Source organism: Anser brachyrhynchus (assembly GCF_964034855.1).
Source record: "Anser brachyrhynchus genome assembly, chromosome: 1".
In the NCBI taxonomy this organism is placed as follows: Eukaryota; Metazoa; Chordata; class Aves; order Anseriformes; family Anatidae; genus Anser; species Anser brachyrhynchus.
Window position 1 is genome coordinate 118,775,531 of NC_137694.1, and position 576,716 is coordinate 119,352,246.

At 42.2% G+C, this 576,716-nt stretch overlaps 10 protein-coding genes, 4 long non-coding RNA genes and 1 pseudogene across 29 annotated transcripts in view; 11 read left to right on the forward strand and 4 right to left on the reverse strand.

The window, feature by feature from the left end:
• Nucleotides 1–6,724: 6,724 nt before the first annotated feature.
• LOC308176104 lies at nt 6,725–25,425 on the forward strand. Of its 2 annotated transcripts, none has more exons than XR_013938075.1 (3): nt 6,725–10,700; nt 11,293–11,382; nt 21,528–25,425. It is a non-coding gene; the product is annotated as an uncharacterized lncRNA (long non-coding RNA). The 2 variants fall into 2 exon arrangements; XR_013938076.1 differs by having other exon boundaries at nt 6,725–9,457; nt 10,485–11,382.
• A 19,190-nt stretch (nt 25,426–44,615) lies between these two features.
• Nucleotides 44,616–75,749, reverse strand: HSF2BP (heat shock transcription factor 2 binding protein). Of its 3 annotated transcripts, none has more exons than XM_080608262.1 (8): nt 75,589–75,749; nt 73,479–73,626; nt 68,631–68,734; nt 64,820–64,969; nt 61,036–61,174; nt 59,187–59,304; nt 53,421–53,524; nt 44,616–45,328 (listed from the first exon to the last, which is right to left on the reverse strand). In XM_080608262.1, exons 1-8 carry the CDS (start codon nt 75,622–75,624, stop codon nt 45,120–45,122), a joined length of 1,008 nt encoding a protein of 335 aa, XP_080464388.1. In that variant the 5' UTR covers nt 75,625–75,749; the 3' UTR covers nt 44,616–45,119. The 3 variants fall into 3 exon arrangements, with proteins under 3 accessions (XP_080464388.1, XP_080464387.1, XP_080464389.1); XM_080608261.1 differs by having other exon boundaries at nt 73,479–73,629; nt 75,589–75,720; XM_080608263.1 differs by lacking the exon at nt 44,616–45,328 and adding an exon at nt 45,550–45,972 and having other exon boundaries at nt 73,479–73,629; nt 75,589–75,720.
• Nucleotides 75,750–75,938: 189 nt separating this feature from the next.
• RRP1B (ribosomal RNA processing 1B) lies at nt 75,939–102,978 on the forward strand. 2 transcript variants are annotated; one of them, XM_080608256.1, is made up of 16 exons: nt 75,939–76,078; nt 79,676–79,758; nt 80,671–80,728; nt 81,457–81,542; nt 82,592–82,653; nt 84,591–84,720; nt 86,064–86,128; nt 86,687–86,853; nt 87,408–87,502; nt 88,306–88,403; nt 93,374–93,393; nt 94,230–94,355; nt 95,148–95,899; nt 97,612–97,758; nt 98,466–98,532; nt 99,692–102,978. In XM_080608256.1, the coding sequence occupies exons 1-16, from the start codon at nt 75,946–75,948 to the stop codon at nt 99,880–99,882; spliced, it is 2,280 nt and encodes a 759-aa protein (XP_080464382.1). In that variant the 5' UTR covers nt 75,939–75,945; the 3' UTR covers nt 99,883–102,978. The 2 variants fall into 2 exon arrangements, with proteins under 2 accessions (XP_080464382.1, XP_080464383.1); XM_080608257.1 differs by having other exon boundaries at nt 87,411–87,502.
• A 9,846-nt stretch (nt 102,979–112,824) lies between these two features.
• PDXK (pyridoxal kinase) lies at nt 112,825–160,371 on the forward strand. 2 transcript variants are annotated; one of them, XM_080579113.1, is made up of 11 exons: nt 113,296–113,554; nt 134,584–134,638; nt 142,262–142,366; nt 145,217–145,300; nt 147,163–147,209; nt 149,433–149,518; nt 150,332–150,377; nt 153,053–153,164; nt 154,561–154,697; nt 155,192–155,258; nt 156,015–160,371. In XM_080579113.1, exons 1-11 carry the CDS (start codon nt 113,462–113,464, stop codon nt 156,125–156,127), a joined length of 945 nt encoding a protein of 314 aa, XP_080435239.1. In that variant the 5' UTR covers nt 113,296–113,461; the 3' UTR covers nt 156,128–160,371. The 2 variants fall into 2 exon arrangements, with proteins under 2 accessions (XP_080435238.1, XP_080435239.1); XM_080579112.1 differs by lacking the exon at nt 134,584–134,638 and having other exon boundaries at nt 112,825–113,554.
• Nucleotides 113,563–134,564, forward strand: LOC308189285 (ubiquitin carboxyl-terminal hydrolase MINDY-3-like; annotated as a pseudogene). Its single transcript, XR_013956123.1, has 2 exons — nt 113,563–118,693; nt 121,692–134,564. The product of XR_013956123.1 is annotated as a ubiquitin carboxyl-terminal hydrolase MINDY-3-like (transcript).
• A 7,152-nt stretch (nt 160,372–167,523) lies between the features above and the next one.
• Nucleotides 167,524–174,604, reverse strand: LOC308189296. The gene is made up of 2 exons (XR_013946267.1): nt 173,915–174,604; nt 167,524–169,564 (listed from the first exon to the last, which is right to left on the reverse strand). It is a non-coding gene; the product is annotated as an uncharacterized lncRNA (long non-coding RNA).
• Nucleotides 174,605–180,120: 5,516 nt separating this feature from the next.
• On the reverse strand, nt 180,121–186,094 carry LOC308189288. The gene is made up of 5 exons (XR_013946252.1): nt 185,356–186,094; nt 184,190–184,576; nt 182,095–182,342; nt 180,951–180,997; nt 180,121–180,858 (listed from the first exon to the last, which is right to left on the reverse strand). It is a non-coding gene; the product is annotated as an uncharacterized lncRNA (long non-coding RNA).
• A 5,030-nt stretch (nt 186,095–191,124) lies between these two features.
• LOC308189294 lies at nt 191,125–210,943 on the forward strand. Of its 2 annotated transcripts, none has more exons than XR_013946258.1 (3): nt 191,125–191,299; nt 193,154–193,254; nt 208,538–210,943. It is a non-coding gene; the product is annotated as an uncharacterized lncRNA (long non-coding RNA). The 2 variants fall into 2 exon arrangements; XR_013946259.1 differs by lacking the exon at nt 208,538–210,943 and adding an exon at nt 197,214–199,394.
• Nucleotides 210,944–217,776: 6,833 nt separating this feature from the next.
• Nucleotides 217,777–309,432, forward strand: AGPAT3 (1-acylglycerol-3-phosphate O-acyltransferase 3). Of its 2 annotated transcripts, XM_080579130.1 has the most exons (10): nt 217,777–218,001; nt 258,234–258,354; nt 291,646–291,872; nt 296,560–296,729; nt 296,909–297,070; nt 299,702–299,855; nt 300,310–300,412; nt 303,366–303,441; nt 305,660–305,858; nt 306,344–309,432. In XM_080579130.1, the coding sequence occupies exons 3-10, from the start codon at nt 291,695–291,697 to the stop codon at nt 306,430–306,432; spliced, it is 1,131 nt and encodes a 376-aa protein (XP_080435256.1). In that variant the 5' UTR covers nt 217,777–218,001; nt 258,234–258,354; nt 291,646–291,694; the 3' UTR covers nt 306,433–309,432. The 2 variants fall into 2 exon arrangements, with proteins under 2 accessions (XP_080435256.1, XP_080435257.1); XM_080579131.1 differs by lacking the exon at nt 258,234–258,354 and having other exon boundaries at nt 217,781–218,001.
• Nucleotides 309,433–329,216: 19,784 nt separating this feature from the next.
• Nucleotides 329,217–371,440, forward strand: TRAPPC10 (trafficking protein particle complex subunit 10). The gene is made up of 23 exons (XM_080576739.1): nt 329,217–329,447; nt 338,217–338,298; nt 338,970–339,105; nt 340,733–340,929; nt 342,429–342,624; nt 343,718–343,829; nt 344,824–345,071; nt 346,580–346,726; nt 348,768–348,882; nt 350,013–350,089; nt 352,652–352,743; nt 353,920–354,060; nt 355,253–355,365; nt 356,518–357,032; nt 360,853–360,994; nt 362,105–362,263; nt 363,367–363,596; nt 364,619–364,719; nt 365,187–365,313; nt 365,969–366,139; nt 367,195–367,372; nt 368,368–368,562; nt 369,383–371,440. Exons 1-23 carry the CDS (start codon nt 329,354–329,356, stop codon nt 369,619–369,621), a joined length of 3,807 nt encoding a protein of 1,268 aa, XP_080432865.1. The 5' UTR covers nt 329,217–329,353; the 3' UTR covers nt 369,622–371,440.
• A 214-nt stretch (nt 371,441–371,654) lies between these two features.
• PWP2 (PWP2 small subunit processome component) lies at nt 371,655–388,712 on the forward strand. The gene is made up of 21 exons (XM_080576740.1): nt 371,655–371,809; nt 371,910–372,022; nt 372,369–372,463; nt 372,803–372,902; nt 373,896–374,039; nt 374,564–374,699; nt 375,215–375,432; nt 376,660–376,803; nt 377,440–377,510; nt 378,072–378,208; nt 379,156–379,304; nt 379,945–380,092; nt 381,313–381,463; nt 381,853–382,033; nt 382,947–383,094; nt 384,220–384,328; nt 384,776–384,841; nt 385,194–385,412; nt 386,420–386,570; nt 387,544–387,618; nt 387,798–388,712. Exons 1-21 carry the CDS (start codon nt 371,792–371,794, stop codon nt 387,952–387,954), a joined length of 2,730 nt encoding a protein of 909 aa, XP_080432866.1. The 5' UTR covers nt 371,655–371,791; the 3' UTR covers nt 387,955–388,712.
• Nucleotides 388,713–390,167: 1,455 nt separating this feature from the next.
• Nucleotides 390,168–397,177, forward strand: GATD3 (glutamine amidotransferase class 1 domain containing 3). 2 transcript variants are annotated; one of them, XM_080576741.1, is made up of 9 exons: nt 390,168–390,196; nt 390,501–390,718; nt 390,812–390,960; nt 392,331–392,383; nt 393,157–393,270; nt 394,001–394,120; nt 394,947–395,039; nt 395,368–395,524; nt 396,157–397,177. In XM_080576741.1, the coding sequence occupies exons 1-9, from the start codon at nt 390,183–390,185 to the stop codon at nt 396,283–396,285; spliced, it is 1,047 nt and encodes a 348-aa protein (XP_080432867.1). In that variant the 5' UTR covers nt 390,168–390,182; the 3' UTR covers nt 396,286–397,177. The 2 variants fall into 2 exon arrangements, with proteins under 2 accessions (XP_080432867.1, XP_080432868.1); XM_080576742.1 differs by lacking the exons at nt 390,168–390,196; nt 390,501–390,718 and having other exon boundaries at nt 390,837–390,960; nt 392,331–392,403; nt 393,133–393,270.
• A 5,183-nt stretch (nt 397,178–402,360) lies between these two features.
• ICOSLG (inducible T cell costimulator ligand) lies at nt 402,361–464,581 on the reverse strand. Of its 7 annotated transcripts, XM_080576746.1 has the most exons (16): nt 464,441–464,581; nt 461,535–461,575; nt 459,383–459,745; nt 458,559–458,843; nt 456,834–457,010; nt 455,650–455,685; nt 437,051–453,378; nt 434,650–434,758; nt 426,577–426,686; nt 417,382–417,512; nt 416,920–417,079; nt 413,134–413,217; nt 412,672–412,721; nt 407,797–408,141; nt 406,603–406,638; nt 402,361–403,669 (listed from the first exon to the last, which is right to left on the reverse strand). In XM_080576746.1, the coding sequence occupies exons 1-7, from the start codon at nt 464,452–464,454 to the stop codon at nt 453,368–453,370; spliced, it is 927 nt and encodes a 308-aa protein (XP_080432872.1). In that variant the 5' UTR covers nt 464,455–464,581; the 3' UTR covers nt 402,361–403,669; nt 406,603–406,638; nt 407,797–408,141; nt 412,672–412,721; nt 413,134–413,217; nt 416,920–417,079; nt 417,382–417,512; nt 426,577–426,686; nt 434,650–434,758; nt 437,051–453,367. The 7 variants fall into 7 exon arrangements, with proteins under 7 accessions (XP_080432872.1, XP_080432870.1, XP_080432874.1 ...); XM_080576744.1 differs by lacking the exon at nt 416,920–417,079; XM_080576748.1 differs by lacking the exons at nt 417,382–417,512; nt 426,577–426,686.
• On the forward strand, nt 403,207–407,790 carry LOC308188096 (uncharacterized protein; the record flags this gene model as incomplete). Its single annotated transcript, XM_080576750.1, has 3 exons — nt 403,207–403,554; nt 407,150–407,198; nt 407,275–407,790. 3 exons carry the CDS (start codon nt 403,207–403,209, stop codon nt 407,301–407,303), a joined length of 426 nt encoding a protein of 141 aa, XP_080432876.1. The 3' UTR covers nt 407,304–407,790.
• A 100,496-nt stretch (nt 464,582–565,077) lies between the features above and the next one.
• Nucleotides 565,078–576,716, forward strand: part of LOC308188097 (uncharacterized protein) — a 163,218-nt gene continuing 151,579 nt past the window's right edge. The window contains exons 1-2 of the mRNA XM_080576751.1: nt 565,078–565,087; nt 571,225–571,323. Coding sequence (XP_080432877.1) covers nt 571,230–571,323 — 94 coding nt within the window. The 5' untranslated portion in view covers nt 565,078–565,087; nt 571,225–571,229. The remainder of the gene's footprint in view (nt 565,088–571,224; nt 571,324–576,716) is intronic.

Below are 576,716 nucleotides of genomic sequence, written 5' to 3' on the forward strand. Positions count from 1 at the left end.
CGACATCCAGGGCCCAGTGCTGCTGCCACAGTGTCAGCAGGAGCGGGGCCAAAATGATATTAAATCTGCAGAAGCATTGTCAATATAGCAAAACGCTAAATGTCAGAGGGTCAGCTGCAGGCCAGCTACCGAAACCCAGCCGGGCTGTCTGAAAATGGAAGGGAGGATAAGCTATAACATGCTAATATTGCACCTCATCATTTCCATTCCTTTTCTGTAACTCACACACCTTCTTGCCTGTTTTCTTATGGAAACAGAACAACCCTTCTGATCCCCTTCCTCCCTGACTTTAATAGCTTTTGAACCTCCTGGCCAATTTTGATTGAATTTACTGAGCGGAATATCAAAGATGGCTTCATTCCTGTAAGAGCTGCCTTGGCTAGACAGAGAAGAGGATTTATCCTACTTGTGCTTGAGGGGCCATAGAATCATGGAACCACAGGACCACAGATGGGGTTGGGTTGGAATGGACCTTAAAGACCACCTGGTTCCACCCCCCTGCCATGGGCAGGGACACCTCCCACCAGACCAGGCTGCCCAAAGCCCCATCCAGCCTGGCCTTGAGCACCTCCAGGGATGGGGCACCCACAGCTTCTCTGGGCAGCCTGCGCCAGTGCCTCACTGCCCTCTGAGTAAAGAATTTTCTCCTTATATCTAATCTAAACCTACCCTCTTTTAGTTTAAAGCCTTTACCCCTTGTCCTATCGCTGCACTCCCTGACAAAGAAACCCTCCCCAGCTTTCCTGCAGGCCCTTTTAGGTACTGGACGGCCACTATAAGGTCTCCCCAGAGCCTTCTCTTCTCCAGGCTGAACGACCCCAGCTCCCTCAGCCTGTCTTCATGGGAGAGGTGCTCCAGCCCCCTGAGCATCTTTGTGGCCCTCCTCTGGTCTTGTTCTAATACTTCCATGTCCTTCTTTTGCTGGGGGCCCCAGAGCTGAACGCAGTGCCCCAGGTGGGGTCTCACAAGAGCAGAGCAGAGGGGAAGAATCAGCTCTCTTGGCCTGCTGGCCACGCTTCTTTGTTTGACCTCAACTCACCATTTACCAAGCAACAGAGAACTTGTGCTCAAGCCAGTGCAGGGGTGAAGAAGAAAGAGACAGAGGGAGGTGTCCCAGCACCAGGAAAAACTCTGGCCAAGGTTGTCTTAGACATCGAGGCCAATTGAGCACTGGAAACACTTGCTAGTAATGTGCTTGGGAGACATACTCTATTTAATGACACAAAGCAAACTCTCCTTTTGTAGGCACGTACATCGAATGATGCCCTTGAGTTGGGTCAGTGCTTGTGCTGAGGCACTGCCCCGAGCCCTAACCATCCGCCCCCCCAGCGGATCTGCACACACCTGCCTCCCCTTTCCACCCAGGGCAGAGTGGGAGCTATTTCACAAGAGTGCTCTCCTCCTGTTTTCTGGCTGTTTATAAGCAGAGCTAACAATCAGCCTGCATAAAGCGGCAGAATAGAAATGGAAAGCGTAACACGACAATCACATGCCTGGCAGCAGGCCAAGTGCTGACAGGGAAGAAGCCCAAGCAGGCTTGTTAACCTACTAAAATAATGTAACTTTTCCCCACTGTCATATTCATAGATGGCTTCTGCCACAGCAGGTCAGTAAAGATTTATTTATCAGGTCTGAAGCACAAAGGGTAGGATATTCTAGCAGGACCCTGCTGGGAGGCTGGAGAAAAATGTGGTAAACAGCAGCAAAACGATGTGCTTGTGGTGAGCATAAGTGTTTTGGGGCTTTTCCTTTTGCTGAAAACTCTGCTGGTGACTACAAATCTTTCAGTGCAACTTGCAGTGCGCATTTATTAGTTACAGCACCAGCACGCCTTGTACCAGTCCGTGGAACCTCAGGAGAGCCTAGCATAGCAGCAGAAATAGTTTTGCAAGGAAGGCAGGATCAAGGAACGAATATCTCAACACTGATCTCTTCACCACTCTGGCAGCAGCGCTAGGAAACTAAGGATCACAATACGGAGAACAAGGATGTTAATTCTGCCTAAATAACAGACTGCATTTCCTCTCCCCGGCTGTTCTGGGGAGCTAATTACACAGATTCCCAACTCAAAGAAATATAAAACAGTCTGCAAATGATTGCAATGTTGATGTGCTGGCAGTCCAAACCGTGACATATGGTCCTTCAGTATGCCATCCCAGAGAACAGGCTCACGAGCAGCGCTCATTACGCAAAATAATGTCGTAAATAAGAGAAAGAGGCTGATTTTAGAAACGTGCTTGAGGTAGCCTCCTCATTTAGCCCCACAAGAAGACAGTCAGTGTTTTGCAGAGCTGCTACCAGTCCGGTGATAGGTTCCCAAATGCACCTCCCTTGAGGGGGAAGGAAGGTGAATCACACCCAGCCGGGATCCCTGCCCAGTCAATACCCACACGCAAACTTTGCTAAGTTTTTAGCACCCATGCTCCCTGACTTGGACCCTGGCTGAGGAGCTCATGGAGTGAGGGATGCGTGCACAGAGTTCCTGTAGGCCAGGAGGGAAGAGGGGTGAGACACCACTGCCCCAGCAGCTTCCACGTGCCTTGGCCAACAGCCACCTGCTGCATGGAGGGCTGGTGATCCTGGAGGTGGGCATCACTCCTCGTGGCGCAGAGCTTGTGTAGTGCCCCACAAGAGAGACCTTTCCTCGCTCCTCCTCCTTCACGCTGTTCTTGCTCTTCCTCCACCCGTGAGGCACAGTGCCTGACTTGGTGTCTGTGTGACCCGGCCCACTCCCACCAGCCCACCCAGGCCCCATCGCCCACCAGTGCCCCTCTGCCCCGGCGGGCACCTGGCCTTGAGCAGAAACCCTGAGGACCAGCTCAGCGCTCTTCCCTGGCAAGCACAGAAGCGAACTTCCCTGTGCAAAGGTTAAGGACAGCCGTAATTTAATTTCTGCTTCCCCTTGGGGATACAAAGTTCAGCAGATGGGACAGCACAGAGCAGCGTCCCCACACCAAACAGCACCGAGACCGAGATAATGGCCCAGAAAAGAGGTTCCCTAGGCTCCACTGCCTGCAGCCTCATCCCAGCCCAGCCAGCCCTCCTGCTGTCCCATCAGGACAGCACGGCACCAACAGGGCAGTAGGGGAAAGGCAAGGGACAGCATGACCAGCTCCTCCCTTAAGTCATCAGTTTGCTGCTCATAGGCCTGGGCAATGGGTTATTTTTACATGCCTAACATCTGCCCTGGACACAAGTAATTTGCTGTGGAATTTATTTTTCCAGGAAAGAAAAAAAGGAGTTTTTTGTGCTATCATTTTTGCCTTCATTACTGCCCAATGATATGCCAAATTCTGGAGTGCCGAGGGCCCCAAACAGCCATTACCTTGTCCTGGCTGTGTTTGGCCTTCAAACAGGCAAATATAACTCTGGTAACTGCATAGAGGAAAGCTCAAAGAGGCCACTGGAGCCTTGTGCCTCTTGGGAAGGTGGTAGCAGATAAACAGGATTAGGGAATTTAGCATAGCTCAACCTGCCAATTTCTGCGAAAAGGAAATGTAGGCAGTGCCTGCAGCCCTGATTCAGAGGAGAAGCCTTTGAAATGCCTGCCAGGCCAAACATGTTAAGATACAAGCTGATTTTCCTCCATCCCGCGGTGCAGTGTGGGGAACAGCCCTCCTCTGTGGAGCCCACCCTGCGCCCAGGACGCCCTCCTCAGCAAGCAGGCCTGATCCTGCACTGCCCTAATTCAAACCTGCAAGAGGGTCTCTTGCGGACAAAAATGAGAAATTTCACCAAGGAAAGGTTTCCCAGGATAATCTTCATTTATTCATCTCTTTTTAGTTGGAGCCCAAGGGGAGCACACTGGGAGAAAGGGCAGGAGCAGTAGAAAAACAAGCTGCTGCTGCGTCATCAGCTCTGCGGTGGTCAAGCCCAGCTCAGGCGGTGTCACTGTACTGCCATGTCGGTAACACTCTCTATTATCAATAGCAGACGTGTCTTTTTGGCCCTCAGGCTCGGCTGGGGACGGTGCCTTGAAAGCGCAGAGCCAGCTTTGAGCAATTCAGTGAAGATGGGGAGAGTGGCGAGAAGGAATCAGAGCGGAAACCCCAACAGTCTCCACACCGCCCCGTGGCAGACCCACAGGGGTGCTGTGACAGGAAAGAGGACCCCCCTGATAACAGGGTGGCCCTTTCTGGTAAGTCCTCCTCGGGGAGCCCCTCTGGGGCTTGGTGGCACCCGTGCTGAGCTGGTGTGACACTGGCTTGCCCCAGCCAGGTCGGGGCGGCCATTTTCATCTTTGCAGCAAGGCTGAGCCTGCAGGCCTTGTGCCTCCGGGGCCTGATCTACCCCCAGCAGGCACAAACAGAAAGTAGCTGCATCCATACATTTCTTAGCTCTCACCAAGTCCTGCTAAAGTAAAGAAAACACTATGATTTTAGTGCATCAACCTGATTTTAAAAGCATTTATTTGCAGGTAGGGATCCACAAAAGTTTTGTTTTCAAGGTAGGTCTGGGCAGCCTTTTGTTTAAAATTCCTCTGCTCCTGCACAAATGGTGTCCACCACTGGCGAGTTATGCAGGCAAAGAATTAAGTGGGGAATCACTTTTGTTCCCTGCATCTGATCTGAATTTTCTTTCTTCCACAGCATGTGATATTTGTTCTCTCCCTCAGGGTACTCTTGTCCTTGGATGAGATTTCAGTGATGCTCTTAAATCCTGTTTGGACAGACTTCCAGCAAGCCACAGACAGCTGAAAGCCTGGTTTTGCAACGTGTGAGGTAGGACCATTTAATACATGTCATGATGAGAAGGCACTGGGAGAAGCTGCTTCTTGAGAAAAGGCCTAATGTGGTGGTCAGGTTTCCAAACCAATGCATCACTTTCAGACCTGAAGGACTGCAGGTAAACTGCTTTGTTGGCCCGCTCCATGGTGCCCCATGTCCACTGCCCACCTTGATGGCCCTTCCAGGAGTTCCTCAGGGACACCACCTGCCCCGCATCATGTTCAGCCTGGTCCTATTAATTCAGGAGCTGGCAAGAACAATTGGCAGAGCTCAGCAGCACCCAGAGGCAATGCTGAGGGCTGGGAGAAAGGTGGGAGACCTGGGAGTGAAGCAGGATGGTGACCACAACAATATGGTTCAATAACATGCCCATGGAGGTCCTGGCAAGCTGAGCTGTATCCTGTGTTGTCTGAGCACTGATGCAGTTGGATGTTAAATGATCATAAACTTTGGATCTGAAGCTTTACACAGGATCAAACTCTTGAGAAGAAACTCATTTCCCTCTCTTAGTCTTTCTCTCTCAAGTATGATGTACATCAAGTTACATCTATGCAGAGGTCACTCAGAACAGGCAGTAGAAGCTGCAGGTAAAGAAAAATGATCAAAGGAATGTTAAAAAATATCAAATATCCCACAGCAATCTGAAGTAATAGCTCAGCTGCTATAAAAGGTGAAATTAAACAGGACAATCTGTAAAGATGTGCCATTTCATGCCAGATAAAGGAGCTAGCTTCTCGTCTGCTAGACTGTTTTATCATCTGCTCTTCCAAGAATCCATCTCTGCTAGTAATGATGTCAAATAAATCTTCACTAAAATGTAAAAATGTTTATGATTGTACTTACTGACCCGTTCCTTTATTAAATGAGGACAATAGGATGATGCCCTGATATTTGCTAATGGGTTACTCCCATCTAACCTTTCCTTGTTCATTCAGATCATCTGTTTTCATTTCATCATACAATAGCTGCCAATAAAATTAAGCCAATTAAATTAAAGGTCTATTATGTTCTTTGAAATCAGGCGAGACCTTTTTTTTTTCCCTCAGTCAATGATCTGAGAAGATTTTTGATAGGGCAGCTGGGAAATCTGCAGCAGATTCTCATCTGCTGTAAATTGGTTTAGCTTTTCTGAAATCAATAGAGTGGCATCAGCTTACCCCAGATGAGGGCCTGAACCCTTACGCATATGAAGAAGCCTCAAGCCTGCGGTTGTGGCAAAATTTAAATCTGGAATTACTCCTTCATGCAATCTCAAAGACCTTGTCCGCATAGGGAAGTACTAACAGTTACATATAACATAAGTTCTGCAGGTAGGTATAGCATTAGCAGCCAGGTATGCAGTGCAGTTACACCATGATCTCTTCTCTATGTAAGTGCCCCTATTCCAGTATAAAATATGACCTTTTAGATTTCATTTTAAATGTGAGCTATTCCCAAGAGGCATAAGTTAGATCAATATAAGACTCCAGTGTCACATAGTAGTGTCTGCTGGAAGCTGCCTGCTTTGCTACTCTGATATAAAACATTTTACTGCATTTTTTTCCAGTTGAGGCAAGACCTTAGTATCTCATTCAGTGATTATTTAAATAAAAAGGCAAACAGAGGAGGAATGTTCTACATCCTAGCAAAATCCTAAGCTTTAGCCTTGAAATTCCATTTAAATATTTTAAGAACTAGTTCTGGACATTCCAGCTGAAAACAGTCTTTATTTGCAGACAACGCATTCACTCTGCCACATCTTTGAGTGACTTCTCATTTCTGGGCCAGGCTTCCAGTAATTTATTTTTTTTTTGTGGAAATCAGCTGCTTCTTGGAAAACCTCATTTAATTAGATCATCGTGATTGAAAAGGATAAGGCTGATAAAGCAGGGTGCCTGTAGTCTCCTGCCTTACCATGGGACAGACACTTTGTGAAGAGCTGAACATGCCCCTCAGACAGGATGTGTAAGTGAGGGGGGCTGACCCGTTTCAAATATCCCCTGTGTGACTCACCGGCTGATGTGGTCCCCAGTTCTGTCTCATCTTCTTTTTGTCCACAGTGTCCTTGGAATGCCTGATCAAAACACGACGGAAAATGTCCTCTCATGTGGTGGGACAGGGACAGATGCCTCCGGTCAGTCAGCGGGAGATGCCAGGTCACAGCCTGGATCTCCAACCCAACCAAGGCAGCGCCTTGGGGTAAAGACGTCTCAAAGGAGACATGCAAATCCCCTTGCACCTCCTCAGCAGTCGCAACCGGTTTGTAAGCCATACGTGGGACCGAGGCCATGGCCTGGCGAGGTCTGGGGGCTGCTGTAGGAGGCTGAGCTCTCAGCCACCAGGAACCCTTGGAGCTCAGCCTCCAGCAGCAGATGAGTGGCCTGCCTGGCGGAAACCCTGCGCTGTGGCAATCACAGCAGGGTGCGGGGATGGGGCAGCTCCTTCTGCAGGCACGGACGAGTGGCAGCCGCTTGTGCAAAAGGCCACGTGCTGGCATGTGGTCACGGGAGAGAGGAGGAGCTGCCAGAGCCGCTGGGGACTACCTCGAGGAGGCTTCCCGCAAGGTGTTGGGCTGCGGTCCCGTAGCCTCCTGGTGGGGTGAGGGACACCAGCTGGGACTAACCGAGTGCTTTCCTTCATTAGAGTGGGAGTGAGACTTGCCTTTCTGCAGTCCCAAATGGTAGGCCACGGGAAGAGAAAGTGTATCTGTTTTAGAGGCCCAGGATATCCTGATTGACCCGTTAGATGGCATAGAGGAGTGAGCTTACTCACATTTCCCCAGGAGGCATTTTTCTTTTTGAGTTTTAGTGTCTTTTCCCTAATAATAAAGAAGGGCTATAGATCTTTTCCATAAAATTCTTATGGCGTTAGTGAAAATTTCAGGAATAAACCTGGCAAAGACACCATCATTTAACTCACATCACAGTCCTGGATCCTTTTTTTCAATTTGAAAGTGTTGCATCTTTCTTAATATTCTCTCTGAATGCTCTGCCAGAAGACAGCTGCAAACCCATAAATCATACCAGTACCGCTAGTAAATTTTAATCTCCACCCCTCTGTTAGCCATCATCCTGAGGAGCTGGCACACACCTAGAAAGTGTTTTATTTGTCTTCCTACAGACTTGATGGCAAAGCTAGCACAATCCCCACCAAGCCTAGACAAACTCTGCTGTGAAAGAAAGGCAAATAAAGACCTGGAGGAGCTCTTTCATAAAGATTGAGAAGAGAGAAAATGCCTTCCCGCAAGCCTTAAAGCAAACGTGGGAATTAACACTGAACAGCTTTGTGTGTATTTCTAAGTGAAAGACTTTGTAAGCAAAGCTTTATTTAACTCTCTGCTGTCAGAAATTCAAACAGCGAAACAGCTCCTAACCCTAATTAACTCAAAATGTTTGACATCTTAGAAAAGCTTTGAAGCACAGAAGGGCTCTCTAGCAGCCAAACCTACAGTGCAGACCAGAAGTTTCCGTACTCAAACACTTTTTATTTGTATCAGGCATTGTATAAACTGCATGAAACCTCACACAAGATCCAGCAATGTCTTTTGCTCCTGGAATGCATTTTTCTAGGATAAAAGTTTTGAAGTGATCCACCCATTCCTAACTGTAAGCAGAAAATCCCAACTTCTTTTCAGACCCAAGGGGCATAAGATCAATACAATAGATACAGTCACAGAGTCTACGCAAGAGGGACTGACTGAGAGGAACAAGGAGGGAGGTGAAAATATCTCTTGCGACAAGATCAGGCCTTCCTCTGAGCTGATCTCCTCTGTGCCACCAAGCAGGGGACCAACCGGAGATACCCCGCGAAAGCTGCTTGCCACCACAGTCCTCACTCGGGCTTGAGATTGGCCAAGGATAGAAAGCTGAACAATCTCTTTCCTCAAAGGATCTTATCACTCATTTATGGGTTTCCAACTCCAAACAGTCTCTGAAACTATGCAAACAAGAACTGACTGCTCGCTGCCTGTTAATGACCCTTGTACGTGCGGTTTCATCAGCTCTGTGTAGAACTAATTTTTGCTGAACTGTCACAGCTGAGCTGCTGGAAACGCACACGTGTCATCAATTTCAAGAACCATAAAGGTGAAATTACTCCCGGGAGATCCACACCCCTCCTGTAATTGTCGAAATAATGGAGTTATGTTGGGATAGAAGAGGTGTAAAGAAAGACAATACTCGCTTGGCTCTTTATGTGCTGCATCAGGAAAACTTTATCATTTCTGCCATATCAGGCGGATTCTCTGATCACTCACACCTTTGTAACACAAGAGTGATTTTGACGAAATTCTTTGTTAATGATTACATCAGTAGAGTCACACCACTGAGAAGAATACGGCATTTCCCATTTGCAATGCACATTAGAAGCCTGTGATGATAACTTCCACAGAGTTACCCCTTTTCAGAAGTGAAGCAGTGGAGCTCAGATGCCTGGATTTCATCAAAGCCACACGCAGCTTTACAGCCACTTCCAGTTGCTCACACGGAAACAGCATCTTGAGATGCTTTACTACCCTACGGCTTACAGAAGCAAACAGAGTAGCCACAGCAGTGCCACAGGTAGCTGCTGCTTCTCGTCACGTGAAGCCTGGGAGCCCCAGCAGGAGAGCCTGGTGCCAGCAAGACAGGCAGGAGAGGGGATGCTAGCAGCTGATGTGATCACAGGAGGAATGGTGTTTGACCAAGAGAGGCAGCAGCAGAACGACTTCTTCATCTCCAGATCTGCCTCGTGTCTCTGATTCACTCACAACGGTGGGTTTTGAGAGGAAATAGAAAGATAAAAGTAGAAACTCGCTGAAGAAGATAATCTGAGTTTGTATATAGTTGCAAACCAGCAACCTTTCCCTTAAAGAATCACTGTCTTCAAGGTGCCCCCATGAGGGCTAGCACTCCCTTTGACCAAAAATGAAGTGTTGCTGTGATAAGGATGATCCCAGGGCTGTGGAAGATAGGGTACCATGTTTGGGGTTAGCCGGGGTGGTGTGCCTGGCCGTGGGGCTGCTCAGAGGGTTTGCTAACGGAGGTCATCTGGAGTGGTAACTCACACACATGGAGGAGCAAGCCTGGAAGGGATGGTGGAGAGCCCTAGCCCATCCTGGTGGGCAAGGGCTGTCCCTTGCTGACAATGGTGGAGGTGCCTAGATCCCGTGCAGCACGGGGCATGCAGCCGTGGCTCCCCCACCGTGCAGCTTGGGGGCCTGTCCACCACCCCACGTGTGCTGGGGAAAGATCCTACAGGGCATCCCTGGTGTCTCCACCGGGCTCTCCCCAGGGAAGATCGCCGAGCACTCTCCCTGAAGGCTTTCCCCTGGAAGAGTGGAAAACCACCAGCAGCTGTCAGCAGGGAAGCGCAATTATTGTAAGAGAAAGGGATGATGAGATAATGCACGGACGGGGGTGGACTGCAGCGAGAGAGAACAGCAGTCATTTTATAGTCTGATTTATCGAGCAGGGGTTATTTACGACAGTATCTATAGTTCAGTGATGGAACCACAGCTTTCGGGGGGGTGACGTGTCCCAGCCCAGCGCTAACAGCTGGGACACGGGCCTGTGTCATGGGTCCCCACTCTCCTTTTTGCCAGGCAGACCAGACACCTGGGGTGCTTTTTTTTCTTTTTTTTTTTTTTTTCTTCCTTCTTGTTTGCTAATGTAAACAAGAATTCCATTAAATTCATCTGGGAGCAAAAGCTGAGAGCACAAAAATCAAATATTGCAAGGCATACAGAATCACAGGGCCTGGCAGCACTGCACAAATGTGTCTGTACTTTTCCAATTCCAGAATAACTGGGAGAGACTCGGCTAGCCCTCTGCCAGACACAGGGACACATGGTGCCTTGTAAAACTCGGAGCTGAGAAGAAAGTGACGAGGCCGTGCAGCCCAGCTCCCTGCAGATGCGGAAGAGTGTCGTGAGAGCCTTGTGGATCCCGTCTCGCACTGCGGACGCTCTTGCTCCCAGCTGTGTCCCCAGCACCCTCCAGACTTCAGCACAAACAGGTACTCCTTGAGCCTTTTACCAGACTGAGGGGGAAACCAAGTCCACATGACAAGAGCATCAATTAAGAAAAGGGCTCGTTAACCCCAATCAGCGGCCAAGTCAATATGTCCAGACTGCATCCAGGACCTGTGTCACATGGGCGGACCAGCTTTGATTCCCACTGCCTCTGGCATTTCAGTGGCAAGCTGCATTTTGTGGCATAAATTTGTCCTTAGTTCACTCAAAAAGCTCTGTGTTTATCTTGGGATGTGCTTGATATAACACGATTTTCTCAATATCATCCTAGTAAGGACCTGTGAGCCGCAACCCGCATTCCTCTTGCATTTGATATTTTCAGAAATCAGCTACAGAAATATCCACTCCAAGGGGAACATCTCAGGGAAGAAGTTAAAGATGCCTTTTCAGAAAAATGTTGTTGTAGGAAACTGAGTCTTCTGTCAGGTTTAGAGCTTCAAAACCAGTTCCCCTTACAAAGGCGTGGTTTAAAGGAGAGCAACAGTTTGCATTTTGTTTCTAGAGTGACGTTTATTAAAAACGCCCAGAGTTAAGCACCTTTCCAGGGAATCTCACTTGTTCCTTTTCTGCCTGCAGAAGGAGGGCAGCCCCAGCCTTTCCCCATGGAAGCACACCGAACCTGACACCACACAGCACCTAGGTCTCCCATCTTTCACTCCAGTTCAGGTGAGGAAGCACTGAAAAGGGCTCTGCTGATGCAAAACTGTAGGAAGCAAGATAATCGTAGGCACAGTGGTTGTGGTGATGTGGCACCTGTGTAGGATAGGAATAAGGCAATTTGTTATGAGAAGAACCAGCAACAGAACCATGGACTCTGGGAAAACTGGCCGTGCTGAAGGAGCACGAGACACCTGAAAAAGCTCTGTCAACACGCTAAGTAAATACACTACAACAACCAAGATGAGCTCCACGATGTAGCGGGTGGCCAGAACAGGTTTTTCTCTGTCTGTGCACACACACGCACATTTATAAATACACATGCAGGCACACAAGCGCATATATTCAGGTAGAAGTATTATTCAGACAGAGGTCTAATTTTAAGTCGATGATGCCCACTAGAGCAAGACGTAACCAGCAATTTGGAAGCATTTTGAAGCGTTTCATTTTGTGGGTGTAGAGCCGCCAAGTCGCTCTGTAGAGGCAGCAGTGCCTCTCTCCTCGGGAGGCTGTGCTGCACGTCCCCAGAAGGCAGGCTGATGCCTCCACTTTGCCCTGTGCCTTCCACTCCAAGCCGGTCCTAGGCGACAGATAGCATTTGCTGCGTTATCACCTCCTCCTGCCCCTTTCGCTGGAGTTTACATCAGCCCGAATCTGGCCGGGCTCATTTAAAGAGCTGTCAAAGAAAATGTCACCGTGTTTTCCTAAGCACAAAGGGATTTACAGAGCCTAGCGCAGCAAGTAGCAATGTAAAACCCACTTGCTTTACAAGCACAATCTTGCTGATGCAAAGCATAAGACATATGCCGAGGGAAAGTTTAATGGTCACCTGGAAAAAGCATTAACTTGAACCACAACCATTTTCTAATGGCATATTGTGTATGTAACAAAACACCCACAAATAATTTCGGGACCAGGGATGTTCCCCCTTCTAATTGTTTTCATCATGGGGGCCGCCAGGGCTCTTACGTGCGCTTTCGACTGCCGCTGTGAAATATGTGTTCCCTGTTTGTTCTTGTTCTGCCTCTGCAGGAAATCAGGGACTCTGGCTTCCTGTAGGCTGCAGATGCCTTATTCTTTGTATTCCCCAAATAGGAAGTCCTGGGGTCATTCTGCCAAATATATGGAAACTCAATTTCATTTCAACGCAGGATTAATCACTAGGAAGTGTCAGGACATTGATGGTCCGATAACAAGACAGTTACAGCAGAAACCTTTTATGGGCACCAGAGCTAAAGCGTTTGGCGACAGACATGAAACTGTACGTCTCTGCATCAAACGGGGAAGGAAGGCTACCTGATGAGAATTAATGCCGGCAATTGTGGTAGCCGTGGTTTTTTTTTTAATGCCCTGTAAACCTCACCAAACTTTTATCCCTCCTTAGATTTTTCAGAGGAAGGTAGATTGCTCGTGATGACTAACCCCGGTTTTTGATGACTAAGCTCTATGTTTTTGCTCTGCAAATCACAACAGTCTGCAGCGAGCGTCCTCTCGCTTACAAAGGGCTGGCAATCACACACCTCCGCTCAGCTGAAGGAGAGGCTTCTGGTTTGCACCCTTGCGAGTCAAAGACCAGTTGCCAGTGCATGTGAGTCAAAGACCAGTCTCCTGTTGCCAGTGCGTGTGAGAGGGGGGCAGGTTTTCCAGGCTAGCAGATGCAGTAAGAACACTGGGAAAAAAAAAACAACAACAAACACTCGCTATATTTAAGTCCATAAGCAATTAAATGGAGCTTCCCCAAGCGTGTTCAGACTTCCTGCCTAAAACATTACCCAAACACAGCCAACGCCATCTTGCTGGGAGATGAGCAGCTGTTGTTATCCCACTTTAAAGGCTGGGTGAAGTGAGGTGCAATGACAGAGTTTGGTCTGCACCCACAGAGTTGGGCTCTTCTCCAGCACCCAAATATCGACAGCAGCAGCCTTTATGCAGTGCCCAGCCTCCGCTCAGGGCTTCAGATAGCTTGCAGAAGGGCTGCTTCACATAGCATCCAGTTTTGGGCCCCATCAGCATGACCTTCCCGTCTGAGCGGGTGAGCTCCTGCAGGCCCCGTCTCTCCTACTGCACCCTGCTCAGCCCGTTAGATATTTTAACACTTTTTCTGAGGTCTGGTTTTAGGGACAGGTACAACATTATATTACCGTGACACTGGGCCGTGTTCATCTTAGCTGTAGTGGTAACAGAAATGCAGTTCTGCAAGCGATTAACATGTTTTATGGCAAGCCATTAAGGAAAAGACAGGGTTGCGTGAAGTGTTTCATGAGTAAAATGTCACCTCCTGCCTTAAAGGAAGAGATCTGTCCAAATGTTAGATTTTGCAAAGACAGCACACTTCTAAAAACATACTCAGATTAGCATTTTCTTGGAGGAATAGTTAAAGGGGAGGGAGGAATCTCCTTCACCGCCAGCAAGAGCTCCTTCACAGAGACCAGCAGGCACACGGTGCTGTGCCTGAGTGCTGAGGAGCTCTTGTCTGCTCTGCAGAGCCCCTACCAGCAGCTAAGCTGCCTGATTTATGTCAGCGACGGCTCCTAAAGGAGGCTGAGCTTTTATGTGGAAGGAGGTGATTTGGAAGATTTATTTTAATGTCTTCCCCGAATGAAATAAGCTGTATTCTTCTGCGGGTACGAATTCTGCTTACTACGTGGCTTTTCCTGGCCTACCTAACCTGGTTTGGGAAATAATCGCTTTTTCCCAGCAAAACTTCTGAACGTCAGCTTGACTGAAGAGGCCGATGCAGCAGCAAGCACACATAAAAGAGGGCAGCCCAGCAGAAATTAAATATAAAGGTGACAAGAGGCAGGAAACGTGGGATAAAAAAAAAAAAACAACAGGCAAGAAAAGGATTCCCAATTGTAAATCACTTTTGTCATGGGCAAAACCCAATGGAAAAAAAGCCAAAACAGCTTATCAAAGAAAGAATCTTGCTAAAAGCCTGTCACGGGCTGAGTCCAAAAGAAAGACATCAAAAAAGGCACAAAGTGTGGTCCCAAAGGAAATGGCCGTGCTCTAGAGGACACAGCAGCTGGGGGTGCGAAGAAGCTGAGACCCAGAAGAACAGATCCTGCTGAAATTTGTTGTGATATCTGTTTCAGTATTTAAATCCTGAGTTGGAATAGACAAAATACATGAGGAACAGCATTTCATCAACTGAAGGGTTTCCCCAGGAGCCCTGGGCAGGCTTGTGGGGTGCACACGCGTGGATCAGCCGCAGCCTGTGCTGGTGGGTGCGAACAAAGGGGATGTGCCTGGCTCCGTGCCGGCCAGCTCCAGCTGCTCTGGGAGGAGCTGGCACCAACAAGGAGCCTTCAGGGCCTTTTCCAGCCCTTGGGAGGCTGTTCTGGCACTGACGTCTTCTTCCATGTCCCTTAAGGACATCTCCACGCAGCTGGGAATGGGGAAAGGGGCGAGGGGTCCAGCAGGGATATACCGAGAATAAGGCGACCAGCAAGCAAGAATTACGTTTCGGAGAAAAGAAGCAAGGAGCAGGATTTCAACACTTGTTCCCTGTTCCATGCCAGAGCAGGAACTGAGTTTTGGATGGCTTCATCATGGGGAGAGGAGGGAGGAGAAGGGAGCGGGGGAAAGGGCGAGGGGAGCATGTGGAGAAAGCAGGAGAGGAGCCCTCGGCGGCAGCCGGCATGGGCTGGGGCAAAGCCAGCGTGCCTGAGGTCAGGCGTGAGGAGCACTTAGTCCTCAGCATGGCCATTCATTTCCTCACTGTTTTAAAAAAAAATACATATATTTGTAGGACCATTCAGGGGAGGGAAGCTCTTTGAATCAGTGCCTGGCTGTCAGGGGCCGACCCTGATGAAGGCAGGAGTAACTCAGAGTGCTCCTTTCACACCAGCTCCCCAGGTGTCCGCCCGGTTGGATGCCATTAGGGCTGATCTCACCTGACCCTACAGTGCTGTCACGTTGATGTAGCGCCAGCGATGGCTCTTACGGGCTCACCTCCCAGAGCAATTTAGGGGGGCTTTCTTTTCCTGCCTTGACATTCTTCTTTAAAGGTCCTCGGCTTGTGGAAGTGTGAAACCTTTCAGATTCGTGACAGGAAATTCTTCAAAAGAAGGTGTTTTCTCTGTACTCCACGCCATCCTTGGAGCTTCTTGCAGCAGCTAAGCTTCTACCCTAAGGTGCCCTTGATCGTGTTGCTGCTTGCACAGCACTCCAAAAAGTGTACTGCCCATTTCCAAAACCCACGGATCGCCAAAGGAAGCCTCGAAGCTGCCTGCACACTGCTGGGTGCTGAAGATGCAATTCCTTTCCCCACGTGAGCATCTGCCGGGCTCCGCAGTGCTTCTTGCAGGCCAGGAGGTCACTTCTGGTTTCAGGGCACGGGCTGCAGCCTCTGCAAACGAGGACTTTCCTGCCCCATACAGCCCTGGACGCTGGCCAGGTAGGGATGGCGCTCAGGCACCACCGCGGCTCTGCTGCGTTCCTCATGCGTGCGGGGAAGCCCTTGGAGGACAAGCTGCCAGACAAACGCATCCCCAGGAGGGGATAACCCGGGTGAGCATGGCCACGGGGTAAAGAGATGCTTGAGCCTGTGGAGGCGACGGGAACCAGGCACTCGGAGAAACATTTTAAAGACACCCAGTGGGGTTTCCAGAAGACCCCCATGTCCCAACCCATTTATTTCAACAAAAGCTGGGGACCAACAGGCTTCCAAAAAACCCATCACCAAAAAACCCTCTGCGCCAGCCGTTCCCCTGGCCGGACGGCGGTGAACCGGAGTGTCCACGCTCGCTCGTTGAATTATCTTCAACGCAGGGTCCAGCATCTGCACGGCTTGGCTCCGTCACGCTGGCTCCGCGCCCGCTGCAGGAGGACACGCAGCACCTGACGGAGCACGCAGCCCGCTGCCGTAACAGCGCCAGCCCATCCAGAAACGCGCTGGCTGCTCAACACGAAGCAGCAGAGGGGGGACTGAGAACAGCAGCGCGCTGCTTCGTGTGATCTGGGGGCAGTGGTGCTAAGTGCCCTGAAAACTGATTTACCGTCTCGTTGAACCACGGCCCGCGCTGCTTGGGAAATTTGGAATAACATTTCCAGAAATACCTAAGTGCTCATGATGAATTTTACTGCCAAAAATTAATTTCCTTCATTTCCTCTTTTTCCTCCCACTTTCTCCCCTTATTCCCATTGCTGTTTCAGGAGCAAAGAATTGATGTCATTGCCATGAATAGCTCTGAATTCATTTGCTTACAGTTTTGGGCAGGGAGATTTTTTTTTATTATTTTTTTTTTCCCACCAGAAGGTCTTATTGCATTCATTCTCTCCTCCTTCCTTCTTGCACCTATGTCCGGCCTCTTCCTCCCTGCACTAGCATTTCGAGACTCCCCCTCGCCACCCTCCTAGTGGAGGCATCACTACTGAGTCATCCCTCCGCATCCAGCCCGTTGCTAATCCACCTCGTGCCGTTTCCTTTGCAAGGGCTGCTCACTCTTCTTCCCCACGTCCACCCCAGCGGTCCATGCTCTGAGCACCTTCACCCTCAGTCGCCCCTGTTACCCCCTCTCCAAATTTTCTCTCTCCTTCCTCTGGAGTCTGCATTATTTAAGGTGATGCCCGCCCCTTTCCGCTACCTGCTGTTTATCTGAAGGCATCCCTCAGATGTCCTCCCAAGCTTCTGGCCTTTATTTTTCCTCACACGAAACTCACTGCCTTATCCTCATCCTTACAGTCACTGAGGGACGGTAGGGATGGGCTTGGCAACCTTTCCTTCTGATGGTTTTCCATGGGAAATAGATTTCCCTGTTCGGTTTCTGCTTTTGTTTCCCTGCTCTGCTCCGGGAGCCAAAGTCCCGAGACATCCTCCCAGAGAGGAGGCGGCCCCAAAGGAAGGAGGTCCGGCCGCTCACCGAGGCTGGCGGCACAAAGGAAAAGCCTCTCCAAAAGCCTCTTTGCGCCTTTGTGCTGCGGAGGGTGACTCAGAAGACAACCCTAAGCAGACCGTCTGTGCAAGGTGTGAGAGGACGTCACAGGTCCTCCAGGTCTTTCCTTCCTCCTCCTGCGGCCCTTTGCTTGCGAGCAGGTCTCTTCTCAGGCTGCCTCTGCCCGGGTGTCTGGGAGCTCAGCAACACCTGGGATGAGCGTCGCAGGAGGAGGGAGCGATACTGAGTGTTTTTCAAAGAGGAGCTGGGGCTCCTCTGAAGCGTTTGAGTCCTCATATCAGAAGCCGGTTGTTATCACTGCGGGGGAAACGCACTTGAGAGAAGCCAGCTGCAGTCAGGGACCACGATAGCTGATAGCTACAATACAGGAGGCTGCGTGAGTTTTTACGTCAGGGTCAGGAGCTTCTCCTCTGGCCCGTACCAGCCTCTTCGTGGTTCCTGCCAGAGAAGTCCAGTGTGCAGAACGGAGGTAAAAGACGGGTGGGGAACAGGGTACAGCTCATCCAAAGACCGTTCTTTCAGAGGTGTATAAACGCAGCCTGTGTCGCCACGATGTCAGATGGCAAAGCTCAGTCACCCAAGTAAAAGGGAAAGTTACAGGGTGCTTTGCCAACAAAAAGAAAGAAAAAAAAAAGTGTTGAAGTGGCAACAAACGATTCGACCAATAACAGCAACAACCTTTCAGCAACTATTCAGGCACTGGCTATTCAGCCAGTCGCTTTTGCTGCCATTTTTATTAGCCACATAGGATGGAGGTTATACGACCCTATCCGGGTAACATTGTTAAACCAGGAAAAGATACGACAGCAAAACAGTTTTTCTGTGGCTTAATTAAATGGCCTCGATCCAAACTCCACTGAAGTCAATAAGAAACCTTGCCACTGCCTTTAACGACTTTGCATGACTGAATACTCCCAGCAGGGCTTTAATAGGAAAAAAGAGTGAAGTTCAAGCTGCAAAATACAAGATAGACTCTGTACAGCAGGAAAGCTGTGCTGACATGCTTCCGTGGCATAGGTAGCTCTCACTGATGGGACAAAGGGGGCTCTGACCTGATGGGAGAGCTGTGGGGATCTGCATCTTCGTTTTCTCTCTGTGGACTCAAGGAGCCACTTGTGATTTACATGAATAAAATATATTTTTTTTTAATTATAAAATGTACGCTGTCAAAGGGCCAAAATGCACCTCTGTACGTCTGGGAGAGGTAGAGTGTGCTGACACCCAGAGCTTGTTTTCTTGCTGTGCCAGATCTTGATTATGCTGAAGCGAATGGAAACACTTCCACAGAGTTCAGCAGGACGGTGATCTCCCCGGGAAGGGCTGGCACTGTGCAGGGCACACTGTTGCACACTCTGGACTTGCCGGTGCTTTGCAGACTCCTTTTTGTAGATGCTTCTTGTTTATAAGTACTTAGATTAACGTTGCAAAAACAAATAGTCTAATGTTGTTACATTTTAAGGGCACATTAACTCGAAAGAGCAGCCAACTTTGTTGACTAAAATGATTTACACAACTCTAAGGCCACTAAACAACTATTTCTCAATGTCTCATCAGCAGCGCAGGGGAGCAGGAGCTAAAAATGCCGCAGCTCAACAAACAGTTCTGTGTTCCTGCTGTTGATAAGTACATGATGTTTCTTTGTAAATAAAAGGCTGTCAGGGGTTGCTTTAATTTAAAAAAAAAAAAAAAAGGCAACACCACAAATAAATAACATGAATAATTTCTAGGCATGTACTGTCCTCTTTCCCTCCTTTCATTTCCCTCATATGACTCCATTAAACTATCCCCAGCAAATCCTCTGCACTATGCCCAGGGTTCCCAAATTACCTTCAAAGAGGCGGCTGTGTGGCCAAGAAGCAGCCCCTAACACGGCTGATATAACGCGACAGCCCTTTGGTTGGCAGGGACAGGAATGCCCACGTGCCAGTAAACAGCATTTACATGAAGGGATCATCCAGAGTGCCCAGGTTGCCTGAGAGATGCTGAACATCCTCCACCACCAAGGATGTGGAAGAAATTAGTTTTTTTAGAGGTCTCCGTCTAATGCCCATTGCAGGTGGACATTGATTAACAGCTCAGTCAGGATTTCTACTCTGCCAGTCAAAGGCAAGTGCCCAGGTGCCTCGCCAAGGAAGCCGGATAAAGTGGAGATGTTTTTTAACAAAGCAGGCGAGGGAGGTGTAAGACAAACAGATGGAAACTGAATTCAGAAAAACATTGTGCTAGCAGGCATCTAATAGTGAGAGCAATCAATCAAGGAGCTCATTACCAAGGGACACTGTGCAATCCCCATTTCTTGATGTCTTTACATCTAGAGAGGCAAAACTGTCCTAACAGGGCACTGTTCAACCAAAAGCTGTCATGCTTGATTTTAGGACCTGAAGGATAAAATCCAAAGTCTTCCACCGTACAAAGGTCAAGCAAAGTGAGGACAAAGGATTTAAAAAAAATTGAAGACTATGAATGGAGCCATTAAAAAGCCTCGAAAAGTTTTTTGTCTCTGTCAAAAACGTAGGAGAAGCAGGATGGGAGAGCATGTTTTGCAGCTGAGCCGCAGGCAGGGAAAATACCAAGAGGCACTGCACGGCTCCATCTGGTTTGGTAATTTCTTCGGCCATGGCTGCCAAACAACAAAGACATCCTCGCTGATGTGTTGACTCCAGCAGGTCTAGTGAAGCATGAACCCTGCCAGCTTTCACAGCTACAGAAAGAGATGAGAACCACTGTTTAATGTCATCCAGTCACATAAAACATAAATATGTCCTAACGGAGGTATGCAAAGCACTCGCCTTACTTCCTCTGCTACGCCAGCTCAGAATGTGTTGTGCTGCTGCAGTAAAAATGGTCAAACTACTGAATGTCAGATCTGGGGCGCACCTCTCCTATCTTACACTGTCTGTCTTTTCCCTTGGATTTCCATCTGTTCTCTGCAGGGAGCAAGAAAGCCTGACTGTAAGTAGACAGACGTCTCGCAGACTTGATTCTCACTCGGGTCCTACATCCTTACTGCGCGTATTCATTACACAGCTCTGTTCTGCCACACGTCTGGTCTTCTGCCTGTGATACGGTTATTTGCCAGAAATGATTTCAAATAGAGCAGACAATGAGCCTGTTACTTAGTTTTCTGATAATTTTGTTCTGTCACCCTGAGCCAAAATGATAACATCGGTGCTCAAACAGCTCCTACACAGATGCTGTCTGAGCCCCGTTCTCCTCCTGGAGATTTGCTGACCGGCACAAGACAGAGCAGGAAAACATCGCTTTGAGAAACATTTGGCAGTATCTCCGGGATGCAGGGATAAGACCACGCATTGAACTCTCTTTACATAAACACCAATAGGGGATAAGTCAGAACTCTTGAAATCGGTATGTCACCTTATTTCAACATCCAGCTAAAGTTTGATGTGAAAGTTCAGTCAGAGCTGTATCTGGCCCCGTGATTTATAGTGTTTACTGAACTTGGGAGCCAGCATGATGGTAAAATATCCCAGATATCTCTTTAATCTGGATAGTTTACATCCAAAATCATATTTAACTGCTGGAGGATGGGGAGGAGGGAGAGTCACGTTTTGGGCTGTGTTTTATGCTGTGCTTCTGTCCTTGGGCTGGAGAGGAGAGGAGAGGAGAGGAGAGGAGAGGAGAGGAGAGGAGAGGAGAGGAGAGGAGAGGAGAGGAGAGGAGAGGAGAGGAGAGGAGAGGAGAGGAGAGGAGAGGAGAGGAGAGGAGAGGAGAGGAGAGGAGAGGAGAGGAGAGGAGAGGAGAGGAGAGGAGAGGAGAGGAGAGGAGAGGAGAGGAGAGGAGAGGAGAGGAGAGGAGAGGAGAGGAGAGGAGAGGAGAGGAGAGGAGAGGAGAGGAGAGGAGAGGAGAGGAGAGGAGAGGAGAGGAGAGGAACACATCCATGGGGAAGGGCAAAGGCCTTGGGATTTCCCCCCAGATGTGTGCCACAGGGCAGGAGGCTCAAATGAGAAAGGCATGGGCCAAGCTTGGCACATGAGGCAGCTCAACTGACTGCCCCTCCCTGGGAGTGAACAAACCAACAATTCAGTAATCGTCCCCCTGGGACACGTAGCTATGCATCTGGATTTTTAAACACCATTTTTTACATTATTTATAATATAAACACACATATGCATATAAAACTCAAGAGACCTTTTCTTGAAGATGTTTAAATATGGTGGGAAGCTGTCCCGCTTCCCTGCCGGCAGGGCCCTGACATGTCTCTCGTGTCCAGATGATATCCCCCTCCTTTCTCCACAGATGTCTTCAGGAGATGGTGGAGGTTTTGTGCTTGCTCCAGTCCATCGGGAACTGCTGGGGCAAGGGATAAACCTCCACAGGGGACACGGGACGAGGTGAGACCAAGCTGCCCCAGGGCAGGAGCTCTGCCGTGTCTGGGCATTGTGTGAAAAGTGAGGCCTGCCATCCAGAGGGCACGGCAGCTCAGCTACGTCGGTGCAATGTCAGGAGTGGCAGGACCCCAAACTGCCACAGGTCCCAACACAAAGCTGCTGCGGGTGGCACCGGCACGACACAACACCCGGACCAACACCAGGCCCACCCACAAGTGCAACGCTGGCTTGTTGGGATGGTGACGAGACCGAACAAGGCCCCGGGCTTCTCCAGGACACCATGACAAAGACATGGTCCGACAGTGCTCCCTGAAAAGCCAGCGTTTTCTGACCTTGAGTCCTGAAAACACTCATCACCGGACAGTCGAGGAGGCAGACCCAAGTGATTAAACCAGCAAGAAAATGCCAGAGAGGAGATGATTTCACTGCACTATTGAAAGCACATTTCAACAGATAAGCCTAGCAACAGGGGCCCTGTCTCCAGGCTGACTCCCAACAATGAACTCCTGCTATAGCTCCCTGTCATCCCACTGCACTGCTGCGGATGAGTGAGTGAATGAATAAATAAATAATGTATTGCAGCGTTCGTGCAATAAGCCGAATATTAGCATGTGGCTCTCAAGGCGACCTTTATCGAAGCAAGCAGCATTTATATTGGAGAAATTTATCTAAAAATAAATGATTATCGCTCATGTATACATAGAAATACCGAGGGCAAGATATGACTTTCTATAACATGAAATGACTCATTTTCCCCCTGAAGTTTTAGTGAGTGTCGAAGATATGCACTTCTAAGAGTGAATCACTCCAAATGGCCACTGGGTGACTGGCTGGGATTGAACTAATCGTGGGGAGGAGAGCTGACGTAAGAGCCAGGGGACTGGGAATGCATGGGCTATTTGCAGGGCAAGGATGGCAGGCATTAGCACTCAGTTGTCACTAGTAAATCTTAGATTGCTTTGACAGGTGGCAGATTGCGAGACATGAACGGCTACAGCTTCCAGGGGAACACTCTTTTCATGGAAAGTGGGATGAGGCCAAGGGAACAGCCCATATTTCTTTTTTATGTGTGTGCACAAACACACACACACGTGTATATATAGCTGTAAAAAATAAAGCGTATCTTTTATGGATAAGTAAACTAACTTGAACCCTCGTTTATATTTGCTAGCTAAACCCAGGAGTAACAACTCAAGCTTTCTGGAAGCAAAGCTCAATTGCCAGCCTCCAGAACAAGCCAAAAAAAGTTATGGTGAGTTATCTACAAGCCTCATAAGCACGAGAGAATCCAACGGCCCCCCAGATATTCATGGGAGAGTGTGAGGCTGGATTCAAACCACTCCTGGGACAAGCACTGACCAGATCGCGGTGCCTGAAGTGTTTTCCAGCCACCCCTGTGAGTATACGTTATAAACACATAAATATCAGCTTCATATTGGAGCCATGTCCAGAGGAGGGAAGTGAAAGAGAAGCAAGCCATGCCTTTTCAGACGAGTTCACGGCTTTTAGCAGTCTCCCTTTACACGCTGCTTACAGCAGCCTGGCTGATAGGGAAGGAAAGGTCCCAAGAAAGCCCTGCCATCCGGAGGAACTCCTCCTCCTCCAGAAGCAATGTAAGCACAGCTGTACTTTGCAATAACAAATGCCAGCCATGCAACCCATCGCCCAGTTAAAACAGGCTGCAGCAGCAATGCACCAGTGCCGTGTAAGTGGCTGGACGTGCAAGCTCATGTTGTACTACCAGCTACTTGTAGCCTCCTGCATACGGCCCCGTGCCTGATGCATGTGTGGGCGGCTTATACCTGGTGAATTCAGTTGCCGAGCTGGGGTCTCGCACGCACTTTGCACCTTGCTAAGGAACTGCTTGGTATGGCTGGGTCTTCTGTTCTCCAGCCCTGTGGAGAGCAGCCAACGCAGCTTGCCCTGCGTTTTGTAGGGATGTTTGTGGAAACAAGTGACACTGGGGTACAAGTTTTGCTGTGGGCTATAAGAAAACATGAAAATCAAGCCAAACTGATTCAAGCCAAACTTGTTGCGAATGAATGTTTCCTCAGAGGACAGAGCTGTCAAGCAGAAGGTCTCTCAGAGAACAGGAGAAACCTCTTTTGACTAATACAATCTGCCAGAAAGGATGAAATACTGGAAGGAGTTTGAGAATGAAATGCGGGTATTCCCAGCACTGCCACAGTGATTTTGTGTGACCTCTTTGAACCGTAAGCTCTGCCTGCCCTCCCAAGGCAGAGACAACAGGAATGCGTGTGGTTTCACCCCCTCCTAACGCACCAGACAGGTAGGGATTTTAAGCCGATGAATTATTTGCTGTAAACATTCTTTTCCACTTTGCTAATTGTTCCCATACCCACTTGGGTGGCTATAAATGTGTTTGCGATTATTGAAGAAGAGAGGGGTGCAGCTGCGCTCCATCCCCATGCAAACCCTTCACACCACGAGGCTGCAGTCAGCCCGTGCCCAAGGCACAGAGCTGTGCAGCTGCACATCCACAGCCAGCTGCTGCTGCAGGGAAAGGGCCGGCCTCGCTAATGAGCTTCACACAGGAGCACAACAGGAGGGCAAACCACTCGTTTTTTTTGCTGACATGGAGTTATTCAGTTGCACTTCCCGGTCCCATGGTAACTCGTGGCCAAAGCCACAAAGAAACCCCAAACTAACCTGATGAACTGTTCCAAATACTGGTATGTTTTCATTTCCTCTTCCTGAGAACAGTCATATAAAAATCATATGAAGCCCTCTAGCCTCAAGAAAGTGGAGCCCTGGACAGGGAGTAACTCGTGATTTCTAATGAAATGAAAGTTTCTGGGTTCTTTTGGGAAGAATTCCAACAGCTCGGCTCTTACAGTGGTGCAGCTTATCTAGAGGGAAATGTCCTGTACACAAATACGGACAAACTGCTTTCCGATCCCACAGCACCCCAGCTCTGCTCTGATTCCAAAGTGGGTAAGTGTTAACTGCAGTTTCCATCCTCCACCAGAGGACATTCAGAGGACTGTCATGCCAGTGGGTGAGAAGACTTGAGAAACCACACAGACGAGATCTAAAACCTGCACATGTGAGGCTAGGGACTTCAATGCGACATGCTTATTTAACACGGAGCCAGGTTTTCTGTCTTATAGCACGCAATAGTTGATACCTGAAGGACAGACTCTGGCATGAGCAATTTTGCTAAGTATATTCTATTTTCAATGGCTGAGACTCTCCTTTGGAGAATAATTAAGTGTGCGATATATGGTCTAAAACAGCCAGGAAAGAGATTGAAAATACAGAAAATTGAAAGGAAATTATTTCAAACTGGAGCGCCTTGACTCTGGAAACTAAGTTATAAATGCTTTTGAGAACCTGCATTTATTACTTGCAATAAATAACTTTTCTTCCAAACACGCCTTTGTGTGAGAGACAGATTAGCAGTGCAAGTGGAGCATATTTCTGCTGTGCAGAAGTTACTTATTTTAGAATAATGGACGTCACAAATTGGCCCTGCATAGCAACACTCATTGGAAAAAGATCACAGCTCCACTTAACACAAAAGTGCAATCTTGAAGCCCATTGAAACTGAAGTATCTTCACAGGGCAAGCACTGAAGTAGCGCCTCATTTGCGTAAAGCCGGACAATTGCTCCTCTTCCGTACACAAAAAACCGCTTAGATATCTGCTGTGCAGGGGGAAAGGCTCCTTAATCACATTACAGAAAATGAACATCCCAAGGTTAAATCCTGGTGCTGTGGAGTACATCGGTGCTTTATAAAGTCATCTAAACAGGATTTATACCCACAGATCTTCATGCTGCAGTGAACATATGGAGCTTACCTTTAAAGTCGGGGGGATGCTTCTTCCTTGTAAGAAAAGCAGTTCTGAAAAACAAATTTAGGTACATAAGGTCTGATTCTGCACTACATTAAGCCTGTTTTACAGTTGTGTCACTGCAGTGAAAATCAATGGAGTGGCACTGGTGAAAAAAAAAAAAAAAAACACACAAAGTAATGGTGAGTATTAGCCCGGGCTCTTTAGAAAGCAGTTTATGTAGCCATTCCCTCAGGTTTTCTCCAAGTCCATTATGCTAGCTGTGATGTGGCAAGAGGATGTAGGAAAAAAAGGCCGTGAGATGGCAAACCCATCCACCTTTGTTCACCTGTTTTATGGCATTCCTGTCTTTCTGCCTTTGCATCATAACTCTGCTTTCCTTCAAGGAAAAGAAAACTATCAGACCTAGATTTATGCTCGCTAAGTGAGCTTGCTTTCCTTGCAGTTTTTTCTGCGAGAAGCAATTACACCTGGATTTGTTCCACTGCTTCTTGCCATCCTGGCAGGACAGCTGGGAGCACGGGCCATAAGTGAGCGCAGTAATAAATGGGAGCAGGGGACGGCTGCTGATTTACACCGGCGGAGGATCTGTCTCATGAGGCTTGCTATCAGGCATGTCACTTCATTTCTGGAGTCTCCACTGACAGACATGGAAAAACTGCTCAAAATATTGCAGACCCTTTCAAAGTCACCTTGAAAGCGCTTCTGTCTGAGCAAAAAGGCGGCAGCTCCTCTGCTGCCACGTGTGTCCGTCCCAGGGCCCACTGCTCCCTGCCAGCTCCTCCAGGATGCCCTGCTTGGGGCTGGATCCAGCCCCACCAAAAATTTCATCCCAAAATTTGCTATGGGCTCCCTCTTTGAGACTGAAACCTTCTGTGCCTCATTTGCCTACCTCCAGTGCCAAAACAACAGCATGCCCTCTCACCCACCCTCCGGCTAGTGCATCAGTTTTTGGGGTAGCACCTGCCCCACGCTACTTCACGGTGTGAAACTCTGTTCAGAGCTTAAAAAGCAAAGGTGGGTTTCACCTTGTGCCCTTTTTTTTGTCCGAGCAGCCCTACCCAGGGCTTGGGCACAATAATCCCGAGCAGCGGGAGGGCAGGCTGGGCGCTGGGGCTCTGCTTGGTGTCACCAGGCCCAGCTGGCTGCGGAGGAGGCTGGCGTGAGACAGCTGGCAGCAGAGAATCGCAGGAGCTGGGAGCAAAAGAAAGCCCAGGTGAGCACAAAACTGCTTAAAAGAGGGGGTCACTGCTGGGGCCATGGCCCTGGATAGCTGAGAGGGGAAAGGAGACAGGACAACTGAGCAAAAACGTGGGGAAGGGGCAGGGCAAAGACCAGGACAAAGCACTCTACAGACGGACCAGCTGCCGCCTCCCAGACCCACAGCCCTGTGTTTGAGGGCTATGCCCATGCTGGAACAGCTGTGGGGCAGGGGCACAGGGCTTCTCCCTTAGATTAATGACTTATTCAAAGGCCACACAGCTGTCATACCATGTGCCCTGTTCCCATTTTAATTTTAGCAACCTCACATACCTCCTGGGCTACTTACAAGGTTAGAAATGGGGGATTTCCAAGGGAAAGCTGCGGGCAGCCAGCCTGGCAGAAGTTCTTCGCTCTGGAGATGGCACAGCTACCTGTACATCAGCAGCTGGAAGATACATTAAGGCTCTGCAAGGTGGCTGCATGTCAGCTGCATGGGGTTTCTGGTTTGGTGTCGCTGTCTCTGGAGGTAAAGATGAAGTGCCATGACTTCCAGCAAAACGACAAAGCACAAAGATTAACTGCAGGAATTCACTCAGAGGCGAAGTAATGAGGTAGGGAGAAAACTGTGCCTGCAGGACTCCTCTGTTAATCTGCGGCTGGATGAATTACTCCTGACAGCGTGCTCAACTTGTCCACTGGCAACGCGGTGGGCTTGAGATTTTCTGCAACGCCCAACAAAGTATGAGATTCAACGTTAGTTTGTGGGGACGCGGGGACAGATAGAGGAAAGAGGGAATAAGGGACATGGAGGGAATGGAACAAGGTAAAAAGTTAGCTTAGTCAGTGTCGTAGCTAGAAGGAAATACAGGTAAACACAGCTTGCCCATTTCTAATTCGGACACTTCCTTCCTTCACATACGAGGAAGCAGCCAGAGGAGCGAGTTTACCCACCTCCTTCCTTACCAGCTCCCATCAAGCCACACTGTATTATATTTAGTTGAACAGTCAACAGCAGCACTGACCTTTAGAGCACTATACAATCCTTTGTAACCCTCCTGTTTAATAAAAGAGCCCTCTATCCTGAAGAGAGGCAGCTGGGGACACCAAGGCTATGTCTGTAACGGTGAATCAGACATGCCCAGGTCTGTCCTCTGGCACTGAGGCTGGCCGGGATGGGATATTCCACATCCAGACTACTGAACTTTCTTCTCTGTCAAACCAAGGCAGTTTCACCTCAAATGCCTATCAGGAAGGGTATCCAGGCCCTGCTGGCTTCCAAGCCATGCCTGGGAAACATCTGAAGGACCACAGACGTGCTTCAGAGATCCTAACAATTTAAGAGTGTAGATGACTCAGCCGTAACGTCTGGGAATGTGCCCTGGCACCACGTAATTGTGCAGCAGAGAAGTAGCTCGAGGTGCTGGAGTACTGCAACTCCATCCAAAGCCAGGGGACAGTCTGGCAGCCCGTGGCAGCCTGCCCTTCCGCGCTTTGAGCTGAGCACCCAAGGCACCGAGAGCACAGCAGCTTTCTAAAGCCTCTTTGTTGTGACCGCGGAGTTGTGACCATGTTGAGGCCACGGAAGATGTGTCAACATCACCACCCCAGAGCATGTCTTTTATCTCCTACCAGAGAATGATGTGGATCCTTTCTCTCTTCCCCATGGCACCCTGTGTAGATGCAGCTGCAGAGGAGCCTGGAAGCATCCTCTTAAGAGCTCTCTACCTTTTGCCCCAGCTTTCTGGACAGTCTTCTCCTGTGGCTAGGTTGTGGAACCAGCACTGAGCTTCATTACACCAATGACAGCATGCAGCTTGCTAATTAACGACAGGCACGCCAGTCTGCTTGCACGGAGCTGGACACATGCCGTGCATTTTTAACATCACTTAGTAAACAGCGGTGATGAAATGCAATAAAGAATGCCAAATGTGTAGCACTGATGCGATGCCCAGATAGGTTGGAGTGGCCTCTAGCAGGCAAGGGAGAGGGTGAGCTCCTTTTCTTTGCCATCACAATAACCCAGCAGTCCAACTAGAATCGTATCTGCAAGATCTCAGAACTAAGCAGGATGTCCTGTTCATAAATCAAATCCCAGCAGACCTCTCCCTCGACAGGCTTTTCCCTTCCTGGACTAGACTTTCTGGAAACTTAACGTTGAAGGTTTTAATCCTGCAAACATTTGTACACATGTTTTCCTACCTAGAAGCCCTATTATTCAAGTTAAATGTATGCACAACCGTTGGCAGCACGGGCCCATGCTTAGGAAGAGATTCTGTAATATTTCTGCTCACCAACTTGCCGACTTCTAAATATGTATCTGTATTTTTCCACATGACCTCATCACTCTGGGGCACAACGAGAAGCGTATACGCCCACCGAGTGACATTATAATCAGCTGTCTTAGCAGCCTTGCCCTATACAAGATTTGGGATGTGCCCTATGGAGTACCTCAGATATTGCTCAAGTCAGTTGCACTTCCCTCCCTATTATTTGAGCAATAATAGCTGATGGGGAGGGTATTTCCTGAGTCATCTGGAGAAAACGAGGTCTCTGCTGTAGGTCCATAATTCTGCTAGGAAAGCATGGCCAGGAAGCAAGTCCCCACCCTGTCCCCCCTATGCTGGGGCCATGGCTGCGAAAGCAAGCCAGCACGAGCGGCTTGGTTTGGGATTTTCAGGTATGAGAAATACTTCAAGTACACACCAGCTTTTTCCCCAGAGACCTATTTCTAACGTTTCCAGAGTGGCTGGTGATACAGAAGGCCACTCCACTTCCAAAGGGAAATTTTACCCCAGAGGGTCAATGAATTGCGGGATGCCAGGCTGGAAAGGGGTGGATGTACAGTAGGGAAATAGACAGTGATGTATCGATTGCTGCCGTGTATCATGCATTGATTGCTGGGCTTATACAAGCCACAGAGGAAGGCTTCATAAGCAGCAGGAGGCTGCACTATGTGTTTGAGAAATCTCTGCTTTATACAGGAAAAAATCGACAGGTCCAGCTACACGCTCGGAGCAGCCGCCGTGGCACGGAGCAGCTAGTTAAGCTGGGTTTAGGGCTACATTGAATTCCCGGAAAGCTGCACAGCAATCAGAGCACACAGGGGAATCTGGCCACTATTGCTTTACAACAGCATTTCCCCGGCTGATATGCTTGCTGCTCTGCACGGAACCTTTTTTATTTATTTTTTTGATTAATATCAGTAAGATAGCAGGACTTACTCTTCTCAGCAGTTATATAACTATATAGATACATACATAGGTATATAGAGACACCTATATAGTTATATAATTCCTTTGTTTTTTTCCTAACAGAGAAATACAAAAACATCCCAGGGATTTTAAAAGCCACGGATTCAAACCTGGAAAAACTCCAGCATTGGATTTGGTGGGGAGAGATTTGGAGCTTTACTGACGATGATAACTGTGAAAAGAAGAAAACGTGTTTCAGATCTGTACCTGTTTGACTACAAAGGCATGACAGCGCCAGCAGCCTGCAGATCTCATTGCCACAGCAGAGCAGTGTGTTCACAGGCCCGGTCAGACTGATGTGGAGTATTTGGAGCCACGGGGTATTCTCTGCAATTACTTGTTGCTGCTGCAAATTAGCACGCTTCTCACTTTAACAGGGAGCTGTTGCCGTCAGCTGAGGCTTGAGCTGTAAAGGTTCCTGTGGGCATAGTAACACCAGGACTAACAGGCTCTGGTTTCACAATACAAAGCCATCAGCAGCTATGCTGGCTCTGGCAATCAGCATAATCCTCCCTTCTTGTCCGCTGTCATTCCCTCACACTACGTAGCACCGCTGCCTGTGGGGCCTAGTTTTGGACTGGCTTAGGCAATGGATTCAGCAGAGAAGTAATTACAAAACATGAAAACACAACATCCGTGGGTTTTGACCCAGCTCGGGTGTCCCACCTGTCTGACAGCAGTGGACAAAAGCAGACGGGCAGCACAACAGAAGGAAAGTGAGCCTGGTGCGAAGCGGAGGTGGAGAGCTGAGGGCACCAACAGGTGAAGCCCACAGCGCTGATGAAGACGTGGCAGGGCAAAAACACAGCCTTGCTGAGCAACCCTGGCCCTCCGGGCACAAGGCAACTATATTTGATGCTGCTACTACCTGCACTTCCAGCCTACAGCCACTTGTGTTTCAGGGATTTCCTGAGCCAGCTGTGAGGCCTACAACCTGCCTGGTGACACTCTAGTGGATTTTTCTCCACAGACTTGTCCCACCTCCGTCTGGATCCATATAAGCTTCCTTATCACCTGCAATACCACAAGAGAGATGGATCAGTATGAGCTTCATTAACATCTACAAGCCCAAAAAGGGGAGAGCGGCTCCACCACCAGACCATGGGATGGGGCCACGCAGCCGTGGGATGGGGGAGGACCACAGGCCGGGAGCGAGTGCCTCCTGGCAAGCCTCACCGAGGCCCTGCTCAGGGCAATGTGGCACAGAACAGGGGTCCAGAGCAATGGTAGGGGGTGTTATGGGGCAGGAGAGACACTGCAGTGCCTGTTCCTGCCAAAAAATAGGGCGGTGGCCAAGGAACACGTGGCAAAGGCCAAGGGAAGTACTCATGCTTCAGAGCACAGATGACAGCAAACAGGAGGGCTCAGGAAGAAGTGTCCCAAACCCTCCCAGATATACCCATTCCCCAGATCTTCAGCATCTTTCCTGAGTGTGTCTGGCGGTGTTCACAGCCGGAGAGGGGATTTTGGCTTAGGGGTTGTGATTTTGGCTGGTACAGCTGCTGCAGAGTAAAAAGGACCTGTCCACAGAAGACGCCGTTCTCGCTGTTTCTGTAGAGCTGATTGCTTGCACGTTTTGGGCAGGAATGTCTGGATTACTGCTGATGTGAGTTACGGCAGTGTGTCGGGCTGTAAGCTCCTGGGAGGCTCCTGACATCTTGCACCTGCCACTCAGAAGCAAATCCTGGCACTTCACATTTCCACCCTACCAAAGACACCAAATCCTCTCACATGACAAAAGCGACAGTTTTTCTATACACACTTGGTTTTGTCTCTCTTTATTTTAAATTGCATCCACACCGTAGCGTGGCTGAAACTCGTGGTGTACAAATCAATTGAAATTGAGTCACTGGGCTTGATAGAAGCAAAAAGACGTCATCGTAAAGAGAGCAAAGCCCCGCTTGGAGCCCCGTCACCCTGCTGAGTTGCAAGGTTAAGGAAACACATAAAATTGTAATGAATGAAACAACCATTAAACATTTTGCTAATACTCAGAGAAATGTTGCCAAAAAGAAAAACTACCTAGCAGACTAACATTTACATTATAAAATGTAAATTCACAGTGTTAACTTTCTCTGGAATGAATAAACAAATTTTTTAAGCAAGCAAAAAAGAAAAAAAAAAAAGAAAGAAAAAAAAAAGTACATACTTCCAGCAAACGTCATCTTCTTACACTGGGGAAATTCTTGTCATGCTTAACCCAAGTGTGACACAACATCTTGTAACAGTTATCCATTACTGAAGTTTATCTGGGCTTGCTGATAGCCCGGCATTCCTGCAGCACGTAAAGGAATGTGTATTTCATCCCATCCAACTTGTACACCACACTTACCTATTCCACCCACTGCTTTAGGAGGTTCAACGCCCTGTATGCTCAGCATAAACCAAGAAACACTTGGGTGCTTTGAATGACTCACTTTGGGCTCCATTCAGTCTTTGGAGAGCTGACAAATCTACCAGCTCAGCTGGATGCCTGAAGTAGGGCAGGGTGACTTTTTTACAAAATATCCATCTCAGGAGCTGAGGGTTTGGTCCCCCGAATGGTTTCACCCGTGGGAAAGGCACTGTAAATGACTTCTCAAATCTTCCAAAAGATTGCTCAGAAAGAAACTGGGGTTTCTTTTGGATCTGTGAATCTGTGCTTCCCCACAAGCTCTCCAGGACTGCTGGAGAGCGTATCCTGTGATGAGAATTAAGGCAAGGAAGGGGAGGTGGTGACAGAGAAGGACAAAGCCTCTCATTTGGGGAATGATAACACAATACCATGCCCTGATTTTATGTACACAGGGAAGGGCAGAAGAAGTCTTTTCTAAGAGCACCTTCATGGGCTGTCAGGAGTGTGCCAGGGCCCCTAGCTGCTTATGTGGTGGGGACACCCTGTCTTGGAGTGATATGGGCCACAGGAGGAGGTTTTACTGGAAAAACTACGCTGTGTACTGAAGCTGTGGTGACACCACTAATCTGATCTTCAGAGGTCCTCTTCAGGACATCTGGAAGACCACCTAAAGAGAAGCCTAAAGAGAAGCTAGACCAAATTAAAATGTATCAGTGACCGCGAAATACCTGGGGCAAAGAGCCAGGCAGATGCTGATCTTCCAGCAGTGGCGGGGGTGGGTGGCCTCTCCTCATCACACCATCTGTCAAATGCACTCCATCAGGCAAAGCTTACGGGGACACAGGAGGGCAGGAGGCTTACAGTCCCCTCACTTGTCTTGTTCCTCTATCTAATCACTAGCAGAATGAATGTTTGTGTCTCTTTCTACTGATTTTCCCACCCTAATGGCATTTCTGGCGATGGGTTGAGGCTTGCCTACGCAAGTGAACCACTGGCAGGCTTGGAGCTCAGTTTTAAGTGTAAATATTGCTGGAACAGACATGATTCAATGATAAAGTGTTCACCTGTTTCTGCCTCAGGTTACACTTAGGTGTCCTGTGTCTTTTCTAGTGACGTGGAGAAGGGATAAGTCTTCCCACTTAACACAATTCCTTCTGTTGGGAATAGCAGCTAAAAAGCAGTGTTTATCCTCAAAGCAAAGCACACTGCTACTAAAGCTCAGCTGTAGGAGAACTTGAAGTCTTTTGCATTGAATCCTGTCCTGCAATTTGAATATATTGGTGAATAAGTCAGATGCATGCATGGGAAACAATGAGGAGAAAGAGAATAGAATAGAGAAGACTACAAACCATGTTATACTCTTCACTTCAGATTCACATTTCCTAGGCACAGAATGTAATTTTCGTGCTGCCTCTAGACATAAGGATAACTGCTCTTCAGAAGCTACTTTGTGTGTTAAACAAATATGACATTTACAGATTGTTTTCTCTCACTATTTATTTGTTGTATCCTGAGCTAATGACCTTAAAATTTGATCTCTCTTATGGCATTAGTGTTAGACGATTTCCAAAAAGTATGAAATTGCAATAAACTGTCAAGTTTGCACAGGTGCATTAGAGATTAAGAGATCAGCCACAGAGCCATTAAGATCTATGGCAAAACGCCCAATGGGACCAAGATCAAACCTTCAGAGTGTTTTTAAAAATGTCATCATTAGTGGAGAGATTCCTTGCCTGGCAATCCCAGGAGCTCAATACAATGCTGGATGTTAACCGTACCCTTCTGCACTACTCCTCTGAGATGGCAGCTGCTGGAATTTCTTATTCATTTCAAAACAGATGAAGCAAATATTAGTTCTGCTGGAGCAAAGATCAGTGGAACGTCTCTGCTGAAATGCTGGTGTACACTACACAAGCTTTCAAGTTCTTCCTAACCTGCAGGAAGAGGCTTTTTCCTTATACAGGTGCAAGAAACCCACTTCCACCCATGAGCAGGGATGTATTTTAAAATACAATAAAAAATTCTGTGGAGCCAGCTCTTGTGAAAAATCGCACTGGCCATCAAAAGGTGGCTTTGAGATCTTCTTCACAGCTACACAAGTTTTGTTCTTACCCCAGCTTTCCCCAGGGAAGGACTCTGCCTGGGAAGCTTCTGCTAGATGGTGTGGCCAAAGGCAAAGGTCTCCCGAGCTCCCTGCCTTCACAGAGAAGGAGTGGAAAGAAATCAATCAAGTGTTCAGAGTCTCCCACTGCTCTCCCTGATCTTTTCCTAGAGAGATGGTCAAATTTCCTTTTAACTGCCAGGGAAAGAGCTGTAGAGCATCTCAGCCTGAAGAGCCACCAGATATGCTCCAGGCACACACGGGCAAATGCAGAAACATTGGTACTGCAGGAATGCAGGTGGAGATCTGCTTAGCAGTGCTCACGCGTGGGGTTGACTCTGCATACATGATAGATAAGGTGTAGAGCATTTGCAATTGCCTGGGAGTGCCTTTCCACGCTGCTCATCTGAAAAGTAACACCATCAACACTGAGGTTATGTTTTGCTTCAGTTCTATACCAGCAAACTCCCGTGTCTGTCCTTTTGTACCGCTGCTTTTGCTCCATATCGTGAGTCTTACCCCACAAATGCAAACAGAGAAATAAAAACCCCTTAATCCAACTTTTCATTTTATTTTCTTTACAGATTTTGCACATTGCTTTTCCCAAAAGAAAACCTGGGATGTTCATGGAAACCCAAACCCCATATCATAGTGCTAGGCCTGTACTTTCAGTTACTTCTTCTAATGTATTTTAAGATAGAAAAGCTGAGCAGGAGGAGGGAAATGACTGGATCTGAGGGAACACATGCGTAGCGAGCTGAGTCACCCCTGAATCCAGCCAGCTGCCTGCAGACAGCTCCTCCGCTGCTCAATTACAAATTAGTTCTGGCCTTGTGCAGAAAATCTGTTAAACAATGCATAAATGGTGCTAATTCGGTAACATTTTATTGGCACCGATCTCGTCCTCACCCCCCTCCCAGCGTGGCTCAGGCACCCAAAGTCCTGCAATCAATAGCATCATCTGCATGATACTGAAGGTACTTTCTGTGTGCCTTTTCACAGAAGTCCAGATCAGACGAGCATTGGGTCTAGTGCTGCTGACAACAGACATATTCCAGTAGCTACAGCAGTTTTCAGCCTTTTTTCAGTACAAAGGCCTTTCTGCATTTTTAGTGCTTAATCCCTGAAAGAGGGCAGAACACGGGAAGGTGCCTGTCTTTGTGGAGAGGAGCAAAAGGGCAAGATGTGGGAAAAGATTCCCACCTAGGAGACCTTCTGCCTTGTCCCTTTGGGTCTTTGGCCCTGGCTGCTACTCTGAACTCAAGGACAGTGAGATTTCCAGAGTTAAAAACAACCCACCCCCTGCAAGGTAGAGAAATATGGGAATCACAGTGAGCCCTTGGAGAGGGTCAGGGTAAATGGCACCTACCTGCCTGCCTCCCGTCCTCTCTGCAGGATTTGGCCATGGAGCTGACAGAGGTCATCAGCCCACCCTGGGCAGCTCCTGGTGCCCGGCTCAGTAGTTCAAGGCAGGCCAGGAGGCTTCGTGCAGCACTCCGGTCACCGCCGCTGCTGTTTTCCTTTCTCAGTTCTGCTCTATCCCCTGCGGCAACTGCTCATTGCTGATGCGGAGAAGCAGAAGCACCAGCCTGCTTGGTTAAGACAGGATTCGCAGCCCTTCGGGGACAGCCTCTCTGCAGCTAACCTGCTGTCAGCTCGCTTGATACACGGTCCGAGCCACCAGCAGGCTCTGTGGTGTGGGGAGGCTGCCTCGTGAAATGAAGGAAGGACATTTTTTGAGACCCCACAAGGAGAAGAGGGCTGCAAGAGTTGTACTGGGCTTGGCTGAAGATCTGGGAGGTGCCACGATCTGCAGCCAGAACCGTGCCACAGACCCAACCAGCCTCCGTGGGCTTCCACTAGCAGCAGGAGCAAAGCACACGGGACATTTTCCAGTTTCCAAGACATACCCCAAAGCTTAGGTCACCCGCTTCTCGAGAATGTATTTTACTTTCCAAGGAAGTAGAGCCCTTCAAGAATGAATGGATTTAACAGTCAAAAAGCATCCGGCCCCGCAGCCCCTAGGGGAGGGAACGGAGCCAGGCCTGGAGGATGAACGAGCACACACATGGACGTCCTCACAGCCCAGCCCGGGGACAACAGCGTGCCAGCACCACGGGTGAAGCAGCCACAGGTGGTGGCTTCTGCTTTGGGGAGACAAGCTCCCCTAGGGACAGGCCCACCACCTAGCCCTGCCCCAAAGCACTGGTGAGCTGCTTCTTCATTCCCCAGTCTTTAATTTCCTTCCTCACTTGCTCCACAAACAGAATCACCTTCTATCTACGTCACTGTGCTTAAGGGTTGAATCCTTGGAAACAAGTTTCTTTTTTCTCTTCCCCTCAGTGCCAGGACGTCCTTTGCCCTTATGTCTTCCTTGGAAGCATCCAGAAAGCCGTGCTTAATTCTTCGTTTCCTCTTCTTTAGTCATTTAGGATCTTGGTGCTCTCCCATCTGGAGGGGCGAGGAGCACAGGGCCGGAGTATTTCTCCTTCACGTAATTCATGGTGGTGAGAGCAGCAACACCAGTTTTAGCCCTCCCTGCAGTGCCGGGCCTGCCCCTCTCAGCGGCCCCATCCTGATTTCACTGCGCGAGGCCCCAGAGCTGACACGGCCCAAATTCAGACCACTGCTCCCCCAGCCAGGCACGAGCAGAGCACCAGGGCCTTGTTTCTCCATCGATTCCTCTGCAACCTGGCAGGAGCAACATCTCCTGGGCTGGAATGGACTCGCAGGACTTTGCGACAACGGGCCCTCTTAGCAGCCTTCACAGGCCTCAGTCACCGTGACTCACCTGTGGCTGCCAAGTGAGATGACAGCCCCGTGGTGCCCACCAGCCCCTTCAGATACTTGTCCCAGAGACTTCTGCAACCCACGTAACAGCGGTCAGATTAAGGCAGACGGGAGGGGAGCCACGTGAAGAGAACAAAGCAGAAACCTAACTTGGAGGACCCAATCCTCCAGCATGCTCCCTCTGAAATTAGGGGTGCTCCTCCAGACACTCAGCTCCTCGGCTAATTTGGCCCACAGGAGTCCTGTGGCTGCACATGGAACCCAATCCCTCTCTTCTGAGCCCCAGATGAGCATCCCAGCAGCTACACCCCACCTCATCCCGGAGGGCCGTGCCTCAGGCCCCAGCAGGAACCACAGGGCCTGCATTTCCTCAGCACCAGTGGAGCACAAGACACATACCACCTTCTTGTGTCTAAGGAAACTAAAATGAAGATCTAAAACTATGATTTAGTAGCAGCACTTCTACAGGAAAGCTCAATTTGTGTAACAATGATTTTTTATTTTTTTTTTCAGCATTCCAGCAGTGCCTTAGAAATGTTTTCCGGTCCCTCTGTGTTCTTGTAGCAGCTTTACAAGAGAGCAGGTTTCCAGCAGGCCGCTGCATGCCGCAGGCAGCCTGTACAGCAGAAACTACCAATCACTACAGAATACTCCATTACAATTAAAAATTAATGGCAAATGTACTGTGTCCCTATCGCCACCTGAAAAATGCCTGTCATTCTGGGGCCAAAGGTTTCTGGGATACTGAGCCCTTTTCATTACAGGCTCTGTGCAGTGCTCGAAAGCTGCCTCCTCTTTGGCAACTTGCACACTAGTTTCACTGTGCCCCCCTGCTTGCAACCTGTCCTCGACGCCTCCCCTCTCCCCAGGCCACTCACAGCAGCACCATTGTTTTTAGCAGCTCAGCTTCTCACCTGGCTTCACGATCCCCAGAGATGGTCTTTATTTTTTCTGACTGCGTTCCAGGTTGCCACTGGTGCTCACGAAATGACTCCCGTACCTTTTGGTCCCCTGCCATTTATAGCCAAGAGGGTACCCCCTTTCCCTTCGCTTCCTCGCCCAAGACCTGTCTGCAGCTAGATAAGCTGCCTGGGCACAGGCAGGCCCCGGCTGTGTCTGACAAGCAATCTCCGAAGGTTTCCGGGGCAGTATTACACCCTGTCAGCAGTGTTAAGGCTGAATAGCTCAGCGGCTGATCAGGGCTGCGCAGGACATCGTTGCTAGAGAGGCTTCCTGAAGGGGCTTCCTTACGGGAACCAGGGTGACTCATTGCTACTCGGCGGCTCTCGTTTCAGGGAGATTAAGTTTCTGCTGCAACAGGGTCGTAATGAAAATGAAAATCGCTCTGCGGGAATGAACTGTTACCGGAACAAAAAGAAGAGAAGCTATACGTTTGGGAAGAGAAGCGATCGCTGTCGGTAGCTTCTTGTTACCGAACAATTTCCAAGTGCATGGAGAGCTCTGCTCTTCTTTGTGTCAGGCACGGTGTGAAGCTGCAGCTCCCCAAATGCAGCTGCACTCCTTCAAGCTGCAAAACGCAAAAAGACGGTCACAGGAGCACAAATGATTCTGTATGCATGTACTGGGGATCTTGCAAGCACTACGGCACGCCTACACATGCAAACTGGAGGTGATGTCCACAGAATGCAGGTTTGTAGGCAAGGAGAGCTCCTCCACACAGCCCCAATTCACATTGTATCCGGTATCATTTAAAAAGGAGCAAATTCTTCTGGGGATGCTCTTAGGCAAGTCTGAAACTGGGCTGTTTTTACCTGGCTCCTCATAAGCCAAAGGTAACGTGGTGTGAGCTGCAAGGACGGCCGCAGGCAGATGTGCCCTGTGGGACACAGCCACCGCAGGGGCAGGGGTTGTGGGAGGCTCACACAACCCTCTGAGGAGCCCACCTCAGCACCACATCACGGATCAAAGCCGGGTGCTGTGAGCAGCTCTGCACATCTCCAGGGGCAGCAAGGCGGGGGACCTGCAAGCAGGGCAGGCTGGGGGGGCCTTTCCTCGCCACCCCACATCCATCACCCCAGGTATTTTAATCAGAGCAGGCATCTCGTATAATGCTAGCATCACTTTCTGGCACAGAAGAGGCCCTGGGGATTTCGGCCATTCCCTCTCCCCCCAGAAGAAAAAAAAAAACAACAAAAAAAAAACATGCAGCTTGGGCAGTTTGCTTGCCAGTGCTGCTTGTGCCAGTGCGCCAGGCCGGAGCAAAGCCAGCCCAGCTGCGGGGACAGGAGCAAGAAGCATCTGCTCGCACGCCCTCCCCTCCGTGCTCTGCTTGCTGCCGCTGCCGTCAGAGGCTTCGCTGCCTTTATCGCTCACGCTGGGCCCGCTTCCAAGCAGCAGGTCGCAGCCACACATTTGTAGTGCGGCAGGAGTCCCTCGCCTCGTGCTGCAGACCTCCCTAAGCTCTCCTGGGCTGATTAAGTCTCCTCTTACGAACTTTCGTGGTCACTTACGCTGCAGAGGCAAGGGGCGCTGGGCTTGAAACGCTGCAGGCAGCTCAGCCGCGTGTTGAGCTGTCCTTTCGTCAGAGAGCTGCCCTGAGGTTCCCTCCGAGGCACGGAGGATCAGCATCAGCTGCCAGAGGTGCGGCAAAGCCAACTTACACCCACCGAGCCCCGGCCCCAGGAGCAGCTTTCCAGGTTTAAAAGCTCCCACCCTGCTGTGGCAGCAGCTTGGCTCAGCTCAGAAGCTGCCTGGCACCCCCACAAAAATATGTCTCTTTTGCATTCGCTGCATCCCTTGCGCCAGACCAATTAAGCCCTGCTGGGAGCATCGTCAGCAGGACGGGTACTGCCTTACAGCCCCTGCGGGGACCTGCACCCACCGGCTGCCCCTTAACACCCCCGTGCTTTGCTTCCCTCCTGGGCCGGCCTGAAGACCCTTCCCCCTGTTTCTGTTTCATCGTCGTCCCTGTGGTGTCACCTCGTAGATATTTCACCTTACATGTTCTGGCCCATGCTAAGAGTATTCCTGGCCTGACCCTATAGTGAACGCGCAGATCCAGACTCCCACCACAATGACCCGGAGCTGACTGTTCTTGGTCTTTGAATGCCCACCGCCCTCTTCCTCCTTCCAGCAGTTCCTGGAAACGCAAAGGCTGAGCAAAAGGAAGAAGTTCTCCTGAAGACCCATCCTTGTGCTCCAAAGGCCCCAAAGAGCCCCAAAAGAGCTGTAAAAATGCCAGGGACAACGACAATAAGTCTGCTACAGTATACTGGCGAGCACTGAGGAGCTGGTTGTGTTGAACAGCTCTCAGACACCCGATGGCTAAGCCAAAGTGTCCTCGAAATTTAGTGTTTCCCTCCTTGGGGATCTCCAAAAGCCGCCTGGGCATGGCCCTGAGCATCCTGCACTGGGTGGCCCTGCTTGGGCAGGGCTTGGAGCAGGTGGCCTCCAGGGATTCCTGCCAGCCTCAACACTTCTGTGATGCTGTGAAATTGACTCTGGACACCCCAGACTGCTCAGGACAAAAGGTTGCAGAGTCAAGTACTGGGCTTTTTTTCCTGCTTTTTCAATTTTCTGTTTTGTGCTAATACAGGATGACTCTTACACTTTACTTGACACCTGTGGCAATACAGCAACAGAAGAAAAAAAGGCATTTATATCTCTGCAGAGAGCTTCAAAAACCTCACCTGCTTTTCTAACACCCGCCACATTCCTCGGCCTTAGTTCAAAGCGACACCCAAGTGGCATGAAAGCCACTTGAGTAGCTCAGTCGGACCTGACTTTCCCCGTTCAGCTGGGAACCAGGCAGGTTGTGTTATATCCTGCCCTCCCCCTGCCCTTGTCGAGGCCCTCACCAACCCTGCCCTCTCCTGACTGCAGCCAAACAGCATGGAAAATGAAAAGCACACCTTCAAAGAGATTGAGCACCTGGCATCAGAAGTGCTTTAACTGCAGTCGCGCCCACAGTAAAACTTATAGTCCTATAAATTACATGTGGGACTGTAATTTGGTCAAGGTCTTTTTAAGGTTTCTGACCCAGCAAGTTATAGGTTGTAAAGGTCACCATAAAGCATTGGAGAAGTTAAAATCTGTACGACCTCAAGACTTTTCTGATGACTTTTATCAACTGCAGCTTGGAACTCGTATATTGGAGAAGGAATTGCAGAATTTCTTGCAGGAAAATGACGCCCAGAATAACACAGACATGTCCAGATGCAGCTTCCCTGGTGGTGCTGTGACTGGAAGGGAAGTGGCAGCAGCTCCTTGCATAGCCCATACCTTGTGGTGTGCAAAGGCACTGGGCAAGGTTAACAGAGGAAACAGAGGTCCTTTGTTCCCCAGTAAAACTCCCTTCTCCTCACCGCCAGCATCCCTCCGGACTGGAAGCAGTAGAAGAGATGAATCACCCAGCATTTGCACGACTTGTAAAATCTTATCAATTCTGACGTCCAGTTCTGCTAATCACGGCATATCACAAGTGCAAATGTTAACCCAAAGGAGCTGGCGCAACCAGATGAAATGCAATCATCCGAAAGTTCACTTGTGGCTGTGCGACCAGATGACCACCCTCGGCCATTCCTCCTCCTACCTACTTCCCGCTCTTAAACAGCCGCAACGGGATGAGGTGTCTTGAGCACTAACCCACCGTCCTTGTCGCAGGTTCCTGGCAGCAGGCCAGCGTCAGCAGGCAACCACACACCATTTTCCCTTAGGAACGGGACAGCTGGCTGCCCTTCTCATCCCAGATCCCGCAGGCCCCTTCAGAGGACACTCGTGCTGCCGTACCTGCCGCTCGGAGCCTCTGGGGAAATCCAGAGGTCTGCCTTCGGGCTGGTTCTTACTGTCTTCTGCTGAGGTTTTCCAGTTCCTTCTCAGCCAGCTCCTGCTCAAAACCTACCTAAGGACCTCCACAAACAACTGCTGGGGCAGTACGTTGCATAGACAAATTCCTTAATTTACAGACAATATGTTTAGAGGCTCCACACTCATTTTTCCTTTGCGTCTAATCAATCATCAGCATCAAATATGAAAAGCGAGCATTTCCCCAGAGTGTCAGTGAACTGACGTAATTTCAGCAGCTTTGTGCGCAGTACATAAAACTCAGAGGAGTAAAGTTCAATTTTAATTGTGCGGCTGATATTGTGAAGTAAACAGGGGTTATCTTCTAAAGATTTTTAACACAGATTTTTAATCTTTTGAGATGGTTTAGCGTAAGAGTCAAATTCCTCCTTCAGCTATATCGCTGTAGATCTGGAACAACTCTGATAATCTTCTCAGTCCAACACCAAACTCACATTTTCTTGTTCAACTGAAACTGTGAGATTGTGCAATGGAGGAAATGACATTAATGGAGTACCTCCGGACTTTGAGCAGGGCTACTGAAACTAGTGCTTAGTCTGAACTGCCTTGTCTCCTGCAAGCTGGTAAGGTGGCTGATGAGTTACTATACAGAACAACCCCAAACTTTTCAACAGGATCCAGAAAAAGCATCCAACAGATGAAAACAGAGGGGAAAAAAAAAAAAGGCTTTAAAGCCACCATTTCCAAAGCCTACATTAAACTCTGGTTTTAACCAGTAAAGTTTCCTAGTGGCCCACAGTTTCAGGCTCAAACTTCACAGAAAATTAAAACCAAAGGTTTATAATGCATATTTTAAATGGTTTTTAACTATAGCAGGACAATATAGTGTCATATTGTGTTCTATATACCACCCATGTTCAACTCGGAAATGTTTCACAGACAGGGTGACTCTTCCTCATTTATCAGCCTTGCATAATGATGCCCTTAGACCAGAAAAAGGACTTTCTCAAGGTAGGTGGATCACTGATGGTGAGATTCTGAAGAAGCAGTCCCGGCGAGCTGTGCCTGAAAAACAAGGCATCTGGGAGACAGTCAAACACTTATCTTTAGATCTGCGCAGCCTGCTGGGCAGAACTGCAGTGTCCGGACTCACCTGTTTTAACGTGGCTGGTAAGTGCTGAGCACACCCGAGGTTTTCGGTGGACACACAATTAAAATAACAGCCCTGAGTGTTTTGCTTCCTGATTTCATACGGAAATTAGGTGCAACTGCATTGCTTGTCCCTCTTCATAATATTTGCACGTGTCAGTCAGCAACCGGCAAACCTGATAGAGGGAGAAGACCTCCCAAAGAAGCTCCCTCAAGCTCCATGAGCAGCTAGGGTAACAGCAGCAAAGACCTAAACAAAAACGTTTGTGGGGGCAAAGCTGGCAGAGCAGTGTACGCCCTCCTTGGCAGCAGCTAGCCAGCCCACTGCCATAGGTTACTAACCTGACCACGAGTGTCCACGTCACCCTCAAGTGCACTCCACGCAGTCCCTTGGGTGGACTTGGTTTCATAGGGGGAAGGGCTGGAAAGGACAGGAAGGTTCTCAAGAAGCATCTCAGAGCCGTAGAACATGAGGTTTCACCAGTTCTTCTGCTCACAGAACTACTTTCCTCTTTTTCTGGTATTTACTGGCTTCCAAAAGTTTGATGAAAGATTCTCATGAAGAGATAGCCATTAAATGAAAAGCGGATGCCCTTTAGTGTTCCTTAAAATTGAACGCTTTCATGAGTTGATATTCCAGGAAATTACAGGTTATCACTCGGATCCCTTTAGGATTAAACTCCATGAGGTACAGCTAGGATGGCAAGATAAGAAAACAAATCCAAAGAAAGCATGCTTTAAAGAAGATTTAAAGCCTTCCAAAAATTGTTGCCTGGTAAGATCAATGTAGTCTCGAATCAGACACAGTGGAACTCCATGCAACGCTTTCATGCATGTGAGATCTGTATCTTGTCCTTCATATGAAATAGTCCCAAATCAGACTGCTACCATCTGTAGTATTTGAGACAATTAGTCCAAGTGATTTGAAGCCGATATATGGCGTTTCTAACTGCAAAAATTCATCATTCTGCAAAAAGCCTAATGGGAAATGCTCTCGTGCCTATACCTTAACCTACACTTTTTACAATGGTCTTCCTGTAAAGCTATGTGCCAATCACAATATTTAAATCCTATGTATTCTCTGTACAGCTGGATTAAAAGAAGTTCACACTGAGTTTTGTTGGTATGTTGGATCCACAGCTGAGGTACCACAGCTTTAGTATGAAAAAAAGTTGCTACCACAGCGTTGCATTTCTCATTTGCTATTCCCTCGAACAGCATCACCTATCTGGCTGTCATCACAGAAATGGACACTATTTTTTTCTAAAATAAATGTGTAAATTCCACCAATACCAAGCACGCAAATGTCTGCATGCACCAATGAGGTAACCAAGTTATACAAAGAGGCTCTAACAAGCAACACAGTTTTGAGGCAATGCAGTGCTGTTCCTGACAGAGGCAGTTTATTTGGCCTCTTCAGTGCACAACGAGGTACCACAAACAACAGTAATTCATCCCCTTTTTTTTCAGGCCTTTTGAAAAAAACAATGGCTCAATTTCTAGAATGCTTGGCAGCCACAAAATGGGTTGATTTGCTGGTCCAGTGGATTGATGTGAATTTTGAAAACAGAATCCATTACATGCCATAGAATGTGAGTTTTCTTTTATTCAAATGGAAAGAGAGGGGAGAAATAACAACAATAACACTAGAACCTGGGATGCATTCTGACACAAGCAACATTACGACAAGCAACAAAGTTTTCCTCCAATACAATAATTCTTCAGGGCGGACCAAAAGGATTATTTACCACTGCAATAAACAAGGTATTATCCATGTATGAGATGACTACTCTATTCCCTATATGTGATAAACAGACAACATAACCTGTATCACTTTGGAAACCCATTATCAACACAATTCTGCTCAAACTTTCTGTCTTTCCTGTCTCTACCAGATCACCTAAGATCATATTTGGACAGTTAAAACCCAACACATTTTCCTCAGCATTATTTTACATGGGTTAGCTAATTTCAGAAAGGGATTTTGTCAGAGGAACTTAGGCTGAGTTTTTTTCAGTCAAGACTCATTTCCAATAACTCTTGCAGCATAGAAACACAGGAAAGACAAGCAGTTGGTGTCATAGAGCTTTTCTATGCTTCATACTCAAGTATTTTAAGATCTTCAAGTAGTTCTTTTGCAAGTGCTTGCAGATCCGCATTGCGGCTCTTTGTCAGTGCGATGATGCGCTGAAATGGCAAAGTATCACGCATCTCAGAGGCTGACTTGGCTAATACTTCTGGCTCCAGAATCATGGACTGGAGGAGCCGCAGAACATGCAGACAAACTTCTGTATCTGGGTCTAAACATGGGGGAGGAAAAAAAATCCAGTGCTTATTAGAAGGGAGTCCAAAAACAGTAGCATTAAAGTTCGATGCTGCCATTTCTCATGACCCACCACGTAGGCGGGGAAGAGCTGAAGGACCGTAACTCGCAGCTGCCATGTGGTGCTGGCTGGTGGGCTCCAGAAGGAACCTGAAAAAAGAAACACCTAAGCCCTCCTCAGCAGCTTTCGGAGGGACAGCAGACAACCAGAAACCTTTCTCTTGCCTTTCAGATTTTGAAAAGGTTATAAATGAGGGCGTTTATCAACTTGAATTTATTCAGTCAGGAACCAAGATGTACTGTTGGATGCAGTCCAATTTAAACGCGCAACAAGCTATATCCCATTGCTACTCAGAGTTAAGAAACAAACAGGCCAACTAATCAAATCAGCAGTAAATCACCACGCTTTCCTTTAATTTTGTTTTACATAAGCCTTCAGGTTCCTTCAAAGCTCAATAAAATATTAATCTTTACAAAACTTTCTTGGTAATGATGTATCAACCTTTCAAGTGTTTAATTCAGTCTACACAAAATTGAAACGGGTACTGAAGCTAAGCGCTGTTGCTTGGGCTGAGGCAAATTCTTTTATTTGCTGGCTGATTTAATAACTACACCAACGGCCTGAAAAAGGAGTAAGGAGAATTATTCATTAAAGCATAAGGGGAAATGCTGAAAGCACCCAAGGGAGAAAATGGAGTAAGATGGACAGCAAAAATGACTATAGCTTTGAGCATGAAACTATCTGTTCAGATGGGAATTTTTAAGCAATTCCCATTGGCGCAAAGCTGAGGTACAGCATTAAAGAATGTGACATCTGATCTACTCCCACAAGCCAGCCATTAACTCTCTTCCTCCATTTTCCATCAGTAAATGAGATACGGAGGTCTTTTCTACCATATCTTCTTCCCTATTTAAGGTGTAAACCTCTTAAGAAGCCTTTCTCCTGAGAGATGTAGAGCGTGGTATAATCAGAGGACACAGGAACTGCCCCAAACCAACCAATAACACGCATTTCCTGAGTTTCTGTGCAACAAGAATCTTAGTCATTGGACATACTGGACAACTTTAGTCATTCAAGTCAGTATTTAAAAACAACAGAAACAACGATTAGTGCTGCACACCCCACAGAAGTGACCGTGCCCATAGCACAGCTGCTGCTACTGCTGGCTCCTGGGCTGAGGGCCCTACAGAATTCCTCTCCATCATCAGCTCCAACAGTAGCTGGAGGAGAAGTGGAGCTTTGTGAAGTGATAAGGAGTCATAGCTTCTCATGGAGAAATGCTGTAACAGCCTCACAGACAGCAAGACTATGTTGGTTTCTTGGGCAGCAACACTTCAGCAAACCCTTTTGAAAAAAATGTGCGTGCAGGTTTTTGGTTTTCTGATTTATGCTGACCTCATGAAAACATGACTAAAAGCCTTGAGTTCTTCCTTCCGATTCTTCCATTTTTATCTTCATGCCTGCTAGTCTTTTTTTTTTAAATTCGTATATTTTTTTCCAGGTATAATGTTCAAAGTCTGCACTTTTCATCTGCGCCCTTTCTCTGTACTTAGTATTCCTCGCTGGAAATAGCAGTAACAAGACACAGCCCAAATAGCCAAGAAGAAAGAAGCTTTTCAAAGTGAAATCTATGTAGCTCATTACAATCTTCCTCTGTGTGAGATTTCCCTCCATGAAATAAAGACATTAATACTTTTAGTGACTTGCAATGCTGCTGGGAAGCTTCATGCATGTAAGATGTTGTAAATCTCTGGATGAAAAGTGCTCCATTATTAATGCTGTTACAGGCATCTACATTAGTATTATCTGCAAGTGTTTAAAGGCTGTAGAAAGTAAAGAATTGATCAAGGAAGATGTGTTAGCAGGGGAGGTAATAAGATTAGTATCTGTAGGAGATCAGGAAATGACTTCCAGCTTGACTAGCAAGAATGTTTTCCAGTAAGAGCAAAGAGATTCTAGGAAGAATCTCCAACAGCAGCCAGGGAAGCCCAACAGCTTGAGTCACTCAAATGAAGAACACATTAGGCACTCAGGCACACAGCAAAGGAAGGAAATGGTCCTACACCAGAGGATGACATAATATGCATTTAACCTCTCATTTCCATTGTTGAGTATGTGTTCCGAGATGCTCTGAATTAAATAAATACATATGCCTTGGAATATGCTCCCTTAAAATTACATATGGTTTTGAGAAGAGTACTTACTACAGATAACCACATTTCCTAAGAGGATTTTTAAAAATAACCCTGGAAGTCTTTCTCTTCCCTCTCCAATATCATTAGGGATTTTTTCTGAAAGACCCATCTAGAGAATGCTCACAAGAAATGTAAGGAATCTTCATTATTCAGCATTATGTGCGTTTCAATAGCTTCCAGATTTAGTCATTTCTACACTAGCTGAGTAACATTTTGTTTGTACAAGGTGAAAAAAAATAAAAAGCTTCAGCTGCAATCAAATCACTGCATCACAACCTCCCAACAACTAGCACACACGTCTCCTACACTGAAACTTCAAAACCACAATCATTATTTCTGGGGAATAGGGTAGGAAATCAAGCTGCTTGCCTCAGTCGGGGATCACACGTGGAGCGTAAGCCTGCCACCCTCATAAAACGCTGATGTCATTTTAACAAGGTATTGAAGCTGCTGGAGTTCGCTGACGTTCTCTGAGCTGCCAGCACTACTGTTTGATGTCACTGGCTTTCAGTCACTGACAAAAGCAACTGATAACGCGGACAGGTTTTAGTCACATCTGTCATTAGCACCGTGCTCCCAGATGAACTGTTCCCTACAGCGGGATTTAAGTAATTGCATTACATCAATGCTAAACAGCTTATCTACAATTGCCTCTGAGCTGGGTGAACTCCATTTACACGTGCCCATACCATTCCCTGGCCACCCGAACAAAAGATTTATTACCAGCAAGCAGTTTACAGCTATGCCTATGTATGACAGCAATATTTCAACAGCTCCCCACCGCTGCTGCTAGTGTAATTCAGTTCAATCACTGCCTGATTCTAGCACAAAGGGGCAACCTCCCCCTCTCCTTTTTCTGAACCTGTCAGACTGCCTGTGTTCACAGCAGGTCTAACAGGGACACAGGGCCACAGCTTGCCCCGTGTAAGGTCTTACATTGCTAGCACTGGTGGAGCTGAGCTAATATCTGCAGCAATGCAGCGTTTTCAGGACACTTTCATAATGCTGATAGGTCTGAGGAGCCAAGAGGTGTTGCAATAAAGACACTTTGTGGGGAAGGAGCAGGGAGAACACTATGGCAGAAAAAAAAAAGTTTTGCTTGCTGTTGCAATTCTTACGGATACAAATGTACTTTCTCTTTCCAACATACTTTCCCCCAGCTCCTGTATAGCAGCTGGGCTTGCTTCAGTCTGCTCCCTGGCCAAGAAACTACTCTCACTATCAGTCAAGGAGTTCAGCTAACCAGAATCCCCCACTCTCCTACAGATACACGCCTGTCATGCTTTTATCAAGGAAATCCTTGAGAGAGACTCCTGGAGTCCAGACTGAAGCAGCAAACACAGTCCCAATTTGCCTGACAGCTACGTAAGGTGCCGAGAGTGAAAAGGAGCTGGCAGTGATGCTGCTCTGCAGCTGGCAGATCCTGGGTGAGCTGTTAGGTGTGCTCCCCAGCTTCCATCAATCCTAACTCGGGCTCCTAAGGATCCCCACGGTAGCTACTGAACAACAGCCCAAAGTCATGCTTTACAATGACAGATCATTTACCGGAGCTAAGGTTCCTTCCATATATTCACAATAGTTTCTCCTCAGGAGAACATCAGCTTGCACGAGTCTGCTGTTAAGTAGTTCTGAGGACCTGGTCAAGAACTCCTGCTCAGACGGTAAGGACAGCCACTTGGGGCTCAGCTGGAGCTCCATCTAGACAAACATCATTTGCAGCAGCCGCTCAGAGCAGAGCGTGGAAAAGGGGAAGCGTTTAGTGAGACCTCCTCTAGCCACTCTTCCAGCCTCTCGTCTAACAGTGGTTCAAGGACTTTCTGCATCAGAGCTGATATATTTGCATTCAAGAAAATGGATGTGGTCTTTAAGGGCAAGAAGGGCAATCCTCTTTTTTAGCGCAGTTTCACAGCCCAGAGACTATGAAACTGTTGAGAGCCTGACAGACTGGTAACTGAGGTTTTGATTTATGAACCAAAATTTGTTTTAATACAGACTCTGATTTATAAACAGTGGGGCTCTGTTTGTCCAGATGTCTTTTAAATAACATGCTGCCATGCAAATAACCTGACTTTCAAAAACTCTGACAGCCACAAGCAATTCAAACAGAAAAGAAAGGCATTAGAAACCTTCAGGGTTAGTCATGAAAAGCAAATACTGAAGGTTGCAGGCAGCATTAGCAAAATGAGAATGTGCTTCCTATAGACATTTATAAAGGAGCCCATCATTTGCAAAGAATTTGGATAAACAAGGTTAGATTTCCGTATGGAACTGTTGTGGAGGAAACTGAAGGGAGAGGTCTAAAATTAGTCCTTGTCTCTTGTCTTCTGTTTAATGAAGTACCTGGAGCAATTTCCCAGCTATGGATGGGAAATGTCACTGACATACTGCCTCTGAATTCCACCTTTCTCATGTATCCAACAAGAACATTTTTTTTAACTGCAATAAAAGAAAAAAGGGGAAAAATAAAACAGAGGTATGGGTTATTTAAAAAACAAAGCAGAGAAGAGCCCAGACCAAATCTTACCCATACATATTTGTTCGTAGATGTTCTGTATGATCAAAAATGAAAAACAAACACAGTATTTACTATTAATACCTGAGCTGACTGCATTTTCTTACTCTTCAAAAGATCGTTGGCAGAGGAAAGTCCCAATCTACCTCTTGGGGAACTACAGATTGAAAGTCTCATTGCATCCACAGAAGTAAAGCACCGGAAGAAAATAATACTGAAAAATCGCAAGTGGATTTCTACAGAAAATTATATAACATCTTTTTCTACTGCTGAGGACGGGGCTTCCTTAAATCTGAAAGTTACATAAAGCCTTTAGCCAAGATACCAACACAGGGATGGCAGATGGAAATGGAGAAAACTAAAGCTGCCTATTTTCTCCAAGACAGTAACAGCTGCTCCACACACAAATGGTGCTCCACAAGAAGAGAACTCTACTAATCCCACAAGCTGCTCCGCAGACAGAAATCTGAGTCATCATTCATTCACATGTTTCATGCTGGTGCCAGGCTGGGAAGGTATAGGTAGGTACAGGTGATACCTATGCAACACCAGTACCTATACAACAGCTAGATAGCTACCGCACTATTTTCTTCAGTGACCGCTGTTGTGTATTAAAGGATGCTCACCTTTCAGTACATAAAGGGGGGAGGAGGAGAATAGCCTATGTCACAAAGTGCTAAGGCTACAGAGAGCTGCAATACCTTCAAAAAAGTGTGTCAAACATTTGTTTTTCTCCTATTTTCAGTATAGCCTCCAGCAGAAGGAGCTATTAAGAATTCTTCCTCGTGAATGTGAAGACAGACTGGCTCATCCAAATTTTCTAAAGGCAGCAGGACAGACAAACCCAGTTTGCTGTTAACATTCTTACTCCAGCAGGAATCTTAATCAGGTTTACCTCCTTTCTCTTACCAACCGTGTCTTCAATGTCACGGCATATTTCGAAAAGCCTACTAGACAACCTGAATCAAATCCCTCTTTGCTTTAGGTACAGCAAGGGGGAATAAAGAGACTCAAGTTATTTATTAGTTGCTCTCTTCTTCACTGGATGGGAAGGACATTCTTCCTCGGGGGATGAGAGTATTGGGAAGGGACTGAAAATTCTGAGAAGGAATTGAGGGATTTAATAGCTGTGTACAAGCAACTGGGAGAAAAATGGCCCTGATGTATAGTATGAGGTCACAGGCACTTGTAGCTTGGTGACAGCAAAGCAAACAGGATGATTCTCTGAAAATAAAAAAGTCAGAGGATGATTTCTGGGGCCTCTCTTAGTGGGAACGCTGATAAAAGCTTAGAGAACCGTGGAAAGCTGAATCATCTCATAAGCCTTAACCAAAACACTCTTTGAAAAAGCTTCCTGCAGGAAGGCAGAGTATACAGGATACCCTGACAGCAGAGTGCATTGCTCTGCTCTTTCGTACGGAAAAAACTGTGAGACCTTATGCTGTAGCAACTCCAGATGTATCTAAGCTGAATCATGGCTAGCAGAAGCTGAAGATGCTGGCCACGGAAACAGCTGAGGAGCACGTGTGGGAGGGAGCTACTGGAAAAGTTTAGAAATGGATTAAATGTAGAGAAAAGGATAGAGATCTCACACAGAGTGACTGGAACAAGACTGGGTCTTGGATCTGACCTCTCATCTGATATACAAACTAGTCAGCCATCTCCCTTGACAGTAAGCAGACTTCCTCTGAAGTCAAAAATCTGAACCAGCAGATGTAGTTTATCTGAGAATCCTACTCATTTGCTGTAGCTGGAGAAAATTATTATCGAAAAGTAAAGGAATTAGCCATGCCCATCTTTTCCTTCCACCACCCTGCCATACGTGATTAACACTTTCAAAACATAGAGTAGCTTTTCAATTTCTTATTGCCATTAACAGCTGCAAATTATTTATAGCTGTGCCCCGTTTCATCCTGTTATACGACCTGGGAGCCTTCTTCAAACAATAGACTGCATCAAACAAGATTAGCTTCCTTGTCTTATCACAACATTTAGAAGGGCACACTTGGGAACTCATAACAAGGAACTCATATATAACAAGGTTTTTGAGGTTTTGGTTTGGTTGTTTGTTTTACTAGAGCAACAGCTTACGTATATATTAGCCGAACATAAAGTAAAAGAAAATCTGAACTAATGTATGTTAAATTTCTACGTATAGCAGAATAAAGGCTGATATACTCAGTTCTCTCTGAGAACGTGGTTCTTCTCAAACTACATTAAAAACTGTAAAACAGACAGGTGTTTTTCAACAGTGTTACCACTATTACCAAATTTTCTGAGGTCACAGCAGAGTGAGCCTATGGCAGTACAAAGCAGTAAGTTGTTTAGTGAGACGTATGAGTACCTACATTTTCTTTAAAATAGCTGAGGGAATTGTGAGAACGGTGAACAGCTTCCAGATTACCAGCCCAAGTCAAAGCTGTTCAAAAACTTCAATATTAAATTAGTTCCTTGAAAAAGCAGATGCAACCTCTGCCACTTCAGCTACCTTTTGTATTTACTTCTTGTATTGCACAGCAGTAGAGAGCCAAGATGACTAACCTCTCCGATCCTATGAACTGCACACCAAAATCTTCTCATGGACAAACCACAGAAACTTCAGAAACCCAAGACGGGGCAAACTCCAGGAGCAGTTCATAGGCAGGGCAGTGTCATGACTCTGTCCTTACTGCTGTCCTTACTGTCCCTGACAAGCTGTGCACGCAGCTGCCAGCCAAATTCCAACGCATGCTACCAACGTCAATCTCTGCTGGCTCTTACGCAGGGATTTGAAGCCTCTGAAAGAGCAGAGCCTTGATGTCAGTCTTGTAGCTGACAGTGGCAACAGAAGTCCTTGAAGTCCTGCACTGACCAAAGGCAAAGCTGGGAATAGTACTCAAGCCGGGCAAGCTCAAATCCTATTAGAGCAAAATGCCAGCCTTCAGCTGAAGAAGGGGTCACTTTTGTCACAGGCTGAGTGTAGCTCCAGAGATTGGCTTATTACCCCAAAATGTCTCAGAACACAGTTACATTTCCTTTTGTTAAATGTTAGTGATATATAGTTTCACTCAGGTTTTATTTTCAAGTTGGTACATGAAAACACAGGTGGCTTTTTTTAAAGCACTTCACAGAATTTCACCATTTCCTATTTTTAATACTACCATCCATAAATTTTGTATTAATGGAGTATTACACACAGCACCAAAAATGTGGTGGGAAATGAACATCTCCCTCTATTTGACCTTTTTGTTTACTTTTAATCTGACAAAAGCTTTACATGTATCAGGTTACACATCAAAAATCCTATTTTGGTATTTGCAATACCCATCCCCAAACTACAATTCCCAAAGCCACAATTTGCAAGGTTCTCAGAACAACTTACCATTCAATAGCCACCACAGCAAAGGAATAAAACCTGGACTTTCACTGATGTACTTCAAGCCTTTCAAGTTGATGCTCACGTTGTAAAGTGACATTAGCATTAGCCTGAAATTGAAAGAAAAAAGAAGTGATGTTCTTTGATTTCTTTGCATCTTTTGCTATTTACGCCCATCACATATTGATGCAGAAGCCTATTCTAATAACTTACACTTTGCTAACAGAAACAAGTCTCAAATGCTATATAAGCAATGTTGTGCAAAACCTTGTTTCTACTGTTAAATCATGTATTTTGCTCATGTGGAGAAACATCCCGTGTGACAGTAAGAAAGTCCCATCAAACTCCGTAAGATGCATTACATAACATGTGCAAAACCAGGATTTGGCTTTATGTGACCAGACAAGCTCTATAATAGAGGTTTCATAGTGACAATCCCCACTGGCACACAATCATCTCAAATCAGCTGTCTGCCCTGACGAACAAAAGGGCCAATAAGAAACACAAAAAAGAGAGGTTGGACATTGAGTACTAGAAACAACGTAAAAAGAAGTACGTGCTCCATGGGTTGTGCAGCATGCACCTTACGGACACCGATCCTTCGGTCAGTTAAATACAGACACACTGCTTGTGCCACCCTCTTTCAAGCATCCTCCTATTTGTCCTGCAAGCGAGAACAGATGCAGTACACAGCCAACACACAGCAAACACCAATGCGCTCTCTCCCCACTGTTGGGGAAGTTACTATGCCTTAAAAAGCACTTGAAAAAAAGGGACAAGCCCAAAGGATGGAAAAGGGAAGTACGAGTGGTCATAACTCAGCTTAGCACGCTCCCTCCTAAGCTAGACCTGTCCTTTCTGCTGCGGGTGAAGGGCAGAGATGGCTCGCCCTGCATCCATCCAAGCCCTTGGGGAGCCAGGCAGGGCCACGCAATCCGCACTGTGAAGGGAGACCCTGCTGTGAAAAGAAGTGACTGCTCATCCCTCAGAATGTCATCACGGGCTTTTCTATTTATTCTGCCTTCAGGAATCCAGATTGATTACGTCCAATTTACAAGTGGAAAGAGATCTGGCTTTTTTTTTTTTTTTTCGTTTGTTTTAAGTCAACAACACCGGAATTCAATTTGGCCGTAAACTGTGCTCTTTTCTTAGCACAGCCCAACACATGACAGCACAGGCCAAAAGGCACTCCTCTTCAACACCCTTGTTTCCAAATGACATTTGGGCAAACTCAAAGCCTTTTTTTTTTTTTTTTTCCCTCTGGTCTTTTATTATGGTCACTGACGTTGAAGAAGGACAGAACCAATATCCTGCCTTCCAGGTAACACGGAAAGTCTTCGGTTTGGCAGCTAGAAAGCAGTTACTTACTTGGGAACTGAAAAAGATCTACCTCGACACCTCTGACAAACAGAAACCAAGACCACCGTTCTTGACAGTTGCGCTGCACATCAGTGTGTAAACCACATAATAAAAATACACATAGCAAGTCTACAGTAATTTTAACCACATTTTGAAAAGCTTCCAAAAACTGCGTTTCCTAATTTATCAGCCCCCTAAATAAGGAAGTTCACTAGTCATTTTTAGGGCTGCATACAAAACAAGTTATAAATTAACCCAAAGTCTCAATTTTTCTACAGAGTCGAAACCAGATTTGTTGGAGAAGGCTCTGCATGTGAAAAGGGTGGCTCTAGCCTGCCAACCCCACCAGCTTCTCCCAAGAAGGCTTCCACTGAAGCTGTTACAAGCAAGAAAAGCTTCAACATGGTCACTAACTTGAAGAATCTGAAAACCATTAAGAAAAGTGGGGTTGACTATAGGTGCCACCTCAGCCTCAGCTACAACAGTGCTGAGGTGATGCTGTAAGACACAGGAAGCTACGGACAGAAATGACAGCTGTGCCAGTTTATGCAGATAAAGTGCACAGGCCAACATTGTTTTTTAGCTGCTTTAGACTGTTGGACAAGTACAGCAACTTGGGGTTCAAAATGCATCTCCCTTTCCAGTGCTATCCAGAACAACTGTTAATACTCGAAGCAGAAGGTTTTGTTGGTATTAAGCCTTCTCCTGCAGCTTCTGCTGAGCTGCGTTCTGCTTTCATCCATCCTTCTGGCGATACTCTCCTGCTCTGCCCTTTATGCAGTTGTGCAGTAGCTGGGAAGACAGGATATTAGTGCATTTTATGATTTGCTACGGTTCATGTTGTGAATTTCCATTTATTTTCCAAAGATGACAGCACGCAAGTCAGTTTTCTGGACAATGAACAGGGAAGAGGAATGAGCACAGCTCCTCCAACATTTACGGAACATGTCATCATACCCACCCACTGCGTGCTGCTGGGTTGCAGACAAAACAATAGCAGAGAAACAGGAATGGGCTGGAATTTTCTGCTCTGTTCTGGGGCCAGCTTGGCTGTTGCTATCTCTCATGCCTGTGATAAACCTGCCTGCTACCGTACTGTCACCATTTCCAAGCAAGAGGGAAATAATGTTGTTCCTAATCGACTTCACACCTCACGTCCTGTACTCAAACAAGTGATCATGCCTTAAGTTACTATGCCATCACCAACATTTCTGACAGTACCGTCAGACAGCAGGAATGGAAAGCAACACGAGTCAGTCTAGCCAGCAACGGAAGAGGTGTGAGTTAGATTATGTGCTGCACTATCATCAGCTTGATCACCCAGGCTCTTAAGTAGTTGGAAGAAGGAATAGTAGATTATTAAATCTACTGCATCAGGGACCACCAATAAGCAGAGAAGGGTGCTGTGGAACTGAATTTGCAGCTTGTAAAGCCCACACGTTCCTTTTCATACCGCCCCTGCAGCTCCTGCTTGGGTTCCAGAATCCAAGCATTGACAAAGACCTGCAGTCATAATTACATATAATCAGCCAGAATGAAAGTGATCAAAACGACAATACCTTATAATGGAAAGTGGTAACATTTCTTGACAATGTCTTTCATCATTAATCTGTTTGACATTTGCAGTTAGAAATAAAGTGACGTAAAAAGATGCTGCTGTGTTTGTATTTTTCTCTTAGTTGTTTGCTTTGTGCAGACGAAAGAGACAGAGCAGTGGTGGTGATCCAGGAAAGTGCTGCTGTTTGGAGTGGCAAAAGACTTAACCCATACCACAAGCCAATGTTAAATGGCTAGCCCAGAAGTAGCAGCATATTATTACTAATTAAATATGCTCACGTGGGCACAACGTAGAAACTTTTGCAGACACTTCAAACCAGCTTCACCTCTAGTACTTGCACATTCCAATAAGTATTTTTTGCAATATTTATTCTTATTGAAGGAAACCTGACACACAGAATTACTTTATAAGCAATACTTTCTGGTTTTTGTTAACATGGAAGGTTTTTAGTTTTTTTTTTTAGTTTTGCATTTTGTAGTCTTCATATTTAGGGAAGCCTAAATTTAATTAACATCATGTACTACTGTATCTGTCAATGCGTTCTTTAAAATCTAGAACTAAAAGCACAGCTAAACTCCCTTCTCTTTTACTGATAATACACGGGATTAGTACATACAACCACATCTTTTTCCTGTCTGCTTTCAATTACTACATAAGCAAAGTTGAAGATTCTTAGCAATTTAATACAAACAACTGTGTAAATGTTTATTGAGTGCCTAATAATTAAAAATGTTGGACAAAGCATATACTAATGAAAAGAAAATCTGAAATCTTTCACACCGCTATTTCAGAAAGGCAAAGAAACCCATGAGATTTCAGCCCTAGCACTCATGTAGATCTCTTGGTTACACCTACTACATACTCATAGACTAGAATGGATATTGTAGCAGTGCTAGAATATATGAGTTTTTCTCTGTAGATGTTTTATTTATATGCTGTTACAAGTAAAACAGGATTGCTAAAACTAAAAGAGAATTCTTTTTCAGTTTACTTTGTGTTTGATACTGCTGTTTAAAATTAACTCCATTTCCCCTGATTTGTCACACAGAAAAGAAAAATATTTTTGAAAATATAAGCTAAAAAAGAATTTTAAAACAAGAAAACTGAGCAAAGAACAAGCACACCCTTGAAAATACGAAGCCAATTTTTCTCCTTTATTACTTACATTTTAAGTTGATGCTTTCCTTCCATGTAACGCCACGGTGATGTTTTAAGAGAAATACATTGCCCTTCCACAATAATGGATATTTCCATCCATGAGATATAGTTGAGAAAATCTGTCTGTGTGTATGTATATATGAGTGTGTATGGGTGTGTATAAACGTAATTCATGATGACTCCAGAGTCTGTCTATATATAACTCTTAAATTTCACTATAATTTCTGTTAACTATCATATCTTTATCTCATGATTGTCTTTCACTTTGTACTACCTTATGTTCCTTATGGCAGAGAGTTCTTCTGACATGTCTGCTTATGAAAATGTTGATTATTTATGATCAACAAGCAGCCAAAAGATCTCACATGCAGCGAACAACTTAAAAACAAACAAACAAACCCCCCAAAATAACCTTTTATTCTGGGCTGCGAGAGTGGAAAATCTCCAGAAAGGATAATGAAGAAGTAAATGTTAGTAATGAGTTTAGGAAATGAACGCCAACAAGACATATAGGGAGCTTGCAGACAAAAAGGAAACCTGACCATGGACGTAAAGACAAAACACAGGGAAACATTTTGTGCTAAAACATTTGAGCAAATTAGGATCCTTCATTACATGACAAGGCCATGAAGAAATCTCATTTCTGGCATTTGCTGTAATGTCATAATACAGCATTGTTTTTTAATTGTTTTTTAATCAAATGACAAGTTCAGAGTAAGAGAAAAAAAACGAAAAACATTGCTAGCTTTGTGGAACATTGGAAAACATTATCATAGCACAGGATTAAAGCTAATGCAACATATGCTTAAAATTTCAAGCCACATATCCTCAGCTTGTAGCAGCTCTGAGAAAAAAAAGGAAAAGCCAACAGTTTTTTCATTCCTCCACCATCTGGTAAGTACAACTTTTCCAGTGTCTGAATGGTGTAAGATGGCCTTATGGCCTTTTCTTTACAACTTGGTATCACAAGGTCCATTTACAGGCAGCACCTTTTAGAAATGTAAGTGCATGGTGCTTCTGGCTATTCAAGTAGGATAGAGTAAACTAACTTTTGCTTTTAGTAGACCACGTTTTTTCACTACGCAGATGTAGAATTTTAGTCTTCTTCATATTTGAAAGGAATGAGTCCACATTTGCCACGGTTATTATTTAAAGCTTGACCTCACACCTTCTTTATCAAAACATGAGCCCCTTGTAAGCCAGAGGAGTGTATCCCTGCTCATCCCTACAATATTACAGTGCTTAAGAGACTTTCAAAGAGACATGTATCCTGGTTGAAGCTAGCACTGCAGCCAAGCCTAGCGCATATGCAAGGAATGCTGCTGTGAAAACAGTTTTCCAACCATTATTCCTTATGTCACCATCAGATTTAGATATTAGGAAGAAATTCTTTACTCAGAGCGTGGTGAGGCAGGTGAACAAGTTGCCCAGAGAAGCTGTGGGTGCCCCATCCCTGGAGGTGCTCAAGGCCAGGCTGGATGGGGCTTTGGGCAGCCTGCTCTGGTGGGAGGTGTCCCTGCCCATGGCAGGGGGGTGGAACCAGTTGGTCTTTAATGTCCCTTCCAACCCAAGCCATTCTACAATTCTATGATCTCCAGGAAAGGAAATAATGTGAGAGTGGGAAGCCTGCTGTAATCACTGTGATCTGCACTGTAAGGTAATGCATTTCATTTGAAAGAAAAAAAAGGTCACCATACACTTTGAATTTTGTACAAAGTCCAGGCTTCATGTCTCCCAGGAGCTGCACCATTGTGTCCAATAATTCACGACTTGAAGTAACCAGGAACTCACGGCCACCTGCCAGCGCAGCCACATCTGTGAGAGAACACAAAACATTACTATAAAAATTCATGTTTCAAACAAAGTTTTATGCTAATTATAAGGACAACTAAAAAAATGTCAGCTGTGAAGAATGAACTATGGCATCTATATAAACTTCAAATTATAACCATCTACATAGCAAATACTGAAGCAGCAAATGATACTGATTAAACTCCTTCATAATTCTGCTTTGATAATTCAAATATTTATTCAGGGTGGCCAGTATCCTAATAGTAACACAGTGAATCATGAAACAAAATGTTAGATTTAAGCAGTTCTAAGCTGACATCTGCAAGTAATGTGGGAATGAAGCAAAGCTGATCATCATAGGTTCCGTTTTACCAAAATGAGATTGCAGATTGTTTTACAATCAGTCAATCCAATGTGCCTGGCACATTACACAACTGAAACACTTGTGAAAGTCTACTCAAAAGTTCTTTTTCTATTTCTCTGCAGGCACTGCAATATTCATGCATAAACCAAAAGGCAAAACATTTCCAGAAACTACTGCTCCAAAACATATTTTTCTGAAATGTTTTTCCTTACGCTTGCCCCATAATTCAGGGCATCCTTATATGCAAGAGGTATTTTCCAGCAACCTTTATCATGCTGAAGTTTCAGCAACCCCTTTCCTAAATTACAGAGACAAAGAGAAAAATCTTGGCATTATCAAATTCAGTGGAAAAATTTGTATAAGCTTCATTGAGGCAAGATTTCATTCCACCACAGTGATTCCTGCTCAGGCAGAACACCACCATCCTTCCCCATCCAAGCCTTTAAACATTTTCTTTGTTCCGACATTACTTTTGCTATGATTTTTTTTTTCTTTTTCCTCCTTTGAAGCTATGAGGGAGAACTGGATTACACCTTTACTTGGTACAGTGGCACAATATGCCACATACTGTGCTTTATTATAATCTTTAATGGAACCACAACACTTAAAATCACACATTCAAAAAAGCTGTTAATGCCCGATTCCCTTACTTGTATAAATACCCATTGTTTCATCTATCTTACATCATGACATTACCTAATGCCATTTTGAGAGCTGCACCATTTCACAAAAACGCAGCTGACATATCTTCCCCATTTCTAATAGCCTTCCAAGTCAAGGGCAGCCATACTACGACAGATGTGTGGCTTCCTACTTATTTCCTGACTCTAAAAATAAGTATTTAGTATGGAAATTATGGAAGTTAGGTTTATTAACTTTTACTTCTCTTAGCACCATGGAACTGGGAGATCTAGAAGACAGTGGAGTCCACCTGGCATCAACAAAATTCTCCCACAGTTTGAAAATGCTGAACACATACCTTGAGGTGGCTGCATCATCTGCAATTAATTTGAGATTAGTACATCTCTAAGATGTTAGCATTACTGGTGATTCAGAAAGTATACTGCTTGACATTTACAAAGTAAGGTGAGTACGCATGATGGGTAAAATGGCCCTTGTTTTACCTGAGATTGAACAGAAGTTCAAGGACTTTCAAAACTGAATGGTTTTTATACATCTAATCCTGAACTATGCTCCAGAAAGTACAACTCCTCACAGACTTGCCGAGTGAAAAAATCTGTTAGAACTTCAAAAGAATAGGAAGTCACCAAAATACCAACACTGGCTAAATACCTGACTTCATAAAGCTGTAATTATTGCAGTACCTATATGGCAATGTGGAAATTCCCAGTGCCTACGGAATGCTATTTTGAGAGAGAACATTAACTCACTTGTTACAATCCCTGCCAAAGCTAACACAAACTGGTTTTCATCAGAATCCAAATCCTGCTGTTTCATGTCTTCACTTAATGACTTCACAAAGCTCTCCATAGTCTGTGCAGTGATTGTAAAAAACTTTGCTGCTTTGCTCTGCAAGTGCGGAGGAGAAAAAAGGATTATGCACACTACAGCAACAATGATTATTAGATGCTACAGTAAACTGGACAATCTGCAATATTACTAAGACGTCCAGTCACCTCACAAGACAGCAGAAAACAGCAGGCACACACTAAGTGATGTGTTTAATCCTCTAATATTAGAAACCATTATCTCAGGAGAATACGGGAAACTACTCAATACTACATTTATTTGTAAAACTATACTATTGTGTATTGACCTTCTAAACCCACAATAATATGTATCAAACAATAGAATTAATGCTTAGTCTCAAAACTGAGGACGTTATCTTTTTGTTTTGCAGCAGTTGCATGAGGTGTTTCATATTCACATTTCAGAACAGCCATGGTCAACACCCTATCCAGCTGAAGACTGGACAGCTGCCTAAGTTAGTGGCTTGACATGAATTTCCTAAGAAAACCAATGAAATGCCCAGTAAATAAGCATTTGATTGGATCTTAAAAGGATTCGTGAATTGCTCAATACAGGATGGAGAACAAGAGGCTACACAGAAGTTCTTTGGAAAAGGAAATTGAGGTCTCTTCTGGGTCACAGGTTGAATTTTAGTCAGCAGTGTCAGAAGTATAGCCCATAATTACATGATGCAATCTTCCCCATGCAGCACAAGACCTCAGCAGGAACACCGCTCTGTTTTGGGGTATCTCAGCTGAAGAACCAACCAACCAGCACAAAGTTCAGAGGGGATCAAAGAGCCTTGTCAGAGGTGCAGGCAGAACCCACAGAGAAGAACTGAAAGAATCATTTCTGCTTATTAGTAATTCTGACCTGTAAAACATTGCTGAAACACTATTTCCCACAGAGAATTCTGGTTTTTGTAAAAAAAAAATAGCATAACAGGAAGCCCAGATTTCCCAGTGCATTTAATAATTTTGCTAGTCGTTTCATGAGAGAGCTGAAACTTCTAGTAATTTCCTGCAGCAACCCAGTTAAGACAGCCAGACAGTTCAAGAAAGTGCCTAGAAATTACGATCATTTTGTGAAATTCCGGAACATCTATTCATTTTGCAAAGTGACTGAAAAATTCAGTATTTTATCAAAACCACTGTCTTCACAGTATGTACAAATCTACTGATACTGTTCATTTATTCCTCCATTGCTGCACACTGACCACATCAAAGACATGTTTTGGGAAGAAAGGAATACAGTTCCTGTGGGGTGATTTCAACAACAGGGAGTAAAAGGCAGGGTCAGCCAATACTCCATTTCTTCACAAATTAAATTGTGGTCCCAGACCAACAGGAATAAAGGGATCATGGGGAAAGAGAGGGGAAAAAATGCACGTTGCTTGCTCCGGATGTACTTTATATACTTATATGGGCAACGTACCTCCAAGAAGGTCATTTTAACATAAGCAGTGATGACTGTTCAAGCAGCAAAGGACGTTAAAGAAAGTGAAGGAAGAGAGCCTACCATTGCAGACTAGTGTAAGCTATTATAAAAAAGTGTATTCACGTGACAACACAACAGAGTACTAAGCAAATCAAGTAATTGGTATGTTGCACAGACACCAAACAAAATCTTTTGTCAGTCTCTTGAGGTGCCACTGGTGTCCTCTCTGCTGAGCCTTCTTTCCAAACAACCATTCCTTAACTAGTGGGGAGGTCTGAGAAGCTGAAGCAGAGACCAGTCAGGTTTATAAATAGCGAACCTTACATACTCTGCACAGTCTAATTAGCTTGACAGTGTTTTCATGGAGCTGAAGAATCTCTCACTCAAAGACACTGAGATAAGGGCAGTTCTGAGAGCAACCATTAAAGTGCTTGAGCTCAAATGGTATTTAAGGAACCCTTTTCATTCCAAGTAAATCCTGAATCAAAACATCAGGTAACATGCCATAAAACACAAAGCCATTTTTCACCATAGCAGATAACTGAAATAGCCAACCTCTTTGTAGGATCCAAAATTTCTCATGCTGAAGTAAACCCTGCTGCCATTCTGAAATCAAACCTTCAGTTTCTGTTTCAATGTTAGAGCCCTGTAATGTGGATGTCCAGCTGAAGTTTTTTTGAAAGACAACTAGAACAATTTCATGGGAATTAATTTACTTCATCTTTGGCACATGCAGGTAGGCATACTTGAAAACTGTCTCTCATGCTGCTTCTCTGGATGCTTCTCCAAGCTCTAGAAATGTTGAGCATGGGTAGGAACACCAGGCATTTCTCTCCCATTGCCTTGCAAACTACTAGTGCTGCAGTTCAGATTTGCTGCTCAGGCTTTGACTTGCCTAACCCATATGGACACAAACGCTCTATTAGTCACAAACACCATTTCAGTCAATCTGCATTACAGAACTGTACAAAAGACTTACTTCTGTATCTGTGCAATGACTGAAAAAGCTGAACATTGTTCCCTAAGGCACGAAATTATTTTGAATTGATGCCACCCTTCCCCACACAGTTAAATATGAGCAATAGTTTGAAAGCACTCCTGATGTTCTTATACATTTCTGTAGTTCATAGCACTTTCTCAGGGGAAGGAGGAAGATGCTACAGGCATCACAGCTTGTCCAAAAATAACTCAAACCAAAAACTTTTTATGACAAATCTCCATCAACTTTTAATAACCTGACTCACTGTCAGTTGTAATCTGTTGTTGATGCAATGGCATGTAATCCTTCTATGTTTTTTCTAGTAGTCTTGTTGCAAACCTAGCCATCTTTCTTATCACGTTATGTGCACCGACACAAGAAAATGATGTCCAAAAATTTTGCTATGACCTTCACCAGAAGTGCAGCAGTTCAGTGGGCACTAATGATTGTTAGGAATGACTACAGCAGAACGATTCTGCCTTTCAAATAAACTTATAAAAAAAAGTATTTTTACTTACTATCTTCATAGTAAGGCCTTTTATTCTTACACATGATCACTGTATCAGTTTTGTTTTTAATCAATTCTATTTTATTTTGATATTTAAGACTGTTTTCAAAAAGGCTTCTACTAATTTTACTCTCATCTTGTACAAAAGTGGTCATTTACAGCACTGGTGTTTTGTTTGTAGGAAGCGTGCCCTTTCACTACTGTTTCACAAGTCCAATAATGATGGCGAGTCACCAGACAATATCACTTAATAAGATTCAGTAGACTTGAAACAGCTAGGCATTCTAAATCTCCAAGACTCATGTAAATATTAAGGTAGCACAAAGTATTAGGATGAAGATTTAAAGGAGTTGAGAATTGATGGATGTATCTTCTCTTCCATGGAATTGGCTCCTCCGAGCTTTCTGCTGGCATGGGAACTGCTGCTTGTGCACAGTGCAAGTCTTTTGTGCAAGTATTATTAGCTTGCAAAGATATTTACATTGTGCTAGCTGTAGCCTTGCTTCCAGTTTAACAGTGTGTGGTGGAAAACAGTTAATCCTTGTTTGATAACATAACATTTAATTACTGCACTTATTCCCAGCCCACTACATATTGCTAAATAGCTCCAGAGCTTCTTAAATGAAAATGGATTTTCCCCAAAAAATATACAAATGAGAAAACATTTTACTGTCCAACTAGTTTCTGAGATATATCCCTACATTAAAGCGTGTTACAGAGCAAGGTACTTTTAAATACCCAACAGCATTGCCACTGCTAAGCATTCACCTGCCATACTTACTCCTCCTAGGATGGTTTTAACAGCTTCCTCGTTGCTAGAGACACCCCACAGCAAGGTGCACACCGCTGCACCCATCTCTGTGCAATACTCTGCTTGCTGCAGGAGCTGCTGCTTAGCCTCATGCAGGTGCTGCCGGAGGTCTAGTTTCTCCTGAAATAGGACAAGGAAATTTTGGTTGCACTTCATGTCAGCCCGGGTGTTTTAGGCTACAGGACAGAACAAGAAACATCATCAGGGCCATATATTAAAGAGGGGGCAAATTCACAGCAGTTGCAGATACAGACCTTCTCTCCTGAGCTCTATCTAAGTCGTATGTATATCGCGTACGCTGACAGTAACCAGAAGCCTGTCCACAAGGTCAGACCAAGTGACCCACTCAGACTGAGCGGCACCTAGAGAAGCCTGATAGGAAAGTCGACTCCTAAGCAAATAGCTACATGTCTCCTAGAAAGGGAAGGATTTCAGCATCAGAGGTCAGCCTTTCCAGCCACCTTACAAAAGACAACGGGCACATCTTACAGGAAGAGAGAGTTGTACTGTTTTTCAAAATGGACTGTCTTAGCCAGCAACTCTGCCACATTGGCTATCTAGGATAAATCCTGTTGTCTCTTCCGACTTCTTTCAATTGGCACATTCCTGAACAGCAGTGGCAAAATGAGACAGAGTCCCTAGAAAAACAAGCCTAAGGTTTGAAGTTTGGAGCGCCTTTCACGCTTAGGACCAGAAAAGCCCATGCTCTACCATGCATCCGTCACCTGAGCGAGCTTGCAGAAAGCACAGAGCAATGCAATACAACCAGGACACGGTTTCAATTTGCTCGTACTTCCTTCCAATAAGATGGGAAGCTGGCCAGAAGATATCATGAGATTTGGTGTGATTCTATGTCTCACTGGCTTGCTAGAAAATGTCACGGGGTAGTGAAGCTTCTGCATCTCATTCTGTCCATTTTTGGGGTATGTGACTTTCAGATTCAGCTCAGAAAACACCCTCCTCAACCCAGCCTTCCCCGTATATCTGGTTATCATGATGAAGTCTGGGGAATGAGAAGGGATCTTTTCTATGTCATTTTGGAAAGTAAGCAAACACAACAAAACTTTCAAGCATGTATTCCCATTGAGATTTTAAAATAAATACCTTGTCATTTTAGGGGTTCACCTCAATGGTTTGGAACGAGCAGAAAGGTAAGCTCATCTAAAAATGTATGTAGCATGGTATTTACCAGTACAAAGCTGCTTGTCTTCTGTTTGTCATCAATTACCTACCTAGCCTCCTATATCACATCTGACAGACATATTTGACTTGCTTTATCATGCTGCTAATGGAACACACAGAGTATAGTTTGTAAAGTTCAAGTGAAATTTATGAAGCAGGTTGCTATGTGTATTTCTCCCTGGACCCTCTCTCAACTTATAATTTAATACATGCAAAAGGCTGACACTTGCTGTTGATTTCCTAGGCATGGAGTGCCAGGAGAAGTCTCTTACCTCTTAATTCCTCTATAACAATGCTGAGACATACAACTCTGCCATACCATATAGTTAGATTCCCCCAACAATGATGCAAAGCCACCACAAGAAATGCCAGAATTTTGATTACATCAAAAGCAACACCAGAACAAAGGTACAAAGCAAGGAAAACAAAATAGTACGTTCAAGAGCCAAGAAGACAAATAGAGCCTGCAAAAGCAAATAACCTAGCTGGAAGCAACACTCCCGAGAGTTCACATCATGAAGCAATCACTGTGCTGTGCAACACCACCATCTTCAGGAAATGGTCAAGGCACGAGAATACAGCAGTGCTTAAGTACCTAACTACAAAAAGGCAAGGAAGACATTAGCCAAGAATAACACGTGCACTTCAAGTTTTGCTCAGGTTCAGAAAGCACCGCAATTCCCTAATCAGCGACACAACGCTGCAAAGAAATTTTGGAAAACAGAATGTTGATTTATGACCCCCTAAGAAAAGGGCGCTGCTCAACCAGAAAAGGCATTTACTTTATGATCATTTCAGTGAATCATTTCCTTTTCCTTCAGAAGATAAATACGTAGAAAATAATTCAGGAACTATATACAAGGATGCCTATAACAGAACAGCAAGCAAATGAAAAACACTGTGCAAAATGATTAACAGGAACAAAAAATCACACACACACATATATATACAGACACAACATCATCATTTATCCTGAAGAGGATTTCATGATGTATATAAGCTCAATCCACTCAGACTTTTGTGGCATACGACAGGAGCTATTTAGACAACTGATGTATACTGCTCTGCAGCAAAGATATGAAGGGAAGAGCTTTGATCTGGAACACCAGAACAACTACTCTAAGTAAACTATCCATGCTTGAACTAGGAGTTTCATCCAAAAGAAATCACAGACCTAAACCACCTCCCATTTGTTTTGTAACATTAACATGCATAAAAGTTGGGACCCACTTATTTAGTAGCTACAACAACATTAAACATTAGTATCTAAGCAGCATTAAATACTACAGAGATTTCATCCTGGGTGCTTATAAAACTAACCACAGCAAAACTAAGTAGCTTATAAAACTAACCACAGCAAAACTAAGTAGCTATTGCAAAACAGCTATTCCAGAACATACTTCTTTTGAAGTAAGAAATATACAAATAGACAGTTATTCTATCATACCAGCTACCAAACTTCATTCCAGAATGACTTCTCCATACAGACATGCCCTAAAACGGAAAGTCTTATCTTTTCATTTATTTATTTTTCAAAAATGAAATCATTTCTGTAGACTCATCTGCCTTTGTGTAACCCCCTACCTGGCAGATGCTATCTCTAGAACCCCAGCAAAATGAGATTCTGCTGACTACAGAAGACAACTCACAGTTCCAAGGAAGTGAACTTGTACAGGCAAATAATCACCACTGATTCACACATCCCTCTCAAAGATTAAGCCACTAGTCTATGTGATCCTGTTTGACTCCAAAAGGCTTCACGGAAGACCTGCAGTCTGAGAGGTCATGGTCTGGGTTATTCCTTCATTGTTAACAACTTTCCTCTAATAATCACTAAACACAATATTGACATAGCAAAAGGAGCACTGTAATTCTGTTTTGACTAACAGCTGTACATGGCAGTTGGATCAATAAGTGCACTGAGAAAGACTATTAAAACTAAACAAAGGTACACAGCTTCAAGCAAGCCAAACAAGAAACTAGTTTCATTTTCTATATTGTGTGGCTTACATTATCTTCTATTTTTCTCTCTGAAAATATGTTATAGTTACACTGAATTGAAAAAAAAAAAAAAAGATTTTGTGAAGTACTATTTCAATGCCAACTACACCACAATCTTTCCAAATACCCATTGTTTTACTTCAACACGTTAATAGAGGCAAATTGATAATGGTTGATTTTAACATTCCGAACATCAGGAAGAACCCTACCAAGAAGCCCAGAACACAACCCCATACAGCTACACCTCACAGGATATGGAAGCTAGAGAGATCTACGCAGTTATGCAAGAGTTATGTATGTAAGTGGCAGACCGCCTGTTCACCGTACTTGTATTTGTACAAGTTGAATACCGTTTTGGTATCTTGTCATATTTTATCTTGTTATAATATTGACCTTTCTCCCTTTCAACAAGGGAAAAATGCATCAAATGGTAATGAACTTCTAGGTAAGTAGCTTACTCATCATCTAACTACGTGAATAGAAATCCCAGACTGTTTTCCAGGCTGACGATGTGACGTGAAAATGGAAAACTGATCACTACTGTTTTTGCTCTCAAAGCTCAAGCATACAGGTATCAATATACCGACAACAAATATACCTTCTTCTCTCTCATGCAATCTGCCTGGGCTGCTTCCAGGCGGGCTCTGAAGTGTTCACAGTCCATTTTTAACTGCTCTAGTTCCTCCTCCTTCTTCTCCATGCCTGTGATAGAATAAATTAAATAAAGGAAATAATAAGTTAGGACCAACCGGCTTGCACTACAGAAAAACGAATCCACTAAATGCAGACGCGTTAAATATTTGCTTGTGTTAGGCCGCCTCCTAGTGGCTACAGTGACATATAGCAATTTGCCACAGTTCCTACAAAAACTAAATGGACATGATGTTTCTGATTTAAAGCGGGGAAAGCCTGAAAGAAACACATCTATCTACTAAATACTGTGTGCTGGTAAGATACCGTTCTGGAACCGAGCTCCACATCCCCAGGAATTTTTTAAAATGTAGTCAGTTTTCTACTTTTTTGTTCTGCTTTCACAGTCTGTCCTGTATCTTCAATGAATTCAGTGAACATAGAGAAAATCTAAGAAAAAGAATACCACAATCATTCAAAAGTGATTGGTCAATATGCAATGTACAAATTATGTGAATAGAAAGAATATTGTGCAGCTCTTTCAAGTATTTAAAAATTAACAGTTATAAAGCATTATAAAAAATGATAAACCATTTTAACATTGTCAGTGACAAATTTTATCACTGACTCCCTTTAAAAAATGAGTCTCTGATGTCATCACGTCACGTACTACACATGTATTTCACATGACAATTTAGGTGCTTTATTTTAGTGAATGGAAGTCAAGTTCAAAGCAGTATATTTCAAAATCCTGATGTCTTAAAAAAATCACTTTGAAGGATATTTTTAACAATTAATGAGGTTTATATAGAGCTATTGTATTTTATTTTAAAAACGATGGTTCTGGGTGCTTGGTATTTATACTGAAAAAAAAGGAAACGCATTTAAGTAATTCCAAGCAGTAATGTCTGAACAGCATCTACTGTATTTTTTATTAGCTTAAAAACAAGTTACACACCACTTCAAGCTCCACACCCTTGATTATGAACGTTCAGTTTATAGCTTAGCACACTTTATGTACTTCCCCTTATATGTGGTCGATATTTTTGAATGTGTTTACCAAGTAGCATATCAAATTAAACCATAAAAAGATAACATTAGAAAAATACAGCCCTTACTATCCAAAGAGGTTGTATTCTGGCATTGTGTTTAGTAATTCTACTTTATTTGGAAATAAATTTCTTTCTTTTTGTCTTAATCGACAAAATATTATAACCTCAAATACACACACATTGCTTTGAGTAGCAGCTATAAAACAAGATAATGTAGCTACAAACAGCTTTTCTAAAAAGGTGGAACTTATTTCCCTTAGCCCACGTGTGATTGTAAGCCACCACACTAAGACTTTTTAACAGAAACCACAGAGGCAAGGAAAGGAAAATATTTCCTAGGAAATATGTATGTGCCAGGGCACGTTCTCCAAGCATTCGATTCTTTTCAACCTGCAACTCAAAGGAAAATAATTAAAATGAAGGGGGGAATGGATTTAATTTTTAAGGAACTTCTCAGGTTACTGGTAGGAAATTTTTTTTCTCTTCCCTCAGGTGAAGAAAGTCCAGTCCCACAAACCTATTACCATGTGAATGTGGGCCCTAAGTACTTGAGGGAAAGACATCTGGAGTCAGAGCAGGGCATACTCTGCTTATCAATGGCAGACCAAGAACCTCTTCATCCTTGCCGCGTACATCCAGTGGAACCAACCCCCAGGGAAACTCTCTGGCTCTGGAAGGGAACAGGCTCTCCAGAACGAAAAGAATCACTTCCAGCCTTTGGGAGGATGGATCCGCCCTGAATTCAGCAGCAGCACAGCCAGCAGGCACGCACAGATACTGCATCCTTCACTGCTAGGCTTCAAAGGTCCTGGAACCAAAACCGAGCCAGGGGAAAGGGAATGCTATTAACTACTGTGTGTCAATACAGCACTACGTGTTATCTTTTAACGTCCTCCAGATAAAAGGGGAAGTATTATACTCCAGAGTATCATGATGTTTTACGTCAAGGGAAATGAGGCTTAGGTCCACCCTCTATAGGAAAAAAAAAAAAAGGTATTGTTTTAAGTTGATAAAAAGAGACCTACTATGCTATGCCTTGTTCCTGGAAACTCCTCTATTATGTCAAGTCAACTCTCCCTGCTGTGCAATCCGTTGCTCTGAAGTGAATTCAAGGTTGGATGCACCAGTCCCAACATTTGACAGCCCCTTAACATACAGCAGTTTAATGAACGCCGGAATAAACACCAGGCATTTTGCTGGCACCAGACACCATGGCTGTGCTGCTCACCCCCAGCACACCATGGTCTTGCCAGCACACCAGCGAAGTCTGACCAGTTCTCCCACTGCCTGCAAGTCCCAGCCCTCTAGTAAAAAAGTTCCTTCCCTCCGGAGACTAAAATCTTGAGGCTGAGACTGTCTACTTCAAGCAATGAAGAAAAAGCTTTCACTAGCAACTTGGATGAGCAAAAAATACGAAATGACATCTTTATACACACAGGAAATACCTAACATTACCACTGCAGTAGTAAACCTGATTTTGGGAAAAAGCGACATTTTTCTCTGAGAGCAACAGCAGGCTCACAAGCAGAACAAGGCTTTAGGTAGGACAAAATGAGTGGCACGTTTCAGTCCAGGTGGGCTCATTCTCATCCATGCTACAGGTCACACCAGGGTATTTTCTGGAACAGAGATCTGCTCTCAAAGCTCTGGCAAGTGGAGAACTGAGTACAATTACAATGAACGCCAACAAGCGATGGAATTCCAAGACTGCCAACAGCTGCACTGGTGTCCCTGTGATGTCTCATCTCCCATGAACCACATGTTCCAAATCTTCCCCTCAGCATGCTATACTGCATGATGCTGCCACTAGAGGTGGGGGCAGAGTGCGGTAGCAAAAATCACCACTTGACTTGACCAACTGTAGAGCAAAACAGTGGCAAAAGCCCGCATAAATATTCAAACCACATCATTAATTGGAACAGAAGTCTCTGTCGTGGGGATATACTCGAGATAATCTGAAGACTGACTCAGCTTCAGGTCTGCAAGGCTGAAGAGCCTACAGAGTACTGGCTAGCCAGCAGAACATTTGGAAGAAAGCCTTAAAATCCCTGTGTCAACACCACAAATCTGCAGCTAGAAGACCCTGACACTGCCACCCTGATGCCTGGCACAAGGAGTGTAAGAACAATCAGTGAGAGAAATCCTCAGACTGAGCACTGAAAAAAAAAAAGGGTAGATCAAGGGTCTGACTAACTGAGGATCTTGAATGCTTAACCCAGCTGGAATCAGTCCTTGATGCTGCACAATAACGCAGATCATTTCCAGAACTTACATTACTTTTTGTGACATGGATGATGTCTTGATTGGCAGCAAGAGGGACAGGTGGTACAGTCTCCTCATCTCTATTTGTATTTGATGGCATGGAAAAATCCTTCCAAAGAGTGGATCATGGAGACAGCTGGAAACTTGGCCTCAATATACTACTTGGTATCAGAGATGGGCCTTCAGGCTTTATCTTAGTCTTTCTTTGGAGGAGAAAAGGATGAAAAGCATTGGCACTGAGGTTCTGCCAGTGACTGCAGCAAGCTATAATGCTTAGCACACAGTTCTGAAGAGGGGGAACCGCTGGAGAACATGAGCATTTGAGCCACGATGTTTTCTAGGTATTCCACTGTACTTCTCACTGAGAAAGCTCGGTAAAGAATTAGTTAACAGCAGAAAAGCAACCCGAAGCCAAAGGATCCTACAAAAAGTGGTTCCACATCTGTCTTAACCAAGACAGCATACATTCTGGCGTAAGGCCCAGAGCCCTGCTTCTCTTCCAGTACTCCACAGCCTTAGCCTCAATCATCTGGGTCAAACTCTCAAGGGAGGTTAAAAGGATATACACCAAGACGTCATTTCAGAAGGCTACAACAGAAGGCCTTGTGAATGTGGACACCCACACCAGGGGGTAGGGACCTGCTAGATAGATCCTCCTTGGTCTGGCTGCTTGGGTGTTTGAGGGAGTCCCACACAGCAGGAGTCAAGAACTGACTCAGCATCAAGGCAGAGTTCTTAGCTAGACATTGCAAATTAATCTTTGATTAATCACTTAGTATTCCAGAAGATACACTCTTTCTAATCTATTTGAATACTTGCCCCATGTCTTTTCAGACAAAAGCAATTCCTAGGAGAACAAGTGAATTGTATTGCTGCACGTAAGCTACATGCTAGGCACGGATCTGGCTCAGATTTGGTCCTGATGTCATGTTGGAAGTGATTTAGTTGTTGGAAAAATAATGCAAAGAGAATTAACACAGAACAACTGGACTCTGGGGACAACAGTAAAAAGACTTTTGTGATATTGTCTCCGACTCTTTTTTTATTATTATATTTATGTCCATAAAAATATCCAAGCTAAAACCAAGACAAGATAAATACAAAAATATTATCTCTTCAGTCAGATTTAACTTCTTATCTGTGGCTATTTACCATTTTTTTTGTTTTCTGTTTTTTTCATCTTAGAAGACATTTTGAAAAACAGACTACTTACCCCTTCTCCCAAAGAAGAATCACTTTTTTTTTTTTTGATACAGCTTTCTTTACTGGCTGAATTAAGTATGTTTTTGTCCACAGCAAAATATTTTTAAAGATTAATTTGACGTAAGTCTAATTATTTCTAACATAGTTTCTAATTTTCCTCATTACAATCACATTGATTTAATGAGGCAGTCATTGAACATTATAGTTTAATCTGGATTACCTCAACAAACTCTATAACCATTCAAAAACCAGTTTATTCCAAGTAGTTTTGACAGAAACTGCAACATGGTACCACTCACTTGATTCAACAGCATCCAGTTTCTGGAATGTCCACAAGATATCCCCATTTAATATTTTGGGCAAGAAATCCCGCAATTGCATAACCTCAGTTGTCAGCCTTTCCAAATCACTCCTTCTAACTTTAACGAAGTCCTCTTTGGTCTCAGCCTTCTGAAATTGGGGAAACACAAACAAACAACAAAAACAACACACACACAAAAACCATACCCACAGAAACCCACAAAAACCCTCCAACCACCAACAAAGACACCGCTAATGCTCTGCAGCACTCCTTCTCTCTCAGACAAAAAGATTGTTCTGTATCACAGCATTTCAGAAATTTGTAACCTGATTTTAAAAAGGAACTAGCCAGTAATAATTTAAAATGAGACTCTGGAATAGAAACTCTACGACTGTAATCCAATTTTTGCCACTCTGGCCTGAAGCAAACCATATTACCTCTCTTCAAGTTTCTTCACCTAAAATGTGTGCAAGGTCCCTCAGAATGTTGCAAAAATTAACATTCACGTGTTTGAAACTGTTAACAGCTGTACATATGCTAAGCTATTGTTTTGAGATAATTGTTTTTGTTGTAAAGCATACACTGTAACTGTTTTTAATTAACTCAAATATTTGCAAGGTCCTCAGTCACCTTTGGCAAATTACCACTGCTCTTTCAGAAGAAATTATATTTTTCAAAATAATTCACCTTTTGCAAGGAGCAAAAACCATTTGCAATCTAATCCCACATAAAAGTAATTCAATCCCAAGTAAACACACACACAAAAAAAAAAGTTTACTATTTCCCCTTGTGCCAGGCTACCGCTATGAAGTAACCTCAAAGTCCAACAGAATGTGAATTGATTTTAAAATGATACAGAAATTTCTGTATAAAAAACTCCTAAACTCCAGTTTCCAATGTATATAGATATGCCCGCTGCTGTATCTTAAAAAGGTTACCATACACACACCAACAAAGGTTTAACTTCCCTTGCCTAATACATTAAGCACCCACTATGCTTTCACAAAGCAAAAAATACATCTCCATGCACCGCTTTGCTTTTTGAGAATGCTCCGGATCTCATAAATTAACATCTTTTATGTAGATTATGTCATCTTCAGGAGGGAAGAGGGTACCAGAGAACAATGCAAGAAGCCATCTCCTAAAGGTACAAAGCATGCCATCCCCATAGTCGTCTCAAGTCAAGCTGCCCAAGATTAATGGAGGTCATTACCACCGGGTACCTCTTCCAGTCCCACAGAAAATGGGACTGCCATTTCTATCCTTTCCAGCCACCCTCTACAGTCCTCCTTCTACTTCCCTACTCCCTCAGGTCAACCACTTTCTTACACATTTGCTTCCTGCCCACTTTATTTCCTAGCTCTCTCAAGCCCAGACACTTGCACGGGCAAAGCAGGCCAGTTCCAGCCTTCCCACTTCATAGAATCACAGAATCATTAAGGTTGGAAGAGACCTCCAAGATCACCTGGTCCAACCATCCCCCTACCACCCATGTCACCCACTAAACCATGTCCCTAAGCACCACGTCCAACCTTTCATTGAACACCCCCAGGGACGATGACTCCGCCACCTCCCTGGGCAACCCGTCCCAATGCCTGACTATTCTGCGTACTACTACTCTGCTCTTTTCTTTTTCTTCAGAGGCATCAGATCCACAATGAAGGCATGGAAAGAAGGTTTTTAACTTGGAAGTCGCATTTAGGAAGTGCTTATGGCAAAGTACGATTCACAGAAAACCAACTGGTTTTGGTCTCAAGAACGTATGGAGGACATATGTGGCGACAGGACTCCGTGAAGGAGTGCCACGTGAACACCTGTACTGATACGAAGACCAGAAAGGCCAGTAGTGTTCAAAACGTGGCTGACGCAGAAAAATAGCATAATTTGCTACCACCAGAACCCAAGTCCACACAAAACACGCTGGGAGGCACCAGGAATGCCATATGAAACGCACACCACAGAGGAAACCCCCGTGTATCGTTCCCACTGCAAACACGGACTTTAGACGGTTTTTATTTCCTCTGGTACCACAGCCCCTCAGCACCCCCCACCCCGCTCTGCTACCAGCACAAAATGGCGGCCCCCCCTCCCCGCCGCACCCGCGCTACCTGCGCGTCCCCCTCGAGGCCCGCGCGGCGCCGCATGGCAGAGCGGGGGGGGTGCGTGACGTCACACCGCGTCACTGCCCGGATCCCCCGGATCCCCGTGACGTCATTTATGATGAATAAAACCGTATTTGGCCTGGGTTCGGGAAGGGGGAAGGGGGAAGGGGGGGGGGGGGGCCGGGTTGGTTCGCGCGGAAACGGTTCAAAGCGCTCGGTGCGGCGGCGCCGCGATGACGCCACAGGGAAGCGCCGGGCCGGGCCGGGCCGTCACCGCGCGGCTGGCAGCGTGCGGGCCGGGCTGAGCCGGGCCGGGCTGAGCCGTGCCGGGCTGAGCCGTGCCGAGCCGAGCCGGGCCGAGCCATGGCTCCCGCCGCCGTGCCGGCGCCCGAGGTGCAGTTCGCTCAGCGGCTGGCCGCCAACGAGAAGCGCATCCGGGACCGCGCCGTCAGGAAGCTGCGGGGGTACCTCAGCGGCCGCACGCAGCGCCCCGAGGGTACGGATGGGCACGGCTCGGCTCGGCTCGGCTGGGCTGGGCTCGGCGGCCGCTCGTGCCCCGCCGCCAGCGGCCGGGGGAACGCGTGCGGGGGGCGGGAGCCGCTGCCGGGCCTGCCCCGCCGGCCCGGGGTCGCTGCGTGGCGACCTGGGGTGGTTTTTCCCTTTTTCGTTTATTTTTCGCCTCTATTTCTTTTATTATTTTTTTTTTGGGGGGGGGGGGGGGGAGTGCTTTGAGGGGCTGGGGAAGCGTTGGGTTGTTTAATTGCAGCCGGTTCTCCGTTCCGGAGCCAATTCTCCTTCAGGTTGTATGGGTTGTCTCGTAGCCCTGCGTTCGTGGTATTAGCAAGGTTTGCTGGCCCACGTGGAGCCGCGCGTGGCCGCCCCAGGACCCGATGCGGGCACCCTTCAGCGGCATGCCGGGCCGCGGCCTGTGTAAGCCGTGCCTAGTGGCTTCGGGCAGGCCGTCCTGGAGCTGGCTGCGCCTGGAGGTGCTTCTGTGCACCCCTTCCTTGCCCACACGGGAGGCTTACCAGCACGGTGACAGACTGCGAACGCGTGGGCCCAGTTCGGTAAACCTTCCCCGTGGAGCGACAAGGAGCACGGTGTGGGGATGTCCAACAGCTTCTGCGATGCGCGTGGATTGCTGTTTCCAGCACGCCGTGTCACAAGCTGGATGCAGTACGTGAGGCACACACAGACACCCTCCGTGGCTTTGAGGGCACCAGCCTAGATCTGGCACACCAAGAGCTAAACGGGAAGGCTGGTTCAACCTAAGTTAATTCCTTGCAGAGACACTGGGGAACGTGTTGTTCATTCCTTTCCAAATAATATTTGAGCTATTAGCAGTGTTTGACAGAGGGAAGAACACATAAGACCAGCCTTACTGGGCCAGGCCATGGGGCCAGTAGCTCATCATCCCATTTCTGACAGTTACCAGAGACCTAGGGGATGCCTAGGGATGAGTAAAGGCAAGTGAGTGCACATGGTATTCCCCCCCCCCCACACACACATATTTCCCAAGCTTCCATCTGTTTTTAGCTCTGGAGACTTCCTGTGCTGGATATGACACCCGAATATTCAGTGCTTCTCCACGCATCTTACCACAAAGGATGGCTTCCTCTTCAGTTAGTGGATGTAGTTGGCCAGGTGGAGAGGAGCGCCCTAACTGAGGGAAGAGGTTGCATATTCAGCTAATGTCTTAAAATATTAGGAAACTAACATGGGGAAACCATGAGTTGGAATGTCAACCTTTTGCATGTTAAAGTTAACCCGCCGTGAAATGCAAACAACTGGGAAACCAAGGTGACTTAATTTCCAGTGCTCTTAGGTTGACTTGCTCTTAGGTACTGTTTAAGCTGGTAATATTAAATTTTAAGTTAACTTTCTCAGACTTGGAGAGAAAGTATTATGTTGAAGAGAGATTAAGTTATTAATGAGCAGGCTTATATCCAGGCAGGGTTCTGCCAGAGACAAGGGTCACACTTCAGGTAACCCAGCTAGACACTTTAACTCGAACAATCGAGAGCTTGCTGACTTTTCAAAGAGTGGGTAGAGTTACTGCTGACATTCGCTTCAGTCAGATCTTTCACAGGTAGACAGAACACAAGCAGAGGACTGTTCAGTACGGTCTATGCTAGGCCATGCTGGGTAAACTTTGAAGATGCAGAGCCTTCCTTACTTGATTTTAAATAAGTTAATTTCTGGAGAAGGTATAGAACGGCTGAAGTCATTATATGTGTGCAGTTGAGCTTGGATGAGCATGTTATTCCTTGGAAGTGTTCATTTTATTTTTTTTTTCATGTTAATTCATTGTTAAAGTCCATGCCTTGAAAGAGGAAAGATGTGCTATGCTGGGCTGATGATTGGAGGGTCACATTTGCTTGTATCTTCTAATATCTCGTATAGAGAAATCAGTAAATTAATTGGTGAAAGAATAGTAAGAGTAAACATGTTAAAAGAGGAAAGATTGTGAGGTGTTTTTAAATGCTAGCTGCATTTACTTGAGCCCAGTTCTGTAAAGGATTTATGTAAGTATACCATTCCCACTGAAATAAGCTTGTGTAGGTCCTTGGAGATTATCTACAGTAAATCAACAATTTTAACTAGCATTGTCAAACCGGAATAACTCCCAAACAGAAATGCTAACAAGACTTTCATTAAAGTAGCATGTCTTCAGTGGCTGCTTATGAGTGATTACTAGTGCAAGCTCCCACACTGTACATAGGGACAGAGTTACAGTCCAGACGTGAAGACCAAACTTTCTCAAGGTATCGTTTAGATAAAGAAGGCCTTCAGTTTTCCGCACTGCATTTAGGCTGAGATTTTAAAATAACCTTGCCTGAATGATTTTTTGCCAGCAGTGGATGGTGACAGCAGGGCTTGCAAAATGGAAGAATAGAAAACCCAGTCTTGAAAAGTGCTTTTTGAGTGACTGGGAAAAGGAACATGCTCTAGAACGTTTTGGTCAGGGTCCTTTGTCAAGATGATAAAGGATTGCCTAGGACACTGTTAAAAGCTCTCAGTGTCTGAAAAGCAACTCTGTGGGAAGCCCGTGTTCCTTAGACAAAGTCTCTTGGGCCATCTTTATAGATAGAAGCTGACGTCCCTGGGGCATAAGCCTAATATCTGATGCTTCTATAGAGTTAGTGCTATGTGCAAAGTTAAGCCTGCTTCTTACTGCTATATATGTAGCATATGAATCTGTTAAATATAAAAAATAACATTTATTAAGTGAATATTAAATCAGTGAATCAAATGATGTCATGTTTAATCTTAACATCACTGACAAGTCCAAGTTAAACTTATTAATACTAGTAAGCATACTGCTTCCTCCGGTGCACTTTGCGTAAATCTTCCACCACCTCTACTTCCTTTCTTTTTAACTGAGCATGACTGCAGATGATTTAACTAAGATGTTTACAGTTTTTTGTCTGAGTAAAGAGTGGTGCAGTAGTGATGATTGCTTTCAGATGACTTGTTTCCAGGAGAACACGCTCAATTTGGATCTAGCAACAGGCCGTAGCTTGAAAATAGCTCCAGTAGGTTTTTGCAGCTACTTTGTATGCTGTCAAAATGTTAATTCTCAGAAATGTATTTGGGATCTCTAATTGTTTTTTAAAGCATTCTTTCCAGGTAGTACTTTCTGTCTGTAATGTGTGCTTTTTGCTACAATGTGAATTTTTACACTGTAGTGAAAATAATCTTTGCTGTTAAAATTCAGGTGATACTGTACCTCAAGACTAAATGCAATGAAAAGATTTTCTTTATAGTTGCTCAGGCGCTTTGATTATGAATCTTAATGTAGAGGAAATTTGTTGACTGTCAGAAGCGTACGCTATCAAATGAAGCCACATCTCATCTATGATTTCTTTGAAATCTTTGGTACTTTGGCACAAGATAGAAGCCTAAAGTCATGGAATGACTAAACTATGCCGAGTGGCCTTCCAGTTAGTTTGCTTACAGTGGAAATCAACATTTGGCTAAGAAAATATAACAAAAGTGAAGGAGAGCAGGGAAGAGAGACTACTGCTTGAAAGCACGTGGGTGGAAATCTGGTGGATTTTTCATTTTCATTCAATCTTCTTGTATTCCACAGGTGGCTTCAGCCAGGAAGAACTGCTAAAAATATGGAAGGGGCTGTTCTATTGCTTGTGGATGCAGGATAAACCTCTGCTACAGGTATAGTAACTGCTTTTATATTTGCCTGAGTGGGTCTCCTAAAACATACTAATTTACCATAGTGAAAATGGCTGTGGTGAGTCTTGCACACTTTTCTTTCTTCCCCTGCTGCTCATATGTGGCACGTGCAGGAGAGGTGACCAATTCTGTGATCCTCACCACATGAACAGAAGCCTAAATGGCGTGGTGCTTGCAATCACCCTTTCCCAAGGCAGGTGTAGCTGTATTCCTTTCAAATGAAATACATGTAATTATGAAGTACATGGATTTGATGGGACTACAACAGTAGCAGCAGGTTGCCCTTAACCGTAACTTAAACATACATGTAACCTTCAGTTAGTCTAGTTCAAAAGTTTCAAACTTCCTTTTATTTTGATATTATGAAGAGTTTGGTGGCACTGGCACTTCCTCCACTACAGTTTTTGCTTCCTTCTCCAGTTCGTCTACCTGCTTTCAAAAGATAATAGCTTTGGAGTACCAAATCTTGGTAACCTCACTTAACCAGTTTTAAAATCACTTGTCTCTTTGTGTGAGCAAGTTTTATCTCACAAATAGTACAGAAAGCTCCATCTACAATTAACTTACATTAGAACAGTACCCTTGAAATTTTATATTATTTGTTAATTCAAATACACTGGATTATTCTCCCAGTTTAGTTCTGTCTGCTGCCAAAAGGATGATTTGTGCAGATACCTGATAAATTAACACGGCTTGATAGCTTTGACTCCTCTCTTAAAACAGGACTAATCCCAGTGGAAGGACAGCTACGGTATGAAAGCAGCTGTTAAGAGAATTTTTCTTAATTTTGAGGGATGTTATGTCATATTCATACTTGCTATTTTCTCATTGAATGTGTATTGAGGAGACCAAGCTCTGAAACATGCTCTACTAACTGTATTTATTTACTTTTAGGAAGAACTTGCAAATAATATCTCACAGCTTATCCATGTGATTCAGAATACAGAGGCTCGTAAGTACTATTTCATTATCTGACTCATTTTGAACCCGCTATCACAGTCCCAAAATAGAGACAGCGAGATACGGATGGTTCCTTGTTTTTCCTTTGTTTGTTGTCCAGCTGGTATGCGTGATTGCACTAAGGGGAGCATCTATGCCCTGGATCAGGTGCAGTTTGTTTCCGATCATTGCAGGGGTAGGGTTGTACCTCCAGTGCAGTAAAGGTGAGATTTTGCAGGGTGTGTGGCAAAGCATACTTGTTGCCTTACTTTGCTATTCTGCATCTACTTGTTCTGGGTATATCATACTCAAAACCAACCTCATTTCATGAGCTGTGAAGTGTACAAAATGCACTTGAAATACAGTGCTTGGTCAGTGCCAAACTAGCATGGGTAGACACGAGTGCAGAATGGGTATCTTGCTCTAACTTTTGCATATATAACAGAAAATGTACATATAAAAAGCTCAGGCTCAGTAACTTCCTTTTATTACAATTCTCACTGTAGTTGCACTTGCCTTTGAAAGTAGCTGTGAGCCTTTCTTGTTTTTCTGAAGTTTAATCAGCTTGTCCTTGTACTCATCTCAAACAGGTCTTCCCTTAGCTCTATCCCAGTCCTTGGGTAAACCCCTTGGGAAAAACATCTCTTCCTCATGTTGAAGTGATTTCTTGAGATTTTTAGGTTAGCGAAAGAAACTTTTGTGCCAGACATGCTGATGATTTTTTTTCTTACTTTCTTACAGGACACTTGTTCATTCAAACATTTTGGCAAACTATGAGCCGTGAATGGAATGGGATAGACAATCTGCGTCTTGATAAATATTATATGGTAATACTAATTAGCTCACTTGTGGATCTTTTCTGGTGTAAATGGTGATGTTGTGTTGGAAGACAGCTTTGTCTGCACGTGCATTTATGTATATCGTAAGAGAGAACAAGTGGCTATCTTCATGATGCATTGCAAGACACTTGTTTTAAAGGCTTTCAGTCACTGTCCAAGGTCTTAAAGTAATTATTTGTCATGCCGTGAGTGCTTTTTTGCTTGCCTTCCTTTATAACAGTGATACTTCTCATGGATTTTCATTGGGAAAAGCTTCTTAGGGAGGAAGCTATTTTCTTGTGCAAGTGCCCTCACTACGTATTAATGTTGTCTAGGTGGACACTGCATCAGCATCAATAATTTAGATCAGACTCTTTAAAGACTTTAATGAATCTGTATAAAAAAGCAATTGTCACTAGAACACCAACTTTCCACCACTGTAGTAAGTTCAGCTATCAGTTCTTTTTATAGGAAATGCTATATTAAAAGACAGTAAAATCAGTGAAAGAACACTCTTAAAAGACCTGCCTTTTGAAAAGAATGAAATCAAGTTAATCTTTTTAATTTGAAAGAAGCTAATTGCAGGCACATTTGCTGTTGTATTTTGTTGCTCAGTGTTAGCAGAAAGCAGGTACTTCAGTTAAGTGTTCTGAGCCAGTTTAATGTAGCTGGTTTACATGTGGCTGTCTCTTAGCGAAAGGTTCCAGTCAATTAAATGATTATTGTTATAATCTGTCTTTATTGTTGTCTCTTGTTGAAGTTGTGGGTTTTTTAATTTGGCAGCACTTAATGAAGAAATCGGGGTGATGGAGCGGGAGAAAGCTGTATGGTAGAGACAGTCATTGATTTTGCTGGGCTCGCTATGTGAGAATAGTTTATTGTCTTTGGAGCCTCACAGCATCCATCTGTAGCTTGACATAATAGACAAGTCTGTCAATGTTTGGGGGAGGAAGCTTTTCATCTTGTACTATGAAGAGCTTTACAAAGAAATCCATTCCTATTACAGTACACCAACTCTTTTCTTTATGAATGCGTGTAAAAGATTTTGTACTTTGCAGCTAATCCGTCTGATTTTGAGGCAGTCTTTCGAAGTGCTGAAAAGAAATGGCTGGGATGAAAGGTGAGCAGACTTCTGAATGTAATTTCTTCACAGAGAAGTTACCCAATTTTTCTTATTAACATTTAATAGATCCTTTTTGTCTGCAGATGGCGCTGTCATGAAGTCTTAGCACTAAGGCTCATTTGTTCTCTGGATCTCTTGTGATACATAGTTCAGAAAAAAAGCAGCCTTGAAATACAAAACCTCCAGATATATGATGGGGTTTGCCAGATCTTTTTTACTTGGCCAAAAGAGTTAGCAGTGGAACATCATCTCTGGAGAGATTAGACTGAGTTAGCATCCCTGAAAACACAGAAAAGGAATTTATTCTTGGTTGTAGTATGTTTCTCACTGGCTCTGTCTTTTTTTTTTTTTTTCCACTCTGTTTAATCATGGTGACTTGCCTTTTTATGAGACTGAACTGGAAGTTACTACTTAATTGTATACAACAGGGAGCCAGGTTACATCAGTGAGTTTATTTGTATTTCTTCCATATCCTATCAAATGGCAAGTAATTGCAGCTATCTTGCTCTGTTTAGAGCATCTCTAAGATGCATTTAAACTGATGAAGAGCTTTAAAGTCTCTTAATGCTAGGCTATCAAGCACTTCAAGTTTATCCTTTATCTCTCATGCTTTCTGGAATGCAGATGCATGTAGGTGTGATATCATGGAAATAAAAGGGAATGTAAAGCTGACTACCTGTCATCCCCTCTGTTTTACCTTAATTTTGTATTGGGTAGATGACCACAGGTTGAAGAGCTAAAAGTGCTCCTTAAGAAGGAACAGAAAGTGTGGGAGGAAGGAATTGGAGGAGGCTTGACAAAGCCAGTACTCTTTCCCACACGCATTTCCATGGCAGAGACATGGTCACCCAGAGTGATCTCTGACAAAGTGTCATTACTTAGCCTGCCTTTTTCCAGCTTCACTGGACGTATGGCTTGGAGGTCCTTCTCCATGAGGTGCGGCAGTGTGGGAAGAGAAGATCATGAATTCCTCTCTTTGCAGAGTGAGGGGGCTCAAGAAGCACGTTTCTCCATTGGCCTTCCTCTGCACAGCTTTCCAGCCACTCTGCCCCAGGCCTGTAGCGCTGCATGGGGTTGTTGCGGCCAAAGTGCAGGACCCAGCACTTAGCCATGTTGAACCTCATCCCCTTGGCCCCTGCCCATCGACCCATCCTGTCCAGGTCCCTCTGCAGGGCCTTCCTACTCTCCAGCAGATCGACACTTCCCACAACTTGGTGTGATAGCATGTCTTTTTGAGCCTTGTGATTCCAGCAGTGGGAAGTGTTTGTTGGTAGTCCAGAAGTTAGTTATGGAACAGAGCCACAGCCCTTACAGCTCAGTCACTTCTGGCTTGAGCTCTTGGGATGATGACGTTTTACGCCTAACGGCCTACGATCTGTTCTTTGGTGTAAATGTTTTGCTCTAAGGGACAGTGGATAGTATGCTTCAATGCAGGCGAAGTCTGCACAGCTGAAATGAGTTTGAGAAGGATCGGTGTTAAATTTAACTGTTGGGTGCGCACCAACATGAAAATTGTCTTGTAAAATGGGGGGTGGTAGGTGTTGCCCATCAAGGATGAATATGACAGCTGGGGCTTTAGGAATGCCCTGCTCAAGTGGCAGAAGCCTTCATCCTATCCATCAATCATATGGGATAGTAAAGTTCAGTCCGTGTTAAAGTGTGAATTTTAAAACCATCATTTCCACTGTAGCAAACTGTGGTGGATTGTGATGCTACAAAATAGTCTGGACTGTAAGGAGTTCTAGTTATGGATGGATTATTTAATTGGTTTTTAAGATGTGAAAATTCATCACTGGATTTATTTCTTGTGGCTGTTGATCAGCCATCTTAACTGGTAAAACTGGGAATGGCTAGAGTTTATTTTCAAAGCAAACAATCTGAGCAATTGAATATGAATGTCTTGCTCTCTTTCTTTTTTCCTTTTTTTTTTGTAGTCTAAGAGATCTATTACTGCAGCTATTGATGAAAGAAGTTATGGACCCAGAGAGCAATACTCCCAGCGGAATAAAGTTCCATTTAATTGATATCTATCTTCAAGAGTTGGCTAAAGTTGGTGCAAAGGAGGTTAGAAAATACATTTTAATTTTCTTCCTGATTAATGTCAACTGTGGCATTCAGCACTTCAGAAGCAATACAGTTTTTGTGTATTAGTGTGGAAAGTGAGAATGTAGTAGTTTCTCTCAGGCTCCTGACTACTGATATCTGCTCCAAATTGAGGTTGGAAATAGCAGTCAAAGAGTTTTACCATTCTCGTTTGTTTGTTTCACAGAATGGACTTAAATTCTTTTCCCTTGCATGAACGTGTTTGCTAGTCCTTGCTTTCACAAAGACTGACATAAAGCCTGCTCTTGGCTGATTCTCTAACACACCAAAGCAGAGGAAGAAAATAAGCTTTCAAAGGTCTGGTTTATTTTTTTATTGTTGCCTTCAGACCTGTGCATTGAGCAGGTTACACTCTACGTCTAGTTGTTTTGCTGATGACAACTGTCTTTCTCTGCTGTGGATTGCTGCCTGCTTTTGTTCCAGGTGCCCTTAATTTTGGTAGGTGCTGTAGAGTTTTGCAGCAGCTGAAAGCCTGTTGCTGCAGCTGTTGTTGCTGACTTCTCTTAAGGGTGTTTCTCCTGTTAGTCTACAAGGCTGAGCTGCCGGCTGCCCCGCACTTAGTTTCAGGCTCATTTTTCTCCTCGTTTATGGCATCTGATACCATAGCAGTGGCTGAAAGTGTCAGCAATTTTCCACTAGTATCCTTTTGCAGTCAGTATTACAAGCTATCCTGCCTGCAGCTTTTGTTGTTCCAGATTGTGGAGTGAGAGGGAGGTCTCTGCAAGAGAAGTGTCTGGTCTTGGAGCATAAATAATGTCTGCAGCTCCATAGTAATAGAACTCTCAATCGATGGCTAAGCCACTTAAAGTGACCGTGGGGACTTAGACTTGTAGACTACTTGAAATCACAGGCAGTGTTTATAAATTTAGTTGAGGGAAGGGTCTTTATCTTTAGTAGTATTGTAACTGACAGTGTTTTGGTCTAGGCTGGCAGGTTAAGAGAAACTCAGATCTTACCCATGTTTACGCTGCAGGCTTTCTTTGTGAAAGAGAACTAAACAGTTTAAGGTTTCTTGGCCTCATTTTTCCATTTTTGAAATAAGAAGCCTCATTATATTTCCTCTACTCAGAAAGTTAAAGTTTGCAAAGCAGTTAGCATTTTTATAATGCTTCCAGGGAGTGTCTGGAAGTTGGTGGTAGCAGTGGTAAGAAAAAGTCACTGGATATTCCTGTTGGTTGGAATTAGCGTGCTGAAAGACTGACATAATTTCTTAAAGATGATCCCCCACCACACCAAGCATTCAAGGAATTTCAGTGTGCACGTATAATATTTACTGTGCTAATTATTTTTTTCTAATCATACAGCTCACAGCAGACCAGAATCTTAAGTTCATTGAACCTTTCTGCAAGTTTGTTGCCAAATCAAAGGAGTAAGTTTAATGAAAGGATAAGTATTTCTTAAGAATTAAGAAATTCTGTAACAATGCTCTGCATCCTAATAAATGGGTTAAAGAAGATACACAGTGTAACTTCAGAATGTAGAGAAAGAAGGATATTTTACTGTGTATGCAGTCCTTTGAAGATAACGGATGTTTATCAAAGTTACAAATAAGCCCTATGGATTTATTAAAAAAAAAAACACTAACATCTGTTGGTTAGTTTTGTTTTTAACATGCATGGTGCAGCTGATTCGGTTAGATTTCTCTGTTGCTGCAATGTAGTGTAAAGTAGTATATAAACACAGTGAAATTTAAGAGGGGAACATTGGCAGGACACCTACTCAGCTATAATTATTTCGATTTAAAGGACTGCTGTTTAGGAAGTAACAGGTTTACTTTCCTTATCTGGAGGGCTAGATGCTCTTCTACTTTCTTCCTTCTTACACATTTTCCCTGTGTCTCCCAAATTTCCATTTTTTTTGAACGTGAGAAGAGAGGGTCGGTATGCTTCTGCCTTTCCACTCTCATCTCTACTCTCTTTTAATACAGTTCTAGCATAATGTATGCTGTAGCCGGTGGTATCTTTGAAGTCATTGTGGATCAGTCCCCTTATGCCATTGAGGACCTAATGAAAGAACTGGGTAGTGGCAGTGATGAGGAAGGTGTGTCTGAAGATGACAGTGAACACGGAAATGATGAGGTGCTTAAAACCAAAGGTGAGGAGAGAATTCTAACTGGCCTTGGTAATACTAGGATCACAAAAAATCTGCTTCTTAGAAATACGTTTCTGTTCTGAACCTCAAGCACGTGTTGAGGGTGATGTAAGGGTAATTGTGATTTGATCCCCTCAGATGAGGTTAAACAGAATGATTCCTCTAGAACATGTCACAAAAGTGAGCGGTCTCGGTTTAACCAAACAATAATCAGCTTTCCACGACAGTGGGAGATAATCTGGTCTGGCTTTTGGCTCTTGGATATTCAGAACTTTTTTGAAGATGTGGTTTTGGCATCCTTTGAGGGCTTAAAGTTTAGAAAAGGGAAAAAAAGGCTGAGCAGGAATGTTTTCAATCCAGATATGCTTTAGTACAGAGACAACTCAAAAACACTCAGATAAGCAATACACAACCATTGCATTAATGGTGACATAAAGTAGTTAAATCAGTACAGATTTCCAAGATAGTGTGAAGAAAAATGCATGTATATGAGAGCTGTGCTTGGCATGTCTGTTTTTACAAACTAAACATTAATATTCATTCTTTTTTTATTGCAGCAGATAAATGCTTTTCAAAAAAATCAGTGCAGAGCTCTGAAAAAACAGAGGATGTTTACAAAAATGCTGATGACAGTATTGGGCCTGTTCTTCAGGTTTGTTGCTTGCTTTCTGTTTTAGTAGTACTCTTCCTGTTTTCTTCTTTGATTGTTTTCAAGAAGTACTAAAATAAAGGGTTTTAATTGGATAAACATATTAAAAAATGTTAATCCCCTTCTGCCCTAATGTACGTTGGTATTTATGTAATGTACTCTGAGTACTTCATAAGGAAATAAATCCATGTTGAAATTCTGATTCCTTCTTCCCCTCTACCATACCTTCTGCTCTTCCCTTCCTGTTTCAAGAGTTCAGGAATGTGTGGCAAAAGCCAAATCACTATGAACAGTCAAGCAGTCAGCATAAGTTTTATTGACAGTAAGAGCAAAAGTAATGGGTGATGGGATGCATAAGAGAGAGAGTAACATGTTGCAGTCTGTGTTTTCAAGACCTTCCAGTGCAGTGTAATGTTTTTGAAGTATCTGCCTGAATTTGTTTGGTGGATGTTCTTCATGAATGTGTGGCTTTTAAGTAAGAACTAGAACTTGTCATTGTTTAAATCTGATACTTAAATATTTTGGGGAGTTTTGAAGTTGGTTGGCTTCTCTCATCAATAGGAATTAAGGTTAGAAATGTTTTGGGAAGCAATACAGAGTTCAACTGCTCTGTTAAAGAAGCAACCATTTGTAAAAGTCAGTATACGTGTGAGAAAGGGTGTAAATTTCAACAGAGAAAATTACTTTGGGTTTAAAGGATGTGTACGCTACTTGAAGTGTTGGTAATGTTAGTTTTATTGAGTAATGTGAGTTTCATTGCATGATAAGCCAACTAAGAAAAAATATCTCTTACTTTGCTCCAACAGTTTGATTATAAGGCTGTTGCTGACAAACTCTTCGAACTGGCGAGCAAGAAAAATATACCCACGCGTAACAGAAAGCGTCTGTACAAGCTGGTCAGAAAGTGAGTTCTGTTGAAATACACATCACATCTGCTACCTTGTCCTAAGCAACTTCTGCTTCATTTTCTACTCACCCTCTTTTGACCTGAATCGTAGAATCATCATAGAATCACAGAATGGCTTGGGTTAGAAGGGATCTTAAAGATAACGTTGTTCCAACCCCCCTGCCATGCTCAGAGACACCTTCCACTAGATCAGGTTATCCAAAGCCCTGTCCAACCTGGCCTTGAAAACTTCCAGGGATGGGGCATCCACAGCTTCTCTGGATAACCTGTTCCAGTGCCTCACCACCCTCTGAGTAAAGAATTTCTTCCTAATCTCTAACCTTAATCTCCCCTCTTTTAGTTTAAAACCATTCCCCCTTGTCCTGTCATTATCTGAGCAAAAAGTTGCTCTTAATCTTTCTTAAAAGCACCCTTTAAGTACTGAAAAAATGCAGTGAGGTCATCCTGGAGTCTTTTCTTCAGGCTGAACATCCCCAACTCTCTCAGCCTTTCTTCATAGGAGAGGTGCTCCAGCCCTCTGATCATCTTCGTGGCCCTCCTCTGGACTCGCTCTACCAGCCCCACATCCTTCTTGTGCTGGGAGCCCCAGACCTGGATGCAGCACTCCAAGTGGGGCCTCACAAGGGCAGAGCAGAGAGGGACAGTCACCTCCCTTCATCTGCTGTCCACTCCTCTCTTGATGCAGCCCAGGATACGGTTGGCCTTCTGGGCTGCAGACACACACTGCTGGCTCATATCGAGCTTTTCATCCACCAGAACCCCCATGTCTTTGTCTTCAGGGCTGCTCTCTGTGAGTTCTTCTCCCAGTCTGTGCTCCTGTCTGGGATTACCCTGACCCAGGTGCAGCACCTTGCATTTGGACTTGTTGAATCTCATGCAGTTCACGTGGGCCCACTTCTCAAGCTTGTTCAGGACCCTTTAGATGGCATCCCTTGCTTCTGTTGTATCGACTGCACCACTCAGCTTCGTGTCACCTGCAAACTTGCTGATGGTACACTCAATCCCACTGTCCGTGTCATTAATAAAGGTATTAAACAGCACCAGTCCCAGGACAGACCCCTGAGGGACACCACTTGTTACCAGCCTCCACTTGGATGCAGAGCCGTTGATCACCACTCTCTGGGTGTGACCTTCAAGCCAACTCTTGTTTTCTGAATGGTCCACCCATCAGATCCATACCTCTCCAATTTGGAGATTGGGATGTCACGTGGTACCATGTCAAAGGCCTTGCAGAAGTCCAGGTAGATGACATCAGTCGGTCTTCACTTGTCAACTGATGCAGTCACTCCATCACAGAAGGCCACCAGACTGGTCAGGCACAAATTGCCCTTGGTGAAGCCGTGCTGGTTGTCTCGAATCACAGAATCACACAGAATTGTTTAGGTTGGAAGAGACCTCCAAGATCACCGAGTCCAACCTCTGACCGAACACTAACAAGTCCTCCACTAAACCATATCACTAAGCTCTACATCTAAGTGTCTTTTAAAGACCTCCAGGGATGGTGACTCAACCACTTCCCTGGGCAGCCCATTCCAATGCCTAACAGCCCTTTCAGTAAAGAAGTTCTTCCTAATATCCAACCTAAACCTCCCCTGGCGCAACTTTAGCCCGTTCCCCCTCGTCCTGTCACCAGGCACGTAGAATAGACCAACCCCCACCTCTCTACAGCCTCCTTTAAGGTACCTGTGGAGTGCGATAAGGTTGCCCCTGAGCCTCCTCTTCTCCAGGCTGAACAACCCCAGCTCCCTCAGCCGCTCCTCGTAAGACTTGTTCTCCAGACCCCTCACCAGCTTCGTCGCCCTTCTCTGGACTCTCTCGAGCACCTCCATGTCCTTCCTGTAGCGAGGGGCCCAAAACTGAACACAGTACTCGAGGTGCGGCCTCACCAGAGCTGAGTACAAGGGGACAATCACTTCCCTAGACCTGCTGGCCACACTGCTTCTTATACAGGCCAGGATGCTGTTGGCCTTCTTGGCCACCTGGGCACACTGCTGGCTCATATTCAGCTGCCTGTCAACCAGTACTCCCAGGTCCTTCTCTGCCAGGCAGCTTTCCAACCACTCATCTCCCAGCCTGTAGCACTGCTTGCGGTTGTTACGCCCCAGGTGCAGGACCCGGCACTTGGCCTTGTTGAACTTCATGCAGTTGGCCTCATCCCATCGCTCCAGCCTATCCAGATCCTCCTGCAGAGCCTTCCTTCCCTCGAGCAGATCGACACACGCACCTAACTTGGTGTCATCTGCAAACTTACTGAGGGTGCACTCGATCCCCTCATCCAGGTCATCGATAAAGATATTAAAGAGGACTGGCCCCAGCACTGAGCCCTGGGGGACTCCACTACTGACCAGCCTCCAACTGGATTTGGCTCCATTCACCACAACTCTTTGGGCCCGGCCATCCAGCCAGTTTTTAACCCAACGAAGCGTACATCAGTCCAAGCCACGAGCAGCCAGTTTCTTGAGGAGAATGTTGTGGGAAACGGTTTCAAAAGCCTTACTGAAGTCAAGGTAGACCACATCCACAGCCTTTCCCTCATCCACTAAGTGTGTCACTTTGTCATAGAAGGAGATCAGGTTCGTCAAGCAGGACCTGCCTTTCATAAACCCATGCTGACTGGGCCTGATCGCCTGGTTGCCCTGTAAGTGCCGTGTGATGACACTCAAGATAATCTGCTCCATGAGCTTCCCTGGCACTGAGGTCAAACTAACAGGCCTATAGTTCCCCAGGTCTGCCCTCCTTAGGGTAGATTATGGAGATTCTCCTTAGTCCTCCTTTTTGTGTTGATGTATTTGTAAAAACATTTTTTATCTTTAACGGCAGTGGCTAGATTGAGCTCCAGATGAGCTTTGGCCTTTCTAATTTTGTCCCTGCACAGCCTCGCAACATCCTTATAGTCCTCCTGAGTGGCCCGCCCTCTCTTCCAAAGATTATAAACCCTCTTTTTTCTCCTAAGCTCGAGCCACAACTCTCTGTTCAGCCAGGCCGGTCTTCTTCCACGCCAGTTCGTCTTTGGGCACGTGGGGACAGACCGCTCCTGAGCCATTAAGATTTCCTTCTTGAAGAGTGCCCAGCCTTCCTGGACTCTTCTGCCCTTCAGAACCGCCTCCCAAGGGACTCTGCCAACCAGTGTCCTGAACAGCTCAAAATCAGCCCTCCGGAAGTCCAAGACAGTGGTTTTACTGGTCCCCTTACTGACTTCGCCAAGAATAGAGAACTGAACCATTTTGTGGTCACTCTGCCCAAGACAGCTCCCGACCACCACATCTCCCACCAGTCTGTCACTGTTCGTGAACAGAAGGTCTAGCGGGGCACCTCCCCTGGTAGGCTCTCTAACCAGCTGCGTCAGGAAGCTATCTTCCACGCTCTCCAGAAACCTCCTAGACTGCTTTCTCTGGGCTGTGTTGTGCTTCCAGGATATGTCTGGGAAGTTGAAGTTCCCCATGAGAACAAGCACTGACGATTTCACAACTTCTGCCAGCTGCCTGTAGAACTCCTCATCCATCTCCTCATCCTGGTTTGGCGGTCTGTAACAGACCCCCACCAGGATGCTTGCCTTGTTGGCCTTCCCGCTGATCCTAATCCATAGGGACTCAACCTTATCATTCCCAGCCTCAAGTTCCTCAACATCTAAACACTCTCTAATATAGGGAGTCACACCACCACCCCTTCTGAGCTGCCTGTCCCTTCTGAAGACCCTATAGCCAGACATTGCAGCACTCCAGTCATGAGAGTGGTCCCACCACGTTTCCGTGATGGCAACCAAGTCACAGCCTGCCTGCTGCACGATGGCTTCCAGCTCCTCGTTTGTTACCCATGCTGCGTGCATAAGTGTAGAATCACCTCCTTGTTTTGCATGTGCCTTGACACTGCTTCCAGGAGGATCTTGTTCCACAATCTTTCCAGGCACAGAGGTGAGACTCACAGATCTGTAGTTCCCTGGTTCCTCCTTTCTACCTTTTTTTAAAAATGAGGGTGGTGATTCCCTTCCAGTCTCCAGGGACTACACCTGATTGCCAGGACTTTTCAAATATGATGGAGAGAGGCTTGACAGCTCTATCAGCCAATTCCATCAGAACCCTGGGATGCATGTCATCTGGCCCCATAGGCTTGTACTTGTTCAGTTTCATCAGGTGATCTCTAACCTTACAGTGGGAGGGACTTTGCTCCCTCAGCCCTCATCTTCACGTTCAGGGAAACAAGAGACGTGGGAAGCCTGACTGATAGTGAAGACCGAGGCAAAGTTGTTGAGTACCTCAGCCTTCTCCATGTCTGTCATTACCAGTTCACCCTTCTCATCTTTCAGAGGGGGCACGCTCTCCTTGGCATTCCTTTTCTGAGCAATGTGCCTGTGGAACCTTTTCTTGTTATTTTTTGCATCCCTTGCCAGGCTCAGTTCCATCCGTGCCTTGGCTTTCCTGAGCCCATCCCTGTGTATCTGAACAGCATCCTTGTACTCTTCCCAGGCCACGTGTACCTACTTCCACTGCCTGTGCATTTCCTTCTCGCGCTTCAGTTTGACCTGGTGACAGTGTCACAAGGGAAGGCTTATCTCACAGCCCTGGATAACACGCATAGGGTGCCTGAAGCCTGTGCTGCTGTTCCTTATTGGTAATACACCTCAGCTAGCTGCAGCTGTTCCTTATTGGTAATACACCTCAGCTAGCTGCAGCTGTTTATCTACACTGGATGGCTTTGTACTGCAAGATGACATTGGATTGCGAATGACACAATGTTACATGGTACAGGAGAAGTGTTAAATTCCTCTTTTCTCAAAACTTTCAGGTTTTGGGTTTCTGAGGCACATCTCTTCTGGAATGAGCGCTTGTATTTTCCTGTGTAAAATACATTGTTCTTATTTTGACAAAAGTATAATAAAGTATGGTGATGCTATGCTGCTAGTGCTATAATTGGTACTAAATCAATAATACTCATTTGTTTTCCTTCTCTCCCTCCCTCCCCGCCTCCAGGTTCCAGAACTTAGCAGAAGGTAAGGACTGAGCAGCATACAGAGACAGTTTCTTTCCATTAAATGATACATAATGGTCCCCATACGATATGTATTGCAAATCTTTTTATGTGTATGTCAAGGATTTCGTGCCCAAAGAAGGGCAATGAAGCTGGTGAAGCATCTGGAGATCAAGTTTTACAAGGAGCAGTTGAGGGAAATGGGGTTATTTAGCTTAGAGAAAAGAGGGCTCAGGGGAGGCCTTATTGGTCTAAGCAGCTACCTCAAAGGAGGCTGTAGCGGGGTAGAGGTCGGTCTCTTCTTTCAAGCAACAAGTGAAAGGACAAGAGAAAATAGCCTCAGGTTGCACTACGGGAGGTTTAGGGTGGATACTAGGAGAAATCTTTTCACTGAAAGGGTTAAGAGGCATTGGAACAGGCTGCCCAGGGAAGTGGTTGAGTCACCATCCCTGGAGGTATTCAGAAGATGTGGAGATGTGCTTAGGGACATGGTTTAGTGGTAGACTTGGCAGTGCTAGGTTAACGGTTGGACTTGATGATCTCGGAGGTCTTTTCCAACCTAAGAGATTCCATTCTATGATACTGTAGTGTTGTGTTTTGTTTTTTTTCCTTTAACTTCATTAAGACACATTGCATGTTTTTGGTGAAATGGCCAAATCCTCATCACAGCTTGGTCAGCCCTGTGCTTTGTTCCAAAAATGATTATTTTTACTTAAATAAGAATCATTGGTATGATTTTCTTTTGGCCTGAATGGGGAACAGGGAGTTGATTTTCTTTCTCTGGGAGTTGTGCTGTATATGTACAGCAACATAGGAATATTGTTAGTTTTCAGATACCTTATCCTTCATCCTCAACAGGAATCTTCCCCGAAGATTTTCCTGAAGATGTTTCTACAGATGAAGATGATGATACATTTAGCAGGGGAAGGCGAAAGAAAAAAGCTGTCAAACCTTCGGAGAAAAACAATTTGGAAAAAGTAAAAGGTAAGGCAAGATCAACCTTTGGAAGAGAGACTATCTGTAATCACTTGTGCAGTTAGGCAAAGTATCAGAGCTGTTCCGAAGATGACATAAGCTGTTCTTTAGAATGCGCTGATTTGCATTGTATTGCAGAGAAGGTTAAGTGTGAAGTTAAGGTCACTTTGAAAGGGGTGGAAATTTTATTACGAATTTTGAGGCAAAGATCTCATCGGTTTTGGTCAAAAGCAGAAATGGGAGCAGTTGTTTGCATGACTCCATTGAGCAGTTCCATTTACTGTAGGAAAACAAATATGACAGTCTTCTTGAAATCGGATAACTTAAAACATAGGAATCTGGGGGTGCTCCTGGAAAGATGAAGAATTTCTAAGAAGCACATGCAGGTGTCTCTAGCATCATGACTTATACTGACATGACAAAAGCTGAATTTGTACACAAAAATATTTCACCAAATTACGGAACCTGAGATACCTGCCTATTAAGCCCAACAGAAGGCTAATAACTCTTTCTAGCGATATTACTATACAGAACAATGTTACCACAGGGAATGGCTTAGATATCAGCTGTGACAAGGTGAGATCAGCAAAATATTAATTAGGCTAGGAGTTGGGAGAATGCAATGTCTTGATTAGCTGTAACATTAAAACTGTAGTGATGGTTGATAGCAGGAAAATGCTATTCCTGTTGGGGGGCGGGCAGGGGGAATAACTAAATAAAACTCAGTTGCTCTAAGTTCCAAATCTTATGTTTCACATCTGTGTTTCACATCTGTGTTGTATGGTATTCCTTTTGGGGTAGACTCAGGGAAGGATGAACAAGAGGCTTCAAGTGCGCAGGAGACATCAGTTCACCAGAAGAGGAGGAAAAAAAGGAAGAAGCGGGACAGACCAAGTGCTGATTCTGGAACAGCTGATGGAAACTGTGAGGAGCGAATGGCTGAAACATCTGGATCTATTGTATTTAACCAGGGAAATGTGTCAGAAAATAACAAGGAAAGGAAGAAAAAGAAATTGTTAGTAAATGAGGTGAACGAGACCAAAAATGTAACAACTGACACCAGAGATAAGCACAGCACCTCTGTGCAGAGCAGTCAGACTGACGCAGAACAGAGTAAAAAGACTCAGTCAAAGAAAACGAATCCAAAAGTGCAGAATGTTCCTGTAAAGCCTGTGTGTGAGAATGGACCAGCTAACGCCAATGGGGCAGAGGATGTCAGCCCGTCTGTCACACCATTAATTTCTAAGGTTGTGAAAAAGAAACAAAAAGCAGAGTCCGTCTTGGTCAACGGGGATACCTTTTTGCAGCAGACCGGCCTGAAATCCAACAAGGAGGGCTTGCCTGGGACGCTGTCAAGGGATGCAGACTCTGAATCTGTACTCTCCAAGAAGGTCAAATTAAAGAAAAAGACAAAGCTGGTTAGTTTGGAAGGGATGAAGGTCTCCAACCAGAAAGCAGCAACCTTGAAAAAGAAGAGAAAAGTAGAAGAGGTGCTAAACTCTGTTGAAGCCAATGGAGTTCTGGAGACTGCGTGCAAGAAGAGCAGACAGGAGGTACGTAGATCTCTCTCTCTCCCCACCCCACTGCCCAGCCTTCCTCACAAACTGCCAGGCTACTTTTCAAGCCTGGCTTAAGCTTTCTGAGTGTGGGACTTCATGAGCAGGTTGTATGTCGATGTCATTATGTACTGTCACCAAAAGGACCGGTCTCCCAGAATCTCCACCCCTGCCACATTCTTATGCCTTCTTATGCGATGGCATTAAAGCCTGTGCTAGGTGCTCGTCTGAAAAGCTCATGTAGCTGAGATTTGCAGTATTAGGGTGTGGGTCTTTGGTTGTTGGTTTTTGTTCCCCCCCCTGGTTATTTATTCATTTGCACTGGGTGTGGTTGAGCGTACATCATGCTTACGAAGGGCACATTTTGGCAAAAAGATGGGAATGCAAAAAGGGTGGCAGCACTTGTCTGTTGGCTGATTGGTCAGTCAGCACACAAACTAGTGGGCCAGTTTTCCTATGTGTAATTCCAAAGAAACAACAGAATTTGCTGTTCCTTGCTCAATCCATGAAGCTGTCTGTGTGTTTTGGGTGGGGAGGGGTCATGAAAGAAATGTTGCAAGTTGACTCAGGAGAAGGAGAGTACTGGTATAAAAAGTGAGCAGGGTGAAGCTAAAAAATATAAATATGGAAGAAATCAGGCTTTGCCATTTTTTTTTTTCATTGCTTGAGAAATGTTGTTTTATTTCCTAGTTTTAGTAAGGTAATATTGGTCTCTTACCCAGAAATTGAGTGACATATTTATATATTAAAAAAAAAAAATCTTCAAATATTGAGAGGGAGGAGGAGGAAAAACACAAACAAACAAGTTCAGCCTTAGTTCAGTCTTAGTTCACAGTTGTTTCCAGAATTTGGGAAGCTAAAAGAAGCTAAAAGACTTCTAAAGCAGAAGTGACTTTCAAACAGAAGCTGTATCCCCAGACAATCTGCAGCTGTGCTGTGGAAACTGTTTTAAGAATTTCACGTCTGTAGGGTGCTGTAGAGCACAGATGAACTTTCCTTTCACAGTAGCCCACAGACGACAGGCTGGAAGGCTCTGGAACAGTACATTTTGTTAGTGGCACTGCCATTACAAGTCTTGAGAATTGCCTTGTGCTGGAGAGAAGGGTTGCTTTAAATGGCAATACTCAGTATGAATCTGAGGGGAGGGCATCAAACCAGTAACAACATACACTTGCTGGATTTCTTGAGTGTACACAGATGTCATAGTCTGCTTTTTTTTTTTTGTCTCCATCCCAGCCTAAAGGTAAATTTGTTCATTAGCTGCATATCTCTTCCATTTAGAGGCACCATGAGGTACCTCTAAAGAGGTTTAGCTTAAAGCCAAGAAAAAAGACACCATCAGCACTTTGGTGCAGGAGGGCTGGGTTGCTTGTAAGGGAGCCTTATGCACAGTAAAAAAAAAAAAAAAAAAAAAGCTTTGTTTGCATTCTCATGGGCCAGAAAGTTTCACAAGTTCTACTTTCCTTGCTATGCAATGAGCTTTATGTTCCAGAGCAGAGCCAGTCATTTGCAGTCATGTTAACTGTAAGCTTAGCTCCTGAGAGTTAATCAGGGTGATTGGTTTGTGTGAGTACCAGCTAGCACGTTCTCAGCTGTGGCAAAGTTTACAGAGCCATGTGTGGTAAGCTCTGAGCACCAATCGCTGTACTAGGTATAGTTAGGTACAGTGCTTTTGTACTGAGAGGATTTTTTCCCTTCCTTCTTTACAGGAAAGCAGCACTGCTCTGGCACCATTAAAGAAGAAGAAAGCAAAACCAGGAAGTGATTTTGTAAAATTTGAAAAATCAACTTTACCAAAGCCGGTATTCTTCAGGAAAGCCAAAAGCGCCATCTCTTCCACCAGGACCTCCATGCAGGTAATGTGATCTCACAAATGGCAGCTAGGTCTTGCCACAGGTTTCTTCCCAAAACACACACTCAAACTAAGTGCATGCAGTCCTTACTCATTCTGTCTCTTCCAGTCTGTGTTAATCTCCTGACGCAATCAGATAAACCTGGAAATACTGTTGCATTTCTGGAGCCATGCGTGGCTCTGTCTGCAAGGAGTTTCAGAAAATGAGTTGTAGGCATCTTTAAAGTCTCTTCTTCCTTCTGCACTGATTTCAAAAATACCTCTCTGTTAAAAGGCTGTCATTCTGAACCTGCTCCTTTCACGGGAAAACGAAAGCGTTAACTGACTTTCGGTTGTGCTAAGGGACTCTGAGCCTCCATTTCTTCCCACTTGCAGAAGCTGGTAGCAGTGCAGGGCTTCAAAAGACTGCCTTCTTTTCTAAACCTTATTAACATACATCTTTTCAAGCCCTCTTTGCACTTTGAGGCATGGGCGTATTGAAGCCAGTGTGTTTAATACACAGAATCTTGTTTGTTATTGAATTATGTAAGGACCTTAGGGGGAATGTCGCTTCTCTACAAATGCAATGTTTGCTTTTAGCTGGAAAATCGGTGCTGGCATAGCAGAGGGCAGCATTTCAGTGGTAGAGAATTGGAGGGGATGGAGGTAAAAGAATTCATACTGTTGCCTCAGAAGTCTAATTTTATTTTCTGTCTTTATTTTGCTTCATAGTTGAATAAACTGCAATCGTCCGGCTCCAAAAAAGTCACCTTTGGCTTGAATAAAAACATGACTGCTGGTGAGTCTAATCCATCTGTGTGTCTCCACAGTCTCGCATGTTGCCAAGGAAGGGGGAAGCTTCCCCCTTCCCCCTACGTACACACTCACGTACCCTCCCTCCCTCTCTCTCATGGTCTCATCCCTTTTTGTGTAAATACTTGTGTACAGTTCATGAACCAGTTTATAAACCATCCTCAAGTTCCCATCCAGAGGAGATGATGAAATTCAGGACGTTCTGCCCAAAGTGCTAGACTTGGGTGATTCTAGAGTGCTGCTTTACTGACATGCAGATGGAGCCTTCCAGACTGAAAACAGTGCAGCAGTGACAAGCTCTCCTTCCTGGGCCTCCTGTCACGCAGGGTGCCTCTCAGGAAGCCGATACACTTCACGTTCTTCATTGCCGAGTGCTGTTTAGTAGAACAAAGGCGTTGATATGATGAGCTCAGGCTGTATATATATATATATATATGTGTATATATATATATATATGTATATAATAAAGCTTCGCTTTATTTTGTTTGCCTCTGATTTATTATAGTAACGAGTAGATAAATATCAGTCCTGCTCTGGATCCCATATGTAAGCAGACAGTTTTCCCTGTTCCCAACTTCTGTGCTATGGAGCAAGACATTTTCTTATTCCGTGTATTCATTCAGCTACTTTTTTTACTCTGATGTGTGCTATAGGCAAAGTTCAAATGGAAAATAATGGGGTTTGATATATGTATTTATGTTAATATAATACAGCTGCACAAAGAGCAAAAATGCGTATCTACTAGCAGAGGGGATAACCAGGAATCTTTAGAGATGTGCTGCTTAAATGTAAGAATAGCACCACTACTTACCCATTGTGATCCTTTAAAAGAATGCGGGGTATTTGGGGTACATAGAACGCTTGTTTCTGAGGAGTAGGCTAAGTCTCCAGCCTGTGAAACTTTGGGGAATGGTTCACAGCCTCTCTGCATTGCGGCAGACCCCATTCTCAAAGGGACTCAGCCAAGAAATGCATTTCACCACCGTCTTTCTCTTTTCCCACCAAAGTCTTAGGCTAGACTTGCATGATCCTTAATGATGGACTTACAGATCTAAAGCAAAATTCCAGGGTTGGACAATTCCACAATTGATTGATTGGGCCCAGGAACTGCATTGCTTTTAATGCGCTTGCTTATTTTTCAACAGAATTTAAAAAGACGGACAAAAGTATCTTGGTGAGCCCAGAAGGACTGTCCCGTGTAGCTTTCAATCCTGAACAGAAACCCCGTCACGGAGTGCTGAAGTCACCTGCAGGTACCCCAACAGGAGAACCTAAGCTGAAGAAACCCTTTACTGTTCCAGCTAAGAAGAAATCAACTGCTGTGGACTTCTTTTAAACCAATAGATGTGGCCTACTTTTGTACAGAACATTTTGCTAAACTAGAACGTTCTCTGGAGGTATTTTGAACTTGTTTATTTTTTTAAGTTAATATAAATTGTATATACAAGATTCTGGTTGTGACCTGGGACATTGCTATTTTGACACCACTTCAGCTGTATCTTGAAATACTTGTTTTTTTCTATTAACAGAAAAGAAACAAAATCCAGTCTCTGCTCAGGTGTGGTCTACAAAAAGTCTGGTCTCTGTCCATGTAATTCCCAAGAGACCCATTCATTTAATTAAGGAATGTTGAGGGTTAGATTGTTCTGGGAAATTTTTGAGCCAGTTAAAGGAAGCTTGCACTTCATGCTGTTAAACTGTCTCTCACTGGATAGGGCTTAAAAAGGAAAAAAGACACAGATTTTTAACCCTATTAGTTGTTTGTGTAATTTAAAGTTTTACCCCATCATTTTTCCTGCGTCAACCTTGTCATCTGTTGATTCTTCTAGAAATAATGATTACCTCATGTCTCTGCTTAATACCAGCTGGACTTGCTTAGCTTTACCCAAGTAAGCGAGCTTTTCCTGGAATGATGAATGCCTAGCTGCTCAAGTGATCGCTGATACAAATAAGCCTTCACAGTGGGTTGCCTGTAGAGCTGAGAACACTCATCATGTTATTTTCAGTAACACAAGTGCCAAAGCTGACTTACACTTGTCATATATTGTAAGCTGGCTTCTTCTCTCTACTGTAACCAAAATAATGCTCTCAGATGAAAGAAACCCTTGATAACTCCAGGTGGTCTCCCTCCGCCCCCAGTGCTGACTTTCCTGAAGGTCTCTCAAGGATCCTAGTTTTCCTCTCTAGCAGCTGGTGTCACCACATTTCACCAGAGCTCAGATCTCATTCAGTGAATGAACTTCTGACTGTAGTAAAGCTAGATCAGCGTAGTGCATCCTTGGCTATAGGGTACACATCTCTCAAACTTTTGGTGCCTCTCAACACAGGGTGAAACTCTACAGCCCAAACAGTTTGGTTTTGGCTTTGATATAGAACCAGAAGAGAGTTCTTTCTGCAGCATTTCCTTGTATTAAGTTTTTGTTTGGACTTCTTACTACTGCTGTGCATGCTTTGATTTTTTTTTCTTTGCTTCTTTGGTACAGAATGAGGTGTACTTCTCTGAGAGTCTATTAATGTATTTTGAGGGGGAACTGTGAGGAAGGGGAGAGCAAACAAAAGTAAACTTCTGATACGGTTGAAAGATTTGAAATCTTTCTTTGAAAGTTTTGCTTATGCAAATAAAGTAAAGGCTTTGCAGCAGATCTCTACATTAGAGTTCAGTTTCAAAGCACGACCTGGTGCCAGAACAAAGCTGTTCATGAAACTTCCCACCAGCTGCTTCCAGGATCCTTTAAGAGAGGGAGTAGACCTGCTTCATTAATTTGTCTTATGATAACTGATAAACATTTGGCTGCTTCAGCCAGCAAAATTAAACATTGTGGCATAATATATTTGCTTACTTAAATATTATTTTTTAACAGTCTTTGATGCTGATTGTCCTCTGACAGATTACTCCCCATAAGCAACTGGGTTGAAACCACTCTTTCATAGTTCACCTAGAATTCCTTCAAAATACTAGCGTACTTGTAGATTGCTAGTTGGTCTCGGTTGCTCGATTCTAATCCATGCTGGTTCTTGCAATAAATTTGTGGTACTACCATCAGAGTGTTAGAAAGTCATTTTGCTCGTCTTTTCTCATATAAATGAAGGACTGATTTTTTTTAAGTTTCTATTGGTTTAACAGATCAGTAAAGAACTCTGGAGAATACATCTGATAAAATTGATAATATCTGCTGTTCGAGCAATTATTGTTAATCTTACTTTAAAATGTCATTGTTTATTAGCATAATGCAATTTTCTGACAAGACAATAAGTATGTTGTACATTTATCTTGTACTGTGGGTGAGAAGTCATTTGTGGAATATGCATAAAAGAATTTGTATGTGCATGGCTGTTAATGCAGTATGTTGAAGATGCAATATTCCTCCTAGGATAGAGATGCAAAAAATCAGTAGGTGGATCTGGTTTGCATAGGTAAATCAAGGATCAGGGTGCATTGGGGTTTGGTTTATTATATATAACTTATTATGGAAATGTATTTAAATGATTGTCTGAATCTCTTTCAATTGGCTCTGAATCTTTTGAACCTGTTGCTTGTTCAAATACCCCGTTGCCCACAGTACTAAATGGAGCAGGCAGAAATGGCAGTCAGTTTTTTAGCTAAAATTTTAGTGATGTGATCGTGTGTTGGGATTCATGCATAATGGTGTGCCATGATGCTGATATAATGTTTTGTACATATGCATGTGGAGTGTGTATTGTCTTCAGCAGTGTCTAGAATTTCATTCAGGACAACTTTACAAACAAAAATCAAACACTGTCAATTCAGTTTCATTGGCATTGTTGGGTTAAATTGAGTAAATTACCCAAAATATCGGCATAGTGAAAATTGCAATAAACATTGAAGACAAAAAGAAGAAAAATGGATAAACGTAACATCTGGGATACCCACTGCACAGTCACAATGGCACTGTAAGGAGAGGTGTATCTATAGGGGAGAAAAAGTAAAAGAAAAACTGATCTAACCTATTTGATGTCTCTTCATAGTTTTTTCAGAGTTATTCCAATTCTACAGCTGCCATTCACTCTGAGTTAAAATACATTTCTGGCATACCTTTTAAAAGACAGTATTTTATAATGGTTATCTACATTTATGTTACAAATCTGATGAGCTTTGCATTTCTTAAGCTCAAATAGTTTATAATTCTTTATAGCTTCAAGAGAACTCAAAAGCACAAAATTCAGTAACGTAAAAAGTTGAAACTATATTTGAATTGTTGGGCATGTAAGATCTTTTGTAGTCTATCAAAGCTTTGTGACTTGGAAGGCATCAAATGCCCTTTTTTGTATTTCTTGTGCTTAGACTCATTACATGCATTAAAAAGTTCCGTGCATCATTTATGTACCTCTGCAACAGCATTGTTAATGCAAATTTGGTGTCTAAGCATTAGATCATTTAGTCTCGTTCAATAAATCATTTTTTTCTTGTGGACATTGTATTTTGGATAAATCTGTAAATGTGGGGGGTGGGATATGGGGCCTGCTTGAAAGCACGAAGTTCTTCTTGTGTTCACACTGCTTTCTCTCTTATGACTGTATACTGTATGAAGTAACCAGAAGTGATGAAGAAGACTGCCAGAAGTAACGTAGGGCTGTGATAGGATACACCTGTTCATACACCTTGAGCTACTGACCTTTGGGATTGCACCACAGAGAAGATAGCAGCAGCTGAATGATTGCTGAGAAGAATCAAAGTAGCTCAAACACTACCAGTCCTTGACAACTAAGACTGGTAACAGAAGCAATAATACGGCACAACGTGTACTTCAAAAGTATAATAGTGCTGGTACCAAAGTAGGTAAGAGATGGGCGCCCTAAAACCTGTTTCCATATTAAAAGCAGTAGAGTGAAGTACGTGTTACATACACCTAGAATCCTACGCAGTATTTTATGTCTCCATTTTGGGAACTGATAGGTCCTGCACTTGAGCAGGATAAATACAAAGAAATAATGCTGTGTATTCTTGAGAGGCGCAGAATTTTCAGAAATGCCAAAAAATTATTCAAAGAAAAGTGACTGATCCACAGCAGTGGCACTAGTAAAACTAAAATATAATTGAAAACAGATTTCCCTGATTTTTAAACACAAGCGTATCTTACATTTGATTCTCACCATGCAAGTTGAGGAGAAATACAGCGACTCTTTGAAGATCAATATAGTCTGTAATAGAACTAGAACAATAGGAACAACCCTTCCTGTGGGAGAACTTGTTTAAAAAAAAAGTTTAATAAACCTTCAAAACCTGTTTTAGAACCCTGTTTAAGTTAATTTCATTTTGGAAGCTAAATTATTTTACAAAATTGACTGAAAAGCATACAGCAGACCCTGGTCTGTAGTGCTGCTTATGTTATTTCTGAGAGGTAGACTTCAGTTTCTAACACCTCCATATTGCCTTTCTGATACTGGCTCAACTCCCTTAGCATTTTTATATTTCAGTGGTGTGATTCATCAGTCCTTCCTACGTAAGAAGTCTTGAATGTTTATTCCTGGAGATGAGAACAGGCTTAATATCTTTCCTACAAGTCAATTGTGCGTGGATTCCTTGTGGAGAGTTAAACCGAGAACATTTAATGGTGACATCATTCCTTTAGGATTGTATGCTGTTTTTCTGAATTACCACACAGTGTTTTGGATTCAACACCAGCATATAGTAGCCAAAGTCAGAGTTGCTTTAAACAACGACAACAAAAAGCCTCCCATGTCTTCGCTGTGGGCATTTTAAAGTGTTTCACACAGAACATGTAACATGCTGTAACAGTCCCTAGGCTAAGCTGTGCCTTGTTTACATTTCTCCTTCAGATGTTTGTCTTGCAGAATAAAAATAAAGCCCTGGGAGGTTTTGGATTTTGCTCACTGTATTTTTTTTTTTTTTTTTTTACTATGTACAAGATCTTCAGTCTTGGAAACTCTCTCCTGTTAGCGTTCCTGCAATATTTGTTGCTGAAGTTAGTCGCTGTTTCTTCTTCTGGTTGACCTTCCAGGGAGACTCACAGGGCTAATCAGATAGTGAATGCAAAGCTCAACATAAAAATATGCACACACAGTCAGAAAAAAAAATACATTGGAAGGGAAAAAGACTGAAACTGGAGTTCAAGATCTTAAGGGAGAAGTCGTCCTTTTTTTGTTAAGTCCACTAAGATTCCCAGGCATTCAGTTCCTTAGCATTTCTTTCTGTAGTTGAAAGCATTAGTCTGATCAAGGTTTGGTTGGACTCCAATCTTGACCGTTCTGTGATCCTGCTCAGAGAAGGATATGATCCCAAAATAGCTCTCATTGAGGTAGTTTTGCTCTTCACAAACTATTGTGTATGTGGAGAGAATCCCTGATTAAATCCTACCTCTTTGATCCAGATCTGTTGAAAAGCGTGGAAGTGCCAAGACTTCAGCTCCGCAGGGAAATGAATCCCACAGTCTCTTAATGTAGGGAGCAGATCTCATTCCATGCTGGAGCCACGTTTTCATTGGCTTTAACACTATGGTAAACATCTGGGAGATATTTGCAGTAAAATGAAGGCTGAAACTGTGAACGCTTGTATAATCCAATATGCGTACTCGTCTCTGCAGAGTATTGCCACGGTGTAATTTTGTTTCTGGAAAGAAAGCCCTCAAGTCTCACCCTGTCATTAATCCCTTTGAAAGGAAGAACAGGAATCATTCATGAGGTCTGCACTGTCTCCAAGTGGACTGACAGAAAGGAGAGAGCGCCCAGTGTTTCTTCCTTAGAAATACGCTCTTTTTCTGTATGGAAAAGGGAACAAAATGCTGTTTGATGTTGACAGGCTGCAAAATTGGCCACTGAGGGCTTGAACTCCACCACTGCTGCCTGCCAAGAGCAGAAAGTACCCTATCGCTCCCTACAAACACATACTTCAGAGCACAGTGAACGAGCTCCTTGGGTGGAATAGATGAATTTTTAATCTAAGTCAATAGAGCACAGTACTAAGGAAAACAATACAAATGCCAGGCACAGGAATTTGCAGTTGACTCTTGCCATGTTTTGGGCTTGCATATAATTTTTACTGATTATTTCTAACCAGCTATGGACAACGATCCTAGTTTGCCACGGAGCCTTGCTGATGGTGATAGGCAGCTCATGAATCTCTCAGGACCCGATGGCAACTTACAGTTTTTCTCATGAAATCTTCAATCTTTTCTGTATTAGTTTAGTGTATTTAATGCAGGTTGTCACAGGGAAAAAAAAAACTTAGCTATGAAAGCTACTAGTATCTTGCTGGATGTTTTTCAGTATGTAGTGGTGGTAATTTTTACATAAAAGGTCCTGTCTTTTCTCCTCCCATCCTAAAATACCAACTTTAGGAAGATGGAAGGCCCTCAAAATAAATAATCTTTGTATGAAGCATCCTGTTTTCACTTAGGCAAGAGTCTGAAGTGAGTTGAAAATGATGATGTGTTTTCTGGCTCTCCCTTTGCAGAAACTTAAATCCACATTCTGTGGCTTGCACACAACTGCATTGTTCCTGCAATGGCCTGTAGTCTTAGGTTTTGATTTTATTCCTTTTACTTTTTATTTATTTATTTTGTATTCATTTGACTATTATCACTATCTTGCTAGTGAGCTGATGCTAGTTGGAAAAATTAGGCAGTTTGGTTGCAAGCTTACTGAATTTCGTTCAGACTTTTAAAGGTTAATTTAAAGTAGAAAATCTCTTTGTAACTGCTGAAGGAAATGAACAAAGTGAAATTGCCATTACCCAGGTAACAGGGCTAGAAACAGAGGCAGCATTAGTCAACATACCATGTACTCCCTGCAGCTTGAACTCGAATGCAAATCTGTTCTGCTGGGAGCGCAGCGGTGGCCTGACTTCCCACTGCTCCGTGTGCACATTTCCCCGGGGAATAAGCGGCACGGCGATGCCAAGCTGCTCTCCCGGAGCAGTGGGGTCTGAAGCAAGTGACTCACGGCTGCACGACGACAGCATCTGACGCAAGACACGCACACGGGACAAACTGCTGAGAGAGGCAGTTCGTGACTGCAAGGTTTATTCCTACGCGCAGGAAAGGCCTCGTTCTTTTCCAGCTCTTACCAGGCTTTACAAAACACATTCATGTAGCGTGGCATCTCTGATCCAAAATCTACACCGAACAATTTTCAAGGTCAAACGTTAAAAATCAGATACTGAAATCTCCGTGAAATCAAACCGTTCAATGCAATGAAGTAACACCTTTTCCTCCCCTCTTTTTCCCCATGTACCTTAAAAAGGAAAGAAAAGCAAAATGAAAACAGCACATGCATTTCTCTAGTGCCATTATCGTGGCCACACGTTGTACTGTATTGCACCATAGCTGCTTGTGTCTCCCACCTCGCTGCTTGCCAGAGCAGGGTTTAGGTCTGCTGCTGGAAATATTACAGCTGTTGGCAAAGAGGTATGTGCGCTTACTCTGTTACCTCTAACACCGGCGAATGATTACAAAAGCAATAAAAAGGGGTAACCAGGGTTAAACACCTAATAATACGAGTTACTTTTCCCCAACATCAGGTAGTAGATACTAAGCACACTGGGAATGGATCCTGAAGGTGTAAGCATGAGCATCCAGGAAAAAAATGCAAGCTGACCCTCAGCGCTGTAGCTCCCTTAGCAAACCAACAGAGGCCTTCTGCTTCCCTTCCGTTAACTCAAACCATGGAGTTAAGTGGGCACTGGAAACAAAATGTAGACAACAGCAGCAGTGGAAATATTTATGTCCAGTTAACTGGGATTTGTACCAATACAGTGAGTGTTCCAGCTGAGAATTTCACAACAAAGTGGTCTTGCATTGTTTTTAACAGGAGTGTTATCCTCGTGAAGGAGATGATGTTGAGGATCAAGAGTCCTATACTATACAGTGCTAAACAGTGTTCAACTTGTACTCAAGCATTTTAAGAACTTTGTTACTGCTGGCCCATCTCTCATCTTGACACCTGGCCCCTGGTGTGCTATTCCTTTCACTTCCATAAAACAGTTCATGTGCGTATTGACAGACTGGGCCTGACCGCTGGAGGCTGATAGATTTCATGATCTCCTCCCTCAGGCTCCATTGGGAAGATATTTTTGTGAAAATGCTCAGGATATAGGGAGTTTCTGCAAGTCTGTGATAAAAAACAGAGTTGAATCAAAGGTGTATGAGAATCCATAATCCATTCTTGCTCTTCTGATACTGTCCTCTCTTAATATAAAAAATGACTTTTTTTTTTTTTAATTGCTACAAGGCTAGACTGCTCTGGGGTGTGGGAGGGATTATTTAGGTCCTCATTCTGCAAAATTACAAAGGCAGTAAGCGAGTAGTTTCCATGACTGGATCTGGAGTACAGAATTGTATGTACCGCTTTCGTCATTAACTGCCCACTCTCAGGACTGTTTCCCTCAATTCTGATGAAATGAGTGCTGTGAGTGCTATTCTCTGTGTGCTAATCACTAGTGCAGTCGATATGGATTTAAGTCCAACATTTTTTCTGTGGGCTGTTTTTTCACCAAAGCTGAAAACACGTCAGCCCTGCTAGTTTGCAGTTCGAGTTCATGTGAGGTTTCTGCAAAGCGGCGCCGGTGCTCTTTTTGTCCTAGAGGCAGCAGCCTCACTTGCCTGTGAAATGCTTTGGCATGGCCTTTCTAATTCTCCCCTGCAGAATAAGCTTGATGGCGGGATCAATTTTTAATAACTTACTTTCTTTTGCTGCAAACATGGCTCCTTTTCTGCCATTATTGACAATTCCTGACAAAGTTAATAATTTTAATACAGGCCAAGTGAAAATTTGGTCTGAAACAAGAACGGCAGTCCCCTCCTAAGGCAAAAGCTGCTAATACTTTATTATTACTGTTCCAATCGTAAACTGGTACTTTGCAATCTGACTTAGCAAACGTTCAACTGAGCAGCAAAAATCAGTATCAAATACAGGTGGTCTTCTGATCAGGGAGCGCACTGTTATACTCTGTGCTGGTCCAGTTCTGCTGCCTTGAAGACTTGTTGAGAAAAGGAAAAGCTACTGATATCATTTTTACATAATCGTGACCTTTGTCTTCTGATAAGGCCTATGATTTGGAGAATCCATATATAATTTACAAAATCTAACTTAAGACCCTCTCTCCATGCATCTCTTATCAGGCTGAGTGCTTCTTCTTCTTGGCAGTCCCATATCTTTTCTACCATGCTTATGTAGAAAATCTGGACTGCAGGAGACATTGGTAGCTGACATAGTCTGTCCACCATTCCAAGACAAAATTAAATATAGCTACCAACATTAAAAAGGTATTTCTTTCACTAGTTATGAAACGCAAACAAATGGAAGAATAAAATTCAACAGTCTTCCAAAGCAATCTCTTCCTGTGCTTTTCCTAATCCTCTGCATAGTGGAGGTAAGCCCTCCTTTATGGACATAAAAATTGACAGCACTCCATCAGACCCTAACCATGCTGCATAAGCGGCAAGGATTACTTGCAGACTAGTCTTGTGGACTATATTTTTGTTTATGCAGTCCAAAAGGTGATTACCTTCACTGCAATACTGATATTGTTGACTCATGTTAAACTGGTTATTCACTGTAATCTCACAATTTCTTCATGCACTGACAGCTGAAATTCCAGAGGACAGCAAGACAAACATCAGAGGGCAGCAGTCTGTGCAACAAACGGCCCACACAGATGTTTGTCCTGCCTGCCCACGAGGGTAGGTAAAGATGTGTATCTTCTTTCACTGCTGGCTGGCCAATTGTCATGTGTATTGCCCTAGGTCTGCCACAAGGCGTTCTGCTTTTTCATACATTGACAGGCGAAGCAGACAAGCAGGGAGATGTGAGAAAGAGGAGAGTTGTAGAAGGAGACTATAAAAAAGAAAAAGGAACATTTGTGGAACATTGCCATTTCTTGATAAACCATTATCTTCTGGACTGTCCTCTCTCTTGATCAAATTAAGATCGTCATCTAACTCAAAATTCATTATTTCTGGACAATATTCTGCTCTGACCAAGCAGAACTGGTTTGAGGGGATGGGTTACCCTAAAACAAGCAAACACTCAAACAACAACAAACAGTAAATCTCCATGCATAAAATGCCATGCAAAATCCAGTGACAAGCTTGAGAAAGTGCCATCTCAGCAGTACCACAGCAGTATCTGTAGTAGCCTAGGATATCTTCTCTATTTGCCTACATTTGATCTAATCTAGACTTTTTTTCTTTTCCTTCTAATGAAACCCCTTGTCACATATTGAATGGTTATTTGCTCTTTGAATAGTCCTATTAACCCCCAGATTTGGAGGAGTACCTGGGAGTTATTATTATTTTTATTTTTATTTTTTTCAAACAGAACAGGTTTGAGGATAGCATGACAGAATGCACAATGACTATGGACTTGAGGCCTTGCTTTACTGTCTCCTGTGACACACACTCATTTTCCTGAGGAAGGGGCCTCCTTCTCAGGCTAAGCAGGGCAAAATCTGCAGAAAACCACTGCTCAGAAACTGGGTGCTCACACTTGCATGAACTGTTTACTGGACAAGGAGAACTGATTTGTGGTCTTTTGTCTTGCTTGTGATAACTTTCTTTTAGCAAACAGGCATGTAGGTTCCCCCATCTTTTGAAAAACTGAGTGCTTGATACTCACACGCTGTTGAGTCTCTCCCTTGCTAACTTGCCTGGTGGTGCATGCAAGTTCCACTGCTTAATTCATTACATACACGCTTACAGCTTAGAGTATAAGGGGAGGCTTCAGATATTCCTCTGGGGTAAGCATAAAGACTGTTAGGAGTCTTTCAGACTCCTTTCAGAATATTAAGAAGAATGCAGTAATCCTGCATAGAACGGGTTTCTCCATTTGCTTGTAGAAACAGCATGTGCTCCCCTCTAACAAACATACTTTCACTGCCAGCAGCTGCAGAGGAAGGCTGAAAGCTCTGCCTTTGCATGCTCACTGCCTTCCTACCAAGGGCCTCAGCATTGCCACACTGTAGTTCCTTCACTCACGTACACAAGCATCTAGTATCAGCTGTTCTCTGCTACGTGAGACTTCCCTGAGCATATTCCTTGCTTTGACTACGTGGTCGAGTAGCTGCAGGAGTAGCTGCTGTACAAAACCTAAAGACAGGCCTTACTAAACGCATGAGGCGTGCTTTCCTTCTTGGGGGAGGAACGTGCTCCAGTGAGAATGTCAGATGTGCTTGGGCAGTTTTTAGAACGAACAGCTGTAAGTGCCAGAACGCTTCCTGGCATCTTTGAGCGGTATATCACTATCACGAAGGGAAAGAGAGAGTCGGGGCAGGCACAAAAAGTACAGAGACAAACCAGTAATGTCAGTGCACAACTGTTTTTACAGAGGCCCAGTTTCCCCTGACAATACAGTGGAACCCACAAGATAATTTCAGTCATGCCCCAAAGGAATGTATGACAGTCCGTATGTATTGTATGCTTGCACAGTCAGAGCAGAGTATTACGCCCCATTGCTGGGGAAGGGAGGAAAAGCTGAAAAAAAATGGACAATATCTATATTCCAACAATTGCCCTCCAAGCTAGAGGAAGGCAGAAGATAGGTTACTCTTCAGTGTTCCAGGAGCTATGGAAAAACACAGGATAAGAACATTTCAGCATTTGTTGTGTTGCGTTTGTGGAGGCTTTAACAACAGCAAAACAAAGGCACATATGCCATCTGTTCCAAATATATGAAGCAATAGCCACTCACTTGAAAAGCGTAGGACACAGGCAGCAATTGCTATGAAATGAAAAAACAGTGTTTACACTTCAGGCTGAATGAACAAGTAGGTTTCATGTTAACTGATGGCAGTGTGTAAAGGTTCAGGCATGTATTGCAAAGCAGGCTGTGTTCTCTGAACATGCATCACGCAGAGAGGCATGCATAAGTGTGGGTGGTGAGAGTACAAGTGGGAACGGGACAAAGAGTTTGAGGCAGGACAGGAAGCCGAGAAAAAATGATGGTAGGTTAAAAGTGGAAACAGGGACTAGATAGCCAAGGACATGGACTTGGAAAATATGGGAAGAAAGAAGACATGGCAGAGATGCTGGTGAGAGATGGCAGAGTTATCGGGGAGGTCAGAATAGCTCAAGTCAATGAAAAATTAGAAGAAAGTCTATCACAGAAAAAAAAAAAAAAAAGGAAGAAAATATGAAAGAGTTTAACAGACCTGGAAAGCAGTGTTGGCTCTAGGAATACTAAGATGATGAGAGGAGAATAATTAAGGCTTGGGACACTGCAGAATGAGGGATATGGGATGTGACTGAGTGGAGGAAGGCAGGCAAGGAGCCTGGAGGTGGAAAATGAAGATGGGTGACCAGAAACTCAGGAAGATCACATCCCACTGTATGCCCTTGACCTGCCACACAGATCTGTATCCCTGAGACAACCTCCTCGTGAAATGCTGTTTTGTTACGTTTTCCCAGACTGCTGTATCATGAGCATACATGGCACAGATCATCCCCAACTTGAATCATTGTTCTGACCTTATACTCCAAGGAGATGCACTAATTTCTGAAATTAGAAAACACCTAAATTTATAGATGATGGAAATGTAAGTCTCAGCCTTAACTCTGCTGGAATCTAAGTTCCGCTGTAACACTAACTAAAGCTTTAGAAACAACGCACTTTCTCCTTCTTTGTGCTAAATTCAGCCCCTTTAATATCTCAAATATTCATCTGACAGTTTATTCATCCAAGTGTGAGTAGTAGCCAGCACGAAGAAAAGATTTTTTGTTTGTTTGTTTGTTTTTAGAGCTTTCATATCCTGTCGTCAAACACTGAATAAGGTACTGCAAACTAAAGTAGAATCTGTTAAGTGGTAAGGCCTGCCTAGAACAAGCTCTAAGTTCGGCAACTGGAGTGACAAAAGAGAACACTATGTTCCCTCATTTTCCACCAAATTGCCTATGATGAGGAGAATATTATTTCATATTGCTGACAAATAATCATGCCATTTCCAGAGTCATTTTAAGACTAAGAAGAACAAGAGACATCAGGCATGATTTCTTGCTGTGATCTTTGACTGAACCCGTATCAGTCAGTAATGACAAATGGTCAGAGGAAGATGAAGTTCCCAAACACGTTATCAAGCCCTATCTCCGCAGAGCTTTGATGTATTGTGGCACTTGCCAGCCAACACATCTTCTTTTACTCTTTGGCAGCACTCTGAAAGATTTTTTGTCTGTTTGTATCAATAACACACCATCGCATTCACTTCAAATACTGACTGCAAGCGCTGTGGTCTGTCAGAGCGCCTACAGCTTGGGCAAGCGCGCCATGAGGGTGTGTTGCGTGTGGGGTCAGCCTGTGGTGTCAGCAGTTCCACAGCACTTTTGGGATGCCTGAGGAGCCGCAGGGCAAGCGGGACGCGTGGGCTGCCCCCGCCTTCACAGCTCACCGGTGGGGCGTCGACTGCGGGGCGGGCACGGCGGGGCGCCGACACCACATGGCGGCCGGCGCGGGGCAGGTGCGCGGAACGGCGGACGCCACCCGCCGCTCGCTCACGCACCCAGGGGTGCGGACAACACGCGTGGGGCGTCGAGGTGCCCACGGGCAGCGTGCGGCGAGCGCGGGGCGACGCCGGGCGACCCTGCGTGACAGGAAAGGGGGCGGGCGGCTGCCACTGGGCGGGCGGCAAGCCGCCGCCGCTCTGTCAGCAGTGCTGCAGGAGGCGGCCCTTAGGTGGCCGCGCCGATCGCCTGACGGCCGCGCCTCCGCCACAGCGCGGCCGCCCGGGGAGAAGGGGGGGGGACGGCAAGGGAGGGGGGCGGGCGAGCGCGTGACGGCCGCGCTCCGCCTCCTGCTCCTGCTCCGGCTCCTGCCGCTGCCCCCCCCGGCGCCGCCACCTCGGCCCGGCGCGGGCGGGAGGCGCAGCAGCGGCAGCAGCGGGAGCACTGGGAGCAGTGGCAGCAGTGGCAGCAGTGGTAGCAGTGGCGGCAGCGGCAGCAGCAGCAGCAGCAATGGAGCCGGAGCGCGAGTGCCGGGTGCTCTCCATCCAGAGCCACGTCGTCCGCGGCTACGTGGGCAACAAGGCGGCCACCTTCCCCCTGCAGGTGAGCGAGCCTCGCCGCTCCTCCTCTTCCTCCCCCTCCTCTTCCTCCTCCTCCGCGGGGCGGGCAGGTGCGGGAGGAGGTCTGGGGGCGGCCGGGCGCCTGTGTCCCCCCCCGTCCTTGCTTCCCCGCGCCGCTGCCGCCGGTTGTCCCGGCGCTGGCCGTTAACGGCCGGCAGGGCGGCAGCTTCGGGAGCCCTGGCGGCCTCTAACGGCTTTAAACTGAAAGGGGGCAGATTTGGGTTATATATCAGGAGGAAATTCTGTGCTGTGAGGGCGGTGAGGCAGGTGAACAGGCTGCCCAGAGAAGCTGTGGGTGCCCCATCCCTGGAGGTGCTCAAGGCCAGGCTGGATGGGGCTTTGGGCAGCCTGGTCTGGTGGGAGGTGTCCCTGACCATGGCAGGGGGTTGGGATTAGATGGTTTTTTAGGTCCCTTCCAACCCAAACCAGTCTGTGGTTCTGTGATTGACAGGATCACAGAACTGTGTGTGGCTCCGCCGCCCGCTCTGCGAGCTGTGGGCTTCTGGCTTACAGAGCTGTGCTTTGGGTGTCCCATGCAGGGATGGGGAGCTGGGCTTGGTGGCCAGTGACACGTGCTAGGAGGAGAAAGGAAAGCCCCTTGTAGTCCTTGCATGTGGTGGAGCTTGGAAAGTCCTTCACCTCTCAGTAGAATGGAAGGACCTTAAGTGGTCCTTAAGTGGACAGCGTGAGGTTGGGCCAGATACAGGGGCTTTCGTGGCCAGGGTGTTGAGGGTGTAAGTGGATCCTGTCCTTTGTGTCTGTCATGTGCTGACTTCAGAGCTACAGAATCACAGAATATCCCGAGTTGGAAAGGACCCACAAGGAACATCGAGCCCAACTTCTGGCTGCACACAGGACCACCCAAAAATCAGACCATGTATACAAGAGCATTATAGAAATTATAGAATTGTTTGCTAAAGCCTAGCTGACAGTGGGAAAACGTTGGTGTGCTTTGAGACAAGCCTTTGTGTGTCTCGCTGTTCTCTGTTGTGAAATGCCTTTATCATATGGAACTAATCTGGAGCCTTATCATAAAGAGATCCTTGTTCCTTGACAGGAACGTGGGTACACAGCTTGCTGTCTAAGAATCTCATTGCCAGAACAGAGTGTGTTGTGACACTGGTTATCCTCGTACATGCTTAACAAACAGTGGTGTAATCTCACTTGACTAGACACAGGAGATGGTATACTCTGATAAATGGTGTGCTTGAGACCAGGCCTGCAACACGTTACGCGTCTCAACCCCTTATCATCATCATCCAATTGTCTCTTGAAAATTAGTATACGGTCAAGGGTGATGTACATATGAAGTCCACGTATTGTAGAGAAATCTGTGTACGTGGAGACCCCCTGCCTGAAAGGCTGCCATGATCTGCAGGCCAGCTATCCCTCCTTTCCTAATGGAATGACCCCTAAATTATGCTCCCCCCTCCGCAACCTATTTTTATAATGACAGCAAGGCACGCAATATTCCTTATTCCAGAAATCTCCAGTCTCTTAAACTGTTGTCTTTGTTTTCATTCTGGGTTAAAGGGTCTCTTTACTGGTCTGATACCCAGACTTCCTCTGGCATGTGGGCCTCCATATGACTTGGCAAGTTGGGTCTTGTAAAGTGTGTTTAGTTCCTGGACTGTGACACAATAAAATACTACAGCGGTTACAAAGTGCCCTTTGATGTTTTAGCTGGGTTTTGCTTAGGAGGCTATCAGACTTACGCTGTGTGTTGTTCCTCAGTGTATAGCCTAACAAGAAATTGCTGGAATGGAGGAGAAAGGTATCTGGGAAGTGACTGAACTCCTACCACTATAGGCTGCACTTGGAAATTTGTATGTAGGTGACCCTTGATGAAGTTGTGCTTGCTAGAAAGTTACCTAAACCCTGGCATTAGTGGAACAATATTGGAGAGAAGTTGCAAGTTGCCACCAAATGAAGCTTTCTTTTTTTTAAGGTGGTGGTTTTTGTTTTTTACTTTTTGAACCAAGGAAAGGAATTATAAGCCTAAGTCTCTTAATTTAAACTTTTTATATAACAAGGAGACCTAATGCCAGTTCTGAGGATGGGTGTAAATCTTCTGCATGGTTATGTTATTTTTCGTTCTCTTGTTTTCCTTGGTCTTTTGAATCAATGATGGTTAAATGAGGCTTCCTTTGGAGCTCATCAGCACTGAGCTTGCCAGGCAAGATATATGTAGATGTGTGTGCGCACACTGTCTGACAGGCTGAAATCCTGACAAGAGCAGTTCAGGAATCTGCATTTGGACAGCAGCATCCAAACAGAAAACAGGTTGGTTTCCCTTGCTGTTTGCAGACTTCTGCAAAAAGATCACTTGTGTTTGAATGTCTTGATCTTTGGTGGAAATCTAAAGTTATTATTTATTGGAAAAATCCAGTGTAGCAATGTGCACAGCAGAGAACTTTTCAGCGTCCTTTCTTAACTAATTGTTTATACTTTATCAGGCTTGCTTGCACTAAAAGCTATAGTATTTAAAAAGAAGGTGCATGGAAAGGCTTGCTCTGTCCAGTATGTAGTAAATTCTTTCTATACAGCAAACACAGCAAAACAGAGAGTTGTATTAATGGAAATAATATAGCTGAGTGAGAAATACTAGAACCCTTTACACCATTTCAGGATGGAATACAATTATTTGTTTATGTAGTTTGAGGTTTCAGATTAACTATTAGGTCTTAGAGGAAGTGCATGCTTAGATTTTCCAGGTAGTTAAATACTAGGAGGTGAAATGTCCACAGCTGTGCTTTGAATTCTGCCTCATCAAAAGTCTCAATAGTTTTTGCTTGCTTGTTGTTATTTACCTTTAAAAGTTCTGATGGTGGTTCTGAATTATTTTTAAAATAGTCATAAGTTATTTCACAGTTATGTAACCTGAGCATCGTTGGTATCAGGTTTAGGTTTGTCCAGCATTTGAGAGAGGAAGGGTGGTAAAATGTACATTAACTTAGGGAGTTGCTGCTGTCAGTAGGTAAATGGTTTTAGACTACCAAAGAATGTTTCACTTATTTGACTACAACTTGTCATAGTTTTCATGACATAAAATAAAAATACGTGTATTCGCTATGCTATCCAACGTTACTTTTACCATATGTGTTTTCTTCCCTAGAGGGATCTCTTACTTGTTAACTTTAACTCTGATTTTGACTTACCTTTGCTACCTGACCTTCTAGAGAACACGGTAGAACACGGCAGTAAGCAGAGGGTGCAGCGCTGGCAGGCAGGGTGTGCGAGGCTGCCTCAAACCGCTGGGTGAATCCACAAGGGCAGGCTCATCTCTGTTCTGCAGAGGTACCTCCTGGTCATCAGGAACATCTCAGTCGGCAGATGAAAATTCATCTGGCTCACCTACTACACCCATCGTGAAATCGGCTCTTGTGAATGAGTATTTCAGTCCGTGCATTCAGTCCTGTGGGCCTCCCTGAGTTTCCAGAAGGAGGTTTGGAAGGACAAGGAAGGCTCCAGAGAAAGTCCCAGCCGATTTCACCTGAGCACTGGACATTAGCATTTGGTGGCCTCTGGGTGAGATTGTGCTCCTGTCTGTAAGCCAGAGACTGTTGGGTTTTGTTTTTGTGTAAGTAACAATGACAGCCAAGGGGGTTTGTGCTTTCTTTTCTTACCTTGTGTTTGATTGCGCTAATGGAACATGATTATGTTTTTTTTGTTTTGTTTTGTTTTTGTCTGCTCTAACACTCACAGACTTTGAGAAGGAGGTTTTGTCTCTACTTTGAGTATTTAGTTCTTGACTTGCTTTTTGTACCTTGGAGATGGAGCTAAAAGCATGGAGAAATGCCGTACATTATTTAGCTCTGGAAGACAAAATTGGCTTCTCTGAATCGTAGGACACCACAGTAACAGCTTCTCCAATACAGAATAAGAAGGCCTTTTGAAATTTGTTCAGTGATTTCCTTTTTTTTTTTTTCTCTGCAGAATGTAAATAGTTTTCTGTGTGGGTATTAATAAAGACAAGCAATTCTCATTCTTCTTAGACTAGTTCTCAATGGTTCTCTTCCACAGATACTCGGGCTGCATTTTTAGTTCCTTAATTGTAAAAAAGGATGGGAGAACAACTTTGACCAGCACATATGGTAATTTCCTTGATACTTAAGGGCAGTCTTGAATTTGCATTGTTCAGCCATGGGTATAATGTGCTTTCACGTGCTGAGACCAAAACCGTTATAAACCTATCTCTAATGATTATCTGGTGCCTTAGCAAAAAAAAAAAAAAATCAGGCTTTTTTTTTTTTCTTTTTTTTTGAAACAATGTAGTCAAAAGTATCTGCAGAAGGAGGGGGAGACAGAGATGGAGAGGTGACTGCTGGTTCTGTTTTTCAAAAACTACTCCTTTTGCATTAATTCTGTGAGTCAGAAGAAGAATGAATCAAAGATCTTTACATAATAATACTGGGAAATGTACCTACTGGCTCACCCTTATTTTTGTTACAGATCAAAGGCTGAAAAAAATAACCCTTAAACAAAAAGTAAATCCAAAGATAAAAGATATACTTTGTATTTGTAATGTCCAAAAATTGTCCTAAATTACACATCTGAAATGAGAATTGCAGCTTTAGATTCATACTTCAAATTAAGCTTCCTTGCCTTGATGTTCCTGTAAGGTAATCAAGGGTCATACAAAGTATTTTGTTTGTTTGTTTGCTTAAAAAAAAAAAAAAAAAAAGAAAGGCCACTTCCCTTAGGAAGGCTTATTCATATCTGTGTAAACTGCATTTTCCTGATATGTCAATGTCAGTACATTTAGTTGCAAAAATCCAGTGAAGGCCATGTTCAGAGTGAGACCCTGAAAAAGACTTGTAATCCAAAAGATCCCAAGAAGGTGGTTCCATCTGGCAGCTTGGATTTCTAGGAAAAAGCTTTGCCATTGCTTTGCAGATAAAGAACAGAGGATGGCTCTCGCCCTGTAGGAGCTCTGATGTCCTCTGAGAGCTTTGATGAACTTCTGAGAAGTTTGTAGGAGATGGACGTTAGACCAGCATGGCAAGCTGGCAGGGAAAGACAGTCGGACAGGACTGAGAAAAGACAAGAAAGTGGAAAACTCCTTGAAAGAAAAAAAGGGGGGGAGCACTCTTTCAGCTCGCAACACTGCTTGAAGACTGAGGTAGTATCCATAACTGCTCGTGCAAATCACTTAAGTAACCTTTTTGTCCCTAAGAATCTCTAGAAACTGAAATGACATATTTTGAAAGCACAAAAGCTTTGTGTATTGTCAACAGTATATGAACTTCTCCACTGACAAAATCATTTGACTTGGTTGATAAAGGATTGTTTCCTTCTTCTTCTTCTAATGTCTGACATCAGGGAGATAGCAAAATACTTCTTGTGGTTGTTCAGTGTTCCACAGCTGAAAGTGAAATTAATTTACTTTCTGGCCTTAAAAGTGTGTTAGGAATAGTGTTTAAAACAAACAAACAAAAAAAAAACCAAAAAAGTACATTGAGTTCAAATGAATAATCAAATGAAATGATCAAATGATCTCAATGTTAACTGTTTGTCATTTACAGCTGATGGTGCTAATTTTAGTTTCAGTTAATGGGAAATAAAATGTTTATGTGTGTCATTAATTACTAAACCTATACAGTGTGTAACACACACAAAAAAAAGCATTATAGATTGCATAATAGAAGTCATTAATCTCTTACCATTCATTCTGCTGGAGAGTTTATGTAGAGGACTTGGTAGTTCTTGTTGTCTATCATGGAAATACAGAAATGCTGAGGGATGTTCACACCAGTTAGTTATATATTACAGGTGAAAAACTGAAAAAAAGCATTTTAAGATGCATTAAAATTTATTTTGCAGTGTGTGTTTGGGGCCGGTTTACCAGTTGCTGCTTTAAACTTTTTAAAAGGAGATTATCTACTGCAATTGATCATTATAGTTCGCTAACATTTTCATGGTACGTTGTGAAAATTGCAACTATAGAGGTACATGTGCTGATATTTGACATAATATTTACACTGTGATGTGTGCTATAGTGAAGAGCTAGTAGATTTTTTTTGACATAAATGTAATCTCTTGATCAAACGCAACATAGCAAAGTGGAAAGATGAGGAAGTGGAAAGATGAAGACCATTTGGTGTCTAAAAGAACATGCAAATATTTGACTTCACAGCAAGTAAAATTGCTTTCCCCTGGTTTTCCCACTTTCTTTGGAAAATGGAGTCTTCAAGAAACTGCAAATCTTACAAAAGGACTGGAAAACCTTGCCTAGAGGTGGATCTGCGCTGCTTGTATGGAGAATATCATGTACTCACGCAGAGAATCAGTAGCAAGTGTTTACTTGGTTAAGGCATTTCTTATTAGGAAATGGCATTATGTTCTATCCTTAAAGATTGGATTTTTTGATTGTTTGAATATTTGCAGTTATCATATCTTTTTTTCTGCTCCAAATGAAACAGTTGAGAGAATATTTTTCCTGTATAAACAAACAGGGACAGATAACTGTCAATATTGGTCACATTTCTGCAAAAATTGAGCTTCAAGTTGAAGTTAATTTCATTTACACATTAGTTGAAATGTACCAAAGTGTATTAAACATAAAAGTATAATTTGGAGTAATAAAATGAATCTTGAATTGTACATATGAAGATGGTAGAAAGATACACCTGAGAAAAACAGGTGACATGCAAAGCTACTGACACTTTTCTAAAATCTGCCTTTTAGTAAAGTGCTGCCTCTTTTCATCTTTTCTGTTTGCATCCCGAAATACTGGTCACCTTTCCTTGAGGAGCCTCTTTAGTCATTTTAGATGAAGGATACAGCATTACCCATGGCCAGCTGAACACATGCCAGGCAGGTATTTTTAGACTCTTCAGACAGAAAAAACGCAAGTGAAAGTTCCACTTCAGTTGTTTGTGTTGTGTGGAGAACTGGCTTGAGTTGGTGAAGCAAGGTTAATGTGAGGAGTCTGACGGCAGCCCTGGTACAGAACGTGCCAGTTCTTCTGAAATCACTGTCTGTGGGAGCACGTGCATCCATGTAGTACTCTACAGAGGAGAAAGTAATGAATCAACCAAAGAAAACTGTTGATGAGCATAACACTTGAAACATGCCAAGAAGTTCCATGTTGATGGATAATACGTGTCCCAGCAGAAGCCAGACTAGTTCATCATCTTGTGGCTTGGCAGCACTGGGGTAACTTGTCATAGCAAAAAGTATTACAGAGCTGAAATTTGGCTGTGCTGAACTACCCGATATTTTTCAGGCCTTTGTTCTGGACTCGTATGTGTTGATGCTAATTCATCTGTGACAACTCTGAGCTGCAGTTCTCCTAACATCTGGAGCAACTATGAATAAAGGAGAAGGGAGACCTGTTATACCAAAACCTCTTACATGGTTCATTTAAAAAGCAACTCCCTTCACCTTCTGTCATCCTATGCAAGTTTTAAGCATATCCCCTGGATTGGGCTGCCATTACTAGCAGCAGAAATTCTTCCGTAGTGATTTTACTTCACTTTCTTAGGAATGCAAAGCACTTTGTGCCAGAGGAATGTGGTGGCTTTAGCTAGTGCTAGAGCATGTGTTGAAAATGGTAGAGTTTGCCTTGTGGCAAAACAAAAGCTGGGGATGCAGTTTCTGATCTGTAGGTGCAGTGGTTCCTGAAAGCAGAAGTAAATGATATTCCTGACCAGTGGAAGCTTTCCAATCTGATCACAGTTGCTCCCCTTTTCCCCACTGTAGGGCCCAGTAGTATTTTACTTCTCAGAAGAGGATATATGGAAATCTCAAGCAAGGATGACAGAGCTATTTCATTTGCTTTGGTGCTCACCTCAATGGGGTTCTACTTCTGTTTGTTAGTTTATTTAATGTTAACACTAAATCACGTAGTTTTCTTCCTGAATCTTACGGTGCTTGTTTGTACGTCCTGCACATGGTATTTCTGTTCCCCATCTTCTGTAAAGTGGGAAGAAAAAAAAAAGAGCTGTAATAGAAACAAATGTTGGCTAAATTCTCAAAATCTGATACTATTTTTGCAGAATTATATGCCAGAATTTATGGTGATGCATTTAGCAGTTTAGCCTAAATCTAGTCAATTTATATATATATATATATATTTATATGTATTCTAAATCTGTGTAACTTGATGTATTTTACAGCATTTGTTGTGGGTGATGAGTACTACTGAAGAAGTTCAGGCTGAGGGAAGTCTTTTCCTATCCATCCTACTCATCACTGTGGTTACTCTCACTTCTCTGGCGGAATACAGCACCTTTCTCATAGGTGCCTGGCGCTGTGTTACCTGTGGAAACCATCAGACACTCTCAGCAGCTGAGAGAAACAGAAAAAATGTTTAGAAAATGAGCAGAACTGAGGCCAGCAGGGATAGTATTTCTTGTAGCACAGAAATTATTCACTGACGCTGTTTGTGGACCAGCACAAGCTACCACCTGTGCCACAGCTCATTCCTTTTGTAGTCAAATATTGCCAGGAGCTTTAAATTAGGAGTCCTTGTTTATGTTCTTACTGTAGTTACTGGAAGTAATATTGTGCTTCTCATTCATACGACGACAAAATAAATATATGGCAACTCAGTAGTGTTAGGTTACCTGTTCCTGTAGGGTATAGTTTCATGACCTGCTGGAGTAAGTAGCAAAGCCAGCTTTAGAAACTCGCTCTTCCCTTACCAACACCAGCTGCTTCTTCTACCTGCACTATTTCTCCATCCACTTCAATTCTTCAAGGAAAGTCATTTTGTGAGACCGTGTGGTTAAACTGCTCTGAGAAGCCATCCAGGTTATAAATTGATCTAGTTTCCTGATCCAGTTCACTGCACGGCCCCATGGACAGTTCTTTTGGTGTAACTGAGGCGTCAGAGGAGGAACAAGCCTCGGGCTCCTGCACCTGGCATCGGCTCCAAAAGAAACTTCCACGAAGTACGCTTGTTTCAGACATCTGCTTGCTCCAAAGGAGCTGGTGAGACCTTCAGCTGTTCTCTAGAAGCTTCATGCTGTCCCCGTGGTGACCTTGCTGTGATCTTTACAAAAAAATGATGCCTCTTTCAGGAAGTCGTGTTCTGTTCTGTTTTTGCAAGTATTTGTTATCTTGCACTTCAACATCTGATATTGTGGTAGGAGAGTGGGATCCGTTCATAGTCTACTTAAGAAGGCCAAGTAGAGCGTACATGCTGGGTAAAACAAATCCCTGTCCTGCAAGATAGCTCCAACCCTCCACCTTGAATGCACACAACATGCTTGCCAAGCATTGTTAACAGACTGACAGTTGGAGAATTATCTGTACAAAATACGAGCAACAGGATTAAACATTAAATAAAAATCAAAGGAAAGTAATGTGTTGTTGCATCACACCCGCACACACCTCAACCACAAAAATCAGCAAGAGATTAAGTCCATGCCTCAGCACTTGGACCTATTGCTGCTGTGTGTGTCTGCCTCTCCTAATCAGTGTTTGTAAACTTACTTGTGTAGCACATTGTGCATGATTCCAGTTGGCAAGAGTTTGCAGTGACAAGTATGATGTTTTTGTCAGATTGCATCCAAGGATAGAAGGAAGTAACATGAAGATGATGAATATGAAATTTGCAGTGAACCTGCAGATTTTAGTATTCTTCAGAAGCACAGATCATAGAATCACGGAATGGTTTGTGTTGGAAGGGACCTTAAGGACCACCCGGTTCCACCCCCCTGCCATGGGCAGGGACAGCTCCCACCAGACCAGGCTGCCCAAAGCCCCATCCAGCCTGGCCTTGAGCACCTCCAGGGATGGGGCATCCACAGCTTCTCTGGGCAGCCTGTGCCAGGGCCTCACCACCCTCACAGTGAAGAATTTCTTTCTAATATCTAATCTAAATCTACCCTCTTTCAACTTGAGACTGTTACCCCTTGTCCTGTGACTCACAGATGAACTGCAACTGCTCTATCTGATGTCAGTATCAAAAGTCACTGTTACCTAATAGTAAAGAGGGGCTAAGAAAGGAGGGGAAGAATGTATTTCTTGGGTGGAAGGCAGTCAGATACCCAAAGCACCACCACATTCTCCTTTGTTTGTGTGTTTGTTCTTTACTGGAATAATAAGGGGGTAAACAGACTGATATTTCCTTGTCTTCCATTACCTTAGCCCATATAAATCAGTGTCTTGCCGATCCATCACTTGACCCCACCTCAGATGGCTAGTATGACCTCCTGTGTGTAGGAAGGTTAACAGAGCAACTGTACTACAAATCCTTTGACTCTGCAATTGGGCTGATCCTGAACTGAACTGGTGTAATGCGTAGAGTAATGTTGATGGGCTTGTGCACTTGCAGACACAGGAGGGTATTTGAGTAACCTTGAATGAAATTTTCTGGAATACATGAACAGGCAACAGTAGTTTTTTTGACATTGATGGAATCTCTGAGATATTGTAAGGTTGGCTCCTATTTGAAATCTCCAAAGTTCTTCGTCTGGATACTTGGCAGTGAAGCACACCTCACAGTATTTTTTGCCAAGGATATGGCCCTTGATGCTCCTAAAGGTCCTTCAGAACAAGCTAGAAGTGTTTTCCAAATGTATGAGCCTGAGGATAATGGCTTTATACCTGACACTCTCCTAGAAGACATAATGAAGTATCTGAACCTTGTTTCAGATCCTGAGTATGTAAACCTCACAAAGACCAGATTAGGCCCAGAAGAACTGGGCATCATATTACCAGGTCCCTTTCTGCAATAACTTCCCTGAACCAGGATCCAGAGTTCCAGAGTCATTCACTGTTTACCACTGCAGTAGATTGAAGTGATTCAACTATAACAAAAAGGTCGTGGATGTAGAAGGCACAGCAGTTAGTAAGGGTTTTGAAGAACCAGTGCTATAAACTGAGGACACTCCTGTAAAGCACTGCTTGCAAAGCAATTGGCTATATATAGAATTACTATGAACTATAGATCAATCTCCTTCCTTAAACTGATGCATTTCATTTAAACCATTGAAAAAATGCTGATGATGTAGAACAAGGAATTTGGTAGTGCTGGACAAAATGGCTTAGAGGGAATTTTGTTGGAGACATACCATATTGTCTTCTTAGTACCTTATATTGAGTAGATAACAATGCATACCAATCTGTCAGGGTGGAAAGTAAAAAACGAAGTGATCTGGTGAATTTTCTCTGAAGCATTATTGTGTCTTTGAGGCTCATTTGAAGGGGCATCGTTAAGGCAGTATTATCCTTCTCTTGAATTTGGCCTGATTATGTTTCAGGTACACACTTGTGTAGTGAACATGTTTAGAAAAATCAGGGAATAAACTATCTGAGAACAAATTCACTGCAGTTTCAGGCTGTTCCAGTCTTTTCTGTTCAGATGGTCTTGATCTTACAGCTAGATCTGTCCATCTGTGAATTCTCAATTCACATGTACTGCTTTTGCCGGAGCACTTCGACAAAAATTGCAGTCTGCTCTGGAAGAAGAGAGGGACATTCATTTTCTGCTCCGGTCTTCAGTATGTCCTCTGTCATGTGCAGTGCTGAAGTCACCTTGTAAATCCTGCAGGTTGGTATGCAGCTGGTCAGAGGGGAAAAGGGGATGTTGCTCCAGAAGCAGAAATAAGACAACCTGAAGTGATCATCTTGTTTGGCTGGCACGTGCTTAGTTGTTGAACGTGGGAACTTGTGGACATAGAGAAACAATGAACTATCAAATAAATGCGGTGACAACATATATAAAATATCCCAGGCTACTTCATGCCTAGCTTCCTCTCGTGTGCATTCTTTTGTAACTGGAAACCTAACTTGGGAAGGGAAGAAAACAGTATAAAAGATGCATCAAGTTTGACCTGAGAATGCGAGAAGTTGAGTTGAGGTTCAGGTAGAGAAAGGCATGGTGGTTTGGGGTTTTTTAGGGATTTTTTTCTTACTGTGAGGGTGAACAGTTCTAACCAGGTAGTTTATTTGTATATACTTGTATTTTTGTATCATTAGTCTTTGCATAGTGTATTTTATTTTAAAGTATATTTAAAAGTAGTCTCTTTTTTGACGAGTATCAGAGACTATCCCAATACTACTTTTCATATCTGTTATAGCCTTTCTTGTGTTTCTGGTGCCTGCCTTTATGAAATAACTTTTTCTCAAGGTCATCTGCTGTACTTTTTTTTTTATTGTCTGTTTTATGATGGTCTGTTTCTAACCCCAGGATCTTAAGTGGCCTTGTTGGTACTTGGCTCCAGATTAAAGAATCATCAACAATTACCTCCAGCATCTCTGTTTCTGAGCCAGTTTATATGCTCTTGTATTTTTATCTTGGAACAGTATCTCCAATGTCTTAATGATTTTTCTTTGCAGTGCCTTGTCAAATGTTGTACTAAAATACGGCTCTATTATACCTACAGAGTTCTCATTATCTACTTGGTATGGATTATTAAAAGCTCAGAAAGAGAAAAAAAGATTGGGTTAGTCAATAGCAATTTCAGTTCGGTTTATCAACCCACGCCAGCCATTATGCCTGCTTCACTAGTTGCCAGGACATGCCTTTTCTTTTCCCCAGGTTCCTTTTCCCCAACTGAATTTGTGTTCTGATTTCCCATATCCAGTACAATGTATGTTTTATGATTCTGTACCAAATGGAAGGAGGTGCAATTAAGTGAAAGAGCTGGCACACAGACAGTGAGAGGTGCAAGCAGCAACTGGAAAATCCTTTCTCTTTCTCCTGCTCCAAATTAATGTGATGACAGAAGTTTAGCCTTTTAAACTGTGTTTCTGCTCCAAGTCTAAAGGAATACAATGGAGAAATGATGTTCACTGGAACGACAGCGATGGCTGTATGAGATAAAGTCCCAAACTGTAGCACGTCTATGCAAACCACTTGTAACACATTGGGTACGTAAGAATGTTTCATGGCCTGGTATAGAGACTTTTTTACTGGAAAGTAGTGCTGCCATTGCTTAGCAGGGAAAAAAAATACACAAAACCAACTCAATTAACCAGTTTGACAGGGTAATTTTAACTGTGGCATTAATATTAATGCTGTTAATGGCTTTAATGACTTTCAGTTAAGCTCAGTATTAATATATCTAAAAAAATGGAATGGCGTGGTTTTGGTTTATGTGGTAGAGTGATTTTGTAAAAGAGCACAGGTATTACTGGCAAATTCAGTTTGTGGATTATGCACATATTCGGCTGAAAGCCAGCAGTTTAAGGACACACCACAAGATTTCTTGAAAATTCTTCATAAATTCTGTCTACTTAAAACTCTGTAACCCCACTTGTTTAAATATGTCTTTATGCTATAAAGCTTGCATAGAAATCTTATAAAACTGTAGAACAACCGTATGCGTGTCCTGTTCATGGCAGTAAAGCCAGCTGGGATCTAAATGTGGATGAGGAGGGAGGGCTTCTGGAAGAAGGCACGATCATATAGCAGGGCTCTTTAGGCTTTGGTTTTATATTGCTGTGTGAGAGAAAGGCCCTCTGAGGTTAATGAGACATGCCTTGTGCAGTCCTGAGCAGGGCAGCTTTTGCTCTCAGCGCTTACATCTTGGTTCTGATGGGCTCGTGCTTAATGGTTTTCAGGTGCTGGCCCCTCACATGGGGCACCACACACGTTCTGCTCATGCACCCATCTACCTTTAGCTTCTTTTTTGGCTCGGGACCGTTTATTCAAGTGCCTTATGCCAACTCACCTTAATGTTGAATTTCCTTATGACAGCTGTATTTGTGGAGGCAGGGAAGACTGTAATTAGGTAATTATTAAGTGTTTGTTAATTAAAATTCACAGTCATAGTTAAGATGTTTGTGTTGGCATAAACTTCACATTCTGACGCTTAATAAAAAGTGTGTGTGTGTGTATGTCATGTGCTTCCATTAACTTTTGAAAATTCAACATTACATTTTGTTTTGAGTATATTGGCAGGCTTTCATAAAAAGCCGTGAATTTGTGGGGAAAAATAGAGGGGTTTTGAGTCTGATGTAGTTGTTGCAGCAGCAGGTGGCACGGTCTCTGTTCTGAAAAATGAAGTACAATACCATACGTATTATATGGTACTGTACAGATCATTTACAGCACACAGATGGAGTACGTATAGTGCAGGATGGTTGATTTTGCACGTCATAAATTCCACAAGCTGTTCTTTGGTGTCAGGGAGGGAGCAGTGTCTTGTTCCAAGCTGTATGCTTGCTTGCAAGTGTGTAAGGAACGGGACACTGGCATGTTGCATATGAGGTCAAGTGATGCTAGCTTAAGCACGAGGCTTTGCAGAGTGATGGTGCCATTACTTTGTCACTGTCTGCTGATAATATTGTCTCAGATGAGCGTAACACTTGACCAGTTCTCAGGGCTATAAGAAGTCATGCATTTTTAATTCTTTAAGGAGGCACAAATTCAGTGTTTGGAACAGGATTTATTTTTCACAACTCCCATCGCTGAAATCTATAGTAGTGCTATGTTTAAGATAGCAGGCTGATAGACCACGTCCTCCAGATGTCTTCCTTCTCAAAAAGGCAGCACGGTGGTTAGAAAGGGTTTGGAAATACAAGATCTAGAGGTTAGATTGTGATGATCCTATTGTGCTTTACAACTTGCGTATCTTGATCAAGAGCCCAGACAGATGAGAAACCTTCTAGTAGCGCTAACAGTTTGTTTTGACCAGGCGGAGGAGTGCATACGCTAAGATGTTTGAACACAGTATACTCTTTTAGAACCGGTTTAAAACCACATCCTACCATCTGTGGTGCTTCCTTGCTACTCAGCGTCTCCACAAGAATGTGTTTTCTCTGCAGAGCCAATCACTCTACATTCAAGCAAGTGATTTTCATGGAGCATAGTGGGTCAGACTATTTGCTAACTTGCGAGAGAGTTGCCTCACCATCACTAAGTGAAAGCAGTGAGATCTGCCTCGATTTTAAGACTTTGTGAACCATTCCCAGGCATCCCAGGTTTTTTAGCCATCAGGTAGGAAAGCAGCTGAAGTTAGTGACTGTTTCTGAAAATATACCTGCATGTAGATCTTGCCCAGTACAGGAACGCAAATTAGTAGTACAGTGGAGTTTACATATCTCAATCTGTGCTTAGGAATTCTGCACGTAACTCACCAGCTACCTTTTTAGGCTCTATCTGGATGGGTTTGATTCACTTGTCTAATCTGTGTTAACCTTCTCACTATTACTAATATTTACTGCTGCTTTGCTCTAACTCACCAGTCCATTTCCACTCATTGGCATAAAGGACGGGGCGTTATCTACCTTTCATCATTTAAATGCTTGTTGAAAGTCTCATCCTTTTTCCATAAGCCTTCCGTATAATATGAATATCTAGTTAAAACTAGAAGAGTTGATATGCAAGGGAGTTAATGCTGAATTTATTTTGGGGAGAACTAGGTGCATTGAAGTCAAATCCTCTTTTCAAAAGTGGAGTCCAAAAGTCTCTCTTAGCTTGAGTGTCTGGTTAGCAGAATTTATTTAGCAGAATCTTGTCCTTTCTTTCTCCTTAGCCAATGCCATTTTCTTGCCAAACTGCATTTCCCTTGGAAATAAAATCACCTTTTAGAGTTGTGAACAAACAATTTGTATAGCGAGATTTTCACCAGTGACACATTTGTAACTCAGATCTGGATATGAAGCTCTAATTGTACATACAGGAAATAAGGTACCTTATGTTCACAACAAATGAATTTTCATGAATGATACACAGAGCTTGGTTTACAGCTCTGACTTCTGATATTTTCTCTGGATTTGTGGTTTACAAACTTTCTGGTTTATGGGATCACTTGGAAAAATTGGTTTTGCTGTGTTTGTCTGGTACGGTAAAACTAACATTTTCCAAAATCAGGAACTTTGAAAAAACTGGAGACTTTGGGTGGAGGTCTCTGTTTTGCTTCATGAAATACAGGTAGCAACCTGTGAACATTTATTAGGGGACATGAGTAATATGGAAGAAAAGTGTAAGCAGTTTACATAGTCTTATATAATCTTTTATTTTTCCCTCACACTGCTTTTCTTTCTGCCTTTCACTCATTGTTGCAGATTTTTCCTCCAACTTGAGTTGCAGTACTGCTTGGTGTTCTTAGTTTTGGACTGTAAAATGAAACACCGTTGAAGGCACGTACAAACTATGCTGCAAAATAGAGAGGTATTTTTAATTGAATTTCATTCCAGCAGAACTAGGTCATTGTTCTCTAAGATTGTCTGAATTAAGTACAAACTAAAGCATTCTAGTCAAATTGGTCCCTTGCTCGTTTAATAATGAAGAACACAGTGTCTTTACTGACAAAGCCAGCATAGTTAATAGTGTAAACATACCGTTGTGCTGGATTTTATCCTTAGAACCAAAACTTCAGGATGGGAAACAGGTGATGATACATTTGGTGTCATTTACACGTGGATACACACAGATTTGTCTTCCTTCCTTTTTTTTTTTTTTTTTTTTTTCCAAACTGAATGCAAAGAGAGAAAAGGGTAAGTTTGGAATACTTTGAAGTGTGATACTTTTGAAAACTTTTTTTTAATTTTTTTTTCTCTCCAGAAAAGCGTGGTAAAATTGCAATACAGATTTTATGCAGAAACAGCTACAGTAACCCCTTTTATCATTTCTCAAAAGCATTCCTCAGAGTAAATAAAACTATTAAATGAGAATTTATATTAGTATTTACTCTGCAGCCCAGCTAATCTTGAAAGTTAGCCGTTTTCTGTCTCAAGTGATATTACCAATCATATAGCAAATAGGATTACGAGTTTAAAATGGTTGCTTGTATTTGTCTTCAGACCATTGGTACATAATGTGATTTATACAAATATAAAAACAAAGCTTAACGATCATTAAAGCTGAATTTGAGATGTTACATTCAAAATCTTTAATATCTCTGTTGCTACGGTCACGTTTTCTGTAACATAGAATAGTTTTCTTGTTTTGACAATCCTCCCTTACACAACAGGCACAACTTTTACCTCTTGAAGGAAAAGTATGTTTCTAATCTGTCATTTCTAACAGTCTCTGTTACTAGCTCTTTGCAGTGAGGGGATAGCATCGTTCAGCATATATATGATTGAAAAGTTTTTTAGAATGGAAAGGAAGACAGAAAGTAAATTTTAAACAAAACTATCTCACCAAGAAATGCATTAACATTGGCAAATCCAAAAGGTTGCGTTTTTGGAGGTGAACCAGAACTGGGAACTAACTGTGTATATATTTATACGACAAGATCTTTTCTATCTATCTGGGACTTCAGGGAAATCTTTTTTTTTGTCTTTTTATTTGCTTGGATGTAAGTTTAAATTACTTCTGTGCTTTTAGGAAAGCGAGGCTTTTGGTTCTTTTTTTTTCCAAAAAGAGTCAACATTTCAAAATGTTGTTTGTGTATTTTAAAGTATCTTCCTTTCTACTGTGTTGATTTTTCTCTTGAACCCCCTTGCTAGCTGGGAGATGTGTCGTCTTGTAGATCTGTAGACCTGGTGCTGCACAGGTGATGCACCTGCTGTTCCTGAGGCTGGAAGGGCTCTTTGTGCACTGGGGGCTGACAGGACTGGATGACATTTGGCCCTTTCCTTCAGATATTTGTGAGGAAGCGCTCAGCCTCATTGGATCTCATTCATAATGTTGGAGTATGTTTTTCATGCCAGCTCTTTCTTGAAATGCATTCTGCTCCAGTGTGTGTATTTTATTTAATCTTCCAAATATTTTCCTGAAATCTGTCATTCAGCTCTGCCAGCCATGCCTTCCAAACACAAGACTCCTCTATTCTTGATGTTTTGTGATTTAATTTTAGAAATGTAACAGTTCTGCCTCCTTTGGTGAAGATACTTTAAAAAAAAATGTTGGAATTGCCCATTTCCCTCTGAGACTTGTGTCAAAGTAAACATCACTATATGACGTGATAGAGGCAACCTGAGTTTCTTAACTGAGAAGAACTTAGTCTGATGTGCTTAAACTGGAGGCTGAGAGATTTGGGATGAACTCAGTTATCTTTTTCCTTTGAAATGTGCCTATCATCCTTACCCAAACAGGCGGTGGGTTTAGATTCGCCCAGGATTTGCAGCTCTGTGGGCAAATGATATTTTTACAGACTGACAGTAGAAGGAGGTGAGGGAAAGCAGAAAGTGATCTCTGCTGGAGGGTCTGTGAGAGGCCAGGTCATCTGAAAAAGGGGATAAGGATAATGTGGGAGATGTGTGTCCCTGGTAGCTGGAGCATGGACACTTGAAAAGTATCTGCTGAAACCCACATTTCCAAAACCGGTGGCAGGACTGTCACCATAGGACCCTTCTTAGAGGGGGACAGGGGAAGCAACGCCAGGTACGCACTGTTTACAAGCACATATGGGAAGCAATAAATTAAGCATTGTTGTGCATTCCGTAGTAAGTTCACTCCTCACACTAATCAAATAGAATCACAGAATCATTAAGGTTGGAAAAGACCTCTAAGATCATCCGGTCCAACCATCCCCCTACCACCAATGTCACCCACTACACCATGTCCCTAAGCACCACGTCCAGCCTTTCCTTGAACACCCCCAGGGACAGTGACTCCACCACTTCCCTGGGCAACCCGTCCCAATGCCTGACTGCTCTTGATGAGAAGAAATATCTCCTAACTTCTAACCTGAACCTCCCCTGGCGCAACTTGAGGCCATTCCCTCTAGTCCTGTCACTAGTTACCTGCAAGAAGAGGCCGACCCCCAGCTCCCCACACCTTCCTTTCAGGTAGCTGTAGGGAGCAATAAGGTCTCCTCTGAGCTTCCTCAGACGCAACAACCCCAGTTCCCTCAGCCGCTCCTCACAGGACTTGTGCTCCAGGCCCTTCACCAGCTTCATAGCCCTTCCCTGGGCACGCTCCAGGGCCTAGTTTCTGAAGGTGTTAGTTCTGATATAGGCAAAATCCAAGCAGAGTGATTTCCTTCAGCTTGTTTACACAGAAGTGAGAGGAACACATGCATGCATATACACACACAGAGACCAGGGAGTGTTTTAAGATCCAAAGTTGGGTCATTTTGTGTACATAACAGGCTGATAACGCAAAGAAATTCAGGAAACAGTAGAAACGCGGTATATCAGCGGGTATGAGGTATGTCAGTAAAGGCATTTGTCACACTGGTGGAGCTGGCAAAGTGGCACGTATGTGGCTTCTGCCGTATTTATCAAGCCAAGCACAGAGACAGCTGCACACTTCAGTGAACCATGATAAACCATTACCAGCTTGAAGTTGTGCTCTGTTGACTGAACACCGCAAAACTGCTGTATGGATCTAACCTTATAGTTATTTGCCATTTCACCTGCAGTTTTTGCTGAATTACTGCATTTTGATTGCCTATAAAATAAGAGGAGGTGCTGAGGTGACGATTTATCTGACATTTATGTATGTATTTACTTCAGAAACATGAATGTAGGTTTGTTTCTGTGTGTAGATAAGACAGTAACCAAAGTGAATTGATTTTAAATAAGTGAATTAAAATAAGTAATTTAAATGTGTTTCCTATTAATAAACAAAAATGCACATGCAGACATCAAGGTTAAGGTTGTAGTAGTATTGCCATGTTCTCACCTCGTTCATTCCTTGGTCTTTAAAATAAAATCTACCAAGAGGAAACAAGAAACTGGAGCAAGAGTAGAAGCTGAATTTAATTTTAACTTGATCAGGCTGAGACAACCCACCATTCTGTCTGTCATTATTGTAAGATTACTTAGCTGCCTAGTTAAGAATGAACAGAAAGCTTTATTAAATACTGCAGTAAGAGACTTAGTAAGACCCATTTAGACACTGAGCTGTAGCACGACAGAAATGCAGTGCCTGCAGGCAGAAGGAGCTATCCATTGCAGCACATACCTCCATCTTGTAATGACCCAGGGTTTGAAATAAAGGGCTTGTTACTTAATGGCTTTATGTGAGGGAGAAGGTACAAGCACTGAGGAAATCTCATGTCTGGTACAATACACACAGAGGTTTTTAATGCATGTGAAGGGGTCGCCTTCGTGATGAAAAGAGAGAGAGATGTGCTTCTCAGGGAAAAACGTGACTGGTAAAAGCCTCATTTATTCATTCCCCCCTCCTCAGCAAATTGCCTGAAAATGGATCATGAACAGTGATGCATCGTTACTGTTATCTCCTGGTATGACTCACTGTGCCATATATAGCAGCTCTTCTTTTGAGGAGAATTCTTACTCAGAGCAAGTAGGATGTGAAAGCAAATATTAAATGTCAGACTGTTATGTCACTGTTGCATTAGAATTTCTCTGGTTGTAGACAAAAATGTCTAAAAATGGCTTGAACAGTAATCCCTAATTCTATTGAACAGGTATTATCAGGCTAATAATCCTCGTTAGTTTTCTCCTGACTTGGTGTTCTTATTTTCAAAATATTTATCTCTTTTTGGGCAGCAGGAATGTGTTTGTTGATTGCACTAGCAAATTATTTCTTTCAGTATTTGGATTGCTGGTAATGCAAGGTAGCAGATGGGTTTGGAGCATGCTTTAGGATTTATTTTTTTTTTAGTTTGTCCTTTTAGAAGCTCTTTCCCTTTGATTGCCTAATTTTCCCCAAATTAATTCTCTCTGATTTCTTTCTATTCTCTTAGCACTGAGCTGTAAAGAACCTACTTGTGAAATCCAAGTATTGCTCATCACATTGATCCCATTTAAGGATTCTTCTGTCCTTTTTTTAGAAAGATTGGCTTTCTGAAATATGAGCAGCATCCTCCCTCCATATTTTGCATTCATTTATTACCTTGAAATTCAGACTGCTTTTCTTGCCAAGAAAAACTAGCCAAGGCTTTCTTCATGGCTTCTGTCATTGCTGCTGGGACAACCTCTCCATCCTTGTCCCCAGATGAACTCTTGCCTGAGGATTCAGGGCTCTGTTTTTCTGGTGTTGTTGCCAATGTCACTTTTTCCATTCTGTGCTAAAGTACTGCATTGTTTGTTTACGTTGCATGTATGTTGACTCAGCTTTCACTGTGAAACAGCACTAAAAATTTTTAAATGTGCTCTGAGAAATAAGAATGCTGTCTTATGTTTTGTGATTCCGGTAACATATTGACAAAGCTGTATTAGTAAAAGAAATATTGCTGTGTTTTATTACAGGTTTTGGGATTTGAAGTTGACACTGTGAACTCAGTCCAGTTTTCAAACCATACAGGTAAAATATTTACATGTACCTTAAAGACACCACCGCACCATCACTCAGCTGTACTCAACGTGTGGCTCAGCTTATCACATGACAGTGGAAAGGAGTTCTCTTTCACTCCCATTTTCAGGATATCAAACATAAATGTAATTTTCAAGTCTCTCAGAAGTCTGTGGATTTGGGATTAGAGCATGATATGACATGGTAATGGCCTGTTCTGCTACTTCAGAGTGTGAGTTTCTTTTATTAGGCAGTAATATAATTAGCTCAGACAGTGAGATAACATAACTACGGCCAGCTACACAGCCAGTTCTGTGAACAGGGAAGTCTTCAGTACTGCATTCTGTACTGTATGGCCCTATGATGCTCATAATCACATTACCAACCACAAACATCAGAATAATACTGAGCTAAACAAAACATTCCCACTCTTCGTGCCCATCCAGAAGGTGAGCAATTATCCTTAAATCACATTTTGGAGGGAGGGATGAGGTGTTAATACATTTGGGTGTATTTTTACTTGAGTCCTAAGCCTGAACATGAACAAAATATGATGTACTTGCATCATACTTTAATATGTTTCTTCATACTTTAATATGACTCTTTAATATGCATAGTGCTAGAAAACTTTATTTTTCAAAAGAAAGATGAAATTTCTTTATTTAAAAAAACTTTTCGCCTGTAAAGGAGCTCCAAGTGCCTTGCTATTTTTGAATCAATGAAGGCACATCTACTTTAATGGTGGTGGCAGATTGTTTGAGGGGAGATGTACTCTAGGTAAAATCAAGGAACAAATCTTGACTTCAGTGACTTAGAAAAGAGCAAAGTGGTTTCTGACAAAAAAAAAAAAAGACAAATACTTACATAATATCCTAGTCTCTTAGAGGTACAACTGTATTAATCAGCTGCTAAATTTTGGAACAGAGAGGAACAGAGAGCAGATCGGGAAGCCTCTGTTCTCTCTTAGCATGTTCATTTCCAGGCAGCTTTCAAAAGCTTGTAAGATGTTCCTATCATGGAAGGAATTTCATATCAGCAGGGTTTCACCCTGGAAAAAGGAAACAAATACTTCAAAGGTAGGTAGAAAGCCATCTCTTCTTGTTGAGGAAAGGCATGAAAGAAGTAATAATTAAACAAAGACTTGGGGGTTCTTCCTGGCTCAGGCAAAAAGCTATTTATTCTGCTTGCAACCTTTGGCACAGTACAAAGGTTTGATCATGCTTTGAGAGATCTTTTGATCAACCTATTTCATTAATGTATTTAGTTTTGGAGTTTGAGATTTTGTTATTTTGTTTTCTTTTGTTTCATTTTTGATAGCTGGGTAAAATTGTTGTAATCATCCAGGAATTAAGCATTTTTTTCACCTGAAGTAATAACTAAAAACTGAAAATGGATTAGCACCTGTCATTTGTTGGCTTTCAGTTTTAAGAATAAAACAACTTCATAGGGCATTAAAAGAGCTTTATAGAGCTTATATTGGACCAAAAACTGAATGTGTCTAAAGGTAGGTAAATTACATTACCAGTAGGATGACCAGACAATGAAGATTGTAGAAGGAACAATAAATTAGCAATTTATTTATTTATTTATTTATTTATTTATTTTTAAGAAGGCCTAAATGAACCTCCAAAAACTAAAAATGTCTCTGAGATCACAAGCCTTTAAAATATTTGGAACTTTTAATTTGTCTTCTGGAATTTAGGAGTTATGTTATCAGTTTGTTTTTTTTTCTTTAGTCTTGATTGTCTTAGTAAATGTGGTAAAAAAAAAAAGCAAAACAACAAAGACTGGTGCACAATCTCTTGACTTTGGGAAACAAAGTTTTCAGAAGAAAATCAAAATACAGTAAGTCCTTGGCACTTGTCAAGAGTAAATAAAAGGAGGTTCTATTTAGAAGTTTTGGTTATTTGGATGAAAAAAGAAGGAATGGAAAAGAAAGGAAGGGGATGTATTCTCTTTTATGACATGTCTAGTTTTCTAGCACTCTTTTTCCATGAAATCTTTTCCACCCTTTCTGAAGTCGTAGATTCTAAGCCCAGTTTTGCAAAGCCAAAGGGCTTTGCACGTTCCCTGTGCTAGAGGAACATCCAGTGCTGTCCTCACGGAGACTTTTGTCCAGCCTGAACATTTATTTATGCATGCCTGCACACAAGTCAATGTACGTGCAGCCTGTGCTACTGCTGGGACTAGTGAACAGGATGTGCTGTGTTGGGCTGTGACTTGCGTCTGGAGCAGTGCCACAACACACAGGGATCATGTGCTGGATAAGCTGGGAAGAAAACTGGTGATTTACTTAGGAGAACAGCATCTTATGAGAAACTTTGCTGTGGTCATGATTAAAGCTGAAGAGTAAACTTGTGCTTCAAAGTCTAGCTGGGAACGCTGGTTTCTAAAAGAGTGCAACATGCCAGAGGGGGCAAAGGTAGCAAAGTGTGTGACGTGGTGTTTGGACATGGCCTTCTTTCTTTCCTCATCACCATCTTTAAACTTGGTCATGTCAGCGAAAGATAAAACACAGGGAGAATTCATGACTAACAGGCCTTCTTCAGTGAATCATTATAGCTCTTTTTTTGCCCTGTTTTTAAATGATTAAGATACCTCAGGGCTATTTCTGTGGACTTCTGCTCAGAAAATTGAGCCTTCTTTAGTCTCTGATAATCCTAAAATTCGGAAAATGTGTTTTAAGTCAGCTCCCCTGGGAGAACAGTTTGTCATATTGCTTGGTGAGGAACTTTTACGCTATGATTAGAGTGACTCACCCTTGAATGGCATCGTGCTTCTTGTACAAATAAAAAAAAAAAGCTGTCATGCAACCTACAGAGATTTTGGGCTTTTTATTCTATTACTGTTTTGTTTGCAAAAGCATCTCATTGCCTAATGTGCAAAAATAAAAATCTAGGTTGTCTTTTTTTGACTCCATCATTGTTTATTTTTGGGGGGTGCATCTTTAATTCTTAAGTGATTTGTATTTTTGTTAATAATAAGCATATTATGTGCTTACTTAGCCATCTAAATCTTACCTTTAAGTTGTTCCAGAACAAATAGCCTGTTCCCACCCCCCTTTTTTTTTAAAGCAAAACACTTTTGTCTTCCACTTAGTGGGTGTGTAGTGCGTGGTTGGATTGATTGGTAGGTCTGATACATGAGAAATTATAATTATATCTTGTTGATGTGATTCTTCACAGTCTGCCACCCATATGCACTCATTCACGCCTGTGATGTGTGGGACAAAAAGAAAAAAAGCCCCACTTTTGCCTAACAGTGGTAATATTTTCCTCCCACATTGACCAGCTGTAAATAATCCTCTAGTTCTGTCCAGGGGGGAATTAGGTACTCTGTTTCTGGTTCTGTTGAAGCCCTCCTGATAGCTGAAGATTTAAGTAATGTTTTTAGACCAGGTTATCTGCAGAGTTTGCATGTGAATTTTGTGGCACAGCTGAAACCAGATTGCTTGCCCGCCATGTGCCTTAAACACTACATCTTTCTTCCTTTTCCCCATGTAAAATACTTGGTTATTGAAGCCCGTCGGAACAGATTTGCAGGGAGCACCACAGGAGAACTCAAACCTCAGAACAGAATGTTTCGCGTTGGAGAACAAAGACATCTTACACGCCTTGCTATACTTAACTGGTTTTATTTGGTTTGGTTTTGTTTTCCTTCTGGTATGCCTAGGATTTTTTTTCTGTTCTTTTTCTCATTGTTTTTGAAAGTAATTAAGAAGCTTATAAATACATTCCAAAGGAAAAAAAAAAAGTACCATTGGAAGAAGGTTAGAAAGAAAAGTATGTAAATGTATCTTGGGTGCAGTGTTAGCTGCCCCTCTTATTTATTCTTTTAGATACAGGTGAAGCAAGACATTTGCTTAGAGACTAATGAATAAGTTTATCATTTTAGAGGGAAGTTTATCATTTTAGAGGCAGGAAGCATAGTATCTTACATGTTTTTCATTCCCTCAGCTGCTTAAAAACAAGCATATAAAATTTAACTGCAATAAAAGGCTATAATACAGATAAGTAGAAGGGGTATACAGATGTTTAATGGTTTATGTTCAACTATGTGTTTAAAATTTTTGTGTTTAAAATGTTTAATGTGTTTAAAATTTTTTATGTGTTTAAAATTTTTATTCAGAAAACTAATGCAGTCAGCTCAAGCCAGATGCAGTTTTGCCAAGTGCAGTTTTGGAGAGCTGTATCGTGACTGGCAGCATTCTCTCTGCTCTCTTATTCTGGCACTGAGTAGAATTATTTAGTGGTTTTGTAACTGAAGGAAGTAGGACCCATCTTTCTTCCTTTGTGGAAGATACAAGCCAAAATCTGACCTTAACATCCCGGATAAAAGATTAATAGATTGATCCAGCTGCTAAACCTAACCACCTGCGTAGTTTCCAAATGCGATGCAGTTGTTTTGCCAAGTACAAACTTGAAACTCATCCTAAAGTTTTTTTGGCTGTGGGTTTTGTATAATGTGTGCAGGTAGCCAGATACTGTGAGACCTTGAACTTTTGTGTTAAGTGCCACTCTGCTCCTATTACAGAGCAGGGGTTATAGCAAGTGGGCAGTTAAACAGAAGATTTACAATTTTCTCTTGCTGTTTGCCAAATATGCATATTTAGTGGTGCAATCATAGGGATGACTAAGCTGAATTTCCTTAAGGTCTTGCAAGGCTTGCAGTGCAATTCTGGGCCATCAAATGTGCTCCTCACTAGCCAAGCCCTCATGTCCAGCCAAGAAGGACAGTGATTCCTCATTATCATCCTTACTTCTAACCACTCTGGTGGTTTTCCCTAAAGCCATTGGGCTTTAAGATGTTGAAGCTTGCTGCTGGCATTCCCTGCTAAGTCTCTTTGGGTTCAGGGCAATGCAGTGTATTTTTGACCTCACAGTATCTGTCTGGGTTTTTGCCAGACCTTACCCAGGCCTTTCCCCTTTCAGAGCAGTCCCTCTCCCTCTTTCTGGGACCCCAAGGTGTCCATTCTTCTGTCACTGAAAGTGTTTTTAAACGTGAGTAGCTGGCATTTTCTTCTGCCCCTCTGCAGAAGCTGCTTTTTGGCTCTAGGTTCTACCAGGAGAGTAAGATCAGGGTCACGGACCCTACCAGGGTCATGGGATTTCGCCCTTATTCATCATGTTATATGAAGATTCCCCGCGGAAAGGGCTTAGAGTGGTTTCCACGTCACTGTCAATTTTGATTTTCGTTTCTCTCTTCTCAAACATAATTCAGCTCCCAGTGAAATCCCAGTTCCCTGCAGATCCAGTGAAGGCATTGCCTTTTTTCTTCTGTCTGAGGAGCTGGGGCTTCCCCGAGTTCTCCTGTAGGGTTTTTTTTCCTCCAGCTGTTGTGTGATTGCATTTTAGATTGTATTGCACTTGTTACCAGATTGAAAAAGGACCTTTAGGTACCCTTGGAAGCCACTGCTAGAGACAATTCTCATTGTTCAGACAGTCTCCCTGCCCCTTTTAGGTAATTTCCCAGTTCCTGAGCTAAGCAGGCTGCTACCAAACATTTTGTTTCCATACTTGATTTCTTTCCCTCAGTGGATTATCAGTGTGACATGGACCCTGCACACTGACTATTTAAGGTAGCTTGACATAGGAAGAGTAACTTACAGTTAAATAGTGAATGGACAGGGTTGCTTTGTAGGAACGGCTTCCAAGAGTATCACAATTGTCTGCATTTGCAGCTATTTGTGTGGCTGTATGTGTGTACTGTAAGATGAATGGCAGCGCTTTTGCTGGCTGACCTTGATTCTGGGTGAAAACTGCTCTCTCCTCATGTGCCCAGTGAGTTTCCATGTTTGTGGAAACAAGCTAAACTTTACTGATGAATTATGGGCACAGTGGAGTACAAAGGACCGTGTCATGCCCCTGTATGGACTGGATTTTGAGTGCTAAGAGAAATTTAGATTCAGCGAAGAGGAGAGGGCAGGTTATTTCTCTCTAAAGCCATGATGTGGCAGTACAAACGGTTGCCTAAGCAAGCCAAGTGCTTGAGTCATCTGTAGTCAAGGGTTCCTTGTATGCTTGGAGCTAGAGGCATGCCTATGTGTAAGATGTTGCTGCTTTGAATGTCACTGTATTCTGGAGCGGAACTGCTGTCTGCGTGTGGGAATCCACTTTCTCCCTTTCTTCACAAAGACTTTTTAAAAAAGCATTTGCTAAGGAGAGAATCCGAGTGGCTGATGTGAGTCAGTCCCTTCACCAGCTGGCAGAGAGTCATGTTTTAGGGACTAGGTCTTTGTGAGATGAGGAGAGCAAAATGATCCATCTGCTCACCCTGCTGTGGGTGTATTTGCATTTGTAAGAACGAAAACTGAAAAATGTGTTTATCCTAGGCTCTAGGCACCTTTTGGCAGTTACTCTAATGACACAGTTTAGAGTGATAATCAAAGCCAGGAGTTTTTATCACAGAATTTTCTAACTCCAAACGCAGAAATTAAAACAAAATACCATCGTCTCCTCACAGGGTGGTGTGAAAGAAGATACTAGTGTAACGTTTCACTTTTTGTAATCCAGGTTAATAAAAAGATGAACTTTTTAACAAACCCTGAATTTATGAAGGTTGGAAGATTTAAATTTTGGGTACCTCATCTAATGTCCTGGAGGAAATGCCATTTATATATATATATATACAAGGGAGTGATGGCTGCCATCTAGATAGGCAGGCTTTGATGAAAAGGTGAAAGGTGCGTTTACATTTTTCAATAAATGTTTAGCATCTGACAGTGAAATTTATTTATTTATTTATTTGTTTATTGACAATTTTGCTGTCCTGGAGCTTGGTCAGTTGTTTGCTGAAGTCATTTCAGCTTTTCCCTATAACTTTGCTTTCCACCCACTTCTCAGCCAAAAATACTTGCTTATAATTCCTAGAGATCCTTCAAGGATAATGTATGGATATTATTTGTCTGTTTTGTAGTGTCTTTCTGATATTCGTTTGCCTCTTCCAGCATTCTCAGCATTAAAATTGTCCTATTTTTGGAAGGCACTCTGTCAGATGAAATTGTACAGTTAGAGAACTTCTCATGATGCTATTCTGCTGTGGTCACTCTATTAGGTATACGCAGGTGCCAGTGAAAGCCATGTCAGGTGTCAAAGTGCTGCATACCTGTGTTCAGATAGACCCCACAAGCCCATACCTACAAACCTGTTTTCTTCTGAGTGAAACCTGGGCTCTGCATAGTCCAGAGTTTATGGTTGATAATTAAATGTGGCATCCTGCTGTCAATCTTTTTTTTTCTGTAATAATGTAACATAACAAAAATAGATTTTACTGGCAGCCTCACCTCGGTGAAGTCTCAAACATGTTCGTCCCCTTCCCAACAGGAAAGGAAAAGTTGTAAAGGCTACATGTGAAAACTTGCAAGAGCTTATGTGTACTCTGCTTGAAGTGCTGATAAATGGATGATGTGAAACTCCAGAGTAATGATACCAGTTCCTTTGGGAGACAGAGATGCTAAGAAGAAGTTGAGGATGGAACTGTTCTGCCAACAGCAGCTTTCATTCAGCAGTAGTGCGTTACAGAAGAGAAAGTTAGAAATGCCTCTTGATGCATATGATGTTCCTCCATATGTTTGATCTCTGTGATCCTAATTAGAAAACCTGGCTCTTGAAAAATTATCTGGCTTTTGTTTTGCAGGTTATGCACACTGGAAGGGTCAAGTGTTAAATTCAGATGAACTTCATGAACTGTATGAAGGACTTAAGCTGAACAAGGTCAATCAGTATGATTATGTACTCACAGGTAAGAAGAGCTTGTTTCTTTGGAGTTCACATGAAAAGTAAAATGAGCATAGAGATATATAAACCATATTCCTCCTTATCCCAAACCAAGCAATTACATGTTTCCTCCTTAGATTTGTCCTGTGATTTCAATTGTATATTATAGACCTAACTGCTCATGTTATTTAGTTTGAAACAGCCAGTGTTCTCCAGCCAGAAGGTTGTAATTGGGTGGGTAAATTGATCCTCTGGTATAGTTTACAGACTTGTACAGGCCAGTCTTGTACAGACTTAGTTAATGTTTTGGGAGTGACTACAGAAAAAAAAGGTAAGGAATGTCAGAGTATTATTTTTAAAATCATTCTGAAGACATGGGTTTAACCCTTTCACCTAAATTTGCATTAGTAGCACTCTGTGGTATAATAGAATGACTTATATGCAGTTGTCTGTCCTTGTTTCTTCTACTTGATCTTCAAGGGATTGTGCTTTGGATACACAGCAAAGCATAAGGAGGGGTGGATTTTGTTTTTCTCTCTGTCATGAATTTTTGATTTGCTCTCATTGCTACGTAGCTCCTCTTACCTTCCCCAAGTGCATACAGTTCTGGAGGACATAATGACTTTATGCACTCCTAGGTGGAAAGTGTTATATATATAGGCAAAGAAAGCTTCTTGTAGAGCGTTGTATAGAATGGGGAGATTATATCAGTAGTTTCTATTACAAACTGCTTCTCATCCAATTCCTGCTTCTTTGGTGTAGATTAATTATGGGGTTTCACCTCAGTGAGAGCTATGCATCTGGTTTAGATTACAGTATCTTTTTTTTTTTATTGCAGTGAACTGTCACTTTTTAAAGGTAAACAGAAATAAATTGGCAGGTTTAATTAATTTCACAGATTCCACACGTAGGAAAGCGCTCTCCTTATACAAAAGGAAAACTGGAGAGTTTAACTGGATGGATTATAACCCCAAAGCAGTCGTTCTGGCTTGAAGGGTATGGCATGACTGAAAAGTTATTTTCCCTTCTGTTTCAGGGAATCTTTCCAAAGTAAAGGAGACTAAATAAGAAAATAGATTGAGCTAAGGTTAAGAAATTAATTTCAGCATAAACGGGTTCTTTGTAATTGCAAACTGAAAGAACGTCCTTTGTTTCCTTGAAAGATGTCACACAGAGGACATTTCCAGGAAAAGCTCACTGTATTGTAGGAGTTTTCAGGAGATGTTACTATACAGCATTGGTAAATAATGCTTGAATATTCTTTTTGCTGAAATGTTCCTTCTTTATTCTACTTTCAACTCTTAGAAGAGTCCCCAGCTCCTTTCCTATTAGCATCTTAAACTGCCAAAACAGATGTAAGAGATTAAAAACAGTAGAAAGAAAAATTGAAATCTTTTGAAAATTTTGAAGACAAAAAATATTTAAATGCCTTATAAAATATGACTTGTGGGTATAGATGTATAGATGGGTCAGTGTTTTGTTCTGGTTTCTTTAAAAAACTTGTTCAGTGTAGCCAGTATAGACAAAGTATAGACACAGAGAAGTGTAGAGAAAGAGAAGGAATGGGTGGAAATGACATTCATTTCTTATGATCTAATAACACCCTCTGTATTCTTGCATTGAGTTATGGCTGAACTTGAAAATCAGCTTTCTTCATTCAGGGCCAAAAGACAGATTTTTCTCTTCAAACCGGAACAGTTATTCACCATGTTGCATAGCCATACTTTGCTACCTCCAGTGACCTGGATATAATTAATCAAACACTTAAATTAATTTGTCAGCAGTTAGGATTTGACTATAATTGCATGTCTAATTACTGTAGGTATCGTGGCTGAAATGGAAATGATTATCTTTAGGGTGATTATATAAAATGACACTTCATTAACTTTTGTGACTGTCATTTAATTGTAGGTCTTCATATATTTGTTTCATTTACAGTAGAGCATTTGAGGTGCCAGATAAACTCTAGTTCTCTGTAATGCTTTTGAAGTACCTCTATCAATAATGTTACTCATAATATGGCTTTATAGGTTTTTAAGCCAGTCTGTTGTGACAGGTCATTTAAAACAAAAATCTTTGCTTGTCTTTTTTCAATGATAATCAGCATTTAATGGAAATAAGACAAAGCATTTTGGCCCAAAAGCTTGGAATCTTTTTCCATTTGTCCTCAACATGTAAGAATTGAACAATTTTATGACTGAAAAGAAATCTCCAAAATGTATTCTTAAATATATTAGTAGAATGGGCACTTCTAAGCTGAAGGGTTGAAGAAGCTACCTTGCTGGAATAATACTATTAAATGAACTAGAGTAAATGAAAATGCACTTATTAATTAATGTGTTATAAATAAAATTAATACATAAAATAAATACAATAAGTAAATATATAAATAAAAAATATATTAAAGAAATTGATGATTAAATGAGAATGTTGTAGTGCTAACATTGTATTTAGGGCCTTGAGATGTAAAAATAACATATTTCCAGCTTATCTCACTGCTAAGCCTAAGATTGGGAATTTTATTAGCATATTGGCCATTGCTCTGAAATGTTCAAGACTAATTTTCCTTGCATTAATGTGATGGAAACACATCCTGACTATTTTGTATATATATTCAAACATTTTGAAGTTGTATGAACACTTCATGTATAATGTACTTAGCAAATGGATTTTTAAAGTTGTATTTGTAGTGGAGACTGTCTTGACTTTTCTTTCACCTATTATTCCTGAATAAAATACTAAAATGCCTTTCTTTTCATATGCATGGATCCAAAGAATGAGAAGTATGCAAAATTTTTATGCTAAATAAATAAATAGACACACCAGCAAAACATTATTGGAAAATTAACTTTAAAAGTGTCTTTTTTTCACAAAGGTTATACAAGGGACACATCATTTCTTGCAATGGTGGTGGATATTGTCCAGGAGTTGAAGCAACAGAATTCAAACCTAGTGTATGGTAAGGACGTGAATTGTAATTCTTTCTGCTCCGTTGTTGTATGTCCCCATCATTTTCATGTTTTAGGATGAAAGCGTTGTTCTGATGCTACCCAGCATTTCACAATCATTTTGTGCTCAGATCTGTCTGGGACCAGCTGAGACACCAGTGAAGTTTCATTTCAACATTGCTTAAGTGTTGAGGGAGTTGGATTTTATCTTTCTGATACTACGCCTTTCAGTATATGTCTTGCATTATGCCATCCAAAAGAGAGCGTGCGTTAAGGAGTGATTGTATCAAAGGAAGTCTTGTAAAATCCCAGCTGGCTGCTGCTGTTTGTAGTTTTGAGGCATAGGCTGGAAGTGCTGATAGCTGAAGCCTCTTCGTGATTTCCAAGTCAGTCAAAAGCGGGATAGACTCACCCATCCAGCCTTGCCATGTTTTCTTCTTCACCCCAGAAGAACAGTCCCAATGTGCCTTGTAAGTTTAATGATTTAAAGAGATTTTTAATTCTGGTTACTGGTGCTAAGATTACCCAGGAGTGCTCAAAGAGCAAAGATTCCCCTCTTTTCATTTTGGACTCTCTGAGTGTTTCAGGACTTTTGAATACAACTGGTGTAGGCTTAAATTGAGCAAGAGTTCAGAGTAACACAGCAAAGTCAGTGGGGATTTACTGGGATAAAGAGCTGTGAATCAGAGTTTGAGCTTGGCATCTTCAGGTTCAATAAACCCTGTGGTCAGGAATCTAGAACGGTTCACAGGATTTACAAGGTGCATGCTGCATAGTGTGATAGTGGACTTGGAATTAATAAAGCACAGTTCTCATTTTGAAAAATGTAGCAGAGATATCACCAGGAGCTTGATTTTTATAGCTTTTTAGCCTGTAGTAAAGCTGTTGTATTGGCAGGGTCTCCACAGTCTTGTACTAGCAAGTGAAAACTAAAAACTGTATTGGAGTGTGAACAGAAAGAAATATCTAACTGTATAGAACAGGAAGGAAGTGGTCAGATAATGGGAACATAACTAAGCTTCTAAGATCCTTCATATTTAATAAACAGATCATAATGTAAGGAAAATACTTTTAAAATGTAAAACAAATATCTCTCTTGTTGCTCATAGAAACTTCCTTAAGTACCAATTGGACATTGATTTGATATGTTGGGATTTGTATTTCTTTTTTATCTTGCTGAAAGCTCTTGTAACACAGTGAACAGTATTCTTTTTCAAGTAGAAGCCTAGGTTGTTTCCGTTCTTGCTTTGAAACTGAGGGCACTTAGTCTACATTGTTAATATTGCAGATGATTCAGAACCTGTGCCAAATGTGTGTCAATACTACATCAAGTATGACTTTATGGACTTTGGCCTGGATTTTCTTCTTGTTTCATTTTAATACACGTACTTTTTATGTGTACAACACAACATTTTGCATGTATATATTTACACTAAAGTAAAAATAGGTCTCTTTTCACAAATATTAGCTTCTTCCGTGTTTCTTTCCCACCACAGTTGTATTACTACACCAGAGTTTTGGACTGGGGAGTGAAGGTGAGGGCTCTGTGCATTTTCCATAACAGAAGCCTCTTCTGTCCCAGTGATCAGACCCTCTCATCCTCATCGCTTTCAGATGTAACAACGTGGAAGCAGGTAGCAGAGGGTGACTACAACCCTCTGATACCTGTTTAAGATTTCCTTTACACCTGCCTTACTCTTTCAGCCACCAGTTAAAAAGTTTTGGTTAAGTACGCTGCAAGAACTGTGTGAGTGTATGAGCTATCAAGGGACAATGCTGTAACAGCTGCTACTGCTACTTAAAACTTTTACCTCCCACCAAGGCCTCTATGACTGCCCCCCATCTCTAAAGCTAGATTTGTTCTCTGTTACAGTATGCGATCCAGTGATGGGTGACAAGTGGAATGGAGAAGGCTCCATGGTTAGTACTTAGTTGTTTAGATTCTTTGTATAGCGATTTTTTGTTATATAAATGTGTAAGTATAAAGATTTATTAATTTTTAAACACAAAGACTAAGCTACTTTACCTCGGTGTGGCTTTGGATCCCAGCATCAACTACATTTGTTCCTGTTTATCATTAGTTTATCATCTGGGGAGAATAATAGTTGTATACCCCTAGGATTTATTTTTAACTCTCTCTGCTGAGAGAACAGGTAGAGTACGGACCCTGTCCACAGGAAAATATCCACCTCTTCCCCTTCATTTTTCACTGGAGTTCTCTCATTTTCTGTCAAGATAGCAGTTTTGGCAGGTAGCCTTGCTCACATTGTCAGCGATCACACAAATTGACCTACCACTTGAACCTAAATGAAGATGACTTATTTCATGTGAGATCCAGCAGCTGTTAGGCATTGGGCTGTGGTAGTGACAGAAAGGTCGTGTGTGCCAGTTCCAGACTGCATACTGACAAAGAGACATTTGTTTTTAATCAACACTAGCAGATAGTTGCAGTGAAAGTGCAATGTGGGAAGAGATCAGCAATAATGATATTTTATATTTTCTTCTGCCTAAGCTAGTCATGCACTATGAATTCCTCTTTGTCCTTGTACCTTTTTACAGTTTACCTGCTCATAAAAAATCACGTGGCATAGCACTTAGTAATAAATTTGCCATTGCTTTTGTGGTCTTATTCTTTCATTTTATGACTATTGCAATATTTATTGTCTTTAGCTTTTTCTAACAAGGCAGAGATCTAGTAGCTGTAGAGTCACCTTGCAAAGCCTTGGCTCTGGGGAGAAGTCATAACTATGGAGCTTCCCATGTCTTTTGGGTGGAAGACAAGATAGGTGGAAAAAGAGGAGAAAATTTAACATGCAACCCACCAGCTCATTCCTGCCATAAAAAGTAATAAAATTATTATTTAAAATGGTTTGATTTAGATGTGATCTAGTCTTGTACTTCTGTCTAAAGGCAGGGTCCCTGGGACATCATCATGTCACCATAAAAACATGAGCGAGCTGAGTAGCAATATGATGCATGTTCCAGTAGCACCTGATGGTCAACACCATGATAAGGTTGTATCTGTCACTGATATAACTGGAATGGGAGATAGTAGCACATGGGAACATGTATAAATACACCCTGCCTTACACATCGTATGAGCCTAACATAAAAATTAAAACATAGATGAAAAGAAGGATTAATGCTGGTTTAGAAAACGGGGTGCTGATGAAGAGTATCAGCCACTTGTAAACTATGAACTTTAATAAAGGTTTTGTTAAATAGAGTTACAATAAGACGTAAGAAGGTGAAGTGAGTCCTGCAATTTAACTCAAACTCCTAGCTGAACTCCAGTACATGCCAGAACAGCTGATGCTTTTCAACTTTCTTCCTAGTTTGAAGAGCATACAGACTGGTAGGCTCCTGCTACATCTTAGTGTATGTCACCTGCTTAGACAACCAGTCTCCCTTTGCTAATGGGCTGTATTTAGCTGAAGAAGATGTGATAGAGATGGACCAGGAAAGCAGAAGGGGGAGTGTTGGCCCTCATTACTGGATGAGCTGAGTCTGCAGTCAGCAAAGTATGCGATGGTTTATTAGACTCGTGTACAACACAAGCAAATGTTTTTAATGTACTTATCTAACTACTTTATAAATTAAGTTGTACCATGCAAGTGGAATCTGATTCCCATTCTGGCATATTAATGTACAGCACACCCCAGAAATACTGCACTGAAAGGAGGGGATAAAATAACACATAGCATGAATGTTACTTGTTCCTCAAGTCCCACAAGTGTGACACAATCAATGTGGGTGCACACTCAGGCAGCAAAGGACTTTTGTTCCATTGGTACAACAACAAAGTAGTTTAGTTTGGAGGTAAGGACACGAAAAAGAGTTCCTGTGTTCGGACACTTTATTTCCTCGTGCTGCTCTGTCATCTTGGTAAGAGGGAACCCAAAAGCTCTTCATCTAGACACCACTTCCTTTAAATGCTACCAGTTTAGTCCTGCTTAGTGATGCTTCCCATCGCTGTCAGTGACAAAAGGGCTGTTGGCAGCACTGTCACCAGCTGGAGGATGCACAGCCTCTTTAATTCCTGCTGGATATCAGTACACTGGTAGCTTTATGTTGACTGGAGAGTGTTACTCCCACATCTGATATGGCTGCTGATAATATTTGATACCATCTTTTCTTCCATAGTATGTGCCCAAGGACCTCCTCCCAGTCTACAGGGACAAAGTTGTACCTGTTGCTGATATAATTACTCCTAACCAGTTCGAGGCTGAGTAAGTACTTAATTTCCCTTTATAACAAAATAATCTCAAGGATAAAAACAGGGCAGACTGATACCTGTTGTTTCATTTTTCTCAGTACAGTGCTGTATGTATGTATATGTTGGATTTTGTTTTTTAGCTGTTGTTTTAAAGTAGTGCTTTTCAGTGAACCTCCCATTGTTCCATACTGAAAGCAGAAAAGAAACTGGGAGTTACTTGAGGAACAGAATTCTCTTGTTTTTTCCAGTCTCTCATTTTCATGATTATTTCTTACTGTCTCCAGAGACCTGTATCTAGGGCAGGCTGAAAAAGTACTTCATTTCCTTCTCCTGTTCTTACCCATTCCTGAGAAAATTTGTATTGTATGTCAGAATATCAAATCTGAAATAGTTTGACTCAAAAGCCCCAAAATTGTATTTAGAAATACCACCATGGTGATATCTCCTAGGAGTTTAAACCTGCATGCCCCATGCCCACCCTGTCTGCATAGCTGTGACTCTTTTTAGTCAGGAGATAATCTGTTATGATATATTACAGACTCTCCCCCTAAAGGGAGGGAGCAGCTACATGGGAGATGGAGAGAAGACACTTGTGAGGCAACTTTTGGGTATAGGAGATGGGTTAGGACTGATACAAACCTGCTTCAGAAGCACTGTGTATCTGTGCACATAACTTTGAAAAGCGGTCTGGTACAGCAGACTCTGTAACCACCAGATTGTTTAAGCCTCTATTATGCAGTCCAAGCTTTCATCCTTTCAAAGAGTAAACAAAGCTGCTGTTGCCTGGAGAACATGTGCTCTTTCAAGATTTGTGTTTCATTTTCAGGTTACTTACTGGCAGGAAGATTCACACAGAAAAAGACGCTTTAGAGGTAAGTAGGTAAGGGATAGATTGCGTAAGATCTCGTTCTGTAATTCTACCTGCAATGTCTATCATTTGTCTTTAACCTTGAAATCGCTTTAGCCTCTATCCTTGCTATCCGTCTGTCATTAAAGCTTGTGGTCTCAGTGTGCAAAGCACTTTCTGTTCTTGCGTCAGACTTCTGAAGAAACTTCCTGAAAGAACTACAAATAAAGGCACGTAGTGGTAATGAACAGATCACTGTGAGTTTGTTTTCTGCAGTGAAGAAGGCAAGCAGCAGCACACCTGACAAATAACCACACTGTCAGCAGTGTGGAAATGCAGTGGTTGGGGTGAAAAACCCCAAATGACCCAGGGCATTAGAAACCCACATAAGTCGCTCCCTCTGCTGTCCACATCCTAGTCATGCAGCAGCAGTGCTGAGTGTTAGGACCGCTATTTCTTACTCCCATTGAGACAGTTTGCAAGGAAGAGATCTTACTAGGAAACTCTTAGGCGAATTGACTGAATACACTCTGAATCTCTTCCTGACAGTGTTTGCTGGTGTTTCGTTTCTTAAAATGACTCAAAGGCCATGAGACCTGGGTTGCAAAAGTAGTGAATAGATGAGAAACTTGAATGGGAGTGATGGCCTTCAGGTCCTTCCTGGTGAAAAGTGGACACATCCAGAGTGCTGACAGCTGCTGTCATCATCCTACAAGGATGACAGATGGTCTGTCTGTAAGTGTGCTGCATGGAGGTGTAAGGATTCACCCTTTTATGCAAACTGCAGAACTGTAAAAAGCTGCAGGGCTTGGTGATGAAGGACGAAATAGAAATATGATTTTATTGGTTTATTAAAAAGAACTGAGCTCTTTGTTTTGCTGACTAGCCAAGTGCTTTCATAATGGACTGATGTTATTTCTTCCAGTTTGATTTTGAACTTCAAAGAATACAAAATCTTTAAACAAACAGCAGCTGCATTGGCACCCTGGAGAGTAGCTGGGCTCTGTCAGCCCTGGTGTTTATTGTTTTTTTTCCTTCAGCAATATCATGCAACATCAGTGGATTACCATCTCTTCACAGCAGAAAGCAGTTCCAAAGATCTGAGCTCTTTTAATTTCTCCCTTCCACACCAGTTTTACATTACTCCACTGTGCTGGGAGAGGGCTATGAACTGTACTTCACGCTACGAACTGCTACCTGTAACTCTGTTCTTCTATTCTTGTCCTTGCTGATGGAACCACAGTCTTGAAAACAACACTGTTACCTGAGCATCTCTTAGTTTTAGGTTTGCAAATTACAGCTGCTTGAGTTGGATGTTATAAACAATTTTAGATGTTAGTTATCTGCCAGTCTCTCCGACTCCTGTGTGCTAGCTCTTCTTTATGATGTTGTTTTTTTTTTTTAAATCCCCTGTAAGAAGGTGGAATTATTGTTAGGAATGGAAACATTTTAAAACAGTTGCATGCAGGATATTGTATCTTAATGTGTCTGTCTCTTCAGCTGCATATCATAGGTAGGTCTGTCCTTCCAAGTAATAATCCATACTGGAATTTGTCCCCTTTGGAGGTGGTAGGAATTCTGCCATCTATTTCCGTGGTGATAAGCATTCATTGATTTCTTCAGCAAAATTAGTGATGACAATAAAGTCTTCTAACATCTAGTTAAATATGACCTACTTTTGGTGTAGAAGGGGCTGAGTCCTGCAACTAGAAGTACCAGTGACTAGGTCCTTGGTGAACTGTGGATGAGAAGTGAAATTGAGTTTAATGTTACTTCACAGGTTGATTATGTCAGCATATGCTGGTGGACTTGCTGCTTCTTTAAAACCCAATCAACATCTATGCAAAGAGATCTGACAGCTGAAGAAACTTTGAGGCTGAGACAAGAAAAAAAGTAATAGAGAATTAAAAAACAGCAGATACAAGTCCTTATCATTCAGCTGTTCATGAGTCATAGCTAGCCTGAGAGGATTTTTAGTTAAATTCTTCCGGAAGAATTAATATTTTATCAGTGTTTTATGCTAAACTCATTACTGAAGACATTCTTTCTTCTGTGAAATGAAAATCACTTTTGTAGCAACCAATTGTGATGTCAGAACTAAGGCATTGATGGTTTTAAGTGATGAACACGTGGAGGAAATATATCTGCAAAGGTACATGACGGTGTACATTTTGGGTTTGAAACAATGAGAAGCAAAGATTAAGACAGACACTTGTGCCTTTGATTTAGCTCTTTAATTCTTTGTTTTTGCTAACTATTAAAGTCTTAGCTAAAAAAAAAATCATGGCTTGGATTTATTGGCTTTCTAGCAACTGTTTAAAGATGGCAGTTTGAGTGCATGTATCTGTATATTTGTTCTCTTCTTTTGATACTACTTTTGATACATGAAAACGTGATGCAGACAAAAATTTTGGTCAGATCTGAAACAGTGTGTTCTTTTCGGAGGAGCATCCAAAGATAATACAAACAGATTCTTGAGTATTTTAACAAGTGTGTGCATTTAAATATGAATGTTTTGATTCCTCTATTTCAAACTACCCCCCCTAATTCAAGTGAGTTCTTTGAGTAGAAACTGTTCTTTCTCTTTACAAAAGATACCAAAATAAGGTGCTTGAGAAAAATCCTTAGTACTCTGAATGATGCAAAGTTTAATCAACACACACTGCGGTCACTGATCACTTCCTTTTTGCACATGGGAAGGTAATGGATATGCTCCATGCCATGGGACCAGAGACTGTGGTGATCACAAGCTCAGATCTACAGGCACCTCTAGGAAATGACTACCTGATTGCCCTGGGAAGCCACAGAAAATGTAAGTTGCAAACTGCTTCATTAAAATATACTTTTTTTTTTTTAAACGAATTTTCTGCTTTATGAAGAAGTGTTTTCATCAGATCCATATGTAGTGCATGGAAGGAGCTTAATTCCCTAAGTGAACTTCTTCTACAGTAACATCAGAGAGCAGTAAGAATGGGGTTTCTCCAAGAGGGAATACAGGCTGGGAGCTGGGGGTGACCATAGCATATCTGAATAAAGTGAGAATGGGGTGGTGATGGCAACACAGGTCCCATTGACAGTCCAGTGATCATTGAAGAGAGATGAAACAGGTCAGTTCAGAGATTAATCCGTGAAATCTAATCAGTAAGTCAGGACAGCAGGACTGGATGCTGGTACACCTACAACCTAGCTCAGGAGAGGATGCTAGTGCCCATGCCTGAGTTTCTGTGCAGCTCCTGGACCAGTGGGCAGAGGGTGCATGGGTGTATGTCCTAGGTGAGATTGATCAGGGCTGCTAAAGCCCCTAATAGTGTTCCTGACAAGTAGTAGTGGTATAAAACAGAACTTGTGGATGGTTTAGTAGCTTTTATGAAAAATTACACTGTCCTGTTAATAGGTTATTCTGCTCTGATGCATTGGTTGTAAAATGCCCTTCTACTTCTTCTTTCCATCCCCTTCTGTATCATCACAAAGATTCACTGTGTGTTTGGAGTCTCACAGGATTTTATTTTTTTTTACATGCAAAGGGCATAGTTATGTGGGATAATCTTGTTTTCATAATCGTTCTTCTTTTTTGATAATTGTTCATCTATGTGTTATCAATCTGGGCATCACATTCTGGACTGCTGAGACCAAAAAAAAAAAAAAGACAACTCTTGTTATGTCATCCAGACTCCACAAAGAACCACTTGGTGTTTCTTAACACTTGGTACATGCTGGGGCTGGAGTAAGCCTGATCATTCCAGTGGTGATTCCAGTGTGGCACATGGATCAGATACTCTCTGTTGCAGTGTATAGCTGCTCTCGTGACTCCATAAAACCCCGAAGTTCTCTCTAGATTCTGGTTGGGTATGCCCCGCCTAGGATTCAGCAGTCTCCATAAATATGTGGTTTCCTGAGCAAGCTGCTGGTGCAGTCTAAATGAACTGCTCTTAATCTTTCTTAGTCTTTCATGAAAGTGAAAGTGTCAGCCATCTGTTCCCACCTAAGTGAAGTATGTACAGTATATAAATTGTAAATGCTGTCCCAACTCAGCAAAGTTTTGGAAGGTTGAGCATTTAAATAGAATTGATGCAAGTTTACAATGCTCCTTAGCATCTTTACATTCCAAATAACACAGGAATTCAAATCTGATTATCATTTTAAAATCACGGTAAATGCTATCGTATTAGTTGTTGGGTCTGTTACTTAACTGTCTAACTGTGTTGTAGCTAATGCAGATGGTACCAAGATGACACAAAGAATTCGAGTGGAATCTCCTAAAGTGGATGCTGTCTTTGTTGGAACAGGAGACTTGTTTGCTGCTATGCTTTTGGCCTGGACACATAAGCATCCAAACAATTTGAAGGTATGGGAGAGTTTTTTCATCTGTCTGCAAGTTTAGACTGCCTCTTTTTATTATTTTTAATCTATTACATTATTTAAAATAAAAACAGAATTTTTATTTTCCTACAAGATTTTATCTTGTACAACTTCAGATGATTACATTTCAGTTATATAATTCTGCTAAATAAGATGTTCAGAGAGAGAAAGAGAGACTGCATGTACATTAGTAAATATCTTTTTGTCCTCACTTAATAAACACTGCAAACTATTTACCCTATCCCATTTCTTTCCCTTATGCACACAGAGTCCTTGATATGGGTGTATGATCTCTAATACCTGTTTTGGGAGAATTAAGAGAATCTAAACCCACTTTTCCAAACTCTTCTTTACATAGTTGTCACCCTGTTTGTGTCTTGCCAGTTGTGTTTGCCTGAATATTATTATTTCAAAAGCACTGCTATTAAACTGAGCAGCTGAAATTTTACTACAACCTGGATATATTATGTTAATGTGCAGGTGGCATGTGAAAAGACTGTGTCAGCCATGCAACATGTTCTGCAAAGGACCATTAAGAGTGCAAAAGGTAATTTATTCAAACTTTGATCCCTTGTTCTGTTTGGATTTGCATCAGAAGAAACATTTATAGAGCTTTCCGAGTTTCCTGACTCAGAAAGGTATCCTTCAGTGTGGAAACACTCAGAGGATTTAGAGAATGTACAGGAGAGCTAGGTAGTGTTGTCAGTACACATTTTTATTGTGTCCTCCAACCCTGTTTTTGACAACACCAGACTGAAGATGTCACTGTTCAGCTTACACTGGGACTACAGTTACGCTGATGGTGCTTAGCTGCTTTGCAAAGCAGTGGTGGAACAACTTGAGGAAACACTGAGTTTCACGTGCAAAGGAGATCCTGCTTTAAGTATAGCTCGCTCACATTCCCTTTTAGTGCATGTGCTTAACATTGAGAAGGGATTATCAACTAGTAATAGTCTGTTTGATGTATTGGCCATGCGAAGAATGATTTTTTTCAAATTCTCCCACCTTTGAGTTCCCATGTTTGTCAACTTTTAAGGAGATCCAGATGGAAATTGTGGGTTTCCAAAGCATGTCTTTGTCTCTTTGTAATTGACAGCAGAGATGTGTTCCTCTCCTGGAGAGAGGTGCTGCAGAGCAGGGGTGCTGAGAAATTACAGTGCTGATCTTCTACTTTGGAAGTCTTTAGCAGGGATAGTAAGGGGGTTTGGGGTGGAGAAGAAAAAATATAATGGGGTATCAGACAATGCAACTTGTTAATTTTTATACTGCTGTTTATACTGACATTTTGATGTCATATTTTTAGCACAAGCTGGAGAAGGAAACAAACCAAACTCAGCCCATCTGGAACTGAGAATGGTCCAAAGCAAAAAGGACATAGAAAACCCAGAGATCATAGTGAAAGCTACTGTGTTATAAAGGCTGTATGTCTCCAATAACGCACAATGTATTGATGTCCTCATCTCTTTCCTGTAAATTGTAATATTTGCCTTAGATCTGTGACAGAAACCTGACTTTCATGAAATAGCGCCCAGCATAGGCAGATATCCACTCTCAAACATATGTGCTGGCCTTGCTCAGTTTTAAAAACAAAAACAAAACAGAGTTAGTATGCATTGACACATATTACCAGGTATCAAAATGGCTGTCAAATTCACTTAGTCTGTGTAATTACCCAGGGCAAGAGAGTACAATGTTCCTGCCTTGCCAAAGACTTCAGATGTGAATTTGCTAACGGAACGCTTGACTAACTGGAGAATATATTTCAAGACAGCATTTAGTGCCAATGGAGCTGGCTACATGCTCCCTTTTCCTGGAGAGATCTGGTTACCTACTCTGGTGTTCAGTATCTCAGCTGCTACGAAACTAAGCAGGGTTAAAACTACACACAAATTTCTGGTTGTGTGTAGGAGTACTTTGGAGATGTTTGGCATTTAAGTACTCTGAAGTGACCTTGAGGTGTCATTCATGTTACTGATAACTGCTCCTGTTTCTTGTCTTATGAACAGTTGCACGGTTTCAGTTTTTGCAGGTACTGGCTGCTAATTTCTAATGTCCACAGGTGCCCCCCTGATATTCTTCCAAAAATCTGAAACATATTCATTAATAAAAGAGTATCTTTTTTTCAGTAGCACTGATTAGAAGTTTGTAGTTCTACCTCCAAGGCCAGGCTTGATGTTTTGTTTGTTTTTTAACTAAGGACAATTGTTCTTTAAGGACAAAAGCGAAAGCAGCTCCTACTCTGAAAGATGACTACCCTAGTTTGTTCTTCATGGGTGGATGGATGTATTTACAAACTGTGTAGGGCACTTCCACTTAGCAATAGTGAGCACTATAGGCGGGCTTATCAATGAAGCAACGTGATAACAGTAATAGGTATGGCTTAGTAAGTTGCATATTCAGGGAAGCATAAAATATTTTTTCCCAAATTCAGAGAAACGCACAAAGTTTGTTTTTAATGTAATTCTCTGCAACCTGCTTTGATGAGAGATCACAGAAATGTTATTGTTTGTCTCCCAAAATTTTTTTCATTTCAAAATTCTGCTTCATTAGCCTTCAAAATGGGATTCTTAACTAATCTCAGTATCTTGTATGTCTCAGCCACATCTTATGCCAGTAGGGCAGACGCACTGACAAATACTGACCACTTGTACTTCCTGTTGATTTCTGTATGGGACTGAAGTTTTAGCTTCTCCAAAGAGGAACTCTAGTGTATTGTTATATCAGAATTCTGCTGATGAGCTTTATTTGTCTTAGATGGCATGGACAGATATTGCATAGACAGAAACTGCATTTTGGCTTGCAGTTACACGAAGCAATTTTTTGTTAGAGAAAAGGTCAGCTCTGAGTTTTTCTTGATGACCTGAGTAGGCTCAGGAAACTCTCTCTTGGGTCTCTCCTGGATACCTTTCCTGCCTCTTCCTCATTATACCTGCCTAATGGATAGTGTCACTTGCATAGAGTGGGAGTCCCCAGTAGAGCTGGTTTGAAGATTGTTTTTGACACTGCAGACTTCACTTATCCCACCATTTTGTGGATTTTTTGCCATTGTAACAAAGTTAATTGGCTTCACCTAGTAGAAGAGTGTTTTATCCTTAAAGTTGTTTTTAGCTCAGCAGATTTTTTAATAGAGTAAGATTTTGTAATCAATGCACTTCTGAAATCCCTTGTTTTTGGTATCTCTGAAGCAAATGAAATTTAAGAGATGAACAAATTTTGCAGCAAATATAAGAGGCAAAGCTCAAGCTTTCACTCTCAACAGCTAATACTTTTATTTCCTCTCATGAGTTTGAAGTTAAAAATGAAAAAAAAAAGACTTGAGAATTTTAAGGAAAAAGAAAAAGACCTACAAAACATGACTCTACTGCCACAGCTTAGAGTGACCACTGCCATGAAATAACTTCCTAGCAATAATAATTTTGGTGATGTGAACAGTCACTAAAATTAGCAGTCAGTAACAGAGATGAGCTCATGGCAGATACCCACCATGTGAAAAGATATGAACTATCAGTGTGTCTACATCTTATGGGAAAGAGTAAAGAAGAGGGAACCAGACTCTTCTCAGTGATGCCTGATGGAAAGATGAGAGGCAGTGGGCACAAGCTGAAATACAGGAAATTTCGCTTAAACATTTAAAAATAAATCACTGTGAGGGTGAGAGCACACTGGAACAGGTTTCCCAGAGAGGCTGTGGAGTCACCATCCTCAGAGATATTCAAATATCAAGATTCTTGAATTCTTCACGTCAGAGGATCAACAGGAGAAAGAAGATCAAAATTGGCCTTTTAATTATTTTTTTTAGCAGCATTAACTATGCACTGTCAAAATTTGCTGTCAAAGAAACCTTACCTGCTGTAAGTCTGTACTACAGAAAAGCCCTTTTAGTAAGTGTGAGACAGCACAATTGTTTCTGGCACTAAAAAAAAATAGACTTTCACAAGGGAATTGCAAGAAAGACAGGGCTGCTTTTCTCTGAAGTAAAAAGCTTGAAATTTAGGAAACACAAAGTTACCTTACAAAGAAGGTTTTCTCTGTTAACCATAATCAGCCTTGATCTTGCCATAAAAGAGAAAGTGGAGTGTTTGCTGGAGCAGCTTATATGCGCCAGCTGTGATCTCTCCCTACGTCTTCAAAGAAAGAAGGATCACTCCAGTAATTCACACCTTTCTGTGACATAGCCATACTGTACAAAGGATGGATAAAGGAAGGGGAGCTTCAGAAAAAAAGATAACAATACTCACGTGCTCAATTCGCAAAAATTCCTATTTTGCACTAGCTGGATTCTGTAGCAGTTGGCTGCTCGCTGCTTCTGCTTAAGTCCCTGGGAGTTGTTCATGTGGCATCTGTTTTAAACTCCCACTGACCTGATCTAAATTAGGTCAGGTTTATGTATTCAGTGAAGAATTGTGCTTAACATCTCTTGCCTGGAACAAGCATCAAAAAATACCTGTAAATATATTCTGTAGCTGACATTTTGTAGTCACAACAGGCTTTTTTAAATGTCAAGGTATATGTAATACTGAGATGCGTTTTTATTGGTTCAGAGTTATACAGCACTTTTTCATAATGCTTGCAGAACAAAATTCAAAGACTCAGAACAGTCATGTCCAACCTTCATTCCCCCCTCTCCTCCTGCAGGTAATATCTGTAGAGTATGAACACCTACTGCCCGGTGCAGCTATAAAGTGTATCAGTATTAGACAGCTGCCCGCTATTTATATAAGGCCTTGGAGGAGACTCATCAGGGTTGTCTGATCCACTTGCAGATCCTTAGGTAAAGAAAAATGGTTAGTCTAAATGAGTTTAGGTCCCAACTGATTACAGAAGAAAAAGCACTTTAGCACAGAGAGTGGAGTCAATAACTTATAAAGAAGCTTCCATGACTGTCCTAACAGCACGAAGAGTGTTTGTAACCCACCAGTCCAAGGCCTCTCACTCAGCCTTGAGACTGGTGTGGTTGGGGAATGCCTACTTCACTGCTGTCTGTACTCCCAGGTGTACGTGTGGAGGACACGTGTACATATCAAGTTAGCTGTCAAGTACACGTCTGACACTAAAGTGTGTGTCCTCGTGGGAGTGGTGAATGGCTTGTGTTTGCATCCAGTTGGCTTCCCCACTGTTCCTTCTCTCCACTTACTGTGATTTGTGTTGGATCCTTTTTTCTGGGGCGAACTGTTCTGTGTATGTGGTCAGCCATTTTGATTACTGCAAGTGCACTCGCTTGTGGAGCCATTGTGCAGGAAAGACCAAAACTTGTTTACAAATAATCTACTCTATTCTGCGCCCGGATACAGTCTACATGATTTAAATTCCCTTTTACCTCTTTGGGAGACACATGCATAAAGATGTGCTAGAATCAACGCTATTCACACTGGGTATAAACATTTTAGAAATCTGCAGTATGAAATTGTTAACTTTAATGTTTGTTTGCTGATTTATATTGAAAAATCTATAATCGATGTGCTGTACAAAAGAGTCAGAGGACCAAGGTTTCCAGCTACTCATACTGCCTTTTGGAGTATCTTACTGTATCTTGTTTGGATGGTGTTAATTTGTTGTCTGAGACTGTTATGGTGATTGTATTGATATATTTTATTTTAAACTATGTGGCAAAGAAGATTGTAATAAAAGCATCTACATTTAATATACTGTGCACACACAAATTGTTAGGTCCTATTTTTGAATATGTTAATCATTTCAGAATTAAACAAATCAAGAACAGTTTGATAGTCTTGCCAAGTAAGTGGATGTAATTAAGGTTCAGTTAGCTATACCCTAGTACAGAGAATGGATATTTAATGAAAGAAGGTACATTTGTGCTCAGTAGTCACCTCGTTGTAAGGAAGTAGGTCTGCAGAAGAGAATAACATCCTTGTCTTAGATTTTCTTTTAAGAAGTTTCACGGGAAAACAACTGCTGACAGTCTGGACCACAGCTCTTGTATGCTTTGTACTTGCCTGTGCAGGACCTTTCTGTGACATGCTCTTTATTCTTGCAAAGCACGTGAGAAGAGGGGCATGAAATAAGGATCACAGTTTGTTTCCAGGTCTGTTTCTTGTGCAGAATTTAGCTGCACACCCCTTCACACAGAGTAATTTTTATTGGAGCATACAAGAGTATACAGCAGGAAACAACTGTTTCTGCATGTCAGAACAAGTGCTTCCATCAGTGCTCTACATTGTATGTGCTATGGCAGCTTGCGAGTGGAGGAGAGCAAGTATCCAGTTTAATGAGAGCACTGGTTATTGGAGAAGATGCCACATCAGATGCCTATGCCCACTGGAGAAGTTAGGCTTGTACTAAAGAAAACCACTTCTCCTGAGTCATGGTCCTTGTCCATTTAAATAATGCCTTTAGAAGCTGAGAGGGAAATGTTACAGATATTGGTCACTTTGAAACCAAAGTATCTCTTCGTAAGTTGAAACACAACCCTTTCTTTCATATCCCATTGCAGTCTTATTGACTCATTGATTAGGCATTCAGCTCCTATTAGAGTCCCAGGATAAAATTATTCAGAGAAGATCTGTCCTTTTTGAAAGACATTTGCTTTTGATAATGGAAAACTTACTGCTGTGCAGTTCCATAGCCCACTGGCATTCTAACACACATCAATTAAAGACATGTCAACCATGGGAACTAAACTATGAGGTGTTCAATCACAACCCTGAAAATAGCTCTTCTCTCTAAATAAGTGAGTAAAACTGAATTTATGCCTGTGCGCAGGAGCAGGCTGAAGGTAAATCCAAAGGGTTCAGTCAGAAACTTGGGGTGTTCCCTAAACTGCCAGGGCAGGGCGTTGAATGCAGGATGCAAGGTAGCTGCTATTGCCAGTACAATCTTGGGGCGGGGTGGGGGTGGAGGAGCCCAAGCCAGTTTCCACATTTTCCAGAAAGGAAAAGGACATGGTTTGGCTTTCAGCAACCCGGGAAAGCTCCCATCAGCTTTACTGAGACTGGTACCAGGTGACAGCCCCAAAGCCACCAGCCACCCATTTGGTGCTCCAGCAACAGTGGATCTTGAGGCAAATGGGATGCTCCCAAGTCTGGTCCTTGATAAGCACTCGTTCCTGAATCAGTGCCTCTACAATGCAAGTAATAGTAATAAATACACAATTTGCAGAGTAGTGAATAAGGCAGCACATTATTAAGACATTATTAAGCGAAAACCAGCAATATGAGAAGGCTGTGCCATATGTTACCACCAAAATCATGTGTACTTCTTACCTATTGCCCTTGTGGTTGCATTGCTATTTAGAAAAATCTGTGTGTAGAGGGGTGTAATATATGTACTCTGTGCGTGTGTGTATGTGTGTGTGTGTTGAAGCTTTATTTGCTATGCGGTGAGGTTGGGGAACAGAATTTGGGGGCTGGCTGTGTAGGCCTTCAGGATGTAAGCAGAAGGTCTTAAAGAGTTATATTTTTATAGACTGTGATGAAGCTTTGGGTCCCAGCCACACATAGGCTTTTCTTCCAGAAAAGTAAAATGGCATGGAAAGAGGGCCAGGTGGCTGTAATAAAGTAGGGATAGTACAACCCCACCAGCCCTGGACAAACTAAGAGAACTTAATAAAAGATGCCTTTTTAAGTAATATTTTTTTAGTGCCGAATTGTTAAATAAATATTTATGAGCAAACTTTCTATGTATTTAAAGTTTGTGTGGTGCTTTGTACTAACTAGGTGAACCTGTTATATGTTTACACATCTTAATGATTGTCCTTGAGGTGTATGTAGTAATTCAATGAATTTTATGCCAGAAAAACAACGAAGTTCTGTGTAATAGCAAATGATTTAATTTCTAATGAAATTGTAGGCTTTTGTAGTGTTTGTGTATCTTCTGGTTGGCAGTTACGAGTTGTATTCTTTCTGCAGTAAGGCTTGTACGCTTGATTGTAGAGAGAGGCAATAGGATGGTAGATACCATTGTTCAAAAAGAAAACCCTAAATATTGCTACCTTATCCATTACAAAATCAGGTAAGTGGTGACAAGCCTGGCATTTAGATTTTGAGTTGGAATAATATACCCAATACATATAGGGCAGGTTAAAAATAGGTGAAGGATTTGTTTATTTAATGAAACAGGACTGGGAAATCTCACAGGTCCTTAATAGCAACATGTAAACAGGCAAGCCTAGAGACTGGAACTGCACTAGTTTGTTCATATTTTATGAAGCTGGCCAAGCTAACTTCATTGCTTGTGCTGAATGAGTGCAACAGATAGATGAGTAGGCTAAATGGGCGAAAATGAAGATTTTTTCCTCCAGTCTGTCAGCGGTACTAATATGAAGAATTTAAGGAAAGTATCTGAATTTAAATTCGATACATACACTCGCTTTCAGAAGAGTTCGGTTAGCAACAAAATCCCATTCAGTCACAAGGGAAGCTGCTAGCATGTTTGGAAGCAAAAGCACGATTTATTTTTTATCTTACTGTACTTGATTTTTTTTTTCTTATGGCTGGGAGAGCAGGGCTTAAAGCATACACTTCAGTCTAATTTATTTATTTTATTTTATTTTATTCTATTTATTTATTTATTTATTTATGTGGCTGGACATTTTGGGATTCTCTAGAAAGTCTACAAGAGTCTGAAACATAAATCAGTCTGTGGGTATGACCTTCTGCTGAGCGATGTGCTCTTACCGCAACAGTTGGTGATCTGTGAGCATATTTAGTGATGTCTCTTTTTAAGAAACCAGGCAGCATCCTCGCCACGGGTCTGCGTAAAGCACTGCTGCAAAAAAAAGTGGGGGAGAATTTATCAGAAGTTTTTGTCTCAAGAGTTTCCAAGTTCTGGGTATGTTAAAAGCACTGGTTCTGCCTTGCTGAGTTAGCAAAAAGATGCATCACTTAGACGGATAATGCATTGTCAGGGGGAGAGGCTAGGGAAGGGAACAGCAGCGTTTTGCGCGCTTCTCTGGCTGTGCCTGTGTTTTCCTCCCCTGGGAACATGTGGGTGCACCGTACCCATGGTGGTGGCAGAGTGCACCCGCCCCTGGGGAAATGTGGAGGTGTTGCTCTGAGCGAGTGGGAGACGAAAGCTCTGAAGCTGTTGGGCTGTTTGTTTCTGAATGCTGTTCCAAAGCTCTGGTTTAGCACAGATTATGCACTTTGAATTTACAGCACGTGATGAGCAGCACGCTGCTTTCCTGCCTGTGGCGTAAGGTGGCAGGGTACTCATTCTCCTCTCTGTTCTAGGAACCTAGCTTCACCGTGAGATTTCCCTAGACTTCTTCTATAGTCTGTGTAGGGAAAGAGAATCTGCACGTGAATTGTTCAGATGATTTAGGCTACTTTCTTGTTCTTTGGAAAGGAAAGGTACAGAAACATCAGCTGCTCTGGTAGCTTTCTCTTGTCCAGCTCAGCTACACCACACAAATGCATCCTAACTTTCTTCCCCCATCACTTCTGCTGGCCCCAGTCCTTGCCTGACCCCATAATGAGTGAAGTGAAGAAGCTAAACCAACAGGGAGCTCATCCAGCCAAAAAAACTGAAACTTTCAGCTCCTTTAGCTCCCTGAACTTTCTCATCCTGGGAACAGATGAGTGTTTGTGCTGCTGCAAGGCAGGGAATGGGAAGATACAGCTGGACAAAAGAGGGGAGAATAAGATTGCCTCTTTTCCAGACAGTGAGATGCTGGCTAAGCAGAGCCTAATTGCAAAGCTGCACTGTCAGCAGTAAAGAAAAGAAGTCCTCGTCAGCCAAGTAGTTGAAAGAAGAGCTACAGATGTAGTGATCCAAGTTTGGTGTTCTCAGTCCAGCCCATCCCCTGTGCCACAAAACCGTTATAGTGCAAACGCATTCTAGATTTGGTGTGACCGTTTGTATCATCTATATGATGCTTATGCCTAGCAGGGTAGAAAATAGCATATAATAAGGCAGTTACCCAACTAGGGAACATAGTACTTTACATCCAGGTGGAGAAAGTTTAAAGTCTGCTGTCACAGCACTTGCATGGTATCAGAACTGTCCAGGTCTGGATCTCTGGATCTTACTCTTAGCAAATAGTCAAATAAATAAATAAGTAATGCAGGTTATCTGGGAATATACGTGGCATTGTTATTTATTTTTAAATCGCACGACACCAAAGGTGTCTAGTTCATAAGGGATTTTCAGAAGATGCCTTGCCAAGCGATGTGATACAGCCTGTTACAGGTGGCTTGGAGCTCAGCGTGCTTCTTGCGATATGCCTGTAGTAACTGGCGTTGGAAAACAACTTGCAGGCAGGTGCTCCTGTTCGGTGTTCCTGTGCCCAATAGACACTGTGAATACATGCCTTGATAGGGAAGAAGCTGTAGGGTTTGTTGCTGGAGATGTGATGCTTAAAGAGGTCCTGGAAAGCTGAGCGCCATCCCGTGATGCTATAATTTACTGCCAGGGACTGGGACTGTTAGTGCCAGGTAGCCCTTTCAGTCTTGTTTTCTTACCAAAATATGAGGTGTGACATCATGTATGCCATTTCAGTATGCTTTTAGCTGGCTGAATGGGAAATACGAATAAAGATTGTTAAAAATGGAGGAGAGGGATAACTGAATTTCTGTAAGATCTAAGTGACTAGAGAAATACCGACATTTGTCTCTAATTCAAAATTATTAAATATTGACCAAATGAGTGTCGTGTCTTCAACAGTGAGTAACACCTGGAAGAGGGCAATATTTAGGGTTTTTGCCCAAAGCACATTTAGTCCTGCTCTACTGTTTAGTGAAAATGCCCAGTGCAGATGCCACCAGAGCCTCATCTCGTAGAGTAACACTGTAATAAAGAATGTGGTCTTCTTGTGGAAGTCTTAACCTCTTCTGATGAAAATAATACATGACTCAATATTTTCATGGTGTACAAGTGAAATGTAATTTTTTTTTCAATAAAATTAATTTCCTTTCCTAAATGGTTATTCATTTATTTTTCCGCTGGTGATGTTTCTCTTTCTCCAGGTAACTGGGAGTGCCTGGCTTGCCTGGAGGTCAGGACTGTGGGATTCACATGCTGGCATTTGCCCCCCTTTCACAAATACCTCCCTTGTGTTACCTGGAGCCAAGCCCTACGTCCATCCAGCAGAGCATTGCTGATCTGCTTGCCTTTCTCCTTCAGGAGGTGCAGCAGAGTGCGTTGCTCGCCTGGCCTGCTGCCACCAGCCTCTGAAGGGGAAAGTCTGCTGGGTTGGATCTCTTCAACAGCAGTCCAGGAGGAGAGCTGCAACAACAGCCGCATCCCTTCCTGATCCTGTCTTGTTTTAGTCTTGGTCTTTGATTTGTTCTGCTTGATTTACACAGCAAATCCAGACACTTCAATGTTAATCACAGGTGTAGGTATGCTCTTGAATGATCAAGGCATCTCCTTGCTAATTATCTGGTGACATCCAACATCACGGGAAAGAACAAAGTATTAGAAAGTGCTCTCTGTGCATTAATTGCAGATGCTATCATCAGTGTAACTCAGCCGGAGAATTTCAGCCTTCCTAACTCCTGGGACCTGCTGAAATATCCCCCCTGAAGCGGGTGCTGCCCCTGCAGCAGCTGTTGTCACCGCTGCCTGGGTGGTTGTTCACCTTGTCCCCAACCCGTGCTTCAACATGGGCTTTATTGCTGGCAGCAGCCTTTCAGCACAGCCTTCAGAAGAGATGTACTGGACCAGCGTGGCTGTGTCCTCCAGCTGGTGGCATCAGGGGCTGATTGCAGCAGGGAGGGGAAGGGACCACGGCCCAGTTTGCATTGCCAGCTCTTGGCTCCAGAGAGCAGAGCCAGGGATGGGACGGAAAAGATACACAAACCCATGTTAAAACATCAGGGGAAGCGCTTAACCCAGCATCCTTTATAACCCTGTTGTCCTTGCTGTACCAGCTGAGGCTCTCTCCTACCATGAGCAGCAGCCCTTTTGTATTCTTCTTGTCCTTAGTAGTGTTTTTTAGCAGCAGTATAAGTGAGGAGGGCCTTCAGAAGAGCGGTGCCTCCTCTTGTGGCATTCTGGCAGAGCTGCCACAGGCCCCTCTTCTGCAGCAGGGGTCTTCTGTGGGGTCTTTGGGGAAGTGACTGCCCCTGGGGAACTTGTGTGTCCCATGCGAGACACTCAGCTCCCGCGTCTCCTCGAAAAGGAAGCATCTGCCTCTGGTGTGTGTGCACGAGAGGTCACCAGTGCAGTGAGGTGCTTCCCTGAGCCAGCCTGGAGAGCTGAGAGGTGAAAAGCTTTGTCTGTGCTTCCTCTCTTGTGGGTTCAAATGCTGATGTCTTAGTCTTGAAACTACATTTTTCATCACCTCAGCGGTCTGAATGGAGAGGGGAAGGCAGTGAAGCTGGCAGGACTCAGGAGTGGTGACGGGACCAGGCAGAGAGAAGGAACAAAATGACAGGAGGAAAAGCGATGAGGTAAGTGACTCTGTCAGGAGAGGGAGGAATACTTCTGTAACTTGGCATTGAACAGGGTATTTAGCTCCTACATAAACGCACCGTTCTGCCTTTGATTTCTGCTCATCCTATTCAAGCCCCAGGAGTGCTGGTGCAGATGAAGACATCAGCATCCCTCACCTCTCTGCCCCAGCAGCGGACAGCGGCCACTGGGAGCAGAGCCCTCTCCATGGAGCAGGCTGCTTGTGCCTGTCCTAGGAACACAGTGGGCTTTTCTTCTCCTTTTCGTCTGGGAAGTAAGCTTTGTTTCAAACACAACACAAGAGGGGTGCCAGGTGCTGCCTGTGCAGGGATGGCGCTAACCCCCCCGGCAGCTCCATCCTGTGCTCCTACGGCTGGCTTGTGAAGCTGTACCCTCGATCCAGGCAGCAGCCCGAGTGTGAAAAAATCCCCAAACAGCAACACTACTAATGCTGGCAAAGGTTAAGTTTTGTGTTTAATATTTAAACCAAGTTTGGCTAAATTACTACCGCAGAAAAACTTGTGCCCTTGTCAGTATGAGCAAACACACTGCAGCAATCTACGGCCCCTTTTTGGAGGTCACCGACGTTGTTCCCTGGAATTGAGTAATTCCAGAGGCTTCAACTGTTTTCCAGGTGCTCTGTGAGCTGCATCCATTCCCTGAGGCACATGATGCCGGGAGCAGCACGGGCAGGAAGGGGCAAGGGTTTGGAGGGAGAGCAATTCGGGGCTGGCTGCAACATCCCGCAGGCCCTGGGGACCGGGACATCAGTCCAGGTGCCCCAGGCTTCAGCCAGGGCACTGCTGCTGGGCCGCGCAGCGACGCCTGGCCTCGTGCCTGAGAGCTTTCCCTTCTTCACCAGCCAAAGTCCCTTCCCTGCCTCTGAGATCCCTGCATGACCAGGTCTGAAGCCAACCCACACAGGTGTGACTTGCTTTGAAGGTGGGCCTTTCATTAGAGTCTGCCCTCCCACCAGGAGGAGGCAGAGATGAATAGCTCGAGCATGTGGGATCATTTAGAGAAGAGCAATGAAGCCGGTGAAGGGATGAGAAAACAAGACCCATGAGGAGCAACTGAGGAATTTTGGGTGTTTAGTTTGGAGAAGAGGCTGAGAGGAGACCTCATTGGTCTTCACAACTACCTGAAAGGATGTCGCAGCAAGGTGGGTGTTGGCCTCTTTTCTCAGGTGGCAAGCAGTAGGACTCAAGGAAACGGCCTCATGTTGCACTATTGGAGGTTCAGATTGGATGTTAGGAAGAATTTCTTCATGGAGAGGGTGGTCAAGCATTGGAGAGGGCTGCCCAGGGATGTGGAGGAGCCCCCATCCCTGGAGGCATTATGAGAGACATGGGGACGTGGCACTGAGGGACATGGCTTAGTGATGGGACTCAGTAGGTCAGGTTGATGGTTGGACTCGATGATGTTGAAGGACTTTTCCAGCCTAGGTGGTTCTATGACTTATTACAGCCACAACAGTCAGAATGACTGCAAAGTTCTTTAAATAAATCCATCACAGACTTAAAAAAAAAAAAGTATTGGGATGTTACTTCAAAGCATCTCTGAGAGGCTTGTTTTCCTTCTCTAGAGCAAGCTGGTGAGCTGCCACATACCTTCCCAGGCTCACCTGCTCAGGTGAGGCACAGATGGGTGAAGACCATTCTCAGCACCTGGCTGAGCCCACAGCAACTTATGAGCTTGCTGGGAGGCCTTGGGATAGGTTCAACTCCCAGCGTAAAGGTTCTTTCTTCAGGAGTTGTGGTGGTCTATAAAGACATTGACAGTGAGCCCCCTGCTTTGTGCAGACAAAAGGAAATGGAAACAGGAAATGGAAAAGAAAAATTAAAAAGAAAAATCTCTGCAGTGTTAAAAAGACAAAAATGAAATGGAGAGAAAAAAAAAGAATAAAAACAGTCTTCAAAACAAAACAAAACAAAAAAAAACCACACTGAGTTTTGTTCTCAAGTGTTCAAAAGGAAGTGACCTTTACTGTGATGTATTTAATGGCTTTGGAAAATACTACAGATGAGATAGTTTGCCTTTTCCTGGTCTCTTATGGTAGCACTGCACTTGCATCTGGGCTGGTAACTTCTTGATCATGCCATAGAGTGAACGGTGTGGTCGGGCTCGGCACTTGGTGGCAGTGCTGCTGTTCTGGCTGAACATCCCCTGTGCCACACGTTCATCTAGGAAAGGTGGGAACGGCAGGGCTTTTTCCTTCGTGGTAAAAAGGCTATGTCCAGCTCATCCCCATCTACCAAAGTCTCATAAAAAAATAACAGGTGGTGCTTGAACTGAAGCTGATGAGTACTCCCACAAGAAGTTAGTGGTTCTTCCCCGCCACGAAGTTAAGCATGTGTATGAGCTACCACACAGCATCCCAGATGCGATGGGAGGCTCTTCAGCATCCTTTCGGAAAAGAGGCAGAGTGTCCTGGTCCAGTGAAGGTAAAATTTATGTGATCTTCTGCAGCCAGTGCCATCTCTGTGTCCCCATACTTCTGCCCTGTAGAGAGGGAATAACATTTCTGTGTCGTAAAGAACTACGAGGTAAACTCACTTGTGTGTAAAACATTTGAATGTCACAGAGATGAGGGATTTGCAAGCAGGTGGGCAAATGTGGCAGTCAATGGGGTGGATTTGGGGGTGTCAGGGAATGCCTGGGGTACCATCCCTCACCCTCCTTATGTTGAAGCCCACAAGTGAACCTCTTTTCTCAAGGAAATCCTGGGTTTGCTCACCTTTGGTGGCTTCACAGCACACTTGCTCAGGCATTATCCTCCTATTTTCAGTCTGTGAAAGAACAAAAGTCCCCACCAACCTCCCCTGTCACCCAGATGTGTCCAGGCTTACTCCAGCCACCCATATCACCTCCAGAACTATTTTGTGGCTAGCCACAGTCATGGTGTGCAGGGAACTCTTAGGGTGATGAGGCACTGAACAGGCTGCCCGGAGAAACTGTGGGTGCCCCATCCCTGGAGGTGCTCAAGGCCAGGCTGGATGGGGCTTTGGGCAGCCTGGGCTGGTGGGAGGTGTCCCTGACCATGGCAGGGGGTGGAACCAGGTGGTCCTTAAGGTCCCTTCCAACCCAAACCATTCTATGATGCTATGACTCTGTGAACCCAGCAGGACCAAGCTGGGCACACACCTGCCTGCTGTGGGACAGAGGCTCCAGGCAGGTCCCTGCTGTTTGGGTTTGGTGCTGGGGTGGCTGTGCAGAGGTACCACAAGCGTTCAAATCTACCTCACCTGAACAGCAACTAAAGGAAGATGGGCTAGCACAGGGCCGGGGCTAGGCCAGACCAACCTGCTGGCAATGATTTCTCTGTGCTGCTGCACCCAGCTGGTTGTCATCAATATGAGGGGTGTGTGTGTGTGTTTTAACTACCTCTTACTCTCCTTTAACAACTCTGCAGCCTCCAATTTTCTGTGGAATTAGTATATTTTTTCTCTCATAGCTGTGCAAATGATTCTGGGACACTCATGTACCTCAGTGACGTGTGTGTATAGGTACACATTTGTCCCCTCATGGAATCAACATGCAGCAAATCTCCTTAAGGCTCCAGAGGTCCCCATACCTCAGAAGAAAAAGGGTTTGGCTGTGGACCAGGCTGAGTGCTTTTATTGCAGTTTGGTTACTGCTTAACTTTTGTTAATCCGTGGTGAATGCACGTTTTAAGTGAACAAGCACAAGTGATAATCTAAATGCTTTAAAACTTAGTGTGTGTTACTGACTGGGCCCAGGGTTTACTCTCGAGTTATCATTAGAGCAGCATAGTCACGCTGAGCTGATACTGATAAACCCTTCTCATCCTTTGGTCTTCTGTCAGTCCTGGAGAGCAAAGGGAAAACAAACTGAAAGGGCTCTAGCTAGCTGACTGCCCAAGACTATACAAAATTCATCTAAAAATACCAAGTTGTTGTTATAACAGACATTCAGAAAAACAGGAGAAATTATGATAAAGTAAAAGGCTCCCCCTTCTGTCCTTTGCAAAAAACTCACTTGAGTGAGCTCTCTGTAAAATACAACCTTGACAAGTAGAGCATGCGCTTAATTGTTTGAAGCTGCATCCCACATGGGAACCCCCGAAACACACGTGGTGCCTGCCGTGGCACTCCAGGAACACACATCTCGAGGGTGCTGTGCAGTCAAGCAATTCAGATTGTTCAGCAGTTCGTGGACCTTGTCCTGAAGTGCTGACCTTGAGGGCACCATGTGGCTCCACGTGCTGTGCACAGTGACGGAGCTGCAGTGTAGCTGGGAAGGAAGATGGAGCTTGGATTTGGGAGAGTCCTTTTACCCTTTTTTCATCTCAAAGCGTGGTTTTAATTAACTGACACTCTGTGTGGGCTTGCTAAGAGCCAAGGAAAGGCTGAGAGAGAAGAAATGTATGGTGGTTTCCATTTCAAAATGAAGTGACTCATAATCCAAGGCATTAACCCACGACCTTCATGATTATAAATTGATTTTGGTCTTAATTCATTTTTAAAGGACTGGGGTTTTCTTTGTCTTTTTCTTGAAGGCTCTTATTCCACCTCAGGACTGTGGAATCAGCCTGGGGAAATCTTCTATAAGCGTTGGAGAGGGGGGATGGAGCAGGCAGGAGCTGCAAGAGTGCAATGCCTGTGCATGCATGTGCAGGGTACCTCCAGCGCTGCCCCTTGAAAGTGTTGCAGCTGCAGGCAGCAGTTCTGCTCAGGTGCTTCCCAAGTGATGCTCAGTGGATAGAAATCTCTGTTATTCCATCCCCCGAGGGCTATCAGGTCTGGAAAGCTCTTCACCCCCTCTAGACTAGCCTACTGACACTGTGCCCTGTTTAAGTAAACTTTCAAAGACATGCAAGCGGTTCAGGAGCAGTTTCATACTGACCTTGGGACTGCAGCAAAACCTCTTACCTCGCTGAACTCTCATGGTGTGTGCTGAGGTGAAGGGTGCTTTTTGTCCCATGCTTGCTCCAGGAGCAAGGGACAAGCTAAACAATAACTTGGGAATTGAATCCCAGTGGTTTTAAAGAAATGCAGGGCAGAGTTGTTCATGGTGCAGGTTGTTTCTTGTAGCTTAGGGTCAAATTCCTCCTTTGGACAACCACCTGGCACTTGCCACATAGGGTCATTGAAAAGACAGAGAAGGAATGTGGAGTATTGCTCTGCAAGGTTATTTAGCAATACGACCTGAAGGTACCAGTGCTCTGCAGCCTTGCTCCCTTACACTCACGCAACAGACACTTCTATTGATGGCACACTGATGAACCTCCCTGGTTCTCCAAGATGCTTTCATAGTGACAACTCTGTCCCCACCAGCTCTCCTCTTTCTTGTTCAGTCTTAACACTTGTTTTCCTAACATAAATAAATAAATAAATAAGGTGATTTGTATGTAGTTCATGTCATGAGTTTACCATATTTCTTTATTATTTTATTTTATTAAAAGAGAGGTGAAAATAGATAGGCCTCAGTCCCGCTTGGTCAGTCTGCTCCCTGCCCAGTGTTTGGCACCGGTTTCTATCTCTGTTGGAAAAGTCATGAATTAAACCGGCCTCCATGAGGGCCTCCTCCCCTCATCATTTGACCTGCCCTCTCACTGAGGCCCCGCCAATCTGCCAGACATTCCTGTCAACCTGATCCTGGCTCTGGCCATCTCACACCCCAGCCACCCACAGAAGGAAATTTGATGAGGAGCCCCAAGACCTGTGTTTACCTCCTTTTGCCAGGCCGACATCCCATCCTTTATGGGAAACTCGATGGGGAGCCTTCGTCTCTGCAGCTCAGCCCAGCACTGCCCAGGTCTCCCACCCCCTGGGCTCCTTGCCCTGTGCCACCAACTTTGCCTTTGGAGGATGTATTTTTTTCTATCCGCTGGTAATTCGCATTAGGAGCACTCAGATCTTGCTCTCCATGAGTCACCATCACCCTATCTACTGTAATTTTGAAATACTTTGATAAGTTTCCTGCAGTGTCTTGTCTGATCTGTTCCACATACTTTCCTCTGTGTCTAGTCACCCCTCATTCTGCTTCAAATCTTGCAATGCTTGCTTGTCCTCCCTCCTCGCTTCCCTGCTTTGCATTCATACTGAAAACTGAGATGTGCAAAGGTGTTGTGATCTGCTTTCATTATTTTTTTCCACTACTGACTTTGAGTTAAAGAACAGGAATGGGATTTTCTCATTTAGTAACTTTTTGTTAAAGAAATAAATTAGTTACTGGTGCTCTTAAAAGTTAAACTTGTTATCTGTTAGCTGGGCTTCTTGAAGACCTCATTAACCAAGCATCTGATTTTATAGATGCATTTCTTAAGGTCTTAGATGCTTCCTGCAACTATCTAGCCATAGCAGAGAACTTATAAACATATCCAGATAATTAGTGCAAGTAAATTCCTGCTGTTCTGTAAGATTGGAAGGACCAATGGGTTACCTGGGCAAAGAACTGCAGGACAGGGGTGCCTCTTTAGAGGCAAGGGGACAGACATGTTGCTGCTTTCTCATTCCTCAACGCAACGCTCTGCTAACCATTCAGGCAGGTTCCCAGACTCCTCCATTGTAACCCCAGGCTATCTCACGAGATACAGCTACCCACTTCCTTCAGATCTGTCAAAATCTATGCATTTTAATCGCACTGCCCTCAGATCTCAAACATACGTGGTGCACGAGGAGCTTTTCTGGAGTCCATACCAACTCATTGCACCGGACCAGCATGGCAAAAGTGTTGGCCTGAGGAATGAAGGGTCAGTTTTAGCCCCTGTTTTTCTGGTTTCTCTCCCTTGCATGCCTATGGAGCTCATTAGAATCAATCACAGAATCACATTTAACTTGGAAAAGACCCCCAAGATCATCAAGTCGAGCTGTTAAAAACCCCCCTTACCTGGTTCCCTAGCAAGCAGAAGGTTCCCTCACCCACGCCAGTGCTGCGGGCAGTGCTGGGGACAGTCAGTGGGGTGAGATGCAACTCCACCATGAAGTGCTCGTCCTGGGCAGCTGGGGCAGGCAGTGCTCCTCTCCTGCAGCTAGCTCTCCACCATTTCCTTGACGGTTTTCAACTCACTGGAGATACCTCCCACGCCGACTGCTTTCTAAAGCTTTGAATTTGTTTTGCACGACTCCCTGCTACTGCTGTCCATGCTCCTTAGATCTATGTCGTGCGTACAGATACAAGGTGTGCAGCTCGTTATTGTTTTATGCCTCTTGTTTCATATTGCTCTTGCCAATGCAAGGGGTTGGTAAGTGATCCAAGCCCCATCCAGCCCCTGGGAGGTGTTTGGCGCTCTGAATGTTACTCACGTGCTTTGAACCGCAGAGCCTGTGGTGACCCGAGCAGAGGCAGCCCATCTGTCACCGCCTGTATACCTTCTGCACTCATGTGAACGTGCATGGTGCTCTCTGCTGCCTCCTCTTTAGATGTGGGGCAGCTAATTACCTCCCGCTGTTTGTTATCTGATCAGTCCTGATGCCGCTCTTGCCCTTTTCTTGGATGCATAATTTGGGGGAGATAGTGACAGATCACTTCCACATCCTAGGGACTATTTCACCCTAAATTAATTAAAAGTACTTTCAACTCTACCCCCATTATAGCAGCTTTCAAACAGACTTTAACGACCTACACACTCTAATGATCATTTCACTAGCAATCTAATTTACTACAGGATCTTCTTTAAGGATCTTACTTCCAGGATCTGCTATAGACAGAAACGAACAGCTTTTAATCAGGGCTGCTCATTAGCAGCAGTAGTCAGTTCGGCAGGTAGCATGGGCCACCGCTCTGCCTCTTGATGCATGTGCTCATTAACAGAGAAGGACGGAGGAGAGCTGAGACCTTCTGTCTTCAAAGCATTGCTACAGATTGAACACCTTCCTGAATCTGAATTCAAATGCTGCTCTTCAGAGCTTACTGTGCAAAACTGTTTTTGGTCAACATTATGGGCTTACTAAAGACAAATGCTTGGGAATCCAGTGCTTTGTGTAGACTTTTTTTTTTTAGCTGAATATTACACAGGACGTGGGATGTGTAAGCGTGCTCACATGAGTATGTCAAAGAGTTTGATAGAGATTGAAGAAGCTTTTATGACCCAAAGAAGAGGACGCTGGCTAGAAGGGATTTAGTCTGGCTTGCAGGAAAACTTGATTTCTTTGGGAGAGCAGGGATTTTTGTGGTTTTGTTAACAAATAAACTGACAGCAAATTCATGAGATGCTGTTCTCTGTTTCTTCTCACAACTGGAGTAACCTGAGTGCCTCAGTCAAAACTAATGATAAAAAAAGGAAGACAGATCAATCCAAAAGCCTAGTAGTGCTCTGCTTTGCTCAGTGATGAAAAACCAAGCCTTTCCTCTTATGTCCATTAAATAAATGATTTAGAGACAATGATATATCCCTCTCATGGGGAAAAGAGGGTCTTGAAGTTTTCAGTAGGGGCTCTTCAGCTGAGGATGGGGGCTGCCATTAACTGATTGTGGGTTCAACTGGAGCAAAGGCTAACATTAAAATATATATATATATATATTTTTTTTTTCAGTCAGAGACTGCCCCCTCCCTCACAGTTTTGCAGGTTGTGTTTCAACCTGCTCTGAACTTTCATTGTGAGAACATAGGCTGAGCTTGGTGTCTGTGCCTGCAGGAAGAAGAAGGGAATCCAGACATTACTGAAAATTTTCTCACGTTATAAGGAATTAACTGGACCTAAATACCCAATGGAGCTGCCATAAAATTGGTTTAAACTGAAGCTTTACCTGGGTGAGACTGTTTTTTACCCCAGGCACTTTGAAACGAGAAGATTAAAGTAAAAGGTTTTGTTGCAGAGCTGTATATAAAATGAAAAGTACTCTCATAACATGTTTCACATCACATCACCTACTTCAGAAGATTCACATAGGCTTTCTGCTTTTCTGGTAGTAGCCCTCGATTACCTTCTTCTGGATCCACAGAGGCAGCAGATGCAATGAATGAGGGGCCTCAGCCAGCTTCTGCCAGCATCCCTCCTGCATCCCTCCTGCACCGTGCAGTGACCGACTCTGCGTCCGCTAGTGTGGCCCTGTCTCTCTGGTTAATCTGAAAACAGTGTTCTTTTTATATCCTCGACTTCCACAGTCTTGAGAGGGGCCTGCCAACCACAAGGGTTTTGTTCACCTGCCAGAAACCACGTGTTACTGCCAAGCTGCTCACAACGAGCTCCACAGCCGCCACTCTCCAGCGGTATCTCGGTCACAGTTGCAGAGGCAGCGCTACAAAACCCGAAAGCTTTTGCAGCAGGACAGTCTGCTTAACTTTGAAACTGCTTTTTCTGTGACCTCCGGTGATATTTTAATAACACGTCTTCTATTCAGAGTGCTCAAACATTTTATTTTTTATTTTATTATTTTTAAAAGCCCAGCCCATACATTGGCAAATCAAAATGATGCAGAAAACCACAGATGACTGCTAACTGGGAAACGAGCCTCACCCGGGCTGCTACTGTCTGTGCCCCTGTTCTGCCAGATACACCCCTCTCCCTTTCTCTTCCCCAGCAGCCATCGAAGTTGCCAAAGCCATGGTGCCGAATGTTGTGCCTAGACCTGTTTTGCTTAACTCCTGAGGAATGGTATTTCCAAAAAGCCCCCTAGGCTTCCCATCACCTAATCACTTGGGGCTGCCCAGGCTTCCCGAGGTGGATTTCCACCCCACCGCTCATGCTGAGCCCCTGGTCTCCTACGGGACCCCTCTGCAGACCCCTGTGTGCTGGCAGTCCAGCCAGGTAGGGTGAGCAAGCATCATTTGCTCTGTTTCGAGCCCGGCTGTGCGCGCAGCCTGGAGCTTGCAGGCGGTGCTCATCGCTTTGCCACACAGCATAAACCTGATTCACTGCTGCTCTTCTTTCTAAGGACTCTCTTTATCTTCTAGGTCCCTACAAATGCCAGAGACAAAGCAGAGGTGCTTTATAGCTTGCTGAAGGCTGAATGGATTTCATTTTCCATTTATAAATGAAATATTAGTCCTGTTACGATCTGGCTCGGAAATCTGCCATTGGATTTAACAAGGCCAGCCTGATGATTTATATTTTAATCCTGTTGAAGTGTTTCAACGTACAAAATGATTTCTTCTTAGGAGGAGAGCTAACTAAACAAAATAAAACAATATCCACCATACAAAACAAAGTTCCCTACCACCAAAAATACCTTATGATATACACTGATCACTGACAACATCCTTGCTCTTTTAGGCTGATTAAGGAGATGTGCAAAAGCTTGTATTCCTGATGAAGTTCTGTAAGTTTTAAAGTCACTTCTGTAGCTGCCTCTCATATTTCCTAAAAATATACAATGGTGCCCATGTGCAGGTCTCTAGATGTTTCCTGATTCTTGCTGTATTAACAGTTGTGTTCATTTTAATTCATTTAATTCATTTATCTTACTTATGTGCACATTTCTATGAAATGAAACCAGTAACTCTAAGCATTTTACATAAAACATTATTATTTTCATAAAGAAAATTGTTCTATGGAAAAAGCAAATATTCTCACTACAAAGCAGAGAATGGGTCAGTATGTTTACTGGAAAATACTATCTAGATAATTTAAATATTGAACAGGTTGTCTTTTGTCAAGTCAGGCATGACAAACCAGGTGCTGTGAAAATAATGCAAAGCATGTGAATGTTCTATGCAATGTGCAAAATAATTAAGAAATATATACACTAACTTTCACATGTGCTCTAAAACGTGAACTGATCAAATCAGGTGTGCGCATGTTGTTCATTTGGACAGATGATCTTTCAAATGCACTGTAAGCTGATATCAAGTGTTTTACTCTCTTCTCATCAGTTCAAATTCAACCCTGGCAAGTGATAACCAACACAAAAGGTAACTGTACTTCTCTGATTAAAAAATACATATCAGGAGAGGGGACTTTTTTTTAAAGATGGGAAAAATGGAAAATCAAATTACCCTTTCAAAACCATTTCCTAACTTCTGAGTCAACAGCAGCATGTTTTTGTTTTCTAGAGGAGAGAATTTCTCCAGGGACTTGATCACGAACCTCTGCATGAGTGTCAATAGCCACAGCTGCAGGCAAAGGCACAGCTGTGGAGGTGTTCCCGCATAACTGGCAGGTTCCAGTGGGCACTGGTCAAAACAATGATCAAGACTGAATGATCAGGTACAGGGATGTTTATACACATAACTGGGAAAACTCTACAAAGTGTGAGAATAGGTTATTTTCCGATACCCTTTCCCATTACTAAAATGTATAGCAAGGTGAAATGGAAGCCATATGCCTTTCAAATGGCTCCCAGAAATTTCCCACACTGTTATCTGAAGTATAAAAATTAAAAAATTGGAGTTCCCTGATAGCAAAAAGCAAACCAATGGCCTGCTTCACTGGAACTGAAGCTCCAGGAGCTGAGCTTCTTGCATTTTGCCATTAGCAAATAAGGCAGCACGAAAACCACATTTATCAGAGTCGCTGTACCATTCTTCTTTTTAATCTCAGGAAAGAAGTGAAGAAGTGCGTGAGCAGAGGGAGTGAGCCACCCTCATTAGCTCTGCTGGCTCTCGTCTGTCTTTGGGGAAGCTCATTGATCTTGCTCTGCAAGGAAGACTGCACAGGTACTGCTCACCAGACGTATCAAGGTTGTCATCCTCTACAGTTGTTCCGACAACTTTTCCCAGCATTAAAATCAGTGGAGTAGCTGCAGATGAAGATGCTTGGAGAAATTTAAAAGGCAGGAATAAGCAGGAGGGTTACATAATGATTTTAGAGTTGCTACTTTTTGACATGAAACACTGAGCTCAAGGAAACAATTATTTGGTCTCAGAGGTTCCCCTGCTGTGCTCCTTGGTGGGCAGAAGGCAGCAGGCATAAGGTCATTCTCATCAGCGTGCTGCTCAGCAACTGGGGAACCAGCCATTAAGTTTAAAATAGCCACAAGTTATTTTCTACACATCCTTTCCCCAGTCTTGGACCCTGCAATGGCTTTCTATAAATGAATGAGTTATTCTTTCTGTTCCAAGCCAGCACGCCACGGCTGAGCGCAGGGAGCTGGATAACGCACCCCTTTTATTCACAATATCTCTGACTGCCGGCTTTTGGCTTGCTTCCTGAATATGCTTCCTTGGTCAATAACATCTTGTTATAATAAGCATATGCCACCTATATGTTTCCTGTGACTCCACAACTCTTCCTTACTATGACTCTTGTGGCCGATAAGTCAGAAATAATTGAAGTTGTCCTTGGCTCTTATTGCCCAGAGGCAGTGCATTTGGAAAGCACTGCTGTCCAATGGCCTTATGGTACAGCACATACTCCTTTTTAAATTATAGACTACTGAATTTGACATTTAAAAATAGAGAGGAAAGAATACATTTGTTTTCTCCTCACAATGCCTAGTAATTGCTGCCCTTGTAGTGTCCTCCTTCCAGCCCCCCTACCTCTACCCAGCTTGTGTAGGCATTTAGAGTCACAGAAACACAGAATCATAGACTGGTTTGGGTTGGAAGGGACCTTAAAGACCACCTGGTTCCACCCCCTGCCATGGGCAGGGACACCTCCCACCAGACCAGGCTGCCCAAGGCCCCATCCAGCCTGGCCTTGAGCACCTCCAGGGATGGGGCACCCACAGCTTCTCTGGGCAACCTGTTCAGTGCCTCACCACCCTCTGAGTAAAGAATTTCTTCCTTATATCTAATCTAAACCTACACTCTTTTAGTTTAAAACTGTTCCCTCTTGTCCTATGACTATCTGCCCAAGTAAAAAGTCACTCTTCATCTTTTTTATAAGCCCCTTTAAGTACTGAAAGGCTGCAATGGGGTCTCCCCAGAGCCTTCTCTTCTTCCCTTTGAGAAGGCCATGTTCATCCTGCAGTGTGCTTAAGAATACTCTTCTGAAGAGCCAGACACTTCTGTATTTCCCTGTGCTCCCTCAGGTGATGATCATTGATAACTTCTGATTTGTTGCCTTTTCTTTCTTTTCCTTCTATCCTTACTCCTACCCCCTGGTGCAGCTCCAGAAAGGTGGAGAGGGCCCCGTGATATGCAATAACTTTTCTTTGCTGTTCATTCTGTGTTTTTGTGGCAATGTGTTCATGACAAACCAGTCACAGGGAAAGGAAAGGAAGCCAGCCTGTTGGGGAGAACCAGGGAACAAGGAAAAGAACAAAAGCAAAGGCTGGGGTCTTGGCTATCCTCGGTTTGTGGGGCAAGTAGGAACCTCCTTTCAGAGAAACCATGTTTCTGAAGGGAGAAACTGCACAAATGTGTGGGAGTACCTACTTGCAAGAAGATGTTATAGCACTCATTTCACTTTAAGAACCTTTTATTTTTAGTGTTTTGGGGGGTCTGGTATGTAGGAGGAGAAGGTTGCTGGTGGCAATCACAGAGCCCCTGCAGAGCGTATTGTGTAAGCTGATAGGACTGTTTTCAGTATCTACACAGTATGATTTTAATAGCTAAGGACAGCATTATGATCATATCATGCAAGCCAGATGGTCCAAACTCAGCCTGCAGTCAGATCTGGTCAACACTACAAGGGGCAAACAATTGATCACCACTGAAGTAACATCTGGGAGGCTTCTGGGGCTCAGTTTGATGCCTGTGGCCAGTCTGTGGGATTCCTCCTTGGGGAGATGGAGAAGTAGATGACATTCAAGGCATGGAGAAGAGACCAAGACACTGGAAGGGCACTGACTGGGCACCAACTGGGTAGTCAGGCTGCTCGGATGAAAGATTGGCCATGAAAGATTCCCAGTGTAGATGATGGGCATTGCTTGCATTCACTAGAAGGTCAAACAAGCATGGCGTGTTGCAGTCCCTCAGTGAAGACACTCCAATTAGAGCTCCTGAATAGCTGTAACACGATTAAAAATATTGTGTTCAGATAAAAAGTATTTTCTTGGTTCCTTGTCCTTTTGGGACATCCTTTCCTTCCTCCCCACTTACTTGGTTTTATTTTTTTTCTAGATGTGTTGATCTGTCATGGCTTCTCTCTGTAACAAAAGGCGAAAGCAAAAGCTGTTATTTTCAGAGTCAGTTAACTGGAGAAAAAAAAAATTGTTTGTCCCTAATAACTCTTTAGGAAATCTGAAGCGAATATTCTCCTCAGTGAACTGAGTGAGAAGGTCATTAAGTGAGGTATGTTGAGGTGATGGGAAAATGGTTTCTTACCTTTTTTTTTTTTCCTTTTAATTTGAAAATGTGCATGAAATACAGACATTCAGAAGGAATGTCTGAGGAAATGGGCTTGGGAAATCTGAGATGGGTACAGGTATATTCAATAATATGTATGTGTGAAATATTTTGTCACTTTAAAAATGTGGTCAGAGGAGACATTTGCCAGAAGAAAATTTACAGAGACAAGGTGTGTGTGTATGGGGGTGGAAGGGTGGGAATAGCTGAAGAAAATGCTATTTCTCTGATCCATAAACTGCTGGACTAGCTGCTAAACTGGGATAATTTAGGCTCTTTTCACTGAGTCCATTAGAGATATGTTCCTCTGTAAGAGATGAGAAGCTGGATCCTAACGCAAAAGGAAGAGATTAGAGCCATTGTCACTGCAGCAAAAATGAATCTCCAGAAACATGTCTGTGGGAATAGCTGGAATACAGAAACCACTGGTGATTTGTTGAACCAAATTAATGTAGATGCTCCATAAGAAAGAACTGTCTTTCATATTTTTATAGTTGAATACATTACTTCATTTCATATGTTTTGTATCCCTTGAGTCACTCTTATTTTTCAAACACACTGTGAAATTCAAAACACTCCAAATCTATGCAAAGCCTGCTTCAGTCTGGGGGAGATGTAGGAGAGAAGGGGAACGAGAAAGGGAGAAAAAAAGTCCTGGGATAACATCCAGAAGTATTCAACTACAGGATTCTCCATCTGCCAAGAACAGAAGAGTGTCATTCTAAAATGAATAGCACACAAAATGCTGAATGAAGTGAGCATAAGAAGCTCTATCAAATCAACAATTACTTGGTGAAAGAAATACATGATTTTCTGGGCTGAAAGTGAGCTGAAATGCAGTAAAAAGAAAAAACAGTCTGTTGCCAAGTATTACATCTGGAGAACTGATTCTGCATACTTCATGGTTATCTTCTCAGGTTCCCATTATACTAGGCATTCCCTGGGAGAGCTCTCTCCTGACAGAGGTGCTCACAGTCAGGTTTTGGGGGTGCTCTGGTCACTGTAAGTAGGAGAGACAGTGCTTGTCCTCATAGTCATGATGCTGCTCTTACAATCGTATTTATCCTCCAATGCATGGCGTGATAAGCAACTTTTCACAAGCTGTAGGTGTTCATGTGCACATTTCCCACCTTTTAGAAATTACACCTAAAAAAAAAGTGAATGTACCCTAAATTAAATGGTCCTACAGCAAAACTCATTGCCTTTTGTGGTACGTTAACCTCAGCTAATAACCAAAACCTCCTGCTAGCAAAACTTCGCCACATACACCCAACACATTTTTGTATTATTAAAATCACTGATATAAATATGCAATAGTTGGGAAAAGCAAAAAGTATGTTTCTTCTTAGAAACGGTTACGTGCCCCTCAACAGTATCTGCTGCTTTTTCTCAGAGGAGTAAGGATGCTCATAAAATGAAGCTGAACACTGCTTTTGTTCATAAAACTCTGCAGTGCTTCTTTCAGTTATGTTCTCAGGACAGTTTCCATCATGCTTGGACTTGGGGTTTGGATCAGAAAGAAACTTCCACCTTTCTCAGAGCTCCCTTCAGTTTTATCTGAACGACAGAGCTTCAACAGCCGGCGTGCAGTGGCTGGCCATGCAGAGCAGCTGCTCTGAGCCCCAGCCTCTATAAAAGTGGGGAATATGCAAGAAAATGAAAAAGGAAGCAGGGAAGCAAGATTTCTAGAGCAGCTGCTTTGGCGTTGCTTACTGTCGGCTGTGCTTGGCAGCCTTCAAGTAGGCTTAGCTATGGGCAGCAAGAGCTGGAGGACGGGGACTGAGCCAAAATGAAGCGGACAGGTTTTATTCCCTTTTGCATTGCACATCTTGGACCAAACATACTTAATTTCTGAAAATTACTGATATGAAATACGCCCACCACTAATAAGGCTGAACAGAGCAAAAGATACAGGATTTGTCATGCTCCCTTTTGGCCAGCTTCTCTTCTTCAGGGCTTCACTGGAATATGAAGGCTGTGGCAGAACTGCTGTAATTGGCGTGCTCTTGAAAATATGATGATATAAATAACCAAAATGAGCTTGGAGTCAGAGATTTTTTGGTCTGCTCCTTGAGGTGAGCAGAATACTAATTAGTCTGGGAAAAACAACATTATTTGGTCAAATAATTTAATTATTGCAGCATGCTTACTTACTTATTTGCCTCCCTCTAAAAGTCTCTTCTTCCTCTTTCCTCATTCTGGCTTTGTTGGTATGTCTATTTTAATTGCCCAAATTTATCTCCTTTGTCCCAAATGGGATGTCCCCTTGCCTTTTCCTTTGTGTTCTGCATGGAGCAAGAGCTATGTGGAGTTTGGGGCTGTTTCAAAAACAACAACAAAATAAACTCAAATTGGGAATTAATTTACAGATTAACTCTGTGTTCTGTGCAAGGGCTGCATGGGAAAGGACTTCCCTAAGTATCAGGAGATGGGTATATTGGTGTTTCAGAGATAAAGAAACAGCCCAGTAGCCCTCCTCTACCCACACAAATGGTGAATGTGAGGTTGCTGTGTTCCCTGGTGTCAGCGGTGTTGCCTCACCCAACTGTTGAGAAACTTTTGATATGCCCTCCCTCCACAATTACAGGTATGTATTGGAGTATGAAACTCCAAGATTTAAAAAATCTTCACAGTGTCTCCCACCCATCACTGATGGAGCCTCAGAAGCAACTGTTAATAGCTGGAACAGTGCCTCAGCCAGCCCCTTTGGTGGCTCCAGAACGGCTTTATCTTGGTCTAGCCTGGCTTCTCTTACCTCTGCCAGCATGGTAATTGCATTAGCCACTTGATCACAGTTAATCTTTTTACTATTGTATGAGAATAATATAACAAAATGGCAAAGAAAAATCAATAAGTCTTCACAACCCATCAGTGCATCAGATGAGACCCAGCAAGAGAGCAAGTAAAGCATTTAAGAGGCTGTAAGCCGATTCTCTCAAATTAAAAACTAATGAGAAATAATAACTGGAAGACTCCAAATAAGGTGTACTTACGACTGGCCAAGATATCCTGCCAATAAAAAGGGAGATGCAAAGGAGCCTCCCAAGACAGCCAGCACGAGGCACCTGGGAGGCTGGTGGTTTGGGAAGTGAAGATAAATACTTCCCTAACATTAACCCCCCCACCACCCCCCAGCTGTGGATCTCGGGAAGTCCCTCTCTGGTGTTGATGTTTCACCACTGAACAGAGGAAAGCCGAAAAACCTGGAGAAAGTGCATCCTCTCATGTCCCACCAGGGGTCCCAGAGCGTATTCCTTCTGTGCTGACGGAAGGGTCCATCCCTTCCCTCCCTGCCTGAAGCCATGACTATGCTGGGGGCAAAACGTCTCCAGAAGAGCTGGAGTGAGAGGACCTTCCTGGGGGGTATTTCCAACATGCGACTGGGGGAATGAGAAGAACTTAGCTCAATTATTTTGTTTTAAAACATCTTCCTCCTCAGCCCGATTTTATACTTTAAAGTAGTTTTACAAGCTGTGGAGCTCATGCACGTGTCTGAACCTGAAGGAGGAATTGCTTCATCACTGGAGGGGAAGGACAAGGCATGGAGGTGCAAGGTCAGCTCTTTACTCTCCATAGCAAGCTGTACTGTTGATACCCTTTGAATTTTTGAATGGATTTTTTGAGTCATGATATTTTACTTGCCAGTAAGCTTTATCTAATCTTGGTGGTTTATAACATCATGCCCTTTCATGCATTTCTCCCCATACCTCTCCTCAAAATGGGGAATTGTTCCCATCAACTATATGCAAATCCATTTCACATTTTGCAAAGTCTCTTTTGCCAAAAATGAACTTGACCACAAGTGTACCATTGGTCTGCCAGGACAAGAGTCAGATGTGTTTTCTGAGCATCTCTCAACTTCCCTCACATTCCTCTTGTATGTCCATCGAGTGTGCCTTGGTTGGAGAGCACTCTTGCACTTTGTCGCGTTAGAGGGGACTTACCAGAGTCCGGTGTTTGCCTGTTTCAGAGCCCTGCCAACGGCTTCCACTGAGACAGTTTCACAAAGGAGAACGTATTTAATAAGGCAACAGACATAACAGATTTGGAATTGCTGTTGATAAATACACTTACTGCAATAATGTTAATATATGGTAACAGTGCTAGCAAAATGCTATCCTGGGTATTCCTCACCAAAGGGTGAAGGCACAGAGCTTACCAGGAAGGCATCCTTGCTTTGGTGGAGGACAAGGAGCACAGTCCATTCACTGCCTCCTTGAGGTTTCCAATTTCTTCTCCCCCCCGCCCCCAGCTCTTCTTTTTCCCTCATTCAGACTTTTTTTTTCCTAACACTAACTTTTTTTTTTTTTCCTGCTATCTCCTAACACTCTTTTATATCCTAACCTTATCTGTTCCCTCCCTGGGGTGATGCTTAGCATGATTTGGGTGAAGAGTTGAGTACTGTAGTCATATATGCATAGCATGTACTTCATTAAGCTCATTATCGTATTCAGGGGTGTTACCTTTAATTTTCATTTACACATAATGAAGCAAAAGGTTTCACTCAGGCACTGTGGCCCTCAAGACTCTGTTCTGCTGCCAAAACAGGGCCGCCAACACGAGACTCCCTCCTTTGGCAACCTCTCATACCAACCCTGCAGACCTTCACCCACAGAGTTTGTACAAGACATAAGCAAGAACAAGACGCTCAGCTTCCTTGTGCCCCAGGCTGGTGCTTAGCAGTGATGCTAACGAGTCTGACTGTTCCCCCACACTTCAGCTGGGTGCAATGCAACCACGCCTAGGCTAGCTCTCAACGAGCTGGCTTTGCTTCTCCAGCACTGAAAAACCACAGCAGTGCCCGTGTGGTCCAACCACTCTGAATGCTCGCTGACTTTCTCAGGGCTCTTTGCATCCCACGCTGCATTTGGTGGAGGCTAGCTAGCAACCTAGATAATTTAGAGCAGGTTATATATGTGCAGCTGACCCACGAAAAGGTTTGCTTTCTCCATGGTATGGAAAATCTGGTGGGGGGGGGGGGGGGGGGGGGGCTGGCATTACAATTCTGTATAATGCCCTGTCTTAGTGGGCTTCTGGCCAGGGGGAAGCTCGCTGCTGCTGCTGTTTCGCGAGAGGTGAGTAATGGCCACGCGTTCACCGTGGCTTGCAGCAGGCTGAGACACGACAGAAGGAGCTCAACACTATTTCCTGCTGCCGTAGTGAAAGTAATCTGTTAAAATCTGTAGGTTTGGTCCTGTAACGGGAAATAATAGGTTTTTTCCCTGGGGTAATGGGATCTGACAGCGTAGCAAGTGCGCTGTGACGATGTCTCTGGTGTCAAGCATGGTGTCTTGGAAGTTTGCTCTTTTTATTTTCCAGTGAGACTGCTGCAGGGGGATTTTCTGATGGAGCAGGTCTGTGACCACAGCTCAGGGGAAGGGCTGAAGCTGTCAAACCTTCAGCCCCTGCCCACGTCCCCATCGCAGTCATGGGTTTTCTCGGGATCTGCAGCTGGGAGCACAGGCACTTTGGCATAGGTCTGTGCTTTGTTAGATGCTTTTCATTACAGGCCACCTCTGAGGATTCAGCACAAGCATTTTTAGAAGCTATCCTGCTTAGTTTGCTTCTTGACAGGACTGATTTTGCACAACTCTGCGCTGTTAATTAATAAATAATAGCACAAGTGGGTAACAGATCATGCTGCAGGGGCCAGGCACTGGCAGCGTACTCTCTAGATTTTTTTTTTAGATGTCAGTGAGCAAACATCCTGTAGCTCTCTCGATTTACACGAAGATCTTTCCTGACCATGTACAGTGCTCAATCACACCCATATTAGGGAAAAATAACAACAACGTGAAAAAGATAGGACTGAAGCTGATTAATTTAATGAGGCAGGCAGCAAGGAGCAGTCATGAATAAAACCCCCAAACCTCTATCGTCAAAGCCAGGAACAGATACGTGCTGGCTTTTCTAAACTTCAAGTCCAAAAAATAAATGGGTAGGGGCTAAAAAATAAAGCGGGAGGACTTCTAAACGATGGTATTGGTGCAATGAACATAGCAGCAACGTGGAAAATAAGCTGAGCCATGGGACAGCACAGCTCGAGGCTGCAGCTGATGAGGCAACTGCCGGTGACGTTGTGCTACGCCGTGTTGAAAAAGAGCTTGGAGTCAAACCGGGTGAATCAGTCATCTGTGGCACACAGGTAACAGAGAGCCCCTGCGGCCTGAAACACCGCGCCTGAAGGAAGAGTATTGAACAGCGTGACCAGGCTGGTGACCTTGGCTGAGAAACGGGGAGAGGAGTTAGAAAGCGTGAAAGGGCAGAGAACAAAGGGAATCGGAGGTCTCGGTGATGTCCCGCAGCCTGGTAAATGTTATGAGGAAGTATGAGGCAGAGATTATATTTGTAAATGCCACAAATAACTGCTTGTTACAGCAGCGGTGCAGAGAGCATGGCTGAGAAAAAGCAGCTCCTGGTGTCACCCTGAGCTGAGAGCAGAGGTTCGCCACGGACGCAAATATCGTTTTAGCATAGAGACCACAATGCACCCAAATTCAGCAAGTCCACAGGAACTAAAATACTCAAAGATCTCTTTGTAGAGCTTCAAAAAGGACAAAAATGTACAAATGAGAAAACCTTTTAGAAATAAACCTTAAGTATCTATTTGGTTTTTAATTTAATATAATTAAATTTCTTTAGTTAAAAGACACATGGACACATTTAAAAATATGTTGAAAATTCAGAGGAGGAATATATTATGTGTTGAAAAAAGGCTCTCTATGTTGTTACAAATAAAGTGCAAAGTAAATTAAAGCAGAATTAAAAAATGATATCTTTCAGAATAGAGGAGAATGTCCTCCAAATGAGCAAATTAGAAGAGAATACATGTTCTGTAAAAGGAAATATAAAACCATAAGAAAGCAATAAGAAAATTCTTGGTAGCAGCACACTAAAGGCATGGAGCTAATAATAAAAAAAAATTCCATCATGTTAGAAACAGAAGGTCTCTGGCAGAAACTCACTATAGCTGATAAATGACCAAAGAGTAAAAGGGACTCAAAGTGGTGGCAGGAAAGCCAAATGGATCCTCGTGTTGGTGTTTGCCCCAATTCCAGAGTTCAGTGGCATCACCATCCTGAAAACTTCAATTGGGCAAGTCTGAGGAAAGGTCTCATACTGAACTGACATGAAAAGCCTTTTTAAAACAAACCAGTAAAATGGACAACAACAGATCAACAGGACCAGATGGCACTCGCACAGGAGCTCCAGAGCAGCTCTGATACGATACTGCCAAACTATTAACTGTGGTGAAGAACTTACCGCTTAAATTGGCTTTAATTAAGCTTAAGGTTAGAAGGAGTGGGACACGTGATGCCCACTTCTAAGCAGGCCCCTGTGAGGACCCAAGGAACTGCATACTCATAAATCTGACTTTGATTTGAGGGGTATTTTTGAGAGGCATTATAAAAAAGAGAACTAGTAGACATATGGACAAATTTAAAATAATGGGGATGAGCTGGCACAGCTTGGAAACTATGCCTCATAAGTCTGTTGTTAGTATTTTTTTTTTTTTGCCTTTTTTTTTTTTGGTGAGAATAGAATCAGTGTGCATGCAGATAAAGTTAATCCAGTAGACACAGTGTACTTGGATTTCTCAAAGCTTCTGATGAAATCTCTTCCTTAAAGAAAATGAGTTGTCACAAGGGTGTTTTGTGGATTAACAACTAGTTTACAGTCAAAAATGTAGGGACAATGTACTCATGGCTACCAAATCAGTCGGTTGCAGTGTCCTGCAGCCTGCCTTTCAGGCGTGATCTCGTTAGTTGGCCCTTCGCTCCAGACAGGTACCCGCAGCCAAACGTGAGGGCATCCCTAAAGCATCCCTGCCAAATGGGCCTTGCCCCCACGCTCCTAACACGATCGCAAAGAAAATGAGACTGCTTTCTACCCTTCTTGTAGCTCAGTGGTGCTTTAGCTGGGATTGTTGAGCTGTGCAGAGCACTGTGGCTGCCCTGAATTCATGATGCACGGGGTCAATGACGCTGCGGCTTCCAGCTGCCACTGCTGCTTTTGCCCAAGTGTTTTCAGTGCAGTCGCTGCACAGTTGGGGAGAACGTATTTTTGAAGGAAGGAGCTATAAATTGCAAGAGTATTTCTAAGCAAGCATTTGGTGATTATTGTCCCCAGAATTAGAGATCATTTTGATTGCTTCTGCTAAGGTTCAGTGGCTTATGACTCTTATTAAGCAAGAATACTAACCTGTGATCATATGTAAAGTACAGCATCTGATGGCATGTGTGGTCATTAGATGTTATCTTCTGTATTCATTAAATTTATCTCCTCTCCTCTCCGATCTCTCTTCCAGCTCAAGGCAGGATTTAGGTCATCTTTCTCAGCCCCTTCCTCCAAAACGTGTTCCTGTCTTGCAGGCTCTCCTGATAGTGTCTGATCAAGCTTTTTGACCTGGCTGTAACTGGTTTTGTACCCCTCTCTGTTGCATTAAGCATGTCTTAGTGAGGCTGGGACTGTCACCTGTGTGACACTGCCCTTGCTCAGAAAGCCAACCATATCCTGGGCTGCATCAAAAGCAGGGTGGCCAGCAGGGCGAGGGAGGTGATTCTGCCCCTCTGCTCTGCTCTTGTGAGACCCCACCTGGGGCACTGCGTTCAGCTCTGGGGCCCCAGCACAAGAAGGACATGGAAGTATTAGAACGAGTCCAGAGGAGAGCCATGAAGATACTCAGAGGGCTGGAGCACCTCTCCTGTGAAGACAGGCTGAGGGAGCTGGGGTTGTTCAGCCTGGAGAAGAGAAGGCGCTGGGCAGACCTTACAGCAGCCTTTCCAGTACTAAAGGGGGCCTGCAGGAAAGCTGGGGAGGGACTCTGTGTCAGGGAGTGCAGTGACAAGACAAGAGTAAAAGGTTTTAAACTGAAAGAGAGAATATTTAGATTAGATATAAGGAAGAAATTCTTCACTCAGAGGGTGGTGAGGCGCTGGCACAGGCTGCCCTGAGAAGCTGTGGGTGCCCCATCCCTGGAGGTGCTCAAGGCCAGGCTGGATGGGGCTTTGGGCAGCCTGGCCCATGGTAGGAGGGGTGGATCCAGATGGTCTTTAAGGGCTCTTCCAACCCAAACCTGTATGTGGTCCTGTGATCCTATCCCGTCAGAGAGCCAAACCTCACCACCTGGGCAGCTGTGCGGGTGAGGCAGGTACCGCCCTGTGGTACTGATGAGTCACTAGGGGCTCTCCATGGGTGGCTGGAAAGTTCATAATCTGCTGCTGGTTTTACAACAGAAACAACAAAAATGCCATGTTTTTTGTTGTTGTTTTTCTGTGGGAAAAAAAAATAAAGTCTAGTGGGAAAAAAAATGTTGTTTTTTTTTTTGTTGTTTGTATTCAACAAGCATACTAGCTCAAGGTTTGTTTATTGCAGCAAATCTTGTGTTTCCATTCAGAAAGAAGGAAGTTGCCTTGCCTGCAGGGAGAGGGATGTAATCACGGTATGTGAATAACCATTTAACTACGTGCACAATAGTGATAGGGGGCTATCTTCAGTATGGAGGCATCAACCCCACCCTGACTGGTCAAACAGTGCTCTGTGTGTGTGTCGGGGGGGAGCGGCATCCATCCCTTATCCATTCCCTGTTCTCATTTCTCTTATTGTAAGAAGTGCCTCACTCGTCCAGTACCCCTCCTCATTTCAGCACGGCTCAGTGAGGAATAAGACACTCTTCAGCATGTGGAAAGGCAGGTTTGAGCCATTCAGTACCAGAAGGCATTTCTGTGGCATGTCCAAGCCCAAACACAAATTTTCAGGCATTGACTGGAACTCCTGCCTTCTAACGAGGCTAATATTAGCCACATAACACTGCTGCATGATTAGAGGAGAAAAGAGAAGTCAGAAACAGCTGTGTCCCCAAGCTACACTGCAGGCTATAATTTAAATTAAGTTTGGCTCTAATTCCTGAATGTCAGTTCTGCCTCTTAAGAAGAACCCCGTGACTCCAGGTGTACCTGGAGTGAAAACTGTGGGATGCCCAGAAACAGAAGTAACTCTGAAAAGGAGGCTTTCCTTCCATAACTGTGGGACTGCCTGCAGCCCAGTGATTTTATTTTACATTTCCAGAGCAGTTATGGGACTGACGTAGTTGTTTTAACATGGTAAGAAGTCCTCAATGCTTGTATGAAATTGTATGCAAGGGAAACCAGAGGAACCTAAATCTATCATGCAAAGCCATAAAGAACTCTTGAAGAAAAATAGTTGTAAAGTGAAGAGGGGAATTAATTAGTTTTAGATGAAGTTTAGAGTGATTATTCAGAGCTTTATCTAGACCAGATTTTATTTATTTATTTTTTCCTGAAACATCTTCACAATTATAACAGTATAGAAAGTCTCTTTATTATGCTTATGGGCAACAAGAATCTTTCTAGGTCAGCCTTGCAAAATTCACAGAGAGTAAACCACTTCTTTTCCCTCTACAGAAGAGAAAAATTACAAAAGGATTAGAGACCAAAAGCAGAATTGTTTCTGCTCCGAACTTCCTAAAAGAACCTTTCTATCCTTCTGTTATACCTTCAGAAGTTGACAAAAAATGAATCCTAGTCTTGAGCAAGCAGGTGTGTTTCCAGGTTTTTTGACCCTCAGAGGATGCCCTCATAGGCCCAGCAAGAGTCTGACAAGCATTTTAAAAAATCTCCCTATGTGAGACAGGAATTAGGGACGCTTGGAAAATGAATTATTGGGATGATGCTCTCAGTGTAGGTGTGTGTTGTCACTTTCCGAGGTGAGCACAGGAAAAGAATTTACATTCTGCAACAGGTCAGAAAGTACAGAAACAAGAAATGGTGCTATGCATGAACCCAAATCACCCTAGGGAAAGAGGAAAGCATCCAGATAACTTTTGGAGCTTCACTAGAGAAGACTCAAGGGACTGTTATCCCCAACTTTAACCCTGGATGCAGCTAATGGGCTTCCTAACACCGTCTGGATCAATCCTTCTGAGAACTGTGTCTAACCTTCCAGATTAGAGCACATGCTCATTTTTATAGTAGAATCCAGGTATTCTGGGAAATGAACACCCACCTCTTCTTTTCCACATGGCTGCTGAACAAATTAAATGTGCTGATCTATTGAAGCTTTGAGTTGGTAAAAAATAAGTATATTAGAAAGTACTGGTTTTAGAAATCAACTTTGGATCAAATGATTTCTTCAGATTAAAGGAAGGGGTAATGCTAAGGGACATGTAAACAGTGCTTTTGATTTTAAAGGGTCAACCTTTGTGAAGCTGGCTGTTTTGGTGTGCATAAAAGCTTAATTGCAGAGTAGGCCTTGCAAGTATTTTCTTCTTTGATTTAATGACAATGTGGAGTTTGGAACCAAGTTCACAGGTAAAAATATTTAAGAAAAGGCTAAGGTCATACGAGGGGAATAAGAGCTGCAGGACAGATATTAAGAGCAAACATCCAGCCTATGGCAAGACTGATGTCGTGAGGTTAACAAAGTGCAAAAAGAAAGTAAAAATTGCCAAGAATTGAACTGAGATGGATTTTGAAAATATTAATAGAAATAGTAATAAAAAAGAGCAAAAAACCACAGAAACAACAACAACAAAAAAACTTCAGCCACTGGGAAAATGAAGAAGCACCAGGAAAATGAAGAAGTGGGGCTGTCATGTAGTGAGGGCAGGATGGAAATAAATACAGCCAGTTTGTCACCAAAATGAAATGAATATTTTGCTTTTGTTCTCAGTAGAAGCAGTGATGAATACAAATAGGGAAAAAGCAGGGTGACTAGCGGGAATGAGAGTAGAAAACTATTGTTTCTTGGAAGAAAGCAGATTAGAAGTTGCTCGGCATGTTTATTGCCAGGAAGTGCTGGGGAAGTGTCAGGTGGAAAACCGCGACCTTGGAACTGCACGGGAACTGCCAGGGCAGCCAGCGACCAGCTGGGAGAAGGCAGTGGTTTGGGCTGAGGGGAAACCAGAACATTTTCCTAATTCCTAGTAATTTTTACAGGTCCATCCTAAGAATGCTGAACATCAGTCTGGGACAAACCTTGCCTGCTCTCACTGTGACACCAGCACGGAAAGAAAGGAGAGAAGTGCCATGCCCTGCAGGTGAGGAAAAGCGAGGTGGGACTGAGGTCCTACAGTCGCAGGTGACCCCACATTTAGGCACAGAATTTTGCTCTTGGGCACAAGCTCTGGGTTGGCACAATTTCAATTAAAGGATATTTCCAAACTGTCTTTCTTTCTTTCCTTTCCCCTCTCCCATAAAAGTGACTTTAAAATGCTAGAAGGATTTCTTCTGAGAGCCACAGGTTTTGAGGGCATTGTGCTTCAGGAACCCTTTCTGGAAGATTCTTAAAACTTTGCAGAAAAGTAACATCGTTGTTCCAATTGACTTCTTTTCATCAGTTTTGAAACAACTCTGGAGAGTAAACAGCTGTCAGAACAGCTATATGCTATAGGGGCCATCGTCAATCTGTATGACCACTGCAATTGTGGAGTTATATGGTTGGCGTTCACATGCTGGCAAATGTGATCACACTTTTTTTTTTTTTTTTACTTTTCCAGAAGTGGGGGAAAGCAGATATAGTTCCTCCCACCTGACTCATAGGACAGCAGAGCAGCTGATCCTGCTGGGTCTGAAGGTTTCTGCCTGGTGTTTCTGATACTTGACATTATACAACTCAGCAGGATCTTGAGGCTTGCAGAAGTGGCTCTGGTTTTGCTTTTGCAATAAGCTGCAATACCATATATGTTTTGCCTCTGCTGTGTTTTCTGGTTTTGTTTGTTTGTTTGTTTTTGTTTTTGATCTATATGACAAAACTAGCCCCTCCCATGCTTATTTTATAGGCTTTAGTGAATTTCTGATGCATTTAAAAGTAGATAAAATTCTCTTTAATGGAGAGAACACTCTGAGATAATATAATGTCTCTCTCTTAATTTTTCTTACCTGGAAACACACTCATCTTCTCTACAGAGAATGTAATTATACAAAGAGCAATGATTTTTCTGTGGTAAGACAAGACCCAGATGCCAGTTCAATTGATCACAAATGAAATCCAGATGGTTTAAGTGAAAGTTTCCTGCGAGGCTGATGATAGCTGGGGCATCCAAGTATTTGTTATCTTCAGAAAAGTGCAAGAAGCTAGCAGAGATTCTCTCCAAACAGCATTCTAATAGTCTTAATGGTCAAACTGTGAAACGGATGAGTTGTATAAATCAGTGGTTTCAGACCTCTCATGCACAGGCCACTGGTTGGTACTAAAATGTGTCAAGGTAGTACAAAAAATAACCGAAAGAGTTGGTTTTCTTTTAAGTAAGATAAAAAATGTGCATTGCTATGTGTTCAAGTAACTGGAAAAAAGTATTGGAGGAAGGGGAAATAGATGCATTGTAGCTTTGCTGGCAACGGAAGTCCTCGTGGCAATCCTGCCCAGGTGTTTTGGGTATTTTTTCTTCACAAAGAGTAAAGAAATCTTTTAATGAAAATTTTAAAAAAAAAAAAAAAAGAGAGAAAAGCCAGTGTGAGTGTTTAAAAATCTCATTTGGGTTGCAAAGTTACGTGGGATAGCTTGTTGCTCTTCATAGCACGTGAAGAGAAATGAGGCAGACCATGTGCACGTTCTGGCTACTCTAAGTCATGGACCTTCTGCTGTATAGATTTTCTGTAGATGAACTGTGATTTCTACAATAGCAGTGCTATCAACTCAGCTGCAGAAACACTCTTCCCAGACCTCTCTGTGTAGCATCCAAATGTTACATGGCATCTAAAACAAGCAAACAAACAAACAAAAACAACTCTCACACATAGAAGACAAGCCTCTCATTGTATTAGCAAGCCTACACCGTGTCTCTGATATTTAGAACAAGCAACTTCCTCTTGTGTGGGTTTGCTAACACGTGTTGTAAAACAGTTGTAAGAAGTATATCCATCCTATTTTTCCAGAAATGTGAGTGTCAGTTCTGTCTTTTGTGGCTCAGAGGAGTTCTCATCTTCTGAAAACTACTGAAGTACAAATTGTTTTTTTTCCTTCCATAAAGCATGGATAACAGGGGAGGGAAAAAGATCTTTGTTTAGCTGGAAGTACTGTAGTTACCGCAGATGGCTCATGATCTGCAGGGTTAATATGGATTATGAGAACTCAGTACTGATATGTACTCAGTATGAGAACACTATCATACAGATGAACTATTCCATAATTTATACAGGTTCAGATAAAAGTAGGTAGAGCGGCCTTCAGCTTGTGGAGGTGTTCGCTTTAAAGTCTTGGCAGTACCCTGTACTGCCCTGGCAGTACCCTTGTTTAATAATATGTATCAACATTTTCTACAGAAATGATGTGCTATCATAGATACATAAATATTTAAGATGAAATGTGAAAGTTGCTGTTCTTTCTGGAAGGCCTACCACTGTTGTGATAGAAATACTCCACTGGTGAGCAGAGACAGCCGTTTTCAAAGCCAGAACTTGTCTCTGTAAAGCAACTGGCAAGCAATGCCATAAAACAATTCTTCTTGTTGAGTAGTGTGAGCCATACGTTTGCATTTAGACAGCCTTTTTGTTAATCAGAGTGGTCCCATTTCAGTAAGCTCATGCTGGTTGCAAACCAAATACCACACGTGTTATTTGTCCCTTCCACCAGTAGGTATAGGGGAGCAGTTGGCTCCAGTTACATGCAGTCACAAAACAAGTTTGTGAAAAAGCTGGGATCAAATAAGGAGTTTTTCTTTTCCTGTTCCTACTATTTATATTTACAAGAGGTTGCAGCATAGATATAAAGCTTAATCCTCTCCCGCTCCCCCTAAGTGAGCCTCCAAATAAGAATTCACACAGGGAATTTTCTGCCTAGGTGTCAGCTCAGATCCTCGCTATCACAGTCCACTGGGCAGCAAGGAAAAACTTAGCTTAGGTATACAGATGAGTATTTCCAAAAAAAGGACCACAGACTGTGCGTGGTGTAAAGCTCTTCAAGTGGACAGGGAGGAATGGGGAGACAGCTCAATTCTCCCCAAAAGAGGAAAGAGGCGCTTAGTTTAGGACCACCCTAAGGCATGAGTGGAGAAGGGAAGAGCAGTGAAGACCCCGGGGAGCTGTGGAATGCTCTAGTGAGCAGCTGGGCGTAGCACAGAGGGTCCTGGGAGGGGAGATCTCCCACTTGTTCTCAAGCAGCCTGACCCCTGCTAAATGCCTTCATCCCCTCCACCTATGTCATGTCTCTGCTTTACCCACTTTGCAGTAAAAGCCTTTTCACACCTTGCATTACCAGATTGTAAGTTGCTCAATGGGATGGTAGCTCTTCTCTAATGACCCCAACAGAGCATCTCAAATTCCTGAAAAATAAGGATGAGACATTGAATTTAGGATTACTCTGCACCTGTTAAATGGAGAAAAATGACCCATAATCCAAGAAATGGGGTTAGCTTTGTGTATATAACTGTCATGGGGTATTGGAGATTTCATTAAGCATTAGGCAGACTCTGGGCAAAAAGGAGCACTGAACATAAGAAGGAACTCTGTAGGAAGCACTTGCTTTGAAGAGCAATTAAGAGAAGGTTTCAGAGGGATATGACAGGTCACAGCCTGATGCTTCAGTCATCTTGATGGAAATCTGGTTTCTTGCAGATCCATTTTTTGCTGTTGTCACTAGATGAAGGCAGAAATTGGAAATGCTTAGAAGAAAAGGATCATTTACCTCATTACTGTGACATTTCCCAGATATAGTGGTCTATAGCTGAAGTTAGGGAGGAGAATTAGGAACAGGGGATACGGCCCACTCCTTCCAATAAAGCAGCAGCAGAAGTGGAAGAAAAGACCCAGGAGATAAAGGAGATGATCTTGGAAAGCTGCCAATTTTAAAACCCTTTCCACTTTTAAACCCTTTCTACCTGTTCAAATACCTCCAGATATACATAAACATAAATGTTAATACTAAAAATTAGCTGGTAAGTGTAATCATTTAGGAGAACACAGCACTACAAGCGAGGGGGTCAACTGGTCAATAGATTGTGTTTCCATTTGGTGCCAGAATTTGGAACTCTTTTTAATTTGTTTGCCTTTGTGCTTTCAGATGCAGGAAATCAGCACAGCAGAGCTCAAAGTGAGATTTCAGTGAAATGCAAAGCTTTTTATACTAAATGCAACTGATTTCACCCACTGACACTCACACCATGTTCCAGCTGTGTGCAGTGAGATGCGTGAACCCAAGTGTTCTGGCCAAGGGTTGCTCGTGTGTTATGTAGAGAAAGAGACACGGGCCAGCAGTTCCTCCTCATTGGTGATGGCAAATAGGTTTTGGGATGATTAGAGGCCAACAGTTACGGTATGGCCCTTTGGCCTCATAGAATGAATCACCTAGGTTGGAAAAGACACAGTTTTGCTTACTTCATCCTCCATAAAGTTTAACAAAATCTGCCACGCTTTGTTTGCGTTTTCACATTTGGGATATCTCAGAGGTGCCACCGAGAGGAATGGCACAGGCAGGGCGCTGTAATTTTGTTGCTTTCCTCCAGTGGGATCTTCTGTTGACGAATCATCAGAGCTGTGGGTTTATCCGAGCACAGGCCTTCTGGTCTTGGCATAAACAACATCTTCATTAGCATATCATTGCTGCCAGTGGGTCCTTGGGTACTGGCAGAGGCTGCTTCGTTAACCCTGGTGATGCTGTTTTTCTGGTGCTTTGCACATGCATTTCCATTCATGCTTCATTCAGTCCAGACTTATTCCTGTTATAAACCTCCACAAAAGAGTGACTTTGGCTTGGTGATGGACACGCTGTGTTCGTTTGGTTTCCTCACCACTTCCCAGAAGATGTTTCCTGAAATCCCTGGGCTTTTTGTGTCTCGTTTCTTTTGTTAGTTCATTGGTTGAGTTTTTTCGCCTGGTTGAGGACAATCACTGCTGTTTTCAGCAGTGGCGGCAGCTGCTCTGCGAATCTAGCTCTCAGGTGACTGTGTCCACACAGGCTTTTTGCAGACTGAGGTGAGTTGAGTTTGCTCATGCTCTGAGCAGCAGCGATGCTCCTGAAGTCATAAAAGTCTCCCAGCCAGGATTATAAGCCCTCAGAGACTTGCAGCAGGGCAGGGATGCCTCCAGCTCAGGAAGAGCTTCAGCATCCCTCATTAGTATCTGGGGAAAATGACCAACGCTGGTATTAGCCCAGCTTTTACCTCACTGAGCTCTGAGGACTGGGTCCCTACATTCAACTTTAAAGTAGGCAGGCAGAAGAAAGTCAGAGGGAATGGCTGGATAACACCACGCAGGCCTGGGCCTTGCCATCACCCTGTTGCACGACCACAACTGCAAACCCTCTTGTGCTTTCTGGACGGATCTCCTGAGGAAGCAAAGCTCATGCGATCACGCTGTCTGTCACTTCTGCCCTCAAAACTGAGCATTTTCATCCGAATTTAAGAAATGACTTGAAAACATAGAGCTGCTGAAGTTTTCATATGTGCCCCCCTTTGCAGTTTGCACCAGCAGCTGCAGGTTGTGTTTGGCACCAGCACAGCTGTGGCTTAGGGATGGCCACAGGGGAAACTGCCTTTGGCTTAGGTGGTCCATGGGGACAGGGGAGGAGGTCGGATGTAGGATGTGCACATCCAGGGGTGGTGGACATCAGCAGATGTGAGGGGAGCTGGAGAAATAAGAGGGAAAGGGTGAACCACAGGTGACGTATGGAAGGAATCGGGAGATATTGCGTGAAGAGGAGAGAGTAGGGCTGTAGGATGCAAGCCCATAGAAAATCGGGCTTCCTCAGCTCTGCTTCTGGCAGAGCAGTGTTTATTTTCCTTAATGTCAGCTCAGGGAGCTGTAGCTACACAGCTTGTACCTCATTAAGGATTATGACTCAGAGGCCCAGCAAAATTGAGGTGTTCGGTCTCTAATGTTGCAGATTTTTGTCTGTGTGTGCGGAGGCACCGTTCTAGCTCTTGCAGAGTAGTGCTTGCTTGCAGCAGGAGAGCAGGGCTGGAGCTAGATACTCATTACTGCATTTCATATTTCTTAGGACATTTGGTATATTAGGAAAAAAGAGGCTGACTTTCAGGGGCTTTTACATGACAGTGTGGCTATAAATCTACCACTTACACCTAACACACAAAAAGCGGTGAATAGAAGCTGGCTTTTTTTTGAAAAGCACAAATACCCTTTTTTCTTGCTTTTTTCTCCATAGCCTTCCTAGCTATTCAGCTTACATAGCCCTTTTCAACTGACAAGTGGACAAAGCATATATACTGTGATTTTTTTTTCCTCAATGTGAGAGGATAACTTTCATTCACTTTGGCTCGTCACAGGAGATGTGACTAGGCACTGCCCATGCCCTGGTGCCTGTGGACAGGGCACTCCTCAGCTTTTTCTCAGGAACACCCCTCTTCTCTGCTGCTCTTCTTGCTGGGACCAAGAACAGCAGAGTTGCCTCCTCTGTGCTGAAGGTACTTCTGCCTTCACCAAGGGCTGTTGGAAGCCAAAATTCCTATTTGTATACCCCTCCTTAATTTAAGCTACATGTTCTGGGGAGAAACACTCCTCTGGCTTAGTGGCTGAAGGGAAGGCCAAGGTAAGTGAGGAGCTGGGTTCCTTGCTTGTGGAATAGGAACACAGCATGCACAGACCCCCTGGATCACTGTTCCTGACTTCTCATCTGCCTCGAGTCTCATCAAAGTCCTCAACACCCTGACTTTGGCCTTGTTTGTTTTTCCCATTACTGTTTTTGCTGACCATAAGCTCCTGGTCTAACTGCCCTCTTCCTGGTTGGGAAGACCTGATGAAAGACAACTTTCTAATAGCAGTTAACTCTGTCAAACACATGTACACTTGGACGGGAGTGAGGGTTAGTCCATGTGAGAGATAGTAAACAGGATGGGGAGTGAGCAAGTGGTATGCAAACTGGAAGCAGAGGGGAATGATTTGTGTTTATGCCCAAGTGTGTTTATGCCTTAGTGTTTATGTCCAAGCACACATACCTGAGTCAGACCAAAGGTCTGTCTAGCTTAATATCCTGTCTCCAGCTCTGTGTACAAATACTTAAGGAAAGAGCATAAGAAATGAGGCATTCACAGATTTTTAACATGTTAAACAGGCAGTTTCTTTGCATAGACTGTGAGTGTTGCTGTGGGTTGTTACCTGGCCTCCACCAAAACATATTTCTATTGTTAATACCTATTTTTTTTCAATGAGTTATTTACTTTTAGCATTATAAATTAATGTTGCAGTTCTGAGGAGGAGTGATCTGCTGAGAGTTGGAGTCAGGTTTTCTGTAGTCTCAAGTTTTCTGCAGCCGAATTGAGCCATACGTAGAGAAATATTACAGATGTATAGAATGCAATACAGTGCTTGCACACACTAGCCGATGTCCAGCTATCGATAAATACTTACATTTCTTATTGCCACTGTTGTGTTTTTATGACACCTTGTTCAATCTTTACAACCTTTCAGCAATCACTGTCACAGCTTTTGAGTCGAGGCTAATATAGGACAGCTTGGGGTGGCCTCCATAATTCACTGCAAAATTAAGCTAGACATTTATGGAGTTGTCCATTCAGTGCTGTAAATAAGTAGAATTGGAATGTGCATATAATTTACCTAGCTGTTTGAAATAACTTGTTAGAAAAGGGGAAGAAAAAAAAAAGGTAATTAACCTACTGCCACAGAAACGGCTCTAATGGAAAATGACTTTAATGTGAAACAGGCGAAGGGTGGAAATTGAATCTTACTAATTACTGCTGCAGCCCTTGCAGTTCATTGTGAATTTCTAGTTTGTTACTCAGATTTGGGAATACCTGCATCACTGTGATAGGCAACACAGAAAGTCATCATAATATGCAAACAAAAGGTCAAAAGCTGAATGTACACAATCCCGACATCCATCAGTTTCACAGTATGACAGCTTAGGTGTCTTCTGTAGTCCTCTGATTAGCCCTCCAGTATCTCTTGGCATGAGGATGACCTATACTAGCTTCTTCATTTATTTTTGCTCAGACACAGTACCGGATCTGTTTTTTAATTTACAAAGTCATGTATGGTTTTCACTCTCTCAGTATTTTACAAAATCTCCTTCTTAACATATCAATATGACAGTAGTGGGGAAGCTCATTTTCTGGACATCTGAGACAAGACACTCGATGAGCTTGTGGGAAGAGTGCACAGCTTTTAGAAGCAGGTCAAGCTAAGGTTTGCTTAGGTTTTTGCTCAGTGTGGATTCTGTAGAAATAGGATCTCTGGAAAAGAGGATACACCGACAATATCACACCATCAGCTTGCTTTCACACCATGCTTCCATTCTTTTACATCTTTATTATCTAGCTGGGAAATCACCAAAGAAACCCCAAACCCAATTTCCACTGGAATAAACAGAACACAGGACCTGGCATCAAGACTTCCATCCCACAGTGCAGCAACAGATGCAGACTGCCAAGCTGACACTGTCCGTAAGGCCCTGAAAGCAGAATCTCACCCCCCAATGTCAGTGGAGCGTTATTACTGACTGCTGTGAGGTCAGGGTCTCACCTGGGAGATTCATCCAGGTCATGAGCTCTCTACAGTAACTAGTAATACTTAATGTGAACGCACACTTTGTGCCCTTTTCCATCTGTGTATCTTAAAACTGCTTTACAAAGGAGAAAAATACTGTGCAGCTACAGCAAAATGAAAGAAAAAACACTCCTACAAGTGATGACAGTGAAATTTTTCAGATACAGTTTTCCTTCCCTTGTGTCCATATTTAAAAAGCGAAGTGGGGAAAATTTCTGAAGAGCCTTGAATAATATCCAGTTTCAGTGCAGAATCCTCCACATAGTTCTGTTGGGCTGCAGACAGTGCAAACCATATCATCCTTGCAGGAAATGGCCATAATGAGCCCTCCATAGCCACCTAGCCCTCCCAATTAAACCTTCTGCAATACTGTGCATGAGCAACCTGACTCCAAGAGTATTAACAGTAATGTGTGACTCTGCAATCTAACAACACGCTTACATTAATATTATGAAATTACTGTTTGCATTGCAGTAATTCCCAGATACTCCAGTCAAGAGCAGAGCCCCTATAGTGCTGCTCTATTGTAGATTAAAGCTCAATTTATGCCCCAGGGAGCAAGCTTTCTAAAGAGAAAAAGGGAGTCCCTGCTGGTATACAGAAGGAAGTTTAATTGGCTCCTGCCTGGGTGTGCTGCATTGCCCCAGCTGAGGATACAGCCCAAAGGAGCTGTGACAGAAGGGGGATAAAGGCCAAGTGCCTGTGCTGATTGTATGCACAAGCCACTCTTGTGTTTCCCACCCTACTTTTATGTCATGGCTATGTCATCTCACCTCATCTGCCTGTTCCTCAGTGCATACTTTTAACCTCCCCCTGTCCAGCCACCACACACGTCCATTGATTAACCTTTCTTTCTCTTCATATGTACGGATGGTCAGTTCCTAAAGCCACACTTCCCTACCAAGACCTCCTCCAAACAAGTCTCCATCCCCTGTCCACCCTGAGGACACCTTCCAGCTGATCCCATCCCCACCAGAGCTCCTTCCATCCTGCCAGTGAGCATCTTGTGGATGTTCCCATATCCCTGGGGAAGTACTACTCTGACCCCAAGGCCAGCACACTCAGGGGTCAGGACCCAGAAGCAGGGTTGGTGCCTGGTGTAAGGTTTTTGGGCAAGGGGCAAAGAGGAACACTTCAGCTCCCTCACCTGTGTGTATTGCTGCAAATCATTTATTAATTGTGTTGAACGAAAGGCAAATGCCACGATGGTATTTCTCATCAGTATCTCACCCTGGGAATTGCAGCCTTTCTAATTGAGACAGAATAAGGGAGTTTGACTTCACATTTTTGTTTTCCCAAATTCCGGAGAGCTCAGACATGACTGCTTACACAAGCAGTAACCCCACTCTTTAAATGACAAGTTAAAGCTCCAGGGTTCAGCAGCCATGGCTGCTTAAAAGTAACCACAGTGCTTGATTTTGATTAATAAGAGTTTTGCCAATGGAGCTGGTAGAAATGTCTTATTCCCTGATCTCCTCTTGGATGCTAATCTGTAACGCTGTAAGCAGACTGGTTTGTTATATTCTTAGGAGAGGTGAAAAAAAGATTGGTAAGGAAATATCCCCAAATATATCAAACTGTACCAGGGTAGAAAATGAGCATCAGTTTGATACAATGGGGAGAGATTTTCCTTTTCAAAATTGGACTGGTATCACTTTTTTTTTTTTAAAGTACATAATTTTATCTTCCTAGGTGATACAAAACCACCTTCATTACCATCTCAGCAACCTGGTAAAATCCTAGCTATGTTTTCAGTGTTGCTGCTTATCTACTGTGACTCACACAAGAGCTGTTCCACTAGTATTTTTCTTCACAATCAAAGCTAAAAATAATTGATGTCCCTGTAAAGGGACAAAGACTCCATCAGATAGGAAGAGTTTTTATTAAGCAATGGGAGTTTGTTTTGTTTTGGTTTGGTTTTTAATTTTAAGAGACTCGCTTGCAGAAGCAGCTTCTTCTGTTGTACAAGATTTTCTTAGGAGCAAATCAATGCATTTAATTTGATTTTGAACCTTGCTGCACAATCAATAATGTCTCAAGTCTGGAGGCAAACCTCATGGAAAGTGACTTCAATCTGAGATTGCAAATTAGTATCCCCAAATTCAGATATGAAATCCCTTTCCCAAAAACCAGGAGTGGTTTGCGTTTCACCGAATGCATATTAAGAAGAGGGCTATACATGCTAGTTGTAAGAAGAGGCCAAACTCTGGTGTTGCTCTGAAAAACTGCAAAAATAAGGTGTAGAAATACCCAAAAGACTGCGCTCCATGTCTTTATAGCCCTACAGGGTAGTCTGTTCTCATATGTGGATAAGTATATTTACTACTTCAGATGCCAGTGATGGCCATGCACACTTGCCCAAACCCTCGGGCTCTTGCCTCTGCAGTGACGTGCTCGTGCATGCATTGGATGGGAAGACAGAATAAGGGCAGGCAGCATCTCCTCTTTATTGGCTCTCTGCCCTGATTTTTTTGCAAACCAAGGCACATCCCAGGCACGTTCACACTTTGCATGACTGGGCAGTCCATCTTACTGTGCGACTGCATCATCCACGTTACTCACTGCAGGAGGCTAGAGAGGTAAGCATTTACACTGGCACTGGATTAAGCAACTGGCAATCTCTGCCAAAACTTTTCTCCTTTTTATAAAACACCAGCTATCCAGATTTTAGGCCTTCCCTTCACCCTTTACCCAATTTCATCAGTTCTCTTGATACTCACATTATGGTCTATTTAGCCCAGCCCCCATTATTCATATCAGAGAAAAACATGCATTTCTAGAGGAAAAATAATTGAGCTCTGTATTGCTTCATGGCACGCGCATGTGTAAAGAAGCCTGACTGCAAACTGTGAGCATTTTGGGGAGGAGACAAGAGACAATGTAAGAATGACCTTTATCTTTTTGTGACAGATGGGAATTTGGAAGCAATTCTTGATTAGTGTAAGCTGTCCTCAGATTTATGTCCATAGATTCGACGGATGTGACAGTTAATTTTGACTGCAGACTTTCTTTTTCTTTTGGATTATTTCATTTTTTTCCTGTTTACATGTGCTTGCAAAAATTCTCTGCAGAGCATTGTAATTTAACCAGTGATGGTCTACATAGCTCTGGCTCTTTCTCACACGTTATTTGTAATTTCAAAGGGAGCTTTATTTAACAGGAATGCCATAGTGAAGGGCTGCCAATATTTTGACAAGCAGTTCCCACTGAAATTTACCCCTTTAGCCTGTGACAGACCCTACTAAGCACCTTGAATGGATGAGTTCACACAGAAGAGGGATTTGCAGATTATAAAGCACATGGAGTTGTGATTATGTAGGTTGAGGGTCTCTACAACACAAGCCGTCTTCCCAAAAATTGTATTAGAGCCTTGTCATCTGGGGGAAAACACCCTCAAAAAAGAAAAAAAATATATATATATATTTTTTTTCAATTTTAAGGTTGCCAGAAGTAGGAAATCCACCATAACCATTGATACAGCTTTCTAATGGATTGCCAGAAATGGGAAACCCAGTGTTAGTACAGCTTGGTAGTGGTTATCCCTGGCCTCACATTCTGGATTTTGCGTGATATTTTTAGTTTGGGTTTATAGCTTCGGTGAGTCAATTGGAGTTTTTGTTTGGTAGATGGAAGAGCCCTCACTTATCAGATTTCTGTTCTCATGCAGGTATTTACACGATATGATCTAATTATCATTCTCTCCTTATTAAGCTAAATGGTCTGAGCTACCTGAGAAATCCCAAATCTAATTTATTACCCAGTCATCAAGAACTGATGTGTAGAGAATTAAGGACATTCTTCTTGTCATGTCTTTGTTGTCTTGATTAAGTTTGTCTTCAGGCATGATTTTGGGCTAGATCAATGCTTATTAATTTCTTCTTCTTTTCAACTTGTTGCTAACATGTTGCCCTCCTCAGTGACTCCGTCAGGACTATTTTCTTCAAAGACAGGTCCTCCTGAGGCTGTGGTGAGGCCACACTGGTTGCCCAGCTTTCTAACTACACAGGAGTTGGAGTGTCAACATTGAACCCCTCGGTCCATGTCACTCTTCCTAGGTGCACCTCCCTTCCAGAGCCATTGGCTGTCCGTGTGCGCTCCTTTTCCTAATTCAGAAATTCTTTTCTCTCAGTAGTCTAGAGATTCCCCAAAAGGACTACAATTTATTGTGTGTCACGTGAAGCTGTGATGCTGATGCTGGAGTGCACCCTTACAAATTAATGGCCTGTTAATCAGTTCGGTAGGCCATATGATATGAGTTACACTGGGAGGCTCGGCCCCAAGAAAGGCAGAGCACTACTTCTGTGGTCTCCGGGCTTGTCTTGAGCAGGATGTTGGTCTCCTTTGTTTTAGAGTGAACTTCCCAACACATATCACCTGTATTTCTTGGGCAGCTGGATTTGCATTTTGAGAGCACGCTTGACTATTTCATGGTTTCTGTTGAGCAATTGTCCACAGTGTTATCCCATACAGCTCTCCTCTGTGATCAGGCGTCTCATCAGTTATTTGTTCCCTAATAACAACTTCTGGCTGTGCAGGATTCCACAGATCCTCTCCCCACAGATTGTGGAGCTCTGCTCACCCCTTGCTGCACAAAATACCACGTTGTCTCCCCAGCTGCCAAGAACTCCTCCCTGCCCTCCTCCCTCTGTGATTAATTCCTTTCTGCCTTGAATTTGGGAGGAATATGGCATTCAGAAAGCATTTTCCCCTTCCATTTGATATGGACTTTATCTTAATATTACCTAATGAATGAATTCAGGCAAATGACAAACAAAATTGCCATATAGTATTTACTACAACTCTTTGTACATATTTTCTGGTGTGTTATAGAATAGAATGCTTCCATGTAAAATGTTCAGTATATACAAATTGGAGAAAAAAAAAAAAGAAAGAAAGGGAGAAGTGGACAAAATGGAAAATGAAGATACTTTCTTTGGAGAAAGGGAGGAAAAAGAAGGAACTGATTTTGGCACCTCACCAGGTGTGTGAAAAAATGTGCCATATAGTCACGATCTAGAGCTTTTAAAAAGAAAAAAATAATAATTGTAAGGACTGTAAAGGTCCTAGTTCCTGGTAGGTAAGTTTCAGAACAACAGTAGGTTTGAATTTAAGAGAAATTCTTTGGGGAAATCCTATCAAACTTCCCTTCTGTTTCTTGCTAGAGTAGTAATGAAGGGCTCCTTGGAACTGCTGCCGGCACTCACTGTGCTGTGCCATGACTGAAGATTATGGCTTCACTGTTTGGCCCAGCCATAAGATTACAGCCAAATCAGAGCTGTGATTGCATCAGTTTCACTTAATTCCCTTTCTTGATTTAGGGGAAGAGAAAACAATGTGAACGTGAAATTTTCTTCCTCTTTCTGACAAGGCAATTATGCTGAATGAATCGTTCTTAAGACTTATCTTAATTGTTTCTGGTTTTCTGCAGTACATTTTCTGTGTTTCTGGCGGGTTTTTTGTGTGTGTGTGTGTTGTTTTTATTTTTTTTTATTTTTTTTTCTCTGATAGAAGCTGCCCTTAAACTCCTAACTTAATAATTTCAGACTACTTTGCACGGCAGGTAGAACAACAACTATAAAATTTAATGCTGCTAAAGGAATTGTTGTCTATATCTATACATTAGAACCATAAATGTGTATGATCTGCAGGCAGTGAGCCTAGAAAATCTTTAATTCAAGATTGCAGATACTTCCTCTTATCTCAGTGACATTGCAAAGCATTACTTAATCAAAACTCCTCGCTTCTGTGTCATCCCATGCTGATGGCCAGAGGCTCCCTACGCAAGTTCAGCACTCGATAGTAAGACATTGCTGGTGAAGCTCTGAAAATTGTTAGCAAACCCAAACGACCCAAGCCTTCTTGGCCTCCTGATTACAGTCAATGCAGAAGGTCCTATTGCTTTAACAGGTGTTGAATCAGGTTCACGAGGAACAAGACTGGGTAAAAACCATCTCCACACAGCAAGTCCCTGGGCAGTCATGAAAGACTATCCTGGTCCACACTCCCTCCCCGGCTGTGAGAAGGTGCCTGTATCCCCCTGTCCAATATTCAGGGCTTGCCTGCCCGGACTGGTGATGGGGCCAAGGCTGTGGAGCACTGCTCAGTGAGATGAGCCTGATGCCAGCAGCTAGGAACACGGCAGGGAAGAGAGTTTACTTTGAGAGAGTTTACTTAAAGTCAATGAGACGGCACAGGAGGCATCTTTCAGGTACAGGTCCCACTTTACAATCAAATAATTAATGCCCACTAAAAACTAGGACCATCCCCAAGTTTAGAGGTAGGTAAATAAATGTTGAGATGTCGGTGTGCTTCATCCACTGTTGTAATGACTGCTATTACAGCAGAACCCAGGAGTCCTTGGCAATTAAACCCATGGAAAAAAAATACAGAAAGCTAAGAGCAGATTTCTTTTTAAAGTCTCCAAAGAGTTAACTGAAAGCATCCTCTTTGTTAAATATGTCTTAAATTTCAAGCAAGGCAAATATTCCATACCAGTAGCACACTACCTTGGGATCTTTTTCCTTTCTTGTTTCTCCCTCTTGGCAGAATTTGAACTGATTTCGTGCCTTTTAATGAGCTGCCTCCCAGCTGGAAATTACAACTTCTACTGTTTCCCAAACATCCCTGTTCAGACTGTTTTATCAAACACACTAATCATCAGTATTTGTTCTGTATGCTGCTTGGTGGAATATGTTGTAAGGAAGCAATGTCTTGTTGATTTGAAGAAGGAAAATCAGGCTATTAACTTTTACTCTCTACCTTCTCAGTACTTCCAGCAGTTAGTTCTAAGGCTGGAAAGCTGGTCTGTACACATGGGGAATGAAAGCAGGTTAATATACCAATTTAGGACAATGAATTTTGTTTCAGGATCCAAACAAGAAGAATTTGTTTCTTGCTTGTGCTTTATGACCACTTTATTTTAATCTGGGAAAAGCTGAAGGCATCACAGCAATGGACCTCTCAGCTGTCCTTTCCGTGTGGCAGGAGCGACGGCACTTAGCTCAGTCCTCAGCCATTATCTGAAATTTCTCATCTGGGCTGAAGGCACAACAGGTTGTGATGGATGGCTCATTTGGACTAGTTTCTCTCCTGCTTCGTCACGCCTCTTTTCCCCAGATGTGAGATGCAAACCCAGCCAGAGCGTGCAGCCTTGGGTGAGACCGTGGCTCCTTGCAGCCCATTCATCTTCATTACCTGCCTCAGCTGCCAGCAGCGACAGCAAAACAGCTCTCCAGACCAGCGCCACCGGTGGTTTTCCCTGTGGGAGGTGTTCCTGGTAGAACAATTTGGTTTCTCCTCAGCCCCACCTAATGCCCAGGCGGTATCAGCCTGCCTGCCTCTGTGGGCTCCCCAGATACAAGTGAGCTCCTTGGCCTGCCTGGCTGCCTTCCCCGATCACCTACACGGCAGTAATGCAGGCTGTGGTGCTACCCATGCCTCTGCACCCATGCTGCTGGGCCCCGGCGGGCTCCCTGGGCTGTATTTACTCAAGATGCTGGGCTGCAGTTTGCTCATCCCTGCTCTACAGGGCTGCTTTGTCCACAAAAGCAACTGGGGAGCTGCAGCCATGCAAAATGTACCTGCATCTATTCGTGCGTGCGCGTGCTGTATCCCACCTGCAGTACTTCAACACCTAGTTCTCTAACACGTCTGTCGCAACAAATATTCCAATGTCAAATTCTGTATAAGCAAAAAATCCCTTTTTTATATGCAAAGGTTTTTCATGGATCGGAAATTATTGCACCCAATAGTTCTATTTTGAATCCATAGTAATTTCAGTCATGATTTAAGGCATAGATGATGTTTGCTCATTTACAGAATCAGTCTTAGGCTTCCTTGTCGTTCATTTTTCAGCTCTTTTCATTTAGAAAATTTGATTATTATTGCATTAAAACCATTAAAATAGGTCATTTAAAAATTATATATAGTTTTACACTACCTCATACTTCTTTTTCCCAAACAGAACCTGTATAAGTTCTCACTAAAATAATTACCTAATTTAACATACATTTATTCCAGGGCTTAATTTTTGCATTCTTAATGTACTGAGTAATATAATGTCAGTAAAAAAAAAGAAAATTAATTGGATGCTAATTTGTGCCAAGCACTACTAATAAAGAATGGAACTCATTTAAAAATGTGGGGAGTCAGTATTTCATATTTGAGATTTATTTGCAATAGAGCATTCACTGGCTACCCGTTGGCATTTAAATTTTTAAACAAAGGAAAGACTACCTGCTCCTATTCTCTAACTTAAAAGTATCTCTTAGATGTTCTAATTGCTCAAGTGATTGGACTTCTTCACGTTTTTTGAATTTAACAAGACTTGGAAAGAAAATCTTTCAACAATGCTTCTTTCCAGCCCTGAACAGCTGCTGATTTTAGTATCTTGCCACATATTCCCTTTCTTTAATTTAATTTTATTTTTTTCTGTTTCATGCTTTGTGGATAGTGTGGATTTTAAAAAGGGCAAAAGTGTCCTTTTATTAAATTCTCTGAAGATGATAATACAACAGCAAAACCAGAGCAGACTGCTTCTTTTACTCTTTAAGGGTCATACGATCGAGGAGGCTAATGTGGAAACTTCAGCTCTTGGTACCACTAAAGGCAGAAAATGGTAAAGATGCTTTTTAGGGAAACATCTACATTTTTAGGCTTGGTTTACATATGATAATATTCTCTCGGCAGTAGTTTATCAATAATTAATCAGTAATCAGTAGTTGCTGCATGGCCATAAGAGACTGGTGTTAATTCCTGTCTCCTGGCTCTCTCCACGCCCACGTTTGGCACAGGGGAGTGTGCGGCTTGTGAATCCCACAGTTTCTGTTGGGAACCCATGTAATTATCCAAGTCAGCAAAAAGCCTGTAAACCTGAGGGCTCCAAGCTCTGTGTTGCCTGCAGAAACCCTAATGAGCGCTGTCTCATCCCAAAAGCCAGTCCCCAGGGAAGAGGCATTATTATTGTCAGTGAATCTTGCCCCAGGACAGTTTCTGGAAAACAAAACCAGCAAGAACAAACAAACAAACAACAGCTACAAAGAGAAAGAAGCAGCAGCTTTCTGATACTCCAACACAGTACAGCACTGCGGAATTCAAGGCATGTCATAAAGCTTCAGCGCCTTTAGTGATGATTGATTTGGTCCCACCATCCAGCAGAATACTAAGCCTGTGTGTATCCTCCTGCGATGACTTTGGAAGCTCTGTTTCCCCACTGTGGTCTTCAGTTAGATCAAAGCAGAATTCATTTTTGGGACAAAGAACTTTGTCATGCAGCTTCATGTGATAATTTGATGATTCCTCATTTATAGATAGGGCTATACAAAAAAAAAAAAACCATCTCTTTCTTAGACTCTATGCCAATGCTAACAGGCTTTTGCAGCTCCAGTCTCACAATTGAAACTCATGAAGCACCTGTTGTCCATTTTCTCTGCAGCCATTTTTCTTACTAGGGGGCTTGAAGTACATTACACTTACCCAGCACTTCACAAATCCCTGTTTTTTTTCCAAAGATTTTTTTTTTTTCATGACAGCACAGTCTGCTCCTTATGACGATCTACTTTGATCTGCCTCAGAGGCTTCCTATCAGTAATTGCTGCTTTTTTCTTCTGACACAAATGCATCCAAACATTTCTTCCCAACTGCAGATATGCTAAAGCACTTCTGATAATACCGAGTCTGCCGTACCTTACTCTCACTTCCATTTCTGGCAAATCCAGGCTGTAACATGACTGCAGAACTGGCATTTCTCAGCACTTGTGTTTCCTGAATTTGAAGCAATTCAACATCAGCCACGGGATTTCTAAAGCTGTGTGAATTATCAATGACTTCCATGCTCACTTGTGGGGGGACAATGTTCATCGTCTCATTTCTCCTCTCTACAAAGCTCTAGAAACATGACAGTTACATTGAAATCTGCTATAAAAAAATGGTATGTGCAACAAACTGCAAACAATTCACCAGCATTTTGTAAACCAGAGCATCAGTAACAGATGTACAGACCAAACAGATACTATGATAGTCAATTTTCATTTTGGTGATGTCTTGGGAAAATTACTCATGCGGAAAGATTAACATATATAGAAAGACTACAAAACCATACAGATAAGCCTATCTGAATGAAATGTTGCCACAACCTTACATACTAGTCCCCATCTTGATCTGGGGAGTAATTTAATATAATACCCTTAGCCTACTGCATTTATTGATGGCACAAACAGGGTCTGGGTTTTGTCTTGCATATATTGTTGTAGCAGCAGTCTGACTCTGCTAGTATCACCAAAGCCACACCTGAGAAACCCAGAAAGGAGCCAGGTCCATGGATCAGGGGTTGTATATGATGTCAACAGATAATGCTGGACAATTATCTTGGGCTTCATTCATACCTTAGGGAGAGAAAAGTGATTTTTTTTTGTGATACATACAGCAATATCACTAAATCTTAGTCATTTTAAAAGAATGTTTACTGAGTTTCAGGCTGGCAAAGCCACAGATTGCTAAAGAAAAGCATTTTGAAGTACATCAAAACCATAGGGGGAAAGCAAATTCCCTTCCACATAACAGCACTTCAATGCACTACACAAACCATGCTTCCCAAACCAAAAGAGAACATCTCCTTCCACACAGCCGTAGGAAATCAGTTGTCATCTATATCAGGGATCTGGCACACTGCAGTCTTTTATCTTGTCATGTTTTACATGTTTATACATAACAGGGCAGCCTGCCAGCAGCTCAGGCCAATAACAGCAGCAATGGCTGAGCTACGAGTGGGTAGGTTTTTGCTGGAGCAGCACACGAAATAGGTATGGTGGTTTGTCAACATTCAGTTCTGAGTACTGGGGCACTTCCCACAGTGCTGATTGCCATTAAAAACACAACAAAACGGAAACGTATGTTAGTGCCGTTTGAGCTAGAGTGCAAGGTGCTGCAGCTGACAGAAAAGCTCTCCTTATGAAGGACAGAAGCTGAGGAATCCTATTTGCATTCACATTTTGGCCCCCATCCACCATTCTTGATGGGCAAAGGAAAAACAATTCAATAAGCTCTCAAAATTCCTTTAAAGACTCAGAAAAAAAAAAAAAAAGGCCAACTCCATTTTCTATGTCTATGGCAAGTATCAGAAAATTCAGAATTAAGAAACACCGGTAAATTCAGCTCTTTCTCCTTGATGCCATGTGTTAAGTAGGGTTTTCATTTTCGTTAGGTCATCCTGCTTTGCCCAGATGTTTCCTATGGATGGACTGGGTCAGTTTTTCTCACACTGTGGTCTGGGAACCAGGCATGATTCATAACTTGTTGGCACGCGGCAGACAGAACAGGCTACCAAAACTCAGCATTAAACATACATGTCTCTTTCCCTGTATGCAAGCAAGAAAATATGCAGGGTTCACAAAAGGAAACCTAACTAAGAGATAAGCCAAGGCTTTCTCTGGAGCGTTATGTAGCCCTTGGACCAGATAAAGGAGCATCAGACTATGCGGTCTCCAGGGTCCTTTCTAGAGCCAGACTTCTGTAGCCTCACAACACACCACGTGTTGGATTTGTTCCACCCAACACAGGTGTTTATACCCAGCCGGGCTCCCCCTTTTGTCATGGGGACCCAGGCCTTGCTAGGAGAGCAAGCCTTGCTTGGCACATACTGCTGACAGGAGTCAAACCAAGGTAGCTTTTACCCAACATTTCCTCAGATCTAATTACATATATGACTGTGATCCTGCTTTCCATGTAGAGAAAAACTCCCACTGATGTTAATGGGTATTTTTTCCTTAAGAAGTACCAGATATGGCCCTTAGATTACATGGAAAAATATATAATTTCGATATAAGTCAACAGCGTTTGGTTCAGCTCAGAATGCCTTGTAAGAAGAACAGGACTAAAACTCACCTCAGGGCATCCAAAGATAAAGAATGCAATTTGAAGAAAAAGTATAGGGAGCTGTAGTTACAGAAAAAATGTGTATTGTGTATTTGTATTGTGCAAGGTTTTGTTATTTGCCTAGCAGCATGACCTATTTCTCAGCATCATGTGATTTTTGTATTGGAAGACTTCTGTAAAGAAGTAGAATTGCTTTTCCAGTGGGAAAGATACAAATCTGATTTTCCTTAATTCTGCCTGATAAAATATTATAATGTAATTTTTCTTTTTTTGTATTTAAACTTCATAAGCCTTTTGAAAGCTACATATGTGTAAAGCATATGCATCTATGTATCAGTTGTTGGCAGCATGTAGCTTCATTAAGTTTTTATTCAGAAAATGTACAACACGGAGAGAAAATCCAAATTAAATTACACTTGGATTTAATATGATTTAAAGACCATCTCCCACCACAATCGTGGTTAAGCACTTATCTAAAATGAATGAAGGGAATCTAAGCCACCTTCCATGCCTCTTGACTTATGCTGGTGCCTAAGTTTTCTGCATAAATTTGGCTTAGCTGCCTGAAGTTTTTTCAATTATGCACACAGAGATGAAAATCTGTGTATGTCACTACTGGCTGAAACGATTTGGCATTCCTAAAACACTAGCATTGAGAGAAGACAAAAAAAATCACAACTGAGGCATTTAGAAAGGAGCTAGCTATACAAACTCAACAGCTTTTGAAAAGCAGGTCCCTTGAAGTATGTGCAGTTAGACACTCAAAGTCGGCAGTCCCTTCTGAGATGGTTGATATATCTGTTTTAAGCTTGTGACTTCTTCGTTTCTAGTTGTATTTCTTCTAACACACTGGAAGCATCGTAATTCCAGTGATAGGGCACTTTTAAGGCTCGTATAACTTAAAAGTGACCAAATGAAAGCTGACTACACTTTCCCAAAGGAAAAAAATGCTTTGTGAGTTGAGAAATTTCAGCTCTAGCAGTAATTATTTTTCAGGCAATTGCTAGAAAGTATGTATTTGTCAAAATCATCAGTGTGACAATACTGAGAACACAACAAAGTAGAAAAAACTAGAAATGATTATAAATGCAATGTTGAACATTTGGTAAGCTAAGAGAATATTCAGTTAGGTTGGATTTAAAATACTAACCTCTTAGATGAATTCTGTCTTTATATCCTTTGTATTATAAGCACATCAATGTGTTGTATCTGCATGGCTTTTTTTTTTTTTTTGGTTAAGACCTCCAATTAATGAGGAAATTTGGCTTAAATTTAAGATAGGATGTGGCAGCATGAGCAAATAACAGTGTTGCTGCTAGGTCGTGCTTCTACTTGTGTGACCAATGCTGTGTACTGGCATTTGCTGGAGTGCCCCTGGATTTTGAAGACCCCATCCAGCAACCAATTCAAGCCTCCTTGACCTTTCAGCAGCTGATGCATCACGGCTCGAGCAGTGAGCATGTGGAGAACTACAAATGGTTGCCTGGCTTCTGCTCACTCCCGAAGTTAATCAGCACTTCGCGGCAGTTGACGGGAAGTAATGAGGAGCTGTCTTTGGAACGAGGTGTTGAACATGACTCAGATACAGCTCAGTATTGAAAACGAACACGGAAACATCCTCCAGCGATTTCTAACCGCTTGAGAAACCAGAATGAGATTTTTGGGGGGCTATACCGGGTGTGATGGGTACAAAAGGGATACATTTCAAAAACAAAGAGAACTAACCCCGAGTAATGTTGAAGAGAAAGTCTCTTCAGATGGAGAGGAAATCTGTATCTCGTAATTATATTCATATTTTCAGAAAAAAATTACAAGACCATTGAAGATCACTGTAAGACACTTCCCTTCCAGCAGACCCTGTAGACCAGTTCGGGTGACATGAAACAGCTGCTTTCCCGATACTCTTAGATAGGTTTCAGCCACTTTGATGTTTTAAGTGGTTTTTGCTCAATAGAAAAGACTAGTACTGCTTTATTTGAAATCTTGCTTCATGCACACAGTGAGCATTGCTTCTGTGGAACAGCTCATTTTAAGCCTGGGGATGATAATAGATGAACATCAGGACATTTGCTCTCAGTTTCACTCCATGGTAATGGTCAGCAATTTACAGAGCTGTCAGTAACTCAGAAAGAGAAGATGCTGCTTGCCAGTAAGATGTCAGAGTGCAGTCGCGTAGGAAGGTGGAAATAAATTTCTTGGCAAACTTTACAGATGCTACTTTATTTTTTATTTTTTATTTTAATGCTGTTTCTATATTCACCATTTCTATACCCAAACTTTAAATATATTTTATTTTCTTTCTCTCCCTATCTCTCAGGCTAAAATATCCCCTCCACATTCAGATCTCAGTTCTGATAATTTGATTGTTATATACACAATGCTCATATAGACTTCAAAGGACATTACAAGCACATAAGGACTGCAAAGTGGTATTGCCAAAGTATGATAAAAGTAGGGTATTTTCACTTTTCTGTAGTTAAAATTTGGGTGGAGCAGAAACAGGGTCAGGCAAGCTTAACTGTCTTCCTGTTAGTGATACAATCTGAAAAGTCTTCTGACTGAAGAAATTAGGTTTTTACAATTAAACTGTCACAAGCTACTTCTCTTAGATCATTTCCTTGAATGAGCCTTTGTTATCTGGAAACAAACTTGTGAGGTACACTAAAAGTTCACGCAAGGGAAAAACAGAAGCTGTGCAACACCCCCATTTTCTCCATCCTCGTGCAAAACCAGATGTAGCACAAGGCCAAGCTGCAATCACCTGTGTACTACTACCACAGACAACGAAGACAAACAGGAGGCTCAGCACTGGAACCCTCAGAGGAATGGTAGATTGCTTCTGTTTCGAGCTACACAGGAGACTGCAATCATCTGCGATGTTGTTCGGGAGTCACGGAGGCTGCTTTAATTTATGGCAGCCTACTATAAAAATACAGCAGGACAGGAGACCGGCCGAAGATTTTGTGATTGGACAAGCCGGCATGGGCTGAGCAGCACTAGATAAGGCTGGTCAGAACTGCCAGCAAGAGGCTGAGCTGGGGGAGGAGATATCAAAAGAGGGAGAGAAGAGAAAGCTACGTACGCACCTGACCTAGGGCAAAATCTCTGCCTCGTACTAGAATCCACACTCAACTGGAAACCGGTAGCGAGTCCTGCGATAGTAAAAGCACAGCAATTAAAGGATTTAATGGCACCTCGAGTAAACACAGGACATGAATATTTAGATATCACTTGCGTGTACTTTTCTAAAGTAGATCCTGTTACTACGTTCTGAATGTCATAGACTGCAGGTGAAAGAGGGGAACATTCAGAACCTAAGCAAACGATAAAAATGCTTTTTTTTTTTCCCCCCCCCAAGATCTCCCATGCCTGCTGAGGATAACATGTTTTATTCTGATGATCTGGAGTGCGTTATGACCACTGTTTTTCAGCATTACTGCCTCATGCTAGCCTCCTCAAAATCCCCATTCTGGAACCAAACGAACTGATTTCAGAGGTAATGAACGCTCACAATTTCATTTAAAAGGCTCTGAGAGTTGCAAGCCGTCATTACCTTGAAAAGCAAAACCAGTTTAATAGAGGCATCAGGAAGGCTTTGGGAGGATAACCTCAGGTACTGGTATTTCAAACCGGTGTCCCAGCTGCAAAGGCTTTAGGGCAGGTTCGTGACTTCCACTGCACCGGGAGGGAGGAGGAAGAGGGGAGGAAGAGCTCCCTGCTTGGGGCTACTTGTGGGGGGGCTCATGGAGCTCTGTTTTTTGGCCCAGGACCAAGGGAGCTGTCATGGCCCCACACCGCTGCATCCTGATGAGAGTGGGCGAGGGTCTGAACAAAAATGCTCCTTTGTGAGATTTTCTTTTTCTTATGAAGAGAGGTCCCAACCTGCACTCCTTTTAGCCTACCTTGCTGTGGTGGGACCGGGACACAAAGACATTGTCGCTCTAGAGCGTTACATCTTCTTAAATCTTCCATTTTTCGGTGCGCGGTGACCACCCCCAATTCCTCCCTTTTTCCCCTCAGTTCGCAGCCGGAGCCGGGCCGTCACCTGCCGGCGGCGTGCCCCTTACCGGCCCCTCACGGCGCCGAGCCCGCCCCGCCGGGCCCTACCGGCCCCGACCCCGCTCTCCCCTCGGGGCTCCCGGGGCGGGGGCGCTCCCCCCGCCGCCCGCCCCGACCTTCCTCCTCCTCCTCCTCCTCCTCCTCCTCCGCCCGGCTTCTCCTGCCCCCAGCGGCCCGGGAGGAACTGAACGGGCGCCGCACAGGAAGTAGCGGCTGCGGGGAGCGGCGGCGCCAGCTGGGGCTGCGGCGCTCCATGAGACCAGGCTCCCGCAGCCGCCCGGCCCCGCTCTTCCCCGCCTCCCGGCACCGGCACCAGCGGCCGAGCCCGGGGGCTGGAGCCGGAGGCTGAGCCGGCCGCAGGCGGCCCCGGCTTCTTCCCGAGGAGGCGGCGGGGAACGCAGGTCGGTGCTGGGCTGGGGAGGGGGGTGCCGTGCCGTGCCGTGCCGAGCCGGGCTGAGCCGTGCCAGCGCCCCCACCCCGCTGCCGGTGCTGGCGGCTCCCCCCCCCCCCCCCCGCCAGGCCCCAGCGCCGCTGCTGCTGCGGCGGAGACAGCGGGAGCCGCGCCGGGCCCGGCTCGGTCCGGTGGGGTGGGGGGAAAGGGGGCACCCTTGGGTGTGGGGGGGCACCCTTGGGTGTGGGGGGACACCCTGAGGTGGATGGGGGGGACAGCCTTTGTGCGGGGGTGGCCGCTTTGCGGTGTTGCCCCCCGCCTCCCTCCCCCCCCGGGTGTGCGGAGGGTGGGCGAAAAGTGAGGGAGCAGCCGTGGAAATACGATGGTGTGGGCAGGGGGAGACCCGCTTGCGAGGGCAAGATGGAGAAGAGCAGACCCTATCGATCGGGGAGGGTGAGCCCGGTAGGATGTTGCTGTGCCCGGGTGCTGCCCTGGTGATGCTGATGGGTTTAATCAGCCGCTAACCTGACGTGCGGGCATCCGAAGCGATATGCACGTTGGTTATCCCCCTGTAGCTTTTAATGCCCTGTGTTTAAAGGCAACTTAAGTGCTGAGGCAGAGCGCTACCTGCTTGACACCTCACCCGTGTGTTCATCTCTGGTGTGCCCTCCTCTGTGAGCCTTCCTCTCCCGCCCTCGGTCCGGCGGCGAGCGGCTGCGCAGCAAGCACGGGGCAGAGTTTGCAGTGATCTTGGGGCTCTTTCTTCAAAGCAATAGTAATCTCATTAGCTCAACCTGTGCCTCACGTTATCAAACTCATTGATTCCAAGTCCAATATAAACTTAACGGCCTTTCCCCCCCCTCTCCTGCGCTGAGGGGAAGAGGCAAGGGTCCAAGATCATGAGTTTGCCCTGGGAGAATTGCTGATAGGTACCAAGCGTGTTTGGAGGTAAAGTGGCAAGCGCTCCACTCGTCCTGGCGGTGTTCCTGGTGCTGGACTCGAGTACTGCTACCTCTTCCCCTCTGCGCTTGAGGCTCTTTGTTTGAACTACAGGTCACTGGGTGAAGTTCAACATAATCACAGATAGGTATGCGTATTTTATGTGTTCTTAAGTTTGGTTCTATCAGCAGTAGCACCCATACAGTCATTTGTTTTAAGACCGCAGCTGGATACGAGGTGATGGAGTATAACGGAGCTGTAGCCTGCGGTGAACTCGCTTTGCTGCTGCGAGTGCTGGGCTGGTACAAAGCTCCTTGCAGTGTGAACAATTCCAGGCCCTTGGCTTTTAAACATGAATGTCCTGGTCTTTCTTGTCACTTCCACAAGAACCTTGGGTTTTGGTTCCCTTTTTGTGCTCTAGTCCTTCCCCTTAACTGTTTGTTACTGAACCTTCAGTACTAAAGTTAGGTGCATTAAATTCAGTACCTTTGTCCAACCTTATTTAAAGACAATCTTAAGTACTCTAAGGAACTTTTATTATCCCTTTCTGTCTTTAACTTCCACCTTCACCTCCCCGCCCCGTGCCCACGCTTAATTGGAGGAAGCAGGGTAGAGAACAGTGGGTCTCCAAATATAGCTTGAATTCAACAAGCACTGGGAGAACGCCTGACCAGACGGTCTGCGCTGCGCACGACTGAAGCGGCAGCACCACTCACCAGAACTTTGTTCTGTGGTTTAGCAGCGCCTCGCGCATAGCTCAGGCACGGCCTTGCTCGAGAGTGCCTGAGTTGTACCTGACAAGTGCTGAAAGCAGACCTGGCTGCAGCGGACATGGTGTTGAGCAGAAGTAAGGGTGCTATTTACTTTTCCCTGTTTAATTTCTTTCACCCCCAAAGAGGTGTATAAACAAATAGGACAAAATTCTGTTTACAGTTACGTGGAGCTCTGCTAGCGCCAAGTGTGCGTCCTTTTTCCAGCAGGAGCAGGAATGCTTTCTGCCTGGTATTAATCTTCTTACGAAATGAAACTATTGCATAGTCCTGTGCTAGCTTAAGTTTGTGTTTTTTTTTTTTAATTTCTTTCTGCTTCTGTTTGTAGAAAGATGCATTGTTTTCAAATCCTAAATGATGTTTTGCATACTTGAGAAACTATTACGGAATGATTGGATTTGAGGCTTACTTTTTATGGGGAATTGGTGTGAATAAAGTATTGCTGGTAACTGAAATGAGTTCACCTATACTAAATCTATGATAGCTATAAATTACTGTGGGCTGCTTTTATGCTTTATAGAAATACAAAAACCCCAACAGAGGTTGCATTCAGTCTTGCTCCTTTGGCTTATGAGAACATAAATCTTGTTAGCAGTGGCCAAGGTGCTGACAAATGTAATTGGCATCTGCAATGGCTAATAATGCCTTGTTCTTTCAGTGCTTTTTCAGTGTTAATGCTGATTATTGGTGGCTGTGTGATAGTCTGCTTATAGTCAGTGCTTGAACAAAGAAGAGGTGATTGGTACCTTGAATATTACTAGAAATGACAAAACGTGAATGGAACCATAAATCTTATTGCATCCCGGACTGTTCCGCTACCTTCTAGTGCCGAGCCCCTGGTAAGGATTCTCTGTCTACACTTGCATTTCAGGCTAACGTCAGGAAACTTTGGCTTGTGGTTAGTTCTTAATAAGCAATCGATAACATCTTTTGAAGTAAAACTAAAAGGGAGGGGACGTGGAGGCGTTAGAAGGTGTTATCCAATTTTCTTGCTTAACTATGAGCAGAAGAAACAGAAATTCCCAGGCCTCTGCAGTGTATGTGATGAAGACATTCTTAAAAGTGTTGCGTTAAAATCACTTTGCCGTCCGATAGGTGCTCTGTGGGGATTCTAGATGTGAGTCAGCACCCGAGATGGGGACCGATTAGAGGCAGGACACAGGCACCAACAGGTGAGATCCAGATGATCTCCGAGGTGCTTTGGGGCACCAGCAAATGAAGCAATAATCTCTGCTTCCTGTTTTGGTGTGTTAATTGCAGAAGTCCAAATTGAAAATGGCTCAGAAGGAAACAAACCCTTGGTTCACGTAGTTCTGACGCTCCTGAAATCAGCGCACACTTACGATTTACCAGTAAAAGGTTCTTGTGCCTTTGAGTTTGGATGTGTTCAGGAGTGTGCGAGACGTGACAGTGGTGAGAAGCCGGGCGCTTACAGCTGCTACGGACAAGTCATAGCAAAAATGAAAGAAACGTACGTCTCGTTTGTGAAGACCAATCTGTGAGCACTGCTTTCGGACTCAGTCCTTCACCACAGCACCTTGTTCTGCTGTGTCTTTATCTGTCGCTATCTAAGCCTGCAGGAGGTAGACAGCGAGACTGTGTGGTTTAGTAGACGGGAGGCAGGAGGTTTGGGTTCATCTGTGCCCAGGTGAGGTTTCTGTATTGTAAAAAGGAACTGAGAGCCAGGGTGACTCTTTTTCCACCCCAGGTCTGTCAAACTGAACTTTTTCAGTAGGAGAGGGCAGCGACCAGCCAGGCTGGGATATTCTGGTGCGTTACCAAGGCAGTGCTGGGTGAAGGTTATGATACCTTCTGGAGAAGAGGGAAGGAAAGCCGTATCAATGCTACGTATAGCTCAAGCCATGTGAGGATACAGCCCATCAGGCTGCTGGACAAAAGAGAGTATTGTTCTCACTTTTCTGTTTCATTCCTCTGTTTTATGAAGAAGTTGATGCAGTTCTGGCACCCTGACCTTTCCCTGAAGTTGTTGACCTCTACCTGAAATAAACCTGGGGAAAAGCTTGGACTTGTTACGTCTCCTTGCTGTGTGCTACTGCTGCTTGTGTTGCTTTTTTGTCTCTTATTTCCTCTTTGCTGTTCTCAGGCATGCAACTTCTAATGTGCATTTTGTAGAGGGAGAGCATAATTTTGGGTTACTGATTGCCCTGGGAACCAGGGAACTTGGGACCTGGGCTTTGTGAGACCTACTAGTGCAATGCTGACTTTTTTTGTGTACCTGTAGGTGCCAATTCCTTGGTAGGGAGCTAAGATGAAGTAGTAGCAGAAGGGAATAAACTTTCTGCTGCATCTTGGATGGGGAATGAAAGCCAGTGTACTGACTAGTCCTAGTACTATTATTTATCTTGCAGTGGTATCAATAACGCGTTGTTTGCTTTCCAAACAAAAGATGTGGTCTGTGTCCCACGGATCCTTTGAAACTTTTTGTAGTGGAAACGGTAGTTCTCATGGCCAGCCTTGGTGCGGTCCTGTTGTCTAATTGTGACTACCGCTGTTGTTTGAGACTGCTTGAAAAAATGCTTGTCCTTGAAGGAGGTGTTGAGCTCCCAGTGGTTCATGAGAATGAAGGGGCACGTAGATTCCCTGTACGTTTGGAGTGCAACAGTTTAAAGAAAAGAACATTACAAAGGGAAGAGGTGGATCAGAGTGTATGTTCAAACACTTTCAATCCAACTCCTCCTCTGTATTTGTATCTGTGGAAGAGCTGTTTAAAACCTTCAAAATGTTTCTGCCTTGGTGTTTAGAGCTCTGCAGTGGTCAGGTTTAAGTAGTACGCCCCTGGCCCCTCTCCGTGTGTAGCACCTCTTCTCCATGCTGACAGGCGCTCTCGTTTGCTGTAAAGGAAATGGGATTTCAGCACAATTTTTAGTATTCTGTTTTTTTTCTTTCTGTTATTGTTCATGTGCGTTAGCATTACTTAGGTAATTATAGTGTGTTTGGTAGGAGTCCTGACAGCCTAAACTGAGTTCTTTGTCAAAAATGTAATGTTTCCCTTTTAATTAAGAAAGACTAGAACCAGCACCTGAATCTATTAATTAAATAGTCAAAGTTGCTATCTATTTAGGATATATTAGTGAGCAAAACAAAATGCATTTCTCACTGAAATATTGCCCAGAGTAAATGAGCTTCTGTGAGGCTTTTCTGTGGTGGAAAAAAAAAAAAAAACTGTTGGTACTGCATCTGTCGCAGATGCGTGGTCGTGCAAAATTCATGTGAAATCTTTCCAAATTCTATGGGACTCAAAACAATAGGCACTATTTCTTCCTCAGAGCTCTTCAGAAATGTTAAATAATCCTTGTGACAGCCCTGTGAAGTGGGCATTGTGGTAATTTTTTAATGGATGGCAAAACAATTAATCGGCATTGTCTCCATCTGTACGGTGGCAGTGGGATTTTTCACAGTGCCCGAGGCCTGGCCTGCTGCTGCTGAAACTTGCAGCCCCGTTAGCAAGGGGTGGCTCGGCGCATCTTTCTGCTTTTTCCCCTGCTGTAGCAGTGCTGATGAGAACTTCTCGCAGGTGCGGTCGTCGTCAGCATGCAGGTGTGTACCTCAGGATGGTCCCTGCGTGTCCTCACGTGGGAGAGGAATTTCATGTCTTCTGTGGTTTTCCAGCCAGCATCGCTTCTTGGAGGAGAGGCGTGCAGAGCTGTTGGCTGTGCTGGCATCTGTAGAAGTTACAGTTCGTCTGCCTGGAAAAGCAGCATTGCTCGAATCGACTTAGTGCAAGTTTGTTCATCCATGGGATAAGGTCCTGGTAGAGCTCTTCCTGCTGGGCTCTTGCCAGGCTGGCCTTGCGCAGGGTTACCTGCTGCCTCGAGGCTGGGCTCTCCAGTCCCTCTGATCTGAAAACGCTGCAGATGCTGCTGTTTCCTTCGCTATGTGAACCCCGGGGGTATCGGTAAGGTGAAAGAGGTCTGGGTCAGCTGGACCAGAACTTCCCGTTCCGGGTGCTGTATCCGTGCTGTTCCAGGTCACGCCAGCATCTCAGCCTTTCTTTGCAGCCTGGCTTTGGTTGCTGAGATGTCTCTCTCTCTTCTCCTCCACCATTGCTGCACCATGTAACCCTTCCAGGAGTTGTAAATGCCACAGCAGATGGCTTGGGGAGGCAGTATCTGTAATTACTGTTGCAAGATTTGCCTAAGCTTGACTCTGTACAAAGAACGCTTTTTTTTTTTTTTCCCCTAGAGATTCAAAGTTGTCGGTACTGCAAGTGCAGATTTGGTCTTTTCAGGGGAACACGATAGTTGAAATGTATGTGTTATGTGCTGATTCAAAAATGTTCTGCCTTTCCTTGTAACGTAATTCGTATGATGGTTTAGTGTTAGCAGTTTTCAGTCTTCTCCTGCTGGGTCAGGTTTCAGGTTCCTGGTAGTGTTGTAGGCTGGACTGCTTATGGACCCAAATTTTGATAATGGGTGACACACCGTTAAATAACACAGCCAGAATCAGTTTATTAGATAAAGGTGGATTTTTAAACCCATTAGCTTGACTGGTAGTGTTACACAGGTTGCAGTGGTAATGTCGTTCCTTCTCCCTGCTGACCAGAGACGCGTGGCTATATGGTTGACCTGTGCATCTTTAATACCTAATGCAAGTCTTTTTGTCTCCCAGTTGCAGCTGTGATTGATTGATCCCATGCCTTGCATGCACGGGGGGTTCTTCCAAGGGCTCCCTTGCTCCAGGCACCTTCCTGCAGTCCTGGGCTCCCTACCAGGGTGTCTGAGCAGAGCTACTCCTCACTCAACACTCTGGTGCCCATGGCCCTTGGTTTATTGACTGTATAGCCAGTCTCCACGTTAAATTGGAGTTAGAAGAGGGGTGAATCCAAAGGAGAAGAGAGGTTTTCATTTCTTCAGTTCAGTTAAGGTGCTGTAAGCCAAAGCGTGCAGGCCTGCTGAACAGCATTTTATTTCCTTCTGGTTTTCACAGCAGAGGGTGACAGCTCTGGTTCCTCCAACAGCTTCCTGGGGATGCTCACAGGTCAGAGCTGGAGTCCCTCCTTTCCTAGGGCGCGTGACGATCTGGTCAATGTTTCAGAGATTTTTAAAATTCACCTTGTCTGTAAAGTACTTCTGGCTAAAATTTTAAGCAGCAGTTAGAATTTGGACCAGATTCCAGATCCTGCTAGTGTTCTTTTTCTGTTTGTTTATCACTGGAATCATGGAATCAAGGTGGTTTTTGGTATTTTTTTTAATTATTTTTTTTATTACTATTTTACTTGTCCTTAGCTTTCCTGGCCACCCACTGGCAAGCTTTCCTTGAAGGAACAGAGTCCCATGTCTTCAGTAGTCTCTGTTCATAACTAACTCTTTTGAAACTTGTAAATGTTTTTCTTGTTGAATCTGTGTGTGGCGTCCCTCTGTGGAGAGGGCAGCTCTTTGAAAATAGATGTTTCGTTTACAGCTAGCACTGTGACAAGAACGTTTTTATGAGCTTTCTTAAGACTTGAGATTGCGTAAGCTGAAATGTAATGTACCCTAAGTAATGTAGTTTGATTTTTGTCTCCTCAGGTTCAGTTGTTTTTGACGGTGGAAGCTGAGCTGGCTAGCTTAACTTTCCAGTTGCACTTTCCCCAATGTCTGTCTTTGATGATGGTTCAAGACCTATCACCACCAAATGCTGCTGGACTCCTTGCAAGCCTTCCTACCCAAATACCCGACCAGAAAACAATCGATGAGCTCCCTCCTTCTGCACACCCAGAAAGTACCGAGTTCGCATGCCTTTCCTTAAAGCCATACAGCAGTATGTCTTAAGCTGAGCTCCAAAGGCAGGAGCACTCCTCCTGCCCTATGGATCGCTGGATGCTGGGAGGCTGTGCAGCAGCGGGGTCACAGTATAGGATCACAGAATATCCCGAGTTGGAAGGGACCCATGAGGATCATTGGGTCCAGCTCCTGGCTCCATGCGGGACCAGCCACAAATCAAATTGTATGCTTGCCATGGTCCTCTGCTCTTCCCCGGCTATTATGTGCTGGCCTCTGCAAGGGATGTATTGAGTCTGGGTGGATCTTGGCAATGACCTGGTGTAGATATGCCTGTTTTCTACCTGGATCGTGCTCAGCCCAAGAAAGCGCATTCAGCCTTGCATTTGAAATTAAAACTTTGATCAAAATGGCATTTCTTCAACTTGCTTCTTGCAGCTGAGGCGATGGCTGTGAGCTGAGCACTGTAACTTTATTCATGAGAGAGGTTTTGAAGCATAGTCTTAGGATGAAGATGTCAGCTAAACATATATGTGTGCTTATGCTATTAGATGTGTACAGTTAACAAGCAAGCTTTCCTGTGCATGTAGAGAAACCCTCTTGATGATAGTTTTCTTTTTCTTTAATCTGTAAACTTTTGCCAGCAACTAACTACCTGAAAGGAAGGTGTGGGGAGCTGGGAATTGGCCTCTTCTCCCAGATAACTAGTGATAGGACCAGAGGGAATAGCCTCAAGTTGTGTCAGGGGAGGTTTAGGTTAGAAATTATGAGACATTTCTTCTCAGAAAGAGCAGGCAGGCATTGGGACGGGTTGCCCAGGGAGGTGGTGGAGTCACCGTCCCTGGGGGTGTTCAAGGAAAGGCTGGATGTGGTGCTTAGGGACATGGTTTAGTGGGTGACATTGGTGGTAGGGGGATGGTTGGACCAGGTGATCTTGGAGGTCTCTTCCAACCTTAATGATTCTGTGATTCTAAGGAATTAAGCTTTACTGGCTGAAGAGTTTCATTTTAGTCTGTGTATTATAGGTTTTGTTGGGTTTTCAGTAGCAATATTATGCTGGCCAACGAGAACTGACCTAGGTGGTGCTGATATTAAATGGAATTTTTTGTAGCAGCTTGGAAAGTAGGCTTTGTAGCTTTCCAGGATTCAAAGGTATTAATAGCTGTACTGGAGAAAAAAAAAAAAAGGCAGGTTTCCTTGGTTTGCTGTATACGGGCACTCACAGCATCATCTTCATTATATTTCACAGTAAAAGCCAGGTAGACAGTGTTCATTGTCACTGAAATAATAGGACCTGCTGTATGCAACCCGTTTTGAGCCTTACTTCTTTAAAGTAACATGCCTGTATTTTTCTCGAAGCAATATAATCTCTTCCTTTCTTTTTCTCTTGTGACATTTTTTTTTTAATATGCTAAACATTAAACATTTTCCACAAGTGCAGGGATCTCGGTTTCTTCAAGCTCCCTGGCTCTCAGTAAGCACCCATATGGTAGGTCGATGTTTGAAGGTTGAACCTTTGCTTTTCTTTGAAGGCACTGCGAGTGGGAAGGCAGTGCTTTACATTCGTCTGCACTAGTTCTTCAGACACCAATTTAAAGGCTGCCTTGATGGATCCCAAAGGAAGACATGAACCACCAGGAAGAGTTATCCGTGGATAGCTTGGCTTGCTGTGCCTGAGAAAGGAAGAGGAGGAGTTTTTGTTTGAGGGAAACAGTCAAAAGCTTTACAGCTCTTGGCATTGCATTTGAAATTAATGCTGGTTGCTCTTCACACCCACAACTGCTGCGAACGAAGGAACATCCGTTGAGGACATGATTGGGTTTATAGCATCGGAGTGAAGGAACGTCCAAAGAGAACGTGGGTTTAGGATTGGCTTAACACGTGTTTCCTTAGTCGATTTATTTTGATTAAAATCTTTGCGTAGATGGCTTTTTTAACTGAATATTTAAGCAAGTTGAAAGCAGGCATTTTACTGTCTCTCTTTAATTTGTGCTTGGTTTAGCTTTTTTTTTTTTTTGAAAAGATAGTGCTCTCATCCTCCTTCAAGAAAAAGTGGATTTAAGTTGTTTGGAAAAAAATGCCTACTATATTGTAACTCTGACAAGGAGGCACGTGGGTTAGGTAAAGAAACTGCTGGCTTTTAAAGGGATGGGCTCAGGCCAAAAAGTTTTGAGAATGGCCTAAATCACGCTGTGCGGTTTGTAAGCTCCCTTTATGACCCTTACGCACATTGTGTTCTAAGTGTGAGCCTAGCAGTGTTACGTAGATGCTTTCACTGGCTGACCTAAAATAACCAACTTAAGATTTCCTTTGTGATTTTTTTGTCTTTTCCCCTCCTGCAACAGGCCTGTCCTTTTTGAATTGGTCGGTGTTACCTTTCCTGAGCTCTGGCTGCACAAAGAGGGCACAGAGCCATATTACCATGTGTTCAGGTTTCTGCCTGACCCGGCAGCATGATGTGGGGCCGAGGAGCAGGGGAGAGCCTCTGGGTGGGAGCATTTTGTCTCAGGGCAGATGGGGCTGGCTGTGTACCACATGTGTAGTTGGCTCCTTGCTCCTCCCCAGCGCATGGGGACGTCAGCACTGAGGAAAGGTTGGCAGCGTCTTTTCCAGTGGGATTGCAATTTAGTCTGGAAGGGGAGGAGTCCATCTGCTGGCACTCTTAATCCCTCTGCCTGAATAAGATCAACCACAGCAGCCTCACTACTTGGTGATATCACTGCCTGTGTTCATTTGTGCCTCAGTGCGCTGGAGTCTCTTCTTTAGTTCTGTTCATTAACACTGCTAGGTTGGCAGAACGTCTGAGCAAAAAGAGAGCCCAGGCTTTCCTGTGTTTGTACCAAATACCTGTTTTGATGATAACCCAAACCACAGTGCTTCCACTTAGCAGTTCATAAACTTGAACGTGAGTCGGTCTTACAAAAACCCAGCCAAGCAGCCCACAAAGCCTCCTGCCCCAGGAGAAGAAAACAGACAAGGTAGGTTGGGATGCATGCACGCTGCTGTGATATGAGTCTGCACAGCTTGTTTTAGGCATCGCCTCGTGAGGAACCCCTTTTCCCAAGGTCACATCTGTGAGAAGAAATGGAAAAAAGTCACTGGGAAGTCTGGAGAACGTTACCAAAGGGGAGGCTTACAGAATGAAGTCCTCTCTATGAAGAGGACGCTTGAAAGCCTGCTGCAGAGGAGAAGGGAGTGATCTGCTCTCCGTGCCCACTGTAGAGAGGACAAGAAGTTACAGGTTTAAGATGCAGAAGGGAGGGCTGGGAAGCTTTGGAAAAAGCTTTCTGTTGCCAAATGGAAGTTATGAAATCTCTGATGCTGGAAAGAACTCAGAAAGAAAGGATCCTGGCAGATGCCTCCGGGAAGAGTTGGGGCTTGGTGCTCCCGCTCTGGGGACGAGGGTGCTGTGTCCTGTGTGGGAAATGCACCGTCATTAGATGTGGGCAAGGGGCAGGGAGGAGCCCAAGGACATACATTCTGGCAGCCCTCCACTGTCCTCAATGCTGCTGTGCAGAAATGAGTGGGTTGAGGGTGAGAAATTAGTGTTCGTGATGAAGCGAAAGGTGATGGAGAAGCTCGGCTATGAAAGGTTGAGGGCAGCAGGGTGAGGTGACCTGTTGGAATCCCCTTCAGCTGTGCACGCCGCAGTTTTGTTTTGACAGAAGCTCATGCTCCAAGTTTGCTCTCCTCTAGGAGCCTGGCGTGCTGTAAATCCCAGCACAGGGCAACACAGACCAGTCTGTAAGTCAGAGTGACCCTGGAGGGGTATTGGGATTTCTGCTCTTCTGGCAAGGGGTCCTTTCAGACAGAGGCATCCTCACATCTTATTTTCTAAGCATGTGGGAACAATTCAGTTGTGGCCCACGTGTGCTCCGTGCAGAAGGTGGAGCGAGGGAAGGTGTGCTGACCTTACAGATCAGCCTGAATCCGGGTACTGCAAGGACCGTGGTGTCTGCTTCCTTTGTTTTGCTGTTTTTCAGCCGCTGAGCTCTCGGTAAATTCTGTGGCACTGAATTAATTCCTGACAACCAGCCAAAGTACCTTAGAGTCGCTCCGGCCAGAAGCTGTAACTACCAGCGATGTGTGGAGGGCACTAAACAGCAGCTGAAAGGCTGGGCAAACCTCATTCAGAAGTAGCCAGCGTGTGCCCTCGGAATTTCAATGCGAGCTCTGGTCTGCTCTACAGGAGAGCACTGCTCGCCTTTTTGGCGTTACAGCCACTGCAAGAAGCTGGTGGGTGCCGGAGTAGTTCTGCAAAATGAGAAGTGATGAATTAAAATCTTGAGTCAAGTTTCTGGCTCGCTGTACTGGCGAATGAGTATTAGAGACGAAGTAGCAGAAAATTATGGGCTGCGATGGTCTGTCACTCCATACGAACAGCAGAGAAATACCATCCAGCTTCCTGAAATGCCGTCTTTTATGCGTGGTATGCCTAAAATTGTTTGGCAGGACATATGGTCTTCGCATGTTGGTAAAACACAGGCGATCTAGGATGCTCCACACAAGGAACTTCTTGTTCTTTGTGTTCTCTCCTCGGCAGTGGCCAATGCCTAACCTTGGCAGTACTGAACCGCCGTCAGCTGCATCTGAAAAACTCATTGGAAGTGTGGATATCTCTCATGTAAATGAGACACAGCTTGCCTCCTTATGGCTGTGAGGAGCTTCAGTCTTCCTGTCACTGACTGTAGAGCGTGTGCATAGGTAGGAGAGACAGAAGAGATAAATTAAGCCTCTATTGAATGACTCAATAGCTTTTGTGTGAGTTCGTAACACGCTGCTTTTTTAAAATGCCATATGTTCTTATGAGAGGGGAGCCCTGCTGGGTTTCTGCCTTAATTCCAGAGTGCCCTTAAAATGTGATCTGATAAGATGGAAGCGGTGTGGATGCTAGCGTCTAGTACATGGATCCCAGATCTTGGAAGACCCTGATTTTTTTTTTTGGCAAATACAGGAATATCTATGGTTCACAAATATGATGTAATCCAGTGGAACTACACCTGTGAGAGGATATAAGCAGCAGAAAGCTAATGCCTGCACTTCACCCTGCTTGTTTGCTCTGACAGGCCAGCGAGTCCTCGTTAGCTATGTGCTTCTAAACCTGAGAGTAATAGCTGTACAAATTAAAAGCCTGCTGCACTGATACAGATCCTCCCTGCAGCTGCAACTGTCCTATGGCAACTGTGTTTAACAAGTTGTAACAGTGTCAAGTGCACACCGTTGATGGTGAAGTGATTTTTATTTTTTTTTCTGCCCCCCAGCTGAATTCCTGCAGGAAACTTTAGCTAAGGAAGAGGGTGGATCTGCTCAGGCAGGTGAATTTATGCATATCTGCCTTCTCCTGAAATCTTGGAGTAATTTTCTCTTGTTCACCTCTTCCTCCTCTTCCTCATTTCGTCCCACTTACTGTGGGTTATGTCAGGGCTCTTTTTAAGCATTTAATTCAGTCGCCAAATTGCAGTAATGAGCAGGTAAGTTTAATGCTGTGTTGCACGATAGATGAAGTGATTGTGCTAGCACTGCTTAATATTGATCTCTGTATTTGATTTTTGTATTTCCAGTGTAATTGGATCAGCTTTTCTGTATTGTACCTGTAACCATTTCTTTTCTATGCTGGCAGTGTGAGAGAGGGGAAGGAGGAGCATGGAGGGAATGAAAAGGACTTTTCACTACTCCTGTGTTTTCCTAGATTTGTGTTTATGTATGCGTGTCCGCTGGCAATGAGCGGTACTGGCAAGAGGACTATGGAGCAGGCCTGGGGTGTGAGGTCTCCAGAGCAGCTGGGACCTGGGCTCCTGAGGGGTGAGGACCCTCTCTGCTCCATCTGGGCCTGGGTGACCTCGGCCTGGGGCTGCAGTGCTTCTCCCTGAGGCTAACAGCAGCCTGTGTAGGTAGTGCCAGCATTTTGGCTATAAACGAAGCCAGGGGGGTTTGGGGAAGGGTCTTTGCTGAAACAGGGGAGGGTGCAGAGGGACATGCTGAAGGGGGAGGCTGTACAGAGTCATCCACTCTGCCTGTCGCTTCCTTGCACTCCTTTGCTCTGAATTCCTGGAGCAGATCTCTCCCGGCCTCTCCTTACGTCTTCTCCCACCTCCCTTTCTCCACCCCCTCACCCACAGCTCTCTCCCTTTTGCCTGGTGGAAGTGAGTTTAGATCCTGAATCTGCTCGTTGCCAGACTCCTTTCTTTCCTCCAGCGTGTCCTCGTCGCATTGCTTCTGCTTCTCCCTCCCCTCTCCCCCAGCCGAGAAGCTTCCCCCAGCTCTGGTAGAGGACGGGAGGGCAGAGCTGTTCTCCAGAGCGCTCGTGCAAGTGTCTAAGAGCCGCTTCCCATTTTTAGGGTGGCAGTGTCTCTGCTTTTTCTAGGGAGTCCTAGTTTGCTGCTTCGGGTCTGGATGCAATCCTAATTTATGTAGAGATCCTATCTTAAGACTTGTTCAGATGTTAGCTGTGCACAGACAGCTTTGCAGTTCCTGTGATGGAAGTGATAGTTTCTGCATGCTGAGGGAGTTGTGTAAGCTTGCTAAAGACCCTGGTTATATTGGCCAGTTCTCGACGGCAGCTTTTTAAGTTATTTGATGAGAAGTTATTTTGGGAAGAAGAATGTAATCGGGTCAAAAATCAAACTTCAGCAAAGGCTCATTTATTGTGTACGGTTATGTTTCGGTTGCTGGGCATTACTCACAATGGAAGAATTCAAGTGTTCAAACTCATTTTTACTGGTGGTCTTTCCTCTTGGTCATGTGTGGCTTTCTGACGTGGTTTCATTTTGGATTACCAAACACTGATTTCTGTTCTGTATTAAATGTACATTGACTGTCTATTGGAAGTGTTTCACTGAAAATAGTAAAGCCTAAAGGGGAACAAAGCCATTTCCTTTTTTTGCCTTAGTGTTTTTTGGTAGATCAGCTGTGGTTATGTTTTGTCATGACCTATAACATTCCTAATATGAGTTTGAAATTCAAAGTCCTGTCAGTAAACAAAGCAAAACCCTTGTAAGATGAGGTGGAGTACTTGGTGTCTAAAGCCATGCTTCTCTCGTGTTTGCTTGTGGTATCAAGGTGGCTCCTATCAGCAATCACAGCGGCCTGGGAGAGCAGGGTAGAAGGCACGTGCAGGTAGAAAGGACTTTCAGAAAGCCTGTGCATCAGGCAGTTAATGTTTAGAGTCAATGCCTTTGATCCCTAAAATACAGGTTTTTGAGTTTGTACGGTATGCTCCTCCATATAGGAGCCTGATCTTGCTCTTAAGAGAAACTGCCATGATATTTCATAAAGCTGTAGTGGGAAGTAGTGTGTACATGTACCAGTGGACTGTACAGGAGTACAGTGAAAACCAAGTCCTTCTATGCTGTTATCTTCTATTTGCCTTCTGTGCAGCTCAGTTTTTAGTATGTGGTTCTTTCATGGTCGCTGTTCGCAAAATTTCAGACCGATGCCGTGCGAAGTATTCCAAACATTTACTTTGAGAATTCATCTTTCTCATCTCCACACCGGAGTTGTGTGGCCTTTCATCAAAGGAGTGTGCTGGAAGGGAGCAGGAAAGTAGAAAATTAGGTGCTTCAGAGTCTGGTGGGGTGATCTGAGCACCTAGTGTCATTTTAGGGACTTCAGGATGTTTCTTCTGGCCTGGAACCACTACTCTCAAAGAGCATTGGTTTCCCAATGGTCTGGTGTCACGTCGGCTGGCCCCTTGTGGATGTCATGGGTATACAATGGACATATGTGAAAATGGCATTTGGTGCCTGTGTTTAAAAGCAGAAAGCTCCTCCATAATCATTGGTAAGAACTTCAAAGGAACAGCTTTTTTTTCTGACTGGTAGCCCAGAAGTGTTCCTAATTAACAGGCATTTCCTCAAACCTCAGTTGTCTTCACCTCCCTGCCTCAGTATTTGTGTGTTTAAAGCCAAAGCTTGAAGTGCCAATAAGCAAATACACCCATGGGTAAGCACATGAGCTCTGTTTAAAGTTACTTGACTCTCACAAAGATGCAATGTAATTGCTACGTAACTTGTTTAAGTTGCACTGAAATGAAAATCTGAGTACTCTATAATAAAGGAACATGGCATGGATTCAATGCTGCAAACATGCAAGTGTGTGAGCATGTGAACAGTGTGGCTTCAAAGATGTAGGGTTTGGTTTATGGGACTGGAAGCGCTGTAAACCCTAATATTCTCACTGTTGGCAGGATCAAAGTTTTTACTACGCATTAAATAGTTTCCAGGCAGCTGAGTAACATGTGTCTGATTGTTTCCTTTCTTCCCTATTCCTGGCTGACAGTGTCATAGTTGTTTTAATGAAATAATCTTCATCATACCAGAGGCATGCTGTCAGACAAAATGAGCAAGGTAGTGAATGGATTGCCGCAGTGAGATTTTGCTTCTAGTTTCCCACTGTCCCTCAGCACTGTACTTCCAAACTAATAAATAAATCGGAATACTAAGTGATAGCTTTGTAATACATCTGATGTTTTAAAGAAACAGAGGAAAACATCTCCAGTGGTTTCCAGCTGTGGAAAAATATTTATCGCGTGAAGAGCAAAGGCATTCCCTAGTAAAAATTACAATTAAAAATTGTAATTGTCATAATCATCATCAAAATCTGAAATACTCCTTATGAATCAAAGAACCATAGTTACAAAAACACCTTAGAATAGAAAGTGTGATGTCCGTTTTGAGCTGTGGAAGGAACGATTAGTGTGGATATTAAGACAAAGCACAGCCTCTGAAAAGTGGTCACATCAGTGATGCCAACTCAGGTAAGACTCATGGAGTCTCTGAATGTTGTTGGTCTTGGTATCTGAATGCCTACCAGAAATTTAACTGATGCATGTTATTTGGTCATTAAACGTTCATTTTGAATTTAAAAGCAAGACAAAACCACAAAAGCAACAACAAGAACAACAAAAAAAAACACAGAACCAAACAACCTCCCTATATGCAGATGCATGTAAAGAAATCTATGTAGATTCAGTTGTTTAGTGCTTTCAGTAAGCATTTCGTGTTTTAAGTACCTTTCCAGGAGGGGAGGCATACAAGTGGAAGGAAAGAAGTGTTGTTGTTATTTAAGTATTTATTTCTTTTCTAATTTTTTCCATGTCCAGGGAAAAGCTGGAGTATAGTTGGCGGAGTAGAGATGGTGGATAGATTTAAGAATCAAGCAATAGGTAGAACCTTAAGCATAGAAAGGAATAATTAGAAACCTTCCCCCAGTTTAGTAACATACGCACATCTCTTTAGTAACCAACACTTCTTCAGAGGATGTTTAAGCCAGGTTATTGTGCTGCTGAAAAGCAAACATCCTTTCCTTTGGAGTGCATCAAATGCTGGTTACAGTCGTAGTTAATGTCTGATTTCAGAAGAAAAAGTTAACTGCGTGTTTATTTTTGCTGTTCCTTTATCTAAAAATCAGCCAGGACTTTGTATATGGGTCAAAATATATTCTATTCAGTAGTGTGTACATTGTAAAGCAAACAGTCTTGATTACAACGGTGTTATAACATTATAATGAAGTGGATAAAGAATACTGTAATTTGTGATTTCTAAATAGTTCAAAGTGTGTTTAGGGATTGTAATCAACCACTGCTTTGTGGTGTGACAAATTGCTGGCCGTGGGGCTGAGCCAGTCTCCATGGGGCAAGCAGAGCTTGGGCAGGAGGCGGCGCTGGAGCATGGAGCACTTCAGTAGGTGGTGGCCGGGCAGGCTGGCAGCTTCCAAAGCCAAGTGTGGGTCCTGGAGAAAAGGACTGCTGAGAGCTCTGCGGTTCCTTGTGTCCGCGTTGCTGGATGAAGTGTGCCCGGAGAGAAACCTGCTCACGTTGACTTTTGCCCAGCGGTAAAACTTGTTGAAGGTTACGACAGTATTTCCCAGATTCATCCTCCTTTCTATCAGCAGCACCAGGGTTGACCCAGGAGATAAAGAGGGCATTCGTATGTTTGCTTTACCTGTGCACTTTACCCTGGTTATGTGGCTTTTCCAAATGGTATTTATGTTTTAAGCAGTGTGAGATTGCGGCTGGATCTCTGAAGGATGTCCTGTATCAAATTCTGAAGAGAGTGGTGTTATGTAAATAGTGTCGGTAAATAATTGCCGTTCCTCTCCGGACGTGGTTAGAACCAATACAGGCTTGGTCCAGCCGATTTAGCAATGCCTTCCTAATCGCTTGACATGGCAGTGGCACGTGCAGTTGGACACGTCTGGCAGTAGCAGGGTGTGCAAACGTGCAAGCATCTCACCACCAGCTGGTGAGCTCCCGGGGAGCGTAGCATCATCTGGGTCTTCCGCGGATGAAGAACAATGTGTAAACTTGGAGCCAGCAGTCCCTCTGGGCCACCGGGTGCTAGGCTGGGTCACTGGTGTTCCCTCAGGTTCAAGTGTAGGTAAAGATGGGAGGGTGCTCCTGGAGGAGGCTGTGAGCTGGTCTTTCGGGCGAGTGGTTCCTCGGGTCACTGTTGTCTTTAGGAGCCATCCGTGGTGCCTGCAGCTTGTTGGGCAGCACACAGCGCTCCTCACGGACACCTCTGAAGGCCTAAGTCTGTCGGCTTAGTAGCTGCAGGAATTGCTTGTTATGTGTGGAGTGGTGCAACCATATTTCTGTTCGTTAAAACGGGATGGTGATTTGATATTTCAAAGTGATTATTAGGCTTGGGGGTGAGGAGAAGCTGGGAACTCGCAAAGGGAAAGCAGCAGTTCACTAGCTTAAGGCTTCTAAATATCTTCTACAAGTCCACTTACACAACTGTCAGCGCTTAATCCATTTACTGCTGAACGCACTACACTTAGGAGGATGCTTTATCAACATGGAATTTTATTTTCCATGTGCCATTTTAACCTTTATGTACATGGGTTTGTCATTTTATGAATTCCATACTCCTGGAACAGCAAACTTTTTTTAAAATCTCTCCAACACTTAGGAAATGTTGTCTTCATGTATGAATTTGTTTCCTGTGGTGATAATAAGGAGACTGTTTTCTTCTTCCATAGTATATAGAAATAAATAAGTGCTATGGATGTAGAGAGCATCTCACATCGTTGTTGTTGTTTGTTTGTTTTTTTTTTAGTTTCTTAGTAGGATACAAGTGGCTCTATTGTTCTGTTTTAGCCACTCGTGGTATCTGGGAAATGAGGATGAAAGGAAGCCTAACCCTGTGCTTAGAATGACAGCTGGGTGTGTGTGAAAACAGTTTTCTGACATTTTTATACCATGACTGTTTTGCACTGAGCATGAAGGGAGGCTGCCTTACTGTGGTTCCCCCATCAGTCAAGTTCAAAAAAAAAAAGTGTCTGGTTCCTCAAGATTACACTGTTCATTTTGTAATTTCCCTTTATCCTTTGTGTTTAAACATTTTGTATGGAGAAAGATTTTTTTTTTTTAATGACTTATTTGGACAATGTTAGTTCTGTACAGTCAAATGTTGTTGTCTTTTTTCTTTGATTTTTAAAAAAAAGGCATGCTGTGAAATTAATCTGAAAAACAGTAGGTAGATCGAAAAAATAGGACTACTCTTTTTAACAAGAATAACAGAGCTCCAAGGAGCAGAATGATTGGAAGCAGAGGAAAGCGCACACATGAGAAAGAACAAATTATATTTTTTATGAATATGCTGTTTAACAGGTAAAAGCCTTTCTGCATGGGGCATGAGTAAACTACGTTAGTGTTTACTTTCATTGAGTCACTCTGGAGTCATTTGACTATATCTATACATTAAGGTCATTTTTGTCTCTCCTGATATCTCCAGAGCAAATGCTGCTTGGGGCATCTTGGTGCAGGTCACTGAGCTGATCCGGGGTAGTATTGCACCAGCTGTGGGGAGACTATTGGGGACTGAAGGAGGAAAAGATGGAGGGGAGAAAAACATGCCTTCAAATGTGTGGTGTTGTTGTTGCTTCAGAGTGGAAGAAACTGTATGGATGAAACCGGAATGTAGGTGAAAAGCAAAAGGAGGTTTACAAAAAAAAAAAAAAACCAAAAAAAAAACACACTTTACTTTCCTAAGACTTCTAGAAATCTGATTTTCCCTCAAACTTTGGACTTTTGCCTATGACTTCTTGTGTACACGTGTGATGCTGTGTGTGCATTCTACCTTTTTTTCCCCTAATGACAGGGCTCAGTTACAGTGTAAGCTTTCTTATAGTATTTACCCACTTAAATTTTTTTTTTCCTGGATGTGATTTTTAGAGCAAAGGTAGGAATAAACTGAGATCTGATGAGAGAAGTGATCTCTTACGCCTCCCCCAGCGCATTACCTACTGTACAGTGCCTGGCAAAGGTGAGAGAAGCTTGCTCTGCTGCAGTAAATCAACTCTTTTACCGTGTTCAGAGGCTGATTGCTTTCACCGATAGAGCTGTAAGCAAGACAAAACAACTTGCTTTAAAGCTTCCGTGGCTAATGAATCGGTCAGTACATTTTGATTTGCCTTATATGGCTTGCCTGCTTAGCTGCACCTGACTCTGAGGTTCAGGTCTTTATGCCGTTATGCGGCAAGCCTGTTTGATGTGGTTATTGTCACTTGACCCCAAGGCTTTTGCTGGGAGAAGCCAAGAGAGAGACTTCAGGTGGGCAGTCCCGTGCTTCCTCTGCTTTTGTACATTGATACCTCGTGTGCTGGTGTCTCCTTTCCTTTTGCACAGATCACACCGCCTGCACGCATCCGATCCCCCACGGAGCCGATGTCCAGGTAGAGTTTCGCTGCTGTGCCTTGTCACGTAGCTCACAACAGCGGAGTAAATAAACAACGGCTGTGTTGATCAAGGCAGCATGTGGAGCAATATAGGGGCTTTAAAAGAGCACCTGCTTACACGTTTCATTTGGCCAGGGGATCACTGGTTATAAGGATTTGTCATCTGCAGGAATAGGCTGTGTGTAAGCCTGATGGGGTGTTTTAGGTTGGGCATTTTCCAGGCTTACTGTCATCTGGCATCGTGCACCACCTGGGTCGTGTAAGGGCAGTCCGTGTGCCACATGGGTGCCACCCAGCTGGACCTGGATTCTCTGCTGCTGGGGACTGCATGCTTGAAAAAAATTCGCCCTTGAAAGAGTGATCTGAAGCAAACATCACCTTGACTCCTCCTTGCTCTGTCTGCAGCCCGGTCTCCTGCACAGAGCTGGTTTCTCTTGTCCAGTTTTTCCTTTCTCCCATGCCTGTTCAACTAAAAGAAATAAGATGATTACATATGTCCTCTTGGTTTCTCTTTTTAGGCTGCTCATCCTCATTCTAGTTCATTATCCGTATGCTTTCTTTGTTTACCCTTGTATCATCTTCTGTACTTTCTCCTTCTTTTCCTGTCCCACCTCCTTCGCTCACCCACCTCGAGTCTTGGGTCGCAAGCCAAAGGCAGAGGCTCTAAGAACCGTCCCAAGGTTTTAACCCCATGTTTCATAAATCTGTACCTCAGCTACGACTCGCCTCCATGAGAAGCATCCAGACTTGATTTCAAAATGCTTAGTCCTGAAGACTACCCTGGCCCCTGTGGGTTGTTCCAGCAGCTGGTGATCTCTGGTGTACGTGGCATATAATCCAAGTTTTTTACTTTCATCCAGAAAGTGATGGCTCTCATTGACCAAGCTTTAGGCACGGCCGCTGTGTTTTATCTGCCATAAAACTTGTTTCTGTGTGGGGACTCAAACTGATAAAGTTTGCTTCGTTTTTCCTTTTTTTTTTCCCCCCTCCTTGAAACAGCTGTTATTGTTGGGTCTACTGCTGAAGGCTTGTTTTCTGATGGCTGCTGCTGTTTGTAAAGCTCTATTCATACCTTTCAGCCTGTGAACATTATCCTTGAACTCCTGAAGGCAGCACTGGGCATGGCAATGCAGCAGCATGATGGTCCCCTCTCCTGTTTATATCAGCCCCTCTTTTACACCCAGGCCCTGTTTGTTTTTCTCATTTCTCTCCATGCTGCCTGACAGTCATCTTGCATCTTCTACATCTTTTGTTGCTCCCATTTCTTTTCCTGCCTCTCTTACAGAATTCCCTTACCTGCTTTGCTTCCCTTTGCTCAAGGACTGTCCCTGCTTCAGATGATGTGGGTATTTTTCTCTTCACTGTTTCCCCAAGAACCTAAATTTTACTTTTTGGGTGGAGGGACTGACCAGTTTGAAAGCCCCTGAGCAAGTACTGAGAGACTATTAAGATGGGTCTGCTCTTAAGACTAGCTTTGGAGGAAATAATGATCCCAAGTCATGAGGCTCACCAGCCAAGGGAATTTAATACGTACATAGTGCCCTCCCTTTCTTTTCAGCCCCTTGGTATTTAGAAATAAAAAACCTGCCTTTTTGCTCTTCCAGATGGCTGTCGAAACAAAGCATTTGTGGGGAAAATAATCCTTTCAGTCACCTGGGAGAAAAACAGTGGAAAAAATCACCAGAGTTGATTCATGAAACCTGGTATTATTAAAAACCTTGATGGACAGGCTGAGTGCATTAGATTTATTCAGACTACAACAGTAAGGACCCACTCGCTTGAAGTCTTTTATAACTTGCAGGGTGTGAAATAAGTCATGGAAGCTGTTGATTTTTCAATTCACAAAGGAATGCTGGAAGATGCTTGAGGAGAGCGAGTACTTTCTTCCTGCCTTCAATTTAACAGTCTGCCTGTTCTGGGGAAAAATGCTGCTCCTCTTTGAGAGGTCATTCACATATTCAAATAACAGTATGCGGAAACAGAAAACTCTTTCAGAGCAGGTGTCCAGAGATGCAATAAAAGATATCTGCTTGTATCTCATTATACCTGTCTTTACAGAAATCTAGTGAGTGAGTCTCTAGTTGCCAGTAGGAGAAAGCAGCACTGGCCCAATAAATACAATATCTGTAGCAATATTAGATAAATACTGTTATAGATACAATGATATTGTTACAGCTACCGTGATAGAGCTGAACAATAAAGAAGAGTCCCACTGGGAGCAACTGAAGCATCATCTTTCTCACAAACTGAGAGCTCTTTTCTGCTGTGTGGAGAAAAAGGACAAATAACTAGAACTTCAGTATGGGACACGTGTGAGGCATTAGGAAAAATTAAAAGGTCAGATTGTGTACTGTTCGCATTGAGGTTAGAGCCTCGTGTCTCAGCTGGCAGAATTGAGGTCAGTTTTGTTGTTTTATGTTTTTCTTTTTCAAAGAAAAGAAAGGATCTGTCAGTCTGGCATAGGAATAAAAACCCACTCTTGTTCCTTAAAGTCTCAAATTGCTTGGAACAGACTGTATTTTGTGAAAAGCTCCTGGAGCATATGTGCATTCATGGTTATAATTCTTCCTTACGTAGTTTTTTGCTTTGATGCTTGAAGAGTGCATCAGTCCTAGAGGTGGGACGTTACTGCCATTGAAAATGTCACAGGTGAGGAGACAAGGGGCAAACTAGTGTTAGGCTGAACAAAAGTGTGCAATGTGTTTTTGCCCCATAATACTTCTCTGTCCTGTTAAAGGGGCTTGGGAATACAGTTCATCAAAGCTGGAGCTGGCCCGTACCTTTTATTATGGGTTTAATATAACTGATCTGTGACTTAGCTGGAGGGGCAGGAGGATGCTGATCAAATCTCTGTAACCAATAAAAACCAATTAGAGAACAGGGCATATTTATCAGACGTTTTACAGGCAAGAATACCTGGAAGCTTTATCTTGTGTGATGAATAAAGAATTCTGCTTGTGCAGGTTTCTTTTAGTAGTGGTGGTAAATTTTCATGTGAAGTACTGATAATGTATTTTAGATAAGGGCTTGTTCTGTGTAAATACTTCTGTGCAGGCAAGTATTTGCATAAAATTTTTCGTTAGAGTAAAATAATCCAGAACACATCCACCTGATGGCTTTAGCCTTGAATCAACGCACTTGCATGGCAGCTTGTTTTTGCAAGATTAGTAAGCTATAGGCTCTTCACTTACCTGCTGTTTGGTCTATCGGTGCTCTGGGATTCACTTTCCAGGAAGCTTTTCCAAGGACAGCAGGTTATTGCAACTGTGAGCCCAAATCCTGGTTCCTGTGATTCTTCTGCCCTTTGCATTTCCCATTTTGGGGTTGCTGTCAGGCAGCAAAGCAGAGCCATTGCTTGGTGGCACGATCCAGAGTCATGAAGTTATTTAAGCTGCAGCACACATCTGCATGATCACACAGCTTGCTTGCTCTACCCGTTCAGTGCTGTGGCTTCTCAGCTGATCTGGGTGGAGGAAGAAATGCAACTGCTGCTTTTGGATGCCCTTATCTGCAGCAGCCTCTCCTGGAGATGTATTTGGATATGGAAATGAGCGTGGCCTGATAGGAAGAGATAGCCGCGCAGGGCAAGGGCAGCTGCTGGTGGGAGCACAGCCACCGTGTGCTGGAGGTCATCTTGGCAGAACTGCTGCTGGTCCGGGGCAGCTTGGCACAGGAGCAGGTGGATGTGAGAGGTTCCCCTCTGCTTGGCTTTCTCTGCGGCTGCCGCTGCCTGGGAAATTGCCGTCTCCTGCTGCTCCTATGTACTTATGTCCGTGTCTTCCTAGTATTGTGCCTGCTCTCGGCACGAAGAGTCACGTGGCAGTATACTGAAAGGCAGCAGTGGCTCCCAGAGTGTCTTAGGGTCACTGATGAAGCCATCAGTTTGGAGCCATCCATCTCCCAAACAGTCCCCTTTGTGTCTCAACAGAGAAATGTCACCTTACACGTTTCGGAAATGGGCTAACTGGCAGAGGCTGGGGACGTCAGGATCCTTAAACTCATTCCAGCATCTTTGTCAACGAGAAAAGAACTTGTGTTGTAGAAGGATGTTTTTCCTACAGTTGCTGTGGGTGGTGACTTGCTTGCCATTCCCTTGACTTCGGTGTTTCACGAGCAGTGTTTGTTGTTGTTTTTGTTTTTAAGGTGAATGGCAGCCTGGAGGACTGTAGGAAGAGCACCTCATGGCAAGGCTTGATGCTGCAGTCTTGAACGCTGCTTTTCAGGTGCTTGAGATTGTCTTAGGGGAGGGGAGGAAAGGAGGAGGTGAAAACCTTGCGTAGCAGAAGGGGTGCAATAACCTCTACAACAACTGAAGAGGCAGGAATTGGGCTGTGTAGGGTTCCTATGGGGAGCTCAGCTCTGCTGTTTTGGTCCAAGGGCTTTTTAAGGTTTTTATAAAAACAACTTAATAGGAAACACTTCAAGTTTTTTTTGCCTGTAACCGTATGAAAGTTACAGAGTGAAGCTAACAATGCAGCCTTTAGGCCAGTGGACTATAAGTTGCTGCAGAAAATATCCTCAAACTAGTGCAGGTTTCATGATACAGCTGTAAATATGTCACAAGCTCATTGCTTTTGGATGCACCACTGATACTATCCTTGAAAGAATTTTTATGGGTTTTCCTTTATCTTTGCTGTGTTTTGTGTCTTGGTGCTTCTTGCGTGTGCAGTATCAAAAGCCTTGGGTTTTGCTGTTCCAACACTTTTTGGAGTTGGAAGGGAAGTGCCCATGGCTGGATTTCTAAGGGAATGCATTTGTTCCTTATGGGCTGTAGGATGTGCTTGGTTGGGGATGGCAATTATAGCCAAGAAAACTGCACCAAAATGTTTTTAATTCAATGGTCTGCTCCTGCATCAAATTCAGCAGCTGTTTCATAATATTGGTATCTTCTGCAGCGCTGTCCTCTGCCAATTCTCTCTTCTTTCCCCAAGGAGAGTGTGCACTGGTGAGCTGATTCATCAGCCCAGTGATTTGAGCTGTGTTCAAATCAGTTCTTTCCCCAGGCCTCAGAGTGTTGTCCAAACACAAACAGGAGTGCATGGTACAAAGGTTTTAGTCTATAGCTCTGCTGAGGAATTTCCCTCAGCATTTATGAGGGTCCTGTTATCCTCATTGGAGGTGGAACATTTCTGTCCCCTCTTTCAGGCAGCTTGCCAGATCTGCCTAGCCCATTCCCTGAATTTACATTTTGATTCCCTTCTCTCCCTGACACCCAGTTTGGCTACTCCCTGGAGTGAACTGCCTCATTTGGTTTTCCTTTTGTTCTGCAGCTGTTTCTTCCCTCTTTGGGGAGCCAACACCAAGGTCCACCAGAGGATTTACCTCTACGTAGGGATAAGTTAAGTGTGAGAGAGAGAGAGACCTGGTATCTCAGATTTCAGTGGCTGATAATCAGTTTTGGTTGGGATTGTCAGGGTGAGCATCTAGTGCAGGAACTGGGAAAGCACAAAAATAGAGCAAGTAATTACTGAAAAATTCTGCCTGTCTCTAGAAATAGTGTTAAAGATTGGTGTAATTTTTTTTTGGTGAATATGGAGCAGTCAGCTTTGCTTGGCCTTCTGGCCTGTCTTTTAGCAGCGTGGGTCTGGCAGTAGAGTATTGCCTCAAGTAACAGTGGCTACACTGCTTGGTCGGGTGCATGCAAAAGTAAAGTCATACCCTTGCATTAAACTCTCTGTATAACTTGCAAATCAGCACAAAGTCCAGCAAAGAACAAATAAATAGGGGGAAAAAAGGGGAAAATAGGCTTCTACAGCAGTTTACCCTCAGCCCATGAGATCAGAGAGGGCTTCAGATCCTGAGAGGCTGATTAATACTAGCTCAGTGTTCGATAACCTCTGGCTTTTTGAATGTCATGTTTAGAGGATGAAGTGGAAAATATACCCATGTGAAAATGTTCAAATTCAGGATATTGCTCAAACTGGAAGTCAAAAGGACTGTGTAGTTTGCTTTTCTGCCCTTATCGGTTGTTCAAATATACGTCCTAGTCTCTGACTTTTCTAGTAGTTGTAGTGACTATAACTATAAAAACAAATGTAGGCCTTGTGGGGAAAGGAGGATTTAAAAGGCACCTTCCCAGCAGACACGTCAAACAAAAGTTTATTAAGACAACCAAGCCCAAAACAACAGAACTGTAGTGCAGTACAGCACATAGTACTCACAATGCCTTTTTAGCAGAAAAAAAAACCTCTTCCCAGCAGTGTGGTGCTGGGCTTTGGCCTGGGTTTTGGCGCTGCCCTCTGTGGATTCTTCTGCACAGGGAGACAGTCTCTTTGCCAGAGGAGTTGTGGCTGACTGTATCTGCCTTGGTCAAGCGTGCGGCGCAGCAGGAGCAGGCCAGTAGATCAGGCTTCGGTTTTGTGGGGTTTATGTCTCCTTAGTGTTCTCTGCATTCAGGTTAGCCTGCTCCCCAGACGTACGGCCCTCCCAGTGCATGTGCTGCAGAGGTCTCTGAAGAAAAACTGACCCACTGACCTCTGCTCCTTGGACTGTTCCTCCAGGAAGTGTCAAATTGTCATCTGTCTTCTTTCACAGGAAAGGTGCTAGCACATCATTTCCTTGCCACTAGTGCCTGTGCAAGCATCTTGTGGGATCAAAGTTAATTTCTGTTCCTGCTCACTTGAGTGACCCATTCAACCTGCTGCCTTAATTAACCTTAATCAGCCTGCTGACTCTATGACATTGGTGTTTTTCACCACCAGCTGCCCAAGGAGCACAACCAAATGGCCAAACTCTCACCCTCCAGGACGTTCTGTAGTTTGGGGAACAAGGCAAAAGTAACAACTTTCTCAGAAGTTTTGTAGCAGCTTTGTCTCTGGCCCTGGTGGGCAGGTTTGGTGTATCAGGATGCTGTTGCCCTCGAGACATGAAATGACCAGCAGTGGGCACAGAGCCTTTGAGTATGAAAGGTCAAGGCCTTCTGCCATCAGACGGCACCGCATCTCTGCTGTCCCCAAATGAAACATTAGCAGCCCAGACCTTGCGCAAAAGAGGGACTGTCATCTGTAAAATCGCATGACCTTCAGTTCCTACTACCAGTGGTGAGCTGATATGGGGTGAGCGGGTCCGGTCTGGGTGTAGTTCAAGGCTGTCTTCCAAACCTTTTAGCTTAGCGTAGTGCATGTGGGTGGTATCAACAAGATAATCCGGGCCTTTGCTCTCGGTGAATCCCCAGGCAGTGTGTCTATTGATTCCAACCTGCTGCCTGGCTCAGAGCCACCGTTAGGTAAGCAGTAGGGGCAGCCGTTTGGCAGTCCTGCAGGCCTCAGACCATGGAATGGGATTTCTGGGCCGTGGCCTCGTATCTTGCCTTGTTGAGGTGGAACGTGTTTCCTGGTCCTACCCCCGCAAAAAGTGAGTATTTCCAATTTCCTCTGAATCACAGGTGGCTACTGAACCCTCATGGCACTGAGAAAGTGGGTGAGTCTTTTCTCAGGCCCTTTCATCTTCTTCCTGCAGCTCCTTCCGTGCTGAGCCTCCAGGGACCCTGGGAGACATCTGCAGGAGGAGGATCATCACTGGGGGGAAGTATCAGGAGTTAGACTGGAGCACTGCTGCTCACCCTCGATGACCGAATGTAGTGAATGGTTTTCAAGTTTTCACACCTCTTAAAATATGAAAGAGGGAGCAGAGTGAAGGGAAGTGTGTTACTGTGCATGACCACTGCAAGAGCTACTCCCTGCCTCGCATTCCAAAGAAATGGAAACAGCCCAAATTATGGTCACCATCAGCCATAGATGAAATTGAAAGCATTGCTGTGGGTAGTGCCTCTACCACATTATCAGCACATACCCTACTGTGCTGGGGAAGTAGGTGGCCAAATGTCAGGGTCTTTGTGGGAAGCCCTGGAAGAGCAGAACAGGCATGTGCTTGGTCACCAGGACTGAGCAATGCTTTTGTACAGGGTAACAGTGGACTGATGCGTTCTGGTTTAGCTGCTTGCTATGCCATGAGCAACAGCAGTCTTTTGCCCTTGTGGAATTGCTTTTAAAGGCATGACAGCCTTCCCAGTCAGACTGCTGATGTTTGTTTTGACTTTTAGCAGATGCAAGATCAGTGCACTGCAATTCTGTTTGAACTCTTGTGCACACACCCTTCTTCCCTAGCAATGGGTATAGAAAAGCAGTGAGCTTACCTGGGTTGGAATCAGAGACGTTAATGCAGGAGGTCATTGATGCTGGCCACGGGGGAGAAAGGAAAAAAGTTGTTGTCTGTTCCCTGCGTGTTGATGTTTCCCCACCTGCAGGGTCTGGGAAGGGGAAGCGCAGGGATGATGGAGGCTGTGCTGTTTTTACAGAATCTCCTGTGTGCTGACCCTGGCCCCAGTGCAGGCACATCCCTTTGTTCGGAGGTAGGGTTGATGTTGTGCCCAAAGACCTGTTTGAAAATGTCTGTAGCAAGGGTATGCCTGACATGTGACCCCCATGGCCTTTAAGAAGGCAACCTTGATCTGTGCCACTGATTACCACTCTTCTTGCACTCCCAAGTCAGCAATCTTGCTCCTTGGTTAGTTGGCCACCTCTTGGCACTGGAGATGCCATGGCCGCCTTTCAGCATAACATGATGAGCAGTGCTGTCTCCATGTGACTCCAGGTGTCACCATGCTGGGTCTTCTGTGAGGCTGAAGAGGTTGATTTTGCTGTAGGAAAGGACATTTGGAAAGAGCACATTCAAAGTAAAACTAAGAAGTGGCAGCATTCAGCAGTAAAGAAGGCTGCAGAAGAGGGAGGGCAGGTGTTGAGGAAAGAAATGGTACTGAGGCAAGAGAGGCCTCAGTGAAAGATGAAGCGGTTTATGAAGAGCTGAGAGCTGGCGGTTAAAGTTGAACACAAAAGCACACTACTTAGGGCTATGGTGTGCCCTTTGCACTTTTCTCTGTTTAGCAGAGGGTATTCCAGGTATTGCGTAAGGCTGTCGGAGTCTCCTGCTGACTGCCTGGGATACACTGGAGGACTTTGGGGAGGTGCGGTCTGCCTGTTGCTTTGGATGCCTGTGTCACCAGTGGGCTCTGGGCTGACGCTAAGTGGATCTTCTGATTTGGTTTCATCCTAAGGGAGTCTGGTATGTGCACGCCAAAATCATTCTGTGACCGAAGTCAGTGTGCCATAAGCAGAAACTATGAGGTGTTCCCTTCAAAAGCAGAGCAGCGCTGTGGATTAGTGTACAGTTTTAGGTCACTTGAGTCAGCGGCTTCCTCAGTGCCTTTGCTGGCTATGGCTGGGTCTCAGTGATGGTCTTGCTTGTCTTTCCTTGCTGCTTTTTCCAGCTTGTCATACTAGGGGCAGGTGCTGGAGGTCTTGTTGCAGTCTTAAGTCCTCTGAAAGAAGCTATTTTTGTAGCCCATGTGTTGGAGACGATTCTCTGGACTGCAGCACTGCTGTCCTGGGAGTGACCCCCCCCAAGTTGTTTGTTTGGATGTGTCCTTGTGAGTCGGTGTCCCTGGCTCTTGTTAAGGAATCAGCCCATATCTTTAGGATGTCTGCAGGGCTCTGCTTGGAGAGGCACCTTGGAGGGCTCCAGTACTGAGAAGGGTATGTGAGAGACGCTGTGTCTGTAATTACAAATGGGTTATACCTAGCTGCATGTTACTGCTTTCAGTAGTTATACAGGTGGTTTCACAGGTTATGTGGTCACTTTGACACCAGAGTACTAACAAAAGCCACAAAACAGCTTAATTTGGACATTAAATAATATAGCAGAAGGGAAGAGTGCCGAAGGTGAGAGAGAAGAAGGAAAAAAAACTTACTCAAAATGCATGTTTCTGGACAAACTTTTCTTGCCATGCTTACTCTGGAATTTAATCCATTTTGAAAAGGGGATTATTCAGTTCACAAAAGGTAGACAAATTGTATGGGAAAGAATTGCAATGTGAGCTCAGTGGATTCTAATCCAGGAAATAAGAATAAATTTGTTATCCCTTCTTCCACAGCTATACTCCTGAGCAAACCCAAACTTTGTGTTGATTATGGGACATGGGTTTGACATGGTTGTGGATTGTTTTTTTTTCTTTCTTTCTACAACTTTAGATATTTCTGTTGCCTTGCTTTGGGGTACTTTGCAATGATAAACTGTTCTTTGGCAGTAAAAGAGGAACTGGCAATAGTAAGAGAATTTCTTTTTTTTTTTTTTTGGGATGAATTTGATATGGTTAAGAGGAGAGGATTCTTGAATTAGAGCTAGCTATTTCTTTTTTGTTTTCTCCAGGAGACTAAAAATTAAACCACAGCTGAATGGGAAACATTTTAACCAGTGGAAGGGGGGGGGGGGGGGGGAAGAAAAGTTTTTTTTTTAAAAAAAAAAAAAGTAGTTAGGTGGGTTTGCTCAGTTAAAAACCTTCAGAGCGGCTTGTTTTAAAACTGTGTAAATTTAAACTAAAGTCTTGCTGGCTTCCATAGTGCAATAGTGATGCAGTGCAAGGTCTTCAAAGGCAAATATTCAAGGGTCAGTCTGCGGTTGATGTAATGAGACGCATATACTTCTAACTTGTAAAAGCCTATAGTGCAGAAGTAGGGATTTTCCAAACCTTGTGGCAAGTTGCAAACTGAAGTAATTTGCACTGCATCAATTCAGTAATAACCTGACTCTGACTGAACTCATTCGTTTGATATCAGTGTGTGCAGTGAGACATTTCTGGTTCAGTTTCATGCTATGGAGTCCCTTGCTGTCTCTTGTTTATTCTGGGATTAGAGAGCTGTCAATACATAGGTAATGCCAGTTGGAAAAAAAAACTTGGAGGGTATGGCTGAGTGATGAGATACGCCTCTTGTAGATAGGGGTTGTCTGGAAAGAAGACTGTCCTTCAAGGTCAGAGGAGAGAGAAGTTTGAGATTTATATACAGGGGTAAGTATTTTATCAGCGTCTTTCCCCTAATACCCCAAGTTTTCTGTTATGATATGTTAAGAGACCTAGCATAACACAAACTTTTCAAATAACTGTGGCTGGGTAACAGGTACCTTTCTAGAGCAGGAAATTGAAATGCTATTAGCTTCAAAATATATTAACTGATTTTTGATGATATAAGACCCTGTCTTAATTTTTCTTTTTTAATGGAAGCTTACTACAACTAGGAATAGCTTCCTTGACACAGTCTGCTTTTCCTGCCTATCAGAAGTATCTCTTTCCCACACAAATAACCCATGCCTTTGATAATCTGTATCCTGCCCTTGAAAACAAATTTTTAGCTAATTTGCATAAGATCAGAGGCATGATGATATTGGGGTAGAATAAACGCTTTGGAGGTAATGGGACCTGAGTCTTGTGGGCAAGAAAGTGACAACTCTAAGGAAACAGAATAAGGAAGAGAGAAGTAACCTTTTGTTGCTTGAATATTACCCAAGATGCTGCTGTCACTGCTGACTTGAGGTTTTGATGAAGTATGGTGTGTCCCGGAGCTGGAGGTGGTGCTTTCATTTTGCTTCTAATAGCTATCCCATAAGGTTTGTTGAGATTTTTTTATGGGGGGCAGGCTCGTGGTGGCTTACACCATTCAAAATACTTCAAGTTAGCAGTTCTTAAGCATAAGACCAAGGTGTTGCATCAAAATAGAATGACAAAAGGGTTAGGCTCAGGAGTTTGCTTTATGGTTTTTTTTTTTGAGCACCTCTTTGTAACTGAGAAAATGTTATTCTGTGTATACTCGTAACCCTGAGGTAAGTATGGTTGAATGGGTGGTGTGATATGCATGTTGCAGTGCTCATCAAGCTAAGATTCATAAAGCAGGCTTTCCAGTAGAATATGTTTCCTGGTAATGCTTCATCAGGGATCGTGCTTTTTTTTTCCTCTCCAGTGAGAGACAAAGGAATAAATATAGAACAACTCAGGTGCTAAAAATATCCACAAGCATTGACGTCTGCTTCTTTTTTTTTTTCTTTAAAAGAGACCTTTTGGCTATTGAGCAAGATGCTTCATATCTGCTCAGAATCGTTTTGGCTGCAGTGATTTTTGAGGGAGAGACAAGTCATCTCATCTTAGAGAATAGCGTATCTTGGTTTGATTTAAGATTGCGATGTGGGAATAGACCAGATGCTGAAAAGACTTGGTGTGGGTGATGGCACGAGAAGTTAGTTTAATTACTGTAGCTGTAGAATATGGGCATGTACAATCTCAGAGATTAGAAGACTGCTCAGCTCTTGTGTTTATGGAAAAAAGATACTAAATATCTCAGTCAAATACTGAGATATATAATAGATCTCACTGAAAAGATGGTCCCTTGATAGGAAAGCTGCTTGTACTGAATGGCTTCAGATACAGTCTGGATTCTGGCCTCCTTTTAAGTGTGAGATGAGGAGATGAATAATCTTCCAAAAGATCTCTAATCTTAGAAGCTGAGATTTTTCAGAGCAGGAGAAAGATATACTTGAAATGGATTTTAAAGTAATTCTCAGTTTGCAGATGATCTGCTGCAGACATGATTCCTTGCACATAGTTTGCCACTGAGTACATTTTGAATAGCCTTTAGAGATCTCTGTTCCAAGAACAAACTTGTGAATCAATTAATGTATTTAAATTAGTTGAAGATTAGACTATTGCTTCAGTGTCCGGCCAGGTAGGACTTCAGAATTTATTAATTCAGCCCCACATTCCTTTATTTACAAATGGTGCATACATTTCAGTGTCCAGAAGCATTGAGATTAGCCAGAGCAGGTGCATGCTGCTACTCCTGCCGCTGCCAAAGGGGCTGTGCACTGGATGATGCTCAGGGAGGAAGGGTTGAGGCTTTTTGGCATCTCGCAGGTGTGTAGCAGCTGCTAACTTACAACACAGGGAGTCAGAGGGGGCCCAGGAGGTGTCAGCCCTCCTTCCTGACAGATGTTAACCTGGCCTGCTTGTAAAGGCTTCTGGCAATTGCTCCCCTCTCTCCTCCACATATGTGATGTGATTGTGTGTCACCATCTTTCCTATATGAAAATAAGTTTCTTTAAAGCCAGCCTGGCACGGCTGTGGGGAGCAGGCCGTTCCTGCAGCCCCCTGGGTGTTTCAAACCATGACCACCACATCCTGCCCATCGCCATCCCTTCGCTGCGGTGCTGCTGCCTCCCCACTGCCACTGCTGCGGCCACTTCTCCCTTTCCAACTTAACAGCGGGTCAGATGTATATCACGGTTTAGGCGTTAAAAATAGCTGGCACCTGCTCTGGCCACGCTCACCCAGGGTAAGCTGGGGCCCTGCTGCTGCCTGTGCCAGCCGCGGGGCTGGCGTGAGCAGCGGGAGGGCTGTGGTGAGGCCTTCTCCACCTGCCGCAGGTGGGGCAGCCCCAGCCCCTCAGGGGGCTTTGTGTCACCCGCTGGCGGGCTTGTCAGCTGCACTCGTGTATGGTTAATAAAATACTCATTTTCTGCCTCTGCAGCTGTACTCTATTCTATTTGAGTTATTTTACTCTGCTTTTAACATTTAAAAAAAAAATAGTTTACTCTTTTGCTGTGTTTGGCCAAGTCCAAAGTCCAAGCTAGGACAACGTAAAGATAATGCATCCTGTTAGGAATTACCTTGTTGTTTTAGATTGTAATTAGCTCAAGCTCCATCAGCCTTCTGGAAATCTTATTTATGTATTTCTGATTAATTAGAAATACTATAAAGATAGTAATAAAAAACTTCCCATGTGTAAACAAGGTGAGGGGGGGACACTACTTCAAAGGCACAAACTTTTCTGGAGCACATAACACTAGGCTGTGGCATTTAGCTCTGTTGAAGATGTGTATTTGAAAAAGAAAAAAAATCTTGTTGGCCACTTTTGCTTGGAAAGGAATATGTGGAACATGTCTGATTTCCTGAGATCCTGAAGAGCTGATGCGTGCAAAATTATCATCTCCTTCACTGAAATAACTTCACCCGTAACAGAGAAGAACACTTTTCTCAGAATACAGGTGTGTTTAACTGTACTTTCCTTGTCTGTGCTATTGAATGAGACATGACAGCAAATGCGGCTAGTTTCACCATTGCCCATTCAGATCTTACGTGCAGAAGTTCAGAATTTTAAAGCTCTCTTTAAAAGGCTTTTACTTTCTTAATGCAGACTGTGAAGGCTTTTGGGCAGGGAATAAATGTCTATTTAGGTCTGCAAGTGCTTCAGAATACATTTTATTTCTAAATCCTGCTCTTCACGTTCATTAAAGTTCTTAAGTAGGTTACTGTTCTATATCCTTTTAATTTCACTTGTGTCTGAGTTATGAATAAACAGAAATACATGTAATTAGTTTAGTCATGAGGAGCAAAAGAACTACAGAGGAGTAGGAGGATCCCTCAGCTACAAATAGCTGCCATGCAGGTTCGTGCCCCGTGTTGGGATGTGGCTCTCTTGCCAGCAGGTTGCTGGTGCGAGCGCTGATAGGGGTGGGTGCTTTGCAGAAGCTTGGAAGCTTGAAGTGTCTCCAGAGTCAAGGCAGAGCATCAGGTGGACAACAGTGAGACAGGTGAGGAACAGTATTAGAGAATATTTTTAGCCAAGCCTGCTTGACTCACGACCCTGGTGGCAGTCCCTTGTTAAAAGGTACTTCGTGTGGAGAGGGGAGAAGAGTCTGTAGGTGAGCTCAAGGAGATGTTGTTTGTCTGCATAAGGGTCTTGGGAGGCTACAGTCTTGGGATCCACTGCGTGGTTGGTCTCTGAGTCACTTGGCCTTGCTGTGCCTGGTTTTTGTCCTTTACAGTTGGGAAAAATAGACTTCCCCGCACCACAGAAGGGTGGCAGGGTTCTCTGCGCCAGCACTGGGGAGAGGAATACTCAGGGGATGTGAGCCACAGGGATCTCTTGTGGCGCGCGTATGGGTGGGACCAGCTGGCACCCCATGCAGCCTGGCTGCCTTTCCAAAGGGCACTGCTAGAAACTTCGAGCCTGTAAAGATATTTCTGTCAAATACTAACTGGAAATCTCAAATCCCACAAGGTAACTCCTTCAGATTAAAATTATCAGTGAATCCGTAAGAAAATGGTTAATTTAAAGTACCTGGAAAGTCTGCTTGTGCAGAGCAGAAAAATTAGCAATCAATCTCTTCTCATTAGTGACTTATTACGAAGAATTGTGTTTTGAGATTTATTTTTTTTCCCCAGACTGAAGGCCATTAAATGATGTACAGCTCTAAAAGCTATCTATAAATCTACTGTACACCAAAAAAAACTTCAGAGTATTGGGAGAAAAGCTTGTGCAGCCTCATCAGCGCACTGTAGGTTTCACTCTGAATGTGGTGCTGGGACTCTTGGTCCCCATGATTGGGACAGGGCATGAAATGAAGGCAGAAATCTACCTATGTAGGCTTTTAATCAGAGTAAACTCCAACATAATTTTCCAGCTGCTGTATATATATTTTAAATAAACAAATAAGAGTCATGACAAGAATGCACACTCATCAGGGGTTTAAACTAAGCAATTTAGTTGTGAACTGGGGCAGCTAAGGTTCAGGTGCATGTTCCAGTTATGAAGCAGTAATCCCCAGCAGAAGGCTGGGACATAGAAAAGAGGGCAGTAATGTTTTAGCTGTCACAGCTGAAAATGCTGGAGGATGCTTATCTATCAGAGCCCTGGCTCCACAGAAAGCTACAGACAGGATTAGATGTAACTTGTCTTCTGCTGGTACACAAGCTCGCTTGTGGTGGGTAAACAGAGAAGTTTGCAGAATTAAGAGGCCACGGATGCATTCATCTGCTTCGCTTTGCTTATCTGTTCTCCGTCTTACAGAGAAGCTCAAAACTGAAGGGTTTGGTTGCAGGTTGTACTGGAAAATTAAATACTTTGTTTGCTGCAGAAGTCTAATTTCTGTCTTAAAAGGGGAGAGCATCTGTTGTTGGTCCATGTAGGTCAGTAGTCTGCCTTGCTTATAAAGGATGCCTTGTAGAAGGATTTACAGCCAACACAATGATTAGTATTTTCTCTGTCATCTCATAGTTTCCATTTCTTTAATGAGTCTAGCTCCTCTCTTCTCAGTCTACTTAAGCCACCTGTAGTGGCCATGGCAAGAAGATTTACAGTTCAGTTATGCATTGGATGGGCAGAACAACAGCACTTCACATGAAGTGTTTTAAACCCCTCATACCTTTATTGATACTGCCCTAGTTTTTCTACTGTGACTGAAGACCTCTTTCTGAAAGCACTTTCAGGGTCTATCATTTCCAGTTATTGTTAGTGAAGAATTAAGTTTTTAGGTGCTTTCTTTCTAAGATATGATGGTCACAGTAGAAGGAAGGTGACAAGAAATAATTTGCTGAAGCCCTTCAGTGGATACCTGTATGGTTATTAAGTGCTGCCCTTGTGAGATGATGCTGAAGACAAAGCTGGATGTATTCAGCTCTGAGTCCTGTATGTCCTGAATGCTGGAATGCTAAGAATATTTTCAAAGTAGAGTTAGTAGGGTAGCTAATGGAGATATGTTTTTGGGGGTTGTTATATTGAATTCAGTGCAAGGTGCTATGCAAAAGAAACTGCATCAGCTTTTAAGCGTGCACGTGTATATTTAATTGAAGAGTTTTTTTGAAATGGAAAAACGTGTGTGCTTGAATGTGACTTTTCTTTGCTCAATGTATTGCTTAGATGTGTGTGTGTTCAGTCTAGGCAGACATCAGAACAGAGATTTGATATATTTGCAGTTTCTTGTCCATGGTTATACTTTGAAAAAAAAAAAAAATAAAAAATTGGAGAAGATAAGGATCCTGAATTGAAAGGCTCTTATGTTAGGGCTCAAATACTTGTGCAGGCACCAATACAGTAGAAAGTGTCAGACCAAACTTGCTTTCAAATCCTGTTTTCTTGCATAACACTGCCTTGCTTCAGTACTGAAACAAATTATTCTACCAGTTGCAGTCTTTCATTATGGGAACTTTGACCTTAGCATTATCAGTTTTAGTGGAATGTCTGCATGAGAGAAACCATACAAATGCAGTGAAAAGGCAAAGATCCCTTTGAAATCCATGAAGGCAGTGTTCAAGAATCACTTCAAAAGCAGGAAAAGTACTTGTTCCAAGGAGCAGCTTGGCTTAAGCAATGCAATTTGTTGACCTGTAGCATGCTTTGTTGTATCAGTTCTGCAGATTGCTCTAGCATGGGATATTGGGAAGTAGGACTTAAATGTTTTTATGCTGAGCTTTTATAATGAGCACTTTATATTACTGTACACATGTTTCAGAGTTGTAATAATTTTAGAAATTTTATTTATTTTAAATTAGGGGATTTTTTTTTTCTTTTTTGATGTGTAGGGAACGTTACTTGAGCTCTGTAGCCTCCCCTCTAAGTCAGCTTTTTTGTTCCTGTAACCCCCACACTTGTACCAACTTCCCACAACCAGCACTAAGAACCAGCCGATCTTGGTGATTGTTTTATAGACCCTTCAGCAAGTTTTTGGACAGGACAGCCACAAAAATAGTTGGAGCTGTAAAGAGCAGCAGGTGTTGTATTGTAAATATGATAAATAAACTCATTAATATAACATGGGCCTCCTTAAACATGTAGGTTCATGGTCATGAAAGCTTCTCCCACAGCTTTGCTGTTCTGGTTAGGTTGCAGCCTAAGCTAACTCCTGGCCAGCTGATGGCAGTTTGTTCTGGTATCAGCAGCCTTTCTGGCTTATTCCCCTCCCTGATGTTTATCCTTATTGTCTAACAGGGGGCAAGTGCACCTGCTGTAAACCGCTTCGTTCAGCTGTGCATGCACGTCTCCGTGCATGCTCGCAGTGTGGAAGCCCTCCTTCAGACTTGCTTGTTCTAGATCCTCCTTCTTGAACATGGGCCACATCTCCTGTACAGTAGTCCAGATGGGATTTTAGCAGGGCCTCCCGTGTACTTCCTGTCCTTGCTGGAATTGCTCCTCTGGATGCATCCCAGGATTGCACGTGCATTTTTCACAACTGCATCTCGGTGGTGACTGAGGTGTTTTGTGCTAGGATCAGCTAGCACATCCAGGCCCTTCTGCTCCAGGCACTGGTCATCTTCCAGCGTCTGGCTGGGGCTTGCTTGTTTACATATGGGGTTGTGCTTTGTACATTAATGTGTCTCCATCCCGCTTGTATGGCTCCAGCCTTTGAGATTGTGGTGCCTGTTGTATGACAACTCAGTTCACATTTGTGTTGAAATTGCTTCCCAACTTTGTCATCAGCTGCTGTCATTTTTTATTTTTACTTTTGTACGTACACCATCATTTGGTTAAAATGAACCAAAAGACTGATTTTAGGCTTGTGTTTAATGTGTTCATTAGTAACTTCGATAATGTCTGCAACTTTTTCTTTCCATGCTGTCTGTCACCATCTCTCTTGGGCCTGGTGTCACTGTTCTTCTACTGGTCTCCAACTTTGCTTACTTAATGTACCACCACATGGAAAAGCATGATTCAATGTTTTCTGGAGATCCAGATAGCTGAGAATTACTTGCACTTATTTTTAGTAATCTCCCTTCAGCAAACCTGTTATGTCCTAGTCTGTCTGTAGCTTCATGTTTTCCTCCGTCAGTCTTTGGTGAAATCCTGTGTGCCATTGATGCCACATGCTCATGAGTTCTGTAGTCATTTCTATGCAGAAAGTCAAACTGCATCATAAAAACACTAATATTAAAGTCTTGAAATGAATCTACACTTTGCACATTTGGAGGGAATGAGATCTCTTGGTTTGAAAATAGCTGGGTTTAATTGTGTTGAGCAATTGTGCTTTGGTTTCTTGGACAACTTGCGTGAGAAAGAGTTGCAAAAAGTGGCGTATCTCTTTAAAATGCTTGCCTGGTCATCTCTCTTCCTTGTCTCTAATGACAATGGCAAAAGATGGTGGTACCCTTTGCTCCAAAAACCAGCGAATGCATTTTGACAGAAAACTGGCATAGGGAGAGGTGCCAGCCCAGATGGACTGGCAGACAGCGGAGTCATTAACTGCATACAGACCTAAATCCGAGGTAGCCCGTTAGTTGCTGAATGGCTAACTAGTGTTTGCTAGCGTGCTTTGGTGTCAACGTGAGGGCTGCACAAATTTGTCAGAACTAGGTCAGAATTAAGCAGTTTTTGAATGGCTTGGTATCCAGGGTAAATACATACTATGTGATCCTACATGCCCGGTCTGTATTTCTGCTCCTCCTATACAGCTGTCACAGCACTCTGCTAGTGTCTAAGGGATTGAGTACTGGTTACTTCCAGTGCCAGGTATCTGCTGGGAGTTCTTTCAGAAACCCACCTCTTCCTGTAGACCCCACACCCTGGTTAAAATCAGTAGCAAATGAAGCAAATGGTGTGAGAAGAACATTTTTGCTCTTACGGCTTTAATCTTTGGTAAAGGTAGTGGTGGGTTTGAGAAATGCTTTGTATTCCCTTCTGTGATGCATCTAACTTGCAGGGCAGGTGTTTGAAGAACTTTTTTTTCTTCCTTTATTAATTATTATTTTTGAGAAAATCAGGTTTTCAGTCTAAAAATGCCCCCCCCCCCCCCCCCCCTCAGGTTTAACAAACTTTGTAGATTTCTGCACAAACCTTGCCGAGCTTGTAAGGCTTGTGAAATTACATAACACACTTTAAACAAGCCACCTCTGGGTAAAGTACATCTCTAATTACTGAGACTAAATTATGTAGAAAGTGAGCTTGTGTCTGAAGTAAATCTTCAGTTCAGTAAATCTAAAATTAAATAATGATTAACTTAATTGCTTCAGGATCATAAAAAAAACTGCTCTTAATAAAATATAGGGATTAAGTGTGTGTTTTGAGAGTGGATAATTGCTTCTGCTTCATTTTCAAATAACTTCTATCAAGACAGGGTTTTGTAGGTAAAAAGAAATACCTTTTGTTATGCTTATTAGTAAAGCTAGGAAAAGTAGGCTAGTCCTTAAGTATGCAAGCCCCTTCTCCATCCTGAATAGGAGCTGCAATTTCACTACTAAATATAAATTGAGAACATTTGCTTTTAATTTCATAGATATGTGCCAATCAGACCTTCTGAAAGCAATAGTAGTTGTTACCTGTGGAGCAGGGTGTAATATTAGTATATGGGAAGAGGTTTCTGTTTTGTTTTTGTTTTTTTATTTTTTTCCCCAAAGAGAAGAGAAAGATGGGTAATATTTATAGAGAGTGGTTGAGTTAAAGAATTTGTGACCAGGGTTAGCAGCTCTGTGTTGTTTGCATTGTATTTTGCTTTTAAACAAAGTATTTTCACCTTGATTCATTGAAGAACGTCTTTTTTGCTTATAGGCAAATGAGAAAGCAAATCGCTTGAAACATAAGCAGTGGTACTTCCCTGGAGGGAGGAGATGGGAATTCTCCTGTTACTCTGAGAGTTGCCAGGTGCCAGAAGTGGTCCGCAGTGGTGGTGGTAAGAAAGAAATCTTCCCCCACGTTTCTGTATTTGCATTTTGTCTGTAGCAATAAGATGCTTTTAGAGAAAAAAAAAAAAAGAGTGCAAATCCTGTTCTTTTCATAGATCTGTATGAATTGCTAGGAGAGGCATCAAACGTCTCCCACTCTTGGTATTTAATTTAGGGATGAAACCTGCGCTTCAGCTTGGTGCTTGCTGTAGTGTTCGCTCACGCGCTTTCTTGAATGCTGTATCTGTTGGTAGTAATTGCAGCAAAGACTTAACCACAAATAAACCTCTAGAGGACTCTATAAATGCTAAATTGTCTCCTCCCCCCCCGAAGTGTAAAAGGGGAACTGTGGCCTTACAGTGCTTTGAAGTGCGTCTTACAAACTTCTTAGAAATCTTTTGAATGCTGATTCTAGGGTCATCTTCGACTGGGCTGCCTTTAATCCAAACATTCTTAAATTTTATCTGATAACAACATGTAACAATGTTAAGTTACAGCAACAGAATTCTTAGTTTTGACCTTTTTTGCAGTCTCTCATGCATAAAAGGTGACAGCGAAAGTGGAAGGCTGATGAGACCCCACTGACACAGCAATAGGACAGTTTTTCAGGGTAAGATTTTAAAACCCTGGAGTGTCTAGTGTCAGATGTTGACATTTTAATGATGATCTCTGTGATACCCTGCCCTCTTTGTGGGCTATTAATAGCTTTTTTATAAGAAAGCAATTTACTCCTGGTGATTTTGCACACACATGCAGTGTTGCTTTAGTATTTTATAATGTTTCAAGGTCTATTATAGGATGAGTCTTCTCCCACAAAACTTTAATCTTTGTGAGATTTTTTTCAAAGCTCAGATTCACAGAGCAATACCTACTGGATCATCCACAGATTGTGTTTAGGGCGTGTTTTCTGACTCCATGCAAAGGTATACTCCATTTGAGGTTGTAGTTTTTCCTGCTATGAAAAAATGCTAAAGCATTCATCATAGGTTATATTGGGTGGGCAAATAACCACTTCTGCAAGCCCCAGGTATTCTTGGATCAAAATTTTACACACACTTTAGTTATCACACCTGAATCTGGTTAATATTGACCATCTGCAGCTTTGGTAGGTGAAGGGACACAGATGAACAAAGCCTTGTTACACTGTGGTGGTGACCAGCGACTTTCAAAGCTGGTTCTGCAGAATACTTTTACTCGCGCTCATTGCCATCAGTGCAAAAGCAATACCCCAGCAATGCGTGAAAGCCTATTTTTTGTGGATTTGCTGTTTTATAGCTTATTTTTCAGTTTATATGGCTCCAATTTTTTCCTTTCTCCTTTTTGTGTAAGGCCTGAAAAAGCCATTGACACAAGTGTTACTGAGAACCAAAAATATGCTGGTGGGGGACAGGATTGTATGAATTGTGCATGGCTGTTGAATTTTCAAGTTCTGCTTCTGTTTGGAGAAGAGGGAACTTGGGCTTCAGGCACCTAGCCCTGTAGGCTGCAAAGCCTGGTGCCTGTGCCCCTTGTGTAGCATTTGCCTGGGTCTTTTATCTCTGGTCGATAGAGCCTGCAAGGAGGAATCGTCTGGAAATGAAATGTCCTGAATGAGGTGGATGGCCATGCTGGAAGCTGCATGGGTTGAATAATCCCATGAATAATTCCTTCACCTTCTTGATTGTTTAGATAAATCCAGAGCGGGTCGATAGATATTAATATGGATTAGAGAAATTTTACTGAGGGCTTTTCAGTGTCCCAGTGGACACTTCTTACGCAGAACAAATCTCCATTTCATGAAGCAAAGCACAAATGGTACCAGCAGGCACGCACTCAAAGAGGTGAGGGACTGACTTATGGGGAGACTGAATTATGATAGCATTTCTCATACCATTATGTCCCTTCCTGTTGAGGCTCGTGCATAGGCAGAGGCCCTATGGGTACCATCTGCTGTTTTTGTCCTTACTGGACGTCTTCATGGGGAGATTTCTCTTTCTTAGGCTTGCCAGCACGACAATTTTGTAGCAATTGTTGGAAGAGTCATTTTTAATATAAATTTAGTTGGGGGTCACAGGGAAAAAAAAGTATTTGCAAAGACAAAGATCCAGCAGGCTACAACAAGAAGCAGCTCACAAAGGCAGTAATGACAATCGCAATTTCAAGAGTTTCTTTTAGTTAAAACAAGGAGAAACATAGAGTACATTGGAAAACTGATTGCATTCTCTGTTTTCATATTTAATTTACCAGCGTAACAGGCAGCTTCGAAGCCTATGAAACAGAGGCCTCTTCGCTGGCAGACTGATACTCTAAAACGCTGCTACCAAAGACACGTTCCCTGCTGTTAGTCTGTGGGATGATTTTAAAGCCAAGAGTTTACTTTGCACAACACACAAATGTAACATTCCCTCCTATCTGTTTTAATAGCACCCTGAGCTGTGATACTGAAAATGAGAAAGGCCTAGTGTTCTTTGGTAGTCCAGAAGCACTTAGTTTTCTGTGGTAGTTTTTCTTTTCCAGAAGCACTTGAGAAGTTACGTTTGTTTGTTTTATATGTGAATTATAGCGTGGAGCATTCTTCTGCCAGGTGGGAACTGTAGCTCTGAACTCTTTCAGGATGGGGATATAATACTGCTTTGATCTCTTTCGCTTTGGTATATCGACTCTAACTATTGAGCCTGTATATAGCCGAGAGGTAACAGAGGGTGGCTCTCCTTAGGATTTTCATTTGGAAGAAGTAAGTGTACTGGCTGTGTTTTGTGAAGCACTCAGTCCTCGTGATCTATGAAGAGAGTGGGACCGCACCACTCCAAGTTTTGATCCCTAGGAGGCTTAGGGAAAGAGCAGCACTATCAGAAGATGCTGGCTGTGCTTGGGAGCAGGACCCAGCACTGTTCAGTCCTGCCATGGTGGTCACGGACCAGTCCGAGCATGGGAGAATCAGTGGAAATCAAAAGCCCATAAGCTGAGTCTCTAGACCCCAGGCAAGAGAGTTTGGTAACTGCTGCTTCTCGGAGCAGGTGCCTAATTGCAACTTAAGTTCTAATTTAGGTTCTTAAAACTTTATGAATGTGTTCTGTAGACTGCCTTGCATAAAGCTTAGCTTTAAACAAGTTTGCTGTTAAAGCCTGTTTCATTTAAAATAGCTGCACCATGGAGCTGGATTGTGCAGGGACTAGCTCCCTTTGTTCAGCCAACTACTGCTTGCCTAGTAGGGATATTTATTTTGAGAGGTAAAAGTGATCCAAACTAAAACACTGTAGAAGAAGCTATAAAGGCATGTACTATTATGTATTTATAATTGCTCTGAAAATGTAAATATTGCAATGGGAGCAGTTGTTTTCACTTGTTTTTTAAGTTGTGAAGGCCACGTGTTCAGAACCTTTTGGCAGTACTTCCTGATGCAGCAGGGAGTACAGATGGGGGAATATGAATGCTGTTGCAACCAGCATTATTATTATGCCACGTAAGCAAGGTCAGTTCTGTCACAAGGCTCTGTGCCTTTGTCATCCCTTAAGGGAGTCTGTTTCTGCCTTGGTTTTGGTGTTCAAGTTTATTTGGACCCCTACCCTGGTGCACAAGAATGGTTTGGCTCGAGACTGCGGAGTTGGAGACTGCACAAACATATGCATTTGTGGTTGAAAATGTCTGGCAGATAAGAGATATCCCTCTCAAAAGAGAGCATCCTTTGTTACTGCCACAGTGTGACAACAGAAAGGAGGAAGCTGAGGGCAGCGTGAGGAGATGATGTGGCTGCTGTTGTGCTCCACCATGGAGGAGAAGGGGTGTGCAGGTAGGGCAGCAGCTCAGGCTGCTCAGCTGCACTACCAGGCCTGTCGGATAGTGATTTTGCAAGTCCCTTCTGGATGGCTGTCAAGGAAGACACTCCTCTACTCTTCTGAGTTTCTGCCATACTCAGCAAGGAATCATCTAGAAACTTTGGATATGTATCAATGTGGGAGCAGAAGGGCTAACATACAGCAGCAACTTCTGTGATTCCTTTTCTTCTGTTGCAGATATAGGAATGCTGCTTAGTGTTGTGGTGTGTACCTCAGAAGGAAAACACCTTCACTGCTAATGCAGCACTAGGGTATTTGGTAACACAAACTTACAGCTCAGTTACCTGTGCTGCTGTGTTCAGGCTGCTCATCCCTCGGTGCCTGCCAGTACCAATTTCTTAGATTTAGTTAAGTTAGCTGTTCCCCAAATCAGTCTACTGAAATGATCCGTTTTCTTTTTTATGAAATAAAAATTCCAATGTTCTAAACAAAAAAAAAAATATATATGGTTTAGCTTATTTTTTTTTTAAAGACCTGAGATCAGTAAGTACTCTAAAAGCAGTCACACAAGCAAACCTCAGGGCTTGCTAACCCTAAGTAAGAGTTAAGAGTGAGCCTCTTGCAGTGCCTGGAGTAGGATTTGTGAGCAGTCAGTCAAATCAGATGTCTAAATAAACTCCTAGTTGCCCAGAAGTAATGAAATTAGTTGCAGAAAAATACTTACTAATGCAGCAAAGTTTGAATTATTACAGATATTTCCAAAACCTGGCTGCTTACAGTAAAGGTAAGAGGAATTTAAATAGAATGAATCAAAGGAAGTAATTCATGTTTAATGGGCTTAAAAGTGAACGGAACTGACTTCAGACTTAAGAAGCAATTATACATTGCTGAGTAAATAGCATGAAAGTTCTTGTTATGTATCTTGATTGGAGAAATATTGATTCTTTTAAATTAGTTTTGGTGATTAGAGCAGTCTGTTTATTTAAAACGAAGCTAGCATGGTTCGCTAGACTCATTGTCTATAAATGTGTTCTATATTAACACGTCACATTGAACTGCAGGCAGTTTTTAATATCCTTGAATATCTGATTTTTTGGCATATAATTGCAGATGAGCTAAGGGTTATTCTGGCAGATAAAAATGAATCATAAGAGCATAAATGCTGCTTCTCAAACCATTACTCTTCCTGACTGAGGAGCTTTTGAAGAGCACTGCCAAGCTCAGAGCGATGGCATTCAGAAATCACGGCACATAGGTTGTTTTGAATGTGAGGCTTTGCTACAATAAACACCTCTGTTTACTAATTAGTTTCTAATTTTTCAAATGACAGGGAGCAATTTTTGATTTGGCACTCCAACTATTCTGAAACGATGCAAGCTCCAAGAGAAATGGGTGCCTGCTTTTATACTACTAATTTCAGCTGATACGTCTTTTGGTGCTTTATAAATGTGCCAGGTAACAGAAAACAATCTCTGCTCCAGTGATATTGTGCATCTTTGAGAGAAGTGGAAGTGATAGTGTGGAAGGTATTGAGATGTAGAAGTTTCCATGCACACAGTTGTCCACCTTGCTCGGGGTTAGGTCAATGAGAAATCTCCCACAGTTGGATCAGTGTCAGTACTATGACACCTGTAGGACTGAGAAGGTACTCACAGCATCAAGATTACTTTTAATGTCCTTTTGTCTAGATTCAGTCTGAGCTGGTTTATGTGACGCGATGATAAAAAGAGCAGAGAGCATCTGTCAAAACTTGAGTGCTTTTGCTGTCGTTTGGGGAGTAGCCCTCATGCAGACTAGCTCTGAATTTCACTGGTGCAACAGAGGCATGCGTTTTTAGTGGGCCAGTCATTTCGAGTATCCCTGCAGTCTTCAGTAAAAAGATATTTAGGTCACCTCCCTCTCAAAAACTGCGTTAAAAGGCTACTGTTTGGAAGAAGCTAAACAAGCAAAACTGAATCACGAAAATGCTAACTGGTTCTCAATTTCTGATCACTGTTGGAGTTCAAAGTCTGCATGTGTTACCATAGAAGGGACCCCTGATCTGAAGAATTCATAATGATTTAACTGTATCCTACAGGAGGTGTATTTATCAATAGGATGCCAAGCTACCAAGAGATGAAAGATCTTAAGGAATGAGGAGAGCTACAAATGTTTCTTTTCAGGTCTTTCTCTCATATGGGTTTTTAAATGGATGGGCTGTTGGCAGAACAATTTCTGTTCAGTTTCCCAGCTGAATGGCCAACAACAGTCCAAATTTTAACAGCATACAAACTTTCCACTTCCAAATTAATCTTTTTGAATGAGTTGGGATAATGTGTTTATGAAGTGGGTTGGTTCTAATTTAGAAAGATTGTGCCATGTGCAAAAGCCTGTGTTCATGTGCCTGAAGTTCAGCCTTACATTCAAAATTTGATGTTGTAATGGTTTGTTCTTTGTTCTTGTTGGTATGTTTTGGGGTGTTTTTTTTTTTTTATTTTTTCATTTACACCAAAAAGATTGTATGCTGTGTGGCTGCTGTCAGTCTTGGTATTCAGGTCAGAGGGGGCTGGTGTGATCTTGTCTGAGAACACAGAACAAAAAAACTTTGCCCAGCACGTATTTGCTTTTGCTATCAGTCTGCTCAATAGTCTGCCCTATCTTTTTAGAAAGATACCCTGTCTTATGCATATGCAAAACGAGATCTGACCACAGGGATGATTATGAATTCAGACTGATAACAGCATTGTGAAATATTTGTCAGTCAAATCACCTGAAGGAAGCATAGCTGCTGTTTTCTGGCTGGAACACGCTGCTGGTGACAGTTGAGGTGATAGGAAAGAGCATACAAGTTGGATCCTGTACAAGGAAGAAGGGGGGCGGTGTGGCTTGCTGGCCTTCTCTATTGCTCTTTCATGCATTCTCACCGTTTGGGTTGTAAAAGGCAGACTGTACAAAGTAGCGTTGCACTGAACATACTCCTCCACAGAATCAAGCTTGGGTTCTGTACCTGTTGTTATTCCAAGCCACGTTTTTCACCTATTATTCTTTCTTGACTCTAAATAATGGGGTTTTATCTGAAGCTGCCTAAGTGACAATTAGTCACCCAGTAGAACACTACCGCTTCTGGTTTTAGTATTTTTAGTTTTTTTTCCCATGCCTCTCTTGTTACTGAGATCTTCCAAAGCCAAATACTTCAGAAGAAAGGCTTTCATCTTCTATCCTTCTCCTGTATGGTCCGCACCTCCCTCCCAGACTGAACCCCTGCAAATTTTGTGGTGGAAGCTTACACTTCCTATAAAGAAAGGTCTAGAGGAGGTATCCTTGTGCACGTAACAAATGTCAGCCTGGTGACAATAGGCTAGTTAGTCTTTTGTGTTTGTCACAGATCCATTAAGAAACTTGTGGATGGTAAGTTACAAATGCATGGTGTGTATTCTGCTCTCGAGCTGTCTTTGAGAGCAGCAATGCTCCATTGCTGGTGAGCCGTGAACAGTTAGAAGTTTGGTGGCACATTTCACAGAATCACAGCATAGCAGAGGTGGGAAGGGACCTCTGGGGGTCACCGGGTCCAACCCCCTGCTCAAGCAGGCTGTCCAGGACCATGTCCAGGTGGCTTTTGAAGATCTTGAAGGATGGAGACTCCCCAACTGTCTGGGCACCCCATTTGCAGGGTGCAATTCTGCAAATGCTTTTCTGTGGAATTTCTTCGTTTAGTACAGGAGAGCATGAGCAGGGGAAAATTTTCCTGTTTCTCTTTTTTTTTTTTAAGCTGTGATTTGTACAGCATATGGATAGCTCTGTTGTCACGTGGGGCCTTCTCTTTATTGCATTTTTGAATTATTTGGTGATTTATTTAAGCATCTCCATCCTGGCGGGTGAGGTAGTGGTAGCAAACGCTGAAGAAGTGTGAAGCATAAGAGAAGCCAATGTGCTTAGTGTCGCATGTCCTGGTCCCCTCTCAGGAACGGGTAAGATGGAGGCGGTCAGGTTGCCTCCGGGAGCCTGAGAGTCTTCCTACTCCTGCATGGTTCACCCGTGGCACCAGTCAGGCGGCCACAGGGCTGTTGCAGAAGAGTGTTACTGTGGCTGCAGTCATGAGATATATCACATTGCTCGTGTTTTGCAGACAGTAGTGTTTCATACCTAAAATTTAAAGCAGCTCAGCATTTCTTGAAAGACAGACTTCCAGTTTCTTCCCTATTAGTATGCACTACATCAAAGAAAAGCTTTGAACTCGAGAAGGGGCTCGTAGGCACGCATGCAGTGTTTGCTGAGACTTCATTTAGCAGCAGTCAAAAGCTTCTCCTTGTTCAGCCACAGCATATTTGCATGTTGACAGGTATCTCCTGGTTGGCTCTTTTTTTTTTTTGAGGGTTGATTTTTGCATAATTTTCAATCCAGAAAGTGAAGTGTATCATCCCTCTTTTAACACTTAAATCTTGGATGATAGTGGATTGGATTTTTTTTGTTGTTGTTTATCCCTTATTTTGCATCCCTGGCTTAACAGGGAAGGAAACTGCCAGAAAGCATTTTCTAGATTCACCCAAGCTATGTAGAAGATGTAGACTCAAATTTATAGACTCAAATTTATAGACACGTGCCTCTATCCCCATATTCCTCTTCCTATTTTTATTTATTTATTCATTTATTTCAAGCCACCAGCCATTCTCTGTGGCTGAAAGTGGGCTTTTGGATGGGTCCCTGGATTTTACAGCTTCTTGCGTAGATGCATGTACGCTCATGAAATTTCTATTGTAGTTTATTTTTATCTGAATACAAAGGATGAATTCCCACCTGCTTTGAAAATTTAACTACTCTGAGCAGAGGGGAGCATTTTGTGTAGTCTTAAAAATGAGTAGACACTACTGAGGTTTTTCTTAATCATCGGAGACTAAGACTGGCAACATAGTTTAATTATGTAACATTGATTATTTCACACAATACAAGAGGCCTATTATTCAGAAATCATTTTGTACTAATAGCACTTCTGTTAGATAACTCCTTTCTGTTTGTTATGTAAGGGCTGGTATTATAGAATCACTGTTTGAATACCAGCACTATAATTTTAGAATTGCTTTTATAAATGAAATACCAGATAAAACTTGTTCCAGATATAGACAATTATTACAACTTCCTAATTAATTTTTTTAAATGAGGCCTCTTGATAATTGCTACTCTTGTTTTGGTTTTTATTTACAAAATCATAAGGCTGTCCTGTGCCCAGCCATGTTCCATTATATGCAATTTTTATAATGAATATTGTGCTCTGGAAAAGTAGTGATCAGCAGTCCTGCAAACTGGTGATTCAGCTTCACCTACAGAAACATTGCAAGGACCAGGTTACAGATTGTGCATGTCTGAAAAACCGGCTATCTCTGAACTACACCTGTGTTTGTCCCTTAGGTTCTTGTTACAATACATAACTTTGTATTTATAACTGAGAACAGAAACAGTGTGACCAGTCTCAGGCTGGGGAAGATAATCCATGGAAACTTCTTTGGAGCCCACAAATACTATTCCCAAGCAAGAAATTTGGTTGCAAGCTGCCTCCTCAGCTGACACGGGTGTGAATAACAGTGAGGCTTCCGCCTGTGTAATCACAAATGTGGTTGAGCTACAGGTGAGGTTGGAAAAGTGTTTGAAATACACCTGGACTTTGCACAGGCCACAATGGGGTAGGAAGACCTGTTGAATTTGTGCAGAGAAAGCAACTGATGTTTTCCTTAAAGTCGTGAATGCTGGGTTGTTTCTGTCCCAGTTGAGAAGCTGTTTTTGTGAAGGACCAGGTTCATGGGAGCTTTCTCACTGCACTTTCTAGCATATGGCATGCTTATCTTGTGCTTGCTTTTAAACTCAGAGGCAGCTTCTTATGCTCCTTTCTTTTTTCCACCCAGCTCTGCTGAGCTTCACGCCAGATAAAATCTCCTATTGGGCTGTGATTTTTAAATTCACAGCCTCTAGTTTCCTTTTTGGCCGTGTTTCTAAATAGTTGCAAGCATTGTGTGTTTCTCTGATTGTCAGACTTCCTGTTTATTTTCTCTGGCACACTTTTGCACCGTCTCTTCCCACTTTACTAGAACCTCTGTGGCTGCACGTGCCGGGCAGCAACGGGTTTCAGGGGAGACAGAAGTACCGCACAGCTCGCTGTATGGCTGCTGCCCAGGTTTGGTCAGCAAATGGAAGCGCTGGGTCTGCAATGCCACTTCAGTTTTTCTGTGGTATCTCAGCTAGATTGTGCTCGGGTTTGGTTTCTTCTTGCTCTTTTTGGAGGCCTGGCCCTTCTCACATGAGGGTCAGCTCTGCCAGCTGAAGAGCCTGTCCCCACGCTGAGGGCTGTGGTGTATCTGCGGGTGAGCAGCAGCCACGCTCTTCCACCATCTGCCTGTTTTGTCCCAGTGTGGCCGTGGCCTCAAGTCTCTGTTGGGATCACGGTGCGGAATGGCCCAGCGGGACCTGGACCTCCGGTAGGCTTCTTGCTGCTTTCTTTCCCTGGATCCCCTGTCACCACCTTGTTAACCAGCCCACAGGAGCGGGCCTGCTGCAGCTCAGGCCTCCCCAAAGCCCTGGATCTGGAGTAGAAGAGAGAGAAAATACCGTCGCCTGTAGCGTGGTAGAGCTCTCCTCCAAGACCTGCAGAGGAAGGGTAAGGGCAGCGCAGTCCCAATTCCCCCTCCACAGAAGGCACCCTGCAGCCTGCTCCCCAGCTGGCTGCAAAGCCCCTTTCTTTATTCACGTTGTTAAAAGACCTCCTGTCTTCACACTGCTGAGGCACATAGTCCTCCAGCCTTAGGAGGACTGTGCCCTGGAGGCAGATCAAACCCTTTCTTTGCGGCCATGCTCCCCCAAATCTCGTATTGGCTCCTCAGAGAGGAGAGGCGGGCTTCTCTTTCTTACCGTCTAGGGTTGTCCTTTCTCAGGTCTTACGAAAAACAAACAAACAAAAACCACCACCACCATAAAACATGTCAAGCAGCAGTACTGGGCATACGTACCTCACCACGCGAGTGAATCCAGTTGATTGTAGCCTGGTAATTTGCTGTAAGAAGATTATTGGATTAGAGCACAAGCCTGGGTTGTCAGCACCACCACCTGACAGTAATATTTATTGAGAAGTATTACCTATTTTAAATGTTAGTCCACTTATGCCCCCATCGTGCCCTCATTCTTTGAGGTGAGAGGGGCTTTTTTAGTGCAGTGTTTCACGACGCCACGTAAAGAAGAGGACACCTAACTTTTTTTCCTCCTGTTGCTGAGCCGGCAGTCTTAGTAGCTGCAGCGCTTCCAGATTTACCTCGATGTGCTTTTGTCATCATAATCCCTCCTCCATGTCAAGACTGATTTGCTTTCCTAGCAAGGACTCACGTCGCCCATTTTTTGCCCCTCCGTTTTTCCTCCTCCTTTTTTGGTTTTGTTGATCAATAACGGACTGGGAAGATGCTGGTAGGCCAGTCGGGTGCATGCTTGCTAGCTGGAATCTGTGCTACGCTCATTGCGCTGGCTTTAGCCTATTACTTGTACTGGTAAGTTGGATTTTGTGCTGTGTCTATGGCAGTGCCGCCTTCTTTAAAAGGCTTTCCTGCATGGGATAAAGGGTGGTGGTCCTTTTGCATTGCTCTCAGAGGCTTGATGCACTTACTAAGGTGCCGGCAGCTGTAGATAGCATCCCTAGTTCCTCCCTTACCCATGCAAATGCCCTCTTAGGTCTCATGGGATTCAGTTTTGCTGCTGTTGTTTGAGGTTTCTGTGTGTTTTTATTCAGCTGAGAGTATGAGGGCTATACATGCCATAGCAGGCATTTGAGAAGACTGCAATTGTCTTTCATGTTCATTGTGAGAGCCTTCTTAAATTTTCATCTCATTTTCATGCTCTTGGTTACTATTTGTGTGGTTGTCTCTCTTGGCACAGAACTAGGAAACCAGGCTGTGACAGGCTCACAGTTGGGGTGTGTGTCCCTGTCACGTTATTTGTGTGACACCTGTGTCTTCAGCACTTCACGAGAAATCTCAGGCAGGTGTGAACAGAGGACTACCGTAGGGTTTTTTTCCCCCCCACCAGGAGCTCAGGAGGATGCTTTGCCCTGGGGGCCGGAGCAGGTGGGGGCATGGAGATGCTGGGACAGAGGCTGGGTGTTCCTGGCTTTTCCTGCATGTTGGCGGAGCCCTCAGCAAGGTGTCTGCGTGGGCTCTGGGAGAGGTAAGGGCAGCGCGGGGCTGCCCCACATTTCTGGGCTGGCATCATTTCTCCATGTGCCCAAGACTTGCAGCCAAAAAGAAATCTCGGAACTTCGCAGAGCTGTGTCTGGAGTAAATAGCAACTTTTTGAAACCTGAGTGCAATCTGTTGATAAGTTTTAGTGGAAAAATTACATGTCGCTTCAGCTGTAAAAGAAAAAGCCTGCTGGAGCCGTAATTAATATGGCTATGATTGGAGAGCTTTCCGAGGGATGTGATTTTGGAGAGGACAAGTCCCCAGAGTAACGTGTGGGTTCTTTTGTTTGTTTGTTTTATAAAGCAATGAGGAAACAAATAAATTAAAATCTGTGGGGTGATCTTCTCGCCTTTTGTTTTTGCCAAGTATTTCCTCCAGGCAATTATGCTTGTGCTGTTTACAAGCCTACAATCCTCTGTGTGTGTACGCATGCACTTCTAATATTGACGAGTTTATTTATGTTTCAGCTTTACAGTGAATTTCTGCAGATATGTAAGCTTTCAGCTGTACAGCGTAGCAGCACAAATTAAAATGTGCATCATTACTATCCTCTTAAGTCTTCAAAATGTTCAAGAAAACAGGACCTATATAAGCGACATAACATTTTTAATGTTAAAAAACAGGAAATGCAGAGCTTAAACATGTTAACTGCTAAATGTTTGTGGGTTTTGTAGTTTTTAATCAAAGAAGGTACATGTGGTAGGTGTATATGTGAACATATACTAATTCTGCAAGTTTTGACTCACTGTTAGATTGTATGTATGATAACAGTTATGCTTTTGTAATGATACAAATGTAAACTTGTGTGCATGATGTACGTGGGTATAGCATGTACATCTGTCCTGTAAATTTTTTTCCCTGTGTTGTCCACTCAAATTCTTGACTTGAATCCAGGTCAGATCTACTTTGCAGGACAGATTACAATTCTGCACGCAGTGGGAATTAACTGGTATTAGATCAGATCTTCTTCAGCAGCCTCAAGGTTCAGGAGAAAATTAATGACATCATCTATTTATTTGTGAAAAAGAAGCTCATTCAAACCCTTCTGATTAGATGTGGATGAAGCCTAACAAGAATTCCTCAGTGCTTTCTTGGCTTTGTTGGTTTTAGTTTTTTTAACTCTTTGTTTTGCTGCTGCTTTATTGTTGCTTACCAACACTGACTTTGGTAAATATTTTAAATAATTAATTTTTTAACATGTCTGCTCTGTAGGAAGTAAATAGAAAGACTTAGTAACTAGAAAGACTTTTATTTTAAATGTATTTTTTTAGTTGATCTGCTGCAATTCTTCTACAGTACCCTCAGACAGAGCTGGGGTGATTAAGATCAGAGATCACCAGTTCAGCAGGGAATCAACTTTGCATATTGAGAGATTAACCTGGTTTTTCTGTAATTCCATCTGTGGTCTTTTGCTTCTCCTGGGTTGGAGCAGCCTTATTAGCTTACTGGATAGGAGGCATTTTGGTCACCTTCTGGGCTAAATGTAGTTCAAACTCTCAAAGATTTCATCTGAGGAAGCAAAGGGTCTTTGGTACTGTGGGATTTAGTTGGCACCGTGCAGGCACCTGGGGCTGGTTCCCTTGCTGTGAACCTGATGCAAGAACACTGCCAACCTCAGCAACAACCCAGGAAATCCAGCCAGCATGCTCTTCCAGAACAGAAAAATAATAGTAATAATAATGAAAAAAAGCATTGTTCAGATACGTGAAGGCTCAGGTAGCTGTGATAGATATGCAAGGGACTGTAACAGTTACGACTGCCTGTGATTTCAGGAGACTGTATGTAAAATAGTCCAGAGACCTCACAAGCATCTTCACACTTACACTTCCACACACAGGCTTATTCTGGTATTGCTATGAACACCTCAAAATATACTGAGCAATCCATTGTATATACAGGTTGTAGTACAAAACTGAAGTCCACAGAAATTATTACATGAACGTGAGACTGCAGATTTTCTTTTGCAAGGCATTACTGCCACCGGGAATTTGTTTGGTTAAAGTCACCCCACAACATGAGACCCTAAAAGAATTTTCTTTCCTCACTAATCAACAGATTGCTTAGTACATAAATAATGGATTTATCATTCTATATGTGCTTGTAATCACTTAATATATAGGATAAACTTATAATCCTCTGCTCTATTTTTTGCTTTGTTTTTTTTGTTCTGTTTTTTTTTTTTTTTTCTATTGAGCCATTCCAAGCTAACATTTGGCCAGCAAAGGAACCTGAAATACTAATATGTTTTTAGTTAGACTGCTGGGTATACTTCTTATTACAACTTAAGGTAATTTAACTTGATGATTTGACCATGTTCCTGGCCCTGCCTTGTAACTTCAGTCCTATGTTGAAATGCCTGGACTTGCCATGAATGTAGATGCTTAATGGCTAGATTTGATGAATCTATTTTTCAGAATTAAGAGCAGAATAATTCAGATCAGAGTTTTGGCTACTGTTGTACTGTTGTCTTGTGTACTGCAGTACTTTAGCGTTTTTTGAGAAAGATTGAGAAAGGGGGAGGCCTATGCTATAACTGCATGTATATTCAGGGAGTTTTAGTGAGATGCCTAGTTGGCCATTTGTTTTATTTGCTTTATTGATCATAACTGTAGCTTGCTCTCCTGATTTCAGGTATTTGAAACAATAGTTTAGCATGCGATCTCTCATGTCATCTATCTTCAGCTTCACTTAGATTTTATTAGTATTTGCCATCACTGTGTGCTTGGAGTGAATATTTGCATTGTACAATCAATGTTTTAGTTGCCATCAATCTGGTATTTTAGGTGGAATAACCTGGAGATTTCTACTTTGTATGAGTTAGAGGAATGATTTACACACCAAGGGGCCAGGCACTTCCTGTGTCTGTACAGAGCCTGGTGAAGCTGGACCTCAGGATGGTGGAGGACTTGGGGAATTACTGCAGTGTAAATGCTACGCTAATCAAATATGAACTTAAAGTTCTCCTCCTGTCAGTTTGGTATTTGATTTGTGTTTTTTTTCAGAAGAGGATAGCACAGGGGAAGTCTGTATAGTGGCTGCCTATTAAAATATTGTTTTAAAGAAAGATTCACTTCTGGGGAAAATGAATAGGCAAAAAGGAATAGCCAGATCTTCTGTTACTGCTTTCGTACCACTTCCCAAACTCTTATGGGAGCAGCACAGCTGATGGAAGAGCCTTGCTCCCTGATGAGCCCCCATCTTCCCTGCATGGTTGAAGGGGGGAGAGTGCCCTTTTCAGAGAGGTGGGCCTTCGGGGGGAAGCTTAAAAAGCAGATGCCTCATCCATACTAAGCACGTTCACATATCTAAACACTGGTCTACCTCACCAGCTCTTAAAAGGACTTGAAAATGCAAAGAGGGTTGGTGCCCTGCAAGTCAAGGCCTTCAGCACTTGGGCCTGCTCTGCCCTCCCAGCGGGACAGTGGGTGAAACACGCGGTGTCCCCAGGCGCCTCTGTCCTTGCTCTGCGCCTGGTGGCAGAGCAGAGAGCTTAAGCTCTAAGCAGGCACAGCTTACGGTGCTTGTGAAGCCGATGACGTTTCTGGGGTTGAGAAGCTGGCATTTTTCTCAAAACAAAATGGTGGGGGAGAGAAGAAGCATGCTGTGGTTGACAAGTTCACTGTAGAGAACAGTGGTGAGATGGGATAGTTCTGTCAGAAGGGACCTACAAAAGTCATCGAGTCCGACTGCCTGACCACTTCAGGGCTACCCAAAAGTTAAAGCACGTTACTGAGGGCATTGTCCAAATGTTTCTTGAACACTGACAGGCACAGGGCATCAACCACCTCTTTAGGAAGCCTGTTCAAGTGTTTGGCCACCCTCACAGTAAAGACAGGTTTCCTAATGTCCACTTGGACCGCCCCCCGGCCCAGCTTTGTCCCATTCTCTTGCGTCCTGTCATCGGTGACCAGGGAGCAGAGGCCGGTGCCTCCCTCTCCATTTCCCCTCCTCAGGAGGTTGCAGAGAGAAACGAGGTCACCCCTTGGCCTCCTCTTCTGTAGGCTGGACATCCCAAGTGTCCTCAGCCTCTCCTCACAGGACATTCCTCCTGGCCTCTTGGCCAGCTTCGTTGCCCTCCTCTGGATGCTTTCAAGGACCTTTTTATTTTGTGGAGCCCAGAGCTGCACACAGTATTCAAGGTGAGGCCACACCAATGCTAAATGGAGAGGGAGAATCGCCTCCTTTGGCTGGCTAGCTGTGCTGTGGTAAATGCACCCCCAAATGTTGTTTGCCCTCCTGGGTAAATGGTCTGCACCATCGTTAAGGGAGGCAGAGGAAGAACAGATCTGAGCATGGTACAGAAGCTCATTTTTTTGGGTGCATCTGTAGAGATTGTTGCACTTTGTGTGTCGTGATAAAACATAACATCTATTATTGGTGGATAACGTGTCCGTTACCTATGGGCTGCTGTGATTTAAATATCACCACACCGGTATAAAACCCCTATAAATTCTGCTGCTATATTTAGGCAGCTTAAACTAAAGTACTGAGAAGATAGGTGTCCTTCATTGACTCAGTAACTGTCTATGAGATGAGTGCCTACAGATTAGACTGCCAATGTCTTCCTAACACACGTGCAGCACCAAACTGTCTTTTAAGAGTGCAGAGTATTCAAGTTGTGAGTTATGGAGAAGTTGAAGCTTTGAGCAGTATTCTGAATGTGGATTTCAGGGGGTTATTTTTGTGCTGTTGCTGCTGTTCATAGATCTGCAAACATGGAAATCTTAAATATCTAAAAAGTCATTACCCAAAGGAGTTTGTGAGTATACCCGTGTGCATAAACTGTGAGTTCATCCAGGCTGACAGCATTGCTCTGTATTTAAATCTGGTGGTTTGAAGGGGTTGAGCTTGGCAGATTTTCAGCCTGCTTCGCTATGGCAATAAAACTTACACTGTTGGGCTGTTCTAAAACATTTCTCAAAGTCCATCCCCTCAGTTGTGTGTTCTGAACTCACTGAGAGCTTTCCAACCACACTTGGCTGGTAGGTGGAGGCAGGATAGAGGGTCTTCAGAATATATGGATTCCCACAAGCTTCGTGGAGGTAGCCAAAGAAAGGAGAAAGGTGTTGTTAAGATCCTTGCCTTAGGGAAATGTTGAGACATAAATTTGGGTGTTCTTTGATATCATGCATCTACAGAGATGTGAGCTTGTAAAAGTGTCAGTCAACACAAAACTGCAAATTTGTAGGTAGCCAGCCTTTTGGAACCGCTTATTAAATTCCTTTCTTCAGCAGGCTGCTTTGTAATGATTAATGGCCAGCTCCTCCAGTTCTTCTCTGCAACCAGAGCAGTTGTTATGCATGAGCAAATCGGCGATCCCGATGTGTTTGTCAGAGTTGTAGCAAAGGGAAAAGATGAGAAATTGAAGTCTGGAGAAAAGACTGGAAGAGTGGCTGTCAACACTGCACAGCCTGTTTTTACTCTTGAACACAAAACAAGTTGACCTGAGGGACTTTGCTGATCGTGCCTATTGCAGTGACTGCTCCACCACGGACCTTTTTGGAAGATACGACAAGAGAGACCAGCTTCTTAATGCTGTTGAAGAAGTTAATGAAAGAAATGCTCTAAGTAATATTTAACTTGCATCTATCTTGAGAAGAAAAATGGGTGGAGTTGCTTTAAATCAAAATTCAGGTTCACAGAGCTGGTAGAGGGGAAAAAAAAAATCTGTGGCTGAGTTACCTGATAGGGTATGTGTATACTGCAACTGGGAAGTGATTAGTTTTAAAGGAGGGGTGAACTGCTTGTAAGAGTAGCCATGGCAACATAAAGCTCACTGCAGGCTGCAAAAACCACCTGGGAAGTGGAGTGAAAACTCGGGCAGCTTGGATTTAATTATTATTACTCAAAATGCATTGCCTGCCTTCCTGATGAATGCCCTTGATGACATTTCAGGGAGGGAAGGGGTCTCAGAGTGGTCTCCCATGGTCAAATATGAGGTCTCAACATCCTTTTTCCTAGTGGGATGTAATCGAAGGCCCAGAGTTTTACAAGCATTCATTAACAAAATAGTAATGATGAAAAAGTAGAAGGACATATAGATGGAACTTATAGGTGAGACCTCCAGAGTGTGCCTTTTGAGTTTGAGGAGGCTTTCAGCAAGGCTTATTTCGCAAATAAGTTGGATTGCTCAGGACTCTGTCCAGCTGGGTTTTGAAAACATCCAAGGGTGGGATTTCCTCAGCATCCCTGTGCATCTTGTTCCGTGCTATACCACAGTATGTACATTGTTAATGCAGTTAGCAGTAGTACAAATTGGTGTCGTCTTTTGCCATCTGAAAAGAGAGAAGGGAGGCAAGGAGCGGACTTTGCTGCTTGTTCCTTTCAGAAGTAGTTCTGGGCAGGTGAAGGGCTGTCAGTGGTGGGGAGTCTGACCCCCGACCATTGCGTTTGGGCTCTTTTAGTGTGGCGCTTGTGAGATATGCCTGGGGGATGTGTGCCTGGCTGGACACAGGCCCCTGGTGCTGCAGGACGTGTGCCATGGCAGGCCTGGCTCCTGGCAGCCAGGTCGGTGCTGCCTGCCTTGGCATTGGTTGTGCCCGAGTGCAGGCAGCCAGAGGGTGACTGACCAGGTGGGAGAGGCTTGCAGCGTTCAAGGTGATGCCATACTAAGGCCAGTAGCCATACCCAGAGTTTGAGGAGCTGATGGGCCTTCCCATAAGTCAGCATCCAAAAGCGAGCAACAGGGAGGTATTCTGGAGGCTGCTTCTTGGGAGAGGCCGGTTCAAAATGCGAACCAAACGTCTGAAGTTTGGTGGTCTTGAAACTGAAGAAAACCTGGAAGCAGCCCATGGGTTTTGGCTGTTGGCAGCCTTTATGTCTGGGAAGGGAAGAACCGTATCTCATGCCCGCATCCAGTTCGGCCTTGTCTTTATGAAGACCTGCCCTCATCCTGCAGTAGGAATCTGCCAGGAAGAAAGATGTGGTCAACAGCTGGGATCTCTCTCCTTCTTCCACTTGTCCCATGGTCTGGGATACATGTTCATCAGTAGCTGTTCTGAGGTAATTTATGCCGCGTCAGCGTCATGCATGTATTCTGGTCGCTTTTTTACAGTCCAGTTTATGTATAAAGCTAGAAGCTGAAAGCCAGTTTTTGGGATGTGTAGCAAAGGTCATAAAGTGCTCACAAGAGCTGTCACACAGGGAAAGATTGAGGAGACAAATTAGCCGTATATATGGGAGTAGGTAAGAAGACAAAAATGCCATCAGAGTATAGATATCAAGAGTGCATTAACAATGAGGAGAGGAAGAAGCTGTGAGAGAGAACTAAATAGAAATGATAGCTTGAAAAGAAGTGTCAAGAAAAAATGTTGTTCTTAAAATACAATAGCTCTTGTTCAAAACTTTTTTAGTAGAAAACAACTGAGGGAAGTGGCTTGTAGTGACACAAGATTGATGGGAAACTTGAGTTCTTGGGAAATTATTTTAAAAATAAAACTCACAAACCATTAGGATACTATTTTGTATCTTGTGTTCAGGAATAGCGTCATATGCACTTCACTAAATAGACTTTCTACTTAGTGCATATTGCTATGACAAGGGGAGAATTAAAAACGAAACCTTTCTTGTTCTCAAGAGATCAATAATAGAGGCTGCACTGCTGAAAATAGAAGTTTACGTGGTGAGGAGACGAGATAAGTCAGGGATATTTTAGGTTTACTATCCTCTTGATGTGTCTGAGAAATTTTTGGATTGACCAGTGATTGCTTTGCTAGCCCACTGGGAGCAAGTCTAGTCGGAGGAAGCCGATGCATGGGCAGAGCGAAGGAGCTGCAGCAACGTGAAATGTGCAGGGGGGTGGATGCGGCTTCCTTCCTGCGCCCAGAGTTGGGAAATGAGTAGCCAAATTTACTTGTCTTTTTTCTTTTTTTTTTTTTCTTGGCAATTATTAAGCATCTCCTGCCTGACTAAATCAAAGTGTGGTGGTGGTGACATTAATGATGCCTCTGTGACATGGTAGTAGCTATCAAATTGATGTCAGAACACCAGATTGTCATTTTACTCCACAGATTCAGCAAATTGGTGGAGGGGGGGGAGTAGTGATGAGGATTTCTTCTGACATATAAATAACTACTGTAGTTGCATATAGCGAGGGGAGGGAAATAGTGTGCTAAATATATTGGCTTGGAGGTGGAGAGTGACGATCAGAAATCCTGTTCATGTTGCAAATTCAAATGTATAAATCAAAGAGGGAAGCATGGTCTGAGGGTAGCCTCTGCTCCCCCGTGCTGCTTTGTGCCTGTATTCAACCTTTTGCCTTCCCTGCTCTCAGCTGTTGAGCTCTCTGCCTTTCAAGGCTGCCATCTTCATCCTGCTCTTACCTATCTGAGCTGCACTTGAGGCAGAAGTCTTGAGAATAAAGTTTGGGCATCCTCCCTGCTCCTGGCTCCAAAAGGATCCAGAGAAGCTGCGGTTTTTGAAGGTTTGTGCTCTCTTTGCGGTTCTCAGACTGAATTTACTGCTGACCTCAGCAGTAACATATCAGATTCTCTGTTTTGCAGTTGTGTGGCTCGCTTTGGAAAACGTCCCTCCACGTCAGAACTAATTCCAAGGGACAGCTGGGAGCCACGTGCTTGTCTTGGAGGAAGCAATATGCTGACCTGAAAGCAGGCGATATTTTCCAAATGATGCATTTTTGAACAATTTTTCACTTGTAGCTCCCTAGACCCTTTGCTGTACTGCAAGGAGTGCTGAATTACTGATGTTATGAGATTTATTCTGACTATCTAGAAAAAAAAATCTCAAGTTTTAATGAAATCACTTGAGGTGGCTAATTACTCTGTTATTTACTGCTTCTACAAACTACTTGATGGCTAGTGCTCTGACAGGCAGTGACTTTCTGTATGCAAAGAGGCCATAGGTGCTCTGAATTTTTTAGCAACTTATGAGCTGTAAAAATAGGAGCAGGTGGTTTGGAAAAGGGTGCTCCAGCAAATCTTTGTCAGACTGTAAATCTCTGCTCGGAAATGGAGAAACCCTAAAGTTTCTCACTGAAATATTTTTTTTAACCTGCTTTAAAAAACAAAAACCAAAACCAACCAACCAAACAAAAAAAAACAGACGAAGCGTCTTTAACCTGTTCAAGCTTCAGTGTTTGGGACCTAAGGAGAGACTTGGTACAAAACTGAAGTTGAGATTAATGTAAGTTAGAAAGTATGGTAGGAGTCAAGGTAGTGACAAATGTATTTGTTAGCGTTTTCCCCATAGCTTTCATTTAATGCTTAAAAAGGGCTCTTATCAACATCTAGACATCAATTTGACCAAATAGTTTTATTATACCAATCAAAATTAATGTAGTTTCAGATTTTTGTATTCGTAAGAATACATTTTCACCTGTAAAGGCAAACTTACCTGGTTTTATAATTCCAGAAAAAATGAAAGGCCTGAAAAATGAAGCCTGAAAATCTCCTCTGAACAGAATTATTTTCACCAAAAAAAAGAGTAACCGTGGCCAGAACATGCTCACTTTCAGAACAGAACTCTATTGTGAGGGGAAAAACAAGACTTAAGTACCACAGAAAGTCTCGCCCCATTTAAAATTGAGACCTTATTTTCTCCCACCTGTTTTTTGGTACAGAGATTGCGAGAGACTCTTTCCTTCTTCAACTCCCAGTCGGGTTTTCAACTTCGAATGAACTAGGCGAAATGAAGAAAATAGTCTCTCTACACCTGCTAGCTCTATCGAAACCAGAAGTAATTAAGGCAAAAAGTCTTTCTTCACAGCAGGAATTGAAAGTGCTTGCATTTGAGGGGAAAATGTAAGCATAAGCATTTGCTCCATAGGAAAGGCTGAAAATAATAGAGCTGCTAAATGCAGAATGTGATTTCCTGGTGCTTAAATCTTGACTTGACCCCCAGTCAGGTGGGGCAAAAGTCCTGAGCTCTTCGAAATAATAAAAGTACTGTTTTTCAGCTGTATTGAGAAGAGCTTACTGAGGCAACTTATAGCACGAGTTATTTCTGTGGTTAGTTGCATGTTTGCAATAGAATATATGGTAAGTTTTGATCTCAGTCCTCTTTCATCATTTTCGTCAACTGGAATGTGTTTAATTTTTTTTTTTTTAAGAAATCAAACTAAAAGCCTGAGCTTTATTTCTGTACATGTGTGTGTGGTGCTGGATCTGAGCCCCTCTGGCACTGTTGGTAGCACCATTGCTGGCCAGTGGAACCATGCCCCCAGTATTCAAGGTATTTACGACACAATAACAGGGAGCTGCAGAGAACAAAAGTCAGATAAAATGAAAATCCATCACAGGTATATTTTCTTTAGCATTTGTGAGGTTAAATGTAAAGCAAGGATCAGATCCAAGCCATTTAAGAGTTGGGAAGAATTACTACTTTCTGTCCTTTTGGAAGAGAGTATAGATCAGATAAATTCTGACTTTCCTATTACTGTGTATTTGATAATCTGTGCCTTGGCTGAACAGGAGAAATTCATATGACATCAATTACTTCTGTGGAAAGGAAAAGATTTGATATTCTTGCCGCATTGCCTGAAAAAAGGATTCATGCTTCTGTCAAAATGCAAATTTTTATCACACATTTATGGGATCGCAGATACTCTGTAGCATTCACATAGGCATGTAAACAGCAGTGTGATGGAATAAATAACGTGCTGACTTGATAAGAACGTTTATTATGGCCAGCCCAGCCTTGTGACATTATGTGTAAATTGTGGAGTCTGCTCTCCTAACTTGCAGTTCGCACCCTGTCCCTGATTACAATGGTAATTACGTACAGACCATTTCCTCCCATATGCTAGCAGAGCTCCTGGGTTAAAAATGAAAGTCTGTGAGGCCTACAGCTGCTCTCCTGGAGATTGCTGATAAATCCTCTGCATGTTATATATATGTTGTAGCGAAGTGATTTTAAAAACCGCGAAAACCGCGCCTACGTGGAATTCTGCTTTGCCATACTGAGACCAGGTGAGGAGCCCTGTTTGAGGGTGTTAGTACACTGCTACCCACCAAATTTGCCACACCTCCAGAGCAGCCAAAGCGTGAGTGCTTGACCTGGCTAAGACAGGTCCAATGAGAAGTAGATTGGCTCCTGCTCCCCCTCCCCAGAGGTCTGGGGCCCTCTGTCATGTGGAAACATTTTCCAGTCCCAGCCATTGGATTGGGCGCGTGTGTTTGCAGGCACTTAGTCCTGCTGCTGTGTGACGGAGAAATATTTTATATCGTTTCCTCTCTATGAGAGAGGGGTGTCTCTCAGCTCCTCCTGAGGCTTGAGGAAGAGGTACTAAGGGTATCAGGGCAGATCTGCGTGGACAGCTGTAGGCTGTTGTTCCCCTCTGTCCACCTTCCCCTTTGGCCAGCTGAGACCCAGAAGCCCTAAAGCCACCCCACTGTGGCACTGTGCCCAAGCTGGTAAGTCGCAGCTCGGGAAGCTTCACCTGCCAGCAGCAGCAAGCATGCGCAGCGCAAGCAAGCGGGCAATCGATAGGTGCCTGTGGGGTCCTGCTCTACATCTACAGCATCCTAAAGCTTGTACGTTGTTGTCGTTAAGGAAAAGATTTCCTGTGTCTCCGGTTTAACTCTGGGAGCAAGTCAGAAGCGTGCAGATACCGTGGTTGTTAGAGGTTGGCTGGCTTGTTTTTCATGGCAAGCATTCAAAACTGCTTGCATGTTTTGTGATGCTGCTGGCGGTTTTGTTTATCGCAAGCACAAATGTTGTGTGAGCTGCTGCCGAGCCATGCAGTAAGCTCCACCTAGCTGTTGGCTCTCACAGGTACCCGCTGCCTCACATACAGGGGGTGAAGAGGTGCAAGGTGTTTGCAGATGCCACGGAAACTCTTTCTGGGATCCCACTGAGGAGTGAACCTGGCTGGGAAAAGCGAGGGAGCGTTTAGCACCTAGATGGTGCTAAATGGGAGAAATCCCATCCCGTACTGCTTGGCAGGTATTGCATCCTGGTGGCGTGATTTTAAACACCTAAAATGTTAAAATTAACATCCTAGCGTTGCCTGTTGTCTGTTGCACTTGAAACGGGGCAGAAGACCTTGCTGTTGCACTCAGAAGGAGATTGCAGCGAGCTGTTAGGGGGACAGAAATTACTTGGCTGTCAGTCGGAGACCTGAAGTGGCACTGTTAGACCTGCAGGAGCGTGCTAAGTTGTCCAAGAGCTTCTCCCAGCCTGCTTTTACTCCCTAAGCCTGTGTGATCTGGAAACTTGACAACATTTTTCAGGATTTGGGGTTGACATACTGACTGGATACCCAATGGGAGGGCAGTGCCTGTAGTGCTGGGCACAGTGGCTGAATGGCACAGCAGCGCCGTGGGACGCCTTACAGAGCCAGCAAGCTGCCGGGATGTGCAACAAAGAGGAGGGAGTGATGTGAGAGAAGGGAGAGAGGGAACCAGGGAGCTAGCAAGGATTTGCACCCCAGGTCTCCCGTTGTGGGAACCGGAACTTCTGGGCTTTGGCTACAGTGGCAAAGAGGGACCAATAGCCCCCCACAAATGAAAAAGGGTAGGGGGAAGCTTACAAGTTCCTAAGAGGAGCAAGACTGGCAAAAGCTGTTCAACAGCCATCTCTGACAGAGTCATATTTAACTGCCTGTCCGGAGCCATGAGGAACTTGGAAAGCTGTTTGTAGTTCCTATTTGTGTCTTCAAATACACGGAATACAGACAGTGTTCAAGCTCATGCATTGCATCATCAGATATCTTGCTGTGTGCTGTTTTTTGCCCTGTTTTTTCCTTTTTTTTTCCCTTGTGAATTGCAGCCTTGTTTTTCCCCCTCTCCCTGAACAAAAGCTGGAGGCATCCCTTCCCACTGTGCTCTGCCGTGCCAAAGGCTGTGAGAACACGAGTCCCCCTTGCCTTGGGTTGATTTTTTTACATCTCTGCCTCTGCAGCAGAGGCCGCCTACTCACTTCTTCTAGAGAGGTAGTATCTGTGAGGTTAACTTCTGTGGTGCTGCAAAGACAAGCCCCGTGTAGCCCATAGGAATACTCCACATGGAGGAGAGGTGTGGGACCACGGGCACCCTTTGGGAAGCTGGTGCATTAAAATGTGCACCTTCACCTGCAGTTTAGCTTAGCTGCACTGCAGTAAGGCTTACTAAAGAGCAATTTCTTTCTGGTTCAGTCAACCAGAGTTGAATAACTTATATTTTTTGCCCTTAACTGTTGGCTTGTCCCCTTCCATTAAAGATGAAACCAGGAGTAACATCTGTCTGTCTGGTTTTCAAAATGAGTCTAGTTGTATGCCACACAGAACAAAATTATATGTGGTGGTTGTTATTGTTATTTTTCTTCTTGATAGCAAGCAGGTCACAGAACTCAAATTTGAACTCAAATGCTTGCGGTCTGGTAGATCTCTGTAATTACTAACATTCACATTTAAGGCATGCTTTCTTCAGGCTGAGTTCTACAAGGGCTCTTCCAAGTATCTCTAAGTACATACCCGTAAGCCCATGTGTACCTGTGAGAAATGCGACAAGTTTGCAGAGTTTTCAAATTATCTAGTCTAAATTTTACATGCAATTAAGTTTTTTTTGTAATAATACAGTTTTAGGAAGAAATGATTGACAGAACCACCACCAACAAAAAAACCCCGTCAGTATTGCTTATAACGAAGCGAAAGTGCCAGACTGCAGACTGAAAGATAGCAAGTGGTGTTACGTGTGTACGGGGAGAACCGGCACACCAACACCTACAAGCAGTTGTGAATAACGTGTTGTAATTGAAACTGCCCTAAGTGTGCTAAACCTTAAGACTCTTTGTCCTCCTGAAATAAATACGACGTACATCCATGCACAGCCAGGCCTTGTCACCGGACAGCAAAACCGAGAATCCTGTACTGTCTCACAGCTGCAGCAAAGCGCACTATGGAAAAAATGATGTCACCCGCGTTCACTGTTTGGGCTGAGCATCACTGAAGTCATCTGGGCTGGTTTCACCCAGTGAACTCGCAACACCATCTCTCCAGTTTTCATGTCATGAGCAAATACTTACAAAAATACCCCTGCTTTCTTCACAGATAGATGCCTGTGATAAGAGAGGTTTCCCAAGCAGTTCTTCCTTGTGGTGGCTGCCTTGCAGTCAGCACTCTTCTAAGCAAGTCAGGATTCATTTCAGTTATCTGATCCATTTGTTTAAATAGAGGCTGAGCTAACTGGGGATGTATGTTAAGCAGAAATTGAATTTGTGTGTACTTGCTCTTTTTTTTTTTGCATGCGCTGAGTACAATAAAAGGAAATGGTTGAAATCAAATTTGGAGAATAGCCATTTTAATATTGTTTGTGTTTGCAGCTGTAATGCTGTAGCAACAAGTTAAGAAAATATAATTTCACCTCTAGCAGAGGCATTAACAGTGCTTTCTGCAGCTAGCGAGGAGGCTTAATCATACTGATAACATTTCATTTAGGGCAGGAAAGAAAGGGAAGGCTGCCCCTCCAGTGCGGTGATAAGTAGTATCAGGAGCTGCTTTATCCCCTTCTGGTTCCATCAAGTCTTTCAAATGTTTTTCTCTACTTTGTTCTCATTGTCTGTGGTCTTCTGTCTCTAAAATACAAGTTAAACAACTGGTTATCTTGATTTTTAATCATTTATTTTGTGTGATGCATATCTTGATAGGAAGCTGCCCCACGCTTTAAAAACAAGCAGGAGCTCTGGGCTGAAGTCCCATAGGACTCTTCTGGATGTTCTTCATAGGGCAGAGGGGGTGGTGGGGTACTCAGCAGATGGCACTGCATAGAAAGGCTGCCCCACAGCTGGGCCATCTCCTAGAGTGGGACTATGGGGTGAAAAGGTGGCTTTCTGTGGTCACTCCTCAGCGGTGCTCGCTGGTACGTGGAAATTATTCACTGCCGTGTTTTATTTTGTAACCTACTCTCTCTTGAAGCATAGTCAGTAAGTTCATAGTCTTGTAATAATAACATTAAAGAGTTGCAAAGAGTGGAGGAAGCAGGAGCAGGGACTGGTGTTTCCGCTGAGGGTGTGAGTACCTCACCTGGCTTGCTTTCTGACCTTGTAACAGTTTCTTATGTTTACAGAAAGCTTTATTGCTCTGACTGCTGTTGTCCAGAGTGACCATAACATCATGCCTAGAGTTGTCTGCTACGCTTTATTTCATGTTCTTCCGCTACGGGTAATTTCTCCAGGTAATTTCTTCAGTCTGCACGCCTATTAAATGATGATGAATGTCAGAGCAATGTACACAGCTTTTTTTTTGACCTTGATATACCAGCATCTCATTAGGATGATGAGTCAAGCAAAAGTCTTCCTATCTGCTGTAAATAGACTAATCTCACCAATAAACTCATCAAAAATCTCTGAAGATACTGAGCCAAACCTATTGACAATACTGGAAGTTTCTGTGATTTAATGGATTGTAGATCCAGACCATTAAATTTAACATATTTGAGACAGATAGTGGAGATAATCTTTCACTCTTAACCTTTTCTAGAAACTGTGTCGTGCTGTTTCAAAGCCAAGAGTGACAAAATTTCAAGGAATAAATTCTCATGGTGGTAATTCAGCAACTTTTTTTTTTCTTTTCTATTTAAGATCATATTTGTAGTTCTCACAACTTGGAAGCGAATTTGCATCTTTGATGCCCAGAGTTTGGTGTATAGTTCTCTTCCATACACCTTGATTTTGGAAATTCATGACAAGCAGGATTTTTTAATGAACTCTGAACCAGCCTTTCATTTCATTGAGGGATGTGCAGAGAAATTAAATCTATATTGTATCAGAAACTAAGATAATCTTCCTGCCGTGCTTATGTTTTAAATGCTAGGTCTATGGCAGACAGTATGTCATGCCGTCTGGGATGTGGTTGAGTAGTAGTCTATTATTTTACAGTATATCTGGAGAATCCTTAGTACAGGCTGTTCAAATGGATACCCAAACTATTTTTACCCCTTATTTCCTTTCACTTGCTTTCTAGTTTTACTGACTAACTGCTGTTGATTTAAGCTATGTTTTCTAGCTACTTACATAGTTCTTGTTGCCAGTGGTTCTTACAAAACTGCACTTCTAAAATAAATCAGGCCTGAGGGGAGACTGCTTTTAGTGGTGACATGGCAGAGTGGGCAGGAGCCTCAGATTGCTTTGTTGAAGTCTGGTGCAAAACCCTGGGTAATTACTGTCCTTTGGTTTTGTAATTCTTCTGCATCGTGTGGGTTAGGCTCCTTATCCTGGAAGGAAATGTGGTACAGTGGATGAAGAGGAAGACTATCGATTACCTACTTTCTTCCTGAGCATTTTCTTACAGTAGGAATGTTTGCTGTGATTGTATCATTACACTTTCAAAAGCTGGATAGCCACTGCTCTTTTGGCTTTTAGCTAGAAGAGCGTTGTGTATTCTGCAAGGGGAAAGTTTCTTAGAGGTAACTGAGAAAGTAACTTGTAAGCATTCAACACAACTCATTAAATAACCGGCATGTTCTTGCGTGTTGTGTCCCAGAAATGTCCAGGACAATAATTCACTGCCCCTATGGCAATGTAGTACCTCTGAGAGATGCAAGGTTGGTGAGACTGGGACCTTTACTTCAATTTATCCACCAAACAGGGCCAGGCGGTGGCATTATATGCTTTCCGTCACATCTCTGCCTTGACTGTTGGATAGCTGATTACTACCCATGGATTTTCTGATCTTGTAAAGGGAGGTAAGGGAAAGGATGCTTTATGGTACTAATTTTCATAGCTGGCTTTAAAAGCAAAGTGAGTCACTAGAGGAAATTGGAAAGTAGAAAGTATACTGAGAGAAGTTTTCATCAACTCCTGGCTGCTGCTATTCATACCTGTCCTGCTTATCCACACAAAGCAGCTCATGGAACAAATAGTCCTCACTTTGAACAAAAAATAGCTTTTTAATTTTCCTTTGGTGTTTTCAATAAGCAGAGTTTGTAGAATTCTGAAAAACGGCGAGGAAACTGTCGATGAGATATGGCCAACAAAGTGCCTTTTGTACCCTTTTGTACCGCTTTTCACTTGCAACGTTATAAGTTTTTCTTCATAGACACGGTTTGCCAAGTTCATACAAACATCAAGGAGGCTTAAAAAACCCAGCATGAAAAATACAAGAGCAAATGGCAGAATTCAGTATCACAGGGTTTCGCGTGATTTCTCAACTAGCAAAAATGTGAGGTAGGTAAAATACTAGAATTCAGGGTGGGAGCAACATGTTCACAGCAAAGGATGTCAGTAATTAGTTTCATAAGTGGAGATAAATATGGTACAGTAGAGCAGAAGCAGCTGGAGAATAGAAACAGAGCATGCTCAGAAAACTGAAGACAAATGGCTAAAGATGTAAGGACTGGCTGCAGCAGCTTCTGTTGTTGTCAAGCATGGGAATTCTCACTGGGCTGGAATATTAGAACTGGTGGACCAGTTTCTAATTTCACGCTCGTATTCATGCGTACCTTATGAATTTCAGAGGGTTGTACAACATGGCAACAATAAATGAATTAAAGCCTGGAGTTAAAACTGGAAATACTGTACGTATAGAATGATTAATGGCTTAATTTTCACTTTTGAGTTCACAAAGAAATTTGTATTTCTTGAAATGGCTGTAACGTGATTAGTGCATATGCTGCATCTGTCTTTTAAGCTGATTTCTTAATGACATGAGGCTGAGTCAATCTTGCTGTCTCTGCCATTCTCCTTTCTAATGGCTTTTGAACTTGGTGGCAAACTTTAGCCACGTTTAACAGAGGGGTGAAGGTCTCAGAGCAGGTTAATCGTTAGGACATTCATGAATATAGAAAGCTGGGTAAAGGAGAAAGATGATATTTTTACTGAGAGGCACATAGCATCTTAGAGATACCAGCAAATTCATGTGAATGAGGAGCCTCAAGACTCAGCTCTTGCCCTTTAGTTGAGAGTGGTATAAATAAGGGTGGGAGCTCAGAAAGATGCAGAGCACTTGAGAACTTTCTCACTGGAGAAGAATAATACTGTGGGGAGTGGTCTCTGACTTTATGAAAGTCAAGTGACCCTGCAAGATAAGGCACTAAAAGGTAAAGGAAGTTTGCCACTTGGTTTGATTGGGGTTTTACGCTAGTGCTCCCCTGCAGCATGTGTGAAAAGTGGGCCCTTCGTGAGGTTGTGAAAGCAGGGAGGGTACCAGAGGTGCCCACAGGCCTCAGTGTGACTATACAGGAGGAAATGGGGGTTGTGTGGTGAAAGGCCAGTGTTGGGAAGATGTTGTGGTTTAACCTGGTCGGCAGCTAAACACCTTTTAGGAAGGTGTAAACACCTTTTAGCTACTGTTTCATTTTCCCTTACTTTGGGAAAGAAGGGGAGAAAGAGAGATTTTACTAGCATGCCAGTGAATACGCTCAAAAGAATTGAACCGTGCTGAGACCCACCGTCTCAAGCTAGGACAGATATTTACTTCCTAGGTGCTTCACTCAGCTGATCTTCGTATATGCCTGTGAGATACAGAAGCACTGCTGCTTGTTCCAGCAAATGGTGATTTCCCCGTCCTCTTCCCAGCCTGTCTCTGGGATTCAGTAAAACAGCTGCTGACCTGACCGTCCTTTGCCTGTTGGTCTGCCCTGAACTGCCTGTCTGTCCTACGTGGTCGGGAATGCAGAAAAATAAAGAATTCCTGGGTTAAGATTAACTTCATAGATACTCATTTAACTGCACTTGATTTTTTAAGGTGACTCGCCAAAGGGACACCACCAGCTCTTCTTGGGCTGTGGTACTGCTGAGGCCTGCAGCCCCCACGTGCCCAGGGGTGCGGGCTGACGAGGCAGCCAGGCCGTGTCCCCAGGCAGAGCCACACAGCTCTGGAGTCCTGCCAGAGCAAGGCGATGCCCAGAGCACAACGGTGATAAATCCTACTTCCACACGCAGAAAGCTGGAGAAGCAACATGCCATGGTGTCTCCAGCTTCCCCTTGGGTAAGACGTGATGTGTCCTTTTGGGTCTAACACAGCAACATCCTTAGTTTAAAGGACAACCACCAGCACGCTTCAGACTCTGCTCAAAGCAAAGAAGGCATGAAAGTACAGCCAAACCACTTTATTTGAGGATAATACTTGAAATTTTCTTGTTCTCCTTGCTGTTTGTATCCACTTTGGCCCTTGTCTGAAAGGGACCAAGCTGTGCCTTGAAAGGTAGTAAGAACTGTGACACCTGTGATGGGCACAGGCACCAGCAAAGAAATATCCGTGTGGAGAGAGAGAGAGAAGCTGTTCCTTTCAGGCTTGGTTGGACTGGGAGTTGGGATGGTTTAGATCGGATATAGAAGGAATTTCCTCACAGAGATGGTGGCCAAGCAGTGGAGTGGGCTGCCCAGGGGAGTGGGGAGTCACCACCCCTGGGGGTATTTAAGAGACGTGTGGACGTGCTGCTAAGAGATGTGGTTTAGTGATGGGACTCAGTAGGTCAGGTTGGTCATTGGACGTGACCTTGAAGGCCTTCTCCTGCCTAGCTGATTCTATGATTTTGTGACAAGAACGTGCTAGTTGAAAGACAAATGAACCCATTGCTGTGTTAGGGAGTCGAACACCAGGTACCACAGGTACCTCCTGTGTGGTGTGGGAGCGGCGGTGTGGGGTTTTGGCAGCGTGAGACAAGTGTACCCTGCAGCCCTTCAAGGAGGGGAGAGGAAAGGAGAGCTCCACTTGCTTCATGTTGAATGTGAGTTTCTGCTTCCCAACAGCTGTTCTTAAAGTAATTTATTAGTGGAAGAAATGTTTCTTCCATTATTATAGGAAAACACTGGGAGAATTTAGATTATTCATCCTAAGCTTCAGTATCAGCTTTTTCAACTCTTTGCTTTCTGTGGTAGGCACAATAGTTGCTATATTGAAACAGATTTTCCTCCTCTGTAATGTGCTTCTGAAGTGGCTAGATTACTAATGATGCAAACAGATTTTAATTGTGAAAAGGCTAGACACTGCATGAAAGGCACTAACTGAGGTGTAGAAGAGACAGTAAGAAAACAAGCTCTCCCAAGTTAAATTGCTGTTGAGTTTTATAAATAGCACCGTCATGTAAGCAGGTGGCATCTGGTTCCTGACAGCTGGCAGGTACTTTATTTTCAGGCTTTGGGAACTTCTGCATCACTTTTGGATGCTCAACTTGTCAAGTGTGCTTGTTACCATCTACTGGTGGTTCTGGTCATTTGCAGCACTCGCGGTGACAGAACATGAATACTTTCAGCAAACTTTGGCTGAGGCAGAAAATGAGGGTCATGCCTTTACTTTTTGGGTGAGACACAAAGGATGTGGTTTGACAGCCTGGCTGGACAGCCTGGCTGGCCTCATTAAAGGGCTTCTAGTACCCAACAGTGCCAGATAGTGTGGTGTTTGGAATAAACTCAGTCAGATGGCTTGTTTAAAACATTTTGTTGGGTTACATATGTACCGGTGGGATTTGCATTGGGTCATACTTGTCTAAGATACCATGACTTTGTGCTGGTTCACACGTCACCCAGCTTTCTGCGTCAGGTATAGGTAAGGCCTGTGCCTGAGGTAATGCTCTGGCTAATTCAGGGGAGGTAATTTTCTGTGCCAAAGCTCTTTACAGATTGAGTTTATATAGCTACATATCCTAAGGATTTTTTATTATTTTATTTTTTTTCCCCGTGCTAACTACTATATCTGATTGTGGAACTGTGGCTTGACAAAGCAAGACGTTACTAAACTTGCTCCAGCGTGGTTTTTGAATGTGCTAATACTGAACTTCTTTTTCCATGCTGTAGCTTGCCAGGTGGCTTCTCTAATGACCAGCCCTGCTCTTTTCATCATGAAACATGCTGCGGGGTGAAGAACCTGCTCTGCAGATGGGCTGCTGTGCTGTTCTAGTCAAAGCATGTGCAGAACAAAGCCTCTGAAGCCCAGCAGCCCTCACTCAGTGCTTGTTCAGAAGAAGTGTGCACAGAGCGCTTGTGTTGGAGGCAGGACAGGAGGGCATCAGTTCATCTACATGGCTCTCGAGGCTCAGGATACCAATAAACCCATGTTTATTGGGTGTGGGGGGGATGAGGCTCCTGTTGCAGTTCAGAGAGGGCACAGCAATTACAGCCCAGCTTGTTGGCTGGTGGGGGCTCGACTGGTTCACTGTGAGCACGTGTCTTTGTGTTTCTTCCAGTATTAAGTCCAATTGTACGATCTTTGTCCAAAAAGAGGTGTGAGATTTGTCTTCAGCTAACAATAATCTTATTAGTGGGCTGTAAATTGAAAGTAAAGATTTATTCCAATCTTTGCTGATGGTGCAAATCATTTCCAATTTGTTGTGTGAAGACCTGAATGAGGCAGGCTTGGAGAGGAGGTTTATAGGGCTGGGTTTCTGTTGCTGAAGTTGCATGGACTGTTTATTTCAGTGCTCCCATTTTTCCCTTCCCCAGGGTTTGTAAATCCAGGCTCAATTAGATGCTTTCTTTTCTCTTTCAGGACAATTATTCTGAGTGACGGCCCTTGCACACGCTTCTGAGTGGTTATCATGGGCTTCATTGCCTTTCTGAAGACCCAGTTCATAGTTCACCTCCTCATTGGGTTCGTCTTTGTTGTGAGTGGACTGATCATTAACTTCATTCAACTATGCACACTAGTCCTCTGGCCCATAAACAAGCAGTTTTATCGACGAGTAAACTGTCGCCTTGCCTATTCGCTTTGGAGCCGTGAGTATGCTTGAAGGAGACGTGAGGTCTGGGGATGGGAAGGGGGGTGTCTTTGGTTGCTCTTTGCTAATTTAAGGAAGAAACACATGTATGTGTATGCACGCACAACAGAGAGAACTGCTAAGTTTTAAGTAGACTCCTTCAGAGCAATTCAGAGCAGCCATCTTTTCTGAAATATTGGGAAAACATACAGGAGTCAAGTGACTGAGACGTACTGTCACTCTGTCCTATAAAAGGAGTGGATAGTAAAGCTCCTTGCTACCCCGACCCTACCTTGCTTGGTGGGAAACTGCTGATCAATACTATCATTGTCCTGCATCAGAGACTCTGCTGAGCAATGGGAGAAAGGGGAATTCAGAGACTGCTTCAGGTATTTGGTGTAGCTGCTATGTTGACCACTTACTTAGGGGCACAAGTTGACTGTGTGATCTGCAAGGACAGATGTCTGTCTTAAACATCTAGCGTAAATGCCTTTGTAGCTGGGCTGTGTGACAACTGCAGTCTTCTTATGCCCTGCAGTATTCATCTATGACACCTATGTCTCTTCTTGTAAACAGTTTTCATCTTCTGCCTGTGGGAGAGCTCTGCAGTGAGTTCAGCTGCTTTGATTTCCCATTTTAAGACCTTTGCAAAATTTCATCCCTGTGAATGGTTTTCTTTTTCCTCACACAGCTTAACAGGACAGCAGATTTCTGAAATGAATGTTTAGAAGGCTCCTTAGTCCAAATGTCACCTCTTATTTCAGGAGTGAATCATCCAATGCATTTGTACATTTCCATTCTCCATCTTCTCCCAGTATGCATGGCCACTTACCTTAGTGTTCAGCATCCAACTCCCACTTTGGATAAATGCGTCGCCTGAATGAGTACTTAAATTACAATTGAGCAGTCCACTGACAGGCACCCACATTTAAGTCATCAATGTGAAGTATTACCAATAAAAATGCTCCAAAGTATCTCATTTGATTGCTTTTTAAGGTTTTTGTCTTTGTCCTTCCTGTGCTTTTTGTTCCACCTATTTAGACTGCTGTCTAAGAAGCACAGGAGAAGGGAAATTAAGTAGAGTGCAAACTGTCAGGAGAAAAAGGTATTGTAATGAAAAAAACTATAGACAGAAACTTCAAAATTAGCTTGGGGCGTGAGATGGAGGTGTATGGGATTTTGTTTTGCTTGTAAGAATTTCTTTGTGCTTTTTAGTAACTCAGAACCTGATCTCATCCTGCAAACTATTGCTGCACAAGTAGCCTTTTTTCAGAGGATGGGTGCTGCTTGTGCCTGTAAGGCTTGTAGATTCACACCCTTGATTTCTGCAAGTTAGCACTGTGTGTGGAAAAAGCATGTTTTAAATGCTGTAATCTATACTTTGTATACACTGAAAATAACCTACACTGTTGTTCAAAAAGGTTTGGAGAAGTTGAGTAGATAATTGGATTGCACCTAGGATAACCCCTCATATATAGCCTATTAAAAATTAAACGAGTGAGAAATTAAACTGAAAATTAATGTAAATGTTACGTGGGATTGCAGAGGGCTGATGGCCTGTAGTGGAAGAGCTGGCAGAATATGCACTTCAATTGTGATTTATAATGAAATAAGTGGTGTAAGTGTAGCAGTTCAGCTGTTGCCATTCATAATGAAATCCATTCTATTATACGGAAACCTTTCGGCAGTGAACCTACAGCTTGGTGTTCTATTCTAGATGCTACATTTTGGTCACTCGCTCCAAACTGTTTGGGTTGAGGTTGAGAATTTTCATGTAGGAGCTCTCCTTACAGTAGTTGTCTTCCACAAAAGCTGTTCTGCCAGTCTGGCAAAGGAATGGTGTGCAAGAGTAGATATATAGGTGGTTGTGTGTGTGTGTCTCCACTGAAAACAAGGCTCTATTGCTATATTTCTTCTTAAATGCATAAAACGTGGCTTCAGAAGGGAAAGGAGATAGACTCTACCCAGTGTCCATGGCAGACCTTTGGGGAAAGAAAAGTAAAAATAGCAAGAGAGGGATGTGTTGCACTTGAAAACTTTCTAAGAAATAGTGAAGCACTGAAATAAGTCATCTGGAGGGGCTGTGATTGAGATATTTAAGGACAAGTCAGACTAGTGAGCTCAAACTTCTGTCTCTTAGTGAGGTGGCATCCCCTCCTCCCCATCCTTCCTGCCAGAGCCTTCCTGGAGTAAATTGGTGCTGGGGATTTTTGTCAGACTCTGGGCTAAAAGTAAACACTTCATTGCATATTTAATTCATGAAGGGTAGTCTGTATTCCAAGTTTTCTTGTGTCAACTCTTTTCAGATGACTCATGCGTTTGGATAGCAGTGTGGATAGTCCAGTTCCAAAAACAGTCTCTCAAATTTTAGTACTTTAAGCCAAGAGATGCATTGTGCCTCTTGTTTATTTTGTTTCTGGATGGCTTGTGAAGTCATAAAACCACTTGCTTTGGTGTGTTGGAATCCAGACGGCAAGAAGGGTTTTTGCTGTAGTAAAGTTCTCAGTGACAGCTACATGGAGTATCCCAAATGTTGCATGTCTTACCTTCTCTTGGCTTAGAAATAGAGGCTTGCTGTATCATTGACAGGATCAGTACACATGAAATATCTGTAACACTTCCCCCACCCCACCACCACCACACACACACACACACACACACACACACAAACACACACAAAAAAGGAAATGAACCCACTCCTTGTTATAATAATTAAATCATTTATCAGTACGCTTGCAAAGGACATCTGTTTCCTTATATTAATTCTCTGGTTCATCAACCCTCCTCTTTCAGTGTGAACTCTGAGATCTCTAAGCAAAGCTTCTTCCACTATTTTGGAATGCATAGTGCAAGGAATACCTTGCAGAAAATCATCCACACCTGCCTTTGCAGAATTTTTACCTGATCTTGAGGAAAAAACAGACCCATTTTATTTTTGATAAGAAAATGAAGTGTCTGTACAGATACTGGAGGTGTTTAGAAGGGGAAAGTGCTTGGAGTATTACAATTTGGTACCACTACTCCATTCTCCTGAACACCTACTTGGAAGAGCATAGATCTAAACTGAGGGCATTCATGTTGTCCTCTTTCCCCTTGCACTAAGCCAGCATAATCAGAGCAAGAAAGGTAAGCCATCACATCATTCCCAAAGGAGACAAAGCTGAAAAAAAAAAAAAAAAAACTTCTAGCTGGTATAAAGTTTTTTCTTTTTTCTGCTGTAATTCCAGTCAACCAGGGTTACACTCTTGATCAGCAAATTGCATAAATTTTTTTATGCCTCCCAAATGAGCAAGTCTCAAAAACAGTACAGGAGAATAGCCTGGCAGATAAGTGGTCACACAAGGAATACAATCTGAATAACGAATTCTAAAGAAGCTATGTAGCTTCGGCAAGTTAGGATCATTTTCCCTACTATTCACCTAGGTAGTGTGTTTGCCTTCTCATTGATGTGGTGCAAAATTGGGCTCACTCTTACTTGGCAGCTTAGGTAGGATACTGTGAATTGTGGTCACACTGATCAGAAGCCCTTGTGCAGAAAGGCACCGCTCCATTTTACAAAACAAGGGCCTCCCGACAGGAAGTGGGAGTACAGGGTGGCAGAACCATGTAGATGTGGAGAACTGAGAGGTCTCCTTCCAGTTTTGCATATCTAGGCCCTGCATATTTGTCATAGTAACATCAGAAAAGCTGGAATTTTTAACTGCTGTAGTTGTGCTACCAAATTTCGATTATATCCGTAACTTACTGAAATGAGAAAATACCAATGACTACAGTTTGCATGGAAGCAAATCTTCCTACTGGGAGAATGAACTATTCTCATACTTTTTATAGATGTCCCATGATACCAGCAATACTTTCCATCTGCCTCGTACTGAAATGAGATAAATAGGCTAACCATAGCAACTACACTAAATGTGTGATGAATTTAAATGGAGGGTCTTTTTAAGATGAAACAGATGGAGGTGGAAAATAAAAAGAGTGAATAATGAAGGAAATGTACAGAGTGGAGTAAGAGAGACACTGGAATATGGAAAAGTTGGAGAAGACAGAGGGGAAAGGGCTCATTCTTCGCTGTACAAGAACGAAGCAGTTTACTATTCCTGGCTTTGCACAGGTATTTTGATAAATTAGCTTGATTCTGTGGTGCTTCTCACTCTGTTGATGACCATAACATAGAATGATAAGAGTCCTAATATTAAAGTCTCTTGCAGAAGACCTGTGACATCATATGCACTTAAGAGCCGTTTATTGGTCTGTTTACTTTCATAAAGCTTGTTTCATGTTGAGTAAAAGCATTAGGCAGCATCTATGCATAATTTGTATTCCACCTGGGAGAAAGTGCACTCATTTAGTGGAGCAATCAACAGCTCAGCTGCCTGTTTTCAGGTATAAAGTTTTGGGTATTTTTTCTGGTCATCATGAAACTTCACATTCATACTACAGTGCCCAAACTTGCCACCATTAAAAACTTGTTAAAGTATTCATAAAGCATATATCTAGTTCCCAAAATGCTGCTTAAGGATAGTGTTGTGATTTGGTCTATACCTGTACAATCTCTCGTTTAATCCCTACTGGATTGGGTTGAGATGACAACAGTGTTGTCAGGAGCCAGAAGAGTCCAGGCACTGAATGGGGCTGGAGACTAAATGCTGAACGTTTTCTGTAAGCATCACCTCTAACTCATCTGTCTCCACCATGTTTGTCAGAGTTGGTAATGCTGCTGGAATGGTGGTCAGGCACAGAGTGCACCTTGTTCTCTGACGAGGCTACTGTGAATACCTTTGGGAAAGAGCACGTCATCATCATCTTGAATCACAACTTTGAAATTGACTTCTTGTGTGGCTGGACTATGACAGAACGCTTTGGAGTACTTGGGGTACGTGGTGCCGTGAGCTTTCCCTTCATCTGAAGGACTATGGGTCTATTTTAAACCCATGCACGTAGAGTTTTCCAGATAAAACTCCATCAACTTTCCATCACCTTAACCTTAATGCTTTTGTTTGATACACATCAGCAAATGACATTTTTGGATTGTTGTTTTTGTTTCTCTCCAAGAGTTCCAAAGTTCTCGCTAAGAGAGAGCTACTGTATGTGCCCCTAATTGGCTGGACGTGGTACTTCCTTGAGATTGTTTTCTGCAAAAGGAAATGGGAAGAAGACAGAGATACGGTTATTGAGGGATTAAAACGTTTGGCTGATTATCCTGAGTATATGTGGGTAAGTGTCGGGTTCCTCCGCTAGTATCGACTGCTGGAAATGAAATGGTGAAGGTGGCACTATTGTGGTACAGTAGCCTTGTGTATCAGGGGAAGGTCTGCTCCCTTCTGTTCCTCACGTGCTGTCATGGAAAACGCGTTCTGTTTCAGGAGGTCTTTTGGGATGTGCTTGTAAAGTGTGGCTCTGTTTTCCTGTTGGTAATTAAAGGCATTTGGAAAGCAGTTCAGAAGCTTGCACAGATGATTTAGAAGCTTATAATGTATAAATCAAGCTTGTGTAATACTTAAAAATAAGTTCAGATAAAATGTATGCCTTTTTATTATTTTTAAAATAATAAGTAGCAGCTCATATTTGACTACTAAATCTATATAACTTTAAGTTACATTTTCTGAGGTAGACACAACAAAAATTTCTTCTGGTTTTGAGTGCATCTGGGTGGGGTGGATGCACAGACCATGAATTTTAGTAGGAAGCTCTTCTGTTAGTATGTTCTTTGATCTGTAAAATTAGATGTTTCCTAAAAAGTCTCTGTGAGAACATATGGTAAGATTACAACTGTTTTTGCAGTTATGCTTCTCCTTTTTATTTGGACATTATTTGAAGCCAAGGGTGGAACATGTATGTTTCATTATGTACAATGTTATTAGATTTTACTGCAGAAATACAGTAGTATAATCAACCTATTAACCTTCTTTTAGCTTTGAATGCGAATGTTTTGATAAGTTTACTGTTTAGCTTTTATAGCAGTGTGTTTAATGTGGAGTTATTTGGCTCATAAAACATTTTAAGATGCTTTTTGCATGGTTCAAGTGAATTTCAATATTCAATAAAGCTTGTTAAAATGAATAGTGAAATAGTAGGTCTTAACTTGTACATAGTGAGTGGATCATTTGTTTTTTTATCATTACAAAAAATACAAATAAAATATCTGGACAACGTGTTTTAAACTACTTAATTGCTTGAATACATGGGTATGAACTAAATATATCCTCCTGATTAGTGTTTAAACATATATATATATATACACACCAATTAAAATATGCCAAGACTTTATTTTAATTGCAAGTCTATACGTTATAATGATTCTATCATTGATAACCAAGAACTTGTCTCTAGGGAAAACAACAAAAAAAAAATGTAAATGCAAAACATAGTTATTTAAATCAAGACTTCCTGCTTGGTAATTTAAATCATGATTAAAATTGATTTGAATAAATCAATTCCCTATTTTTTATGCATTCTAAATGTTGCAATTAGCACAGTCTGTGCAACCTTTCTTCGTTAGGTCTTTTTCACCCAGGCTTTGCGGTGCAGCCTGTACCTTGCTCACATACTTGGCTCGGAAAGGTTGCTGCACCACTGAGCACAAGAAGGGGAGAATTTGGTGCAGCAGAAAGAGAACTTGAATTTAAGACCAGAGGCTGAGCATACAATATTGGCCTCTGTACCTTCAGCTGTTCTCACCACCTGTCTGTGGTGGTTGGTCAGGCTTTGGTAATGGGAATTCATTCCCTTAAGGGCCAAATGAAGATTGCAGGGCCAGCTTCCAAGCTGTCACGCACCCAGGCACTTCTGACTACTGTGTGTGTGGCTTTGCAGTCCTAACATTTGTTCGATTTACCTTTTATGATGCATGTTGTGTATACACTACAGAGAAAAAAGTCAAGCAGCCACAGCACTGACAAATAGCAGGTATATGGTGACTCACTCAACAAGTGTTTCTTTCGAACTGCAGCATTACAGCATTGCATGATGCTGCTGTGAGAAAGAGCAGTAGCAACCTTACCTTCCTGCCGTGCCCGTTGCTTACTTGTGATGCAGAGGTTTGTGTTTTTGAAAGCTGCACTGTTCCCAAGGAAAAATGGATGTCCACCTTCCAGAAAAAACGGGGATAAAAAGAAGTTCACCCCAGGGCGCTCAGATGGGCTTTGTTTGTCTGCTCTTGGATTTGCTTTGCTTCTGGTCTCTGTCACAAGTAGAGCAGATATAACAGAGATGCTAGAGAAGGGCAGATCAATTGTTTTGTGCTGCATGAAGTCAGGGTGGGAGGATTTAAGACTTTAATTGTTGCTCAGGATAATACACTCAGACTGATGCCTTACATCGTGAACAAGGTAAAGGCTTTAGAGAAAGGCACCATTTTTTATGAACACAACCGATACAAATTAAAAATAAAAATCAGAAAATCTTTCAGGCAAACAGGTCTGTCCTCAGATGAGTAGTTCTGGTTGTACAGTACAAATTTTAAACAAGCAAGCTAGTGATTAATGTGTTTTTTTTCTAAAATAGTCATGTACTGATAATTGGATTGCTTTCTCTGATTTGTAGATTAGTCCATAACCAGCCAGCTAAATCTTTAATGGATTGTTTTTTTTCTTTTTAAATAAACATTTCAGGTATAACTATTTAGGTTTTTGTTACCTTAAATTTGCTTCCAATGTAGTTAAATATAATCTATGCTGAATGAGTTGTAAGGTGGTACTTGTGCCTCCTACTTGATGATCAGATCAGGTAACTGAAGTGTGTGTGTGCACTGATGTATGTTTACGTTACAAAATTTTTTTTGTATTCTGCTTGGTTTCTTGTAGTCACAAGATATCCTTGTTTTTGCCTTCTGTCTTATTTTACTAGTTTCTCCTGTATTGTGAAGGAACTCGTTTTACAGAGACCAAGCATCGTATCAGTATGGAGGTAGCTGAATCCAAGGGGTTGCCTAAACTGAAATACCACCTATTGCCCAGAACCAAAGGCTTCACCACTGCTGTCCAGTGTCTCAGGGGAACAGGTACTGGCAAGCTGCTATTCATTCTTCACATTGATTGTAATGTATAGCGCATTGTAGTATCCTCTGTTGTTCATTTTGTCCATTACAATTAGCAAGCTGGAAGTAATAATCATTCACCATGTCAACTGTAATTCATGCCACATAACTGTTACCACTCTTAAAAAAATAATAATAAAAAAACCAACTTCTTAGGTATGTCATTGTTGCTTAGTTCATCATGTCATCTTGTGTTTTGGTAACACATGTGCAACATAGATGGGAATGTCAGGTGGCTGAGAGAGGAAAATAAAACATGTTAAATAAAACATGTTAACACAAAATAGTGAAGGACTCTGCTACCTGACATCACTAATGCAAGGCTTGTGCAAGGCCCTGTTGCTATTTAATGCAAGGGTGCTGACAATGTGGTTGCTAGAATTGCTGATATAACATTTTTTTTTCTTTTTTGCAACAGTTGCAGCAGTGTATGATGTAACACTAAATTTCAGAGGAAACAAGAACCCCTCCTTATTAGGAATTCTTTATGGAAAGAAATATGAAGCAGATATGTGTGTAAGGTGAGCATATAGTGATGGTGAGCCTTAAGATGCATGCTTTGGCGTGTTGAAGTGTATTCAGATTTCACAGGGAAGCATCCTCTGCTGTAGTCCTCTTTTCTTTGTCATTCAAGTTTCTCTGCAGGCCACAGAGACCTCCTTGTCATGCCCCCACCCCAGCTTCAGTTTATTTTCACGTTTCAGATCCCCTCATTTTGCCCAGCAAGTCAGAGAGCACTGGACGGACTCTTTAAGCCTGGGTGTAACTGTACTGTCTGTCCAGCTGGGGTTTCCCCAAACTTTGTGCAGTGAGGGCACTTGCATGCCTCTCTGCTGGGAACAGAAAGGAAGTGTTCTGTTCCCTACCCAGTCCCTTGTGAGCATATGTATAGTATAAATAGCCTGCCCAGCATCAGTAGTCTCCTGTAGAAAGTGGCGTAAAGCTCCTTATTGTGCCAGTTTGTTCCCTTCTCTCACATGGCTTGATTAGCAGATTAGAAGTTAAATAATGCTGAAATTCAAATATATGAATGAGGTGGTACATTCCTCACGTTTTTTTTTTTTGCCTGAAAGAGTGACTGCTAACCCCTACCTCCATGCAGCATGTATGTGCATGCACGCACACCTACGTGTGCTTTCTCTTTCTTGCTTTATCCTTGTTGCTGCCTTCTTCAAAAGCTTCTTGTGATCATAAAAGCTACCAATGCTTTCCTGTTGAATTTCCTCTTTTCCCTTTTATGTCTGGACTTGACAAACGACCTGGTTGTTCTTCGCATGGTTCTTCTGACAGCTCACTTCTGGTACTTGAAGTAGCAGGACTACTTGCTACTTCCCCTACTCCGTTCACCTCTGGCCTTGGGTCTGTGCACTGCAGGTGCATAGCACTGGCTCTGTACATTGTCCTAATGAAAGACAGTGTGTCATGCCAGAGCTTCCAAGGGTGAAAGACTTTATAGGGACCTGCACTTTATTATCCATTGTGTCAAGGTACTGCAGCAACAGTTCTGTTGAAGAAATGCTGTCCCAGGGGAGGCAGGGTGCTGCAGCCTTAATGGGGAAGGGCAAATCCCTGATGAGGAAAGTGAGCAGACGACTTACCAGTTAGTTGAACAGCATGTAAGGTGGTTGCCACCTCTAATTTCATACTGGCACTACATGTGTGTTATGTATTTACCTAGATCCAGGGTACACGTGCAAGGATGTACATCTGCATAGTTATACACTGAGCAGCTGCATTCAGTTAAATATCCTGTGGCTTGCTAAGCTATCCTATGGCTATTGTATCTCAATACAAGTAAGTTGGTCTTATCTATTGGTGAGGAGAGAAGAGAAATGTTTTCATTAGTCTTTAGAAGAGATTTGGTTTCATAAAATTCTGTTAAAGATAGTGTTGCCAAGTGAAATTACTAATTGTACCCTGTTAAAGAAGATAATAACTATGTTTTTCTGTAATTTTTATTTATAATATGTTTGTGGACTGAGTCAACATTCTCAAGATGTTTTTCTATACTTGAAGCTTCCACACTGTATCGGGGAGGAAACTATTATAAAAAAGAAACTATTTTTTACAGTCGTCTTGCTGAAAATTAAACATGTCCTTGATGTGCCAGCAGACTTGGCTTAGATAGAGAGAGGAAGCATGTAAGCTCTTGTTCTTCATATATGCGTATGAAGCTACCTGTATAGAGGTAAGAAGCTTAGCTCTCTGCAGATGATCCAGTCTTTCTCCTGACCAGCTCCAGAGAAACTGATTAGCTAAATTAGTAAATGTTGTTGCTGTGAGTACCCTCTAGTGGTGATACCAATACAGTAAGGATTTTAGCAGAGAGCTTTCAGCAAATGAGCTGAGCTTTTTTTACTGAGCTTTTGTTGAGCATTATTTATATTAATTGTGCATCTCCTCCTGTTAGAGCTATTAGAAGGAAATTTGTAAAACCTAGTTTTCAATTTGTGTATAGGATGCACAAACTATTAGAAATGCATTAGAATATCTTCCCTCTGCTGCTGCAGACTCAAACTTGCACTGTGGAAACATATTCCCTAGCTGAACAACACCAAATAAGTTGTCTGTGGGATCACTGTGTCTGTAGCTCTCCCAAAAGTCATAGTTCTGTTCTTACCGCCTGCCCTGCTGCAAGAGGGGCCTGATACCAACGTATGAATGTTAACAAAATGTTTGAGCTTGAGGGTAAGAGGTGTGTGTGCCTGCCCTATACAAACCAAGCAACTTCTTTCTGAGTTGATCCAGGATGCAGAGTTGTGTGCTGCTGAGAAACAAGACAACACAGACATGCCATTAACATGCTCACCTATCAGAAAATGAATGAATGCAGGAAAATAAGTTGACTCTTCACAACTAGAATCTTAAAAGGCTCCTGTTCTCAGTGAGGTCAGGTCAGTACCCAGAGCTGGGCATACTTTTCCTATGCACTAAGAGAACTATATGCCTCTACCTGTATGGCCAGAGAAGCAGAGAGAGAGAGAAGAAATACAGACTCTGTAGGTGTTTTCCTTAGAGTTGGTACAAAGTGAATTTTTAACCACCCACCTCTCATTCCTTCAATTTTTTTCCCTCACTAGCAGAATATAACAAACAGTTATCCTGGGTATTGTCACTTTTGCTTGACTTTTTCCAGCTCTGGGTGCTTCTTTCTGAGCTCATTGGAAATCAAACAGTAATGGTTCCAGTGAGAGGGCAATAGCGTTTTCTTGGGAAATGCTTACTTTACTAATGTGCTCAAAATTGATGGGTGCTTATACAGTTTTTGACTTAAGAATCTGAGTTTTTGGCAAAGAATCAGGGGTTATTTAAGTCCCAGTTCTTCTGCACGTAAGAGCTCTGCCATTGGTGACAGTATTACTTCTAGTTTGTGCCCTTTACTAAATGGGAGGTCTTCCCTCATAGAGATCTAAAGTCAAACACCTAGATTTTGACTTAATTCTTTTTCTTTTTTTCATCTCTCTACTAAACTAGGAGATTTCCTCTGGAAGACATCCCTCAAGATGAAAAGGAAGCTGCAAACTGGCTTCATAAGCTTTATCAAGAAAAGGTAAATGGCTTTGCTTTCTTTTCTCCCTTTCAGGACTTCTAGGGGAGTGTGTTAAGGAACTGAGAAATGCACACCATTCCACTGAAGGGAGAGAAGAGATGGAAATATTGTAAATAATTTGGCAGCCATCCCTCAGACCGCTGGAAGGAACATTGCAGATGAGCTGTAAGGGAGCCCCTTGGCCACAGAGGGATGGCTAGTGAGTAGGTCTCAAATTGCTGGGAAGCACAATGGCATTCATAGTTAAGGCTGAGTTGCGAAGACGGATAGCAATCTACCAACCTTCTTATGTTCGTCATCTCCCAGATCTCTGTCATACTCTTCTAAAAGCTCCATATTCCCTGTGATGTTTTTACGTACTCAAGAACTGTATGTTGGGGCAGCAAGTCAAGGCTCTTTGCCGTAATTGTCCTTTGCTTTCATGTTTCTTCCACTGTTACTTTCCTTCTGCCTTCATGCGATACCAGTGCAGTGGTCTGTGACACAGTACAGATAGCTCCTGGGATCTGCTGCCAGGGACCGATGTAGCACAAGGCCAGAGTGCCTTTGGAGGGCTTAAAGGTTTTTCTCTTTTTTTTTTTTTCTGTTAGATGGTTGCTTTCTTGACTGCAGATTGAACAGTTCTGTGGGGAGGAAGAGAGAACTGTAATTTACTTTGCCCAGCCCTAATTGGTGGTTTGTTGAGCTTCAAATGTGTATCTTGATATGTGTTACTCTTCTGTGGGGGAAAATAGGAGCACAGAAATATTAACTATCCCCGTCTTTTTTCTGCTACGATAACCTATGCTGCAGCATTTCCAAGCTTATGCTTAGCCTGTAGGTAGGCAGCAAGTTATAAGGGTCTGGAAGTTTCATTTTGTTCATTCTAACCTAATTTGTTTGAATACCTAAACTCTAATGCGGTTCAGGTGGAGGAAAGTTACCTTACAAAGAGCAGTAGTGACCATCATCTATATGCCCCCCTAACCCTGCACCTCCCATCGGCAGGGGTATCAAACTGGCTTGTGAGTCAGTGTAATACAGGATTAGAGAGCTTAAAAAAAAAAAAAACTTGAATCCTGTCTCCTGCTATCATGTTTGTGCCTTTATCTAATTCCCTTGTGAAGAGACTCGTAGATGTGAGAATTCCTTCTGAAATCGTGATATTTGAGGAGCAAATGTCAAGATGTATTGTTGAGGGCCCTTCTTTCTCAGTTTCTTTGTTAAGCAGTAAACGCAGGGCTAACCAGGTGCAGCCCAGAGCACCCACTCTGCTTGGCTCTGTTCCTTGGGCACAACGCTCTGCTGTGCTTGCAAATTGAGGTCTTGGTGTTCCTTGCTGATGTTTGCTGTACTCCATTCAACTTTGGTGAGAGGTGTTGTCAGGGGAGGTATTATTTATATATATGGGTATTGTATATATTGATCTTATGGTGGGAGCAATATGTTGTAACTGGAATCCTTGAAATCGATGCAGTGTACAATAGGTACGTCCTCAAAAGGCTGTGTTACTGGCAAGAAATGCCTTGAGCTTCTCAGCCCATCATAAGGGAAGTTAAAAGAAAAACAGCTGAAGTAGGGGGGAAAAAAGTAAGAAATAGCCTAACCTGAACTATCCTTGGTAAGGGCTTGGAAATCTCACAGAGCAGTCTTATAAACCTGTGGGAGAATATGGGCATGCCACTCTTTCCTGTTGTTTTGTGATTGCATCTGTCTGCAGGCTCAGTTGAGAATGCAACTGCTCTGTTGAAGTTTTGTGGTTACGTACAGTGCTGTCTAAGCTGGTTAGCTTGTGCTTTGCCTTCTTTTAGCTGTATATGTAGCACTTTTCTGCTGTGACTTCGAGAAAAGTCAGCATGATTTAGTAAGTAAAAACAGGAAGAAAAACATCCAGCAAATAGGTAAGTAATGTCTGAATTGACCCCTGGCCTGACAGTGCCCTAAATTCCTAAGAAATTAAGAGAACAGATGAAGATATTTGGTAGTGGAAAGGCTAATATTGTTTCAGTTTCTTATTGTGGCCAACATGGCCTTCAAAGGGCTAATACAGTAGCCTTGGCAGTCGACAGAAATGCCCAAACAGCAGAAATGCAAAAACAGCAGATGGAAATGGATGCCATGTAGTCTTGACAGGCATTTACCACAAATGACGTCCTTGATGTTGTTCTGGAGTTGACTAGTCTTGGATTGCTTAATGCAAACATTATGAACATGTTTTCATCTGTCTTCTTTCTTTCAGGATGCTTTGCAAGAGATGTATAATCAGGAAGGCGTATTTCCTGGCCAGCAGTTTAAACCTCCTAGGAGACCATGGACTCTCCTAAACTTTCTTTTCTGGGCCACAGTTCTCCTCTCGCCTCTCTTCACATTTGGCTTTGGAGTTTTTGCAAGTGGATCACCTCTCCTTATCCTTGCATTCCTGGGATTTGTTGGAGCAGGTAATAAAGAAGAGAAGATGCTAAGTACAGTAACATGTAACAGGATCCGTTAGCTTTAATAAGTTCTGTGTATTAATGAATATCAATGGGACTTGCAGAAGAGTACTTGGGGCTCATTTTGTAGTCTTTTATCTTGTATAGCATTTTTATCATTTGAAAAGCATTAATCTAGGCAGACTTGCCTTCGTATTTTAGGCAGCATCTGTAGCAATCAATATCAAGTGGGTCTTGTAGCCCATTGCTTTGGTGCCTGAAGGAGAAAATACTGACTGCACACCTTGTCTGTGATATTTAAAAAATAAAAGTAAAAAAATAAAAATTCATATGCAGCTTCGTGCAGTGCACAGTTGAAAAGCAGTTGTTTGTAATTGCTACTGAATTCGGTGTTTGAATAACTTAAAACTCTTCTTGTGTGTTTACATGTAACCTCCTAAATCCTTGAACTGGATTTAATATGTCTCCCTTTTTTCTGTTATGTTTTAAAGCTTCCTTTGGAGTTCGTAGACTGATAGGAGTAACTGAAATAGAAAAAGGCTCCAGCTATGGCAACCAAGAATTCAAGAAAAAGGAATAACTGACAGCTGCAGTTCAGCACATATAACGAGACTATGGTACCTGATTAACTTCAGTTAAAAAACAAACACTTAGAAACTATCTTTTTCTTAATAACTGATGACTAATATTAATGAATAAAACTTGAGCCAAGAATGAAGAATTTGGAGGCATCAACTGAAAAGAACGCATCAACTTTCTGCCTGTTAAAGGATTACTGTAGTCAAACTATGGGAGAAAATCTGGGGTGGGGGGGAGGAGGAAATTAATTTTTCTTGCTTTGTTGGGGGTTTGGGGGTGGGGGGAGAAGAGGTCATTGGGCATGGCCATGTGCATCGTCAGATGACTGAATACACTGGTTTCTGTCAAGAGCACTACACTCACTTTTACAACAGGAGCCATTGAATGTTTCCTCTTGCTAAAGCCAACATAGCGTTTAATTTTCAACTTTTTTATTAATGATCCAGGAAAAAACAACCATTCTTTAATTAATTATAGATGTTCACTGGACTAGTCTCTTTGGAAAGGTTGTGTTTTCATGGCTACAGATTAAATCCTATTTGTATGTTACACTGATACATTTTATTTTCAGGCAACATCTTAAAACTTCTATAATGCAAGAGAATACATAATGGAGTTTGGAAGCAGTGCGTTACTGATCAGCATATGACGTAGAACAGATCCATTAGTATTAAGAGTATAAAATTCTCATCGTATCTCCTGCCAACTGCTCAAGGCTGTTTGATTTCTAAATATTACCTCAGTCTTGAGTGTTGTTAGCCCCGTTTCACATCATGTATGTATGTAATTTTGAATCTATTTGCATTTGTTTTGTTTTCGGAATTAATTTTGACCGTGGGATTTGGAGTTGTCAAAGAAGGAAATTTATTCAGTTGTCCCGATGTTTTTTCCTTTTATTTCTGTTCACGTCTGTCATCACCAAAGTCCAGTTCAACCAAGATCTCTCAGTAAACTGGGGGATAACGGCAGAAACTAGCACAATAGTTTTCAAAATCTTGTATTTTACAAGAATTCTGAAAGGAGAGGTCTGTAGCAGTCAGATTCCAAATACCGGCATCTCTTGAACTTCTAATGGGAGTTTTGACATTGATTCAAATGGGGACCAGGATCTTACCCTGTGTGCTGTAATGGTAGGGTGTGCTGCACTTTCTACTTGGTTGTGTTATAGATGTTAATGTGAAGAATATTGCAAGGTGAGTTGTGCTGTTAAGCATTAGAATGAGTGTGGGGTCTCTTCAGGGATTTAAATATCTTTAGTTTTGCTTGTTGTCCTTTGGATTTTTTCACTAAAATAGAGATCAGAATCATGGCTGTACCTCTTATTTTTTCATAAACGCACATTTTAAGATTTTTTGCAGATTGCTGCTCTGTGCGCAGCTGCAGAATTATTCTCAAGTAGATGGGAGCTACCTATATGTTTAAGTCTGAAGGCCAAAATCTGCATTTGGCTACGCTCAGAAGTTGGTGAAATGGGTTGCAGATCTACAGCTGGGGGCAGAAGCCAACTCTTGAGGTCTGCCATTTTAGCTGCCGTTTAGAATATTTATCTCACTTTTGCAAATAGCAGATCTTATCAGAGCACTGATTGTTATTTTTCATCTTTGCTCTAGCAACCACAATAAGAGAGTAATCATCTACCTTCTTTTCGTATTTACTCCGTTAGAATGTAACCTCTTCTCCCACAGGTTCTTCTGTCTAGAAGAGCAATTTTATAACTTGGAAAAATATTTTCCTGTGGATCATTAGTCACTGTTCTGTCATGCACTTGTTTTTTATTAGTGGTCTTTCCAACAGAATGATTTGAAGGATAACCTATGTTGTCTGTCTCCTGAGACTCATCTTCACCGAATCATTGTACCTGTAGCTCCAGCATTAGTGTGTCATCTTTCTACCCTACAAAAAGTCTTCCCTAAGACAGGGGACACAAAACTGTTGTTCGTGTTGGTAGAAATTGGAATATGATTTGGGAATTGAGGAGAATAGATCCTAGCCATGACTCTGTTTTCCTTACTGAGTGTTTTTGTACTCTGTCTTTAAATATGGTTAGAATTCTAAATGCTGATAAATATAACTCTGATTTTTCCCTGTTTTTTAACCAGAGGGCTAAAACCAGTGAGCTTTTCTTCCTTTTCATTCCCCCCTCCCCTTTTTTTCCCCGTAAGTAATTCAGTAATGGATATAATTCTTGTTTGTTAGAAAGATGCTACACATGCTGTATACTTGCTTCCTGAAGATGGTATTGAGTGTATATATAAACTGTACCAGCTTAGCAAAGTGAGGCTTGCAAAGCAGGCTGACCACTGGCTGTTTTGTACTTACACTTTGGGTGGTATATTAATAGGGCATGACAAGAATTTGACAAAATAAATCCCTTCTTAATGTTGAGAAGAGGGGGAGTGCTTAAAGGGGAAGGGAATTAATAGCCTTTCTCTTTATGGGATTCTTTTCTCCTCTTAGTGCATGTAGCTCCTTATTAGGAATCATGGGATTAGTGCATGTACATCAAGGGGAGAATAATCAATGTTTCATATTTTCTTATAACTTATTGGTCATGCTTTGTTTTTCAAAATATAATACATACATCATCATTTACTTAATTTGCTCTTCTAAACGGACATATCAGTAACCATTTGGAAGACCGAAATATACAGCAATGTACAAAACAGTGAAAAACAACACAAATCTCTTCATTTTGAATTTTATCTCCTCAAATAGGAGTTTTTATATACGCACGAGTGCACACATACACAGAGTATGTATAAATTAAGATTACTGGAAATAGCTGAAGTTAATGTCACTAACGAAGATTAGCAGGTGGCTTGGATTGGAAAAGTGAGCGTAGATTTTATATCTTACACTATTTTCTTCTGGTTTAATAGATTATAGCTTGTATATTTGACTACCAAGCCCTTTAAGAGCAATAATAAACAAAAAATATATCATGTTTTTTTGTCTTTTGCTTTTCAACCATGCTAAGTTTAATAAACTTAAAGCTGTAGGATCATTTCCTCTCTCCACCTTTCAAAACATTCATTTATTGCTTGATCGTTTAGATTAAATACCATGTCCTCCAGTATGGACCTGCAAGCTGACTGTCATGGATCTCAGCATTGACTCTGAAGGTGACTAATGTGGGCCATGGCAGCACCCATCGTTGTCGTGAAGAACAACGATACTGCTCTCAAAGTGGGATTTGCAATTCCAAGATAGCATCATGTCGACCTACGTCTTAAGAAGCTGGTGGGAGAGCTCTGAGGCTACTGGTGTTGTGATGTCTCGCAGTTAGGAAGGCACAAAAAGCTGATGCTGAAGAAGGATGGGTTGTGATCTGTCTGGATAGCTGGTATCCAGAGGTCTTGGCTCAATAGGGATTACAGTTCTCTGTTGCTCATTGTGGGCTGAATGTGCTCTTGCAATTGACTTAGTGTTACTGAGCAAAATGTTTGTCTCTGGCACAAAGAGCATGGGCAACGTTCCTTTGTTCTGCTTTAACTTATCTTGAAGGGCTCTATACTTAATTGCTGACCAATGAATATGACTACTACCTTTTGTCCTAATTGCCTAGTGTTCACAGAAAAAAGTGAATGTGTCTGCTCACTTCCATGTGATACCACTTGTCACATCTACTGATGTCTGTATACTTGCTTGCCTGTATTTTCTGCAGATGGTTCGGTTATGACCACCTGGCTGGAACTTGGAGCTTTCCAGTTCAACTAATACTAGTGAAATCATCTCACGTAGCTGGGTTTTTGTCTTCCTGCGTTTTGGGCACTGGTTGACATGCTCAGTAGGTATGAAGTGACATAACTCTGTTTAAGTCTACTGATGATGCAACTTTGCTGCTTCTGAGCAAAACTTTGTTGGGGAGGGTACGTCCTTCCCAGGCCTGCCTCACATAGGCCCGCATTACCTGGTAACAGGTCTCTCTCTGGCATCAATGAAACCAATAAATGGGATTTCACTAAGGCTGGAGCAACTAACAAGGAGTGGTCAATGTACATCTGATAATTGCTAAAGGTACCGTTTCTGTCTGGGACTACCCCAAAACCTGTATTCGCTTCACGTACATTTTGATTAGAGAAACATGGGGTTGGAGGCTTTTACTAATGCTGAATTCACACTGTGCAACGTTTCAGATTGAAGACAGACAATGTTCACATATCTTGGCATCTTGGAGAAGTACATAGTAAGTCTAAGGTCAACATTGGACAGACTTAGCCTGACTGTGTTTCATACAGATGCTGAAGGTCAATGCAAATACAAGTGAAACATCCATTCCTAGGTTTGCTTTTGGAAGTTGGACGCACTGGAGTAGCTCACAGCATCTCCTGGATGCCCATGTGCTTATGTCACTTCGTATGAAGTTTCTCGCTCGCCGTAGTCCCAGTTGCATGATCCTGGCTTATGCCTGGGAAGAGAAGCCCTTCTTCTTCATGGTAATGCTGAATTTGTGCTTTGAAGCAGTTTGTCACACCTGCTGGTTTCCGTATTTCTGAACTTTTGGATCCATAACGGGCTGCTCTGGAGCTGCCAGCACTGGGTGAAGCTGGGGTTTGAAGCAGGTACAGTTTTGCTGAGAGCTGCAACATGCATAGCTGAATGGAGGAGAAAGACGGACAGATACGGCCAAATTCTTTCCCCCAAGCCAAGAAATGGAAGAATTGCCAGGAGCTTTGTAAACCAGAGATGAGCATGTGTGTGGGCAGGCAAATTCTGATCTGTAACATGAATGTGAAACCACTTGGTGACAACTTACAAGGTAACCCTCACTATTTTCATGCAACTGGGGTCAGAACTGGTCTTGAAGGGCCTATCTCCTTGTTACAGAGGGCAACTTTTTATTTTGTCACACCTCCTATTTATCTTGAAGAATAGTTTATCTGATTGTCGCAGTGATCTCTGCACCAAGATCCCTGCAGATTTAAATAAATAAATATTTTTGAGGGAAGACTTTCTGGAAGCCAGTGTAATGGGGTGTGAAACACATTTGCTACCCACCAGAAAATGTCATGGAAATACTACACGATTTGGAGTTGGGAAGACAGTGGATTGGCATCCATAAGCCAAACGTGTCATGTTTCTCTTATCTTTGACCTCTCTAGGTTTATAGAAGATTGCCTGGATTTCTTAAAATGTTACACCCATACAGACTAGCACAAAAGCTACTCTGCAGTTTTCGAAACTCAGAGGAAGGTTGATTTTCACTTTTCAGAGTGCTTGAGTGTAGTTGATTGTCTATTTCCAAAAAGCTTTACAAACTCCATTAGCAAGAGAAGCATTTTATCTTTTTTAAGAGGAAATGTATTTTAAAAATAGACACTTTATCAGAAACTGGAATATAATAGTAATTTTTAAACCTATCTTGGAAGTATTTGAAGTATTCTTTAGTGTAGGGGCTACCACCACTGATTTCCAGTCTTACATGATTTTTTTTTGTTGTTTTTGCCGAGGTATATTTTCAAGGAAAACATAATTTACTAGTTACATCGCAATCTAATTTGAGAAGAGCAGAAGAGTAGGTGGCACAGGCTAATCAGGAATGCAAATTCTTCCCAAGGCATCAGATAGACCTTTATTATTTGCACTTGTGCACAGACAAGCTGCATCACTTGCGTTATTTTGCTTCAGCTTTGTCAGAGATGTACGCTGTGACAATTGAATGCTACTTGCCTGAAAGCCAGGAAGCTCCTGTAAACTGGCATGTTACTCACTCATAAAGATCACCAGCAAGTACCGTAGCTTTAATGAAAACCTCTTTAATGAGAAAACTAGCCCTCCTTAACGTTACTGATCGATTGTTACAAACTCATGCTTTGGAGGGAAGTGTCATCATTATTAGCCAAATCTAGCGAGTAATAAAACTGTATACAGGGTACACATTTACTGTGCATGTGTATATATTTTTGTACATTTTTACAGTTATTTCCTACACTTGATTCTTTTGATGTTCAAAAGAGATGCGTCTGAATCTGGTTAAAAAATAAAACGAAGCCTAACCCTGTCACTTACTGTAGTTTCTAAAAAGAACTGTGCCCAAACAAATACACAGATTTACAGTGCTATGCAAATTTCACTTTGTAAGTTGTCTCTTAAATTTTGTTTAAGTAGTTCATGCTGTTTTTACTGAGCTTTCAGAAAAAAAATGCGAACGACTTGTCATGTAAAATAAAATAGTTTTGGCTGTGTGAAAGTGCTGTATATTAGAATCTCGTTCATGCGTTCAGTTGCTTATCTGAACTGTTTGTATGTGACTTTGTACATAATATGCTGGCATAGTTTTTTTTTTTTTAATTGTGCTTAAGAAAGGGTGACCGCCCCACATCTGTTTTTCTGCACTGTTCCTGAATAAGTAGCTGATATGGAAAGGGAAGATCTACATTCTTTTCATATTTGGCACACTTTTTTGTAACTAAGCGTGCATTAAGGGCTATTTTCCTTTTTGTTTTGTTTGATTTTATTTCCATTTATGCTTTTTTTTTTTTGGTCTCTGTCCTGCAAACTGATCCATGCAAGGGCCACATGTCTGCAGCAATAATCTGGGTGGATCATCATTTTGGGGGGACTGGAAACCTGGGCATAAATAACAAGCTAAACAGGACTTCTATCACTGTCATTAAGAACTGGGGAGGGACTGTGCATTACTGTAGCATTCATAGGATTGGTGTATGAAGTTTTCTCACGGTTCTTTCACATAACCAGGATGCAGAAGGAAAGGATGTTTCTTCCCAAGAAAGCACGAAGCTGTATGATCTAAGAAGCTGCGAGTCCAGCAGGCTAAGCTGGCTGTACGAGATAGATGCTGTAGATTAAACCATTTTTTCAAATCTCACATCTTTCAAGTTTCTGTTTTTCACTCTAAAGCCCACCCATGTTCCTTACCTGCATGTCACAGCATATGCTTCCTCCTGGAGGCAAATGGAGGCCTACTGGAAGATCACTTAGCACTTTTGTTCCCCTTTCCTTATTTCTAACAGAAGGCTCCCTATCAGAAGCATGTCTCTGCAGTTTCTACCTGGCCTGTTTCTGTGCCTGCGAGGTGGTGGGCTAGTATCGCCCCCTGAGGCATTAATTCTTCTTAGTGATACTCGTGCCTGTAACAAATGGCTGTGTGATATTGTCACCTTCCTCTTGTCATCTTTTTGCTGAACTGCAAGCTCTGAGTTCTTGGGTCCTCTTCTAAGTTTTCCTTTCTCTGATCCCTTGCTCCTTGAATACACCAGAGCTGAGCTGCCTTAAAATGATCAATTGGTTACACCATGTGTACAGGTACTTTTTTATGTAAAGATGGGTACTGATTCAACAAGTATGCAAGCAGAAGCTTTTTGTTACTTCAGTGGTTTGCACAAAACCAGCTTTTCATATTTCCATACCTACACTGAATCTCCTCAGATCCATAATTCATTTTTAAAGGCTGATTATTTTAATGTGGCATCTTGAATGCTCTTTTCAAGTACTATTTTTTCAGCTTTAAGGTGAGAAACATGGTTTGGGATTTTTATCAGTACAGCGTAATAAAGAATTACTTTAATTAAAGTGGTATGATCCTTAATACACACATGCAAAAGCCATGAAAAAGCCTCAGCTGGTGGCAGAGCTCTGCTCCTCCACGTGTGCTGCCTCGCTATGTGCTATAGAGGGCTGTTGCTAATTTTTGTCCTCAGAGGTGCATGTCTTCTCTCACTGCCTGTTAAGTTACCCTTCTGTGAATCCTCTCTAGTAAGCTGCTTGCTTTCTCTTCAGCCGGGCAACGTCAGAGACACAACAACATGGACTTGGAGAAGCGGAAACAACGGGGTAGTAGGGTGTGGGGACAACATGGTGCTTGATGGGCCGCACTGCACAGGGCAGCTGTGGAAATGGAAGAAAATATTTGCTGCGTGGATTGGCTGAAGGCACAGGGTATGTTGTTAGGTGGTTTCTTTCTGTATTGAGCAGTCTAGCTACATCACAGAGACCTTTATGTGTGTCTTCTCTTAAACCCCTAAAGAGATATGAAGCTGACTGCAGTGGTGGTCCTTTTTTGGGTTTGGTTGTTCGGGGTTAACATGATTCTCACTTATTCTACCCTTTTTCTTCCAATGTGAAGTTAATGTATTTGGTAAAACAGCCTGGAATTCCATAAAATGAATGCAGTATCCTCAATACCAGATACAGAGAGCTGCTGTGAGTTCCTGTTTCAGATGTGCCAGGTTCCTGACAGCAGTTAAGTTGAGCAGATGTTTTTTTGGGGGTAAGAGAGGCAAGAGGGAAAGGTGAATGCACTTTCTGTGTAATCCTGAATCTGGAATCTGTTCCTGAGAGGCTGACAGTCTGAGTGCATCTGTCAATCAAAACTCTGCACGTAGAGCAGACTTCTGTAGGTAGGTACAAGCTCGCTAACTGTGGTGTGGGTTAATGAGATACTCCTCTGGATTTTGTCACCCTATGGGATCACACCCGTGAACCTATAATATTATATATATATAATCTCTCATAATGCAGGTATGTTTCTGCTCTTGCTGAGATGAAGGTGTGCGCCAAAGGGACAGGATTGCAGTGGGCTGTATGGTGAACCTGCTGGGGCTGGAGCTGCTGCTGCTGTCCTGCTGCTGTTTGGGGTAGGTTGGGAGTTCGCTAGCTGGTGATTAATTCCTCTCACCTGACAGGCAGCGGGGAAGGAGGTTATGGATGCTGTCTGTCCAGACTCATGGCCTAGGTGTTCAAATTCTCTGACACCTGATGCGTGCCTAGGCCTTGACAGAGTGGCTGGTGACAGCGTGGCCTTGGCCAAGGTGTGACAGGAGCGTGTGCTTCCCCATGCTGGAGCAGGACCCGGCTCAGTGATGTGACCCCCTGGCAGCTCTGCTGGAGGACAGTGATTGCCCGGACAGGGAGAAAAGCAGGGAAGGGAGTTATCTACTGAGCAGGCAGAGTGAGCCCTGTAAGAGCAGCAAGTGTTTTATTTACTTACTTGTTTTGACAATCTTAACATTGCTTTGTTGGAATCCTTTCAGCCAGCAGTGTAATGCTATTCAGGTCCACAAGGTTGTGGGGTACTGTGTTAAGGTGAAAGATTCAACAGATTATTCCAAGTTCACATTTTAACGATGCAGTCCCAATATGTAGTGATGTAAATCGTTGCACCTTCATGCAAGGCAGTAGTACAGATGAGTACATACAATATGTCTGTACATTTACTTTCTCGTCACTATTTGACAGAAAAGATGGTATCTCAGTTGTCAGTCAGCAACAAGGGCAGCTGACTTCCTCTTATATAATAAACCACTCTTAAATGTCTTCTAATCCCAACATCTCTAAACAGAGAGGAAATCAGCAGTGTCCAGAAGCAATTCACAGGCGGAGAACGATGATGGTCCATGCACGTTGCACGTGCCAGCGCACATAGCTCTGGTTCCCAGTGCCTGAGTATCCACAAGTGTCTCCCACATCTCCTCCTCCACCCCAAATAACCTAAATGGCTGCTGCAGGAGGGTCAGGCATGCAGGAGCTGGCACGGAAGATGAAATGTAAGCTGGCCAGAGGGCTTATTGTTTTGTAATCCCAGAAGAAGCAGCCCAGCATGAGTAAATCTGTGAGAAGCATCTCCACCTTGGCTTCCCCTAGAAATCAGCTAAGCCATATTAACCCTTCTGGGAAGTAACAGGGCCCATCTTGCTGAGTGCTTGCATGGAGAATGGTCTTACAACCCGGGCTGTCTGACTGGCACCTTGAAAGACAGATCAAATGGCCACAAAGGAGACAAAATTTTGGACCATTGCCACTTTCTTCCAGTATCCTGCATTGGATCTAGTCTGAGTAATGTTTGCCCTTGCTCGCCTTTTATACGCAGACAGCCCCGTGTCTGGGCGTGAGGTGGCGAGGCTGCTGGGGCTTCAGGCACTTCTGCTCAGTGCTGGAAAGGCAAAGCACGTGTTTTCCCAAGGCATTTGCTAGAAAGCAGATCATCAAAAGCACACCTCTGCTTTTGATCCTCTCCATCTGCGTTAAATGCCTCCGCACAGACACAGGCCCATAATGGATAGGATGTAATGAGCAGGCTTCCAGGGGACTGAAGATAAAGAAAGCAGTAGAGCACGGTTCATTCTGAAGACAGGTTGCTTTGCTTTTCCTCACTGTGGCTTGTGATGTGAACTGCCTTTGGTTTTCATCTTGCTGATGGAGGGCAACATTTGCAAAAGCTGAATTTGGCGGTGGCCTAGTTGTCTTGTGACATCTCTCTTATTTACTGGTCCAACGGAGTTACAAGCAGCTATGTGTTAGTGGCTGCTCCGTTTATAAGGAAAAGCAGTAGGAGAGAGAATTGGAGAGAGAAACTAAGCAGGATTTAAGAACATGTATAAATCTCCCCCTCAACATTGGCTGCAATAAAGTACAAACTCCACAAATATTTTAAGGAAAATGCTGTTTCTTGTGTGCTTCCCATCAGGAGTTCAAAGCTCCTTGTCAAAGGCAGGAAAGCACTACACTTTGCTTTTTTTCCAGTCTTTTAACTGAGCTGTAGTGAAGTTACACAGCCAACATTAGGGCTGGGAGCTGCCTTATTTAGCTGTAGACTCTACCAGGTAGATACTTGTAAGTGAGCTGTTGCAGGCTGCTTCTGCCAGTCCAGGCAGAAAAAGTTCTTGTGATGCTGGTTCAGGCTCTTTGCTGGCATTCGTGTTTCCTCCATCCACGCAAGCATTTTCATTTACACGGTGGCATTTGAGACGAATTTATTTGAGCTAAATCCTGCTCAGACAGAGCATTGTGGTGACTGGGGTGTGTGTAATCGTCCCTTAAGGATTAGCAGCCCCACACAGCTGACAGGGCCGCGATTACCTCTCTTCATAGCTAAGAGAGGGCCACAGATGGAGGACTGCAGACCTAACAGCCACCCGGGCTGCAGAAGTGGGGTCCACTGGGCCCTGTGGGCTGCAGAGCCAAGGCAGCCCTCCAGGAGCTTCCCAGGGGAAAATCCTTCCCATGGCGGAAGGATTTCTTTGCACAACATCTTCAACTTGTAATGCTGGAGCAAGGAACACAAAGTCATTTTACGCACAAGTGGGTAAGGCTGCGAGGCGTTACTTCCAGCAACTGCACAAAAATGAGACATGAAGAAAATGCAATCGATGCTGAATGGGTGGGCTGAGCTCTTTCTCTTTGTTAGATCCTTTTCCCTATTATTCTGCTTTGCTCTTTTCATGCTATACCCAGCATCTAATCGTGTAATTCCCATTGTTTACAAAGATTTATTCAAAATGTCCAGTATTGTAAAGGTGTATATAATTCCTCCCTTCCTTCCCCCTTTCTCTTTTTAAAGACACTGAAGGTTTCCAGTACTTTTATTGGGGCCATAATGGCATAATCTGTTTAGTATGCAGTACAGAAGGATGAGGAAGCATTGCTTGCCGTCTCTGCCAGCAGGGAAATTTTGAGCAAGACTCACCGCCTGGCCACAATAAAAGAGTTTTCCTGGCAAACCCCGAATCTGTTATCAGATGAATTTAGTGGCTCACTAGAGGACAGGAAAGACTTTCTCAGATCGCTAAGAGGCGCTTACATGAAAGGGCTTTTGAATATCCTGAAGCTGTGGGGTGTGGACAGGACAGCGTTTACACACTGACAAGTGTAACCCTGTGATTTTGATGAGAGAAGCATGCTCAGACCAGGGCAGGCCCCGGTCAGACTGGGACAACCAAACCACCCCCAGCCCAGGACTGCCGCAAGACGCGAGACCTGCAGGCTCGTTGTTTCCTGAGGCCACGCACTCTCCTCCTGGCAGCCGTACAAGAAGGCAGTTGGCCTACCTAAATTAAGCACGGCACATAATGGAACATAAATTATTCCTGTTAACTTCAGTGCGATAACATGGTTAGGGAGAACAAATTGCACTCAAGCAATATTTCTTTTTCTTTTTCTTCTTCTTTCTTTTTTTTTTTTTCCTCAGTCTCTGAGGGATCTCTCAGTGAAGCAACCTCTGGAGCTAATATTAGGTCTGGGAATTTCACGGGCACTAATAGGATTAGGCACATGACTTCCTTTTCATTCTGATGGGAGTCAAGTGTTTAATTCCCTTGGGCTTCTTTGAGGTTTCAGCTCAGATTCGGAAGCGGCACCCACATGGCTGTAGACCCACATTTGCCTCTCTGGGGCAAGGCTCACGGTGCCTTTCCATCTGAAATATGTTGTTCAGCACAGCTGACAAATACTCTGCAACACAGGATGGTAAAAATAGTGGACGCTTTGCAGCGCTGCTAGAGGACTCTGCATGTAAGCAGCATCAGACCTTGGAAATATTTACAGCCTTATTACTGAGGGGCTGTGGAGTTCAAAGCAAGAAGCAGTGACAGACCTCGTTGTCGTTTCTCACACATCGATGTTATCCCTTGTTTTATGGCTGTCTTAGTAGCTTTACTACTGAGAGCATCAACGATTAACGGGATCAGATCCTGAAACAGAAGCTTGCGACAGAAAAAGCCTGTGTTGCCTGTACGTAGCTGTGATCTTAAACATTATGGTACTGCTGTGTGCTTGGCTGCTTGGTCCACCTTCTTCTCTGCACAATCACACAACTGTGGCAGCTCTCAATTTAACCCTCTGAGGGGTGCTGCTATCATGGCATTTAAGGCATCAGGCCTTGTCTTCAAAAGGGAAGGTTAGTGATAACAGAGCAAATTGCCATTTGATGGTGTTGTAAGGAAAAACTCTCCTCCTGATGGGACTGGCTCCTCTGAGTGCTTCAAATGCCGAAAACCCGTGTAGCCTCTGGGCTGTACTGCAAAACTAACTTCATTTCATTCCTCCTATCCAGCTAGAGGTTAAACCAAACATCACTTTTTGGGGACAGAGAACGAGCCAGTGTTCATGTCCTCTCTCCTTTGGGAAGTTACTACCCCATCGACAGGGGTCGAGGCAGAAGCACAGGCCTGAGTGGCATTGCCGCCTCCAGGAGAGACAGGAGCAAAGCACGGCTGTTCCTACACAGCTCTCTTGGTACAGGGGAAAGGTGTGAGACTAGCACAGAATTCTGCATAATGTAGCTAAAACATGGCTGTCTTGTGCCTGTTTTCAGGGCGCTGCAGTTCTCTACGAGCTGAGGGATATATGGAGTCGGGGGGCACACATTTGAAATCACAGGATTTAAAAATGAAAAGGCAAGAGCACTTGTAGTCATGAAATCAGAACAATGATCTCATTTGAACTATTTTCACAAAGTAAATCCAAGAATGTGACCATCTCTCTGTGCTCAGTTTCTGTTTTTTACTGCTCTGGGGCCATATTTTACTTTACACCTGCTCCCCAAAATGAGCGCATCTGACATCTTCAAAATCAGATTCCTGTGCACACACACAAGCAGTCCTCCCTCTGCCCCAACTTCACCCAAGGATGCAGTGTTTGGTTCTCTCTCATGTCACTGCAGAACACCGTGCTACTTGAGCAGAGCAGGAAAAAAATTAGGACTCTGAAGTGGAAGGCTCCTGCCTCAAAATTCACTTCTAGGCTTATCCTGATGGCTCTCTGGGCCTCTTCTTCAGACTTCATTACTGTGGTAATACTTCCATTTTGCCACCCAGGGAGGACCTGCGTAAGGTAAGCTTGCAAGGGAATCTGATTTCTAATTAATATTGCATTTTAATTTAATAACTAATAGCTTTTGACACGCTAATTTTGAAATGAGCTTTCCCCTGATGAATTTAGAGAAGAGTATTTAAATAATGGTGTAACTCAATTTAAGAGTCCTTCCTTCCCTTTTCTCATCAAGTTTTAATTATACCTTGGACCTGTGAGCTCTTCCCCAGGCTGGTGTGATGGACAAACAGAAGTATTTATCGCCTGAAAAATCAAATTAGAAATTTTACAGTCTAGCTCGTAACAACTTCACCTGTCCTCTTTAGAAGCTCATCCTAAGCAGGAGGATAAATGAAGAGGAGGAGTAACAACCCACAATTACTCTGTTAGGATATGTTTGTGCAAAGATGTAATTAGTTGGTAAACGCTTGTTTTATGAATGCTTCAGTACGTTTTCTAAAGTGACTTCTAGATATGACCACACACCTACTTCCCTAACAGTTTGTTAGGTGAGAATAGGTGTTTGTTTAGGCATACCTGTGAATATACACTGGATAATTGTCTGCCATCCTGTCTGTACAGTAGCCAGCTGAAGGAGTACGAGTGCATGGACCACAGTGTACAGCTGTTAACACAACGTCAGCAGCAGTGGATTACCTCCAGAGTTGCAAAATGGGAGTTCTTTGGCTGTGGCACAGGTTGGATAAATCACGGTCTCTTTAAGCCTCCACTGCAGGTCACGACAGGTTGCTTGTGTCTGACGACACAGTCATCTCGCGCACGATGATAGCAAAGCCCCAGTACTCCAGTTGTCCATGGGAACATCCCCTGATGGTGTCTTTCCTTTTCCCTAAGTACAGCCAGTGTTCAAATTTTTACCTTTCTCAGCTTCTAACTCCTCTCAGGGTAGTTAAACTTTCCTAGCAAAGCCCAAAAACTACTTTGGGGTGTGACTGCCCTGGGACTCCGCCTTGGACTCTCTCCCACTCCTGGCATAAATGAGAAGGAAATTCCTCATACGAGCCTCTTCTCTCGTGGGCTAGGATAATTGCTTTCCATTTTCAGGTAGCAATATCTGGCTGATCTGCAGTAGGTGCTATGACTGCACACTCAGCAGGGCTGGTTAGTATGAAAAAGGGGGCTGCTGAGGGAGCGGGTTCAGAGGCAGGTAATGCAGACAAGTGGCATCCACAAAATGCTGGGGAGAGTGTCAGGTGCTATTGCTTTGGATCTTGAAGTTCGAGACCAGCTAAGTAGCCCTGGGACCTCACTGGTGGCAGCTGAAGTGCTTCTGTTTTGCGGCTTGGGCCCAAGACTGACGTCCTGAGAAACTGGTGGGGCTTGAAGACCTTCTCTTTGTGCTGCCAGCTGACTTTGTTTCTGCCTGGGGAGGAAGCATGCTGGCTGAAAAGTTGTTTGGATTTCAGCAGAGCTGCAAAAGGCTGTAAGATCATTGCAGTATTGCTAGTTAGTTTCTAAATAAGTGTGAGCGACTCAGGAAACATACACGTGATGTGCTGGGGTGAGGAACAGAAGGCAAGTATGAGGATGGCTCAACTGCAAACATGACTGGGTCGCATTCCTCTGATCTTCAGAATTAACTTGGAGTAAAAGATGGCCTGTCTACTCTTTCCTTTTCTTTCACTTCATTCATGTGGTATAGAGGGAGAAGTGCGTTTGTTTGCACCACTGGACACCTATCATTATCCTCCTGAACATAATTTGAACAACTTCTTCTTTACCAAGGTGGATAAGTGTACTTGTAACATCCTCAGCATTTGATCTGTGAATTCAAATGCTGTTCTCCTCATGCCTGCATGGTAAAGCTGCCTCTGATAACTCAAACTTGCTGCCTTTTTGTAGCATCTTCCCCTGATGAGCAGGATTTTTGAGAGCTATTCAAAGCAAGCTACTTGGGAGAAGAGGAAGGCTTGTCGTAAGGAGTGCTAGAAAGAGAAATTTTGCCAGGAAAGGAAATCCAGGTTTCTTTGAGTCCCACAAAATGAAGACTGATATTGAAAAGATTATAATGATTATGGCGGAGAAATAGCATTCTACTTATCCTCCCTTCCAGGCTAGGCAGCATCTCCCTCTCCTTGCTGCAGCTGCTCTGCCCTGGCTCGCAAGCCAATTTTTCTGTAGAGCTCCTTTCTTAAATTATTTCTGTTTCCTTTTCTCTTCACTTATTCAGGCTGCAACTTTTCCCACATTGCCTCGGAGGTTTGTCATGTCACACACCACTTCCACCTTGTCCCTCTGCTTTGTCTTGGAGGTCACTTAGGGGTTCCCCACCTGCAGCTCTTCACCAAGTACTATCACTTCCCCATACCTTCATAACCGTCTGGTGACGTCTAGGTAGTTCACACAACACATTATTTTCTGCTGCTGAAACTCAGACAGACATCTGAGGAGGGAATGAGAATACTCGTGAATAGAGCTGGTACGGAAATGGATTCCCCATACTGCTTTGTTGCTATTGAATTTCAGTCAACTACTCTTTCTCAACAATGCGAAATAAAAAGTCAAAGTTATGTTTGTTATGTATAGCTAAAGACTTGTGGCTGACACTAATTTAAAAAGACAAGATGCTTTTTAAAGTGTTAATTTTGAAAAACAATTCACTTTACCCTATTATAAAAGAATTTTCCCAAGTGTCAAAAACCTAATATTTTCTTCTATGCTTTTGCATGTGGCTGTGGATTTGTAAAATCAGTTAAATGAAAACAGACTTACCTACTGAAAACTCACTCAGTTAAAAATAACCTACTGACTGTATGCAGAAGTGTTTTAGTGGCCATGACCCAGAGATGACAAAAAGTTAAGAATGACTCCAGCATTAATTTTTAATTGCTTTTATATAAAAATCCATTAATCACAGAGTGAATTCACCATGCTTTTTTCTCTTGTAGTACAATAGTGCAAAAAGCCATTGCTAAGCTGATATCAAATGGGCCTATCAGTGGCTTCTGGTTTCAATGATATCCTAACCTTAAAACCTCAAAGTCTAGGCAAAGAAATACAAGTACTTTAAATGCAGAAGAATGACTTCAGTTAGTTATTTAATGGGGCAGACATATTGTGTCTCATTTTTACAGTCGTTTGATTAATGGGAATGGTCTGAAAATGCCTCTAAAGATGATGACGTCTGTTGACAGGGTTTGTGTATTTGCAAGTGTGGTTCATGGGTGGGCCACAAGCTGGCGGCACCAGACTACGTGTTCTGGTGTCACCGCTTTGACAAAGTTGACATGAAAGCATAAAAGCAGATATTTGCTTCTGTGTCTGACTCTTCGTGTAGCTCTTACTTTACTTTGGGGTAGGGCTTCCTTTAGCACTTGTATAAACCTTAGTTACAGTTAATAAGTAAACCTTTTAATCCCAAATGCTGTACAGAATGAATTAGAAGAGCAACTGCAGTCCATCTCACTGGGAGTCCACAAACTTCACTATTCATTTTTCCCAAAAAATTCATTATCAAAGCTGTCAGAGAAAAATGTGAGAAATCGCTACAAACAAGGATTTCTGTTCTAACCCAATCATCTGGAAAAATCCCTTAAACTTTTCCCATAGGTAGAAGTTGACGCTATCTTGAAGAAGGAGGCTTTCTATAAAAATTCCCCTTGATTTTTGTTGCCAGACCTCACTATAGTCCAGATAATGATAAACTTAGACATTGTAACATTCATTCTGCCTGTGAAGCATCTCTTCTGAGTCAGACAGGTTTTTGAATTTTTGGTAACATACCAAATGTGTAAGCTGTCTCCTAACATTTCATGGAAATCCCAGAACTGTTCATCCGCCTACAAGCTTCTGTTTTTAATGGTGGTGATAACAAGTCGAAGCCAAGGTATTGTTGTATGGATATCCCTGGCATAATCCTACACTAAGCAGTCTCAGGAAAACCAGCCCAACCTGTTAAATGACTAGATGCTGTAAAAACAAGAGAAGCTGGGCACAGTTTAACCGGTACTAATTTTTGTGCCTACATTGAAGAGTTCTGGGAAGACATCTTCGAGACCATCCACACAATTAAATTAAAATTAAATCAAAAAGTTTTCATAATGATGATCTAAACCATTTAGATACGGTCCTGGGTCTGGCTGGGATGGAGCTGACTTTCTTCATAGCAGCCGTGTAGCACTGTATTTTGAATTTGTGATGAAAATGGTGTTGATAACACGCTAATGCTTTGGCTACTGCTGAACAGTGCTTGCACTGCATCAAGGCCTTCTCTTTTTCTCACTCCTCTCCTGCAGTGAGGAGGTTGGAGAAGGAGATTGGGAGGGGACACAGCTGACCCAAGGGCCATTCCATACCATATAATGGCACGGTCAGCAGGCAAAGCTCAGGCAGAGGAAGAAAAAGTGCTTTCAGCTTCCAGGGTGGCTGCTGTTCTGAGACTGGCTCAGCATCAGTCTGCCTGTAGGAGGTGGTGAGTGATTTTCTTCCTTCATTTTTTGTCTTTTTCCTTCACCTATTAAGCTGTCTTTATTTTGAACTGTGATTATTTTCAGGTTTATTCTTCTTATTTTCTCGCCCCGTCCTGCTGTGGTTGGGGTGGTGAGTGAGCCGCTGAGTGGCTGCTCTGCTGCTGGCCAGGGTCAACCCACCGCATGAAATGGAAAGAAATGTTACAGCGGGGCTAGACGTAGAGAATAAAGATGTGCTTTTTCTTGAAATATTATTTGGAGGTCACCAAATAGGAGCAGCAGGATATGTGGATTAGAGGGAACAAGGGATTTTATGCTCGTGCTTTACTGTCACTGCTATCAAATCCTGGGATCCTAGGATCTACCATGATACTCCGAGGCCTTCGTTATCTTAAAGGCTGTCAGGCAATCAGTCAAAAATTGGAGAAACAGAATCCAATTACACCGCTGTTTTGTCTCCATCCTGACCAAAACCTGGCACGAGAATTTTATTTTCCTCCTCTCACACCCTTGCCTGCTGTGGATCGTTTTCCTTCCTCAACATCATTCTCTGTCTGTTTGTCTTCTCTCTCTGCCCCTGCCCAAAATAGGACAGTTGATATAATCTTCAAATGCAGCAGGAAGATTATAAAACATGGGTTCCCCCCTATAACAGACTTTCCATCAAAACATAAGGGAATTAGGGATATAATTTAACTGCTTTCCTTCCTTTTTTTCCTGCATATTTGAAAGACTTTCAACAAGAATTGTCCCAGTAGGGCCCCGAAGACTGACATCATATGTTAGCATTTAGTGTTGTAACAATGGGCCAGGGTTTAATTAACCTCCTAGCCCTTTGGGAGACCTGAGACAGAGGATCCAGTTCCTCACAAAACCACTGCTGCTTCTCTTGCAGTTATTGAGCTCATTAATCTCTCTGATACTGTACTTAGGCCTACAGCTATATTTTATTTTGGTCAACTTAAAGTGCTAAATATTTTAGAGAGATAATGAAATTCCTTGTCCTGCCTTGCAGAAACCATCATTTAAACAAAACAGTAAGAGAAAAAGAGCTGAAAGGAAAATGAGGAAATGGAAATTCAGGAACAGAAAGAGGGGTCAAATATGTTGACTTCCTGCATTTATTTGTCACCTGTGACATGTGGGTTTGCATTTCAAAACATACAGAACAGGACAGAAGGGAACAAAGAGAAAATTAACCCTTTAATTGTTGACATTAACCACCATATGATTATATATATATATATATATAGCACATCTCAAACCAGCTCCTTGCTCTGACACAACCCCATCTTTCAAGTCAGACTTCATCCCTCCTCCAGGAGGAAGAGGTCCCAAAAGTCACAGAAACTGCCCATGAAACATCTAGCCTGACACAAGCCGTATAGCATGAGTCATGTTATACTGATGGGACTGCCTGATGGCAGTGAATACCGGCTATATAAATCTTTTACTCATCAGTAAGAGCAAATATTACAGTGGAACACTAACAATTGCAGCCATGAAAACTTTTGATGAAGATAATTTTAAATTCTGTATGGCGCCCTACAAATCCCACTCAGAGAGAAGAGAAACTGGGGGAAAGTGACCAGGCTACAAGATCAGCGTGGATATACAAAGTAAAAGTAGGAGAAATAAATGTCAGCTATCGCTTTTGAAACAGTTAATACTCAAACTGCAGTAAAAGGAAGTTATCACGAAGAGCAAGCACAGTCTGCGTTTTCAAAAGTGACAAGTGAGTTTGTGTCCCTTGTTTTGGGAGAGAGAGGGAGCTCATTTTTCCAAGTTTGCTTTATCTCAGGCACCCTGAGCCCTGGTCCTGTAAGCATCCATCTAAGGGAGTCACGGCCCCCGTTCAGACCGCACACTGCAGGTGCCCTTGTCTAGAAGCCAGGCTGTTGAGTAAGGAGGGAAGGAAGAGATGGTGCACATTGCTGTTTGCACCAACCTAAAATACAGACAAAGCTGAGATGCACACTGGTTTGGAAAACAGAAGTCTCTTCTTGGTCTGGAAATGTGCATGGAGCCCATTCATCCATTCTGACAGACGTCTCCTAGATTAAACTATTCCATTACAATGCACCTCAAAGTCAAGATCCTTCACAGTGGTGACCTCCTTGGTCCCTGAGCCTATTGCTATAACAGATATGATAATACTCATGCTTAGGAGAAGCATTCACGCAAGCTCTGGCTGGCTACAAACTGCCCCAAGTTCGGCTTCTCCTCTCTCATGGAATCATCATTTAAAGAGCTGATATAATTCAGCTACACTAATGTGATCAGGGAAAGTTTCAGGCACCTAACGCCCAACAAACTGAGACGATGAAGAGAACTTGCTGACTGCTTTGCTGAAGACCACACCAAAGAACATTTTTGTATGTGAATATAATTCTTTCTTGCCAAGCAAGGTTGAAAAATTGGAGAGGACTGTAGCATCATGATGGCCTGGTGCAAATGAGATTTCTTGGGAGTCAACCAATCTTGACTTGAAACATACATGATTACCAGTAGAGACAGCATTTTGGACACTGTGGAAAAGGAAAAAAAAATAATTGCGATTCAAGTGACTTCTCTTTCCCTTTCTGAAAAGCAAAATCCCATCCATTCATTTCAAAATGCAAGGTAAAAGCAAAATGTTGTTGAATGCCCAATTACCAAATGCTTTTTCTCTGTACACTTTGCTGTAAAAGATATATTTTTTTTCCATCAGAGATCAGTCAAATTCACTTTTCAAATTTTTTTGGTGATTAAACATTTGAGATCAGAGTCAACAGTTTTTTTCTGTAGTCTTCTAGATCTTTTCTATACTAGTGTCTCTGTCTCTTTTTTTTTTTCTTTTTTTCTTTTTTTTTTTTTTTAATGGGGGCAGGGGAAGGGAAGAGGTGAAGATGTGGGAATAAACCACAAGCACAGCTGTATTTTGCTTCACTTATCAAAACCAGCTAGCAAGGCTAGGACGTATTTTGGTTCAATGGAAGCATCTATATTGCAACTACAAAAACTAATGAGGAGATTGAATATTTATGAAATTCTGTGGTGATTAAACCCTTAATCCCACTGAACGACTGACCTTAGTTCTCATCTCTGAGAAAGGGGAGATTGTTGGAAGAGATTCCTACCTATTTAACCAAAGTTTGCCTGTTTTCATACCTGCGTTGTTTACCTCTGTGCAGATAGCCAATTTGACAGATGAATGAAGTGAGTTACTTTAGAGTTGTCTGGAAGGAATTAATCATTTTCTGCATGTGCATATAACTGTTTTCTGTTTCAGCAAACCACATATTTGCCACATATTTATTAGTGATACTGTAAACTGATACATAAGTGCTTTCATTTTTTAAAGAAAATCGTTGGGTTATAGAGATGTGATACAGCTTGATTCTCAGAACACACACACACACAAAAAAAAACAATTAAAAAATATTTATGTCCAGCTGCTCACTTAAAAATGAAGATCGGATATAACATTTTATTGCGCTGTATAAGATTTTTAAAGTTTTGGACTTGTAAAGAATTTTGTATTTGACTGTGCCAATGAAACAAGTCTTGTTATGACTAAAGTGAAACAGAAGTTCTGGGCAAATGCCAATAAAAATGTTCAAAGAATTGGAAATGATCATTAACATGCCAGTGTACTAGAGATAAAACCGAAAGTATTCACCTGCTGTATGGGACAAGACCTGTTACATGGATGCTGTAATTATTTTTAAAGAACATTACTGGCCAAGCGCATAGAGTTAAGGTTGTGCTGAACGAAAAACCTAAACAATGTGCCTTCTGTACATACTCAAAGCACCTCAGCACAATGTCACTGTGCAGTAAACACTTATGAGTAATACACTGGTATTTATAGCACTACCTCAGATTGCATTTAGCTTTACACATGTATGGAGCGTTTTTCATTTTTTTACCCTTTATGGCAGGCAACTTTATAGCATGGCCTTCTGTATCTTAATTGCTTCTGTTAAAGATCGGAAAGTATAAATTCTTTAAGTTTAGGGTTCTTGATTCTGAAGAAATTGCACATTTCCAAGGCGAACAGTGGATTTATTAGAAACAAATCAAAAGAACAGGATCTCAGTGTGCGGTACAGAAAGTGAACTTTATGAGTATTGAAGTCTAATACAAAGAAATTAGAACTAACAGAGGGGCACTAGTATATTAACCCTACACATGCAAAAACCTACATTATAAATACTTACGCTTTAACGGCTGCATGTGAATGCCCTAGCTACTACTCTTTGCTCTGGGGTTGAAATATGGCCTTTGGCCCAGCCTTGCCCTCGCATCCCCTCCACCTCTACGTACCCACCTGCCCACGCCAGGCTCACACCTGCTCCAGGACACACCTAATCACAGAATCATTAATGTTGGAAGAGACCTCCAAGATCACCTGGTCCAACCATCCCCCTACCACCAATGTCACCCACTAAACCATGTCCCTAAGCACCATGTCCAGCCTTTCCTTGAACACCCCCAGGGACGGTGACTCCGCCACCTCCCTGGGCAACCCGTCCCAATGCCTGACCGCTCTCTGAGAAGAAACGCCTCCTAATTTCCGGCCTAACCCCCCTAATGAACCTCAGAGCCAGCTGCCGGGCGGCTGCGACCCGCACAGCACATCTTCCAGACAAAAAAAACCCACCCGGGGTCGCTTGAAGAAGCCGCCCCCGCCCTCCGCCTCGCTGCCCACCGCCCCGCTCCCCGCGGCCGCGCCCGGCCGGGCGGCGGCGGCGCTCCCCGGAAGCGGTAATGCTCCGCGCCGCTCCAGGAAGCGGATGGGCCCTGCGCCTTCCCCTCCGGAGCGGCGGGGAAGGAAGGGAAGGGAAAAGAAGGGAACGGAGAGCAACGGGGGGGCCCCGGCGGCAGCCCCCCGGCGGCGGCGGCGGCGTCTCCATGGCGGCGGGCGGGCGGGGGAGCCGCGGCTGAGGACGCCGCCCGCTCATGGACCCCGCCGCGGCGGCGGCCGCCGAGGAGGAGGAGGGCGGGGAGAAGCCGCCGGTGATCTACACCATGGAGAACAAGCCCATCGTCACCTGTGAGGGCGCCCGGCAGCGGGGGGTTGGTGGTTTGGGGGGAGCGGGGGTCGCCCCGGAGCGGGTGGGCGGCTGCCGGCCGCTCCTTCCAACCCCCCGTGAGGAAAATGGCAGCGGGGAGGGGGCTGGGGGCAACGAGGGGGCTGGGGGCACAGAAGAGGGGCTGGTGGCACCCGAGGGGGGCTGGTGGCACCCGAGGGGGGCTGAGGGGGGCTGATGGCACACGAGGGGGTCGTCTCGAACTGGGGGTCGCCCCCTGGTGCCGTGGGGCGGTGGTCGGTAAAAACAAGTGGTTAGGGCCGTCGGGTGCTGAGGGGAGGACGTGGAGGTATGGCCATGAGGGAGGGACACGGACGTATGGCAGTCAGACTCGAGCCTCAAACTTCTGGCTGGTGTGGCAGTGCGCAGGGTGTCAGGAGGAACGAGGCGTCTTCTGCTGATGTTAAATTTAATCCGTGACTACCGCGCTTTAGTTTGATCTCAGCTTATTCGGCACGCCGCGGTGGTGAATTAGCCCTTCCAGGTGTCAGAGGTAGGCAGCCGGGACGCCTGGACGTCGGTCCGGATGGAAAACGCGAGCCCCTGCGCTCTCACAGGGGTGGAGGGTGGCACGCAAAGTTCACGTAAAGCCAGCACGTGAACTGCAGCTGTAAGGCTGCCAACGCCACGGGACGGCGAGCGGGATCGGCCGGAGAATGCTGCGCTGGTCGAAAGTAACGCTATCGGTGGCACAAGAAACGAGATATTTGCGTTGTATCAGTAAAGCACTGGGAATGCTTCACGCGCTTGTGCAATAGAAACTTGTTTCATAGTTGTGTGTTGTCTTAGCGCAGAGTAAGCATTATTTTTTGTAACCGACAATTAACATCTTCGATATTGGTATTTAGAAAAATATCCAGCTGCAATTACACAGTACAATTGCAGAATTCTCTGTGTGTATATACACTATTTTCTTCAGACTCTTGTTTCATAAATGTGCTCTTCTTAATCTTTCTAATTGATTTTGGATGCAGTTCCTAATCTGAAGTCAGTGATATCTGGGCTGAATGTGCAGTACTCATCTACTTCAAGATACCTTTGAAAGCCGTTTCACTTCAGGTGAAAGATGGAAAAACGTGCATACTGGAAACGTGATGGATATCGTTGCCATCCTTATTGGTGTTATGGTACTGCTCAGGCTGTGGTGGAAAGCATTTTAGATTTGCTGGTTTTAGGTTGTATCCAGAATCGGAATTGGCATGTGTGTGTGTTTTTTGGGGGGGAGGAGATGGGGTGCCTATCAGTCCTTACTGATCCTGAATGATTAGAATATGTAAAATGCCATTCAGCCTGTTGAAGTACATGTAGTTTTACCTCAGGGTTGCTTTTTTTTTGTGGTGTTAAATGCAGGAAAGAACTTTGGTCTCTTTGCACAAGGAAATTTTGAAAATCCCAAACATTAAATTTCGTCAGTTTCAGTCAAACCCAATTATCTGATTTTAAAAATAATTATGGCTTTCACATATGAGTGTATTCTGAGGTTGCAAAATATTTCGCAGTCATCATCAAACAGTATGATGGCAGCATATCTACAAATGAGATGCAAGGTGACTGTTATATATCACTTGTGCACCTTGCTGCTGGACTAAAGGAGTCATTCCTGGGGCTGTGAACAACCGTGACAATAGTGTCTTTACTGATGTGGATTGCAACGGATGGTCCGAGTCAACTGAGTACAGAAAATAAAGCTAATTGGGCAAAAGTGCTCAGAGATGACCTCTCTGGTGAATGTAGTAAGAGTGACTTGCTATCATTTTTAAACTAAAACATTTACTTTTAATGGTGGGAATGCATTTTGCTTTAGCTGCTTTAGTTTCCTTTCTTCTCTGTCCAGAGAAGATGACTACTTGGAGACTATGGAATTTCAAATAATTGCATTCAACATAAACGACTTACTTGAGGGAAAGCTTTTCTGACCATTACAGCGCTGGTGATTTATGAGGAGATGAAGTGTGGTCTTTCAGGACAGGGATTGTTGACTCAGATTTGGTTTGTTGGAAAATACATTCAGAGCTACAACATTAGAAGCTGCTCAGCCAATACAACTTGTTTTATTGTCCTGACTTCAGGCAGTTGAAGTTGTCCGGTGTAATTGCTCCCCCCCTAGTTAAAACTAGTCATAATTAAAAATAGTCGGAAGACTATATGAAGGAGGAGTGAAGGTTAAGTGAGGTTGTGTCTCGGAACATAAGTATTTCCTTTTGCTACAAGACTTAGATTAATCTCTGTCAGGTAAATATTTGTATCATGAAATACTCCTGTTAGCTTTCAGGGTTTCTTATTAATGGAGAACTGAAGAGAACAGTTTGTGGGGTTTTCTGGAATGAAGTTGTTTTCAATGCTGTGCATACAGTGATGTTTTGTAAACAAACGTTTTTATCTACTTGAAATAAATTTGAGAGTACTCTGAAAGGCGAGCTTCTGCGGAGAACAAACTGGCCAAGAGTTGTGTTTTCCAATCCGCGAGTTTGTCTGTATTGTAAAAGTACTCATTTGCTGCATTGGTACAATCCCGTACACAGCAGTCTATGTATGTATGGGCTCTGGCCTGCAGAAAAAAAAAATGGTATCTTCCCTGGGGCTTGTATAATTGATGCCCATAGCAAATGCAGTTTTTGACACTACTCTTTCCATAATAATTCCATATTTTTTTTCCCTTGGGATATGTATGTAGCTGCATTAGTCTTGTATTTAAGGTATTTGTATTGCTGGAGAATTTAGATTAATAGAAGTCAGTTCTGCAAACCAACAGCTTCTGAAGGCATTTCCTCTAAACAAAGCAGACAGCCTCATTTTCAAAGCGTGGAAAAAGCAGTATATTCACAGAAAGATGCAGTTCCTCTGTTTTTTTTTCCCCATGTTCTCAAAGTGGCAGCATCCCATGTAGTGCCAGGTCATTCCCATCAGTTAGATCTGAGTACCACGAAGGCTCCTTTCCAGATCAGCTTGAATCACATTTTTATACTGTCAGTCTGGAACCCAGTAGGGACCATCACTGTCCAGCTGTGGTTGTTCTCACTGTGGCACATTACTTTACAAACTGATGAGTCAGCTTCTAGCTTTCTCACTGCTGTAGAAATATTGTTTTTAACATCGTTAATTGTTTTTTATTTGAAGAGGCAAGCTGAGTGTTTGCCTCTGGCATCTTGAACTTAGGTACCTTCTTTGCAATATTGACTTGACGTAATCTTTAAGACGATGCAGAGTGCTTTCCTAGGAAACCTAAGCAGTGCTGCTTCCTTCTCTTTGGTCATATCTTAAATTTAATTCGAAAAAGTCTTTGGAACATTTACATAATGTTCAGGCAGATATATACCAACCAAGTCTTCTGATGGAAGAACTTGTCGTTATGTACCTGGCTTGCGCTTAAATTATTATCTTTGTCATTTTCCATATAAAGAGCAAGTTGAAGACTGAAGACAATCCTAAATGAAATAATTTAATAGGATTTTCCGAGCTTTCTTACCAAGCTGTTCTGTTGCAATTATTCCCATGTAGTTGTTGAACATTCCTTATCAGCTTGTAGCATCTGTTTTTTTTATATATATATTTATATATAGCATGTGTGTGTATTTGTTCTCAGCTGTCAATACTGTTGGTAGAAAGGACTTGATATATCTCTCTGGAGAGAAGAGGGTGCATGGATTTCATCTGATCCACGTGCAGAATGTGCACATTCAAGGCAAATGTGCACAAAAGCAAAACCATCAGCAAAACCATTGCAGGCCTGCAAATGGGAAGTGTTTGTAAATATCTACAAGAACAGCATAAACAGGAAAGACTAATACAAGGAAAGGGGATGCGGGAGGAATTTCACGTCTCTTTGGAGTGTAAGTAAATGCTTACAGTTAAAGATACTGTTCTGGACTGGAAGAGCTTGATTCAAAATGTCTTTGTAGCTAGCAGGCAGAGCTATGAAGATGCGTTGAACAAGAAGTGGCCCATGTTGGCCAAGTGATGAGCGTGGTTTGCCGCTAGTGAGACCCTTCAAACAGCTGTACCCTGTAGAAGCACGTTCTCTGGTCTCAAGCAGGACTCCTGGCTGCATTGTAATTCTTTACTATTGTCTCAATGATCCAATATTATTCTGTATTTACATCTAATTAACTTCGTCATGAGAAGAGGCAGCATATTCTTGTTAGCATAAACCCCTGTTTTGTAAACTTGGTGGGGCAGCAGAAAGTAAAGACACCACATTTTACTAAAAGGAATTTTCTTCTGCAGACTACTAACGAATTAGGTAAAATTTTTATATAGCAATTAAGATGTCTTTGTGTTTCAGCTTTTAGCCCTCTTTTGAAAATGAAGCCAGGCTGGGGAGCAGGACGACTTCTTAAAAACCAAACCCACCACCTTAACACAAACAAAATCTTCCAAAACTTTAGATGGATACGGTTGTAATAGGCTAGTGAATTATGAAAAAAGATTCATGGCAGAACTTTTTAGCAGTGGAAAAGCGGGATCAGAAAGATTAGCGCTGAACAATATTTGGGAATAAAAACTAAACAAACCCACTAAAGTGTAGTCTTGGCACTGAGCTCTCTTGTAGGTATTCGGAGCCTTTTGTCTTGGTTGACTGGGTTTTTCATCGGTATCAAAGAAAAATATTTGTCTGCTTTAGTTGTCTGACCTCAGGAGTTTTCTTTTTACTCTGCCTGTGCAGTTAGAGGGTTGGGATAATTTCCTCAAGAGGAAAATATTGACTGTGGGATGTTCAGATACTGCAGTCGCAAAGCCTCTTAGCAGCTGAAAAGTTTGGGATGTGTTAGAAAAGAAAAAAAATAGATTCTTGGGGATTTGGGTGGGTTTGGGGCAGGCATCAAGTGAAATGCCAGTAGTTTCATGGTTCCCGTGTCAGAGAGCTGCCACACAGAGCTCCTTCAGGGAGCCCTGGTGAGGCTGGCATCCTGCACCTCGTGCTGTGACCGCACGGACCTGCAGCGCAGCAGTGCCCTTCGCAGGGGCAGAGGGAAGGGGGGGCGGCTGCATTGAATTCGTGTGCCGTAATGTCAGGGAGAAAGACAAGGAGGAAGGAACGGAGAAAACTTCAAACATGGGCCCAATAATGTAACATTTCGATGCATAACTTGAACCTTCGTGTGGTCTTCTGTAGTGGGGCGCTCAGTCAGCTTTGCGTTACGCTGTCGCCCAAATAAAAGGCGTTCTGGCATTAGTTGCCCCTCTCAGCTCTTGCTTTATGTCACCTTCAAAGGTTTTCCAAAGGATTAGGTTTATGGTTATGATGTGCACTACAGGGATACGGCACGTCCCTGGATATATAAAAGCAGTGTATGTTCTTTACTTGGTTGTGTAACGAGGTTTCACAGCCAGGTTCGCAATCCAGACTTGTTTGAGTTAGTTTGGTTCCTCTTGTGCCTTGCCTGGCCATCTGAACAAAACGTTTTGGAGCTCCATTGGGGGGATGTCAAGTGTTTGTTGGTCATAAAAATTCTTTTTAAATTATGCTGTCTGCCTCATTGTTTGATTTAGGCTTATGGTAAAACCCTTTTAAAACTTTGCAGTGCTTTATTTGCATTTGATTTCTGGACAGATACCTGTCTGTCTAGGTTTGTTTGTGAACTATTGAGCTAAGAGGCAAAGGGCATGCCTTCTCAGTTTTGTGGGGTGGAAAGAAGGGACACACACATGCTGTCTCCTTTCTTCCCTTTCTCCAGGAGTGTTTCTGGCTAAGGTATATCATTTGAGCGTTAGTGCTTTCTGTTATTTCGTTAGTTAAAATAAATGTTACTGCTTCACATACAGAACCATCCCATACTGGGAGTGGCATCGGTTCACGAGTTCCTGTGCTTTTTTCTGTATTTTGGGGGGTGAGGAGAGGCAGAGAGAGGAGGCTACATGTATGCTTTTGTTCTTTTTTTATTTTTATTTTTTATCTTGACATCCAGGTGGAGAGTGGATTAATTGAGATACACATGCTAGAAAAGCTGAGATGGGTACTCCAGAGGGTATGGATTAGCAGGACTTCCTGTAACAATCAATAAAATAAAATAAAAATCCCGTATTCAAATAAAGCAGTCAAAGACTTATTAGATTTATTTAAAAAATGGAGAAGTTGCAGAGTATATTTTAAAATTGTGTATAAATGTGTAATTATGAATATAAATCTATTAAATCTAATTTGATTTCTTTGTAGAAGATATTTATGAGACAAACTTAAAGAATATAATAAAACGAAAGATGCCCTCATATAATTATTTTAAGTGATAAAGGATTTTATTCCCAAGTCACCATCTCTACTGGGATATTTAGGTTGCGTTTAATTCTGGCAGTACTCAGAGAAGAAAATCCTCCTCTAAAAAGCTGCTTCCTTTTCCTCACGATAGGATTCCAAAATTACTTTTGTTTCCCATTCCTACACATCCTTCCTTCTCCTTTTCAGCTCTGTCTAATCATGCTCTACGCTTTGGCTGGGCGTACTTTCCCTCCATTACTGACAGTCCTTGGGGTGAGAGCTTTGTGTCGAGACCCATCCACTGAAGTGAACTCGCTGTGCTAAAACGGTGCTCAGGCATCCAGCCACATGGCTCCGTATTTAGTGCGTGTGCTTTTCTGTTTGCTTGTTTAAATAACAACAGCAACAGCAAATCTTTAAAGCAATTCTCCAGCTTTTCGTTCTCCAGACTTCTGGTGTTTGCTGTAATTTTGGATTCCGGGGAGTACTTATAATTTTGGAGTGTTTCATTCAAAATTCAGTGAGATGCAAGGGAAAATTCACGCGTGTGGGTTTTATTTTTTTTTGGTGTGTGTGTGTGTGTGTGTTTAATATTTTCAGAAGTAGATCGTGGGTGCAGCAACTACTGATGCTTCAGAGACATACCCAGACCAGAATGAGGCCTCTGCAGTGCTTCGTCTCTCTTGAGTCTTGGGCACCTGGCACAAAAACCCTCAGAATAATAATCCTGATTTTGCAGGAGTTTTGTTCTGTTATTCGGGAAGGTTGTGTTCGTATTGCCTGCCCCTTCTCCCCGAGCAGCCCATTACCTGGCAGTTAACAAATTAATGGGCATCTTGCCAGCCTTATGGTCCTTTCCAAGCTGATCCTACTAACCAGTCCCGGTGTTTGTCTCTGTCAGTATGGTGCTAGAGTTGCCCGCTGCTAACCTCGTTTGTAGTGTTTGATGGAGGGTTCAAATGCGCTGATGACAGCAGAGACAGGGTCTGGTTGAGCAGAACCTCAAGTGTTACAGTCCTTTGGGGGTTTGCATATTTGGTTGCAGTGTTTGGTACGTGATAAGCTGATACAGTTTGCATTGAAGGACCGTTCTTTTTCTTCTAACCATTGAGGATAGTCTTGCACTGATGATAAAACACATTCTTTATATATTCTTCATTCCCTCAAAGCCAGTGCAGGAGGAAAAGCTAACTGGGTTTGAGTCCAATTTAACTTTTCTTCAGCTGATAATGCGATGTAGTTGTCTGTAATAGGCGGGTGCTTCAGTATTATCCCTTAGTAGCTTCTCTGTGTTACGGAAAAATATTTTTACTCAAGGTGTTGCATTCTCCAACGTTTCGGGGCACATACTAGATGTTTAGGTGCATACAGAAAGAGCACAGGAACCATGCTATGCTGCTTTCTTGTCAGGCTCGAAGCTTCATGGACTATCACTTTAATGTGGTCAGCATGCCGTTGCTAAATCACAGAGCCATATTTCACTTTCTATGGGCAGTAATGAGTTGCAAATCAATAAACAGTTCTCCATGGCCTAGCTCATAGAGATGTTGTAACTTGGTATGAGACAGCATTAGCAATATGACTAATACTTGTTTCGGTATTCATTTTAGACCTCTGTTTATGTTATTATATTAAAGATTTAGTGTAGTACGCTTAATTCAGACAGAGTGAGATGGAAGGGAAGAGTAAAGCGCTTGTTTAGAAACTTTCTGGAGACTTAAGGCTGGAGCACTAATGATAGAGTGTTTATTTGTTTGTTTATTTTTAAGCTATTCTAGGAAACTGTACCACTGAATAACAGCTACTTTGGTCAGATGTTAGAAGACCTGGCTTTGCTTATTTTGTCATTTAATCAGACTTTTTATTTAATTATACAACAGGACAGAATTTAAGAATTGATATTTGTAGGCTGCTGACAGTGTATTGTGGTGGGCCGTGTGTTTTGTTTCACCTTGTGTATAAGCAGCTGCTCCAGCGGTGTTGGTATTTAATGCAGTTGTTCAAAGCCCAAGGGATTAAAGCCTAGCCACAGATCTGTGCATATGTGTAGGGCTAGTGCTAGGGGCTCTGCCTCGTGTTAACAGACCTGGTGTTTCTGAGGGCAGCAACAGCAGTGGGCTGCTTCGTACTGGCAGCAGCCCCAGGGTACTGAGGGGAGAGGAATCAAACCCAGTAAAAAGCACTGACTCCGGTGAAGGAGTTGCTCGTTAATTACTTTTTTGTATCTTTTTTAAAGTTGGACCAGCTATATGGGTGATACTGTCTTCCTAAGAGAGCAGTTTTCTCATTGGTATGTGCAAAACTGTAATAGGAAGGTATAAGAGCATATGTATTATCTGCCGTGTTAAAGTGTTGTATTAGGTTGGGAGAGCACCTGATTTAAAGAAAAATAGGGCAAAAAAAAGGGTAGTGCTAGACTCTAGTTTCCACGTACCAGAAAAAATTACATCTCTTTATTCAAACAAGCTATTGATAGCATAGTTTACTGATCTTTTGTGTAATTTGCACGTGATGATAAACTAATCTCTTTCATGTTTAGGTGCTGGAGATCAGAATTTGTTTACCTCCCTGTATCCTACGCTTTCTCAGCAGCTTCCAAGAGAACCCATGGAATGGAGGAGGTAAATTTACATTTGGTTCTGTCATACTATTTCAGTGTGTTACTAGACTTGGGAAGGTGTGCGCGTGTGCTCTGAGAAGCTCTTACTGTAAATTGAATCAAATATGACAACTGCCTTAGAAAGACAAAGGTAAACGTTGTGCACCTTAGGATGATCATTTCAGCACTTCAGCTATGTTGAACTTCCCCTGAAGAAAAATAATAGGAGTGCTGTGTTTCTTTTTGTTGTCATTGGTTTGTTTTGGTATGTGCCTTGGTATGCTTTGGATGTTTTGAAAGGGATGTGCTGCTCTTTTTCATGAGAATATAGGTAAAATTTAAGTGGAATTAGATGAAACTTCATGCAAAAAGACTGGTATGGCACACTGTTCTTGTGGGAGAAAAATATTTTGGGCATTTTCCTGTTTGGAATTTTCTACTTTTAGAAACCTTAGAGATAAAAGAAATATTTTAATGAAAGCTGAAAAGCTTCTAGCTCCTGTTCTTGCAAAAAGGAGCATCTGTAACATTTCAAGTGATACCACATTTTAGTTAACAAACTGCACTAAGCACAGTTTTTGAGTTTCCAGTACCAGAATGTTTCAGTTCCTCTTCCACAAAATAATTTTTCATTTTTGAAAATGTTCTGCAACTTAGGTCGCGTTCACTAATTTCAGTTTTTAAACTTTGCAGGTCTTATGGTCGTGCTCCGAAGATGATTCATTTAGAATCTAACTTTGTGCAGTTTAAAGAGGAGCTACTACCCAAGGAGGGGAATAAGGCTCTTCTGACTTTTCCCTTTCTTCATATTTATTGGACAGAATGTTGTGTAAGTATTAGGAAAGCAAAATGAAAAATTGGATACTCAGACTTAAAAATGAAATTGTTTGGCTTTCTAACCGCCCTCTCTGGTATTTTTCAGTTGCTTTTCATGATGTTTAAACAATTAAGCATGCATACCTGATATATTGCAAACTTTGTCAACTTGAGTACTTTTTGCCAGAAGCAGTATTTGTAACGTTGCTTTGTGCGAAGAGGACAGGCTTTTGAATGACCTGTGTTCAGTACTTTGGCATGAAAAAACCCGAGGTCTAACAGCATTATTGCAGTAGCACAGCACACTTGCCACATAATGCACAAATGTGGCCAGATTATTTCAGTTATCATCTATTCATGAGATTAAGTCTTAAAAAATATAAATCTCTATTTTACTTAATTATTTGTGTAAGCAATTAACATACATCAGCAGTCTTAACTGTTGTGTTGGGCTTACGTGGCATGGTTTTGGTATTGTGGGTGCTGCAGAGGTGGCCTCTGTGAGCATATCGCTGCAGCTATCACAAGTCAGATCAGAGCCAGCTACAGCTTGCTCCAAAAAGTACCCACTGCTTTCCCGAGCCAAGCCAGGGAGAGACACTGGTTGGGCCTCTGGGAGAGCAGAGTTAAGGAAGGGGAAAAAAATTTGCTATGAGACAGCAGCTGGGAGAGAGGAGTGAGAACATGTGAGGGAACCAGCCCTGCAGCCCCCCAGGTGAGTGCAGCAGGAGGGCAGGAGGTGCTCCAGGCAGGCAGCAGCAGTTCCCCTGCGGCCTGTGGAGAGGCCCCCGGTGGAGCAGGCTGTCCCCCTGCAGCCCATGGGTCCCACACGGAGCAGATCTCCACGCTGCAGCCCGTGGAGGAGCACCCGGTGGAGCAGGTGGATGTGGCCTGGAGGAGGCTGCGGCCCATGGAGAGCCCCCGCAGGAGCAGGCCCCGGGCCGGAGCTGCAGCCCGTGGAGAGGAGCCCACGCAGGAGCAGGGGGTCTGGGGGGAGCTGCCGCCCGCCCGTGGGGGACCCGTGCTGGAGCAGTTTGCTCCTGGGGATGGATGGACCCCGTGGTACGGAGCCGTGTGGGAGCAGTGCTGGAAGAGCTGCTGCCTGTGGGCAGCCCCCGCAGGCTCAGTTCGGGCAGGACGGCATCCCGTGGGAGGGACCCCGCGTGGAGCAGGGGCAGAGAGGGACCGTGAGGGAGCGGCGGAGACAAAGCGTCAGGGACTGACCCCAGCCATCATTCCCGGATCTCCTGCACTGCTTGGGGGAGGGAGGTGGAAGAAGGTGGATGGGAGGAAAGTGTTTTTAATTTGCTTTTAGTTTCTCACTATTCTAGTCTGCTAGTGATAGGCAATAAATTATATTAATCTCCCTATGCTGAGTCTATTTTGCCTGGAACACTAATTGGTGAGCCCCTTTTCTTCATATTTTCTCCCCTTGTTCTTATGAGTAGGGGGGAGTGAGAGAACGGTGAGGTGGAGTTTAGCTGCCCATTAGTGTGAAACCACCACAACTGGGCAGGATTTATTAAGCCTTAATTCTGCTTATCTGCAGTTCTGATTCTATTAGATATGTCTTTATGTTTTTTCTTCTGTTGGAACAAAATTTGCTGTTTGATCTGGTGATTCACCACTTCTCATCCCAGGACACGGAAGTGTACAAAACTACAGTCAAGGATGACATCACCAAGTGGCAGAATGTTCTCAAAGCTCACAACTCAGTGGACTGGCTAATTGTAGTTGTTGAGAGTGATGCCAAGAAAAAGAACAAAACAAATATCCTTCCCCGAACCTCTATAGTAGATAAAATAAGAAATGACTTCTGTAACAAGCAAAGTGACAGGTAAGGATTCTTCTACTGGCAGACTACTTAACCTTTAACTAGTGCCTTGATTGAATCACTAGAATGATTCCCTATGTAATAGTTTCCTTGCTCATTTAAGTATCTTCTCTGTTTCCATCATTTAAAGCAATAAAGGGAGGACTGTATTTTCAGTTCCTCATGGATTAGTGGTGGTTTGTAATTGGTTTCAAAAACCTTTCAAGAATACTGAGATCTTAGCAGTGTGCTAATAATCAGATTTCAGAACTTCAGCTTCAGAAATAATTAACTTAAAACATCTGAAGAAACTGGATTTATTCTAAGGAAAATAATGATGAATATAATATATGAAACTATTTCTTGTCTTCATTAAAGTTAACAAAAATAAATCTGAATGTGAATCCAACTTTGATACATAATTTCTTCTTTATTTTGAAACACTGCACTGAATATATTCTATATTTTCATTTTGTTTTAATCTCAAGAGTTAACTTTAAGTAGGAGATCTTCCCCCTAATAATGGGTGATGGCTTAGAAGAGTAGATGAAGCACTCATTGTACCTTCGTGTGAGCTGGCAGTGATGGCATGTCAGCACATTATAACATGCTGTACATTGGCAGTATTTTTGTTGTACCTAGACAGTGTTTGGTATATTACAGATTATTTGGGCAAATAGTTCAAAAGATCTGAATCAATTTATTGTTTTCTATCTACTTGGTTGGCTTGGTTTAATCATTTTGCCATAGGATGTTACTTTTCTAACCAGAAATGGTGTTCCGTTTGGATGGGAGACTTTCGTGCCTTTAAAGTTGTCTTTTCCTTTTTGATCATTATTAGATTATCATATAAAAACTGAGGAAAGAAATGCTCTAAATAAGGCTTATTTATTTGTGAATTACTGTTATCTGTTATGTGCTTATTTAAAAAAAAAAAAAAAAAAGAAAGGCAATGGAAGTTCCAACACATAGTATGTGTAAAACAAATTGACAACCTGCAAGTATATACTATAGAGTTACATTTTAAAGGGCTTGAGGGCTTGGGAAAGGCTGACTATATATAGTCTAATGGACCTTGATTTCTGCCTTGCATAATCTTTGCCAGGAGTAAACATAATTATTGTTCTGCCAATTGTATTTCTAAGTAGGCTTTTTTCCTTTGCTAGCTACAGCATTACTGATGTTTAAGTAATTGGAATAATGTATCCATTATTTGCTTTAAAAAAAAAAAAAAGTAAAGCTTTATAATACTCATTGCATGGAAAACACTTAACTCTTTTCCATAAAATATAGCACAGCCTTAAACATACATGGGAAAGTTTAAGAAACTAACAAAAAAGCAGACCACTCTGCCTCCCTACCCCTCCCAACTTATTTTTTTCCATTGATTAATGTTGAATTAAATGCTCAGTTTTATTCACTGTGAATCTGTCAAACGTGCACAGTATTTAACTGCATTTATGTGTGATTTTTTTTTTTGTTTTATACCTCCCTCAAAATAATTTTCTTCAATCTCTTTACAGATGTGTGGTACTTTCTGACCCTTTGAAAGACTCTTCCCGCTCTCAGGAATCTTGGAATGCCTTCCTGACCAAACTCAGGACATTGCTTCTCATGTCTTTTACCAAAAACCTAGGCAAGTTTGAAGATGACATGAGGACTTTGAGAGAGAAAAGGACTGAGCCAGGATGGAGTTTCTGCGAGTATTTCATGGTCCAGGTAAGAGTTCCTTTTTATAGCAAAAAAAGTGCTTGAGTCCTAGTTCTAATAATGGCTTGTTGTTGTCTTTCTGGTATTTTTAATGTTCTGCTCATTCTTTGAGGTAGGATAGCAGGGAAGATGAAGACTGGTATTAAAGCAAGATTTTTGAGATTGACAAGTCTGAAGAGATTGTGTGCTGTGTTATACGTAACACAGACCTGCTGCAAACAAAGTTTTGTGAACCTCAACAGTAGCAGACACAAATTAAAACTCTTTCTAGTTGCAGTAGTTCCCCTTGAATTTTGGATAAGTGTCCTATTACTGTGATTGTGCAAAGACACTCAGTCTTGTAATTGGTATTAAATGTGAATATTGCTGTGCTTTCTTTGCTTAGTTCATTATCAGTATGCATTGAGGTGATTTTTTAGAGAAGTGTCTGTTTTCAAGTAATCCCAAATAGAGAATGCCCTTCATTTATTTTTTTTTTGGATTTCTAAATATGTCTGCTTTAGATGATATAGAGAAAAGCAAGAAACTCTTATTCCATAGAACTGAAAGTTTCGATTCCTTTGAATTTTCTAGTCCCTGAACAGTTTCTTTTCCCACACTAATTTTAGCTTACCTTCATGTCTTCTCTGATTTCATGTGCTGCCACTTGCATGTGATACATTTACTTCTCAGACTTTTTCTACCTACAGCTTTGCCTCTCTTCTCACTCTACAACTGAGACTTTATTGATACTGCAGTGGTGTTTTCTCAGTTTAAACAGGAGATGTTATTAGGGGAGATGAGCGTTCAGCAATTCTTTTTTTCTTTTTTAAACTTGAACTTTCAATAGATGTATAAACAGTGTCTTGTAGTGAATCACGATCTGGGTAGAACTGAATTAACTGGCATAGCTGCATGACTAGCTTTCTTTGTGAACCTCATTGTGTGAAGAGGAAGTGGTGCATCCACTATGGTGGCAGATTTTCTTTTGTTTGTGATTACTGGAAGGGGAAGAATGATGGAAAAAGTGCTACTTGAAGCTCTACATGCAGATGGATAGCTTGTAATACTGTACATGACTAATTTCAGTAACAGGCTCATTGTCTTGCTTGTGTGTCAAAAGGAAGAGCTGGCCTTTGTCTTTGAGATGCTGCAGCAATTTGAGGATGCGCTAGTGCAGTATGATGAACTGGATGCCTTGTTTTCTCAGTACGTTGTCAACTTTGGGGCTGGTGGTAAGTGTCTTAAATGAATACGGTTAACACATATTTACTGTTTTCTTTGCTATACTTCTGCTAAAACAACACAATGCCTTGGGTGCCACGTGTGTACAAGGGAGATGGAGATGGTATGTTGCAGTGAAGATTCACTGGGCAGTTTATGCCTCTGTTTTATGTTGTATGCAAACTCAGTTTTTTGCTTATGAGCCTCAGAGATTAAAAACAGTTTTTAATGAAAACCTGCATTTTGCTTTTATTCAATTATCGTTATAAACAGAGCTCTGAAGCTCTGTAATTACCTAAGTATCGATCTGACTGGGATGCAGTTACTGTTCTCACAGTTCACTGCTGAGTTACTTAATAAAGAGCCTCTAGAACAAATGCATCCAGTTTTGCTTCAAATTACATGAGACATTTCTATCCAGTTTTGTAGTGATTAACAATTATGTGCTTAATCTGCACTGCAGAAGACAACCGTCTCTTCACAAAATATTACTGTGCAAGAAATATCAGCTTGTTACTGTTTTAATTAGCCAAAGTGTGTGTTGTTATATAACATCTTTAATCAGATGTGTGTTATGAATCTGGTGAAAATGCAGTGCAGGAGTAATTGCAGTGAAATATATTTGTTCTGGCTAAACCTGAAAGTGAGGGCACATACATCAATGATGGCTGAGTAAGAAATGCTTAGGTGGATAAAGCTTGTTTGTTTTGAACTTCAGGTAGGATTAATTGCTGAGAAAAACATTACAAATTTATTGCCACTATACTAATAGCAAATATGTAATTAAAACAAAATGCACATGGGGTTTGAATGCTCTAAAATTTAGTTGTTGACTTAGCTATGGAATTTCTGTTGTTCCGTTTTATTTTTAACATTAAGGCATCAAATTTATCATGGATAAGTAATTTAAGAAAGAGTAAGCAAGCTTGTGACCTCGAAGTGGGGGGGAGGAAAAAGGCTTTAACAGCAGTGATTGATTCTTGGATGCTAACTTTATTTACTTAGATGGTGCAAACTGGCTGACGTTTTTTTGCCAGCCAGTGAGGAGCTGGAATGGTCTAATTCTCCGAAAACCTATAGACATGGAGAAGAGAGAGCTAATTCAGAATCAAGAAGCTACTCTACTGGATTTGCGTAGTTACTTATTTTCTCGCCAGTGCACGTTGTTAATCTTCCTGCAGAGGCCATGGGAGGTTTCCCAGAGAGCACTGGAGCTTCTTCACAACTGTGTGCAAGAGCTCAAGCTATTAGAAGTGAGTCTGTATAATATATTCCTTTATGCAAATGATTTTATCCAATGATGATCTAACGAGATTGTTGAAGTTTAGGTGTTGGTCACCGGAATACAGTAAGCATGGGCTGTGAGGTATCAAAATGATGCTGTAATACCAGATTGTAACAGTGCTAGAACTGAATCTTTCATGATGCAGTTGTCTTTGAAAGAAATTGGAGACATCACATTTAACAACCAAACTTGTATTTACTTAAAATATTCTAGTCTTCGCCTGGAAAGTTAACAGGTAATTTACCTGGCAGGTAATTTGTCTGCTTCTTTCCTCGATTTATTACTGAGCTCTTGAGTTACAGTTTCAATATATTGAAATCTGTGAACAATGTTGTATTGAAGAAAATAAGGCAAGGTGGTTAATATGCTGATGTGCCGGCTAGTAGTTTGTAACAAAGAACAGTTCTGAACTATAAACACTATTTGCAGTGGGGCTTCTTTGTGTTTCTAACTTTATAATTCCTTTTGGTGCCCAGTAATGCTCCTTTGTGTTTTGCTTGTCCCTCTGGTTGTCTCATCTAAAGACAAAAAAAATATATAGAAACAAGTGACTGCATTTAGAGGTTTTTGTCATTCTGCCCACTTCAGTGCTCACCCCCCAGCACACATTCTTCAATTTGTGCTGGTGTTTTTAATCCTTTAAAGGGATTTGATTGGGGATGTTGTATGCTGATCATACTCTATGACATTTTTAATTGACATGCCTCCTTAAGGATAGCCTAGCATGCACGAGAAGACTTCTAGACTTCACTTTGTGACTTGTGCATGTCCGTAATCCCATAGATATCTGATTCTCTGTTAGTTTTATCTGTTGTATTATAAGAGTAACTGCTAGCTTTTGCCTGCCTGATACACTGGTACCAACTTCCATAAGTTATCATGCTGCATTTAAAAACAGAAAATCTACTTCAGAAATGTTGCCTTTTAAAATGACAACTTAATGTATCCTAAAACTAACTTAAAATTCGCATGTATAATATGCTTTGTGTGTTGTTGTGGTTTTTTGTTTGTTTGTTTACTTTTTTTCTTTCCAAAATAAATACAACCAGCCTTCTAAATCCCAGAAGGATTGAGTGGAATTTCAATGTTAGTGAGATTTGATGCCTCCTTGCAGAAATAGTATTATATCTACAGAACTTTTTCCTAAATCTGTTTTCCTTAGACTTAAATCTCTAGAAAGTTGGAAACTTCAAAGTACTAGCACCTATTAATCCTCTCTTGCTTCTCTTTCATCCTGGTGACTACATCAAATCTAATTAACGTAATCACTGTTAAGTTGCTTAGTCGTTTTGGCTTCATGAACTGATTTTTGTGTGCGTGTTATTCAGGAGCTAGTGAAGAGTTGGCCTTTTTGTGTGTTTTTTAGAGTTAATTCTTCAGAGAGGCTCCTATGTTGTATCAAGAAAAGTATTTTGCTGAAGTATATTCTTACCTAACTGATGTTTATTTCTCAGTTAATTTTTTGTTCATCTTCAGGTCTCTGTTCCTCCTGGAGCTTTGGATTGTTGGGTGTTTTTGAGTTGTTTGGAAGTCTTACAAAGAATAGAAGGCTGCTGTGATAGGGCTCAAATAGATGCAAATGTTTCCCATACAGTTGGTTTATGGAGCTATGCTACTGAGAAGGTGAGCAAATAATGTGTTGTACTTATGGCATTTCAGTCTTGAAATAAGATATTTGTTTCTATGGAACATATATATATATATATATATATTTATCTTGGAACTTTAACATGTGGTTCTGTATATTGGTATATTGTCTTGGGTATATTCTGGATGAGACATCCGAGTTTATAACCCGGTTGCACCACAGGCGGATGAGGCCTGGGAAGTACTAGAACATGTTCACCCCTTTGGAGGAGGGATGGAAAGGAAGAATATTTCATGTCATTAAACTTGGTATGACACTTACCCACCCCTCCTCCCCACCAGTTCTCCCCTTCCCTGTCAGTAGTTTGATAATGATTGGCTAATTGAACTCCAAAATGAGCGCAGTCCTTCTTGACTAAGAGAAGGAACGTGTATTTCAGTTACAACAGGAGATGCTGACCAGATTCAGATACCATTACTGTTCTAAATAGAGATTACAGCAATCTGTTTACATAGTTCATTATTTCTTCAGTATGTTGGTAAGGCATTAATAGCCCTTGAACTTTTCTGAAGGTGTTATCCTTGATGGCTTGTGAAAGAGGCAAATAAATAATAACTTGCAGTTTTTCAGTTGAGCAGCCCTTATCATAGACAGGGGAAAGTCCGAAAGTTGTAAAATGTCCTTTTCAGTGCAGTTAAGCCCTTTCCCTAACCACATGAATGCCTTTTCAGGTTCCACTTACTCCATTTCTCTAAAAGAGTTAGCGTCTAAAACACTTTAAAAAGTTGACAAGAAACTCCAGAAACTAAGGAAATACTGTACTGTGATCTTGGTGGATGTTTTTGAAGACGAGTGCAAGCTTATCCTTGTTTCTATAGCCTGTAGGATGTTCTCAATTTGTTGTGATCTTAGTTTGTGTATGTTTCAGTAAACCTAAGAATCTTCTGCTGATTGTAGGATGTCCTTGTCTTAAGTATTACTAAACTGTAGAAAGACAATCTCACCTTAAAATTTGGTGCTTAAAAAAGGAAGTGGGGAGGAATTTCAGAATAAAGGAAATAAACAGTTGTTTAAAGTGGTGTTGGGTGTATCAGACACTTCACGTGTTGCTGCATTTCTAAAGAAGTTTTGTACCAGGGTTGGAAATGTTTGTGCCATTCATAGTTCTTCTAACCCAAAGGGCAAAAGGAGAAATTATAGAATAACGAGTAGTGGTGAAGTGGAACAGACTGAGTGAAGTTCAGCAACTAGTGAGGAAAATTAAGTGGAATTTAATGGTTCTGGTTTTCCCTTTAATGACCACCCCTACTTAAAATGTTTTACAGCAATAAAACAAGCTGAGAACTTTTTGCTTGGGGGGAAAGGGGTTACTTTGGTAGTTGGTTGAGTTATACTAAATGAGTTACCAAATGGCCAACGGTAAACTTCTTTAACACAGGATCCTCTCCTGGCTTCTGGTTGTCAAGCATGCCAGCTGCTGTCTGGAAGGAATTTTTATGGTAGTTGTGACACACTGTTTTAAAACAGATTAGTTGTGCTAATCATCTTTTTTTTTTTTTTTCCAAGAAGGTTTTCATTTTGAATACAATACTTGGGGTGAATTTGCAAGCTCATCTAATCAGTGTATTGGAAACTGTCTGCATTTCTTGATTGCATAGCTTTCAAACTTCTGTACTGAAATACAAATGCAGTTAGGAATTTGGCAGTAACTGCCAAACATCTCAAGCTTTTTGCATGCTTGTAGGGAAAAAGAGAGGGATTTTTTCTGATTTGGTTCTCTGCAAGCAGGTGTGTGCGTGTGTATGCATGTGTTCCAATGTTGAGTCTGCAACTTATGTTATATACAACTCAGTTCTTCGTAAAATTAATTCTCACTTTGAGAATCAGTTACCTTTTTAAAGGTTCTCTATTTTCTTCCCATGAAGCAACTTTATTATAGATTTTATAAGCAGTGTAATATGGCAGCAGTATTTTCCATGGAAATGTCTTGTGTTGTTGGAATGGTGTGATAGAATAAAAGGCTTTGTATATTGGTTTTGTAACCTATTGAAAACAAGCATCTGGATTCTCTTACAGTTAAAATCTCTGGGTTACCTGTGTGGGCTCGTGTCAGAGAAGGGACCCAATTCAGAAGACCTTAACAGAACTGTTGATCTGTTAGCAGGATTGGGAGCAGAACGCCCTGAAACAGGTATTACCAGGAATATACATGTGTCTTCTAATAACGGACATTGTCTTAAATGCATGGCATATAAATATATCAATAAGAATAACTTCTGGGTATCCCTATGTTTATATAACCATTGATAGAACTCTATTATATCTTACAAGGATTTATTTTAATGGGTCTAGTACTTGAAATTATCACTGCATCTTCTTGCTGTTGCAAGTGTAAGGTTTTTCCATTAATGGTCCATTTACCAGCACTTAGGTAAATATTCTGGAATAGTACTAGTTTTGAATAAAGTTTTTAATACTTTCAGACAAGTATTAAAAATGTTTGATAAAGAAGTGGAAGATCCTTGATCTAATGCAAATAGATAACCTGCAACCTGAACTACAGGGTGGTGTTAGGTGAGTTGAAGTGATATTGTTTGAGTGGCTCAACAATTAAATTTATTTACTGGTTGTGGACTACTTGTCACTCACAAAGCTATTTCTAAAGGGAAGAAGCTTTCAGAAGTTAAAAAATGCTAGAACAATTAGTATCTTTGAAGTATTAGCTGTCAGGCTGGCACTTTACTTGCTCTTAGAGTCATGATACATGTGTCTTAATTCAGCGCTATAGTACCTGTTGTGTTTATTTAAAATGGGGGCTTTTTTCTGCTGGAAATATTGGCGTGTATTTGGTCTGGCAAGAACTTTCAAATTGAGCAAGCTACTTCAGAAAAAGAAAATTGTACTTCAAAGGAAAATGGTTACCAAGAGCAATGTTTAAGGTATAAAAATGTCTTTAAATTACAGTATACTTCTGTCATACTGTTTTATAAATCCAGCATTGGGAAGTTGTGAGAATATTAGTCTTGGCAAAATACAGTGGTATTTAAATACAACTGTGTGTGTGTTGCAAGTTTGAATAAATGGCATGAAATACTGTGTGGAGAAGTTAGTATAGTTACTATATTGCTGCTTGTCTTCACCAGGCTACACTGAACATCACTCGTGTTAGTGTGTGCAGCACACATTTATGTGAGACATCTTTTCTTGATCTTATTTTAGAGTCTGGGGAAGAAACTTATGATCTGTCTTTAAGGGTTGTTGGTGGGTATTGAAATAGGCATGTATTTGTAAGTGACGTTTCCTATTGTTTTTTTCCTAAAGCCAATGCATCACAGAGCCCTTATAAGAAACTTAAAGAGGCCTTATCGTCTGTAGAAGCTTTTGAAAAACACTACTTAGTAAGTACAGTCTTTGGTTATTTATATTAGTTTTGGGGTATTTACATTATAAAGTAAATAGGGCCAAAATTTTCAAACCTGAGATGATGTTAGGAACTTGAATCTGTATTTTTGGCATCAAAAGTCATTGCTTACATACCGTACACACCAACACTGATTTGTTTTACAACTGGAGCCCTGTAAGGGACCTAAGTTTCAATTATGTAGATTAATATTTACAGTTATGAGGCTGGAGGTTATCTGTGGCTATGTATACTTAGCTATCAAAAAAACCAATGTCGTGGCTATCCTACTCTGCTATCCAGAATTATTTGAATCTTCACCAGAAGAATATTATTGCATGAATCCAACTGTCCTTCAAATATTTTAGGCTTGCATCTTGCAATGAGTGTTACATGAGTTAAGTTATTGTTGAATTTCTTATATAAAGTGTGGGACGTCTGCGGATATTTCAGTTAGAGATGACACAGATTGAAACATTACAATTCTCATTGCACGTTAATTTGTACGTTTATTTTCTGACAGCTCCCTTATTGAGGAGCCATTGTAACGATATTGTGGATGTTTTTTATAAAAGGTTGTTAAATAAAACCCAAAACACCTGACTGTCACAAGAGTGGTTGTGGTTTGTTTTGCTTGTTCATTTTCCTTAGAAATTTCAGAGGAAAATGATTTTATAGTTACAGTACTGCCTTTAAAGTTCTCTGGGGAAAAGTTGGATGAAAATTAATCAGTTTTTTAATGTGAAATGCCACTTTATTTTTTAGAAAGTTATTATTAAAAGAAAATCTTAACAGATTTGTTTTGAAGATGCCAGATTTCGCTTACATGCTTTGTTTCTTTGAGACTAGTTGGATAGGTGGACAAAAACTTAAGATTTCTCAGAATTGATGGCTCTGCACACATGTTCAGTTCCAACTTGCACCCTAATATCTCTGCTAAGTTAAGCAGTATCTTCCTAAATTTAAGAAACCAAGTGGGGTCTGCAGAGGTTGCAAGTGAAAGAATTGCTTATCCTGTTTGTATTTCTGACTGTGCTTTTACGCATCAGAAATTCAGATTAGTAGAGATCAGATCTACATAGAAAATCTTTTACAGTGTTTGTTGCATAAATACATACAATTTATGTGTAGCTTTGTTTTGTCCATGTATTCAGTGGAGAACGTGGAATTAATTAAAATTTCCATACACAACTAAGATAACTTATTTGCATTCAAAATTTTCATGAGTTTGGAAAGTAAAATGCAGCTCTTCAGAAATGTTGAAAGCAAGAAATGATGAGCTTTTATTACCAGAAAAGGCTGGTTTTGTTTTATTCAGTGTCTAGTCTTAGAAGACAACTTCAGAATCTTGTTAAGACTTGTTAAGATCTTCTGTGTTGGCTTGTACCTTAATTTTGGAGGAATATTACTTCTCATTTATTTGTTTGGTGTCCAAGACCTCTCTCACTTCATACTGGTTGGTTGAGGAGTGAACCGATAGAGTTTATTGTAATGTGCTATTTTGAGCTCTTTCATGAGAGAATGAGAATGCACGGGTGATTTTTCACACCCCCCTTCTTTAGAGTGTAGTTAAGAGACATTACAAACAGGTTAAGAAAAGTTTTGGGAAATCATTTTTAGGTTGTTTTTCTGCCCCATAGAATAGATGCTTTCAAGCAGATACTCTGTTAAAAAAATGAAATAGGCATTTGAAAGTTCTTAAGCAATCTCTTTTGATGACTAAAATAGTTCTTAATATGCTAACTGAAGGACAATGAGTTGCTGTGGAAGAGGCTGCTGGTTTGTAAATGTGGTATGAAATGTCTTTATGTCCAGTGATGGTTAGATATTGGAGAAGTAAGTTCGGTGGTACTATACAGTATGTGTTGATACAGGGAAAGACCTTTCTCACAAAATTTGCAGTTACTACAAGCTTAGGACAAGTTAAGGAAAGTGACTTGCAGACAGTGTGGCTGAATTGGAAATTAAGCTTGAAGATGATGGAGAAACTTCAAGGCAGGATTATGTAGCTTCAAGCAGAATTCCTTTAAGGCATGCTTGGGAAAGTAATTTTTCCAAATGTAGGTTCGTATTTTGCATTTAACTTGATGGTATTATGTACAGCTTTAGTGAAAGAATCATGTACTGTACGTAGCTCATTTTGTTTTTGAAGTATTAGCTGCAAGTCTTTAGGATACACTCTAATATTTTGCTAAATATGTTACACTGTGATGTATCCTGGAATGATGCATACACTATGCTCTCATGTAATAAGAGCAAAATGGCTATAGTCACTGAGAAACAGGGGGTTTCAAAAAAGACAGGAGGATATATGTGCATTTTCTTGAGTATTTTCTGTATTTTTGACTTATCTTTAATACACTTTTATTTTTTTCTGCCACTTACAATACGGGTATGTTGCAAACCTCTCAAAAATGTGTCGTGGGGCAATAAGAAATCTAAAAGTGACTTGTTCTGGTAATTTTGTTGTAGTAACTTAGTTACTGGTTATGACTTCATGTGAAATATCATGTAGCTACTAAAAATACACAGCTTATAATATCTTCTTGTCTTTTAACAGGATCTGTCCCATGCCACCATTGAAATGTACACCAATATTGGAAGAATTCGCTCAGCTAAGCTTGTTGGAAAGGACTTGGCAGAGTTTTATATGTAAATGAAAGCTTGAATATAATACTTGAGGAAAATAACCTGTATTTCAAAAGGAATTTTAAAAAGTATTTTTTATTGCAAACACACCCTAAGTTTTCCCCTGTATTTTTTTTTTTTTGGGGGTGGGGTGGGGAAGGGACAGGGGGGAGGCAAGGGGAAGATGAGAACCCTGTCAGTCTTTTTATTTCGAACCCTAATTCTCACCTCATTTTAGTACTCATACCTTAACTTTCCTATGTTCTTTATTTTGATCTTCTGCTAAGGAGGCAAGGGTTAGGTGGAAGACATAACCTTGCATTTACTGTAACCTGCTTTCTAACGTGACTTCTGATTTGCTTCAAAATTTACGTTCTTCTTAAACGTACACAGACACACTTATGTACATATATACTTAAAAGCCAGAAAATATGTTCTTTCGAGAGTTATCAGTTTTGTATTTGAAGGTTTTTATTACAAAACGTTTAGTTCCCCCTCTGTGAAACGTTGTGATTTCATTCCTGGTCTCTAAATACATTTTCTGTGTTTCTCTGCTGTTAAACTCCACTAGAAGACCCTCCTGTGTTGGTTTTCTGTCTTTAATCTCAAAGAATTTGGGAGTACTGATTGTTTTTTGTTTGTTTCTTTGTTTTTTGGGTGCTCTTAGCTTTGGGCATGCTTCTCATCCAGGTTCACTAAACCAGTCTGAACTTCTTGCCCACAACAGATTCTGTTAAATTAACTTTCTTAAATTAATTAATTTTCACCTGAGGGGATAGCATCAGATTTAAAGACTACCATGGAACTGTTATGTAGTGATAAAATGATACTTTCATTAGAGCGTTTTCCTGCTCTAAAATTGTTGAGCAAGCATAATTTTAGTTACCTGTCAGAAGTTTGAAATGGCTTTATCATGAAAATGCACTTGCGGGAGGTAGGTTTGCCTCACTCTGATTTGTGATAGATCTGTATGTGAGGTCTCATTGACATGGTATGTTTAGACAAATTGCAGTTCTGCTTGCTTAAATGGCTTGCAGAAAGGTAGGTCGAGACGTTGAGATGGTACTAGCAAAATGAATAGTTTTGCTGCATTTTGTTCTGCATTCATATAGGGTATTCCCCATAACCACTTTTTAAAAAAATGTGTAGACAGTGGCCACCAAGACGCTTGTATCACTCTGTATTTGTTTATTTTTAAAGGAGGAAGAAAGGTCCACAGAAGGCAGAGATCTATCTTCAAGGAGCATTGAAAACTTACCTTTCTGAGGGCTGGGCACTGCTTGTCACGCATACGAGAAAACAGTTAGCAGAATGTCAGAAACACCTTGGGCAAATAGAAAAGTATCCTCTAAAAGATGGAGCCAAAAAATCAAGACTGGATAAAATTATATTTCTTATTTTTCTGACGTATCTCTAATTTTATTTAAGGGTAGAGACTGCTAAATATCAGACAGCCAGCTATTTCTTGTTTCCATTGTTGCTGTTCATTTAGGGATGGTTGAGTTACATATTTATTTTTGAATTTTTACTTCTGTGTACTTAAAACTTTTTGCATATGGTTGCTACTTCCTATATTAAATATGTCTATATGTTGTTCTATGTGTGAGGGAAGCAAACTGGCCTTAGCCTTTTTTTTTTCAATTTTTTTCCTTTTGTTCATTTTTTCTATTTGTTCTGTAGGAAGTGTACTGCTTTCAGAGGTGTCTTAGTTTTAAACAGAATTTTTTTGGGTGTTCCAACTGGGGTCTTCAGCTTAACAGACTTCTTCATGCAGGATGGTTCTTGTGGAAGTTTCAAGGAAAGACTTGATTTAATGATCCTACCCCCTTTTTTTGATGTTGTTGTTAGCCTAAAAGCTCACATTTTAGTCTCTAAGTGACAGTACTAGGGAACTTAGTAACTGTTTTTGGACTTTTCTTTTTGAACTAGACATAGACATTGTAAATGTCTGTTCCTTTTTAGAAAATTGTAAAATCACTTTTAACACTATTTTTTTCTGCTTCTCTGCATGTTCTCTCAGAAAATCTGAGCCAGTAATACTGCAGTCTTCTGCACTTACATGAGCATTAGTGCATCCTCAGCACTCAAAAGTACGAGGAATGCCTTATAACTTAGTATGGTAAATGGGGCTGTAACAGCTAGCAGCTTCTCAACAGAGTAATCTGGAAAGTAAACAAATACTCTGTTTAATTCTAAATGTGCAGTGTAATGCAACAAGTTGGGTCTTTAACTTGCATGCTTCATTTATCTGTTGTCAAATAATGAACTTTTAATGCTCACTGATCTTTTTAGGTGGGGGTTGGGGGGGGGAAGTTTGCACAACTTAATAGATCTGCAAAAACTAGAGATTGTGCAGTGATCTCAGATGACAGTAAATCTTCCATTGTTTTTCTTTCCTAATGGAAGCGTGTGGTGATGATGAAGGCAGGTCTTATATTAAAAGATTAGAAAGGCAGTACTTGAACTGTTGTTTTCAGTCAAATTTCTGAATGTAATGAAAACATGCTACCTCACGTTTCCTTAACTTTGTTAGTTATCTTCAAACAAGCAGTCTTTTAGCTAGTGATAACCACTTAACAGAAGATGAACGCAAAAGATTTTGCCAAGAAATATTAGATTTTGCCAATCAGCAAGAAGAGAATCAAGGTATGTCTGGTTTTTAAATACATAAAATTTAAGCTGCTTTAATCTGATATTTCCCTAAAAGCAGACTGAAAAGCTTTTGTCTTTGGTTTCAATACCTTGTGTATGACTTCTGAACCAACACGGCGCTTTTTCCTGTCATCTTCAGAGCATTTATAAAACTTTTTAAATAATTAAGGCTATTCAGTGATGAAAGAGTAATTAAAAGTTTTCATTCTGAATACCAGGAGGCTTTTGTTTCACCTTACCCATCTGTTTGTCTGCTTTGCTTTTATTTTACCATACCTATTTGTCTGCTTTGGCAGCTCATAATTTCCCTTGTACTGTTTTTTTCAATTGCTACTAAACTTTGACTCTGCATTGCTGGCATGCAAGGTGATGATATTGCATGCCAGCTGACATGGCAGCTCTGTGATGATATTTTGTTTTCTGATGTTAGATTTGTTGCCACCCACTTGCAGCTTATTGTTTTGACCATACTGCTTTTTATTTTTATACATTCCTCTGCTTCATTAATATCTTATCTCTGAAATTGGTCATAATCCATATAGAACACTTTCTGTAGATCTGAAGACTTCATTTTTATGCAGAAGTTTTTCTCGATGAATGGATATATCATATACTATTCTAGACATGCTGAGAAGCATTAAGTTTTGGTACTGTCTTCAGTGTCTCTGTTTGTTTGTTTTTAATCTAAAAAAGTAAAAGACTCTTATCTGGTAAAGCTGATGGCTCAAGGCACCAGTCTGATTTGTTAGCTTATTAGGCTTGTACTTGCTATTTATTTATGTGCTCTGGGAATTTTGCCATTGTGCTCATCTATGACAATTTATGTAGTATTGAAATGTTAAGCTTCCACTTAGATACTATCTCTTCACTTAGTTGTCTCAATAGCTTAAGGAGTAGTAAAATTGTAGTAGATGAATTGTTAGAAAATAAATCCCAGCATCTTAAATCTCGTTTCTGTGCAAGATAAAATATGAAAGTATTGGTTTGTGAAATGCTGAATGAAATGAAAAGGATTCATTGTGAAAAGTTGTTGATCAGTTTAATTCTTAGGGATTAAATTTTGAGGGGGGAAAATCTGCTGATCCCCAGGAGCATACGAAGAGAATAAAATCCGTGATTTTTTTTGTTTGTTTTTTACTTTTTCAGGTCAAAAGGTTATATTGCCTATGCACTCCTTTGCACAGTTAAAAACTCTACATTTTGACCCTCCAAATGCTGTTGTCCATGTGGGTGGGAAGTTGTCTATTGAGTTGACTTTGCTGAGCCAAATGCCCATCCCTGTCCAAGTGGATCAGATTGGTATTCATGTTCACTTCAGCATTGAGAAGAATAATTACAGAAAAACAGCTGAGTGGCTCACTAAGCACAAAACCTCCAATGGTGTTATCAGCTTTCCAAATGAGGTTGTAGGATTTCCTTTGTCAAGAAACAACTTGCCAGCGCTGGAGCTATATGAAATGTATGAACGAAGTCCCTCAGATAACTCTTTGAACACAGCAGGAATTATCTGCAAAAATGTGCACATGCTACTACGAAGGCAAGAGAGCAGCAGTTCTCTGGATATGCCCTCAGGGGTGACTTTGGAAGATGGAGCTCACATGTTAAAATGCCACAACTTGATACTGGAACCAGGGGTCAATAAAATAACGTTCAGTACTCAGGTATGTTTTTATGGTTGAGTGAACATAACACTTGTGAAAAAACTAAAAGCACTGGTTGAGGAAGAGCATAGTGCTGGCAAGTGGTACCTGTATTCCTGTTACATTTTGCCATCCCCCTTGTGGCTGTCTTTTCATTGCTCTAGACCATAATTTCCCTTTAAAGAGGGCTGTTGGTTTTGTGCCAAAATGTACTGGTGACTCTCCTATTAGTAATCGTGAGTCAGCCTTCCAAAACTTAAACGTCTTGATTATTGCTGCCAAAAATTAACCTGATGAATTCATATACAGGATAATGCACTGTTCATCAAGTCTGCCTTTGCCGATAAGCTTATTCAGAATAACGTTAAAAATATTTTGGTGGGACCGGATTTTCTAGCCTTCAGTAAGTGACTGTGTGGTTAAATTTGTTTACTAGCCTGTTGTTCAGTATAGAAGGTGGTAGAATATTTTTTCATTTAGTGGATGTAGTAAGCATCCTACTTGCAAGAAGTATGACAAAATTAAGTTCAGCATTAAATATTTGAATTTAGAAGATGTCAGAATTAAAATTGCCCCGTTATTTATCTTAATCATGCAATGAATGAGAAAGGACATAACATAAAGAACATTAGGATTCTCTGTTTACTCCTGCAAATTTAGTTTCCTGTAGCACCTGCAAAAATAGGATCGCTATCTAAATGCCACCCTCAGAAAATGGCTCACAGTCGTGTTTCTGCCATATAATGTCGTCTATGAAACTCCTCCAGTTCCTCACTTACACGTGCCTTCTAAGTCAGATTCATACTTGAAGTAATCCATTTTTCCTTCCTTCCTTTTTTTTTTTTTCCTCCAGCAAGCCAAGTAGTCCCAGTAATTGCTGAAGTATTTAAGGATAGTAGTGCTCATCTCTGTTCGCGTTACATTACTGCTAGTGCTAGATGGCATGGTACCCAAGGCCTGCTGATTTCTACTTACTACTCCTAGTTGTTTTGGTGTTTTTTTTTTGTTTTTTTTTTTGAGGAGGTAGGGGTGTGTAATTTTTTGTGGTGTGTGCATCTGTGTAGTAGGGTGGTGTTTTTTTGTGTTCTGTTAATTTGTTTTTAAATGCTTAATTCATTTTTAAACGCTTAATTCATTTTGTGACCTCTTACTCTTCTGCTCTGTGGTTCGCTTGTTTCTTTACTGTTGTTGCTTAATGAAACGAGGAAAGGCATTTCCCTCCCAGCTTAGTTCTAGCAAATAAAATGCCAAGCCTTCTCAAAAGCAAGACTTCACCATCTGTTTGAAGTTCCAGAAGTAGGAGCCTCTGGCCTCAAAAATCTTGTCATTCTGTTCCTTGGTTTATCTTTAAATACCATCTCCCTCACCTCTGTAATTCTGCACAGGAAAATATCTAGTAGAGTTCAATGCTACGGTAATGAATATCAGTGTAGAGAAAGTTTGTGTGAGAAAACACAGAAATTCAGCATAGCACCTGCATGATTAATGAGAGATAGGGAAACAGAATGAGGAGTGTAACAGGTGTTTCATTGCTGCTTCATTTTCTGAACATTATCTGATCTGCATATCGGAAAGGGTATGGATGCTCTGGAGAAAGGATTTTTGCAGTCATATGTGGTATATATGCCTGCTAGCAGCATATATGCTTGCATGCTTTGGTATTTTCCAATTGCTTTAAATTAGCTTTGCTTCCCCCCCACCTTTTAAAAAAACAACAAAAAGAAAAAATGATTTTGAAATGAGTATCTACATTCTTTCTTTTGATGACCAAAAACTGATAACTTAATAGAGCTGGCCAGGAGGTTTCTTTAGCATATTTTAGATGCTCCACGCCCAAGACTTTCTCCATTTTTAACTTCTTTTTAATCCCCCTCTTCTTAAACTGTTAATTTACATCTATTCATCGAACTTTATTCAGAGTAAAGCTGAGTGAAGCTTTCTGTAGGCTTGCATACTCTGCCTTTCCGTTCCTCGAGGCACTGGGGCAGAAAATGCTAGAGAGATGTCCTTGTTACACGTGTACATGCACATTATGGACCTTAAATAGCTAACAGGTATCTAAGGATGGAAGTTGAGTTCAAGTCCCTGATGATACAATGTGAAATGGCAGTCATGTCATTTGAACTACCTACTGACCTCATTTTTTTTTTTAAGGTTTCTAAATCTTTCAAAGAATAGAAACAACTTAGTGGGATTTGTAATTTGGTGGAGATGTAGTTTGCTTTAAAATAACTTAGTTTGTATGTAGAACTGATTTCAGGTGAAGGAGCCTTAAGAAAGCCATTAGAGACTGATCTGAGCCAGCACTTTGGCATAGTAGGAACTGGAAGCAATCTGAAGCCACAGAAGAAGAGATATGGATGAAAAGCTAGATATAGATCTACTTAATTTTGCCTTGTTCTGCATGCTATTGTAGAATGGACAGCCTTATGCTGATAACTTTTCCCAACTATTTTCTCAACCTTTCTTTCTTGAAGGAACTTCTTATGCGAAAACTGCTCAGTATGAATCCTACTTACCTTTATGAAGTTGTTCAAAGCATGACTTACCTGTCCTGAAAGGGAAAATCGGAATGTATTATGACTTTGGACAGTATATTACTAGACAACATGATGAAAACTTCTCTAGATTTGAGCTGTAGTATTTACCACATATTTTTTTAGAATCTCCGTGACATTTTTTGTTTCTAATTAAGTAGTGCTTAATTGCACTACTTTTGCAGAACGAGGAATGACAGTACTCCTAAGATGCAAAAGGAGAATTATTCTTTCTTTAAAGTTCAGACTGATTATTAATATTACGTCAATTGATAGTAATCTTCCACACGATCCCTTTCAGTGTATTTCCTCCAGCTTTAAGAGATCAGAAAGCATTATTAAAGTTCTTCACACCGGTATTTTCATACCATGTTGAGGTTTTAAGTATGCATGTATTACAAAAGACTTCAATCGTGTTTTTTTGTTTGTAAAATAATGAAGGGATAAATTTTAGTGACTGTATTGTCTAAATGCATAGTACTGATTTTCAGCCAGGATTTGCTTTGTAAATAACCGTGTAAGTGAGGTTTAATGTTAAGTCATTGCAGCTTTTCTGCATAACTTTTAATCCTACTCTTTAGATTTAATTCTACCCAGCATCAATATGTATTGTATGAATTACACTTCATAAAATGGCACATGGGAACATCTCCTATTCCCTAGCAGTAGTAGCTGAGAGCAAATAGAATCAAGAATAAATATACTAGCAGATGATAGTGCTACAGATTTGCTTTTTATAATGTTATGTAAAAACACGTAGAGTCACATTATACAGGGCAAGGGAAGAGTTTGAAATTAAATATGTATTACTTTTTTGTAAGCGTTCATGGGCTGGGTGTGGGTGTGTGAAATCAATAGCTTATGCTGAAGGCTTGTATAAATGTTGTAGGATGTTATGAATGTTACCCGAATAAGTGCTTTACTACTTGGTAAATATAATTTCAGCACTTAAATATAACTATTTTAATGTATGTGGCATGGGGAGGGGAGTAAGGAGGGGAACAAAAACCATTCCCAAATAACAATTTGACCATGTAGCTACTGTGTTAGCTATTCTGATTACTGGTACATGTTATCTCTTGACTCAGCTAGCACTCTGCAACTTATACCTTAATGAGGGAAAAGGTGCACCTTTTGTGAAAATCTTGGCACTTAAAGAGTGATTCTGTTGGTTTGTTTGTAATTTACAAATGCAAAGAGTCTGATAGAAACAAGCTGAAAAAACACTTGTCCTTAGTGGAGGACAAGGTTGTTCTAGAAGTACTTCCTAAGCTGAAAATGCCATTCAAATGTTTTCTTCAAAGGCCAAGGAACCCGGTACGTACACGCTCAGGCAACTGTGCACTTCAGTGGGAAAAGTACAGTTTGTCCTTCTTCATATTTATCCAATTGTGCAGTATGATGTATATTCTCAGGAGCCCCAGCTAAAAGTGGAACCATTGACTGGTAGGTACAACTGCTACACTGAAGTTGCTTTGTTAAGTTCTGTTGGAACTCTCATTGGAACTAGACTAAGTGTTTTGTCTTGATTTTTTTTTTTCTTTTCAGAATTATGTTGCTTTATTCTTGGTTTTGAGCTAGCAGTCTAAATCTCATTTTTCAAACTATTGATCAAGTATGATGTCAATGATGCCTAGTTTCTCAACAACTAATTTCAGAACTTGGCTCAAATTTGAATGGGTAGTGTCACTTAGATACTAGGTATGATTTGAGTTCCCACGTGGATTAGGAGAACTGAATAGTTAGATTTTTAATTGACTGAACAGATCGGTTAGTTCTGTGACACTGCTGTCTCTGGTATTTCAGAAATATGTTGTAAGAATTGGATTTCTCTGCTGGAGATAATATAAAGTTATTAGAATTAATGCTGAATTTCATCCATTGGTTTCATGGATGGCTGAGCACTACTTGTAGAGTTTATTATATTTTATAAGCTGAAGTTAATAGTGATTTTGTTTTCAGTATATTAACTGAGGCAATTGAGTTGATATGCATTTGCACTATCATCTCAGTTAACAGGGGTTGTGATATGTGGTGAGGGAAGGACAGGCGTATTGGGGAGAGGGTAATTATTCAAATTAGCTACTGATGAAATGTGATAGTTCCGATTCAGATAGATATTTGAGAATCTGTGGGTATGCTGGCATCCTTATCTTGATTATTTAAATGTAGCATGTGCGTATGACTGGCACCACAGATGCAAAAATATAAAGCTGTTTACACCCTGGAGAACTTTGCAAAAAGCTTAGTACGTTATTTGGGATTGTATCTTTTACTGAATTCTGTGCTGTCATAGCTCTGTGTTATGTAAGTCAGCTAATCAAAACCTAGGTCAGACACACAGCATGGAGAAACAGGTGGTTTCAATTTGAGTGACCAAACCCACTCTGTTTTGGACAGCTTAACATTGTATAACACAAAAACCCAAACTTTTAAATTACCCAAAAATGTGTGACAAATTGCTTGGATGCGTTACTAGCAAACATTAGGAGTGCATTGTAACCATCTACTAAATGAGTTCTGGAATCCATTAACAATTTCTGCTTTCTTCTTCAGATAGCCTTTTGGCTGGTATTCCACAGAAAGTGAAATTTACAGTGACTACTGGTCATTACAGCATGAAGAATGGGGATGCTCTGCAGCTCAGTAACGCTGATGCCATGCCTATTCTGTACCATCCCGAGAGCAAGGCCGTGATCTATTCCAACACCAGGGGTAAGTGATGACGTAAAAATCTTTAAATAGCTGAAAATTTAATAACCCTGAAGTAAAGTTACATTACGAACAATGACACTGTTTTTCAGTAGGTGTTATTAAGCTCAATTTTAGGGACTTGCAACTTTCTACTTCAGTGCAGATAAGTCTTAAACTTCCACCCTCAGAGTAGTACTATGAACTTTTCAGCAAGTATAGCTGGATGACTTTTTCTTTCATAGATGAAATTCAGTAGGTATAGAGAAGTAGCTGCTGAGGGAGGTGAGCATCCTTTATGATTTCCAAATGTGTTGTGGTGAGTTTATGCTGTGCAGACATCACATTTTTATTGTGAAGTAATCTAAGTTTTTACTTAGTGCTCTGTGTAAATGAAATATTTCCTTTAGCCAGTGTACATTTAAACACACGACATCAAAGGTTTTGTTTTTCTCTCCTGAACTTGGATGCTGTTTTGTCTCCTTTGTTGCTCAAATACAATTAACTTTTACATAAATGGGGAGAATGGTCTTAAAAGACATAATAAAATTAAGATTAAAATAGGTAATACAGATGCACCCTGTGTGTAGTATTAAACATCCATGATGAATGCTAAGAATACTGATGTGTGTGTTTCAGTAAATTTTAAGTTTGTTTGAGGTAAAAATGGATTATGAGACTAAGGAGGTGCCGTACTTTGTGAAAACTTCAGTGTGTGTCATATGATAGAGTGAAGTAGCTCTTTAGCTAATTGGAAGCTTGTTACCAAGTCGTCCTCTTAGTCCTTTCTTGAACATTGGAAGAGACTGCCACACTGAGGGTGGTGGTTACCTTCCTGAAGTTTGAGAAGGATACAGCATTGCTGTTGAGAAGTTGTGAACAGCAGCATCATTTAAGATGAGTGGATTATAGTTAATATGAGAAGGGTACTAGGGAGCTACATAACATGGTTTCTCATTGTTTCTGAAAACATGAAGGTCTTGCTAGGAAATGCTTGTGGTACCATGTATTTTTAATGACAGAAACCAGCCTAAAAAGTTAACTTTTCCTAATTACAACTTAAAATGAAAATCGGGAAGGGATGAATGTCTTAAAATCACTTTTCTCCCCATTCTACACAACTACAGAAAAGATCTCAGAATCATCATTAAAGATTCAGTCTTCTGAAAAGATTACAAGCATCAGTTTGCCAGTGGCTCCTGCATATCACGTGATCGAATTTGAACTAGAAGTCATGTATTTACCATCAGCCACAGAATCTGCAGTGGAGAGAGAAAATGCAACAAATAAAGAAGTTCACAGAAGAAACAAAGAGAAGCAGAAACAGGACAACTGTATGGCTACTGTTGATCAAAAAGTAAGATGACATGTAACACTTCCATTATGAAATCTTTTTCATCACAGGGGCATGAACTCCACAAAATATGAGTGGTGGTAGTGGCAGGAAAAAATGCCTGCATTGAACTAACTTTCCCTTAAAATGTAAATACAAAAATCATTCTAAATGTTATAAATGTAAAGAATTTATAAGCAGAAATAGACACTGTTTACTATGTGCCCAACTGTTCCAGTCATTAGTACTCTGAGTTTTAATGTTCTGATAGTCTCAGTTTTTATAGGATGAATGATATTTGTGTCTTTGTGAAAGATAGCATGGTGGTCTTTAAATCCTCCCTTCTGGCTCATGGAAAAGATACTTCTTCCACTTGCAAATCATATATCCTTGTATGTGAATAGCAGGGTAAAAAGGAATAGCTACAGACTAGCATTACTAAAATGTAATGTGACAAAAGATACTTTTTTGCCCTCTCTTTCCCTGCATATACAAATATGTTGCTAAATGTACATGCTTTAGAGTTGGAAGAATGGCAGCCTAACTTCAAGACAAACTCATTAGTTTAGTGTGCTGCTTAAAGTTGAAACAAATACTCAATATATTTTAAAATATTTTAAGCTTATATTTAATAAAGTACTATAAAGACATTTCACTAATAGTTCTTACAGCAATATATTTAATATTGACCTTTTACCAGATTATTGTATTAAGATGCTATTAATATTGTCGCTGTTCTTTATCTTTTCTTTCTTCTGTGCACCTTCCTTTATTTCTGGTTTTCAAAACTGGATGTATGAGTTTCTACAGGAAAAGCTTCTTCAAGATCTCATACCCTGCTCAGGAGAAAAAAAAAAAAAGACTAATGTTTTTCTCAGATTAGTTCTTGACATACTGATTTTTTTCTTTTTTTTTTTTTTCCCCTTCTGGATGCATTAGATGTATACACTTGCTGAGCAAAGATTTGTTTTGAAATGAGGAGAAACATAAAATCGTTATATCAAAGACCATTGCGAATAAAAACTTTTGTTCCCTTTTTCCTTTAGGTAACCATTGATTGTCCTTGGTCAATTTACTCCACTATTATTGCATTAACATTCTGCATACCTTTTAATGCCAAGCATTCCTTATTGTCAGCTGGCAAACGGTAATGTACTCATTAAGTATTTATTGTTTCTTCTTAGAAAACAGAGTTGGATTTTCATAAGTAATATTTATAGCTGGCCTTTTTTTTTTTTAATTGGGCTTCTGTTCTGCACAGCTTTGCACTGAAAGTTTGCATATTTTCTCTAGTGCTCTTTCATAACAATTAAATCAGTTTTCAGTTATTTCAGTTATATGGTTTCAGTTATTCTGGAAATAAGACCACAATAGAAACCAAGCAAGCTAATTTCTATGTAGTTATTTGTTTTTATTTAATAAGAAAGAGGGTGTTTTACAGCCTCATTTCTACAGATTAATAAATACTGAGAAAAGACCGCAAGAAAGAAATACACTTGCTTTTATGTTTTTGTATGAGCTGTGCACTTTGACAGCAATTTTATGGACATGTATGCTTTTAACTGTAAATATTCAAATTTGGTAGCAAATTGAACAAACTGACATGTTTTTCAGGAAGTATGTTCAAGTCTGCATACAGAATTTGTCAGAACTCTGTTTCCAGCTTTCAGACAACAGCCTAAAAAATTCTGCTGACTGTACAGATTTGCAGCTGGTACCTCTGAACCCTGATTCTCAACAGGTAAAGATTCTCTTCATTTGTGAACTTGTGACAGGAGGTTTAGATGAAACTTCTTGCTAGTAATACTAGCGCTTCTAAACATAGTTTTTCTACTAAAGATGATAACTGATGTTTGGTCAGATCTTTGTGGCCGTATAAGTAATTTTGATTCTTAAAGTTGCTTTAGAAGGCACTTAAATCTGTGGATGACAGATTAATATTCCCTGTATCTTTTACAATTTAGGTAAGTTTTCAAACTAGTTTATTTGCTTTGTACAAAAGCAAATGCCCCATTGAATCTTTTCAGCCCTGTATAAACATGGCTAAATTGCTCATTGTTGTTGACTAGGAAAAGGATATGCAGACATGCTTAATATCTTTATTAAATATGACTTAAGTAAGTGTGAAAAATATTTTATTAGTGTTCCCTCTTGAAACACTGATTCTGACAGTGAAATGTTTCTCTGCTTTTAATAATACACATATAATTAAAAGATTTCATTAGTACTTATTTTGGTTGCATATTTTTCCTGTTTTACTGTACGCTAACCAGGTAACCTTGTTTTTTTAATCTGTATTAATGCCAGAACATACAAATGTGTGTATGTGCATGTGTATTTCCATTTCTTTCTCAGAGGAAGGAAAGAGCTAATACTATAAACAATTTTTCTTGCAGGTCATATATAGTAAGCAATCAATATTCTTTGTATGGGAATTGAAGTGGACAAAAGAGCTCCCTCTCTCCTTGCAGTGCCTGTTTTCAGTCAGCTTTTGTCCAGCTACCTCTGAAAAACAGTCTCTTACCCTGAAGCCGTTCACTTACGAGTTCCAAGTGGAAAATTTTTTTGTAAGTACTTGTAAGTATATCATATTAACTGAATATGGTTTCCTAATATATACAGAGGTAAGTCAAGAAATATGTTTTAAAACTTCCCTTTACACAATGAGATCGATACCTACGTAGAGCCATTGGAAAGCTAGGTAGTTGAACTGCAAAACTGAAGAGAAGGTAAAACCATATGTTTACCCCTGGAACGGGATAGGGGGAGAGCAATACTTGTCTGAGTTTCTCTGATCTTGTTCCTTGTTTTGGTGTTATTCTGTGTTTTTGTTTTCCCCTCTCTGGGCTTGTGCTATGGAGAATGTCCCTAGACTACTGAGCTACTTTTTCCCTGGTGACTTCAGACAGCCTTCTCTAAAACAAATAGCCATTTTCAAAGATCTTTGCTATTGTAAGCATCTGAATTGTTTTTGTATCACTTGAGATGAGCTCCTCTAATGAAATATTTAGGGTTTGCTAGGCCATTATCTTAAACGTTTCTTCTTTTCCCTTATGGACAAACTTCTTACTCCTTTGATCAGCTAGGAAGCTTAGGCCAGGTATGACTTCCCATTAAAGGAATTCTATCAACGTTATTCAATCTCATCTCTAAATTCACTCTTGTGTTACCCTGTTTGATGTTTGGGTAAAAACTAGCAAAATGAGAAGTCTTTCATTGGGTTAAATCCTTTGGTCTGTTTTTAGCGTTGCTATGTTTCCTACTTGCTTATGACAAACTGGCACCGAGGAACAAGGTATTTGTTTACCTACCAACATGTCACTAACATTTTTGGCGCTTGTATCAGCATCCTTCCCTGGATCTTTTTTAAGGGAAATGAATGTATTAAGCAATGTTTTTTTGTGTACTTGCTGCTGGTATCAAAAATAGTTTGAATCAAATTTGGGTTTACTTAGCAATATAATGAAGTGAGGATTACTTATAACTGAATCTTGCATTAAGGAGATGTAATAGAACATGGATGTTAAATGCAAAGTTCAGACTGCTTCAATTGTCCAGGTGTGTTTAAATACATGTAAAATGCCTTTTTTTGCTTGATAACAATATTTTTTTTTCCTTACAGACGTTGTACCATGTGAAAACTGAGATTTTTCCACCGTTGGGGACAGAGTATTGTAAAACAGGCTCACTCTGCTCTTTAGAGGTGTCCATCACCCGTCTTGTTGACCTCTCAGAGGTTGACAGAGATGAAGCATTAACAGAATCAGATGGATATTGCACAACAAAACTTATGTATGAAGGTAAGAATGTTTTTCTTAGGCATATTGACAAAATTCTCCAGTACTTTTGTTTCAATAATGTAATCTGCTAGAGCTTCTATGACATATATTCTGGTAGTGTAAGCATGGCTCCCCTGTGTGAAGCAGTTTTCATTTAATTAGGCTGAGTGTTGTGGTTTAACCCTGGTAGGCAGTTGAGTACCACACAGCTGCGTGCTCACTTCCCCCACAGTGGAACTGGGGAGAGAATCAGAAAGGGAAAAGTGAGAATGCTCATGGTCTGAGATAAAGACAGTTTAATAAGTAAAGCAAAAACTGCACACATAAGCAAAACAAAATAAGGAATTTGTTCATTACGTGCCATCTGTATATAGAGGTTTAGGAAAGCAGGACTTCATCATATGTCGCTCATCTTCCCAGGTAACCATGGCACAACTCTGAATATGCTCCCCAACTTCTTTCTTTCCCCCAGCTTTTATTGCTGAGCATGACACCATGTGGCATGCGACATCCCTTCAGTCAGTCTGGGTCAGCTGTCCTGGCTGTGTCCCCTCCCAGCTTCTCGTGTGCCCCCAGCCTCCTCACTGTCAGGGCAGCGTGAGAGGCAGAAGAGCCCTTGACTCTTTGCGAGCACTGCTCACCAACACCTAAAACATTGGTGTGTTATCAACTCTATCAAATCACAAATCCAAGAACATAGCACCATCTGAGCTACTATGAAGAAAATTAACACAGCCAACACCAAGACACTGAGAATATTTTGTTTTCCTTTTTATATTCCACCTGAAGACAAATTAAATGTTGCTCAAACTGGATAGATAGTTGTTTGAGGCCCAACTATGGTCCTTTTGGCATAGGGCTGTTTTCTTACTGTGCACAGCTCTTCTCACACACAAGCCTGTGAGTTTTTTAGGTATTACAAAAATACTGACTTTAAAGTGCTCTAAATTATATTAAGGATTCTCTGTTTTTTTTCAGAGATGATCTTTGTAGTGTTTTCTCTTTTATTTTTGCAGTTGTTGACAACAGTAGTAACTGGGCAGTCTGTGGAAAAAGTTCTGGAGTGATATCTATGCCTGTAGCAGCTCGAGCAACTCACAAGGTCCACATGGAAGTGATGCCACTGTTCGCTGGATATCTACCCTTTCCTGATGTCAGATTATTTAAATACCTCCCTCATCATTCTGCTCACTCCATGCAACTTGATGCTGGTAAAGTTATCTTGAATACATGGCTACTTACAGAAATGGTTCTGTTTCTTCTATGTTCATGAGTAAAGAGGAAAGCAAGGAAGTGTATTGAGCAAGTAGCCTTAGGTGTTGTTCTTACTTACCTTCATTCACAGTTCTGATTTGAAACTTATAAGATGCTGCTCTAACAGGAACTTTTAATTCAGGTTCCAGCTGTATTCTTTAAGGAGAAATAACAAATGCGTTCTTTTCTTACTTCCTTTAAATATTACTGTGCAAATTAGTTATCAGTTTATAGTCAAGTGAAAATGCATTTGATAATGAAAGCTCGAGATTAGAGGGTTGTCTATTTACTGCACATCTACTGCATCTTCATTAGCTTTGAAAGCTTAACCCAATTTTTGTAAGGACTAAGTAGGAAATAGAAGTGCTGAAAATGTGTGGCATGTAAACCAGATTAGATCAAGAGTTTAAATTACAGCAGTCTTTGCTGCTCGAGACTTTGTTTGTACTTTGTTTGTACTGCTGAGTAGCCCCAGAGCTGTAGTTAGAACTCATTCGTGCAAGCAATTTACCATATGTCAGCAGAGCTACAGGAACTGCCAGTGTGTTCTCTTCTCGCCTGTGACAAATGTGAGGTAATGCTACTTACATTTTTTTTGTAAAGCAACATAATTCATACTGTTGAGTCTGCTGCTAGCCAAAAGTGTGTACTCTTACCTCAGCAGAGAAGTTCAGTAACTTGACATGTGGTAAGCTGACCATGTGTCTTAGCTCTGGAATAATTTTGAGTTATTTAATCACTTAATAGAATGAAATTGTGGGTTTTTGTTTTAAACAGATAGCTGGATCGAAAATGATAACCTATCTGTGGACAAGAATGTGGATGATCAAGCTGACAGCAGCAGCATAAGAAGCAGAGGCAGCTTGCATTCTGCAGCTAGCGGGGAACACAAAGGTTTGCCAATGCCCCGTCTGCAATCTTTTTCATCTGGTCAGGTCTTCAACTGCAGCACGGGTATGCAAATACTTGTCATTCCCAGCAAGGACGACCATGTTCTGGAAGTCAATATCACGTGACAACCTGGTATGAAAACAAGGAAAAACAAAAACCATTAGAAACTGGATATGAAAGCACTTTAAAGGATTATGACCTGATTAGTCTTTGTTGCAACATTTTAACGCTAAGAAGACCTATGGCACTCAACATTTACTGGCCATGGAAGCACCAGACAATTGTATCAATTTAAATGTACAGTGAAGCTTGTGTCAGCTAGTTTATATTGCCACTTCAGTATGTTTTGTGTAAGCTATTGGGTTTTCTCCCTTCAGTCACATTCTGCATCTCAACACAGGGCAACAAAAACAAAAAATCCAAATATTTGGACCACTTTTTTATTTTTGTCTAGCAGCTGATAGCTTTGTTTCATGCTTCCTACATATTTTAGAATTTAGGGTTGGATGACACAATTATCCAAATCTTGGATTTTTATGTAATTTACAGGCTTTTCCACACGTGCCAGAAGTACAACAAAGCATACCACAACTTGTTCATTGACTTAATAGTTGGTTTTCTGTTTTTTTTCCTTCTCTTTTCTCATTGTTAATTCCTGTCATTGCAATCTTATATTAAACTTCCATCGTTTGCGTACTTAAATGCATGGAAGAGCTACTGCTATAAACAATCTTAACTGAACAAAATTCCTTAATTTTTTGAGGCTTTCTCCTTCACAGAGTAGACACTGTGATGTCACATATTATATGATTTTATTTTTTTGGGGGGTGGGAGGTGGGACATCCTCTTGCATAGTTCTTACCAAAGAAAGATACTGATAGAATTTAATAATAAATTATTTGGCTTATTGAGTTCCCAGATTAATTTCTTTTATTAGCATTTCTAAGTGGCTTGGTTTTCTGCACCAATTTTTAAATTGGGGCAAAAATTTCAGTATGATGTGATACTTGAACAGTCAACCTTTCATCACGAAGGCTTAGTGTAATTATTACTGATCAGAGGCCAGACTTCTGCATTCATGAGGGAAGAAAGAGGTTGGTTTGATATAGGAAAGCTTGCAGATGTAGAATAATTGTGAAGCAAAGTTAAAACGTGTAACTTAAAGAATTTCATTATTTATATCTTGAAGTGTAAATACAAAAAGTGTTTAAAAAAGAAAGTGTAATTTTTGTGAATGTTGCAAATTTCACCTGTGACTGGAAAAATTACAACTCCTTCTGATGTCCTGCTTCTGATATTGAAACTTGTGCGTTTAACGTGAGAATGACCTTTTCTACTTGCAGTTCTATAATGGTGCATTGTGAACAGACTCCACAGAGGAAAACTGTCCCATATCAAATATTTGTCAGTAAAGCGAAACATAATTAAAAAATAATAAAGAGGAACTGCTCATTAGGCGACTTTTTGTTTGTTCTAAACTCAGGTTTTGCAAAATTATAAAGAGGAAGAAAAACCCTCTTTCCAAAAGAAATTGCAATTAAGTTGAAGAATGTATAAGCACCCTGCATCGGCCTATTTTTTTTTTTTTAAAAGAAACAATGTCTAAATAGATGTATAAGGTAGACCTGCTAGCTGAAAATGTTATTGTTATGCATCTTCTTTCTGTGAAGGAATGCCCTTTCTCTGTGGAAATCATACCCTTTTATTCTGGATAAAACCCAAAGCATCATTTAGTGTGAATGACTGCTGGGATTCTTTGACTGGAAAAGGTAACAAGTTAGTGACTTTGACACTGCAGGTATTATAATTAATTCCATTTTCATGGTTTGCTATTAAATCATTTTTCACATTGTTCTGTAATATACTGTTAGATTAAACACATTGTACTAAGATTGTTTAATGAAATTGTAAGCGTTACAGTTCTAAATATACATGTTTTAAAAAGAAGTCCACCTTCTCTGCTGCTGTGCCTCCTTTTAGTTTAGCCAAAGCTACGAAAAAATAGTTAAATAAATAAGGGGGGATTCGCGAGCCTTGCGTCAGGCACGGGCAGAGCTGCTTTGTGGGGTTCAGGCAGCCTGCTGCCAGCTTGCGTTTACACGCGAGGAAGCCATACTCCAGCGGCTACCCCTCCACCGTGCAGCGCCGGGGCTGTGGTCGCTGACGGGGACAGCGGGGAGGAGGAAAGGGAGGTGCGGGCTGCGGGCCCGCCTCCATGTTGCCGCCCGCCCGCCCCTCCAGCCGCATGCGCGGGCCGCCGGCCATTACACGCGGAGCTCGCGTGGGGCCGCCGCCATGAAGTTCGCCTACAGGGTGAGTGCCCGCAGCGGCTGCCCTCCCCTCCCTCAGGCTGCTCTGTTCCTCGGCTCTAACCGATCCCCTCTTCGGCTTCTTCCTTCTCCCCTCCTCGCAGTTCTCCGGCCTGCTGGGCACCGTGTACCGCCGCGGCAACCTCAGCTTCACCCGCGATGGCAGCGGCCTCGTCAGCCCCGTCGGGAACAGGATCTCCCTCTTCGACCTGAAGAAGTGAGCCAGCCCCGGCAGCGAGCGGTTTGCCTCCGGTTTAGGAGTTTAGCTTTCCTCGGCCTTGTCCTGTCTCTTACATACAACGCGGCCGAGAATGTCATCTGCCTTTTCCTATAGGGCAGATTGGGGTTGGTACTTGTTAAACTGGGATTCTGGTCAGGAGCCTCTCTTGCATCCTTGGTGTCTATCAAGTAATTACAGCAGCTAATTAAAATCTGGAAGGGTTTGCACCAAAGTTGCTTCAGCGGCTCTAATGCAGGCATCAAACCATCTCTCATTGATACCAGTGATGACTGACATTTCCCCATTCTTGCACTCAATTTGCTGTTTTGTCATTTTTTTGCAGTAATAAATGTGAAACGCTCCCATTGGCTACACGGCACAACATTGTGTGTGTGGGGCTTTCTCCAGATGGAAGTCTTGCCATACTGGTTGATGAAGGTACTTGCGCAAACAAGTTATTTCTTTCATAAAAGAATGAAGTAAAAATACCCTCTGAAGAGAAAAATATGCATTCAACCTAAAAACAAATTAGAAGTGCTCTGCTTTAAAAATTAAGTTAGAATTTTGGCAGAAAGTAACTTCGTTTACAGAACTTAGCATTTTTAAAATTAACTAGCAATTTTAATTTCATATGTCTTTATACATCATTGTACACGTTGTCTTGAAAAGTTTCTCAAGTACTTTTTTTTTAATAGGAAAAAACCCTAAGCTCCCTAGGGTTATGTTTGCTTTGAGGATTGAATAATTTCAATGTTCTTTCTTTTTCTGCCCTCACAGAGGGAGCTGCCTTGCTTGTCAGTTTGGTCGGTAAATCTGTGATACATCACTTCCATTTTCACAAGCCAGTGCACAGTGTCTCCTTTTCTCCTGATGGCAAGTAAGTAAAACGCGTGTACTTAAAACAAAATAGCAGAATTATTCCATAAAGTACTTGTAATTATTAAAACATTCTGACCAATCAGGAAATGATATTTACTAGTTAACATAGAAGAGATTTTGAGCTGTAACAGGACCACTTGATCAGTAAAGTTGAGCTGGGAAAAGAAGAGGAAAACCAAAGCTCGGAAAGTTGCCCATCACAGATGTTGTCTGTGGTGGAACTTTTAGCAACAGAAAATTCTCTATGAATCTTGCTGTCCTTCCATATTATAGGGAGAGTTAAAGAGCCCACGTGGGAAACAGTCAGTGCTGCAGAGTCACACGAGGGCACTCTTGGTGCAGTTCTGATGCTGACTTGGGTTTGTTGTCTCCTTTGGTAACATAGTGCTTTTTTTCATATCTCGTTTTAACTCTACGGTCACTGAGCCAAAGTGTGACATGAATGTGAGAGTTGTCAGAAGGGAGAGAGGAATAAGTACAGGCTTTCCTTCTGGTGCCATTTCTCAGTTTGATTAACTTAACGTGGTTGTGAATGAGTTTTTGCTTGGAAGTTGGGGTCACGGTTCTGACTGTTATACTGGCTACAGGGCTACATTAAAGGATATGTATGACAGGGATGCAGATGCATTGTGTTTGTGAAAGTGACCAATGTATGGAGGTGAAGGGAGGTTGAAATAGAATATCTTATTTTGGATGTTTGAACTTTACCTTCCTGTATAAGAACAAATGAATAAAAGTTTCGTTATTCAACCTGATTGATTTTTTCCAAAGGTTCTCTGTCTCTTTAATACACTTGCTCTTGAAGTTGAGGGATAATAGCTACCTGGAAATAATTTTTTTTGGTTTTGATTCTGATGTACTCTATCACTTCAGTAACACAGAAACCTTTTAACATTACAGTGTTTTGTTTTATTGCAGTCTGTACTGAAAAATCATTTATTTTAACAGCTTTGTGTGCGATTCTGCTTTTTTTTTTCCCCCTATATGACAGGAAATTTGTGATTACAAAAGACAATGTTGCTCTTATGTACCATGCTCCTGGGAAGAAACGAGAATTTAATGCATTTGTTCTGGACAAAACGTATTATGGTCCATATGATGAAACAACTTGTATTGACTGGACTGATGATTCCAAGTGAGTTGATAAACTGAAGCACTGTACGTCTGCTTGCATTGTTAACATTGTATGCATGTTACAGTCTACTTTCTTTGCTCTAAAGTATTTACTGGCTTTAAAAATTTGTTTATACTTTAATTGAATACTATATATATATATAACTATAAACTATATATATATAGTTATATATAGTTATATATAACTATAACTATATCTATATAACTATAAACACTGTAGCTAGGCAGAATAGAAAGTATGAAATAGACATGTATAAGGGAACAGCAATTCATTCTTGTTGAAAATGCCAAGTTATCCATAAAAGAAACAGATCTTGCAAGTATGGCTGACTTTCTGAATATATTTAATCCCGTATACCTTTGCTAGAGTTACTAACTTAAGTTAGCTTAACTTAAGTTAGCAACCCTTGTATGTAAAATTGCTGTTTAGGTGATGACTGTTGTCTTCCCATGCAGAATGTTCCCCACCCAGTGATGAGTCTGGCAAACCAGTGTTCTTAACTCAAATTGCCTTTTTTTTTGTAGATGTTTTGCAGTGGGAAGCAAGGACATGTCTACGTGGGTGTTTGGAGCAGAGCGATGGGCAAACCTGATCTATTACTCACTCGGAGGGCATAAGGATGTAATAGTAGCCTGCTTTTTTGAAGAGAACAGTCTAGACGTATGTACATAATGACGCTACATTCTTGAATTTTAATATTAAAAAAGCTGAGGTAAAGTCTTAGCTGTAGATAAGGATGCTGACTTTTCTGATATCAGAATTTTTAAAATATGTGGGTAGCGTTTCAGCTCATCAGCTATGAATTTACAATTCCTTGAATGTTTCAGGAAGTAAATGGTAAAAGGAGAGTAAGTTATTTAAAATCGCTCCTCTCAGAAATTACAATTTTAAATATGAAAAGAATAATCAGCTGTAACTCCAACTGGTAATAAAATTGCCTCTGGTCTTTTCAAAAATATTCTGAAGGCAGTGTAGAGTAAATCGCTACTTTCTCAGGACAACTGAATTTTCCAAACCTAATCATCTGGATTGCTAGAGGGCTAAGTAAAATATAATTCCAGTAATGGAGTGCAGACTCGTTATCCCTTCTGTAGTTCTGTAGTCATTCTAACAGGGCAGCAGATTTAAAAACATCTGTTACATAATAATCATATGTTTCTGTGTTTGTATTCTAGCTGTACACAGTTAGCCAGGATGGAGCTCTCTGTGTGTGGCAGTGTGATACAGAGCTTGATGGTTTGAAGCCCATGCCTCCTAAAGAAGCTAGGAAAAAGAACAAAATAAAAGAAGATGAAGAGTTTCTTGAGGAATCTAAGGGTGAAGAAATTCATGGAAAAGCCCATCCAAATGAACAGGAGATTAGAGAGAAAGTTAAATATTCACGTATTGCAAAGTAAGTGATTTTCAGTTTTCCAAAGACAGAGTTTTTGTGGGAGTCTGCCACATTGGGCTTTTTCTCCATTTATTCAAATCCAAGTAATGTAAAACTCTGCTCAGGATTTAGAAATTTACTGTAAATCCCACAATAAATAGTTTCGGTAGAACGTCCATTTGTCTTACCTTGACTGCATGAAAGGCAATACCTTCGGAATAACAGGTCAGTATTATTTTGTTAATGTAAGCAATACTGACTTATGGTGTATGCTTTATTGTTTGAAATGCATAAAAAAAAAAGGGTAATGAGATCAGTACGGTATCCTCTAGCTAAGTCTAGAGGTGACAGAAATGTTTGGTAAATATAGCTGGTAATGAGAGCTCATCAGCCTTTTTGGTGAACTACCTAGAGATGCCTTTCTGAAGTGTCTCCCTGTCTATCCACATCAATTGAGATGTGTTTTAAAAAGAAAAATTCAGTCTGAAGATAGCTGTAGCATTTAGCTTTGCTGGAAGAACGATTATGTTCATAGGCAATCCCTAGTCAATGACAATGGAGTGAGGGGGAGAGGGGATTCTGGAAAGGGAAATCTGGGTACACCTGGCATCAGACTTCTCCTCTCAGTCTCTCTGACTGTAAAGGAAAGTACCCTACCCCAGCCTGCGTTGGAATTAGCCTCTGTGAACATCGTTTCCAAGCAGCGAAGGAATTTGGAATATACAACTGTTAAAGTTCAGATGCTCTTTTATTTGACCATTATGTGGTGCTTACCAGTTTAAGTCCAGTAAGAGCTACAGCTACAAAGAAACTTAGAAAACCTTCTTCACTAGGCATACAGCATTTATGACTGTTGCCTCTGTAAGAGGCTCACATATAGAAGGATAACCACTTACTTCTTGAAAGCTGTATGTGATGTTCAGAAACAAAGGCACAGCGCATTTCCTTTGATGTTAACTTTAGTCCCTTTCATTGTATGTGGCATCATTGTGGTGTCACTTCTTACAAGATTACTGTAGCAGTTGTAAACATTCAGAAAAAGGAAGGGAAGGGAATTAGCTTTTTACAAGCTATATGAAATACATTTACATGTATATATTTATATACTATTAAAAAATTTCCAGAAATAGTCCTTTTGAGTTTTATTGTAGGATATTTTCAAAATACTTGACCTATATTGAAATGCAACTATAACATCATACTTTTATTTTGCATTCAGTTTGCTTCTCTTATTTCTTTGATGCCCAGGTATTTTTTCAATAAAGAGGGAGATTTTAATAACCTGACATCTGCAGCTTATCACAAGAAAACACACCTCTTGGTCACCGGTTTTGCTTCTGGAGTCTTTCACCTCCACGAGCTTCCAGATTTCAATCTAATCCATTCCTTGAGGTGAGGTGTATGGGGTTGCAGTGGGTGGTTGGTTGACTTGGTTTGGGAATAAGGTCTGTTATGTTTTGTTTGTTTGTTTTTGGTTTGGTGTGGTTCTTTGTTTTTTTCTTTGTTTGAGAAAACGCTGTCTTTAGTAGTGAAGGAGGAGTATCAGAGCAGAAGGATCTTCATAGCAAATACAGCTGATACCTGGAAAAGAAGAAAGTTCTGCATATTGAAAATATCTATAAATTGTCTCTAATTTGAAAAATAACAATATTTTTCCATTGCTGTATGATGCTAGCTAAAGAATGCGTTATTTCTGTGTACAAAAAAAACCAAACAAACAAAAAACAAACAAACAAACAAAAAAAACAGGTTTACTTTCTTGAATTCAGAGTTTTACTCTGTTACTACCAAGTATGTATTTGTTTGGGATATTGATATTCTGTCTTTATTACAAATAAGGCAATATTGCCCATTTAATGTCATCTAGTATAATGAAAGAGCTTATATGATACTTTTGATGTTACAGGGATACAGAAAATTCAGTAATCAAAGATCATGCCTGAACAGAAAAAATAAACTATGGTTTCTCAGATTTGAAGTTTTATCACATAAGGCTCGACAATGCAAATAATGGATAATTTTCTTTAGTATTTCAGATCAAAGGATAGCTTCTATTTCTATCAACTGTACTGGTGACTGGATTGCCTTCGGATGTTCAGGTTTGTAAATTTTTTTGGTCTGTGGTCATGGAAAATGAGGAATGTCGTGGGCATACAAGTCCAAAGTCTGCCTGTCCTTCTTGAATCCAAATGTTAAAATTTTGCTAATAATTTATAGTCTCATCTCCATAGTGTCTGGCATGTAAAGCACGTATCCCTAATCAAATTGTCCTCACAGAGTTCTTGTGATTCAGGGATATCTACAGTATCAAAGATGAAAAATGCAAAATGAACAAACGATGTAAACATGAAGACAGAGTTCCATCCTAGCACATTTCAGATTTTTGGCTGTTTATCAGCATGCATCTATCTGTTTATTACCAAAAGCAAGTTAATAGCATTGTGGTTGTAGTAGTGAGGATGTTAAGCCAAGTAACCTTGAACTTTTAAAATGAAAATGACTTGTATTAGGACTGATATATGCATAATGGAACCTGTTTGCATCAGCTTTTTTTTTTCTTCTTTCTTCAGTTGTTCGATGCAAGTATGTGATTTTTGGCTTGCAATTGCAGGTTCCCATCATTGGATTCATAATTCTGGTTAATTCTTACTTATCTACAGGTTTGGGTCAGCTCCTGGTATGGGAATGGCAAAGTGAGTCCTATGTGCTGAAGCAGCAGGGCCATTTCAACAGCATGGTTTCGTTGGCATATTCTCCAGATGGACAATACATAGTAACTGGAGGGGAGGATGGAAAAGTAAGTCTGACAGTAGTATTGAAATATGATTTTAAGTTTTAAAAAGATAGAATGGAAATTCAAGCTCTTACGATGTGGAAAGCTCTGTTACCATAACCGGTACATATTTTTTTCTTAAAAAAAAAAAAAGGCAAGGAGAAAAAAATACAACCTTATTTTATGTTTTGATTTTCCTCTGCACAGCATATATATTTTGACGTGTTATTATTGGTATCCTCTGCAGATTGCATCACTTATGCATTTTAGCAGCTCTTTTTTAATACAGTTGCAGTAAGAGAAAAAGATCAAATTAATCAAATGTTAATTTACATCCGTTTGTGGTAGTTCCGTGATACATGGAGATGAATGAATTTTCAGTCACCCAAATTCATGCCCTTTTATTAATTGATTTTAATGGGAAATTTACTTCAACTTACTTACAAAAGTGCAATTTCTGAACAGCTTCTTCTGCAATGCCCAGTTGGAGAAGCTTGCTATTTAAAAGAAAAATGACCTCATAGTATTGAAATGGAAGGCTAGGTGTACAAGATACAAGTACTTTCTTTGAAGGACATTTTGTAGATTAAGCCCAAAATTACATGGGATTTTGAAGATTAATCCCAAAAACATAAATGTGACAAAGATAGTATCTTGTCACAATCAGGAGCTTTGACAGGAAAAAAGAGACCTGCCACTTGCTAGTTTTCATTTAAAATTAACTTTGTTTCAAAAATGTTTTCACTGTCTCCACTTAGATTTCCTCGTTGTATATTTGCCTTTAAGGGTCTAATGATAAGCTGTGGTGCTGTTTGCCTCACTTGCATAGAATTCCTACCAACTGGATTGAAAGTCGCTTATGCTACTGCAGAGTTGTAGGGCTAACTTTTCTTTACTCTTCTACTGTCTAATCCTTTCTTACTGAACCAAGGATAGAGATTTTAGGAAGGCTTCTCTCATCTCTCTTGCAGGTGAAAGTGTGGAACACTTCAAGCAGCTTTTGTTTCGTCACTTTTACAGACCATACCAGCGGCGTAACTGCTGTAACTTTTACTTCCAGTGGCTATGTCATTTTGAGCGCTTCCCTGGATGGAACAGTGCGGGCCTTTGATCTGCACAGGTAACTTATCATAAAGCTTTTGTTTATCATTTAGTCTTCATCCCTCACATCCCAAAATGCAGGAAACTACCGATTGCTGGTTTCAAGATCAGGTTGCACAAATGTGAATGTTGCTGTATTGATTCTTGGTTCAGCCTTTGATTCAGACTCGGATAGTAACTAGGAATCCTGCCATTCCATCCAGTTCTTATGAACAAAATTCTGGAAGAACTTTACTCAGAGAAGCTGGAAATCCAGTAAGATCATTCTTTGCCTTTACTGTTCAGACAGGAGGAAGGCACCTGTCTAACAATGTTTGCCATAGTTACAGTGGTTGAGCCATTAGAATACAACTGTGTACATGACTGGATGTGTAAACAAGCCTGTGTTATCTGAATAGACATACCCTGTGTAAAAGAAGACAGCTCTTCTGTTTTGAGTATTTTGGGCTGTTATTTCTGCAGAATTAGTAGTAGTATTTTGAGTCTTGGAATCATGCTGTGGTGTCGCATGTCATTTTATATAATTTTTTTTAATGTAGATTGCTTAAAAGACTTAAAAAGAATTTCATTTTACGTGTTAAAAAAATAGAAATGTATAAAATGTGTGTTTAAATCTACCTGAAATGTTTTTTTGCAATTTATTTTCATTTTTACAACAGATACCGTAATTTCCGTACCTTTACTTCTCCACGACCAAGTCAGTTCTCTTGTTTAGCCGTGGACTCCAGTGGTGAGATTGTGTCAGCTGGTTCCCAGGATTCCTTTGAAATATACATCTGGTCCATGCAGAGTGGGAGGTTGTTAGATGTAAGGACTCACAATGTTGGAGTACTTGAAGTTAACACAGATAAGATGCATCGTGGTGATACTAAGTAACTTTGCGATTAGTTGGAGGGCTTTAATACACTTTAATGAAGTGTTTTGTGTTTGTATTTAAGAAATGGAGCAAAGGAACGCTGTTTCCAGAAACCTTTGATTTATTTCATTGAACTTATCCTGTATTTCTGTGGGAAATAGTTTTCCGAAGTTTTGAGTCATGAGCTCTTTCTAGCTGCTGAAGTAACACAAGTATTGCTGAGGTATTGCAGTGCTATGACACGGTAACAGTGTCTCATTACTCTACTAGTTGTTTAGAGATGTTCTTTTCTACATGTTTTGTAGAAATGAAGAAATTGTAGGTGCTATCCTAAGATCAGTACAGATTCCACGGACAGTTTCCCTGGTGTAGAGTAGAGACATGATTTTTTGTATAGGTATTTAATGTGGAGGTTGAGAAAACTATTAATTTAAATCTCTCTGTTGTTTTGGTGATAGTTTTAAATATATTCTCTGCAGAGTACAATTAAATTATTAAATAATAGAGAGGGACACTGTCATTTGCTGTTTTCAGTTCTTAAGCATTAATGTATGTCTGATGGCCAAGTAGATGAACTCAGCAATTTTTACGTTAATTTGGTGCAGGTGGTGAATACAGAGCATTGATGCTATCTCTGCATATACTTGAGTGGATTTTCAGAGTTTTGGGTTTAGTTCCTTTGCATGATTTGTGCTGAGACGAGTGGGAGCTCCATGCTTGAAAAAATTGTATTACTCTTATTCACAGTTTTTGTTAGTGTGTTTTCTTAAATGTTTTCAGTTGAAGGACATCTTGAATTCTCAGTTCAATGACTTGTTTTTTCACAGTTGCTCTCCTTCTGATAAGAAAGGGAAAAAAAAAAAGCTCCCTATGTCTCCTATGTCTTAGTCTCTCTACAGACAATGTGTGTAATAAGAGTGGTTATAGATGCCTATGCAGTGGTAGCACTGCAGTGAATTCAGTTTTTTAACTTCTGAAAATAAAAAGTTGAGAATGTAATGTATCATTCCACACAATCTGTAATGTATCATTCCACATGTCCAAAATTTACTGCGAGTATGCGTGGACAACTTAGGCATAGTTTAATAGCTACATTTAGAGTTTGTTGATTACAAACTATATGAACTTCGGTTTCTCTTACCTAATTCTATGTTATCTTTCCTTTTATTAGGTTTTAGCAGGTCATGAGGGCCCCATCAGCAGTTTGTCCTTTAACCCAGTGAAGTGTGTTCTGGCGAGCGCCTCTTGGGATAAAACAGTCAAGTTATGGGATATGTTGGACAGCTGGAGAACTAAGGAGACACTAATGTTGAACTCAGATGGTAATTTTTATTTCGTCTTATATCAAATATAAAATATTATCAGAAATGATACAACGACTGAATGAAAAACAGAAAGTGTCAAATACAGACAGATGTTTTTCTTACTAATGAAAACAAAAAGTTTAGATAGTTCTCTATAGCACTGTTAACAGTGCAAGGAATCTGTCTTATATATAACCAGCTCTAGCTTTATAATTAGCTAAACATTTGTATTTTGTTCAGAGAAGAAGTGCTGTCACACTTGTTAATCTTTATCTTTTTCTGGTAGCTGATGAAACACTAGAAAAATATAGGGTGTTTTGTTTTTTTTTTCTCCAGGAAAAACATAGTCTTTTTCTCTAGAAAAAGTATCCAACTGTACTTTTAACCATTAATTAAATTTTTTGCAGTTCTTGTTGTTGCTTTCCGTCCTGATGGCAAGGAGCTTGCAGTTGCTTCTCTGAATGGACAGATAACATTTTGGGATCACGAAAATGCAGTGCAAGTTGGCTCAATTGAGGGAAGACATGATCTCCAGATGGGAAGGAAGGAGCTTGATAAAATAACTGCCAAACAATCAGCCAAGGGGAAGTAAGTAATTGAGACAGCAGTTGAAAAGAGGGTGCCACACTGGCTTTTGCTTTTGGGCTATTTTCTTCCAGATGTTTTTTACATGAAGATTTCAGATTGCATCTGCCATTCAAATATTTTGATTCTGACATTGGGTTTTAAAAGACTACGTGTGTTGACATCTGGGCGGACCCTTTTTATCTTTTGTCGTGTCAACCCACTGATAACAATATCATTCTGATCATCTGTTCTTTTTCATCAGTTACAAGCTTGCATTGCTTGCGTAGTATTAAGATTCTCATGACAGTTACTCATTTGACAAATGTGATAGGTCATTTTAAGTGGATATCTCAATTTGTAAATATTAGTATGTAACTATCAGTGTGTAGAAACTGATACTTTTTTAAAAATAAATGTAAATAAGCTGTGGGTATATTACAGGTTACTAAGTACATGAAGTAATTTTTAAAGGCAAGTTGAATTTAGATGCTGTCAGAAAGTCTAACATAGAAGTCTGGTATTTCATTCTTCTCTTTTTCCCCTGGTGCCCACCTACACAAAACAGCATATTTTTTGGTGATGAGCGCAACCACCTTCTCTTTAAAACATGCCATGACATTTTTTCCCCTCTCTCTTACACCATCCTTAGTGTTGCACAAGGTCCAACTAAGTGCTCATTTGTTGATTTGCAACTGTGCGTAAAAAGTTACGGAAGTATTTCAAAAAGTCGTTGGAGTTTTAAATTGTTTTTTGTTCATATATTGTAAAGTACCAAAAGTAGTTGCTTGTAGTAAAATGGTTTTATATGTTAATGATATGTGAATGAAGATTCCACTTTTTCAATGAAATTATTTCTTTTCTGTCTTGACACTGTACTCGTCTTTTGGCTCAGATGTGGCAATAAAATTAACTACTTTCTCTTTTTCTTTACCAGATCTTTTACTACTCTGTGTTACTCAGCGGATGGTCAGTCTATTCTGGCAGGTGGATTATCAAAATTTGTCTGCATATATAACGTGAAAGAACAGATTCTTATGAAAAAATTTGAGATCTCATGCAACTTATCTTTAGATGCAATGGAGGTATGTGATTATAGGAGCCAGTCTCCCCCCGTCCCTCCCCCCAAAAACTTGGATTTTTGGTGTGACACCTAATTTAAATGCCGTTCATGAATATTTTGTTAATCGTGGGTTCATTTTCTTTGTTTTGTGCAGAGGTCTGTAAGAATTTATTTCTTAGAAAACAAAAATAATTCCTTAATTTTAACTAAAACCTTGCCAGACTGCAGTGTGTCTGTATTAAATGTGCAGAATTTTTAAGCATAATTAAGTCAACTGGCAGTTACCTTAAAATTAATGAGATAATACAAAAATTCAAGTGACTGATATTTTGTGCTAAGCTCACTTTCCCCATGGGTCAGTTGCTTGTGTTGGCAAAGAAATGAAAGGAGTTGACAGCAGACGCAGGGAGATATCATTGCATTTTACAGATGCTGTTTCCGAACAGTGCCAAACTCAAAAATAAGGTCCTTTAAAATGAATAATGAAAAACATTGGAAGAAAAAAAATTCCAGTAAGACTTGCTAACATCTCCTTACCTGGAAGAATGATGAATGCTCTGGTGTTCGTGTCAGGTTATATTTGACTGTGGTACAAACATGTTTTTTGGCAACAATGGTTTGTGAAACAGCCTACATTTCTTTGCTGACCTTTATTGTGCCAGCATAGTTTAAAAGGATACCAGGAGTGAAACAGCTGGAAAAGAATCTTGGAGGGGAAGGTGTTTAAAAATTGGGGGTGGGAGGCATTCAAAAGCATAATTTTTATAGCTGGCTGACTACGTGGCCATTAGTATTAGCACAATAAGATTATGGAAGCTGAAGGGGAGGAAAAGCAAGACTGCATTCGAGGAAGTGGTGCCCCTCTTACGTAGAACAGTATTTAATAATGTCAAGCCACAATCTGAACCGAGTTTTGTTATTGTGAGGCCATAAGAATGAAGCAGCCTGATTCTTATCTGTGGTTGGCCTGCTACTGTGAAATGATCACTTTTCTCCATGACTTTGGAAGAAATTACAAAGAAATTTTGGAATAAATTGCAAAGAAATAATCACTAAATGATTCCTGAATGTTATGGAGCATTGTTAGTGTTAACAGGTGTTTGAGAGGAGATCGAGTGCAGTGAATGGAACTTCTGTGTTTTTCCAGGAATACTTAGATCGGAGAAAAATGACTGAATTTGGCAGCATGGCTCTGATTGATGAAGGGGCTGGAGATGAAGATGGTGTTGCTATTCCTCTTCCTGGAGTAAAAAGAGGTATGGCTTTTGGCCTTGCTGTCTTGTTACTGGTCTTGTGTGGATCAAAGCGTTTGACCAGCGTAGATACCAGCTGTGAAGGCTTTGAATTGTCCAGCTCACTTTTTTGGTTTATTTGAATGGTCTGTGGCTACAGAGACCTGTTACACAAGAATTCCAGATTCTGCTGAATGTGGAACCCATGAGGCCCACTTTTATTTTCCAGTTGCTTGCTTTTCCTCTGATCTCTAATCACAGCAAAATTCAGTCCCACTACTTCATTTAGCTTATTTTAGCTCTAAGATCTCCTGGACAAGTACTGTCTGTTACTTTCCATGTCTTTTAACGATGCCAAGTTTTGACATGTTTCAGATTTTTTGGCGTAGTGATAACAGCACAGTTAGAGTGAATAGGTAGACCATGAACATTTGGTGGATGTATTAAACCACTTTTCAACTTTTCTTGTAGGTGACATGAGTTATCGACGCTTTAAACCAGAAATAAGAGTGACTTGCCTGCGATTCTCTCCTACAGGTGAGTATTGATGATGAATTTTTTCTTCCATATAAAACAAGCAAAATAGTAGAACAACGGAGGAGTAATAATGAAGTGCAAATGCCTTTGGAGATGGTCTCTCCAGATACTACACAGTGTTGGTGGGTTAGTAGTCCAGTCTCTTGTGCAGTGGGTAACTGGCAAACTTAAGCACATACTGCTTTCAGCTGGTATTTTTCACAAGCATTGTCATTGCTGATGAGTTCTTCATTGCACTATTTTCTGTCTTACAATCTTGTAAGCAGTGAGGAGTCATTTCTTTGTCATTACTCTTGTGCTTCCATCCTAGAAGGCTCAGCTTTGTTCTTAAAAACTGTTTCTTCTTTTCTAGGGCGAAGCTGGGCAGCCACCACCACAGAGGGTCTTCTTATCTATTCACTGGACTCTGGGCTGATTTTTGATCCTTTTGAGCTAGATATTGATGTCACACCCAGCAATATACGCAAAACACTGCATCAGAAGGAATACGCTATGGCTATCATCATGGCCATCAAGCTGAATGAAAAGAAGTTAATTCAAGAGGTTATAGAGGCTGTACCTAGTGATGAAGGTAAGTGGGTCTTCCATGAAATTTGACTGAGCTAATTGTTAGCAGAGATGTGTAAGCCAAATAAGGTGAAGTGTAAAGGGCAAAGTTCAGCTCTGAGGAGGAAATAAAAAAGTTAAAATATTCAAGGACTTGAGTCTTTTTACTGTAGCTGAAGACAGTGAGAGAGGAAAGGATGATCTTTTGTTAAAAAAAAAAAAACACAAAAAAAACCAGACCTTTTGGTGTTAACTGATGTTACAGTTTTACCAATCTACTGCATGGTCACCTAGTGACTTTTGAACATGGAATGTGATCAGGTCCGAATTCATGTAACATTTTTGGATGTCACTTCTCAGAATGTGCTTGATGTTAGAGGGGCTTAGCAAGTATGCCTCTGTGATGAAGATGGTCAACGGGATACTGGACTATAAAGTAGTCAGCATCTTGAGGGAAGTGATTGGTCTCTTCTGTGAGACCATTACGGTGTCCAGTTCTGAGCATTCTGATACAAGACTGATATTGATGTTCTGGAGCATCGAATGGAGGGCTTGGAAAGTTACTAGAGGGTCGGAGTACATGACAGCTGAGGGGAAGCTGGGAGAGCTGCATTTGTTCAGTCTTTGGAAGAGAGGACGCCAAGGGAGGATATTTTTACTGTCTTAAAGTGCCTAACAGGGTGTTAGAAGGCAGAGCCAGATGTAGAGGTGCACAATGATAAAAGAAAAGCATAAACTAATGTAAATATGCACATCATCGAGGATTGTGTTCATGCAAACCAAACAGATTTTAAGTTAACTGATTTCTTTCTTTTAAATACAGTAACGGTTGGAAGGCCAAAAGAGGAGAAACATGCTTCCTGAGAGGCTGTGCCCTGAAATACGATATTAAATATCAAATAGTTGCCCAGACATTGCTCTCTTCTCCTTATTCTTTCTTCTAGTCTCTTTCATGTTATTCTAAATAGTAATTCAACACTAATGTGCATATGTATTTTGTTTTGTTTGCTTTTTGTTTTCCTATTTGCACAGTTGAGGTTGTCTGCTCATCACTCCCAGATCTGTACGTGGAGAAGGTGTTGGAGTTCCTGGCCTCTGCCTTTGAGATATCTTGTCACTTAGAGTTCTATCTTATTTGGGCTCATAAGTTGCTCATGCTGCATGGACAGAAATTAAAAACAAGGTGAGCTCTTGTGAAAGTCAAAAAGCTGACAAGCATTTTAAAATACCTGTCAGTTTAGGACTTTCCATTGACAATTACTAGCATTCTGGATAGATGTGTACACGATATTTGAAACTACTTTACCAACCGGCGTATGTGAGATTTGGAATGCGTGATAGGGTTTGTGAGGGTAAATTATGTTTTTCAAACATTGAAGGTAAAACTTCCCATAGCTTTCTTAGCCTGTACATGCATAAAGATTTGAAGAGTGTTAGTACGAACTTGTGAACTGTGTTTTTAAACTATTATATATGTTAAATATAACTGAAAGATAATGAGCAGGTACTGACTGCATTTTGTAGACTTAGCTTGTGATTATAGCATGCACTGTGGCTTGTTTATGCTTTGCCTTCCTACATAATTCTTCACAACCGTCTGGGCCTGTCCTGTGAATTATGTTCAGCCTACCTTTACTACAGAGTTTATGGACATCTTGAAACAAAATTAGGCAAATAAGGGGTTTGATAGCAAGTGAGAGGTAGGGAGTCATCTGAGACAGAGTCCTGCAGGTTAAAATAACGGTGCACTGTGTAACTCTATCTTTGCCTCAGCATCGGTACTGGTTGAGTGATTGAAATGATGAGAACAAACTTTATGCTTTTGTGTCTGTAGAAGCAGAGCGTTTAAAACAAACTCTTAGTTCTTTGGAAAGTAATGTAGTACTTGGAAGAAACTGTGGTCATTACAGGAAGCACAACTAGTTCTTCATGTTGCAGCTGGACATTAGAAAAAAAAATCGGCAATAAATTTTATTGAGTATAATCATCGGCACAATCAAAAGCAAAAAGCTTTTGTTTGTTTCATGTTGACTTTTAAATACAAACATTTTAGGGTAACGTGCATGCTTGTTAAAATTTTGAGAATATAGAACAGTTAGAGGTTGCCCCATGGAAATATAGATCGCACTGCAAGTTGTGTATTTTCTCCCTTTAAGGTCACAGAAGCTGCTACCTGTGATACAGTTCCTTCAGAAAAGTATCCAGCGACATTTTGAAGATGTTTCCAAGCTGTACGTATTGTTATATTTAACAGCTTCAACCAAATCCTGTAGTGTGGAGTAATCTGCAGGATGATAGTTCAGTATTAGAAGTTTCAAGACTGTCTTCTTTCAAACATGTCTTCTTTAGAGGTATACTTTAGGAGAAAAATGGAATCTTGTTTCTAACATGTTCCTGTTTATTTTTACAGCTGTGAATGGAATATCTACAATATTAAATATGCACTGGCCATTTCACAACAGCGAGGCATGAAACGTCTGGCAGAAACATCAGTAGATGAAGAAGAGTCGGAGTCTGACAGTGATTATCTTATGCAAGAAGTTCATAAAGACAGTTTGAGTTCCTAGTGACTCTTCACGGGAGGGAGAAAACCTAAGACAAAGGGGATTTATGCAGTGGTATTCACTGAGACTGAGTGGCCCTCATAGTGGCATAATTTAACTCTTTTTAAACAGTGTGAATGGAGTTATGTGTGAGTTACAGTAACGGGAAAAATTTGGGATAAAATGCCATCCATGGTATACTTTGTGTAGCCTTTGGCCATAACACCAATGATTTGCTTGACAGCATCGATTCAGTTTTTTATTGTTCCTGGTTTCAGGTAACAAGAAATGCTTTCTTTATTTAAAAACACATTGTATATAGATCAAAGATCATGCATTATTTGTAATAAAGTCTTGTCATACTTTGAGGTGGACTTTCTTAACCATGTTTTTATATCATTTTTAACTGGAAGGCTACATATTGCTCGCAACTTGTTAGATTTTTTTTTTCAAATTGGTATTAATACATGCATGTCATGTTGTTGGACCACTGTGTTAGTAGTAAGCGTACCCATTTTTCTTGTTTCTGTAACTTTCAAAACTGATGCAGTTCCAAGAATAAGGATAAGTGGTATATCCCTAACAATGATTATGGGAACAAAGTTACTGTGCTGCACAACTTCTGCAGGGGTTTAATTAATAATCTGTTAAACTGTAGTAAAACTTTGGTTGGAAATTGCCAACTCAGTGTAACTTAAACTATAAGAGAATGTTACAAATGTTTCTCATAAAAGCCCTTTCTTGTCTTTTTTTTTTTAATATATAAAAGTTTATTAACATAATCTGGAACTTCAGTTTTCTTTGTCCTTGTGAATTGGTACAGGAATTGCTCAATAATGATGTTGAGGTTCTGAAGGCAAAGAACCATATCCATGTTTGTGTTGCTTTCAAGCCATATGCTGACACGACTTTGTTAGTGAACACACTGCACGAGGAAGATGTGGACCTGTTAGAGCAAGTCCAGAGGTGGGCTACAAAGATGATCAGAGGGCTGGAGCACCTCTCTTGTGAAGAAAGGCTGAGAGCTGGGGCTGTTCAGCCCGGAGCAGAGAAAGCTTCAGGGAGACCTCATTGCGACCTTTCAGTACCTAAAGAGGTCTTACAAAAAAGGTGGAGAAGGCCTCTTTAGTGGGGTAGATAATAATAGGACAAAGGGGAATGACCTTAAACTAAAAGAGGATAGATGTAAACCAGATGTTAGGTGGAAAGTCTTCATTATAAGGGTAGTGAGGCACTGAAACACCTTGCCAAGAGAAGTGAATGCCCCATCCCTGGAAGTGTTCAAGGTCGGGCTGGATGGGGCCTTGGTCAGCCTGATCTGGTGGGTGGCATCCCTGCCTATGGCAGGGGGGTTGGAATTAGATGATCTTTAAAGTCCCTTCCAGACCAAGCTGTTCTATGATAATGCAAATAATGAGACAGAATTGTTTTACTTTCTTCGGTGTATTCTGTTCTGGATTTGTTATTTTCATGATCATTGCAATATTTCGGTGTTTCGGCATTGTGAAGGAGTTGCTGGGCTGGAGAGATGCTTGTGGAACATTATCTGTGGAACTGAGGTTTTCCACCTCGCTGCCTCCTTTCCTCCACCATAATAGATAGGAAGCTTTATGGAAGGGAGGCATAGGTGGGTTGGGAAGAAGCCACGCAGGAAGAAGACAAAAATTTGTCTTTGCATCCTTGTAAATCTCTGAAGTGCTTAAGCTAACATGGAGAACACGATCATGTTACCTGACACGTAACAGTTCTTACTCTGTATTACAAAACACAGACTTTGTCTCCAGGCAAATTCTATTACGCACATGACAGAATAAAATTTTCCAGTGTGTCCTTCCCTATCAATAAGGAGAATAATGGGAGCTGAGTATCGGGGTCTGGTAGGTCCAAAGTTTGGCAGGCCGTAGTGCCTGTCGGCACAATTTGCAAATATCTCAGATTTGTCAGATTTGCCCCTGTGGAGTGGGGCTGGACGTTGGAGAAGTGCCCTTTTGTGTTGCCAGTTGTGACCACACTTGCATCTTGATTTAATTGCATCTGATTGTATGTAGATGTGTATTTCAACAGGAATGTTGTTCTTATGGGCAGTTTGGTTTCCTTAATAAAAGAGAAAACCAACCGACCATCACCCACAAAAATAAATAAATAAAAGCCTTATAAAAACTGATCGTAGTTCACCAGGAAAACAAACTGGGGAAGAGTGGAGAGTAAAGGTGAAACTTTCCATGTTAGGCGTTTCTTTTAACGTTCCAAGAATGCTGAAGAGCTGGTGATGCAACTTTTCTTCTCAGACGAAATAGTGTGTAGCTTTTAGAAGATTCTAGAAAGAAATTAGGCTGGCTTTATATGTTAGTTAATGATATTTTTAATAAGGTTTGCAGTCTCCACAGACTGTTACTGCCTTTGTACTGGCGTGCTTGGGCTGCATGCACCTTGCGGCCACTTTAACCCGCGGGATGAATGTGCCGCTAGGCTTGTGTTCAGAACAAGCCCCGAGCTTTTAATTCGGTGTCCGTTTTACTTTCAGTCTGGTGAGGTGATTGTGCTTTAGCTTTCACCCCTTTTTATTCTAGCGGCTCCCGAGGGCGCAACCACCACCTGCGGTCCCAAGACGGGCGTGGAGGAGAAAAGCCGAGAGACGGCGCCAAAGCCTCATGGCACCGAGGGTTAAACCCCGCTGCCTTTTTCCTGCCGTCCCCTCAGGACGGCCCCTCCTCTCCTCCAGAGGGAGCCATCACCGCCGCCGCCGCCGCCGCCGAGGGCTCAGCTGCGTCCCGCAGCCCGCCCGGCCCCCCGCAGCCCACCCGGCTCCCCGCGCCCGCCCGGCCCCCCGCAGCCCACCCGGCTCCCCGCGCCCGCCCGGCCCCCCGCAGCCCGCCCGGCTCCCCGCAGCCCGCCCGGCTCCCCGCGCCCGCGGCCATGTTGGCCGCCTGCGGGCCGCCATTCCGCGCCGCGCTGCGCCGGGCAGCGCCCCCCGGCCTCGCCTCCTTCCACAGCTCCGCCCGGCGCCCCCGCGGCGCCCGCGTCGCCGTGGTGAGTAACGGGAGGGCGGCAGGCCTCGGGCTGGGCCGGCCCCGCGGATGAAGGGTGGTTTGTGCAGCGGGGAGGGGGCCGGGAGGGCTCGGGGGCAGCGTTAGGGCTGGCAAGGGCGGGATGAGAAGGTCGAGCTGGTCGCGGTGGCCGGGCGCAAGTGGGGAGTTTGTCTAAAAGGTGGCTTCTGTGCAGCCGGACGGGTTGCCAAAGGAAAACGTCGGTTGTAGGTAGTATCTCAAACGGATATGCGGCTTTAAAACTCCCTGGACGTCGCTATGTTTTTTCGTTTGCCCCTAAATGAAAAACAGAATCAAAAATCAGAAAGTAGGAGGACGCTTGTAAGTATTAGAGCAGTAAAACTGTAGTTCCATGGACATGAAAACATTCACGGACTGATTCGGTTAAGCGATGGTAGGTTGTCAGGTTTGTGACAGCAGAGGACTGGATGCAGTGATCCGAAAGCCCCTTCAAGTCCCATGTTTCTAAATAAGACAGTTTCAGTTGAGTTTCTGTTCGTGCATCTGTTAATAGAAACTCTCAAGTTTCTAAAAACAGAGATAAAACCAGGAGGGAAGAGGGGAAACGAATATTCTTCGGTTGTTTTTTTTTTTTTTCCTTAAAAAAAAGCAAAACCAAAACCCACAAGTGTTCATATGTATACTTTCAGGAACTGAGAACCATTTGGATTTTTTATTCTTGTAATCACTTTTTTTCTTTTTCCCCCTTCTTTACTTTGTGAAAGACTCCCTCCACCTGTACGATAATTGCTGATTGCTTTGTGCATTTTATTCTCCAGCGCCTATAAACAAACTGAAAGTATTATTAGCATAGTAATAAAGAAAAGTATGGTTAATATAGCATAATTGGATTTAAAATTATTTAGCTATAATGTGGATCCTCAGACAAAATGCAGCAGGTAAAATAACTTATAAGTGCCATGTCAAAGTGCTCTTCTGTAACACTTGTATTCGACGTGCATCAAGACGAGCATGTGTTTTACAGCGATAAGGACACTTCATAAGTAGATGTATAACACTGAAAACAGCCCATTGTGTGCGTGGTAAAAACACACCTAAGGATATCATGCCAGTTTATAAACTCTGAGGAACAAACACACATAAACATTAGTTGTCTCTGAGCCCTGTCTGCAGTCGGTAGCTATAAATAGGGAATGCCAGCTCTGCTGTACGTCATATGGCAATGCCAGGGCTAATAGTGTGGTGTTGACTGGCTTAATAAAGAGCTTGTTGCTAAGTTGTTGGGTTTTTGTTTAGTTTGGTTTTACATTTTTTAAATTCTACAAGGCCTGTGAAAGATCCTATAGGAACTTTTGTATCACTTGAAATACCTTCTTGATTTTCTTATTGCAGGTCCTGTCTGGTTGCGGTGTCTACGATGGTACAGAAATCCATGAGGCCTCAGCGTAAGTTGCTTTAGGAAACTGTAGGCTCCAAAAAAACAGTCTGCTTTTCATTAGAGCACCATTGAATTCAGTTCTGCTCTCTCTGGAGTAAAACTTGCCCTGAAAGATGTGTGATAGTTTTCCTTCAGAGTCCTGTGAAGGGTCTGTGGAGCTTCAGTTTTGTCACAGCATAACTGGAAGCTCAGGCTGCATTCTTGCAGTACGCAGTGACTGTCCAGGCACAGAACAGTGCATATAATGACAGAGGAGTGAATTTGAGAGACACTGTCTTCCCTTCAGAAACAGGAATTCAGAGTTCCAGAATCAATTTCAATGGAGATAAGTAGAGGATTAATTTCATAATCAACGTGAGTTTTCATTCCTGGGGCTAAATTTAACACTGTGAATTATTATTATTCAAGTTAAATTACTAACTCTTAGTATTCATTACTAAGAGATGCTTCACCTGGACTTGGAGTAAGTTTACTCATAAATATGTTAATGGTGGTACTCTGGGAACTTGCAATGAGAAAAAAGTTCATATTGTACCTGGTTGCTTGCACAGGAGCACTGAACAAAGATCTTGTCTCAGGTTTGCCTGACTGCCTCCAGACTGACTTTCCGTTCTGCTCTGAACTTTGGTCCAGTTATGTGGAGGGATTTTGCTGCTTCATATTCTGTATGCGTTGGTGGGATGTGTGTCAAAATCAGATGGAATATTTGTAGCAAGAATTAAGAGCCAGATAAAGCCTCTCTGCTAAGGTTTTCAGCATGTTTTCTCTCTGATTTTGTAGCATACTGGTACACCTTAGTCGTGGGGGAGCTGAGGTTCAGATGTATGCTCCAGATGTTCCTCAAATGCATGTTGTTGACCACAGTAAAGGGCAACCAGCTGAAGCTGAGTCAAGGTAAAGTCTGTTTAATGAGTTTTCTGTGACTGCTGAGTCTTGGCATGATGCACACTTAGGTGTTTTTCAGATGTAGCAGCCTGCAACTGAACATGGAACACTACTGGCTGGCTTTAATAGCTTTATGCTAGCTGGTGTTTTGTAAGAGATTTTTTTTATATAAAAAAAAAGGGAGGGGGGAAGGGTCTGGAAGTTATTATATAGTCTCTACATGGCTGTGTTTCCCAGTGGTGCTATTTTACAAGCATCTGTAGCTTCAGTATTGAGTGCCACTGTTCTTGCTTTCTTCCTTCCTCTTCCTCTGCCAAAACTTTACGTTCTTTTCATAGAATGATAGAACCATAGAATGGGTTGGGTTGGAAGGGACCTTAAAGACCATCCAGTTCCACCCCCCTGCCATGGGCAGGGACACCTCCCACCAGACCAGGTTGCCCAAGGCCCTATCCAGCCTGGCCTTGAACACCTCCAGGGATGGGGCATCCACAGCTTCTCTGGGCAGCGTGTTCAGTGCCTCACCACACTCACAGTGAAGAATTTCTTCCTTACATCTAATCTAAACCTACCATCTTCCAGTTTAAAGCCATTACGCTTTGTCCTATCACTACATTCCCTGACAGAGTCCCTCCCCAGCTTATCTGTAGGCCCCCTTTAGGCACTGGAAGGCCGCTATAAGGTCTCTCCTTTGTGCACATGTGCTTAATTTGTCTCATTTTATTTCTACTTCTTCAAGGAATGTTTTAGTGGAATCTGCAAGGATTGCTCGTGGTAAAATCACAAGCCTGGCTAAACTTACTACAGCAGACCATGATGCTGTGATATTCCCTGGTGGATTTGGAGCTGCTAAGAACTTGTGAGTGCCAGTTAAATATTAGACTCCTTTATGATGCACACAGTAAAATCAAGAAGCAATAAATGGCCTTATTTACTACATAGGTAACTGCTACTTAATAAGGAAAAGTTCTTTCGAAGAGTTGAAATTAAGTGTTTAGTGCTGTTTGTGATGGTTTCCACTCATAATTTTTATTGGCACTATTACGTCTTAAATTTTCCCAACAATATTGATGAGAGTTCTAGAGTTTAGGTAATGCACAATAAGTCCTTTTTCCCTCACCCTGGTGGTGGCTTTCTTTGAGGTTGACTGCGGCAAGTGAAGGTAAAACTTCATTAGTTTCAGATGCTTGCTAGTATTACCCTTTTGTGTCCTTGTGACAGCCTACCCAAAAGTCCTCTCATGCATTAGCAACAATAGAACAATGACTAACTCAGAAAAAATAACAACAAAAAAACACATTTGTTATCCATGTGGAGCTCAAACGACCTTGTTATTGACCTGTCATTTTATTGGGTTTGAGAAATCTTAAAATTTTTTTTACTTCTCTTACGGATTTTTGTTCTCTGTTAACATTTGTTTTGCTTCTCAGTAATTCTACAAGGCTGATATGGTAATTCTTATTTCCTGATACTTATTTAAAGTAAGGAGCTTTCTGACATGCCAAAGCCTTAGAAGTGAGTCATTTTGGCTAAAGCACTGCTGGCCAACTGCAGCATCCTTCAATCTTTTTAGAAAGTATTTAAGTTTTGTGCTAACCCTTGAGAGCCAGATTCAGGGCAGATAGGCATCCCTATTTGTAGGTTTGTAATGCAGTATATATATATAAAGTTTTTTATTGTGGCAGGTCTACCTTTGCTGTTGATGGGAAAGATTGCAAGGTGAATAGAGAAGTTGAACGTGTCTTGAAAGACTTCCACAAAGCAGGCAAACCTATTGGGTATGTATGTTAATTGGAGAGGGGCATTTGTTTGATAGTGTGAGCATGGAAACAAAGTATGTCTTGTGGAAATGTGCAGCTGATACCTTTGGAGCTAGAAAAAAACATCTTTGGTTTTCTTTCGGTTGTAGCTTATTTTTAAAACGTGTTTTTCAAGCTGCATGTGTGTGTAGGTGTTTGTGAAAGAAGAGGCTAACAAATGTTGAGTGGACGTTGCCTTGTGATGCCTTTCAGATTCGTAAGACCGCGTTCATTTGAATCTTTTCAATTTTGAGCATGTTTTCAGAGTGCCATCACAGAATCATTCTTATAATTCCTTTTGTTGCAGTCTTTGCTGCATTTCACCAGTCTTGGCAGCAAAGGTTCTTTCTGGTGCTGAAGTAACTGTGGGCCATGAAGAAGAGGAAGGTGGCAAGTGGCCTTACGCTGGAACTGCAGGAGCCATTAAAGAGCTGGGAGGAAAGCATTGTGTGAAAGAAGTGACTATATCCTTTCCTGTCAATTTCCATGTTGAGAGACAGTTTTGTAATGTGTCATTACAGAAATGAATACCTGCAGGATCTGTGCTTTTCCACTAAAACTATAGCTTAGTGGGAATACACGGTGTGTAGCAGATAGCATGTAATATGGTGCACGATTAAACATTGTCTTCTGTACACAGATGTGTAGTTTGAAGCAGTTCTCAGTTGTTGCCATAGAACTCGCTTGGACACCTGGTAATACAGTCAGGCCAGAAATGCTAAGTGAATTTGCACGTAAGACTGGCATGAGTTACAATGAGCCAGTTATCTCTGAGATTTTTTTTCTTTTCCTGAAGGCTAAAGCTGTGTCAGACTGTACTCAGGCATTTTACTGCAGTTGGTAAGTTTCATAGGTTTTCTCGTGTCTCTGAGCGCCATCATTCTTACAGATTGCTCTTGCAGTATGTGTATTTTTGGCAAAATAGCTTCTAATATCTCAGATTATAGGTTGCAGCTGTCTTTACAGCTGGACAGTGTAATGTATTTGGAGGTGTTTATGGAGTAGTGGAGTTGTACGGTTTGGTCAATGATGGTTTATTTTGCAGACAGCATCTCTAAGTGAGACATAGGCTGTATTTTTCTTAACTTCCTTTTACGAAGCTCATGTGGATACAAAAAACAAGGTGGTGACTACCCCAGCATTTATGTGTGAAACGGAATTACATAATATCTTCGACGGCATTGGGGCCATGGTAAAGAATGTGTTAAAATTAACTGGCAAATAAAGTGTCCGTTTTTAACACGAAAACTTCAGGAATGTTTAAATGTAGGGTGTAGTATCAAAAATAATGTGGACCAGTGGAAGTATTTTCACCTGCTTGTCCTGTTTGTACTCTAATAATTGCTTATGTGAAGCTGGCTGATTCCCAGCAGCACTGCGGGGTTTCCCATGTGCTTCCTGAGAGAAGGGCTGCAGAAGGGCTCGCAGAGAACAGGCAGTTTGTCCCAAGGCACTGAGCATTGTCTTGAGCTTTTTCAGCTGGAGAGAGCTGTGCAGATGTGTTCGGACACCAGCCATCACAGCGCGCCCCTGTCAAATCCTTTCCGTGAGCCCAAAACCCCACTGAAGGCACTTTCAGAATCTGAGGGCAGTTGTGTTGTAGGGACATAGCAGATGCGGAGGCGGTATGTCTAGTGAACAAAGAATGGGAGTAGAGAGGAATTAGTGCGTAGTTCATAGTTTATGTGCTCAGGCCTGTATCTCTGAACTAAAAGCAAGGAGCAGCTGACAAGGGAACTGACATCTTCCACATCGTAGTGTTAGCTTCGTGTTAATTAAATGGAAGAATAAAACATTTATCTTTTTAAAGAACCCTGTTTTCACCAGGGAGCCATTCTGAATATCAGCATCTTAGCTGTCACAGTACTAGCACTTTGAAAAATTCGTCCATTGGTCCATTGTAGCTAGAAAGGTCTTGAAGGAGAAAATATCCGCTGATATGACGCACAATCTTTAAGGATAATACCTTTATTAAAGTAGTTGCATGACTAGCAAATAGAGGAACAAATCTCAAGTTATCCTCACTTTCCCTGCTTAAGGGTAATAAAGCTTTCTCCAAAGAAGTATTACTGAATGTCTGAAGTAATGATGTATAAATAAATTAATTTCTGCCTTTATGTCATCCTTGTTCCTCATTTTTGTTTGATAACTGCCTCTGATAACTTACACTGGTTCATATATTCTAGCAGTTTTTCTATTTTTCAGTTCCCTTTACATCTATGAGACATTTTTTAACGTATAGAATCCAGCTGAGTCTCCTTCCTTCCCTTCCACATTACTTGTCACCTTTCTATTCATCAGAAAGCAACATTTCTCGACGCAAATGAAAAGACGGCCCTGACCTTGCACTACAGTTTCTGCTACATGACAGGCATGCTGAAGGGAGCCCATATCTTTCAGGGAGAATTGTGTATTTCATAAATTAAATCTACAAGCCTTAGATTGGAGTATATTAAATACTGTCTGTGGCTGAAGACTCGCTAGGGATGTGGAATGGCAGTTTGTGGGAGAAGAAAGGAATGAAACGCAGAGTGGGCATTCTCAGTTTGTTTGGTGAGTGTTCATGGAAAACGTGTTTGCTTCTGGAGCCTTTTAGCATGTATTTTATTTTTTGTCACTAAAAATCGTGATAGGATTTAGAAGAACTGAAGTTGCCCTTCAAAGGCACTGTTTTCTTGGAGGACTGCATAAAGATCCTTTGTGCAGACCACAAACTCCAGTGTGGTTACAAAGAAGTCGTGCACAGTCATCACGATAGCAAATGTGGTTCAGAAAATGGATTTTGGACATACTCTGAAACGGTCTTTTGCTTGTACATCAAATTCTATACGAAATTTTCAGTATCAGGTAGTTAAGAAATAGAATATTTTTTCCATAAACTTTGTTGGTACACAAATGGATATCTATATTATCAACTGGGAGAGGCTTAGCGGAATATGCGAGAAGGTCTGAGTATCATAGAAAATCCTCACGTTTTGTTTGAATCAAAGAACCTTAAGAATTGTTCATGTAAAATGTAATGACATTTCCGAAAGTCATTACCTTTCCTACATCTGCAGCAGTTTTAAATTTGGTAACACCAGAAGGTATCACAAAACAGAGATGGTGTTGGAACCCCCAGAGTACAGGGAGAACAGCTGCTCCGTGTGTACTGTCATCTGCTGTTAAGGGTGATCTAAATCAAGCTCAACTTTTTCTGTTGGGGACTGAGTTAAATCTTATAAACAACACTTGCCATTATTGGGGTTGCACGTACGTATTTAGGGTTTCTCATGTCAGCAGTTCCTAGTGAATGCAGCTGTAGTGGCATAAACTTTTCTTTATTAAATTCAGGTGTGCTGAGAAAAAGTAGGTATTTTGAAGAAATTGCTACTAGCATATGTAGTTGCAAGTTGGCTGGAGGGTCATCCAGATAGTGCTGCTTTTTGCCTCTTTCTAGAATCACAGAACATCCTCAGTTGGAAGGGACCCATGAGGATGGCTGAATCCAACTCCTGGCTCCACACAGGACCACCCAAAAATCAGCCCCTATGTCTGAGAGTGTTGTTCCAAGGCTTCTTGAATTCTGACAGGCTTGGTGGTGTGACCACTGCCCTGGGCAGCCTGTCCCAGTGCCCGACCACCCTCTGGGTGCAGACCCTTTCCCTAACACCCAGCCTGACCCTCCCCTGTCCCAGCCCCATGCCGTTCCCTCCGCTCCTGTCGCTCTCCCCAGAGAGAAGAGATTGGCAAGATCTCTTCCTGCCTCTGAGATTCTTTCTTGCATAGAGTTACTCAAATAACGAAGACTGCTAATAATCCACTGTATGCTGTTCAAAGCAGATACAGTGTTGGTCACATTGACCAGTGACTTGGTGATTTCCAGGTTGGATTATCACAGTAGTTTATGCTTAGAATCAAGTGTGTCGGTTGAAAAGCTCACCTAATTTGAGATACCATCTCATCTGCTGAATAGAAGCAGTACAAGATCAAACTGTACTCTAAAATGGTGATTTCAGTACTGGTGACTGTTTGAGGGCTAGGGTTGTAAGTTCTAAGGAGAGCACCTAAGGAATCAACTCCTCCTCAGTGCCTGTAACATTTCACTAGGCACTTACAGAAAATGAGCTACCCCTATGGTGGTGTCAGTGCTGAAAGCTTGGTCAATTGCTGGGGACAGGACATAATAATGTGCATTGGGGAAGTCAAAGACAAAATACTATTTACCAGAAATAATCACATTTCAGAATATCTTTCTACCCGTCTTCATCCAGAGATAATATTTTTAAATGTGAAAGATTCAGGAACCATTCCTGCCTCTTCTTTATTGGCGAGTTGCTGTAATTCCACAATGTCGTGCAGAGTATTAACCTTTGATACACACATTTTTTTTTTTAAGGTTTTGTATTAATACAAGATTTTTTAACTTTGATGGAAGATGTAAGATTGTTGTCTTGGCGTTTGGCCGGTGTAAATTCAGAGGGAAATTCCTTGGGTGTTTAGAGGCTAATAGAGACATTTGTCTGCCAAGCTGGGTTTTTCCTTTCCTTCTGTAGGGCTCTTTGGAGCTACTTAGGGGCTTGCTAGTTTAACCAAGTGGATGGAAGTTAGTGATTAATGTGTTTTGTTAAATGCTTTCAGAAATACGTCAAAAATGTGCATTCTTCGGGCCTCCACAAGGAGGCATGCAATATCTGGTTTACAGATCGTGTGATTTTTGATCTGCAGGAAGTGTTTAATAACTCAGCCTCACTGAAATACAGTGGTAATTGCCCCTCCAGCTTGCGCTGGTTTTCGAGTGATGTGATGGGCTTAACTTGTGGGGTGAGGAGTTGTTACCTATCAGTTGTGTTTCTGCCTGCCTTATTTTACCATGCGTATGCACAAGAACCATTTTAGGAAATGTTCCTCTGTGGATTGTTGCAATGTTCACAGATTTGATAATCACGCTTTTTTTTTTTTTCCTCTCTTCTAAAAGCAGAAATGAGAATAGGGATTGAGACGTTCTTTTCGTTTTTACGCTGTGGTTTGTGGCTACAGGAGACAGTTTGTTGAACGCACATAATGCCAGCAGGGGGCACTTTCAGAACAAGTCTGTCTCACTTAGCCATCAGGCACAATATGCCAGCTGTTGTTTTCTAATGGCAATTTCATGTTAACATTTTGGACACATAAAGGGAATCAAATTACTGCTTCCTACTTGTTTAACAAAAACAAATGGAAGTCCAGTTCCATCATAATGCATTTGTCCAGCTGTCTTGTAAAGACTCATTTCTTCAATACTGTGCCTTCTTATCTCCTTGAAAGGATAATGTCAAACATGCTTGTATTAAGCCATGAAACTTTCCTGTGATATAATTAACATTGGAAAATGAGAAAAAGTGTATAAAGTGGTAACAATACATAATGTGGTGGTGGTGTGTGTTTGTTTTCAATAATAATGCTTTTATAGGAAGGTGACCTAAACCCAAGGGTTGTTGGAGGTTTTGGAGGGACTTTTATCAGGCCAAGTAATGCTCCTGGAAGGAAACTACCTGTTCCTTCAAGGGTCTGTATGTTTGCAAGCTAGCATTATCTTACATGTGTGTGTGTGTATACATATATATTTAAGAGTGGCAGCTTAGATAATCCTCCATCTGCAAATAATTGAGAGTTGCCGGCATTCCAAGGCTAGAGCAGTTGGTTTGACCTGTCTTTTTTCCTCCTTCACATGGCTTGCAGTGGCAGAGAGAAGGCTTTTTTCTGCTGTATGGGTCAAACTTAGCCCTCGGAAGAAATAAGGAACTGATATTTGGTTATCTTTTCCAAGGTGATTTCAGTGGTGGCTAGAATCTCTGGGGGAAGAGAGAGTGAGAGAGGGGAAAAGAAGGGCCTGAACTTGGACAGTCCCAGAAGCTGAAACAGAAGTTGCAACAACAATTACATTACCCAAAGCAACATAATTTCCAGCTACATGTTTAAAAAATAATTGCCTTCCACGCATATTTTCAATATTTTTCAGTTCATTCAACTGCAGAGCAGCATGCATTGTGAATGAGTGCCCTCAGACTTAGCAGAAATAACAGTGAAAATTCTGCACCAAAAGTATTACATTCATGTCTTGCTAATGATCTTCATGGGCCATTTCTCTTGCATCGTATGGAACTGGAAGGAAGTCAGTGAGAAGCATTAACCGCTAACCTTACTGTACAGTTAGACTACAGTAAGAGCAAAGAAACTCCGTTTCTGTTTTACCAGTGTCACTGACACACATGAAAAAAAAAAAAAACTTGCTTTAACAGCTTTTTGTTTGCAACACTAATTCACAAGTACCTCTGAAGAGTGTTTCGTGGTAGCAGATTTTCAGCCTGTGTTCTTACCACATGAAATGCGTATGTGTGAGACACCAAGGTATTGCAAGTGAGAGAAGGTGAAATTCCACCTTAAATGTATGAGTTATTTTTGTGCTCCTTCGTTTTCAAAGCTATCCCTCTAGTTCACAATGAAACTGGAAAACAGAAGTAGTATATGCTGCTCGTGGTCTGCACGCTGAACTTTAAGACATTTGCTTGTCGTGTCATCACCCAGCCAGGGAAGGACAAATCAAGGTTTACCAGTCATTTCAAGCCTTCCCTTGCAGTCTCACAGGAAAGCTGAATGGTGGTAGTGTATTACCACTGGGAATGGCACTAACTACAGCTGCGGGAAAATATGATAAACAGGGGTGTTAAACATCCCAAGCGCCGTTGCAAATCATAAAAAAAGTAGGGTTACAGGGACAGCTAGAGGTCATCCAGACTTCGTTCCCCCACCCTTTGTTCCTTCTGCCATCATCTGCTTGTGTGCTTACTGTGATTCATGCTAGTTTGCGAGGGCAGGGAGAATCACTTCTGGGGGTGAAAGAGACGGAGGACTTAGGGAACTTGGGGCTTCCTCATGAGCATCAGCCAGCACAGTGCCAGCTCTTGAACGTACAGCTGGGCTGTCCTTCTCCACAGCAGTGAGGCTGCTCTAGCCCTGCATGCCCACATTTATTTATTTAAGTAATTACTTGTTTGCTTGACCATGAAACTTTTGCATCCCACACAGCATACATTTGTGATTGGAGGTGCACTTCCATGTGCCTGAAGCACATTTTGAAAAGTGGATGGCTGCTGAAGTGGCTACTGGGTTTTAAAAGTCATTCAGCCCTGGAGATGAGGGCGAGCAGTTCAGATGTCTGGGACTGGTGGACCTGTACGGATCCCACCCTTTGAACTTTCTGATTGCTCAGGGAGCTTAGCAAACTGTAGGGGCAACTGGAATACAAATAAAGAACTCTTAGATATGATACCAATCCGTTGCTTTCACCAGTTGTTTTATTTTTGTTTGTTTGTTTTGTTTAAATATATGGAATCTGAGACAAACACTGGGAGGGCAGGACACAAAGAGATGACCACAGTATGTACAATTCTCATATTCGAATCTTTTCGTGAAGTGGGACCCCAGCAGCTGTACTAAGCTGCTCTGTACCCAGCGCAGCCGAAGTTACCAGCTGAGCACCCTGCAGCAGCAGCACAGGCTGCGTGCGGGATTTTCCCTCTTCCCCTCCCATGGGGAAGGGCCCTTAACTAAAGAAAGTCAAAGGTAACAGTCTCCTTTACCTCAATGGATACCATTTTAAGCACTGTCTTGTTCTGTTCCTTTCCTTGCAAAAACAATCCTATCTTTCCTTTGGAAAGAGGGTGGAACTGTTCTGAATCCCAATGACCCAGTCGGTGTCCGTAGGAGCCGCTTTCCCCCGCCTGGGGGCTCAGCCACGGGGGCTGCGTTGCTCTCACCTGGCAGGTGCAACTCATAGCAAATAGAGAAAACGCTGAATTCAGCCTTCTGAAGAATTTGGCTTAGTTAGAAGTGTTTTTTGTAATAATGCATCACTTCCTTCCTCTGTGCTGATGTTTTCTGAACTTTCATCATCTTCCTCTGTCAGCTTCACCCTTCTGATGAAGAAGTAGTTCATTTTTTTAGGAAAAAAATATTGCTGCTGATTGCCCGTGACGCTCGGCGATAAAAATAGAAGCTGAAGTTCCACAGCCTCAAGTTTCATAGGGTTTCCATCCTTATGTTTCACGAAGTGAGCCTCTTCCTACTTCCAGTTTTTATCTAAGAGTAATTGCCCCTTCTCCTCCCTTTGGTTCTCCTGAAGGAGATGAGTTCCCAGGCAAAAGATCTCACGAGGGCGACCGTGTGTCCTTGTAGCTCTGTGAGTCTTAACTTTGTCATTAAAACAGAACCACAGGATTCAGAACAAAATGCTCATACTGGCAGCACTGATGCTGCTCTCCAAGATCCAGTTGAAAAAGCAGGCTTGCCTCCTGTGAGTTCTGCTGCCTTTGTTTTCCGGAACACCAAAACACGAGACACAGACACCTACTGCTGGCTCTGTTTTCAGATGGTGGTGTTTCTTTCAGGTGGTTCTGGAGCACTTGGCACGATAACCTTGCAGAGCTCTTCTCTCCAGCAAGGTGCTCCTGTTGAGGACAGCTCCAAAGAGGAGGTAAGCTTCCCCAGTTACAAGCGCCAACCCCACAGTGTGACCAGGAGGTGAAAAGAGAGGAGTACATCCAGATGTGGTACATTGCCAGGGCTTCTCGAGGAAATCTGGCTGTGTCCTGAAAAACGGGAAAAGAGAAAGTCTTCATGAAACCAGTGGCTTGACAAGAAATGTGTTTGAAATTTGTGTCAGGGATTTTTATATGAATGCCCTCCTGGAAGATTGCTTATAAAATCGTGGATTTTGGCCCATTTTCAAAATTCTACTTTTTGTGCATATGTGTGTTTGTGCCATACAGAAAAGCCAGCTTTGAGGTACTGCAATAAATCATTTTTTGTCTTAGTAGAGGAGGCACAGACACTCAGCAACAATTAATGCAACTTCAATTTCTGAATGGCTGGGAATATTTGTTCAAAATCCTGATAGAACCACAACAACCAAAAAAGTATAAATAAATTAAAGTTCTGTACAGTGAGCCTGAGGTAGGCGTTTTGATTAAGAGTTATTACCATTATCTATATAGCAATATAAAAATATAAAATATGAATATTTTATATTTATATAAATATAAAAAAGCCTAGGCCACGGAGACTCGGATGGCAGTAGCACTGTGTAACGCTCTTTGCAGTGTGGATTGGCATGAACCACAGAATAGCCTTGCCAAAGCTGCTACCTGCAACCCATGATGAAGGTAGTACAAAGGCAAAAAGAAAAAGATCTTGAACCCCTGACTTAAGCAGTACAGAGGTTTTTTCCCCATAGCTGTTCAGGTCAAAGCCCTTCTCTGGGAAGATGTTGCTTCCTATACCAGTTTTTAGGCTGCTCCAATTGCAGTAGTATCTCATGGACCTGCAGGCAGTGGCTTTCAGAGTGTTGTGCTCTTGTCACCAGTGTGAGTTTTTCCTCCTCCTCTCTCTAGAAGGAGTATGATGTATTAACGTGTAAAGAACAAGTTAATGTCGGGAGTCCTCAGTAATGCTTTGAAGTAAATGTGAGGTGATGGCAAGTCTCCTGGTGTCTTGTGGCCTCTGCCAGGCCTATGCACTTCCCTTTGTCCCAGAAATAAACTTAAAACAAGGTTTCTATTAGCCCAGAGGGAGTCTCCCAAGACATGGTGACGGTAAAGTGACAGTAAAATTGGGCTCTTTAAAATAAATAGGAAAAAAATCAACCCAGCAAATAAATGAATAGAAATGGAGCAAAGGTGAAACAGATCAAAATTGTTCCAGTTTTATAAAAAAAAATTAAATATCTGCTGATCTGGTTATAATGACTGCACAGCGTGAGAACTGTTTCTGCATACAGCAGCCTTTTTTACTCTCAGCAGGTCTTTTAACTTTTCAAAGTCCCTTCCAAAATAGTAACTAATATAGAACAAATTATTTTCCTGCCTTTCTTAAGCAATTGCCACAAATAATAATAAAAAAAAATAAGCCTGGGTGCTGTGCCTGCATTTTTTTTTTTTTTTAAGCTTTAAAAAGTAATGTTGGCAACAGGAAATATTTTTTCTTTTTGCAAAAACGTATGTTTTGAAAGTCAGGCTTTTGTTCTTTCTGCCATCCACAACACCCACCACTCCCCAAAATCCAGCAGTAGAAAAGCCTTCAGATATGTAAGGTTTGTGATTCAGTTTATCCTACTATAGCAAATTTGAAACATTCTCCCTTCTCCTAATCTTTTTATTTATTTATTTATAGAAATACATTTTCATGGTGAGCAATTATTTCTATTGAGGAAAAGTTGTCAGAGAGCTTTCAACCAAGCCAAATATATATACAGTTATCTCCTTTAAATACAGGCATTTTTATGCTCACCCTATTTGCATTTCATTTTGAAAAAGTTTCATTAAAATTTTTGACCCTTGACAATTTCATATTTCTTGTGGAAGGCAACAGCTAGAGGTATTCTGTCTCCTGTTCTATTTGCTTTTACGATGTTCTCATGTAGTGTTGTGTCACTGAAGGCATACGGCACCATCTTATATGTAACTTCATGTTCTATGAAGACCTCTAAGCCAGGAGAGCTAATATAGACCTAATATAACTCTAAGAGGAGTTATATTAGGTTTAAAAAAGACATTTCCTGTAACTTTTTAAATTGTTTATGGCCCATGAGGTATAAAGCTGAAATTTTCTGCATGATAATGATGAAACACTTCAACAGTTCTCTTCCTTAGTTTTTATTTGAGTTTATTGCCACCCAATCTTGTTGCAACATCTTACTGTGGCTGAACATACTACATTAACTTTAATATAATGACTGTCATGTAATTGATTATGTCTTTCAGCTACGCTAAGTAAAACACAAATTACAGCCATTAATTTTTATATGAGAAAGTGTTACAGGTTTGATGACACCAATTTAAGATTTTGTAGAGCTGTTATGAATAATTTGACTTACAAACAGGATTTTTTATGGGAGATTTTCTTGACCACGGCATGTCAGGGCTGGACAGCACTTCTGTATTTTATGTACTTAAGAAGTGTTTGTAAATGACCTTACTATTGTTACTTCTCTGTAATGATTAAACCTAGACTTTAGAATATGCCTTGTATTTCAGAATTGCTGTCAGATGAGATCTACTTAAATTTTCCTGAAGGACCTTATGTGGGGTCATCATTCTTGTATTTTTAGCATATTTATTACTTTGTTTACTGAAAAATACCCCCAAATCTCTTGATTTAGTAGTTCATTCGTACCAAGGTAATTTACAAAGGTCTTATCTCCCAGCATGGAGTCGCTTCCATGTTACTTGTGTTTTATTGATTTTTATGATGCTCTTAATGGTGACTGGCTTTACAGACGGGGGACCACTGGCACTTCAGTATTCCTCTTTCTGTGGTCTAGATCTGTGTTGGTGGTAAAGGTAATTTTTCCCTGTCTGAACAGCTGGATCTAAGTTTGTATTTTGCCAGAAGCATCTTGGATTTTCTCTATTCAACACAGTTTATCAATCTACCAAATTCAAATTCAAACTAATAAATTTAATTTAATTAATTTAATCAAAGGTAATCACTCAGACACTTAGCACGTTAAGGATTGTTGCCTTACCAGAAGCGGAATGTTCCTCCCCAGTGCTAGATCGATCTGGGGAAAAAAACAAAACAAAACACAAAAATCAAAGTTATTTGTTTAACCTGAGGAAAAGAGTGTCAATAATTCATCTAAGGGTTAGCAGTTTTTCTTAGAAGGAATATATTTAACAAATAAATTGAAAGTTTAAGTGTGATTACAAAATTAAATCAGAAGAAAAGATGCTTTACTACTCCCAAAAATGAGATGATGAAAACAATTTTGTTCTGCATTTTTTAAAAAGAAAAAAAATCAATTTTGAAAACTGCAAAACATTTCACTTTTAGATTTGCTGAACAAAAGTATATCACTTTACATTTCAAAAGCATTTGTCTCTTGAGAATTATGTGATTTAAAACAAAGATATAAAGGGTGTAAACATCTTGAAAAACAAATCTTTTCTCTTTTAAGCTGAATGAAAAGTGTGTCATTGACTATAATGAAAATTTCCAGCCAATTTGTACAAACAACCTTAACAAACTATGATTTCTTTTGACTTTTATCCCCTTTTTAATTTTTTTTTCAGTCAGTCAACTGGTCAAACCAAATACCCGAGCATTCCACTAGCCATACTCGTAAGTAATTCAAACATGTTCGCTCAGCTGTTTGGCATTATTCAAGTGGGGGTTATGGTCTTGGTCATTTTCCTAGGGAAGAAAAAAAATATTCTCACTTCATGAGTCCAGCCTTGCCACAGCTACAAGGCAAAAGGTAATTAGCAACTGGCTTCCTGTCATCTGAAAGGGTATTGGCCTGGACTTTGAATTGCCAATGGTGAAGCTAACCCTGCTTCATGGACCCAAGTACAAACAATGAAATAAACTCTCCCATCCCCCTGGGAACAAGGTGGATCCAGTACAGTACAGCATCCCAAGTAGCCAAATGCTTAAAAGTCTGGAGACCTCATTAATGTCTCCTGGAAAGGGAGGGGGAAGAGCCAGGTGGCTTGCCCTCAGGGGTCCTACTAATTCTGTGGATATGCTGCGATGAAGCGAAGATACGTTTATTCTTCTTCTCCCATCATATTCTTCCAGCAAAAGCAAGGAACAGAGTGAAACTGCATGAAGATTTGCTTTAAAAATTGAACTCATCCAACAATGGCCATTATGCATGGCTTGTCTGCAAGAAATGCTTCCCTCAACCCCTTCCCTCTGAACTAAACAAAAATCTTACCCGATACACTGAGCTGGATTTTAGATTTCTGCGTTGGGGTGGGATGATTCCCAGTCTGCTTAGAGATGCAAGAATATACAGCTGCATCCTGTAGCTGGACATTGGAGAGCTTAAGGGAAAAGTTGCCGTGCATCACCTGGTCCAAAAACAGACTGGTTCTGCCACTGTAATATGTATTCTGGAACGTCGGCTTATCTTCGCCATTGTGAAAAAAATGCACTATGTTAGACTCTATCTGCCAGTAGAGCATCAAATTGGAAACATCCAGTTCACTGGGAGAGGTGGTGGCGCAAGGCAAAATGACACTTTCTCCAACAAACGCATGGCACGTTGTGTCTGGTTGACCTGGAATAAAAACAGACAACTTTCTCAGCACACGGCAAAGCTAGGGACACCATCTTTCCTATACTTTTCCTTCCTCACGTTGCTATTGCCTCTCTTCCCAGCCTTTTCCTCTCTTTTCTTCTGCCGGTGTCCCCCTGCCCCCAGCCGGGCAGGAGGCAGCACGTGCTGTGTAGGGACTGAGGGCTACGTGTGCTCAGTGCCCAGCAGGACAGATGTTGCTGCATGCAAATTGCACCCACTTCATCAGCGTGGGTGCTGCTCGAACTTGTCTCCTTAGCTGGTGATTTTTCTCCACAGCGTCTATGAATATTTTATAATATTTTATATTATAAATTTATATATTTTATATATTATAATTTTATATGTTGAATAATCAGATAATTTAAATTAAGCAGTCAGTTCAAAAGGGGAGGAAGGGATGTGGGGATGTGAAGACAGACAGATGTGATTGAACAACTTTTGGTTTTGGAGGAAGTCTGGCTGGAAAAAAAAAGGAGAAGCATGAAAAAGGTGTTGCTGTTGTCAAGAGAAAAGTCCTGAAGGAGTTTGATCTCCCACAGCTCCCTTTGCCACCTATCCTGTCATGGCTTCAGACTCGTAAATAAGGTGCAGGGTCCTTGAAGGAGCCTGACCTCGTGAAGATGGTCTGACAGTACGGGGCTCCTTTCTGCAACTCTGTCTGGGTGCACTCAAGGCTCCTCCTAACACTTGTCTCTGGGCTTCTCGTACTCTTTGGGATATTCTCCCAGCACCCCAAAAAGGTCTGCCATTCTCCCTCCAGCTCCTTTTCCAAGGCCTCAAGGAGATGGACTGTTGCTCCCTGGATATACTCTGTACATGTGGCCTGCGTGTGTCTGGCAGAAACGTTACCAATCAATTCCAGCAAATGCAAGAACCGCTGTGAACGTATCCTGCTGGTGAGCAAACAGGCAGGCAGAGCAGGAGGCCAGGTTTCTGTGCATTTCTAGCTGTTTTTTTTTTTTTCTTTTTTTGCTTGTTTGTTTGTTTTTAAAGAATAAAAGCAAGAGTTAAAGCACGGGCAGCTAGGTATTTTCAGCACAGAATGAAATTAACGCTTTGACCAAACCTGTTTCGCAAAACGATGCTATAAATTAAAACACAGATGAATTAGTTTGGATGGGAAACTTTCGTCCCCAACAGGGAGCAAAAATAAAAGCAGCATGAGTTTGGGATTGTGCCAGAAAGAAAAGCTACATCTCACTGTGAAAAAGCTCAATCTGTTTTCATGGCCAAAGTTCTGAGAAGCATCAGGGGTAATTAATCAGACTAAATATAGAAATAAAATGTTCTTGGTGGCACCGTAGCCATTCCAGTGTTGTAGGCCTGTAAGCCTGCCAGATCTGAGCATGTATTGGGCTAAAGACCAAAGAGAGCCCCAGTTCCCTCTTGAGGTCTCTGATACCGGCCAGGGCTCAGCTGGTTGCATGCTGAGGGCTACGTTTCCATATTTATCAGTGTCTGGCTTGAGGCTTGTTTGTTCTCACACTGCGTCCTTCCAGACAGACATAAAAGCAGAAGGAAAAGTATCATATGGATCACTAAATCACGGTGCAAAGTGAGTGTCTTCTATTAAAATTTTTTCACCGAACATCTGCTTTCCTTAGGTTTGCAGATTTTTCAGCTGAAAATCCCAGTCCACTTTCGCCCCACAGTTTAAACCTTTATCTAAAAAAACCACAGGGACCAGAATTTCAGTAACATACAAATAATTGTCTTATTATTTTACTTATAATCAAATCCAGCACCCGCTGCACTGCACGCTTGCTGCCAGAGGATGTATGACCCTGCACGCCCTGAGGAGGTCACCTCAGCCGTGCAATTAGCAATTAGTGCTGTACCCTGGCACTAGCTATACCCAGCACACCTGGAGGGCCACCACCAGGTGAGGAAGGGCAAGGAGGGGAGGGAGCAGCCTGAGCTCCATCCCTCAGCACTTGGGGCCCCAGGCAGCTGAGCAAGGCTGTGCTCGGTGGTCTCTCCAAGGCAAAACCGTGTCTGAAAGAGGGTTATTGCTGACCGTGGTTGGCTACAGTGGGAGGAGGAGCGTGTCTGGAGCTGCTGCAGGTGTTTTGTAAGCCCAGGAAAAAGAAAACCTCCAGAGGGGCTTTCTGGTGGGGTGAATCCTGTCCACAGGATGCTATTAGGAGTGCTAGCAGTGTACTTAGTTGCACATAGGTGAAGAAAAGATAATCCCAAAGTCAGCAAAACTTGTTGCTCTATTTGGGAAAACAGACAAATTTTTGTTTAATGAGGGAAAGAGGGGAAAATAGTGTCTGTCCTATCTCTGGATTGTGTTCAGTTCTAAACTTGATAACGGCTTTGGAAGTGCATCAGTTTTCTTTTTGTCACTTCAGTCTTTTTCTGAAGACTGAGGACACCGGTGTTCAGCACACCTAAGCCTAGCATAACTCTTCCTTTCCTGCATAAGGCGGTATACGCATTTCTTAACACTCGCGATGAGTGTGTAAACACCCATGGGGTCCAACCCACCCTGCCCTAAGAGGAGGCTCTGGTGGAGTTGTCTGGGGGCAAGAACAGGTGACTGAAATCTGGCTGTAATGAGTTAATTAACAGAGCCTCCAGGCTCATGAGGTCCTTTGTAGATGGGAACACTTTTGAGCACAAGCTGAATGTGAACGCCAGCTTTGAGAAGCAGGCTGAAGTTAAGGCTGACTAGGTGATGTTTGTTAAGCTTCTTACCAAAGCCCTTGATACAGCAGAAGGTGTAGAAGAAGATTTTCCTGACCAGAAGACAGAAGCACTCATTCAGTGAGCCCCAGGAATGGTGGTGGCCTGCTACTGGGATGTGTGGAGCAGGGTGAGCAGCACTCATCCATCTACCTGGAAAGCTCGGTGTGTGTGGCCTTGTGCAGATCTCTGTGCTGGCAAAAACGTGTGTTGGCACACAGCTTGCACTTGCAGACGTGGGACTCGAACATAAGGTGAGACTAGGTTTTATTTCACGGTTTTGTTCTTTTAAAAGCAACTTGGAGTTTAAATGCTGGCACAAGGTTCAAGATTATCAAGGTGAAATTAAGAGTGGTAACTTGGCCAATTCATATGATCTCCATGATGAATAAACACTGCTGCTTCAGTAGTCAAAGTGTGGTGCAGGGAAGCTCCTAAAGACATGGCTTTTCTGTTGGTCTCTCCTCCCCCTCCTGAAGGTGATCTGTGTCAACCATCTCTGTTTTCTCAGTTGTGTATTGGTTGCACCAGAGGAATGTGAGATGCCAGGAGGAGATCCAAAATTTATGCCTTATGGAAAAGGGCCTGGGAAAGGAAGGCTCTTGAATCTCTCTCTCTCTTTCTTCCCTACCCACCTCCAAGTTCACTCTGATAATACTAGTGAAGTTTTGATGCTAAACAAAGAAAGTTACAGAAGTAAAGGAATAAGCAGAAAAATGTTCTGGTGTTAGAAGTGTGGCAGTGGGAAAAATCTTGTGTTTTGTTGAGTGAGTACTCATGAGTTCAAACTGAAATGTGTTACCCTGACAAGGTAATCTTGTATGATTCCTCACAGGATAGCGTCTCACCTATGTGCTGAAGTATTTGAAGAGGGGTAGGGGACTGTTTGGAATCCTAGTTGCTTGCTCAGAAATACTGAACTTAAACTTCCTTATTTAAAGGGGAAAAATGAGTCAAAGGGTAAGCACTTCAATGCCTCAGAGTGTTTACAGGTGCTCTCATCTACCAAAAGAGCATCTTGAGTTGCAACAGACTTTTCACACAGCTCTGCAGAAACATATGGAAGTTTTCCCTAAAAATGCTAACTGTGCTCCTATAAGAGAGGGAGAGACCACTTCTAGATGACGCATAACCTTTTGGGCTACTACAGCATCTGGTAAAAGTGGGGCATTTCCGAACAAATGGAGGAGTCTTGACCCCTCACAGAGGTCTTAATGTTGCTAAACTTAAGCTTCAAATACAGAAATTACAGGGAGTTGCCCCTGCAGCTTGTGGAAAACTCCCTTACCAGCATGTACTAGCTTATCTCTTTAATAGGGATGGTCATGATATATAATGTCAGAAGCCCAACTGTGCTAGAACTTCGCAGTACACGTGCAAAGATTCAAGGGGAAAGAGGGTTGGTGGGCTCCAGTCCTTTTACTTGCCCTGCTATCCCTGTAGAAAGCCATTTATGAGTTTAAATAAGGAATAAAAATAATACAAGGCAGCTGGGATTATGAAGAATGAGATTTCAAGCCATCTTTAATATTACAGAAATGGTGGAGTACTCTAAGATTGTGGTCAGGATGAACTTTATAGGTGGAGATTTGTAAGCCTGAAACTCATAAACCTCATAAACACCTATTTCAGATAAACTGTATCTCAAAGTTATTGCCTGCGCTCGTAAACCTTGCACTGTGATGAAATAAATCCAAAGTAAAACGTGGCACATACTTGTTCTGCTCAAAGATTCCCAGTGGATCATTATCATAAATGCAGTTTGAGCATTTATGTGTAAATATTTCCACAACTGTTAGACATGTATTATAGTATATTTACCTCTGGGTAGAGATGCAAACAGCAAGCAGGAAACCGTCCAGAGAGTCTCCCTAATAAAATGAGAGAAATAGAAATGCTGAAAACTTTGTTGGAATGCTAGAGAAGAGATCAATGACCTTTTCTTTAGCATAATTTATGCTGTTTCACAAATTCCTCAGCTGTGAAGAAAATTTGGATGCAGAACTGGATGGCTTAAAATCGCTGTCTTGCTTTGTTGTCTTGTTTTGGTGTGTTGTAAATCCTGCCTGCAGATCTGAGCTTTCTCAGTGGTCATAATGGGATGGGGCTTCAGTCATAAGCACAAGAACCGCAGTACCCTCTCACTTTCTCATGTGGACAAAGTTAACTGCATATGCATAGCCATAGTTTACTCCTGAGATTATTCTCTATTGGTAATCAGGCAAAATTCGCTCTGCCCACAAACTTCAGCTGCTTTGCAATATGAGAAAAAACATAGCTTACCATTTCATTTTTGTGGCTTCCCACCTCTTAGGAACCCTTCCACGTCACTGACTTCACCAGGCTCTCCAGCTGCTCCTTTAGACTCTACAAAAGCAAAAGAGTGAAACGTGCTGTGACTTTTGTTGCCATAAGCATTTCTCTAGAAGGGAATAGGATATTCAGTAGTGCTTGGTTTTCTGTGGTTCATTCTTTCTTCTTTCACTATGTGTATACAATATCAGGAATTTATTTTCGCATGTAGGATGGATATGAGTCATAAACCATGCAGTGACCTGCCCTGGGCTTTCAGCCCACTGTATAGGATTCTTGTTCTATAGCCGGGGAGATCAAAGAAGATGGTGAAACCTAGTAGGTATCATAATGATCAAGAGCAGTAAACGCTGTACCTCAGACTCTATCAAATATGGCCCAAGCAGCATATCTACCAATAAAACGCAGTCATACCCGATAAGCCTGTAGGGGAAATATTGATTAAAGGAGCTTCTTCTTTGAGGAGGCTGTTAAATCAGGTACTTTCTCAAAGAGGGGGAGAAAAAAAAAAAGGGCAAGGAAGAAAAGGAGTGTCATTTTTGGCTTCCTCTCCCCATCTTCTCAGCACCTTGTAGCTTAAGGAATACAAATATCTTATTGATGTTTTCCTCCCCAGTGTGCTCCAGAGATAATACGGTGAAAGTAGTGGCTTGGCCAAGGTCCTCTTCTCTTTCCCCTGAGTCAGCCCTGTCACATTTCCCTCGCAGAGCTGTTCTTGTGCCTGTTACTTCTGGTGAAATCTGGTGAATCTTCTAGTGGAAGGTGTCCATACCCAAGGCAGGAGGGTTGGAGTTAGATGATCTGCAAAGTCCCTTCCAACCCAAACCATTGTGTGACTCTGTGAAATGGTGCTTCTTGGGGTAAGCAAGATCCAAAATGCAACCCCACTAGTCCCACAAGGGCTGAAACTTGTGTGCTCATGCTCTAAAATCTAGTCTCAAGAGCTGAATTTCTGTGCTTTTCTCTCACTCCTCATGACAAAGCCCTGGTTATGCTTCATTTACCAGCCATTTCCTGATACATGGTGCAAGCCATCTGGCACCTTCTTGTAGAGAGCTGAAGATGGGCATCTGCTGGGATTACTGCCCTGGCCCTACATCCTGAACTGTGAAGTGTCGAGCTTGGTCTGTGACATCCTGAGGGATGTCTTGTGCATTGGAAAGCTCAAGGCACCTCCCAGGCAGGTCAATACAGCTCTTGTTGTGGTGGAGGTTAGCTTAGAGTTGAGCTCAGCGTGCACGACTGATGTTTGAGAGCTGGCACAAGGCTGCTGGTGCACTGCTCCATGGTGGTTTGAGAAGAGCAAGCAGGTGATGTGTACTGGCTGACACAACTGGTGCAGAGAAGGATTTTGTTCAGAGGTGTAAGCACCATGAAACCCTTGCCTGTTTGACTTTTTTCAAGGATTAAAAACGTGTCTTGCATGTTTTTGATGACCTTCTCCTGTGGTTGCCTCCATCTCCACTGTAATGGTTATTATTTCAAGCAAGGATATACATTTATGCAAAGTGAGCTTATTCCATGTGTTTCCTTCCTTTAGAAAATTAAACTTATACACTGACTGTATCCTCACTCTCAGTTTTGTATGGGTGTTCTGCTCTACATAAGGCTGCTTTACAAAACCACCAGCAGCAAACTTATCCTGGCCCTGGGACAAGAACAAGGTGAACCTGGAGGGACCGTGGCTCCATGCCATCTTGCTGCTCTGCAGCAGCGAGGTCTCTTGCTGGGCTGAAGGAGGACAGCTGGGTGGCCAATGCTTTGCAGCTGTGCTCTGCAGTGGTCCTGCAGCTGTGCCTGTGCTCTCAGTTGGCAACAAGGTGTCCTTATGATCTCTCTTATATAGAAAGAACTCAAAAGTTAGTAGATATGGCCAGCTAGGAGGTCTGTGTAAAGGTACGGTAGCAGCAGACAGGAATGACCCTAAAGTCAGAGCCCCTAGAAGTGATGTAGTTTTTTTTTTTTTTAAGTTAGTCCTTTTCTAACAGTTTTCATTCTGACTCAAGAGCCAAGTGAAGGCTGTTGTTCCAGCCAAGCCAGCTTGTTTTGCATCACTGGCTTTGGCTGGTTTACTCACACAGAGTCCCTGTGGGGTTTCTGCTTCTCACAAATGTCTGTACTTTAAAAGCCTTGGTTGAAAGAGAAGTGGGATCAGACCTGAAATACCAAACTACATTGGACTTGCATGTGAATGTTGATCTTTCTTTTCACCCACGTGCTTTTGTTACTTCCCTATTGAAGTTTAGGCTTGTGCATAAAGAAGGAGCAAGGAAGGTCTTGTTCTATGTATCTTGTTCCTTGTCTCTAACTATGGGAATGTTTTAGACTGTTCCTGCTGGAGCACCTGGCCCTTAATTTATCTCAATATACAATTTATTTGAAATAATATTTCTTTCTGGATTGAGCTGACACTGCTTGAAATGGTAATGTCTATGCTGAACCTTCACCAGGATTGTTCTTGGTATGCTAAAGAGGAGATCCAGTCAGTGCAGTTCAGCTGGTGTAAGGTGTTTCAGTTACCGCATGAAGCAGCATCTAAAGTGATTAGTTTGTTTGCTCTTTCATATCCATTTGTTCTTAAGTGCAGGCTTAAATTTGAAAAAAAAGTCATAAAACAAACATTATACATTAGTTTCTTATACCCTCATTTGATTTAAGTCAATCCATTTACTATTCATTTTAATCTGACAAAGGAATTGTTTAGGCATGGTTTTTTTTTTTTTTTTGAGGGGCTAAAACAGTTAACTGAGTAAGACTTCTCAATGAAAAATCATTTCCAGAAGAATGAATACCTCTTTTTTTTTTTTAACATGCTAACTTGCCTGAAGTAACTAAGGCATGTGAAGCGATTAAAGCATATGATTAAATTGCAAAACTTGGAAATTCTTGGCAATATCTTTGTCGTGACGTAAACGTTAGATGGGTGTGAGGCCGTTTACTGAACATGTTCACTCAGCCTGCAATAAAATGAAATTAACCAAGTAGGAAAACAAAGAGTTCCACGTGCCCACAGACTAGCAGGGCTTTGTCACGAAGAAAACTGATTTAAGCTGTTTCTGTTCACCGGGAGGAGGGGAAGGATACTCAGTGCTGCAGGGGGGAAAAAGTAACATTTAAATTCTCCATGTAAAATAAGTTAAGAAAATGATATTTTCCAGGAGTGCTCTGTTAACCCTGGAAGTAGCGTTGCTGCAGTGTGCTAGGGATGCTCCTCTGTGAACATCTCTGCTGGTCACGACAGCTGGGAGAGCAGGAGGGGAAAATGCCTTGTGTAGGAAAGCTGCGCATGAGTCAAGGGCCTGTGCTGTGTGCAAATGGCTTTCTCTTTCTCTACTGCCTTAAGCCTTTCTGTGAGTTCTGTGGGCAGCTGTTTCATCAGAGAGCAGCAGCGATGAGTGACACAGCTGGAGTGTGACCCAGCTGTGATCGTACCATGGGGCAGCAGCTCTGGTAGCTGAGCAGTCAGGCTATGCTACCAGAAAAAAACAGCTGGTTTCAGCTGTGAAAGCCCTTGCTGCAGAGAGTGGCCGGTTTGGGATCTAGAGCAGAAAGGATGTTTGACCTGGGAACTGACTGTGAGAAGCTGCTCTGGGAGGGAGGGCTGGCTGGGGCAGGGAGGAAGAGGAGGAAGATGCTGGAACCCTTTTGACACCGAGGGGCTACCTCTGTGCGGTGCTTGCTGGGTATGACACCGATTTTAAAGCTGCTGTGGGCTACGTGGATGCAACATCTGCATGTTATGTTAAAGGGACCCACCTGTTTGGCATCTTTTTCACCTGGTTCGCCAACTTCCAGCGCTGGCTGAGTAGCACAGGTAATTCTGCTGGGCACAGAATAAATGGTGGTACAGGCTGGAGGAGACGCCAGCAGTTCTGGAATGGTTGGTCAAAAGCATTTAGCAGATGAATGAAAGCCACTGCCAAGAAGGAAACAGCTCCTTATTCACCTGGCAAAGTTCTGCAGCTTAGTCACTGATGGTTTCTTCTGGTTTTTATCCCATGTGCCTTTGGCTTTCAAAAATAAACTTATGCTAAATGGCTGCTGCTACTCGTGCTTGGGGGGGGGGGGGGGGGGGAGAACACCTTTCTCCCTGTCTTTGAGAAATCCTGAGAGCACCCTGAGCTGAGAAATGTCGCTTTACTGTTCCTCATACACACCCAGGCAATCTTCTGTCTCTTCTTTAAACGTTCTGTCTGTGTAACCGTGCGGTCCTTTTACCTTTGCTAGTAGAAAGCTGATGAGCGAATTTACGAGCAGAAATTATGATCTGTCTTCTTCAATAAAGTTCTTGTGATGCAACAGCCTGTACTGAAACTGCGTGATTATTTCTGATCTTATCTGAAAGAAACCTATAAACAAAATGAGGCATCGTTTAGACAGCTGTCTTATAATTAGTCTAAGGAAAGAGTTCAGGGATATCAGTGAGGGACATGCTAGTGTGTATCAAAATATGACCACAGCTTTCTACTTTAAGGTGTTAGCTGTTGAAGTAAATTACCTTGATTTACAAGTAATTTTCTAGGGATTTGTGAACAATGGCAAGTAGTGTTTATGTAGCTGAACGGTTGTGTAATTCACCCTCTCTGCTCAAGGCAGTGGGGGAAAAAGTGGCCTTTGCTACCTGGGGGAATGTCCCGACCTTCACGCTACAAAACATGCTGTGGTGGCAGCCAAGTTCTGGAGGAAGATCTTGATCTTCAGGTGCACCGTAGGAAACTTTGTGCGCTTGTGAAGCTAAAGGCTGGCCTGGTTTTAAAGTTTGTTTGCTTTAGTAAGGTTTATAGCCGTTAAAACTATCCAAACTTGTCCTTATCTGCTTCTCACCAAAGCACCATGTACTCTGTCCGTGCTTCCTTTCTTTTCCCTGCCTGTGCCCCAGTCACACCACCTATTTGCAGAGGTGGCACGTGGTGGGTGGAGAGCTGGCTTTGGGTTTGCCTACGTTTTCCTGTGCTGCTGGAATTTCCCACTGCCTGTTTAATGCTTATCGTGATCAACAGCCAGGCTCTGGGGACTGGAAGATTGTTGTCAATTGTATTATGAACTCTGAAATGTTATTCCTTCTCGGGGTTAAAGAATAAAAGAGTGACTGTGTGTGATTCATTCCAAGTAGAGAGCTGTACCCCATACAGACTTACAGTGGGACCTTCTATCTATTCTCCTCACTGCATAAATAGTTCTGGTATATATTTAAATACGTGTATATATATGTCCATGTATATAAAATAAAATGGGGGGGAAAACAGGAGGTAAAGTTTACATCTGATCTAAGTATGCAGGATTGAAACTTCCAAACACCTTACCAAAATTTTGGAGGAAAATAGCAAAACTCTGCATGTGTCTGGCCAAAAAAGGATCACTAACAAGTTAGCACACTTTGTCTGAGTATTCCAATTTCTAGACTTTAGTTTTAATTTCAGAATAACGTTTCTAATAGCTCTCAAACTAAAGTTATTCGTGGCTTTGCAAAATGGGAAGGGTTCAGGTGACCCAGTGGGACTGATACTAAATGTGGCATGTTTCATTTCAAGTTTCAGAAGGAAGGAAGCACGCTCCTGGTATGCAAGTAAGTAGATATCAACCCTGATCAAATGATGCTACAGCCTTGCGGTTGTTGGGTAGTTTTGGGTTATGTTTGGCCTGACTGAATTCTCAGGGAATTAAGATCCATGTAATCCATATTTCCAGCACTCATTTGTGAGGAATTTTGTGTCTGCCATCTGCTTGCTTCCCTGGGGTGAAGATCGATCCAGGGACCAGGAGGATGTCTGTACAGGGATCTATGAGGCATTTTGTGTCACTGGCTGTGTGGTCCTGTAGGTAGTTTTGCAAGGCAATTGTCGGTGACGTTTAGTAGTAGGCTTGCATCCTGTTCTCTTAAAACCTGTTTTGTCCTTTATGTAACATAACTTTTGTGCTAGATTTAGCAATGGGTTTTCCAAGAGAACACCAGTGCTCTGCTGAACGGCAAGGCAGCACCTTTCATTTGTCTTTGGGTAAAGGCTCTTGACTTAGGGGGAGCCATTTCTGCGCTTCAACCCCTGAAGAAGTGTTCCCAGCCCTGCCGGTCCCCATTTTGCACACTGTAAGCCCTGCTGGGTTTCTGAATGCTGCGGGTTTGAATCTGTCTGTGTGAAAGGTCAGGAAGCACAGCCTAAGCAGCATGTGGTGTGTCCCACCCTTTGCTTGGCATTGTGCTCGCTTGGTGAGACTTACTCCCTGTGACTGGTGATGTGTGGTGGTCTTATGCCCTTTTATGAAACTTTTGAAGAGAAACCAAAAAGTTATTGTTCCTTTTTGTAATGTCTTTCTGACAGCTCCCCTCCACGTTCCTCATTCTCTCAATTCCTTTTTGCTCTTCTGAGAGTTTCCACTGCACTTTATTTAACAGTTCCAACAAAATGATTTTCTCTTTTGATGAATAAAGTCTTCTTAGGAAGAGTAAAGAACTGTTCTTCCAAGAGATTGCAGTTACACAAAAGAGGCTGAGGTGTGTGGTTTTTTGTTTACTTTGTGTTTTTGAAAACCTTAGCTTTAAAGAGCTACATCAGAAATGGTGATGCATAAAGAGGTGAAGGTTCCTTCAGCTGACTAAATGTTGTGTATTTTTTTTCTTGTTTTGAAGGCAGTTCCTGTCCAAATATCTTGTTCTAGTACTCTCTGGCTGATATCTTATTTTACCTTTTTTTTTTAATTTACTTGGAAGATAGAGGTATTGTGGAGTATAATATTAACACGGAATAAGGATCTTAATTCTTCATTCTTGACTGTGTGATTTTTTTTTTTGTCATCTGCTCAAACTGACCCTTATATCAGTGACATTGCCTGATTCTGGATCACTGTTCAATGACCAAACAGCTAAAGTGATGCTTAGATTCACTTATGTGAGAAGTCGTGAAGATACGAATAAGATAACTGATGTCAATAAAAATATTAATTGGATTAATACAACACCGATTGATACTAGTATTTTCAGACTGGTTGATGTGAAGCTGGTTGTGAAAATGAGACTTATTTTTGAAGAAAGAGATGATCCACTTTGTATTAGTAGCACCGCTTAGGACCTGACAGCTCAAATCCCATGAAAGTAACTCTTAATGTTTTCAAGTTTTTGCTGGTCGTAAGCTGAGGAGAAACACTTATAGGCTGTGTTGGGGAAGAAGAGAAGGGGGTGAAATCAGGTTATCTCAATACCATTCCTCTCAAATACTTGATCTTCTTTTTTTCTTTAGGCAGTGTGCCAAATGATATGAATCCCTCCATACAGCTCCTCATAAAACAGTGAAGAAGACCCAAGATGGATTGAAATATGGGGTTCTTGCACACTGTGGGGGAGGGGGTGCCTGACAGGTATTTCTCATTGCTCTTTGATGTCTTCCTCATGGTCTCTCCCTTCCACTGTAGTTGTGATTTGCTTTTAAAGGGCTTTGAGCACCCTGGATTAGAGGCTTTCCATGTGAAAGAATTTTCTCATTGAAGGAGTGGTCATCTAATGTTGTTGTTTCTTGTAGAAACGTCCCTACTCTGAAATATCGACACCAAGTTTAAATTCCTGCAAAGAATTTGCAGCTCCATTACTCAACAGGCTGAGCTCCCTTTCTGCATCCGCAGTGAAAAAACTCAGAATTATTTGAACTCATCCTTTCTAAGTAAGCCCCTGTAGAAGGATGGGGATGCTTCGCTACATGCACATAGCTGGTGCAAGCTTCTTGGAAAAGCGGGCAGAGGAGAGTGCTGCTGCTGCTGGACATCAGGGGCAGGACAGAGCAGGGCAAGCGTCCTACAAACAGACAGGAGAAGCAGGGCATTGCCTTTCCTAACTGAGGGACAGGCACTGTTGGAGCAGCAGCTGCTTCCCAGCCAGTCACCAGCCCTCTGGAGCAGTGGGGTTCTTGGTGATTTAAGCGAGATCATGCTTTGCCTGCGCCTCAAGCTGTCCACTGATGCAGGTGTGTAGTCTGACCTCAGCACTCTGCCTAGCCTACGACTTGTCTCATCAGTCCTTAATTTCTTCCGTCGCTTACCAGCTGATAAGTCTCTCACAGCTCATGAATGCAATTCCTTTTATCTTTGTTCTCCACCTCCTCTGCACGGCATTGTGACAGAGTGCGGCTGAAGGGCCGTAAAACTTAGAGAGGATATAACTTGACAAGAGCCAAATTCCTGAAGCTGAAGTAAGAACAATATTGAGCTTTCTATACTGTAAAGCAAAAAATGTAGTGCAAAAGTAGTACTATACACTGCAAAAAAAGCCTTTTTTTAAACAGTCAGCATTTAGTGTAATAACTTCATAGGTATTTGTGGTGATAGCCTTAGCTATGTCTTGCTCAATGTGTTATATATTTACAAGGTTTTTTTCCCTTCTTCAGTCAGCAATTATCTTTCACACCAAGGCAGGATTATAAAACCCCCTCAGTAAATGTCATCAGTCCAAAGAAGGAAAGAGGAAAAATCCCTCGCTTTTAACTTTCAAATTCATATAGCGGATAAAGGCTGGTCACAGGGTATAGGGAGAAAGGGAAATTCTGAGGGACTTTCCTAGGAAGCAGAAGGGAAACTATTTCAGGCTCGAGAGACTGCTTTGTGCTAAAGGTCTAGTCAATAGAATGTCTTTAATTTTTGTTCGATGTCTTGTCTAGGAGGAAGTGCAACACACTTAGCTCCAGAGAATTTCCAATCTCCTAAACTACTTTCCAGTTCGGTACAGTGAGAGCTGGGAAAATCCTGCCCTTTAGATGCTTATATTTATTGCCAACTGTTGCCAGCAACAGGCACAGGGTTTATGAAGGCTGCCAGTTGGTTTCCTGGAGTGAGTCCTCTCTCCTCTTGGTGGTTTTTAATTCATGTATTGTAGAAACCACCTTTTTTCAAGACATTATGATATTAGTGATTTATATATACAATTCCACACAGATACAGTAGGTAACTTTTTCTGTCAGACCTCTTACTAGACAGTGCATCATATTCCTGAATTGTGACCCTACCATACACTAGATCCAGTTTCTAACAGGTGAGAGGAGGAAGAAGGTTGTAGAACAGATGAAGTTCAGAAGACAGAAAAACTTCAAAAATCTGCAGCAAAACTGTGAGCGTCAGAGATAAATGACACTAATTGGCAGCAATTGCATTTCCCCATTGGGCATAGAAGCATAGGAAATGGCGGGTCTGAAAATGAAAGCTCAGAATGCCAGGGTGAGAGGAGAAAAAGAAACTGAGGTTAACCGAGGTCATTGTAACACTTCATGGCCCTTGCCAAGAACATGGCGTTAATTTGCAACTGAACTGGCAAAGCTCAGTGCTGGGCACCTCTTGGAGGGCTTGAGAACCCAGAGGGTGAACTCAATGATACGTGGTCGTCTGAGCAATGGGAACTACCTGAATCGCATCCTGGATTATTTTCCTGAACTACAAAATGCAACTTGAATGGTTGCTTATAAGTGTGTTCAACATCATAAATTTTTTATAGTCACAGAACAAATTTCAGGATCAATCAAAGGTGTTAATTAACTCAGTGATGTCAGAGTCACTGAACCCAGAGGAGCTCGTATTGGCCTGAGCTGTTGGCTCTAGGAACGTTGCTCTATTAAAGCAACAGAGAAAGTGTGTGGGTTTTATTTGTTGATTTTATTTTATTTCTTAATTGTTGGCAATAGACCTGCAGCTGCAGTTTATTTGAAAATTGTTTTGGGGAGGTAGAAACTGTTTACAGAACAAATTTCCCTTAGAGTAATTCACACCATGTACCCAGTACCACCTTTGTCCTAAGAAAGTATCTTGGATGTTCCTGCATGTTCTGGTGACAACTTTTCTTACACAAAGCATAACAGGTAAGTGCAGTGAAAGCAAATAACTAAAAAAGAAGAACTATTCTCTTTTCTAGGAGACTCTCTTTGCCTTCTCCATAGTTACACAGTGAAATGCACAAAGCACTTGTGGAGTGTAAACTTTATTCTAGTGAAAACATTAAGTTCTAGTGATTCAAGGACTCTTGAACCAATGACAAAAATTAAGTTGACAGTCACCAAATATCGCAGGCTTTAAAAAAAAAAAAAAGAATTACCTACCCAGCCCCTGTTTTGTGACAATATTTATGAGTATTTTACTTTCAGTCAAAGCAGAAATCTACACAGCCTTTAGAACCAAGATTTTTTTGGTATCAGGGCTGAATATTTCTAGTTAAATGGTTCTGGTACAAATGCAAGAATGTTGATGTCTGATTAACTTCTGTCTATCAGAGAGAAATAAAAATAAGGTTTCAAACAGGAGATCTTAAAAATGCCTGTGAACACTTCATGCTTGTTTTGATAAGCTGTAATTTTTCCAAGTGGAGAGCAATCTTATATTGAATTAATGGGAAGAACATACAATATACGATGTAGAATAATGTTGAGATGTCCAGGTTATTTTGCCCAGATGTTGGAGGAGAGGAATGTGGACTACTGGCTTGAGAACTGAGGTAGATGTGTATATTATATATACATACATATATCTGTCTGAAGGAAATACCTTTAACAGTCAATTTATATGACTAGAGAAAAGATGCAATGGGGTCTTAAGCACTTCGTGCAAGCCATGTACTCTGGAATTTTTCTCGGTCTTCTTAAAGCTTTCAGACTTTGTTAATGTTTGGTTCAGATCTAGTTCAGCCAAATCCTTTTACAATCTAAAACCAGCATCTCAAGTGTTGTAACCATCGTCAGATACTGTCTCATTCCTGTCCTCAAAGTCCTTTTGTCAGTTATCAATGTAATAGCATTACTCTCCCTCCTCCCCCTACCCTAAATCTCTAATCATGACCACACAAGAAGGTGCTGGGTTCTTTCCAAAGGAGCAAGGTTGGGGTTTGGAAGAAAAGAGAGGAGCTCCTTCCTTTCAGAGCACTTTGAAAGTCCATTTATATTTCTTTCCTGTAGATATTTTTATTCAGATCCTTGGTACAGGAAGGAAGTGGCATCTTCCTCCTTCTCTAATAACAGCACCCTTTTCATCCTATGGCCATGTGTGGGTACAACTAACTTTCAAAAGTTGCCTGGTCTCTTCTCTAAGAAGATGTGGGAAACCTACTGAAAGTGGTTTCACTTTCATAAATGGTGTGTGTGTCTTGGTGTATGTGTACGCCTGTTTTCCTCTTTCTGTGGTGGTTCAGTGTCTTGACATTCCTACTAGAGACTGTGTAGGCCTTCAGCGGAGTTCTTTGTGAATGATTTTTAGGTGAGGGCTGTACTTTGCCTGGAATGCTGCTTTTCCAGAGTTGAGAGATAACTCTGTTCTTGAATATATGTTGTGTTTTTTCAACTAAAACAATAATGCAAAACCAGAGGGGGGAAAAAAAAGACTGCTTTGCAGTGGAAGGGTCTCTTCCTCTGGGGAAAGCAGAGGGACAGGGTAAGATGGAAGTCATAGTTTCTTGTGTCATCGCATTTCCTACTGCAACACTTTTCTGTGACTTCATTTTCCCATTGCAAATCAGCAGTGGCAACGTTGCAAGCCCTGATATTCAGAGGGCACAACTGACCTCCCTGCTTCCTTGGCCCTCCCCCCACTTTAATTTTCTACTCCATGGAACATCTGGCTGTTGGCTTATGTACTAACTGATAACAGGTTGTATTCATGTACTCCTAAACAGTGACCCTAACGTACAGCCCTGTTACAGTTAAGGCAGTGAGATAGTAAGCTTAAGGTTTTGGGGCCCAAACTCTGTCAGATCCAATTTCTGTTTTGAAGCAATAACTTTTGCTGTGCTTTGGGGAAGTAACACCTCAGACAAGTTTAGAGTTGTTACAAGCCAACAGAATCCAGTGTCCCAAGCCTAGCAAGCTCTAAAGAAATCACTACTCAACTGTTGGACTTGGCTTCATGGTTTCTTTTCTTCCCCAGTAGCACTGATTGAACTGCCAGAGATGGTGGTGTGGTTTAGCCTTGGACTTGTCTATGGGCTACAAAGGGTGCTGGGGAGGAGGATGAAGAATTAGAAGGGCGCTTTGATTGATCACATAAGGAAAAAAAATACCAAGGTTGAGAAACTAGGTTGTGAACTGTTCATTGCATCTTCAAACCATTAGCTGGTACTGATCTTTCTGGATTGTGAGAGCAGAAGAGAGTAAAAATAAGCCAGTCTTTGAACTTATTAATTAGAAGATGAGAACCCAACATGCAAATTAATTACAGGACTTATATCCCCAAGTTATGTTGGGATAAAAGTCCTGAAAGTTGCTCTTAAGGGTAGATATATTTTTAAAGCGGTCTTCAGTTTACTCTTCTATGATGATATAGCTTAGTGATAATGGAGCTATTTTAGCAAATTGTTCCTTTTTCTCAAAAGGAGCTTACTTCAGTTGTGGTAATATAACCCTTTCATCAGTTACTGTGTTTAATACTACAGAGCATAACACTTGTCATCTGAAAGTAGGCCATAGCTGAAAGCATCCAGATGGTGTCAAGTATATGACCACTATCCAGATGTCTTGTCTACTGCCATCAGATACTATTACAACACAACTGGGTCATCTCAAGTGTTGTGGTGAAGAGCACTTTAGATGTGGCCCTGGACCCAAACAAAGTGCCTTAGCAATGAGTAACAGGATTAACCTCCTACTACAACTGTGCTATAAAGGCGGCTCACTGGCTAGGTAGCCAGGTTTGACCTATGCTGGTAGAGCAATGCACAGGTAGCTGCTGTAAGGTCTCTCATTCACCAAACTTACCTCTTTTCAGTGTCAGAGATACTGAACAGAACTGTAATGTGTTTTTGCAGTTTTAAATGTGAGGTTAAGTAGTAACTTGTAAAGAAAGAGGCAGTTTGTGTAAACCCACAAACTTTCATACTGTTAAAGACCAGCCTGACCTCTCTGTGGTTCTGCACTTTCATTATGGGAAACCCCCTGTGAAAGTTTAGGTAAACTTAAACTTACAGTATATTTCCAACCAGCCCCAGACTGGAAACGGAGGGTATAAACAGCACATCCCAAACAAGGCTTGCAATTTCATGCATTAGCACTGGCCTACATTCTGATCTCTAGACCTCACCTTTCATCACTGAAGAGGTAATTTCTGTGATTAGATTATATTACCAACCTCAGCAGACAAGAATTATAGATACAGACAAACATCTTTGCAATCAATGAATTGATCTAAAGCAAAATAATCTCAAATCTTGTAGGAATATAGTTTTTGTGATACGGCTCTTACTGAGCCCCCAGTTCTGCAAACAGCAGTATCTGAAGCAGCAGCATTTAGCTTCACTAATGTTGGTGAGAAGTCTTGACAGTGCTCTAGCTGAAGCACCCCTTGCGTGGCATCTCCCCCCTTCCCACCACACACACATCTCCTTTGAATGCCTACTCTTTCCCCTCCCCTGCCTACCACCCTGTGAAATACTTTCTGGTGGCATTTCACAGCAGGTTTCTCCCTCACCTCTAGGTTGATCCAGGCCCAGTAGGTTCTTCTGCAAGGGCTGAGCAGGCCATAGTTCCCCTGGATGGTGATGTAGAAGCTCTGGGTAACCAGAGGAGCAGGTTTGGTGCCTACAGAAGCATAACAAAGATACAAGCTCTTCTGTACAGTATCAGGTGCCAGTGGCATATCTGTTTTGGCACCCTTCAAGCTCTAGCCTGGAGTTGTGCACAAGCAATGAGGCTTTGCATCACCGAGGTAATAACTATGCTTTGGAAATCCAGGAATGTGTGGGTTGGAGTGTTACAGCGGTTATAAGGTCTGTGCCACTGATTCTGGAAACATTATTAAGTATATGTGTTGCCCACCAGTAAACTGCTAGCTGGACACATGTTGTGCCTTGGAATATAAACGGCACAAAGATGTGCTGTGGTGTTCTAGCAATTTCAAAATTCAAGGGGTGTGTGTGAGCGGAAATATCTGATAATATCTCACAACTGTCTCCTCAGGTATCTTATTCTATAATGTCAGCCATTATAATTGTATTAGCTTATAATAAATACTACAATATAACTATAATTTGGGAGGTAACCCAAAACTGAGCAGATAGCTATGATTTTGTAGTTCGAGGGCCAGCCTTCTCAAGTGTTTCTCTGCACATGTATCCTAGAGCCATGACTTAAAAAAAACACGGTGGGCACCCCTGTTGTGGTATTTCTTAAAAGTTGTGCATGCTCAGGATCTTCTGATAGTTTCTGCCCCACTGTTTTCATCAGGTGAATGTTGTACCCAAATCAGATGACTGAAATCTAAAATTTTGTTTATATTTATAATATACATGCTGAGGACAGCAACCATCAATGAACAGCCCTGCTTTCTGTGAGAGCAAAACAAGTAAAATACTAGTCAAAAGGATGACGCTTGTTCTTGTGAGAGATTGTCTTCGTTGTCTTCAGGTTTCTCTAACTAAAAGCTCCTGCTGCTCTTGTGAAAAGGGCTAGTTTTCTTTATTTGGTCTTTGCAAAAGATTTATTTAAAATCATAGGCCAAATAATTAAAAATAGTGTTTATCCGCATGCCAAAACCAGAATCTAGAGGCAGGGCCATAGCTGGGCAGGGTCTCTGGCACCTTGTAGTAAGCTGTGAATACTTTGATAGGATTGAAGGCTTGTCCAGTCCTGTACATCTCAAAGTACTTATGAGTGTTTTGGGGTTACAGTCAAATCCTCCTAAAATACAGTGCTATTCAATGTACAGCTGTTACTGCTAGAGTAAACAATTGCTTTTCTGTTTTGTCATCAGATTTTAGGACAGTAGACCCTTCTAGGGAGATGTCTAACAAAACTGTAGCCAAGAGTAATTTTGTTATTTTAAAATACTACTTGATTTAATAGTGACAGATGTAGCAACTAAATGAGTCTTCCTACTTCTGCTGGGAAAAGAGGTGTTTCCTGAAACACTCGTTTGCCACAGCTGGGCTTCCTGAGTAAACGACCTCTCTTGCCATTGCTGCTTCATGAAAACCCATCGTGTGGAGTTGGCCAAAACCGAAGTTCTGGGTATTCCTGGTAATGTAAGACATGACATGAGGCATCCTAGAAATAACTGAACCTGGAGTCAGAAGTTCACAGAAAATGATTTGAAAATAAATTCCATTTGTATCTGCTTCCTAGTAAAAAGAGCTAATCCATTCAGCAAGAACTTGAGTTGATTAGTCTCTGACGAGAATGTGGAGTTTGCCTAATGCTTACCCAAGCTGTGCCCTTTAATTTCAGCTGGGAAAGTGGGGAGAAATGTTTAATAGGTTGCGCAGTGAGTCCTACTACATACCTAACTCTCACAGGAACAGGGATGTGATGTCTTCAATATCAAAGTACAAAGTTGTGATTGATTAGATATGGCATGTACTCAATGGCAACTGCTATCCATCTCAAGGACTGGTTATGTTGCTACCAAATGAAATACTTTGTTTGGATCTTCAGAGCACTTTAAAATAGCACTAATTGTTATGGCTGCCCTTTTTGTATACACAAATGTCTGATATGTGACAATGTCTCGGAACAAGCACTTCATCCCCCTTGTTGATGTGTTTGTTAAGAGCAAAGTAGCAGTTGTTAGGTCTGATCAGTACTGTGCCCTCTGCTTTAACTGGTAACTGTTAAAGTGCAAGGTTATGAGATTAAACAGGAAAAATCTTTCATAGAAAGCAGTCAAAGTATGTAAACTTCAGATGGCCTAGTTTTGAAGCACTTCCTCTGAGCACTCATGAGTATCTTTGGATATTAATATGCTGATCTCATGCCTGCAGTTCAAAGCCCTTGCATCCTTGTCCCACCAGATGGGATTTGAAGAGCCTTATTATTTATGTATCTTACAATACCCCCAGATTTTGAGGACCTCAGAGCTGACCTTGACATATCTGGGACTGTTTATTTAGAGGACTGAACTAAGAATGCTATATGTTGGTCCTCTGTAACCCTTCATTCAAGCTGTAAACAGTCATTTGGGAGATGAAGTTGAGGTGGTAGCTGGAGGAGGAGTGTGGACTCCTTAGAGCAGCTCTAAAGTGAAAGCCAGAGCTTATAGGAACTGAGGAAACGCTGTTTCTAGCAGTAGTTCAGGGCAGGCAAAATGTACGAGTACAACCTTGCAGACTTATAGCTTTCCTCACTAGCCACCTGGGATGAAATAGTTTTCCTGGCCTAAATGGGGTAAGTCATGAGGTGCCTCTGAACTGCACCTCACTGATAGTGAGCTGATGGTGGTTTCAGCCATGGCTTGCATTACCTCAGCTGGGCCCTTAGAGTTGCTCTCCTCCTAAAATCTCCTGTACCACAAACTGCATGGAGGGTTGGAACTGAAGTAGCACTATAACATCCACTGGAGACAACCCTTGACAGACAGAATTTCTGGTTTATGCCTCTTTCAACGCAAAAGAGAAATAAGGATAAGGGAAACAAACTTATAAGAGCCTATCCTAACTTAAATCCTTCTCTTCCTTCTGAAGTGTGGAAGGGATCTGTAGCTGGGGTGAGGTACACACTGCCAGCCATTTTGAGCCAGCCAAGTTGCGTGTCACTTTTGCATCTGAATCAAGATGTTCAACTTCATCCATGAAACCAGTGTTCAGAAGATACCTGTAAATTCACACGGTGGCTTCATACCATGACTGTCATGAAACTTGCAGCTGTACTGAGGTCATCAAAGGGTGAAATGAATTGTGTAGAGGCTGAGTGGAGAATAGTCTTTGAGGACAAAAGTGTTTCCCGTGAGGAAATCAGTTCCCTCAGACTGATGGGCCATACAACCCTGTTAGCATTTTAATTAGGTGGTTTTGCTCTTGATTTGAGAATATTAGGGCTTCATCCAGGGTGTGGTTCAGCCAGATTCTAGTGCCATGAAATGACTCTGTACTCAGTAAGACACTGCTGTACTCCTTGGACTTAGTAGCCCCTAACTGCAGGCCCAAGAGTTTCTATAGAGTTAGATCTCCCCAGAGGATACTTACTGGGTGGATGTTTCTGGTGCAAATGAATTTACTCTTTTCTGCTTCCATTCTTAGTGAGGAGGGAAGAAATGTGGGAGAAGGCAACTAGTCCTGTAGTAAGGGGACCTACATGAATTTTAATCGCTGATGAAATGTTGACCTCTCACTCTCTAGCTTGGCCCAGCTATTTCCCAGACTGTTTTGCAGGGGAGACTTTTTCAGGGAAACTTTCCAGCTTTAAAATTATTGGTTTTGCCTCTCCCAGTGGAGGATTTGGGAAAATAAGAGATGCATATCAACATGGTTACCCCCAGGGAGCTTTCATTCCTGTCCTCTTAATTGCATATTATTGCAGTCTTTCTTGTCAGGAAAGGGTCTTTTCTCATCTCAAGGGAAGAAAAAAAAAACACTCTGTAAAAGAATATAATTTTTGCTATAGGAGCCAGTAGAAGCTCTAGCAGCTTCTACTCTATAGATCCCAGCACAAAGAGGCTTCTAATTCCTGCTGGGTCATGTCTTTGTGACACTGTCTTTGGAAATACAACCTCAATGTACTTGCTGTGGGATGTGCAGATGTCTGAGCCAGTGTTTGTCATTGCTGTGCATTTTGCTAACAGATCAGTGTGTGGCAGCACACTGTTAGTGTGTGTGTGTGTGTTCAGCCTGTGCCAAACACTGAGCTGCCCCAGGCAGCTGGCTGCACACTGCTAACTAGCTGTAATTGTGCCAGCTGCAAGGAAAACCTAGCTTCCAGCCCAGGTAGACGGAAACATTAATATGTGTGACTGAGAGGAGTGCATGGGAGTGAAATAGCCGGAGGGTTGCCCTTGCTGGGTATGTGGTAGAGCTGGAAGAGCAGCGACACTCCCTGTCACCTTCTTCTCTCACCTCTGGGATTTCACAAATGCTTCTGGGCATCTTTGCTCTGCCTGCCCCTTCAAAGTCCTAAATGCATGTTTCTAGCAGGAGATGTGGGGAGAGAAAATGTGAAGATTAGGCAAATTCCTTCATCGTGGCTGGTTAAGAGAGATGCCCTTCCCCAGATTATGAAGTGCATTGATGTTATAGGAAAGTGTCACCTTTTGGGAACAAAGAGTTCACAGTAACTGCAAGATATGTGTGTTCTGGGTGCAGCTCTATGTTTGCATTGTCTGTCTGCTGTAACAGGGAAGGAAATGACAGTGCCAACTCTGGCAAAGCAGAGTAGTTAAAAACATGCTGGTTCTGCTGATCAAGACAATAGTAAATTTGCATGCACTGATTCCCTACAGAGCCTGAATATCTAGTCTTTAAGGAGAACAAACTTAGTTCAAGCTGGGCTGCCTCAGCAAGGGAGATCTGGGGAGTTCTGGATGCTCTTCCATTTCCTGAGGTCAAGATAATATAATCCTCTCTTCTCAGATATGATGGCAAGAATCAGCTTGGCTCTAGTTCTAATAACTCTCTAACCATGGTTACAACTTACACTGTTCTGGCAAGGCTGCTGAGAAAGGAGCTGAAAGCAAGTTTGCTGCTACAAAAAACTGTTGGTTCAAAACTTAAGCACATGCCAATGCATAACACATGAAACTCAGATGTTAGGAAATGACATCTGGGAAGCCAGAGGTGAAGAGATTATACTCCTCCTTCAAACACAGTTGAGTAATAGATTTGGACTTTGAAACTAACAAACTCTATTCATAAACTGGGGTGGGGGAATCAAGCAAATAGCTGTCTCCTCAATCGCATTATGCCTAGTTCTTTAACAGTTTTGCAGGGAAATGGGAAGTGAAATAAAATAATACAGAAAAGTGAAACTTAATATATGTACAAGGAGGCGTAGGAGGAAAAAATCTTCATGCAAATTGAAGCTGTAGAAATAATTTAAAATTTTTAAAAATATAGTATCCTCCAGATGAAGTAACTTGTTAGTGTTCTGCATCCTCCCCTCCCTTCATAAAAGCTGACGCTTTCAGCTATGCCAGGCAAAAGTGAATTACAGCAGTCACCTCACTCTTCATTTATAAAACAGAAGGGGATCTGGAGTGGAAACATGCTAAACTGCAGCGACTGAAATGAAAATGCTTGAAATACATCCTTGCAAATGACGTGAAGTCAAGTTGCTATATAGATCTATATAAACAAGTTTTGATGTTAGCTCTTAAGGCCTCTAGATCTGCATAGGTGACATCCCCCTAACATCTGCTAGGAGATGGACATTGTGACAGTGACTGAACTGAAGCAGCACCTGCTGCTAAAGCTGTCATTAAGCTGTAATTAGAAAAGCTGTGGTGGGTTGAGCTTTTCTGGTGTACACATGGGAACGTTTTGCTGTGGTTGCTTCAAAAGCAAAAACAAAGAGTGGTAACCCACAGACAGGGGAATAAAAAAAAACCCTATGGCTTTAAGAGGGTTAGTTCTGGGATGTTAGGAAATCCTAACTGAAATTAGAGTGTGGTCACATCCCTTGTAAGAAGTTGCATAACTTAACATGCGTGAAGCCAAATAAAGTCTTCCATGCCTGGAGTCCTTGAGCTAGCTATGTATGTACGTATTGTTCTTAAATTGCTTGTGCTGGAGGAAGGCAGGTTTGTTCCGAGCAATCTGTGCTCCTGGGGATTGATAGGCACACTGACACTTCTGAGTTTAAGGCTCATATGTGTTCATATTAAATCTGTTTCAAATTGTGATTTATCTTTTTTTTTCTGCCTTCCTTTCTTTCTCACTCATTAGGCATCCTGAAACAGATAATGACTCAGGGATACATACTTCCTTCCTTCAGTCTTACTAGGGCACTTGCTTGAAGACCATGTCCTACTACCAGCAATTTATTTTATTACATTTGATTAGTAACTAGCATAGGAACTGAGTGGTAGAAAAATCTGGTGGTTGGAATCAAGAGTTTAGAAAGAGGTAGATGCAGAGAAAATCGAGCGAAAGGCAGATGAGAAAACAACCAAATCTGGAATTAGCTTCAGCCATAAACTAGGACTTACTTCAATGATGCTGAAGTTATTGTTAAGGTGCACCTGAAGGTGCAGAGCTACTTTTCTATATGTAAAGAGATACGAGTAGACATGAGCTAAAATCATCAAAGTCTCTGAGGCTAAGATTGCTCTGAAAAAATCTGACTGCATATACCTCTGCAGCATATATATATATATATATATATATATCATAGAATCATTAAGGTTGGGAAAGATCTCCAAGATCAGCTGGTCCAACCATCACCCTACTACCACTGTCACACACTAAACCATGTCCCTAAGCACCATGTCCAACCTTTCATTGAACACCCCCAGGGACGGTGATGCCACCACCTTCCTGGTCAGCTGTGCTGGGTCTGTCTGGGATGGAGTCACCTTTTCCTGCAGCAGCCCACACAGTGCCGTGCTCTGCACTCATAGCTAGAACAGTGCTGGTAGCACTCCAGTGTTGTGTCTGTTGCTGCACAATACTGGCACCGCATCAGGACTCCCTCCAAGCCCCCAAGAGCCAGCAGGCTGGGGGTGGGCAAGTGATGGGGAAGGGACATCACCAGGGCAGCTGACCTAAACCGACCAAAGGGATATTCCATACCATGTGGTGTCACACTCAGCAATAAAAAGGGGGGCTCTCGTGGTGGAAGGTCCTGTCCTCCCAAACAACCGTTACGCATTTTGAGGCCCTGCTTCCCAGGACATGGCTGAACATCGCTCGTTGATGGGAAGTAGAGAATAACTTTTTTTTTCCCTTTCTCTCTGTGCTTCTGCATGGCCTTTTTTTTTTTTTTTTTCCTTTCCCTTTAGTTAAATCATACTGATCTCAAACCTCAAGATCTTTGTGTCGTATTTTCTCCCCCTTCCTTTTTGAGGAGGGGGGAGTGAGAGAGTGGCCATGGTGGAACTCAGCTGCCCACCTGAGTAAAACCACCACAGCAACCTGTTCCAATGCCTGACCCCTCTTTCTGAGAAGAAATATCTCCTAACTTACAACCTGAACCTCCCCTGGCGCAACTTGAGGCCATTTCCTCTAGTCCTGTCACTAGTTATCTGTGAGAAGAAGCCAACCCCCAGCTCCCCACAACTTCATTTCAGGTAGCTGTAGAGAGCAATAAGGTCTCCCCTGAGCCTCCTCTTCTCCAGACACAACAACCCAACTTCCCTCAGCTGCTCCTCACAGGACTTGTGCTCCAGGCCCTTCACCAGCTTCGTAGCCCTTCTCTGGACATGCTCCAGGGCCTCGATGTTCTTCCTGTAGTGAGGGACCCAAAACTGAACACAGTACTCAAGATATGGCCTCACCAGAGCAGAGTACAGGGGCACGATCACCGCCCTGGCCCTGGTTCTGCTGGCTACACTATTCCTGATATAAGCCAGGATGCCGTTGGCCTTCTTGGTCACCTGGGCACACTGCTGGCTCATGTTCAGGCAAGCATTGACCAACACCCCCAGCTCGTTTTCCTCTGCGCAGTTTTTGAGCCGCTCTGCCCCAAGGCACATGCTTCAGAAAACTGTTGATGCTCAATGAGATATTTCACTATGGAGGTATTCATTACATGAGTGAATATATTTAGTGGACTGAGAAAAGTACCTCACTGTTCAGAGGATACTCCGTATTTTTTCCTCTCCTCCCCTTATTTCTCTCACCTGTTAAAGTGAAGATCTCTCTGCCACCTTCTGTGTATGTGCAGGAGTGTCTGGCCCCTGCAGGGGAGGGCTGGCTTTATGGGCTCCTCTTGCTGAGCAGGAGGGGAGGCTGTAACACATTTCAGAAGAGGAATGAGATTGTGGGTGAGAGGCGGAAACAACCTTGACCTTTTCAAAGGATTCTTAAATACCAACTGGCATGGGATTCTTCCTTAAAATTGCTAATACTTCCCCACCCAACTTCACTGAAGCTTCTGAGCTTGGATATTGGTGGTTCAGAAACAGCAGATACTGTTGCAATCTTGGTGAACCAGAGAAAGCAATGATTTTCTGCTGCTTCCTGCTCATCTCAAGCAAGGGTTTGGAAATCAAGAGTCGAGGAACAGAGAGAAGGCAGGAGTCAAAAGAGGAAACTTCTTGCAGGGAAGGGGAATTAGTGGGAGAGAAAATAAAACCATATTATTCTAATTGAGTTGAATTTGGGGCAATAGAAAAGCTGTACGCTGTAGAAACCTTCTACAATGATAAAATGGGAAAAAGCCAACAAGCATCCTAAAGAGTTTACTGTGCTGGTGTGTATGGTTAGTGGTGGTTGTAGTAGTTACTTTTTTTTAATTATATTTTTATTATTTTCTCCCCAATTGTTTCTGGCTGTTTCCTTTTTCTTACTGTAGGAGTAAAATGTTATTCTCCTCCTCTTCCCCTCATCCTCTTTGGAGTAGCTTCTCTGGCAGATGAAACATCAAGAAGAAGGTGACTGTTCCATCAAATCAGTATTATACATTCACGCAATCTTAATTTAGGGCTTTCATAACTGGAGACAGCATATTGGAGGCTTTCCCCTTCCCTGCGTTATACAGGTGAATATTCCAGTGGTCTTGTTTGCATTACAAGAATGGAGCTTGAAGACGAAACACTCCTACCACCTCTTCTCACCTTCTACAAATAGTTCATTAGTTTCTGCAGAGGAAAAATCTGTGCTGATCTTTGCCTTTACATAACTTATAGTTTTATTATCAAGTTAAACTCAAAACAATAGCAAGCTTTTTGATTTGGTGAAGATTAAAATCTGTCATTGTGTGGTTTCACTGTGCCCTCAGGATTGTTTCAGGCAACTGGTGAAATACTTCGGTCAATTTAGTCTTCACAAAAAGAAAATTATCTGGCATGAGCTGGCTCTTAAGGGTCCTGAATTCCATGTTCACACAAATGAGAAATTTGGCTTCGTGACATCACTTGCTTTGCATTTTTCAGTGTTTATCTTCTATCTTCTTCTCTCCCTGCATTACCTTGGGGAGAACAGTTCCTTCTGGAGAAAGGACAAGCTATCAGGAGTAGAAATAGATTTTAATGGGGAAAAAGATGTTTAAAATGCCCTCCCGTGTGGCTGCTATGTGCATCTGTGTTTTTTTATTATTATTCATTTAATCTAATAAAGCTTTCATCAAAGCTCAACTGCAACAAGTTCTGAAACCTGTCTGTACTGTACTATCTTATCTTCTTTTTCCAAAGCCTATAAATGCTTGTCACAAAAAATGTGGTCTCTTATGACCTGGGCAAATCCTTACCTGGTAGTTGCTTGCCCACTTTCTTGTCCTCTTGCTCTTGCATGTGACTTCTTCACCAGCTCCAAGCAGAGACCTTATGCTGCATATTTTGTGTGGCATTGGCTTTATGCTTGTGTGTGTGCAGCTCGGTGTAATGGGACTCCTCTCACTCCTTGCATGAAGCTATTTAGGTTCTATTACACGCTGCCGGCTTGTAAACAATGACTATTCAGAACTTGAAAAGTTACGTGAGATTTCATTTTTGGTGTGACTAATATGCTGAAACTTTTGTCTAAGCCTTTTCTCTTTCTTGGCTCATGTTTTGAGGTGTTGTATGTGTTCATTTTCTGAACTTCACAAAACTGAAATTCAGCATTCAGTCACTTCTGCTGGTATGTCACTTCCATGAGTAAAGAACACCAAAAGACAAAGAACGCCATTAAAAGCAAAACTGTACTCCATGCCTAAATTAGTTCAAGATCTTTTTGGAGTGTTAGGTGAAAGCTATGAAAGCTGCCTTTTGTTTTTCCAGTAGCGTTATACTCACTTTTCATCACTGCAGTCTGTAAGTGCACCCTGACTGGCTAAAGGGAGTGGAATTGCAGAGCAGGAAAGTTTAAACTAGGAGCCTTTCAATCTGTATCCTTCCTTTCCAGCAAGCTGCCATTTACGGGGGGGAGGGAGGGAGGGGGGGAGCAAAAAAAGCCACCACCAAGAACAACAGGCAATTGTCTTTTCCACTTTTCTCACACCCACATTATCTGAAGCAATTGTAAAAGTCATGAGCCAAAAAACAGTCAAGATACTGAAGTTTTAGCGCTTTCTAATACAAGACAGAAAACTTGATGTCTTACCTACGAAGAATTTCAACAAATTCAGGCAGGATATCAGGAAAGTACAGTCTACTGCTCCGAGGAGCCTCTGCTTTAAATGAGGAAGTGCTGAAGTGAGGCAGGATATGAAGCAATGACTCAGATATCTAGGGCTGTGTTTCTTGACTATTTGAGGAGCAAAAGGAATTACTGAGGGCACTCACTATGGTATACTCAGCTGACGTAAAACTTGCTAGCTACCACTTTACCAATAGTAAAAGCTCAAGAGCGTTGTTTTACATTTTGTCTTTTCCTTGCCTACCTCAACCCCTATACTGCCCAGAAGAAGAAAGCATTCCTGAAGATCATAAACTTAAAGATGCTACACAGACAGAGGATCCATAAAATATGACATAGATCTCAAATGTAGCGATTTATCTGCTGAAGGTCAACCTGCAGCCTTTTAGTGGTGTGGAGTTGTCCTGGGATTTATTTTCTTTAAAATACAGGGAGTGCATGATAGGAAAACACTGGGTGATTTGTGTTTAATTATACTTGTTTTGTGATTATTTATTTTTTTGTTAATAGCCCCAAACTTTAGGTTCTTATGGTAGTACATTGTTCTGGTATTGCAGTCCTTTCTGGAAGAACTGTCTACCTCTTGTCCTATAAAACACACCTCTACCAGGAAGCATTTCTTAGCAAGAATGTGCCACTAGAAGATATTCAAGTAAGGTTTTTGGTAATGCCTTATAAACAGCTCTTGTAACTTAGCTCAAGCAGGCACTTGAGACTTTGCTTGGTTCTTTTCATTAGGAAAAGAAATTGTTTTGTATCATCCTTTTTTGTGTGTGTGTGTGTATGTGTTTTGAAAATAAAACAAACAAAAAAACCCCATCAGGTTCTCTTACAATGGGTTTTAACTGACATCCATATATTTAGTGTCCTGTGCACCTGAACACAGAGGATATCACTCAGTTTCCAAACATGTCTTTTTAATTTCTATAGTATAAAAACAAACAAACAGACCACCCTCTCCCTCCTGCTCTGAAGTAGAGCATTTTTTTAAAAAAAGTAGAAAACAAATTTTTTTTTTTTGGCTTCAGCCAAACCTGGTAGAATCCCATCTCTTCCTTGAGAGAGCTCTTTCTCACATCTTGGTGAGGTGTCAACTTGGATGGGGATGCCTGGTGTGCTCTGCTATGTTATTTCATAATGGAATTTATTTTCTTTCTGTGCATTTGCTAGCATAGCTATCACTTCACTGAGGTTTTGTTGCACGTGGTTGCATAACCGCACAATTCAACACTTACCTCTTTCCATTTCTGAAGTGTATTAGATTCTGTTCAACTGTCTTCTCTGCCACTTTCTGGGTAGTCCCTCTTGCATTGAATGTAGTCTTTCTGACATCTCCCTTCATCTGTTTTAAAAAGTGTTTGCATGACAAGGTTGTTTGTGTGTGCATACACCTATGATGCACTGCTAGTCTTGAACTTCACACTGTAGAAATAAGCTATAAGAGGCATACCAGATGATTTAAAATGATTAGCATTCTAGACACTGCTGTCTTTCTTCTCAAATCCTCCACTGCTTGGACTACAAAAAGAATTAACTATTTAGTTATATTGGATGAATTTAAACATTGATATGTAACACTAAACTTCAAAGCAATTTTTTGTATAAGTTTGATTTTATTTTTTTTCCAATTAAGCCAGAATTTAACTGAAGAAACTCTAGGAAGTCATGCTTCATTATACTAGAAAACCAAACAACAAAATAAAAAACAAAATCAACCAAACAAAAAAAATGCCGTACTATGTGTGAGTTCTGAGAAGTAGCACTTTATAAATAAGTCAGCTTTGTGATAGTGTTTCAGCAATATAATGTTTCTCATTCAACTTATGTTGTAGTGGAATTGCTCATTCTCTCCTGTGATACTGATGATTCTGAGTATTGCTGGAGGCATTTTGCTTTTGGAAAACTTTGAATGCCTGATGCAACTCACATTAGCAGAGAGCTAAGACAGCACATCGGAAAATCATTCTGAGTTAATACAAGTTACTCTTGTGCACTGAAGCACAGTACTGGAAGACTTCTGAAAGTAAAATCCTGATGAAGCACAAAAGCATCTATGATTGCACTAACATCATGAGACAGATGTACTTTTTTTTCATGTTCTTCTGAAGGCTTATTTCATCATAGGAAAATACTCCAAGAGCTCTTATGTCAAACAAAGCAGAAATCTTGTCTAAGTTAACAAAGCTATTGAAATCATTTACATGTGAAGTCCAATTCCAAGTAAAAGAAAATCACTTCAAAACTAAGTTCAAGATTTCAAAGGTGTATCCATAATGTTTCATATATCGTTTCCTGTTTTATGTGCTTGGAACAGTTCTGAGGTATTAGGTAACTGAACCTAACTTTAAAACATCAGCTGAAGTGATTCTTCAGTGCATCTAGAGATCTGAATAGCCTTTTGCAGTATGTACCCTATCGAGTCCTATGTCAATAAATACTCCAAATTTTTCTTGGGTTTGGTCTTTGGAGAAATGCAGTGATGTTGTGATTAAGTACCTTCTAGCACAAAAATCCTAAGAATTGAAAGGCTACTGTATTCCAGCATTGTTCCTCAGTATCCTCCGTCTCTTCTATTCCATCATTTTCTCACTCTATTACTCTGTTCCTGTCTTGCATAAGCAGGCAGTGGATCTGGATTACTAATACTTTATTTCCAAAACTGCTCAGTGTATGAAAATACAGGAGTCACAGATGTATACCGTCCAGTGCTTTGAAATGAAGGTCCCATGTTAGGAGGTCATGGACACATATCTATTACTCGGTTTGATTTTCAGTGATTAAGACAAATTATGCTGATCTGTGATGAGTGCTCAGCAGGTTAAACCATACCAAAATGTACGATGTTCTTTCAAGAACACTAATCCCTGTGACAAAATTAATGAACTGACATACTATGATTGCTTGGTGTTTGTTCTTCTGTGCTACACTGAATGTAGTTAAGTATGAAATAAAAAAAGGAGTGGGCAATAGCATAAAATTGGTTTATAATTATTTATCTTGACAGGGAAAAGACTGAACTATAGGATGGGGATGTTCATACAAATATGTTTTTAACCTTCCCTTCCTCTTTCTTCAATGTACTCCTGTTAAACTTTGCATGGATTTGAGTCACTGGAAGGAGATTGCTGTTGCTGTGATTATACAATTTGTTAATGTTCTCTCAAAATCCAAGTGTAACTCTCTCTCCAAAAAAGCTCACACCAGGATTGATGATATTGAGAGGAACCTCTGTAGTTCACCTGGTTTAACTCTCCTGCGCAGGGAGGACCACCTAGAACCGGTTGTATCGTGTCCAGATAGCTTTTGAATATATCTAAGGGAAGGAAACTCCACAACCTATCCAGGTAACCTGTGCTAGTACTCGATCATCTGCATGGTAAAGAAGTGCTTCCTGATGTTCAGGTGGAGCCTCCCGTGTTTCAGTTTGTGCCCATTGCTTCTTGTGCTAGCACTGGGCACCACTGAAAACAGCCTGGGTCTGTCTTCATTGCATTTTCCCTTCAGGTGTTTATGGACATTAACAAGACCTGTGCTGAGCCTCATCTTTTCCACCCTGAACAGTCCCAGTTCTCTCAGCTTCTCTTAATAGGAGACATGCTCCAGTCCCTTTGTCATTTTCATGGTGGCATCTCTCCAGTATGTCCATGTCTTTCTTGTTGTGGAGAGCCCAGAACTAGACACAGTTTTACAGGTGTGGCCTCACCAGGGCTGAGTAGAGGAGAAGGATCACCTCCCTTGACCTGCTGGCAGCCTCTGCATGTACTGGTGCCTAGGGTTGTTCCTCCCCAGATGCAGGACTTTGCACTTCACGTTGAACTTCATGAGATTCCTGTCAGCTCATTTCTCCAGCTTGTTGAGGTCAGCACCATTCCTCCCAGTTTAGTTCCCTCAACCAATGCGCTGAGGGTGCATGCTGCCCCATTATCCAGATCATTAATGTAAATGTTGAAAAAGGCTGGAGACAGTATCGACCCCTCAGGTACTCTGCTTGTCACTGGCCTCCAACTAGACTTTATGCCACTGATCATGACCCCAGGGGCATGGCTAATCAGCTAGTTTTCAGTCCACATCATTTTTTTATTCGTCTTGTCCATACACAAACAGCCTGTCTATAAGGTTCATATGGGAAACGGTGTTTAAATTCTTACTGTAGTCAAGGCGAATATTACCCACTGTTCTCTCCTTCTCCACCAGACCAGTCGTTTCGTTGTAGAAGGTTATCAGGTTGGTCAAGCTCAACTGCCACATGGTGAATCCCTTGTTCACTGCTACTGATGACTCCTGTCCTTCACATGCCTGGGATTAGCTGCTCCATCACCTGCCCAGGGATGGAGGTGAGTCTGACTGGCCTGTAGTTCCCTGTATCCTACTTTTTGCCCTTCCTGAAGATAGAAATGGCATTTGCTTTTCTTCAGTCCTCAGGCCATTTTCCCAACCACTATGACTAATCAAGGATTATTAAGAGTGGCCTTGTAATGACATCAGACAGCTCCCTCAGGACTCATGGGTCACAGTGCCCATGGTTTGCTTAGGTATGACATGGTACTCTTCCACCAAGGATACATATTCCTTGCTCTAAATTTTTCCCGTGGTCTCTGGGACCTGTGTTTCCTGAAGGCTGGCCTTGCTAGTAAAGTCTGAGGCAAAAAAGACACATTCAATACCTCAGCCTTTTCCATGTCCTGTGTAACCAGGTCTCCTATCGCCTTCAGCAGTGGGCCTGTGTTCTCCCTACCTTTGCTTTTGTCAGTGATGTGCCTACAGAAACTCTTCCTGTTGTCTTTGGTATCCGTTTCTAGATTCAATTCCAGATAGCGTTTGGCTTTTCTAACTTTTTCTAACTAATCCCTGCACACTTGGACAGTTTCTTGTCTTCCTTGTAGGTTACCTATTCTTGTTTCCACCCTTTGTAGGCTTCCTTTCTGGTTTCAAGTTTTTCCAGGAGCTCCTTGTTCATCCAAAGGCCTCCTGGCCTTTCTGCCTGACTTTATTGGGATGGACTAAATACAGAACACAAGTATGGTCATAGAATCGTTCAGGTTGGAAGAGACCTCTAAGATCATCTAATCCAACCTTTAACCTAGTAGTAAAGTCTACCACTAAGCCATGCTTCCAAGTTCTAAACCTACATGTTTCTTGAAGACCTTCAGTGATGGTGACTCAACCACTTCCCTGGGCAGCCTATTCCAATGCTGCACAACCCTGTCAGTAAAGAAATTTATCCTAATATCCAACCTAAACATCGTCTGGCACAACTTGAGGCCATTTCCCCCTGTCTTATCTCTAGGTGCTTGGGAGAAGAGCCCAATCCCCACCACCCTACAACTTCCTTTAAGGTAGTTGTAAAGTACAGTAAGATCTCCATTGAGCCTTCTTTTCTCCAAATCAAAGAACCCTCAGCCACTCTTCATAAAACCTGTTTTCTAGACTTTTCTAGACCCTTCACCATCTTCTTTGCCCTTCTTTGGACATGCTCCAGCTCCTTGATGTTCTTGTAGTGAGGGGCCCAGAACTGAAAACAGCATTCAAGGTGTTGCCCATACTGCGTGCGTTGGTGTAGATGCGCTTCAGTTGGGCTAATGATCTTTCCACCTTTTTTTTGTGCAGAGAAGCCCTAATTCATGTATGACCATTCCCAGGCAGTTTTGTGATTTCTAACCAGTCAATGTCCCTTGTGCCCTTGCAGCCACGTGGCTCTCCATTCCATACCTCTGCAGAGGTGGCAGACTGATGGACCTTGCTAGCACACCATCCTGTAACTATTGTTATAACACCCCCAGGCTTGTCTCTGTCAAGTCTGTTTTTATCCCTTTCCCCCTTCAAATCTAGTTTAAAGTCCTATCAGTGAGCCCTGCTAACTGCTGAGCAAAGATTCCCTTTCCTCCTTAGAGACAGGTGAACCACATTCATTGCCAGCAGGCCTGGTGTCTTGTAAAACAGCCCATGATTAAAAAAAAAAAAACAAAAAAAACAAAGTTTTGCCCGTGACACCAGGCTTGGAGCCAGATATTGATTTGGTGGCTCTTCCTGTTCCTCACCTCATCAGCCCCTGCAACAGGAGGGACAGAGGAAAATTCCACCTGTGTTCCTGACCTCTTAACTAGCTGTCCCAAGGCCCGGAAGTCTCTTTTGATTGCCCTTGGACTTTGTCTTGAAGCTTTATCACCGCCTACCTGAAAAATCAATAATGGGTAATAGTCTGAGGGCCGAACCAGGGCAGGAAGCTCTCTCTTCACGTCCCTAATCCAGGCCCTAGTAATGATGAGCCAAGCTATGAAGCTGGCGTCAAATCTTTAAACTGATTCACGCACTAAAGATCACTGCCTAATGCTTTGTTGGTTTTCAGTCTCTGGGGATGCTCAGTTCAGTGCCTAGAAATGTTCATCTGGTCAGTAGCTTTTTTGTGCTATTTTTAGATTGTATATACATTTTTCTTTTTTTTTCTTGTCTCTTCTCTAGTTACTGAATCCTTCATATTTGCTAAAAGGCTTTCAGTGGAAGTGAAATATGGTCCCCTTTTCCATAGAATACAGAAATCCACTTTTTTTCAAATCATAGTTACATACATATCTACTGCTTTGAACACTGTAAATCAAATGCTTTTCAAAGTCAGAGCTAGGCTGTTTTCACCACTTACAGGTGAATGGGTGGAAAAAGCGAGAGTTTATATCACTTAATCTGCAGTATTTGGAATATAAACTTGGATTTAACTACATATTGCTTCAGACTGGATAAGGAAGTTTCTTTCAGTTCTGTGTAAGCGTGTTGTAACCTTTCGATGTTCCTCTTTTAACTTTATTTTTCATCTCCTCTTCTTTTTACAGTCAGAATGGCTTGTGACCTTGCTGGCATAGAACTCCCCCAAAAAATGAGTCACAAATTTTTGTCTGTTATGCATAACTAATCATTAAAACTGATAACCTTACCTGGTGTTATCAATAAAATGGATTTTTCCTCCTCCCACCCCCCCTTTTTTTTTTTTTATCAGATGAACTAAATAATACAAACAGTCTTAATCAAGCTCACACCAGAAGGAAAGTACAAACTTCATTTGTCAGTATGAGTGGAAGACAGCAAAGCGTGGTTTTTTTTTGGGTGAGGCTGTATAGATTTATTCCTTCTTCAGTCCAGGTGGAAACAAAAGACTATTTGCATCAGTCTGGTGAGCACTCAGATCTATGTACTTTAACTGGTGTTTTGGGTTTGGCTATAGACTGAATTTTTCCATCCTGTGAGAAGCATTCCTAGTTGCAATGAGTTTCACTTGTTTCTACTTGTTTTGAGGTAACATGGTCCATTCATGCCATGTGGCTAGGACTCTTAATCTAGAGTAAGGGGATATTTGGGTATGAAGAAATGAGTACTTGTGTTGGCTTTTGAATCATTTGATCAACTGCTGAACCACTTTCATGGTGCAACTAGAGCAGCAAAAATTGAAGAAACATGTCTGCTTGCAAAAGAAGAGGTGACAAGCAGCAGTGCTGCCGTCCAAGATGAGAAATGTTCTTTTAAGTCCTGGCAATAGCAGACACTTGGCAAGAAGCACACATACATGGCTGAGACCTAATGACCTGAATGTGCTTGCAGAAATGGGAACAAAAAATCAGCTCGACTGTGAGAAAAGAATGAGAGCAAAGTTGATATTTTGCTACTTTTGTCAGTCTGATCCCCTAAGGGACAAAGCTTCCAGGCTGACTGATAAGCCGCTTGTTCCTCTCTGAGATCACTTCTCTTTTATTTCTCTTTTATCACAAAACCTTTACGTGGGTGTCTGCCCACATGTTCAGGATCTCAGACACTCATCAGTTCATGCTTTTTCTGCAAGAGTTTTCATGGCTGTATTTGCCATGAGGCTTCTGTGGGCTTTCCTGGGGAAAAGCAGGAAGCACAGGGAGGTGTTGAAGGCGTATGTTGCTCCAGGCATCTACGCTCTCCTACCCACTCAAGTGAGGCATGGCCTCGCCTGCCTGGTTGGGCAGGGCAGGGGCTGTGTGGGCTGGCAGTGACGCCTCACCTGCTGATGTGTGCATCACATTCCAGCCAGCTAATTTACAAGTGTAATAACACTTTTGTGGATGTAACCGGATTTCTCTCTGGCCCTTCTAACTGTATAAGCCAAGCGTTGAGTGCCCATGCTGTGCTCTCCATCAGAGGAGAGAGAAATGTACTTTGGAGATTCAGCGTAGTCACGTTAATGCCGTCTTCAGTCCTTATGAGCAGTTAGATCATTGCTAATTGGAGGAGTGGGTCTTTCACTCAGACATGACAGAGAAACCATGAGATCCAACAGCAACCCCCCCTACTACTTGGTTCATGCAACACTAGGCATGCTATGTGGTGTCTTGTGCGAGTTTTCCCAACCCAAAACATACATTTCTAAACACACGCAACAAAATGGTTGCACACAAGAACACAACCCTCCGCACATGACACTCTTCCTATTGACTCTGTTATTGGGTCTGTAGTGTGCATGTGTTCGGTTTGACACTTTTACCATGGAAGAGGAACTCCCTGGGGCATTCCTATTGTTCAGGTCTTAGGCTGCTTTCCAGGAACATGTCAGCTCTGCTTTCTTCTTACATCTTTTTTTCTGCCATACTTGATGGTCTGTGACTGCACCCGGACCCTAGGACTTGCATCGCACCCTTGAATTACGCAACTGCTGACAGCCACAGTGGCTTGAGTGCTCCCCAGCCTTGCTTCTATTTGTGCTAGGCAGGGTGACATGAGTCATGGTACTTTTCTTAAGGCGCACACATGTTTTTCTCCTTTGATCCCTCTGACAGCTTGGTTCACACCTTCTCTAGAGTGGAGATGCCTCCCTGGGTTGACTGAACCGTTAGCGTGTGGTGAGACAAAATGGTCTGACTTTGCTCCTTGCTCAGTGCAACTACTGATCTCACACACAGGTGTCCACGATGGGAGTGCTCCTCTTCTCCATAGAGTGCCCCAGCCCCTGGGGCAAAGGAGCTCTGGTTTCTGATCTCAGAGAAACTTGAGCTTTGCAGAATATTGTGCTGCAGCTCCATCAGTTCTTGATCTTTGCAGAGGCCTTTTTGTTACTAGAAGGCTATACTCTGTAAATATTAACAGCAATTGAAGGGCCAATTTTGCAGATGTTATGTGCAGTCCTCTACCCTTGACCTATCAGAAATTGGTCTAGTAGTGGGGAAATTGCTTGCTTCAGCAGCAGCTGCTGTGCTGCATGTGTCCAAAGGCTCTTATAGCCCAGCATCCTCTCTGTGACTGTGACCCAGACAGAGAGCAGGGTGAGCAGAGACTTTGTGACTGGGGAAGTCTAAAGTAATACTTGTCCAGAGCTCGCCCTGGCCTTTGCCTAGGAGTGCTGTCCATTTTAGCTACGTTTCAAGAGAGGAAGCACAATTTTTTTCTTAGTGTGAAAGTTCAGGCAGGCTCTGATAACTGCCTGTTTACTTAATCTGTTGGCCTTCTGCCAACACAGAGAGAGTAGCATCCCAAAAGGGACAGAACAAGAATGTGTGGTCTTGGCAATGAACAGCAACACCAGCTTTGACTTGTTCTAGGGAAGAGGTGTGAGGTGGGAATAAGATACAGATATTTCCTCCCTGAAAAGTAAGAAGTCTGAACAAAGCAGTGACATTGGGATAGTGTTTGCATTCTGTCTGTGTCAGTTCTGCCACTCAGACAAGGATAAGTGTTTGTTGCAGGAGCCATATCCTTTCTCATCCATCTTGCTGACCTTCATTTGGTATGTTGCTCCATTGCACCTACCTTTGTGCAATTGCACTGACTGCTTTCATGGAATTTCCAGCCAAGAGATATGTTATATAGTTACTTGTCTACAGGCTGAGTGTTCTATCCCATCCCAGCGTCTGGGTACACAATGACTAAGACTGTATTTGTAAAACACAGTAAAGCTGAGCCCTCTTACATGTTGCCTAAAGTTAGACCTTCACAGAAGGTCTTCACAGACCCTAAGCCCTGGTCTGTTTTCGGATACACAGCAAAATTCTTGCCTGGTGTCTGTCTGGGTGCACGATCTCAGTGGTCTCATGCTGGCTGTGTGGAGCAGTGTTGCATGCAGACTCAAACAAAAATCCTTCCCTCCAATTCCACCCCAAAGGCATCTGAAAACCATGCAGGTGGTGCATGGCTCTGTGCCTGGGATCCCACAGGGCTGCTCCGGCTTGTGTACCTATCACCCTCAGGACAGGCAGTTTTTAATGCAAAAACTGGGTCTTACCAGGGGAAGTATGTGACACATGGACTACCTACCCTTCTTTCCCAAGGCTCTGAAGGCCTGCTGACATAGTAATATGACCACAGGGCTTGTTGGTCGACAACCTTTTCTTTTGCCAAAATTTCTTTTTCTGAGGAACTGTTTGTTTGACTTTGTTTGTTTAGAAATAATTTTCCATCCAGATATGCTATGACGTGATAGGAATTGCTCAAAAGTGAAGTTAAAACACATTGTATGAAGCCTGTCAGTAGTCTCTGCTTTGCCAAAAATGCTTGCAAAAAGCACTGGCTCGCTGTGTACATGCCTTGTGGTTTTTGTGGTTAATGATTCCAGCCAGTCAAGAGGATATGCTTGTTAATAAGAGCTCACTTTAAGCTCTGTTTGTATTTAAAAAAAAATACAATAATAAAAATTCCCACACAGAATTTCACATCCAGGGAACTGGTGAAGTTTCACTGGGCTGGAGTAGATTAAAATATTTTTTTTTTATTATTTTTTTACTTCTCTTTCTTCTTCTTCCTACTCTCAGCTGGATAAAGCTGTTCTGTGAGCAACACCTTGACAGGCAGCTCTCATGGTAGGCTTGACAAATGCAACCCCCAAAACCAAAAGCTTAAAACAAACAAACAAAGCCCTGAAGTTAAAACAGATTTGCATTTTTATTTATTTTTTCATTTATCATTCTGCTTTTTCCTGCTTGGGGACACTTATTCCTCAGAGCTGAGCTGTGCCCTGACTTTATATAACTCTTGATGGGGCTCCTGTCTCCTGAGGATGTAGCAAGGGCCTGGCACCATGGGTCACCCTGGTCAGGAAGACCTCTGGAGACTTGCGTGTCTCCACAGACAGCTGTCCTGCTCCTCCAGTCCCTCAGTTCCTGGGCATGCTCTTTGCCTGAGCTGATGCCAGGAGACCTTCGTGGGGCGCTGACTTTGGGCCTCACACCATGCAGAAATGGTCAATAAATGTCTCCAGAAGGGACTGTCATTTTCTGGCCACCTGTGTTGAGTGGTTTGGTAGATCAGGAACCACCGCAGGGCTGGATTTTCCTCATTATTCTGATGAGAGCATTCAACAACATATGACAACTTAGAGAGCAACCCCCTGTGCTGCAGATAGTGCCAGATACAGAGATATCAGCATACATGTGGATAACTAAAGAAATACCTTTAAAAGTCTATGTTTATGATGGAACTTCTAGTACTTCACTGACACAGAGCCCTAATGTCATAGGCATTTCATCATACTGATCTGAGCTGACTGTCTAATAAGATTTCCAATAAAGTGATAAAGGTGCTTAGTATTTGCCTTGTGTTATAAAGGGAGCAACAGTGCTTTGGAGATAATTCAGACACTTTTTGCCTCTGCTCCTTCACCTCCTTGTAGTTACTGTGACTGAAATAAGTTGGGTAAAACTATAATGCTAAGTTTGACCAATAAAGAGGTGAATCAAGAGGAATACAATTGCCAGCATGATGCAGTGGAAAAGCAGTTTGTGCAAGCAAACATGATTTTGTTTCAAAACTACAAACTCAGCCTTGTGAAAGGGTTCATGTACAAGCTGTCTGTGGTAGAACAGATCTCCTGGCAGAAGGAAATTTTAGCACTCACCCTCAGTTCGTCTTGTGGCTGCATTAGCGTCACTTCTTACTGACATGTCCTTAAAGGTTTTCCGGTCTCTAATGAAAGACTTCCTTTCATCTTCTTTCTCTTTAAAACTTTGTTACAGGCAATTTATTTTTTTAATTTTTATTTTTTTTATGCAATACACATGAAAGTGTAGACTGGCAATTTATGAGCAGTCCTATTCAAAGTAGCAAATGGGTTTTGTTGATTTATGATGTCTACAGGGATGAATGTTGCAAGGAAGTAGACTTTCCGGTCCAGTAAGTGAGAGGAGGACAGAAAAATGTCTCCGCGTGCTGGATGTCTCAGCCATATATATGACACAGGGGACATGACTTCCATGTCCTAGTTTTCCAATTACAAAAAGGCCTCAAACAGCACTTCTTGAAATGACTGGAAAGCAAATCAGTGTTTTATTAATAAACTATTAGGAACTATTTTGGGCAAGTTGTAAGGTCAGTGTAAGTCTCTGTTGATAAAAGAGTATGTATCTTTATGCAGGAATTTTCTAGGGAGGGCTAAAAAGAGAAGCTAAGGCTCTTTCCTAACAAAGTACTTAATTCTGTGATTAATGGTGAGGTCATGAGTAGCTCCTGGGGAATTGTGTTTTGCAGCATGGGGCATTGGTTCTGGTACACTGCTTATGCTTATTAGTGGTGCCATTAACACACAAAGTGTTGAAAGCATTTTACTTGTGTTAGATAGCATTTGTACAAATCAATGTTTTGTCATATGATTATCTCTTGAAAGATGAATGAGAAAGAGGTTGCTGGTTCGTAGCCTGCACTTCCCCGGGCTGCTAGATGTAGAGAAGATGGAGCATGTGAAGTGACTTTTATAATTCTGTGATGGGCACCAGTTTACAATGATTTTATCCTGAATGACCCAATGGATGTGGTGAAGGTCCTAATGCCAGATCACATGTTGAGAGGAGAGTTGCCAGGGGCCTAACATATCTAATCTGTGTGTGTTGAGTCGGGGGGAGTTCCTCTCCCTCTGAAGTTGAGCTGAACTCAGTAATACTTTAGAGAACTTTTTCTTTTACCTGGAAAAGAGGGGGATGCTAGAGATTACCCTTGTGGGAGTAACGTGAACTTTTATATGTATTTGCCACATATATGAAAAGGATCAACTTTGCAATTTGAAAAAGCAGTTTGTACTAAAGTTTCTTTGATGTAGTGCAAGCAGCTACTGAGAAAAGTGGTTGGAGTCAGAGTTGTTGAAGTGAAAAAAGGGAAAGTGTTTTTGAGTTTTCAGCTCTCACAGGTGAAAAGATTTAAATAATAAATTTGACTACAGGAAGGATGGATTCAGACCACTAAGTAGCAACACATGTTTTCTATTGGGGCTTTCCACCTGTGGTTTACCAGCCATCCCACAATGAGAGCCTTTCACTTTTCTGTGAAAGTCCATTTCTCAGAGCCTTCCCACAACACTGCACCAAGCGGTGCTTTCCTGTGCAAGGTGTTTATGTTGTCTGAGACATGCAGTTCATGTATGCTGATACCTTTAACAAAGGGAAACAGAGTGATGCTGGTGACCAAGGGCAACACTGACCTGCGTGAGTGCAGTAAAATGGTTTTGGTTCTGGAGGAGGGAGTGTTTGTTGTACCTTTGCTCTGCTAGGGCGTTGTTGAGGTGGGCAAGAAAAAGATGTGTCCGCCTAGGCTTTATACTACTTTTGGGCTACCACGTATCTTTCATTTTGTTTGTTCAAGGCACAGAGCAAAGCTTGTCAAGCCTCTGTGTTGCATCAGTCCCTCCTCATCTGAGGGCTTTGGAAAGGAGCACTTACACACCAAGAGGAATGCGGCTGACAGTAAAACTCACTTTAGCTGGGGCAACAGTTTGGAGTGACTTGTCTTTACACGCTGATAGACTTAGTCAGACATTAAGGAGAATTAACAGATTTTATTTAAAACATAAACATAGTATGTGATGAAAAAAACTGTTACTACAGAATTTCCAAGTTCTTTGAATGGTAACAAACAACTGTCATCTAGGATTTACTCGCCTCCAGAACTAGCTGGAAACCTAAACCAATTGAAAGCACAGATTTTGCAAGAGCAAGTTGTTGCATTTAGATGTGTTCACTATGCAACATGAAGTAATCCAGAAATAAGAACCCCTTCTGGTCTAATTAGCTCAATAACATACAGGGGTCACTTATATCTCTGAACAGCTACAGCTTCCTGCACAGGCAGAATATAAAAAGGAAACCTATTTTTAGAAAAGGCTTCTGTCAGTTCTAACAGCACTAAAGAGGCTGCACAAAACAACTTCATATGATAAAGAGTGAGGAAACATCTCACTGAACCACTAGGAAATGGCTACCCTTAACATCAGCGTAGGCGATGGTCACATTTTTAAGGTGTCTGCAAGCTTGCATTCTTTCTTCAGGCAAATTCCATTTAGGGTTCACTGAAGGCTAGATATGGACTCAGTGGATATCTAATAGATTAATGGAAAAGGGAGGAGATGAGAAAAAGCTGACACTTAAGATTACTGAGATGTTGTAAGTTACTTTATCTGACAAATACTGTGAGCTGAATGCCGTAATTGATGGCATATGTTACACTTGTAGATTGGAAGATAACACAGAACAAAAATGGAATTAATAAATAAAACAGAGTAGTTTCACAGACATTCAAAGTTAGCAAATACACAATACATTTTTTTTAACATTAACAGAGAAAACATATTTAAAAACATTTCTGTACACAGCTACTTGCAATCTAAATAGCATCTTAATTACTCAGTTGTAGCTTGGCTTTTCTTTACCTTCTTTATCCTATTTAAATTGGCGAATAAGCCTGGATTGCATCAAATGAGAGCTAAACTGACCCTTCCCTTAAATGCCATAGAGGCTGAGCCTGTGAGACTCCCACCAAATACTGACACACTGGTGGTATGCAGTTACCAAACCCTGAGCCTACGTGGGGGAATTGTTTCAACAAAAGATAATGGAATTACTGCCAAATATCTTGGGATTTTGTGTGATGGGATAATAAGACAACAAAATTTATCTTTACTTCACTCAGATTTGAAAGCTGATCTTAATACAAAAATAACATCCTAACTCACGGTTTACACTGGAGGGACTTCTCTATGCAGAGCTAGGACAAACAAGGCTGTGACTTACTCATAAAAATGGTAGAATTTTAGTCTAGCAACCAGTGCAGGAGAAGCCAGGACTCAGTTTTAAAATCATCACCAGCACCTGCCCCAACAAGCTGGCAAGAAGCGCCCCACCCAAACAAGAACTAATGTAGATTCCCTCCTCTTTCAAAATCTACAAAGTTGCATTGCTATTTTCATCCATTTCACTCCTGGCTGAATCAATGCTGAACCAGTGACGCACAGGTGCTGGCAAAAGGAAATGCAGTTCTTGGCTTTCTTTCCCTTTCACTTGCTTTAGCCATTGATAAATCAAGAATGTTCATGGACATGTTCAGTGATACAGTCTGCACTCCTTTTTCTTTGGTGGAGGGATGAGAAACAAGGACAGGTATGGAAAAATTCAGTTTAAAAAAACTCCCTGGAAGCTGCTGGTCTTAAATAAAGACCAGCTGAACTGAACAGAGGTTGACCATAGATTTTGTTCCATCCAGAAAGGGTTATGTCCAGGTAACCTGACATTAACATAGTGGAGAGCACTATTTTTAACCATTCTGATTTCCACAGACCGTTCTTTCACACTGCAAGCAACAGCTTCTGTCAAAAGTGGAAGTCCTCTTTTCGGTGAAATATTTGGTAAAGAATAAAATTTTAATATCAAGTGCATTTAAAGGAGCTTTCCTTCTGTTAATACATTCATATACATTTACCCTGTCATAGTAATGCACATTTTGGTAGGACTTGGTCAAAATGCTATAGCTATTTCTGTACACAATAACATGCATCTGGTGAAATCAAACAATGAAAGGATGTATTGTAAAGAGGGAAAGGTGGAAAAAGTCACAATTTCCATTTGCAGAAAGTCCTTCAGTTTTATTTTTCTTTCATTTTTAGCTGCCTCTCTTCACATTCAGTAGTCATCGTTAGGTTAAGGAGAAGGAAGCTCCATGGGAAGAGAGAACTTCCCATGCTCCTGAAACACAGTTGCTTTTCCTTGTAACAAATTCCTCAACGATGATGACAACAGACTGGGCGCTCGTCAGCTGTCAGTGCTCTGGCACAGAGTACCTAAGTCCTAGGCTTACTGCTTTCCCCAGTTCAGGAGCTCAAAATGCTGACAGACCATCACAGAGGACTGTCCAAAGTGGTTAGCTGGTGTGGAGACACAACGGCTGGTTGGAACAGAAATCCAACAGATTTTGCTTTCTCATTGTTGGAGAAGCTTTTTGCCATCAATCTTCGCACACTGCAGAAATATGCCACTTGTATTACAAGCAGTGTTGCTGCTGAGATAGAGGGTGATGCCCAAATCCTCTTTAGACAGGTGCTGTGAAAACAAAGTGACATTTTTAGAAAAAGAATAGGAAAAAAAAAACCACACTGAAATAATCACATCCTAGAGTTGTTTTATCCTTTGTAACCAATGGATCGATCGAGCTGCAAAGTTCTAAGGTACGTCAGTGGCACCTTTGGTTTCTTTTAAGCTACTTCAGAGAAAGAGATGCACAAAGCCACTTGTGGTCAAGGGAAACCATCTCCCTGAGGCTCCTCTACAGGCAGTGGAGGAATCCTTCCAGAGAGCAATTTATAAAAGCATCATTAGCTCCAGTTCCACATTTCTTCTCAGTGGAAGCATCCTGCCCCACCAACTGCAATGGGCATCTGGAGAGACTAACACTACTGAGGTGAAGTTATTCTTCTTTGCATCTTTCCTTCTCCCAGTTTCCTTTTCTTTTTCTTTTTTTCTTTGTAACAGCAAAGCTAGTCTCAGTAGGTTCTTCCTGTTTTTGTAGTATTTGGGATTCCAACCCCCAAAACAATCTGATCTTCATAAAGTCAAACCACTCGAAGTACAAACTTATTTACATCAATGCTGAAAAGCAGAATGTCATGGCAGAGCTTCCCTGTGGGTGCAACCTCTGCAGTACTTCACTCCCTGACCAACACACAACTCACTTGAAAATCTCCATTAATCACTCAATCAAGCTAGAATTTCCCGAAGAACCCATCTTCTTGCCCCATGGTAGCACCAGCTATTTTGAGACCATTTCTGACAGATACCCTTTTCTTCTTTTGTTGAAAGAAAACAGGCCAGCAATGAGTCTGGACTGATGGAGACTTGACAGCCTGCACAGACTCCCTGAGCCTTGGTGCTGAACTACTATGACCCGTAGAAGAGTTGCTTTCCTAACATGCAGTTTAAATCTCCCCTTTTTAAGCCTCTTGTGCCTTAAGTGTTGTGTCCGTGGGGTTAGCACAATAAATAACTTGTCCCATCTTCTATAAGGACTCTCCAAAGAGGGTTGTTATTGTGTCCCTGCATGGCCTTGCCTTTTCCAGTCTAAACAAACACAGCCAATCTTGCATCAGTGATCACATTCCCTAAATCTTTTTAATTTCTCTGGTTTTGGGCTCTTACCCTTAAACTGGGTCACCCAAAGAAATTAGGACTGTACTGCCTTCCGTGTCTCCCATGGCTCTGTTGGCAGACAACAGCCCTCAGAAGTAGGTCAGTTTCTGACAGCAGCGAACCACCAATGCTGCTGTCTCACCGCCTCTTCTGCAAATGGTGTAGACGTGCAAAGGAAAACATAGTGTCTGGAAGGCAAGTGTCTTTGTTTTGTTTTTAATAAACAAGTTCTGCTATAGTGGCCTTCAATATAAAATAAATATTTACTCTTATTTATGTCACAGAGGTTTTTCTACTTAGGGGATAAGTCCAGAGATCTGATCACACAGGGCCTGGTATAAGTAAGGCAAGGGAAAAGTTGATGTTTAATAAATTGCTAGCATTATGTTAATGGAACTCATAGGAAAAAAAAAAAGAAAATACTTCCTTATCTGAAGGACAAAATCTATTCTTCTTTCTACATTATCCTCTACAGAAAACAGTGTAATATCTGTTGTTGTTTAGCAAACAGAACTGTTGTGGGACAGATTGCAGTTGCATGACGGGTCTGGAAAACAACTGACCATTAATCCAGTTTTTATGACACAAAAGTTCTAGGCATTTTTAAGGGTTGTTTTGCTTCTGCTTGATATTATCAGTTGGGTTCATTCACAGCATCTCCTAAAGCAGACTATGCTTTCTATTGCTTTAACTACTACAAGCTGTGGTAGAATCACAGTATTTTCTGTCTGTTCTGCAAAGACAGCTAGCCAGATAACAGTCATTTGCCTCAGTAGAACTACCAAATGAAACATAAAATAGGCAGGTATTTCATCCTCTATGTACTTTCACAAGTGCCCTGTGCTGAGATTGTTTTTCCAAAGGTCCTGGATTTTTTGTCCTCTTTTTTTCACTCCTCTATAAATGATAGATAAATTACTAAACCAGCTGGCCTGCAATATTGCAGTCTTGCTTATAAAAATGTTGAAAGTCTAAACTTTTATTTTTGTTTTTTGCTTGGAAATGAGAGTACTTTTTTTTTCTTTTTTAATTGGGTATGTACAGGCTGAGGTTCATCAACATCAAGTGTTTATAACATCCAGTAAATCTAACCCAAAGACTTCATGGTGAACATGAGTACTGAAGCTATTGTACTGAAAAGTTAAGTAATTTTTGAGACAAATACAATAACATATTTTTAATACTTACAGTTGAGTTTTCTGTTGTCTTCATTTGGTTGGACATCTGTTGAAATAAATATAGCATTTTAAGTGTAGAGCATAGATAACCAAAGTCTTTACACTAACGGGATTAATATTATGCAATATCCACCAATGCTGTAGGGTTCAATCTTCTAAATTCTCTTTGGACAGCAAAATGGGGTCCATACTCTATTTGCTTACAGTCTAGGTCACTGTTTTAGCAAGGATATATTTTGTGCTTAAAGCAACAGCAGTGCTCCATGTTTTGGGACAGAGTGCCCCTCTTGGGTTGTTCCTAAAGAAAGAACATGGCCCCTGCCAACTGTTACGGAGTCTAGGCAAGATCATTACCTCACTTTCTCCAGGTCTTCTCTGGAGCGAGCAACTGTACTTGCTAGCCAGGAAGAAGAGGGCATGGTTTGAAAGTGTACCTTGTTCTTGCCTGTGAAAAGCGTGGCTGCCCCACTCCCTTTTCTTAGATGTTAGCTCTCATATACCTCTAAAGTGGCTTACACTAAGTACTCATGTACATCAGCAGACTCAGTCTGGTTCACAAGACATCTTACAGAGCTACCTTTTTTCTGTCTTGCTGAACATTAAGAGTCCTACATAAGGGCAAATGTAGAAATACAAGTGTACGCACGTATAACATGAAGTGACAGTGAGAACTTGCAGCCATCAGCTATAGCAGTGCTTTACAGCTAACATGTAGGAAACTGCTTAGGAAATTCCCAGTGGGATCTTGAATCATCAGTTGCCCAGTCAGTGACTCTAAAGCCTTCTGGACAGATTTATCCTGGTTTTGCTTGGGATTGGGCTAAGCAGAACCAGTTACTGACCCCAGTCCTGTTCCGTGGAGGAGCATCCCCTCCACCTGTCCAGAAGCAGCCTGCAGGAATTGCAGCTGAGAAACTATGGCCTGAGCTGGCACAAAGTCTGAGCTACTCCTATATCCAGCAGTTAATTCCTGTAAGGTTCAGGTGCATTAGCAGAAAATCATGTGCAGTAACATGCCCTGGGGCACTATATGTCCTCCCCAGGGCACCCCAGGTATTTCGTAACAGTATGATTACCTGCTGTTGTATGCAGGGAATTTATTTCCTTCCAGCAATGCACTGGATAACATAGTATATTTTGGCAAATGAAAAATAACCCTTCAGATTTGGTCACACAAATGAAGGTCCTCATTACCTGTGTATGACACTAGTTTGGAGGACCGATGTTTCCACAGCCAGCAGATTAACACAGCTAGAAGAGCTATCAGAATGACAATAGAAATGATGCCAGCTGCTTGAGCACCTCGTCCGCTTTTTTCCAGGTCTTTGTGACTTTCTGTATTAGAACCATTCTTTTGCTTCTCCTGTGTGTCTAGAAAAAAATAGAAAAAAAGATGTAATAAGGTATAAATTTGCACACTTCATACCAGGCAATTATTTGACCACACTTTATGTAAATAAATAAAAATTCTGAGGGACTAAATATTTATGCTATTCATATCACTGTGATTATGGTGGTATTTTTTCTGAGCAAGGCATGTTTCTAGCTTACATGACTTGTTAATATAATCACACAGTGCCAGTTTATTCCTCTCTATCATCATACTACACACATGGATCCTTCTTCATTTTCTTTCTTCTTTCCTGCCACCTGGGAGACTGCATATTTGAGCTTGTATCTAGACTCAGTGGGAGATAAAACTATATAGAATCTATAATACAAGTCTGGTAGTATCGTAAAACTGGGTGAAAATCTCTCTCTCTCAGTGAGAATTCATGACTAACTTGACTGCTGAAAACTTAAGAGTTTCAAATCACATCTCTTACTCTTTCAAGTGTGATAGTGCCTTTAGAAACAAACAAAAACTAATAAGATAAAGTTTTTTTCCCCCAGAATACAATATGATGATGTCAATAAAAAACTAATGACAAGGCTACTTAGTTTTCCTTTAATTTGAGATGACAGCAAGGGTATGCTACCATGTAAACACTCTATTGTTCAATTTTTGCTCATGCACACGATTTTTGTTCGTGGAAACTGCATAATCTATATTGCTCAGCTATGTTTGAGGGATCAGTCTTGTTAAATCCAGAATATGCAATTACTTGTTCAGGTAAACTAACTGCAGATATCCACCAACAGTCATGCAAATGACCAAGCCTCCTCGCAGCAGATGCGGAAACCTGGGAAGGAAGCAGGCCCATGCCAGACAGCTTCTCTCCACAGCAGGTTAGGGACTGTGACATTTACTATTGGTACTACAGATGTAACTTCTTACGGCTTTTCTTTGTTAATAGCTTTCCAGTTTTGTGAAGAGCGGAGAGACTAAATATTTGCTCTTGCTGTTGGTCACTTACATCAGCAGTAAACATCTTATTACACTTGTGATATTAGGAGAGTTGTTCTATTGGGCTAATACTACCTGTTTGCTACAGGCCTACTTTAAGTAGTGCGCTGATTTAAGCTGAGATTTGTGGACTGAAAACAGAACTTCAAAACCAGACAGAGCACAAGGCAAATATGAGTGATGCAAAGCCATGGGGCAGAGGTTCAGGAATCGCACATCTACTGCATGGCACCACTTGAAAAATAACTTCACCTCAAGCGGTCATGTTTGCAAGGAACCCAAGGGTAGAGCCTAGTGACTGCCTTGGGAGCAATAGCTGCTCGGTGCTGTTGTCACAATGCGCTTGATGGGGTGTTTGGCAATGTGGATGAAGTCAGAAGTAAGCATTAATTCCATGGCAAAGCAGACCTAGCTTGAGAAAAAAACTGAGCTTTCTCAGCATTTTTTTTTAGAACCACTGAATTTTTTGTATGCCCCTCATTAGAGCATGATAGAGCTACTACAGATATATCAACCAGTGTGGCTCTATCTGCTACCTAGAAAACATGAAGATGTACCGTGAAGGAACTTACAGTTGGCTGATATATTTTCCTGCAGTCTTTTATTTTCTATGAAGCACTCTATTTGCATATCAGAAGTTGCTTTAACCTTCAGTGTGCTAAGAACACTGTAAGTGCCATCGACGTGGAGGGTGATGTTTAACTCTGATGGAAGCAAGCGCCTGTTGTCCGTTCTATTTATCCAGTAAACATTTGGTTCTGGGTACCCGTTGTCAGAGCTACAGCTGAAAGTCACTTCTTCTCCAGCGCTGTTACTGTTTCTTACTGGTCCACTGAGTATTGGTTGGCTGTAACTAGCTGGAGAGAAAGAGAAAAAGAAATGGTTGTCAAGATTTTAAAACATATTGAAAAGACAGAACTTTGACATGGATTCTGAAGCAGAAGTTCTGGGTTTCACAAGACTCTCACAACTTGAAAAGAAAACATATGCAGGCTTGGTTCATAAGCCAAAGATCTGAAAGAACTGCTGGTAGGGCAGAAAGCTGAAGCCAAACCCAAAGGAAGAGAGCAACTTAAGCTGCTGTCACCCAGTCATGTGCAAGAACATATCATTGAAATATTCATTAATTTCATTTCATGTTAATGAAAACCTTTCCATATTAATGAAAGTCAAGTTGAAAAAAAAGCCCAGCGCTGGATAAACAGTTGTTACAGCTGCTCTCCCAGTTTTAGATTCCCCATCTGTAGCATTTAAACTAAGCAGATTTCATTTCAACAAAGTACTGAAGAAGGTTTCTAACTTAAGGGTATATTTACATACAGTATTGATTAGGCACTAACTGGAAAAAACGGAGTTAGATTTTGGGCAAATACATGCAAGTGGTAAAAGTTCTTACCTGCTAAGCTGAGAACCACTTGTGCCTGGTGAACTACTTTGGTATATTCGTTTGTCTGCAGCACTACACATTTGTACTTGCGCTCATCGCTCTGGCTGACATTTAGTAGTAGCAGAGAAAAATCGCCATCTCCCAGTCTGTCCCACAATAACTGAGTCCTGTTTTTAAAGTGAATACATTGTTCACTTTCGTTGTCTTGACCGGAGATCAGAGCATGTACTACTGAACACTGCTCTTGAACATCGTCTATTTGCCAGTATACCCGTAGATTATTTAAGCTGAATTCTTTTCCTGGATAAATGCAACTCAGTGTAGCATTATCTCCAAGTTTACTGATAACAATCTTCTCCTCCAGTGCAGTAACTACAAAGATAAAAAGAGAGGGAGAACAAAGGGAGTTAGTATTAGTATTTATAACAGGCAGGAGAGCATGCTCACTTCATGGTCATTCTTACGTCCTGACTTGCTCCTTTTTGTCAGCACGTAATTCTCTGTCTGTCTCTCTGTGTACTTTCCAAAGGGACCTTTTACAATACCAAGCCTCCTGATTATTTCTTTCTGAGGACCAACCAGTCTAAGTGTTCCCTGCCCCTTGGCTGGAGGACAGACAGACTAAACGGACTGGGACTGACTGCAGACACATATTCAAGTCCTAACGCATTAATAATCATTTTTTTTTTTTTAAATAAGAAAAATGCCGAAGAGAAATCACGAAGACTGAAAACCCTGACAAGAAAGAGTGCTTCCATTATTTTGAGACCAAAGTAATTAAAAACGTGGGTAAAAAAACCCAGTGTGTCTCAAAGTGGGCATGTCATAGCAATAACCTTTTATTATTACCAAGGGTGTAACCCTCTCAACAAATATACTCAGCTGGGAAACTAGCATGCCCAGATACAGATAGTGACACATCTATTAGACATGTACAGCCTCTGAGAACCAGCTGATATAGACCAGCACACTATCTGGCTTTCAGAGCACTTTTCCTGACCTCCAAGGAGGAGAGAGGAAGCCTTTCACCTCTCCTCCACCACAGCATCTGGAAACCCCCCATTGATACTGGTTGCTGAGCCCAGAGCAGTATGTGTAAATACTGGACTGGGTAACGGAGGGTGAGGCATGGTGCTGGGTGAGAGAAAGAATCATGCTGGGGAGTGAACTAGGGAAAGAAAGATGTTGGCAGCGAAGGTTTAGAAGTGTAGATCAGAGAGTGGTGTGGTGGGAGATGACAGCATGTCAGGTAAAGGGCGATACGACTTTGTGTTGATGCACTGAACTCCGAAGGAGCTCACCCACAAGTCTGAGTTGGGCACTCTGGTTTAAAAACACCACTGAAGTGAGCTCACTGCTTGCAGGGAGGAAGGTTGTATCTGATCTCCAGGCCCTTGTCCTCCGCTGGGTGCAACAAGAAGCAACAAGGTTGAGCTGCAACAGGAATGATGCAGCTCAGGCTTGGGGAAACCCCTTGTAGCAGCAGGAAAAGTGATGCTGTAGAAAGCATTGCCTGGGGGCACCTCCTTCACTGGTCTTCTTTAGGACAGGCCAGCCAGCATCAACTGGGACTGAATCTTGTACAGTTTGTCCTGATTTTGGCACCAGGGGGTTTCCTTGATGACTTTGTTGAGGTTCTTCTAAGTCATTAAGCAAGAATGGAGGAGAGCTGACTCTAAAAATATTTAAATATCACCAGGTGATGTCCTTTAACCTTATCTTTGTTCTGAAATGGATTTTTGGAACTGTAGTAAGAGACTTACTAATATTGGGCACTGAGATACAGCAATGTATAATCCTAGCCATATTGTGAGTACTGACTTTATGCAAGCATGTTAGATCTGTCTACCAACAACCACTTCTATGGCCTCTTGCTGGCACTCAGAGATAAGTACAGGGGGATGTCTGTGAAGCAAGCAGAGCAATCTGGACAAGAGCATCCATATGATGCTTTGCTAGTCTCTGTATGGAAACTCATAGAAATTGATTTTTAATTTCTTTTCCTGATGCATGTCACAAGAACATTTCACACTGAGGAATTCTCAAGAGTCTTGCTGAAAACATGCAGATGCTTATATTGCACATATTATGACTAATCTGCTCATTTGCCAAACACTTTTAAGGAGGGCAGCTTCATTTAATTGAAGTGTTCTCAACTTACCAGCTCTCAGAATATGAAGGGACAGTAACAGAAATCCACAGCTAAAAAAAAAAAGCAAACAAAGATGTTATACAACAGATGTTAGCTTCTCGATTGTTTACATAAGTGATAAACATAATATTGATTGTTTCAGTATAGTAGCAGAAGTAGATAAATTAAGTACTAGTGGCAATTATGCAAATTCCCATTAAGCATTTGCATTTTTGACAGCTGCAAAACTTCTTGTTCAAATAACCTAATTGTGGGTGGGTGGTCAAGGCCACGAATAGAAGCAAAACGCACTAATATTGGAATCAGAGCAGCAGACCTGACACCGGTGTTGTGCCCATCTTTCTTGCTAAAACCAAGCTATGGACCTGAGGTCCTTCAGTCCCTGCCTGGTACTGTGATCACTGGGAAGGCGAGCAGCTGCATGGGCTTAGGTACAGGTCAAGCCCTGCATCCCACTGTTGTGCTGGTAATAAACGAGTCACAATTTTGTTTTGTTGAAGGACGACAAGCAGCTGACTGTGCTGCTCACCATTTGTGAGCTCAGTAAAACACATAAACAGGAAATGTGTGATAGCATAGAGTTGTCCGAAGGTTTTGTTGGAAAGAATTTGGCACGTTTTATTACTCCAAAGGGGCAAATCAACGAGAGGGTTTCCCAAGGGAATTACAAATGATGGTTGCTATAGGAAAACCTAGTTTATCTGTAAAGCACAAGTGATTTAACTCTCATCCCACAGGGCTTTGAGAAAGATAAATGTGCAGAACTTTCCCAAAAGTTAATTTAAAATAGCCCTTCAGTGACCATGCCTGGCTACAAGTTGTGCTCTCCAGACTTCTGTGGGAAGGAAGACACTGGAAAGGTCTGGGGATGGAGCTGTGTGCCTGTTTTCCCACCTTGATGTTGCCCCAGGTTGCAAACCCGAGCCGATGGGCAGCAGGACACCTGCTCATCTCCAGTTTCCCCAACTCGCTTTTGCGAGCTGGAGCTTATGCTGGAGTGTGAGCCCACACTGGTGGCCTCCTCTCAGCCCTCAGCCAGGTCCAACACTGAGCCAAGGGTTGGGAGCGAGGGGGAGAGCCCCCAGCACCCCATGCCCACCAGGAGTGAGCCCCAGAGTCTCCCACACAGGAGCATCGCCCCTTTCCAGCTCTGCTCCCACGAACTGCCAGGGCCCAAATTGAGTCTCCTCTACTGGGGAGAAGGGTCTCTCACTCACCCCTGCCCCTAGGAAAATTATGGCCTGCCCAAATATATCTGGCTACCCATGGAGAAAGCAGAGGGTGTTCGGATACAAAGATCAACCTACTCTTGAAGCCCCACATCCAGAGAATGAGATGGGCAGAGTTTAGGGAAGTTAGTTTTACATTAGGAAAAAAAAAAAAAAACGTTTCTTTTCCTTTTTGTGTCCTGTGAAGTGGTTTCATACTTGAGATTAAAAATGTTTAAGCGGATGTTTAGTGTGCAACATTACTATTCTAACACTTATTTTAGCAAATCTGCAGTCAGCTCTAAAGTAATCACACCTAAATACCCCAAGGAGGCAGTTCTGCTCCTTTTTGTGGCAGCCACTTTTGGTGCGTGGGGTTTTATATTGTAGTTCGGCAGTGTTTGTATTCTGTGCAGGAAGATTTGTATACTTTTGTGCCAGGCTCGTGGATGTCTGCCTTGAAAAGTTCACCTGAATGGAATCTTAATCCCGTGATTGTGTTTGTTTCGCTCTTTCCTGCCTAAATTAGAAACTATTGATATAGTAAGTCATTTGAATGAAATAGAGAACAATTGACTACTCTTTAGGGGACTCTGCAGGGAATTTCCCAGGCAAGGCATTTGCTGATGCCAATGAACTTTCATCTAGTCAGTCAGCGCTGATTATTTGATGTATGTAAACAAAGCAGGTCTTGATTTGTTATTTTAATAGATTATGTCACAGTCAAGATTGGACAGATCTATAGACGCTCATCCTCCGACTAGCAGTTTGCAGCTGTGATAATCTGGGGGCTGCCTCAGTCCAACCGTCCCAAGGAGAAGCTTTAATGCTGAGCTCCTAATAGAAAAGGGGAGAAACGCTCTTGTCTGCAGAGAAACCTCTCTTTTGTCCCGTATGTACGCTCTGATCATGTGTTCATCACACTGTCAATGAATTCCACTAACCCCAGGTGTAATTGCATTAATTTCCATTTAAAAAAAATAAAAACTTTAAAAAGTTTAAAAAGTTAAAAAAAAGTTTTAAAAAGTTTTTAAAGCTTTTTTTTTTTTTTAATTTCAATTCTTTCCCACACCTTCCCCTTCTATTTTTCTTTTTTGATGTCATGTGAAACGGGAGAAAGTTGCACTTCCTCTTTCATACATTCTTGCTCAGTGAGATTATTCTTACTACCACCTCAACTTTTTCATGCACTGCTTATTTCAGACCCAAGGGATGTTGCCGTTCTGGCACAAACTAGCTGGACAAAAGACGCCCCGACGCTTGCAGCAATAACTTTAGGGCTCTTGCCCCACAGACTCGCTTCATGCCCAGCCCGGCAGCAGCACAGCTCCTCTCGCATCCATCAGCAGGTGCCCCAGGCGGCGGCTTGGAGCCCGGCTTTCCCAACACCCGCTTCAAGACAGCACCAACTTGGGCAACGCAAGCTCGACTGCTCCCCACAACCCCTTCAAGGAGCAAAAATGTTCCTAAAAGGGCCAGCCGGCCCCGCGCAGGGAGGGCTTTGCCACCACCGACCCAGGTCACGTCCTGGCAGCGGAGCCCGGCGCCACCCGTGCTGCGGGACCCCGAGGTCCCCAGCCTGCCCCCGTTTCCCCAGCCCACCCCCGGCACAGCATGCTGCCAGGGGAAGGCGAGCAAATCCCCCCGACCGCTGCCCCCCGCCCCATCGCCCCGCAATGCCTCCCACCCCGGGGCCCCTCCGCTCACCCCCGCGGTTCCATCGCAGCCGCGCCGTGCCGAGCCGAGCCGTGCTGTGCCGAGCAGAGCCGAGCCGAGTTGAGCCCGCTGCTGGCCGGCTTTAGGCCATTCCCCTTTCCCTCCCACGTCCCCTCCCGCTGGGGATTTCCGCCTGCAGTGCTCGGCCGGGGCCGCGCCCCGCGGGGGGAGGCTGCTGCTGGGCGCCCCTCACCGTCGCCTCGGGGCTGGCACCGCAGCCGGGCAGCCGTCGGCCGGTCGAGGCTACGAGGCGAGGGGCGACGGGGGTTGTGCCCACCCGGCTGGGCTCTGCCACCGAAATCGGGTTTCGAAACGCGTTTCAGAAGAGATTAGGTTTATTACTGCGTGATTAGTCAACAGCCCCGAGCAGGGCTTGATGGGGTGCGCAGCGGTGTAGAAGATAAAAGCTGCTATAAAAGCGTGTCGATAAGGGGACTTGTAGCAGGAGTCGGGCGTTTCAAAGCCGTGGTTCCCACTTGCCAGCAGTTTCATTTCTGGCTCCCGATGGGCGGCCGGGTTTGGCATCAGGCACCCCCGCCGGCTGGGACTCCTCCACCAACGCGACAACACGCAAAGCTGCACAAATAGACACTGAAAAAGGATTGCCACCTTAACTTGGTCTTGGTTTCTTGGTCAGCCTGGGTATACCAAGTATTTTGCTGCGGAAACTCCAGGACTGTGCAAGGCCCGTAGGTCTAAATGCTATTTGTGTTGCCAGCCAGGGTCAAGAAGGAGGACTCTCGGCTTCAGGTGCCTAAGCCAGCATTGCTTCAGCCTATCTGTGTATGGCTGATAGGCTGCAAATCAGTAACCTGGCCCTGCGTGGGTAGGCTCAAACGTAAAGGAAGGTAAGAATTACAGTCGATACAGAACGTGGTGGCAGCAGCCGATTTATGTCTTTCACTGAAACATATCCTGATGGGATGTCCTAGTTTGGGAGTTACTCCTTGGATATTTTAGGGGTGATATTAAGTACAGTATTATTTTTCATCTATAAGGCAACTTCATATTCTCTTCTATTTCTCATATTCTCTTTTTTTCTCTATTTTTTTCTCTTTTTTTCTCTTTTTTTTTTTTTTCTCTATTTCTTCATATTCTCTTCTATTTCCCTTCTAAATTGAGTTTCATGAATGCCCAGCTTTAGGCAGGTACTAAGTTGCTTCTACCTATGGAAGTCCCCAGCAGTCCTGAAACATGAGGATATTCTTCTGCCAGTGACTCCATTCTTATGGCACTCACTGGAAGACCCAAGCAGGCTCTCACTCCCAAATCACTGCCATTGGCTACAAGGTGTTCTTTAGAGAATGCTCCTCTGTCTTGTTACACAGCCAAAAAAGGAGAAGGAGCTGCAGTGGAGGATCATTGTAGTTCATGTGGTTCCTTTGTTATATTTACACAGAAATACATTTTTATTCTCTAAGATACAGTTTTGTTAACGTGTCACTTACTCGCAATTAGGATATTTGGCTTTGTGTCAAAATCCAGACTCATGAGCTTTCCCCCACAAATGTCTTTATATCATATCATATCATAGATAACGTGAACAATAACAGGCAAGGATATTTGAAAAGCTTGGGTGAAAAGTTGTCATCAAAGACATGGTGTTGTTCATCTCTGATATCATATGCCTATAGAAAAAGTCAGGTGGGTAAGGACTAGTGAAAGTTATCTGGTACAACCTCCATCTCAAAGACAGGCCAACTTCAAGGGTATGTGTTAAAGCTACTACAAAGATACAATTTGAAATTACTACTGCTGCTTCTGCATGGCTCTGAAAGCTATGATCAGATTTCCTTTTTGTCTGAAAATACTGTTTTTTTTGTTTGTTTGTTTTTTTAATCGGAGTTGTCTTTACTTTCCAAGGTCTAGTTTTAGTAATGTGAAATGTATATTTATCCATTTTCTGTTATTCAATAAGTTGCATTATTGGGCAATTACAAAGAAAAGCACATGCAAAGCTGTCTGGTTAGACTTCTAAAATTACTATTAAGTTTAGATCAGGTCAGGGAAGGTGGACCTTGCTTTCAGAAAATCAAGATGTTTGAAGCTGTTGAAGCACAAAGCCCATTCCAGTTGTAGTACATGGGTGCAGTCTTAGGTTGCTGCTGACCTCTCATTGTAAGACAGGAGTGGCTCAAAGCCGACCCACAACCCATTTGATCACTCTTGTGTGCATGTGTCTCAGTCTGTGTCTTGAGAGAGAGGCAGAGTGTTGAGATCCTAAGGTAAAGTATTTGTAAAAAAGGAAAAAAAACTCTACTGTTAACAGTCAATTTCTCCTATCTTATGTGTGTAGCACAAATTAAAGCAATTAAATGAAAACATCTAAGGTTGTCAGAAGAAGAAACTAACTCCTATGTCTTGTGTGTGGCAAATAAGTTGCCCATAGACTTTGCAACGAGAAACATCAGGAAGAATCATCACGGTGGCATGATGACAAAACAGAGTGGCACGATCACTAGTCGGTTGCCTTTTCTGAATCTGTTCCGATCATGCATAAACATGCCAGGATAAAACAGGAGGGAATGAGATACATCCAAACTGAAAAGACAAATATGAGCTTGCAACAGACATTGGAGACCCAATATTTTTTCAAAAATATCATAAAAAAAAGTGTACCTAGAGTAGGAGCTACTCAAACTGTTATGTAGCAGAGTGTTTTAAACAGGTATGTCATCTAGAGGAGCAAAACAATCCAGCTTATACACTGCATGCAACTGGAGAATAATATTAACTAGAAAAACATTGAAGCGGTATTGCTTACACTAAGTTTGGGAGGCTTATCAGAGAATACAGAAAAACAAAAATCTGCAACTATTTTCACAGGGCAAAAACAAATATTTCGAAAACTGACATCTGACCTCAAGCCAAAGTGGTCTTCATCTTATGTCAGAAAGAGTGGGTAGTACCCTGCTATTAATAGCAACTGACTCACTGACCTTAGTTGGACAGTATTCATCCACTGTGAGGGGAGAAGTCAGTGCTAAATTCATGTACAGGAAAAGCATCCAAATCTTCAGTGGCATGGAATATTTGTTTCAGCAGATAAATTCTGGGATAGAAAGCTTTAAAACCATGATAAAAATTTGACTGGTGGAGCATTATGTAAAAATTATCTGGCATCTGTTTTCTAATAATATTTTTAGTAGAAAGGTCTTCTACCAAAAATATAACCAAACTCTCCGTGACTGCAGTGCTACTCAAGTATGAGATAGTTGCTGGGAGGAGGTTCACAAGGGGAGAAGCACGCCGGTGCATCAAGTATCAGAGTATCATTAAAAGGGTGGAAAAACCCTGGAAGTGAGATTGTAGTGGAGGAAAAACAGCAAATGTTGATCATTGATCTTCAAAGTAAAGCAATCAAGTGGAAGTACTACAGTATACCCAGCGTGGGTTAGGGTGCTTGTATGTTCTCTGTCACATTTGGTTGGTGCACTAAACACTCCTTGTTGGTCAAAAACAGCCACAAATCACTTTATTTACCTTTTGGTATGCCACTTGCACAGAATAGATAGCAGAAGAAGGAGCAGATTTTAACAGTATTCTCTTTATCAGTAATTATTTAAGCACGTCAGCACTCTAGGAAAACACCCAAAATCTAACAGTCCAAATGCCAAATTGCAGAGAATGCAGCCTAGAGCTTAATCAGAAGAAAATAAATTGCAGAGCAAGTGCACTAACTTGATAGAAAAGAGGGGTGAAAGGCAAAATCTAAATAACATAAAGAGATAGATCAATCAAAAATAGCATTAGAAAATGGAATGAACACTAAGGATCATAGTTCTCCTTTCTTCTTGGAAACATTACAAATTAGCACTTGAAGCAGGAGATCACTGCTGCTGGAGAAGAGTGGTCCTTATAGAGCATACTGATGCCAGATAAGCAAGGACATATTCAAATGGAATAGGGGCCCTGTGTCCTTGTTCTTTCATCCATAAATATTTTACTGTGCTGTGACATTTGAAATACATCAATTCCTTGTGGAACGGACTCCACAAATTTCTGGCTTTTGTACTGTGGAGATTTCAGTGCTTGAAATTAAAGCTAGTGAAGTATACTTGCAACTGAGAAAAAAGTCAAGATTAAAATTACAGTAGCACTGGCTACTTGTTCAATTTTATGTACGAGTAAAGAGCAAAAGAAAGTACAAAGCATATTACAACACTGTTGTGGTTTAACCCTGGCAGGCATCTCAGTCCCACACAGCTGTTCACTCACTCCCTCCAACAGTCGGATGTGGGAGAGAACTGGAAAGGTAAAAGTGTGAGAACTTGTGGGTTGAGATAGAGGCAGTTTACTGGGTATAGCAAAAGCCATACAAGCAAGAAAAACAGCAAGGAGTTCATTCACTGCTTGCCATTGGCAGGCAGGTGCTCAGCCACTTCCAGGAAAGCAGGGTTCATCACGCATAACGGTTTCTTGGGAAGACAGATAGCTAGCTCTGAATGTCCCCCCAGCCTCCTTCTTTCCTCCTGCTTTTATTCAGCATGATGCCATGTGGTATGGGACATCCCTCTGGCCAGCCTGGGTCACCTGTCCTGGCTGCATCTCCCTGCAGCTCCTGGTGCACCCCCAGCCTCCTTGCTGGCAGGGCAGCATGAGAAACTGAAAAGTCCTTGGCTCTGTGGAGCACTGCTCTGCTACAGGTAAAACATTGGTGTGTGATCAACACCGTTTTCATTACAAATCCAAAACATAACACAATATAAGCTTCTAAAAAGTGAAATATCTCTATCCCAGACCAAACCTGGACAAATACTTTTCCATGTCTAAAGAAAAATGAGTAGAAGTAGCCAGGGGAAGAGAGACACTGCATCTTAAAAGATAAAGGACAAGGTGAAAATAGTTTGCAAAAAAGCAAATAGTTTCCTTGGCTACTGGAGACATCTGGAATAAAACAGCAAAGCTGACTGCTGAGAACGGACTGGTGATGAAATGAGAGAAAAATGTGATTCCACATAAAATGTTGCGTGATTCTAAGAACACAAATTGAGATGACAAGCTTGGCCTGATACTGTGGAAAAGAACTGCCAAGAAATACATTTGGTTAAAGTGAATGGACTAAGAGAAAACAATAGTCTATCTGTCCTCTCTTTATGTTCTCTGTCTGATAGTTTCTTGTCACACTAGTCACTCAGAACATTGGCCAAAAAGGTCACCTTGAACACCCTACATTTCAACACTGCCCTGGGCAAAAACGGTAGCATTGTAAAATACCGATGTCAAAGAAAGATGCACTCTGTCAGAGTGGCAGCAATGACAGTTGATTTATTTATACCGACAGAAGGAAAGGACCATAATATATCTAATTATGTTGTTAGAAAGGAGTGCTAGTATTAATGTCTTTATTAGTCATGTGTAATGGGATAGTTGATTTCCTGCTTAAATAAAAGCAAGGGAATAACTTGGCAATAGTTTTACCTACTCACTGTGTGTGAGTGCTTTGAAAAAAAAAAACCAGTATTGAGAACAGTATGTAATTGCTTAACATGTCTCTTGAGCCTCTTCTACTTAGTGTTCATTGTCCTGTGTAGACCTCCTGTGTTGTGAGTGATCCAAAGCAAAAGAGTACTCTTGTTGACTGAGTTGACCTGGCTCCTTTAGTTAGTTTCATTTCTGCCCGATATCTTCTAACTATGTTAATATATGCTAATATAATCTTAGTATCTTACTTGTTGGAAAAGATCTTCAAGATCACCGAGTCCAACCATCAACCTGACCTCCTGAGTTCCATCTAGAGTGGTATCCAGAAATTATTATGAAATTTGTTCAGACCAAAAGAATGCCCATTCACATATCTAAAGGATCTAGCAATTTTTGCAAAACATTCTCTGATATGAAAATATTCCTCATTCAAGAAAAACATTTCTGTATTCTGGATACAGTAGTATTATCCAGAAATTTGTCCAGACCAAAACAATGACAAAAACCATCACATTCCTAAAATAACATTTTAATGTTGTCTTTAGAATTAAATATTGGAAAATTTAGAAAAAGGCTTATTTCTCCCCAAAGCACAGTAAAATAGGAAACCATGTAACACAACAGGATGTGATATGAGTGCCAAGTAGTGAGAACAGGAACTGAAATCTATATGTCTTATGTTGTTTATTTAATTATTTGATCAAAAATGTTACCACTACTAGGAGCTGGTTTGATAAGAACTGTAGTTCCATTTTGTTGTAAAAAGTTGTTCTGCTTAAATGACTCAAAAAATTCCCTTGGATGTCACCTGCAAGGCAAAGCATAGAGAAATTATAGTGTGGCATACAGGCTTTTAAAAATATGTTTGTAGGACAGATGAGCAGTCTGGCTGAATTCCCCTAAAAGCCCAGTCTTTTAGGAGATGTAGTAGTCAGAATAGTAAGACTGATTCCATAATTGGTATAATACAGTAAATAGTGTTGCAATTAAATGCATGTCATTAGCTGTCAGTCTTCCCAGGTGGTGGATCTACCTGGGAACACTGTCTGGTTTTGTATGTGTTGTCAAGAAACGTAGTCATGGTTGTGCAGTCCTCTTTCTTCCATTTGCAGCAGGGCAGTGCTTGCCCCAGAAAATAAACAAGAAGCAATACTGCATGGCTCATCAACTGATGATCAGCTTCTCCAGTGTCAACTTTTGGCAACAAATACTGAAATTTCTTTCATCACTATTTACAAATATGCAATCTTTTGTAAGATTTTAATTCCAGCACTCCTGACCACTTTTTTTTTCTCTCTCTCTTTTTTTTTTTTTTTCCCTTGCACATGTCTCTGATACTGTAATACAGTCTCCTTGTTCTTTTCCCAGCACTGGTATTGGTATGATGTAATGCAGGCAAGCTTTGGTGGAGCAATGTAGGCTACTATATCTGTTGCAGTGTGGATCAAGACAAGTGACTTTTTACTTCTCAGTTTTGTCTTGCAGCATATTGATTGCAACTTTATTTTTCCCTTTGAGGTCAAGAGTTCAGACCTACAAGTATAACTTCATCTGATGTATTGCTTAATAGTGGAGGTTTAGTAGGAAAAATTGAGAGAGAAAGAAATAAAAAGAGAGAGACTTAGAGAAGAACTATATTGCAGAGAGCTGGTAAAAGAGCTTCCCTGATGGGTCAATACAATAATGTGATTTTTGTCTAGCCACATCTCAGAGAGAATTCATCCTGACTCATTTCTAAAGGAGAAATTTAGAAGACCCTGCTCTTTTCTGCTAAAGGAAATCATGATCTGCCATACCTTGATGATATTGAAGATGATTTTTTGTCTGTGGTCCAAAGCAGGATGTGAACTGGCAGGGAGTCAGATACTCTGTGGACACTGCCCATTCTTATGGTATTTCCCTGAAGTCTCATGGAAAGCAGTGAAAGAGAGAAGAGATTTGTCACGCGACAACACGCTGTTGGGCAGTTCTTCTTACGCAGCTGGTGTACAGCAAGTTCCTATGCCAGCTTACCCTGGTGTAACTTTCTCATTTGCCCAGACCTTGTGGGATCAGAGAGGGGCAGTTGCCCCAGATCCTGGGGCCACATGCTGAGCAGGGACAGTGAAGGGACCGAGTGCATGGACTTTTGCAGGGGCTGCACCCTTCAAAAGCTCCTGCAGCCAATGTAAGCCCTTATGGGTCTGTGGTCTTCTGGTCAGAGCAGTTCTGAGTATGGGGACTCTATCCAGACCTGGTGTTGATATGTACTAGAGCCTGTTTCTAGAGGAGACTGGGACTCCACCATTTGGGACAATGCAGGAACATGGGGTACTGTCTCGAGACAAAGAGCTGACACACCAACACTTGGTTGGTTTTGCTGCACAGCCAGACTGCAAAGCAAACGTTGATCCCTGAGTTTGTGATGATCAAGGCGACTCTGCTCAGGAAAGGGCTGGCTACATTCGCACCTGCACTGTGGCTTAGCTTCAGCCCTTCAGCTTCCTCAGACATCAGTGCCTCTAGAACCTGACCCAACCACTGCTCCTAGGGCTGTTTGTTTCAGCCACAAAACTCCCTTTGCTGCAAAGAGCGAAAAAAAAAAACAAACCAACAACAACAACGAAAAACCTTGAATTTCCTTTCTGAATGGTCTGCACTAGAAAGACAAGAAAACAAGACTGGCTGGTCTCCAGGGCTCACACAGTTCCCAGCTGCCTCCACCCAGACTCCTTCAGATATGGTCACTCTGTTCCTAAAGGCAGTAGCAGAGGCAACAGCCACTAGGGAGAATTTCTTGTATTTGCTTTCATAGGTATTCCAGTCATCACCTGTCTTTTTAGGGATCTGTATTTGATATGGTGACTTTGCAGAGGCCAAAAGGACTTAAAGCTGCTATTTTGACTCCTGTAAGTCACCGGAGTCAGAGGGCCCTGGGTTCTCCAGCAAAGGCTTGGCCAGTGCATTGCCTCCAGAAAGATGTCCTGGTTTAACATACAGCCCTCAAGAGAAGCAGATCCATTTGGTATTTTATGGTAGTGAGTGATTTGTTCTCTGAGCTCATCATTCTTATTCTTAAGAACTTCTTCCTCACTCTCCCGTGGCCTTGGCCTGGATTTGCTTCTAGTCTTTGTCTTCCCTTCTCATTTATGTGCTAAAGAGCCTTGTTAGACTGGCTGTATCCTATCTACTCCTCCTTAGCCATATTCTAGGCTTTTTGCCATAGCATTGCTCTGAAGTGCATCTCAGCTGCTTGTGAACATTGACCTTTCATTTTGTTTCTTACTCTTCTGCAGTTTGATGAACTACTGACATGACACACTGTACCTCAGCTATACACCATTGCACCTAATGGTGGAATAGAAACCCAATTTAACATTAGTACATTGAATAAAAAGACTGAAACACTTTAAAGGTGCAGAATCAGGTCCTTTACTGTTCTTTTATCAGAGGAACCTAACTTTCATTTTTCATCAGCCTACTTTTAAGGCTGTGAACAACGCTCTTGTCTCTTCTTAGCAGGACGTGCGAAATGCTATTTTCATTGCACTGATGTTAACAGACTGGATCTTCCCAAAAATGTTAGGTTAAAGATGTAAAAAGAACAGAAAGGCAGGCAGGCAGACATACAAAACACTGGTAAGCCCAATTTTAAGACTGGCTGACTCACAAAAAAAATAAGCTCCAAGTTAAACTTTTATAGGAATTGGTTTTGTGAGAAGAAAATAAAGATGGACTGGAGTTCATGCCTTCCCTCTTCCATCATCTTTATATTTGTACCATGTCCCAGAAAAAAATCCTACTACAGCTGTGTTTGTGATAGTTCCCAGTTTTATTATTTAAAAATACAGATAATTTGCTCTCTTTGTGAGTAGGTCATTTTTTAAAAGTGTCTTAAGTTTGTACATTGTAAACATTCTTGGCTGTACAGGAATTTGTTGTTGTTGTTGTTGTGTGCTAGTTTGTAACATAATTAATGTTAGCACAAGTGAAAGCAAGGAAATACTGCATTTGAAAGACAAATATTTATTTTAATGTTGAGAGCACTGTGCAGTCATTCAACTTTTGATTTGTGAGGACACAAGCATGTGCATATTTGTGCACAGATGCACAGGACCAAAATGTCCACATTAAATTACAGACAGGCTATTGTTTTACTGGGCAATTTTTAGAAATTGGTGCATTAAACACTTAAGGAAAAGGCCATACAGTCTACAGAGACTTTCTGTATCATAGAGACATGTCTAAATGACGTGACTTGTATCAAAGAATTTAAGATCATTGTCCAAATATGTAAGAGATTTCAGGTTTAGTTTTCTACAGCACTTGTTAAGAGTTGTTTCTTCCTAATGTGAATGAATGTCCATGTGCATCTGTGTGTGCAAGTGTGTTTGGCATACAGTAAGACTTGAAGGAAGGCTCTGCTGATATATTTGCAGCCATGTCCCTCTTCCGTCCTTCCTCTCAAAACCGTAGGAGGCAAGAGCAGCAAAACAATGTTTGGATCTTCTCTGACTGACTGATTAAGGGACTGACACATCTGTCAGCAGTGGTCATTTCTCTTACCTCATATATTTCTACTTCATTTCAGAAAGTAAGACAGCTTAGTTTTGTGCTGTTGCATGTCTTCCTGAAGCCTTGCATATGTTTCAGATTTGTTGCTAGGATTTAGCATGTTTTGGCTGCGGGGAAGACAGCAGATGTTCATGGAGGTCCAGGGAGAAGTTTACAAGGCAACTATTCCGTAAAGTAAAAGAAAGGTTGCGGTTATTTTTCTTTCCCTAGTGGTTTTCACCCCCCACTTGGTGTTTAATATGTCATCCTTGGTACGAAGGAACATTGTTCTGACAGCACATAAGACTGTCTAGAGAAAGGTTTGAGGCTTTTCTTTTTTTAACGTTTTATTAATTTTTTCATTTTAACGTGTAACAGGTTGTGTGTTGATTATATTTTAGGGGAAGGAAGGGATCCCAGTTCTCCTGCACGTCATTCATATATCTACGCAGCAGCAAATCTAATTGTTCTCTGCTTTCAAAATAGCAGGACTATGGCAAGGGAAACACACATATGCATACATGCACAAGGCCTGCATGGCTCCACAAGAAAGGAAAGCTGTTGCTTTGTTATAATGCTCTAGCTTTCTCATGTCCATTCCCTTTATAGGAACTTCCATACATGAGTGTAGGAGGTTAGAAAGGAAAGCAGTGGGAATGAAAACCACAGGAACACAATGGTCACACAACATGCATCACTGAGGCAATTCAAAATTCAGTAGAAATTTATCTCTTATGTTGTTCTTTGTATTCCGTACAGAGATTTTCAGTCAGACTTTAATTTTTGCTGGAATAAAGTATAAGAGAATATGCAGTAAGAGTGTCCGGCTTCCCTCTCCACACTAACCTTACCATCTGAACACCTGTTCTTCCACCCAGGGGCACGCAAGATTTTCCTGGAATCACAGTTGGAAGGGTCTCAGTGGAGCATGCATGCACAGTGACTTCCTCTGCCTGCGCTCACATGCGTACAGGTTCCTCACTGTGACTCGCGTATACTGCCCATGCCTTTCCACCCACACAACCACAAAAGCAGAAGAGAGGCTGTGACAAACACAGACAAAAATGGTGTAGTAGCTTCTCTGTGACAGAATGGAAAATACGGTGTGGAATATTGCGCACTTCTGAATAAGTACAGCCACTAGTTGCAAGTATCCAACATTAGTGCCAAAGTGCACAGGTCAGTCATTGACTCTCATGGACAGCATCCGTTTTTAATGGGAATGTTGCTGGGTTTGTCAACAAAGGAAATTATTGAACACTATTTGGGATATTTATGTCCCTAAAAGTTCTGCTATTTAGACCACAGTATAAGATATGCATCTGTTATGTATTCCAAGCATTAGCAACTTTGCTACATGCTTGGGATTATTGAAAGAATTACTCTCTTAATTTCTAAACAGGAATCTATACCAGTAGCTTGTTTTTTCCAGCCAACTACAAACTTCAGCAAAGATATCTGGACTGTTTATATCCCCATGCAGAGGTCCTATGGCTGCTGGATGTGTTTGTTCTTATAGAATCATAGAATATCCTGAGTTGGAAGGGTCCCATAAGGATCATCGAGTCCAACTCCTGGCACCACACAGGTCTACCCAAAAATTCAGACCGTGTGACTAAGTGCACGGTCCAAACGCCTCTTAAACTCCAACAGGCTTGGTGCAAGGACAACTTCCCTGGGGAGCCTGTTGCAGTGTGCGACAACCCTCTCAGTGAAGAACCTCTTCCTGATGTCTAGCCTAAATCTCCCCTGCCGCAGCTTGACACCATTCCCGCGGGTCCTATCACTGGTCACTAAAGAGAATAGGTCGGCGCCTTCCCCTCCACTCCCCCTTGTGAGGAAGCTGTAGGCTGCGATGAGGTCTCCCCTCAGCGTCCTCTTTTCCAGGCTGAACAGGCCAAGTGACCGCAGCTGCTCCTCATACATCTTCCCCTCTAGGCCCTTCACCATCTTTGTAGCCCTTCTCTGGACACTCTCCAACAGTTTTATGTCCTTTTTGTACTGTGGTGCCCAGAACTGCACACAGTACTCGAGATGAGGCAGCATCAGCGCAGATATAATATCCCCCCTAACAGCATGATTTAATTTTCACTGAGAACCTTATCTCTGGTTCGTATTTCCAGCTGCTGTTTGGTGTGGAGTGAGTCCAGGAGGAAGATATCCATATGGCATTCTTCTTGCTTCTGTTGGAGAGAAAAAATCTATGGAAAGTCATTAAAAGAAAAAATACTCTGGCAAAGGAGGATATCTGGCACTCTAGTATTGTGACAAAGAACAATTTATGTCTAGTAGTCATATTTCATAGATAAGATTAACTTTCTGCTGACAGGGATAGATGGAGAAAATATACAAGAAGCTCATTTTGAGGCTGCTATTGAAATTAGTAGTGCTGCACTGAGTTCAGCATGATGTGGCCTGAGTTTGTGCAGTATGATGGAGTCCGGCTATTGAATACATGGTGGGCTATATGGCTGAGCAGCATTTAAAGCTGCATTCAGCCGGGCAGGGACATTACTCTGCTGATGGAGTGCACCATGCTAAGAAGAGTGAGGTCTGGTGAGCATGGTCACGGTCTCCACTCAACCCTCAGCAACTGGCATCATCAACAAGGTGAGGGACTTGGAGCCAGGGCCAAGGCTAAAAGGCAAATTAGTCTGGGGCTGACATCTAGAAGGTGCATACAGAGCTCGGTCTCCTACCAGCTCATTCCACATAGCTGACAATAGTATTTGCTTTGACATTGCTCTGCATGACCTTGTCCTAAGTGTTGAACGCAGTTATCTCTGAAAATTACCCAGTAAAGTAACAGTGTGGCTGCAAATTAGTGTGGTCTGCCTCTCAGCTATTGTCAGACTAGATGTGAACTGAGACTACCCAGAAGAAAACAGTAATGGGATTGTACTGGTTACATTTCCTTTATTTTCTGTTTTCCTGTTAGCTCTCACGAGACTATGTTTTCTGATTATTATCCTGTCTCTTTTCAGATGCAAATAACCTTTCAAGTACATGTTTAGAAGAAATACATTTTTTTAAATATGTTTGCAGCATGATTTTTCCCTTAATTCATCAAGGACAAAATAACGCTTTCCTTTTGTGGACTGCAAAATCTTGTTTCATTTTCAGATTCACAATGCTGTATGGTCTTTTAAAAATTAAAAACATTTATCTTTCCTTAATTATAAATTATGAATTAACATTGTTTAGTTAAGTGCTTGAAAACTTTTAAAAGAAAAATGTTTAGATATGCTAATATTTATATAAAATATCTAATATGCACTGATGTAGGTTTCTATCCTCCAAGTAAGTATATAATATAATGGAGTACATAAAGTATTCAGTGGGGATACACCAATAAGATACTTATAAGATCAAGACCTCGAAGGTCTACAAATCATCACAAAGAGTAGAATATGCACTCTCTCTGTCTAGGTAATGAAATAGCTTAAAGACACTGTCAGCAGATCCTGCCTCATATGAAAAGAGAGACAATAGTATGGTTGTGGGAGAAAAAGGTGTTGTGGTTTGTTTGTTTATCTATTTACTGATTTTACAGCACCATGAAATAAATGTGAATAAACAAAGTAGCAGTATAGATTTGAGTCACTAAGAATGAACAAGAAGATCCTATTCACTTCAGTGAGCTCTGGAACATTCTTTAATCATAAAATCATCATAGAATCATAGAATGGCTTCAGTTAGAAGGGACCTTAAAGACCACCTGGTTCCACCCCCCTGCCATGGGCAGGGACACCTCCCACCAGACCAGGCTGCCCAAAGCCCCATCCAGCCTGGCCTTGAGCACCTCCAGGGATGGGGCACCCACAGCTTCTCTGGGCAGCCTGCGCCAGTGCCTCACCGCCCTCTGAGTGAAGAATTTCCTCCTAATCTCTAATTTAAATCTCCCCTCTTTTAGTTTAAAACCATTCCCCTTGTCCTGTCATTATCTGACTGAGCAAAAAGTTGTTCTCCATCTTTTTAGTAAGCCCCCTTTAAGTACTGAGAAACTGAAATAAGGTCACCCCAGAGCCTTCTCTTCTCCAGGCTGAACAGCCCCAGCTCTCTCAGCCTTTCTTCATAGGAGAGGTGCTTCAACCCTCTAATCATCTTCGTGTCCCTCCTCTGGACCTGTTCTAATATTGAATGCCTCAGAAATCCTGCATGTTTGGGCTATTCAGGATCCCTGATCAGAGAGGCAGTTTTGCTAGCCAGCAGTGGCTGCAGTCCTTGCCTTTCTCCATATAACTATGCTTATAACTATGCTTGTAAATGTTTACTGAGCAGTTCCCTTATTGCTGGGGGATTATGAGTCCAAATGAGGGAAGACTGTCAGGTCTGTATTTTAAGTGTGCCAGTAGATAGTGTTATCAAATGAAACTCTATTATATTAAGAATGTTTACCATGTTCTTAAAAGGTGCAAGGATGTTTGTGCAGTGACTGTGGTAGAAGTAGATACTGAACCTTAGCCATGACTTCACCCAAACAAGTGTTATCTGCTTATGATTTAGCTAAATAAATATGTGAACTTATTGTCATCATTGAAGAAGTAAAGCAAATATATTTTATTTGTTGAGGGAAGAGTTCAAAATATTTTAACAGGATTTTCACTGTATGCCAAGCTAAGGGCAGGGATGATGAAGCTCTTTTACATTTTATCTGTTAATTTAGTTTAATTCACTAAGAGACACTCTCTTAAAAAAAGGTTCTGGGAAGAGATTAGTTCTCAAAAATAATAAAAATAATTCTGGAAAGGCAGGAAGTGTGAAGTAATCCTGTCTAGTCACTGTGTTTCTCCTAGAGCATTATGTGCATTTAAACTTAACTTTAAATCCAAGTTTGCTCTCAAACATGTGACACCTGTAGAAACACATCAACCAGAGTGTGTGTAGCTGTAGGACTCTTAAAAAAGCATACATAAACTCCCTGTTGGTCACTTTTGAATGGGAGATACATTGCTTTCCATGATTATCGCATTCTGGATGCTTTTCACATGGCCTCTTTGTATGGTCAAGGACTCTGTCTTTTAAAAAAGAACGCTAACTGTGCAGTTGGCTGCAGTTATTAAGCTAAAATGTCAACTAGGTTTTAATAACATGTGGGGCAGTATGTCATTAGATGCAGTCTTCTTACTGTGGGATAGATAGGGCATCTCTCTCTCAATTTGGGAAATGGGGATGGGTCAACATTTTTTTGCCGGTTTGGCATTTCTGGAACATTCATAATTAAAAAAAAATAATAATCAAAATTGTGTGAAAATTTTATATTTTAATAAAATAATATCCCCACTGGTGCAGAAGATGGTGTTTCTGACATTACTGAACTGACCAAGATCTTTAAAGAAAAAAAAATATATATATAATATCTTCTTTATATCTTTTTTGTATTTTATATCTTCCTTATATCTTTTTTAGCCATCATTACCCCAAGCCCCCGCTTTTTGGCTAATTCTAGTATCTGCTCCCTCATGAGTCATTTCCCTTCTCTTCTAGCCCTCTTCTCCCCTTAACACTTTGTATAGAGATAAAGATTTTGTAATTAGGTTCTCTGAGCACATCCTAGCACAAAAAGCAGCACTGGTTTCTCACATGAAAATCTTCCCAACTACTTCTTAAAAAAAAAGCAACCAAACAACCGAAAAAAACCCTGCTTACATAAACAGGGCCTTTACCACCCTAGAGATAGGGAGAGAAAAGGAATGTGACAGTGGTTCTTCAAGAATACATGTTTAAATATGTAACTCCTCAAAAATGTTGTTATAATAATTGAAAAAAACCCCACACTTTGTTTTCAAAATTAACTTTCAGATATGTAACTTTTTCAGCTAAATACCCCTCTTACTGTCATTTTGAGACCATGCTGTCCCAGAGTACTGCTGGGATAATGTTTATCTGATTATTGATCAGAGGACCAAGTGTCTGCAACTTTTGCAGAAGTCAACATGAACAGAGGCGCTTATCCTTTCAACAAATCAGCATCACAGCTCTGTGAGGAACAAGCTTCTCCAACAAATAATATTGTAATAATAACCAAAAGTTTACCATGCTTTTGCTTACATGGGTGGTTTGTAATCCGTTTTATATCTGATATAGAGCTGTTTCTAGATTCAAAGAACTGTTATTAGGATCATCTATTTCTTGTAAAAGCGTTGAAATTCTTGGAGAAATAGGTACTGTAAACTGATAAGCATAAGGCATACTAACATCTGAATGCTTTCACTTTATTAGCTCATATTAAATGATTGATGCAACAAAACTAGAAACATAGCAGCTAGATGTCTGTGGCACACACAGGCTCTGAGGTTGCATGTGTGTATTTTTAAAGTCACTTTGCATTATCCTTGATTTAGGCCAAGAACTTTGTCAAGGACTTTCCACAGCGATGAGAAAGTTCAGATCTGGATCCTAGGGTAACATTCTGGGTTTAATTTGTGCAAGATGGATACCAGACTTCCAACATTAGCCATTTACTCTTTCTTTCTCATCCTTGTAGATGCTCTGCTTCAAACTTTTGGTAGGTTCAGACCCACCCTTCATCTTTAGTCATGAGTTGTCACTGTTTGGACCAGAGAAAGGCACCACAGGGAGGGCTGCTGCTGCCCACACCTAGGCCAGGAGCTGAGAGGCTCAAAGAACCAGGAATTAAATTGGCTTTGCCTTTTGGAAGAAAACATTGTCACTCCTGAAAGACAAAATGGGCTCCGGCAGAGAAGGACCTACCCACAACTTTGAGCATTGGTAATGTGGGGAAGCACTAAATTTTCTGAGCACTTTAAACCAGCAAGAAGTTGCTCTTCTGTCATTATCTATCTACAGGATTATTACAAACAGCCAGAATAGTATCTCCCATCTGATAATACTGTCAGGAGAAATACTAGGCTGCAAGAAGAGGAGGGAAGGAGGCAGGGAAGATGGGAATGATGCAGAACATACAAGAGCTCACAGACTTGAGCTTCTGAAAGGAGCCTCTCCTTTCATTTGATCATAGAAATATATGGCAGTGGAAGTAGTCTGAGAGTGAATATGCCACTTCTGATATGTATAAAATTTTTGTAACTGGCTTAATAATGTATTTCAGGGAGAGAACTTCAGGGGTGACATTCAAGGGGTCACAGATTTCAGGAAGCAGCCACTTCTACCAGGTCTCTTTCAGTCCTCAGGTCTGTATAAGATTAGAGGACTAGAGGACAGTTTGAGATGAATTTTGTGATGTGCTCAATATTTGCAACTGACACAGAATCCTTGCTATGAGAGAACAGAGCAGACGGTACACCATTTCTTGGTATCTGGTGGTGTCTACAGGCTTACAAAAATGAATTAATAAAAATGCAAGTACAAAAGAATGCAAAAGCTAAAATGTGCATAGGGCTAATCAAATTTGTACATAAACCATTCTAGAGAGACCCAGCAAAATAAAGAAAAGTAAGGGAGAGTATTGCATGCTGTGACTCTCTGTTGCAGTTCCCACACTTGCTAACCGCAAACGAGGTTGTCAGTACACAAGACTGTGCAGCACTTAAAACACCACTGACGAGGAATACATATATATACGAAGGGTTAAAGTGTTTGGCATCACAAAAACAATCCTTCCATCTTTTTGCTGCCATGTCCATGAAAGTCATGAACCATTAGAAGGATTTTCTTTTTTTTTTTTTTTTCTTTTTGGTATTAAAAACTTGCATTACTTGAAGCAACAGGTTTTGAATCGCAGTGCTGCAGAACAGAATGCACAGGGTTTACACCATTGGCATTTTTGGGAGGGGAAAGAGCATTCATGCAGTCAGCCACTAAACTGCACAATGTTAACATAGTTTCTATATATGTAAGGATTTTTCCTACAGACAAAATTAAAAATAGTCTAACAATTTTTTGTTTGTTGTTGGATTTAACTCTGAAATTGTGCCATTGTGGAAGGAAATGCTCAGCAGTTCCCAGTGAGAAATATTAACTCCTGGAATGGAGGAATATTGCATATTATTAAATCATACATATACTTAGAAACTCTGTTACTCAAACAACTGTTCAATGTTTAAAATGTAAATCACAATGCCAAATTTTACTTCATTTTTTAGAAAAGTTAGCATTCACAGAATCAGTTTTCTACTTCCTGCTGATGTATACTCAGCAAGGAGACTTTTTTTCATGAGTCTCCAGAAATTCTGGGCCAACGAAGTTGTATACCGCTTGCACCTGGCTTTTCCCATGAGAACCAAAAGGCCGTATGCTTAGTTAGGCATTGGGATGGGTTGCCCAGGGAGGTGGTGGAGTCACCTTCCCTGGGGGTGTTCAAGGAAAGTTTGGACGTGGTGCTTAGGGACACGGTTTAGTGGGTGATATTGGTGGTAGGGGGATGGTTGGACCAGATGATCTTGGAGGTTTTTTCCAACCTTATTGATTCTATGATTCTATATAAAAACACAGAAAAGCATGGCAGAGAAGTAAGGTGCAAAAAATGTTCTCCGAGTCTCTTGTATAAAGCAAAATCTTTAATGTGTTTTGCTTTGCTTTCTTTTTGCCATTTTGAGGAGGTTTGAAAGTATCATGAAGAAAAATGTTCAGGACTAGCATACAGGGTTATATAAGAAATACTATATTGTGGGAGAACCTTTACATGTTTTACCAAGTAGTTCTGTATTAAAAACTGTTTTTGATATTGAGTTAGCTGTGACGCATTAGGTTTGTGCGCATACCATATCTTATCAGGAGCAAGATCTATTTCTACGGCATGTGCTATTTCCTCATTAAGACCAATGGGGAAGCATTTGTTCAGGCAGTCCACGATTTCATACCATGTTTGTGTACCAGCCCTAAAGCTTGTTAGATCTGCTCACCTTTCGCAGTATTATCAGAAAGGGAAAAGACGCTGCTTTTTGCCCTCATGCAGATGACGCAGACAAATCCCGACATGATTCTGCCGTGAATTGAAAAATGGCTTTACATAATAGTCTGAGTACTTGAAGTAGTCCACTGAGGATAAGGATATGTATTTGGTTAGATTTATTTGGCATTAGCTGATGATTTAGAGTCCCCAGGAAGACAGATCTGAAGTGGTACTGGCTGTGGACTGCATCCTGTTGGCAGGTCCTCTGTGTGGGGAAATGGCTCTGTGTCTGCAGCCTTCCTTACCTCATCCATCCACCCAACACACGTTCTCCTGTGCCACTCAGGGCTCCTCCAGGCCCAAGCAGCTCATAAAACAGCTGCAAGCGATGTGTGTACTCAGAGCGGCTGAGAAGCTAGGTAATGACTTCAGAAGTCAAGCTTTTACGGTTTTACGTGTGGGAGATAAGCATGCAGCCACCACTTCACGGAGCTTTGTGGTTACCCTGTCTTACAAGCAGGTTTCATTTTCTAAACTGAATCCCGTGCTTTGGCCTGCACCGTGTGCTGCATGACTTACACCTGCCTGTGGACGAAACCCTACTGTGCGGGGTGGAAAGGCCACAGATTCAGCCCCAGCCTCCAGGCCTCTGGGCATGATTTGGCAGCCAAAATGTGGGCAGTGAGGCCAGGATGGGTGGCCCTTGGTACCAGAGTCAGGTCTGGGGGTACGATATGGACCTGCAGGAAGACCACACCTGCCTGGAGGCTGGGGTGTCTCTGGTGGCAGAAGCTGTGTTTAGGCAACTGAATCAGGTCCAGCAGTTAAAATGGCCTTATCCAAAACTAACCTGATACTCAGTATGGAGAACCACTCCAGACCAAACTGGCCCTGCACAACAGGGACAGTGACATGTTATGTTAATTTGAACTGACACTCGGGCTTCACGGCAGGGCCTCCTCATGAAAGCCTAGAGCAACACATCTGTATGGGTGTGAAGAGAGCCAGCAAGACAGCATGGTTTATGTCAGCTTAATCCTCCTCTTGCTCAAGAGGAAGACCGCTGGGGAAATAAATCCCTCTGATCCTTATCTTAGAGCATTATCAATGAGTTTGGAAAGATGCTTGACCACTGAGAGGTCCTTGGGGGGAGTCATGAAGAGCGTTTTAAATCTGTGTGTGGGAGACAGCACCAGAGTAATGGATGGTAAGGAAAAAAAAAATCCTGTGTTACCCACGGTTCAATTCACTGCAACTGCTTCCTACAAGCGGCAGAGCTCGGCTTCCCCCTGCTGGGGACGGAGCGAATGGGCAGGAGCAGTCGGAGGCTTTGTTACCTCCCCGTGCTCTCCAGCGCTTTGAAAATGTTCTTTGAAGAAGATTTGGAAAAGCTGTTCTGGTACGATAGAATCTTCTATGCTAACATCTTTATGTCTGTGTATATATATGTATATATATGTATATATATATGAATATATATGTGTATATATAAACATATATATACACACATATATATGTTTAACAGAAGAAGAAAACCAAAACAGGTGAAAGTCACAGTTTACGTTTTGAATTGATCATTGGGGACACTGTGAATAGGAGCACTGTGTACACTTCATAAAAAATTACATTCTGGGTCCCAAGGAAATATTTTTTTTATTGTTTCATAGAATCATAGAATGGCTTCAGTTAGAAGGGACCTTAAAGACCACCCGGTTCCAACCTCTGCCATGGGCAGGGACACCTCCCACCAGACCAGGTTGCCCAAAGCCCCATCCAGCCTGGCCTTGAGCACCTCCAGGGATGGGGCACCCACAGCTTCTCTGGGCAACCTGTCCCACCGCCTCACCTCCCTCTGTGAAAAGAATTTCCTCCTAACCTCGAATCTAAATCTCCCTTCTTTTAGTTTAAAACCATTCCCCCTTGTCCCATCATCATCTACCTGAGCAAAAAGTTGTTCTCCATGTTTCTTCTAAGACCCCTTTAAGTATTGAAAAACTGCAATAAGGTCACCCCGGAGTCTTCTCTTCTCCAGACTGAACATCCCCAACTCTCCCAGCCTGTCTTCATAGGAGAGGTGCTCCAACCCTCTGAGCATCTTCATGGCCATCCTTTGGACTTGCTCTAACAGATCCATGTCCTTCTTGTGCTGGGGGCCCCAGGAAAATCTCTTTAAGAAGGATTGCAAAAGAGTTGATTGAAAGATCAACACTAATCGATCTTGATCTCAGAAGAAAAAATGCAAGATCTATTTTGTAAACAAAGGTATGATATTATTATATAAGGACAAAGACAGTGTGGGCATAGATCTGGTTCAGTATTAGCATAGTCTCTTTCAGTAAAGCTATCAAAAGACATCCCAGCTTTCTTTCTGACTCCTGAGAATGCCAGTATTTCAGCTGTGCATGCTATTTCATATTTCTTTTTAGCAGCAAGCGTAGCTTTAGTGTTGTACAGTTCCATTTCCATGAGTAGTTCAACTTAATTTTTTCGTATTAGAATCAAACCCAGAACTATCTTTTCCCCCTCAGACTCTTTTTTTTTTTTTTTTTTTTTTTAACTGGAGATGCTGGTACATATTTAACCTTTGGTAAAGTGTATAACCTTAAATGAACACAAGCTGAGGAAGATTCAGAAAGAAACTACTATTTGTTTATGCAAAACCTGGTGGATGGTATGTCTGGAGGTACAGGGAAGTTTGAAGTTTGCACTTTCACTAATGGCAGCAATGCTACATACATCCATAAATCTACTCAGACATTTCATTTTATTTCCAAAGACAGCTGAACAGATGATAGGAAAAGACAGAGAGCTCTCATTGACTCAAATCAGCATTGGACTAGGGCCTCGTGTATTGAGAAAAAATGCCATTTCTCTGGGGTTTAGGAAGCAGGAAATGTTTTTTTAAAAGTCCAGTCACTTCACTGAGGCAGTAAAGGTTGCACCCCAGATAAGGCACCTGAGAAAATTAAAGACCCTCAAAATCGGGCAGGTTTGCTACTGGAGAGAAGGAAATACATTCACCAGAGCATGTGACATTGGGTTGTTCTTCATGTTCATCCTCATGATCCTTTCCTGGGTTGGATCATCCCTCTTGTGGTAAGACATCCTGTGCTAAAAAAAGGCTTTTAACTTGGGGTGTTACTGTACTTGGCAAAAGACAGAGTGGTATGCAGGTGCCAGCCCCAAAAGTAGTAGGGAATCAAAGTTTTGCCATTGATTTCAGCATATCCAAGTGTTGCCCCAGGTCCACTCAAATCCACTCAGCTGGTGGATTTTCTGAGGCCCAGAAGTCTTCTTTCTTCTCTTCTTCTAACTATCTTTGAATAATTTTCATTATTTTAATACCTAACTGGAAATCAGTGTCCCTGATAGAAGACTGAATGAGACAGTGCTTACAACATCAGTGATGTAAACGGTCACCTGGCTTTTTCTTGTGCAATTCTGTTTTTCACTGAGAATCAGAATTGGGGTTTTAAATTCATGTTTTTTTTCCCTAGTTCTTCCCCAACTGCTATCCCACAGACAATTTATGGTGATATATTCGGTGAATACTGGCCACTTAACAATGTGTGTGTGTAGATGCACAAGCCTGAATTAGAAGTTTAATAAAACAGAAAGCAGAAAATTGGCCATGTATTTGGTAGGTCATTTCAGCATGCTTGCACACAAAATATTTGTGTCTCTTCTGGATTTGCGCAACTTTCTCTTCTGAGCTTTGCATTTGATTGTGGTTTTCTTAGAACAGATAAGAGAGATGAAGGGTCAGAAATTTCTCTCTTCTATGTACTATTGAAGTTCCCTTGTGGCTTTTTTTCCCAAGGCATTTTATATATATATATATATATATATATATTATTTTTTTTAAATAGCTTGTACTTTTTAGTTTTCCCAGTGGTCTACTGAGTGCTGGAACAAAGCAGTTTGGCTGCTTTCCCAAGCCATGTCAACCACTCATGACACTCAGCAAAAAAATATGAAGTCTCTATTAAATAAGGCATGATTATAAACATGGAAATTGCCAAGCCAGATGCAAATTTCAATGAAAAAGTAAAAAGATTGTTCCTTACCTCCGTATCTAGTCCAAATTTAAAAATTTATTTCTACCTCACACGTTTCTTGATGTGGTTCCTTCCTATTGAGTTACTCAAGTTTTGTACATGTAGACCAAAAACCTGAGAACCTCGTAGTACCAATTAGTAGCTCTTATTCATGCATGCTTATCATGTTTGCTAGAAACACAGTCCCAGGTAGGGATGTACTTCAGTGTGATAGAAGATATGTGTTAGAAGATGTATTTCTAAAACTGTGGTCTTTGCTGGCACATTGGAAAAGCTTGTTGCGTTAAAGGGGGACTGATCAGAATCAAACACTTGCCTGTTTTAGAGCCCTGCTAAGGGCTTTCACCGAGACAGTTTCACAAAGGTGAACGTATGTGCAGTCCAACATTTAGCTGTTTCAGAGCCTCGCCAAGGACTTTGATTGAGACAATTTCACAAAGGTGAATGTATTTAATAAAGCGACAGACATAACAGATTCGGAATTGCCGTTGATAGATACACTTACTGCAATAGCACTAATATATGATAACAGTGCTAGCAAAATGCTATCCTGGGTATTCCTCACCAAAGGGTGAAGGTGCAGAGCTTACCAGGAAGGTGTCCTTGTCTTGGTGGAGAAGAAGGAACACAGCCCATCCACCGCCTCTTTGAGGTTTCCAATTTCTTCTTCCCCTCCACGCCCAGCTCTTCTTTTTCCCTCACTCACATGTTTGTTTGTTTGTTTTTTGTTTGATTGAATTTTTTTCCCTACTATCTCCCTATCTCCTAACACTCTTTTGTATCTTAACTTTATCTGTTCCCTCCCTGGGGTGACATTTGGCATGAGTTGAGTATTGTAGTCATGTATGCTTAGCATGTACTTCATTAAGCTCATTATCGTATTCAGGGGTGTTGCCTTTAATATTCATTTTACACATAACAAAGCAAAAGTTTTCACTTGGGCACTGTGGCCCTCAAGACTCTGGTCTGCTGTCAAAACAGGGCTGTCCCGCCAACACAAGACTTCCTCCTTTGGCAACCTCTCATATCAAGCCTGCGGGCCTTCACCCATAAAGTTTGTATAAAAGATAAGCAAGAACAAGATGCTCAGCTCCCCTTTGCCCAAGGCTGGTGCCTATCAGTGACACTAATGAGTACGACTGTTCTCCAACAGGCTCTAATGTAGGAAATACTCAGTGTTAGACAGAAATATCTGGAGAAGAGTGCTTGTAAAAACAAGCAGTGCAGATCGATGACTAATACAAACCATTCTAAATAGTGGGTTAAGAAAAGTCAGCTTTAGAACTGTTCCCAAATTTTCAAATGTCACCTAGCACCCTGTCTGACATTCAATTGGCATGATTTTTTTTAAGAGCAGGATCTTCAACGTGCAGGTTTTATTTGAAAACAAAAACAACACACCACACATTAAATGTTTTTAGCCAGATTAACTTCCCCTTGGCTTTAGATCCTTTCTGTATCACAGCAACACACATTTTGAGGGCTGGCCATAAAATGCTTGTGAGTGCTCCTAAAAGGAGCTACAGGCAGTAGTGACAGATTACTTCCATCTCCATCCACCAGAATGTCTCTTCTGAAGATGCCAACTAACACCTATGTTGCTGATAGTTTTTCACAAAGTTCTACATTTCCTCATTAGATAATGACAACAGCATCCAATTATTTTCATCAGGCCAAGAAGAAAATTCCGGCTTGTATTGGCTTTGAGGAACTGACAACACTGATCAGGTTTAAAACTGATGAATCAAGTGTGAAAGTATCAGTGAACCTAACTACTCTGACAGCTGCTTTCTCTCATCACAATTTCTCTCATCACACCTTCTCTTCTCTTTAATAATCTAGGTTTTTTTAGTTCCTTTTTCAAGTGATAGAACTGGAATAAAGAACAACAGGAGCGTAGGCGCCACCGGCTGACTTGGTGCAGCCCTGTTTGCTCCCTGCAGAGTGTCACCATCCACATTTAACTTCCCCTTTCATTCCCCCATTTTTTAACCCTGATTCAGTCTACTGAAAGCTATGGATCCCTTCTCTGGAGCAAACAGGAAACTCTTTATTTCTTCCACCATGCAACCTTAGCCAAACAATGTATGGTCTATTTGCAGGGCAGCTTACTGGACCCACAATTCCATTTCAAGGGTTGCGGCATGAAAGTCCTAGGACTATTCAGACCCCTACAGCTTAACTCAGACATCTCTGCTCTGCCCACACCACACATTAGGACCTGGTCTTCCCATCCATTTTCACAGAATCACAGAAGGATTGAGGTTGGAAGGGAGCTCTGAAGGTCATCTGGTCCAACCCCTGCCAAAACAGGGCCACCCAGAGCAGGCTGCCCAGGACCATGCCCAGGCAGCTTCTGAAGATCTCCAAGTGGGAGACTCTACAACCTCTTGGGGCAACCTGTTCTCCTCACCCACACAGTACGTAAGTGCTGCCTGGTGTTCAGAGGAAGCCTTATGTGTTCCAGTTTGTGCCCACTGCTTCTTGTCCAATCTCCTAATGTGGTTTCCTCAGGACTGGAGCAGGGTTTCTCCCTCAGCAGCTATTGCAGCTGTGGCTGTTTCCTTCTTGCCTCTTCTGGAGAGCCTCAGCCCTTGTTTCTTTTGCCACCTTGCGTTGGAGAGGAGATGCTCCCTCTCCTCCAATTCCTCCTTGCAAAGGTGATACAAAAAAAAAAAAAACAACTCCCCATGGCATGAGCTCTACTTGAAGGGAAAGGGAGGCTCCCAAGAGGTTTTATACACCTGTTCTTAGTGGGTACATAATTTCACCAGCTAGTTCCAACAGAGATGTTGGAGAGAGAGGAGAGATGTTTATCATTTATTATATAATAAGGTAATATTTACCTAATTAAGGAAAGTTTTCCCTCTTGGAGGTATTCTCAGTTTACACTCGGGGTATGCAAGCAGGTGTACCATGATATATTGATGAAGATTACACACCTTATCATTAGAGAAAATGGTCAAAAACATTTTCAAATGTCACTAAACATTTAAAAAATAATCTGACACCAGTTTATCTATTTGTACATTTATAAACACTAAGAGCAACATACATTTTATTAGCCATCTCCCAATATTCTTTAGCAACAGAGCTATTGGAGTTTGTATATCACATGGTGCATACACTGCATAAGTTCCTAGTCGCATATATAAAGTGTTTTTATCTCCTAAAAGAGCTAGATAGTTGGTGATCTGTGGAAATCTATATATTTCTTTAAGCTAATATAGTTATTGAGAAATGCTTACAGATTTTATTTTATATTATTTTATGTTTTACATTAGTAGAAGCTCCATATTCACGTCAGGATTTAGTGAAGATTTATTTTCATGTCTTTTACTACATATTAGCAAACAGTTATGGTTTTGATCATCTAGGATGCACTTGAATAGAACATTTATGAATGTAAGTGTATTAATTGTTTTCTTAGTTTATTTTTTTTGTCATATATTTTCTGTCTGAATGGGAAGTCATCTTCCCATGCAATATCAGATAAAGTTAGTTCAACAATCCTGTCACTTATTTTCCACACAATTATTCTTTTGCCTTTGTAGTGTATCTTGCTCCATGATCCCTTGGTACGAGTTTGTGCTGCTGCTAGCTGGTGTGAAATCAGATATAGTTTGACGTAATATTCTTTTTTTTTTTTTTACATTGTTTGGTTTCAATAAGCTTATCCATGGTTGTCTTCACAGCTTATTATAAAATTCTGCTTCAGAAACATCATAAAGTTCATATAATGAACGAGAAATTTAGTTATTTATCACTGTCGTGATCTCCTCTTCAAACACAAAGTATTATTCTCATATATCAACTAAAACTTAATTAAATAAACTTCACATAACCCTATCTCAGCAAGACTTTGGTGAAGCTTCTTTTATATTTCAAGACCCTTCGCTGAAATGTGCTCTGCAGCTGCAAAATGCTACTCTTGTTTATTGAGTAAACTTTCTAAATCCGCTGCCTGCTGCTCCCCCTTCAGGGTTATTCTTTTTGGTGTGGTAAAATGAAGAATTAAACCCATCATATTCCGTATAATGACCTAGGAAAAGTATTAGTCTTTTTGCTGAGGGAGTCTATCATACTAGTAGAAGCAATTAACATTGATATCACAGAGGACTAAAATAAAATAAGGTTAAAGATAGAATATTCTAGTGAAATGAGAAGGTACTTTTGTGCTATATATGTAGGCACTGAAAATTACAAGGGGAGAAAATGTACATATTGGGACACTAAGGCTGATCTACAATCCAAACAAATGCCCACAGCCAAAAAACTGAGGCAGAAAGTAAATGTCAATTTATTGTACCTGTTCCAGTTAAGATAATGTTTAACATATACCACCACACCACCACATGATCTATTATCTGTAGACACTACGTACTAACAGAAACAAACAAACAAACAAACAAACAAAACTGTAGTGGAGATGATGGAACTACTAATTCACTAAAAGAGTCAAATGATATATCATCTATTTTCTTTATCAAGGTAAGGAAGTACAATGTTTGGGATTGACAAAGATACACAGCAAGCTGAACCTTCATATCTCATGCAAATCTTATTGAAATCAGTGAGAAATTAGTATTTCAGTAAGAGGAAGCAACTTCATTATCATTTTGGACCTTTCACTTTAAAGCCCATTTTATGGGTAAGGGTCAAAAAAATTGTAATAAAAACAGACCTGGCTTAAAGTTCACAGTTCTCTATTGATTTAAATTCCCACTAAAATCAAGCAGGGAATCACAGAAAAGTTTAATGATGAGGGAGAGCTTGTAGGAGTTAATGAGTGCTAAACCAATAAATTAATTGCTTTATTGCAAGTAAATTTATGTTCTGCTGGAATGAGTGAGCAGTGTGTGTTTTAGGCTTCTCTAGTATTAATCATAAATCAGTAAAGAGAAAAGTTACAAATATTTAATGTGAGCAGAAACTGAATTGTAAGAGGAATCTGAAACAGTGCTAGTGAATTCTTCTGTCAAAACCAGGTTCCTATATTAGAAATAAAAAAGAATAAGAAAAAGAAAGAACTTAATTCTGAATTTAAATACATCTATCATCAGGGGCTTGTGCTTTGATTTGATCTAGTATGTTGTACCACCCGATCTAGTATGGAGTACCACCCAAGGGTACTGAGAGAACTGGTGGAGGAGCTGGCCAAGCCACTTTCCATCATTTATCGGCAGTTCTGGCTATCAGGGGAGGTCCCAGTCAACTAGCGGCTAGCAAACGTGACGCCCATCTACAAGAAGGGCCGGAGGGTAGACCCGGGGAACTATAGGCCTGTTAGTTTGACCTCAGTGTCAGGGAAGCTCATGGAGCAGATTGTCTTGAGTATCATCACGCGGCACTTGCAGGGCAACCAGGCGATCAGGCCCAGTCAGCATGGGTTTATGAAAGGCAGGTCCTGCTTGATGAACCTGATCTCCTTCTACGACAAAGTGACACGCTTAGTAGATGGGGGAAAGGCTGTGGATATGGTCTACCTTGACTTCAGTAAGGCTTTTGACACCGTTTCCCACAACATTCTCCTCAAGAAACTGGCTGCTCGTGGCTTGGACTGGCGTGTGCTTCGTTGGGTTAAAAACTGGCTGGATGGCCGGGCCCAAAGAGTTGTGGTGAATGGAGTCAAATCCAGTTGGAGGCCGGTCACTAGTGGAGTCCCCCAGGGCTCAGTACTAGGGCCGGTCCTCTTTAGTATCTTTATCGATGATCTGGATGAGGGGATCGAGTGCACCCTCAGTAAGTTTGCAGATGACACCAAGTTAGGTGCGTGTGTCGATCTGCTCGAGGGAAGGAAGGCTCTGCAGGAGGATCTGGATAGGCTGGACCGATGGGCTGAGGCCAACTGTATGAAGTTCAACAAGGCCAAGTGCCGGGTCCTGCACCTGGGGCGTAACAACCCCAAGCAGCGCTACAGGCTGGGAGATGAGTGGTTGGAAAGCTGCCTGGCAGAGAAGGACCTGGGAGTATTGGTTGATAGTCGGCTGAATATGAGCCAGCAGCGTGCTCAGGTGGCCAAGAAGGCCAACAGCATCCTGGCTTGTATAAGAAGCAGTGTGGCCAGCAGGTCTAGGGAAGTGATTGTCCCCCTGTACTCGGCTCTGGTGAGGCCGCACCTCGAGTACTGTGTTCAGTTTTGGGCCCCTCGCTACAAGAAGGACATGGAGGTGCTCGAGAGAGTCCAGAGAGGGGCGACGAAGCTGGTGAGGGGTCTAGAGAACAAGTCTTACGAGGAGCGGCTGAGGGAGCTGGGCTTGTTCAGCCTGGAGAAGAGGAGGCTCAGGGGCAACCTTATTGCTCTCTATAGGTACCTTAAAGGAGGCTGTAGCGAGGTGGGGGTTGGTCTATTCTCCCACGTGCCTGGTGACAGGACAAGGGGGAATGGGCTAAAGTTGCGCCAGGGGAGGTTTAGGTTGGATATTAGGAAGAACTTCTTTACTGAAAGGGTTGTTAGGCATTGGAATGGGCTGCCCAGGGAAGTGGTTGAGTCGCCGTCCCTGGAGGTCTATAAGAGACGTTTAGATGTTGAACTTGTGATGTAGTTTAATGGAGGACTTGTTAGTGTTAGGTTAGAGGTTGGACTAGGTGATCTTGGAGGTCTCTTCCAACCTAGAGGATTCTGTGATTCTGAGTAAAGGGCAAGCGGCAAAATTCAGGCCCATATTTGAACTTCCCCCAAAATTTGGAAGCTAAAGTGGAGACCCCTTCTACAGCTAGAAGCGTTGTCCAGGCAGCATGTGGCTCACCACTGTGTGAATGATGAACAGAGCATATTTGCACTGCAGTAGTGAGGTCCAAAAAAATTGCAAGAGGAGAATTCATTTGCAGGCTAACTTGAATGGGCTTGCTTTCTAATTCTCTTTGAGCAGGTCTTTCCTTTGCACAGCTGTCTCACCCACCCAGCCACAAATTTACACCCCATCCTCTTCTGAATGTATCCTACACATGTGCTGTGGTGCCTTGCCTGCTCCATGACCTGGTGTGGTGGGCTGATGGGGATCCACAGCCCCATCCCTGTGGCTGTGGCTTGGCAGTGCTGGCTCTGGTCAGAGGGGCTAAGCTGCCCTTCCTTGCCAGCTGGGACCTCTCATCATGGACCAAAAACTTGAGCTGTGTCAGGAAACTCAGGTCTTATAAGCATCCAGAGAGACACCTATGATTAAATACTAAAGCTGGCTTGGTTCCTAAACCAATCTGAGAAGCATGTATTGCCATACCGTATATTATGTTGTAGGTAGAGTTGACTCCTGGTATAGCAAATCTGCTATGAAATAAATTTCTATAAATAAATAAATGTAGAAGCATGTATCAAATATTTTAGCTACATTTTAGATATGGGATTATTTTTTTTTCTGCATTGGATCTGCATTTTCTGCACAGGTTTCACCCAGGCTGACCAAAGTGTGTCAGCTGGCCCTGGCACATCCCTGATGTGCAGCCTGGTGCATCTCACACAAGGGTGAACCCCTCCCTGACTCTGAGCAGGGAGATGGACCATGCTGCCTACTCTGGGGCTCAGGACCTGGGGTGGGTAGGTCAGAGACAGGGTACTAGGTCCTGTTTCCTTCCTACCTGGCCACCAGAAAGCCAGAGAAAAACTTTCATTGAGATTAAAAAAAAAAAAAAAAAGCAGTTATGGAGATTTTCAGAGTACTGAAAGAATTCTTCTGTTCTAGCAGCTAAAACTTAGTTATTCCTCCTGTGTAAGATAGGAGTAGAAAGTAGAAGCTCACGTGGAAGCTTATGAAGCCTTGTAAGAAGAAGCCGGTGAAGACAGAATTTAGAAGAAATGCTTATTTGGTTATTATCATCAGGTAAAAGCGCTTTCGTGCTGTGAAAGCAGAGTGTAAAGTGGCTCACATTTTAATTCAGAGTTGTTTTTCATAGCACTGCTCATCATGTAAAACTTATGCAATACCTATTAGACTGACATACCTTTAGTTCTCTTACTTGCTATACATGAAATTAAATACCATGATTTGTCTTATTACCAGGTTCTTCTGCTACTGATCCTGCTCTTGCTTCCAGCATTGCAATGTCCTTGTGCTCTGTCCTTTTGCAGCTGTGTGACCACAACTGTACATACTGAAACCCTTCTGTGAGGAATCATCTTGCTTCAGAAACAGATAGAGGATACATTGAACAGAAAGGCATAAAATGTATTTTTTTAATGAGAAAAAACAACAGCACTGTTTTATGTCAACAAGCAAAAGTGAGAGAGGTGCCACTAGAACTATGTTTCCAAACTTTTCACAAATTTTGACCACAGTGAGATTATCATTGTTTTAATAGATGAATACCTTGACCTGTTCTTTCCTTCAAGGCAAATCTGTGAAATGTCAAGAAGGAATGACACCTAAAAGACATATTGATGGGTAATGAGAAAATCAGTGTATGATTTCTGGCACTTGTGCCCTTGAAATAAAGTAATATTGTTATAATGAAAGTAGCATAACTTGAAAGCAGATTAGTTAGGGAAGAAATTGCCCTTTTGTTGTGGTGCATTCTCCTCTGAAGAAAGGAATATATTACGATATTACTGTGATATCTTTACTGAAGATATTTTCCAGTTGCTGCTTGTCAAATTTAGTTTCATAAAAGTTCATCTGTACTTTTAAACCTGCCTGTCTTTATAGCACCATCTGCTGGTACTTCATAAGTCCTATAGGCTGCTACTCTGTATCTGCGTTAAACATGCAAAACCTGTATAGCGTAGAGATTTGTTGGTATTCATTGCACCTTGGCTGTATTTTGGAGCTGTAATAGCATCTTGTTAGCTAATCTTCCATTTAGCATCCATTCATCCTGACAGAGTTTATTTTCTGAAAGTAATCCTTATTCACGTTGTGAAAGCAATTACAAGGAATAGGAATATTTGCATTATGGGTGGTGATGCTTGAGTAATTATTTGCAGGCTTGGCCCCTTTATTTCTTTGTAAGTTCACCTCTGGGGCTGGGATTGTCTTTGTGCTCTACAGTGGAAAAGGCTGTCCTCTACCAAGTCTGAACAAAATGTGTTAAGTAGATTTTGTGTTGAACTTGCCAGATCTGCTGTGATAGCTTGTGTGTAATGTTTTATTAGTTTTCTTCTTGCTCAATTATGATTTCATTCTTTTTAACAAATGAATGGATGGCCACATTTGAGGGAAACCAATTATAATTAATTTAAATCTATATGTAGGAGATAGTTTTAGATATGAACTGTGTTGAGTATGTCAAATAGGATGTTACAATTTTATTAGTATGTTCTAGCTTTGAGCCTGTGCATGAGTTGTGATGGTCCAGTGGCCTTTTCTCAGTAAAGATTATCTTTGGCTTTCAAACCATAGCACAGTTTTGAATATCTTGTGTATCCCCCCCAAAAAAATAACAAAGAAACAAAAAAAAAATCAATTCTCTAACTCCCATCCACAAACTTCTCTAAATGCTTTAAATGATTTAATGCTCATATTTGAGTCTTGTTGACAACTAAGCTGTTTCTAGAAAAGAAAAAATAAAAAGTCTAACTGAACTCTGAAATACAAAGGCATCCAAATGTCTCCTAAAAATATATACAAAGCAGTTAATGTTCTTTCCAGCCTTTAAATGTGCCTGAAGACTTAACACTGCATTAAGGAAATGAAGTACAATTAGAGCGTAGGCTTATGGGAAGCTAGGAAATAAAGAGGTTTCTGAAATAACCATTACTGTATGCAAATTGTTAATTCTCTGCCAAAGAAACTGATGGAGAAAATGATGGTTACTGGTGTCTAAACCAGCAGGGTCTCCTAGCTGGCAGTACATTGGAGCCCCATGTCCTGGTACTCCTGCCGCTCTGACTCTTTGCCCAATGTATTGGGTTTACATGGCAGAGTTTTGGTTGCAGGGTGGCTGCAGTGGTGGCCTCTGAGAGCATAGCCCAGGAGTTACCCCATGTCAGAGCAGAGCAGCTCCAAAAGGGACCTGCCACTGCCCAGAGCTGAGCCAGGAAGTGACACTGGTTGGGCCTCTGGGAGAGCAGATTTAAGAAAGGGGAAAAAAAATCGTGTAATAGCAGCTAGGAGAGAGGAGTGATAACATGTTGAGAGAAGCAGCCCTGCAGCCCCCCAGGTGAGTGCAGCAGGAGGGCAGGAGGTGCTCCAGGCAGGCAGCAGCAGTTCCCCTGCGGCCTGTGCAGGGAGAGGCCCCCGGTGGAGCAGGCTGTCCCCCTGCAGCCCATGGGTCCCACACGGAGCAGATCTCCACGCTGCAGCCCGTGGAGGAGCCCACGTGGAGCAGGTGGATGTGGCCTGGAGGAGGCTGCGGCCCATGGAGAGCCCCCGCAGGAGCAGGCCCCGGGCCGGAGCTGCAGCCCGTGGAGAGGAGCCCACGCAGGAGCAGGGGGCCTGGGGGGAGCTGCCGCCCGCCCGTGGGGGACCCGTGCTGGAGCAGTTTGCTCCTGGGGGATGGATGGACCCCGTGGTACGGAGCCGTGTGGGAGCAGTGCTGGAAGAGCTGCTGCCTGTGGGCAGCCCCCGCAGGCTCAGTTCGGGAAGGACGGCATCCCGTGGGAGGGACCCCGCGTGGAGCAGGGGCAGAGAGGGACCGTGGAGGTGCAGCAGAGACGAAGTGTTAGGGACTGACCACAGCCCCCATTCCCTGTTCCCCTGCACCACCTGGGGGGAGGAGGTGGATGAGGGTGGATGGAGGGAAGGCATTTTTTGTTTGCTTTTAGTTTCTTGCGGCTCTAGTCTGTTACTAGCAATAGGGAATACATTACATGAATCCCCCTAATACTGAGCCTGTTTTTCCCATGACAGTAATTGGTGAGTGATCTCCTTGTCTTTATTTCAAGCCATGAGCCTTTTTTCATCGTATTTTCTCCTCTTGTTCTTTTGAGGAGGTAGACAGAGCAGTGTGGTGGAGATTAGCTGCCCATCAGTGTGAAACCACTAAACACAGACAGCCCCATGTGGGGCTGGTAAGCCTGAGGGATCCCATTTCCTATGGTGCTGCTTCACTAACTCAGCCTTGCAGTTATATGACTGCATTGTATTGCACTGAGTCATAAGAATGGACTTAGCATGTTCAGACAGAGGTTTGAACTAAGTTGGGCTGGTTTTCCAGGAAAACCCTATGGGATGGCCCATTCTCACATCCTTTTCCCCAGAGACTGCACTAAGACTCCATAGCAAGATGCAAGATCTTGCATCTCAGCAAAGCTTTATCAACTGCAGGCATCTAAATCAAGAAAGAAGAGCAATCCACTTATAGATTGAAATGGAGAATCTTTTGGGAGGATGGTTTTGGAAGGTCAGCTTATGAATCCATATTAAAAACAAACAAACAAACAAACAAAACACATTTTTGATTGCTTTGCCATAGTTTTGACAGCTGTATGTTAGGTTGTGTATATTTACCCTTACAACATTACTGTGAAGTGGTGGTATTATTTTAATGATGGGATCCCCATATTTCAAGGACAGAAGTGCTTGTTCACAATCATATAGGGTATATAAGATGTACAAGAGAATTGAACTGGCATCATCTACATCCCAGCTGTACACTAAATCCTTTGCTGTAACCTCCTTTCCTTAGTATGGAAAGCTTGGTGTGCCATTTCAGCTGAGTGAAATACAGCAAGTATTTGCCAAACTTCTTGAATACTTCAAGGTACTGCATTTTGCAAAAGAACTTAGCTCCAATTTAGGCAACAGAATAAGAGACTTTTTAAAAATCTGTTCCCAAATGTCAGTCCCAACAGTGAATTTGAAGGGTTTGAGGTTATACACAAGTATATAGCTTGGCTTTCATTTGCTGTCAAATTTTGTATGCGTAGGTGGTAAGCTCCAACAGCACCTGCCAACTACTTATTGGTTATTGGCTTAGGGTAGAGCTGTTAGTCTTTTACTTCATTCATGTTTAGCTCTGAGGCATCCAATTTGTGTATTATTTTGCATCCGCTTTCAGAATTGTATGAAAAATTATGAAATTTAAAGTTCAACAAAGTACACAGTCTCAAAGCATGAGGTCTAATTTAAAATGACTTTTTAATCAACAAAACAAAACTGCTTCTTAAATCAGTTACCAATGTACAGCTCAAAGGCAAAACTATACTTAAAAGATACAATGTGCTAGCTGTTGAATGTACAGGATAAGAAAACAGCAATCTAAAGAATCATATTAATATTTTTAGACTGATTTTTAAAACAAGAGTGTCTGGATTGTACCCACAAGATATTTGTTCAGACCTGTTGTTTGTTTCCTGAGTTCTCTTCAGAGCATACAACCCCATATTCTTCAAGCAGGATGGACACACAAATGTACTATAACATCTCTTACGTACTCTTGTGTGAGATTGTGCCTTGGCTGATAACTACAAAAAAAAAAAAAAACCACACACACACACAAAAAAAAACACCACACAACAAAAAAACCCACCTCCATTATCTAATAAATACACTTTCCTTGTTCTTGGAACTTTTAATATTACATTTGTGTATTTGAGTCAGAAAATGTAAATGAGTCAGAACCAATGTAGGGTTACTCATGGGTTGCTCTCAGTCCCTTTTAGTTTTCTTTGAACTTTGTGTCTCATCTCTATTAAGGGCTGACAGTGATGTCTCTTCTTTCTTCTTATTGATGTATTTGTAGAAGGGATATTTGAACAGCAGTATGTCTTGGGAGGCTAAAATAGAATCATAGAATCATTGAATATCCCAAGTTGGAAGGGACCCACAAGGGTCATTGAGTCCAACAGGTAATTCAACTCTTCCTTACGTACCTTTCCTGCCAGAAAAGATGTTTGCTTTGAGTGAATGGGTTTGTTTACAGCCAAGGTGGTGGCAAGCTTTGCTTTGAGTGAATGGGTTTGTTTACAGCCAAGGTGGTGGCAAGCTTTGCAGAATCTTGCATGTGTGAAATAGCATTTTGAAAGCATCTTCACACAATAATGATTAAAAGCATGAGAGAGAGAATTTTAATGTTAGGGAACATTTTAAGGTGTTTTCCTGTTTAATCAAGTGTCAGAGTTGAAAGTTAATGAATATATGCATTTAAAGGACGAATGGAGGATTGAAGGAAATTCTTTATGCCAAATTAAAGAACCTTTTCTGGAAAGACAAAATGAAGAGATCTGCCAGACAAATCAGTTCACAGCTCTGGGAGCTACACAATTGGTCCAGAGGCTTAGGAACTGAGCAAGCTGAATGGAACATAAAAATCACCTTGGAGCCAAACCAGGGTGACAGGTAGCCATGAGGCTGACCATTATCATTTCATTTCTCTGTATTCATCTCCAAGTGTAATTCATTCCTTATACTTTGTCTTTTGGTGTAAGGCAGCCACAAAATTTTGTCTCCTATTTAAGACTAAAAATTACTTTTCAGCTGTCCCCTTCACAAAGGATTGGTGAAATCTCCAGGATGGTGTTAGGGTTCACACAGTGCCAAGTGGACAACTTGAGATGGGGGGGTTGCCAAGAGCCTGCTGTGTGCTCCTGCCCTGAGCTGCATGGGCTTCTCTGCAAGCTGGGAGCAATGGAGGGGAAGCGTCTCTCTATAGGCATGTTTTAGCCAGAATCTCTCTGGCACAGGGCAGTACAGAAGGGAAGAGGTTTGAGACTAGAAGTTCTCCTAGGAATCAGGCAGATGCCATATGTCCTTCTTCATTCCAGTGCTTTCATACACTGTGCCCAAATAATTGGTTTACCAAAGTGAAGTCTTGGATTCTGCCAGAGTAACTGTGGATTAAGGAGAGAAGGCTGGTAGCTTTATCTCCTTGCTGATACTTTCTTGCTGCCTGGTAACCCATCTTCTAACAGCTCACTTCTACGCTGCCAGATATCTTCCTCTAGCAGAAATCTTTTAATTTTTAATTCTGTATGGAGAACAGCCTCTTCTGTTGTAGTTTTGAAGGAGCGTTGTCATGTCAGAAGGTGCAGTTCTGGTTTTTGAACCAAAGCCTAATGCTCCAAATATATACGCGCACACACCATTTTACATGTGTGAACAGCACTGTGCTTGTTAAATATGAATATTTCCAGGACTGTTGCCCAATTCTGCAGATACAGTATTCTAAGATTATCCATTTGCTGTCTTTCCATCATATACATTCACTGCAGGAATAGCAAGGTTTCATTTTCCTATCTGCCAACCATGGAAACTGTGAAAGTCGAACTGTACTCTTTCTGCTTATGAATCATCATCCTTAACCTTGACTCAGCGATCACAGGGGAACACTTAGGCCATGGTTAGCATATATCCTTCTGATCAAGAAGATTCTTTAGTGTGGTGTTACATTACTCATTATTTCTGTAATAATGCCTATATAAAATCTATTCATTTCCTTTCAGCTATGTTAACTCTAAGGAGCTAAAGGAATAAAACAGTGGAAAATTATTTTTAGTCCTTTGAGACAGATAGATCTGACATTAAGTAAGTTATGAATGCAGAAAAGATATCACTTTGCTGGCTATAGTTAACTGAAAATTAAATAATATATTGCTTCAAGGTGGCAGCCTTTAGTTACTCTGAGATATGGTGTCCTGGCTAGAGGAGAAAATGTATGTGAGTGTGTGGGATGCGAAAAGAATACTCCAAGAGATGTTATTCTTCATTATTAATATGGCTTTTGGATATGCTGTAATTATTTATAACTATGAGAAGGAAAGTATGTTTTGCATCAAAGGCAATTATGCCAGTTAGCAGCATGTTCAGGCTAAGATAATTGACTGAACAATCTTTTAATACGTTGCCCCTTTCAGACCTGTTGCTTGGATACCACTTTCTCTGAACTGTTATGTACCTTGCTGGAAATTAAACAATAAAGAAAAGGTTTTAGCAGCTTTTTCCTTTGTCTTTTCCATAAACTTTATATTTAAAAATAATTTTGGAAGTGGAGTCAAAGGATTACGGATGTCTGGCAGCAAAATACTGAAAGGAAGAGCTGGAAAATCCAACTTGTGCACAGTCTGAATTCAAACCTTTGTTTTCTAGATATAACATTTATATATTTATATATATATATTTTTTTCTTTCATGGAAGCTTTTCCTTCCTCTTCCAAGGGAATTTGACTTTGAGATACAATGAATACATTCTCAAATTGTAGACATCCTGAAGTAACTGGATAACTCACTCAGGTAAGTCTCACTCTTTGTAGTGATAATAGTTTGTTCCCTGCTCAGTTTCACTCTCTAAAATATGTAATCTGAAAGCATGTGGTAGTGTTTGTGATTTGAGAATATTTTATAATGAAAGGCTTTTTGGTCTCCATCTAAATGGTAGGTATTTTGTTGAGTTAGATCATGCCATAAATTGCTGTGATTTCTTTAAGCTATGAGCTGCTATTTTATCTATACACAAAAGCCTCTCAGAAATGCATGAGGTGCTTTAACGTAGGGATTCGGGTTTGCCTACAGGATTCATTTCACCATTGCAGCAGGTTTGGGAAGCCTCTGGGTTTATCTGCCTTACTTGATACAAGTGAGAGGAAGGTCAAGATGAATGCATTGGTTGGCTCAACAGGTGATGTCTTTAGGATCTGTTACTGATAGGATTATTTTACGAGGTAAACCTAGGGATTAATTTATGTGATATTGCTACCTTCCTGTGAAGGTGTAACCTCTGATCATGGAAGTCACCTGTTTACAGGTGACCTGTAGATCTGGAAGACAGTAACTACAACCCAAGGCACAATGTTATGTTTCAATTTAGATTAGGCAAAGAGACTTTATTAGAGATTTGTCACAATGAGGATGACTTTTGCTGCATGATGGAAGGCAAAGAAAATCCCCTGCCTGTTCCCTGTGTCCCCTTGCCTGGGGAGGATTGTCCACAGGCACTGGTGTTCCTCCCCCTGAGGTGCAATAGATTTTGCTGAAGCTTGTGTTAAGAGGACAGAGCAAGTGAGAGAAAGAAAGCCTCATTCTGGTGGGCACGCTCTTCATACAAGTGTACAGCGGAGGCTCTGGTGCCAGGGAAGTGACTGTGGAGGGCATAGGCAGCAGCCCTAGTGGGATTATACCTGTGAAATACGGAGGGGTGACCACTGCCCTCTTCAGTACCCTGGCTGCCTCATTATGTGCTGGTGGTGGAAATTTCACCTCTCCGTTTCCATGCTAAACTGCACGTAGGGCATGTGCCTTGTAGGGAGACAACTTCCGTTTGTTGAAAATGCGGACAACAGATTTCACAGCATGATACTCACTCGAGCACACTCTTTGTTAACCACAGGCTGTGTCTTGGGAAGCAGCATGTACCACAGTAAGTGGAATGTCAGGGGTTTGGTGTAGCTCATTGCTTCAGTGGGTAATGGGGAAGAGCTGCAGTGATAGTTGTGGTCCAGTTGTCTCAGCTTCCAGCTCCTCTCTATTTCCTATTGCCATGAAAATGAGCAGAAGCAGAGGGGAGGTTCGTATCTGGATACAGAGTTGGACCGCAGACATCTTCTAATCTGGATCTGGGGATTTGCCCATGATCTCTAATGCAAAGGGAATGTTTTGTCATTTATATTCATAGCTGAGCCAGTCAGCAGCAATGTCAAAGTGACTCACAGCAGTGCTGAGATTGTGACTCACTGCTGTGTCCTTTCTGGAAAGACACTAATCCTCCTTTCCTGCTGCTTGGGCTGTTTTGGGAACCACAATGCTAAACACTGAAAGGCACATTTATTAAGTGACACATGCCAGGACTGGGTTTTGTTTGTAACAGCAAGGAAGAAGTACTTTGTGGCCCCTCTGCTGTTGACTAGACGCTGACACATCTGGCACCCAGGCACCAGAGGATGGAGAGATTTGGGCATTTGTTTCTCTGGTTAGATCTGGGTGTCAAACTTATTTCTGTTAGTGGGTCTTTGGGCTGAATTCAAGAGTTTTTCTTAACAACCAACATCTGTCAGATGGCAACTCCCCTACTCCACCCTTCCTGGTCATGCTGTTTTAAGGCACTTATACCTTAAATAATAATAACAACAAAATCCTCCAGGATTTTTCTCTGACTAATTTGTACTCAAGGGACTTGGAAGTCCTCAGGCTTCTTCCTTACCAGTGACAGGATGTGGTATATCCACCAGGAGCCGTCTAACCTATTGCCACACACGGAGTCTGGTCAAAAGCCTTTGGGATTTCTGGTGAAGCAAACGGAGCTGTGTCCTCTGAATATACTAAACAGTCTGGTAACTCCGCCTCAGTTGATTATTGGTGTAGTGCCTGCCATAATGCTTGACATCTCTGTTTTAAGCCAACAGTTATTTTATTGCAGTCCCTTGGCCTTTAGCTAGTGTGGGAATCATCTTGCATGTCTTCATGTCTTCAGACATTTTCAAAGGACATCTTTATCTGAGCTAATATTCCTGGGCTCCAGGTACGGTCAGTGGAGAGAAACAGGAGTTGCAGGGTATGATTTATCAGACATGCTTTAGCGCTCTGCCTTAGGAACAGGGAAGTTGTACCCTAGAGGTGTCTGTTTCTCTCAGTACACATCAGAAAGTAGCTCATAAATGAAATAGCATAAATGAAAAGGTCTATACTGAGGCAGGTGAACAACATCTCTAGCATTTATTTGATGAGTGTTAAGATAAAATGTATTCATGCAAATTCCAGTTTTAACTCCGTTTCTGCAACTCTCACCCAGGCCTTTGCATGTTTTCTGAACTAATTAAGTGTATTATATTTTCATTTTTAAACAGAGGAATTATATATAGTGTCGTTTCATCTTTCTTGAGGGAGGTAGACACATTTGTATGTCTACCTGGCACTGGCATGGCTGCTCTGATTCGCTTGGAAGGTGCTGGTGTTTCTAACTCTAACCATTAAAAAGTCATTAAAAGTTTTCAAGCAACAAATCTGTGAATCTTTTCGTTTATCTTTCCATACTTATAACAGTAGGTGGAAACCCTCAGGTACATGGTAGTTGTGAAGAGACTCTCACACATTCAGAAAAAGGAGCCCTTCTCCTTGGCTTTCTGTAGGCAATATCGTGTTTCCTTTATTACTCTCAGAACTCCTTTTACCCAGTTCTTCCACTGTCCTGTACATTTCTCCGCTTGTCTTCCTTTCGATATCTTTCTCTTCCACCTTTAATTCTGCATCCTTTCATTTCTGCCACTGGAGGCATGGCTCTGCATTTCACACCTTTTAACTGTAGGTATCTACACACCCTAACCAATACAGCCCTCTGAGCTGAAGGAATGACCTGTCTTATGTCTCCTTTGGGGATCAGAGTGTGCAAGTTTCAACAATTTCTGTTCCTAAAATGGAAGAGATGTAAGGCAGCATCCTATCTAATGAGGACAATGGGTTTGTAATGTTTTCTTTGTATATTAATAACTGTATCAAGAAAAACTCAAAGTGGAATCATTTGCATCTTGTAACAGTTATGCTTATGCCTGAAAATTCAGAGGTATGTTGTAGTTCCTGTCACCTATGATTTAGTTTGTTGGAGTTATGTAAAAGTTCTGGAAGAAAAACTGGGGCATATATGTTATGAGATCTGATAGAAATTCTTCAGGGTGGTGTGGATTTTCTGTTTCTGCTTATTGTCGGATTTTCTGACCATTGTTATTACAGTGAACACTGATAAAATGTAAAACAGCTCACTTCTTTCTTAACAAATGTCTGTTTTTATAAAACAGAAGTTCCCAAGTGGTGGTAAAGCAAAGTAAGTATCAGCAACAGTCTTGTTACCTAAGCTTTCTACTGATAAAGGAAAAAGTGTAAAATAGAAATAATCTTTTTTTTTTTAAATTATCTCCCTAAAATATTAAAAAATAATGTAGTCTAAAACCAGAGAAAGCACAAGATTCTGTAATGGTGTCAGGATGGTACTTTAATGAGGTACCATGCATCTGTACTTGATTTGACAGGAGATACCATAAGCTAGGCATAGTGCCAGGCAGAGATGGTCAGGGCGTCCCATCAGTATGAGCCGAGCTCACAAGGCCCTGCTTCCTACTGGGGTTTCATATGGAGTAGTTTTTCACATGAAAGTGTATAAAGGTGGTATAACAGATGTTGGACTTCTAGTCATTAATGGTTTTCAACTCTGATGACCTGAAGTTGTTCCATCCCACAGAAACACATGAGTTCACTTGAATTCCCACGCTGCCCATATGCCTAAATTTCAAAGTTTATTAACTTATTAACCGGTGTAGTATGTTCACTGTAATAGTAATAAGAAGCATTTAACTACACCTTAAGCAGTCAAAGTTTTAAATCTGCAAATCTCCTACTCAGCTGCTCCTAACTAAGGAAATGCCATAAAATTTGAAGGTTCAAAGGATTGTTTTCTTCATTAAGTTTTGCAAGCACTCACCTTTTGCATGGAGGAAATTGCAATGTCACTGGAAATTGAAAGACAAGATTCTCCATGTTGGTATTGGTTACGAGTTTAACTAGGTATTATGAATTCATGGCTAATGTCTCCTTTTGCTTGAGTCGATTGCTCAGTACTGAAAGCACTGCTGCAGATGTTAGAGGCTTTAGGTTCAGTTCCTTTCTCAGTCTGAGAATGATTAGCATTACCTATTTAATGTGCCGGTCCACTTCGTAAGAAAGGTGTCCATGCTGAGATTCCCGAAGGTGGGAAATGTATCCTGGCAGTTGAAAATAAGGCACAGGTCTTAATGAGTTTGTTGATTTGCTCTGCCTCAGGTATGTGTAGGACTTCTGAGCTGAAAAGTAAGATCCTTTTAGGACTGTAGGGAGACACTTCCTTTCCCTTACGAGGCAGCTACAAATATAGAATTGGCAGTGTGTCCTCTAGAGGAAGACATTTTTCTTTTGAAACAGTAAATAATGTCTATAATAAATGTGTATAGTTGGAAGATGTCTCTGCTGCTGGAATTGCTACTTTTGTGAGTAGTGTGAACTGTTAGCTTTCAAATTAGAATTAAAAAATAATAACAATAAAAAAAAATGCTGTGCACTCTCTGTAATCTCCTCATCACCTTCCCTTCTAAAGTTTTCCTATTACCAGTGAATGAACAATAACATTCTGGCAAAAACAAAAAAGAAAAAACAAAAGTTAAATCAATTATAAACATTGAGTTTCTTTTCAGGCTTTTTTTTTTTTGTAGTAAGATATTTCTCTTGTGCCTTTAACTGAATCCTTTGTGCAGAAAAACACTATGATCTGCTGGCTCAGGTGTTGGCTTAGAACCAATAAAACTTGGATTCTTTTCCTGCAGTTTTCCCAGTTATTGTACCAGAGAAATGACATCGGGGGGGGGGGAGGGGGGGGGGGGGGGGGGAAGAAAAAAAGTGACAGTACAATGAAGAATAAATCTGGATAGAAAATAATTTTCTCAGCTTTGATACCAACCTCTCCTTCAATGCCCACCCTCATGCCTTTGTCATGAGGTGGTTGTATACATCAGGTTTGTAGAAAGTTTCTGCAGTAGCACAGAGCTTTGGTCTTTAAGGGCAGTTTAAATCTCCTTTGAAGGTCTGTTTCTTGCCATAGAAACCCTGATTAAGCTGTTCTCTGCACAAGCAGTTTGTCTAATTTGTCTTTTCTCATGGGAACGCTCCTTACATTTACATTGCGTATGAGAGATGTAGGTGCCATAGTAGAAATTGTAGCGGGAGGAGCAGCCTCCTCTTACCTGCCGTCCGTGCCTGCTAAACTACATAGCTTTCCTCTTCTCCATTTTTAAATCTTGTTTTTCAGTGGTTCACAGATGCTTCTCTTACTTCCCACATAAATTCCAACAGTATGACCAGATGTCTAGTTCACTTCTCTTGACACACTTTACAGCCCTAATCTGAAATGTTAACACCAGCCACAAAAGAATCATACGCTTGTTGTGTAAATTACTACAACCAGATAGCCAAAACATTATCTCATGCTGGCCTAGACATTTTAATGCTTGAAGCTAAAATGCTCCCTTAGGATGCTGGGCAGAGGTCTCTGGGCTTTCTGACTGTGCTTTGAGATGGACAAATGTCTCTGTGTAAGAGTGTGCCTGTGTAGGCTGTCTAGACAGATGGCATATTCTGAACTATTTACTGAAGAACCATGAAAACTCATTCTTTTAATGGAAAAGGCAGGAAATCAAGTGAATCTACTGAGCTTCTAGTGGTTCAAACCACTGCCATTTCTCCATGTAGGAAAACTATGGTTGGAGCACAGGCTAATATGAGAACAAAAGTACAGATCTTAATTGCATCCTTGCCCACAGGGATGAAGATATCAGCCATACAAGATGTTCCTAAGGAGGAAAGTTCCTATAAACAGCTTCTAGGAGGGAGAAGGTGCTCATGTTAGTATCAGCCTGGTTGAACAACTTTGCTGTATTTGAAAATCCAGCTAGCTTCAGTAGGTGTTCTGTCTGCTGGCAGTATGAGTAGGACAATCCAGGGGGTACAGGCAGTGACTGACTATGAAGAAGAGCAAAAAGTGTATGCCCTGAGAATCTGAATCTAAAACTCACTTTGATAAACTCTTGAAAGCTGGGTGCTGGGCTGTGGCTCAGGATGCCTGGATTATATACCTCTCACTACCCTGTCTTGATAGTCTTCATTACTGTTTTTTAAAACTTCTTTATTTGCAAGGTTATTCTAAGATTCACAGATGGGAAATGCTATGTAAAAACTGAGTTGCCTTTTTCATTATTATGATTTATTTTTTTCCCCAAGGTCTTGGTGAGAATTGAAGTTTGAGTTTGCATGCAGAAGTTGTATTTTTGTTTTGTTTTCCTAACCACTTCCACATGCAATCAACTTTTATTGCCAGCTGTACTCCATGGTTGGTCTCCTGGGGACCTAGGCTCCTGTTTGTTGTTAAACTCGTAACAGTTTGTTATTTTATTTTAATTTTTTGCAAATGTTAATTTATAATGTTTGAATTTCCACCAGTTCTTTTCACCCAGCCAGAAGTGGGCAATGGAGTGAGCACTGATGTGTAAGAAGGGCTCATCAGAACCTCAAATTCCTGTAGTGGGAGAAAAGGCTAAATTTATGGCACTCTCACGTTCCTTCTGCACTGAATTTAAATATCTTGATTTTTTTTTTTCATTTCCCACAGAGCAGAAATATGAAATTTCATTTAATTAACAGAAGAAATATTTTATTTCAAAATTTTAAATAGGAGAGGACAGGTCTCCCCACGATGATCACAGCAGGGATCCCATGAGCCCAGACATGCTGCTCACCAGGGAGGCTTCCAGGGAGGCCAGCAAGCTAGCAGGAAACCAGGCAGGTTTCCCTAGGAAGTCTGTCTGGTCGCTGTTAGAAGATTTGATTCAATCAATCTGTTCCTGCTGAATATATATGCATATTTTTCAGGAACTGGCATTTTCCTATGGAAAAATCTTTTAGTGAAAGGTTTCTTACTGACTCTGGAGTTAAAACTGGGGATTAATGAGTGTGCTTTCTAGTCAATCCTAGCTGCACTGGTGAGAAAGTAACATATACTTTGTAAATATGCAACGACCTAATATACACTTATGCAGCCACAACAGACCTTTAAAATGAGGCCTATGGATTACCTAGAAGTCTTTCCGGAGATTTTTTTGCATGGTTATCTGCCACCTAACGCTAGCACTGGGGTGAGCAGACCATCAGTATCCTTACCTACCTTGCTGGGGAAGGCTTTGTGGAAAAGGGCCACCAGACACAGCAGAAGCAGAGGCCAGCTATGGTGAGAATATCTGTACCATCTTCATCTTTTCAGAGTTTCATCAAATCAATGTGATAGATGTGAGACCTGCACCGTTTCCCTGTGGAACTTGTTCTTTTAAAATAACCTCCTGACTGTATGCTTGATTCCATGGTATATAGCTGAGAGACCTAAGGAAATTGGGTATCTGCTCTGGCCTTAACAGGCTGTTATTGGTATCAGGTCACCAAGTCCTGGGCACTGACAGCACTTTCTGTAGCCTGCAGGCTATGCCTTTTTGGGGGGGTCACTCAGAGACCTGGCAATATTTCACAAGCCAGTGGACAAGCTGCTGTGGTGCCAGCATGGGCAGCCTGGGTTGGTGGTGGACTGGTGGCCACCACAGGAAGGACAGAACCGTGGTGAAAGCTGAGGAGGGTCTGGGGCTGAGCGGGACAACCAGGCCCATAGCCAGCCTGACCACATCTTCCACTGGATGTTCCAGAGGAGAGCACACGGGAAGGTTAGGTGAAATCGGGGCAGAAAAGCAGCATCTGTCCCAGGCACTGGCAAACAGCTGAAGTCATTTCTCCTGTGGTGTCCTGGGATGTGTAACGGACAGAGGCCTGCAGGTCTGGTGTGCTCTTCAGTGGCTGGGAATTCAGACTCCAACAAAAAATGCATTTTTCACACATGCTGAATCAGGGTTGCACCCTTGCAGGAGTTTGTAGGTGGAGACTGTTCTACCCTGTACTTCATCAGTAAACTCTGCGAACAGAAATGTGCAGTAACACAGAGAAGTATTGAACTGTTGAGTGTGCTGTGGAGACTCTGCAGTATTTCCTGCTGCTACCCTCACAACAGATCATGCCCCACTAAGGTGGCTGTGGGCTCTTCTAGAGGAAAACTGGGCTTACATGATAGTGGTGGCTTCCTCCACAACCAAATGGCATCACTCAGGGCCATGCATCCAGTGCTTCTGGCTCTGTTTTGTTTTGTAGGGAGGGAAGGGGAGCATTGGTAGAGCATGTGGCCTGGATATGGGCCTACCTGGTAGGGCAAACGTGGGTGAGAAGAGTAAGAGGCCTAATTCTCAACGTGCAGATGTGGTGGGGCTTTGGGAGGGAAAGAAAAAGTTGATGTATGCAAAAGTTGATGTATGCAACTTTTTCCAAGGCAGAAGAGACTGATGCCCTGGTAAGACAGAACAGTACCACTGCTTGATGTGTAAGTTTTATTTTTTGTAATTGGATGAAATCATCTAGTTTTTCTGTTCGGCAGGAAATAAAAGACTGTTTGGCTTTCTGAATTTTTACACATGGTAAGCTGTTGTGCTCATTCTCCTGGCTGGCAAGAAACATGTTTAGCCCTCAACTGGATCTTAGTCTGTATTTTAAGAGAAAGACGGCTCCTTTGGAAATGCTGTGCTCCATAGTGCCTAGCTCCACCAGTGACTCGGTGCTGACTCAGAAGAAAGAGTGACATTCACTGAATCAGCCGCACAGCTGTGGTACGAGCTGGTGTTTTCCTTGGCTGGATCCATCAAAACAATGACCAGACATGTAGGTCTTCTCAGCTTGCTAGGTAAGATGAGATCACAGCTAAAGAGGCTAAAGTCACACCAGGGCACATTTGTAAAGAGAAAAAAAAGCCCTCTGTTCATAAGACTTGTTTGCAGAGAATGTAAAGGGAGGTATGATGCAGGGCACTTAGATTCAGAGATCACTGGACATTTCTTTTAGATTTTTTTTGAAAGGGAAATCATTCACACTTCAGAAATGAGAATACACAGGTACACTTTTGGGTCTCTTATTTGAACTATTATGCTAATCTTCTGTCTGACTGATTCTGGTGTTTTCCCTGCATGAGTTCCCTTCACACTGTTAGTTTTTTGTTTGTTTGGTTGGTTGTTTTTTTGTGGACCCTCTATTTTTTAAGTTACCATCATATTGGCTGCAGTACTTGTTATAGGCAGTAGTGAAAGGTACTAAAAGTTACTTCATGACTATGTAAGAGATGGGATATTATTCACTTTTCTAATATAAAAATCATTTATTGAGTTATGGGGAATGCACAATATAGATATATCACATGAGAACAAAGGAATGATACGGAGAAAGGTAATTTGAAGTTGAATTTCACAAAGCAATTTTGTCACATCTATTGTTCTGCAAAGTACTCCCCCTGGAAAGGTGACTGTGAGAAGATTCAGAACATTGCATTTGCGTGCACCTGCATGAAGAATGATCCCTCAGCAGCAGTGCGAGTAATCGTGTCTCTGTCACTGCCGGCATCTGTGGTCACAGCAAAGAGAGAGTTGAATATTGGCTCCTTATATATTTACGATAAATTTATGAAGGGACACTGCTGACCCTGTTATCCATCTGTTTTTGGTACTGGACTGCCACATAGTGGCCTCCTTCACAAATCTGGAGAATGGGGGAGGAAGGGAGAATATTAACTTGATATCAAGAATGAGCAAGTACAAATCTCATGGCTCAGTTTACAATGTTTGTAAATTCCTTATTGGCTGAGGAGGCAGAATTTAATTCTGTACAATCCAAAACACAAGAAACAGGAGAGCGCAGTACATAGCTTTTATCAAGTATTTCATTTGTTCTCCTACCTTCTCTACTTCACTGTGACATTGCTCTGAGTTCTGCAGAAATAAAGTAACATTCATAAAAAAAAAAGGTAGGAGTCCCATCAGTTAACTAACAAACGGTTATTTTGAGAAGTGTATAAAGCAGTTTGTATGAAGGTAGAAGAGTTTTCTCTTTGACATACTAATACCTGCTTTCTTTTTCTTGTTACCTCCTTTTTTCTCTCTAGATACAGACAACTAAGATTTGAAGATTCTTCCTTTTAGATGATTTCAGGTTGAGAGGAAAAGTCCCAAACTGGTGTACATGATGGAAAGGAATGTTTCCTCACCTCAAGGTCAAGTTTGATGCTGAGAGTAACTGTGTGTTTTTGTACCAATGCTAGTGGCAGTGCAGTCCCTGTGTTGTTCTGACTCCTGGCTCAGAAATGTACCCAAAACACAGTGCACTGGATTGCTCCTGACCCACATCAGGATGGCTGCTGAGGCCTTTCCCAATCTACCTGGGCACATATCCGCTCCTCACCCGGATGCCCCTTGCTCTCAACAGCCCGGTGCATGGAGGTGACATTCCTGATTGGGCTGGCTCTTCCTCCTGTCTGGATCTGCCAGGGAAGACGGGCTTTTTCCTTCATATTCATGTTCTTATAGTAAAAGGAAATCTCTGATTTTTCCAGCTTGAGGAGTCTCCTGTGCAGAACTATTTTTAACCTTTTTAAGATGTGAGGCAATGGAGAAATCCTGTTTTCATCCAGACACAGAAATTGTGTGACTTAACAAATTACATTGTGTAAAAAGGCACATGTTCTTGCTTGTGAGTTTGGGTTTTCTTCCTCCCTTCTATCCATCCCTTTCCTCTCTATGACCTTACAGGAGCGTTACTGACCATTTTTGGAAGGAGCAGGAGGCTCTGGGGCTCATTCCACCCAGAGGTGATCTGCAGCCTTTTCTGCACATCCCCTGGCTTTCTTATTGTAAGGATGATGAAAAAGTAATCATATAATTTTTAAGCTAGACCCAAGAAACAAAGCAGATGAAATGTGTTATTGTCATAGTGCTTCTAAGAATCAAAGTAATACCTAATTCCTACATCATTCAAGAGGCAGACTGGCAAAGTTGCAGTGTTTAAATGTGAACTAGAGCATTTCTGTGCACAGGTTCTGCCTTTGGAAAAGATCTGAGATGGAGGTGGGGATGAGGCTTACTTCCTGCTTAGGACACTGCCTTGATCATTACTTTGTAGCTATTGTAAAATATGTAATTCTTGCTGTGCTATAGATTGAGATCTTGCTGCCCTTCTCTCCCTTAAGCCTGCCTCACTGCTACAAGGGTGACCAGGGTGAGTGTTGCAGGTGGTCAGCCTTGGAGACTTGCAGGTTTGGTCGGGTTTGTGCATAGCTGCCCCTGACAGACCTCTGTGAGAAAGGATTTGAAGTGAAAAGCTGTGAAGTGGTCAATCTGTCAGCTTGTGGCTGCCTGATTTTCTGACATGGCAAATGGGCACTTTGGAGGATCAGGACCCCTTAAGCAGATGATGGCATTTGGGAAGGTCTGTTTTGAGTGGTGCAGGTGCCTTTGGTGAGACTAGATACATGCCGAATTCCTGGTGCTGGTTATTGTACTTTGGTCATGAGTTAATGCCAAATCAGGAAGAGGTGATATATGAAAATGAACTCTATCTTTATTCATAGAAAAAAAAATGTTTTAAATCTTAAAAATAGTTTCATGGGGATATATAGCAAGCTTAGATCCGTTATTTTGTTTAATCGTCTGTGATATAAATGTTCAGTACCTTTTTGTTCTAAGAATAAGAACCCTGTGAATTTTGACTTGTCATTATATAAAATGTCTGCTGGTGTTTACAGGAGGTAGATGTGAAAGATATTTCTGTAAAAAGCTCTAGGATCTTCATTTTAACACATGCACATTAGTGCTGTTAGCAGAGTGGTGGGTGTTTACTTGGTGAAATCATGACTTATTTTGTGATTGTGCTTGCAAGGGTGATTTTATTTTGTTAGAAATTCAAATGCAGGCAGAGAAGCATAAATGACTGAGGCAGTTGTTGCAGGCAAAATAGTCCTTACTTGGGGAATTTCTACTTACTCTAATTTATTGCCAGTTAACACAAACTTCTGATCACCTGGATTCTGGTGCTGAGAAGGAGGGGGGCCTAAACAATCAAACAAACACTTCAGCAAACACCTTTCCTCTCCTTTCCCCAGGTTCAGCTGAAGCCAAGCACCTATTGGCCCTTCTTTTCAGTCTCAACTCCCTGTATTTTGGCCATGGTTTACGCTCAGCCCACTCCAGTCCCTGCAGTGGGGTGCTGGGCAGTGCTGGAGAGCTTGTGACATGTGCATAGAGGTTTCTTTTGGTCACTTTTTGCTTCTTCAGGTTTTCCTCCTGCTCTGCTTTGTAGTGTCCCTGCCCAGCACGGGTCACCCTCAGGCGACAGTTCCTCAAGGTGACCCTGCTAAAGGTAAGGAAAAAGTAACATAAATAACTCTTACTGATCAGAATCAGAAACAAGTGCCTGGAAATAATGAAGGCCAGGTGAAGGAGAGACAAAAAAATTAATCTGTCTTAAAAGGGCCTTACGGGAGCACATGCTTTTCTGCATGTGTATTTTCAATGAAACCAACCACTTCCTAAAACCTAGTATGTCTATTACAGTTTATTTATTTGGGAAACGGCAAACAGATTAATTTAAAAAAGAAGAGTCCATACTGGAGAAACACATACACGGGAGATCCCACAACAAAGTATACAAAGGTTACCACATTACATATCCAAATCACTGAGGCTTTTAGGAGCCCTGCTCATGAAAATCCCAATGAAATTATCCAAAAAAGAACTTGTCAGAAAACTGTGACGAGTTTTCTATGTGGAAATTTGCCAATGCAATATCTTTTCCAAGAAATTTCACAAAAAATTTTAAAAATATTTTTCCACTTTAGAAAGTGTTAAAAAAGGTGCAAAAAGAAATTGCATGCTTTGCTTGAAATTTGATTTTATCTTTTATATGTATTCTGTTAGTAAAAGTGGGATGAAGCACAAAGAAAGAAATTTTAAGTAGAAAGGAGGGTAAAATCTTCAACCTGTATTGAATTACTGCTGTCATTAATGATTTTTAAAACTGGATGTGAAATGAAATGTTTTATGAATTAATGTGAGTTATATTCAGTTCCTGGCATATCACCAAATAACATACGAATATTACATATGAGATACAGTATTTCTAAATGACACTTGAAACTTCCTAGATCTCTTTTAAAGAAACAAGTGTCAAAGTTTGTATTCCACAGTAAAATTTGGAAACTATCTTTTTCTCTCCCTGTTAGAATCAAACTCCATTGAAAATGATAGAATATCCCATGATATAAATGCTAAATTTTGAGAAATTTCAACTCAAAATCTGAAGGAGAGCCAGTGGAATACAAGTCACTGAAGACCTTTGTTTCCTGCTGGAAAACAGGAGTTGGGTTCTGGAACCACTGGGCACTAATAAGAGAATTCTCATTCTGCTGCATTGAGAAAAATGCCATTGTTCAGAACTGGAACATCCCTGAAGGTATAGTCTCACTGTGCCTTCTGAAAACTGAGCTCATCCCATTGTTCTTGTCTGGAGCCCAGAATTTTTGGTTGGTTGTTTGTGGCAGATCGAGGCTACGACACCCATGTCAAAGTCCTATCAGCTGAAAAGAGGGTGTTTGCCCAGGAAGACAACTATCCCACATGATTTACGTCCTTCACGTCTTCTCCTGCTATGGCATCTCCTTCACTGGAGTCCTGAACGAGGGCTTGGCAAACCTCTGCCGTATGTGGTCTGAGCACATGGGATCCCTCCTTGGTGGCAGGGGACACTAAATTATCTGTGGATGTCCCCCCTAGCCCTGCCTTTTTATGATTTTAGTACACATATGTTGTGGCACAGGGAGCAGAAGATCTGTGGCCTCTCAAAAGAATATTTTCCTATGGTGCCTGTTAACACAGCTGAGTTTGACTGCATGACCATGGGGACCCTGCCTGTCCTGTATTTCTGTGGTTTTCTTGGAAACTTGTTCCTTCAGACTGTCTCTTCATGAGCATGCTGGAACATTGTGTCCAGCTCTGCTCTTTCCTTCTCCCCAAGGAGTTTTGCCACAGGCACTCCCTCCCCGAATGCAAAGGTTTCTCATGTTATACCTGCTCTTGGGCAGAGTACACAGTTGGTGGTTTCCGTTCTTCAAACAAACTGCCTCCTGGAGAGGGATGTGAGACTTACTAGAAAACCAACCACAAAACAAATAACCTGTGGGTTAAGTTAAACACAAAGCTAAAGTAGTGCTAGCTGTATGTGCTGTTAAATTCAGATGGTAGCTTAATATAGCAGTGAAAGCAATGCCATTTGAAACAGCACCCATCCGCCTGGTATAGTGGAAGGTAGGCCAATACTTGCAAGCTCCTCTGAGAAGAGTGGAGTGACACAGAAGCTCCTAGGGTTTTCCTTGTATCTCATGCATCTCAGCTAAATGCTAATCAAAACTACTTTATGATTGGAAGAACATTTGTATTTCTGACCAGAGAAACTGAGAAGCAGCCACCTTGCAGCTGTTGGTGGCCATCTCCCTCCACCAAGATGTGCTAGCTGCAGTGTGGATAGCATCTTGATTTTCACTAGATTAAGAGAACCAATTTGAGCAATCGTAGTGAAGTAGGAACTGTCACACAATCAACTGCTGCCTTTCACCGGAGGCATGGTAAATTCAGGCTGAGGAAGAGTGGCTTTTTTAACCTCTGTAGCGGTGTCATGACAGAGAGTCTGGCTGTGCCCTGGCATTTGCAGCTGAGCTGTTAGTGAATAAAGCTGCAAACAAATACTACAAATTTTTACTCTACGGTGCTGTCCTTCCTCAGAACCTGCCCTTCATATGCTCTTACACAGTAATTTGTGCAGGTTTGAGGAGGTAATGTAGGCAGAGGCGTTTGCTCTTCTAAGTAATATATTTTTCTTGTACTTTTACTGTAACTGTAATGGCTTTTTATGACACCCAGCTTCTTTGTTCAGCTGGAAATTGGGCTATTCTGGGTATAATTTTGAGAGATACCACTTAAAAAATTTCACCTGACACCACAATTTAGTGCACATTCAGTGTTGGCAGTATTTGATGTGTCACAAAATCTTCCTTTGGTGAATTTTACTCAGTCTAACTAATGTCTGTGTTGCCTTCCTAACCCCTTTGCCATCAGTCACAAAGATTTAATCAATTCAGAAACCAGGGGAGTGCTTCAGCAGTAGTAATGTGTCAAACCAAGCAAAAGTAGATGTGAAGCTCCAAACTATCTACAGCATCCATAAAGATTTCCTACGTCATAGCTATTGGCTTTTCATGATCCTTGTGAGTTCAGAGCAATTGCAAGGTGATTTTTAGCTTGTTCAAATTAAAGAAACAATGTCACGATTTATTTAGTTTAAGGAATTCGTGAAAGAAGGAATTTAAGTATTAAGTAATGATCTTAGGTTGTTTTGTTTATATAAGACGTATCTTGTTGCGTACTGCATAGGTGCTACCATTTGTGATAATATTTTTTTTATATAAAGATACCAGGGTTTTTCACGGTGTGTTGCTCTTACTCCCACATCCCTCTCTTTCACCAAGAAGCCCATGCCTAATTTAGTGCAGAGTGGCTCCAGAGAAATGCATTTCAGGGAATCACAGGAGTGGGTCTTTTGCAGTGGTACAAAATGGAGCTAGTAACTATGTTTTATCTAAGGGTAAATGTATGAGGGCAAGATCTTTTCTAATTGGATGGATGTCTCTATGAATGCAAACAGCCAAATGCTCCAACCAAGTAAAGTAAATCACCTTACCACACCTTTTGATTTAAAACCATAATGATCATCATTCCCATACAACCCCTCAGCCCCCACCTCCTTTAGGACTGCAGAGCATATCTCCCTTGGCAGTAGTGATGGCAATCCTTGGCTTGTTCTGGCTCAGTTCTTCTGACACTGGGGAGTTATACACAATTGGGAAAATGCTCTCTAATGTGTGTAACTAAAAAGAGGGTTGATATTCACCTTGTTTGCTAGAGAATGTATTTGTTTGAAGTTACCCAAATATCTTCTATTTTGCTGCAAATTACAGTGCTACTGGATAAGACCTTTTGAGTGTAATCCATAAATCTGGGTAGTTTAGGGTATAGAGGGGTTATTTATATGCAGTAACAAAAATGAAACTCTCTTTAAAGTCCACTTCCCCAATTTGGGGGTCTTCAAGTGGGACATCTGCTGGACTCTCTATAAAGATTGTCCTGCTTCAGTGAGAAAATGAAGATGAATATGGGTATGCGAGTGACTAAGTGATTTCCATTTTTGTCCACCAGCTGATCAGAAGATGATGAAAGACTTATAAAAAGGGATGGTGAGGGTGCTTTTAGAACTGAAATTTTAGAATCAGTGAGAGCTCAATAAAGTTTTTATTTTTTCTTCCCTAATCAAGGAGCTGTGTTTGTTTGATAACTCACAGGCTGAATGGTTTTGCCTACTGCAAGGAAAAAATAAACATATGCGGGGTGGGGATGAGGGTGTTTGTGTTTAATCTGAGATGAGGGTGAGGGTTAAAAGTAGGTATTTTGGAACTTATCTGTTGTCATTTAGAAGGCATTACACTGAGGTCTTGAATAGAAAAATGAGGCACAGAAGGTTGTACTTCTTTGAACTAGGCTCTTACTGTTGGGGTCAACCAGATGGTTAAATAAAGACTATGATTTATACACATGGGAAATAAATTATTCATGTTAGTATGTATAAAAGAAAAAGAAAAGGAAGAAGGGCTGTGCGACAGTGAAAAGGTGAGATGTCTCTGTAAAAGACAATTTTTACATCCATAAAAGTATGGCGCAGTGTTGGCAGCTCTTACGATTTCATGTGATATAAATGACAGAGCCTTAGTGTCACGACTGTGTGTTTTAGCTTACTTTTATACAAATAAAAGATAAATGCTCAAGTTTTCTTGTAGAGTATAAAACATAAGAGTCCCCAGACTATCTTGCTTTGTAGTCCATTCTCTCTTTTGGGGAAGCCTCTCTCCATCACCAACCTTAGGGAGGTGGTTGTAGATGCCAGGGGTGGCTGCTGTTCTCCTGTCTGTTTTGTACTGGGGCAATTCCTCTCACTTTAATGACATTCCCCAGTGTAAATGAGGTGAGAACTGGGACCCCAGTACATAGTGGCAGAATGGAGACACACTGAAGAAGTTACAGGCTGACAGCTTGTAGTTAAACAACACTGAGAATCTGTATCTTATACATTTATCTCTTCTGCAGTACTGATTGCTGTAGAAATATGCGTGGGGGGTGAGGGGAGTGCCCCTCAGGTGAGACACTTAAGCTTCACATTTCATCTGGCTTCTGAAGAGCTTCTTGCTGACAATGGAATGACAATTTTCTACTCTGCTATTTCTAAATATAAGATTAAAAATGTCATCAATGCTGTGATGTTACATTCATTATCTAATTATTTTTTTCCTAATAGTCATTTTTATCTGTGCAAGGTAAGGTAATGTAGATGCAGCTATACGTATTTAGTTATAAATCTGGAATAGAGAAGGGTTTCTATTTGGATGCATGTTTGTAATTGGATGCATTTTCTAAGAACCTGATTTACAGGGAAAAGATGATGACTGCAGACTTCTTAAGGTTTTTTTCCATTTAGGAACCCCAAATCACTAATTATTTTTCAAGCCTGCCTGTTGATTTCTTTATTTCTGTTGGCCTTTTATCGAAGAGAACATAAAATAACTCAAGTACAATGTGTTTTAGTGTTTCTAAGTGATTATACTTCTGCACTTAATTAATGAGAAAATAAAGTAAATAGCTCTTACTGATCAGCATTCAATGAAACAAATTCTTGGAAATAATGGAGGCCAGATGAGGGAGAAGGAGAAAAATTAAACTACCTAAAAAGGGTTTTGCTGGGGCAGCTGCTTTCCCAGAAGCATATGTGCAGTAAGAGAAGACATGTTCCTAACCTAATTTATGCTTCTCACAGGTTATTTATTTGAGAAGTAGAAAGTAGTTTAATTTTAAAAGGAAAAATCCATACTGTGGAAGACACAGGCTGCTCTTAACCCCTATTTTCTGTGGCAGCCTTGTCTTTTGGTCTTCAGAATCTGGCAGATCTTGCAACAAGTTTGGCAAATGGGCAGCTTGAAACCATGGGGGTGGGGGAATTCCTCTGGAGAGTGGGTGATGGCAGTGGGTCGCGTGGCTCCCGCAGGAGGTGACACAGGGTAGTCGTACACTGGAGAAGCACAGAAAAAGTACGTGTGCAGCTGAGAAGTTCTACAGATTGCAGGTAGAGGAATAATGTATTTTTGTTTGTTTTGTTTTGTTTTTATTAATATTGAAGGTAGCTTTGCTACCTCAGTTCATTATTTAGTGCTAAGCACTTATAAAGCATCACAGCATATGGTGCTGTTTGTAAGTTGCAAGAAAAAAATACCAGCACCAAAGCATGCTACTACTTTCCTTTAGTGTTTTAAATTTCACCATTGATTTTTTTTTTCTTTTTTACAAATAGCAGAGCTACTTAAGTCATCCCCACAGTGTGTTTCTGGCTCCAGATATATGCTCCATTCAATATGTTCACAGCACGTTCTTGAAACAAATGAAGTAAGACTTCTAGAGTCTACCTGCTGAAACACTGCTGAATGCATGCCACCTAGCTTTACCAGTTTAATTTATGTTGTTCGTAAACTGCTTTGTTCTTCTGACTGCGCTCTTATGGTTCTCCAAAGTAAATTATAGATGACTGAAATTTGAAAAACTCCCAAAAGTGTTGATATGCAAGAAAATTTAGGAGAGAAACCAACATGAGTGGGCATGTTAGGAACTCAATGCTGCTATATTATTGAATGAAAACAATTTGATGTCTTCAATGAAATGAGACAGTCTGAAGGCTGAGAATAGTTCATGTGTTTGTACTGCAGGAACACTTTAGAGGCTGTCTGCTCCGAAATTCAGGGTACAAATTGTTTTTCAGCTAAGTGTCAAAAGGAAAATACCTTCTTTTTCCCCCTCTCCATATCCTGCAGGACACTATAGAACAATTAAGTTCATTGTGGGGGATTAATCCTCGCACGGAAACATCTGGAATTGGTAAATATCTGAGGCAGGAGACCCTCTTAAAAGGGAGTATTAGGGATTTCCATAGTGGAATAAGCCATCCTTTATTCTTTCCTTTCTGCTGTTCTCAGCTCTTTGTTAAGTGAAGGATTTTAAGATCTGAAACATCGGAAAAGTGTGTCTGTGCTTAAAGGGGAGATTTGAAGTAAGAACTGCAGCCAAAATGAATATTATAGAGCAGACAAAGGATTTGTTTATTCTGGGTGGGATGAAAGAAGAAAATATGTATCAAGGGGCATGAGACCATTTGATCTTTTAGATACTTGGGAGGAACATTAATGATGGCAAAACATAGTGGAAATTTCTTCTGAAAAGTAGAGAAGCAGGGGAGGGAAGGGACTGGTGTGTCTCAGAAAGACACTTCCTGAAAGAGAAATAAAAAATCATGAGTAAACGATAGATATTTGTTACTTACTTGGAACACTTTTTTTTGTTTTGTTTTGTTTTTAATCTGTATTCCTCTATAATGGATTTCAAAATGCATGTAACAGATACATATTCAACAGTGTTAATTTTTATAGATCCTCGTATTTCCTGTCTGAGAAGTTATTTTAAGAGAAAAAAACCTGAAACTCCTCAAATCTCAAGCAAATCAGATCCATATATGAGAAAGTCCTCTAGTATGATAATTTTACATGGATTATTTGGGTTTTGCTTATTATGATTTCTGCATGCTTTCCTGATGAGCCCAAACAGAAGAAGTTGATTCTGTGGTAACTCTCTTCCAGTAGAGAATAGTCAGTCTTGGCAGAGATACACCCCATATAATAATTTTCCTGTAGGAAAATGGTTTCTCTTGATATTTTTTCATCAAGGCTAAGTGGGAGGAAGCAAACAGAGTCCTTCTTAGCTGACGTTCTGAACTAACTGAAACCTGCATACCAGACTTGGGGAATTTATTAAATGCGACTTGTGTGGTATATACTATACTTTTAAACTTCCTGTGTATCGCCTGCCAAAAGCAATTTCATTTGGAGTACGTTATTTCAAAGACTTCCCTCCACCCTTCTTTTTAATGTATCTGTATTCAACAGTGGCATTATTTTGTAAATATAACTATGCATTTAACACAAACTAAACGAGAACTGACTGTGCTGGAAAAGCTAGAGTTCTGTTTATACATTTGTCAAAGCCTTTGTTTTTTTTCCCCAAGAAGTTACGAATTTGATCCCTGCTGAAACTCGCTGTGTGTGGCTTCAGTGGTAAACTGAATTGGTTTACTTTAGATTTGTTAAATATCATTTTATTTCTACTGAAATTGCAATGTTGGATGCAGCCTGATTCTTTCTAAGAATATTCTGTTTTCAAACTTCCATCAGCATGTTTATTATAAATTGCTGTCTATTATCAAATTAGGCTGTTACGATTTAAAAACGTCAGAAAAGGTTTTTTTTCTTCCACATTTAATGTAAATATTGTGACAGATGTCTTACCCCAGCCGTCTTCATAATCGTTCTTGTGGGATTTCATGTTAGTGAGATTTTTCTGCTGATAGATTTGATTTCATGGATGTGAAAACCAGGGCCAGGACCAGGACTGCCTGGGTGTCTGCTGCTAACTCTCTGGGCTTATTACTATTAACTCAAGCACAGCACCTGCCTATAAACATGCCACCTGTGGGTGGGAGCTGACTAAGGGCATGCCAAGGAAGCTGGTGCCTTTCTTCAAAAGGCCATGAGGACATAAACAGCATCTTCTCATGAATATTTGAACTATTAGAGCATCTGCTCTGAGACCCTGTGCAACGTCCACCACACGGCTTCACTGTTACGTTTTGCACTTTCCAATAATTTCTGTTTGATTGTTGACAAGGTTTTTGTGAGCCGCTTTAGCCAAAGCTCCAGCTAGCATGGTTGTCTGCTTGAGATATGGATGTAAGAATTGACTAAAATCAAGTCACGTAAGACTACAGTCTGCCTCTTTCTTTCTCCTAGAAACTTTGCTTAAGGCACTGAGGAAAGAAAATTAATTCTCTGAAGGGTTGTCTGGTCCTCCAGAGACCAGCTGGTGTGATATCAAGAAAGGCTGGTTAGCTGTAACTACCCCTCACCAGCTCTGGAGAGCACAAAGTCAAATCTCTGTTTATCCATCATTTTCAATATTGCAGGAAAGTACATGTGTTCTTATTCTGATGTCTGTGAGAAGTGCTACAGGAACTGAAGAGTATTTTATATTCTCAGAGATAGTGAAAGTCTCCATACCCGTGTATAGAAGCGATTTGTCTGTTTCTAGATGTAATCCCATTAGATGTGATGGAAACTCTTGTATCCACTTGAAAGAAATTCGGTCATTTCAAAACCACTGAAGAGACAGGGAAGGAATTCAGAAAAAAGCAAACAAAGATGTTTGCAATACAGAAAGAATATGGCGCCTATTTCAAAACTGCAGCTGAAAGTAAATTGCTGTTCTGACAGAAACATCCAGCCTAATCAGTCTCAATCTGTGCGGCAAGGAAGGATGCTCAGAACTAAAACCTACAGCAGTTGAAAAACAGAAGTAGCTAATAAAACCTGGTTATTGGCTGTGGTTTGTTACAACATTTTAACACAAAAAAAGCCTGACCTGACAAGCTACAATTCCTTTAGAAACCGTCTATAATCTTTTTACATTACCACTAACACTTTGCAGCACTTAGCTAATAATTAGGAATTCCTCTGTTTTTCACTGTCAGTGTATGAATCAGTTGGTTTTAATGTGGGTACCCTAAGTAGGTCTGAACAATTCCGATAGAATCAGCGAATTAACTAGACCATTTAATCTTCTCAGTCACGTTTATGTGTAGGAACTGTGGTACGGATGTTTTGGACATCAGACGGAGCTTTGTAAAAGTGAGATTCCTCTTAATTCTGTAAAGGTCAGTGGAATGAATGGTACTATTCACATCACTTGAAAAAATGATAATAATTCAAAAATGTGTCAGAAGTGGAAAAAAATAACATTGAAATAAATAAACATGTAAACCGATTAAGTGGAATGGATACATAAATTGGTTTGGAACTACGATGAGCAACTAGTGGGATCTGTGCAAGGAACTCTATTGAACATGGGGAGATAAGTCTAGATTGGGAAGCCTAATTCTAAATAGACAACTGCTCTGTAATAACTCATTTATTTTTGTCTTTATCGCATATGTGGGCATTGATCAACCAGCATATATTTCAAGTAATTATTTTGCGAGGCACAAATGAAGTAAACCCTATGACTGTACTCTAAAAGCAAAATATGTTATATTCATAACTACAAAGTTTTGAAAATACCACCGCTTTTGAATTGGTGACAAAGTAAGTGAGCTTGTCAACTGTATATAATAACTAAATGTCAGTTGCATTGAATTATTATTTGTCTACCTCGAAGTAGTTAACCTTCTTTTTCTTAATGTGAAAAGAACTTCTCTCTGCTCATCTTCTGATGGATGTCTTTGGATGTTGCCTTTTACACCATTTTATTGTTTTAATGGTTTTTACATTCTTGCTTGAAATGTTAGTCCCTGTTTCCCTCTTTTAACTTTTCTTCTGAGCCACTGCTTCACTGCCACTTAGCTCCTTCCCCATTCCCCGGACTCGGCAGCATCTGTGGGTCAGCTGTCCTTTGTGCAGATGGATAGGGAGTCACTGTGGGCAGCAGAGCTGGCTTCTTTGGCTGGAAGGAAATGCTGCAACTAGTTTATGGAAGCAGCTTATATTTCTCATCTGAGGGGGTATCAATGGTTAAATTGGTTCAGTTAGCTGTCTTCAAATTAGGAGTCATGCATTTATTCAAAGTGCTCTTAACCAGAACCAGCATTTAACTTCCTTGCTCATTTGAAGTCAAAGATTTTGAGGCCATCTGCTCTAAATGAATCTTCAGATACCATTATTAAAATATCAGCAAGGGATAGTACTCAAGATAAGATTGCCTTTGCTCTAGTTTCTGTGATAACAGGCAAGAAAATATTCCCTGCCCCATAGAATGAAGTGGGTAAAAAAACAGAAGCACCTGGAAGGGAAGGAACTTGTTGCAGTTGCAGAGCGAATCAATCCTTGGCAGACCTTGAGGTCTCTTGAGTTTTGTGTGCTTTATTTTTTCAAAAAAAAAAAAAAAAGCAACAGTGATTTGAAGTGGTATCCACAATGCCAGGAATCACCTTTTTATTTCTGGTTATTAGGCCATAGCTGGAAATACCCTTTCTGCCATATCAAGAAATCCCACTGATCTGCTGCAGTTCATAATCCCTGTTACCTTCACTTACCCTGTGATCTGTGCAAGGTGTGAAAGAATACATTTGTTATCATGTGTCAATTGCCATTCATCACAAATAAATGAACTCCAAAACAGGAAAAGATGATGAGATGCCTTACTGTGGTCTAATCTATGGAGACTGTAACTCTTGAAAACTAGGAATGTAGTAATTTTTCTTTAATGATGAACAGATCCAACTATAAATCAGTTTACCGAGTGTAACAGATAGGTAAGAGGAATAGGAACAGTGGACACAGATGTACTGTGTTTATATATATGTATTTTCATCTGGTTTCCAGTTACCTTTTTTTGCCTATTTTTTTCTTCACCCATCTTGCTGTCTCCCATGGTGGTATTTTGAAACGTTTCTCTACACCTTTATGTAGGAGGTCTCCACCAAGGTGAAACGAGTGGGATGGTAGAAGAAGCACCATCCGATCTGCCTTCTGGTGGAACATGCAGATCTTCAGCCCTGCTGTGTTCCCTTATCTTTCATACTTGGCACCCTCTCTCCCATAATTATGTGGAAAAATAATAATTAGCACTGTCAAGATTTTTTTATTTTTTAAATGTGGGGCAAGATTCATAAATGTAGACTTAGGTTTTAAAAGCAATTTGCTTTATAGTGATTAGGTCCCTGTTTCAAAAAGCAATTAGGGTTCTCACTCATGCAGCAAGCCATGGGAACTCAGGAGAACGCAAGTGCTCAAGTTGGTCACCACTGCAGCCTGAAATGAGAGCAGCCATGGGCACAGCTAGAGGAGGTTCAAGGGGTGAGTGCATTTCCATACACTATGCAAACAGGTCTATAGCACAAACAGCAGACTACCCTGAAGGCAGCATCAGCCTGGCACTGACCTGGGACTCTCAAAAGGACTAAAGAGTTCGGGTCCACGATGACGTGGATATGCTGGTGCCTGTCCTGTGCCCTGTGCACAGGCTGCCAGGCTGAGGACCTGTGCACAGTCCTGCACTGCCTGGCAGAGACGTGCTGTCAGTTACCTTGCTCCATATACTGCTGGCTTTATACATATTCCAAACAGGGCTTCCCAGCACCTCCAGGAGTTTGCTAGACTCAGTAGGAATGTGGCTTTACCTGCCTTCCTTACAGGTCAGTCATTATCAGCAGTTTGCATTATGCAGTCAAAACAGAATTTGGGGCTAACTTTATGTAAGTGGAAATCTTCATGTACTGTCTACAACACACAGGCTGTATTATTGCCATGAGCAAGTTAACATTTTTGAAAACAATTAAGTACTAATAACAAACTAACCTGTAATCAAACACATTTTGCATTGTCTGGGCTCATTAGCCTTGTGGTGGTTGAAGCAGAATATAGCATCTGCTTCTGGTTTATTAAATCCGTAATAACCTTTTTAATGTATGTAATCACAACAGACCTTGTATTGCAGTGTTCTGTCACATCAGTTAACTGACTCTGTCTGTTTTACAAATAATCTTTCCCTGGTAAAATGATATTCTTGTTTTACATTAGCGTAAGGCTCCATCTGCAGTAGGGGATGCACTCGGGCATTTTAAAATGTATAAGAAACCATTTTTTCAATTCAGTAGCACTTGGAAGTATAAGTTAGGGCGAAAGCCCCATTGTGCTAGCCACTGTAAAAACTCACAGCAAGGGAAAGCTTGACTGGAAGTCTCTCTTATCTAAGCGCACAAGCACAGCCAAATTTAGCATATGAAATAACAGCATGGAGAGGAAAAGAGTTTGTTAAAGTCATGTCTCAAGACAGTAGAAGAGAGAAGTAATTGAACCATATTCCTCATTTGGTGTCTTATCCAGAAGCTATGTTGTTTTCCATAATTAAACTATTAAACACTAAGATTAAATATTTAACTGAAGGTAAGGAATAAAATAGATCTGTACTCCTCAAATCACCTTTCTGCCTTCTTCAGTGCTCCAGTCTGCTTTTTGTAGTTCTTCTCCTGGCATTAAGCACAAGCTTGGTGGTCTCTGCTTCCCAGTTACCCTCACTGCTAACTTTGTGGCTGCCTGTCACAGTTGGACCTGGGTTTCCCATTTTTGAGCAGTGTCCTGAGGCTGGAGCTCCTTTGCTGTATGGAGGTGTTTGCATCTAGGACTCAGATGGTGCTTGGCCCTGGCCATTGCTTGCCCTTGGGGCTGCAGCTGCTGCTATGGGAGAAAATCCTGGCATTGCAGTCCCAGGGGTGTTTCCCTAGCCGCCCCAGAGAAAGGACCACAGCCTTTCGCAGTAGCACTGAGTAAGAGAGCCTTCCAATACCTTTTAGTTGGGCCAGGATGATTCTTCCCTATCTTTATGCCTGCCTCTGCCTTTCTATTACTTTCAGCAGCACCAAAAGAGGTCATTTACACTCCTTGTCCCTGTTGCACATAGGTGGGATATTCTTCACACAGCTTTTTGTATTGCTATGTGTATTCTGTGCTGTGGTTCTTTACCTTGTTCTGAGCGAGCGTCTGTCCATAGCATGAGCTTTTCCTGCAACAGTTCAGCTCCAGGTGAAGAGGTGTCTCCGTGCCTTTTCCTTGGGCTAGATCTCAGCTGCCTGATTCACAAACTAGAACCTTTCCCCTTGAAGGCAGTAGGTGAGCCACAAATGTGCCTTTCTTTAATGAAGGAACCTTTAACACCTTCAACTTAATGTTTTGGTGAGTTCTGGGTCAATAATATGAGTATGCAGCTCATATTTTACTGCTTAAATTCTAGTTTGGGGCCTCTTTGCTGCCCTATTCTTTCACAGGAGTCAAGGCAGTCCACGCTGACTTTAGGTTAACTTCTACTTTTATGTCCTTTCTTACCAACAAGAGAGCAAAAGCTCCACCTTTGTTTTTCTCTGCCCTGCTCCCTATCAATAGGCTTGTTTATGGACTTATTGTTGTTACTCTTGCTTCAGTGCTTGTGCAGATTTGTGGTCTCAGAAATGTAAGTGCTGCTTTGTTTGCCAGTTTAATTATAACTTCTGTCCTGGTGTGTGTTCTGCCAGGCTGACCATTGGCACTGTTTCGAATACATTTATTAGGGAATAATAAAAGCCATAGTTTCTGAAACTACATCTGCTCCTTACCAGGGAAATTATTTACAGAGATGCTGCAAGCGCTGCAAGCACTGCAAGCTCTCCACTTGCGTACACACACACTGGCACACACTGGTTTCTTGGCCTCTTCCATCCAAAATTTTTGGTGGGGTTTTGCGTCAATATGAGCACTGTCCTTATACACTGAAAATCCTGAGTCCTTACTAGAAAGAAAGCATCTCTGGAGATAGACTGCCTTTTTTTTTTTTTCCAACTCAGGAGATTTAATTATGCTGATCTTTCCACTGATGGCATTTTAGTTTGGGTGCTGTTCCTCATGCATGTCTTTTGATACTTGCATGGCATCTGCTAGTGACAGAAAACCAGGTGTGGTGTGATGGCAGTAAAGACAACGTTACTTGACAAGTTATATAATCTTAAAATCTGTCATGGGAACATAATGTATTGGAGTTAAGAGAGAAACTATTTGTCAGTATGATTAGATATTGATATTTTATCTAGAATAAATGTTTGGATGTTTTCACGAAATGACTAATTCTAGGCATTCTGTTAAACTCTTTGTCTCTCCCACTTGATGGTTTCATGAAATGCCTCAAAGCTTTTCCATTGCCTAAAATGATGGACTTTTCTGGTGCAGCCATGCTGTGCTACACTGCTGCTCAGATGAGCAAAACCTTTGGGAAATGGCACTCCCAGCAACTTCATTGCTGAGCAGAAGCAAATGTTGTAAAGAAAGCACTCTGGTCCTTGTTTTCTTCTAAAGGTGGTTGCAGCTTGAGATGGACTCTGTTTTGCTGCTTTCCCACCTAGGAACTTTAGATACATTTCTCACTGTCGTGCTCCTTTATCTTAATCATTTCTGCCTGATCGACTGCTTGTGTCCCTTGCTTGCCAAGCACGAGAAAAGCACTTTTGTGGCAACAAGTGGTGACAGGACAAGGTCCTACAAGACCACTTCACCAAACATCTACAGCACGGTCAACACTGACAAAAATGGTCTGGATCTAAGCATGCTTTGATGACTCACAGTGCTGCAAAGTCCCCAGGGTGGCCAACCTGAGCTCTGCGATGGCTCCTCTGCAAGTGGGGCTGGATCCAGGCAGGGTTCTGGGAGGTATGAGATCTCTGTAGCTTTTCTGCCTGGCTTACGTTGAACCTTAGGCTTTGTTACTACCCCTTTGTAAGAGTCCTTGACATGCTGCTGATGTCCTGCCCAGTGTGGATTTCACAGGCAGACAACCGAGTAAAACACAGCTGCTCAGAACTGAAGGAAATATTTTGTGGGAAGTAGCCTAGGAATAGGTTTCCCTTGTGTCCTCAACAGTTTCTTACTGAAGAAGGTGTTTGTAGAAATGAGCATGTGTTGCTGTTACTCACTGTGCTCACACTCACAAAGAGTGGGAACACTCACCTGAGGGTTGGCTTGAATATAGGTGTAGTGGCCTGAGGAGAAGTGTCTGCCAATATTACCAAGCAAACTTGAAGTGTAATTGCTGCAATTCTAACTTGGCTGTGACAACATGTGCTCTGGGACCTGATGTGTATTCTTCCATGGTTTCAGAAATAAACGCAAAAGATGGCATGGTTTCACAAATGGAAAGAAAAGGGTGTTCTGCATAAAAGCAGGCAAGCCAAATGCCAGGGTTAAAGCTGGGCTTTGAGGGGGCAGCTGAGGCTGAGCCTCTCAGCTTGAAGCACCTGCAGCACGATCTGTACACAAATGTAATGTTTTGCTCTGAGTAATATGCTGGTTCTGTCGGGCTCTGCTGGTTCCCCCAGGCAGCAGAGACACGTCCCTGGCATTGCCTGGGCCTGGGCCAGGTTCCCAACAGCAGGGGGAGGCAGGAGCAGGGTTTGTCCAGGTGAGGGTCCAGAAGGATGCGATTATCCTAGTTCAGGGTATGTATGGTCTTAGAAATAAATAGAAAATACTGCGTTGTTTACTGTCCTTTTTCCTTTTCATTTTTCCATTTTTTTAAAATGTGTAATTTACATCTCCTTTGGAGACATTCCCAAATGATAGGGGTTTAGTCATTTCATATCATGCCCACCTGCTATTTTCAGACATTTCAGAAAATGACTGGTTTCACAATAGGATTGCAACATATGTCAGAGAGGGACAGGGACATTAGGATAAAATTGGAGAGGGAGGAAAATACAAATGCTTCCAGAGCTGTTATTTCATGTTAATATGCAGATGTTTTTTTATTACATAAAGACATAGGGAACAGTGCAGAACTTGCTCCCCTTACTCTTTTTGTCCTATTCCTATTCCCAAAATTTGTTTTTTGTCTGATTGCTGCATCTCTTGTAACCGAGAACATGTATTATCCTTGAGGCACCATCTGTTTACTTACTATCTGTGTGACATACCACCATGGGACCTGGCATTCATGGCCTCTGAATGCACCGATGACACACATTACTAGTCTGACGCAATGGAGTAGTTCTGCAGTTCATGAATACTCCTGGATGCAGAGGGTAGATAAAATATGCTCCAATAAAAGGATCTCTTAATCACTATCCAGGCAATAAGAATTGGTGCTGGTTTGGAAAAACAGGCTAACATTGTAGTAAGGTATTGGTATTTTCAGAGAAGTTTTCTGTTTGGGGTATATTTGGAAAAAGAGTATTTTCTCATGCAATGCAGTCTGAAAATCCAGTTCTTATTACTCATTTCAGCTGAGTTAGAATATGATCCAGCTATTTTTAAGCTGTGACTGGACTTATACCCCACCTTTGAAGCATGATAGGAATTGAATTTTCCATAATGTTTTTAGCCCATTATCAGTAACTCAACATGTTCTTCTGTAAACACATGACAAACTTAAACTTTCCCCATTGCAATTTAGAAATGGCTTCTTGAGCAAGAATATTTTTTCTTAGACCATATTTCTTGCTTTCTTTTGCATAGCCCAAAACTCAAAGCCACAAAAAGATAATCAGCAATATTCAGATTTTTTTGGAGCCTACATTTTGCGTGGTTGTGTATGCCAGCATCCTTTTCTACAATGCAGTAGAGCAGAACTGAAGCATATCCAAGATCAGGGTTATCAAAGATCTCCTGAGTATTTAAAGAGAAATAAATATTTTTAAATGCATATTTTATTTTATTTACTTTTTAAATGATAATTGAAGTCTGTCTGTACTGAGCTTCCCATTTTCTTTCGAAAAAGCCCTGAACTTGAGCTATAGGAATGAAGCATTGTGGATACCTGTAGTAAGAAGAAAATTGGATACCACTTGAGGGCAGCAAATACTTAGCTTCTCTCTGTTCACAGTCTAACATTAAAGTACAGCAGACCATATTTCATTTTCCAGTTATTTATCTTTTACTTTTTGACTAGCCTTGCAAAGCATATTGTTTCAAAATAATGGCACTGATAGAAAGAAAAGTAATTTTTATTTATCTGCAGATTTGACTTTGTTCTTCGTTTTTATTTTTGCTTTGGTATTCTGCATAATACAAAGGAGCGTGGAATATTTTTGAGAGGTGTCAAAATGTTCATTTTCACCAATACCTCCTCAGAATGTTATAGGACAGAATTTGTGCAAGCTCTTCACACTAGAATATGCAGAAAAGCATGTGAATTAAAAAAATATATTTTTCAGACAATATAAACAATAATGTGAGATCATGTAACTTTCAGATAAATCAAGGATGAAGACAGTGTCAAAATACATGTTATAGGATGGCAGATTAAGCCTGCACAAGAACTTTTACTCCTAGAATAATAGACTGTAACACTGGATTTCACAACCACATTTTTTAAAAATAATATTCTAAATTTTTTGTTTCCAAAATATTTTTTTTTAATACGGCAAAATGATAGCATCCATCATCCGGAACTAAATGTATTATTTCATGTTCCATTAACAGGATTAAAATGTAGATGTGAATCAGAGATCTGTACCGATTAGGGTAACAGTATGCTCAGACATGGGAACAAGGAGAAGCCCATGTTTAGTTGTTGTTCTCCACAGTCTGGTGATGGTGGAGAAATACCAGTTTTCTATCTGTTTCGATTTTCTTTCTAGTTCCATCTTTCCTAAGCTGATCCATTTTGCACCTCTTCTTGTGCCACTTGCTGTCTCCCCCGTAACCTTTTCATCCTCACTGAATGTCTTCATTTCTCCACTCTGCAGTTTGGCCTGCTCCACCTCAGCCCCTTGCTCCCCTCTTGTCGCTAAGCCTCTTTCTGTCTCCTTTTCCATGGCAGCTGCACTTCTCCTCCTCTTCCACCTTGGTAAAGCACCACAACAGGGGCAGACAGAGGGTATTGAGGCAATTTTGGCAGCAGCATCCTTGACTTGCTGCAATATGTCAAGAGCAGGGAAGTCCTGCTCAGCCCCAATGGCTGTAGGGTGCAGTGTGCTCTGTTCACACGGGAGCATATCGAGTAGGTCCCCCAGGCTTGGGACCTCAGGAGACCTGTACAGCAGAACCTGAGCAGATTTTTCACATGAGTTGTAAATGCTTGCCCTGGCTTCACCCTCATCTTTGCTGAATTTATAATCTCTGGTCAAAAGTACAGGGTTACTGGAGAGTTTTAGTATTATGATGGCATTTATTTTAATGCCGAGGTTAGAGAAAAAGTCAATTTACCATTTTCAGAAATGAGTGAACTGTATAAGGTAACTAAAAATATATTTGCATACAGAAATAAAATTCAAATTCAGCTTAATGTAATTCAGCACCATAATAGGCAATTTCAGTGCATATGAACAAAGTTGGTGAGTCTTAAACGAAGGCAGACTTATGTAATGGAAAATGTAAAAGGTAATCTTAGCTGTAGGTAGTGTTATTGGTGTTAATTCTGCTCTGTTTCTCTTGTCTGAGGTCTTGTCGACCTGTGTACATACAGGAATATTGGAATGTGATAAATGGAAAAATGGATCTGTTTCATAGATAGAAAAACTATAGCCTGGAAAGGCAGCTGGTCTGAATTTTGAAGATTTGGCACCACTTATTTAATTTTTAAATTTTCAGCCTTTGTTATCCAATCTGAGAGAAAGAAGCTGTCTTTTGAGTGTCTTTACATTTACCTCTCCCACAGCAAGTAAACAGGGGCTCCCTGTTCACTTTTGTGAAGATGAGGTCTTAGGTGTTTCAGATTGTCAAAAAAGCTAGCCATTCCTGAAATGTTGATTTTTATCCTAACTTGTACAGGAAATCTGTTTCAGAGCCAGAAATACAGATTGAATCTTAGGACTTCTACACCTTTGGTTCCGCAGCAAGACCATCTGTCACTTGTAATTCCTGCTATGAAAAAAGACAATCTATTTAACTTTGATGAAATAATTCTGAATTTACAAGCTATATTCTTCTCTCTTTCCCCAATTAGATTTTCCTCCCCTCATACATGCTGGAATTTCTGTTTGAAGGTTCAGCCTTGGGTAAAGCTAAGCACAATAAAAATGATCCATTTTAAATCGCTTTCTCCCCATTGGCCATAATATGCACTTGCAAAACAAGATAACTCCTTTCACCAAAGCAAAATTGATTCAGCTGCAAAATCAAGAGAAATCTGAAAACGGGTGAATTTTTTGTGACTTTAGATTTCATTAAGGTTGTACAGATCTTTTGCTCCAAGACTGCTCATTCCAAGACTGCTTTTTAATCTACTAGGTTCACTCCCAGCTTCGTTCAGCTTTCCAAGGACAACCACTTTTTCTCATAGCACCACTAAAAACATGACTAAGTTCTCTTTTATAATGAGCAAACAAATCAAGCTTCTTCTTTGGAGAGAACCATCTTCATCTTTTTAAAGATATGCTTCCTGAAATCATGTGTTCAGTCTTTCACATATATGTTTTCATGGTCTAAACGATAGATAAAATTAAATGATGCAATTTTAGCATTTGCTAGGCATTATTTTTCATGGCTCTAAGTGAGGGAATATCTCAGGTGGCTCCTTCCACCTTCCTCCCAGCTCTTGATTTTCCTACACATGTGTACGTAAATTCATTCCTAAAGTACATACTCAGTTGTGTTTATAGTTCAGGGCATGTCACCCTATTAAATTTTAATGACAATATGATTGAAATTTGGGGGATTAACAACCACGTGGCAATAATTCAGCTGATATCTACTTTATTTGCACCAGTTCTTCCAACCTTCTCTCTACAATGAATAACTGAAAAGCACTGAAGAGCTGAAGGCTGTTTCTAGGATACAATGTGCAGCACTTCCTACTCTTGGCTCACTCTAACTTCAGCCTCTGAGCTCTGTCATTTTTTTCTGTCTATGAATTTTAAATAGTTTTTGCCACCAGATAGTGAGCTGAAAGCAGTAGCATTTGTCCCAACTGTGGGTGGGATCACCTTGCTACCATGGCAAAATCGAAGGGGCTGATCTTCACAAGGACTTTGAGATAGGGTAATTTCCACACATTACTTATCCTGCTGTTTGGAAAAACAAAACAAACAAACAAACAAAACACCTCTCCTGCAGTGAGTTCAGAGGCTTTGTGGAGGTATGTGAGCGCACATATGTCCATATGCGAAGTATGGCTTCTTTGCATTGCCATTCCAGCTGGCAGTTCCTGGAAAGCTGTCTGGAGAGCCACCCTGCAACTCCAAAAGCTTCTGCAAAAAGGAGATCACAGATGATACAGCCTCCTCCTGCGATTTGGGCTTGTACTGTCCTTTCTGTGTTGCAGGGCTTGTGCATGGGCAGAAGGAGGGAGAGACTGTTGCTTTTTCATGATTCTTATTTAAGGAGAGAACAAATTCCTGATAGGGCTGCTTTCTTTGGGCAGTTCAGCTGAGGGAAAGAAAAGGTCTTTTAAATGTGCCGTCGCAGGCTGATCTGGGTATAAACACTTATGGTACATTGATCCATTGTAAACTCCTGGAACAGGAACAGGATGCAGGTATAGCAGACAATTATTGTAAAACAATCGTTGCTCTATAAACAGCCAGTTTACAGCTTTCTGCTGTCCCCGAGATGTAGGTGTTGGTTTCACATTCTTGGCAGCCCTCCATTCAGAAAGTCAAGGTCCCTCTCTTTGGGCAGGAGCTGGCAGGAGGCTTGTGGGTCAGTGGGAAAGGGCTGCTGGGGGAAATCTCTCCTCAGGCTGGGAAACTGGGGAGATTTCTTGTCGCAGGTTTGGGAGACAAACCTGCTTCCCAGCATTTTGCACTTGCAGTACATGATTGCTTTGAGATTTAGGAAGCAAACAAACAGTAATCATTAAGAGCGGTTTATTAAATGAAATAAATTTCTCCTTGTGCCATTGACTAAAGAGCAGGCAATTTAGCAGTTCCTAATTACGGGATTACATCTAGATTTTTCTAAACCGAAACAACAGTTTATATAAACAGTTTCCTGAGGTGCGCATGTGCTTTTGGAGGGTTTCATACAAACGAGTCTCTCTCTCAGAGGTGTAAATCTTGGTGCTGCTTTAGCCACTCAGGGTGCCTTGGATGCACAGCCCGTACCCGCAGGCAGCGACCTGCCTTGCTGTTCGGCAGGGGGGTGTTTTTTCTCAGCCAGTTCCGGCAGGGCAGATACACACGTTCACTCCGGGCCCGTGTTTGGGATGGCGAAATAAAATAGTTCCCATAGTTATTCCTAGAAGTTAATTAGCTGTGACAGTGGGAAAGTGACAACCTCGTGGTTCTTGGATATTTATAACGAGGCTGTCACTTGCTAGATTAGTCGGGTCATAGAGGAGACAAGCGTGTAAAGTCAGGTTTCTGGCAGGGCATAGGGCTGAACCTGCATCGTCGTGCTTCCTTGCCATTGCTTAGATGTTGGCAGAAAGGATGCCTTGGTGCAGCATTTGTAACACTACACCAGCATGCAATCCTTATCTTTGGGGACCGTGGCCTTACACTGCTGCAGAGCTCTCTGTAGGTGCACACACATTGCCTTTATCACCTGCCTTTAAAGCTTGACTTGGGATGATTGAAACCGATGTGGGATTTCTGCTCCTGCTGCTTTAACAAGAGCAAGGTCAGGCTTCCAGGGGCAAAGCAGAGCTGTGGCATGGGGCGGTCATGGAGGACACGAAGAAACGCCATGGTGCCATCCCTTGGCGTGCACAGTCTGCTGCAGTGTAGCACCCTTCTGCTCTGTGCACATGGTGCTCCAGCCAACTGCTCTCTGGGCGATGTAGGCTCCTGGTTTGGGATCCTGGGTCCCTCATTTTTGCATTGTGCATTTAACAAGTGGCACTGACACTACTGTGCTTCAGGGATTGATCTAACTCTGAAGTTTCCTAATGCAGAAGGCGACGCTGCAGTTTGACTCTTGGTTTTCACCATGTAATCAAGGTTTAGTGTACCAAATGTGTTCACTCTGCACTGGTAACAGCACAGCTAAACATGACTTCTTAATACCTACAGAACTGCTCAGGCCCAGAAAAGCTGCTGGGAATATTTTTGAGAACTTTTTTTTTTCATTTGTGAGAGTTAAATGAGCAAAGAGTTACAACAGGGGAAAAAAGCTCTCAAATTGCACAGTTAGTGCAAACCATGGGTATTTTATTGGTAATGATAGGCTAACCTGGAATAGATTATTTTGAAAAACTCTCTCATTCAGAGTACCATTTATTAATGTTGCTACTGGTCAGACGATGTGATATCTCATGCTGAGGAATATATGAGTCACCATCATGATAAGGAGAGATCGCGCAAGTAGGTTCATTTTTGTCTCTGTCATTCCAGTCCTGCACTTTTAGTAGGAAAAACTAACATAGGACTTTAGCATGATCTTGGGAGTGTCATTTCTAGTGAAAATTTCTTGCTCATAAGTAGTGTGCCAAATTTTGTAGTGGGTTTGTCATCTGCCCAATATTCTTCAGAGAAATCAGCTGACTGTTGGCTCCCCTAATTATTTATTTTTCTAATATTGTTTTTTTTCAGAGCTAGTTTGAAGGGGGAACAATCCCCAACCATATATAAATAATCAACTAAAACCAGACAGTTCTGTCAAAAAAAATGTAAAGCTTTGGAACAAACAAAAATAGTTTTGTACAAATTTCTCTCATAAAACTGGCAAGATATCAGAGAGCATTTTCTGAGAAATATTTTACTTCACTGGAAGGTGGGACGCTACTTCTTCGCATTGCTACAAACCCCCACTGGAGAGTAAAACTGGGAAGCTGCCAAACATCTCATACCTGCTGTGACAATGGGTAGCTGTATCAACACATACAAACCCATATTTAACTAAACTGTTCAATTGAATTCTAATCTCCAGCTAATCACAAAGCTTTAAAAAATATCCCTATTCATGTTTTATTTCTAAAAAATACCTTTATGATGTAATGCAAATGAATGAATGGATGAGAGACTTGAGCACAATACACTATCTACAAAACTAAATGAGTTAGAGGGCTCATATTCTATTCAATATTTGACCCATGAAACTCTCAGTTAAAAAGAAAAATGGAGACTGGAAGTCACTGAAGGGCCGTTTTAGGGATACTCAGAATAAAAGGTGGTACATAGATGTGGTTTGGTTTTGTGCTATGACATACCAGAGAGAAAGCACTCTTAGCTGCCATGAGCCACCAAATTCGATGAAAAGATTGGAACGGGAAAACTACCAGCTATCACCAGTTTGCTTGTAATAGGTATACTTCGTGTTCGGAACAGAACTGCTACCTCCTGAATGAGGTGTGTGTCTGTTGTTGCAGAGGACAGAGAGAGCTTTCATCTTTCCTGCCTCCTCAAAACTATATGCAGAAGAGAGCACTCTATCTCTGAGTTTTTGCATCAGACTTGGTATCTTCTGTGGGACTGTCAGTGTACAGGCTGATTTGTTCTTAGTATTAGTTAATGGGAGATATTACACGAGTGAAGAGGTGCTCCTTTGACTTCTTTGGGAATGTAATTTGAAGTTAATAATGGGGGAAATAGAGTTAAAATGCACAGTCCCTAAATCAAGACACAGCACCTCATCATCTTTTACAAGCAGGAATGAGCACCCTGCTCATGTTTTACCCAAGAAGGACTGATGCTCCCAACAGAAGCCACATCTGCACAGATGTTTTCCTGTTACAGAACCAAAACATAATTTTGAGGATAATTATGAGGATGCTGTGGAGCAAGTGTGAAGAACGAGACTTTTGTGTTCAGCTGGTTCTCTTGCAGAGCCCCTCATGGGACACCTGCAAAAGAGAAGCATCTTCTCTGGGCCTCCTCACTGAGTCTTAGGTGCTTACCTCCTAGCTGGTCTCACTTTCCTTATTTTTGCAGTCCAGGACATAACGGCAGACTGATCTCTGCTAGTGTTTGGATACTCTGCGAGTACCTTTGCTAGTGTTTTGTATACCTCTGCAAGTATGATGGCTCCTTTTTACTAATTTTAAGAAACCCTTGGAGGTGGCTCATTCTCATTCTGTTTTTCTATCCTGCATAGCAAGGCTGGGCGTATCCTTAATTTAACCTGGCAGTGAGGAGTGCAGGCATGTACTTTTAACTAAAGTGACTCTCCCTGACCCAGGTTTTATGCTTGCATGAAAACCCTGTCAGTAAAAATAATTTTCTACTGTCTGCATTTGTTCTGTTTTTACACTGTATCTTCAGACCTCCACCTTTTTAGTGCAAATAGGCCAATGTGACCTTCTTACCAAACGGTTATTGAAGACTACAGTTAACAAAATATTCTAGGGGGCTATCAAATGTCTCCAAGGTAAGGCATGCATAAAACATGAGCACATAGTCGTAAATAACCAGGCTCCTCTTCATTTATTTTAAAATAATGATGGTTGTTTAACTGGCTTGAAAGGGTTACTCTTTCACCCCTAGTTTGTTCTGAGCACCGTGGGAAAATGACATGAGCACTGTTTAGTTTAAGGGATGTAGTCATGCAAAACCTTTGCTGTACTTGTGGAGGAAGCTGGAGTGTTTCAAGAAATAATGAAGGTGTGAATCATCACAATTCTGAATTGTCTGATAAGAAAATCTTTTAATCTCCTGTAGTAATGTAAGGATTCAAATTGCTGCAATTCTCTTTATAAATTGTGCAATAAAATATGGAATAAATCATTGCAAAAGAATCCAAGATTATCAGCCATCTCTTCCTTTGATATCAGTATTTCTGAACGGTGTTCTTTAAAGATTTTTTCTTGTTAGTTTATTTTTAGGAGAAAAGTAAACTAATTAGCTCATTTTTTTTTCACTTTATGGTCTGTTCTTGGCATGCTTAGAAAACATTTGAGCTCAAACAGTTCATTTTCAGTTGTGCCCGTTGGAAGGAAGGATTTCCATTTTTTAAAAACAGCTTAAGAAAACAACCAAGACCAGATACTGCTTTCATTAAAAGTATAGGCAAAGGATGAGGAGTTTGGTTATTTACTTTTCTTTTTTTTTTTTTCCACTTGTTATTATAAATGACATTTAATATTTAAATGACAAAAAAAATCTTCAGTTTTATATGCCTCTCCATGTGTTCAGTCAAAAACCAGTTCCACTCTGATAAATAGTATAATTTCTCATTGTTTCTGGGATTTCGCTCCACATAATTCCATGTGGTTTTACAGGATGACATCTATGGTCTTTTACCAAGGTTTTATGTTTTTACTTACACAGAAACCACACAATGCAGTAGGATGTCAAGAAAGCAAACAGCTTGACAAGGTTTAGGCTTTTGAGGTTCCTTTTATGATCAAGAAAGAGATAAAATCATGTAAATCACTCAAACTGGAAATCACAGAAGCTCACTTTGATATATGACCCTTCTTGTAATATACAATAAGACTTTGATTACAACTTTATCATTTCAACTTCCTAGGCAGCAGCTGCTCATTGGCTAGAGACAAAATCAAACGATTATCCTGCTACCTTTGCCTGTGGACGGTAAAAAGTTATCTTTAATAAATGACAAAGTCCTGTCATAAAAGATTAGAATAATGGAGCTAAACAGGATGAAATACAGCCATGAAGTTTAAAGCGTTTGGGTCAGATTCTGCTGTGATTTGTCTGCAAGCCCATTGCTCAGGCCGTGTTATGTCCAGGCACCCTGCCCTGGGTCAGGGTTTTGCAGCTTCTTGCTTGGTGTCCACGAGCATCCTCTGTTCTCACCATTTTCAAGGGGCTGCGAGAAAGTGGCAAAGCAGTTTTTGGAAACAGCGTGTCTGATTGCATTTTGGATGGTGTTTTATTTTTTATTTTTTTTATTTTTTTATTTTTTTTTATCACTGGAATATGTTTTATAAATATTTGATGAATGCCTGAAAAAAATGTGAAAAGTCACAGTAATGGTAAGATTGTTTATGGCGTTTTGATGTAATTGGCCTACTTACTTGCCTCAGAAAGTTGTTAGGTAAAACACAGTTGTGTGCAGATCAAAGATATGTGACACTCTCTGGCTAATTGTCTAGATGTATAACTCACACAAGGGGGAGAAGCCGCTCGGCTCTTTCAGTGTCACCTCCCTCGCTTCATACAGCTGCTTACAGCCAGTAATTGGCTTGGGAGACAACATATAGCACACCTACTGTTATGTCAATTGTGAGTGATTTCTTTCCACAAATTATGGCCAAGCTGGCTTACAAAAATTCCAAAATAAAACTACTTGAGTGCTCATTTAGTCCCAGCTGCTTCACCTGCTGGGTTTTGGATGCTGAAGGGAAGAAGATCGGTAACTGCAAGCAGCTGGTTGGGTGAGTGGAGAGCAAATAGATTGGTAGTGGCACGAGGAGCCCACCTCTGCATGCTTCTGTCACCTGGGACTCAGAAATAGGACCTGTGGCAATCTGTTGGCATAAGGCCCCTGGGTGAAGATGAGAAGGCTTAAAGGTGAGCTGAGACCCCATTGTAACTGAGTAAGGGGATATGAATAAGTGTGCACCTTCAGGAAGGGGAAAGAGGACAGAAGAGATGACAAGGAATGGGTGAAAACAGCTGCTAGCTGGTTTATGTGGAGTTCATAGGGTGAACTGGAGGACCCGATGGGCCTGAACGCTTCTCACAACTGCTCAAAGAATTGAGATAGGGAACATGGTGTTGAACTTGGGAGGGGAAGGAGGCTGCTCAGGGTTAGCCTCTGCACAGATCCACCTCGTGGTGAGGCCAGCAGGCCCTATCTGGTGCTCTGCGATGCAGTAGCAAGGTCACCTTGCTGTTCTCCTGCTCCGGAGGTGTTCGTGAGCTCATGGTTCCCAATGTGCAGAGCAGTGAAGGAGTAGCATTGATGCAAGAATTATGTGAATGCCTATGCATGTGTGTGATCATAATATAGCTATAATGGACTCTAGATACAGTATGGTTCAGATATATTCTAATACAAGATTTTGGACTCTGTGTGAACTGCTTGCTCTCTCCTAATGTTTCTTTAAATATGAGGCAATTGCACAGCAATCTAGAGATAACTTAGTGTAGAAAAATAATAGAGATATTTGCGTTGTTCCCTTGACATTTTTACTTTCTTTCTTTTTCTTTGAAGCCACCAGCTATTTCCCTGTAGAGCTATGAAATAACAGGAAACAAGAACCTCCTAGCAAAGTAAAGTTTCTTCTGCAGAACTAGAGCAGATCAAGTCCTGTAGAAAGTTAATGAGGAACTGAGACTTTTGTGTGTTAGGATAAAGAAAATTGTTCACTTTCTAGTGCCCTGGAAACAGTCATGAAACCTTTCAGGGAATGGCATAATGTATTTTTAGTGCAAAATGGAGCTAGCAAAAAGTTGTGAAATGCTGTGCCACCAGTCCTAGATTTAATACATCAGACATGCAGCAACTGCATGTTTCCTGTTTCTTTATTTCATTGCAAACAAATACAAGAGACATTAGAAAAAGTCACTTTTTTCTCATTTTCTCATCAGGCTCTCCCTAGAAAATGCCAGCCAATGTATGTAAACTGAGCTGCTGCTGGACACTGGTCCTGCTGGACACCAGGCAGAGTGCAGCATGGCCCCCTCCCACCTCCGAGATCACCTGTACGGCTGAGTGCTTGTTTTCATTTTCCTGCCTCCCTCTCTGTGCCTGCAGCTGCCACTTCCAGAGCTGGTGCTTTGTACACTCAGAGACTTTTTTTTTTTTTTCCCAACCTTTGCATTTTAATTACTACCTCCTCCATTTCAAAAGGCTGGATGTTTTGAGATAACAAAATATTTCCACAGGTCATGCTACTTTTTCTTCCTCTGGATTCCTCTATTAAGAGAAAGCTACTGATTTCCAGGAGGAAATTGTCTTGATTTCTTTATAGCCTCAATCTGTTCTCACTGAAGCCACTGGCAAATCTTCTGTTTATTTTTCAGGGATACAAAACTAAGCCAAATGCCATCAGGCAGAGATCAGCACATATATTGAACCGTGAGCAAGGCCTGGGGAGTCTAGTTAAGTCATTCATTAGAGCTACTTTGAAATTCCTCACTAAATAGGTTTGGGTTTGCTTTTTGCCAGCAGTGCTAACTCACTGAAATGGAAACATTTCATGGCAGTGTATCAACTTCTATTATCCAGAAAGGTTTTTTTGGGGTCCCAGGTGAAATTTTATGGGGAGCAAAGGAGTCAAAAGAAGAAAGATTTTTTAGCTGAGATACTGAGCAGATATAGCTACATGGCTTCTGGGCTAGTGTTACTTGTGATAGCCTGAACACATCTGGGAAGATGGACTTAACTCTTAATGTCAGGTGCCCAAACTGAAATATGCATGTTTGTGATGTGTAATTAATTATTAAGCGCTCCTATTTACATCTTAGCTATGAAAAATAATGTTGGAGTGGAGAGGATCATCAGCCCGGGGAAAGTAGAAGCATCATTTAAGCTTGCTCCTTTTGGAAGGAGTCGGTATCCCATACTGAAATGAAGTCTGACCTTTCTTGCCACAGGTCATGATGCTCATTCAACACTCAGAAAGCAGTTAAGGGTGTCGCAGAAGATATTGTCAAAGACTAAATGCAAAAAAGCAAAAACCAAACAAACAAAAAACACTTTTAGTTCAACAAAATTGCAGAAAGCTAGGAGAATATATTGAAGTAATGTGATGATATCTTCACCTTGTTCTTATACCTTTCTCTAGGCATGTGGTCACTGTCCAAGCCGAGTTCCTGGGCTGACAAAACTTAGTTTGGTCTGATACAACAGTTATCGCAGAAAGCATAAGAGAAAATCATTCGTGTTGTTTTGCAGCTGTGCCTACTCTGCAGATAGTACTATGTGTCTGTAACTTCATCAGCTTTTGCAGCTGATATCTTCAACAAGGCTCTGACTACAGTAGTGAAGGGAAAATGGTAAATAGAAAAGTGAGAAGTGCTGAGGCTAGAACAAGACCAAATACCCTTCCACATTCTACAGGTTTTGATCCATGAGCAGTTTTAGATCCATCACTGATGGTCAACTGAACTCAGAGGTACATACTATTAAAGGCACTCAAATACGTAATGCTCACTGAAATCTCTGGGAGTAAAGTGAGTATTTTTATGATCTGTGTCATAATAAAGCCAATGAATGGTGTTTGTGTTCAATCAGAGAAGTGTTTTGGTTGACATTCAGGCCTGCTGGGAATACAGAAAATAATAGTTACTCTCAAAATGTATAAAAGGTCATGTGGTTATCTTGCATTCAAAACATCACTATCAGCTTACCTGTCTGTTGTGTAGCATTGTGTTGATGTCACAGGCAGTACACAGCATAAAATGAAGTAACTAATCATGAATACTTCCATGATTCTTGGACTGCAACAGGGAAAAAAAAAATTAAAATTAAAAAAGAGCAGGAATTGCCTTGTATTTTGATTACAATTTTCTATATAAGTAGGACACATTCTAAATATTATTGAGTTAGTCCATCCGACAGTATAAATATAAAATTCTAGTTTTTTCGCTTAAATCCTGAGTCCACATCACTTGTATCCATGGTGATAGTAAGACACTTGTTCTGATTTCTTTTCAAGTCAGTGTTGTGATTCTTAGTGATTTTGAATTTGCTTTTCAGTAATTCTAAAAATTAATGGTTAGGCAAATATTCTCAGCTTTGGCTCTGTCTTTAGTGTGCATGCACCCGTTATTAAGTGACAATCTACAGCAGCAAACCCTGTCATTGTGGTTTGGATTTTCATGTTGTGTCTGTAGGGATAGCATATTCTATTTTAACAAAATCTGGTGTTATTGTACCAAAGCTTGCTTTTGCTTTATTGGGAAATAAAAAGGTTAAGCTCTTTGTTTGTAGAGATAGCTGGCATGGTTTAGCTTTAGTAGAAGGAGTGAGCAACAGGAATGAGGGAGTGGGGTGATAAATCAGAACACTTGCTTCAATAGATATCTCTCTTTGTACAGTAATTTGCTCTTGGTAAGATAGTTAGGGTTTGTTTATCATTCATTATCGTCTTTTCTGTGGGTGTGCAGCCTGGAAAATGTGTGTGTGTTGGGGGGGTGGGAGGGTGGGAACATAAAGCAAAAAGGTGAGACTATAAGGAAAAGGCAGATAATATAGATAGGGATCCCCTTGCTCCATATGTATGTTCCAGAGGGAAGGAGAGAGGAAGGCAAGTGATGGTAGCGCAGGAGGTACAGGAAAGCACGCAGAAGCAATACCATGGAAAGCAAGTGAGAAATACCCTCAATTTTGGCAGCTCTTGAGGGAGGAAACTTTGTTTGGGCACTCCACAGAAGAGAGGACATGAAATATTACCCCAAAGGGACCGGCAAAGGTCCAGGTAAGCCCAGAGTGTTGGAAATGCCAGTGGGAAAATGGGTGTGTGACAACTACAGCTCTGGCTCCCTGTGAGCTCTCCTAGCTCATGCCTAGAAAATTTTCCCAAAGCTTGGACTGAATCAAATTAATACATGTCTGATAGGAAACTTGAAAATCTTCCTAGTATTCATCAGGAACCCCATGTTGCCAGAAGCTCTGTATTACTAAGCTCAGCCTGAACAAAATAAGGAAGTGCTCCAGAGATTTGCTGAACTGTGCCCTTGAACAAAGGTGAACTTAAGAAACCTTTAACAAACATTTGTGTTTTTCAAATGCTTATCTAGAGCTCTTGCCTTCCCCTTGACTGTGTAGGCTTAAGACGAAGTGGGAGGAGCTTGCACTATGATTATTCCCCTCATTTTGGACACCTGGCTCTTGATGGGAAGAGCCCAGCAAAGGGTCTGTGCTGATGCTCCATGCATGGTTTGTTGTTAATACAACTTCATAGTGACTTACAGGTCACCTGAAGTTCTGTTTCTGTGCTTGTGTTGGGCTTTTTAAGTTTCAAGTATACAGCTAAATATATTCTCTGTTTCCACTACCAGTGAATGTGTAAAATGTTCAGCCCTGGGTCGTTCCTTACTCTAACTGCGACTGAGCTCTCCCCTAAGTCAATGATGACAGAATGTGGTCCATTTTTTAAACTGGGGATTTGCAAACTCAAACATATTCACAAATCAAATTCAGTCAGGAGATTCCTCACATTCCTGCCTTGAATGGTCTCCAGACTCTCTGAAAAATACAACTGGTCTGCACTCCATATGACCATGTTTTTTCAGTTTGCTCATGGGAATGTCTAACGTTAATCACTGTGAGCCAGTTTTACAAATGTCTAGAAATTATTTTCAAAGAAGATAGTACTATTAAGCTAGAAGACATCTAATATATCTTATGCCATTTCTGATGCACAACGAGATGCAAAAATATCTCTCATTTTTACAAATAATTTGACTGATGGAAGAGATGCTTTTAACATTTGACACTTCAGCTGGTGGCATTGTAAGATCTTCTGGAGGACCTGATCGGATCTCAGAATGAACTTGGTCAGACAGAGACATGAATAAACAAAAGGATGTGAAAACAAAGTCTAGTAGCTAATGTCTTGTATGTCCATGTACATCTCTGTGCTTATCCCTCTTCTCACTCGTTTGCTTACAAATATAAGTCTGTCTTATCTGGAAATATCTCCCTTGCTGAAGGCTATAAGTACAGAAGATGTACACACCTCCTCATACTATGAAGTAATCTGTAAGGCAGGACTATCTGGTCTCATAAACCAGAACCTTTCATCAACAATCTTCATTCTGAAGCTGCTGCATAGGTTAACCATAGAGTGGTATCTCCCTTTGAAGACAAGAACCAAGACTGGACCTTCTCTACAGCTGTAGTTAAATATGACTGACTTTTTTACTTTTTTCCTCCTCTCTCTCATACAAACACACAACTTAACAAGACGTGAGAAAACAAGTGGAAATAATTGTAATAAAACAATCTCTCATAAAATCATTATCAAGAACATGGGTCTCTGCAAAGCTTTAAAAGTATCTTGGACTGACTTAGCTGACAAATTCCCATCACTCCAAACCTTGTCCTGGTATTTTTTCTTAGTAACCAGGAGGATATCTCCCAGAGAGAGTATTGCTCTTGTTTTCCCCACCAGTTGTGCACAAATTACCAGTTGTGCACATGTGTGAAACCCATGCCCAGCTGTGGGTGGGCAGCAAGCCAAGCAGAGCGGGTGAAGCTGATGTCCTTGGTCTGTCCTTGAGCCCCATCTCACAATGGGACAGCAAAATCCCCCAGGAGTTGCTGTCATTTCCTGCTTCCAAGCCATTCACAAGGTTTCCCCTGACAACTTGGCTGGCCAAGGTATAAGAAGTGTGTCTTGTGGCTTTTTTTTTTTTTTCCCTGCAAGAGAAATGTGAGATTTTTTTCTGATAGCCTGGGGGGAAAATTATGGCTTCTCCACAAAGTGCAACTGGTTGGAATATTCTTAGGGTCTGTCTTTTGGATTGACCTTCCCAAGATCAATCAGGTCTCCTCTCTGGAATTCAATCCTTCCAGTCCATGGGATTTGCAGCCAATTAATTCTTGAACACTTTATTATTACACTTGTCTGAGCTCGATAGCCATAGAAAATTCTCTTGATATTAAGGATAAATTGCAGATAGTTTTTCATTATACTCTGGAATAAGCGTGCATTATCCACAGAACGGAGATTTCTTATGTTTTCCCCAAATGCAAGTTTAATATTTATTGAAATCTTCTGTTGATTAAATGCTCTGAATAGTGTATCCAGAAGACTAATCGATATTTTAAATGCACTCAGACATATTTGCTGTTCACTAGTTACACAGAGAAATAATGAACTTGCTATATGAGAAGGTAAAATGCATGAATAATTCATAGCTATTAATTTATTCAGTTTTGCCTTTTGAATTGATTTGGCAATTATTCTTGTACTGCACATAATTTACAAATGCTTAGATATAAATATTTACAGTTGCAACTTTGTGGTCAAATCATTTCTATTCTCTGACTGAATGGCTTGTGTAGCACACCAAGCACTGCAAATTGTGAATTTTACTGTTAAATATACAACTCAGTAGAATGCAGGTGCTTGAATGATCAAACGAATTGGATACGTACAGACTGTAAATGTGGTCAAACAAATATATTTCAAATGTGAATAAATATTTGCCAGCAGGTTTTTATTCATCACTTACTGCAGAAAGAAGGAAGGACATGTTGTGTGTCATGCTGCCACAGACAACACTCAAAGACCCATGTCATTTGTCACTGAAATTTTAGTTGTTTATTTGTCTGTTCTCTCTTCTGGCTTTGTTTGATATATATATATATATATATATATGCATTCCTGCTGATTGTATTCTACATTTTACAAGGATGATTGCAACATTCAGGAAAATGAGAATTCATCCTAGGTGTCTTTGACCGGCAAAAAGCCCTCTGTTTCCCTTAACCCCACAGTGAAGCTGTGTGCTAGAGGATCCATAAGCAGAATATTATGAATCTGTGAGTGAACTGTTGGTTCAGTGAAAGGGCTAATTCACAAGGGTTTACTTCAGCCAAGGGAGACTTTCCTCCTAAACTCCCCCTGTAGTAATTTAGAGAAAGAGAGATTTCTCTAGAGCACGATTCAGTATGGGAGCCTAATTTTAAGTGCTCTGAATCACTCCTCTAGTCTGCTTATTTTGAACAGTACAGTTTATCTTCCCTCCATTTCCTGCTTGCTGCCCTGATTGATGAGTCAGGATTTATGCAGAATGAATGATTTTCACCTTTTATGAATAAAGTCATTTTACATAGCATTGTAATCATTTAGAGCACTTGATTTGAGACTAAAGAACTAGTGAAAGCATTAGGGTGTATTATGTTATATATTTCACTCTCTGAACAGTTAGAAGAACCTTGAAAAAATTCCAGCTGTAAGCATTTAAGTCATTTAATACATTGCAATAATTCAAAGCCACTTAATGTGATTTTCAGTTTTCTCGAAGCACTCGAGAAAATTACTTTTTTCAAAAGTTCCTTCACTTTGAAATGCTTCCACAGAAGCACTCAAGGCTGAAAGTTAAGCCATTTACAGATAGCACATTCAGAAAAGAAAAGGAAAAAAAAAAAAGAACAAAAAACAAAACCCAAAAACAACAACAACAAAAAACCCAAACTCTGAAACTACAAACACAGTTTGTTCTAAAGGGATAGAGACAAACTTGCATTAACATCCACAGCAATCCTAAAGTGAAACTAGATATTTGGTCTTATTTTTCTAAACATATTTGAGATATAAGAGTGGATGCTGAGGGAGTCCTAAGGCCAGGCCAGTGGTAGCCTTAGGACTGTGTAGGGATGTAAGGGATGCCCAAAGGAAATTTGCTCATGGTGTGCAGCACATGAATGGGTGTGAAACCACACTCAAAATTTTCATGGCTATTCTTCTCTTGGGATGAAGTGCTGCTGAGCTTCACAACTGCAGAAAAACTGCTGAAGCTCTGCTGTCACAGCCTGAGAAACTGCTACTCTCAGGGCAGCAGCTTCATGAGGCCGTGTGGGCACCTCACATCCAGGTAAATGCCAGGTCACCCTAGTGAGCTGGAGCTAATGCTCAAGAAGGCAACTTTTGACTGTGTAGAGTTGGAGCCACCACAGGGCTTGCTGTTAAGTGTTGTCCACAGCCTTGCTGTCCATTGTGGACCCTCTGCGTCTTATCCTGAGTGGTACTGGCAATGCACAGCCCTGCGGATGGCATTCTTCTGGCACATCAGCATCCTGGGAGAACCTCTGTTAGTGCGTCTGAGGTGACTGAGTTGACTAAAGAGTGCTCCTACCAGCGCTGCATAGTGCAACTACATATGGTGCTCTGCAGCCTCTGTCCAACACAATATGTCCAGCTGCCAGGGGTTGCTCTGCAGGGGCCTCCTGCCCCAGGCAGTAGTTGCAGGTGGTCCCACTTCCTAGGCTAGCTGCCTGCTGCCATCTGCTATCTTTTGTCTCACTGTCTTTGTCACGCCTGTACTCTCCAGGGTCTCAGTAGGATCTCCAAACATCCTCTTGAATGTCCCACCGTAAAATGAGTGTTTTAAATACGATTTTGGTCATGGGCAAGGTGTATCTGTGGTTTGTTCCAGTTTAGAAATGCCATAACATAGGGAGTGATGGGTGAGCTTCTTATGGCTGTGTCAGGTGCCTGTAGTGTGTGCTTCCTTCCCTTCCTTCCCAAGCATGAGTTGAGGGGAGGCCAAAGGGGCATTGCACTGAAGAGCAAAAGTCTCTGCTAGCATGTGCTGTGGCAGTATGAAGGATGCTTGAACTTGGCTTCCTTCTCATAATGTAGAACATTGTGGAGTAGTGTGTCTGTGATTAACTCTTCCTCCCCTGGGTAAAGAGATGGAAATGGTATTCGCTTCTTGGTGTAGTAATAAAATACTTTTGTAGTCTCTTCACAGTTTTTTTCAAAAAATAGGAAAAAAATCTGCTGTCAGTAAAATGCATTGTCAGAACAACCACATGTGCTGTGTTTAATTTCATTTAATATTTAATGATTAGCTAGCTTTTCCTGGGATAATGATTTCACAAGAAGAGAAAGATCAGAGCAGCCCTCCTGCTACTGTAGCACAGCTACAGCAGGAGCTGCAGAAATGTAGGGTCAGCTCAGCAGAATGAGATTCTGTCATCTGTACTCATTGCGGATAGCTCTTCGCTTCCTGAGGGTCTGCCCTTGGGTCAGTAGGACTCCTTCACAGATAAGGAGGCATTCAGTATGCATTAAGGCACAGAATTTGACCCCAAATACAAAATGCTCCCTCCCTTGGTAAGAATAAACTGAACGTGTTTTAAGGTAATCCTGTATATTCTCCTGGTTTTTATGAGAAAGGAGTGGGATGTTTGCTTCAAGACCTCATGTGCCACAAGACTGTGCTGTCCAGCCCTTTCCACCATTACATAAATTCCTCACTCAGTCATGTCACAGTGATGTTATTTTATATAAAGAGGACTTTTCTACAGTAATTTCAGCAACATATTTGGAACAGCAATCTGTCTACATTTCTGCATGCCAAACTCAATGCTAGGCACACTTGACCAGTAAATGGTATCTGTATGGCTTTTACATCAATGTCAAAGGTAACATTTCTACACTCAGTGGGTTAGCAGACATGGGTGTTGGTGATCCACATGGCAGAATAGGCTCTGATTTGTTTCCTGATAGTTGTATTGGCTCTGCAGTGCTGACAGTCTTGTTAGTTCTTGTCTTTGGCATTCTCAGATGCATTCCTCTGAATTTTGAGAGTTAGAAGAACCATTAGATACAAGGAAGGAACAAGAAGACCCACAGCATATGTTCAATTTGCAGGCGAACAGTACTGCCTGTGCTAACCCTAATCCGTGTGTATAAAGATATAAAGATGGTCTGGGAAGCTAATTATGACAGGGGAAAAAAAAAAAAAAAGAAAGAAAGAAAGACTGTAGGAATTTGCTCCAAATGACAGCAAATGCAGTTGGCAGAATGACTGAAACTCAATCTTTGAAAAATCCCTCCAGGATGTGTAGCTTCTCTGACACAAAGTGAGTGGGCTTATTAGGTGTATTCAATGACTTTTCATTTTCTACCCATAGCCAGACTAATACCTGTAATTCTTTCTCTCTCTTTTTTTTTCCTTTTTTTTTTTCTTTTTTTTTTTTTCTGCCATTGGATAGAGACTTGCTTCATACATAGATCAATTTGTTTATTTGCCTTTTGCTCGCTTGCTTGCTTACTTTTTTTTTTCCTTTTTTTTTTTTTTAATGATGGATGAATTGACTGATAGTGTCATCACAGCCCTGTGAACTCAAGGATAAATTCACAGGCTGTTAGCAAAAGCACTGCCTGATGCCTGTCATCTCTACCAAGCAGGCATTACTCCCTCCTCTCCAGACTTTCAGGATGGCTTGAGGCTCCTTTTCCTTTAATGTCTTATTTTCCACTGAACTGCACCCTATGGTTAATTCTCCTTACTTTGCAGCTTCTCCTCACCAACCTGTGGAGTTATGTGCATATATTCCACTTACAGATCTCACAGTTTGCCAAGCATGGTGGGCATGGAGAAACAATGGCACAGATTTTAGAGAATCTGACTGCTTTCTCTCCCATATCTAACAGTCCCTAAGAAACAAATAACTGAAGATTTGTACCTGTTCATTTTAAATGAATCCCAAATGATTTGTGAAGACATGAAAAAGATGGTGTTCAGGTATTGCCCTTGCTTCCCTACCAGATGCCAACAGGGGGAGTTTCAGCTCTGTCTCAGATTTATGCTTCTGACAGTATCCTTGCCTTTAGTGATATTGATCATGAGGGATAAAAGTTATTTATTTTCCCACATTTCAATAACATTTCTTAACGCCTCTTTCCTTTAAAGAAACACTTCTGTAGCTCTTCTATGGATTGAAAATGAAGGTGCAGTTCATATCTGTTGTTGAAATCCTTTTTAAAAAAGAGACCAGAGATGGAATAGTTCTGCACCTTGCCTTGCTAGACTGAAAGAAAACTAATTTGCCTCTGAGATGAATCAAAACCAGATTTTAGAAAACTATCTTGATTTCTCCCTTCCCCCCGAAAACCCTGATGACTGAGGCATAGTTGAGCTCTCTTACTCATTTTGTATAAACTAAGATTTGAATGATAAGATCTTAGAAAACCAAAAATCTGCCTTTGGCCTATCAGTTTAAATCAATTAATTCATAGCCAGATAGAAAACAAATGTAGAAAAACTCTCTCCCTTTGCTTTGTTTGTTTATTTGTTTAAGAAGGAAATAAATGGGGAAGAATTTAACTTGTAAGGAGGCAGAATGACATCTTAGGAAAATGAGACTCTGTTCTTAGAAGAGGGGTGTAAATCATGCTTATGTGCTAATGAATGAAGGGAGACATTTTTGGAGACATTTTGTCTCTTTATAAATAGGACAGAATATGTCTGTGCAGAGCTGTAGTCAGTTCTGCTAGGTCCCAGCAAATAAGCTGCAGTTTCTTTTCTTTTCACAAAATTTCTCATTTACTTCTTACACGAAAAACAGTTTTTGAAATTGTCTTGAAAGAACAAGGGTGGCATCTTTTCTGTAAAATGAACGTGGTGTTTTCATTTACTACTGAGGACAGTATTTTCTGTATATTGAGCCTCTAGGGTTCACTCAAGTTGCATTTCAAGCATTTTTAGCTGCCATCCAGACCAGATTTCAACTTCTGAATCTGTTTCATTTTGGGGGGTTGAAAACACAAACAGATCCAAAGCTTTTCAGGAGAAAACTGAAATATCCTGAGTCATCCAGTGAGGGCTGGCACTAGCTCCTATTTTCAAAGACTTCTTATTACTTCTGACTCTAAGCTTCAAAACTAGAGCTGCTTTCAACTAAGATATTTCAGCTGAGAGGGTCCACAACCGTGATCTTGTCTACAGAGGCCAGGGTGGCAGAAATCTCCCTTAGGCAGCCTGTTCTCTGGGGGAATCTTGCAACATTGACTTCTTACAAGTTTATGGAAATAAAATTGTTAAGGGATTAAAAATTCTTCCGAGTCCACTTGCCATCTGAATTTTGAATTCAGAAGCCATGTCATTCTCTCCATACCCACAAAGAGGAGGGCCATGCTCTGTGTAATATCCAGGTACACTTAAGTAAAGGTGTATACTTATAAAAATGTGATTGCCTACTTCAGAAATCCAAATGATGATTCATGTCTGTAGCAATGATCCTCATTATTTGCTCAGTCCCGTTCTGCAGCCAGTTAAGAACCTTTTTAATTAGCAGCTATCAACAATTCAGTGAGTGGGTTGCTGGAGTGGAGAAGGTTAATGCCGTATCTTGGGGGGAAGGAAGTTAACTTACAGCTATTGCAAATAGGACATTTTTCTTGATTGGATGAAATTACGTTGGAGCGAAATCCAATATTTCTTGATATTGACATAATTGTGTTGTATATGCTGAAATGGCCCTCCACAATGGGCTGATCCCGCACATGTACCAAAGGGCAAGGATAGCCTGGTGCAGCTTACCGAGATGCTCTGTCTATTCCTATGCCAGCAGACCAGCCAGAAGGGGTGAATGGCCCCTGGGTATGGAGAGGAGTGCCAAGATCAGTCAGGGCTGGCAGGTTTTACTGGGACAGTTGCAATATTGCAGTAATACAGCTGCCTGGGCCTGGCTCTTGAGTAACAAATGGAGAGTAAAAGTGATTCCCAAGGATACTGAAGTAGGTCATCTCCATCACTGACTATGACTCAAAAGTTTCCCCTGAGTATGAAGCCTCGTTTCACACCCTCACCAAGCAGCATGGAGATAGGGCTGGAAACCCTCCCATTTCTCCTGCATGAGCACTTCTGGTTAAAGCCCAGACTGGTTTTTCAGACCACTGGCAGAGTGAAAGAGAGGAAAGGCATGTGGATTTAAGGAGGGTGTTTAGATCAAAAACTTAAGAGAGGCTGGGAAGTGTCATAGGATTAAGGGATCTATGCAAGCTTGTATGAGTATTTCCTCTTGTGCTGTCTTCACACCTTCTCTGAGAGATTTTTGCCCCAAACACAAGGACTGCATGTATGTTGCAAGATACATTGCAGCGCACCACATAGCCTTGGCTTTTGGCTGTGCCTCTACTTGTGGGGATGTGCCAGCTTGCACCATGTGCGCACGTGCCCTGCTTTCCTTGAGAAGGAGACCTGGCTGCAGAGGGGCAGAGAAGGAGCTAAGGTGTGGTGAGTATGCTTGTCTGGATGGCCATGGGTCCAGGCCCACAAAGCGCACTAGGGACTTGTGCACCATGATGCTGCTTTAACCAACATAACCAAGTCAATGTGTAGGTTGCTGGCTGCGTTATACGTGTGACTAGCTTTGCATATAACAAAATCCAAAGCCTTGTGAAAGGGTAAGTAGAGTAAGAGTAAGGAGGTGGATATTTGAGGAAAGTACATTAAAAACTTTTTACTGGTAAGTGAAATATCTATGGAAAATTACTTATGTGACTATCTGTGACTTCTAGACAGGGTTACATGGACAGTAAGCAAAACAGTATGCTTTTCTGGAGTAAGGCCAAGATGCTTTCAAGGATTATATATCTTTTAGTCAAATGTGGTACAAGATCTCAGTCTCTAAAGAGAAAAGGATGTCTACAGAGGGAAGTGGAAATATCTGTAGAATTGTTGGTTCCAAGAGCCTTGTGTTTAAAAAACAAAATCCCATGAAGCATTGCCAGGAATGGGAGAGGAATGAGAGGCAATGCTTCAAAACAAAACAACAGAAAAGAAGCAAGTAAGAGTTTTGTCTACCATGTGCTTAGGAACAATAGCACTGAGTCAAAACCTGCTGGACTCAGTTGGGAATGCTGTGGTTTAGCTAGTCCAACTGAGCTGAACTGGAATGCTCTTTTTGTCTTTCAACAAGCCTGTAAAAGTTGGCAGAGATCTGATCAGCTGTTCAAGCGCTGTTGAACAGTCCTCAGAGTTCAGCTCTTATATCTCGTTAGGGGCCCAGTAGAAAAATTTAGGGTTAAGCAGGTTGTAGGCTTAGCTGGCCTCTGTGTTTTGAGACATGTGTGGAATAAGATGGTTTTTCCTGCATGGAAGAAAAATGTTTGTTGCCTCAGAAAGATGTGTGCTCGTGCACTCATTTTTTTCTGAAGGAGGGGCTTGCTGTGTAAATAGAAATGTGAGCGGTAGTTTAGGGAATTATTTCATGGTTGTGATGCTACACAGTCTAGTTTACTTTTTTTGTATAGAGGCCCATGTCCGAGGAGACTTAGGTCTATCTACATCAGAGCTATCACTGTCTGGTCCCGCATCTTGCTCCCTCTCTCTTTGCCAGCACTGATATTTGTCTGATCTTGTTGTGAGCCTGTTCAGGGAGCTAAGCTGATTGAAGATTAATGCTTTTTTTTTCTGCAGAATTACTTTTTACCTGGTTTAACTTCCTGAACCAGCTCACGGCAGGGTCATAGTAAGGCCTAGCACTGGCATGCTAAAGCTAGCTGGAATTTGTGGCTGGGGTGAGAAGGAAATGGTAGGACTTGGATTCATTGAGCTCTTGAGGAACCTCAGCCTACAGCCGCTTACTCTTCTTCCTGCACCACCGCATCTGCTTATTGACCTCCTCTCCCCTTATGTATTTTATATCCAAGTTTATCTGCGTATTGACTCTTTTAACTGAAAATATTTTGTATTGCATCTGCATATTGCTGGACCTGCCTTCTTCTCAGACTGTGCTCAGAAAGATTTGGCTTTGCACTCAGTGACCTGGTATGTGCACTTGGGTTTGTGAAATGCTGTGGGTCCTGTCTTGTAAGGTTTAAATCTCACAACCCTTATGGCTCCCACTCAGGTCAAGCCAATGAAGGTACATAGAGAGCTATGAAGACAGTCTGCAGTGATGGTGAAAGAGGAGTGACATGAACTTAATTTGAGAATGTCCTGGGAAGGCAAATGGGTTGGTGTCAATATCTGGGCCTCATGTTAATACTGGCTGTCCCCATGGACAGAAGGTTTCACTGTTGCCAGGCCTGTGCACTTTCTTCCATGCCCTCTCCTCAGCTGTTTTAGAGCCTGGCCTGTTCTTTGCATTCAGGTTTTGTGGAGGCACAGAGAGTTTGACCATGTCTGCTAAAAGTGCTCATGGAGAATCTTAATAACATCACACATCTTCTGAGCATAGGTAGCCTGTGCAGTCATTTCCATTTTGAATATAGCTATGTGAAAGAAAGCAACAGAGTCCAGTGTAGTAATGATTTTCTGCTGTCCTCTTCTCTAGGGGGTCCAGAAGTATCTATAAAAATATGTACTTTCGGATTTCTGGTAGGAAGCAGTACTTAGAGCACAGACTTAAACTGTGTTCCCTGGGAAGTTACCCTACCAAATGATGCTGACTCCTTCAGTTCAAAGAAAGTCAAAGTATTTTCAAAATTTGGTGTGTAAGTAACTCTTGTAGTTGCTGCAGAGATACTGAGCAATTGTAGATGAGCAAGAGAAGTGGCCTGTGAAATCGTGAAAGGTAGGGAGAAGTCACAAGAAACAATTGCTTTCCTAAATGTGGGTTCCACATTTGGTAAAGGCCTGCAAGCTTGCCTGTAATTTCACCTTTCCTGACAGTTTGACTTCCATTTCCACCTGCTGGCCAGTGTCATTATTTTAACCCTCTGTCTCTCATCTGTTTGCTTTAGCAATTTCTGCAAAATCTAGCCTAACCTATATGTTTTAGCTACTAACGGTTTAAAATAGAGGTGCATGACCTTCCTTCCTTAATGTTTTCTCAACATTCCTTTGTTGAAGAGTATGGGATGCAGGATTTTTTTTTTTTCCTCTGAATGAGGCTGTAGTTACCTGAGGGTTGAAAAAATGAACATTGTAATTCAAGGCAATAGCATGCAGCAGTGAAGAATGTAAATGGTGCTTTTCACTTAGCCTGGTTTCTTGCAATCCCTTTTTCACCCGAAGCAGACAAATGACTAGTCCAATAATTAAAAGGAATATACCTAGAGAATTAGCCATATAATGAATGTCCCAGAAGTTGAAGCTTCAGCTGATTGTGCATTCTGTCCCGACTGGCCTAAAATGCAAAAGACAAATTCCAGTTTAGAGTTGCTGCTTTCAGAAGGCAGCACGAACTCTGGTACAAGCACTATTTAAAGAACACACCCTCTTAAATTAATTATCCATTTTCTCTGCACCTTAAAGTGACATTTAACGGGAGCAAGAACAGGGCAGAAATAAATGCTGAAATGCGATACTGTGCATTTTATGTCTATTATCAATGGTCAGAAGAGGAAGTAATGATCTGATAAGGGTTTCAAGTTCTAATATATCTAAAAAAATGAGAGAATAACTCCCACAAAGGAATTTTCTATTGATATTCCGGGTCATGTGGGAAATACATTGCTTCTATGCCCATGGGTGGTAGGGCAAAATCTAGAGTAGCTGTACTCTTTTGTGTGTAAGTAAACTAGCAGTGTTTCACTTCTGTTCAGAAGTTATCCATCTTGCTTTTTTAATCTTAGAATATTACCAGTGATGAATCTAAGGGAAAAGGTTTGAAAACCAGTAAGTTTCTTTTTCATGCTTTACAGCTTTGGACACCCTTTTATGAATAAAATGACATGGCAATGTGTGAAGTAACAAAGGAATTGTAAGCAGTGGCCAGCATGTGGAAAGTCAAAACTATCTACAGCTGAATAATGTTCTTAGAAATGAAGGGCAAACAGGAATATAATTGATTATTGCCTCTCTATGTGGCTTTGGAGATCACATAATCCAAAGCAAAAAAATGGTATGTATGTGTTCCCTCAGATATTCTTCAGAATGGAGGGGCCATATATCAAAACCTTATTTCCTGGTAATGAATTTTAAATAAGTGCCCAGGGCATCAGGTCACTGATGTTTCTACTTTGCAAACTGGGTGGGCTATGAAAGCCCCTAGAGCCCTTCAAAGGCACCTTAAAAAAAATCCCTAGCTTTAACTGACCAAACTTTTCAAGAAAAATACCTGAAACAATTAGGAGAATGAAAACCAGGAGGTCAGATTACTTGGCCCATGGCTGAGGATTTACATAAATAGGCCTAACCTTTGACTTGAAAATAAAAGGTAAGTACAGAACCCTGACAGAACAGCAGGTCATTGGTATTTACTCTGTAAAGTACTGCCTGTGATGCTATGACAAAAATGCCAGGAATTCCACTGATCACTGTGTGCTGATAGGGCTCAAAGGTATGCAGCCAGCTAACAGAAACCCAGCCTACCTGACTGATCGAAACTGCATTACTCCCACGCATTTATAACCTGCAATCTGTGAGCGTGGGAAAGTGTGCAAGGCCTTAGACTAATTCCTGACAAAAAAAAAAAAAAGGAGAAAGTTGCTGTCTTTAAGAGTATTTTAAGTTCTTGTGGTTTGGGCAGCATATAAAATTAATAAAAAGTCTCCCAGTGAGAATCTTAAGTTGTTGTCTTCACTGTGCATATCCAGAATTGATGGTGTATGGGAGGCTGAGATTGGTACCACATTCAGCATTGTGCAGATGTGGGAATTTGTCAAGGATGATCTGTACCTACAAGTAGTCTTCAACTGTGGAAATGGTACCAAGCTGTAGGAAGGCAGTAGCCTGGCTCATTTTTTTTTGAAGGGTGAAACCCTAGGCAGTAAACCTACAGGAGAAATTGTATGCTGTGTGTTCATGTTACTTTTTTGTCAAGCAAAGGCTCTGCACTCACAAGTCAGAGAACCGAAACAGATTTTGCATTCTTATACCTAACACAATAACAAAAATGTGTTAGATCATTTTTTCTTTTCTACATGGATAGCTGAGAAGAGTGCCCCTGTGGAAGTGGAAACAATACGTGCAAATTTTTTCAATTCATTTTTTAATAGACAGATTCAGTTTCCTGTTTCACTTTGAGACACAGGCACACATCAAGTATCCTGCAGGCTGTTTCAAACTTGCTTCTCTAATTAATCAAAAGTGATCCATTACAGAAAACCTGCAGGAATGTCAGAGATGGATGCTTCTGTTTGTACTGTTTTTGACTTGCTTGTTGCAACAGAGGGGGAAGCTGTTAGTGCCTGCCTAGCAAATTATTGAAGGATGGTGTAAGAGGGCCTGCCGCCTTCCTCTTGAAGGGCCAGGAAGCCTGGGGCTAGTCAGCCCCGTGCTGTTCTCCATGTTTGCTAGACCTCTGTGGGATTTTGGAAGGAGGTGGAGGAATACCCCACAGCTGGGGACTGTTTAGGGAGGAAGACAGGCTGCCTCTGTGCCCCAGGCACAGCCTGGCCAAGTCTCATGGTTGGGAAAGTGAGCAGGTAGTGGTAAGCAGGAGGAGCTGGTAGCTAACGATGATGGTTGAGCAAGGAGCCAGATTTTGGGTCCCCTGGGTGTTCAAGTGCTGTGTAAGGAGGAGACCAGCCCAGTATTCGTCTCTAACCAGCACAGACTTTGCAGCGTGCCACCTGACACCTCTCCCTTACCCTCCAGCCAGCCAGGATGAACCCAAGGCAAAATTTTGAAGGGAAATGAAAAGCATCTGAAGGTCTCTGGAGGGTGTTCACAGTGATACAGAGCCCCCTTGGTGTTAGTTCAGGTGTGACCCCTTGCCAGGCTCAGCTGCCTCCTCCTTCTGTGACCTCTGCCTGCCTTGGGCAGAGTGGTGGCCAGGCTCCCCCTCCTCTGACATGGCTGGATCTTTTCAGTGATCCCTCATGCAAAGTATAGGGCAGTCTGGTTTTGCCTCCATGTGTATCAGTGTTGCGTTGTGCTGGCACTCTTTTACTGATGCATTGATCTCAAGCAAAAAGGGGTAGAGGAGGTGCATTTCAAGTCCTGCACTATAAACTGCATAACGTCTTGCACGCTCAACTGTAGCTATCTGCCCTACTGTGTCAAACTGACTGCATCTGGCAGAGATGGATTTGATATGTATAAGTACAGGGTTAGTGGTAGCAAAACTGTCTCAGAATTGAGGGCAAGAGTTCATAAACAAGCCATTTCCAAAAGCTGTACAGTCCAGGACAGGGAGCTGCCACTGGTGATAACAATATCTTGCAAAATGATGCAAGTGAATCCCTGATTCAGGGTAAATACGGAGTCCTTCTGTCTTGCTTGGGGGTAAGGAAAGGAAAGTTGGAGACCTATGCAATTTCCCATGGCCTCTCTTACTCAACTCAATCAACATTTTGGTATGCACTGTGAACCTTAAAAGCTTCTTTAGTGCTGATCTTCATATGACCCTGCTGTAAAACACATCTGGACCTTCTTGATTTTTCAATGCTAAACCAATGTCACTGCTTTTTAACCATTTTCCCCCCTAATCACCATCCTATGTCTTTGAACACAACTGTCTACTACTGAGTGCTCTCCCTTACTTGGGTAGCAGTGCCAGGAGAATGCTGGCACAGCCCCTGTACTAGTACTGTGGTGGCCTTTGCGCATGATCTTGACCTTAGCAGGATCTGTGATAGATGTTGTCCATGTTTCATTCTGAAAACCCTTTTTCCTTCTTCTCTTTTAAATAGGTATGTATATAATTTGGGTTGCAAAGGTTGCTTTGCTTTTGACAAAACATTTCCCCAATGTAGTTTGCTTAAAGACCTCCTCCATAGCCAAAGAATGATGCACATCCATCACAGATTCAGTCTCCATTCATATGCAAAAGACGAACACTGCTTGCAGTCCCATTTGCCTCCAGAGAAATTATATCTGGGCAGATATTTTTTCTCTATATATATTGTTTTGAGACTGTTTCAAAACTGTGCATTTGGGTACTCTGTGCTTTAAAGCATATATTTATAGTGACCAAGCTTTTCCTAAACTCATATTCCATCTGTGGTTCCTACATTGTACTGTAGGACAATACAGCTAAGAAGAAGATAATTTTCTGGGGCAATTTTGGCATTGACAACGGTTGTGTACAGACAATTTATGGGCTAGGGCAAAGCCCCGCCCCCTCGCCCCCCCCTTCTGGTTTCTAGCGTTTGGTTTGGTTTGGTTTGATTTGGTTTTAGCATGCATGATGTAGAAGATGTCACCTCCCAGCTGTAGATTTAAAATTGTGGGAGTATCTGGATGAATCCCTGAGGATGTCTATGAATGAATTACTTCTGTCCATATTGCCATCTCACTCCCAATCTTTAGGTTCTCATCAACTACATCCGTTTCTCAAGCAATCTGTTAAGACTTGCAACCTTTTGGGGCTATGTATCACTGCACAGATTTCTCACAGGCTGTTCTCAAGTACTCCCAGACTAAAATTTTAGGCAGGGTGATAGATTTGCAGAACAATGAACTTTTTGCCCCTGCCTTGACCATTAGGGCAGCAGCCTTTGGCTATGCTCTTCTTCTGTTCATCTTTTATTAAAATATCCTGTATGTAAATCCTTTCACCCATTATACCATCAAAAACTTGTTCTGGCTTCCTGTGAAATGCCTAAGGACAGTATTGAATTCATCCTTACATGATCTCTGATTGCAGGGTGCTTTTTATTAATGGCACTTGTGCCACTCCATTCTTACAAAACCACAGGAAACTACTTAGTATGAGAGGAATTTCAAAACACTATGCTGTCATTTGCTTCCTTCACTAATTACTTGCTTCTTTTTTGGACCACCTATAAATGTGGAGTTCAACCTGTCTTCCTACAGTGCCTTGGGAAGTTCATACATGTGGGAGCGTTTTCTGCTGACTCTGTACCTAACAGCAATGAGCATCTCTGGTCCCTCTTTTAGATTCTGCCTTGGAGCTAAATTTCTCCTCCCTGTGAGAACTGAGTTGAATTTATTTGTGGAGACTGTGTTGTGGTTGGACTCTTATACCTCTATTCCATGCTTGCTGGTACTTCCTCCTGGAAGTCATCATCACGCCCTTCATTCTTTTCCAGCATTATTTTGTCCCCAGCCAGTATGTTCTGTGCCTCTCTCCCCAGATAAAACCAGGAATTTGATACAATTTTAACCCCAGTGAGTTTATTTTCTTTTCCAATTTTCTATTGTTTCAACTTTTTATTTACTCATTATTTACTCATCTATTCCCTGTAGTGCCTAACTAGGGTAAGACTGTCCCTGTAAGCCCCAAATCACTCCAGCTTACACTCTTTTCCCTTTAGATTTTCTCTCAGATCTAGTAAGACTGCAACTGCGACCACAGGTTTCAGTACCTACATCCAGCTAGAATATAAGGTGCCACTTTGGGGTCTTGTTTGGCTGCCTGTTCTTCTCCACGTGTAATGCTGTCCCTGATTCTGGCACAGGACTCCCTTATGTATTACCATCCACCTGGGCTGCTCTTGCACAGGCTCTTGAAGCGTTTGTAAACTCTCCCCCAAGCTGCCTGGTGGAGCTTAGGCTTGTTAGGCTGTTTCCTACTGCACAGAAGAGCTATTTCAAGTATTCACTGATAGCTGGGAAGCATAAGCATTCAGAAATAAAACATTATTCAGTCATAAGTAAGGAAGACTGCATTTGTAAAATCTTATGTGGAGAAGCCCATTTTCTCTTGTGAAGGGCTCTCAGGCACCATATCAAGCTTGCGTTTTGCTAGAGGAGGCATCAGCAGAAACAGTGGCAGCCAAAAGTCTTTGATTCGTTTCATTTATTTTTAACTTTCCCATTGAAATGTCTGAGGAAAAACACACACACACAAAATACCACAAAACATGCTTCCATTGAGAGGCCTTGAGCTCTGACAAAGATACCTGCTGTAATCTAGAAACGGCCTTGTTCTGAGAACAGCCTGGCCGAGCACCGCCTGGGGGGGCTGCATTTTCCTCCTTTTTTTTTTAATGTATATGTGTATTTTGACCATGAACACAGCCACCGTTCTGAAAGGCTGGTGCCGTGTTCCCTTGGAGATGAGCTGAGCAGGCTTGGCAGGGGGCTGCAGCTCACAGGAGCGGAGCATGGGCACTGCCGGCAGAGGCCCAGTGCCTGCAGGCCCCGCAGGCCGTGTCAGTCGGCTGGTCCCGAGGATTCCTGTCATGTGCTGCTGCTCAGACAAAGATCCCTTTCTTTCCGTGCCCGGTGGGTTCTCCATCAATGAGAGGACCTTGTCCTACAAACAGAAGTCAAACCTCTGTAATTGCACTGTCACTGATAAACCATGACTTCTCTCCCAATCTGTACAAGCACTTTGACCTCTTGCTTTGGTGCGCACGCTTCAAAGTTTTTTCATCTCTAGCTCTTTTTATGGTTTTGACGGAAATACTGTAGGGAAGTTTATTTTGGGAGTATTTTTGATCTACCTCAAACAAGAAGCTAGGCTTGGGAACTTACAGCCAAAAGTGCTATGAATTGTCTGGAGTGTTCGCTAGCTCTTAATCAAAATGATTTCAGGTTGTGGTTTGCTTCTTGTTTAAATGTAGAACTACTTTTGCTTGAGGAATTGGTGTTACATGTTTTCAACAGAGATGAGAACAGAATTTCAGCTCCAAACAGCTTCCATTTCTAGCAAAAGTGAAAAATTTAAGCAGGAAGGCTGCAAACGAAGGTGTAGTGCTGAGTAGCATGATAGTTCTGTAATTTTTTTCTTCTCCCAGTCAAATTATTGTTATAACTATTCTTTCTCAGTTAAGATTTCATTGGGGGAAGAAATAAAGCTTCTAGGTTTCACAGGAGGGAAGTCTTTAATAAGAAATTAATATAAGATAGTGAAGGAGTCAGGAAAACAGTCTAAGCACAAAGGGATTGTCCAGAAGACTGCGCAGAGATAAGAATGTGAATATATAAGTTCATAGAAGAAACATGCAACAGCCATTTGAATTTCAATCCAGCTGTTCAGTGACAAATACAGTGACAAATACAGATAGTACTCACCACAGTGTGTTACCCTGGGCACAGTGATCGGGAGCAGTCGTGGTCACCATCCCAAGTCACCGCAGAGAATGAAAATTTCTTGTTTGTACGTATGTTGTTCTTTAAAGGAAAATGTCTTACATGGGACAAAGATATAAAGACTACAAGATACTTGGAAAGGAAGGAATGATTAAAAATGATAGACTGGAAATGGAGAGAAGCAGATACTTGGCTTCTCGGTTTGTACTTGAAGTTTCTAATATTTAATTCCTGGAAAAGGGAAGTGTATGTGAAAAAGTAACTGGGCTAGCAGACTGGTTAGCTTTGCTGTTGCTTTCCAGTCAATAGGTCACTCCCCTGGGCTAGGGGTTGTGCTCTGCCAACAGCAGGTTTTTTTAGCTGGTCCTATACTGGTAAGAACATAATTATCTGTTTCTGTGGTGCAATAGGTTATCAATAAAATAAGAAATAATTATATTGTTTAATACTGAAAAATTTCTGCATTGTTTACTATTCTTAGATTTCTTTCCTTTTTTTTTATTAAACAAAATATTTTTCAAATATATCAAAATTCCACCTTTTTTTTTTTTTTTTTTTTGCAAGGGATTTTATAGAAGTTAGCTTCTGAATTACGTATGAGACGCTGTCTACTCAGTGTGTTGGTAGCTCAGCTTCAGTAACAAGAATGTGATTTTTTTTCCCGATATCTACCTTCAGGGTCACTCTGGGACACTCTGAAGTATTACGGCCACCGAGACTGTTTCCTCCTACAGAGGTACCTCTCTGATCTGTGTAGTTGTGTTTACATTGAGCTCCCAAACAGTGAAATAACTTGTCAGCCTTAAACACTACATGACAGAGAAAAGTCAGTGGTAATAACTTCTGAGTTGTATGAATGAATCTGTATAAGTGTCATGAATTAAATGAAAGATTAGCAACACACAAAAAGCTATTTCCTCTTCCAGTTTCTGGAGATTTTATGAATTTCTCATGGGATAAGTTACTGTGTTCCTCATTTCAGAGAAAAAAATAAATGTTTTTACTTCTGAAGCGTCCTCACTTCCCAGCAGGTAAATACCATAGGATAAAGTACCTAAACGCTAAGCAAAATGACAGTTCACCCTTACCTTCCAACCTCAGCAGAAATTAAGTTTTGGCCAGCTATTGGTATTTTGTAGGAATTATGCCTGCTCAGTTATTTATTTTGATATTGTGACAACTTTTTATCCTGATTCCTGCAGAAAGAAGGCTGATGCAATCATACTGTGTGTGCTTCTATCTCCGTCACTTCCATATCCCTGATATCTTTTGAACCTATTGACAAATTTCAACCGATTGATCTCTCAAAGAAAATTGAGTTCCTACAAGCTTTGTGAAAATAGCCTGCCAGAGAGCCCTCTCGCAGAGGGGTAGGCCATAGTGCGAACAGGCCTCATTTCAGACAACAGAGAATCCACTTGTGAGAAAATGTTTATTGATAAATGTCTATCTATGGGGAAGGTCTCAGGGAGAGCTTGTTCTTTCTTTGATCTGCAGTCAATCAAGTCTGAGGCTCAGGTCATTTAGGAGCCAGGCATCGTAGCAATGATCCCAACTGCATGTGGGGATACTGCTTTGCAGTAATCATTTACCAACTTCACTACATTTAAAACAAATGTTTTTTAAAACCACTTAAATCTCCTCTCCCTCTCCCTCTCCCTCTCCCTCTCCCTCTCCCTCTCCCTCTCCCTCTCCCTCTCCCTCTCCCTCTCCCTCTCCCTCTCCCTCTCCCTCTCCCTCTCCCTCTCCCTCTCCCTCTCCCTCTCCCTCTCCCTCTCCCTCTCCCTCTCCCTCTCCCTCTCCCTCTCCCTCTCCCTCTCCCTCTCCCTCTCCCTCTCCCTCTCCCTCTCCCTCTCCCTCTCCCTCTCCCTCTCCCTCTCCCTCTCCTCTCCTCTCCTCTCCTCTCCTCCCCTTCCCTCCCCTTCCCTCCCCTTCCCTCCCCTTCCCTCCCCTTCCCTCCCCTTCCCTCCCCTTCCCTCCCCTTCCCTTCCCTTCCCTTCCCTTCCCTTCCCTTCCCTTCCCTTCCCTTCCCTTCCCTTCCCTTCCCTTCCCTTCCCTTCCCTTCCCTTCCCTTCCCTTCCCTTCCCTTCCCTTCCCTTCCCTTCCCTTCCCTTCCCTTCCCTTCCCTTCCCTTCCCTTCCCTTCCCTTCCCTTCCCTTCCCTTCCCTTCCCTTCCCTTCCCTTCCCTTCCCTTCCCTTCCCTTCCTTTTTATTTTTTTTTTTTAATTTTTGACCAACAACTGCCCAATAGCCTCTCACTTAAGAGCAAGGCTTTATGTTGTCCATCACCTGAGAAGTCAACCCTTGACCTTTATCACTGTCACTTTTCTTCATAGGTTCTCTGAGTTTGAAGTTACAGAATTGCTAAAACAGATAACAAAGTACAGAAGGCTGAAAAGTGGCTAGGACAAACCTCCAGGGGCAAAGTTTATCTGTTGGAGCATTTCCTGTGTGTACTTTGAAACCTCTCAATTTAACTTGATCAAAGCACGAGCCGACATGTTTCAGCTCCCTACTGAACAAACAAATTTACTGCTTATCATTGTTGCCACCTCAGTCTTTAATTTACTTTACCTAGTAAGCCAGTACATGTTAAATGAACAACCTGGGCATTTCAAATGTTCTGGCCTTAAAAATAGGCTATAGTTCATCTGACACTAAAAGATGTGACGTTTCACAGACCTTCTCCTTTGCCACAGTCGCTATATAAAAGGAAGCTTAAACCATATGTAGCTGGTGTGGAAAACAGTGGCCTCTTTGGGACCACTATATCCATCAGCATCTGCAGGAGGGTTTTTTTTTCTAGTATCTCAGGCTTCCTCCTTTCTTTTTCATTAACTCCCATAGGACATATGTGGACTGAGAAAATAAATGGTGGCATTTTTGAAATGTGTTAGTTAACTCACATTAACGCATTTCAAAGCATACTTTATCACATATGGATTAACAGATCATTTTAAACACCACTTTTTGTCAACAGGAGTAACTAATGCTTTTTTTAATGTTCTGGTAGCTGGCGTTTTTAATTAAAAAGTATTTATTTAAATTAATAATACTAATAGTAAAGAGTATTGTGAGGTTTTGCATAAAGGGAGCTTGGCCAGGCAACCTGGCCCATAGGAGATAGTGAGGTACAGTGGCAGCCTTTCTGTTTTTAAGCCAAAACAATTCAGGCAATGTTTTCAGCCGGTGTCTAAAACATTGTGATTGTTTTCCACTTAATTAAAACTACTGGCACGTATTTTGCAGCCCATGTGGCTTTCCTTGCTCTCAGAGAAGTTGAGTCCAAAAGTTCTGATTTCATTGTTAACAGCTTTTCTTCAATATCACGTCTCCCAAGAACCAGTGTGCTACTTGAGGTGAGGCTGCTGCTTTTTAAGAAGGTACCTGCAAAGGCAGGGACAAGTGCTACACATTTGGTCTCAGTTCTTGAATGCTTTGTCTTGTGTGAATGTGGACCTCCTGAACAAGGAAAATGCTACTGTCCCTCTAAGGTTTATGTTTCTGGGCCTGTACTGCAAACACTGAAATATCCAAACAGCTTCCCAAACAGTTTTGCTCCCTGAACACCACTAAAAGGGATCTTTACTTGATATAGGTAGATACAGATTTAAACTGCTCTTCATCACTCCAAACTGTGATTGCCTTTGTCGACTGGCAGTTTCTTTCCTTCTTTCAAGCAAAACCAGCATCTTCAAATATTCTGCAAGCTCAAGTATTAACCATAATCAGTTTTTATTCTACTTCTGTGTCATCCCTCACTGACGACGCAAAATGTTTAAACAGTATAAGTTATGATGGAAATTTTCAAAAAAAAAAAAAAGTGCAGCGGCACATCTCCTCTTAGAACTAATGGAACATGCATGACTCTTTCCTGCACAGCTTGGTAAATGTCAGTCAGAGACTTCAGAGCATCTATGCAAGAAACGACAGGACAAACAGCCACATATGTCAGCGTCTACTGACACAGATCTACCTCCACAGGCAGTTCTACTAATGAACGTATCATATCTTTCCCCATAATAATCACAGACTAAGGTTAGTTGAGTTTGAGGTTTTGTGAAACTTCCAGGTGATATTTTGGTTTTCCTGACTTGAAGAACTGTTTCAAATCTACAAAATTCTTTTACAATTTGGATTTGCATTGGGTTACTTTCTTCCTCTAATGTTATTAACTTAAACAATTTAGATGACTTTTCTGCTTAAATGAAGCCTGTGCCAGATATAGAAAAATCCTTTCCTGAAAGATAAGTTCACACAAATGAAATGCTCTGCATGTTTGGTTTACCTGTAATGACAGTGCTTATTGAGATAATACAAAATTTTTCATTTGGCCAATCTGCTTATAAATTTGTGAGAGGAAATCTTAGTCTAACTGGTTCTGCCTTTTCAAGATCAAATATAGACAATGCTACTGGGTGGGAAATGTTCCTGTGTTGTTCTAGGATGAAGCAGACTTGTAGAAGCATTCTCCAGACAGAGAAAAGAGTAAGTTTGTTCTGGACTAGGTGGTACCCTGACGCTTGGGCTTTACTCTGGGACTATGGGAGAAACAGGTTTAAACCTTTATTTTGCTTGAGCTGTGTTTCTCACATGCCAAGAGGGATGCCCCTGGCATCAGTCCATCAGCTGCTCTGTGATGGGTCTTCTTAAATATCTCTGGCCATATAAGTTGTTCATGCTTCTCTAAGAGAGGTTGACTGTGTGGCTGTGGGTTTGAGCACTCCTGGAGGACATGGGAGACTCAGATGCATGCTCCCACTGCAAGCTTTTGTACTAAAAAGCGGAAACTACTCCAGTAGGTGGGCTTGGAGAAGGTGCTTTTTTCTTCCTATGAAACAATACTGGTTGGGAACACAACCAGTCCTGAAACTGGAATCTCTGGTCTGACTATGGCAAAGTAGATATGTTGGCTCCTGGAGCAACAAAAGCTGTTATTTTTACTGAAAGTTTCACTCAAACAGCTGTTTGTGTAAGAACCGCCATTTTTAACAAGTCAGTATTTTGTAACAAAAATTATTCTATCAGAAATTTCTGTAGCATCTCTAGAGAAGAGTCCAAAGGACAGGGTCCTTGGACTGCTCTGTGGACTTCGACCTTCTTACTCAGTCTTCAATAAAACTTTGTTCCTGTGGCTGTTCTTCTCAGCCCAACTGCTCTTGGCACAAAAACTACAGCTGTCAGGAGCATGCTGCTAATTGCTGCAAACATGCTCACAGGTATCCCTCGCTGCACTGAAGCAGTCAAACGATTTGTGCCCCTTAAATAAATGGGGCTGTGTGGAGGGCAACAGTCCAGAGGTGACATAACTCATGTGGGGATCTCTTATGTTCGTTGTGTTTTTAAGCAGGATGGAAGCAGAATATTTTAAATCCCCTGTAAAAGACTGTCTATATGCTGCTAAGCTATACTGGAAGCCCTATCTCATTGTAACTCTCCTTGGATGGCTGGGTAGCAGAGAAACCCTGCAGTCCCCTGACTGCTAAAGGGGTGGGAGCCAGGGTCTCTGGAGCTTTCCATGCACCTCAGTCCTCATTTGTTAGCTGGATATCGCTTAAACTTTCCTATTCTAATCATTTATTTATTTATTTATTTATTGGATGGGTACAGACCAGAGAGAGAGAGAAAATAAAGAAGAGACAAAAAATCTAGGTACCTTCACCTGTTATTCTCTTCTTGGGATGGCAGCCTTATTGTGTTTACCGTTGTTCTTTTCCTCTACAGAGAGCCATGTGTCAGATGTCTGCAACTTTCCAAGGATAAGTTTTAGTAAATTCAAACAACAGTTTTAGTCTTCAGAAATTAATCTTTGCAGAGCATCTACGTCAGGAAAGCTGCTGTCCATTAGTAGGAAATTATTCAGAGAAAGGAAGACGATTTGCTTATTTATGTAAGAAACTGCTGCACAATTAAGTACAGATATAGGTCAGTAAAATAAGTTCTTTGATCTATTGCTACAAGGAATCAGTGTAAATACGTTTCCTGATAAGAGTTGCTACTGCGTAATTGCATTTTACAAACTGCGTAGTGTGCTATTACTCAGGAAATGTGTTTACTGATATGCATGTCTCAACTCAGCCTCATGGTTGAAAGGTTTGCTTTTGCTGATATTTATAGTTCTTGCACATTTTTAATAAGGTGATTAAACTTGTGAAGGGATGGGAGAGAGTACAAACAGAGAAAATTGATTCTAGAGCATACAAAACCACTATTGAAATAGAGACCAGTTGATTGTTTTTAAACAAATGCAGGTTAAGATTAAACTGCAAGACAAATATGAAGAGGGATTAATTTATACTGTCAACTCTGACTGTTCTGGGCTTCATCTTTTTGTGAGAATAGATGAGAGTATGACTCCATCACAGATGTAAAAAGGTTTCCTCTTCATGGAGTTTTGTCCTATTCTAGGGAAAATAATACTCACTGTAGAAATCAAGCCCCTTCAGAGCTTGCACAGGAGCTGCTAACTGAATGCCAGTGGTATTGAATGCTTACGTAAGAATAGACTTGACCTGGGCTTTAGTGGGATTCCTGATATAGGAGGATGGGAATCAACATAGTGTTGTTATAACACAAATCGTACTTCCATATTTACAGACTGTCTGCCATAGTAATGAAGGGTATCCAGGCAATTCTTTTCAAGTTTAAGTTTCAGTCACTGTGAACCTACCTCATAGATGTCAGTTGGATAGAAGCTATTCAGTTAGGCTGGACTGAACTTACTAAACATTATCTCAGCATGAAAATATGTACATTAATGTACAGGTTTGAGCTAAGCCATCTCATGATGTTTTAATGTGGGAGACAGACCATTGTGTAGTTAAAAACAAGAGGGGGAAAAAGTGGTTAAATTTGTATTTTTTTGCTTTGAAGAATACATGGTTGAACTATCAGAAACAGAAAACTACTGCAGGATGGGAAAGCAGCCCTTGAAGAACAGGAGAGCATCTCTGCGCTCTGGTTACAGAAGCTGTGAGTTTTCTTCTGAAAATCCCTTTTTGCCAAGACATGGTATTCACAACAGGGTAAACAACACTTTAAGACTGGAGTGGGACATCCACTATTCTCGTGGTCTGTAGTAGGCAACAGAGAAAAAACATTGGGTTGTTCCTGAGAAAGAGGATGTGGTTCTGGGTAAGTGGCCAGGGTGGGAGGCAATTCCCGCATCCTGTGTTATCTTCAGGTTCTGGAGCCAAGCTCGTTGCTCTGCACGTCGTGTTTTGGTAATAGAAAAGTGATTTGCACAGCTCTCTTCTCTGCAAGGATTTCAGGGCATGGTCTTCTTGGGGTAACCGAAGAAAAGCTCTGGCTTTTTCTTATCAGAGGCAAAATATGTGGTCATGTGTGAGGCAGACCGAAACCAAAATGAAACTGAAACTGAATTTGTCTTTCCCTGGATGCCCTACATGCTCAACATGGGGCAAAAGAGGTGCTGCAGTACAGCTTCAGATGTCCTTTGGAGCCCTCATGTGCAGTCATAGTCTAAAGGTCCTGTGAGCAGGAGGTGAATCTGAGTGACAGCATTTAGCATACGAGTGGTATCTTTCTCTCTTAGTGACGTTTTGCACAAAAGTGGGCTGTGCTTTCCATGTAAGTGAGCTACAGAGTAGAAAACATGTTGATCAGGAATGTGAAGGGCTGCCGTCTTCTTCTTGCTTTAACTGGAGTAGGGTGCTTTAAATGGGCAGTAAGGTGTCCTCTGATGATGGAACACTCCACTGGGGGCAGCAACATTCAGGGTATGGTATGGTCATGCGTTAGGTTGGGATTTAGGTGGCCAGTGTGCTTTTCCATGACATTACTGCTCCTTACGTTTCTCCTCAAGAGACATCTCTTCACTTTTCTGGAAAACCAGTACCTTGGTGTGTGCATGAATTAAAGACTAATACCCACATTTCTTCCTCACTCACTAAGGGATCTACCGTCAGAAAGCATTTGGTGGGCCAGTCTAATTTCCTGATGGCAGTTCAGATTACAGTCAGGCTCTGCAAAGCTAGAAATGACTGGTGTGGTTATGGCTCCCAGAGTCTGCAGAAAAAGACCTTCTCTCCTGTTGATGTTCAGAAGTGCATAGGATTGGCACCATCACCATTGTTAGGAGAACAGTCGTTTTTTTGTGTGTTTGTTTTTGTTTTTTTCTCCCCTCTCCCTTAATCTTTTATTATTATTTTAAAAATATTTTTTAAAATAATAATACAATATTACTACAATATAATTACAATTGCCTTACAGTATTGAAAAGGAGAGAGGGAAAGAAACCTCTAAAAGAGCACACTAAGAATGTATTTTAAGCAAATGGCAGGAAATGGCAATGTTCATGTTGCACACAGAGTCTGAATTTGGCTCCCTTGTGACAGTACAGTCTCTAATTACACAAACAAATATCATTTTTGAAGGCTATGTTAAGCCTATGCTAAGTATGCTACTATGCTACTAGTAGCTTATGCTACTATGCTTTCTATGCTAAGAAAGTATGGACTAAGAAAGCATGGACTATTTAAAACCTTAGACAAGCATGGAAGTCCCACCAATTGCGTTAGGCTTATGCTGGTTTATTGTCAGAGTGGTCCATTTTATTTTTATCATTTTGTGGGTACGATACGATACTCATTTTCTACACAAGTAAACGGGCTTCACAAATGCGTGCAAATGTTCCTGACTGAGGTGTTTTTCTGAACTGGGTAGATATGAAAAGATGTTGAAATGCTTTCCTGACTCAGGCCAACAAAGATTGCTAGTAGGGGCTATAGCTGGAGAAAAGACACCCTTGGCTGGGCACAGTATGCTCATTTATTATTAGAAAAGCAGGGTGTATCTTTTTCAGATTTCTGAAGAGAAAGGACTTAGGGAGTAGTCTGGCCCAAACAGAAAATTGTTTCCTGATCTGTGTGAGACATCTGAGCCGAGCTTTCTTACTCAGGGAAGAGAAGCTGGAAGAAAGGCTCCGGATACTACAAGGTAAGACAACTGTCTCTACTATTGATAAGATACCTGGAAAGCACAAAAGGGAATTAGTTATCTACTTCAGACAGCTGCATTAGACTTCTCCTCACTCTTACTAATCCTCCCCAGCAGTATTATGGTCAGGAATTCTTCCTTCTGCATGAGCAGTTTTTCTAGTGGTTAAAGACATTAATGAAGGCTGAGACCATTAAGTCCTGTTTCTTGCCTGCTTCTATCAGACTGTATGAACTCAGTCCCATTGTTTTAGTTCCTGTATTTCAGTTTTTCTATAAGGCAGCCTTCTATGTTATATACCTCACACAGCTTTGTGAGGACAGATTTTTTGTAAAGACGGCTGGGAACTTCTGGGAAAAAATGTGTTGTAATCATGACATATTATAGTTATTATCAGTTATCATTAAAAGAATTGTACTTTTGCATGTGAGAAAGGGAAAAAGGAAAGATGCTCATTAGCAGCTTCCTTCCTCGGGCTATGAGCTTCCATGGGCTCCTCTCTGATAAGCGTGTACACAGCTGCAGTCCCACGGCAGCCCAAGCTGATGTAACAGCTGCTGCTGTGGTGTACTGCCACCATCTGCCCTTCTCCCACAGTCCCACTCCATCCCCTACATTGCCTCAAATGTTCTCTGCTCCTTCGCAGAATCCTTCACAGAACCACTTCAAGAAAACTACCTTTGGGGAAGAAAACTACCTGTTACTCTTTTTTTTTTTTTTTTCCTGAAGGGGTGTAGTTTCAGCTGGGGGGTGGTGTTGCTCTGAAGTGTGGCAGGACACTGCAGAGGGACCCTGGAGCTGCTGCAGGAGAGGAGCAGGGCTGTGTGGCTGAGGGCATGGCAGCAGACATGGCTGTGGTGGTCAGCAGCTATGCCACAGCCTTTCCCACCAAGCTAGGGTATTCTGTTGAGGCCAGATACCAGTGTCACCCCTGAAGGAGTAATGCGGGACTGAAGAGGAGTCACGGGGAAAACAGAGGAGTGAGAGTGCTATAAGGTGGGACTCTAATCAAGAACAAGTTCAGGAAAGAGAAATAGGAGCCATTATGGAGAAAATGTTGGGTTATGGCTCAGTGGCTCTCAAAACGTTGACCAGGTAGGAATTATTAGGAGAAGTCCAGAGAACTGTCTGAAAATACCACTTTCCTGAAATATAATGAAAAATAGTGAAAAATACCTGGTTTGCTGACCTCTCACACCCTGTGAGGAGTTCTGGTCCCCCCTCCCCACTTCAGAAGGGATGAAGTAGAATTAAAAAAAATGGTTCAGAGAAGGGCATCAGGGATGCACAGAGGAATGGAGCACCTTCCTGACACAGAGAGGCTACATAGAATAATCCCTCTTGAGTCTGGAAAAGAGAGACCTGGCAAGAGCAGAGGAAGATTTCTGGTTTGCAGTGCTTTATGGGATCATAAATGACATGGTGAATGGTTAAGAAGAAAGCAAAAAGAAGTGTTTCAGTACGTCTTGCTAAAAAAAGGCTGGTGAGCACCCTGAGAATTTACACATACACAGGAAAATTTAGGCTGAAAGGGACTTCTGGATGTAATCTGGTCTAACTGTCTCTCAAAGAGAGGCCAAATGCCCCTCCTTTGTCTTGCCCAGTTTTGAATACCTCCAAAAGTGCAGATCCTACAGCCTCTCCGGACAACCTGATCCAATGTTATCAGACAGAAGATTTGAAACAACTTAATAAAATATTTTATTTTATGACCTTTAAATACGATTAACTAATTACTTGGGATTCAGCGGGGTGAAAGAACTGAATTGCTTCATACAGTGACCAAAACCATGGAAGAAAAGCTCTTCCAGAGCTATTAAAACCGTGAGCGTTATGTCTAGCTTGAGAATGCTGTAATCAGCAGATCGTGGGAAGATGGCAACATACTGTGGGGAGAATCACCATAGTTTAGTTGTCTCCTTCTGTCCCAAAGCACCTTATGTTGGCCACAGTCAGAAGAGAAATACTGGCTTTGATGGGCGTTTTGTCCATGCAGCACGGTTGTCTTTGGTCTGATCAGTGGGTATCTAAGCCTGGGAACACATCAAGTAGGGTGAAAACACATTAGAGCTCATAATGCTGCTTTAAATTTCACAGAAGGACAGCTGCCCAGGCAGGTTCGGACCTATTTCCATCATGCATTAAAAGTTAGTTTCATAACACGTATTTTTCTGTCAAACTTTGTGAATAAAACAGTGCAGGAAGATGTCGTGACTAACACGAAGCTTTTTATTCAGGCAGCAGATGAAGTGGGTTAGTTTTAGAAAGGAGTAGGAGTCAGAAGAACATTCAGCTTAAGCAGACAGACCAACCCCAGTTAAACTGAAGGGAAAAGCAGTGACACTGGGTCTTGCATATCTGATGTGAAAGGAATACAATGCTGGATTTATTATTCAGGTTATACATTATCCCACAATACTGCAGTTTTATAGTGGTGACATCTGACCACTTGCTATCAAGAGATAACTTGAAAGTGCCGCACAATAGGAGAGCTGTTCCTTTCTTGTTGCAGTTATTTTTATTGACGAGCTTTCCGACACTGTGAAGAGTCCATTGGTACACAGAGGCAAAATACCATACACCGCCAGTCAGAGTAAGATTGCAGGTATGAACAATAAAGCAAATGAATACCCTGCTGCTCCTCTGCACGCATAGTTGCTTATTCATCCTTAAAATAAAATAAAATGCACAGATGTTTGGATTCAGAGATAAAATGATCCTATAATGCAGGGAGCTCTCACATTTTTTGGATACGATGTGCCACATCTTGTGGGAGAGGTGGATGTGGGGAGCACGTCTTTCTGCAGTATGTCATCTGCAACATAAGCCCCTCACGCTCGCGTCAGGCCCCTCCCTTCCCACTCACGAGTTGATAACCTCTTTGTTGCAGAAACATCAATTGATTGCTTGGGGGAAAAAATGACATTGAGAAGGAATGCAATGCTTTATTTATAGGCTGGCTGTTGCTTTTCTTTCTGTAAAGTGCTTTCACTTCTAGTAGTTGATTATTAAGGAGAGCAATGGTGTGATCACAGACTCTGGGCAAAGTCTTTCTGGTGCCTTTGCCCTCTCACTCCAGCTTGTCCTGTCCTTCTTGCAGAGTTCAGCTGCAAAGGGGGGGCTGTGCATCAGCTAGGGGGTGGCCGTGGTGGCAAAGGTCCCAGGCAGGGGACAAACCCATGGACTGGGTACAAGAGCAACGCCTGAAGCTTCTGCTTGGGCTCAAAGGGCTCTGTGCACATGGGCGTGCTAGGGACGGGACCTGGTGGGTGGCCATGTGCCATCACAGTCGCTGTTTGATGCAGTGTCTGAGCCGATTTACGGGCAGAAAGGCACCCTCGCTTCCTCTCCACTGCTGCACTTGGACGAAAGCATCTGGTGCAGCCTGTGGGGCCGCAGTCAGCACC

What these genes read in the sequence shown, in the direction of transcription:
- HSF2BP (XM_080608261.1), bottom strand. Translation starts at nt 75,624, where the DNA reads ATGCGGCGCCGCGCGGGCCTCGAGGGGGACGCGCAG. An exon ending in GCCTCGAGGGGGACGCGCAG is followed by an intron (nt 73,630 to 75,588) that starts GTAGCGCGGGTG and finishes CCCCAATTTCAG; the next exon opens with AAGGCTGAGACCAAAGAGGA. An exon ending in GCTGTGGTGGCTATTGAATG is followed by an intron (nt 45,329 to 53,420) that starts GTAAGTTGTTCT and finishes CCCCATGTTTAG; the next exon opens with ACCCAGATACAGAAGTTTGT.
- RRP1B (XM_080608256.1), top strand. Translation starts at nt 75,946, where the DNA reads ATGGCTCCCGCCGCCGTGCCGGCGCCCGAGGTGCAGTTCGCTCAGCGG. An exon ending in TGAGGTGCTTAAAACCAAAG is followed by an intron (nt 86,854 to 87,407) that starts GTGAGGAGAGAA and finishes TTTTTATTGCAG; the next exon opens with CAGATAAATGCTTTTCAAAA. An exon ending in CAATTTGGAAAAAGTAAAAG is followed by an intron (nt 94,356 to 95,147) that starts GTAAGGCAAGAT and finishes CTTTTGGGGTAG; the next exon opens with ACTCAGGGAAGGATGAACAA.
- PDXK (XM_080579112.1), top strand. Translation starts at nt 112,840, where the DNA reads ATGCCTGAGGAGCCGCAGGGCAAGCGGGACGCGTGGGCTGCCCCCGCC. An exon ending in CCTAACCAGTTCGAGGCTGA is followed by an intron (nt 149,519 to 150,331) that starts GTAAGTACTTAA and finishes TTTCATTTTCAG; the next exon opens with GTTACTTACTGGCAGGAAGA. An exon ending in CAGAAAAAGACGCTTTAGAG is followed by an intron (nt 150,378 to 153,052) that starts GTAAGTAGGTAA and finishes GCACATGGGAAG; the next exon opens with GTAATGGATATGCTCCATGC.
- AGPAT3 (XM_080579130.1), top strand. Translation starts at nt 291,695, where the DNA reads ATGGGCTTCATTGCCTTTCTGAAGACCCAGTTCATAGTTCACCTCCTC. An exon ending in AACGCTTTGGAGTACTTGGG is followed by an intron (nt 296,730 to 296,908) that starts GTACGTGGTGCC and finishes TTTCTCTCCAAG; the next exon opens with AGTTCCAAAGTTCTCGCTAA. An exon ending in ATAAGCTTTATCAAGAAAAG is followed by an intron (nt 303,442 to 305,659) that starts GTAAATGGCTTT and finishes TCTTTCTTTCAG; the next exon opens with GATGCTTTGCAAGAGATGTA.
- TRAPPC10 (XM_080576739.1), top strand. Translation starts at nt 329,354, where the DNA reads ATGGACCCCGCCGCGGCGGCGGCCGCCGAGGAGGAGGAGGGCGGGGAG. An exon ending in CTTTTGAAAAACACTACTTA is followed by an intron (nt 350,090 to 352,651) that starts GTAAGTACAGTC and finishes GTCTTTTAACAG; the next exon opens with GATCTGTCCCATGCCACCAT. An exon ending in AAAAGTGGAACCATTGACTG is followed by an intron (nt 360,995 to 362,104) that starts GTAGGTACAACT and finishes TTTCTTCTTCAG; the next exon opens with ATAGCCTTTTGGCTGGTATT.
- PWP2 (XM_080576740.1), top strand. An exon ending in TCCTTTTCTCCTGATGGCAA is followed by an intron (nt 372,903 to 373,895) that starts GTAAGTAAAACG and finishes CCTATATGACAG; the next exon opens with GAAATTTGTGATTACAAAAG. An exon ending in TCTTCCTGGAGTAAAAAGAG is followed by an intron (nt 384,329 to 384,775) that starts GTATGGCTTTTG and finishes CTTTTCTTGTAG; the next exon opens with GTGACATGAGTTATCGACGC.
- GATD3 (XM_080576741.1), top strand. An exon ending in GTCCCGCAGCCCGCCCGGCC is followed by an intron (nt 390,719 to 390,811) that starts CCCCGCAGCCCA and finishes GCCCGCCCGGCT; the next exon opens with CCCCGCAGCCCGCCCGGCTC. An exon ending in ATTGTGTGAAAGAAGTGACT is followed by an intron (nt 395,525 to 396,156) that starts ATATCCTTTCCT and finishes ACTTCCTTTTAC; the next exon opens with GAAGCTCATGTGGATACAAA.
- ICOSLG (XM_080576749.1), bottom strand. An exon ending in CCTTCATATTCTGAGAGCTG is followed by an intron (nt 459,746 to 461,534) that starts GTAAGTTGAGAA and finishes TTATCTTTGTAG; the next exon opens with TTACTGCACTGGAGGAGAAG. An exon ending in GGAAAATATATCAGCCAACT is followed by an intron (nt 457,011 to 458,558) that starts GTAAGTTCCTTC and finishes ATTTTTTTCTAG; the next exon opens with ACACACAGGAGAAGCAAAAG.